At 39.3% G+C, this 554,954-nt stretch overlaps 5 protein-coding genes and 343 non-coding genes across 354 annotated transcripts in view; 4 read left to right on the top strand and 344 right to left on the bottom strand.

Moving 5' to 3' along the window:
• The window catches only part of LOC137278611 (peptidyl-prolyl cis-trans isomerase FKBP8-like), a 15,320-nt gene extending 130 nt beyond the window's left edge, over positions 1-15,190 (top strand). The window contains exons 1-11 of one of the 2 annotated variants that reach the window (XM_067811084.1): positions 1-13; positions 1,518-2,032; positions 2,389-2,536; positions 5,556-5,643; positions 6,039-6,149; positions 7,060-7,134; positions 8,353-8,470; positions 8,660-8,749; positions 9,317-9,394; positions 11,366-11,491; positions 12,160-15,190. The exon at positions 1-13 is cut by the window's left edge and continues 129 nt beyond it. In XM_067811084.1, coding sequence (XP_067667185.1) covers positions 1,520-2,032; positions 2,389-2,536; positions 5,556-5,643; positions 6,039-6,149; positions 7,060-7,134; positions 8,353-8,470; positions 8,660-8,749; positions 9,317-9,394; positions 11,366-11,491; positions 12,160-12,249 — 1,437 coding nt within the window. In that variant the 5' untranslated portion in view covers positions 1-13; positions 1,518-1,519 and the 3' untranslated portion in view covers positions 12,250-15,190. The remainder of the gene's footprint in view (positions 14-1,517; positions 2,033-2,388; positions 2,537-5,555; positions 5,644-6,038; positions 6,150-7,059; positions 7,135-8,352; positions 8,471-8,659; positions 8,750-9,316; positions 9,395-11,365; positions 11,492-12,159) is intronic. The other variant, XM_067811083.1, reaches the window with a different exon arrangement.
• A 3,100-nt stretch (positions 15,191-18,290) lies between these two features.
• LOC137277156 (ubiquitin carboxyl-terminal hydrolase 3-like) lies at positions 18,291-48,794 on the top strand. Its single transcript, XM_067808829.1, has 16 exons — positions 18,291-18,345; positions 18,477-18,567; positions 21,901-21,961; positions 24,452-24,550; positions 24,819-24,923; positions 25,184-25,262; positions 25,534-25,619; positions 27,021-27,131; positions 32,413-32,526; positions 33,273-33,493; positions 33,815-33,895; positions 34,783-34,901; positions 35,566-35,685; positions 36,850-36,923; positions 37,651-37,691; positions 48,390-48,794. The coding sequence occupies exons 2-16, from the start codon at positions 18,477-18,479 to the stop codon at positions 48,530-48,532; spliced, it is 1,545 nt and encodes a 514-aa protein (XP_067664930.1). The 5' UTR covers positions 18,291-18,345; the 3' UTR covers positions 48,533-48,794.
• Positions 48,795-73,399: 24,605 nt separating this feature from the next.
• Positions 73,400-137,684, bottom strand: LOC137278609 (homer protein homolog 2-like). Of its 3 annotated transcripts, none has more exons than XM_067811077.1 (9): positions 137,605-137,684; positions 95,098-95,254; positions 90,270-90,401; positions 87,008-87,184; positions 85,399-85,532; positions 84,760-84,916; positions 77,410-77,535; positions 75,737-75,817; positions 73,400-74,469 (listed from the first exon to the last, which is right to left on the bottom strand). In XM_067811077.1, the coding sequence occupies exons 1-9, from the start codon at positions 137,613-137,615 to the stop codon at positions 74,272-74,274; spliced, it is 1,173 nt and encodes a 390-aa protein (XP_067667178.1). In that variant the 5' UTR covers positions 137,616-137,684; the 3' UTR covers positions 73,400-74,271. The 3 variants fall into 3 exon arrangements, with proteins under 3 accessions (XP_067667178.1, XP_067667177.1, XP_067667179.1); XM_067811076.1 differs by lacking the exon at positions 137,605-137,684 and adding an exon at positions 109,664-111,012; XM_067811078.1 differs by lacking the exon at positions 137,605-137,684 and adding an exon at positions 99,944-100,344.
• A 47-nt stretch (positions 137,685-137,731) lies between these two features.
• Positions 137,732-158,647, top strand: LOC137278610 (aryl hydrocarbon receptor nuclear translocator homolog). 4 transcript variants are annotated; one of them, XM_067811082.1, is made up of 15 exons: positions 137,732-137,905; positions 140,998-141,046; positions 141,516-141,590; positions 145,768-145,925; positions 146,165-146,244; positions 147,015-147,107; positions 147,524-147,641; positions 147,979-148,008; positions 148,199-148,393; positions 148,767-148,947; positions 149,578-149,684; positions 150,628-150,778; positions 151,255-151,585; positions 152,141-152,219; positions 154,097-158,647. In XM_067811082.1, the coding sequence occupies exons 1-15, from the start codon at positions 137,863-137,865 to the stop codon at positions 154,324-154,326; spliced, it is 1,920 nt and encodes a 639-aa protein (XP_067667183.1). In that variant the 5' UTR covers positions 137,732-137,862; the 3' UTR covers positions 154,327-158,647. The 4 variants fall into 4 exon arrangements, with proteins under 4 accessions (XP_067667183.1, XP_067667182.1, XP_067667181.1 ...); XM_067811081.1 differs by having other exon boundaries at positions 154,019-158,647; XM_067811080.1 differs by having other exon boundaries at positions 145,753-145,925; positions 154,019-158,647.
• A 26,298-nt stretch (positions 158,648-184,945) lies between these two features.
• On the top strand, positions 184,946-185,788 carry LOC137277154 (forkhead box protein D5-like). The gene has a single exon (XM_067808828.1). The coding sequence runs from the start codon at positions 184,946-184,948 to the stop codon at positions 185,786-185,788; it is 843 nt and encodes a 280-aa protein (XP_067664929.1).
• Positions 185,789-196,040: 10,252 nt separating this feature from the next.
• Positions 196,041-196,113, bottom strand: Trnar-ucg (transfer RNA arginine (anticodon UCG)). The gene has a single exon. It is a non-coding gene; the product is annotated as a tRNA-Arg (tRNA).
• Positions 196,114-196,670: 557 nt separating this feature from the next.
• Positions 196,671-196,743, bottom strand: Trnar-ucg (transfer RNA arginine (anticodon UCG)). Its single transcript has one exon. It is a non-coding gene; the product is annotated as a tRNA-Arg (tRNA).
• A 686-nt stretch (positions 196,744-197,429) lies between these two features.
• Trnar-ucg (transfer RNA arginine (anticodon UCG)) lies at positions 197,430-197,502 on the bottom strand. The gene has a single exon. It is a non-coding gene; the product is annotated as a tRNA-Arg (tRNA).
• A 1,569-nt stretch (positions 197,503-199,071) lies between these two features.
• On the bottom strand, positions 199,072-199,144 carry Trnar-ucg (transfer RNA arginine (anticodon UCG)). The gene has a single exon. It is a non-coding gene; the product is annotated as a tRNA-Arg (tRNA).
• Positions 199,145-199,785: 641 nt separating this feature from the next.
• On the bottom strand, positions 199,786-199,858 carry Trnar-ucg (transfer RNA arginine (anticodon UCG)). The gene has a single exon. It is a non-coding gene; the product is annotated as a tRNA-Arg (tRNA).
• A 2,590-nt stretch (positions 199,859-202,448) lies between these two features.
• On the bottom strand, positions 202,449-202,521 carry Trnar-ucg (transfer RNA arginine (anticodon UCG)). Its single transcript has one exon. It is a non-coding gene; the product is annotated as a tRNA-Arg (tRNA).
• Positions 202,522-204,210: 1,689 nt separating this feature from the next.
• On the bottom strand, positions 204,211-204,283 carry Trnar-ucg (transfer RNA arginine (anticodon UCG)). The gene has a single exon. It is a non-coding gene; the product is annotated as a tRNA-Arg (tRNA).
• A 1,502-nt stretch (positions 204,284-205,785) lies between these two features.
• On the bottom strand, positions 205,786-205,858 carry Trnar-ucg (transfer RNA arginine (anticodon UCG)). The gene has a single exon. It is a non-coding gene; the product is annotated as a tRNA-Arg (tRNA).
• A 1,689-nt stretch (positions 205,859-207,547) lies between these two features.
• Positions 207,548-207,620, bottom strand: Trnar-ucg (transfer RNA arginine (anticodon UCG)). The gene has a single exon. It is a non-coding gene; the product is annotated as a tRNA-Arg (tRNA).
• A 2,363-nt stretch (positions 207,621-209,983) lies between these two features.
• On the bottom strand, positions 209,984-210,056 carry Trnar-ucg (transfer RNA arginine (anticodon UCG)). Its single transcript has one exon. It is a non-coding gene; the product is annotated as a tRNA-Arg (tRNA).
• Positions 210,057-211,786: 1,730 nt separating this feature from the next.
• On the bottom strand, positions 211,787-211,859 carry Trnar-ucg (transfer RNA arginine (anticodon UCG)). The gene has a single exon. It is a non-coding gene; the product is annotated as a tRNA-Arg (tRNA).
• A 1,689-nt stretch (positions 211,860-213,548) lies between these two features.
• Trnar-ucg (transfer RNA arginine (anticodon UCG)) lies at positions 213,549-213,621 on the bottom strand. Its single transcript has one exon. It is a non-coding gene; the product is annotated as a tRNA-Arg (tRNA).
• Positions 213,622-215,351: 1,730 nt separating this feature from the next.
• On the bottom strand, positions 215,352-215,424 carry Trnar-ucg (transfer RNA arginine (anticodon UCG)). The gene has a single exon. It is a non-coding gene; the product is annotated as a tRNA-Arg (tRNA).
• A 1,689-nt stretch (positions 215,425-217,113) lies between these two features.
• Trnar-ucg (transfer RNA arginine (anticodon UCG)) lies at positions 217,114-217,186 on the bottom strand. The gene has a single exon. It is a non-coding gene; the product is annotated as a tRNA-Arg (tRNA).
• A 1,917-nt stretch (positions 217,187-219,103) lies between these two features.
• On the bottom strand, positions 219,104-219,176 carry Trnar-ucg (transfer RNA arginine (anticodon UCG)). Its single transcript has one exon. It is a non-coding gene; the product is annotated as a tRNA-Arg (tRNA).
• A 945-nt stretch (positions 219,177-220,121) lies between these two features.
• Trnar-ucg (transfer RNA arginine (anticodon UCG)) lies at positions 220,122-220,194 on the bottom strand. The gene has a single exon. It is a non-coding gene; the product is annotated as a tRNA-Arg (tRNA).
• A 342-nt stretch (positions 220,195-220,536) lies between these two features.
• Positions 220,537-220,609, bottom strand: Trnar-ucg (transfer RNA arginine (anticodon UCG)). The gene has a single exon. It is a non-coding gene; the product is annotated as a tRNA-Arg (tRNA).
• A 226-nt stretch (positions 220,610-220,835) lies between these two features.
• Positions 220,836-220,908, bottom strand: Trnar-ucg (transfer RNA arginine (anticodon UCG)). The gene has a single exon. It is a non-coding gene; the product is annotated as a tRNA-Arg (tRNA).
• A 342-nt stretch (positions 220,909-221,250) lies between these two features.
• Positions 221,251-221,323, bottom strand: Trnar-ucg (transfer RNA arginine (anticodon UCG)). Its single transcript has one exon. It is a non-coding gene; the product is annotated as a tRNA-Arg (tRNA).
• A 600-nt stretch (positions 221,324-221,923) lies between these two features.
• Trnar-ucg (transfer RNA arginine (anticodon UCG)) lies at positions 221,924-221,996 on the bottom strand. Its single transcript has one exon. It is a non-coding gene; the product is annotated as a tRNA-Arg (tRNA).
• A 1,845-nt stretch (positions 221,997-223,841) lies between these two features.
• Trnar-ucg (transfer RNA arginine (anticodon UCG)) lies at positions 223,842-223,914 on the bottom strand. The gene has a single exon. It is a non-coding gene; the product is annotated as a tRNA-Arg (tRNA).
• A 226-nt stretch (positions 223,915-224,140) lies between these two features.
• Positions 224,141-224,213, bottom strand: Trnar-ucg (transfer RNA arginine (anticodon UCG)). Its single transcript has one exon. It is a non-coding gene; the product is annotated as a tRNA-Arg (tRNA).
• A 944-nt stretch (positions 224,214-225,157) lies between these two features.
• On the bottom strand, positions 225,158-225,230 carry Trnar-ucg (transfer RNA arginine (anticodon UCG)). The gene has a single exon. It is a non-coding gene; the product is annotated as a tRNA-Arg (tRNA).
• A 226-nt stretch (positions 225,231-225,456) lies between these two features.
• Positions 225,457-225,529, bottom strand: Trnar-ucg (transfer RNA arginine (anticodon UCG)). Its single transcript has one exon. It is a non-coding gene; the product is annotated as a tRNA-Arg (tRNA).
• A 3,119-nt stretch (positions 225,530-228,648) lies between these two features.
• Positions 228,649-228,721, bottom strand: Trnar-ucg (transfer RNA arginine (anticodon UCG)). Its single transcript has one exon. It is a non-coding gene; the product is annotated as a tRNA-Arg (tRNA).
• Positions 228,722-228,947: 226 nt separating this feature from the next.
• On the bottom strand, positions 228,948-229,020 carry Trnar-ucg (transfer RNA arginine (anticodon UCG)). Its single transcript has one exon. It is a non-coding gene; the product is annotated as a tRNA-Arg (tRNA).
• Positions 229,021-232,139: 3,119 nt separating this feature from the next.
• Positions 232,140-232,212, bottom strand: Trnar-ucg (transfer RNA arginine (anticodon UCG)). Its single transcript has one exon. It is a non-coding gene; the product is annotated as a tRNA-Arg (tRNA).
• A 226-nt stretch (positions 232,213-232,438) lies between these two features.
• On the bottom strand, positions 232,439-232,511 carry Trnar-ucg (transfer RNA arginine (anticodon UCG)). The gene has a single exon. It is a non-coding gene; the product is annotated as a tRNA-Arg (tRNA).
• Positions 232,512-233,643: 1,132 nt separating this feature from the next.
• Positions 233,644-233,716, bottom strand: Trnar-ucg (transfer RNA arginine (anticodon UCG)). Its single transcript has one exon. It is a non-coding gene; the product is annotated as a tRNA-Arg (tRNA).
• An 828-nt stretch (positions 233,717-234,544) lies between these two features.
• Positions 234,545-234,617, bottom strand: Trnar-ucg (transfer RNA arginine (anticodon UCG)). The gene has a single exon. It is a non-coding gene; the product is annotated as a tRNA-Arg (tRNA).
• A 413-nt stretch (positions 234,618-235,030) lies between these two features.
• On the bottom strand, positions 235,031-235,103 carry Trnar-ucg (transfer RNA arginine (anticodon UCG)). Its single transcript has one exon. It is a non-coding gene; the product is annotated as a tRNA-Arg (tRNA).
• A 529-nt stretch (positions 235,104-235,632) lies between these two features.
• On the bottom strand, positions 235,633-235,705 carry Trnar-ucg (transfer RNA arginine (anticodon UCG)). Its single transcript has one exon. It is a non-coding gene; the product is annotated as a tRNA-Arg (tRNA).
• Positions 235,706-236,118: 413 nt separating this feature from the next.
• Trnar-ucg (transfer RNA arginine (anticodon UCG)) lies at positions 236,119-236,191 on the bottom strand. Its single transcript has one exon. It is a non-coding gene; the product is annotated as a tRNA-Arg (tRNA).
• An 828-nt stretch (positions 236,192-237,019) lies between these two features.
• Positions 237,020-237,092, bottom strand: Trnar-ucg (transfer RNA arginine (anticodon UCG)). The gene has a single exon. It is a non-coding gene; the product is annotated as a tRNA-Arg (tRNA).
• A 413-nt stretch (positions 237,093-237,505) lies between these two features.
• On the bottom strand, positions 237,506-237,578 carry Trnar-ucg (transfer RNA arginine (anticodon UCG)). Its single transcript has one exon. It is a non-coding gene; the product is annotated as a tRNA-Arg (tRNA).
• A 529-nt stretch (positions 237,579-238,107) lies between these two features.
• On the bottom strand, positions 238,108-238,180 carry Trnar-ucg (transfer RNA arginine (anticodon UCG)). The gene has a single exon. It is a non-coding gene; the product is annotated as a tRNA-Arg (tRNA).
• Positions 238,181-238,593: 413 nt separating this feature from the next.
• Trnar-ucg (transfer RNA arginine (anticodon UCG)) lies at positions 238,594-238,666 on the bottom strand. Its single transcript has one exon. It is a non-coding gene; the product is annotated as a tRNA-Arg (tRNA).
• An 828-nt stretch (positions 238,667-239,494) lies between these two features.
• Positions 239,495-239,567, bottom strand: Trnar-ucg (transfer RNA arginine (anticodon UCG)). The gene has a single exon. It is a non-coding gene; the product is annotated as a tRNA-Arg (tRNA).
• Positions 239,568-239,980: 413 nt separating this feature from the next.
• On the bottom strand, positions 239,981-240,053 carry Trnar-ucg (transfer RNA arginine (anticodon UCG)). Its single transcript has one exon. It is a non-coding gene; the product is annotated as a tRNA-Arg (tRNA).
• A 529-nt stretch (positions 240,054-240,582) lies between these two features.
• Trnar-ucg (transfer RNA arginine (anticodon UCG)) lies at positions 240,583-240,655 on the bottom strand. Its single transcript has one exon. It is a non-coding gene; the product is annotated as a tRNA-Arg (tRNA).
• A 413-nt stretch (positions 240,656-241,068) lies between these two features.
• On the bottom strand, positions 241,069-241,141 carry Trnar-ucg (transfer RNA arginine (anticodon UCG)). Its single transcript has one exon. It is a non-coding gene; the product is annotated as a tRNA-Arg (tRNA).
• A 1,359-nt stretch (positions 241,142-242,500) lies between these two features.
• Positions 242,501-242,573, bottom strand: Trnar-ucg (transfer RNA arginine (anticodon UCG)). The gene has a single exon. It is a non-coding gene; the product is annotated as a tRNA-Arg (tRNA).
• Positions 242,574-243,173: 600 nt separating this feature from the next.
• On the bottom strand, positions 243,174-243,246 carry Trnar-ucg (transfer RNA arginine (anticodon UCG)). The gene has a single exon. It is a non-coding gene; the product is annotated as a tRNA-Arg (tRNA).
• A 530-nt stretch (positions 243,247-243,776) lies between these two features.
• On the bottom strand, positions 243,777-243,849 carry Trnar-ucg (transfer RNA arginine (anticodon UCG)). The gene has a single exon. It is a non-coding gene; the product is annotated as a tRNA-Arg (tRNA).
• A 1,430-nt stretch (positions 243,850-245,279) lies between these two features.
• Positions 245,280-245,352, bottom strand: Trnar-ucg (transfer RNA arginine (anticodon UCG)). The gene has a single exon. It is a non-coding gene; the product is annotated as a tRNA-Arg (tRNA).
• A 413-nt stretch (positions 245,353-245,765) lies between these two features.
• Trnar-ucg (transfer RNA arginine (anticodon UCG)) lies at positions 245,766-245,838 on the bottom strand. Its single transcript has one exon. It is a non-coding gene; the product is annotated as a tRNA-Arg (tRNA).
• Positions 245,839-246,368: 530 nt separating this feature from the next.
• Trnar-ucg (transfer RNA arginine (anticodon UCG)) lies at positions 246,369-246,441 on the bottom strand. The gene has a single exon. It is a non-coding gene; the product is annotated as a tRNA-Arg (tRNA).
• A 530-nt stretch (positions 246,442-246,971) lies between these two features.
• Positions 246,972-247,044, bottom strand: Trnar-ucg (transfer RNA arginine (anticodon UCG)). Its single transcript has one exon. It is a non-coding gene; the product is annotated as a tRNA-Arg (tRNA).
• An 828-nt stretch (positions 247,045-247,872) lies between these two features.
• Positions 247,873-247,945, bottom strand: Trnar-ucg (transfer RNA arginine (anticodon UCG)). The gene has a single exon. It is a non-coding gene; the product is annotated as a tRNA-Arg (tRNA).
• A 413-nt stretch (positions 247,946-248,358) lies between these two features.
• Trnar-ucg (transfer RNA arginine (anticodon UCG)) lies at positions 248,359-248,431 on the bottom strand. The gene has a single exon. It is a non-coding gene; the product is annotated as a tRNA-Arg (tRNA).
• A 530-nt stretch (positions 248,432-248,961) lies between these two features.
• Trnar-ucg (transfer RNA arginine (anticodon UCG)) lies at positions 248,962-249,034 on the bottom strand. The gene has a single exon. It is a non-coding gene; the product is annotated as a tRNA-Arg (tRNA).
• Positions 249,035-249,564: 530 nt separating this feature from the next.
• Positions 249,565-249,637, bottom strand: Trnar-ucg (transfer RNA arginine (anticodon UCG)). Its single transcript has one exon. It is a non-coding gene; the product is annotated as a tRNA-Arg (tRNA).
• Positions 249,638-250,465: 828 nt separating this feature from the next.
• On the bottom strand, positions 250,466-250,538 carry Trnar-ucg (transfer RNA arginine (anticodon UCG)). The gene has a single exon. It is a non-coding gene; the product is annotated as a tRNA-Arg (tRNA).
• A 1,015-nt stretch (positions 250,539-251,553) lies between these two features.
• Positions 251,554-251,626, bottom strand: Trnar-ucg (transfer RNA arginine (anticodon UCG)). The gene has a single exon. It is a non-coding gene; the product is annotated as a tRNA-Arg (tRNA).
• Positions 251,627-252,226: 600 nt separating this feature from the next.
• Positions 252,227-252,299, bottom strand: Trnar-ucg (transfer RNA arginine (anticodon UCG)). The gene has a single exon. It is a non-coding gene; the product is annotated as a tRNA-Arg (tRNA).
• Positions 252,300-252,712: 413 nt separating this feature from the next.
• On the bottom strand, positions 252,713-252,785 carry Trnar-ucg (transfer RNA arginine (anticodon UCG)). Its single transcript has one exon. It is a non-coding gene; the product is annotated as a tRNA-Arg (tRNA).
• Positions 252,786-253,611: 826 nt separating this feature from the next.
• On the bottom strand, positions 253,612-253,684 carry Trnar-ucg (transfer RNA arginine (anticodon UCG)). Its single transcript has one exon. It is a non-coding gene; the product is annotated as a tRNA-Arg (tRNA).
• A 226-nt stretch (positions 253,685-253,910) lies between these two features.
• Trnar-ucg (transfer RNA arginine (anticodon UCG)) lies at positions 253,911-253,983 on the bottom strand. Its single transcript has one exon. It is a non-coding gene; the product is annotated as a tRNA-Arg (tRNA).
• A 1,132-nt stretch (positions 253,984-255,115) lies between these two features.
• On the bottom strand, positions 255,116-255,188 carry Trnar-ucg (transfer RNA arginine (anticodon UCG)). Its single transcript has one exon. It is a non-coding gene; the product is annotated as a tRNA-Arg (tRNA).
• An 828-nt stretch (positions 255,189-256,016) lies between these two features.
• On the bottom strand, positions 256,017-256,089 carry Trnar-ucg (transfer RNA arginine (anticodon UCG)). The gene has a single exon. It is a non-coding gene; the product is annotated as a tRNA-Arg (tRNA).
• An 828-nt stretch (positions 256,090-256,917) lies between these two features.
• On the bottom strand, positions 256,918-256,990 carry Trnar-ucg (transfer RNA arginine (anticodon UCG)). The gene has a single exon. It is a non-coding gene; the product is annotated as a tRNA-Arg (tRNA).
• Positions 256,991-257,818: 828 nt separating this feature from the next.
• Positions 257,819-257,891, bottom strand: Trnar-ucg (transfer RNA arginine (anticodon UCG)). The gene has a single exon. It is a non-coding gene; the product is annotated as a tRNA-Arg (tRNA).
• A 413-nt stretch (positions 257,892-258,304) lies between these two features.
• Positions 258,305-258,377, bottom strand: Trnar-ucg (transfer RNA arginine (anticodon UCG)). Its single transcript has one exon. It is a non-coding gene; the product is annotated as a tRNA-Arg (tRNA).
• A 529-nt stretch (positions 258,378-258,906) lies between these two features.
• Positions 258,907-258,979, bottom strand: Trnar-ucg (transfer RNA arginine (anticodon UCG)). The gene has a single exon. It is a non-coding gene; the product is annotated as a tRNA-Arg (tRNA).
• A 413-nt stretch (positions 258,980-259,392) lies between these two features.
• On the bottom strand, positions 259,393-259,465 carry Trnar-ucg (transfer RNA arginine (anticodon UCG)). Its single transcript has one exon. It is a non-coding gene; the product is annotated as a tRNA-Arg (tRNA).
• A 1,359-nt stretch (positions 259,466-260,824) lies between these two features.
• Positions 260,825-260,897, bottom strand: Trnar-ucg (transfer RNA arginine (anticodon UCG)). Its single transcript has one exon. It is a non-coding gene; the product is annotated as a tRNA-Arg (tRNA).
• Positions 260,898-261,310: 413 nt separating this feature from the next.
• Positions 261,311-261,383, bottom strand: Trnar-ucg (transfer RNA arginine (anticodon UCG)). The gene has a single exon. It is a non-coding gene; the product is annotated as a tRNA-Arg (tRNA).
• A 530-nt stretch (positions 261,384-261,913) lies between these two features.
• Positions 261,914-261,986, bottom strand: Trnar-ucg (transfer RNA arginine (anticodon UCG)). Its single transcript has one exon. It is a non-coding gene; the product is annotated as a tRNA-Arg (tRNA).
• Positions 261,987-263,229: 1,243 nt separating this feature from the next.
• Trnar-ucg (transfer RNA arginine (anticodon UCG)) lies at positions 263,230-263,302 on the bottom strand. Its single transcript has one exon. It is a non-coding gene; the product is annotated as a tRNA-Arg (tRNA).
• A 413-nt stretch (positions 263,303-263,715) lies between these two features.
• On the bottom strand, positions 263,716-263,788 carry Trnar-ucg (transfer RNA arginine (anticodon UCG)). The gene has a single exon. It is a non-coding gene; the product is annotated as a tRNA-Arg (tRNA).
• Positions 263,789-264,318: 530 nt separating this feature from the next.
• Trnar-ucg (transfer RNA arginine (anticodon UCG)) lies at positions 264,319-264,391 on the bottom strand. Its single transcript has one exon. It is a non-coding gene; the product is annotated as a tRNA-Arg (tRNA).
• Positions 264,392-265,219: 828 nt separating this feature from the next.
• Trnar-ucg (transfer RNA arginine (anticodon UCG)) lies at positions 265,220-265,292 on the bottom strand. Its single transcript has one exon. It is a non-coding gene; the product is annotated as a tRNA-Arg (tRNA).
• Positions 265,293-265,822: 530 nt separating this feature from the next.
• Trnal-uag (transfer RNA leucine (anticodon UAG)) lies at positions 265,823-265,895 on the bottom strand. The gene has a single exon. It is a non-coding gene; the product is annotated as a tRNA-Leu (tRNA).
• A 1,729-nt stretch (positions 265,896-267,624) lies between these two features.
• Positions 267,625-267,697, bottom strand: Trnar-ucg (transfer RNA arginine (anticodon UCG)). The gene has a single exon. It is a non-coding gene; the product is annotated as a tRNA-Arg (tRNA).
• A 757-nt stretch (positions 267,698-268,454) lies between these two features.
• Trnar-ucg (transfer RNA arginine (anticodon UCG)) lies at positions 268,455-268,527 on the bottom strand. The gene has a single exon. It is a non-coding gene; the product is annotated as a tRNA-Arg (tRNA).
• A 413-nt stretch (positions 268,528-268,940) lies between these two features.
• Trnar-ucg (transfer RNA arginine (anticodon UCG)) lies at positions 268,941-269,013 on the bottom strand. Its single transcript has one exon. It is a non-coding gene; the product is annotated as a tRNA-Arg (tRNA).
• Positions 269,014-269,957: 944 nt separating this feature from the next.
• Positions 269,958-270,030, bottom strand: Trnar-ucg (transfer RNA arginine (anticodon UCG)). The gene has a single exon. It is a non-coding gene; the product is annotated as a tRNA-Arg (tRNA).
• A 641-nt stretch (positions 270,031-270,671) lies between these two features.
• Positions 270,672-270,744, bottom strand: Trnar-ucg (transfer RNA arginine (anticodon UCG)). Its single transcript has one exon. It is a non-coding gene; the product is annotated as a tRNA-Arg (tRNA).
• An 828-nt stretch (positions 270,745-271,572) lies between these two features.
• Positions 271,573-271,645, bottom strand: Trnar-ucg (transfer RNA arginine (anticodon UCG)). The gene has a single exon. It is a non-coding gene; the product is annotated as a tRNA-Arg (tRNA).
• A 1,243-nt stretch (positions 271,646-272,888) lies between these two features.
• Trnar-ucg (transfer RNA arginine (anticodon UCG)) lies at positions 272,889-272,961 on the bottom strand. The gene has a single exon. It is a non-coding gene; the product is annotated as a tRNA-Arg (tRNA).
• Positions 272,962-273,905: 944 nt separating this feature from the next.
• Trnar-ucg (transfer RNA arginine (anticodon UCG)) lies at positions 273,906-273,978 on the bottom strand. The gene has a single exon. It is a non-coding gene; the product is annotated as a tRNA-Arg (tRNA).
• Positions 273,979-274,619: 641 nt separating this feature from the next.
• On the bottom strand, positions 274,620-274,692 carry Trnar-ucg (transfer RNA arginine (anticodon UCG)). Its single transcript has one exon. It is a non-coding gene; the product is annotated as a tRNA-Arg (tRNA).
• Positions 274,693-275,333: 641 nt separating this feature from the next.
• On the bottom strand, positions 275,334-275,406 carry Trnar-ucg (transfer RNA arginine (anticodon UCG)). The gene has a single exon. It is a non-coding gene; the product is annotated as a tRNA-Arg (tRNA).
• A 944-nt stretch (positions 275,407-276,350) lies between these two features.
• Trnar-ucg (transfer RNA arginine (anticodon UCG)) lies at positions 276,351-276,423 on the bottom strand. Its single transcript has one exon. It is a non-coding gene; the product is annotated as a tRNA-Arg (tRNA).
• A 641-nt stretch (positions 276,424-277,064) lies between these two features.
• Trnar-ucg (transfer RNA arginine (anticodon UCG)) lies at positions 277,065-277,137 on the bottom strand. Its single transcript has one exon. It is a non-coding gene; the product is annotated as a tRNA-Arg (tRNA).
• A 1,056-nt stretch (positions 277,138-278,193) lies between these two features.
• Positions 278,194-278,266, bottom strand: Trnar-ucg (transfer RNA arginine (anticodon UCG)). The gene has a single exon. It is a non-coding gene; the product is annotated as a tRNA-Arg (tRNA).
• A 413-nt stretch (positions 278,267-278,679) lies between these two features.
• Trnar-ucg (transfer RNA arginine (anticodon UCG)) lies at positions 278,680-278,752 on the bottom strand. Its single transcript has one exon. It is a non-coding gene; the product is annotated as a tRNA-Arg (tRNA).
• A 529-nt stretch (positions 278,753-279,281) lies between these two features.
• Trnar-ucg (transfer RNA arginine (anticodon UCG)) lies at positions 279,282-279,354 on the bottom strand. The gene has a single exon. It is a non-coding gene; the product is annotated as a tRNA-Arg (tRNA).
• A 342-nt stretch (positions 279,355-279,696) lies between these two features.
• Trnar-ucg (transfer RNA arginine (anticodon UCG)) lies at positions 279,697-279,769 on the bottom strand. The gene has a single exon. It is a non-coding gene; the product is annotated as a tRNA-Arg (tRNA).
• Positions 279,770-280,182: 413 nt separating this feature from the next.
• On the bottom strand, positions 280,183-280,255 carry Trnar-ucg (transfer RNA arginine (anticodon UCG)). Its single transcript has one exon. It is a non-coding gene; the product is annotated as a tRNA-Arg (tRNA).
• An 828-nt stretch (positions 280,256-281,083) lies between these two features.
• On the bottom strand, positions 281,084-281,156 carry Trnar-ucg (transfer RNA arginine (anticodon UCG)). Its single transcript has one exon. It is a non-coding gene; the product is annotated as a tRNA-Arg (tRNA).
• Positions 281,157-281,913: 757 nt separating this feature from the next.
• Trnar-ucg (transfer RNA arginine (anticodon UCG)) lies at positions 281,914-281,986 on the bottom strand. Its single transcript has one exon. It is a non-coding gene; the product is annotated as a tRNA-Arg (tRNA).
• Positions 281,987-282,212: 226 nt separating this feature from the next.
• Trnar-ucg (transfer RNA arginine (anticodon UCG)) lies at positions 282,213-282,285 on the bottom strand. The gene has a single exon. It is a non-coding gene; the product is annotated as a tRNA-Arg (tRNA).
• A 529-nt stretch (positions 282,286-282,814) lies between these two features.
• Positions 282,815-282,887, bottom strand: Trnar-ucg (transfer RNA arginine (anticodon UCG)). The gene has a single exon. It is a non-coding gene; the product is annotated as a tRNA-Arg (tRNA).
• Positions 282,888-283,229: 342 nt separating this feature from the next.
• On the bottom strand, positions 283,230-283,302 carry Trnar-ucg (transfer RNA arginine (anticodon UCG)). Its single transcript has one exon. It is a non-coding gene; the product is annotated as a tRNA-Arg (tRNA).
• A 226-nt stretch (positions 283,303-283,528) lies between these two features.
• Positions 283,529-283,601, bottom strand: Trnar-ucg (transfer RNA arginine (anticodon UCG)). Its single transcript has one exon. It is a non-coding gene; the product is annotated as a tRNA-Arg (tRNA).
• Positions 283,602-284,358: 757 nt separating this feature from the next.
• On the bottom strand, positions 284,359-284,431 carry Trnar-ucg (transfer RNA arginine (anticodon UCG)). Its single transcript has one exon. It is a non-coding gene; the product is annotated as a tRNA-Arg (tRNA).
• Positions 284,432-284,657: 226 nt separating this feature from the next.
• Positions 284,658-284,730, bottom strand: Trnar-ucg (transfer RNA arginine (anticodon UCG)). Its single transcript has one exon. It is a non-coding gene; the product is annotated as a tRNA-Arg (tRNA).
• Positions 284,731-285,674: 944 nt separating this feature from the next.
• Positions 285,675-285,747, bottom strand: Trnar-ucg (transfer RNA arginine (anticodon UCG)). The gene has a single exon. It is a non-coding gene; the product is annotated as a tRNA-Arg (tRNA).
• Positions 285,748-285,973: 226 nt separating this feature from the next.
• Positions 285,974-286,046, bottom strand: Trnar-ucg (transfer RNA arginine (anticodon UCG)). The gene has a single exon. It is a non-coding gene; the product is annotated as a tRNA-Arg (tRNA).
• Positions 286,047-288,190: 2,144 nt separating this feature from the next.
• On the bottom strand, positions 288,191-288,263 carry Trnar-ucg (transfer RNA arginine (anticodon UCG)). The gene has a single exon. It is a non-coding gene; the product is annotated as a tRNA-Arg (tRNA).
• A 343-nt stretch (positions 288,264-288,606) lies between these two features.
• Trnar-ucg (transfer RNA arginine (anticodon UCG)) lies at positions 288,607-288,679 on the bottom strand. Its single transcript has one exon. It is a non-coding gene; the product is annotated as a tRNA-Arg (tRNA).
• A 342-nt stretch (positions 288,680-289,021) lies between these two features.
• Trnar-ucg (transfer RNA arginine (anticodon UCG)) lies at positions 289,022-289,094 on the bottom strand. The gene has a single exon. It is a non-coding gene; the product is annotated as a tRNA-Arg (tRNA).
• Positions 289,095-289,850: 756 nt separating this feature from the next.
• Trnar-ucg (transfer RNA arginine (anticodon UCG)) lies at positions 289,851-289,923 on the bottom strand. The gene has a single exon. It is a non-coding gene; the product is annotated as a tRNA-Arg (tRNA).
• Positions 289,924-290,149: 226 nt separating this feature from the next.
• Positions 290,150-290,222, bottom strand: Trnar-ucg (transfer RNA arginine (anticodon UCG)). The gene has a single exon. It is a non-coding gene; the product is annotated as a tRNA-Arg (tRNA).
• A 343-nt stretch (positions 290,223-290,565) lies between these two features.
• Trnar-ucg (transfer RNA arginine (anticodon UCG)) lies at positions 290,566-290,638 on the bottom strand. Its single transcript has one exon. It is a non-coding gene; the product is annotated as a tRNA-Arg (tRNA).
• A 529-nt stretch (positions 290,639-291,167) lies between these two features.
• Positions 291,168-291,240, bottom strand: Trnar-ucg (transfer RNA arginine (anticodon UCG)). Its single transcript has one exon. It is a non-coding gene; the product is annotated as a tRNA-Arg (tRNA).
• Positions 291,241-291,765: 525 nt separating this feature from the next.
• Positions 291,766-291,838, bottom strand: Trnar-ucg (transfer RNA arginine (anticodon UCG)). Its single transcript has one exon. It is a non-coding gene; the product is annotated as a tRNA-Arg (tRNA).
• A 343-nt stretch (positions 291,839-292,181) lies between these two features.
• On the bottom strand, positions 292,182-292,254 carry Trnar-ucg (transfer RNA arginine (anticodon UCG)). The gene has a single exon. It is a non-coding gene; the product is annotated as a tRNA-Arg (tRNA).
• A 342-nt stretch (positions 292,255-292,596) lies between these two features.
• Positions 292,597-292,669, bottom strand: Trnar-ucg (transfer RNA arginine (anticodon UCG)). Its single transcript has one exon. It is a non-coding gene; the product is annotated as a tRNA-Arg (tRNA).
• A 525-nt stretch (positions 292,670-293,194) lies between these two features.
• Positions 293,195-293,267, bottom strand: Trnar-ucg (transfer RNA arginine (anticodon UCG)). The gene has a single exon. It is a non-coding gene; the product is annotated as a tRNA-Arg (tRNA).
• A 343-nt stretch (positions 293,268-293,610) lies between these two features.
• Trnar-ucg (transfer RNA arginine (anticodon UCG)) lies at positions 293,611-293,683 on the bottom strand. The gene has a single exon. It is a non-coding gene; the product is annotated as a tRNA-Arg (tRNA).
• A 342-nt stretch (positions 293,684-294,025) lies between these two features.
• On the bottom strand, positions 294,026-294,098 carry Trnar-ucg (transfer RNA arginine (anticodon UCG)). The gene has a single exon. It is a non-coding gene; the product is annotated as a tRNA-Arg (tRNA).
• Positions 294,099-294,854: 756 nt separating this feature from the next.
• On the bottom strand, positions 294,855-294,927 carry Trnar-ucg (transfer RNA arginine (anticodon UCG)). The gene has a single exon. It is a non-coding gene; the product is annotated as a tRNA-Arg (tRNA).
• Positions 294,928-295,153: 226 nt separating this feature from the next.
• On the bottom strand, positions 295,154-295,226 carry Trnar-ucg (transfer RNA arginine (anticodon UCG)). The gene has a single exon. It is a non-coding gene; the product is annotated as a tRNA-Arg (tRNA).
• Positions 295,227-295,569: 343 nt separating this feature from the next.
• Trnar-ucg (transfer RNA arginine (anticodon UCG)) lies at positions 295,570-295,642 on the bottom strand. Its single transcript has one exon. It is a non-coding gene; the product is annotated as a tRNA-Arg (tRNA).
• A 529-nt stretch (positions 295,643-296,171) lies between these two features.
• Positions 296,172-296,244, bottom strand: Trnar-ucg (transfer RNA arginine (anticodon UCG)). The gene has a single exon. It is a non-coding gene; the product is annotated as a tRNA-Arg (tRNA).
• Positions 296,245-296,470: 226 nt separating this feature from the next.
• Trnar-ucg (transfer RNA arginine (anticodon UCG)) lies at positions 296,471-296,543 on the bottom strand. Its single transcript has one exon. It is a non-coding gene; the product is annotated as a tRNA-Arg (tRNA).
• Positions 296,544-297,301: 758 nt separating this feature from the next.
• On the bottom strand, positions 297,302-297,374 carry Trnar-ucg (transfer RNA arginine (anticodon UCG)). Its single transcript has one exon. It is a non-coding gene; the product is annotated as a tRNA-Arg (tRNA).
• A 944-nt stretch (positions 297,375-298,318) lies between these two features.
• Trnar-ucg (transfer RNA arginine (anticodon UCG)) lies at positions 298,319-298,391 on the bottom strand. Its single transcript has one exon. It is a non-coding gene; the product is annotated as a tRNA-Arg (tRNA).
• A 226-nt stretch (positions 298,392-298,617) lies between these two features.
• Positions 298,618-298,690, bottom strand: Trnar-ucg (transfer RNA arginine (anticodon UCG)). The gene has a single exon. It is a non-coding gene; the product is annotated as a tRNA-Arg (tRNA).
• A 758-nt stretch (positions 298,691-299,448) lies between these two features.
• On the bottom strand, positions 299,449-299,521 carry Trnar-ucg (transfer RNA arginine (anticodon UCG)). Its single transcript has one exon. It is a non-coding gene; the product is annotated as a tRNA-Arg (tRNA).
• A 944-nt stretch (positions 299,522-300,465) lies between these two features.
• On the bottom strand, positions 300,466-300,538 carry Trnar-ucg (transfer RNA arginine (anticodon UCG)). Its single transcript has one exon. It is a non-coding gene; the product is annotated as a tRNA-Arg (tRNA).
• Positions 300,539-300,764: 226 nt separating this feature from the next.
• On the bottom strand, positions 300,765-300,837 carry Trnar-ucg (transfer RNA arginine (anticodon UCG)). The gene has a single exon. It is a non-coding gene; the product is annotated as a tRNA-Arg (tRNA).
• Positions 300,838-302,612: 1,775 nt separating this feature from the next.
• Trnar-ucg (transfer RNA arginine (anticodon UCG)) lies at positions 302,613-302,685 on the bottom strand. Its single transcript has one exon. It is a non-coding gene; the product is annotated as a tRNA-Arg (tRNA).
• A 226-nt stretch (positions 302,686-302,911) lies between these two features.
• On the bottom strand, positions 302,912-302,984 carry Trnar-ucg (transfer RNA arginine (anticodon UCG)). Its single transcript has one exon. It is a non-coding gene; the product is annotated as a tRNA-Arg (tRNA).
• A 758-nt stretch (positions 302,985-303,742) lies between these two features.
• On the bottom strand, positions 303,743-303,815 carry Trnar-ucg (transfer RNA arginine (anticodon UCG)). The gene has a single exon. It is a non-coding gene; the product is annotated as a tRNA-Arg (tRNA).
• A 944-nt stretch (positions 303,816-304,759) lies between these two features.
• Trnar-ucg (transfer RNA arginine (anticodon UCG)) lies at positions 304,760-304,832 on the bottom strand. The gene has a single exon. It is a non-coding gene; the product is annotated as a tRNA-Arg (tRNA).
• Positions 304,833-305,058: 226 nt separating this feature from the next.
• On the bottom strand, positions 305,059-305,131 carry Trnar-ucg (transfer RNA arginine (anticodon UCG)). Its single transcript has one exon. It is a non-coding gene; the product is annotated as a tRNA-Arg (tRNA).
• Positions 305,132-305,888: 757 nt separating this feature from the next.
• Trnar-ucg (transfer RNA arginine (anticodon UCG)) lies at positions 305,889-305,961 on the bottom strand. The gene has a single exon. It is a non-coding gene; the product is annotated as a tRNA-Arg (tRNA).
• Positions 305,962-307,619: 1,658 nt separating this feature from the next.
• Positions 307,620-307,692, bottom strand: Trnar-ucg (transfer RNA arginine (anticodon UCG)). Its single transcript has one exon. It is a non-coding gene; the product is annotated as a tRNA-Arg (tRNA).
• A 1,541-nt stretch (positions 307,693-309,233) lies between these two features.
• Positions 309,234-309,306, bottom strand: Trnar-ucg (transfer RNA arginine (anticodon UCG)). Its single transcript has one exon. It is a non-coding gene; the product is annotated as a tRNA-Arg (tRNA).
• Positions 309,307-310,362: 1,056 nt separating this feature from the next.
• Positions 310,363-310,435, bottom strand: Trnar-ucg (transfer RNA arginine (anticodon UCG)). Its single transcript has one exon. It is a non-coding gene; the product is annotated as a tRNA-Arg (tRNA).
• Positions 310,436-311,976: 1,541 nt separating this feature from the next.
• Positions 311,977-312,049, bottom strand: Trnar-ucg (transfer RNA arginine (anticodon UCG)). The gene has a single exon. It is a non-coding gene; the product is annotated as a tRNA-Arg (tRNA).
• A 1,541-nt stretch (positions 312,050-313,590) lies between these two features.
• Trnar-ucg (transfer RNA arginine (anticodon UCG)) lies at positions 313,591-313,663 on the bottom strand. Its single transcript has one exon. It is a non-coding gene; the product is annotated as a tRNA-Arg (tRNA).
• Positions 313,664-315,204: 1,541 nt separating this feature from the next.
• Positions 315,205-315,277, bottom strand: Trnar-ucg (transfer RNA arginine (anticodon UCG)). Its single transcript has one exon. It is a non-coding gene; the product is annotated as a tRNA-Arg (tRNA).
• Positions 315,278-316,934: 1,657 nt separating this feature from the next.
• Positions 316,935-317,007, bottom strand: Trnar-ucg (transfer RNA arginine (anticodon UCG)). Its single transcript has one exon. It is a non-coding gene; the product is annotated as a tRNA-Arg (tRNA).
• A 1,471-nt stretch (positions 317,008-318,478) lies between these two features.
• On the bottom strand, positions 318,479-318,551 carry Trnar-ucg (transfer RNA arginine (anticodon UCG)). Its single transcript has one exon. It is a non-coding gene; the product is annotated as a tRNA-Arg (tRNA).
• A 1,057-nt stretch (positions 318,552-319,608) lies between these two features.
• On the bottom strand, positions 319,609-319,681 carry Trnar-ucg (transfer RNA arginine (anticodon UCG)). The gene has a single exon. It is a non-coding gene; the product is annotated as a tRNA-Arg (tRNA).
• Positions 319,682-320,737: 1,056 nt separating this feature from the next.
• On the bottom strand, positions 320,738-320,810 carry Trnar-ucg (transfer RNA arginine (anticodon UCG)). The gene has a single exon. It is a non-coding gene; the product is annotated as a tRNA-Arg (tRNA).
• A 1,657-nt stretch (positions 320,811-322,467) lies between these two features.
• Positions 322,468-322,540, bottom strand: Trnar-ucg (transfer RNA arginine (anticodon UCG)). Its single transcript has one exon. It is a non-coding gene; the product is annotated as a tRNA-Arg (tRNA).
• Positions 322,541-322,882: 342 nt separating this feature from the next.
• On the bottom strand, positions 322,883-322,955 carry Trnar-ucg (transfer RNA arginine (anticodon UCG)). Its single transcript has one exon. It is a non-coding gene; the product is annotated as a tRNA-Arg (tRNA).
• Positions 322,956-323,712: 757 nt separating this feature from the next.
• Positions 323,713-323,785, bottom strand: Trnar-ucg (transfer RNA arginine (anticodon UCG)). Its single transcript has one exon. It is a non-coding gene; the product is annotated as a tRNA-Arg (tRNA).
• A 641-nt stretch (positions 323,786-324,426) lies between these two features.
• On the bottom strand, positions 324,427-324,499 carry Trnar-ucg (transfer RNA arginine (anticodon UCG)). Its single transcript has one exon. It is a non-coding gene; the product is annotated as a tRNA-Arg (tRNA).
• Positions 324,500-325,140: 641 nt separating this feature from the next.
• Positions 325,141-325,213, bottom strand: Trnar-ucg (transfer RNA arginine (anticodon UCG)). The gene has a single exon. It is a non-coding gene; the product is annotated as a tRNA-Arg (tRNA).
• Positions 325,214-325,555: 342 nt separating this feature from the next.
• Trnar-ucg (transfer RNA arginine (anticodon UCG)) lies at positions 325,556-325,628 on the bottom strand. Its single transcript has one exon. It is a non-coding gene; the product is annotated as a tRNA-Arg (tRNA).
• A 342-nt stretch (positions 325,629-325,970) lies between these two features.
• Positions 325,971-326,043, bottom strand: Trnar-ucg (transfer RNA arginine (anticodon UCG)). The gene has a single exon. It is a non-coding gene; the product is annotated as a tRNA-Arg (tRNA).
• A 342-nt stretch (positions 326,044-326,385) lies between these two features.
• Trnar-ucg (transfer RNA arginine (anticodon UCG)) lies at positions 326,386-326,458 on the bottom strand. The gene has a single exon. It is a non-coding gene; the product is annotated as a tRNA-Arg (tRNA).
• A 641-nt stretch (positions 326,459-327,099) lies between these two features.
• Trnar-ucg (transfer RNA arginine (anticodon UCG)) lies at positions 327,100-327,172 on the bottom strand. Its single transcript has one exon. It is a non-coding gene; the product is annotated as a tRNA-Arg (tRNA).
• A 343-nt stretch (positions 327,173-327,515) lies between these two features.
• On the bottom strand, positions 327,516-327,588 carry Trnar-ucg (transfer RNA arginine (anticodon UCG)). The gene has a single exon. It is a non-coding gene; the product is annotated as a tRNA-Arg (tRNA).
• Positions 327,589-327,930: 342 nt separating this feature from the next.
• Positions 327,931-328,003, bottom strand: Trnar-ucg (transfer RNA arginine (anticodon UCG)). The gene has a single exon. It is a non-coding gene; the product is annotated as a tRNA-Arg (tRNA).
• Positions 328,004-328,345: 342 nt separating this feature from the next.
• Positions 328,346-328,418, bottom strand: Trnar-ucg (transfer RNA arginine (anticodon UCG)). Its single transcript has one exon. It is a non-coding gene; the product is annotated as a tRNA-Arg (tRNA).
• A 641-nt stretch (positions 328,419-329,059) lies between these two features.
• Trnar-ucg (transfer RNA arginine (anticodon UCG)) lies at positions 329,060-329,132 on the bottom strand. The gene has a single exon. It is a non-coding gene; the product is annotated as a tRNA-Arg (tRNA).
• Positions 329,133-330,189: 1,057 nt separating this feature from the next.
• On the bottom strand, positions 330,190-330,262 carry Trnar-ucg (transfer RNA arginine (anticodon UCG)). Its single transcript has one exon. It is a non-coding gene; the product is annotated as a tRNA-Arg (tRNA).
• Positions 330,263-331,318: 1,056 nt separating this feature from the next.
• Trnar-ucg (transfer RNA arginine (anticodon UCG)) lies at positions 331,319-331,391 on the bottom strand. Its single transcript has one exon. It is a non-coding gene; the product is annotated as a tRNA-Arg (tRNA).
• A 641-nt stretch (positions 331,392-332,032) lies between these two features.
• Positions 332,033-332,105, bottom strand: Trnar-ucg (transfer RNA arginine (anticodon UCG)). Its single transcript has one exon. It is a non-coding gene; the product is annotated as a tRNA-Arg (tRNA).
• Positions 332,106-333,162: 1,057 nt separating this feature from the next.
• Trnar-ucg (transfer RNA arginine (anticodon UCG)) lies at positions 333,163-333,235 on the bottom strand. The gene has a single exon. It is a non-coding gene; the product is annotated as a tRNA-Arg (tRNA).
• Positions 333,236-334,291: 1,056 nt separating this feature from the next.
• Positions 334,292-334,364, bottom strand: Trnar-ucg (transfer RNA arginine (anticodon UCG)). Its single transcript has one exon. It is a non-coding gene; the product is annotated as a tRNA-Arg (tRNA).
• Positions 334,365-335,536: 1,172 nt separating this feature from the next.
• On the bottom strand, positions 335,537-335,609 carry Trnar-ucg (transfer RNA arginine (anticodon UCG)). The gene has a single exon. It is a non-coding gene; the product is annotated as a tRNA-Arg (tRNA).
• A 342-nt stretch (positions 335,610-335,951) lies between these two features.
• On the bottom strand, positions 335,952-336,024 carry Trnar-ucg (transfer RNA arginine (anticodon UCG)). The gene has a single exon. It is a non-coding gene; the product is annotated as a tRNA-Arg (tRNA).
• A 226-nt stretch (positions 336,025-336,250) lies between these two features.
• Positions 336,251-336,323, bottom strand: Trnar-ucg (transfer RNA arginine (anticodon UCG)). The gene has a single exon. It is a non-coding gene; the product is annotated as a tRNA-Arg (tRNA).
• Positions 336,324-337,080: 757 nt separating this feature from the next.
• Trnar-ucg (transfer RNA arginine (anticodon UCG)) lies at positions 337,081-337,153 on the bottom strand. The gene has a single exon. It is a non-coding gene; the product is annotated as a tRNA-Arg (tRNA).
• Positions 337,154-337,495: 342 nt separating this feature from the next.
• Trnar-ucg (transfer RNA arginine (anticodon UCG)) lies at positions 337,496-337,568 on the bottom strand. The gene has a single exon. It is a non-coding gene; the product is annotated as a tRNA-Arg (tRNA).
• A 342-nt stretch (positions 337,569-337,910) lies between these two features.
• Trnar-ucg (transfer RNA arginine (anticodon UCG)) lies at positions 337,911-337,983 on the bottom strand. Its single transcript has one exon. It is a non-coding gene; the product is annotated as a tRNA-Arg (tRNA).
• Positions 337,984-338,209: 226 nt separating this feature from the next.
• On the bottom strand, positions 338,210-338,282 carry Trnar-ucg (transfer RNA arginine (anticodon UCG)). Its single transcript has one exon. It is a non-coding gene; the product is annotated as a tRNA-Arg (tRNA).
• Positions 338,283-339,039: 757 nt separating this feature from the next.
• Trnar-ucg (transfer RNA arginine (anticodon UCG)) lies at positions 339,040-339,112 on the bottom strand. Its single transcript has one exon. It is a non-coding gene; the product is annotated as a tRNA-Arg (tRNA).
• Positions 339,113-339,454: 342 nt separating this feature from the next.
• Positions 339,455-339,527, bottom strand: Trnar-ucg (transfer RNA arginine (anticodon UCG)). The gene has a single exon. It is a non-coding gene; the product is annotated as a tRNA-Arg (tRNA).
• Positions 339,528-340,584: 1,057 nt separating this feature from the next.
• Positions 340,585-340,657, bottom strand: Trnar-ucg (transfer RNA arginine (anticodon UCG)). The gene has a single exon. It is a non-coding gene; the product is annotated as a tRNA-Arg (tRNA).
• A 1,055-nt stretch (positions 340,658-341,712) lies between these two features.
• Positions 341,713-341,785, bottom strand: Trnar-ucg (transfer RNA arginine (anticodon UCG)). The gene has a single exon. It is a non-coding gene; the product is annotated as a tRNA-Arg (tRNA).
• Positions 341,786-342,127: 342 nt separating this feature from the next.
• Positions 342,128-342,200, bottom strand: Trnar-ucg (transfer RNA arginine (anticodon UCG)). Its single transcript has one exon. It is a non-coding gene; the product is annotated as a tRNA-Arg (tRNA).
• Positions 342,201-342,841: 641 nt separating this feature from the next.
• Trnar-ucg (transfer RNA arginine (anticodon UCG)) lies at positions 342,842-342,914 on the bottom strand. Its single transcript has one exon. It is a non-coding gene; the product is annotated as a tRNA-Arg (tRNA).
• Positions 342,915-343,257: 343 nt separating this feature from the next.
• Positions 343,258-343,330, bottom strand: Trnar-ucg (transfer RNA arginine (anticodon UCG)). The gene has a single exon. It is a non-coding gene; the product is annotated as a tRNA-Arg (tRNA).
• A 1,055-nt stretch (positions 343,331-344,385) lies between these two features.
• Positions 344,386-344,458, bottom strand: Trnar-ucg (transfer RNA arginine (anticodon UCG)). Its single transcript has one exon. It is a non-coding gene; the product is annotated as a tRNA-Arg (tRNA).
• Positions 344,459-345,630: 1,172 nt separating this feature from the next.
• Trnar-ucg (transfer RNA arginine (anticodon UCG)) lies at positions 345,631-345,703 on the bottom strand. Its single transcript has one exon. It is a non-coding gene; the product is annotated as a tRNA-Arg (tRNA).
• Positions 345,704-346,045: 342 nt separating this feature from the next.
• Trnar-ucg (transfer RNA arginine (anticodon UCG)) lies at positions 346,046-346,118 on the bottom strand. Its single transcript has one exon. It is a non-coding gene; the product is annotated as a tRNA-Arg (tRNA).
• A 1,057-nt stretch (positions 346,119-347,175) lies between these two features.
• On the bottom strand, positions 347,176-347,248 carry Trnar-ucg (transfer RNA arginine (anticodon UCG)). Its single transcript has one exon. It is a non-coding gene; the product is annotated as a tRNA-Arg (tRNA).
• A 641-nt stretch (positions 347,249-347,889) lies between these two features.
• Trnar-ucg (transfer RNA arginine (anticodon UCG)) lies at positions 347,890-347,962 on the bottom strand. Its single transcript has one exon. It is a non-coding gene; the product is annotated as a tRNA-Arg (tRNA).
• Positions 347,963-348,304: 342 nt separating this feature from the next.
• Positions 348,305-348,377, bottom strand: Trnar-ucg (transfer RNA arginine (anticodon UCG)). The gene has a single exon. It is a non-coding gene; the product is annotated as a tRNA-Arg (tRNA).
• Positions 348,378-348,719: 342 nt separating this feature from the next.
• Trnar-ucg (transfer RNA arginine (anticodon UCG)) lies at positions 348,720-348,792 on the bottom strand. Its single transcript has one exon. It is a non-coding gene; the product is annotated as a tRNA-Arg (tRNA).
• A 342-nt stretch (positions 348,793-349,134) lies between these two features.
• Positions 349,135-349,207, bottom strand: Trnar-ucg (transfer RNA arginine (anticodon UCG)). Its single transcript has one exon. It is a non-coding gene; the product is annotated as a tRNA-Arg (tRNA).
• Positions 349,208-353,767: 4,560 nt separating this feature from the next.
• Trnar-ucg (transfer RNA arginine (anticodon UCG)) lies at positions 353,768-353,840 on the bottom strand. Its single transcript has one exon. It is a non-coding gene; the product is annotated as a tRNA-Arg (tRNA).
• A 1,471-nt stretch (positions 353,841-355,311) lies between these two features.
• On the bottom strand, positions 355,312-355,384 carry Trnar-ucg (transfer RNA arginine (anticodon UCG)). The gene has a single exon. It is a non-coding gene; the product is annotated as a tRNA-Arg (tRNA).
• Positions 355,385-369,546: 14,162 nt separating this feature from the next.
• Trnar-ucg (transfer RNA arginine (anticodon UCG)) lies at positions 369,547-369,619 on the bottom strand. Its single transcript has one exon. It is a non-coding gene; the product is annotated as a tRNA-Arg (tRNA).
• Positions 369,620-371,272: 1,653 nt separating this feature from the next.
• On the bottom strand, positions 371,273-371,345 carry Trnar-ucg (transfer RNA arginine (anticodon UCG)). Its single transcript has one exon. It is a non-coding gene; the product is annotated as a tRNA-Arg (tRNA).
• Positions 371,346-372,400: 1,055 nt separating this feature from the next.
• Positions 372,401-372,473, bottom strand: Trnar-ucg (transfer RNA arginine (anticodon UCG)). Its single transcript has one exon. It is a non-coding gene; the product is annotated as a tRNA-Arg (tRNA).
• A 1,655-nt stretch (positions 372,474-374,128) lies between these two features.
• On the bottom strand, positions 374,129-374,201 carry Trnar-ucg (transfer RNA arginine (anticodon UCG)). Its single transcript has one exon. It is a non-coding gene; the product is annotated as a tRNA-Arg (tRNA).
• A 1,055-nt stretch (positions 374,202-375,256) lies between these two features.
• Positions 375,257-375,329, bottom strand: Trnar-ucg (transfer RNA arginine (anticodon UCG)). Its single transcript has one exon. It is a non-coding gene; the product is annotated as a tRNA-Arg (tRNA).
• Positions 375,330-375,672: 343 nt separating this feature from the next.
• Trnar-ucg (transfer RNA arginine (anticodon UCG)) lies at positions 375,673-375,745 on the bottom strand. Its single transcript has one exon. It is a non-coding gene; the product is annotated as a tRNA-Arg (tRNA).
• Positions 375,746-377,283: 1,538 nt separating this feature from the next.
• Positions 377,284-377,356, bottom strand: Trnar-ucg (transfer RNA arginine (anticodon UCG)). Its single transcript has one exon. It is a non-coding gene; the product is annotated as a tRNA-Arg (tRNA).
• Positions 377,357-378,113: 757 nt separating this feature from the next.
• Positions 378,114-378,186, bottom strand: Trnar-ucg (transfer RNA arginine (anticodon UCG)). Its single transcript has one exon. It is a non-coding gene; the product is annotated as a tRNA-Arg (tRNA).
• Positions 378,187-378,412: 226 nt separating this feature from the next.
• On the bottom strand, positions 378,413-378,485 carry Trnar-ucg (transfer RNA arginine (anticodon UCG)). Its single transcript has one exon. It is a non-coding gene; the product is annotated as a tRNA-Arg (tRNA).
• Positions 378,486-379,724: 1,239 nt separating this feature from the next.
• Positions 379,725-379,797, bottom strand: Trnar-ucg (transfer RNA arginine (anticodon UCG)). Its single transcript has one exon. It is a non-coding gene; the product is annotated as a tRNA-Arg (tRNA).
• A 757-nt stretch (positions 379,798-380,554) lies between these two features.
• Trnar-ucg (transfer RNA arginine (anticodon UCG)) lies at positions 380,555-380,627 on the bottom strand. The gene has a single exon. It is a non-coding gene; the product is annotated as a tRNA-Arg (tRNA).
• Positions 380,628-381,268: 641 nt separating this feature from the next.
• Positions 381,269-381,341, bottom strand: Trnar-ucg (transfer RNA arginine (anticodon UCG)). Its single transcript has one exon. It is a non-coding gene; the product is annotated as a tRNA-Arg (tRNA).
• Positions 381,342-383,710: 2,369 nt separating this feature from the next.
• On the bottom strand, positions 383,711-383,783 carry Trnar-ucg (transfer RNA arginine (anticodon UCG)). The gene has a single exon. It is a non-coding gene; the product is annotated as a tRNA-Arg (tRNA).
• Positions 383,784-384,124: 341 nt separating this feature from the next.
• Positions 384,125-384,197, bottom strand: Trnar-ucg (transfer RNA arginine (anticodon UCG)). The gene has a single exon. It is a non-coding gene; the product is annotated as a tRNA-Arg (tRNA).
• Positions 384,198-384,540: 343 nt separating this feature from the next.
• Positions 384,541-384,613, bottom strand: Trnar-ucg (transfer RNA arginine (anticodon UCG)). Its single transcript has one exon. It is a non-coding gene; the product is annotated as a tRNA-Arg (tRNA).
• A 525-nt stretch (positions 384,614-385,138) lies between these two features.
• Trnar-ucg (transfer RNA arginine (anticodon UCG)) lies at positions 385,139-385,211 on the bottom strand. Its single transcript has one exon. It is a non-coding gene; the product is annotated as a tRNA-Arg (tRNA).
• Positions 385,212-385,552: 341 nt separating this feature from the next.
• Trnar-ucg (transfer RNA arginine (anticodon UCG)) lies at positions 385,553-385,625 on the bottom strand. The gene has a single exon. It is a non-coding gene; the product is annotated as a tRNA-Arg (tRNA).
• A 343-nt stretch (positions 385,626-385,968) lies between these two features.
• On the bottom strand, positions 385,969-386,041 carry Trnar-ucg (transfer RNA arginine (anticodon UCG)). The gene has a single exon. It is a non-coding gene; the product is annotated as a tRNA-Arg (tRNA).
• Positions 386,042-386,566: 525 nt separating this feature from the next.
• Positions 386,567-386,639, bottom strand: Trnar-ucg (transfer RNA arginine (anticodon UCG)). The gene has a single exon. It is a non-coding gene; the product is annotated as a tRNA-Arg (tRNA).
• A 341-nt stretch (positions 386,640-386,980) lies between these two features.
• On the bottom strand, positions 386,981-387,053 carry Trnar-ucg (transfer RNA arginine (anticodon UCG)). The gene has a single exon. It is a non-coding gene; the product is annotated as a tRNA-Arg (tRNA).
• Positions 387,054-387,396: 343 nt separating this feature from the next.
• On the bottom strand, positions 387,397-387,469 carry Trnar-ucg (transfer RNA arginine (anticodon UCG)). The gene has a single exon. It is a non-coding gene; the product is annotated as a tRNA-Arg (tRNA).
• Positions 387,470-388,109: 640 nt separating this feature from the next.
• Positions 388,110-388,182, bottom strand: Trnar-ucg (transfer RNA arginine (anticodon UCG)). The gene has a single exon. It is a non-coding gene; the product is annotated as a tRNA-Arg (tRNA).
• Positions 388,183-389,006: 824 nt separating this feature from the next.
• Positions 389,007-389,079, bottom strand: Trnar-ucg (transfer RNA arginine (anticodon UCG)). Its single transcript has one exon. It is a non-coding gene; the product is annotated as a tRNA-Arg (tRNA).
• Positions 389,080-389,422: 343 nt separating this feature from the next.
• On the bottom strand, positions 389,423-389,495 carry Trnar-ucg (transfer RNA arginine (anticodon UCG)). Its single transcript has one exon. It is a non-coding gene; the product is annotated as a tRNA-Arg (tRNA).
• Positions 389,496-391,625: 2,130 nt separating this feature from the next.
• Positions 391,626-391,698, bottom strand: Trnar-ucg (transfer RNA arginine (anticodon UCG)). The gene has a single exon. It is a non-coding gene; the product is annotated as a tRNA-Arg (tRNA).
• Positions 391,699-392,338: 640 nt separating this feature from the next.
• On the bottom strand, positions 392,339-392,411 carry Trnar-ucg (transfer RNA arginine (anticodon UCG)). The gene has a single exon. It is a non-coding gene; the product is annotated as a tRNA-Arg (tRNA).
• A 1,953-nt stretch (positions 392,412-394,364) lies between these two features.
• Positions 394,365-394,437, bottom strand: Trnar-ucg (transfer RNA arginine (anticodon UCG)). Its single transcript has one exon. It is a non-coding gene; the product is annotated as a tRNA-Arg (tRNA).
• A 1,654-nt stretch (positions 394,438-396,091) lies between these two features.
• Positions 396,092-396,164, bottom strand: Trnar-ucg (transfer RNA arginine (anticodon UCG)). The gene has a single exon. It is a non-coding gene; the product is annotated as a tRNA-Arg (tRNA).
• Positions 396,165-396,805: 641 nt separating this feature from the next.
• On the bottom strand, positions 396,806-396,878 carry Trnar-ucg (transfer RNA arginine (anticodon UCG)). Its single transcript has one exon. It is a non-coding gene; the product is annotated as a tRNA-Arg (tRNA).
• A 756-nt stretch (positions 396,879-397,634) lies between these two features.
• Positions 397,635-397,707, bottom strand: Trnar-ucg (transfer RNA arginine (anticodon UCG)). Its single transcript has one exon. It is a non-coding gene; the product is annotated as a tRNA-Arg (tRNA).
• A 640-nt stretch (positions 397,708-398,347) lies between these two features.
• Positions 398,348-398,420, bottom strand: Trnar-ucg (transfer RNA arginine (anticodon UCG)). The gene has a single exon. It is a non-coding gene; the product is annotated as a tRNA-Arg (tRNA).
• A 640-nt stretch (positions 398,421-399,060) lies between these two features.
• Positions 399,061-399,133, bottom strand: Trnar-ucg (transfer RNA arginine (anticodon UCG)). The gene has a single exon. It is a non-coding gene; the product is annotated as a tRNA-Arg (tRNA).
• Positions 399,134-401,086: 1,953 nt separating this feature from the next.
• Trnar-ucg (transfer RNA arginine (anticodon UCG)) lies at positions 401,087-401,159 on the bottom strand. Its single transcript has one exon. It is a non-coding gene; the product is annotated as a tRNA-Arg (tRNA).
• A 1,238-nt stretch (positions 401,160-402,397) lies between these two features.
• Positions 402,398-402,470, bottom strand: Trnar-ucg (transfer RNA arginine (anticodon UCG)). The gene has a single exon. It is a non-coding gene; the product is annotated as a tRNA-Arg (tRNA).
• Positions 402,471-402,813: 343 nt separating this feature from the next.
• Positions 402,814-402,886, bottom strand: Trnar-ucg (transfer RNA arginine (anticodon UCG)). The gene has a single exon. It is a non-coding gene; the product is annotated as a tRNA-Arg (tRNA).
• Positions 402,887-403,825: 939 nt separating this feature from the next.
• Trnar-ucg (transfer RNA arginine (anticodon UCG)) lies at positions 403,826-403,898 on the bottom strand. The gene has a single exon. It is a non-coding gene; the product is annotated as a tRNA-Arg (tRNA).
• Positions 403,899-404,839: 941 nt separating this feature from the next.
• Positions 404,840-404,912, bottom strand: Trnar-ucg (transfer RNA arginine (anticodon UCG)). The gene has a single exon. It is a non-coding gene; the product is annotated as a tRNA-Arg (tRNA).
• A 525-nt stretch (positions 404,913-405,437) lies between these two features.
• Positions 405,438-405,510, bottom strand: Trnar-ucg (transfer RNA arginine (anticodon UCG)). The gene has a single exon. It is a non-coding gene; the product is annotated as a tRNA-Arg (tRNA).
• Positions 405,511-407,278: 1,768 nt separating this feature from the next.
• On the bottom strand, positions 407,279-407,351 carry Trnar-ucg (transfer RNA arginine (anticodon UCG)). The gene has a single exon. It is a non-coding gene; the product is annotated as a tRNA-Arg (tRNA).
• A 341-nt stretch (positions 407,352-407,692) lies between these two features.
• Trnar-ucg (transfer RNA arginine (anticodon UCG)) lies at positions 407,693-407,765 on the bottom strand. Its single transcript has one exon. It is a non-coding gene; the product is annotated as a tRNA-Arg (tRNA).
• A 641-nt stretch (positions 407,766-408,406) lies between these two features.
• Positions 408,407-408,479, bottom strand: Trnar-ucg (transfer RNA arginine (anticodon UCG)). Its single transcript has one exon. It is a non-coding gene; the product is annotated as a tRNA-Arg (tRNA).
• Positions 408,480-408,820: 341 nt separating this feature from the next.
• Positions 408,821-408,893, bottom strand: Trnar-ucg (transfer RNA arginine (anticodon UCG)). Its single transcript has one exon. It is a non-coding gene; the product is annotated as a tRNA-Arg (tRNA).
• Positions 408,894-409,234: 341 nt separating this feature from the next.
• Trnar-ucg (transfer RNA arginine (anticodon UCG)) lies at positions 409,235-409,307 on the bottom strand. Its single transcript has one exon. It is a non-coding gene; the product is annotated as a tRNA-Arg (tRNA).
• Positions 409,308-409,533: 226 nt separating this feature from the next.
• Trnar-ucg (transfer RNA arginine (anticodon UCG)) lies at positions 409,534-409,606 on the bottom strand. Its single transcript has one exon. It is a non-coding gene; the product is annotated as a tRNA-Arg (tRNA).
• A 341-nt stretch (positions 409,607-409,947) lies between these two features.
• On the bottom strand, positions 409,948-410,020 carry Trnar-ucg (transfer RNA arginine (anticodon UCG)). Its single transcript has one exon. It is a non-coding gene; the product is annotated as a tRNA-Arg (tRNA).
• A 341-nt stretch (positions 410,021-410,361) lies between these two features.
• Trnar-ucg (transfer RNA arginine (anticodon UCG)) lies at positions 410,362-410,434 on the bottom strand. Its single transcript has one exon. It is a non-coding gene; the product is annotated as a tRNA-Arg (tRNA).
• A 755-nt stretch (positions 410,435-411,189) lies between these two features.
• Positions 411,190-411,262, bottom strand: Trnar-ucg (transfer RNA arginine (anticodon UCG)). Its single transcript has one exon. It is a non-coding gene; the product is annotated as a tRNA-Arg (tRNA).
• Positions 411,263-411,603: 341 nt separating this feature from the next.
• Positions 411,604-411,676, bottom strand: Trnar-ucg (transfer RNA arginine (anticodon UCG)). The gene has a single exon. It is a non-coding gene; the product is annotated as a tRNA-Arg (tRNA).
• A 226-nt stretch (positions 411,677-411,902) lies between these two features.
• On the bottom strand, positions 411,903-411,975 carry Trnar-ucg (transfer RNA arginine (anticodon UCG)). Its single transcript has one exon. It is a non-coding gene; the product is annotated as a tRNA-Arg (tRNA).
• A 341-nt stretch (positions 411,976-412,316) lies between these two features.
• Trnar-ucg (transfer RNA arginine (anticodon UCG)) lies at positions 412,317-412,389 on the bottom strand. Its single transcript has one exon. It is a non-coding gene; the product is annotated as a tRNA-Arg (tRNA).
• A 341-nt stretch (positions 412,390-412,730) lies between these two features.
• On the bottom strand, positions 412,731-412,803 carry Trnar-ucg (transfer RNA arginine (anticodon UCG)). The gene has a single exon. It is a non-coding gene; the product is annotated as a tRNA-Arg (tRNA).
• A 939-nt stretch (positions 412,804-413,742) lies between these two features.
• Trnar-ucg (transfer RNA arginine (anticodon UCG)) lies at positions 413,743-413,815 on the bottom strand. The gene has a single exon. It is a non-coding gene; the product is annotated as a tRNA-Arg (tRNA).
• Positions 413,816-414,156: 341 nt separating this feature from the next.
• On the bottom strand, positions 414,157-414,229 carry Trnar-ucg (transfer RNA arginine (anticodon UCG)). Its single transcript has one exon. It is a non-coding gene; the product is annotated as a tRNA-Arg (tRNA).
• Positions 414,230-414,570: 341 nt separating this feature from the next.
• Positions 414,571-414,643, bottom strand: Trnar-ucg (transfer RNA arginine (anticodon UCG)). The gene has a single exon. It is a non-coding gene; the product is annotated as a tRNA-Arg (tRNA).
• Positions 414,644-414,984: 341 nt separating this feature from the next.
• On the bottom strand, positions 414,985-415,057 carry Trnar-ucg (transfer RNA arginine (anticodon UCG)). The gene has a single exon. It is a non-coding gene; the product is annotated as a tRNA-Arg (tRNA).
• A 4,815-nt stretch (positions 415,058-419,872) lies between these two features.
• Trnar-ucg (transfer RNA arginine (anticodon UCG)) lies at positions 419,873-419,945 on the bottom strand. The gene has a single exon. It is a non-coding gene; the product is annotated as a tRNA-Arg (tRNA).
• A 341-nt stretch (positions 419,946-420,286) lies between these two features.
• Trnar-ucg (transfer RNA arginine (anticodon UCG)) lies at positions 420,287-420,359 on the bottom strand. The gene has a single exon. It is a non-coding gene; the product is annotated as a tRNA-Arg (tRNA).
• Positions 420,360-420,585: 226 nt separating this feature from the next.
• Trnar-ucg (transfer RNA arginine (anticodon UCG)) lies at positions 420,586-420,658 on the bottom strand. The gene has a single exon. It is a non-coding gene; the product is annotated as a tRNA-Arg (tRNA).
• Positions 420,659-420,999: 341 nt separating this feature from the next.
• Trnar-ucg (transfer RNA arginine (anticodon UCG)) lies at positions 421,000-421,072 on the bottom strand. Its single transcript has one exon. It is a non-coding gene; the product is annotated as a tRNA-Arg (tRNA).
• A 226-nt stretch (positions 421,073-421,298) lies between these two features.
• On the bottom strand, positions 421,299-421,371 carry Trnar-ucg (transfer RNA arginine (anticodon UCG)). The gene has a single exon. It is a non-coding gene; the product is annotated as a tRNA-Arg (tRNA).
• A 341-nt stretch (positions 421,372-421,712) lies between these two features.
• Trnar-ucg (transfer RNA arginine (anticodon UCG)) lies at positions 421,713-421,785 on the bottom strand. The gene has a single exon. It is a non-coding gene; the product is annotated as a tRNA-Arg (tRNA).
• A 341-nt stretch (positions 421,786-422,126) lies between these two features.
• Positions 422,127-422,199, bottom strand: Trnar-ucg (transfer RNA arginine (anticodon UCG)). Its single transcript has one exon. It is a non-coding gene; the product is annotated as a tRNA-Arg (tRNA).
• Positions 422,200-422,540: 341 nt separating this feature from the next.
• Positions 422,541-422,613, bottom strand: Trnar-ucg (transfer RNA arginine (anticodon UCG)). The gene has a single exon. It is a non-coding gene; the product is annotated as a tRNA-Arg (tRNA).
• A 226-nt stretch (positions 422,614-422,839) lies between these two features.
• Trnar-ucg (transfer RNA arginine (anticodon UCG)) lies at positions 422,840-422,912 on the bottom strand. Its single transcript has one exon. It is a non-coding gene; the product is annotated as a tRNA-Arg (tRNA).
• Positions 422,913-423,253: 341 nt separating this feature from the next.
• Positions 423,254-423,326, bottom strand: Trnar-ucg (transfer RNA arginine (anticodon UCG)). The gene has a single exon. It is a non-coding gene; the product is annotated as a tRNA-Arg (tRNA).
• A 341-nt stretch (positions 423,327-423,667) lies between these two features.
• On the bottom strand, positions 423,668-423,740 carry Trnar-ucg (transfer RNA arginine (anticodon UCG)). The gene has a single exon. It is a non-coding gene; the product is annotated as a tRNA-Arg (tRNA).
• Positions 423,741-424,081: 341 nt separating this feature from the next.
• On the bottom strand, positions 424,082-424,154 carry Trnar-ucg (transfer RNA arginine (anticodon UCG)). The gene has a single exon. It is a non-coding gene; the product is annotated as a tRNA-Arg (tRNA).
• Positions 424,155-424,380: 226 nt separating this feature from the next.
• Positions 424,381-424,453, bottom strand: Trnar-ucg (transfer RNA arginine (anticodon UCG)). The gene has a single exon. It is a non-coding gene; the product is annotated as a tRNA-Arg (tRNA).
• A 341-nt stretch (positions 424,454-424,794) lies between these two features.
• Positions 424,795-424,867, bottom strand: Trnar-ucg (transfer RNA arginine (anticodon UCG)). The gene has a single exon. It is a non-coding gene; the product is annotated as a tRNA-Arg (tRNA).
• Positions 424,868-425,093: 226 nt separating this feature from the next.
• On the bottom strand, positions 425,094-425,166 carry Trnag-ucc (transfer RNA glycine (anticodon UCC)). Its single transcript has one exon. It is a non-coding gene; the product is annotated as a tRNA-Gly (tRNA).
• A 167-nt stretch (positions 425,167-425,333) lies between these two features.
• Trnar-ucg (transfer RNA arginine (anticodon UCG)) lies at positions 425,334-425,406 on the bottom strand. Its single transcript has one exon. It is a non-coding gene; the product is annotated as a tRNA-Arg (tRNA).
• Positions 425,407-425,632: 226 nt separating this feature from the next.
• Trnar-ucg (transfer RNA arginine (anticodon UCG)) lies at positions 425,633-425,705 on the bottom strand. Its single transcript has one exon. It is a non-coding gene; the product is annotated as a tRNA-Arg (tRNA).
• A 341-nt stretch (positions 425,706-426,046) lies between these two features.
• On the bottom strand, positions 426,047-426,119 carry Trnar-ucg (transfer RNA arginine (anticodon UCG)). Its single transcript has one exon. It is a non-coding gene; the product is annotated as a tRNA-Arg (tRNA).
• Positions 426,120-426,345: 226 nt separating this feature from the next.
• Positions 426,346-426,418, bottom strand: Trnag-ucc (transfer RNA glycine (anticodon UCC)). The gene has a single exon. It is a non-coding gene; the product is annotated as a tRNA-Gly (tRNA).
• Positions 426,419-426,585: 167 nt separating this feature from the next.
• Positions 426,586-426,658, bottom strand: Trnar-ucg (transfer RNA arginine (anticodon UCG)). The gene has a single exon. It is a non-coding gene; the product is annotated as a tRNA-Arg (tRNA).
• Positions 426,659-426,884: 226 nt separating this feature from the next.
• Positions 426,885-426,957, bottom strand: Trnar-ucg (transfer RNA arginine (anticodon UCG)). The gene has a single exon. It is a non-coding gene; the product is annotated as a tRNA-Arg (tRNA).
• A 341-nt stretch (positions 426,958-427,298) lies between these two features.
• On the bottom strand, positions 427,299-427,371 carry Trnar-ucg (transfer RNA arginine (anticodon UCG)). The gene has a single exon. It is a non-coding gene; the product is annotated as a tRNA-Arg (tRNA).
• A 226-nt stretch (positions 427,372-427,597) lies between these two features.
• Trnar-ucg (transfer RNA arginine (anticodon UCG)) lies at positions 427,598-427,670 on the bottom strand. The gene has a single exon. It is a non-coding gene; the product is annotated as a tRNA-Arg (tRNA).
• Positions 427,671-428,136: 466 nt separating this feature from the next.
• On the bottom strand, positions 428,137-428,209 carry Trnar-ucg (transfer RNA arginine (anticodon UCG)). Its single transcript has one exon. It is a non-coding gene; the product is annotated as a tRNA-Arg (tRNA).
• A 341-nt stretch (positions 428,210-428,550) lies between these two features.
• Positions 428,551-428,623, bottom strand: Trnar-ucg (transfer RNA arginine (anticodon UCG)). Its single transcript has one exon. It is a non-coding gene; the product is annotated as a tRNA-Arg (tRNA).
• A 341-nt stretch (positions 428,624-428,964) lies between these two features.
• Positions 428,965-429,037, bottom strand: Trnar-ucg (transfer RNA arginine (anticodon UCG)). The gene has a single exon. It is a non-coding gene; the product is annotated as a tRNA-Arg (tRNA).
• Positions 429,038-429,378: 341 nt separating this feature from the next.
• Trnar-ucg (transfer RNA arginine (anticodon UCG)) lies at positions 429,379-429,451 on the bottom strand. The gene has a single exon. It is a non-coding gene; the product is annotated as a tRNA-Arg (tRNA).
• Positions 429,452-429,677: 226 nt separating this feature from the next.
• On the bottom strand, positions 429,678-429,750 carry Trnar-ucg (transfer RNA arginine (anticodon UCG)). Its single transcript has one exon. It is a non-coding gene; the product is annotated as a tRNA-Arg (tRNA).
• Positions 429,751-430,496: 746 nt separating this feature from the next.
• Trnar-ucg (transfer RNA arginine (anticodon UCG)) lies at positions 430,497-430,569 on the bottom strand. Its single transcript has one exon. It is a non-coding gene; the product is annotated as a tRNA-Arg (tRNA).
• Positions 430,570-430,910: 341 nt separating this feature from the next.
• On the bottom strand, positions 430,911-430,983 carry Trnar-ucg (transfer RNA arginine (anticodon UCG)). The gene has a single exon. It is a non-coding gene; the product is annotated as a tRNA-Arg (tRNA).
• Positions 430,984-431,324: 341 nt separating this feature from the next.
• Positions 431,325-431,397, bottom strand: Trnar-ucg (transfer RNA arginine (anticodon UCG)). The gene has a single exon. It is a non-coding gene; the product is annotated as a tRNA-Arg (tRNA).
• A 226-nt stretch (positions 431,398-431,623) lies between these two features.
• On the bottom strand, positions 431,624-431,696 carry Trnar-ucg (transfer RNA arginine (anticodon UCG)). The gene has a single exon. It is a non-coding gene; the product is annotated as a tRNA-Arg (tRNA).
• Positions 431,697-432,037: 341 nt separating this feature from the next.
• On the bottom strand, positions 432,038-432,110 carry Trnar-ucg (transfer RNA arginine (anticodon UCG)). Its single transcript has one exon. It is a non-coding gene; the product is annotated as a tRNA-Arg (tRNA).
• Positions 432,111-433,164: 1,054 nt separating this feature from the next.
• Trnar-ucg (transfer RNA arginine (anticodon UCG)) lies at positions 433,165-433,237 on the bottom strand. Its single transcript has one exon. It is a non-coding gene; the product is annotated as a tRNA-Arg (tRNA).
• Positions 433,238-433,578: 341 nt separating this feature from the next.
• Positions 433,579-433,651, bottom strand: Trnar-ucg (transfer RNA arginine (anticodon UCG)). Its single transcript has one exon. It is a non-coding gene; the product is annotated as a tRNA-Arg (tRNA).
• Positions 433,652-433,877: 226 nt separating this feature from the next.
• On the bottom strand, positions 433,878-433,950 carry Trnar-ucg (transfer RNA arginine (anticodon UCG)). Its single transcript has one exon. It is a non-coding gene; the product is annotated as a tRNA-Arg (tRNA).
• Positions 433,951-434,590: 640 nt separating this feature from the next.
• Trnar-ucg (transfer RNA arginine (anticodon UCG)) lies at positions 434,591-434,663 on the bottom strand. The gene has a single exon. It is a non-coding gene; the product is annotated as a tRNA-Arg (tRNA).
• Positions 434,664-435,832: 1,169 nt separating this feature from the next.
• Positions 435,833-435,905, bottom strand: Trnar-ucg (transfer RNA arginine (anticodon UCG)). The gene has a single exon. It is a non-coding gene; the product is annotated as a tRNA-Arg (tRNA).
• Positions 435,906-436,246: 341 nt separating this feature from the next.
• On the bottom strand, positions 436,247-436,319 carry Trnar-ucg (transfer RNA arginine (anticodon UCG)). The gene has a single exon. It is a non-coding gene; the product is annotated as a tRNA-Arg (tRNA).
• Positions 436,320-436,545: 226 nt separating this feature from the next.
• Positions 436,546-436,618, bottom strand: Trnar-ucg (transfer RNA arginine (anticodon UCG)). Its single transcript has one exon. It is a non-coding gene; the product is annotated as a tRNA-Arg (tRNA).
• A 640-nt stretch (positions 436,619-437,258) lies between these two features.
• Trnar-ucg (transfer RNA arginine (anticodon UCG)) lies at positions 437,259-437,331 on the bottom strand. Its single transcript has one exon. It is a non-coding gene; the product is annotated as a tRNA-Arg (tRNA).
• Positions 437,332-437,672: 341 nt separating this feature from the next.
• Positions 437,673-437,745, bottom strand: Trnar-ucg (transfer RNA arginine (anticodon UCG)). Its single transcript has one exon. It is a non-coding gene; the product is annotated as a tRNA-Arg (tRNA).
• Positions 437,746-437,971: 226 nt separating this feature from the next.
• On the bottom strand, positions 437,972-438,044 carry Trnar-ucg (transfer RNA arginine (anticodon UCG)). The gene has a single exon. It is a non-coding gene; the product is annotated as a tRNA-Arg (tRNA).
• Positions 438,045-438,684: 640 nt separating this feature from the next.
• Trnar-ucg (transfer RNA arginine (anticodon UCG)) lies at positions 438,685-438,757 on the bottom strand. Its single transcript has one exon. It is a non-coding gene; the product is annotated as a tRNA-Arg (tRNA).
• Positions 438,758-439,512: 755 nt separating this feature from the next.
• Positions 439,513-439,585, bottom strand: Trnar-ucg (transfer RNA arginine (anticodon UCG)). The gene has a single exon. It is a non-coding gene; the product is annotated as a tRNA-Arg (tRNA).
• A 226-nt stretch (positions 439,586-439,811) lies between these two features.
• Positions 439,812-439,884, bottom strand: Trnar-ucg (transfer RNA arginine (anticodon UCG)). Its single transcript has one exon. It is a non-coding gene; the product is annotated as a tRNA-Arg (tRNA).
• A 341-nt stretch (positions 439,885-440,225) lies between these two features.
• Trnar-ucg (transfer RNA arginine (anticodon UCG)) lies at positions 440,226-440,298 on the bottom strand. Its single transcript has one exon. It is a non-coding gene; the product is annotated as a tRNA-Arg (tRNA).
• Positions 440,299-440,823: 525 nt separating this feature from the next.
• Trnar-ucg (transfer RNA arginine (anticodon UCG)) lies at positions 440,824-440,896 on the bottom strand. The gene has a single exon. It is a non-coding gene; the product is annotated as a tRNA-Arg (tRNA).
• Positions 440,897-441,237: 341 nt separating this feature from the next.
• Trnar-ucg (transfer RNA arginine (anticodon UCG)) lies at positions 441,238-441,310 on the bottom strand. Its single transcript has one exon. It is a non-coding gene; the product is annotated as a tRNA-Arg (tRNA).
• A 226-nt stretch (positions 441,311-441,536) lies between these two features.
• On the bottom strand, positions 441,537-441,609 carry Trnar-ucg (transfer RNA arginine (anticodon UCG)). The gene has a single exon. It is a non-coding gene; the product is annotated as a tRNA-Arg (tRNA).
• Positions 441,610-441,950: 341 nt separating this feature from the next.
• On the bottom strand, positions 441,951-442,023 carry Trnar-ucg (transfer RNA arginine (anticodon UCG)). Its single transcript has one exon. It is a non-coding gene; the product is annotated as a tRNA-Arg (tRNA).
• Positions 442,024-442,168: 145 nt separating this feature from the next.
• Trnar-ucg (transfer RNA arginine (anticodon UCG)) lies at positions 442,169-442,241 on the bottom strand. Its single transcript has one exon. It is a non-coding gene; the product is annotated as a tRNA-Arg (tRNA).
• Positions 442,242-442,582: 341 nt separating this feature from the next.
• Trnar-ucg (transfer RNA arginine (anticodon UCG)) lies at positions 442,583-442,655 on the bottom strand. The gene has a single exon. It is a non-coding gene; the product is annotated as a tRNA-Arg (tRNA).
• Positions 442,656-442,996: 341 nt separating this feature from the next.
• Positions 442,997-443,069, bottom strand: Trnar-ucg (transfer RNA arginine (anticodon UCG)). The gene has a single exon. It is a non-coding gene; the product is annotated as a tRNA-Arg (tRNA).
• A 226-nt stretch (positions 443,070-443,295) lies between these two features.
• Trnar-ucg (transfer RNA arginine (anticodon UCG)) lies at positions 443,296-443,368 on the bottom strand. Its single transcript has one exon. It is a non-coding gene; the product is annotated as a tRNA-Arg (tRNA).
• A 341-nt stretch (positions 443,369-443,709) lies between these two features.
• Positions 443,710-443,782, bottom strand: Trnar-ucg (transfer RNA arginine (anticodon UCG)). The gene has a single exon. It is a non-coding gene; the product is annotated as a tRNA-Arg (tRNA).
• A 341-nt stretch (positions 443,783-444,123) lies between these two features.
• Positions 444,124-444,196, bottom strand: Trnar-ucg (transfer RNA arginine (anticodon UCG)). The gene has a single exon. It is a non-coding gene; the product is annotated as a tRNA-Arg (tRNA).
• Positions 444,197-444,537: 341 nt separating this feature from the next.
• Trnar-ucg (transfer RNA arginine (anticodon UCG)) lies at positions 444,538-444,610 on the bottom strand. The gene has a single exon. It is a non-coding gene; the product is annotated as a tRNA-Arg (tRNA).
• A 226-nt stretch (positions 444,611-444,836) lies between these two features.
• Trnar-ucg (transfer RNA arginine (anticodon UCG)) lies at positions 444,837-444,909 on the bottom strand. Its single transcript has one exon. It is a non-coding gene; the product is annotated as a tRNA-Arg (tRNA).
• A 341-nt stretch (positions 444,910-445,250) lies between these two features.
• On the bottom strand, positions 445,251-445,323 carry Trnar-ucg (transfer RNA arginine (anticodon UCG)). The gene has a single exon. It is a non-coding gene; the product is annotated as a tRNA-Arg (tRNA).
• Positions 445,324-445,549: 226 nt separating this feature from the next.
• Trnar-ucg (transfer RNA arginine (anticodon UCG)) lies at positions 445,550-445,622 on the bottom strand. The gene has a single exon. It is a non-coding gene; the product is annotated as a tRNA-Arg (tRNA).
• A 341-nt stretch (positions 445,623-445,963) lies between these two features.
• Trnar-ucg (transfer RNA arginine (anticodon UCG)) lies at positions 445,964-446,036 on the bottom strand. The gene has a single exon. It is a non-coding gene; the product is annotated as a tRNA-Arg (tRNA).
• A 226-nt stretch (positions 446,037-446,262) lies between these two features.
• On the bottom strand, positions 446,263-446,335 carry Trnar-ucg (transfer RNA arginine (anticodon UCG)). The gene has a single exon. It is a non-coding gene; the product is annotated as a tRNA-Arg (tRNA).
• Positions 446,336-446,676: 341 nt separating this feature from the next.
• Trnar-ucg (transfer RNA arginine (anticodon UCG)) lies at positions 446,677-446,749 on the bottom strand. Its single transcript has one exon. It is a non-coding gene; the product is annotated as a tRNA-Arg (tRNA).
• A 341-nt stretch (positions 446,750-447,090) lies between these two features.
• Trnar-ucg (transfer RNA arginine (anticodon UCG)) lies at positions 447,091-447,163 on the bottom strand. The gene has a single exon. It is a non-coding gene; the product is annotated as a tRNA-Arg (tRNA).
• Positions 447,164-447,389: 226 nt separating this feature from the next.
• On the bottom strand, positions 447,390-447,462 carry Trnar-ucg (transfer RNA arginine (anticodon UCG)). Its single transcript has one exon. It is a non-coding gene; the product is annotated as a tRNA-Arg (tRNA).
• Positions 447,463-447,803: 341 nt separating this feature from the next.
• On the bottom strand, positions 447,804-447,876 carry Trnar-ucg (transfer RNA arginine (anticodon UCG)). The gene has a single exon. It is a non-coding gene; the product is annotated as a tRNA-Arg (tRNA).
• A 341-nt stretch (positions 447,877-448,217) lies between these two features.
• On the bottom strand, positions 448,218-448,290 carry Trnar-ucg (transfer RNA arginine (anticodon UCG)). The gene has a single exon. It is a non-coding gene; the product is annotated as a tRNA-Arg (tRNA).
• A 226-nt stretch (positions 448,291-448,516) lies between these two features.
• On the bottom strand, positions 448,517-448,589 carry Trnar-ucg (transfer RNA arginine (anticodon UCG)). Its single transcript has one exon. It is a non-coding gene; the product is annotated as a tRNA-Arg (tRNA).
• Positions 448,590-448,930: 341 nt separating this feature from the next.
• Positions 448,931-449,003, bottom strand: Trnar-ucg (transfer RNA arginine (anticodon UCG)). Its single transcript has one exon. It is a non-coding gene; the product is annotated as a tRNA-Arg (tRNA).
• Positions 449,004-449,344: 341 nt separating this feature from the next.
• Positions 449,345-449,417, bottom strand: Trnar-ucg (transfer RNA arginine (anticodon UCG)). Its single transcript has one exon. It is a non-coding gene; the product is annotated as a tRNA-Arg (tRNA).
• A 226-nt stretch (positions 449,418-449,643) lies between these two features.
• Positions 449,644-449,716, bottom strand: Trnar-ucg (transfer RNA arginine (anticodon UCG)). Its single transcript has one exon. It is a non-coding gene; the product is annotated as a tRNA-Arg (tRNA).
• Positions 449,717-450,057: 341 nt separating this feature from the next.
• On the bottom strand, positions 450,058-450,130 carry Trnar-ucg (transfer RNA arginine (anticodon UCG)). Its single transcript has one exon. It is a non-coding gene; the product is annotated as a tRNA-Arg (tRNA).
• Positions 450,131-450,356: 226 nt separating this feature from the next.
• Positions 450,357-450,429, bottom strand: Trnar-ucg (transfer RNA arginine (anticodon UCG)). The gene has a single exon. It is a non-coding gene; the product is annotated as a tRNA-Arg (tRNA).
• Positions 450,430-450,770: 341 nt separating this feature from the next.
• Trnar-ucg (transfer RNA arginine (anticodon UCG)) lies at positions 450,771-450,843 on the bottom strand. Its single transcript has one exon. It is a non-coding gene; the product is annotated as a tRNA-Arg (tRNA).
• Positions 450,844-451,184: 341 nt separating this feature from the next.
• On the bottom strand, positions 451,185-451,257 carry Trnar-ucg (transfer RNA arginine (anticodon UCG)). The gene has a single exon. It is a non-coding gene; the product is annotated as a tRNA-Arg (tRNA).
• A 226-nt stretch (positions 451,258-451,483) lies between these two features.
• Trnar-ucg (transfer RNA arginine (anticodon UCG)) lies at positions 451,484-451,556 on the bottom strand. The gene has a single exon. It is a non-coding gene; the product is annotated as a tRNA-Arg (tRNA).
• A 341-nt stretch (positions 451,557-451,897) lies between these two features.
• Positions 451,898-451,970, bottom strand: Trnar-ucg (transfer RNA arginine (anticodon UCG)). Its single transcript has one exon. It is a non-coding gene; the product is annotated as a tRNA-Arg (tRNA).
• A 226-nt stretch (positions 451,971-452,196) lies between these two features.
• Positions 452,197-452,269, bottom strand: Trnar-ucg (transfer RNA arginine (anticodon UCG)). The gene has a single exon. It is a non-coding gene; the product is annotated as a tRNA-Arg (tRNA).
• Positions 452,270-452,610: 341 nt separating this feature from the next.
• Positions 452,611-452,683, bottom strand: Trnar-ucg (transfer RNA arginine (anticodon UCG)). The gene has a single exon. It is a non-coding gene; the product is annotated as a tRNA-Arg (tRNA).
• Positions 452,684-453,024: 341 nt separating this feature from the next.
• On the bottom strand, positions 453,025-453,097 carry Trnar-ucg (transfer RNA arginine (anticodon UCG)). The gene has a single exon. It is a non-coding gene; the product is annotated as a tRNA-Arg (tRNA).
• A 341-nt stretch (positions 453,098-453,438) lies between these two features.
• Trnar-ucg (transfer RNA arginine (anticodon UCG)) lies at positions 453,439-453,511 on the bottom strand. Its single transcript has one exon. It is a non-coding gene; the product is annotated as a tRNA-Arg (tRNA).
• A 341-nt stretch (positions 453,512-453,852) lies between these two features.
• Positions 453,853-453,925, bottom strand: Trnar-ucg (transfer RNA arginine (anticodon UCG)). The gene has a single exon. It is a non-coding gene; the product is annotated as a tRNA-Arg (tRNA).
• A 226-nt stretch (positions 453,926-454,151) lies between these two features.
• Trnar-ucg (transfer RNA arginine (anticodon UCG)) lies at positions 454,152-454,224 on the bottom strand. Its single transcript has one exon. It is a non-coding gene; the product is annotated as a tRNA-Arg (tRNA).
• A 341-nt stretch (positions 454,225-454,565) lies between these two features.
• Trnar-ucg (transfer RNA arginine (anticodon UCG)) lies at positions 454,566-454,638 on the bottom strand. The gene has a single exon. It is a non-coding gene; the product is annotated as a tRNA-Arg (tRNA).
• Positions 454,639-454,864: 226 nt separating this feature from the next.
• Positions 454,865-454,937, bottom strand: Trnar-ucg (transfer RNA arginine (anticodon UCG)). The gene has a single exon. It is a non-coding gene; the product is annotated as a tRNA-Arg (tRNA).
• Positions 454,938-455,278: 341 nt separating this feature from the next.
• On the bottom strand, positions 455,279-455,351 carry Trnar-ucg (transfer RNA arginine (anticodon UCG)). Its single transcript has one exon. It is a non-coding gene; the product is annotated as a tRNA-Arg (tRNA).
• Positions 455,352-455,692: 341 nt separating this feature from the next.
• Positions 455,693-455,765, bottom strand: Trnar-ucg (transfer RNA arginine (anticodon UCG)). Its single transcript has one exon. It is a non-coding gene; the product is annotated as a tRNA-Arg (tRNA).
• A 226-nt stretch (positions 455,766-455,991) lies between these two features.
• On the bottom strand, positions 455,992-456,064 carry Trnar-ucg (transfer RNA arginine (anticodon UCG)). The gene has a single exon. It is a non-coding gene; the product is annotated as a tRNA-Arg (tRNA).
• A 640-nt stretch (positions 456,065-456,704) lies between these two features.
• On the bottom strand, positions 456,705-456,777 carry Trnar-ucg (transfer RNA arginine (anticodon UCG)). Its single transcript has one exon. It is a non-coding gene; the product is annotated as a tRNA-Arg (tRNA).
• Positions 456,778-457,118: 341 nt separating this feature from the next.
• Positions 457,119-457,191, bottom strand: Trnar-ucg (transfer RNA arginine (anticodon UCG)). The gene has a single exon. It is a non-coding gene; the product is annotated as a tRNA-Arg (tRNA).
• Positions 457,192-457,417: 226 nt separating this feature from the next.
• On the bottom strand, positions 457,418-457,490 carry Trnar-ucg (transfer RNA arginine (anticodon UCG)). Its single transcript has one exon. It is a non-coding gene; the product is annotated as a tRNA-Arg (tRNA).
• Positions 457,491-457,831: 341 nt separating this feature from the next.
• Positions 457,832-457,904, bottom strand: Trnar-ucg (transfer RNA arginine (anticodon UCG)). Its single transcript has one exon. It is a non-coding gene; the product is annotated as a tRNA-Arg (tRNA).
• A 226-nt stretch (positions 457,905-458,130) lies between these two features.
• Positions 458,131-458,203, bottom strand: Trnar-ucg (transfer RNA arginine (anticodon UCG)). Its single transcript has one exon. It is a non-coding gene; the product is annotated as a tRNA-Arg (tRNA).
• Positions 458,204-458,544: 341 nt separating this feature from the next.
• Positions 458,545-458,617, bottom strand: Trnar-ucg (transfer RNA arginine (anticodon UCG)). Its single transcript has one exon. It is a non-coding gene; the product is annotated as a tRNA-Arg (tRNA).
• A 341-nt stretch (positions 458,618-458,958) lies between these two features.
• Trnar-ucg (transfer RNA arginine (anticodon UCG)) lies at positions 458,959-459,031 on the bottom strand. The gene has a single exon. It is a non-coding gene; the product is annotated as a tRNA-Arg (tRNA).
• Positions 459,032-459,257: 226 nt separating this feature from the next.
• On the bottom strand, positions 459,258-459,330 carry Trnar-ucg (transfer RNA arginine (anticodon UCG)). Its single transcript has one exon. It is a non-coding gene; the product is annotated as a tRNA-Arg (tRNA).
• Positions 459,331-459,671: 341 nt separating this feature from the next.
• Positions 459,672-459,744, bottom strand: Trnar-ucg (transfer RNA arginine (anticodon UCG)). Its single transcript has one exon. It is a non-coding gene; the product is annotated as a tRNA-Arg (tRNA).
• Positions 459,745-460,085: 341 nt separating this feature from the next.
• On the bottom strand, positions 460,086-460,158 carry Trnar-ucg (transfer RNA arginine (anticodon UCG)). The gene has a single exon. It is a non-coding gene; the product is annotated as a tRNA-Arg (tRNA).
• Positions 460,159-460,798: 640 nt separating this feature from the next.
• Positions 460,799-460,871, bottom strand: Trnar-ucg (transfer RNA arginine (anticodon UCG)). The gene has a single exon. It is a non-coding gene; the product is annotated as a tRNA-Arg (tRNA).
• Positions 460,872-461,212: 341 nt separating this feature from the next.
• Positions 461,213-461,285, bottom strand: Trnar-ucg (transfer RNA arginine (anticodon UCG)). Its single transcript has one exon. It is a non-coding gene; the product is annotated as a tRNA-Arg (tRNA).
• A 226-nt stretch (positions 461,286-461,511) lies between these two features.
• On the bottom strand, positions 461,512-461,584 carry Trnar-ucg (transfer RNA arginine (anticodon UCG)). The gene has a single exon. It is a non-coding gene; the product is annotated as a tRNA-Arg (tRNA).
• A 341-nt stretch (positions 461,585-461,925) lies between these two features.
• On the bottom strand, positions 461,926-461,998 carry Trnar-ucg (transfer RNA arginine (anticodon UCG)). The gene has a single exon. It is a non-coding gene; the product is annotated as a tRNA-Arg (tRNA).
• Positions 461,999-462,224: 226 nt separating this feature from the next.
• On the bottom strand, positions 462,225-462,297 carry Trnar-ucg (transfer RNA arginine (anticodon UCG)). The gene has a single exon. It is a non-coding gene; the product is annotated as a tRNA-Arg (tRNA).
• A 341-nt stretch (positions 462,298-462,638) lies between these two features.
• Positions 462,639-462,711, bottom strand: Trnar-ucg (transfer RNA arginine (anticodon UCG)). The gene has a single exon. It is a non-coding gene; the product is annotated as a tRNA-Arg (tRNA).
• Positions 462,712-463,052: 341 nt separating this feature from the next.
• On the bottom strand, positions 463,053-463,125 carry Trnar-ucg (transfer RNA arginine (anticodon UCG)). The gene has a single exon. It is a non-coding gene; the product is annotated as a tRNA-Arg (tRNA).
• Between the last annotated feature and the right edge of the window lie 91,829 nt (positions 463,126-554,954).

Raw genomic sequence — 554,954 nt, 5'->3', positions numbered from 1 at the left:
TATTTCTCCCCAGGTATTTTTGTCCCTCGAATGTAAAACTCTGTAAATATAAGTAGTCTGTTTCGTTTTAAGCGACAGGTATTCGGTCTGGACTTCTATTGTGTAACGATTTCACTTTCCCTTTCACGTTAATTGGTACACAGAACATATTTTGTCTCACTAATATTTCAGTTGTTCTTTTTTGTCTTAATGATTTAAGGAAATGGTGATGGTGACAAATATTGAAACATGTTTAGCTCAGGCAGACACAAACTTTGGGCACAAAGTCCACGATGTGATGTCCAAAACCTTCTGATACATATAAATGTAATACGTTCTTTCCAGCTGCAGAACCTTTTCATAACATGTACTGTCTGTTTTGTCCATATTACCAATTGCATGTTTCACTTATTTGGCTTGAAAGAGTTCCACCCATACCCGACCCGTGAAGATCCAGGGTAGAATCTTCAGCAACCCATGCTTGCCATAAAAGGCGACTTTGCTTTTTGTAAGAGACAACTAATGGGATTGGGTGGTCAGACTCACTGATTTGGTTGACATGTCATCGGTTCCCAATTGCCAAAATCTATGCTCATGTTGTTGATCACTGTATTGCCTGGTCCAGACTTGATTATTTACAGACCACCACCAAACAGCTTGAATATTGCTGAGTGCAGCGTAAAACTCAACTCAATAACTCCACTCGTAACCCCCTCTGTTACACAGTAAAAAGGGGAGTCTTTTCTCGTAGTAATGTTCCAACGCTGAAATAAGTTCATTGATTGATTTTCATTGATTGATTTTCAAAGCATGCTATTCAATCTGTCCTTATTACCCAGGACGTGCAATTTTTTTTATTTTGTAATACTTTTTTGAAGCATCATTGAAATACAAACCATTGATTATGACCTTGATTTGAGTCATATCTCTGTGTCACCGCTTGAAATGTGGAGTCATATCAACAACAATCAGAGTAGTTTCCTCCAGACAAATGTTGCAAGTGTAGATGTATCATGGAAAATGTTTGCTTGTGAAACTGCTCCATGTTAAAACTACCTTTGGAGAAGTAAAGAAGCAATGATCATTTTCAGTACAGTCACATTCTGCTTTTAACATCAAACCTATTTGTAATACATGATCAACTTGTCCAAAATGTGATTCTGTTTAGTGAACTTAGGCTTTTGACATCATGAGGGAACACTTTGACTTTACTCAGTCATTGTACTTTCACCATAGAGGTTATTTAGAAGAAAAGTTTGCTCTTCTTAAGGATTTTCGTTTAGTGATTCACAGGAATTTAGGTTGATAACTACTGTGTCATATTACATTGTCTGAATATTCAGAGCAATAGTTTTCATTTGCAGCGGCAGGTCTAGAATATTTTTAGTAAACAAATTCCTTTTTACAGCATTTTAAGAAAATCATATTGCAACTGTAGCCCTGGTCTTGGTTCAGTTTACCACGCTGGTCCATCTTGTTAAACAGTTAACATAAACATGAGCTGATTTCCATGATTTCAGTTGTGACATCTGTTACAGTTATGGAGGCCAAGGGGGACAGTGGTGCCACGGTTGTTTCTCCTAATCCAGCTTCAGGTTTTATGGATGAACGAGGCGATGCCTCATCTCATGAAGGCAACACTCAGGTGGTAGATGCACAGGAAAGTGAAGCCACAAATATTGATGCTGAACCTCAAGTAACAGAGCAGCCAGTGAAGGAAACTGAACCAGGTGGAGCAACTGGCTCAAGTAGAGTTGCTGGAAATAATGGTGAAAAAGACAGTATAGCCTCTGATGAAAATGTGGACTTGACACAAGATGACAAAGAAGGTAGCTCTGATTCTCAGAGTGAACCATTTGAGATGCTGAAAATACCAGATCCAGGGGAAGCAACTCCAACACATTCCAACATTAGCGATGAAGCTGAAATACTGGATGCAGCAAAGGAAGTAGACCAAGACAGTGTGGAAGAAAAGTATGTGCCTGAGGAGAAAAAGGAGGAGGAAGATGGTGGTTATATGGACATATTAGGGAATGGTTTACTGAGGAAGAAGGTAACTGGTTTCTGTTATGAGCTACTTAAAGAAATAATTATTTGAAAAGGATTTGTAACTGTTTACAACGATGACCAAATTTGGACTGTATAGTGTTTAAGCAACAGAGAGAGTTCTATATATCCAACTTCTTTCTTATTAATGTAAGCATTGTTTTGGTGTGGATACTAACACTGAATTGCATACATAATAGTAAAGAAGTTGCATATCCATAGAATTAACCCAGTTGTTTGCCACACCAACTTCTATATGCCCTTCAGAGAAGTTAAGCAGTTCTGTTTGCGCATTTGTTTTTATTTTATAATTCTTTTCATGTGATGATGTTGATGTAATGTTATTTCACTGTGTACAAATAGGTGATAAAGAAGGGAGAAGGTCGTGATTCACGTCCTAGTCATGGTGATATGGTTACACTGAAGGCTGAGGGTCGTCTTGAGAATGGTACAGCTGTAGACACACAGGATACTGTCACATTTACACTTGGAGATGGCGATGTTATACAAGGTCAGTGTTTATTCCAGGTTTCACTGGCTATTGTTGACTCTTCATCAGTATATGTGATCATATTTTCATCACCAACATATGCACCCAATATTTTTAAAAACGTTTCTTTCTTTTAATTTATTTGTAGTTGCTCTGAATGATGACTATAAATGTGTTTGTGCAATGTCACATAGTGTCTTGAGTGTCACAGTCAAGGTCTTCAGCACAGTTTTCTGTGTGAGCAGGATATTTGATTTTATCCAGTCAAAAACATCACTTTTTTTCCTTATCCTGACTCATGCTTATTTGCTTATCTCCGCTTCTTCCGAATGGTCAGTGGAAACTTGAATCCTTCAATTTCCTAAGAAGCGAACGTACGATCACTCACCTTTAGCCATCTCCCTTCTCCCGCCCAAACTGACCATGTGACTACCCAGATGGTAAACATCACTCTCTCCTGAATCGCCTGAGTGGACGGTTGGCTGATGTTTCTTGATCCCTTTGTGGCTATAATTTCTCTCAATTTCGACCAATTAACCCAAATTTGGCCATGAATGCATTTATAAATGTATTAACTATCATATTTGAAACATATTATCAAAGAAAGCCTTCTTAATTTACATTTTTTTTTACCATATTGCAAACCCGTGAAGGTCTTGGGACACATGCTTGCCATAAAAGGCAACTATGCTTGTCATAAGAGGCGACTAATGGGATCAGGTGGTCAGACTCGCTGACTTGGTTGACACGTCATCTGTTCCCAATTGTGCAGATCGATGCTCATGTTGTTCATCTCTGGATTGCCTGGTCCAGACTTGATTATTTACAGGTCGCTGCCATATAGCTGGAATATTGCTGAGTGTGACGTAAAACTAAAGTCACTCAACTCACTTACTCACCATATTGCAGGTCACTGTTTGAACTTTGCAGACATCATATTCATCGTTTACAGCCGGGGATGTTTTTTACTGTTGTGTTTAGAATTGATTATGCAGTGATGTTGATATGTTGCATATTATATTCATTTTATGCCTAACGTTTGTACATTTGGTGTGGTGTTCACCTATATGGAATGTCTTTGATAATATGATGTTATGACTTTGACATATTTTTCACACGTCACTTAAATATCTCAATATTTGATTATCTGAATACCTGAAACTAAGATCCTTACAACCTGTTGTCAGGTTCATCGGGTCTTGGGCATAGGTCCTAGAAGCTCCCTTAGCGCTAAGATAATCCTAAGTGCCATACATTAACATTAACTTGCGACTATCTTAAAAATAAAGCTTCGAAAATCGAGCCCCAGGTGTTGAGGTTAGATTGTTGTCAGCGCTGTGAGTTACTGCGGTCCAGTAATTATTATCGCTCTCAAGTCAACATGCCTTTGCAATCGAAATCCGCATCATCTCGAGTGGTAGCAGGGGTAAGAGTACATGCCTCAGGTAAGAAAAAATCCTCACCACCCAGCGAAACATTCCAAGACTGTGTCTACTTCATCTTCCAAAAAGTGGTCATTGTTGACACAAGAGGTCGTCCTGGTCAACGAAACCATCAGATATGTACGAGTCGTGTATGTTCGCAGATATTCCCAGCTATTACTCTGATGTCGGAGGATGCAGATGACTCTGTCATTTACAGTGATCCGCCTGTGGTAGAACCGCAGGATTTCAGAGAATCGTGGTAGTGATAGTCAGATATTAAGCCAGATGTTAAGCTGACTTCAAGACATTCAAGAAGTGTTTCATGCCGATGTCTTCACAGCAGTCGTCATTGGGATCTTTGTCATGTCAGGCGTTAGAAATTAAACTTGACATCCAGCAGAAGCAGATGTCTAGCCGGGGCAACGTTGAAGATTGTTCCCAGCAAAGTTTCGTAAATACAGCGATCCAAAGAAAAGAAATCTTCAACCGCTTATGGTGGTTACTCGGGTCTTTTTATAACAATAACAACAGAAGTTATTCTGGCTGAGGATGCTCCTAGGGGGTTGCTAGAAGATCTGGGTTCTGAAGATCAGGTTCGGAATGATTGGTTGCTCACACATCCAGGAAATAGCTTTGATTCCTGTTCAATGGGAAACACTACTAATGGAAGGTACTGCGTTTGAAATTTCGTCAGTCCTGTGGTTATTTACACTAGTAACCAAACCAATAGTCACATATCTACATTAGAAGGGTACCTACTGTTGTTGATGACAGTATACAGGCACATGAAGAGGCAGATTTACTCAAACTACAACTGAAGTTTACAATCAGTCTGCTAACATAGTGGAGTTGGCTAGTACATCACATGAAGCTAGAGTTAGAACCGTCACAAGACCTGAAGGGGCATCAGATTCTTACCTATTCAGAATAAAATTCAGGTTCCAGATGACAGATGGAACAACATATTATCGTCAATACTAGAAGCCCTCAAACCATTAAACCTTATCCAGACCAGCACTTCCATCACCCAGAGTGGATGCTTCATGTAGAAGCCTTCTAGTTGATAAAGGACCTCTCATGGACCTATTCGCAACCTGATTCAACAATCAGGTGACAGCCTTTATCTCTAGTGCTGGGTCCATTAGCTGTGTATAAGCGAGCATGGATAACAGTGCGGTGTATCAGGGAATCCCGAAGGTGGTTGACCCACTGCCTGTCTCGTTGGATTCTAAAAGCAAATAAGCATGAGTCAGGATAAGGGGAAATAAGTAATTTTTTATGATAAAATTGATATTTTATACTTATCCTGACTCAAGAGATGAAGCCCTCCCAACTTTTCCCTCTCACCACTCGGGCTTCCCTGCAGACCTGTGTGGAGGCAACTCTGTCGAAGGAAGTGATGTTTACCATGTGGGTGGTCACATGGTCAGCTTTTTTGGGAGAAGGGAGATGGTGAAAGGTGAGTGATTGTATGTTCACTTCTAGGGATTTTGAAGGGATTCAAGTTTCCAATGAGCAATTGGAAGGAAGGGGAGATAAGAAAATAGTCAGGATAAGTGTAAAATCAATTTTGTCATAAAAATTACATTTTTGAAATAAGTGTATTCTTCACCCAGCCTGGGACCTGGCAGTTTCATTGATGGAGATGGGCGAGTCCTGTGAACTCATTACAGCAGCAAAATATGCCTTTGGAGCTCTTGGCAGGTATGGAGGTTATCATGGCTTCTGATCCCTTAATACATCGGTCCCTCCAGAATTACCTAACTGGATTTTGAATCAACTTGTAACTGTATGTCGCATGCCGAAGTGTGTGTGAGGTGCCTACACAGTGTGGATCAATGCTCATGTCAAGGCCCCTTCCAAAACATCAACAGCTACTAGTTTTCTGACACTACTTGTAAATCACTGTCATGATTCACATTATTCAAACCTGATACTATGTTGGCAATGCTTATCATCCACTGACCATTCCAAGGAGGTTTTTGTGGTGAGTCACCTATTTTGAGCTTATGGAATATGTATGAAATCTGGTTCATTGATTGTGTGAATTGCCCTTGAATTGTGCAAGTTTGACACTAATGCAGTTTCTTTGTGAACAGAGAGCCTGATATCCCAGGTGATGCCACCATCACATACACCCTTGAACTCCTCAACAAAGAGCAAAGCCCCTTGCTCAGCAGTTTGTCAGTAAAAGAGCGATACACAAAAGGGTAGGTTCATGGATATGAAATTCTTTTTCAGAAGAGATAATCCTCCTAGGGGTACTTGTAAGCATTAAAATGGCCATTTTAAAACCTATGGCATTTGGAATAATGTTTTTAAGTAAAATATTTACAAAACCCAAAAAACTTTGTCTTGGTTTTGGGGTCCAACAGCCAAGAGCAGGTAACTCTAAGCGTGAACCTCATACTTCACTTTTGATGCTGACCATGGTCAGACAGAACGAGGGAAGGCGTTTCAAAGAATCAGAAAGCTCAGCAGGTCTGTTCAAATTTGACCTGAGAATTTGACTTGGCAGTTCTTGATAAGCAGGAATATCAATATGTATATTTGTTTAATGCTAATGAAATTGTTCTAATGGCTTAAAAAAGAAACAGGTGTTTTGAGGGTGTCCACGTGTCACTCCTTTATTTCTTTTTCATACTTTTTAGTGTCTGAATCATATATTCTGTGTTCTGGTACTGACAATTATAGTGTAGTCTTGTCTAAAGCGTAAATGTTACTTGTTTGATTAATTGTGAGAGTGAGAGTTTTATGCTTTTATTGCTTTTTGGAATGATGTTTGAAAACAAAAGACACTCAGATAGGAATTCTATTCATCACCCAAAATGGTTCTTTTTCGTTAAACAGAAATAAACGCTGTCCAAAGTTGACAGCTAACAGCTTCAGTGACATAGATAGTGATATCATTTGAACTTGACTCCATGGTAACAATTGTGGTGCACTTTCATAGTGAATGTGTTATTGGTGCAGCATGTTCCAGTGGCGTGTTTTGGATGTTGCACATGTTTCATATAAAATAGGAGATCCTGTTTTATCTCATATTTATGTCTATAGATTCTTATCTGCTGTTTATGTCTACAGATTCATAGGTATCTGTTCTTTTCTTGTATTTCCCAGGGAAACAAAGCGAGAACGAGGCAATTACCTGTTTGGAAGGAAGGATTACACTGGTGCCATAAACTCCTACTCTAAGTAAGGTCCAGACACACATTCACAATACTTTTCTACTGTTTTGTCTTCAGTTATACGTATCATGGGACCCTTATTATCTTGGTAATAAATGTTGTTCTATCTAGATTATGAACAGGTTCATAAGTGTCAGAAAAAATGTGGCACATAATCACAACTTCAATATGATCGCAGCAATCCCAACTGTCTCTTTTGAACCGGAAATTTAAGCAACTCTCTATTATGGCAGTGTATTCACTAGTTTGTCAAGTGGGTGGATGGTGCACTTGGGAGGTGGAGGGGTGCGCTGGAGATGTTGCTCCAGTTCTTGGGGACATAATACAGAATGTCTCTGCTGTAACTTGGGTTATGGGAGAGACAAGGTACACTTGTGTAACCTTGATTCGTAGAGATGAGGCAAGTGCGGCAAATTGTAGGTGCACCATTTCGTTTTACATGCTCACTGATTGTTTTGTTGACATATGACATCACCATGTTTCATGGATTATGTTGTTTGACTATTACCCATTACAGTAAGTATTGACACTTAGGTTTGAGAAGGTTGGTACTAACAGTATCTTTTTTACTTTTTACTCTTTTTTTACATTCTGTGAAAATAAAGTTTGGCATTGGTGGCATTTGTGAGCTTGGGCTATTTGTATTAGTGCAGGACAATCGGACTGAGTGTATGTACATGTAATGCAGGGATTTTCAACATTTTCGTCTTCAAGGCATGGCATAGTATGTGCATCAATCAAAGTACCGCTTCTTGACATCATGTGAGACTTAATTTATGAGATAGCATGATAATTACTGCGATCCATGAATCAAGGTTATCCACAATTTAGGTTACAGTTCTGTACTAGTATCAGCCAGGAGAAGGAAACTTAGTCTTTGTTATTCAGTACATGCATTTGCCCAGTGTATAAATATTCTTGTCACTGTCTAAGAGATACATCTGTTTTCCAATGTGGAGGTAAAGTACTTAAGACTGACAATATGATAACGGGATACTAAACTCCTTTGAGAAAGATGTGAGGAAAAAAATTCCAGTGTCACTCAGGTTAAAGGAGAGAAGCAAATGGTATCAGTCAAGATAAGTATGCATAGAATTCAATCATTGATCAATTTTGTATTTAAACTGTCAAGGCAGTTATCTCTCAATCACAATGAATGTAATGTCGATGTGTCATTTAGTTTCCAGTTTGAAGGTGTGATGTCATATATGGTTGTGTGTTCCAGAGCCATCACAATACTAGAATATCCTGGCAGCACCGATGGCGCTGACACTAACACCTTGCAGGAAGTCTTAGACTGCAAACTGAAATGCTACAACAATTTGGCTGCTTCTCAACTGAAAGTAGGTTGATACCAACTCTAGAGCAACACAGATGTATTTCCCTGGGAAATAACCCCAGTCTGTTGTACACATCTTGGTGGGTCTAGGTCTCAAAGTAGGTTGATATCCCACTACAGTAACACATCTTGATGGGACTGTATCTCTGTAGGACAGCTCTCTGTACAATAATGGTATTTAATTGTATTTCAGATTGATGCTTATGATGCAGCAATTAGATCCTGTGAATCAGTGCTGAAGAGTCAACCTGACAATGTTAAAGCACTCTACAGAATAGGAAAGGTATACAGAAAAATACTTCTACAGATGCCTGTTGTCTCTTAACACATGAACATTGTTATGGGCAGAATTAAGTTTGTCTGAAGTAAGCCTTCCCTCTTACAGTATTACTTCCCTAGACATTTGTTCATGTTAAACGATCAGCATGAAATCATGTCAGTGGTGACATGGAGCATACTGCATGTATATATTTGCTTCTAAACATGTGATCAGGTATTGGAATAAGGCTAACTATGTCTGAATTTAGATGGGAGAAGAAATGTTATAATTTATTCTTATTACGTGGGAAGATAAACTGGGCACTGAAATTTAACATATCTTATTTTTCTTTGGCTTTAGGGTTGTATGTTAATGACAGCAGGTTTGTAATATCAGTGACTTCATATTTGAATTTATTCTGTGACTAAAATCTGTGTGTGTGTCTGCAAGCATGCGTGCGTGCGTGCGAGAGAGAGAGAGAGAGAGACAGAGAGAGAGAATGCTACAAATTCGGACTGGTAGAAAGGAAGTGAAACATCGTAGTCTGTGCTTTCTCTGTTGTTACTATTGATCACTTTTGCCTTATTACAGGCATACGGTTCAAAGGGAGATAATGAGAAAGCTTTATCTTATCTGAAGAAGGCCCTGAACATAGATCCAGCATCAAAGGTAAGGTTATACCAGTGTCGGTGTATGGACATGTTCTTTCTATAAACTATACTGCTCACAATAATGTGAAATTATTGTAAATTTTGTTTCATGTAAGGATGTCACCAATCCTTAGCATTCCGCACATCTTCAAGTGCGTGTGTACAAAGCAGTGTTATTCCAAACCTGAATTTCTGCTGGATTCTCCTGAACCACATACATTGTCTGGATTAGCAAGATTCCACTGTATCACATGCATTGTCTGGATTAGCAAGATTCCACTGTACCACATGCATTGTCTGGATTAGCAAGATTCCACTGTACCACATGCATTGTCTGGAATAGCAAGATTCCACTGTACCACATGCATTGTCTGGATTAGCAAGATTCCACTGTACCACATGCATTGTCTGGATTAGCAAGATTCCACTGTACCACATGCATTGTCTGGATTAGCAAGATTCCACTGTACCACATGCATTGTCTGGATTAGCAAGATTCCACTGTACCACATGCATTGTCTGGATCAGCAAGATTCCACTGTACCACATGCAGTGTCTGGATTAGCAAGATTCCACTGTACCACATGCATTGTCTGGATCAGAAACTCTTAAGTCTTAACTCTTATTTTAAGTGTAAAAGATTCAAATATTATTATTTAGCAATGAGAGCAGGGTATACAAAGTCACAATTCAATGTAACAATACCGATTTCAAATACAATACAAATGCAGCAAGATCTAAGACAATGGGTCACAAAATATAGAGTATAGCAAACTCATCAAAGTCTTGGTGTGAGAGAGAAACAGTCGTGCAGAATGTAACATAGTGAGCGGTCTGGCAGCAGTAGATGAAGCGTTGGCAGAGGCTGAATGAGAAACTCCAGCAAATGAATATGAATGTGTGTATCTGTGTCGCACACAACATGGCAGCTAGCATTTATATACATTTTCAGTCATTTCTTGAAAGTGCAAGCACTTGCTGCCATCGCCAACACTGTAGAATGCTCTAGCAACGTCTCCCGGAAGTAGCAAACAGGAAGTCAAGAGCAGATAATTCCCAGACAAGCCTGCTGCCAAAATACTAAAAATGTGGATCATCTATTATACGAAATGTGACCCATCATATTTAATATTCAAAACTCTTAAGTATATTGTCCTCACAAAGATGACATAAAGATCGGTATGCATTTATAAATCTTCATTCCTCTTGTTGACAATGTCATAATACATCACTATGAATAGCGGTGAAAGAACTATGCATACTCATAGCCGTACAAACCCGGAGTATGGTTAACGTTGAACATGAACATGGAGCAGACGAACAAGAAGGGAGGTAACTCTAAAATGATGTGTAATTAGTGAACTGAACATGAAGTGAATGAAGTGCTCGTAAAGGATAGCATTAAGACCATGAAGGGAAGCTAAAGCCACATCAGAATGGAAAGAGCATGTAATTAATGGAAACAAATAACTAAATGACCCCAAGTGGGGCACCACACTAAGCCCTGTGACTCAATAATAATTATTACTGAATTAATAACAAAATATACAGAAAATACACACTCGTAACAATATACAGCAGGTCAAGTATTTCTGTTTTACATGGAATTTCATTTGTTGAGAGATCTGTGTCAGTGACAAGTGAAGAGAAAATCCAAACACTGTTGTGTAACTCCCAAGAAACCCTAAATTTTATCTCATTTCTGATTGGTTCAATCCAGTCTGCTGCCCCTAGTTTGATTGGACGGTCATAGGTCGCTCAAAGGTTAGGTGTCACAACCTTCTACTAGGGTTTGTTAGACTCAGGATAACAGTGAAACATATGATACTGGAACTAAGGATTGCTTAGAGTGTATGAGATGGTCTGTCGAACTAAAGTGATTTCTAGAAGTGTTCAGTTTATTAAGGCATCTTTCAGAATACATCACTCTTGAATTTGGCATGTCATTGACCTGATATGTAGAAGTTATAAATATTCCTTCACTTTTCAGATTATACACACTGAATTGTCAAAGTTGAGCCAGAAGTTGAAAGCAGATACAGACTCAGAGCGTGCAATGTACCGGAGAATGATGGGGGCAAATAAGCCCACAAAGAAACAAACTAATGGTCCATCAGTAAGTAGAAGGCAAATTGGAATCTAATATCCTTAGTGAATAGTAAGTAGAATCCTTAAACTAATGTACAAAAGTAAATAGATGCCAGTTTGAATCTAGTGGTTCTTCACTTGGTGGTCCTTCAGTAAGTAGTTGCCAGTTTGAATGTAGTGGTTCTTCATTTAGTGGTCCTTCAGTAAGTAAGTGCCAGTTTGAATCTTGTGGTCTTTCAGTAAGTGCTCCTTCAGTAAGTAGATGTCTGTTTGAATCTAGTGGCTCTTCAGTTAAAGCCCCTTCAGTAAGTAGATGCCAGGTTGAATCTAGTGGTCATGCAGTTGGTGGTCGTTCAGTCAGTAGATGCCCGTTTGAATCTAGTGGTCCTTCAGTTGGTGGTCCTTCAGTAAGTAAATGCCAGTGTAAATGTAGTGGTTCTTCAGTAAGTAAATGCCAGTTTGAATCTAGTGGTCCTTCAGTAAGTAGATGCCATTTTAATCTAGTGGTCCTTCAGTTAGTGGTCCAACAGTAAATAGATGCCTGTTTCAATCTAATGGTCCTTCAGTAAGTAGACGTCCATTGTCAAACTAGTCATTGTTTTTAATGTTTATGACTGACAGCTTACATGTATGTTTAAATGATTATTATGTATGTTTGTCTACTTGCCCTCATGCTAATTTTCTGTTGTATTTCAGTGGTGGAAGATGCCCCTGATATTTGGTAGTGTAATGGCAGGCGTGGTATCAGTCGGTCTAGCAGTGGCATACAGATACGGTCAGCATTGACAGCAAGGGAGGTTACTCATGATGAGAGCTAGGGGCGTGACAGTGTGAGAGCTTGGGGCATAATGATGTGACAGTGTGAGTGTTTGGGGTGTTACAGTGAGACATTCTGACACCAAGGGGTGTGATAGTGTGACAGATAGGGATGTGACATTGTGACACATGGGAATGTGTCAGTGTGACACCTAGGTATGTGTCAGTGTGACATTTGGAAAACAGGCATGAAATATTCTAGATATCTTAATGTTAAAATTCTTCAGAGTGATCGAAGGCAGTTAGTGTGACCTTGTAAATGGAATGGACACCATTTCAAACCTGAAGTTTAATGACGAATGATCGCAAACCATAAATCCACTACATCAGAAGAGAGGTAACTCATGGCTGTTTTGGGTTGTACAACTTGTTCACCTTGGCCTGAGCCAACATATGCATGACCCAGGAGGTCAGATGACACAAACATCAGATCAAGTTAATTTCATTAAATAGGGGAACAGAGAAAGTTATTAATGTTGCGTTTTTGTGAAGCATGCATTGGAAACATCAAACCATCTGTAGCATCTCAATTTCTCGATGGTGAGATGTCAAACTGTGACCTTGTCACAGCTGTTCGGACATGTTGACAATCAGCTATCAGCTTCACAATAATAGACCCAACCAGTTACGGCAGGCTCATGCAATGCATTAGTATTCACTCGATCAGCTGAAGCTGAACAACTGTAGGAGTTTGGCTAATTGTTACAAGTTACAATGCTTCTTTTAGCTGGGCAATACATTTGTAAGAAATGAGTACATATAACTCAGTGATATATACAACTGATGACAAGGCATATGTGTAACTGCTTATATACATTTTGAGTACTTGTTCTCAGTGTGTTAGTAGTTCAAAATATTGTGCTTGATAATTTGTTTCGCTCAGAACATTATTGCAGCCTATTTCAGCTTATGAATACATGATACTTAACACAAACTGATCAAACACTGTGGGACAGTCTAATGATTAACGTGTTCACTCGTCGTGCGGAAGACCCACGTTTGATTCCCCACATGGGAACAATGCCCGAAGCCCATTTCTGATGTCACCTGCTGTGATATTGCTAAAGGAGTCATAAAACTACACTCACTCACTAAATAAACAGTACAAGACTCAAATAAGATGAGGCAGTGATTGTTGATCCATTCAGACTGACTGAGGACCAATGCCACTTGATATCAGGTGATGTTCAGTGTATTCTGTTACTGGCATGAGGGAGCTTCAGCCAGATACAAATCACTGTATAACCATATGTTTATGCTTCATGCTTTCACTTATCTTGTCATAGTCACATATTGGACTTAAGTGGATTTTAGAAATTTGCAGGAGTGACTAGGCATCATGTGATGGTTCCATATATCTGATTTGCATGCTTTATAAGAAAGAGTCCATATTGTTAGTTATTTCCATTCACTGTTCAGTGATGAGTGGTGTGAAAGAAAGGCATGGGAACTCATCTGCTATGAATAAATTGTGTGCTTGAAGACAGCCAGGAACATGCAGTGCATTGCGACACATTGTAACATGAATGGTTAGGAGAGAGGGATTTTACATTGTCAACCTGTTGGGATACCACAAACAGAACATGGTTTTTGGATGATGCCAAAATATTTCATAGATGCATCAAGGTATACAAACTATATAGTTGTCTATATTTGTGTTTAAGAACCTGTCAAGAAAAGGAAACGCTTTTGGAGTTTTCTTTGTGGTCTTGTCTCCTGAAATATATTCCCGATGACAATTGTCCATGTTTCGGACATCAGCTTGTAATGATTCAAATGGGGTGGCCGTGACAGTTGACGTGAGATCTGTAGGTAGGTAGGTAAGGTTTTAGGGCGAGATCTGTCTGGATCATCACAATTATCTCCCCTTACCTACAATGTTAAGGACTCATCTGTCCTTTTCAGTGGTGCATTGTTTCCTTGCTGTTGTGAAGTGAAAATGATTTGAAAGATATTTGCTCCATACACAGTTACACTGTATATTCCAACTGTATTTTGCCAAGATGCCAATATCTTCCCAAGAAAAAAATCCGTTCATGGTGTATTAATTTCTCAAGTGTCCTCTACAAGTGTTATATTTGTGCTGTGTTGTGTTTCTTCAATGCAAATATCTACAGCTCATATCTTTGAAACCTTCAGATTTGGCCTAGGGCCTGATTTCTTGAAGCAACCTTTACTAGGGCTAACCTTAACTCCCTTCTTGGACATTGCACTAAGGCTTTATTAGTGACTTATGATCTCCTTAGTGCTTTATGAAGGCGGAGTCATGTCAGTCAGTACAGTTACTGATGGTTTCACCAGTGTGATGCATGTCTGTGGCCAGTCAGTTTAGAGATAAGATAGATCAGCATTACAACTACCGATATACTGCTCACATTTCTCCTTTAGTTGCATGTTTGTGTATTTGGTACTTAAATCTATCTGCAGGCCAATCTAGATAAGTTTGGGACCACCTTCAGAATACAGCACCACAACTTCTCATGAGGATGTTAGGGTTAGATTAACCTGGCCTAACTTAACCCTACCCTAACCCTAAGGTGTTTCTAAAGTTTCTAAAGTTTCAGGTGCTGTATTGTAAAGGGAGGCCCAAGTTTGTTATATGTTTCTATCCACACATAAGGGTAATTTGTACTTGCAAGGTGTATGTGTTAAGTGCAAATGATAGTACATATTTTCATATGCATAACAATCCAACATGGGACCAGGTGTAAATAGCTTGATGTGTTCATTTATTGCTTGTTTTTGCTATGTTGCTGTACATTATTATGTGAAATGTATTGTTGAGTGAAGTATGTACTCCAGAAATATGTATTTGAAAGTCCTGTTGTTGAGAATAAGAATCCGTGTTTGTTATAATTGTATTTTAGCAAGATTGTGATGAATGATTTGATAATTAAATATCATACATCAACATGTTGATTTTGTCTTGAGTGTTTCTTAGATTTAATCTGTTGTTGTGCAGGTGGCGATCTTGGTGATACAGTGATCATTACTCAGCCAAGGTTTTTAAAATGAAGGGGAATATGTGGTTACCATGGATATCTTAGTGCTTGATCTTGACTTAACAATGCACTGAAATTCTCTCTGTATGTACTAAGAACATCTCACCCGGATCAATAGAGTTTTAACACTTCAGCTGAGACCTATTGTCAGCATATCGACTGTTTGTTCCATTCTGTTAACTCATGCAGATCAAATGAAACGTTTGCATTTCTCCCTAAACAGTAGGAAGGTTGGTTCTGTTTTCTGAGGTTGAGTATACAAAAAGTATTTCAAATTCTTTATTTCATTAGATAGCATAGTGGCTGAAGTGTTCATTCATCAGATGAAGATGGTGTTTGATTCCCCGCATTGGTACAATGTATGAACCTATTCCAGGGTGATGTTTCTGGAATATTGCTAAAAGCAGTGTAAAACTACAGTCAGTCACTCGTTTCATGCATGGTCATCTTGTCACAGATACAGTCATAATCAGTCTATCAGGTCTAGTCAGGTGCATTTTGTTACCCTGCCTGTCAGTCAGGATTAACAGAGTGAAACAAGGACTGGCTGGACTAGGACAGAGTTGAATCCATGCTAACATGTAACTGGCAATAGTCAGGTCATTGGTACCAGCGGCAACATGTGCGTGCTTGGATATGGCGATGTAACACTACAGGTGAAGGCAATGTTGAATTTCACAAATCAGAAAGGTGCTTGGTTATGTGGCAACAAGTAATTGATGCAGTCTGTGACAGAAAATCCAGCGGTAGATTGCATGGCCAACAATCAAAAACTTACCAGTCACTCAATTCCCATTTTGGTCCAGCTGCTCTATTCGTGAATACATACATCCATCACATACACATTGTAAAATTATGGTATGTTAAATATATTGAATGTATATAGTATTCCCTCAAGCTGATGTCCTCATTTTGTATCTATAGAGGTTTTGATTCTTAATGCCCTGGCCAATATCATTCAGACCCTCCACAGTATATTACGTACTATATTAACACACACTGTCAAAACCTATACTCATTTTCTCACACAACCTCATTGGAAACCAGGGTTAGAATTTATCTTCTCCAGCCATGTTTTTTCTTTGTGAAGAAAGGCAACTAAGCATTTGTTCGAATAACCAGACACTTAACATTTCACTGCAAACTTAAGAACACACAGAGTGAGAATAACAACTCTATTCTCTTTTTTTCATCAATCTGTAACAAGTTTGACAAGCCTTGCCTCAGGAGTGAGGTGTGAAGAGGGAGAGGAGGAATTGGTATGCTTCATTGTGGTACCTGGATCTGAGTCTAACTAGATTCTGAATCGGAATATCTCTGTTAATGTCTCCAGTGGTTCTACAGTAGAGTTGACAAACCTTGTGATGGAGAGTGGAGAGGAGTTTTCTTCATTGGTGAGTCAAGTTTCCATCTTTGCCGAGCTGACAGCAAGACGTCTGCAGCCTACAGGTGCACAGATGAATGTTACATCAAAGTCAAGTGTTCTGTTTATGTATTTGACACTCATTCACATACATCCTTCACACTTACATTACATCCAAATGCAGAATGATAGAGATAAAACTTAAGCAGTTTGGATACACTGACAGGCAGGTAGTGGCATCATTTTATGCCAGGATCTTAAGCTTGATTGGCATTATGGGGATTTTGAGATTCGGCTTACAAATTCGGCTTAAAATCCTACCTTAAATAACCTTTGGGTAATTAACACAAGGAAAAGATTAGAAATCATTAAGAGACCTCTAGGGTACTGCAGGAAAACAAATATGACATTAACAGGGAAAATGATTGTTAAAACTTACGCACTTTGATCAAATGGGATGTAGTTCTTACAACTGGGAGTAAGTCTTCCATGTGGACTGTTGAGGGGTCATTCACACTGTACATATTTCGCCATTCAAATCACAATCACTTACCAAGCCATAAATTATGAACGATCCCTAAAAACTGGGAAAATATGTTATTTTATATTTGGCTTCAATAACAGTTCCTACTTCATGGGCGGATCCAGAATTTTGAGGGATGGGGTGTTTTAACTCAGCCAGCTGCTGTAGCTGTTAAAGTTAGCTCCACCTTAGACGTTGCATGTCATGACAAATACTGCCGGAGAGATTAATGTCATGTCTGATTGCATGATTTTCCATTACGGTACGTTACTGAAGAGACATTGTGGTAGATCTATAAAGTTTAATTAGTGACTGCTTGTGTGCCAGCTCTGCCATGCATCGCCTTCAGGTCAAAATATTGTATCAAGTAGCAGAGGCATCAATTGTGTTTGCCAAATGAAGATGCACCCTTTCATTTGACCAAAACTGAGGCACGCTGAACATTAGATTGTTATTAATTCGACATAACAACCGTCTTCTTTCCTTGTTTAGATTAGATCTGTTTTACATAACGTTACATCGCAAAGCCATGGATGCAATATGGTATTAGAACATTATACATCCTAATTTGCATTCAGTGACGTTGCAGTTGATCATTTCGTTCAGTTCTATTCCAGAAATAAAAACAAATGGTAAACAATGCAAAATCCACATGGTGATCATGTGTCAATCTAAATTTAGTAACGCCGTCAAACAGCTGTTTATCGGGTGTGCTGACAATATATGAGTTATTTTTTGACAAGTAACCACTGACACGAGATTTTAAGAAACTGATAAAGATGTGAGTGGAACGCTTTGTCTTCCACTTTATTTTAAGCGAAATTTTCCGCGCGATTAGCGCCGAACAATCACTGGGGAACAAGCAAATTTGCAATGGATTTGTGTCACATGATCGCTCTCTGAAACAGGAATTGTTATCTTATGGCTGAACTGTACCATACCGCTTGGCAAAGTAGTCCCGATTACAATCATATATAGTCTAATAATACATGATGCCATAATTGCGACAAATCCATGTACCAGAAGATATACAAACATATTTGACATCTGAAACATTTCAAGTTGAATTATTATTTGCTACGAGAAAAACTGCCCCTAGTCGCCACAGTTGACCTTTGTAAAGCTTGAATTTTGTGTATTCATGGGCGACAGACTATGGAGGCAGAAGAGGAGTCAATGTAAAATTTATTATTGCGTTTCTCTTCAATACCCTGGCCTAAGAAACAATTTTTCACCCATAAAATTTACGAATGGTCAGACAAGGCCTTTCTAATCGGCCTTAGCCTGTGTAATTTCTCCTTGTTTGTAGATGGAGTGTCCACACTTGGAAGAAAGCGCAAGAATAACCACAGCGCCCTCTGTGAAATGTGAAAATAATCCATCAGAATTTTCTTGTTCAGGTACGTTTTAATAATTTTTTATGAACTTCATGTCTTAACGGTTCGTATTGTTATGTGACTGAGGGAACAGTGTTTAATATGATGACAAACTTTGCTTGGTTTCAAGATGTCAATGAAACAAGGTCGGTTACAGTCGGAGTGCAAGGGCCATGTGCTTTGTGTACCGATTTTGTGATAGCTTTACAATTACATGCGTTGTCAATACGTATTAAAAAATTTAGTAGTTCCTCGCACTAATTATTTAATGCAATCCTCAACCAGAGTACACGCATTCCTGTTATTGGTTGGAAATCGGGTCAGATAATTGTATACATATTTCCGATCTGACAGCGACATCCGTCTGTCAAGTTCGCTCGCCTGTCTGTCATCTGGGTAGTGTATTCATACACTTCAGGCATAGTGAAATCTTTGTGGCGGACCACGATGACATCATGTGTAGAATTAGTCCAGTGACGCGATAACACCACATTCAGAAATATAAACGACCATGTAACAAGTTAATGAGAAAGGTGTTTCCGTACACAATCTGTACATAGTCCTGTAACGCCGGTGTCTCGTTTTTTTTCAAATATTTTGACTTTTTACTGTATCGACAAAACCGAGTGATTTGACGATTAAAAAGTTCTATGTATTGAAACTTTTGAACATAGATAGATGAGAAATTTTTTTTTCTGTATATTTACACTGTTGGCATATGTGTTACAAGTCAATATAAAATGCTTATGTTGTTAAACCTAATTAAGTCGTAAAACTACCCATGTTTAAACTGATTATGGTATATTCTGCACTGATTTAAAATTGATGCATAATTGTCTGTGTTTGACCACAATATGTGTGATTGACTGTCTCGTCTTGATTGCTTAGTGGTGGTTGGTAGTTGTTAACAGAGTTATGTCCCCTACATTGTGAACGCATAAATAGTTACTTCAAAGTATTGTTGTTGTACGTGTGTAGATTGGACAAGTGATGCTGTGCTGCATAAATATTCAGATAAGTCGGTATTTAGTTAGAAGGAATTCCATAAGTTAGAACACATTTTCTTGTTAAACTATGAGAATGGTACCTATGAACCTAATTGAATTGTTGAAAGTCTACATGGAGCATCCTACATCATGTCACTTATGTGATGCCATGGAAAGAAGAAATGTGATGGTGACATGTATTCCACTGATATCTGATTGAATAGGAAAGGAGAAAGAGTTTCAATTAAAGGTCACATGCAACCAAAACAACAAACATAATTGAAACACAATTATCATTTACTTATGACATATATTATACATTTGCTGATTATGAGAAAACCCCAAAACTATAAGGGTACAATCACAAATCAAAAGTGCAATATTTTATGCTTGGGTTTACTTCCCTTGACCATAGCACCCGGGAGACTGAATCTGGTCACACTGGGTGAGTGTGCATTCAAGTGTAATGAAGACTTTTCATTGGCTGGTTCATTGGCCGATACGCAGAAGGCTGATTGTGTGTATGTAGAGATGATCTGTTTGATTAGCAAATTACAGAAGTATATCTACAGATATTTCCGTTTTTCGGTTTGAAGTTGTGTTCTTATTTTTTGTTCAAGAGTTTCGCAATGTTTTGGATCTGGCTGTTATAAATATTTACTCATTAATGATCAGTGATCTCTCATATTTCCTGACCAGGTCAAATTGCTGTCTAAGATCACGTGGCTTTTTTAGAGAGTGGAGAAATTAGTAACCATTGTGTTGAAGTTCAGTTGTTCTTTTCCTTGTTTCCTTCATTTTGATGTGATTTTTTAGAGAGTGGAGAAATTAGTAACCATTATGTTGAAGTTCAGTTGTTCTTTTCCTTGTTTCCTTCATTTTGATGTGATTAAAGTTTCTGTTAAAACTTAAGCAAACATTGTGATTTTGTTGTGGTTTTGCCTTATAACTAAATCAAGCATTTACTCAGTTATAAGTAGTCTTTTTGCAGTGCGTATCGCAATATGATAATTCTCTTCCATACTCTCAGTTCAACTGAATCAAATACTCAGCTGGTGAACTACTGTGTTGAAAAGTGTAGTTTGTCCAAGGACAAGGTAGAACTTGAAACTGACAATATGATTTTGCACTGGGAAAATGGATGCATTTTGTATGCAGCCTACAGATATGATAACATGTCATGTGTACAAGTATCACACCTGCCTGTCTTTGTGATGGCATAATGTGACAGAAGCCGAATCAAGGTGCATGAGCTATAAATCAATGTATTCTGTTTATGGTGTATACCCTGATAGGTGTTAACTTCAAATTCATATTCATTGATTGAAGTTGTGTATTGCCTATTGCCATTAGCAGACAGGCAGGTACACACATAGGTGTCAATGAAACGGACATTGAGTATTGTCCTAATTTCCCCCAAGTTTGCCTTCCAAGAACCCATAGTTAAACTCGGATAAATCCCTTATGAGGAATGCCTTCTGGACATTGTTAAAATTTTATGTCGTTATCACTGATGGTGACAAAATGTCTTAACCACAGCATATTATTAAGTGTGGATAACCTTTAGATATTATGTTCAGGGCCCACTTGCACAGAGCAATTTTAGTTACAATCAGTCTTTTGCCCCTACAGTCAACTTTACAATCACCATACAATTTGCCCTATCTACTTGCACAAAGATGATCTAAGACGGCATGGATTTAAGATTGAACTCTTCAACGTTTGAGGTAGACATTACTTAAACTTGACTACTGTCTTCAGTTGTCTGCAAGAGCGCATAGCATGCTGCTCATATAAAAAGTCTAACTGGTTACGGCACACAACACAAAACCTCCTTCAATCGCACCTTGCATGATACAAAATTCCACAAATCTTCAATGGAAACGATTACGTGGAAGATAATTTATGGTTTTCTACATTCCAAGAATAGAAAAATGCATTAATAGATTTGAATCTAGATTTATTGACATAATTATTATGAAAATTAAAACATGAAGTTTAAACAAAATTTCCTTATGATAGCACCTAAATGCAACCCTATTTTGTTGATAATTTTTTCTTGTTGTGAAAATCCTCTTCACACAAATTTCAACTGATTCAGCAAGTGTATTTTTTCCAGGTTTTAGAATATTTTTTCTTCAATATTCCTATTGAAGTTTATTTCCATCCTGCCAATATCAAGCAGACTGTTTCAACCAACATGATCAAATGCCTCAAAGTTACCACACAGTTATGTTATTGTTAACCTTGACATGAAATGTACTTTGAATGCTGGCATATCTCAGGGCCAGTTTAAAGGGTGCTTTCACTCCAAAACACTTTAGTAATGACTGTGCACCTTATTTGTGACCATGTATGAAATTTCTTTCAGTGTGCCACACAGGGAAGAGTCCCTGGATCTGTCTTGCTTGTGGTGAAGTCAACTGTGGCAGGTATGTGATACATGAAGCATGAAGAACACCTGCCTTACAATGCAACATGTTTATTGGCTTTAGATTTCTCTTATCTCATAAGTATAGGAAAGACTTTTTCAGTTTGAGCCTGACATAATATTGCTTTATACAGATATATTTTAGCAGAAGAAATGGGTGGTGGGTTAGCATAATAGTTATGAAGTCTGCTCGTCATAATGAAGACCTGGGTCTGATCCCCCACAACGGGTTCAGTAAGCGAAGCCCATCTCTGGCCTTCCCCGCCGTGATATGGCTAGAATATTGCTAAAAGCAACATAAACTATACTCCTCTGTAAATATGGATTGGTTAGCAAGCAAAATGCTTATCTATACCACTCCGGTAACAGTGAACAATAAGAACATTTATCTTAAAGAAGGCCAAGAAAGTATGACATTTGAGTTAAAGGTGCCAACCTTAAAGATCACATATACTCAAGGGGGGTACAAATCCACAAATCATTGACATCATTATAAATGAAACCCCATTATTAAAACTACTCATTTCGACATTTAATTACCTTAAGACAACCTTTTTGACATCAGTGCATGATTCCCGTGAATGGAATTTCAACCAATCAGAGGGGTGCCTCTCCCTGACGCAGTAATATGAGGTATACCTGTGTGGGTTGCAGTTGTATTCATCTACATTTTTAAGGGTAGATTGTCTTGTTTATAGGTTTGTTTGAACCTGCAATTGTTTTGTAAAACGAAGGCTCTATGTTTTCACAATTTGCTGCCGTTTCGTCTTTTCCCCTGTTTTGGTTATTTTCCTAGAGACAACTTGTTTTCATAGACGATTTTGTCAAAATTGCTTGTCATGATGTTTGTAAATTGTTCTTATAGTTCAGTTACAGTGTCATGCAAAATATTTTGGTCATGATTCAGAAGCATGTTTACTACGAGTAGGATGTGGTTTTGATCTTTCAATTTGTGAAAACGACCATAATCTAATTGATTCTTAAACTGAAGACCATCATGCCACGATATTAAGAAATTATTGACAGTCTGAGTATAAATGCTGTTTAGGATTATTTTTACCGAGTTACAAAATCTAAACTACTTTGTACAGGTAATAAAATATATATTTGATTGATGGACAACAGGATTTAGCATGACATTGCTTGTAACATAACAATTTCACTCTTGGAAGTGAGGTATCAGTATTAATTTATTGTCACTTTGGTCACAACCTCACTGTCGAGGAAGAAATCGTTATATTACAAGTTGTGTCACGCAAATTCATTTTGGTCATCAATCATTTACTGCAACTATTAAGTAAACTAAAAGTGCTTTATGGTTCAACTTCTTTATTATACAAGGTCACAACGTTTCGAGACAGATTCTAGTCTCTTCTTCAGGTGAGGTGAGGATAAAACTAAAGTAGTATATATACACATAACAGTAGACCGATAACAATGGGTAACAAGATATACAGGTTTGTATTGATTGATGTACAGGCTTCGATCAACAGAGACGGAGGTGTTTACTTACCCAATGCATGGAACCACCTTATCCTCAGTGACTAATCTTTATCTAAACATCTTTACCTGTAACTCGTTAACCCAATCAACACAAGCCTGCACACCAATCAGTTGAAGCCTGTACATAAGTTGAAGCCTGTACATCAATCAATACAAACCTGTATATCTTGTTACCCATTGTTATCGGTCTACTGTTATGTGTATATATACTACAACCCTTTAGTTTTATCCTCACCTCACCTGAAGAAGAGACTAGAATCTGTCTCGAAACGTTGTGACCTTGTATAATAAAGAAGTTGAACCATAAAGCACTTTTAGTTTGATTCCTCCAACTTCTAAATGCCTTTGAAACAACTATTAAGTAGTTTTAAATTTTTTTAATTTGATGAAAATAAATCTAAGTAGCATCTTTTATCTTGGAAGTGAGGTAGTTTTTCGAACCACCCGATTTACTACATACATGCTTCCAAATGCTTGTTTCGCACTCACAGTAGTGAGTAGATTATTTACTTGTTTATGTACACAACCAAGACTACTGCTCATACTCTGGGCAGATGAATGTACCCACTGCGTATGCATATGAGCGCAGTGCAGCATAGATGTTGAAAAAACTCAAAATTAGTGAATCGTTTGAAATCTGATTTCATGGGCATTTTTTTCATCGCATTTTTTTTTTCATTTTTATAGGTTGAATTGGCATTTTTTATGATTTGTTTTGGTTAGCGCATACTGAAAGGTATCAGAATCTGCAAAGTAGTGTTTTACGTTGCATGTGACCTTTAAAACTGTATTTAAAAAACACTTTATATGTATAAAACAGTATTTAAGTTATGTCAGTTATTAAAATACTACTGTCACTGTGTGTCCACAAAACACTATCAAAGGTTACCACTGTTACTAGTATCCTAGCTTTATGTTGTTTTTTTCTTTGAAAGATAAAAGAAACATGCTTTTTGTTAAGTTTCTGTAATTATGTTTTTTTTTCCAGATATGTGAATGCTCATGCCAAGCAACACTTTGAAGATTCCAGCCTAACTTTTCCCAATCATGCAGTCTGCATGGACTGTCACAATCATATGGCATTCTGGTGAGAGACATGTTCCTTGTAAAGCTGTGATAAGTAATGTTCTCAAGAGTTTGTGAAAGCTGTCAATATCTTTTTGTTGGCAACTGATAACTCTTTTGGGTGTTTTCTTTAGAGATGGCCAGGGATTGGGATAATCATGACAGATAAATATACAAGTCAAGAGCACCATTTGTATTGTCTTATAATGCTATTGCAATCCAATTTTGATTTGATTGTGTTATACTGAGTAGCACAAGTGGGTTTTGTTGCAGATCTGTTTTATTTTCAGTTATGTCTGTGATGAGTTTGTGATCAACGACACAGAATCTGGACATCTGGAGAAACTCAGGAAACACTTAGAATCTCTTTCTAGATTAGCCTCTCAGTCTCAAAGGTAAATGGTCATTGGAATAGTTAATGTTCATATTATTGTCAATTTTAATTTCTCAATGTGTAGGGAAATTTTAACATTTTTTGCACAACCAGAAACTTGTGTCTCAAAAATCTAATAGTAAGAACTTTGAATCATACATCTTGTTTCTTCATAAAGTTGAAATTGTACTCCTGTGATTTGTACTACTGATACATGCGTTACAAGCACTTGTGAATGATGAATAAATGATTGTTATACTCATCAGGTCATTCTTGTTTCAGTGCTCAAAATTTCCGGAAAGAAATACGAAGGAGGGATTCAACAGGGTCAATAGAAAATGTCAGGAAAAAGGCGAAAAAGGTAAGATTTGTTTTGATGATTAATGTTGGTTATATATTTGTAGTTATGAACTTAATGTTATGGATAATTAAGCTGAAGTTTTTATCCAACGAACCGACATGATGTTTGTGCTTTGAATTTATATGTACCTATGTTTTATTTGCCATACTGTTTGGAACTAAAAGTAGTTAAACCATCTGATATTAACATGGCTTTTGTGACAGTAATTTGAATATCAGCTTTTAATTAGCATTTCTGTATCATGTTTTTTCATGAATATATTATATTTCAGGATGACAAGTCATCCCGACCAAGATCTTCAGGTTTACGAAACCTAGGAAACACATGCTTTATGAACGCTGTTTTACAGTCACTTAGGTAGGAGTCTAGTTAGTTTAAGATCACACTTGCTTTTCTGTAACCATGATAGTTGTGGACAGAAACTGCTGATCACAGAACAGAGATGACAGTTGTGTATTTTTGAGTCAGATTGTCAAATGTAATCAAAATGAGTTTATGCTGTATGTCTAAATGGAGAGTGTAATTATATATAGTTTTGCAGTAGCAATTATTGTAGAATGGGTTAATCATTTGATCCAAGTAAAAATAAGCGATTGTCAATTACTAATGAACTGCAGATCGATTAATCGGAAAGAAATGATTTAGTTTTATTCTGTCTTGTCGTGTTTTCTTTTATCTAGCAATATGGGTCCTGTTCTTGAAAGTGATCATAGTGCTATGGTGATTGTATTTGTTACACTTTGACATATACTTTGAGCTTTGAGCAATGGGGCCCTGGTTGCTATGGCTTGTTTACTTCGTAAATGGAAGCCGTGTACTACGCATGCCTTCCTGTCAGGCAGTGGCAATGTTAGATATATTTAGATTGGGGTGTCCCAAGAAGATCTCTACGTCATTGAAATACTCTGATTTGTAAACTGGAGTAAAGTGGTGAATACTGACTGATTGTGAGTGATAAAAACAAGATCTATGATTTTCCTGGAAAAGCTTTGGCAACATTTTAGTTTTTGAAGTTCTTTTGTCGAACAGGCCGTATGAGAATTAATTAATATTGATGAGCAAAAACTGGGCCAAACACATTCGTCCAATCATGCAGCCATACGTCACAATCCGACCTAGGTATTACAGGTTAGCCATTTTCTAATTGTCTGAAAGGGGAATTCCTTGAATTGATCTTTGGTATTTGCATACAGGCACATGACAAACTCCATGCACTCATCATGTTCCATCCGTTAAATTATGTAACCAGACTCCAAAACTAATACAGGTATTTCAGGTTAGCGATATATTTATATTTGTTATTGGCTGAAAGAAAATTCCTTGAGTGAGCATTTGCACACAAACACGTGACTTACGTGTGGCGGCTGAAATATTGAGTTTGTTTCGGTGTCATGACTGCTGTAGAACAACATGCCGATACAATGCTTAATTACAGTACTTCACAGAATAAATTTTTCTATTTCAACATTAAGAGAATGTCTTTTTTCACCCTTTAACAACAACACAAAACAGAAAGACAGATGTTTATTGATTTTGTTCATGATCCAATGATGCTGCAAGTGTCTGTAACTTATAGCGTTAACAATACAGTACAGTACAAACAATTATAATCGATTGATAATTGATCGGACAGAAGCGATTATTGTTATGACAATATGTAATGATAACCAACTCTAATATATAGGGAACAATGTGAAGTACTATTGAGCCAATTCTATGGCAGATTTTGTCCTTATAGTCTATGTTTTGTGTTTTCAGTAATATACAACAGTTTTGTGGGTATATAAAGCAGTTACCTTCTCTAGAAGACCAAGTATGTAAGAGAAAATACAACCATGCGAAGAAAACCCGTGAGACTGGAGAAAACATGTGAGTGTATGTGCATACAGGTTATAGTTAACCTTGGTTTGCCTGTTTGTTTTGAAACCTTTCATTATCCTTGAACATTATGATGGCATTTTATTATGCCTACAGATACCTGCTGAAGGAGCATATGGAAAAATACATAATTTTTCTGTATCCTGACTCATGCTTATTTTGCTTGTCTCTTCCCTTTATGAGAAGATACTGGGACTCTTGAAATCCCTTGAAGTTTGCTTCTAATTTAAGCAGACGTACAATACACTCAGCCATCGGCAGCCTTCCTTTCCTGCCATTACGGTCACATGACCAGCCATGCTTGCCACTCTCTTTCATCGCCCAATGAGGATGGTTGGAGACGCACTTGGGTCCTGATAAGGCGATAAGTTTTTACTGAAATTTCGATTCTGTAATCTAAATTATGTCAGATTTTGCTTTTTGGATTGTACTTACTGTTATATTTATGTAAAATTTATAATATTTCTTGTGTTTTGGACACATTTTTTGGTTTGGTCGAAGTTGATGAAATTGTGCTCTCAGTGTAAAATGCGTCTGTCAGTGGTTGATCTGCATGTGGTGTTTCCTTTATGCAAACCTATATGTTCTTCTACAGTTACAGTTTGCTGTGAACTTTGCAAGAAATTGCCTGATTCATAATTTGCATTGTCAACTGCCGCAATACAGAGCTGGGGACCATGTATTCAGTGGCGTCTGTACATCTATAAGTATGTATGTATGTCCTGATTCTTGTTAATGTGATACCTCATGAACTGCTGTGACCTTATGTTCAAGGTCACCTTGACACTTTGGCCACTTTTCAAACTCCTTAACATGATATCTCATGAACTATTGTATCTGATGTCATCAAATTTGGTGATAGTCTACATTGGGGGATTACTTTTAAGGTGATCATGACACGTTGAACATTTTTCAAACTTTTGTAAACTTCATGTCATAAAATGTTGCACCTAATACCATGATCGTGCACACTAATACTGACAGTGGATAGAATACTACCATGATTGTAACTACATTATGTGAAAGGTACTATTCTGTATGATCCAAGTATAACATCTATTAAATATGTTATCAGTATTTCATTGTGCTTTAGTGGCGGTGGACATTAGCTAGATCTCAGATGAGAACGTCGTCAGAACTGGAATCTTCTCAACCTAAAAAGTTGAAGTCGTCTTCATCAAAGACTGAGTCTTCAACTGCCAGACCTCTGCTGATACAACACTCCACAACTACTTCAAAGTCTTTCACTGATGAGATCGTCCCTCCTGACAAACGTCACATCTACAACGAACCTCCACTACCACTTTCCGGGGTACAGACTGTCAGCAGACAGGATCAACAAGTATCGTCTACTAGACCTTCAGTAACTATGCCATCTACTATGCTGCATCATTCAGAGAGTCTTCTATCTATGCAGACATTTACACCATCTACACTCAACACGTCAGATGCTTTAGTGAACCAACCACTGCTGCTTGCACCGCAGTCACTGGACACCGTCCTCTTCATGCAACAATTCACCACTTATGTGATGAATTTGATGGATTGCTGTTTTGAAGAGGAACGGAAATGCCAGTCAGCAAGTACAGTCACCCTGCGTGATGGTTCATTAGCTGCAATAGGTCTGTTGGATGAAATAAAGCATCGTATGCACGCTCCCATTCATGGAAATCATAACCATCGGCTGTATCATCACGTTGCAGTATGGATGCTGTTCCTTCCATAGACTCGCTGAGTGCTTGCACTCATACAGCATGCTGTAGCCGCAAGCATTCATTGTCTGCATCCCCTGTTTGTCGGAGATGCCATCATCGTTCGTCGTCTTCATCAGATTCAGACTTGCACCTACAAAGAGAAGGATAAGTGACTGGCTCAGTTTGATACAACCACTTGGCGTACCTTCTTCAGACTCAGCTGTTCCAGGGCTGTCAACAAGGCCAGCATTTTCAAGTTCAATAACCTGGAGAATGAGGGAGAAAGGATGATCCTCTCTGCGCTTAATACCCAGAAGAAGCATCAGCAATTATTTTCGGCGCATCTAGCCTTGACCTTTGGGACACCAACTGTCCTAAAGCACACTTCTGTATTACTCCAACAACTCAAAGTTCTCTGGGGTTCAGAGAGCGAGAATTAAGAAATTCAATGCTGGTGAAGGCAAGGGCTCTTTTCGTTGCTCAACTGGAGGAAACAGGTTCTCCCATGGAACAGGACACCCTGCCAGGAGTGCTAAAGGAGGAAAGTGCTGAAGATCAGGTTTGGAACAACTGGATCCTTCCACTCCCCAGCCGTCCCTGTACAACCTGTATGTGTGGATGGACATCTACAGCACTACTGGAGGAATTGGTGACTCCTCAATGACGATTACATCATGAGCATCCAATGACACGGCTACAAGATCCCACTACAGGCAACATCACCACTCACAATGAGACAAACTATCTGGTGCCATATCGTCTCTTCTGGAGAAAAGTGCTGTCGAAAAACTACACCTGGATCGACTAACAACAGGATTCTACTCTCCAATTTTTCTGGTACCCAAGAAAACTCCAAAGAAAAGTCCAATTCAGAATGTTCCATCTAACACAACTGTGGCATCTCATCCGCCCTGCAGATTATCTCGCAAGCATCAATCTACAAGATGCCTGCCTGCACATTCCGATACGTCCGGACTCCGGAATATACCTATGCTTCCTATTCAATGGTCAGCGCTACCAAGGGATGGTTCTACTGTTTGGAATATCTTCGGCGCTGCGGCTATTTATTCTGGTCACGAAACCAATAGCCACCTATCTACATTGGCGGGGACTTCCTTTTGCCTTTTATCTGGTTGATGGCGTTCAAGCGCATCAAAAGAGAAGTCAGCTCAGACTAGAGTTAGACTTCACCATCAGGCTGCTAACTCAACTCAGATGGCTGTGAATCTACTGAAGTCAGAATCAGAGCTGCAGCAAGATCTTCAATTTCACAGGATTCCATTCCACACTCTGTTCAACCGCATCGTCGTTCCAGAGGATCGGTGGGTCAAAATTCAATGATAGACCAAGCTGTACTCTGTTGGTTACCACTGTAACATTGGCAATGTTTACACGTTCTGCTGACATTAGTGCTTTATTTGACCAGACTAAGAATTGTGCAATTACACTGATTCCTGATTTCAACACAGTAGATCGGATTGTTTTCTAGGACAACTTAAAACTATATCTGTTATGGAGGACTCATTATTCAAATATCTGGGCAGGGACTTTGCTAGAGCCGGTCAACAACAACCATCTGTTTGTAGATGCATCACTACAAGGTTGGGGTCCTCACCTAAACGAGGTGGCAGCAGAAATCTAGATGAGCAAGGAATGCTTTAAGAAAATCAACCACCTGGAGATGAAAGCTGTAGGACATTGGTCAACAGCATTGAGGAGCAAACTACTGATGGGTTCATACTGACAATTCAACAGTAGCGTTCTGCGTAAACAAGCAAGGATTAACACAATCTCACTCACTACAGCTGACCTTTTAACCCTTCAACATCGTTGACGGCTTAAACCTCTCCAGTCAGACATTCAGATCCACACAAATAGACCTATTTGCCACAAAGTTCAACAGGCTGATACCAACTTTTGTATCACCAGTGCCTGATCTGTTACAGTGGGCAACAGATGCTCTTAGCATCTCGTGGGAAGGACTGAATGCTCATGCGTTCATCCTCCTCCTCCCCCCCCCCCCATTGCTACTAATGAAAGTCATGGGGAGAAAAAACACATGATGCTGATGCAGCTGATTTTGATCACACCAAACTAGCACACGGCAATCCTACATCATTCTAACTTCATGTGTGGATCATACCAAAGCCTGCTTGAAACATTGAGGATATTCTACTACAGCGGCGAAGACAGTCACTCTAGGTCTATCTAGATCTACCCACACATTATACAACAATACATGGATGCAGTTTGATACATATGGCAGAAAGAAAGGCTTTACTGTAATCAAGGCCGCACATCCTCAAATAGCAGACTACTTATGTCATCCACGACATACCAGAGCCCTGGAAGGTACCTGAAAGTACCTGAACTACTCACCTGACTATGCTCGTTCAAGCTGGAAGCCAACAATGCAGATTTAAGGCTCTAGCTTGGGACTTGAATGTCATACAACACCACCTCATGAGTGATATCTACAAGCCACTAGACTGGACATCACTCAAATTGTTGACACAGAAAACGCTGTTTCTACTCACCTTAGCTTGAGCGGCATGGATGTCGGAAATACATGCTCAGGACTTCAGTCACACAGGATTCGACTCCAGTCATTGTGAGTTTGTACATCTAGGATTGAGATGGGATTTTATTGCTAAAAATCAACTGCATAGACAACCGAACAGACAGTTCCACATCTTGGCATTATCTACAGTCCTCAGGCCATATAATAGACAAGATTTATCATTATGCTCAGTCAGTGGAAAATGTATCTCTAACGTATTAAGACAAAGAGATGTTTCAAGTGTCTGTTCATCCCAATTTCTACTGAGACATCTAAGGAAGAATCCCCCAACACTATCTCAATATGGATGAGAGCTGTATGCTGAGGGCCTACCAAGCAACAGGCTCTAGCCTCCTGGAGCCTCCAGTCCACATAAACTGAGAGCATGGGATTTGACACTCGCTCTACATGGAAACTACTCATTATCAGTTAAAATGGAGGTCTGCTTTTGGAAATTGAATGCGGTGCTTGCCAATCACTACCTACATCACCAAGGAGGACGTCACTGGCATTTCCCAGTTTTTTCCACTTGTTGTTGCACAACAACTAATGGTTCCACAAAGACGTTGAGTGTCACTCACCCTTTTATCATGTGACTTGTTGAGACTAAGATTCTCTACGCAGTATAATGGTTGAGAGTCCATGCACATGTCTTGAACAGGCTAATATGAATGATTGAGACCGTGTTCCTGTAATGTAGATACTTGTACATGAAGAAGGGTCGTGACTGGTCTTGATTAGAAATCTTGACAAACAGTTGCGTTAAACACTAGCAGCTAGGACACTAGTGGGGGTTTTCAAGTGTTCCACTATCTTCACATAGAGGGAGGAGGTAAGCAGAATAAGCTTGAGTCCATATAAGTGTAAAATATCATGATTGTATGACTTCATGAATATATATTCCAGACATGGATTAAGTGTGTCTAGTGTCTCTAACTTCCAGATAACTACTAAAGTACTAAATATTTCATGTTTAAATGTCAACTTTGTAGTGTTCATATTTTCTTTACTTTTTCAGCCTTCTGATTGAAGAACTGAGGAAAACGCTATGTGCTCTCTGGCAGGGCACTAAGGCTGCCATTTCCCCAGAATCACTCTTCACAGTCATCTGGAAGGTGGTTCCTCGGTTCAGGTACTTTACACTGCACTCACTAGTTTTCAGTTAGAATCTCTGCTTCATCAGCATGCCACAAATATTGTCTTGGCAGTTGGAAGTGTGGCATCTTGTGAAGTATGTTGTTATTGATGTTATTCAAGCTTTATGTTGGATCAGCTCTGTAAATCAGTGTCTACACAGATTCAGTAGAGAAGACTGTTGTACATACGTATAGGATTCCTGCTCAGAATTCAACCAGCCGAAGTGTTGTGAAAATGTAGATACTTCCTCTTTGTCTTTAGTTATCTTTGTCTTATTCTACATCATAATGAAAAACCGTCTTGCAGAAGCTCAGGCATACCAAAGAAAACCAGCAGAGAGCAAACTATGAGATTTGTACAGATACACACACAGATTACAAGCTAGGCGCAATCCCCTTAAAGTGTGTTTTGAAATGATTAAAAATCGCCACATTTTCAATTTCATCAAGCTCAGTAGATTCCACTATTGTCTTAGTTTGTTACAGGTTTTTTTTTTTTTTAATGTTTGGTTTCTTTGCTTTGGCTTTAAAAGAGGGTTTATTTATTTTTGTTGAAAGATTTTGAGGGGGCAGTTGAAAGTTTCGGATCGTATTGGCAGCTTACATCTTATATAGTTTTATGAAATCTGTTCAGGCTGTGGCATTACATTATTGGGACAAAACTATCAAAGACCATGTAAAGCCCATATAGACTTTTGCAATGAAAATGTCTTCTGCTTATAATCGTGTGTATTTTTTTTAGAGGCTATCAACAGCAGGATGCCCATGAGTTCATGAGGTACTTGTTGGACCGCCTTCATACGGAGCTGCTGCAACTCCTTCCGTACCCAAACAACAACAGCCCCTACATTGGGCCCAAGGGCAAGAGCACTATTGTCACAGCCATCTTTGGAGGGTTGCTGCAGAATGAGGTCAACTGTCTTATATGTGGGATGGAATCCAAAAAACATGACCCCTTTCTAGGTGAAGAATCGATCATCTTATAAAATCAATATGTTGATCATTTTTCTTGTATTGACATTATGGGACACTACAGCATGCATGACAAAGAAATCTTGCAAAATTCATTCCAGATGTATTTCGTTGCACACATTGTAACGGAAACTGAGACATACAGTCAGTGACTAGCCAGTAAGATATAATATCTGTCTCTTGAATGCATGTTTGTTATAAACTTGGTTTACTGTATAGTTTGAATCAGTATTTATTTACAAGTATTTGGTAGCTGGTAAATTGTGTGTGTGTACAAATTTTGACATTTCATTGTATTTCACTCTGTTCTAGACCTTTCCTTAGATATCCCATCACAGTTTTGTTCAAAAACAACAAAACCTAAAGAAGGAGAACCCACGTGTACATTGTCTGGTAAGAACACTATGTACATTCTGATATCATTTTGCTTCTCAGTAGAGTTGTAAACTCCATGCTGGCAGTTGACTTGAGTTAAAGATTAGGGTCAGTAATGATCCTAATAATATTTTCATCTTAACTGTTGGATCACCCACTGCAGTTTAAGGGTTGTTGTAGAATTTGTTATAGAATTGCTTGTTTTAGAATTTGATTGACAGACATGGGGACTTAGTTCACAGCCATGGCTTTCCTGATGGCCTTCCTAAAGATATCAATCTCCAGTTTATCCAGTCCATATGTTGTGTTAAGCAAACAAACCACTTATCATGTTTTTCACCAAACTTGTGACTTCATTGCCCATTTTAATATAACTGAAATACAGTATTAAACAGTTTGTAACCCATCTCAGCCACTGTGCACTGAGATACTTCAACAACCTTTAAAAGTTTACCTTGTTAATAAAAATTTCACAATTTGTGCCTCATGCTTCAAATGTATTATTGTAACCTCATGCAACCTCCATGCCATGAAAGGCGACTACGCTTGTTGTAAGAGTCGACTAGAGGGATTGGGTGGTCAGGTTCGCTGACTTGGTTGACACATGTCATCAGTTCCCAGTTGTGCAGATCGATGCTCATGTTGTTGATCACTGGAATGTCTGGTCCAGACTTGACTATTTACAGATCACTGCCATATAGCTATAATATTGCTGAGTGCGTAACTCACTCACTCACTCACTCACTCACTCACTCACTCACTCACTCACTCACTCACTCACTCACTCACTCACTCACTCACTCACTCATGCAACCTCCATATTTTCAAGTGTGTGCGGACATCAGTCCAGAGGTCACACAATAGCTGATGTTTTATCTCTTTTAATGTAAATGCTGTATTTATAGACTGCCTGTCCAGCTTCACCGATGTAGAGGAGCTAGAGGAGTCTGAACTGTACATGTGCAGTAACTGTAAAATGAAACAGAGGTCAACTAAGAAGTTCTGGATCCGCAGGTTGCCAAATGTCAGTATCCATTTATGCTGTCCTCGTTACTGCTTGAGGAGAAATAAGAAACAAAAAAGAGTACATCTGACATTCCTGTCAGCTTTGATCAGACTGCCTCCATAGATGGTGATTCTGAAAGTAAAGGTCGTACTTATGAACACAATCTAACGTTTATTGAAGATATGCAGTTAACCTTTCATTCAGCTAGGATCTACATTTTGTGCTTTTCCTGACAAAGTGATTGCCAAATGTGACAGTGTTGACTGTGGTAAAACCACTTTAAAGTATTTTGCAATTTGTAATTTTTTTTCATTTTTGAAGAGAAATGACTTGCTTGGTATGACTTTGCTTACCATAGCTGTTTGTAGGTTGTAAGGGATATGAGTTGATATGTACTAAACATTATGTATAGTGAAATGTAAGATGTATTACTAATGCTTCAAGGATATGCCATCAGTGTAGTACAAAGGCAGTATATAAATTGGTGTAAAGTCAATAAAGCATGCTCTGGTGCTTGAATAAGATGAAAATGGTGATAAACGTTTTTGGTGGTATGTGAAATTTCCCATTAAGCTCATTGAGTCACAAACTATGATACTGTGCAAAAAATGAAATTATTTATCATTTTTTAACTTTTATTTCACTGTCAGGTATATATGTGGAGGAATATTTATACTTTTAGGTATTATGTCTACATCTGAAGAGATTTAGGTGGAGCACGTACTGTCGAGTGAAGTTGGAGACGTATGTTGACTTCCCTCTCCGAGGACTTGACATGAACAAATACGTGTTGAACACACTGGTGAGTGTTGCCAGGCGTTTCAGCAGCAACAACGTCTGACAATGATGTTTGTGTTTGAGTAGAGAATCCTTGAATGGTTGATATGATGTAAGAACTACTCCCTTGTGAAGTTTAAATTGAATAACAAGTGTTCTGCTGAGGCAGTATTTTTGTGTAATTCTGGTCATCAGGCACGTTCATATTGCTTCCCATATTGTTTTAATTGTGACTCACATAAATGTCAGGAATATTGAAAGAAATTTTGAATAGAATTATTATGATGGAATACAAATGTAAGCCCATGTGGACAATAAACATTTAATGGCAAGATAGGTAACGACAGGAATAACTTGTATGCTCCCATTGTATTTTAACGGAACCCTCTGGTTTTCATTGTTTACATTATGTATTTATGTTGTGAATCAAAGTCAAAGCTCATTTTATGCATGAGATGTGGGTTCCTTGGTAATTTCAAAGTAGTCAGACTCTATTCCAGTCTACCCTGTTAGTATGAATCTGATATTAAAAGTAAGGTATGTAGATTTCATCAAAACCTTTTTAACACCTGTAACATTTTTTGAGGGGTGGAGTAAGTACAATGTCCATCTGTGCACATTTGTCTTTTCTGGAGCATAACTTTCAAAACCGTTCATTATTTCTTCACAAACATGGCACATTGATAGATCTTGTACTGTACTGGTTGTTTGAGATTTCTGAATAAAACATGTTTTGCGTTTCCATGGCAAGAGGTTTGACTTAGACTGAAATTGGTGTCAATTACTCTCTTTCTGGAGCAGAACTGTAAAACTGGTCAGTGTTTGTGCACCAAGCATGGCACATGGTGGTCTACTGGTGCCTTTTGGTAGTTTTGGATTTCTGAATAAAATATTTTTTGTGTTTCCTTGGCAACAATTTTACCTTCATCTGAATCAGGTGGTCGTGCTCCTTTCTGGAGCAGAACTTTGAAACCTTTCAGTTTATTGATCAATTATACATTTACTTCACTGTCAAAACAGTATGAACCATTCCAAATGTGTTGTATCAGGTGTATTACATACCATAGGTTTTGAAAATTACCCAATACTTTCATGTTGAATTGGAACTGCACTACATCTTGTTCAAATTCTAGGCAGACCAGTGCCTGACATATGTGAAACTTATTGTTGGAAAATGTTTGTTTTGCAGCATGAAACACGAGGTAGTTGTGCTGGAAGCAACATGTATGACTTAGCAGCAGTCATCGTACACCACGGGTCAGGGTGAGTTGGGAAATTTGCTGTATATGATCGTACATCCTTCCTGTAGTATTAACAGGTGGCAGCAATCTTCCGAAATAAAACAGTAAATGACTAAATTAGGTGGTCGTTCAGGAGAAAGCTAGATTTTTAATGTTTTATTTCCAACAATTTTGTGGGATGGTCATGTAAGATTTGTCTGACTGTTACAAATTCTCTTATTTTGGAATAGTACTTCCTAATCCCATAAGCTTCTTGTCTCCACCCCTGCAACCATACCCAAATTACCATATTTATACACTGTTTTCGGCGACCTTTTGTTGAAAATAAATATGATGGCTTTCTTTATATTTAACGATTTATGGGTTTATATCACATGAATTGTATCCCTTGTAGCCCTAGAGGCATTTAAAAGCATTGGTTTCATTTCTCGAACACTAGCTTGCAAGATGTCATTGCAGAGCGTGGTGCACACATTTACTGTTTAAATGTAGAGATGCATTTTGCTGTGATATCCCCCAAATACTTGAATTTAGATATTTTTCCTTGTTATTAAAACAAGTTAAAGTAGGATTCATGATCAACCTCTTCCACAAGCAGATGGGCAAACCATTTGTTGTGACAAATGTCTTGTGAGGCAGCTACAATGGGTGACATTGTTTCCTATGGTTTGTGGCATAAGTTTTAATAGGAATTATGATGTAGACCTTGATTGTACCTATGTAAAGGTATGTTCTTTTTCCAATTCCAGGGCCGGGTCTGGCCATTATACAGCTTATGCTACACATGATGGTGAGTTGTCCCCCTTATTTCTCTAAATGTGATGTCTTGTTATGTAATCTGGGTTCTTTTTCATAGAGATTGTCCTTGGGGTACTTATATGCATTTTCTGCTGCCGGAATATGTCACGTGACAGTTGTAACAATGTTTTAATAAAATATCGTACAATAAACAACATGCGCATGCAACCAGGTAAGCATCCAAGCCCATATCATCATTCCTTCTGCTGTCACCATGGTGTACGGACGTGCAAGCTGGAAAGTTTAAGATAAAGTATCTACAAGGTTGCAATTACATGCTTGAAGATGTTTCAGGAGTCTTCCTCTACTGTATGTATGGTTTATTTGTTCGTTTCAAAGAAACAGAATGTTATTTAAAACCAAGAGTTACCTTGTTTGTCTGTGACTAGAGTTGTATTACGGTGGCTTTCCGGTAGGTAACGCATGTGTTGCTTTCCCATGGCGGGAAGTCAGGCGTCCCCACATGTTGAAACATTGTGTCTTGTACCAACTAGTTCATGTTGCGGGTGTTCACGTAATTTTCAATGTTTTGTACGTGATAAAAAACTTTTATATGTATGTATGCTGTTGTGTTCGCCGTTAGCCTATGCCTTGCATATTTAACTTACAGGCGTTTACGGCGTGTACGTCTTGCGGGACAAATATTCTCCCCCATGACAAGCACTCTGTGCCTTTGTTGTCTGGAGAAAGCGGGACATGACCCTGAAGCTTGCGAGTTATGCGTGGGTTTCTCTCCCTGGGCTAGGAAACAGAGGGCGGCAGACTTCCTTTTCTACAAGAAATTGCGAGAGGCAGGAGGGGAGCCTTTGGAGCTACCCCCATCCAAGTCTGAATGGGCTAAGCAAGATAAGCAGAAATCTAAGAGTAAATCTAAGGTTCCTTTGTCTTCCTCCTCCGGTTTTGATATGTTGTTCCATCAGCATATGGACTCTGTGAAGTCTGTCGTTCATGAGTCTGTTGGAGGTCTCCGGCAGGAGTTCCTCACACACTCTTGGCGGGGGACGGAGAGTCTGGTGGGCGGATCGCCGAGCTCATCTCGCTCCGCTAGCCTGGAGACCCATTGGCTTTGGCTTCGGGTCCTGACATCTCCAGAGAGGAAGGGCTCGCTCCCAGTCCGTCTCATATTCTTGGCTCAGGATTCCGTTGAGGATTCCTGGGGTTCCGGTCCCTGCATCCCTCTCAAAGACTCGAAAGCCTTGATGGAGCAACTGCGGGCTTTTCGCCCCAGCGCCCCCGTAGCGAGTTCCTCTTCAGGGGCGCAGCCTACTCCCAACTCTGCCGGCTGGAAGAGGAGCTGCACCGCCAAGGGCAACAGGAAGGAGCGGACCCCTTCGTCCGGCTCTCATCTGCCCCAACCCCCTGCTAACTCCGCCAGCTGGGGCAGTCCCTGTCACACCCTGTGCGGCAGAGGACTACTCACGCCCTCTTGCCTCATATCCCAGTGGGGGGCCGTCTCTCTCTCTTCCTACCGGAGTGGGAGAAGGCAACACGAAATCCTTGGGTGTTGTCGGCCATTCGTGTCGGCCATCTATCGCTGTGGAAGCGAGGCCCGCCAGAGTTTGTCGGCATAAGGCTCACTCTGTCTGATCAAGACGGGTATTCTGCGATACGAGGTTCAGGCTTTGCTGGACAAGTACTTGTGGAGCATGTACCATTGGGCGAGGAACAGGTGGGATTTTACTCCACATACTTCCTCGTTCCCAAGAAGGACGACGGGTTCCGTCCCATTCTCAACCTCAAGGGGTTGAACCGCATGTTAGAGGTTCCGTCCTTCAAGATGGAGACACTTCGCTCAGTGATCTCCGCTGTTCAGCCCGGGGATTGGCTTACGTCGATCGACCTGAGGCACGCGTATCTTCACTTGCTGTTACACCCGTCGTTCAAGCAGTTCTCTTACGACGGGGTGTGTTATCAGTTCACAGTGCTCCTCTTCGGTCTTGCCACGGCCCCAAGGCTGTTCACCAAACTCATGATAGTGCTGGCTACTCTAGCCAGGTCGCAAGGAAGGCGTTGTGACCCTTACCTTGGCGACTGGTTGCTCGTTGCTCAGCGCTCTATCTCTGCCAGCGAGTCTAGACTCATGCAGTGATAGATATTCTAGTTCGGCTAGGGCGAATCATCAACCTCAAGAAATCCGACCTGGTACCCACCCAGGACTTGGTTTTTCTCGGGGCGAGGTTCACAACGAATCAGGGTCTTGCTTCCTTGTCGCCCGACCGGGTCAGCAGATTGCAGGAGATGTTATCTTCCTTCCTCTCACAGCCCCATGCCCTAGTGCGAACTTGGCTTCGGCTCCTGGGTCACATGGCAGCGACCGTCCCTGTGGTATGGCGGGTGCGGTTGAGGATGCGCCCCATACAGCAAGCTTTGGCTGTGGGCTCACTCAGAGGATCTGGAGAAGTGTCTAACAGTTTCCGGGTGGTTCTCTCCTCACCTTCAGTGGTGGACTGATGTCGGGAATCTCTCCAACGGGGTCCCCCTGGAGCTCCCAATGCCAGCTCTTACAGTTCAAACCGATGCGTCCCTCACGGGCTGGGGGGCGTTCTGGGCAATCTGTCAGCGTCCGGACTCTGGTCCGAAGCCAAAGCCAGTCTTCACATCAATGTCTTAGAATTGAGAGCTGTGCGGTTGGTATTCGAGCACTTTCTGGATCATGTCAGGGGCCAGGTGGTTCGTCTTCAGTTGGACAACTGGAGGGCCATGACTTACATCCTGAAGCAAGGCGGCACAGTGTACCCTGCGCTCCTTTGGGAGACATGGGATTTTCTCCTCTGGTGCCACAGATACGACTGTCAGGTGATTCCAGTTTATCTTCTTGGGCTGGAGAATGTGCGAGCAGAGGCTCTCTTTCGCCGGATCCTGGCCCCGCATGAGTGGATGCTCGATCGGCAGATATTCTGAGTTATCTCCCAGTTGTACAGGTCGTTCCAGGTGGATCTCTTTGCATCCAGCGGGACGAACCAGTTACCCGTGTTCTGCTCTCAGATACCAGACCAGAGGACGTTGGCGTCCAAGGCCTTCCTGCTGGATTGGACGGGACGAGTTCTGTGGGCGTTTCCGCCGCTTCCCGATTCCCCGTTTCCTCTCCCAGCTGTCCACCCAGCCAGCTCGGCTGCTTGTGCTTCTGGCACCTCTTTGGCCGTCACAGAGCTGGTTTCCGTTAATTTCAGGTTTCTGGCTCAGCCTCCTGTTCTGTTACCTTTGCGACCGGACATTCCCACTCAGAATGGCTCACCACACCCCAATCCACGGATTCAGTGGGTGGCTTGGCCTCTGTCAGGCCTAGCCTCGAGGCACGCGGAATTCCTGCGGCAGTTGCAGACACAATTCTGGCTTCGAGGCGGGATTTGACAATCGTTCAGTATAAGGATAGGTTGTCCCACTATGCACGCTGGTGTTCAGATAGGGGGATTGCAGATCCCTTTTTTTGCGGATCTAGTCTGAGTATTTGAGTTCTTGCAGGCTCGTTTGGAAGAAGGCCTGGCGGCTTCGACCATTCGCGGCTACTCCACCGATATTTCCACTTTTCACACCCCTGTCGATGGTGCTCTTCTGGGGCAGCACCCTCTCGTGCAGCGCTTTCTAGCTGGCGTGGATCGGGTTCGACCAGCCATCTTGGCATTTGTCAGTCGTGCTTGATTGGCTATCTGGTCCTACTTTCTGACGTCTGTCGGCTATTTCCATTCAACTGTTAACATGGAAGGCTGTATTTCTTGTGGTGGTAACATCTGGGAAAAGGTTTGGTGATTTACAAGCCATATCTGCAGACCCGGTGCTGACAGTGTTTCACCCTGAATGTGTCAATATTCGCCTCCCGGATAATTACCGTCCCAAGATCGATCACGCTTTCCATGTGACAGCTCCTATTGAACTTCCTACCCAGCCTTCTACATCGGGGACCTCTGCTACAAGCACTCACCTGTTGGATATCCGTAAGACCCTCAAGGTCAAACGAACATAAGGTATCTGTATGGGTACACATCTGTTCTGCTATTACGATGGTGGAAAGGCCGGGTTGCTGGCTAGCAAACAAACTCTGTCTTGCTGGCTAGTTTCTGTTATCTGTGCCGCATATCAGACTAAAGCCAAGCCTTCCCCTGAGGGGTTGAAGGCTCACTCGGTCAGGGCAGTAGCCACTTCGAAAACATTCTCATCGGCACTGCCCATTGAAGAGATTTTCGCTGCTGCTGTTTGGAGCAGGCCAAGCACGTATCAGCTTCATACGCTCTCACATGAGCGTGCACGGTTTGGCCGGTCGGTTCTCTCCAGTGGACAGTGTCCTGACACCCTGACTGAGTGAGTCTTGGTTACTTGACAGTCGATGCTGCTGACATACGGTGTATTAGTGCCTGTCTCCACTGTTGACATGTCCTGCGACTGCGATCTGACTAGATTTGTTGTCAGTCTTAATCAGGATTTTTTCCCCCTTTTGGTGCTCTCTATACGATTCACTATGTGGGAGGGGTGAATTTGACACTTTTTACAGTGCTCGCTTATTATGCTGAGCTCTGAGTCGGTCATGGTGCAGTTGCTCCCTGTTGGTTCTCTCCCATAATGCCTCTCGTGGAAGCTCATTGGGAGTTCGACGCAGGTGAGTATTTGTTGCGTGTGTTACTTTTCGTAATTATGATTGCTAATAATTCCATACTGTACCAGAATTCCCTCCTCCCTAGTCTCCGGTCTTTGGGAGTCTGAGTTATGCATATTAGTACCCCAAGGATTATCTCTATGAAAAAGAATTAGACAAACCTGTAGAGATTTCCAATTCTTTGAAGAGAATCGTCCTTGGGGTAGGGCCACCCACCTCCCCGCAATTCTGTTATTTATATATCAGCAGAAGGAATGATGATATGGGCTTGGATGCTTACTTGGTTGCCGGCGCATGCACAGCAGAGGGGTGACTCCATGTGGTGTGGAGCCGTTTTATGAACTAAAAAGACCTTTTGTTTATTGTACAGTATTGTATTAAAACATTGTTACAACTGTCATGTGAGATTTTCCCGGTAGCAGAAAATGCATATAAGTACCCCAAGGACGATTCTCTTCAAAGAATTGGAAACCTCTACAGGTTTGTCTAATTTTTTTTGACCAAAAAAATCCAGTATAAATTAATTTTTTTACTTACCTTACCATAGGTCGATAGCATATTACCTCAAGCTTCGCTTAGTATGAGATCTGACAGAGTTGAATTGCTATTCAATCTTGAATGGCCACCTCGCAATTGACGACTGTCATGATACGGAAGTATCTGGATCTCCCCACTGCGCATGAGCACAGACTCCACGAGAACTTCACTTTCACTTCAAGCGTCGTCTGATCGAGACGTGTTTGGGTTGCTAGATTTATTTTTTCAGTTAATAAAATTTGACTATACTACGCTCTTGCACTGATTCCTTTCAGGTTCTTAGTGTGTGGTATGTATATTTTTCAATCTTTGTGTCGATTTCATTATGGTACACTTGTCTTCTACTTCGTAACAGACACGGTAGTGTGTCTCCTATTTTCGTTGTTGCCTCCGTAATTTTTAACGGATCAGTTTCTTTTGTCGGCTGATTGGTTCTATTGATAGGTGTGTCCGCTGTATTTAAGCTTTGTATTACTTCGTGTGGTATGAAGCTTAATTTTCTCTGTCCCCTTCGAAGTGGCAACTATTTCACTTGTATATTGCAAGCATGCTGCTGCATGTGTGAGTGGAGCAGTCCATTACGTGGTAAGGGGTATTTTTTCTTTATCCTTATTATCACATTTATATTTCAGTCTATTACAGTAGTTGTGACATGTCACTTCTGTGAAGTTTGCAAAGGCCTGAAGTCCGGCAAGGACGCGCACCCTTATTGTCCTGACCATGCTAAGGTATCCTGTACCCTTCTGCAGCGCTGTACAGCATGTTCGGGATTGTCAGTTGCTGAGTTCAGTGCGTTTTCTGCGCTAGTTAGGAAGAGGAAGACACAGAGACTGTGGAAGATGTCACCTTCTCCTGCATCCTCTTCTGGATTGAGATTGTCCCTACCCTGTACGACAGAGATGCACACAGTGTTGGAGATACCTGGAGCGGTGTTTGATACTTCTGCTCGGACAGAGCTGGCACTAAGACACTCTTACGATGCTTCTGATGCCGATACCGACGCCAATGCCAATGCCTATGTCGAATCCGACACTGATGCCTACTACCCAGACAGGAGAGAGGAGCGCATCTGATTACTGGCCCCAGCGTCTGTGGGCGCATATAAAGCTACGGATACACTGGATGTAGGGATGTCGGCGTCAGGGTTGACGCACTGGCGTTTGGAGCAACTCGGGCTGCCACTGCTTTTACCCAGAGCAGCTCATCCAGCGTATGTCGGCGCCGCTGTTCGTTATCCAGATCACCGGATCGTTGGGGCAGATCCCTCCACTGCAGGAGTTGGCGTTCATGGTCCCGGTCAGTGTTACCTCCTCGTGCCAAACAGTCGGTGCACAGGAAGCAGGCGCCGGAGTGCAAGTCGACCATTTCTTGGAATACTGACGAAGAACAATACTTCCCCACTCATGTGGAGGAGGAAGAGGGATCGTACCTGCCATTGTCTGCTAGGTATGACTGGATAGCTGATAGGCTCCCGGATTGCCCCTCCCCGGCGTCAGGGGTAGTCAGCACTATCAGGGTGGACCCGGAACTCATGATCCCACCACATTCCATGGTAGCTGATGCCATATCTTCCTTGAATGAAGACTTTGTTAGGCTATCGTTGAATGCTACGATCAGAGCACCCAAGTTTAAGAAGCAGGACTACAAGGTGCATAGTCTTGACTTTGCGGACTCAGGGGCGGTGTTGGGTGAGGCCATCACAAGACTATCTTCGTCCACCACGTATAAGGTACAGGACTCCAGATAACAGGCCATTGGCATGAAGCTGCAGCGCATCCTCAAGCCTGTATCAGCATTAGCATCAGCTACTTCAGCGGTGGCTGTGGATTTGATGGAGCCTAATGAGTCCCGATTGGATCAACTGTCGTTGCTATTTCTGTGGCAAGGCAAAGTGCTACATTACCTATTAGGACATGTCTGGACAGCTTTAGTGATGACGACAGTAATGCGCAGGATGGGGTTTTTGGATGCTTGCTCATGGCAGGAAGAGTTTAAACGGCATCTTATTAGAACTCCTTTCTCCTCTCAAGCCCTCTTCGGGAATGCCATTCCAGAAGTTGACAAAGAACATGCTGAATTAACAAACATGGAGGTGTCTTTGTCAGAGTTTGAAGCCGTCTCATCTGCTTTTCGTGATAAAACTGGTACACGCGGCACAGGCAAGAGACCTTACATCCCGAGGAATGAATCTGTCAGATCTGCCTTTAGAAGAGGTCGCGGCCAAATCTTCACAGCGGCTGATCGTCGCAAGCCGTCTGACACAACCAGGGACGCCTCCGCCACCCCCGGCAGAGGGAAGGAGAAGCGCGCCCCTATTCAAGATGTTGAGAGTGTCACCTGCCACGACTGGGACCTCCCGCCCACTGCCATGGCAGTTTTCCCTACACCAGTAGGTGGGAGACTGGGCATCTTTTGGAGGAACTAATCCATCCTTGAAGATCCCTACGTTACCAGAATTCTAAAGAAGGTCTACAAACTACCAGTCATACAGCCTCCACTGTTGACATCTGAGCCGTCGACACAGGTGTATCCAGAGGCACAGCGTCAGTTGTTGGCGGACAGCATCGAAGTGTTATTAGGGAAGAATGCTGGACCCACACCTCTTGCCAGGGTTCTGCTCTCCGGTCTTCCTCATTCCCAAGAAGGACTCCGACAAACCGCACATGATTTACAACATGGCGGCGTTCAACGATCGGTGCTTGATGGAGCCTCCTCACTTCAAGATGGTATCTTTGGAACAGCTGCGCCTCAGGTTGGTCCCGGGAACGTGGCTGTGCAGTCTCGACATACAGGATGCGTATATCTACGTCCCCATCCCGGCTCACAGGAAGTTTCTGAGGTTTGTATTCGAGGTTCGACATTACAGTGGTGAGTCCTTCCGTTTGGCATTTCCACGGCCCCGTGGCTATTTACCAGAATCACGACGCCTGTCAGTTGATTTATTCATCTCCGGCAGATAGAGTTTGACCCATACATAGACGATCCCATACAGACAATTGCCTGCACAACCAGTTTGGACCTCAGTTGCTACGCAGACAGATAGACTTTGTCATCTGTCTCCAGTTCCAGATACAGTACGACCGTGTTCAGATCCCTCTCGACCGATGGGAGAAGATTTCCCAGTTCATAGTGAGGGGACTGGCAGAGCCATTGTTATTCAGGGAGTGGCAGTCTCTGTTGGGCCTACTGACGCTGGCGCAGGACGTAACATGCAGGGGGCATCTGATGCTACGTCCATTACAGAGGTATCTCCTCCTGTACATACAGGCAGACAATGTCACGACGCGCCTGTTGCTTCCGGTACATCTGCACCAATACCTGTGCTGGTGGACGATCAAGTCGAATGTCTGTGACGAAGTTTGTTTGACCAAGTTTGTGCAGAACTATTGGGTTCACACCTAGAAGCAAACTGGCACCTGGTCTGATGTAGAAGCAAACTGGCACATCAACAATCTCGAGCTGGAAGCAGTGATTGTAGGTGTAAGCCACTGGGCGTCGTTGCTACGCCGTCTCAACCTACTGATTGTTTCAGACAACGCGATGGTGGTTTGGCTGATTTTGAGACAGGAGACAACCAGGTCCAAGTCCCTACTGGATCAGATGTTCTGCCAAGCCGCAAACAACATCGAGGCCAGAGCTTGTCATATCCCAGGTTGAAAAACATCCTAGCCGATGTGCTGTCTCGACCAGGGATGCCGTCCCCGACCGAGTGGATGATTCCCCCGGAGATATTTCGGCTCATGTCAAGATAATGGGAGCCCGCTAATAGACCTATTTGCCACGAAGTTCAATGCTCAGCTTCCAGTGTATGTGTCTCCGATACCAGAAGGACTGGATGTGTATGCCTTCCGGCCGCCAGTACTAGTTCCAGCGGTAGTGGAAACTCACGGTGAGGATTCATCTGCTTTTGGTCGCACTCTGATGGCCAGTGAGGACGTGGTTCCCAGAATTGTGCCGCCTCGCAGAAAGAAATCCGTTCCGGCTTCCAGAGTGGGATCAGTTGCTGCGCCATCCCCACAGTCGGACACTGCACCCAGACCGGCGCAGTTTCATCTGTGCGTCTGGACCTTTTGCAAAGGACTTTGAGGGCCAAGGGGTACTCATCTCATGTGGCAAAGATCATTGCCTGGGCACACACAGCTTCCACTCGATCACTCTAGGATGACAAGTGAGCCACATTTGAGAAGTTCTGTGCCCGAAAGTCGCAAGACCCGCTCTTAGCGTTTTTACGTTATTTGCGGTGCTCAAGGAAGCTCAGGGGCAGTACTATTGGGACTTACCTGTCAGCACTGAATTCAGTGTTAGCTGTCATAAGGTGATAGGAAGGTCTTGAAGATCCCTGAATTAATCGCTATGTTGAAGTCGTTCAAGCTGGAGGACCAAATGGTTACGTGACAGCTTAACAAGGAAGATGGTGGTTCTGCTGGCATTAGCTACAGTGGTGAGAGTTAGCAAGATTCATGCACTGGATGTGACTAGGGTCCAGTTTGAACAGACCAGAAATGGTGCTATACACTTAGGCCTTCTCTGTGATTTCTTGGCAAAGAACCAGCTGCCAGGTCATCTAGACAGGTTATTCACCATCGCCCCTCTTACTGCCATCATCAGACCAGAGGATTGGGAAGAGCAGTTTCTTGGGCCGGTTCAGGCTCTCAGATTGTACAGCAAGAAATCCTCTCCTCAACTGGGAACTAGGAAGAGGTTGTTCCTGCCTTTTTCTACGACGGTGAGAGGGGAAGTCACCAGGAACACAGTAGCCTTATGGTTTAGGCAGACCATCCTGGTGGCTTATGACGCACAGAATCTTCCACACCCGTCGTCTAACAACCTGCAAGAGATTGGGGCGTTAGCCTCGACTATTACAGTTCCTGACATTATGGCTGGATGCTTCTGGTGGTCCTCTACAGTATTTGCCAGCCATTACTTGCGGGACTTACCGGTGGAAGGTATGTGGGGGCTGCAGTCTTTCGGACCAATAGTAGTTGTGCAGCAACACCTGTGTCCTTCCGCCCTATAAGGTACGATCTTGCTTACCTTGGTCTGTGGGGGTCTTGTACTTACATGAGATAATGTACCACACCCCTCCGGTGGTTAGTACGTGACCTACTACTCTGATTCTGGTTCCAGTGACCTTCACAAGAGATTGTTGCCTACAGTGCGTCAGTAGTGGTCTGGCAGCCCTGAGGCATATGTGGGATCTTAAGACGCTGACGGTCCTCTGGAGTCCTACACCACCGTCCTGTCTGTTGTATCCACATGTTATAGACCTATGACAGTCGTCGATTGCGAGGTGGCCATTCAAGATTGAATAGCAATTCAACTTCGTCAGATCTCCTTCTAAGCGAAGCTTGAGGTAATATGCTATAGACCTATGGTAAGGCAAGTATTTAAAGATCTAAAATATTTAGATTTTAACAAAATTTCAACAAAATCACCAGTGTAAGTCATGTCTGTGTCTCAGGGTTTCAAACTTTAGATTCTTCAGCACTCATTTGATTTACACATCCTTGACACATTACATAATTTTATTTCATCTGACATTGAAAGATATGTTTCATGTTGCAGGACAGTGGTATCACTTCAATGACAGCACAGTGACATCTTGTGATGAAGAAACTGTAGCTCGCTGTAAAGCCTACATCCTGTTTTATGTCCGACGAGAAATCAAGCTGCCAGACTATCTGCTGAATGGCAGTGCAAATAACTAGTTCCAGTGTCAGCAGGTGTGTGGCCCATGTAGGAAGGATGTGTTTCTGCACAGTGGAGTGCTGGAATTACCTGATTAACCGCAGAAAAAATGACACCAAAATTCCTATTTAACCTGGCTCTTTGTCCTAATGTTCACATTAGTGCTATATTTTCTAGAGTCTAGTGCACACTTCTGTTTATAAAATTCAACTGTGTAGATAGAGCATGAGACACCTGTTGTTCCACTGTCTGGTTGAAAAAGTGTTCATTTGTATACACAGACTTTTGTTTGTAATTATTTTAGTAGTATAGGGAATGACAGTCCGAAAACACTTTTCAAAAACCCCTCTAAAAAGCCTCATTTACTAAATGAGGCTTTGGTGGGACCATTAGCTCTTGCTATTATTACCCCTACTACAAAACCACGCCATCACGTTTACCGTGACTTGGCAGGCGGTAACACTGTGCCGTACGGTACGATCAATAATTCTTCTCTTACAAACCCCCTACCTGGCCCACCCCTCAAGTAGTACAAGTTAGGTTCGTCGGCTTTCATATCCACTTTATCTATGTTGTAAGTTTTGACCGACCATATAGGATCGGTGGCTCGCTTACGGCTATCGCCCTCGTGTTCCCCCGGCTGGTATAGATACCTAACTAAGGCCCTATCTGGTATCTGTTTCTCCTTTCCACGCAATGGAGCAGACGACTCTGCTAACACTGATTTTAGTTTGATAGCGTCTGCCGGTTTCTTACCGGTGAGACGGGTGACTTCATGGTTGATTGCTGACACCACCTCTGGTAACCTCGCTACCCATTCAGTCGATCGTTTTCCAGGGGTGGTCATCTCCCTAGCATACTGATAGCCGAACAAGCGCTCAGCCAAAGTCCTATTAAATCTCTCAACTATAGCTTGGCTGCGATGGGCTCCGGCCGTGCCACGTCTGACCTTTGTATCGTGTTTGGCTAACAGTTGTGAAACGGCACCCATGAACTCCCGTCCTGGATCAACTTGCAGCTCTGTTGGCCAAGTCAGCGGGCTGCGTTTGTATATGCGTTCTAATCCTTTGGCTACTTTAGCCGAATCTTTCGTGGTCAAGGGTTCGGCTTCCTTGTAACGACTGGCTACGTCCACTACGGTTAAGGCATACTTGTACCTCTTATCATGAGGTAGGAACAGTAGGTCTGCCTGGTGAATGCTATTAGGTATGTTAATTCCGAAACTCCTTCTAGGTACGTAGCGTGGCGCCGGCAAATAGATCTGCCACAGGGCTTGTTTTTCAAGCCACGCTTTGGCTTTCTCTGGTGATACTCGTGCCATTTTAGATAGCTTATCTACTGCGCTAGCTCCTTTCCAATATCCACGCGGGCTGTAATAAATAGCCTCAAATTTTTTCATGTCCATACGCGTATGTGTTTATACCATCAATAGCTATCCAACGTTTCGTGTCCATAGGCGATAGGGACGTCTTGTTTATAGTCAGTCCGTATATCTTATGTCCATCACTTCTAAGTGTGTTCATTTTATGTCTAAAGGTACGGGTCTTGAACAGGGCCTCCTTGAATCTGGCGTGTTTGATGTGTTGTTTCACCACATACTTCTTAACCCCCTTAGCCTTCCGGATCTCACTATTGTCGGCTTTCAATATGGAGTACATCTTAGGTCTCAAACCTATGTACTCAGCTATTGGCGTGCCAGCACACTCGTCCTTCATCTTACCTAGGACCTTTTTATTTACCGTGCTGTGCATGGTATGGGTCTTAGGATAGTCGCTGGTGTCGTATAAATCGATGTGTTTTTTCATATCCTCGTATACATCCTCGGTTCGAATCTCCATCAGCAGGGAATCCGTGTCAGTGTACAGCACTTCGCACCTGTCGCTGTACTGTTTCTTGAGCTCGTTGTAGTAAAAGTCGTACATCAGGTGTTTGGATAAATCGAGGATACTCATCCCAACGTAAACAGGTCGGTTGAATTTTATGTGACTTTTCTTCATGTGTATGGCAACTAGGTCGTCTGTGAATATTTTATTACGGTTGAATGCCGGACTGGCTATCAATTTCCTGAGCTTGTCTTCCTCATTAGATCTAACCAGTTTCACGGTTACGCGTTTCCTCAGGTTTTCCATAGTCTTACCAAACACCGAGTTGTTCATGAGCTTGTAGAGATTTTTCTCAAAATCACTGGTGGCTTTTTTTCGTAGGTCTGTGTTCATTCTGATGTAGGGCTCCATCCATGGGCTCTGGTCGAACATGAGCACCCTGTGTATTTTGGTCAGCCTCATACCCAATGACAGGTACAGCTGTAGGTTGCGATAGTGAACTATGTACTTGGTCTTATTCATTAAGTTAGGCACGAGTTTCTCAACGTCCGCCACACGACCACCTGACAAGTTATGTTGGTACTCAGACATCCAGTCTGTGTTAACCTTCATACGTTCGGGTGCAAGGGGATAGCTGTTGTGTGATGTGTGTAATTCCTTGGGATACTCTAAGTCAACTTCGAGGATATACCCTTTGTTCGAATCTGGTGCAATACTCATAACATCAACGTGGGGTACCCATTCGAATCCCCCTGTAGGTAGATACTGACTCATGGCCCAGCCGTACAGGTTATTTGCGTCGAGGTAGAGAATGTGATTGGTTGGTTTGTTAGGATCGTAACCTTTCACGTATTGATTATTTGCTTTCGCGTATCGTTTGGATACCATGGAAATCCCACCTCGCAAACCTTTCTCAATGAATAGGTGCATGTCGTAATCTGTGAGCAATTCCAAATTAACTCCGGTCTTTCTAAGCAAGGCGTCCCACGACAGACCTGGGCTGGTGTAATACCATGCGGGGTCGAGTTTATACTGCTTTAAACATGTTTGCCGAAACGTCTCGAACACGTCGGCTAACAGCAGTACATCTGTCCTCAAGTACAGGTCGTGATAATCGCCAAGGTTCTTACAACCAAGTTTATTCCATACGTTAATCGCGTGCGAGTAATCGTCTCGTGAGACGGAAGCCTCATTCAGCTTGCTATAAAAGCAGTCGATAGGAGGTAGTCTGGTCTCTGTGAACTTAGCCCAGCTATCCATGTACTCATATGGGTATACGCCCTTCCTCATGAGCAGGTGTCTAGTCTCGGCGTCTGTGTATCGATCTGTGATAGGGAAGGTATTGTTGGCCTTGACCAGACTGTCGAGTGACGACAGGAGGAATTGAAACGAGTCAATGAACCTAAGTCCGTTTAAGCTGAAGGAGATGTATCTCTCCATGTTGTTGGGAATGCACGATATATTACCATCGATTTTCGCGATGGCCTGCATGATCAAGTGAGAGTCGTATCCTCTCAAGTTGTGAAAGACAACGGGGATGTTTATTGTCTTAGGATTGATTTTAAGCTTGAGGTTGCACGCGTTGTGAGCGGCGCCTCTATACTTACCAGTTATGTGGCAGTGATCTCTCACCGAATCACCGTTAAGTGGCGAGTCGCACACGTGACAGTTAGTGCTACTGGCGTGAGCTAGCTTGTCGGCTCTGGTCATACGCATTGGAGCGATTTTATACAATGCATTCCTAATAATTTTTTCTTCCTCCTGCAAGCACTTTAGAAACCTTTCAGCCGCGTCAGGACCCCTATACACTACCGGAGCTTTCGTTTCCCCGTCACAACGGACGATAATGTATCCAAACGAACAGGCTTTATGCTCTTGTGTTTTGTGTGTGAAACTCCCACTAGTGGATGATTCCCCAACCACTAAGGCTTCGAAGTCGGCGTATATTATATAAGGCACAGACATTTGGTTCTTATGATTGTCGAATTTTAGGATATTTTCACCTTCCTTAGGCATGTCGACTCGTATGGCCGTCTGCCCAACACCTTGGCAATCCTCCAGGTGGGATTCTAATAAATCGGCCCGACTGAAACAGTGTAGGCATCGTACACAAAAGTGTTTTTCCCCATCGTGTTTCGACTGGTCGTGTAACAACCGGCTGAGATGTTTTATCCACGTGTAGTGATACTTTTCACCTTTTTGAATCATGAATAAATTAATAACTTGACAATCCTTCACCGGGCTGACCCTGTGTATTATTGTTGTATTACCTTCGTGACCAAAAACATTTATAGCCAGATTATTCTGTTTTTCTACTTTAGTAATCTGGGTTATTGGGGTTGGTTCATCTATACCATCCCAGTTGAGCCCATCATCCTGTGGATAATTAGAAGGCCTGTTCGGATTAGTGGCAGCTGGAAATATGGCTGACCTGAGAGATAACCTCAGGCAATCGTTTCCTCTATTCTTAACGTTTACTATGGCTTGTTTGTTCTTATAGTAGGGAGGCAAGTCTAGGTATGACCCACCTCTGAACGGCACGTATTTAGCTATGTCTAGATAGACGTTATCGATTTTATCTACAACCCACCCGGACCCCATGTGCGTGTAGCGTTCTAGGTATTCTCGTATCTGCTGAAAACTTGTATCGATTGATGTGTCAATGGTCTCTGCATGTGTGACGACCTCTTGTTTACCTCGGAAGTAAGGTTGAAAATACTCAGTGGTACTCCCAACCTGCTTATCGAGTGACATTTTCACTGTGATCTGAAACTTGATACTTCCTAGATTATTTAGTTCCTGGTTGACCTTATCAGCTATCAGAGGCTTAATATCTGTAATATCTATGTTTCTATCAATGTGCATGCGCCAACCTCTCAAATAATTGCCTACGGCGTGCTCAGTGCGCACAAACTGTAGGTCAATAGCTCTATTCTGTCGTAATAATTCTACAAGCTGTGGTTTTCTCATACGAGAATACCCACCTAAACCCAAATCGTGTGCCTCGGCTTTCAGTTGTTTTATAGTTGGACGTGCTACTGGGGTATGTGATAACAATGCGGTTAACCCGGCTTTCCCCAATTTTGAATAACCCGTGTATCCAAGCTGTTTCGCTTGAGCTTTTAACTGTTTTACTGTAGGAGGGACTTCTAAACCTAGTAATCTCAACAATGCTGGCTTCCGCATTCTAGAATACCCGATAACACCTCTCTGTTTTGCGACCCTCTTGAGCTCGCGCACAGTAGTCATTGTGTTTACACCTAAGAGAACTAATGTCTAATTGGTTCACAGTAAGGGGAGGTAACTCCTCCACTCTTGATAAAAAATATTTTATTTCTTGTAATCACTTATTAACCAAACTCGGTTTGTTGGCCACAATTCTCGTAAGTCTTCCAACAGCTTGTGTGAATCTATGTAGGCATCGATCAGTGTTTGGTTATTTGATAACAATTCGATTAACCCGGCTCTCCCCAGGTTTGAATAACGCCGGCATCCAAGCTGTTTTGCTATAGCTTTTAATTGTTTTACCGTAAGATAGGCTTCCATATTCAAGACATGTTTACACCTAAGAGAACCAATCTCTAATTGGATTTTATCTTGAGCAGTCGCCTACGTTCTTTTATGTAGTCTTTTTTATTCTCATATATAAGTTGATGTCTGACTACGTTCGCTCCGTGAGCTTTACATAAACAGTAGTGTCCTTTAACCCCGATACCACACACAGAACACGTGTAGTTAGGACTTCCCATATGGAAACAACAGAACCCCTGATTCCTGCATTTCCTACCACAGGCCTCGGTCTTCCCCATAAGTATATATTCGCATCGGTATGGAGCGGGTCTCATGTTTACTTATATAGGTATTTTAGTTTAATTGCTTAGCAACCAACGCAGTAGCTGCTATACCAAACACTATGAAGCCCAGTTCACGATTCATTTGCCCCTTGGATGGTGTGTAGTACTGAGCGAGTGTGGGTTTATTGAGCGGTTCCAATTGTTTACCAGTTAGTAGATAGTATTCTTTCATTGCTTCATCAACATCGTTGAATGTTTGAACGGCATGGTTTTCACGCGTGAGTTGTTCGTTAATAAAATCGATCCTCTGGAGGCGTTTTTTAGCGTACTCAGCCTGTGCTCTTTGTAATTTCTCAGTAGCGAGATCGTGTCGCTTCCTTTCTTCCTGTATTTCAGCCGCGTGATCATCTCGTAGTTTTGAGAAGAGGAAATTACTCCCGGAAAATGCCAGGGCATTCACTAACGCCCCACCGACCATCATAGCTATCGTGGCCATCCCTATATTTATTTCATTATATTATCAGGTATTATTCCTTGTTTTACTAGGATGTCTTTTGTGGCCATCGCCATACCAAGGTTCATTATGAGCATACCCATATCCTGTAGGTTGAAATCTAGCTTGATAGTTGGTTGTTTAAGCACCATTTTAGTCAACCGAGCGTACCCTACTGCTAGACTGGCTACCACTGTGGCGTGGTATGCGTCGTTGACGAACGTTTTCCCCTCAGACATTATGTATATGATATAAAATATTTTAAATTATAACATGATATGCGGGTCTACCATGGGGGATACCCCCATACCCTCACTGTTCTCACTGTTGGGTTGTGGCTCACTGTGGGAGGTGTATAACCATGTTATAACCACGGCAGCAGTTACGCCTACAGCCAACAACAGTCGGGTTGGGTTGGTCACTTTATGTTGGTTACACCACCGTTTTTTACCGGCAGCTACTCTCTTAGGATTCTTCTGTCTGGTTACTGTTGAAGGGGTCTCCACCGTCACCTCGGGACTCACTGGTTCCGTCACCTCGGGACTCACTGTTTCCTGTGCAGCATCCATCTATACTATTATTATTATTCTTTCTCTCAAATTGGCAATGTTTTGCCGTGATAATCGCCGCCGTCACTGGAGCCAACAACATACCATATTTGTGGTACAGCCCGCAGCTGATAGAGCTCACGGCGTGTTCGATAAAAGGGTCTTTATCTAGGTCCTCCCACAAGTAAAGTCGGCGCTCTGGTGGAATGGGAAGGAATTGTGATACAATACCGGTGTATATCTGGGTCATAGCCGATCCTATTGTCTTTGTCATTTCTGCTCCGAGCCGGGACTCGTATCTAGCGTACAGCTTATCGATTTCTTCGGCTGACATTTTGTTGATTTTATCTGGAGTGTAGTCTCCAAAGTAATGTTTGGCTTTGCCGCCAACAACCAACGCCACCAGTTTCTCTCGCTTGGGGGAATCCCCAGTTGGGGAACCCTCCACAGACAATTGTTCGAGCAATTCCTCACACTCCATCTTATAATATAACAAGTAAGATTTAGTTTTAACTATATAATACCCAATACAAACAAAACACAGAGAAATGAAAGTTAAGTTGCACACGACAAATACTTCAAATATCATAACTATATGCTTAGCTTTGCTTAGCTTTGCTTAGCTTTTACTTAGCTTTGCTTAGCAAACTATATATGCTACTGGTTGGTCGGTCTTTAGTACGAGCTTAGCGTGTTTAGTTTCAGCGAGCTGTTTCTTCACCCGTTCCCGTTCTAATTTACTCATCACATCGTTCTCTCTCAAACACTCCTCGAACGAATCCCTATCCTTGCAGTGAAATAAGGCCACCCATCGCGTCTGCTCCCTGAGGTCTTTCAACACCGAGTTGAACTTCTGCGTTAGCACCCAGACGCTGTGATTTGCATGCCGGCCGGAGAAGGCCAGGTACGATAGCATGTCTCTCTTTTTTGTTATCTCGCGATTAGCGCTGCAGTCGTCCAGTATGAACAGCGTCGGTTCCCCTTTAAATTTCTCGTGAAGAGCTTTCAACCAGTCCTGCAGGCGTGTTCCAGGGTCGATTTTATGTACGTCCGGGTCTGTCATCACCCAAGGTCGCGCGTACGTTTTATTCATGCTCAGAGTAGGGCATATGATAACGATGTTATCGAACACATCCTTGTAGTAACCCTCCAACATATCCAACACGAAAACTGTCTTCCCACAACCAGTCTGCCCGCATATGATAGCGCAGTGTGGGTCAGTGGGTAGGTGGGGGAGACCCCCACTAGTAGATGGCTTGCACGAATCTCCCATTGTCTATATTAAGTTGCGCGTCCATAATAACGTACAGATATAATTTCAACTTACCAGCGGTTTGAGCCTTCTTAGTAATCTGGATGGTTATCCCTTCGCTACCGTTATCTATACGGCGCCCGCTACCGTGCAGTTTATCATCATCCGTGGATCGCATGTCCAACCATAGGGCGTACTTGGTGGTCAGGTATTCACCGATCTGCACGGAGCCGAGGTCCAGGTCCTTTGTTATGTAATCCCCCACTGGTAGCTTTTTTATCTCATCCCACTGCTGGTGTGGTCTCATACCATGACTGAACAGCTGGTTGGGCACGCCCTCGATGGTCACTTCCACCTTTTCAATCTCGGGGTTGAAAAACTTCTCGCTGTCCCTCCGGAATGGATCGTAATCCTCCACGGGGACGACCAGGATACCTTTCATCGATCGCGCCGGCACGTTCAGGTTGATATTCCACACAGTGTCGCTCTTATCTCGCATGACTGATCTATGCCTCAGTACGCGATCGTATAGTATAGCCATCTTCCCAGAGTACTGGTTTCGAACCTGCCTGGCCAGCTCCGGGCTAGTGACCATGTCGAACTCCAGAGAGATGTTGTCTATGGCATAACTGGCCTCATCACCGTTCGGCGTACGCACTACTTTGCTATAGTCGTTAAACGTGAGCTCGTATTCTAGCCTATCACCCAGCGCGGCCTGGTAAAACGGCGCGTGTCCCGTGAGCAACTCGAAGTCGAGCGGCACGCAGAATCGATTCCCGTATGCTAGAGCGATGGCCTTTTCACCGTCCGATAGCTTGTCTTGTTGGTCTTGCGTGAAGACATACCCTATGCGCGCCCGGGTTGATTTGCTGATACCCTGGTACACATCATTGACTCGTTCTCTCTCGCTTTTCCAGAGATCCTTGTAGCAGTGAAACACGTCGCTGTCGTCGATGCTCAGCACCTCATTACCGCTGATCTTGACGGTCGTTTTCTTGATGATAGCTCGACCCACGTTCCGCACTAGCTCGCGTTTGTCGTTGTCGGAGGTCAACGTGATATTGAACGCCAGTCGAACAGTGCCTGGTACAATGAGGTCATTCTCACCAAGGTTTGGAAATCTAACCAGCAGAGTTTGATTCTGGTCTATCTTGCTGGGATTGTTGGTGATGGTCACCGACTGTCGCACGGCTCTGGCACCTAATGGCTCTCTCAATTTTCTGAAAGGATCTAATTTTCTACCGTACATTGTTATATAAAAGAAATATATTTTTAATACTAATGGATGAAGACATACCTATGGATGATATGTGGGACGATAGTGCCCAGGCATTCGATGATGAGCAGGAAACCTCATTTACTAGTTTGCCATTGAGCCAACAACTTTTAAAAACAACGGTAAATGATTATTACGAAAGTTTAAAAAGTGATAAAAACTACGTTGAACCCCAGGGTCGATACCATAAGGATTTTTTTATTGATACAAAGGGTGTTCTACGTCTTAAGTCTGCCCCAAAGGTTGACCTCTTTAACAAGATCACTAAAAAACCACTGGCCTTGTCAACTCTAGCCAGCCGCAATGGTGGTGCTGAATTTATCCGTGAACATCTAAACATGCGTGATTACGGTGGTGCAATACCTAAGACTGTTAAAGAAGATCTGCAAGCTACCAGATCCCACCTCACCACTACAGATGAAATGACGCCAGAGCGTGCTACAGAAGCCTCGGACAGCATAGAAAAACTGTTGAGCACCTACTGGGACAAACCGTTACCGGGATTTGACTTTCCGGTAAGGGAACTGCGCGGTTTAGACGAAGCCGTGAAACGCGTGCGTGGAGAACTCGTGAACAACATGGGGAAACTGAACGAAATCGACGAGCACATCGCTAGGGAAAAAACCAAACTCACCGAAACTGACGACGATGATATGAAGCGTCGTATCAATGAACGACTACGCGATTTAGAAGATGAGAGACGTACACGATTGGAATCCGCTTCCTCGAATCGTGAACAGCTTCGATCCCAGATCAGTCGCATTCGGGAAACAATCGATAGAATACTGAACGAAGATACAACTTTAGCCAACAGGATTCGGATATTGTTCCGGGAGCAAGGGATCACCATCGCCAGCATTCTAACTGCATTGGGTTTCATCATATCAACCTTGGTGGTGTCACTGGTGGGGGGTGCCCCTGTGGGGCCTGCCGGCGGCGGTGGAACTCCAGGCGGTGGTGGTGGTGTTAAAGACTGGATTAAAAAACTCGGGGAAGGCCTAGCTAAACTGGCTGGTAAAGCCGCCGAAGCCCTTCCCGGCATACTGGGTAGCATCGTCTCGTGGTTGTTGAGCGCTCTGTCTAAAACTGCCATGTGGCTCAGTCAAAACCTGTGGGCAGCCATCGTCGCCGTGGCGGGTCTGGTGTACGTAGCGGCTAAGAAATCTTTAACCAAATAAGTCCCAAAATTACCCCGCCAACCACTAGGGCTGTTTTATTATCAATATGCTGCTGATAGGTGGTGGAAACCCCCACACCCCCAGGGGGTACCTCCACATGAATTTTAGGCTCCGGAGGTGGCGCAACTATACCCGTTTCACGTGGTTGGGTGTGTGGGATATAGGGGGTGTTAATATCGGGGTTGATACCCAACTTTTGATCCTTCGTGGCTATGACTATTTCGTTGTTATAACCCACCACTTTTTTTATTCTCAGTTGCATATCACTCGGAGCCATGTACAACCCCACGCCGAACACGTAATTGACTTTCGATCTGGCGTATTCTAACACGTTTTGGTAGCGTTCGATGGCCCTCGGGAGATCAACTGGAGAATTGATAGCATCCTCAACGTTGGAAACGAATTGTGTCTGAGCGTCGTAAGCAGTTCCCTTACCGAGGATGTTAGAACGCGTCATCGACTGCGCACCCAACAGCGCCCACACGTACGTTCGAATCGAATCGTTCAAGCGTATTGTACCAGCACGAGTGAATCCTTTCGATGTTTTTGAGATCATTTTAGTCCAGGCTGTGGCTGCATCAGGACTGGTTTGTTTTATACAGCTGACATGGATCTTTTCATTCGTTGTGGGGCCTGTAAATGTATGCCGGTTTGGGTTGTATGAACCATCTTTAGAACCGGCATAATATTTTCCGGACCTGTAGAAGTACACGAGAACTATACCGAGACCATGGTTCACACCAGGAAGGCGAAAGTCTTTATTCGTTGGAATCTCAAACTCCCCACAAATACGTTCATAAGCGCGTCTATCATAGGGGTTATTCGTCATACTCCACGCTTTATCTTGGGGAAGAGGAGCACTTATTTCCTTCAATATTCGTCTCGTTTGATAATAAATATGAAACAAAATAACCGACTTACTCAGTTCGTCTATACCGTAGTCTGGTGTCACACCCGACCCTGTCGTCGCACACCACACAGCAAAGTTGAGTTGGTTCTGCCAAAACTGCATTGGGTTTTGATTCCAGTTTACCACCGCCTGCGCGTTATTAACGGACACGACATACTTTTCAAAGATATCAATAAAGGTTGTTTTAAACCCAGTACCATCTGCATTCACCACGATTTTCAAGTGTGCTAAATCCATATTATAATTTATAATTCATATATTATAATATGTACATAACACTTCCAGGAATAACTAGCGGTGAGGCCGTTCAGCTGACGCACGCGATCGATAACACGTCAGGTCAACTCGAAGTCGCACTCTGCGATATCACCTACCTACCGCAATGGACTAACATTAATATCAGCAACAATAAGCTGTTCGTCAGTGGAACTCGCAGTCAAATAACTGACGGCTACTACAGCGTGTGCTCGCTAAACGACGAGGTCTTCAAACCCCTGGGAGCCGAACTCAAGATGAACGACTCAAACGGCACAGTGGTGTTAATCAACAACGGAAGAACCTCCTTGAGACTCGGCCGACCATTAGCGAGGATACTCGGTATGTCTCCTGACGAGATAAAACCAACAACAACCGTCACAGGCACGAAGTTACCCGAACTAGTACCGTACCGAGAGCTATACATTCATCTCGATCAGGTTAGCACAACGTACAACATTCAAGGAGGACACCCTTCCACTATACTGAGAGCAGTGCCGGTTAAAACTGAGAAATTCAACGACGGTAGAACCGAGTCATTTTCACCACGGCAGTATAAGAGATTAACCCAGGGCAACATACCTGAACTGACAATATCGGTGTTAGATATAAATCATAATCCTGTAAATATAGGATACCTCAGCTTAACGCTTCACGTAACATGACCAGCGCACAAGGGCCCGGAGTGAAAAAATGCGTCAATATCGGGATCTCCGACCTCGGAGACACACGCGGTTTCGACGCTCCCGGAGTAGATGGTAAATCGTACGCCTTGCAACTGAAAAACAACATTTACAAACGCGTTGAAATCCCCTCCGGTGGAGCCCTAAGTGATATGATAGATACCACAGGGGCAACAGCCAACACTAAGTACGCCCTCGTCAACACCGGTGATGACAACTGGAGAATATACCCATCATTCGGAGGTAAACTATTCGACTTAGACGATGTTGAGAGCACTACCGTCGTCAAAAACAAACCATATATGCTCGTCTTCACCGAAGATGACAAGTGGGTGTTGTTACCCGATAACAAATGGTTTCTCAATATTAGACTCGTCTCCCCTTACGTGTTCACGGATAACAAAGACAACCACCTAAACAAAGTCGTGAACAATGGAACCCTGCTCGTGGCTTACGTCCCAACTCAGAGACGTAGCATAGTCGTCAGCCCAGTCAACACTATAGCAGCCCACATGCTATCGAGTAAACCGGCCATGCAAAACGTGAAATTGCAGTTGGTGTCTGAATTCGAAGGCGTGGTTAAGATACTAGAGAGTCTACCGGCAAACTCAACACTGGTCATCAAAGTCTACCTAGGGGAACCATCGGGGAATGATGTCGAGATCGTGAAGGGGATCAAACTCGGGTGGGTGAAACGACACCAGTTTCAAGTTTGCAACGTTTACGTGCGGGTGGGTGTCGACTCCAAGACCAGTCTGCAGGGGGTCAACGTGATCGTAGAAAACAAGATATCATTAATCAATATCTTCCTGCCTGACAACATACACTTCATGGGTATAAAGTTAACCCCTGAATTATTATCAGAAAACCAGTTGGAAATTATATCATAATAGTATAATAATGACTAATCATCATCCCAACACTACACTTAACGACCTGGGAGATACAGATGGATTCGATCAGCCTGGTGAGGAAGATGAATTCTACATCCTACACTTCAAAGACAACATGTACAGACCGGTGCCGTTACCAGATTTTAAAAAACCTAAATGGCTGATCAACTTAACACCCACCTCACCTTATATCACAATAGACGAAAATAATTGGGTCACTAAGATTAGGAACAACGGTATCTGGGCCGGGGATTTCATTCCGGAGAGGGGATTATCACACAGACAATCTTATAGTCACGACAAAAAAGGGTTATCAACTTACTACGAAAATGAATTAACATTTAGTAATCCTGAAATAATAACCCCCCCTTTCACACTCATCATAGAAGTCTTCCTTAAGTATTCATTCGATAGAGACCCCCGAATAGCACACCAAATTTTACCCGGGGTGTCAATACGCTGGGATTACAGAGACAAATATTGTCGTATTATTATACAACAGGATACCACGGGTCCTATAAACCACTTAATAAACCCCAGTGAGGTTTTTATTAGCATAGGATATTTTATTAGCCTCTCACCTATTGCCCTGACTAGTAGTATAGAACTTATAGGCTTCAAATACATTGATAGATTTTTAACTGAACCCCAATTAAAATATCTTTCAAAATATATATTATAGGATGGGTCTGTACCCAGTCGTAGAGGAAGTAGCTAAGACGTTAGAAACCGTAGATGGGTTCCGCTTGAGGCAGTTATGTGATGTGAAACGTCAACTAGAACAAGACCGTGACACGCGGAAAGCATTATGTAAAAAATATAATAGAGCTTTCAATATCGTGGACGGGGCTGACACTACCCTTATGGCAACCAGCATGGGACTAGGGGCGGCAGGCGTTGGGTTGTTAACCACCATCGTGGCTGCACCTATAGTGCTAGGTATTGAAATAACGGCTGGGGTGGCAGGGTTGGTAGGGTTGGCGCTTAAGTTAGTATCACGCAGGCTTAATCGTAAGGCATTGAAACACGACGAGATCAGGGTTCTGGCTGAAGCAAAACTCAACACAGTGAGTGAGCGAATTTCCACGGCACTCTCTGACAGTAAGATCTCAGAAGAGGAGTTTAGTTCAATCCTCTCTGAACTCAAAAAATATAACGGAATGAAACAAGATATTCGATCCAAGTCTCGTAAGTCTGCTATCAGCGAGGACGAGAAAAAAAAGTACATAGCACAGGGAATACAAAAAGCCCAGCAAGCCTTTATTATGAACACCAAAGAGATCGTAGGCGGTTCACATTAAACTGTTTCATTGATATAAACATAACATAACCGTAAGCGAGCCACCGATCCTATATGGTCAGTCAAAACTTACAACAAATTATTGATCGTACCGTACGGCACAGTGTTACCGCCTGCCAAGTCACGGTAAACGTGATGGCGTGGCTTTGTAGTAGGGGCAATAATAGCAAGAGCTAATGGTCCCACCAAAGCCTCATTTAGTAAATGAGGCTTTTTAGAGGGGTTTTTGAAAAGTGTTTTCGGACTGTCATTCCCTATACTACTATTTTAAAATATTTTATTAAGAATTTCAAAAAAAGAATTTGGCTTGAAATTGCCGAAGTTACATATGGACTGAATGAAATGAATCAAAAGCTGCAGAAAATGGATACATGTGTCATGAATGCCACTCTTGAAATTCATAAAAGATCATATAAGTGTAATTCAATAATTGTCTATTAACAGAACATTCAGTAGACATAATTGCCTGAGAACCAAGACTCTTTTATCTGATCCAGTTAGTAGGAAATGTTTATGGAGCTATTTGTTTTTTCTGGATTATTTTACAACTAATCTACACAAATTTTATCTTTGCATACAAAACATAGGTCAGCAATGAGTAAATATGATTAAAATTGAATCATCATGTTTAGTGACAGTGTTTGTAATCTCTCCTATTCATTGATCTTAAGTACTGGTAATTCAATGTTTTTGAGTGAGCGTGTTGGAAAAGGTCAGGTTTGTCCAAATCTGATACTCAAAATGTTGTTCTGCATTATGCTCAAGTGTGCACTATTTGCAAGAAAATATGGTATTGTTTAATTAAAACCTTAATTTACATCTAAATGGAAGAAATATTGAAGGGGAGGTGTTATGTTATCTGAACATGATAGTTATAGTGAAGTTCTGTCCTGTTTGTAAAATTCTTCTGTGCCCTCAAGCCTATATATTCTACTACCAATACTGTGATACAGAACACCTCCTCAACCACATCCTGTATGGTTCAGTTAAAGAGTCGGGTTTACATAGATATCCAATGGCATTGAAGTATGCTATCTTGAGAATAATGTGATCCATGTTAAGTGGTGTTGTGTCATCATTGTCTTCAGTGCTGGCAAGTATTGAACAGACATTGACATTACGTGTGGTGTGATCTATCCTGCGATATTGCTGTGATTGGTCACACTATCTTGCTCCATGACAGCAAATATAATCTCTCCATTCCTTGCTTTGCTAGCCATGGCATTCTGTGATTGTAACATCTCTGCAGGTACTATCAAAAGACCATCTTCATGCAAATGTTCCATATATCTTCAATGTGGTCACAAGGAATTGATAATGTATTTGGAGTATGTCTATCTGTCTTGGTGAAGCAATGTTATGTAAAGTTCAGATCACCACCTTGTTATTCAGGTCAAAGATCAGATCTCTTGAGGACCAAGTCTGTTGTATCTGTATTAAAAATAGTGAGTGATTTACCTACAGCTTCATCTAAAGACTTCCCCAAACAAAGTGATCTCAGTGACTAGATTATTGTAAGTCTTTGTCAAAGTATTGGAATTATGACTTATCTCGGCGCTAAGGTCACTTTTTGTAATAGGGTTGTGGTCTTCATTCCTTGGAGCAACATTTTTGTTTAACTACTATCGTAAAAATGGTAAGGTAAAAAGATTTATGCTGTTGCTAGATTTCTATGAGCTGTTTTGGAAAGAAGATATTTCTGTGACGGTGATCGGATCGATGAATTTACCAGAAGTAATTAATTTGTGTTGTATCCTTCAAGGCGGTTTACTTAAGAGACGTCTGTTTTCACGTACGTGTAATTCTGTTGCAGTATGTAGTACAGTCTATTAGTGCTATGTTGTTTCATGGGCATGTTACAGTGAAATTGTAAATTTATTTTAGTCCGATATCAAATTTTATTTGATAACCATAAGTTTTGCAAAGAGTTGATCACTTTTTACGGCATTTATGTTGATAGTTAAGGAGCTGAAACCAAGCTTGAATGCTAAATCTGTACGTGTTTTAAACTAGGCTCTATTTCTGTATCCATGGCACTGTAGCAGTACAGAGCTATAGTTATAAGCACATCATCAAATGGCATTTATTTTCACTTTCATTTAGTTATCTTTATAGTTAACATTTGCTGTTTGTCTCTTCAGACAATAACTTTGGTTTTTACTGGTAGTATGTATATGCTATTTATGATGTTAGTTATAACATTGCAACAAACTGTGTCCAACTATATTGACTACCTCTTTTTAGTGCTTAGAAACAAAGATCTTTATTTTGTTTAAGATGTATTGTCTGATGGGGTGGGGTTTGGGGGCTGAAATAGACCGGGAAGATTGTCTGGTGTGACAGTTTAATATTAGAAAGAATGACAGTTGCTGTACACTACTAAACCCTTAAAGATAGTTGCATTGTCAGTTACTTAATATTAATTGAAAACTAATATATTTTGATGCTTATCACTCTCAAGTTAATGTTCAACTGTTACATGTTTTAGTCTTTAGTTTTTTTTGTTATTTTAGTGAACTTTTTTTGTGTCTACAATGTAGGGGATTTAGACAAATACAAAACCCAATCATTTGCTGTCTTCTGATGATTATATTTCATTCCTAATTCTGTCAAGGTCCTCTGTCAGTTGGTGGTAAAGTGACGACATATCAGGTTTTCCCCCCCATAAGTTTCAGGGTTATATGAACAAGCACTGCCCATAGTGCAGACATTGGTTTGGGGCTGATGGATGTTGTATATATGAAGTAGCTCCCAGGGAGAGAACGAGTCAAGACTGTATTGGAGAAGTATGATTGCTTTATGTGTACGTGTCTAATTGTGTTTGAATGAAAGGCGGCAACACCTCAGTCATCCACAAACTGGATGCTAAACTATAGCTTACAGGTACTCCATGCAATTCTAAGACATTCGTGATACTGTTCAAACGTTTGGGGTGGCCAGTTTTGGGCATATAATAGCTTAACTATTGCCTTTAGCAGGCAGTTTTAACAGTGGATCTCTATGTTTGTTATGATGGCCTGCCTCAAGGCTGTGATTAGCTACCAGTGGTTTTGGGTGGTGGCGTTTCAGGGCTATTGAATCTACAGCTACAGCAACAGTGTGTCCCTCATTCCCTGTGTGGATGTATACATGTATGTATAGATGTGATCTGTAGTATGTGAGATGTAATATAACATCTGTGTGCGGCAATGGGGTTACATCCTGTATTTGATACATTAAGCATTCTGAGGCTACAGTGCGAGGAACAATCATTCCTTGTTGCAGGTTCCAATTCTATATTTATAATTTATTTGGTGAAAGTAGAACATGCAACATCAGTCTAGGTATGAAAATTAATGTTGCCTTACAGTACTCACTTGTTTGATGTTTCCATGTGAACAAGCTTAAATTGTTTGACAGATTTTGGTGAAAGATTGCTTTAGAATGCTTATAATTGAAAATATATCAGGGACATTTGTAAACAACTTCAAAGTATTATTGTCTACTATGAAATAAGTAATATTCTCTCTCGTTACGTTTTGCAGAGGTGTAGTGACAGAGCCAATATTTACTGCATATATGTTGAATATCTGAAGTGTGATAGCATGTGTCATATTCACCAATGTATCATATTATCCCACCATCATCAGCTGATGTTTGCAGTTGTCAGGATAGCTAGTGATGCAGCTGACAAGTGTACATTTCATTGACATTGACACCATAGCATTTCCACACCTCATCATGTACCTTTTGATCAACAGCATGAAGATTTTGTCTAGACAATCCACAAGTCCTACTAGAAAACTGGGAAGAGTTTTGAAGTCAATGTTTGATATTCACTTATTGTGGTAATTTAGCAGTTTTGTTATGCTATGCAAAACTCCTCCATTTGATTGGGAAGATTAATATAAGTATAGAACAAGTTTTAATGCAATGGTTTATTTTTGTGTATTATGTTGAATCAGCACATTATTTTGAAGCTAGGATTGTTTGGTTGATGAGGCGTGGTAGTAGCTATACCAGGGATGTTGATGTGGGTGCTTGGATCATCAGTAGCTTGACCGAGTGTATGTTGTGAGGGAGGGATGGGCTAGCTATCGCCCCATCCTGCACTTGTCTGTCTGTCTGTCTGTCTGTCTGTCTGTATATAGCCTTCTCCAAGCTGTATTGACAAGGTTTTGTATGGATTGGTTGGCCACCTCATCGATTGGGGTAGCTTGACCATCTGTCTGTATGCCCGGGCTGGGCTCGGTACTGGAGTGCATGTTGATCATATGAATAAAGGTGATGAATCAACTTGCCATTTTTTGTTTTCAGTTGACATTACCGGTAATTTGTTTTGCTGTCCATTCTTTTGCTATTTCCTACTTTCGGGGATGATAAATCAGCAGATTTAAATGCAAATCAATATTTCCTGGACCCTGTTACAGGCCCCCCTATACCCCAGCCAGATTTTCAGCTGAAATCACTTTCACTTGTTGCTATCCTTGTACTGAAGCAAAGACTATTGTGATATAATGAATTTTTAAGAGTGATTTGCACTCATTATGGTCATCCTGTTTTCTACATATACTGGACACAAAAATAGTTTAGGATATATGTAAATTTTGAAATTATGAATAATGATCTATTTATTCTTTGACACACTGATGAAATATCTATCATAAAAATACCAATATCCCTAACTTATTTTGTCCAGTATATTTAACTCTTTTTGGAGTGATGTCGCAGTCAGAATGAACATTTTGTCAGGTGAACAATCACTTCGAGAATCAGTTTGAAGGAAAACTATCTTCGTGTAAATCATAGGTGAAGTGATACAACTAATAACATGATTTTGATGATTATTTTTTATCCAATACACTGGAATACAGACACATACTGGAATTTGTATTGTATGAATAAAGTGCAGTTTCAGAAAGAACATGGGAATTTTGGCCTCATGGATGAAATACTCTGAATCAAAAAGGGAAATCTAGAACATTTTCAATGTTGGTTTAATCATACTTGAAACCTTGATATAAAATGTACACATGTCTTAAGACACTGCTCAACGTGATATAACATACAACTTTTTACTGAAGTGCCTGTTACAGAGGCTGTGTCAACTGACACAAGATTGATATGGGCTCAAACATGTTTATAGACTCATGTAAAACAAATCTTCCATGGACAAATTGAGTAAGATATTGCAAACTGGGTTTGTTAGATGAAGATGGTGCTAACCTTAAGCAGGATGGGAACACAACAGTGGAATCAACCTTTCCCAGTGCATTTTCAAAGCTTAATACTGCACTACTGGACCATCTGCTGTCACTTAAGATATATCAAGCACCTGTAGGACCATGAAAAATACAAGCATCTACCTAACTGGATTTGTTATAAGTCCAGTAGCCCATGATGAGCTGATTTCTTGAAAGACTTATAACATTTCTTGTTTTCCACTATCAGCATTAGACATTACAGCTGTACAGCAGATAATTTCTATGGGCGAGTGGACTGGACGTAATGTTTAGCTCTGAAGAAGGCCTGTGTTCCAGAAAACATAATATCTTGTGATTTCCATTTACTTGTTTTAATGTGACTCTCAGGTAGGATGTGTCCCAACACAGTATTTAAGCTGTGTTTATGAGCCTCTTTAAACATCTCAGTGGCCATGTGTACTAACAGGTGTATTAGAAAACAATACATACATCTCATCATTTGCAATCTGTGGTCTTCATACATCTCTCTAATGCTAATGGTGAAAAAGACTAAACGCTTGTATAGAAAAAGATATGATTTGTTCCATGGTGAGAGTTACCCTCCTGGTGAGTAAGCTAAAGAGTGTTCCTTTAAAAATAAAGAGTGTCCACTGACTCACTGAACAATTGTATGGACGTGACCGAAAGATTGACAACAAAATAACACCAAATACATGGTTCAACAGACACACTGTGGAACCAGTTGGCTGAAGCTGAGGTGGACCAGCTGGTAACAAAGTGGCTTCATGTGAGAATATGTACCAGGTTGCATACAGCTTGCAGCACAAGAGGTCATGACAATACCTCTGATCTACTCCCTGACGCAATGCAGAGAATTTGGCTACCGTCAGTCAATCCAACTACATGTAGGTAGATGTGGAATCAACCTGGGTGTGGCAAACACCTACACTACTGAGCCATCTAATAGTCTGCTTGTATTAGCAAAATGTCCCTCATGAGTAGCACTTGATGTGGAGAGGGCAAATTATTACCTGGCACTAAGTAGTTTTAGACAGGTATATTCCCATACTGAACGTTCCACAGTGAGCCATACATGTAATGGTTGTAAACATGGGTTACACTGTGTCACCTGGCTCAAAATACATGTCAACCATCATATTCACAAATGAAGTCTTAAACTGTGTTTTCTGGCACTACAAAGATGTAAACATATGTTTTCACATGTTGAAAGGTACATAGTCTTCCTGGCACAACAGGTGCGAACAGGTATATTCACATGTTGAAATTACATTGTCTTACCTGGTGCAACAGGTGTAAACACTTATAATCACAGGTATATTTGAGAGTTAGGTTGTTTTTACAGGTATAATTACACATATATGATTACTGAGGTAAACTGACTAACCACTGTGGCAGAAGAAAATACTCCATCAATGATAATAATACAATAGGGAAGATGTTAATATTACTGTATTTATAGGTGAGTACTCGTTAAGAAACATATAGGGTTAAAATATTGAGTGTGATTGATGTTCTCCTAGGATTCAAACAGCCGTTTCACTGAAATTTTCACTGAGACAATTTTTGATTACACGTTTTCAATTTGATAATCAAAAGTATTACAAAATATAACATTATCACAAAATGAAGTTATAAAAATATATATGACATAAAATGATATGATCTGAGATGCCCCTCCCATAAATAACCTGAATACTGCCATCATAAGGTGTACATTCACCAACTTTGTCCTACCTGAGTTAACAAGTTTACACACAGTTAAATACTTAGGTAAGTATTGGTGCAGTATATGACAATACTGATTAAGTAGAAAACAAGACAAAAGAACAAAATTACGGCCGACATAAAACAGTTTGGAACTGTTCTTTGGAGGATTTGTTTTGATGGCCTGTAGAAAAATCATCAGATCTTGACAACACAGTGGCAGTGAACTGGGAGTCTGTTGAAACATTTGATAAGAAAACAAACTCAGAAATTTCATCTAGTCATGATGTGGCATGAAACTGTGTCTTGCACTGGATCATGCTGGTTGCTAGGAGGCTAATATCAAGTGTATGAGTATTTAACCCTGCAAGACACAGGAGCAACAGGATAGTTTCCCTCAACAGCCTTGGTGCTGCGACTACAAGGGCCCAAGCTCAACACAAGCTTATCACAATGCTCCTTGACTGGATAAATTATACTCTTTACACATCTAGAAATAAAGGTCTTAAACAATGGCTTATTACTTGTTTCATAACAAAGCTCACAAATGAATTCATTCCTTGTTGGAATCAAGTGCACAACTTTTCAACAGCATCTTTCCTGCATGGGAACAAGTATGATTTCATGGATAGTCAGGGAGGTCCCTGAATGGAAAATAAGCCCTAGTGAGGAAATCTAGACTTGCTTCATTAGGGCTTTAGAATTGATAGGCAGTATGGAAAATGATTCAGTTCAGGGACTGTGAGACTAGTCTCATCACTGCTCTAACACCTCCATCATGTCTTATGAAAACCCCTTCTGCAACTATAAATTTATATCACTACCTTCAGCTGTCTACTGAAAATACCTTCCATTCACAAGGCACATTCTTTTAGATGACCTTTAGACTAACAACTAGTCTCTGAAATGAACATATTTTACAGAAAAAAATTCATTATGAAAAAAACATAACATATAGCGAAAAGAAGCCCTGAGGCCTTCTTCATTTTCAGAGTTAAAATCTGGACTTACCACATAATCTATACTTGCATGGCTTGCTTGGATATATTTACTTCAGGGTCTGTATGACAGGGCATCTTCATACAGCATGAAGTGTACAGCTCCATTAAGTCTACAGACAGGCTACAGTTATAGAGAGAGTAGGACTCTAACCCTGGTGTCTCCTTAATACCCAGCACTGAGACATCTACCAACTTCCCCACATCAACTTCCATATTGATGTGAATATTTGCTACTTTGGAGTACCCTATCTCTTAAACGAATCTTCATACCACGTTATCCTCTGCCACTGACAGTCATATCACACATCAACATAGAAACATGAAAGAAATTCTTTTCGGTAGGTGGTTATATAAATTATTTAACACTGTCACATGATTTTACAACAACTAAAGTGTACGCAATACCATCACTAAACATAATACATAATTAACTACATAACGGGTAACGTCATGTGACTGGGTGATAAAATAATTGCTCTCTTCAGCCATTATGTTGACAGAGTTTCATAACATTGTGTAGCACACCAGTGGAATTTTCAATTGTCCTGTTTGCACATAAAAATTGCAAATAAGTGAATTAAAAGTGTTGTTAATAACTGCTGTCCTCTAAGGTTATAGTTACTTGGTACATATACCCCTTCTGACTCTTACGTAAATTGTTATATCACATGGTTCTCTCAATTACTGCCAATTATATGTAGGAGATTGCAGGATAAAAGGATCAGGAAAAAAAGAATCAGGAAAAAAAGAATCAGCTTATGAAAAAGCTTACAGTCAATATATTGTTAAGGGATTACCTGGCTTCCAGTCATGTATAATTGGTGTAAATTTACATCAGTTTTGATTGTGGTACCAATAGATCTACATAAGGGTAAAGCATGTCAGTTTGAGATATGACATTATGGAGATAACAGAGAGCAGCAAGGGTGGCAAGAAGCCTTTCTGGAATGGTTACATGTACACCAGAAACTGTACAAGAAAGAACAAGATCTGTTGGAATTGCTCAAGGAAGTCTAGTCCTGGGCATCATTGTACACCGCTCTGGGCATTGAAAACCCAGTTCTGCAGGAAGATCACAACCATGCAAGATCAAGCATGCCAAATGTAGACTGGAGATGAGAAAACAGGCCACCTCTTCACATAATATACCCTCTAAGATTGTTGCTATTGTGGCAGATGCTCAGAGAGAGTCCAGATGCAATTACCCAGTCTTGAAAACATCAAAAGAAGTCTAAGATATCACTGCTGTTGCTCAGCCATTCCACCTGACATCAAAGACTTGACCATTCCAGAGGATGACTGGTCCCAAACCCACAACCATTTCTTATTATTTGACAGTGGTCTGGAAGCATCAGAGAGAGTTATCGCATTTGCCATACCCGAGGGACTCCACTGCCTTTGTGACTCAACAACTCTGTTCATGGATGGTAACTCTGTGATGGCACCAACACTGTTTTCTCAAGTATATATCATCAGAGTGAGATATGATGAGGAATATTCCACATGTCTATGCACTCCTTCAGAGAAAGACACATCATTCATACGAAACATTATTTCAAATGTGTGGAGATGGACTTGCAGCAAAAACCAGACCATGTAGCAACGGATTTTGTAGATGCCATTCTTTGCGCAACTGCTGCTGCTGTGTTCGGACGTCATGTGCACACAGTCACAGTCACAGTCACAGTCACAGTCACCAAACGCCTCCAGAACTTGTGCCACAGTTGGACAAACAATGACACTACAATGGAACACTTTTTAACTGGCATTGGCCAGAATATAAGACTTTGTAGACTGAAGTAGATATGTGCTATTACAAATATTCCTTGAACACATTCTGCAAAATGATACGTGATTATACATGTATTATATTATATATATTGATTATATTAGTTATAATTTTGGTTCAGTATTCAACCAATAAATGTGTTGAACTATTCTTTTTTTCTTGTTTCTTTTTTTCCTAGGATAAATGGATTCTTTTTTCTGATTCCTTCCTTCCTGATGCTGTTTTTCAAGTTGCCGCAAAAGTATACCCATACTGAACTAAGATGAAATTATCTTTGTCGGCAACCATGTTTCAATTCAGGATTAATTGGTGACACCTTGCCACATACAGGACTATACAGCACTGATTACCGTAAAAACACATATTCCGGCAGCTCATTTCATGCCGAAATCCGGAATTGACAGCTGCTTTTAAGCAATGATAATTGTACAAACCACTGACAGGACTGAGATTTTATGCTGGAGTTGAGAACTTGCGGGGTAGGACAGCTGCCGGTTACAACAACTTCCACTGTATACTGATTACAGTATGTGAAATGGTTCTGCATCTAAGGGGGCACTTAATAACCATAACTGACTCTGTGAAAACAAACTGAAATATTCTCCCATCTAGCTGGATGGACATCCTCTATTTACACATCACCAAACAAGTTGGCAACTCGACACTTTTCATCCACTTTTACTCATAAACCCATGAATCCAGAGCTTTGACCTTGAAAGAAAAAACATCTACCTCACAGCTTCACAAAGTATCTAAATCATCATGAAAGTTCAGGTCACTTAAGTCTCATCTGTTGTAATGCACATACACAGATGCTAATGAACCAATGATAGTGATAAGAGTGAACACCAAACACGTGTACCTCAGAAGATAAAGGATGATTCCTCTCCATCAATAAAATAATGTAGACAGTGTAAACTATGGCACATAGACATATACTAGTATATAGATATACATTATACCAACAGCAGGGTGACTGTCCAACTGTTGCTGATAAACTCACCAGTATTTACAATCTTTTCCCCTCAGAACCCACACAAAAATGCAGTTTATCAGTTTGAAAGAAATCATATTTGCTTAGTGAACACTGACATTTGTTAAGTAGACTCTGCTGATGAGGAAACATCCATTTGCAACACAAGTGTAAAGTGTATCCACACAAATGTTAAAAAAGACAGAAGAAAAATGGAATTCAACCATGTGTCGCAAAACTTTTTGGGGGAATTAAAAACAAAACTAATTCATAGACTGAATGAGATGATAATGAACATTAATATGATAATACATGTATATGAATAATGTCAAGTATAACATAGTTGCACAACCAACTGATTCCAAAATCAATTACAACCATCAATGAGCCTCGAATCATAATCCAAAATACTTTCACATGGACTTACTGAAAGTCCTTGTTGAACAATATGAAATACACTTCCCATTATAAGACCCACAAAAACATAACCCTCTGAACACATCCCAACAGACTTGTGTATTAACACAGTCAAAGTGGTCAGGAGACAAAATGGAGTGGTCCACAGATGATAAAACCTATCAATAGTCAATCAGTAAAATGAACTCCAGCAGAAAATGTTCCCCTTATCTGCCTGAAGAAGAAGGCCACACCATGTATTATGTGAACACCCAGCAGGCCGATGGCTAGCTGGTCGATTCTTTCTTCACTATAGACACTATTTGTTCATGAAGTTCATACAGCTCGGTGATCTTATTTCCCAGCTGAGTCTGAACTGAAAGAAGTTCCCTGGAATCTGCATCCTGGGTCACCTTGGAGTTGTTGAGAAGCCTCTGCAGATCCTGGACCCTCAGGGACAGGCTGTGGTTCTCCTCCTCCAGACTCTGCAGCAGAAACACGCAGGACTTGAGTTCATCACAAACAACACGCTAGGATGTGTGTGGATCGATGGATATGACCTGGGACGTGTGAGGGTATAATGCTGTGAGCTAGGACATGTATGGGTCAAAGGCTGATTGCTAGGACGTGTGTGGATCTAAGGTTGATTGCTGGGACGTAAGTGGATCTAAGGCTGATTGCTGGGACGTATGTGGATCTAAGGCTGACTGATAGGACGTGTGAGGGTCTAAGGCTGATTGCTGGGACATGTGGATCTAAGGCTGATTGCTAGTATGTGTGTGGGTCTAAGATTGATTGATAGGACGTGTGTGGATCTGAGGCTGATTGATAGGATGTGTGTGGGTCTAAGGCTGATTGATAGGACATGTGCGGGTCTAAGGCTGATTGCTGGGACATGTGGATCTAAGGCTGATTGATAGTACGTGTGTGGGTCTAAGACTGATTGATGGGACGTGTGTGGATCTGAGGCTGATTGATAGGATGTGTGTGGGTCTAAGGCTGATTGATAGGACATGTGCGGGTCTAAGGCTGATTGCTGGGACGTGTGCAGGTCTAAGGCTGATTGCTGGGATGTGTGTGGATCTAAGGCTGATTGCTGGGACATGTGCAGGTCTAAGGCTGATTGCTGGGACGAGTGTGGGTCTAAGGCTGATTGCTGGGACATGTGCGGGTCTAAGGCTGATTGCTGGGGCGTGAGCAGGTCTAAAGCTGATTGCTAGGATGAGTGGATGTAATGAGAGATGTGTGGGTCTAAGGCTGATCACCACAGGATCTGCCCTGATCTGTAGCAAGTCAACTTTCCCCAGCTACTCTCTCCCTGCTGACCATTACCACAGGATTGGCCCTGATCTATAGCAAACTATTCTGTCGCTGCTGAACATCACCAGTGGTCTACCCTTACCTGTAGCAAGCCAACTCTCCCTAGATACACTGTTCCTGCTGAAGATCACCACAGGATCGGCCCTGATCTATAGTAAGCCAACTTTCCCCAGCTACTCTCTCCCTGCTGAACATCACCACAGGATCTGCCCTGATCTATAGTAAGCCAACTTTCCCCAGCTACTCTCTCCCTGCTGAACATCACCATAGGATTGGCCCTGATCTATAGCAAACTATTCCGTCCCTCCTGAACATCACCACAGGATCGGCCCTGATCTATAGCAAGCCAACTCTCACCAGTTACTCTCTTTCTACTGAACATCACAACAGGATCCCCAAGATTCAGTAGTGAAGCACAAATACTACACGTACCTGTATACGAGCCTGCAGGGTGGTAGAGTTGGTCTCCTTACTGGAGAGATCCTCTACTTGTTGGCGAAGTATTTCTAACTCCTGTGGATAAAGGGATATCTTGTAGGAGTTATTAGCTAAAAAACTGCTATCTGTAATATTCAATATTCATTATAACCTTCAATCCAATCACTGAGTCCTCACTGAAGCATACATAATTCTGTTTTCACATGAAGTGAGTGAGTTTAGTTTTTCATCGTAATCAGCAATATTCCAGCTATATGGCCATGGTCTGTACTTGAGTCTGGACCAGATATTCCAGCTATATGGCCATGGTCTGTACTTAATCAAGTCTGGACCAGATATTCCAGCTATATGGCCATGGTCTGTACTTAAGTCTGGACCAGATATTCCAGCTATATGGCCATGGTCTGTACTTAATCAAGTCTGGACCAGATATTCCAGCTATATGACCATGGTCTGTACTTAAGTCTGGACCAGATATTCCAGCTATATGACCATGGTCTGTACTTAATCAAGTCTGGACCAGATATTCCAGCTATATGGCCATGGTCTGTACTTAATCAAGTCTGGACCAGATATTCCAGCTATATGGCCATGGTCTGTATTTAATCAAGTCTGGACCAGATATTCCAGCTATATGGCCATGGTCTGTACTTAATCAAGTCTGGACCAGATATTCCAGCTATATGGCCATGGTCTGTACTTAATCAAGTCTGGACCAGATATTCCAGCTATATGGCCATGGTCTGTACTTAATCAAGTCTGGACCAGATATTCCAGCTATATGGCCATGGTCTGTACTTAATCAAGTCTGGACCAGATATTCCAGCTATATGGCCATGGTCTGTATTTAATCAAGTCTGGACCAGATATTCCAGCTATATGGCCATGGTCTGTACTTAATCAAGTCTGGACCAGATATTCCAGCTATATGGCCATGGTCTGTATTTAATCAAGTCTGGACCAGATATTCCAGCTATATGGCCATGGTCTGTACTTAATCAAGTCTGGACCAGATATTCCAGTGATCAAGAGCATGAGAATCAATCTGTGCAAATAGGAACCGATGACATGTGTCAACCTAGTCAAGGAGCCTGACCACCCGATTTTCAGCTGAAGACCTATACTACCCTGGATTTTCAGGGGTCTTTCACATAAAGGCAATACTAAAAGACAAACAGTTTTAGTTGTACTTGGTAGTAGTAAGGGTTTCCAAAAAATACGGGTTGAATAACATCAATCATAATGAAATCAGATCCATGTTCTCCATACAGCTAAACAAAGATCTGAGTAATCTTTTTCAACTCATGCTCTAGAATCAAACAAATAACCTTATTTCCAGACCATGCCTTCAAAAGCAACAACAACAACAACAAAACTCACTAAAGAAACTTCCCACTGAAGTAATAAACAGATTACTTAGTGGGAATCAGGAAATCTGCCTGTGACCTTTCAGCCTACACTGCCTTATCATATTGAGGTTGCATGACTAGAAAGCGCATTCCAACTATCACTTTCCAGATTAGGTACACAATTCTCTGATGAGGATGGAAGGTCATACTGACATGATTTGTAATGGGAATTCCCTGATGTTTGTTTTACAATATTGAGAACTATGACTTCATTAAATGAGATATGAATAACAGCAACTATTCAGGAAGCCTTTGTACCTCATCTTTAGTAGAGTTGGCTCCCCTCAGCTGCTCAATCTGTGCTTGCATCTGTTGCACTTGCTCTTCCAATGCTTCTGTCTGATCACTGGCCCCACTACCACCTTTCTGTTCCATCTCAGCTACCTGCAACATACAGAATCATGCATGTAAGCCAAGGATACGTGTCTGTGCACTTCACATCTAGCCAAGGATGTGTCTGTACACTTCACATCTAGCCAAAGACACGTGTCTGTACACTTCACATCTAGCCAAAGACACGTGTCTGTACACTTCACATCTAGCCAAAGACACGTGTCTGTACACTTCACATCTAGCCAAAGACACGTGTCTGTACACTTCACATCTAGCCAAAGACACGTGTCTGTACACTTCACATCTAGCAAAGAACATGTGTCTGTACACCTCACATTTGGCCAATGATATGTGTCTGTCTGTCATAGTAAACTTAGTCTCAGTAATATTTGATACACTCTTTCACTGAGTCAAACAAATCCTAGTAGGAGGTTGCATCATGTAACCTTTGGGAGACCTATGACCCTACAATCAAATGTGAGATGACTGAACGGATTTTAACCAATAAAAAATCAGCTACTTTTAAGGTGGGACAGACACTGATCTCTTAAGGAATGAAAATTTGTATAAAACATAGATACTTGACCTGCAGTATTCACACTTTGGAGTTTTGGTTGACAGATAATATTTCCAAAAGCTGACATCCTTCAATATTGCCAAAATGCTATATTCAGCCACTGTTTACTTATTACTGTGGCCTTCTAAAGTGCATCACCCAGAAGCGAGAGTATGGAAAATAGCAAAACAACCTTTTTGAGGTATAAGTTCCAACGTATGTGAGAATCTGTGCATATGTGTTTCTTACCACAAAATACATGAGAGTATCATATTCCATCGTTGTGTAACACATAAGTTGCCATGAATATATCGTAAGACAAAGAGAATGTTCCAATAAATATCTAACTTGTGGCTCTAACAAAAATTATCGTTGAGGGTAAATTTGCAGGTCAATATGAAAAGATTTGCTCTTATGTGATGTAATTGTGGTTGATCTGTTGATAAAAGAAAACTCCACCAAGAACATGTTGATGCTGGCTTTCAACACATACACCTGTCTGAGGCTGGTATAAAGGAGACAATACATTGATACACACAACAGTGTTATACATAACATAATCATTTAACACATCTCATGCTTTCAACTTCAGTTGAAAATAAAATCAACATATTTCTATATTAAAGCACTTGTGACAAAATGCCTCATGATGTTGACTGTTGCAGAACTTAACATCATGTCAGAGTGTGATGGAAGCACTGTGGCTGTTGTGCTGCTGTATGTGTGTGGTGTGTGGTGTGCGGAGGTCTGGGAGGAATAAACTGGCCATGTCGGAGAGTGTGTGGTATGTGGTGTGTGGTGTGTGGTGTGTGGTGTGTGGTGTGTGGTGTGCGGAGGTCTGGGAGAAATAAACAGGCCATGTTGGAGGGTGTGTGGTGTCTTGTCACTGGGTCATCCCTTCATCACCAGATTGTCAACATGCTCACTCTCTCAGGAGGGGAAAAATCCCCAGTGAGTAATGAATGTTTGTATTCTTAGGGAAAGATATTGTTATGTTAGACATTATGAAAGATTCTGACTTTTTCCTTCAGGATCACCTATTTACTAATGACTTATGACTTCATGAGACATGCATCATGGTTCATAACAGAGTAATTATCTACAGCCGGTCACAAACTGAGGGTCACTGAGGGAATGCCTGGTTCTTCTGGCTACAGTCCATCATGGATGGCATGTCAACATGGGCATGGGGAAGCCTTACACTAACAACTAGTCTCTGAAATGAACATATTTTAGTGAACAAAGTTCATAGTAAAGAAAATATAAAGAAATGGAGCCCTGAGACTTTCTTCATTTTCAGAACTAAGGGAATCTAGACTTGATACATTTTCTAGACCTGCATGGGCTTTCTTGGATATATTTGCTTCAGAGTTTGTACGACAGACTAGGCGAAGTGTTTGCATGTAGGAGATGTCGAAACTTAGTGACCAATCAATATCCAGTGATCAATATCCCACAATGCATCAGTCCACACCACAATCTGACACCCATGATGGGATAATAACCTTGATGTGAAGGTATAATGTACCTGTCCATGCAGGTAATACCCTTCGTGTGACAGGTGTGACTGAGTGGTGGAGTGAGTACCATGACAGGTATAGAACAGATCAATATCACACAGAAGACATGGGAAAGCAAACAGTTGCTGACCAGACTAGGCAGGGCCATGCTGTCAGTCTGGCCACTTGGGTGACTGGGTTTACTGTGGGAGTTGTGTACAGTGTGTGTGTCATTGAGTTGGGTGAGTTGTTCAGTGAGTTGTAATTGGTGAGCTGTGTGCAGGGAGTCAATTGAAGTCAATATGTTCTAAGCTGGAATAAGTAAGTTGTGTTTTGTGAGTGTGTGAGTTTAGTTTTATGCCACTTTTAGCAATATCTTCAACTTCAACTTCTTAGTTCTCATAAAACCACCATTGGTGGTAGAAAAGCAAAGAATATACAAATGTACATAAATATAAGCATGCGTCATGATGATGAGTTATTTGTGTGACAATTTATACAAGTGAGAGATAAAAAGTGATAAACATTTGCTAAGTATAAAGTTGACAGGTGACATGACCTTGCTAAGAGATGATAAATTGGCCTTGCTGTGATATATTGGTGGGATGAATGATTTTCTGTAAGAATTAAGTGACATACATTTAAGAAGATAATGGAATTCGTCACCAACTAAGTTGCAGTTGCATAATCTACATATTCTTTCTTCTCTCTGTATGTTCTGACATCTGCCAGTTTCGATTGGAAGGTTTAGATTTGAGGTTCTAAATTTCAAAGTAGGGATGTGTACAGATTTTGGACATAAAAGATATTTTTCAAAGGACAGTGTTTTTTGTAAGTACTGATAATAGAATCCCGTAGAACTTGAACGTTTATCTTCTTGCCATTTTTGAATAACCTGATCTGTTAGGATTTGTTTAGCTTTTAAAACTAATGACATTGTAGAATATGCCGAGGGATTTACATATATTTCGGATAAACAGATTCTGTCTAATACATGTTTTATGGAGTGTAACCAAGGGTATGCCGTAGGGTGTTGTACATAGTCATGACTAACATATTGGTATAAAACGAGATAGTTTGATCGGCTCAGCTGACGCAAGTTTATGCCAAAAAGACAACATATTGACATACATTCTTATATTTAAAGGGGTTCCAAGACTGGGGGCAATTTTTAGAAACTGTAAACAGACACTTTCCATATTTAAAGTCTAATTTTGATGTTTTAGCCATTCCTGCACCAAAACAATGACTTTTGTTTTGGATAAAATAATGTTTAATTTCCAGTTTCCGCAATAATCATAAAATGAGTCTACCGATTTTTTAAGATCTTCTTTTGTTTTTCCAAACAGAACAGTATCATCAGCATATAATAGTACTAAAAGTTGTAAGAATACTTGTAGTTCATTTTCACTGAACATCTCTAATTTAACTCCACTGCAGATGAGTTCATACCAGTGTTTTTCTGATCGTTTAAAAAGATTGAGAATATCAGTGGGGACAAATATTCTCTGTGGCGAACACCCTTTTCACATGGAAAATAACAAGAGGAATCATTGTTGAATTTTACATTTGATCTAATGTTATCGGACATGTTTGTAACAAGTGTGACAAATTTACCGCAAATTCCAATCTTCTGTACCTTCGTCCATAGACCAATTCTCCAAACAGTGTCAAATGACTTTGTGAAATCAATAAATGCACAGAAGAGTTTTTGTTTTCGAGTCAACCTTATATTTATATGCAAAACAAACATTATATCTATTGTATTATCTAAAGTTCTTTCTGAAACCCGCTTGTGTGGGGATAATTAAATTGTTCATTTCTAGGAATTCCTGACGCCAAGCATTTAAAATATCCCTCAATATCATGGCATGGGACAAAAGAAATGGGCTTCACACATAGTATTCATGTCTTTGGTGTGATTAGTGATTGCTTTAACCATTTGGCTGCCCATGTTTTTACTGAGTAGGATTGGAATTAGTAACTCATGTTTAGTGAGCAGGCTGGAATTAGTAAGTTGTTTCTATAACAAATAGTTATAATCAAAATACACATTTCTTTAAAAAGATGCTCTTTTAGCATGGAGCTTCTATATGTCAAAGAAAAATATAAAAATATTGTTCAGGGCAATGATATTCTAATACAATGTTTATGGTACAATGAACAAATTCATTTGGATGAAAAAAACAAACAAACCATTATCTGAAAAACTAGAATTACCATTCATTCCTCATCACATTCAAGACATCTTTATAATAAGAAAGGCTGTAAGAGATAATATGATATACTTATTCCAGTTTCAGACTCCCCATACAGAGCTATAAAAAGAAATGGGAAGATGAACTAAACATGAAGAAAAAAATGTTGTATTTACTGAGAAGGTCGTGCTTAGTTGAATTGCTTAGCTGAATTGGAATTTGTATGTTGTTTTAACCGAATGAGATGGGTTGAATGAATAAAATTTATTAGAGTTTGTCACCTATCACCAACATTAAAATGTTCAGAAATCTACATCGATAATCAGAAAGTTTGTGATATCAAAGCTTGACACAGTCTATACATATTCTAGCTTGCATTCTTATTGGAAAGATTGCTTCAAGACTTTACACTTTGAAAGTCATCATTTCAGAAAAGGTCCCATGCACAGGAGGGGGCAGAGCCTGGCAATCCCATCAAGATGCTTTTAACAAACAGCACAGGATACCAGTGGTCATTTTAAACTCATTTTCTCAATGAGAACATACTCGCACACACACACACAAATATATAGGAATAAATACTGCCTCTTGCAATGATTGCATATGATATGGATTCAGATATTGTACACATAGCACATAGGTCTTCCGGAAAATACATCAGGCTATCCCTTCCTTAAAACTATGGCAGCTAAACTAAATTTTTTTTTAATTCATTCAACTCAGTAGACAGATACACAAATAAATGATGCAACAGCACAAGTACACAATAAGACAAAAGTTCATATGGATAGAAATTATACATACTGGATATATGGCAGCAGTGGTGACCATTTTCTGTCAAATTGTAACATTTTATTATTCTTAGTAGCAATAAACTTTTCAGTTTTGAAAATATCACCTAGTATTTTTAGAAATGCATCTAGTGATAACTTGGTGTTTATAATACTTGATACATGAATGTATTTTTTACCAGCAAGAAGTATATGGCTCATTAAGTCAGTATTATTTCCGCCAATTAAGACTGTATATATTGTAAGGGATGTTTTCACACATTAACATTCTCAATAAATGTGTCAAATTTTCAGACACTAAGTTACAAAAAGAGCAAAGTTCATCATCAACTAATTTCATTTTCAGTAATTCTTTTTTTGTGTATATAATATTATGAATAAATTTAAATTGACAGTCAATCAATTTAGTATCTTTTGTGCATCTTCTATATTCTTTAAAAATATGTTCCCATGGGATTACAGTGTCAAAGAGTTGTTGCCATTTTTCACATGTAGAAGGGAAATTTTCAGTACTTATAAGCTTATAACAGAAATATCGTGACCTCTTTGGTGCTGAAAGTAAACATATCAGTGATGTGCTAAGATAGTGATTATAAACAACCAATAGATTATTTCTAATAGTATCTTTCCATTTTCTTGGTATATTTGAAAGAACCTGGTAGTAATCAAGAACTATGCCTTTGATGTTTTCTTAAGTTCATTAAATGACAAAATACCTTGATCATTACACAAGTCTCTTATAGAGTGAATACCCCTAAGATACCAATGTCTTATAATAAAATAACTATTTTGGAATTGATGGTTGAACCAAAGGGGTTCAGATAAGATTTGATCAATATCTGTAAAATCAGTTTTATGTGTTCTATAAAATATTCCCCATGCTGCCAACACATCTTTCCAATAGGGATTCATTATTTTCACATAATTTTCAATGTTGGCTCCAAGCAGAATTATATCCTTGAATGGAAAGGTACTAGGGCTAGTATTTTTATTTCGGAGGTATTTATTTAATACTGACATTTTTAATGAGTTTATGAATACCTCTACATTAACCATTCTGAGTCTCCCTTCTTCATATTTTCTAATAAGTGTTGTTCGCTTTATCTTATCTCGCTTATCATTCCAGATGAATTTATAAAATATATCGTTTAATTTTAATTTATCAATGAATTCCTTTGGAGGATTTGGGAGTGAAGTGAATATATACACCAGCGATGAGAGTGCTAAAGTTTTAACAACTGTTATTTTCCCTATTAATGTCAAATTTCTTTTCCTCCAATTCCCTAGAGTTCTATCAATAATTTCTAGTCTTTTTCTTGTATTAATTACCCAAAGGTTATTCAAGCTTTATTCCTAGTACATCAAAAGTGCCAATCAAGCTTAAGATCCTGACATAACATCATGTTACTACCTGCCATTGAGCCTATCCATATTGCTTTAGTCTTCTCTACGTTTATTCTTAAACCAGACATTTTGTAGCAATTATTGAGGGTGTCAATTGCTACGCTTAAGCTTTCTTCACATCCATCAAGAAATAATTCAGTATCATCTGCATATTGTCCAATTTTATGTTCAGTATTATTCAACGTCATTCCTTTTATTGCACTGTTGTTACGGATCATTATTCCTAAAATTTCTGCCACTAAAAGGAATATGTAGGGAGAGACCGGGTCGCCTTGTCTACAGCCCCTTTCATTGTGAAAAAATTGAGATTAAAGACCATTTTGTATAACACAAGATGTAGGATTATTGATTAATATTTTTCCATACTGGGTCCAAAGCCAAATTTTCCTAATGTTAGAATTATAAATTCTTTAGAGACAGTGTCAAAAGCTTTTTCAAAGTCAATAAGTAACAACAGTCCCTTTTTACCCTGTAATTTTGCTTCAAACATAACATCATATAACAGTCTAATGTTCTCACTAATACATCTTCCAGGGATAAACCCTGTCTGAGTCTCATGAATAAGTGTATTTAAGTTTTCTTAATTCTATTGGCTATACATGTACTGAGTATTTTATACACAGAATTTAGTAGGGAAATTGGGCGCCAGTTTTTTAACAACTGTCTATTTTTGTTAGCTTTTGGAATGCACGTGATGACGCCTCTTTTGATTGTTGGACTTAACATATTTTGCCTGAAACTAAAATTGGTTGTTTCACATACCAATATGATTAGGAGAACAATATTGTATTTCTGAATAATGTATTAGTCGAAGGGAGGCAACTCACCTTCTTCTTCATGACAGAGTTGTCCTCCCTGTATGCTGCCAGCTGTTTCTGCCATTCTTCCACATTGGACGTGCTCTCCTGCAATGCTGCAGTCAGACGTGCATTATTGTTCTTCAGGGTCTGGAGTTCCACTTCCCACTTTTTAGCATTACTGGAACTGATTCAACAATACAGATTGCTACAGCCTGTAAATATTCCATTCCAGATTAGGGAAACCACAAGTTGAGAGCATAAACAAGTACTAAACACTGGGTCCAATGGAACTACTAAATGAAACTCAGATAAACCACCTGATGTGTACACCACTCCTGCGTTACAGAAGCATCAGGTCCTGGCGCCCTATTCTTCCAATTTGGGTCACACTGACTGACCAGCTGACAAAAACACCTGTTCCAACAATGTTCACTTTTAAAAAGTATTTTTTATTACATCTTAATGCCATCATCTCTATGTAATGAAGTGTACTATGTCCACAGGTACGAAATTTAAATGTTAAATAAAGAAAGTTAGATATAACATCCGTGTTAGGAATCTCCTGGTTAGACTTTTCTCACATCCAAATGGACCAGAAATGGAGATCCACACTTTCATGTCTCAGCTACCTAAAGATCTGACACTAGTTTCCTCATGTCCCCTCACCTTTGAGCAAGAGCAAGTTTAAGTCTGTCGTTTTCATACTTGAGCTGTGCTTCTGTGGTGCTGGCTTGAGGAAGACTGTTGCTGCCCTGAGTAAACGAGTTCCGACGCTCACGTAAGCTGCCCACATCACCCTGCTACACAATACACAACCCATTCTATTAAAACCATTCTTTTCTCAAAATAAGATTAACTGTGAAAGTAAAAATATTAGTATTAAATACAAATAGCAACTGTTTATCAGAAGCAGATATTAAGTGAGGAGGGTTTTTCCTCTATTCTTTGATGGTGTTGTAAATATTGAAGAAGCTGTAAATCCATAGCACATGTTCCTATGTTACGTAACTTCAATGGCAATGGCACATACAACAAATAAATCTTTGTTTTACAAATTGTATTTGATCCCATTGGATCATTTCTACCCACATATTAAACAAATACTATAAATCTGAAAGGTGTGCTAAGAACTATTTCTTAGACATTAATCAGAACGGCCTCACTACTGTATGAAGACAACTGTGAGGCCATTTATTGATTAAATTAAACACAACAAAGAAAGGGAAATAACTCCTTCAACCTTAGATGAATGGTAACCTGGAAATATATTTTCAGAGTCTGATAAGGTGGAACGTGAAGACAGCTCTCTTATTGAGTCCACCAGTACACCTGATGGTGACAATGAATTCTAACAGTTACCATAGTACTACCATTGTTACAAAGTTTAGTTTTGTATCAAATATCAATGACATTCTCTTAAATGGCCCCACTGGGAGATACAGCTAAGGTGCTGAGGGCATACACTCCACTGGAATTCCCTACTGAAACAAACGGGGATACCAGGGATCTCCTGAGGATTCAGGAACAAAGAGGTCTGTGGCTGGGGCTGGGGTTGGGGTTGGGGTTGGAGAAGGATTGGCCATTGATAATCTACGCATGATTCAACGTGGGAGTCGAGAACAAGGAGGTCTGTTGTTGGGGATGGGGCAGGATAGGCCCTTGATAATCTACGCATGATTCAAGGTGGGAGTCTAGAACAGAGAGGTCTGTTGTTGGGGACGGGGCAGGATACGCCCTTGATAATTTACGCATGATTCAAGGTGGGAGTCTAGAACAAGGAGGTCTGTTGATGGGACTGGAGAAGGATTGGCCCTTGATAATCTACGCATGATTCTTTATGGGAGTCTAGAACAAGGAGGTTTGTTGTTGGGGACGGGGCAGGATAGGCCATTGATAATCTACGCATGATTCAAGGTGGGAGTCTAGAACAGAGAGGTCTGTTGTTGGGGATGGGGCAGGATACGCCCTTGATAATTTACGCATGATTCTCTGTGGGAGTCTAGAACAGAGAGGTCTGTTGCTGCGGCTGGAGAAGGATTGGCACTTGATAATCTACGCAAGATTCTCTGTGGTGAGTCTGGGGGACCCATCCTTCCCTGTGGGGTCCCTGTGGGAATTCTGGGGGCCCGTCCTTGAAGACCCTGTGGGGTTTCTGTGGCGAGACTGGCGGTCACAACCTTCCCCTGTGGGGTCTCTGTGGGGATTCTGGGGACCCATCACACCCCTGTGGGGTCCTTGTAGGAAGATTACTGTATCGTGGTACAAGGTTTCTTACTGGTAATGAAGATAGGCTGTTGGTCCTCTGATGAAGGAACTGACGGTGTTGGGACGGTTGTGAAGGGGAGGAGCTTTTGGCCTCTGTGGTGCCGTTGATTTCACTGCCTCCAGACTGTAGTTGATGCTGAATGGCACTTCTGGTCAGGTCTTTGATTTCCTTGAACTTCTCAATGAACTGAAAGTCAAGGATGATAAAACTGAAGCCACCAATACAACCATATGCCAGGACCTATCAGAAAGGCAAATCATATCCCTATAAAAAGTGGAATGGTATATGTAATTTGTTAGTCCGTCATACAGAGTGAGTGAGTGAGTGAATGAGCTGTTCAGCACTGTTTGAGAGAGTGAGTGAGTGAGTGAGTGAGTGGAAAGTCTCTTGCAACAACACAATGTGTTACATTAACATGGGAAAAAGGCCAAATGTCGATATAATGGATTATTTCATCCCTTGCCATGAGGGCCAATGGATAACTTTCATGTAGCATACTGATATGTCACAGGATAAATTTTATGTATGAGACAGTTTGGCAAGTTACTGCTGGCTTCTTGAGGGTCATGTGATTAATCAAGAAAACATTGAATGTTTCATAACCCATAATGTGAGGATATACAATGGAAACTTTCCATGACGTGTGACCCGCGCCGTGCGTGCGTACGTGCATGTGTGTGTGTGATATGGTGACTTTTATGGGGAAAATCACCACCCAACCTAGACACTAATTATGCATGGTTCTTAAGCATGTCCTGTACAACCATACTGCCAGAAAAAAGGAAATGTTTAGCCCCATGTGAACAACAACCACGACTACAGCAGAGATGTAAAACCAGACAGGGTGTTTCCCTCTGCAGACTTGTAACTTAGTAACATGAACTTTAGTAATTACTTCTCTCGGCAGGCTACCTCACGGCTCTTTCAGACCTGGGGACATGCCAACACCTTCAACCTATTTAAAGTACCCTATTATAAGAAAGCTATGGGTGATATTGTATAAGATAAGGGAGAGATTCATGAACCGAGTGTGGAAATCTCATTACACTGCTAAATGTTTAATTAACTGAAGGAATTTAATTTAGAAATTAGGTTTATAGACAGAAGAAGCTGCCATATCTGTTCAAATCTATTGTTTGTCCTGCAGAAAGTCTCAGCTTCGCCTGAAAGACTTGCTGTTGGTGCCACAGTGGCCATCTCAAAAATATAAACAAAAATTAATATAGTTTCCACTCAAGCATCTGTCAAGTTTCCTTATCACATAAAACAGATTTAATTGTGTGACACATTCCTCAGGTATCAACAGAGATAAACATGCCAGAAAACTGACTTCAAATATTTATCATAATTTGAAATAATTTATACGAGTAACTTGTAACACATTCCCCTAACAGATGTATTTACTGTGGACATGGTGCAAATACTTTCACTCTTGTCCTAATAGCAAGCTATGTCCCCAATGTCTTGTGTAAACATACATAGTGGTCTCCCCTGTAAATACTGTCAGTCTGTCAAGTCAAGAAGGTCCAGTGCTTCATTAACTCTTCAAACAAGCTACTTGACAGTTTAGGGCTAAGACTGGCTAGCAGCACATCCTCAGCAGAGCAAGCTTCCTGAACCAGCACCACCTCCAGCGTACTTTTAAAAACAAATGGAGGAAAGAAATGGTCACTATCACAGCAGCTACACCATTCAGATGAACACGACCACCTGTCTGGTCCACTAAGGTGGAATAGGGGTTTAAGTCTACAGTTATCATGAGAAGGACACAGGTTCATCTTGGATTGTAACCTCCTCTGGAGTTGATCAAGTATGGGTACTAAATCATGTGTTTGAGAGGTTGGATTTGACAAAACTTATTTCATCTTTACCTTGTTTAAGTGAATGAATTAAAAGTAAAAGCCCTGTCTGCAATATTTAAGCCAATATTTCAAATCTAACATGAAATGTTAGAAGGTGACTTTGGGTGTGCCTTGATTCAGAAACCATGAAACATGTCGGATGTACCCAGAGACCTTAATTTTAAATGTTTGGGTTTATTACCATAAATATTTACACAATTTTTGTTAATCATTCACAACAAGTATTTATGGGTTTTAACAGATGTTTGATACTTATGTTAAATGTCAATAACTGGTCATGCATCCATGATCATGATCAAACAGTGAAGGTCTGGGAAGATCCTCCCCTGTGACAAGTTGTGTAATGGTGTTAGGACATACCAGTGTACAACAGATTAGATTGGGTGGTTGTTCATATATAAACACAGCGAGGACAATTGGTCCTGTTTCCTGCTATATAAGGATACGTGCAGTATTTGACTTCCTATTTGTGTCTAGCACAGTCAGGGGCAGGTGGTGTTGACAGTACTTATTTACTCTCCTGGCACCTGGTGCCAGGAATATTGTTGTGTTTGTTGTGTAATGTGGCACCCGGCAATGTGCCAGCCACATGACGGAAGCACAGTATAGTCTAGACAAGACAATCCAGTGACTGATGTGTCGACCACATCTGATAACTTGATCAATTCGTTTCCCCCTGATCAATAATTCTCACATGGATTGTTGCATGTTTGGTCTGAGATCTCATTGATCAAGCATTACAAGCAATGACGACTTTACGTCGTAATATGATATGGATGACAATGATAGGTCACACATTGTGCTCACAAGGAGAATCCAACCAGGGTCTTTGCCATAATGCGCAAACACTTTAATCACCAAACTACCCCGCCACTCCAATGCTAACCTAAAAATACACTGCTGCAAATAATACATAAACCACACCAGACAATCAAAACACTCACAAATGATTACCCTTTAAGTACAAAACAAACAAACAAAACCAAGTTTTATCAGCATGGGCCCTATGGCCCAAATAAACATAACACTATAAGCTTTGCATTCACAATATACTGTCCAAAGGTAAAGTTTCCAAAGACAGTATGAGACAATTTGAAAGCATGCTGAAAAAAGGTATCTATTGGATGTGTAACTGTTTGAAACTAACTACTAGGATGTGAAATCCAGATGACCATGCCCACAACACTTAACATATTACAATATGATTTCCTTCCATTTTAAACAAAATTATCAGGTACTGGTCAAAGCTTTTTCAGAATTTTATACCTAAAATTACACAAGAACAGGCTTAGGGGTGTTTCATAACACAAGAAAGATTTAAAATGTGTCTTTTGAGGTTTTTCACACATCAAACATAAAAATCATTCAGACTTCAATAGGTTTTCCAGATATGAAATTGAAAAACTTACCTTGCCAAGATCAGCCTCTGTAGGAAATCCCAGACCATATACGGTATTGGCTCTTGCATCTGACCACTGGCCAAACTTCTGGGAGGTCTTGGTGAAGGTCATGTTTGGGGTGATGGTACTGTTGACAATAGCCTGGAACAACAAGATGCATCACACACTCAGTACACACTGGGTTATAGGACTCCAGTAGATACAAGGGCTCATGGAGAGTCAGTATGACAAAATGAAAATGGCATGGCCTTCCACAAGGGCATGAGTACATTTGTACATGATTTTGAGGAGGTGCACTTGCACAGGCTTAAAGGTCACATGCAACACAAAACACAACTTTGCAGATTCTGATTCCTTTTGGGATGGACTTACAGAAACAAATTATCAAAAATACAAAATCCACTTCTAAAGTTGAAAAGTAATGTGAATGAAAAAACCACGAAAATTTGAGTTCAAATGATTTACTAATTTTCCCCCAGCACTGAAGAAAAAAGGAGTTGTCACGCCAGCTGTGCTAGCACATGTGCAGTGATTAGGTTTGTGCGGCTTCAACCAGGAAGGTGACTCGCTAAAAAGATGCAAGTGATGCAACTGCAAGGATTATCACTGCAGTGGAAGTTGAGAACAAAAATGTGCATTGTGATTTCAAGCATCTTAGGTCTGCAGTAATAAAAAATACACTGTTCCATACTTGCAGATTTGCAAACCAAGTTTTCAAGAAAGAAATACTAATTTCATTGCTAAAAATTGCTCAGCTTGAAAACTGAAATGTTCTAATACATGTCTTTGGAAACATAGAAAAGTATGCTGATTGTGACATTGGACAAATGACAGTTTCCAGCCATGCAGTAGTTCACCATCTCAGCACTTGTTGATTGGATTCAACACAAATGCAGAGAGTATTTACAAAACCAAACATCTCTATATACAATATATATGGATATTGTTGTCTTCTATTGTATATTATGTGACATTTCAGTATGGATTCTTATACCGTCATCACTCTTGCTTGACAACGGTATATGAATCCATACCGAAATGTTGTGTGATAAACAATAAAAGACGTTATCCATAAAAATCTTACTTTCTTATTACTCACCACACTTCTGAAATGCCAATCAAACAGATCATCTCTATATACACAAAATGAGCCCCCTTGGTATTGGCAAATGAAACAGCCATTGAAAAAACTTTCTTACACTTGTGTGCACACGCACCCACTCTAACTGGGTTCAGTCGCCTGGGTGCTTCGTTTCAAGCGAAATAAACTAAACTACAAAATATTGTACTTTTGATTCGTGATTGTGTGCCTATAATTTATTTGTATATTTGTTTTTCACAAACACTAATGTATATTATATGTCATGAATAAGTGATAAATGTGTTTGTTTTTTGGTTGCATGTCACCTTAATATCGGTGTACTTGTACAGTCTTAATATAGGTGCACTTGCATAGATTTTAGTACAGGTGTCCTTGAACAGGTTTCAGCTCAGATGTACCTCAGGCTTTATACATTGCTTATCTTCAGCCGTCAAATGTAAGGTGTTTCAGGGCCTATTCAAAGTCCACATAAACAATTTCACTGTGGAAACATATAAAACATAAGCAGACTTGAATAAAATGAGATTGGTCAAATAACGGATAGATCATTGAAACGGGAAATTTTGTTTCAAGTTGATACTTTCTGGATTTGAACAGGCTTCTTTCGGGGAGTTCATGTTTGTTGTTAAATAAATCAAACAGAAAACACACCTTAAACAGGAAAGGTGATAACATGATATGAGACAGCATGGGACAGATCCAGTCCCTCCTGTGAAATACAAACTCTTTTATTTCTATTTTTTCACCACTTTGCTTTGAAACATCCTGAAGATGTGTGGAAATAGATATTTCAGCAAACATGGTGTGCCAATCCACATTTGAATATCACGGAGTATAGAAGTACTGGATAACTTAAGAGTACATATAGAGTACTGAATGGACCTTAATGGGGTGTCAGTAATCTTCATGGTGATTTGTTGCATATATGCACAGCAGCATTGCTTCTCTCATTGACAACAGGTCAATACGACAAGGTGAATGAGTGATACTATAGTAGTAAGCAGTTTGTTCAATATTTGTACTACAATTCGATTACTTGACTGTTTACAAATCATCAAGCAAAAGTCTTATATTTGAAAGAGCCTTATAATTTGTTTTGTGCCATCATGTTTACATCCACATGTGCAAACTGACTGATCAAATTAAGAGAATATGAAACTTTATTCTGACAATGGCGACGTTTCGGTATGGATTCTTATACAGTTTTCAAGCACCTGTAGTACACAGTTTCCTTGGCAACCGACAATGACAGAACACACCAAAGGAAACCCAGAGTGTCACCACCAAATAAAAATTCAAAGATCGGACACTGCTTAAATCAGAAAACCTGAATGATATGTTTCAGATAAATAAAGCTGTGTATGCTGTGGTGTGTATATGCTATGTTTCTTGATTTATTTCACACACTATCATGCATATTTTCTATCCATATATACACTGTAGATATAGTATGCACAACACATACTAAATAGTGATAAAATGTGAAAATGATATATGTCCCAACATGTTGGTCAAGGCCATAGTTTCATTTGTCACACAATGTTTAAAACAGAATAACTAATGGTGACCCAGGGCTTAGGGACAAGTTAATTACAACAGTTTACTGCAGCCATTCTTCAACTCTGATGCATTGTAAATGAATGAAACTAAATCAGGCCTAGTTGATGGTTGCAGCTAATACTATGACATCCTTGACCTGTAATCTGTTAGCAGTCAACTGACACTATAATGAGTGTGAACAAATGGTAATAAATGTAACAAGTCATCCATCACAGTAAAAGACCTATTTGCAAAGACAATGTCACTCAAACCTGGAGAAATATATATAGTGATTCCACACAGGTCCGGTAAAACCCCTCGGCCTTCTTGTTGTTCCTGCCATATCGTGTTTACATTCCCATCCAGGCCTTCACTTGTATGTTTTATCACTAACCTTACATGATATCCACTATGCTACTATCAGCTTAACTTCTGAGGTTCTTCTATTAACTTTTTCTACAACCATTGTGAGAACAAATACAAAATGCAAAGCATATATATGCGATGATGATAAGTCGGAATTAGCTACATGTAATTTCTTTCTGTCAGCCTTTGATGGAGTTCAAACATTTTCTGCCCTTGTTTCTATAGGTAAGGGAGTTAGACAACAAATCTGGCATTTCATCAACTTGCAGGATATTTTGCATATGTTAACCTACTGTATATCTCTTATATCTAGAAGAGCGACAATTCGTTAGCATGTAGCGTTATCAAAAAAAGAAAAAAAAGAGTAAAACATCTGAGCTGGGGTCAATTTACAAAATGGACAAGACTTTACACGAGCAAGGTCTGTCTGTTTACTTGTCCAGATTTCTTCAGAAACCAAAATTTATCTAAACCATGTTTTTCATAAGTTCTCTGCATGAATTGATTTAAAATAAACATATGAAACAATACAGGTTTGTGTTTCTTACCAATCATACAGCTTGAGAATATTATCTGTCTAATCTAGTGAAATAAGAAGAACTCCCCATGAATAATTACAATTGAACACAAATGAACGACACTAAGCTCGGGATCCCTATAATCTCACCTGGCCACTTTAAGAAACTGGTACTTGTCATAAGGACACAACAAAAATGACTAAAGCTCTAAAATAGAGGAAAAGAATTTCTACAACATAATCAAGGACAATGACTTGGTTTCAAGTTCTGCTAATAATGCTAAATACTCGAATACCTATTTGGGGGTATCACTTATCAGTAATATTAATATTGAGGACATATAAAGAAAGTTGTTGGGTTCCAATTACACATCTTTGAGATTTGGGACATGCAGGATTATGTTGGGGGTGGAGATGGGGGGAAGAGGAGGGGAAGGAGGAGGAAGAGGAGAGGAGTTGAGAGAAAGAGAGAGAGGGAGTGCCTAGATATACTCAGGTTGGATGGGACCACTGGATTAAAATAGTATAGGGTTTTCTTTGCCAGACTAAAGTTTGTATGACGGCTTATGAAGATCAGGTATTGGACCCCTGGTGATGAAATCTGGGCACTAGCTACACAACTTACTCCCCCTGCAGGTGACTGGGCAAACAGTAGTAGGGGGCAGAAGAAGGGAGACTAGAGGCCTTTCCTCAGTCAGTCTCACAGTCCTGGAACAATCTTCCCTTTCTCATAGCCCTTATTCATACGCTACTAGCCTTAAATGAAGCAAGTCTACATTTTCCTTCTGTTCAGACTCCATCTGTAAATCTGAAAACACAGGTGACAGGAAATACGATCGGGATGGGGTGGTGGTGTGGGGTGGGGTGGTTTGGGGTGGGATGGTGAGGGGGGACAACAGGGACAGGACAGTACAGCAGGGAGGATGAGTGAGTTGGGTTTTATGCCACTACAGTAATATTCCACCAACATCACAGTAGAGGACCCCAGGAATGGGCTTACACATTGATCCCGTGTGGGGGGATAGAGAAAGACAAGTTCTTTATGAAATTTACTGATGAAATAAACCAGGAAACTAGCCAGACATCAGAGATGGTAACTTCATAATGTTATCAGCCCAAATGTAATTTAAGTAGACCTGACACCAACATATGGTGGATTTACTAAGATATATGGGACGATTCTATCAAATATTTTACAGATTATTGGGCTGGCTAGCTGAAATTTAGACCAACCTTCAGAAATTTTGATCATCTAGACCTGTCGGACGGGCCTTCATACACTGATACAACATAAACATGAGTTTCAGTCATACCTTTGTGCCTTCCACGCTGATGATTCTGTAGGTGTCTCTGGCAGAGTCATAGTAGTATGCAACGCTAACGGCCGTCTTACTTGCAGGAATCCAATTCTTTTTAGTTTCAGGGTCGATTTGGAACACATGTGCCTTTGTTGCAAATATAGGCTGTTCCCTGAAACAAGGTGGTATCAACATTAAAGTCAGTGTGACGTGTGACAGCTCTATTCTTTCATAAAGAACAAAATTAGCATGTTAGTGATTTCATAAAATGTCCCTGAATTGCTTATGTTTCATATCAGCAGAGAAAATTGCTGACATGCTTGTGGTGCATGATTGTGTGCCATCCAAAATATTATGACTCTCTTTCTGTCGAACACCATTTCCAATTCCACTAATCACTGTCTGAAACATGAAGGAATGTTCACTGAATAATGAACACAATATTTAACAGATGCTTGGGTGGTAGGTCTCTTAAAGAGAGAATCTACAATCTTCACAGCAATCACTAACACCATATACATGCAAAACATTTGATTCACTTCGGCTTGTTAGCTGGTTTCCAGCTATTTATTACAAACTGAAAGGAAACATAACACTTCTGATTCTTCAAAATATTTGCATTTCAAAACATAAATGTTACTTTAGTTCCAGCAGACTGGACATGCTGCTGAATTTACTTTATCATCACAAGATGAAACAAGATTGAATTCAATTACTGCCATCAATATATAAAAATTTGCAAATCAATTGATAGCAAGAAAAACAAAAAACAAAACATGCCTATTTTTTTAGTTTAGTTTTTTAGTTTTTAAACGGCTGACATATTTCACTTCAGAAATGCCAATGTACAGTAGTAATGAAATGTTCACTATTAATCCTGACAAGGCAATCTTGAGCAATCAACTATGTTTTAACATGAATATATATTTTTTATTGTCCATGTTGAATGATGCTGGAAGACAAAGACAAGAAATAGAAGTTACTGTCTGTCCATGTCTAAGATTGTGCAGCTATTTGAACCATCACTCATATCACCCATCTGTAATTCCTTTTAGTATTATCTCAGGTGAATATCAGTTCAACTGGTCACTGCATTCATAATGATAACCCACCAATACTTTGTCTGTAGTGCAGTACACAGTCACGTCTATGTCATAAATAATAGTTGGTAGTTCTATGAAGAAGGAAGGCACTATGATGTGTACATTCTGTTCAACATTCACAAAGAAATTTCTGCCCTAAAACGACTTAGCAATGACATACCTGGGTCTCTTCATGTTAAACTATACAGTATAGCTGAACACAATCACATACACATCCTGATCTGTCTATAAAGATCCTGTGTCCAGACACGTGACCTTCACAAATGCCAGCATACACAGCGAGTCCAGCAATCCAGGTGAAGGGGGAATGTCCACCCTTAAACCCCAACCGTGACCTCCTGTTTCTGTCCCTCCCAACAGCAATGTAGACATGTACAGGTGACCACAGGGTCATGGGTGAGTGGTCACTGATCAAACTTACCGAGGGCCACACAAGCTGTCTTGTTTAATCAAGACTTCCACATGAAATTGAGTAGGTAGCTTTAGGATTAGGAGTAATAATCAGCATATACTTGTTGGCTTAAGGCTACATTTTCTATGCACTGACTAGGTGCAGTAGTCGCATAGTTGGTGTAATTGCTTGGCACTGGCATGAGAGCGTCAGAACAGATTATGATTCCTTACTAAATGAATGTCAAGTCTTAGAAGTCCTTCCTGACTAGTTTAAAGATGAAATGTCTTTAGTGATATGTAAATACTATTTAACAGAAATTGACAATGTGCAGGTATTATCAAGTTCTTACCTTGTCATAAATTACTCACAAATAAGAATTAAGCAATTGAGTTAGGACGAAAGTTTGGTCTAGAAGAGAGAGACACACACACAGGTAGTTGTGTTTGAAATACTGCTGGTTCGCCAAGCTTAACTGAAGTTATAAGGTGCACTATTCTGTTTCTTATTTTCAGATTATTTGGTGATATTAAATGCCAGCCAGTGTTGGGCTATGAACGTGGATAAATTAGAAATGTGACATCTTTTCTTCTTGTTTGATATACCCGAATGTGTTTCTGAGACTACAGTTGGTCTCCTGGGACACTGTGTATGCTTATTGTTGAACATTACAGACTGAAAACTATTTGATGATAAAATGTAAGAATGATCTAACCATCGCCTGTAACATGAAGATGGTTGCCTTTATAGTTTCTTTTGTATGGCCCAGAGATCTTAATCCCTGTTTCAAAATCATTGGTGACGTGTGGAAATTATGCTTTCTAAACATTATGACTGCTCAGTGGAACAAGACCTTGGGTATAATGAAAGTACAATGTATTCAGCTGGAAAATAACCAAGTCACTTTTCAGAAGAGACTCATCCAATTCAGGTTTTACTTAATTAGCAGTAGCAACCAAACCCTGATCCCTCCACAGGCCACAGGCTAGTAATGGCTAAAGCAATTAACAGCTTAAAACATCCCTACTATTGTTTATAGGAATAAAATAGGGCAAGGAAAATGCCTTATCACTAACACCCACATTTCTAAGTGTTGAGTTTCACACACTTGACATACCTGGCCAGCACTCAGGTGTAACACATTATCAGCAAAGTACAATGCACAGCCAATATTGGTTTTTTCAATACACATGTGAACAGGACACATGGCTGGGAAAAAGGGAAAGGGGAAAACAACTCAGGAATTGCATGTCTGGAGGACATTTGAGCCAGTTCTATAGTCCATTCCCTCGACTTGTTATTGTATGTACCACCATTGGCAGCTACAACTTTGTAGAATCAATAACTGTCACAAAGTGGTATAGTTAGGTCACTGTTCAGGTATGCTGGCAGCTTGAATTTTGACATTTGAATTCAAATGATGCTTCGAACTGTTACAACCATTTGGACTATTGATGGATTTCCTCTATTACAGAGCTAAAGGCTCAATGATTGAAGAACAGTTCGAAGCATTATTTGAATTCTAATGTTAAAATTCAAGCCCCGGTGTCCGACTGTATATTTCACTATGGCTTTGATTGAAATTGTCACATGACCCATTTGCTTGCTGTTTTTAAATTTTACACTTGTTCACTGGTCATAAGAAATGTTAAATTTGACATTCTTGAGAGGCACTGAAATCTCTCTCTCTCTCTCTCTCTCTAACCTCCCAGATTTGTCACAGCGTCAGACAGTATTCGTGAACACTGATAGACTTCAAAGAGCATTGCTTAAACAACTTTATACTACTTGCATTTTTTTTATCCTGCTGCTATGTACCATTAAAAACATAAAACACAAAGTATGAGACTCAGTAATGGATATGCGCCTCTCATGAGGTGAGAAACATTATTGTGACATTATTGTGAGAACAGTCAAGGTGTGCAAGAATGCCCTGCAGTAGTACAAACACATGAGCAAAGATATTATATATTGATCTTTACTGCTCAGGGCTGAAATGTCGAAGAAGTTTGGTTATAATTACTCAAGTGTGTTTTCAGAATATATTGGGTAGCAGACACCCAGGGTAGACACCATATGACTTATTCAACTGGGCCTCCTTTCACTAAGTGCCAAGATGATCTTAAGTCACAAAGGTAATCTTTGTGAAATATTATAGAATAGGAGTTAAGGTTAACCTTGCATCATGACAGGAATCCCAGGTCCACAGTTCATTTTGGAATCGTGCTAAAGTGATTTGGGGAGAAGACAACTGATGTCACTCTAGATTTTCATAAGTTTCACACTAATATTTGTGGCTGTGTCAGTCCTTGGGTACCTTGCTGTGATTGATGACATGATGTGGGTCTTTTAGATAAGACCAACAAGAACCTAAATGTTTTTTCAAGTAATCAGTTAGGAAAGAATTATGACGTAATCATTTATTTAGTTGGATAATAGGGTGTGCAGGAGTTTCACTGTTGAAGACAGTATTGAGACATGTTTTAGTTGAACCATAGTCTTGATATAGTCTAATCAACATTATGGATTTAAAGGAGGGACACAATGCCTGGTTTGGAGACTGATTAATTAACTTCTGACATCTGGCCAATTGCTGATGCCTGTAAGGGCGATAAAAAAATGCAATAGACAAAGTGAATATAATCAAGCATCTACAAAATCATTATGTCATCTGTTGACAAATTATGAAAAAGCAATGCGAAAGAAAATGTACTAATAAAGACAAATCACCTCATTAAGTGATATGACATTAACAAGGATTAGTCACATGATAAGCAGCGACAGATGAGTTTGGACCAGTCAGTGGAACATTAAGTCAATAACATGAAATTCCTTCTCAGCATACAGGTGTGACAAGGAATGCAGACTTATCTGATGATGACACAACCACGGGAATCCCTTTGCACAACTCAAGTCTGCTATTGTGTCTAGCTACTGATGAGGAACCATATCAGGACGGTCATGGGAATCTGACATTTCAGGGCTGAAGTTGTTAAAGAAAATATCTTATCTACAGTTTAGATGAAAAAGTCGCCAATAACCTCCATTAAACAGGCACTCAGCCAATGGGAGGGTGTTTTTAAGTTAACAAGTTGAAAAGGTTACATACCAAACACTGAATTACTATGACCTTTCCCAGGAGATGATGATAAATATGTATCTTGAAACAAACTGATAGACAATGAACATGATTACATGTGTATCAGTAGCTGTTATAGTGCAGTTTATCTCATGCTTTACATTATAACAATGAACACTGGCACATCAAATCCTATGACTGCGTCATATTTAACACTTAACATTACACCTGTGATTTTGATTATGTTTTTGTATCATCTAAACAGTCATACAGCGTTGAGTGCTTTACCTCATATTCTTGTAGTTAATCCAAGTCAGTAGAGACCATTCAATGGAAGAATCCACGCAAGAGAATCCTCGATGATGGGAATGTCAAGCTAATGATAGTGGGCTGCAACAGGTCATCTTCAGCAAGTAGATACACACCCCAATATGTCGCCCAGTCAAATATAGACCACACTGAATTCAACACCACACAGAAACCAAAAATAAATAGATAAAGGCAGAAGAAAAAGTTAAAGCTGACATTACAGCAGGGGCAGCAGCGCCTGATATGAAATCATCCCTGGCATTTCCATGAGAAGACCTTCCACAGATACATAGCCTTAGGGATGCTAATTATTGAATGAGATCGCTCATACAGCTGGCTGTAAGTGGGGGTTTTCTCGCATGGCTTCCCTGGGGCACTCTGTTCTGTAGAGTGCATAGTGTCATTATCATGAAGCATTAGTGTCCAACACGATGAGCATGTTCCACCTGAGGGGGTACTCAATAGCAGTCAGTGTTCTACTATGTATTGTCTGTAGGACAGTGTTCAGTCAGTGTACAGCTGGAAGTAGTACAGTGTTCAGTCAGTGTACAGCTGGAAGTAGTACAGTGTTCAGTCAGCGTTTCACTGTGTATGGCAGTAGTGCAGTGTTCAGTCTGTGTACAGCTGGCAGTAGTATAGTGTTCAGGTAGTGTAAAGCTGGCAGTAGTACAGTGTTCAGTCAGTGTACAGCTGGCAGTAGTGCTGTGTTCAGTCAGTGTACAGCTGGAGTAGTACAGTGTTCAGTTAGTGTACAGCTGGCAGTAGTACAGTGTTCAGTCAGTGTACAGCTGGCAGTAGTACAGTGTTCTGTTAGTGTACAGCTGGCAGTAGCACAGTGTTCAGTCAGTGTACAGCTGGCAGTAGTGCAGTGTTCAGTCAGTGTACAGCTGTCAGTAGTGCATTGTTCAGTCAGTGTACAGCTGTCAGTAGTGCAGTGTTCAGTTAGTGTACAGCTGGCACTAGTACAGTGTTCAGTCAGTGTACAGCTGTCTGTAGTGCAGTGTTCAGTTAGTGTACAGCTGGCAGTAGTGCAGTGTTCAGTTAGTTACAGCTGGCAGTAGTGCTGTGTTCAGTCAGTATACAGCTGGAAGTAGTACAGTGTTCAGTTAGTGTACAGCTGGCAGTAGTACATTGATCAAAGTATTTAGTCAGTGTTGTACAGTGATCAAAATGTTAAGTCAGTCTAAGTAAACTTAGCCTCTGTACTTTTCGTCACACCCCACTACCAAGTGTAACAAAACCTTATGGGAGGTCGCGTCAGGTAACCTTTGAGACTGATCAATCGGAACACAGCTTACCAAATCGCGAAAGTGCACATTCACACATACCTTCTGAACTTTTTATCCCGAAAAGATTATACCCGAACGATTCCGAATGCTATTTAGCGTACACTCGCATCCGGGTGATGCACATGGCGTACATACAATCATGACAACGGAGAGTAAACAGTTGCTGAAAATAGTGTTTTTGGCAACATTCAAGGATGTTATCTTGCGGAAATATTAGCTAATGGTAACCATGTCAACAGAAACCCCAACGCGTATGTCCTGCAGGTCAAGTAACTGTGTTATATGCAGAGTTTTGTTTCTGGAGAGATCTGTGGCAGTGACTTGAATAGTTTGAAAATCCCTCCTATCCATAAATACTAGCCGTTGTCTGATTGGATAAATATATTTAACCGTCTTGCTTTTGATTGGACGGCCATTTGTCGCTCAAAGGTTACCTGACGCGACCTTCTACTAGGTTTTGTTAGACTCTGTGGTGGAGTGTAATGAAATACACTGAGACTAAGTTTACTTAGACTGAATGTTAAGTCAGTGTTGTACAGTGATCAAAGAATTTAGTTCAGGCAGTGTTGTTTGTAGTGGTACAGTGATTCCTGATTGGGTTTGTGTTATGATATGTGTTTTGGACATCAGTTAATACTTTTTTTCAGTACTTGAACTTCAAATTTTACTTCACTTAATGTTTCAGATGCCAATGGAATTCAAATGCTATAAACTTTCAAGGTTTGATCATATTTAACCACAAAAACTCAAACTGATTTATTTTTCTACAATTTCAGACTACTGGGGATATTTACTGCAATATGTTCCGCTATCATCTAATTCATATGGGCAATTCAGAAGCATCAAACAAATGTCATCAAACAAATAGGCCATAGGTATAATAAAGCCTTCTGCTATTATATTATTTCATCAAACATACCACTGCATCAAACAACATTTGAAGAAGCAACAGAACACTGAAACCACCATTCTTGATATTATCTTCAAATATCTACATTGCTTTGACACCCCTCTCCTTCATGGCTACTGACTTGAAAGTTTCTCATCACGTGTCACCGCCTGGTTCAGTGATCAAAAGGATCTACATAACGAGACCTGTTCCAAGTCTAGAAAGTATGAAATGAACTTGACAGTCAGCAACTACCCTAACATATCCAGATTTTATCCATTGACTGACAAGTCTGTAGTTTCAAAATGCAGTAAGTCTCTTCTGCTGGTTGATCAAAGCAGTGTCACCTCCAAGATGGGAGGACCAGTGAACTGGCCTCTATCCTCCTTCTCTGTACCTACCCCACACTTCTAGAGGGCCAACAAACAGGCTTACAGAAAGATGATGGCCTTGAAGACATATGCCTCTACCTGCTGTTTGAGTACAAAAACATATATAACTCCAAGAAATAAATAGTTTTGATCTTTCAACTTGATGAAAACAAAGTGTAATCTAACTGATTCTCACACTGACTTTAGATTGTGATGTCATGATTTTATAAAATGGAGGCGCGCTGTCATGAACATCCACCAGTCTGAAAATGAATGTTTTTGGCATTGTTTCCACGGAGTTACAAAATCTGAACTATTTTGTACTTGTAGTAAAACATGTGTTTGACTGATAGAAAATAGGATTTTGCATTGGTTACACCATAACAATTTCTCTCTTGGAAGCGTAAACTATGTTCAATATTATTGTCACTTCGACCAAAACCTCCATTACTTCTGAGGAAGAAATCCTTATGTTACAAGTTGTGTCATGAAAAATCCTTTGGTAATCAATCATTTCCTAATAAGTAGCTTGATTTTTTTTTTAAAACAAATCTAAATAGCATCTTCTATCTTGAAAGTGAGGTAGGTGTCCAACCACCCGACTTAATACAACACAGGCTTCCAAAACGCATGCTTCGCACTCACAAACAACATATTTAGCACAAACTGAGGGGTCCTTGTTACATATTTTATATACAACTAATTGAAAAACCTCTCTCACATGACGTCACTGTGGTTTGCTGCAGTGCTCTGGCAATAGGTTACGTAATGTGTCTGTGGTTTCGCTGGCGGTCAAGAGTAAAGGAAACAACTTTTTGGCAACTTTTAATAGCTTGGAACCAATTAACCACATGTTTCTTAAGGAAAAATGTTGTGTTCTGCTTAAGACTAGCTACAAGTCTTATATGTAACGGGCTGATTTATCTGCCTGTACCCTACACACCAAGTATCCCTCTTGCCAGTTACACTTTCTCTGTATCCATCAAACAAATTTCAAAAACAGTCTCCTTATAAGACTGGGAGTTCCCTGCTGTGCAAACACTAGACTTTCACCATAGTTTAGTTCACCACAAAGATCAACGTTTCCTTAAAGTTTCTACTCTTGGACCTTCTGGCTACCTTACATTTTCAATTCATGTGTTTGGGTACAGCATTTATTCAATACGCCTCGTGATTTCTTACAAAAAGTTAGAGGGGTTTCCTTCAACTATTGGTCCTCAAGACATCACTTTGAGGAAGCCTCAAATTCAGAGATAGTGTATTTACAAAACCCAATATCTCTATATAAATTCTCTAGGGATAACAACTTATTCTAGTGTAAATGATTTTGTTTGACAACAGTATATGAATCCATACTGAAACGATGCATCAATTACAATAAAAGAAGTTGTTATCCATAAAGAAATTTACTTTCTTGTGACTAGCCATACTTATAAAAGGCCCATCAAACAGATCATCTTTCTGTACACACAATGAGCCCTCAGCGTATCAGCAAATGAGCCAGCCAATCGGAAGTCATTGTTACCCTTGAGTGCACAGCCACCCGCTACGACTGGGTTCGGTCTCCCGAAGGCTTCGTTTTGAGGGAAGTAAGCCCAAGTACAAACTACTGCACTTCTGAATCGCGATTGTACGCTTATAATTTTGTTTACTTGTTTTTAACAAGCATCAATGTATATTATCTGTCATGAATAAGTGATAATTGTGTTTTAATTATGTTTGATTTTTTGGTTGCATGTGACCTTTAAATATAATTGGCCCGCCTCCTTATTACTTACCAATTTTTAACCTGCCAGTCATACAGATGTCAGTGACCTTTGAATAAACTAATCATAGTTGGACATGTCCTTATTCTAGGAACATTATCATTATCAAATTTTAATAAAATACTTTGAATGTTTTGGAAGAAAATCAATACAGTAAAAAATCAACAGATCTGAAATTTAGGTAAGTAACAAATAGGCCACAAGCGTGTGTAAGTAAGATCAAGGCAAGTGAAGGAAGAGGTTGTCAGTCTACAAGATCAATTACCGGTAAAAGAGTACTAAATTTGCCTAGGAAAAAACACTTTAATATACATAACATTGACCTCCTTGTAATTTTAAGAAAGAACTAGGAAAATGCTCTCCTGAAAAAAGGCTGTGTCTGAAGAGGAACACATTATTTAGACATATTGGTCAGTGTTGCCTGGCTGATATAGTAGATGTCATCACACCCTTCTGACTTCAAATGTTCTCTATACTTCCAGGCGAACTGGTCACTATTTGATCATAATGGCTGACATGAAAAGATTTGCTCCATACTGAAAGTGACATTTGCTGATGTGTAAAGACACTGGGAAATGTAACTTGATCTAAATTAGTTTTGGGGTTTCCCAAAGGAGCCTATCTGAACTTCCTGAAAGTTGACGTAAAATATACTTGTTGAAGGAACAGAGTTTTAGGGCTTGTGTGCAATAATGATCTTATGTCAACAGTGTCCATGAGGTGAAAACCCAAAGAACACCAAAAGCATGTTACGTTAAAACCTGGATCACGGTATTATGTTTAATGCACATGGAACTGATATTACATGAAAGAGGTTAGATACCTTGGTTTGAGCGCAATATTTTACTTTTAAGAGAACTTCTATTAACATATTACTTTTTACACACCCCATAAGGCGTGCCACTTGTGAAGCAAATGCCATGGTGACCTGACATTTCTATTTTTAGATTTGGGACATGTTTTTCTACAAAATAATACCAAATTTCGCAATTTCTTGACATTTTCATACTTTATATCCAACCTCCTTCAATTCAGAAAACATTAAGAGCACAAAATGTCACCCGAAGCATAAAGGACACGTGCATATCGTCTGTGACATTCAAGTGTTGGACCCAGGGAGACCCAGGGAGATGGCATCATCATGTGAGAGGTGCCTCATCACAGACCACCCAGTGAGTGTTGACACCTGCAGGGACACACTCGAGCAGACTAACAATGGGTGACAGACTAAGACCTAAGTTGCTTATGACATCCACATATAACCATCATGATGTCCCATATGACAAAACATGGAAATTCTTCTTCTTCAAGATGATAAATGCAAGTGATAAGTACAGTATTAGAATACACAGAACCAGGATCTGTACTTCACTAAGAAATATACGATGTAATTATAATACATGTTAATCAAATGTAAACAGGAAACTTTAATTCAGATGTTTACCTAAAATATGTATAAAACAAGACAGGAAATACAATTACTATCAAGAGGAAATAGTGTTAAATCAATGGACATAATCGGTGTGGAGGAGAAATTTCTAAGGCAGGAGGAAGGGTGGAAGAAAGTCCATTTAAACATCTGCTTACTTGAAACATCCAGCAAGAAGATACATGGTAGGACTGCACAGTATTACAGGTATAAAGGTATACTGCAATACACTTTTCAAACATACTGGGTAAAGATCATATATGAAGTTATCTTTTAATGGTTTTCAAATTTTTGTACCATTTTCACAGTTGTACATATCCTACAGTTATATAATACTGGGCAGAGACAAGGTCAAGTTTGGCAACACACAGCAGGGATTTACCTCAAGTCTGGTACCTAAGGGTCCCTTGGACTTACATTCATAATTTTCAGGGGTGCTGGACAACAAAATGGGGGCCCAGACACTTACATATGATTATTGTGTATCATGATCATCACATTAATTATTACTGTAATCAAATTGCAAATAATATTATAACCCAGCTTGCAGCAAATTCAATGATAATTTATTGTTACTTGAGTGGAAGTTTTACAAAAAGTATTTAGACTTTTTCTGAGTCCCTGTGGATGTGCTAAGAAATTTTGCTGCGTCCATTGTCAATATTTATGCGCATAGGACACAGGAATTCAAGGCCCTGTAATCTCTGATAGAGCAAGGAACAATGACAATACAAAAAAATCAGCCATTGAACAAGTTGTGGCATGTTGACCAGAATTTGTAAAAAGTGATGATTCTAGAACATACCGTAGCTGCATCTTTAGCTAGACTGTAATACTCAGAGTAAGATGTTGCATCAACTGATAGGTTGGCATATCTCTGGATGCTTTCTCATAATAACAGTTTGGAAAAGGATGTGGATCACATGAATTGTATTGTTTTGAATTACGAAGGAATCCAAGAAAAAATTGTATTTCTTGTGAAATTCAAACGTAAATCCATTGTATCATATAACCAATCCTTGAGTTTCCGTCATATATAGGTAACCTCACTACAGTCAAAGAGGCGGAGTGTTATTTCTATAGAATTTGATCAATGTTGATCTATATTGATTATAATCAATACAGTTCATTCTACAAAGTCTACTATTCGTTGGCAAAACATAATGAAGCAGTTGTACTGGAACCATTGGAGATCTGTGTATACATACTGGGAATATATATTAATTTGATGGTAACAAACAGTACCTGGGGAAATCTAAACTTGCTTCTATTAGGTCTACAGCACTGCAGAGAGGTCTAGGCAGTAGGGAAACAAATTGGCTCAGGGACTGTGAGATTTCTTATGGACCAAATAGATATGAGGGTTTCACAGTTTCTCAATTTATCTTTATAGTTAAGATCAAACATTTCAGTTCTCAAACAAATTTTATTCTGAGTGATTCAAAATTACAGCGATCCAAATTTTAGAATAAAATTCTCACAGATTTTTATTCTTGAGCAGTTTTTACAGATGATCCATAAAATTCTAGTTTTGTCTATATCTATATTTTTTTTTATTATCTTTATGGCTTAAATCAAAATCTATGCAGACATGAATTTACTGTTACCTGACATTGTCTGATAAGAAATATTTTCCTTTGTTATTCAATGACAAAATGGCATACTGTAACACAAAAAACTGTATGAAAAAGAAAACAGAATCCCTGATAATGCAAGCTGACTTTGAGATTGTTGTTATCAGAACCATGGCACTAATATGTTTAGAGACTTAATATAGCAAATAGAAGTGACAACCACAATTAGTGTCCCTCATTGTCAAACACTTAAGTTCCAAACATATCGCAATATGTATCACAATATGGATAGAATATGTTGCAATACAATTTACCTGCCAATACCCAGCCCTATTTCTTAATGTACATGGGAGATTCTATACTGGCACAATGTTCTAAACTCTATTCTCAAGTCTAGGGACTGTTACACCTGGATCACCATAGCCAAGGCCAGGGTTTACCTTGTCTATGCATTTGCAAGTCTGCGGAGTCTTCCAGACCTGGGGAGTCTTTGGCATTAAAATGTGAGCCCAAGGTGGACCGCTGTACCAACAACCAAAATGGTAACATATTCAGTGTAATTAAATGAGGGATGAAGTGAATGAGTGAAGAAATTCTATCATGAAACGTCCAAACAATGATGGCATGTCTTGACAGAAATATTACATGAATCTTACCTGCATACTTCAATTAATTTTAATTTGACAATTGAATATTTTTGGCATACACTATATATGCATATAGTGAGTGAGTGAGTGAGTGAGTTTAGTTTCACGCCGCTCTTAGCAATATTCCAGCGATATCACGGCAGGGGACACCAGAAAATGGGCCCCACACATTGTACCCATGTGGGGAATCGAACGCGGGTCTTCGGCGTGACGAGCGAACGCTTTAACCACTAGGCTACCCCACCGCCCCTTGAATGCATATAAGATGCAGTACAGTATACTGCAGTACAAGAGTCAGTCATTGAATGCATATAATAATAATAATTGGCTATCTATATAGCGCCTTTCCACGTCAGAAGGATATGCTCAAACAGGATATAGCATAGTGTATTTGGCAAAACTTGTGTCAAGGTGAGCCCATGCACTTTCTTGGTGCTCCCACCAGGGTCACTACTGGAAACAATGTCTCCTAACATTAACTTGGAATAACTCATTGTATTAATGATGTTCCCGAGATTATATGTCGAAATAAAGGTAACACTGTTGTAAATATGACTCTTCAATACATATGCTAGGGTTTCCACTGAGTACTAACCCTGACAACTATCTAGTTTTCACCCAGGTTTTTTTTCATTAATACTTTTCTCATTAGCTTTAACTTCAAAACTCTGCCCCAAACTTCTTGTTAGAAAGTTAGTCATCTATAACACATTCTCATCTATGAAATCTCATCAACAAACAAACTTAATGAACATGTCAAAGTGAGAGCTACTGACATTCATGTTCTGACTAAAAACTGAGGTTGATACATGATCGCTGTAGGTATACTGTGAAGACAGCAGACTCTGTAAACACAAGGTTACAACTACTGAGTCATGAATCTAAAGGTCAAAATGGTATCCTAGGATATATCATTAACAGTTTAATCTATTTCTGGTATATATTATAAATACCATTACCTGCATCCTATTCCTGGTATATATTATACATACCATCTGCTGTAACCTAAATCTATTTCTGGTGTATTTTATATATACCATAATCTGCAAGACACTTCTGATACACAGATATAGAGATGTCATAAACCTTGCCAGTGCATTCTCAATATATATACATGTGTGTGATATATGTGTACATCATCAGCCTGGCATATACTATCATATAGTAAATTCTGCAAGCTGCTGATACAAGTATTACATGATCCTTCTATCCAATGTTTTATATAATCACCCCGCATGCCCCTTTGGGTATATATTGTAGGCACATATGGTTGCATTCCGCAACGCCTAAAATTCACCCCCAATAAATCCCACAGGCCTAATTACAGTTTGCCCACATGACATAATTAATGAAGTTATTGGGGTGTAAAACAAGAATGGGAGATGCCACTGATCAGCTGACAGAAATTGGGTGGGGAAGGGGTGCAGCACACTCTGTTAGGGTAGTAATGACGCTTGTCTACTCTGAAAATCTTAATGGCTGGACAGATGAAAGCACTTACTGTTAAGAAGGTCAAATCTATTGTTCCTGGAGGAGAATTTACATCAAGTGGATATTATTCAGTTTCCTTCTCCAACTGACAAGAGAAGGAAGAAACTTGCTATAAGTATGCATGTCTGTAGCTATAATATCCATATCTACTAGGGGTGGGTATTACATGGGACAACACCACATATGTATCTCTGAGCAGAAGCCTTTCTTAATGCATACTGTATATAATATGTCATTACTTACAGTTCATCTGGCTCCATGACAACATCAGTTTGGTACACAACCATGATGAAACTCAGATCCTTGCTAAGTTGATGTCAGTTACTTCTGACCAACATGAAACTGGTAATCAGGCAACAGTCTACTAGTGGGTGAAGGTCTGATATGTCGCCTGCTTTTGGATGGCTGCCACATACGTCCAGCAACTCTCAGCCTGTGGATGGCCCGTCTCAGAAGTAGTACAGAAACTTGTCAGTCGCCCACCGTCAGGTCACCCTTTTCAAGTTACGCAATTGTCACAAGCACAGATGAAATGTTTCCACGTTTGCTTTGTTGCAGCACCTGGTCTGCAGAGAACTGAGACACAGTTTGAAAATGAACCAGTAAAGTATCCCACCTCTGAGAAAGGAGTGGTGTATCAGGCATTCAATCCAAGTTGTAAATTGGCCTGGAAGTTCTGGGTATTTCTTGAAATCACATGCAATCAGAGATAATCACAGACACATGGTTCTCTCTGGTCACAATGATAGGTGAACTGCCATCCAAATTTTTGGGTCTAGAAATAAAGTAATCAGTCATCAAATATTTTCTCTGAAAATAGCTGATGATATGTACAAAGTGGGAGTATCGACTCTGAAATAAGAACAATGACTTAAGGTAGCTGTTGTCACATCTACAGCAGGAGGTTGAATAAGAGGCAACTACCTGCTGACAGAAGCTCACAAATGGCTAAGTTCCGGTTCTCTAATTTGTAAATGTTTACAAAAATGTTGAGAACTTTAGCCACTTGTTCTATTTTGAAGCTTTTCCCAACCTTGTCTGGGATATATGAACCACATCTTAACTCACCCCCACACCTGTCTAAATTGTGTGAGTAGTCCAAATGTTTAAACTAGCACACAGCACTCTGTCCTGTCACTGGCAAAGTGCCGATCAGATCACTCCATGTAAAGAAGAGATAGGGACAAGGGAACACACCTTTCCCTGCACCCATCAAACTCAATGCCAGGCTACTGACCAGACCTCTCTGTGTTAAGGAAAATACAGTGAACAAGCTTGTCTTGCACTTGTCCAACTTGTCCAACACAGTCTGTAGATTTTACATGGAAGATATTTGATCTGGATACTGACCAATGTTCACAAGCTGAGACTAATTTCCACAGAAAACAAAACTCCAATACATCTCACAATACTCCCAGGACAGTGTGGTGTCTAAATGTAGGCAGTCAGGATCACAAAGGTTGACTAGGAAAAGAGTAATGTCTGTATTTTGGCCCACTGGCACGTTCCACTAGTTTAATGTTTGTACACAGTGGAGGCGGACCTCTCACTTAACACACTTCTGTCTTTACATATCAGGCCTGTCTTCACATATTAGGCCAGTGTAAATGATAGCAGATTCCAGGGCACTGTCAACAAGACAACCAGCCAAGGATCCCTGATATTATTCTGTTATCTTTCCCTGTTATTGAAGTAATACACAACAGGTTTGCACATGACTGATTGGCTGGGTGTTGTTAGATAATTAATGAAACATGTCAAAACCAGTACTACTTTCACGCTTTGATCTCATACCACATATTACTGTGATGGATTATGAGACAAAAGACTGGTATAACCAGTTCTTGCTAGTAATTAAGATTATCATACACAGGTAGACCAAGCGCTGTTCATGATGCTTTCAGTTGCTGGCATTTGTGAAATTGTTTGAAGTTTTGGAGTTCATTGATACAGAGGCATATAATGCCTCCATGATAGTTCATGACCTTCTAAGCACAAGGAGGATAAATCACACACAACCCACTTCTGCCTGTCACCTTAGTGCCAAGAGTCAAGGAGCAGCCAGAAGATAGAGGATTATACCTGGGCTACAGTAACACCTCCATATGATACTGTGCTGATTGTTGACAGGTTTCACAAACATGACTCACACTCCTAGATATTCCTTCAGAATGCCCCACTTCATAATCCAAATAGAACAGATAACTAACCTGACCATAGCTGATATTGTACACAGACACAAGATGCTGTTCTGCTGTTGATATAGAAAAAATAGGTGGAAGAAGGCATCCTTGTTGTACATCTGCCCAGCACTGTTGTGTTACTACACACACTTGTCCCAAATGACCATACTTACCCTGTCTACCTGCCATAAAGTCCTGTCTCCACCAAGCTGAAAACATCAGGCCTGAAGGATTCCATCGTTACAGACTGCATGATAGTTACATTATAAACTGACACCCTATTTTATCTTATATACTATGTATATTCAAATAAATGTATTGGTACCTGGGCAAGTATCTGTTGTTCAAACACAAAATTACAACACATCATCACTGTGTCAGGAAGTATCTATATCCATGGCAGTGTGTTACACAGGAAATATCTATATCCATGGCAGTGTGTTATACAGGAAATATCTATATCCATGACAGTGTGTTATACAGGAAGTATCTATATTCATGACAGTGTGTTACACAGGAAATATCTATATCCATGACAGTGTGTTATACAGGAAATATCTATATCCATGACAGTGTGTTATACAGGAAGTATCTATATCCATGGCAGTGTGTTATACAGGAAGTATCTATATCCATGGCAGTGTGTTACACAGGAAATATCTCTATCCATGGCAGTGTGTTATACAGGAAATATTTATATCCATGACAGTGTGTTATACAGGAAATATCTACATCCATGCCAGTGTGTTATACAGGAAGCATCTATATCCATGACAGTGTGTTATACAGGAAATATCTATATCCATGACAGTGTGTTATACAGGAAATATCTATATCCATGACAGTGTGTTATACAGGAAATATCTATATCCATGGCAGTGTGTTACACTGGAAATATCTACATCCATGGCAGTGCGTTATACAGGAAATATCTATATCCATGACAGTGTGTTATACAGGAAATATCTATATCCATGACAGTGTGTTATACAGGAAGCATCTATATCCATGACAGTGTGTTATAAGGAAATATCTACATCCATGCCAGTGTGTTATACAGGAAGTATCTATATCCATGGCAGTGTGTTATACAGGAAATATCTATATCCATGTCAGTGTGTTACACAGGAAATATCTATATCCATGACAGTGTGTTATACAGGAAGTATCTATATCCATGACAGTGTGTTATACAGGAAATATCTATATCCATGCCAGTGTGTTATACAGGAAATATCTACATCCATGACAGTGTGTTATACAGGAAGTATCTACATCCATGGCAGTGTGTTATACAGGGAATATCTATATCCATGGCAGTGTGTTATACAGGAAATATCTACATCCATGACAGAGTGTTATACAGGAAATATCTATATCCATGGCAGTGTGTTATACAGGAAACATTTATATCCATGACAGTGTTGCAGACATGGCATCCACCAAATATCAGTATCTGTATCAGTGTACTATCCACCCAATATCTATCTCCATTTCAGTATATATGATATATGTAACATATATCTTCATATCAGTATCCTCCAAATATCCATCTCCATATCTCTGTACATCTAATATGTCTAATATCTCATACATCTAATATAAATCTTCAAATCAGAGTATGATCCACCAAATACCAATCTCCATAGAAACATGTTATTCACAAATATAGATTTTCATATCATATCATATCATATCATATCATAGCATATCATATCATATCATATCATATCATATCATATCATCATATATCATTGTTATATACCATTCATACATTAAACCTAACTTTCTCCAGAATTTCTTATGCCATTATTTAAAAATATCCATGGTATTCCTTGTCTGATTGTAACAAAATATCCCAGCACTGTAGTTTTTCTGATGCCTGGATGGTATAGTGACTGATCCAATTGGATCCTATGTCTGTGTTTTTTTAACTTGATGCCATGTGAAAATATGATGTCTGCAGGCATGTAGCAAGCCATTTGTTTCATATAAGTCCGAAACACTGCAAATCTTTATATTTCGATAGTTTTGAGGGTTGGCCTAGCTGTCATAGCAAAAAACATACATAAATTTTGGTAGCTATGGTAGCTACATTGGTTTATTATCTATTATGATTGATATTTGAATTTAGTTGATTTATTTGTATTCATAAACTAAAAACGACTTTGCCATTGGTAGAGAAATCTGAAAATTTGCTTACGTTAAAAAAATGATTACATCTACTTACCCAAGTACACTGTAAACGCCTGTACGTAATTCTTATGTAACAATGAAATTCCGCTGGAATCTTCAAAACAGTTTTTAGGCTACATGCTACATGCTACTTCCTTGCTGTAACTCGCATTTGATGGTATAAACCTACACTTTGTTATTTGTCATCATTCACTTGATGGTCAGTTAATGAATTTATAACAGGTTTAATTAGTGGTGACACCACTCAGATTACTCAACAAAGGTTCCCATTTGGCATTTCTCCTGTATGGAGTAAATACTCAACATTATTAATAAAGGTCTGATGTGGCAAATGTATTACATGTTATGTAATATGTGCATGTAAGGGTTTATCAGCTGAGTTACAAAAACAATCATTGATAAAAGGATTAACTGATAACACACTGATTGATTGATTACTTTTATCTTTTACAGCGGATTTATACTGACTACACCCTATCATAAAGTGCAAGTGTAAAAACAACATCCTCCCTTCAAAGAATTAACCCACCATTGCGTTGATCGATTGATTGCTCATTATTGGTTATAACTAAATTACTTAGAATGGCGGACATCATACAATTAGTTGCCACAGAAAAGCAGTACTACCAGGACAAGTACATATTCAAGGGCACTTTCCAATTTAAATTAAATTTGAATTAGGTCATCAAAAACATATTTAATTTCAAACGCATTTTCTTTGTTGATTCCTAACAAACCTACGCAACCTAATTTTTTTAATAACTGTTGAATGAAAATCAGAAAACAAAGTTGAAGTTAGATAATATATGGTCTGTCATGCGAAATATTTTTCAATATATTGTTATCAAAACAAGAAACACATATGTAATTCTCCCATTGGGAGATCAGACTTATATGTTGTTTGTTGAGACAAATCCCTGTAAATAACTGTTTATATTAAGAACTTCAAGTTGTGCTAATTGTTTGTAAGAAATGAATCAATAAATTCACATACATAAGAAGACTCACAACACTGACTGATCAATGTATTTTGCAAGGGGTAAACACTTCATTGCCAACTATAATGACGGGTCTTTCTGATGCTACTGAATAACTGCTTGGACAATAGGACTATAACACTTTTATGAGCATGCATAAAAATATACAGAAGTGTCAGAATTTAAAACCAAAATGGATTCAGATGAGAGGGGAACAGCTGCTCAAAACGTAATTAATATACTTCAAACTAACTGTTACATTCTATAAGAAATTTCTTCAATTGTCAGGGATGTGTAATAATCACAAATTGGCGATAAAGACATTCCAGGGGATAGTCGTTGGTTGGAGGTGTATCTTTCAGTATCTCTGATTGTTTACATTGAGATTGGTGGTAGTATGAGAACTATTTGTAGAATTCTAATGCGGCAATTGTTAATGAATTACCGATGGAAATAACATAGGGGTGGATAACATATAAAAAGAATTGTCACTGATGCTACAACATCCAAGACTTGCACTGCCTCATGTTCGGTCGTAGGAAATGCTGTGACAATATATCGATTTTTCATTTTCTTTATCTATATCATGTCAGTTCGTACTGCACTTGGAAATTAAACAAATGATGCATTTCTAAACCAAAAATCAAAGCGAAACATGTGTCAGTTAATCGGCTTTTGTCGTAAATGATCGTTTTTTCAGTGAAGGTGACCACAGCAACACGTTTTTCTGTTTTTACATGTAGCAAGTTGTCGCAGCACACTTTGAGTCCGGAACCAGACAGGAAGCGAGAAGTTGGACTGTCTCTTATATCATTTCAAAAGGAGAGTTATCGCCCCTCGCGACAAAAAGATCGCCCATTACACATCTCCAATATACCATCAGACCTTTGAAAGTCTAACTGCATTGATTTATCAAAGACCTGTAACAGACATATCTACCGTATAACTTTCATACTTTGTCACAGACCAACGACAGTGAGGCAGTCTGCTCGTGTCTCTTTACTATTATACTGCCTTATACTCTATTATATCGCATCGATACAAATGACTACAAAATTAAGAATCCAAATGGCAAAGGAAAAAAACCAGTCATACATGTTGCCACCATGTTTTGCAGCTAGTTTATTCAGACAACGGAACTTGCCAAGAGGAATGGTTTCCTCCAGACTCTTCACACACACTGCTGTGGAGCTATGATCAAACAAGCCTGCCGGCCTGTGTAGTCCTGTTGATCTGCACTGTAAGGAGTCCGCTCCCTTCTTGAGGCTGAATGTGTACATGACTGTCTAGCGAGCGAGGAAATGTGTCTAAAGCATACAGACTTCGGGAGGTGAAGATGGGCATACATGCTTTCTTGATTCAAGATTGCATGTCTTATTCCAGGAAAGTGGGAGATTGCTGGAATGTAAGCCATGAGTAGCATTTCAAACTGAACTTGGCAGGTTTGGTGGTTTTCAAACACCGAAAGAACACTTGTCATCAACTGTTGAACACATCAACAAAGAAGCTGCTTTTCTAAGCTGCCTCTACAACAATGACAGCTTTGTTTGCGTAAATAAAAAAGTTGAAACAAGTTGAAAACAAACATGGGTCTGTCTAACGTCAACTGTAACAAGAAATGCTGCGCTAAACAATTTAGGACAAACATCTGAGTACATCATGTTTTCATGGAAGGTATCCCATCTCACATTTCCTGATCATGTTCTGTGGCACATTAGGCATTCAAGACATTTATGACATTCCACTGGCTAATACATATGAAGAGTCAGAAATCACATTCTTTGTAAAACTGAATTTTGTGTAGAATTATTTACATTTGAAGGAGTAAAAGGTATGCAAAATAAAACCAAAAAGCAAACCAAAAGCTTGCAAATCCACTATTTCGACATGAAAATAAGTATACTCTTAAAAAAAAGTAGGGGAGCTTTATTTATGATTAAGAATATTTCAGAGATTTATCGAAGTCAATCAATGTTGATATGATAATACTGAATGTTTTGAGAGTGCATCACCATTTGCACTTCCTTACAACCATAGTTATTTGGAATGTAGTCACTTTTGAAAGATGACTGGTGTATGGCATGTAATTTGCATGTGTATGAATTGCATTTAAAACAAACGACTAGAAACAAAAACTTAGAAATGTGCTATGCAAGATGAGTGTCAAAATTAATGTTCTAAGTGATTTCTTGACCTTCTTGAAAAAAACGTCAAAATCAAGAATGGGACCCAATGCACATGTATGGGGCTACAGTGTTGTGCACGTGCATATCATGCATTGTCTTTAGGAGTAATAATAGGGGGAAAAGGTGGTGCATTCATAAGATGTCTGTACTTAAAACGTTTGTTAACCTGTACACTTGCTATCCAAATTCTTAACCTATCTTAAAACTCTACAACTAGTCATACAAAGTTCAAAATGTACAAAAGCTATATCACATGACTTTGGAGATTCTACTGTGCTTTATTAAACACATATAGGAAGAAACAACATTTGTTTGAACACTTGCTCAGAACTAATAAATTTCAATGACGTAAACATTTCAGTGAAACTTGTAGTTGTCACCAGGTCAAAGCATTTCCAAAAGACACGTTCAGATATTTTCCTGATATTTTGAATTATCATGAGACCATTACTAGCAGACGAACCTCGACTTACTTTGCGGATTAATTCACCCAATATGAACATGACTGAGATGACACTATAATACATAAAAGAAAGCTTAAAAAGTTACTATTTCTGTGTTCATATTATCACAGTCCCCTTGACAGAAATCTGCAAGTTTGAAACTATTCAAAAGATTTACACAGACGTTTGACAAAAGTTTGATGTAATGTACATGATTTTCATGTTAATTCATATTAACAAACCATGAAACAGCATCTTGTAGTGCCTGTGTGACTGAACTAGAAGATGAATGTCATGTTACATTAGTTGTCATGTGAACCCTCATGTCCAAATGTTTATTGAATTGACGAGGACAAGTGATAAAAACAGACTCTTAACAATTTGTATCTTTCTTAAAAGAGTGTTTATACTTTGATTGAAACAAAAAAAATTTCAGTGAACACACAATCATATCAACTGTAATAACAGTCCCTCCCACTGGATTTCTCGGTTGCAGAAAAAATTGTGGAATTTACCTTTCCGTGCAGAAAAACGTCTGGTCCGCAGAAAACACATTTTTGTGCAGCCGAAATAAAAAGTAATGTCAAGAGAAGGATCGGTTACACATATAACGAACTATACTATAAACTATGACAACGTTTTCAAAATAATCATAATCGTGATTAAATATGCTTTATTAATAAAACAAGTTTTAGCATCTTTCAAATAATATAAGATGAATTTGACACTGCAAATACATTCTCAAAATCGATCATTTTGAAAAATGAAATTATTTCAGATTTCGTTTAAATATAAAATTGTTACTTGCATGAGAGTGAAAATTGTTTGTCTGCATCAAAGTTACAAATGAGAGGAGAGAAATAACTTTCAGCGAGTGTTTAGTTCTCAAACACAGAAAAAGGTGTGGGTGCTTCGTCATCAAACTTACGCAAGATGTGATGTGTACTGTTTACTTGACTTTATATCTGTGTTTGAGAATTAAACTATGAAGGTCTGTATAATGTTTTTGTTGTTTTTTCTAAATGTTTTAACCGCAGAATGTTTTGTAGAATATTGAGAAATAAGGTGCAGAATTTGCTTAAATTTGCTGCAGAATCCTTATAAATCTGCCACAGAATCCAGGAGGAACTGTAAAAAGATCTACATTTTCAGAGTGTGGTGCATATGCTTGTCTTAACCTTACTGGTTAACTGTACTGTGGACATTTACTCATAATAAAGAATGATGATGATGATGATGATGATGATGATGATGATGATGATGATGATGATGATGATGATGATGATGATGATGATGATGATGATGTACTATCACCAGTACTATCACCCTTGGTTTCCCGTGCTCTATCAACCGTTACAGATAATGTCACTCTACTCTTGAAATCCTAATGTATTTGGATTCACACCACACCATCCTGTGCCTGAATTGCCAGGCCCAATAAAAGCTTGGTTCACTGTACTAACACAGCCCTGGTGATATACCCCTTTATCATACATGATGTACAGCCTTTATATCCTGGCACTGATATAGGTGAGTGGACATCAGTCACAACTCTGAGAGACTGGTTAGTACCAGAATCAAATTGCATCTTTATTTTACTGAAAACAAAGACAAACATAGCTCTACTAAATGCAGTGTGTAGTAAATGATCTATTCTTTCAACTCTGATGTACAGCATTGGTGGAAAAATAGAAGTACCAATTTGAATATAGAAGACAAGATGTGTTCAGACTTAATAATGCTTTACATGCAAAATACATGACAACCCTCATGTTATGTGTGCACATATAGGATGTTTATCCCTAACATGGCCGAGAGGTTTCCCTGTGTTTCTCCATTATATAGTGCTCACATATTTCATAACAATATTTAATACTATCACAAAATTTATAGCACCACCTGACTGGAATATATTATACATATTCAATAATGTTTATAATGATGTGTAAAATCAGTCACTGTCTTCCAAAACAAGGATAAAATAAATACCTCCGAATTTGAAAGTTTTCTATGTAAACTATTTGTGATACCTGTAGTTCAAAATAACACAAAATACAGTTCAGATTGTAGACATACTTGGTAGCTCAGGGTGAGTGATTGTACATAAAGTGGCTTCTGGGGAATTTTTAAGGGGTTCAAGTTTTCACTAACCAACCATTCAGAAAATGGGAAAGAGACAGCAAATACGCATGAGTCAGGATAAGTATTGAATACTGATAAATTTTATCATGAAAATGACACTCTTTCCCCTAACTGTCTGCCAAATTTATTTCAGAATTCTGGATACTACCAGGCTGTAGCTATGTAGTCATAGTTATGTATAATTTCCAGAGAGATATCTAAATTTCGCTAAATTATGTGAGGTGAGCAATCTCAGTGTTTCTAAACATGCATCAGGCAATAAAGTATGTTTACAATCTGAACGTTAATTTGTGTTATTTTGAACTATCGGTAATACAAACAGTTTACATTGAAAACTTTCAAATAAAAGAGTCAGGATAAGGAAAAATAATCATTATTTGGTGCAGTAGTGGAATTTTCTAGAGTTGTTCTTTTTCAGAACTGAAATATTTTACCTATGTATTTGTAGCACTACATTCATATATACAACACAATGTGAGGGCATTTGAATGTTTTGTTTTGAGTGAGAAGATGTTATGGGAGAAGGGAAATGAGTTCGAAGAACAAGTTGTTTCTTTTGCTTCCATAACATATTCTCATTTAATACAAAACATTCAAATGCGCTCTTATGATGTTCTATATTTCTAATATACCCTCTTATCTTGCATTAATCTGTTTTAATGAGCTTTGAAGAAAGTAGAAACAGGCAGGGGTTCAGTATCTGGTGTGCTATCTGGAGTTTGACCACATCCATGTACAGAACACATGGAGCACAATGACTTCTGTGTAACCTTCATTACCTGGATACAGGAAACATTGCTTGGAAGCCACGGGGAAATTTCATGTCGAATAGAGAGGTTACAAGTCATTTTCACTCTCTATGAGAGCTCTCACAGGTGAGACATAGACACCTCTGACATGACGTAGTGGCTGAGAATTAAGTTATAATTAACTTGGTTTGTGTGTAATGAAAAAACACAACTAACTGAGTTAGTCACAGTTCTGAAATACAGAGATCACATTCAGTCTTTAGTGTCAAAACATTTTGCATTGTTTTGCAATTTCTGCACTGACGTAAACAAAGAAATAGACCTGCACAATAAAGGAAATTTTTAAAGAAAGTGAAGATTTCTTGGAATCACAACTTTTTATGCATGGATTCAGAAAACCTGCTTATTTAACTTAGAAAAACACATGCCAATGACTTCCTCTGATTGTCAAGTGTTTATGCCAAGGGCAAATATTGCTGGTTGTCAGTTATTAACTTAGTTTGAACCTGACAATCTAATGATCAACACTATGAGCAAACTACAAATTGAGATAAAATGACATGTCAACCAAGTCAGCAAGTCCAGACCACCTGATCCCACTAGCCACCTCTTACGACAAGCATGGATCTGAATATTCATGTGTAGGAAAGTAAAATGAGAGTATGAAATGTAAGTGTGGGTTTAACAATCATGAATATAAAACCCTACAAAAACAATACACTACTTGCCCGAGGAGGAAACAGTTTGGAAGGGTAGTCATCTGGTGCAGCCACGTAGTGCACGGTATGTTCTGGAAACTGATCATCTTGATCAAGAGAGTCGAAACTGATGTCAAATGTCAGCGCATGAAAGCAGTCAAGGTGATCATGTAACTTCCTTCAGTACTTCAACCACGGAGGATCATATTTTCATCATATTCAGATTATTTTGGAATCAGGTCCATTCCATTAGACCACTGGAAGTTTTGTTGATACTAGTGAGTGTTTCTCAGGAACTAAAATCATGTAAGCAAGTATCAGTACAAAAAAATGACTACTGTACGTAGGAAAACAAATGATAGATCCTGACAGAAGCACAGATATCGAGCTCCATGTGACTAATTCTTGGGAGATTCAGCTCTAGGACAGATGAAAGAAACCTTGTCAACATGGAATAACAGTACAATAGTCATCCAGTCATCATGACAAAAGATAGTTCCTGGAAGTGAACATGATTAACCACTCATTCTCCTTGTCCTGAAAGAACTGTTCTGCCTGTGGCCTTTTCAGTGCTCCTCCAGACCTATATGGGCAGACAAACACAGAGTCTCATTTACAGTATCAGACTTCTGGACTTTTCCACAAGCTTTATAATGTATTGTTTTTCATGTTTATCAGTGAATAAATATTACCTCCTCATAAAGTTCACATTGGGCCAGTGCTTATTCGTACTGTTGACAGACAGCCTCTTCCCCAGTGTATTAGTGGTCTGGCAATGAATGGGAATTTCACAGTTTTGCTGACTTACAATCCATTTTCTTCTAAAATAAATCCACTTGTCAGATCCAAATGAAAAAACTGAACCCAAACAAATGTGTTTCAATCATATTTCTTTACAACATTTAAGTCCAACACCACAGCACACTAAAAACCTGCATAGCACGAGTATTCTCCAACATCGCCAAGCTTCAACAGACTTCTTTCATACCACAGAAGTAAGATCACATAAAAATATCTAAATACATATATATTCCACTAGGAAGTATCCTCACAACCGTCCATCTCCAAATAGTTAACAGCATTCTGCATCCCATCACATCATCTCACCAAGATAAGGAACCACCATTCCCCTGCAAAACTGCCCTCCTAAGCCATCATGCCACCCAAGGACCATGCACTAGATGCATAAAGTCCCTACAGTTGGTGTTATGCTCTGAGAGGTAACTATCAGAAGCCAGGAAGCCAGCCTCTAGTTATCTCCCAGAGGTCTGGATGTACACTACTTCATATACATCCAAGAGAGTATTACGAACAGAACACATGGTGCTTCCTCTTGCAATATCTTTGGCAGATATGATGACAGTTTTACAGATAATGACCAAAATGTTCACCCAGTTCTCAGGAGCATCTGACTTAAAGGACATACTCAACAGTTAAACTTCTCATTCTAGGTTTTACAAGACTGAACACATGTGAAACACTTTGTTATGATGGACTAACTGAACAGGAAATTATGGATAATATCTGGTTTAGAAAAACATCTGGCTCCAGTACTGTGCATTACTGAGCAACACGAATAAAAGAATATGTCATACAAATACCCACATATCTGGCAGTCTTCAAGAACTGCTGATATGAAAGTTTTGGAAACAAAGACTAAATCATCATGAAGAATGAACCAAGTATAAATTGTTGAATATATCAAGCACCTGCCAGACAGATAGTTAATTATCCAGCTGAAAGTCTATTTTACCAAGAGCAATTTGCTGAAACTAATGATAAAATCAAGGTCTCCTAAATCACTTTTCAAGTTCAAACTTTTCATGACATGTGATTATAACATCAACAGGTGATACATCATCTGTAATTATCACATCATCAAGTGTTTCCAGGATGTTGGCAGTTTCCAAGGCAACAGCAACCATGTTTGCATTACTTCCCTTCACTTTATGACCGTAACTGCCTTTTACATGCAAAGAAGAAACACATTTACACCTACAGATAGCCAGTCTTTTAAAGTTAGTCCCTGAAGCACAAGGGTTTCCCTGTTGACCAGTTCTTCCTATACGGTGACAGCTCTTAATGAAGTATGATTGATTTTCACTTTCTCTTAAATTACTGTGACACTTTTTCATTTGAAAGGAATAGTTTATTGCAAAATATAAAAATTCTATATTTTGTTCACCTAAGAATCTGCCTAACCCCAACATATGTTCAATTAAAGGTCGCATGCAACGTAAAACACAACTTTGCAGATTCTGGTACCTTTAGGTATGCACTTACCAAAACAAATCATAAAAAATGCCAATTCAACCTATAAAGTTGAAAAAAAAAAAGTGATGAAAAAAAAGCCCGCGAAATCGGAGTTCAAACATTTCACTAAATTCCCCCAGCGCTGGGAGGAAAACTGGTTTCAACAGCTGTGCTGCGCTGCGTCCACAACACATGCGCAGTGAGGTTCGCCGAGCTTGAAACAGTATGCATGCTCAGCGTCTGAGGTCGTGAGCAGTAGTCTAATCTTGGTTGTGTACTCAAACAAGTAAATAATCTACTTGTTACATTAAAAAACTTGTTGATTGTGGTAAGTAGTCTCTGTCACAGAGAAAGCTTGGTGTCTGGTTTATTCACACCTATATGTCTGTCTGCCTGTCTGCTAAAGACAACATGCAATACACAGCTTCAATCATTGACCACGTGCAATTTGAACTTAACACCTATCAGACTATACGACATTAAGAAAATAAGTTGATTTATGACTCGTGCACCCGAGTCCTGTGTCTGCCACATTATGTAATTAGGCACGTGTGATACACATGACATGTTTTTATGTCTGTGTGTTGCAAACAAACTACAATAATTTTTTTCCGGATGACTGGATCTGACAGAAACTGGTGCAAACTCTTGTCAGTTTCAAGTCCTGCTTTGTACTTGGACGAATGACAGATTCCTGCCATGCAGTAGTTTACCATCTCTACTGACATGATTTTTAATTGGATCGATCAGAGAACATGTATTTTCCAAACCCAACATCTCTACATACATTCTTCATGGATAACGACTTCTTTTAGTGCATATGATTTTGTTTGACAACAGTATATGAATCCATACTGAAACGACGCATCAAGTACAATAAAAGAAATTGTTATCCATAAAGAATCTTACTTTCTTGTGACTGGCTATACTTCTAAAATGCCAATCAAACAGATCATCTTTCTGTACACACAATGAACCCTCAGCATATCAGCAAATGAAACAGCCAATCGGAGGCCGTTGTTACACTTTGAGTGCATATCCACCCGCTATGACTGGGTTCGGTCTCCCGAGGGCTTCGTTTCGAGGGAAGTAAGCCCAAGTACAAACTACTGCACTTTTGAATCGCGATTGCACGCTTATAATTTTGTTTATTTGTTTTTTTAAAAGCAGCAATGTATATTATGTGTTATGAATAAGTGATAAATGTGTTTTAATTATGTTTGATTTTTTGGTTGCATGTGACCTTTAAGAAAACATCACCTAAAAACAGACTCCCTGAACACCTGTGACAGATAGTCTGACAGTTTATTCACAGATTCCACTACGCAGAGAAAAGTATAAATGTATTCAAAACCACTATTTTCTCATATGAAACAAATGTGTTCACCACAAAATTTTGAATGGGCGATCTTTTTGAATTTATCTTCCCGTTACTAATCTGCTAGGTGCGTTGATCTGGACGGTCCAACCTTAAACTGACAGCACATGTCGTATGCGCGATGTGCGCCATACGTGTTACTAGTACATTTAGAGACAGTTAACCAGTACAGCCTTCACTGTCACCGGGAACGTTCACGCTGGTGCATGGACAGCATATCTTTTCCCTTTTACAATGATATATCGAGTGTTATTTCCTGAAATATATATTCTATGATTTTATGATACACCTGGGATAGGCACGACTGCTTACATTGCAAGAATGAATCATGAAATGGCAGTTCGAAGCGAGGCAGTGGAATCAGCTGATCGTTTTCAGGTCATGTTTTGTCGTTTTGCTGACGTTTTGCAGTTGGTAATTTATGTCTGGCACTAGATGTCTCAGTATCACACATTTAAAACTGCAGTGTATTTTCACTGTATATGTACTCAAATTGTCTCAGTATTACGGCCGACATAGCTGCATTCATGGAGTTCACTAAGGACAAAGAGGGGAGTTGAGGAGATGCGCGAAATGTGAAACACGGAGAGTCTCGTTATGTAAATTTTATTGGGTCGTTCATGATGGGATTGACATTTCTGACAATCAGATACTTAGGAGGTAAAGAGGAAAGTGAGAAACAATGGTGAAGTAATTGTAAAATAACATAACGGACGAATTATGGCAGTTATCGCCTACATGTAGCCAACTTGCAAATGCGATAAATTGGGCATAACTAAAATCCCTACTGTACTTTTTTATGTCTGTAACTGTTTGTGATGCATGAAATATTAATTCACTGTATAGATAAATAATAAACAATAAAACTGCAAATTTCTACAATGACTGCATGTTAATTATCCTCAATCAAGTGTATAAATTAAAACATTTTTCTCAAGTTTTAATAAAGGAAACAATATTAATATATTAATTTATTAAATATACTAAGCAAAACTACCATTAGGTTAAGTACACATTCAAAGGCACTTTCGAAATGTTATTTTTCATTACACAACTAAACAATACATATATTTATATTGATAATAAATTTCAATCTCTGATATAAAGGGTACTGTTAAGTGTTGTCAGCATCGAATGGTTTACATTTTTCTGCAATGTGTACATACATCTTGTCTTCACAATGATCAGATTATTGTAACAGTCATAAAAAAGCTCATATTTCATTTTTTAGACCTCGCTCTCTCTGTTTTGTTGCTTTATACTGATTTTTCAAATTCCAACACAAATATATCAATAAAGTCAATATCTTTTCCCAGTTTACATTGTATTTGCACTGTACAATGTTGTAAATCTATCTGATTCTTTGTATGCTGGTGCATTCATACTTAAATATTACATTACACATGCATGACTTTATTCAGTCATTGTACATTGTACTGTTGTTTGTTGTAATATAAATAAACGCATCAACATATCTTCATATAATAATTGTGGGGTTAAATTCAAATTAATATAATCAAAAACATATATTTGATAGTAAACACATTTTCTGTGTTTATTCCTAACAAGCAGACATAACCTAAAGTTTTCTTAGAACTGTTGAATGAAAATCAGAAAGTTAGATAGATAAAGTTAGATAGTACAAGGACTGTCGTGAAGAATATTTTGTCAATTTAATGTTACCATAAAAACTGTGAAACATATGAAATGTCATGTTATGATTCACACCCTCTTGGGTGGTCAGAATTATATGCAATTCGTTGTGAGAAATCTCTGTAAATATATTAAGAGCTTTAAGTGGTGTTAAACTTTTATAAGAAATGAATCAGTAAATTCACATATATAACAGGACGGACAACACTGACTGGTGGACATATCTTAGAAGGGATAAATATTTTATTTCAAGCTATGATTCAGGATTCAGATTAGTGAGGAACTGCTGCTGAAAACGTAACATTTATGTTTCTAACTACCTTTACATTCTATTTCTTCAATTGTCAGGAATGTGTAATAATCACAAATTCTCGATAAAGAACTTCCAGGGATTATTCTTTTGCCGGAGGTGTATCTCTGATTTTCTTTTACGTTGAGATTGGTGGTAGTATGGGAACTATTTCTAAGATTTCAATGTGGCAATAGTTAAAGAATTACCGTTGGGAATAACATAAGGGCTGATAACGTATAAAAATAGAATTTTCATTATTTTACAGATGCTCCGACACCTGAGACTTGCTCTGCCTCATGTTCTGTCGTAGGAAATGCTGTGACAATAAAGCAAGTTTTCATGGCATTTTCCCTGTTATCTTCTATCGTGTCAGTTCGTACTGCATTTGGAAATTAAACAAACAATGCCTTTCTAAACTAAAGATGTGTCCGCTAATGATTTTTCGTCGTAAACGATCTTTTTTTCAACGAGGGTGACCACGGCAACTCGTTTGCTGGGTTCTGTCTTTACATGTAGCAAGTTGTCGCAGCACACTTTCAGTTTTATCACAATAGTGTGTGTAAGATATTCTGAACAGCAAAAGAAATGTAAGTTAAAAAAATATAGAAATCTCGGACAAGTAAGCGTTCATGTTTATGTCTTCTATTGAAAAACTTGACAAAAAAAAGCCCTAAAAACAGTTGCATTTCTTTTGCTGTTCAGTATATTACTGATGACACAATTTTCTTATTCATAATGTTGAACACATTCTTCACCTCAATATTTCAGAGCATAAACATTTTAAGCCAGGTGTTTTTCAAATTACTATAGCTAGACTCATATTAGAAATATTGTTAGATCTTTAACTTTTAAGAAATATACAAAACAGATTTGAGTTAGTAGACTAAGCATTTTCTAAGTGACTTGAATTGAAAACTGCTAACTTCCTTTCAGTCCCTTTTCCAAGATAAAACTATCTGTGTTAATCAGCATATTTTTGTGCACATCACGGTAATCATCCATAAACATACATCAGCATTAAATTTATTTTCTTCGTAACTGATAACAACTGATTATCCATGTATCATTTACTTGGATCAAAAGCCTGGTGGAGACAGGCAACTAAACCATAAGTGCCGCCCATGTTATCACTGTGAGGGCCATTAGCTGCCAATTCATGGACACACACGCTCTGGGGTTAGATGGAAAAACTACTTTTAGCATCAAATAACAACTCTTACAGAGCTAGCAAGAGGTTTCCATCCAGATAACCTCAACTGCAGGACATCAAACAGTGGTTTATGAACCACTTTAGATTAATCGCCCACAAAATTAGTAATCTAATGAAGGACTTCCTGTAATAGTCTAAACCATTAAGCTCATCCCTGTCTGAACATAGTGCTTTTTAAACATGCAACCACAGACCTGTTAAAGAAAATTGTATCTGCCTGTTCCATATGCTGAATATGTAATTAGGATAATCAAAAGTATTTCTCAAGTAGCAACTTGGGGGATATTCCGTAGGACTGGTTTCAACATCACTGACCTGCTGCACATATAGTTGTGTTCGGGGAAGCACTTCAAACATGCATAATAGTCTCAAGGATAGTAATTCATGCAGACGGCAGCCATTGATACAGACTAGTAAGCTTTGATGATGACACAACAAAGCCATCTGCTTAAGAATATGGTCTGAAGAAGTCTACACAGAAATAGTACCATTTCTAATATCATGTGATTTCTATAATGATTCTTCTCATGATTTCTATCTCATGTATAATTGGGATTCAGCAACAAAGAATGGCTTCTTAAAGGTCAGATAGGTAAAAAATGATTAAACCATGATGATTCACAAACTCTGAAATGAGTTGTTGTCTCAAAATGAAATTCCTGGATACTGCATATCTAACAACTGCTATCTCAGGGAACAGTGAGTGTAGACAAAACAGAACATGCGTCCAAACATGTTGAAACCTTGCCACCAGCTGATAGATAATCATGAGAATGTTAGTGTGATGTCAGATTATTGTAACACATCGTCCTGGACACAGGTGCTTCAGTGGGTTCAAAAGTGTCAAAATTCCTAATGTTCAGGTCCCAGGTTTGTCCTCAAAGGAGAAAACATGATTGACTCGCCACTAAGATTAGGTTGACACCCTATGACAAAAACCTCAGCTCTTGTCTACAGCTGTAATCAGCCATGGCTGTTTGAATTATTCATCTCTGGACAATATGCATGAAAGTTTACTACTGAAAATAGATTCTCGTACTTGTCATGAATAACAAATGGTATGTCACCCCATTATTCATTTTCTTGCTTTGTGAAAGTTGTTTAGTGGCTTTACGCTGTATTCAAGCTTGCAAGAGCGCATGTTTTACAGATGTAGCTTAGAGTTATTCCCAGATATAAATTTATCTTGTTAAAAACATGCACCTATAAAATGTAAAACTAAATTCCAAATCTAGCCTAGAACAATACTTAATTTCGGAAATATGAATAAGATCACAGCTTATCTGACTTGTGAAATCAATCAAGAGCTGAGTAAATGTTTTAAGTTAATTATTCTCTAGAGTCATGTACCAATGTAGTAAATTAAATTAGGTTGTTGATGTCACTGGGGACTTGGGTTATGACATGTACACTGTGAATGACATCCCCAAATTATGTGCAGAGTAAGAGACCCCACCTCATGTCATGTACAAAATCAATGACCCCCCTCTCCCAATTCTTTTCAATACCTTGATGCTGCATGTTTTAATACTTTTTGCACAAAACCGCACATATATAATTGTTTCTGAAATTAGAAAAAATAACACATTCATAACTGTGTGTTCTTCAGATCAACATTTCAACCATATGTGTTTAAAATGCTAACAAATGTCATTAATGATACCATTGCATAAAATTTTATCTTCAATGATATCCCCATATTGATTCACGTGAGTCTGGCACTAAAGGTGTATAGTTGACTTTGTGTAAAAGCATATAAATACCTCAAACACACATCTTAAAAAAAATTTACATCTTAAGATATAGAGATCCAGTCATCTGACTGATTTGACACCGGGTCTGATACAGATCCTTCTGAAAAACAGCTTGCCTCTAACATCAGCCTTATCCATGTTGTCAGTGTCTCCAGGTTCCAACCTTTACAAATAGAGTACTTTGTTAATGTATAAATCAAATAGAATGTTACATCCAGAATTAAACCCAATCCTCCATGAAATAACCTCGTAATATAATCATTGTGTGCCACTGGACCTGAAAGTAGGATCACCAACGCAAACTTCTTTTGACACTTATGTTAAGAAATAACAGAGCATATTAAATCCAAGCCTTCATCTGGCTAGAATAGTTCGGATGAGGAAGTCATTACTAGGCAGCTCTGCATGGAAGTAATAGTGAGCACAGCATCAACTTATGTAATCATGGCTGGCTGTTTATAGCATCCTGCAGATCAATACTACATGCCCTCATCAAGACTGATGCTAAACGTTATAGAGGTGAATAATCTATGTAAAGCTTTCATGAGTTCATAATCATCATGTGATTTTCTCAAGTTTAACATGCCATTGCACATTTTTATACAGAAATGACATATATCAAATAAAATTTAATTAAATGAATCCTAATTGTATTTTGACACAGTCAGCTGACCCTCACAGTCTAAGTCAACTTAGCCTCAGTATTATTCATTACACTCCTCTACTGAGTCTAACAAACACTAGCAGGAGGTATTAGCAACCCTAGCAGTCAGGTAACCTTTGAGATCGACCAATCAGACCACAGCTTACCAAATTGCAAATGTGGACATTCGTACATACCTTTTGAACTTTTGCCTTGAAAAGGTTTGTACCCAAATGATTCAGAATGCTATTTTCCCATGCCATCACTTCCAGCTGATGCACATGGAGCACGCTACAACTCTGTCAACAGCAAGTGAACAATCAATGAAAATAGCATTTTTGTAAATATTCAAGGGTGTCACCATGCCAAAATATTAGATAATGGTAATGTCATCAGGAAGTCCTAAGCGTGTATACTGCTAGTCAAATTTATGTGCATTAGGCTGATTTTCACTTGCAGAGGGATCAGTGTCAGCGACTGGGGAATTCTGTACGCCCCGCCAAACCCTACACAGTAACTGTTGTCTGACTGGTAAAATCTGTTCAGCTGTCTTGCGGTTGATTGGATGGTCATAGGTGACTCAAAGATTACCTGACACGACCTCCTACTAGGGTTTGTTACATTCAGTGTAGGAGTGTAACCATTAGTACTGAGACTAAGCTTACTTAGACTGCTGACACTCATTGCCATGTATTGTGAAAATAATGACACAGCCAGATGTTTTGTATACAAAATCTGCATAATTTGAGTGAATCAAAATATTTTGTTCCATATACTTGTTGTACTGCCATCCTTTATATCAGCGTTTTCCACTTTCCCATCCTGATGGCACTAGTGGCGCTAGTGGGTCACCAGAGGATTTGTGACAAATCTATTCGCAGAAACGCTAGGTTTGTTTGCAATCCTGTTTATCCCTCACTTCTGAATCAGTCTTTAACTTTAAACAGTCCTGGATAACCCTACCCAGTTTGACTGCTCCATTCCCTTATCCAAAGAAACAACATATCAGGAATTCCATCCCTCATCCATACAAACAATAGTTATCATTGCTGATAATCCTTAGAACACTACCTCTATAATGTCATTGCCATACATCCTGTACTTGGGCTCTCTGAAAGTAATTATGTGAATTTCGAATTTCAAGCAGAAGCCTAAACCATTTTTGTTCTTGAGAGTTTGATCATTCCATACGCCCACCACAAGCACCCGATTTCAGTTGTTTTCTTGCAATATATTTTTTTAGATATAACCAAATGCTGTTCGTGTGAGAGGGTGCATGCCAGTTGCCTTGACTCAAAAATGTTGCAAATGCCTGCATTAAATTGAATGCAAATAAACTTACAAGAACAATCACTTCTTTGTCTTCTTTTCATGGGCTGAAAATAAACATGTGAAACTCCAGCTTTTCATAGGAAGTCCTTTCACAGTCAACGAAACACAACCAATTGTTAAGAAATTATCATCATTGTCAACCTTCAGTTTTCAGTAAACTTCATCATCCAGAGACAGGAGAATTTCCACCACCAGCTACAAAACACCAAGGATTACAACTATTGTTTGATAAACCTTACGAATTCTCTACCACTGTTTGATGGAACGGTGGGGTCGTCTTGTAGCTAAAGCGTTTCACTTACCAGCTAATGATTCTCCACATGTGTACAATGTGTGGAGCCCATTTCTGGTGTCCCCCACTGTGATATTGCTGGATTATTGCTAAAGACAGTGTAAAACCACACTCATTCACTTGCTCACTACATCTTTGCCAGAATAAACAAGCAAACTCAGTGACATGACTACCTGACAGAGGCAGTATCTGCTTGTGGGTTCATGCACAAAAACAGAAAATCCCTGAATATAATTATTTGAAAAGACTGCTCTCTCTGATCACTATCCAATGAATTAGATCATAGTCACTTTGAAGACAGAAATATCTGCCTGAGCCATGAAGTTGATCTTGATTACCTGAAATCTCTCCATGGTATCCTGCTGAAGATCGTCTATTATATTCCCAAGTTAATTGTCTAATATCTCTGAAAGAGGCAGTGACAGTACTAAAATATGACTGACAGTTTTGTTCTCAGGCATAGTTTAAAAATTTCATTATGTCTTTGTTTACAGTTTATTTTTGCCAGCCCTGTATACTGCAAGAGCATGTCTCTTGCATTCAGGAAAAGGTGACGTAATCTGCCCTGATATAATGGGCATGTCTACTGACACATCCATGTTAGGGATAAGGTAGCATGGCTGCCACAATCCTGTTGATGGAGGCCATGATATCCACAGAGGAACTGTTCCATGAACATATCTTCTAGATGTTGGAAAGCTCAGTTTTTGATGGTAGGTGCAAAAACTGGTTTCAAGCATTCCTCATCTTGGATTTGAGATTCTAGGGTTCTTCATTACTGTTTGACAAGAATCTGAATCAGAGTGTAACATATAAAAGTAGTTGTTACCCCTAACGTTTGCAGATATTTGTAGAATGAAAAGCGAAGCAAAATGTGTGTGTCATTTATCATTAACAGGTACATTATCTGAAATGATTTCATTCCTATGATGTGTTACTTATTTCCTTACTGCATTGATATTGCTATGAATTTTGCACAACTGACTTAGTTTTATGGATAAACTTTATATTTTCCATATATTTCTGTAGTACTTCCTCACCTGAAGTCAGGTGCACAAACTTTCATTAAGTAATTCACAAGCTGCTATTTGTGTTTCCTCTGTTTCATTTGGTAAGCTGCAAGTAATGATTCCAGGTACTTCACATACATTCATCACACACGGGAACAAAGGCAATGTATCCTTCAGATTAAATGTTGAGTGGAAAGTTATAATAATATGTCGGTATGTAATTAATGTAACACGTCTTAGAAGCATAAAAATAGGCAACTCACAGACATGCAGGACTGATGTGTTTACCATGGTTAATTTTTTCACAAAAGTAATTTAATGTAATATTTGAGTTATATCAGACATGTATGTCAACATACCCGCCTACCCCACTTGCCTTCAAATTGTATTCATGGTGGCTAAAAAGTGTTTTTTGAGATGCAAAAGTGTATGATCTCATCAGGAAAATAATCAGTCTCCTCCCAGCATGTTTCCCTAATGTGCATACTGTTGCCATTTGTAAGCAGTCAGAATATACATGTAGGGCTCGGATATGTGTGTCGATGGCATTGATAAACAATATTGGAAGAATAGACAAGGATGTTCTCAATGATGGTTAATACTAAAACTTGACTGCAGTGTGAATGAACGTATCGTTTGACAAATATCACTCAAATGGCATACAATGTGGGTGTATAATCCTATTTAACAATACACAATCATACAAAATATGCCAGGTAGGCAGGTCTTTGTCAAGTTAACCACAAAATGTTTCAACACCTCAATTGCAAGACCATATAAAGTGGCCTACAGACAGGCATAACATTTCAGTATCGTTATTCCTATTTCTATGGCTGGTATAGTCATCAGCTTACATACTTCCACGTTTTACAATTGTGCAGTTAGATGTTTTAGTGTACACCCCATAGGCCACCACTGTGCATTGATAAACCGAGCCCCGGTTTACTATCCAGTCACCCTAATATATAACATATAAAGGTGCATCAAGGAAATACTGAGCCATGATCGAAAACCAGACAAATTATGCACTCATCAATTAACATATCGTATTTTGAAGGTCTCACAAGTACCAAACGCTTTTGACTATATTTCCGATGTGTGTATGAGGCATATGCAGATGCTTTCCATGGGGATGCATTTGTTGGTTTGTACTGAGTTGCCGAAGACAGAGTTGCTGTGCTGGCACACAACAGATGGGTAGGGGAAAACAACAGATGGGTAGGGGAATACAATGGACCAGGAGAGGAAGACGACGGGCAGGCAGGGGAAGATGACGGACAGGCAGGGGAATACAATGGACGTTGAGGGGAAGACGATGGATGGGTAGGGGAATTCAACAAACAGGGAGGAGAAGACGACTGACAGGCAGGGGAAGACAACGGACAGGGAGGGGAAGACGATGGACAGGCAGGGGAGGACAACGGATGGGCAAAGGAATTCAACAGACAAGGAGGAGAAGACGATGGACAAGTAGGGGAAGACGATGGACAGGCAGAGGAGGACGACGGAGGGGCAGGGGAATACAACGGACGTTGAGAGGAAGATAATGGATAAGGCAGGGGGATACAACAAATGGGCAGGGGACTACAGTGGATGTTGTTTTTTTAATTAACTCATTTGTTTTCTTTTATTGCATCGTCAAGGACTGAATGGCTGAGCCAGAAGCATACAAAAATAGGTTGTCAGCGCTTGACTTCACTAACTCCGGCGATCTGATTTTACTCTGAATGAAAGGATTTTTACATGGTTCTTAAAAAAATATCTTCACTTGTTTCTAAAATTATTCTTACCAATATAAAACAATAGACCATGCTTGTGCATTTGTTGTCATTTTATCGACCAATCAGATTGTGCTGATGACCTACTGCTTGACAAGTATTAGATGAACCAGCTCAGTGAACGTGTTTGTGGCTCAGTGAACGTGTTTGTGACATGCATGCGAGGCAAGTAATCTGGATGAATACACTTGGTTGCTTATAGAGCGATTTAGTTCAGCAAAACACCACCACAACACAATTCGCACAAGGAAATTGAAGTTTTCAATATTTAGACTACAAGCTGTTTCCCTCTTGTTCCAAATAGAATGTTCTGGAAGGCGTTCTCATATATGCAAAGTGGGGCCATTTGTCAGGTCATAGCTCATCTAATACTTGTCAAGCTGTAATTTTGCATACTCCCAGCACAGCCACTCAGTCTTATCAATAAAAATCAATAAAAAATCAAATCAATCAATCAATAAAAAACAACAAATGCACCCCCTTCGAAAGCATGTGTATGTGCCTCCTACACACATCGGAAATATGGACAAAGGCGTTTGATACTTGTGACACCTATGAAAAATTGATTCTTGATTCCGGTTCTTGATCATTTCTGTGATGCACCTCAACATGTTATATAGGGGGTGGTGGACAGTAAACCAGGACTTAGTTTATCCATTTTCAGACCCGCAGTAGGCCCCTGTGGAACACATACTAGTATGTTCACGTGGATCTGTCTTTTATAGCACTGTGTAGCACCTCTCTCACATCCTAGAGGAAGCTCTAGCTACAAGAAGCTCCAGAAATTTTCCGAAAAAAGCTGCAGACCCGAATCAAAGAACTTGACACCAGCCTCACGATAGATAGCATCATCAAGCTTGCTACCACCTGTTTTGATTTCTCTTATTTCACACTTAATGACAAGATCTACAGACAGATACATGGTCTACCCATGGGCTCACCACTGTCACCTCTTGTAACGGAAATATATATGAACTCCTTCGAAGAATCTGCTCTCTCCACAGCACCCTTTCAACCTTTGTGCTGGTATTGCAAAGTTGATGATACAGTCACAACCATGGAAAAGCAAGATGACCCAACACAGCCACTGCAGCACCTCAGCAATCAACATCCTAATGGAGACTGAGCAGAACAAGCAACCTCCTTTTCTTGATGTCATTCTCCAATCAACAGCCAAAGGTCTCATCACTTCTGTGTACAGGAAGTCAACTCAAACAGATCAGTACATCAACTTTAACTTTTGTCACCACCCAAAGATCAAGTGAGCAATTATTGCCACTCTCACCAGGACAGGTCGGTGGGGTAGCCTAGTGTTTAAAACGTTCGCTTGTCATGCCAAAGACCAGTTTCGATTCCCCACATGGGTACAATGTGTTAGGCCCATTTTCTGGTGTCTCCTGCCATTATATCGCTGGAATATTGCTAAAAGCGGCGTAAAACCAAACTCACTCACTCACTCACTCACAAGGACAGCCAAGGCGACCTGCCACCCAGATGATTTAAGCATTGAAACAGATCATTTCAAGAGATCTTTCATGACCCTCAATGGCTACTCAGCACATCTTGTATCCAGAACTATCACCAAAACATGCGAATCATCAGAAACACGCAAGTCTGATCCAATCCTGATCACGATCACAATACCCTACATGGGGCCAGTCACTCACCAGATAGCCTGACTAATCAAAAGCAAAGCAGGCTTTGCTGTATCTTTCTCATGTTCCAACACTTAAGACACTCATACAATTTTAACCAATACATTGGTGAAAATCTCCGGCCCATCAACACCCATGTTGCTGAACACAAGTCATCATCTGTAAACGAAATGATGAGTCGGCGATCTTTGAGCATATAACAAATAACCCCAGTCATACGATCATGTGGAACAATATTAGGGTGCTCTCTACTTACAACAATGACTGGTGTCAACGTAAACTACATGAGGCGGTAGCAATTCGGAGACATGAACCGGCATAAAACGAGACCAAGGTTTCTACCTGCCAAGCATGTGGTACCTATTAGTTAACTCATAATGGACCTATTATTTAGCTCGTAATGGATGTTTGAACTTGTGAAGTAACTCATTTATTCATTCTGAGAAGTAATTAACCATTATTGTGTAATTAGCTACTACTGTGTATTAATGTTCAAGTTTTAAATATAGTATAATTTATCATAACTTTCAAATCTAGTATTAATGTTCAAGTTTCAAATATAGTATAAATGTATCATAACTTTCAAACTTAGTATAATTCACTATCACTGTCTTTCAATCCATCACCATTATGTAAGCAACAAGTCACGTCATGTATTGTGACGTCACAGCACAGTTATGACATCATAGGGTCAACGTCATAGCATTACTGTTAGTACATCTGATGAAGGGGTCTGGAAGAGACCTTGAAACATTGTTTTTGAAGAATTAAAAAGAAGTTTAATCCATAACAGATACTGGTCATACATAACAACTTGTAAATACTGCTAAAAGACATTACACTTTCATACAGTCAATTTGGATCGCATGACATTTTCTCAGTGTAAGTATAGAAAATAATACAAAATGATGCAGAAAGCTAAAGTGTAACAATTCTTTTTAAAAAGTAACAGTTCTACACCCTTTCCAGCAAATATATCATTTGTTCGAATTCTCTACAATGTATCTTGCAGAAACACCTAAATGTTTCGTCTGCTATGATTCCGGTCAAAATTGGAGAGTTGCATGTTCCTTCGGTGTTACTGCACTGCATAGTGAATACAATTATTGCCGTTTCATAACATTTCAACAAAGTTTTTTCTCCTGCATATCGATCGCGTATTCTTTCCCAAGGGGCAGTGAAAAGCAAAAATTGGTGATATGTCTATTAAGTTCCATGTTGTGAACCAAAACCGGACAATACAGTAAAACAGGTGCTCCTTTCAAACACGTTTCCTTCAGTCATCATTCAAGACACAGATTCGTTTGCTGTAAAAGAGGTGTTGGTAACTATTTCACAGTACGTTTGCTTTTTCACTTACCCTAGGCTCATCTTTAAGTCATTGTTCTGCCTCAACTTGACATTTTTATTCAGTTTACATTCCGTGTAACCGGAAGTCAAATGAATGACGGGTAAAGCGTGATCTCGCATAATCTCGCTCGCTCCAGGAAGCTTTGTCTGCCATTATTGCTTCAGGCAAATTGTATTATATTCCAGTTTATTTACTAAATTAGGCGATTTTGAATTGATTATTGCGTGAAATTGTTGTAGTAAACCACACAGAGACTCACAGAAAGATATGGCAACGGCCGCTTTATCACCTGGGCCGTCAGGATCTGCAGGTTTGTGTCTGAAATTAAGAGCTGAATGAGTGTAAACACAGAACTGACATTAAGATTACAAAAATCAGCATCCTGTCTGACCATAATGGAAAATAAGATCAGATATACGCATGACGAGATACCACAAGATAGTGTTGATATGATAAGTTTCTCGTCCTTTCATCGTATTGTAACCACATATGACCGCCCATATTAAGTCTAGCTTTCAGGAAGAGATAGATGGCCATGTATTACCATACTGTCCCTCATCAGTAAACTGATAAAGTGGAGACTGATGAAAACAAGGACATGATCATATATTTGGAATTATTTCAGAAATCACAATGTTTGCCTTATTGAAGATAAAGCTAATGATGTTATCAAGGACGTTTATGATATCTGGACACCTCTTTGTACATTACTTGTGGTTGCTTGAAGATAAAAGTAAAGACAAACAGAAAATTTGGCTAGTTTTAACTTTTCATAATATACGCTTCTGCTTTTTGCACAGCAGTCAAACTGTTGGGAAAGAGAATAAAAGTTATTAATGAAAATTAACAATGTTAAACATGTTACAAAAGTTTAACTTGACTGTGATGCTAACCATATCCAGCGATTCAGAATATTGTTTTGTGAACGATGAGTGGAAGTGTCCAAATATACTTTCAAAAGATTGGAAGTACCCCATATTAACTTTCAATAGAAATGATAGATAGGAATCAGAATAACAATTCTTACATTTTGTTTCAGTGAGTGGTGATTCTAGGTTCTCTCAGCATCTTCATCATTCATAGGAATTTAGGAAACATATCCTTCAGGTTATGTGTAAAATGAAATACACGTCCTTTGAAAAGTTTAGACTCACTTAAAACTCACATTATATGTTATTGCTGGAAAGCATGTGCAAATATTGTGCAAGTGAACAGTTGCATTTGGTGCAAAGTTTGTTAAGTATTTGCCATTTTTCAATGATTTTTATCATATATCAGTTTTATTGAAATCATGACAATGATGTTATGAATGTTGCAAATTTGTTTTACAAAACATCCAGAGCTCCAGATAAGCTTTTGACCATGTGGGTATGATACCTGTACTTTTGAAGTGGGTATTTCCAGTTTTAAGTGGGGATCATTACTTTTGGATACCCACAATCTTTTTAAAATTTGGGTATTCATTTCAAATAAGTAGTACAGATGCTATATTTTTAATTCAGTAATAAAATCCTTCCAACAATGCCAAATTATAGCTTATGTACTTTTACCCATGTGTAGTCCCAAAACTTTTAAAGTCAGTTTAGCTCTACTCACCTTTTAAATCATAGAATATTTGTTGTTTTATTATGGCTAAATATCAGTATAATCACAAATGGCTGCATGTTTATATTATATTGTCCTAATCTGAGATCCTACTTTAGAGATATATGCTATTTTTATTTTTTATTACTGTGATATACTAGCTGCTCTTACTGTCCTTCGTCAACAGGTTTATGGAATTAGTGCATTTATCGTGAATTTATAGTAATTGTAAGTCACAATATGGCTGAAATACTGCCATTGTGACTATGACTAGGTTCACTCATTCAAACACTCTGTCATTACCCATGTGTGCTGTAAGAAATATTATGTTCCTTAGTCTGCATCTGTTGGGTGTAATACAAGGTACCAAGATAGCTATTTAATGATATAGCAGCCATGTCTTCACTGTATCAGTTTTCTTCAAAAACTTGTTCCCATCGCGTTGTTTCACTTCCATGCTGCAAATAGCTAATGTTACAAGTATATTTAGGATATGACAAGTAAGTTTCTTATGATTGTGATACACACTATTTGCCTATTAATTTAACTAGCAGTCCTCTATTGAGGTTGTTTTTTTCTGTTTGTTAGGCATTAAAAACTAGGTATTTTAGTTATGGCATGTGGAAGCTTTCAACACTTGCACAATATTTTCAATTTGTTTACAGAAAGCTGCTATTTGATTTGTCGTTATTTATAGATGGGTAGATCAGTGCAGGATTAACAAACCACGACTGCTATTCTATCTTTGTTTCATATTTCAATTACCTTTAGAATTATTTAAGAATTTTTCAGTTGTGATTATTTAGAGATAGAAAGGTTTAAGTTCAACTGGCTTGAATTGATGTGATATGCAAAATGATTTATGTTGGGTAAGTAGACATTGTTATTTTGACAGAGCGTAAACATGAATGTTTAGTGTTTTTTCATACGCTGGCATTTATGTTTCTTGCGTATTTCAACTTTTCTGTAGCATATTTTATGCAAATACGCAGCTTACCTGAAGCTCTGACATCAGTTCATGTGTAAATGGTAGGGGGTGACTATTGCGGAGATAGCAGCAATTGCAATGATGGTCTGTAGTGACCAACTATTGCAGTAGTTCTTTTGTCCATGGTATTTCTCATATTAAGTTATTTTCCAGATGAATGTATAGTTTATATGTGACCAAAACAAGTTGGAAGTCTCATTTTACAACTGATAAGAAACCTGAAACTCACATGAAGTAAACAGTTCAAACATAAACTCAATGAATCTGTAAGTCTGCAGCAAAGCATCTAGCATTTTGCGCTGCATGTATATCAATGGAAATCCTTTACCATGTTTACAAAACTATTGATATTCTCACATACTGTCAATGCATGGATATGTTTCCCTTCCAACCATTGATTAATTGCTATTGGAGATTCAACAATTGCAATCAACAGATGTTCAAATGTAACATTTCCATTGGATCTCAATAATTGATTATTTAATTTCATTGCTAAAAATATTGCTATTTGTGTTGAAAGGTCATGATGTATGTAGTAATGTGAGTCTACTATGGTGTTTAAGGCGTAAGCATTGTTTGTATTCCCTGTGTACAAATTTATGTTTTTCATCCAAGACAGATATGCGAACTGCCTTGTGATCTGACTTGGCTGCACTTTGTTTTAGCTAGTGTAATATAGGAAAAAGCACCAGTGAAAATTGTTTTGTGGTGAAAACTGATTTAGTTAGTTGTTAGACACAGTTGACATGAAAAATTTATTGAGAGAAACATGAAGAATTCATATATAAGGACAGATCAAATTTTACTGTGTATACACATTTCATTTTCAGGCACACCTGATAGTGGTAAAGGATCTAGGAAAAGAAACCGAGGGAAAGAGTAAGTATTTCATACAGTGTTAGATTCATTTAATGGAAACATTCCAGCCAAAATATATAAATACTTTGAAAATTGTTTGTTAATTAACAATAGATATTGCCTTCTTTCGTAGACCATCCTCTGTGATATTTATTTGTCTCAGATGTCATTGTTTTTGGTATTTAACATGTGTACACATCACACTTGATGCATGATTCAATAAATTTGTGAAACAAAGAAAAGTCTACAAGGTGAAAGTTTCCATCAAGATTTTTATGAAGATTTGGTTTGTTAAAAAAAGTGACAGGTTGTTTACGCTGGAAAGATGTTCCCACAATATTGTCTCAGTAATGAAGCACTTTAAAACAGTTCTCTCCAGCTTTTCCTTCATCATCTACCATTTGCAATCATACAGAAGTTTCCATCACTGAGTGTTGTTTGACATGAACAAGTTTGTGGGAACCATTGTTTATTGTGTTTACTGTTGTAGGTCTGACGATGAAGACAGTCAGGGAGGATCGTTCGGCAACAATCTGGAGCAAGCTGATAAAGAGAGGTTTGCTAGGTTTGTATCTGACAAGTGTTGTACGCTTTCTGTGCATGACTTGTAGGTGGCCTCATAGGTGAACATGACAGGGCAAAACAGTGTCTTCCAATACTGAAAGTATGTGTTTTTTAAAACTGTTCCTTATCAAATACTACTGACTAATCCTAGAGATTTCTCATGTTAATTCACTAAGGCATGTTTTGCGAGTTGTTGGTTAGGTTTTGTGTTGGATGGACATTGAGTTGAACCCAGTTGTGTGGAACTCCTGAAGATCAGAGGAATAGTTTGACTTGTCCATTTTGACGATTATTCCTGTACTCACACCAGTATTATCAGTTTCCTCTTGTTGATGTTTGGTGTTTTATTCCGTATTGACCTCTATACATGGTGGAAATCTAAATTTTCCAAATTTTTGATCAAATAGAATTTGTGTTCAACCAATTTGGTTTTTATTTAACATATTTTAACCCATGGGATTTTACATTCAATTGTGTTCGTGATGAAAATTTGACATATCCAGTTTGGGATATCTTAGTTGAATAATGTGATTGCAGAAATTTGATACATCCAAATCAAATATTTTTGCTTTTGTGATAATAAGTCCTGTCTATTTCTCTTCATTTAATGAAGATAAAGGTGTATTTGTCTGTAATCAGTGTTTTGAGATAACATTAAGGAACTGTTGATAATTATTCTGATTTCATGCTCCCCATAACATTTTGAACCTTTGAGTATTTTGCTTACTTACTTACAAGTTAACAATCAAATTTAGAATTTATCATATTCTTTGGTGACTAATTATGTCCTTTCCCCCTTGTGGTCTGTCTATTGGGAGTTTTTACTCCTCAAGATAAACCTCTGAATAATTCTGTCTACACTGTTGTGTAAGGTGACTTCTAATTAGGTGATAAACATCATGTGTAGCCCAATTTCTGGTTGTTATTGAGTGTTCGAAGTATGGGAATGCATTTGGAACTGACGGTGTCAGTCAAAGGTTTCAAATGAAATATTCTTGTGCTTCAAATACTCAATAACTCCCAGAAATTAGCCAACACATGATGTTTATCGACATTGTAAACAAAAAAGTAAACCCCAATTGTAACGTGCTACATAAACTTGCAACAGAGATGTGTAAATGTGTAAATTAACAAATGAACTAAATAGTATGCTGTTTAATGGATCATTCATGTATGTGTGAAGCCTGTATTTGATTCTATACTAATATAAAACAGAAAATAAAAATACATGCATCATTTTGTGAATCAAGATAAATGAGAGGAAAAGTCATGTGAATAGCCAGGATCTTTTTGCAATAGATGAGATGTTTCACTGTGGTGTTAGTAGCTACACCAAAACGTAGCATCTATTGCAAAAATGAAATTGTCAAACCCTAAAATTTGCTGCTGTTTATCGTGCCAGCGTCTAAATGCCATCTGAAGAAGCTGTGATGATAATGGCTGTACACAAGAAATGTGTTTGAGGTCACATACAAAGCAGACAGAATGTGTAATATTTATGTCACATAATAATTCATTAATTTCAGTAATAAGGCAGCAGGCCCACATAGATATTACATGCAAATATTTACAATCTATGCTGCATTTAATAAATTTTAAAGATATGACGATTGTAGACCAACAGCGTTTTTAACAAAATTTGCCAGGTTTTTTAACAGTGATACCAGAGGACTGTAACATTCTTATAAGAGTCTCTCTGTGATTAATAGTACGCACACGTAAATAAGGAAAATATTTATGGCATATATGATGATAGCCAGGACAAACAAAAATAAAATGAATTTAATTTTCAATAGCATTTAAACTACAGAATGGGCAAAAACGAATGTTTTTGTCCGTACCCTGCCTTCTGCCTGTATTTTACATAATATCGAGTTCTACAATTCTAAACAAGATAAGCTGCTTAGGTATAGCTCAGGAAAGAGTGACACTTTGAACTCTGCATAAAAATTTAGTTTGGAACAGTTTGACACCTCAGAATACCATGTTTGTGTATAACAATCTTTAACCTTACAGTAAATTCAAACATAAAGCAATCCAAAAAGAATAACGGAATATGTCAAATATCGTTTAGGTTGTTTTCTTGAAAGCAGTTTTCAATGTTTCTTTGCAGTGTATTTTGCTCTTTTTGCTAGATCACAAGTTGACTTTATCTGATAGCTGAGATAAGGTTAAATGTGTATTTATTTATCTCTATCTCTGATGTAATAGATATGATACAATTTCCTTGGGTGATGGAAAAGGAATGTGCCACCTTACCCTGACGCATGATCTTCCCCGACTGTCAGAGTCCACTGTCCCTAACAATGCTTTCTATGGGTAGATGTAGATAGGCTGTTGCCCAATGAAAACAACAGACCTTTGTAGTTATTTTGTGCTGTTGAGATATAAACGGAAATGCTTTCTTAGCATCAGATGACTGAAGACGTACATTAGGTCCACATATTGTATTTCTGTTTTATGTTCAAAATGTTCAAACCAACCTTTCTTCTCTTGTGGTCAATAAGGGTGATGCTGTGATTTTCACAGGCAAAAACATGTTGAATTGCTGTGAAGCAGTGTGTAAAGATGTTGAAATTATGAAATGAATGAACAGTGTGTTTCTATTTTGATTAATAACAGCATATCGAAACAGTGTGGAAAGATTTCAGTTTTTTCTTTGTCGTTGCCACTTCCTTCAAGTTGGTCTTTGGTAAAACGCTTGAAAACATTACCTGATTCATTGATGTGACCTGTACACATTTTATTTAAATCAAGAATTACCGTACATTTTTTCAGAAAAGTAAAGTTAAAGCATTTTTCTATATTTTGGACAGTACTGTAGTATTTGTGGTGCAAATGCATCCCAGTTTGAACATCCTTTGCTACTTAAGTCATATCAGTCATATATTACTTATGCTCGTTATGGACAGTTTAGTGGAACAGGTCATAACTATAGTTACTTAAGTATTTTATATCATGCAATGTTATGCTGTACGTTTTTTGTATCAAGATAATAAGAAAGTCCAGAAATGATCAAACTGCCTATGAAATTAAGAATTAAGATCTTACACATTGAACAAGAGCAAATTAAGAAAAACAGTTGAAAGAAAAACAAACACAGAAAAACTCTGTGTGTGTGTGTATGTAAACCACCTCAAGCTTTTATACCTTGTGTAATTCATTTCTTTTACTAAAAAGCATGTTCAAACAATTTACTGATTTAGAAGCAGTTACTTTCTGTTTAATGCTTAACTAAACATTTAGTAACAGTTGTTCAACTGATCTATTTTATGTTGAAGTTCTAATGGTTATAGAGATATTTGTGTGTGTAAACCTGGCTGAATGTTCACATCATAGCAGGGTAGTTATAACTAGATTTTCTCTAGCCTGGGACTAACATGGCCATGTTTGCCCCTACATAGTTTGTTTGATGTGCAAGCATGTTTCCTTCAGCATGGTTCATGGAACAGACCTATGCCGCCGATTGTATGCATTGGAGCATGTTGGGAGGATGCATGGGTTACAAGTAGTGTAGTAACCAGTTTATCACACTTAACACATGTAAAGAAATATAGAATATTGTCCTCATATAGGCGTGGTCACAGGACCTAAATTAGCTTTTTTTGTAAGATTAATTCTTTGGATATTATGTGGACATCTTCAGACAGAAGTGATAGACTTGGATGTGTCCAAACATCATGAAGCATTATACTTGCTAAAACTTGGTTTATTTATCACTGATATGTTTGGAGAAAATCTGACATATTTAGAGGATAAAGGATTGTGTATTTTCATTGGCCAGGAAGTGAACTTTTATGTTCATATGGTTCGGTAAGATGTTGGTTTTGTTGAGGATGTTATGTCACACTGTAAGCAAGCCACATTGGAAGGAAATGTAAGCATTTAGTGAATGATGTTTATATGCCCAAAGAACATAGATATGTAAATATGAGTCACTACAGGACAGGACAGTGACCCCTGTTCATCAAATGTATCCAGCCGATACTTTCGTCTTTTCGTCAAGTATGTCCTGTCCAGCCGAGGCTGTAATGAGGGTTTATCAATGTTTAAGTAGATTTTAGGTATAGTCATTTTAGATGTCATTTGTTCTTACATTTCTGACGTTGAATGCTTGCCTGACCTATCAAGCTGACCGCTACATTTGTGAATAATGTGCGTAGTACGCTACTTGCCAGAGAGAGTCACTGTGAGATCGAGCGGCGGCGGCGGAACAAGATGACAGCATATATCAACGAATTATGTGATATGGTGCCTACCTGCAGCACCCTGGCCCGAAAACCAGACAAGCTGACCATTCTTAGAATGGCAGTCTCTCACATGAAGACACTTCGAGGTAATTCTAAAGGGCTGGAATTCGTTGTACAAGGTAAAGTTGATTAAAAATGTTTAACATTGGGTGAACATGGCTGAGCTTCCAAAATAAAACTGCATTTGTTTTATGTTTGTTAAATTATATATGTTACTGTCAATTTGCAATAAAACATAATGCTGCACCTAATGTCTGACATGTAAGTTTGTAGAGGATACTATCAGACGTGATAAGGGAGATAATTTGGAGAGGAATGATTTCAGGCACTGGCAACACTAACACAGATGGATCGTACAAGCCATCATTCTTGACAGACCAGGAGTTAAAACATCTAATCCTTGAGGTAAACTGTCTATAGTACATGTGTTGTTGATACTGCTACTTGCTTTTCATGTGAAGCAGTATCAGTTTATAATTCATATCCTCTGAACCAAAACATGAAACAGTCAAGCATGTTTGGATTATATGTTCATGCAAACCATTTGCTCAGTCTCTAATACAAAATGTATACCCCCAAATATTCATGATCACTAAACTATTTTTATCCTCCTTGCATTTAATGCCAAAAAATGCTCAATATTTTTTGAAAAAATGGTGGACATGTCAGACAGAACCTAACATGGCGCCTTCTGCTGTTTACAGATTTTTGTCATTTTTATATTTTCTTGTTTTCAAAGAGGAGGTATCTGCTATGTTTCTGGAGCACAACTTGAAAATCTTTTGATTTCTTTCTAGAAGACTTTGATCAGAAAATGTTGGTTGTATACAGATATACCAAGGAATTCCATCCATCTCAATTGCTTTATACTGTTGGTGGGATTGTTTTCAAATTTGGAGATCACCTTCTGTGTCTAAAAGGGAAAATCCCACATCAAATTTTTGCAACCAACTTTACAATCAAGTAAGTGATTGTTTCAGATACGGTTACTGGCTTTCATTAGAGATCTTGTATTTTTGTCAAGAATATTCATTTGCAGTTGTTCAAGTGAAGTTTGGAGTCATATTTGGGTGTATTGGTGAGAATTGCTCACATTTTGTTGATGGTCTATTATATTTTGCAGACATGTTCCATGAATTGTTACAGATTATCACAAAGTGCTTATGTGTTTTCAGGCTGCAGATGGATTCCTGTTTGTTGTGCAGTGTGATACAGGGCGTATTATCTATGTGTCTGACTCTATAACACCAGTCCTCAACCAGTCACAGGTAAGGCATAAGTCACTCCCCGGTTATTTCCTTCTTTAGCACACACTAAATGCAATGCAACTAACAAATTTTGAGCTGGAGATAATGTAAACAGGCAGAAACCTTAACAGTCTTACATAGTTACACTGCTCATATTCAGATGTATTTGATATCCATTTACTGTGGAAGGGTTATAATGCTTATATAAGGGAACTCATAAATACCACTTCTTTTATTCATTTACTGTACTCTGTTTTATGAAGATTGCCTCAAAATGAACTGAAGGAGACCCTCACATGCATAGATCTGTTTCAGTATAAACCATCCTTGGCAGATGAGCTGTATTCATAGAAAAAATCTGGTGTTGTTCTATCACTTCATTAAGTGATATATTATCTAAATGACATGGACCCATATTCAAACTATTTTTGTTTCAGTCTGACTGGTTTGCAAATGTCTTGTATGACCTCGTCCACCCTGATGATGTGGACAAAGTGAGAGAGCAGCTTTCTACAACCGAATCTCAAAACACAGGACGGATCCTAGATCTCAAAAGTAATCACTCTTTAGACTATTTGAATTATCATTCTCACTATATGGCTGAAATATTGCTGATGTGATGTAAAATAAAATGTTTACTTACTCCCTGAATCATCATTCATATTAAAGTCCCTATTCCACAATGTGATTTGAGGAGCAGCTCTGAACCATGGTTTCAAAACATTCATAGCTATTAGATCAAATGTGATCCTGTGTAAAGATTTTATGTATGTTGTTTTTCCAAAGCTCCTCCAATCTTCAATGATCTTAATAGTTTTGATTGTATGAAGTAGCATTCATATTGACTTTGAGTGTTTGTCAGGTATGTATAAAGAGTGTTGTTTATTTTCAGCTGGTACTGTGAAGAAAGAAGGTCACCAGTGTAAGTTTTTCAGAAGCCAGCTGAATACTTCTTTTCACACCTGATGTCAGCTATAGTTCAAAGATTGAATCCATCTTCTTTAGGCACTTCATATGGGATCTTGTAGATAGTAGTAACATTTTTGCTTTGAAACTCTCTTTTTTAAAAAGTATAGATTCTGTGCAAATCCTACATCGTTGTTGCTTTTTAGCCTCAATCCGCCTTTGTATGGGATCTCGTCGTGGTTTCATCTGTCGTATGAAAATGGGCAGTGTACAAGTAGATCCGATGACAGCTAATCACACAGTTCGGATACGACAGAGAAACACTTTAGGACCTTCCCATGACGGCAATCACTACTCTGTTGTTCATGTCACTGGATACATCAAGAACTGGCCGCCTTCAAGTAAGTCTTTTTGTATTGATAATGACTGCATGCATGCTTCAAAGGAAACAACTTATTATCAAGGACCTGGATTAGGATCCCATGGCAAATAATTGGAAATAAGTGTTTTGTACTAAAGAACAGGTTGAATGTTTAACATGTTCCTGCGGTTTGATGATACATATTTACTCAATACATTTGACTGTGTAGATGTGCACAGTATTCTTTTCATTGCATTAAAGTATTTACATAGACTGTCTTGTGATAAAGTAGACAACTATGATTCTAAACTCTTATAACTTTATGAATTACTTGAAACTCTCGCTGAATGTTTGGAAGTCATCTCTCATGTGATGGTAGCCTGCAATAATTACATTAGAACTGTTGGTTACAGGTGTACAGATAGATCGTCCTGACAGTGATGAGCATGGTGGAAGTCATTGTTGTCTTGTAGCCATTGGTCGGCTCCAGGTGACTAGTACACCAAACTGCAGTGACATGCTTGGACCTAATGCTTCCTCAGAATTCATATCACGACACAGTGTAGATGGGAAGTTCACTTTTGTGGACCAAAGGTAAGAGCAGTTTGGATACCAGGATGGTTATTTGTTATTTCTCTCATGTTATTTATTTTGTCTGTAAAACAGTAGTTTGTCAGAGTTTTGACGTTTTCCTTGTCCATGCTTGCAACTATGCTTGCCTCACATTCTCAGAATTTTTTCTGGTTTCCATGAACAAATTCTGTTTAGTATTCAATATCGCCTGCTCCAATAAAGCTGAAACTTCATGCCTTCTTCCTATTATGGAATTTGTTGAAGAGGTTTCATGCTATAACTGGGATGGTGGAGTAGCCTGTTGGTTAAAGCGTTTGCTGGTCTTGCTGAAGTACTGTGTTTGATTGCCTATGTTGATACAATATATGGAGCCTATTTCTGGTGTCACTGACTGTGATATTGCAAAAAATTGTTCAATTTAGTGAAAACTACTCATCTTATAGTCATTATGTCTGTTGTGACATTACTTTTGAGCACCCAATTTAAGGAATTATTTGGCCATATCATTCTAATGCCATTTGGTGTATGTTTCATTGGTATTTCAACATAATTCAATACATTATGGATTTTTTATCAATTACATTTGGATCTGGCAACAAACACTTCAACAAAACAGTGTCTGAGTGTACAGAATGTATTATAAATTTCCAGAGTAACAGCTGTGTTGGGTTATCAGCCCCAAGAACTGCTAGGAAAGTCTGCCTTCGATTTCTACCATCCTGAGGATCAAGCTCACATGAAGGACACATTTGATCAAGGTAATTTATCATAGTAATGCCCCAGTTGGGTTATACATAATCACAAATACTTCACCAATACTTAGTTAAATGAAAATAGCATTAGAAAGACAACAGAGGATGGACAATAACGTGGCCTAAATTAAAATTTTCGTCACAAGAGGGAATTCAAGTTATTCTCAGTCAAGATTCAAGGTTGTGTTTCATGCATGTGACTATGTATGCGATGTTGCTATTTAGGGCAGAAACAGTTAATGTATAGCAGCTATTAAACACAAGATAGATATTTGTGGTAAACGGTCTGAAAGTCCCTGAAAACCTAAATCATGCACAGCTGTGCCGGTAGCTTTACACCATACAGCCTCAAGCAGGTTATTCTGGGAACCTATTGCAGAATTTGGGAATTCAGCACTCTCGGTTAGACATTTAAGAACTTTCCACCTATGTCTCATGTCTCAGGTTGATAAAATTTATCTGGGATAAATGACACTCACATGTATTCTTATTATTACTAAATTCAAATAATTGACCCTTGCTGCAACGCAGAATATATTTACGCATGGACGTACGTCCCGATTCTTGTTTAGGTGATACCTCATGTGGGCAGTAAGGCAGGTGATGTCAGTCATGCAGGTGATGTCAGTCATGTAAAGAGTAGTAAATATATTATGAATATTACAGTCTTCTTTAGCGATGGGGGACATTGCCACATTAGTGGCAAACACTTGTTTTCTTTCTTTGTTTTACTTGTCCATTAATATTCAAAATTCAAACACAGAATTTATTTGTTATCCCATCTTTTGTCGCATGGTGTTTTGCTAATGACTCTTTAGGACTGACCAGGATCTGCTAGTCTACTTCTCCATACGTGCACTTGGTATTGAGTATCAGGCCATTTGTGAAAGTATGCTTGTTATTTTCTCCGTGGACTGTCTTCTACTATGTTGTGGTGTCATTATTCCAGTGCTGAAGTTGAAAGGACAGGTGATGTCGATTATGTACAGATTCCGAGCCTCAAACCGAGACTGGGTGTGGCTCCGCACCAGTAGCTTCAGCTTCCAGAACCCCTACACTGATGAAGTCGAGTACATTGTCTGCACAAACTCATCAGCAAAGTGAGTAATAGCTCATGTTAGCTGGAAGTATCGATTTTCTGGATTGTTACTCTAGTTTTCAGTTACGCGTTACCTGGTGCAGAATCAAGAGTTTTGAGGCCCCAATGAAAACATATGGTGCATACAAACCTATCCTAAATATAGATATTTGTCCTGATGTTAATATTAGATTGTTAATTCGCTTAATTCACCATGGTAAAAACTGAGAATTGTGCTGTCTTTCATATCCTAATGCCAAACACTTTAATGACAATGTTTCTAAGATCTGTGTCACTGACAGGAAAATAATGCATTATGGTGTTTAATGGACAGAAAAATTTCACTATTGCCCTCACAGTGACAAAGAAGCCATTGTTTACATCCTAATGGGAAGTATCTCTGCTTATGACTGCATAAGGTTGGAAGCTAGTGCCTTCTTCACTTCTCTCTCAGAGTTGCACCAAACAGCTGGTGATCAAATCATTCTATCCATATAGGAGTGTCCAGCAAGGTCCTTCTGCTGCAATTCCGAACCCAGGTGACCAGTCAGCCGAACCTACTCCAACCATCAACACATATCCTGCCAACCGTACCATGCCCACAGATATCAGGAAGGATTATGCTGAAGCACCGTCTTATCCCTCCGATACCAGCCGTTTTATTGCCCCTGATGTTTACTCTCAATACCAACAGCCCACAATTAGGTACCCCAGTCATTCTTCCAGCATGGGTCTGTCCCAGACCTCCACAGTGCCTTCTGTCGGACCAGGGGTCATGAGGAGGAGCCCCGCCCAACCATCTGGCTGGTCAGGCACATATTCCCGAGAGGTGAGTTCTATCTAGTCTTGGCTTTCAGACCCTGAAACAAATACATTCAATAAAGCCCTTGCAAGGGAAGATGAGAAACTGAAGTGTCTGAGCGTTCAAAGAGCCACAAACTTTCCACAAGCATGAGAGGGGTATAAATTTCTGTCTGATAGTGAGAGTTGATTTTGGTGTCTTCCTGAGCCTGCTAGTCAGCATTGAAGCTGACCTAATGGTGACCTAATGGTGACCTAGGAACATTATGCTGTTGATCCCACTGGTTTTGACAATATAGAACTGACTGATCTCCCAACAGAACAAAGATTAGAGGGATTTACTACTTATGGTTTGTTATTGACCATGGTTCAATAAATACTTTTACGACATAAGAAATACATGTGTACCAATTGATACTGATTGCTTCTGTGTTATTTTGACATGTTGAAGTTAGACATTTGTATATATTTTGGTGTTACGAGATAATGTGGCTGATATTTACACTATCTCACTTGAATACACTTGAATACACATGTAATATTTCTCTTCATGATATGAAACTGTTGCTTTGTAAATATACAGAGTGGACCGGATTTCATTGGGGCAGGAGCAGGTGCCCCTCAGGGCTACAGTCAGATCAGCCCCAACACCAACTCCCCAGGTAAGGCAGTCCGGCCTGTGTCTGCATGCTATCCCAACCTCTCTATATCTCATCTAGCCATTCAGGCCAGTATGTTATCCTTAGTGCATTGTGCTATTTGTGTAGTCAGTATCCAGCCTATACTTGTACTCCTCTCTTGTACTTGTTCTTATCCCATTCCCCAACTCATCATCAAAGTCAAAACTGTATAATGTGCATATTTATGCTGCAATAGGTGGCTTTAACAAGTAGTTTACATCTAGTGTGTAGAATGACGATGAGTTATTCAAACAGATATGCATACAAGCCACACCAGTCATTTTTAGGGGAATCGGTCATTTAATTGACTGACTGACTTGTTCTGCAAGATGATCAATTTTTGATGAGATTTCAAACCTTCAGACCTCATTCACACATGTGAGGAGTGAGCATGTCCTCCAAAACACAATTCAGTGTGTGCACTGTCACCTGCTGGGATTGTGAATTAGAAGCAGTAATATACCATGATGGTTCCACACAGACACCTCAGTCATGTGTCAGTGGTCATGTATCCATCAATATTTTTGTCAGAAAGCAGTGCTTATTAAACTAACTTGAAGTTGAACAGTGTTAAAGCTAAATTCCTTTCTCTTATAGCTGGTTTTACATATGGCTATTTATAGCCTATGACTGCAAAAAAAAAATATCAAATGGAAAATATTCAGACCTTATCATTCACAGATGAATATAGGTTTTATCTAAGATGAAACTCTTGATCTTCAATAACTATCATGAGACAAGCACCATGCTTTCTGTCCCTTTGATATATTAGAAATTATTTTGAAATCACAGGTCATACACACAAGCCTGTCTTGACGGGAAACCCTGTGTGCACAGCGATTAACAGGATGTTATGGAAAACATTCACATTATAGATAGTTCCATGTATTTAACAGTGCTGCAATCTATTGTTTGTGATGTATATTGTGACTTGTCTTCGTTTGGAACATCTAGTTTTTCAGATCTGCGGGATGGCATTAACCATGATGGGTACACTTTAAACTTCACTTCAAAAAGTGTTGATAAGAACTATTCTCAATACAGCAAAGTGCAATAATCATGGCCAAATTTACAATGACAGTAACAGATGAAACAGCTCATGTGAAAGGTGTCAGTCATTATATAACCCATGTTCGCTGGTAGTTGTTTTTGAATTGAATATACTTGTGCATGTCAGTGTGCATGTGTTGTAGAACAGTTTCTAGATAAGGCATGCTGCAGTATCATGCTGGCAGCTTTAGGAAGCATATAAAGGACATTATTTCCTGAGCATGGTAGTGTATTTCCTTCTGTCAAATATTCACAGAGTGCATTGCTTTCAGATATCTGCATGAACACTCTCTTTGTGTATCAGTAACTAAGCTATCTGTCTGAAATTGGAAAATATTTCTCATTGTTGTAACAGATGTTCAGTACAGTGAAAATGTCTCTCTTTCCATGAAATGCCAGTTGTTGTGTTAATCGTCATGAACTTAAAAGGTCTGTTATATTTTCTATGATTGTTTTTTTCCTCAGCAGTAACCTACAGTTAAGCATAAAGTATGCAAAGACTTAAATTGCTTATTTGAAAGATATTTTATGAAAACAAATTTGACACTTCAAGTCATATGCAGGAAAATGTGAAAGAAAGCCCTTTTGTTGTAAGATCATAAATATGCTGATGCACTATGCTCAGCCTCACTTACCTGGATCAAAAGGTACTTTTAAAAACTTTTTGGCAATGAGTGTGTTTGTAATGTTCCACTTGCGCCGGTATTGAGCTATTGCATCTATCGCTGTAGTGGGTCCCAGCACCGGTAGTGCCATCCCAGCAGGTGCCCCCTCCTGTCAACACCTCGCTTATCGGTCCTCCTCCACAGGAAACCCCACTCTCTGGGGACAGTGGCAGCAGGGGACCTCCGGTGATGTGGCAGCAGCAGCGCAGGCAGCAGCAGTGCAACAGCAGGCTCAGCAACAGGCACAGCAGCAGGCACAACAGCAGGCACAGCAACATCAAGGGCAGGAAGAATTCAGTGACGTGTTCAGAATGCTGGATCAACCTGCCTCTGAATTCAACGACTTGGGAATGTTTCCTAACTTTACAGAATGAATGCAAGGGATTGGGGGAATTTCTAAGGAATGTATGAACAAAGTCTGAAGCCTGATGGTTGACACATCGGTACCAGTGAAGTGGAAGACTGTATTCATTGAGAGCATTGAGTGGAGTGCTAACATCCATATGGATGAAATTGGGTAAGAGAGAACAGTTTAAGATTGGTCACATGGTCACTGATTAGCTTCGATCTGGTTAACACAGGGCAGCGATTTTATGGCGATATACAAAAGTAATTTATTTATAAAATAAAGACTGATGGTGATAGATTATGAATTTGATATGACATTAACATTATTGGTTCATCTATTGCATTATTGGTTACTACATCATTTTAAAGATGATTTTGTTACATTACACTGAAATGCCATGAAATTGTGTAGCCCTTCTCTGTTCAGAGACTTGACATTCTGTCATATCAATAAGTGCTGAAATGGCTACTTTGTCATATTAAGATAGGAATATATTAAATTATGATGTCTCTATCATTTGAAATAACTAGCTAATTGAGAACTTGTATTAATAAAATTTCATGAAATAGTTTTTAATTTTTGGAAATTGTTACTTGGGGTTATCATTATTTTGATAGTATATTTACTTTTAATTGTTTGCATATTGATGGTTATGAATGCATCATGTTCAGTTTTTGTGCTATTTTTGGAAATGTATTCCCAGCGTGGGTTTTCATTTGAGAGAAATGCAAGGAAATATTTGTTGATTTTTCGTTACAGGTCTTTTACAGACCAATGCAAACCAGCTTTATTGTGTCAGAAAGGAACTTCTTATTTTTATATCACATTAAGGATAGTGAGTTTTGAGGGTATGCTTTTGATATGATTTGAAGAACAGAAATGCATAATTCCTTCTCCCATAATGTCAGATGGTGGTTCTGCCACCTTACCCTGTTGATAAGTCACAGTGGACTGCCATGTAATGCCCACTGACTTAAACAGTTGTTTGTCATCTTCAGTCATAAACATAGTAAACATGTAGTCCAATCAGTGTTGTTTAATTCTGTTGAAATATTTATCCCACCTATCTTTCGTGTTATACATCTTATTTCTCCAGTGAGAGAAACGTCTATGTCAGTATTCAGTATTTCATTTAAAAACATGATGTTTTTTCGATTTTACATATGTATTTGATATGGTTTGTTTCACAGGCACTTCACTACAATTAACAATTGTGTTGTTAAGACACATGTTAATGATATTGAAAGCAAAGTGATGTGTTCCTGTGCAACTTGGCTGTAGGTCAGTTATTGCCCTTGAATAGAGCTAGGTTAGAGTGGCTATCTGAAAAGTTCAAGCAAGACCTGAACATCCCTTTTAGCCAAGATTTATCCACAGGCAAATGTTCAAGAGATGGACAGTCATCTGAGATGGGTAACAATTTCTTGATAATTCATTTGGTTAGAAAGAGTTGTTTCAGATTATTTAATTTATCATTATTGTTTTTCTTTGCATGTACAATGTGGAATACTAGTTGTAGCATATTGAGAGTCTGAAAACTTTATGGCAACCTTGTAGGCAAATGTAATGTGATTTTGTAAGGAAGCTTTAATAAGTTGACCACAACAATTTTATGGATAAAACACGTAGACAGTGTTTATAGTATTTTATATCATCTATTGCAGTTGGAGTATATTTTTGTACTTGTTTCCATTTGGATTAGAAATGTTTTAAAGTGCATTTACCCTCATTTAACACCATTTATAGAAGCCAGTAGTGCAAACTTGGATTTAGACAAGAAAGTTTGTTTGAATTGTTATTGTTGCACATGATATCATATTTGATAATATGTGCCATTTATATATATTTTATGCAATTTAGATATATATGCTATTGATATTTTGAATATTATACTTTGAATTACATACAAACTACATTATATCACAATCTGTCATATTTGGCTTTTTTTGTTCACCCTTTGTTTCATTGCTGTGTTGATTCATTTCTTCTACAAGTATTGTGTGATGGACTACGCAACATGGCTGCTACAAGCACCATTTTATATTTGAGGAACTTTGACTTTCTTGCTTCCTGTTTTTGGGGTATGAAAAATAAACTTACCCCCATTGATTTTAAATGCCAGCAGAATTGTAGAAGGTAATATGAATTGTCTCCAGGTCCTCCCTTATTGGAAGTGAATGTAGAAAGTCTAGCTGTAGTTCTGTGGCAAGGAATTGTCACAAGGCTGCTGTTCAAAGCACAAAACAAATCAAAACATTGTAGTGGTTATTGAGGAGGATTTGACATACTTTCATGTGATGTTATCAAGTTGTACAAATACTGCACTTTATATATCCTGCAAGACTGGGTAGTGTAGTGATTTAAATGTGTGGAACGTGATGAGAGATGTGTAACATGGATGTGCAAGATAAGCTAAAATGTCAGCTATGTCCTCATAGCAGATGGTAACTGGTATTTAATGCTAGATGCCTTCCCTGATAATATGGCACAATAAGTTGCACAACCTGCTACAGGGTGAACAGAGGCAATTTGAACAAACTCACTTGTCTAAGGTGCGACCACATGCATCACATGTGCTTCTTAGTGGGACAGTACTGAAGTCTTAGAAACTCTCAGGTGTCACACACAGTCACCCATCCAATGACTATATAAGGCTTGCACCCAACATTGCTTAGCTTCCCCTTATTTTGACCTGAGTTCAATGCACAGGTCCTAAGACCTTCAGTAACATTACCATTCCCAACATGGTGATCTAAGTCCATGAACAGATGACACCAAGAGACATGTTTGCAGTATTAGCTGTCCATCTCTGTACATTGAAGGTGAGGTGAAACTGGATTATGCCTCGCCTTCAATCTTATAGTGTTAATACTGCAATAGACAAGCATGTGTGTGACTGATAGTACTAACCCAGACTAATGCTAATTTATGGCTGATATCCCAAGCCATTGTTTGACATGGACACCTTTCTCTGCCACAGATTACTGACTTACTCCAATGTTTCACCCATGTACAGACATGCATAGGCAGAAAATAGACATTTACTAATGTCTAATGAGAGGACACCACACTCTGTCCATGTCACCATGGAAACTGTCACACTGAAATCCTGGGTGTGCTGCCACAAATAACTACTATGTGTGAAGCTAATCTTATCTCCAACTGTGATGCAGCTGGGTTATCCATGGAACTGACTCACTATGGCATCTCAAGGAAGCCCTGAAGATACATTGCCAACATGTTCAACTTATCTTGTACTTCTATGTAACCATGTGTGTTGTTTTTGTTATTGGTTGTACTGGGTTGTATCCGTCTTCAGTAGCGTCTAGTCAAAATGTTGTACAGGTTGTCCTAAGTGCTCCTCACCTCTGTAGCTGGTTTTAGTTATGTAAATAGAAGAAGGGTAGAGATTATACTGTTTATGGTTATCTGATGGAGTTCTATGAATTAGTGCTTATGATATCGTAATGATTTTACTATGTTGATCGGTTGATTCTCCACTACTCAGGATCTTGACCTGAGTTGAATATGAACATATCAACTGAACTGATATTACCAAACATTAGAATATGATTTTGTGGTTATTGATGATAAGGAAATTGACACTTTTGACTCTGAGTGACAGCCTAAATTCTATATGATCCACATTGATGGAGTGGAAAATTAATTCTTTCCATTTTAGCCAAAATTTTATCCCCTTCAACACTACATTAGTGTAAAAAATAGACCTCATCTTTTCATATACATCACAGTGTATATATTGTTTCTGTACATATGACTCATTTACACTCAGAAGTTCTATATGTGTATTTTACACAGACAAGCCAGCCGTGGAACTCCGCTAAAAGGTAACACCTGATTATCATAGTTGCCCATAATAAATGCATGGTACTCTGGTTTTATTTCTCAAGTCTTCAGATCTCACCATGTCCTTTTTTCTCTTGGGCAGCATGTTCTCAAACTGTAACTGACTAATTTTTATAGCATAAATAACCATTTCCGCATTACGTATTACTGCGTAACTGTGTCAACGTAATTTTAACTGAATTTGCTGGAATTCATCAGCGATATTTATTCTTTGAAAGGATAATAGAAAGGTATCAGACAATTGCACATGCGTATGTAGTCAAAGATAACAAGAATGACGATGCTTTCAGGTGGGAGTATAGTTTTGAATATATTCTAGCTGAAGTGTCACTGCAGAGGGGTGGGGACTTTCTTACGATGGTAGGGTCTTGTAAATTATGTGATCAGAGAAGTTTGGTGTTACTTCTCACTGTTATCATACTGTCTTCATGTAGTCATATCGTCTCTTTCTCTTAATAAAACACTGGCTGTGGAAGAAAGTTTCTGTTGTTTGTATGATGACGTCATTCACCAGCGATCAACAGCTGGATGCACAATCTGGAGTCACTCATTTGCAGACAGTGACAATTTTTTTCCACTCATGCTACTTGTTTTTGGCATGGAAATTCTCAGTGCAAGACCAGAAACCTGTTATTGTTGTTTGGAGTCATGGTTGGCCTCCATGGTTGACAATATCCCACACCGTCATGACCTGCTTCAGTGCTGGATTTTCATCCCACTTTGCATACTGTTAATTGGTGTTCATCCAGTTTTCTCCTTGCTCCCATGAATGGTAGTCTTCAATCCAGACAAACTTCCTCACTGAATTATCACCACTCTAAGTTACTAAAGTTACCAAGCCTAAAGATCTTACCATGGACGCCTTTGCTTAACAGTTATTAAGTCAAAGTCCTTGCGAAAACCGATAAATGAGGCATACAATTCTTTAAGTACTTTTGGACGAGAGACTGTAGAATGAAAATATTGTCAAATATTGAATAGTCATTTCTGAAACTCGTGTATAGTTTTATGTAAGTACAGCCAAACTCGAATACGTGAATCTAGAATACTAGTCAATATTTTACGCGTTGCACTTAAAGAAATTGCCCTGCAGTTGTTTGGGTTTTCTCTATCACCTTTCTCACATAAAGGCACAATGACTCCAGCTATGCGGGATATCCCACTCTCTAGTTTTTTATTAAATAACGTTTCTAAGTATAGAACAGTCATTGGAGGACAGGAGTCTTCCCACACGAGAATCTATTGCCTTCATAATTTGATCCTGATTGATAAGATGTGAGAGAAAATCTGGTTCTCTACTATCACTACATTGCTCAATATCATGAAATTTTCCACATCCTTAAACACACATTTATCTAAAGCTGTTGTTGGTAGCGTTACGGATTTAATGAATGTTTAAAACACATGTACCATGTGTCAGCTGATCTGTTCACTCGAGAAGCTTCTGAACATCAAGGAGACTTTACCCCTACAAAAGGCCTTATTATCATCTAGAGATAACAACCAGTTTACGATGCAACTCTTTGACACGACGTAGTATTGGGAAGAATATATTGGTGGCAAGGTAGTTTTGTATACAGACACCAGACCTAGCAAGTCGAAACTCATTTAGTTGTATTTCTGCGTGTTGGCTTCTGCACTCTCTGTTAAACAATTCAGACTGTTGCCTTCCTCCATGTGAACAACTAGCTAATTTAAGACGGGAACTTACATAGTAACTCACCTCAATCAATTTCTCAGCTGCCGAGGAGGTATCAATATATAACAGACCCATGAAAGTCTCGACAATTTCGTCAACATCTTTCGACTCCATGCGTGTATACATTAAATCAGCGGTATCATTGAGCCACTTATCCTTCACTTTCCTAGGATCAGTATCACCAGAAGGCGTAGGGATTAACTTGAAATTAAACACACATGACATCGGCAAGTGGTCAGACTCAGTGCGACTCTGTACTCTGAAATCTTTAATTAATGAAAATATGTCACTGGAGGCAAGCATGTAATCAACGACACTGGTACCTTCGTTACTAAAATGGGTATACGAACCATGAACATCACCAGATCGTCTGCCAATTGCAATATGTATGCCCCAGGTTTTTCAAAATTTAAGTAACAACAGACCACACTCGTTTACCATAAAGCCTAAGTACATTTAGGACATGAGAAATCGTCAACTGGGCATATGTCATGTTATGGAAGAATGGCAATATCTCGGTTGTCATCAAGAATGAAATCATCTTTGTTACCAACCCTCGCATTCATGACACCCATTATACAGATTTCCAAGGCCATGCCATACGGATTTTAATCCTAAACCCCTAGCCCGGGTCGCGGGTTCAACTCCACGCCAGAGCTCCTGCTTAAGGCAGGCTACCTTGCAGCCCAGTTCCTCGATGCCACCATATAGAGGACCATTCCGTCAAGATATAAACAACTCCATGAACAAAGGGATTGACATTACATTTCACAAGGTTAATAAGACGTTGTCAGAATGTATGTATGTAGCAACAACCCTCAGGTATCTGCTTCATGTCATTATCATATCTATCGAAGCGCTTTCCCGCCATGTTGGGGATGAAAAGCACATATAATTGTCAAATGTCTAATTAACTCACAGTCCTGAAGCATGGTTCAAGTTAAGCAAACACTTCAAACTGTTTACAGAACAACAAATAATCACAGTCATTTAGGTGCGAGTGAATCCCTTGAATGTTCCACGAACAGATGTTTAGTACTAGTCATTGCTTACTGGTGTCCTGCTCAGTGAGCCCCATGTACTGAGAAAGCCCCATGTAAATCACTAAAACCATGGCTGATTCCCTATGCAGAGCTAGGTTCCTCTTGCTGTGTTTCTTTGTCGGATCTTGCATGACGGTACCGGGAAGCGCCACCACTGCCACTGTGAAGAGTTTCACTAGCCCCCGCAGGACGTGCTTTAGACACTCATTGTCTGTCACATACACTAGGTTTTCTATGACCAGCGTAACAAAGGACAAGTAGGCTGTTCTACCCTTTTAACTAGCCTGGACCATATTAGGAATGAGAGCAGCTCTCACTCTCCATCTTCTCTGTGTGTAATCATTTACCACGCGCGCACACTCTGATTCATAGGCCTCTCGAGAAGCAGACATAACTAGCATCTTCCGTATCGTTTCTGAATGCTAAGGTTACGGGTTTTTTCCTGATGTTAAGCCTGCAAACCTAGCCCCAGGTTCGACTCCACGTCGGAGCACAGCTCAAATCATCTTGGCAGAAAGGGGGTCTTAAGATTTTAATAGTTACTCGTAACGTCACAAATACACGAGGGCTGACCACTACAGTTGCTAACTGTGTTATGCACAACCAGGTAGGCTACCACCCTGTCCCTGTAGAGTACCGCTACTAGTATACGAGCGCTGACCACTACAATTGTTGTGTTATGCAGAACCAGGTAGGCTATCACCCTGTCCCTGTAGAGTACCGCTAGTAGTATACGAGCGTTGACCACTACAGTTGCTAACTGTGTTATGCCCAACCAGGTAGGGTATCACCCTGTCCCTGTAGAGTACCGTTAGTAATATACACCAGAGGATTAACATGCAGAAACTGGCGACTGAAAACTTTCCAAGTTGTGATTAGTTTAATCACCTTAAATGACAACACGAGGCGTTCGAAATTCCCTTTTGCGTTCAGGAAGTCAGTTTCTGTTTGAGAAAATCTAAAATGTAAAGGTCTTTTGAAGACATATTTCAAGGACAACTGCTCAGAATGCTGGACAGGCTGTACTCACAGATACCGTTGCTGGTTGCGGGTCACTTTTTGTGAGTTCGTTGGCGTTATATGACTATTCAGAGCCCACTCGGTTCTCCCGGCGCCTTGCCTCATCGACTCATGCGTACTACGTTACCTGGTTAGGTTTAATTACTCCTGGTGTACGTCCTTTTGAGAAAAAAAGACCTTGATGAATGAAGTCTCTAAACATGAGAGATAATTTAACTAATTTAAAGAATTCTGGTTACTTCAACCTTTCTTCCAGAACGTTCATTGATGTTTCAAATGAAGAATAGCACGTGCTATTTCTCCTCTTGGTAATAGTAAATTCAGCATATCGATGGCACGAGTACTCTCATCTTTGCTTCTACTGTAAATCGTTTCTTGATTCCGCACCACATGAGGCATTATCAGAAGATTACAGCAATGATTTTGTATTTATGGCAGTTCCTTTTCTTTTCTTAATCATGTGATTCCCATAACTCCTTTGAAAATGAAATGAAAACACCTAGTTGTGGGTACAGCAACGTGCAGTAAACTTGGACAAAATACTGTGACTATGTGTTCCAGTCCACCCAGCTGTGAATGGGTAGCTCAGAAGAATGGGCACGTCACCTAGAGGGTGCAAGAGTTGTATCGTCCCCATGGAGCTGAGATTGAGATTGAAGAATATGATGTACCATTGAGATTGACATCCAAAGATTGAGTCTGCACATGGTATAGACAAAAGAGCTATATAAATTCACAGATAATAATAAATATTATTTTGAATTTTGTACTTGGGCCTGTTGCCTTTATATTGAAAAAAAGTTTGAATGAAATAGCTGGCAGACATGACGCAAGCTAAAGGCACAGATCATTGGCTGAAAAATCAGTCAAAAACGTGAAACATCGTCCGCCCTTAGAGGAACAGTACTTGATTGTCAGAAGTGAGTATTTAAGGTGATGTCCATTCTTAAGAATATAATCTTTAAACTTTCAGCTGGAAACGTACTAGACAATACAGGGCCAGACTAGGCCTTTTGGGTCAGTGTATTATCACTGGTGAATATCTGTAACATCTTCTTACATTATGCAGAACAGCAATATTTGGGAATATTTAATGTTTTGCAAATATTCAGAGGAGATGAAAGCTACCTCTTGCTCCTTCTCTGCTTCAAATAATGGAATAAAGCTTACGATTCCCTCTATGAGAAGTCCCTGGAATCCCACCTGTCCTTGTTGAAATTCTCACCTCTCATTAGGTGACAGGTAACCATACCCTCTTGGGGGTGCGGCCCTTGCTTACCAACGTAGTCCCGCCCTCCCGGACCGTAATAACGTCAGAAAATAATCTTTTAATTGTCCAAAATAAAACGTCTCCCGCTAATACAAGTAAAGGTATTACTTTTGCATGACTTGATAAATACCCGTATGCAGAGGTATTTAACATGCTATGAACTGATTAGATGATGTATTTTACGCAGTAGGAACATGCTGCTACCACGTAAGGGGCTTTGCTACCTATGGAAACTAAAGGTGGTACTTTCTATTTAGCAAAATATTCGATAATGTCTGGCCTACAGTAACAGCTCCGTGCTTCACAAAGTATTAACAATATAAAATATATCACAGATACTGTTGGGCTATCCTAAAGTCAGATGACATTATCCTCACAAAAGCCTCCAGTCTTTCTTAGAGAGAAGTTGGTAAATGCTGATGACATTGTCTCATGGCCTTCACCTATAGAGAATATATCGGATGAACAGGTTGAAATAGATGAAGATGTTAAGGATTTTATTGGTCAACTGCTTTTATGGACAACAATAGCAGGAAACACGTTGGATTTGCTGTGACTGTTCATCATCTTGGAATAAACAGATAATCAGCTTGCTCATTCGGTGTGGACACAGCATCTCATACGAGTTTGTTCGGAGGATCTTAACAGCTGTGAATAGATCCGGCAATTGGGATCTTCATAAATCCTCATTTGCAGGTATGCTGGCGTACTTCTTTGCATATGACAAACTTAACTATGCAAGATATGGAACTTTCTATCATGCGTTCACGGATGATTTTCCCACAAAAGCACCAGGTCTGTGAGAGGTTCATGGCAGGAGAGTTTGTTGTTGCACGTTCATATATGCAATTTTCCCAAGTTTATACTGATTTCACCCTAGAAGAAACAATGAACAAAGATTAAAAATGCAGGCGGAGTTATTGGATTTTCACAGTCAGAGAAAACTGCACATCAGTGGATTCAAACTACAGAGCCAGTGTTGCATCCAAGATATCTACTATGGCAAGTATGGAGATTGCGTCTGTATGCAAATAAACAAAAAACTAGATCTAAGCGATTGAACAGAGATGAAGAGAATGTTAGAAATGTGTCAAACTGTATTCTGAAGTCATTGAATCCATTTGCGAGTAACGAAAGTGTAACGCTCGTCATTTTGATGTCTGGTGAAGTAGCTCCGTCAGTGGTTGGAGACGGTCTGCGTCATGCCGTTGAACTTGGAAACGGCAAAAGAGATAACTTTGTTGCAAGGTTACTTGCAGATGATGAGTTCTTGACCCAATAAAGAAGGACGACTTGAGAACTTGTGACCATGTTAGAAAGAAACATGTGACATCAGCATCCAGAAACTGTGTACTCACAAGTGATCGAGAACTCTTCAGCAGCTCTTCTTGTCTTTGTTGCACATATGGATAGTTGTAACTGTTCACATACATGTTGACAAATATTTCCTATAGCTCTTGCAGATGAATCCATGCTAAAACGTCTGGTCTGATGCGAGCCACAGAGGAAAACATTCAATCAGCAACGTTCATCTCTATCAGTGGTACAATTTGCAGAATATTTGACTTGATGGCTGTGATCCAGGCCTCGCGCTCCATCGCATAGTCATGTAAACATTTTGGAGAAGATGCATTAAACTGTTTCATGTACTCCTTTCCAGAGATAAACGAATGTACATACTATGTGACAGGTATGACAGGAAAAGTCAACAAAAGTGAATGGGCGAAAGAGGCTGACTGACAATACTGACATCAAACTAGTTATCACACCCTTGGTTCCGAAACTAAAACAATGGGACAAGTTCATTTCCCACCATGAAAATATCTCAGCCCCTGCATACTTTCTAGTAGAGACGAGACACGGAAATGCTTTGGACATAAACTAGAAACATCACAAGATCTCCTTGTTGCTGAATGCGACACAGGTAATAGTCTTGAGTGTTTCTGCATCCGCGCTACTGGGGATCCTGAGATAGTGAAGCATATGTTCTGTTCACAGACACCAGGGTGTTATTTTATGCCGCTGACGCCTTTCAACAAGGTTTCCGAACAGTGATCATCAATAGTCCAGATACAGATGTGGTAGTTCTTAGCATTTCTTTGCCAAAGACGTTTCTGTGAAATTGGATGAGACTGCAAAATGCGATCAACAAGTGTGTTGATCTGCTTGGTCAGCCTGTGACTTCCTCACTGTCAGAAATGCACGCAATAACAGGTTGCGATACAACGTCAAGTTTCTAAGGTGCTGGTATGGACTTCAAAGAAAATCCACACACCTTGACAAGTTTGGTAGAGTCGTTTGATGCTTCTGATGAGGAAGTGGCAACAATAAACTATGTCTTGTTATTCTTCATCAACTAGTGGTGGTTCTTAGAGAATCCGAAGAATACTATGAACATGCCACCGTGCCAGTCGACACTGAAGGAGAGAAAACTAATAAACAGATATTCTTCAGAGAAACCCGATTGTTCCAGATCCGGATGAGCATGAATGGGACAATGTCTGCCGTTCTGTCCTTACTGATGAACCTCCAGCACCTGAGGTTCAACTTCATATCCGTTCATAAACGGGTCAGTGTACAGGAAGATGTATCTGTAAGGGGCTGAACCTTCTGCATGTGGATGTTGACCTGAAACATGTCCCCATCTTGACCTTTCTCACACTGACTAACATGTCAGCTGGGAATGCACATAACAAATGATACAAAAGAAATGCATTATGTTACATCTTACTAATCTTTCTATGATGAACATGAAAGGTATCTGGAATGACATGGACACATTTATTATTCTTTTTCTTTATTCTTTTTATCGAACTCCATTTATGATTTGGTTTGATGCTTGTGTTATCTTCAGAATTATACATCTAAGATCCTTCTGTTATGTTGTGTGATTTTAAAGATAATTCAACAGAATCTTCGCCATATTTGGTATTCTTGATACATTTTGTAACTCTTACTGTGTAGAAAACATTGTCTAATATTTTGCTAAGTAGAAAGTACCAACATTTGTTTCCGTGTGATGGTTCTTGCATAATCTTCCAACCAAATTTGTACGGAATCTTCAAATGATGTGATAAAAAACATATTTCATTGCGATTAATTTGTCATTTATTCTCATCAAATGCATTTTCTATAAAGCTGACCTTTACCTTACCCAAATATTGTTGCAACCACATAAAAATAATTATTATTGTCCACAATTATAAATCATGATTTGAGCGTTCCCAAACTCCATATTTGGTGCAAATCGGCCAAGCCAAGCCAAACTCACAGTAATCAACATGAAATGTTTTACCTTAAATGGTAGTTGATAAAAACTGGCTTAAGGTCACATGCAACCAAAAAATCAAACATAATTAAAACACATTTATCACTTATTCATGACATATAATATACATTGCTGCTTTAAAAAAACCAAATAAACACAATTATAACCGTACAATCGCGATTCAAAAGTGCAATATTTTGTACTTGGGCTTACTTCCCCCGAAACGAAGCCCTCGGGAGACCGAACCCAGTCATAGCGGGTGGATATGCACTCAGGTGTAACGACGGCTTCCGATTGGCTGTTTCATTTGCTGATATGCTGAGGGGTCATTGTGTGTACAGAAAGATGATCTGTTTGATGGGCATTTTAGAAGTATGGCCAGTGACAAGGAAGTAAGATTCTTTATGGATAACAACTTCTTTTATTGTTCTTGATGCGTCGTTTCTGTATGGATTCATATACTGTTGTCAAACAAAAACATATACACGAAAATAAGTCGTTATCCATGAAGAATGTATATAGGGATGTTGGGTTTCGAAAATACATGTTCTCTGAATTTGCGCTCGATCGAATAAAAATCATGTCAGTAGAGATGGTAAACTACTGCGTGGCTGGAATCTCGTCCAAGTACAAAGCAGGACTTGAAACTGACAAGAGTTTGCACAAGTTTCCGTCAGATCCAGTCATCCGAAAAAAATGGATGTAGTTTGTTTGCAACCCACAGACAAAAAAACATGTTATGTGTATCACACGTGCCTAATTACATAATGTGGCAGACACGGGACTCGGGTGCACGAGTCATAAATCAACTTGTTTTCTTCATGTCGTATAGCCTGATAGGTGTTCAGTTCAAATTGCACGTGGTCAATGATTGAAGCTGTGTATTGCATGTTGTCTTTAGCAGACAGGCAGACAGACATATAGGTGTGAATAAACCAGACACTGAGCTTTCTCTGTGACAGAGACTGCTTACCACAATTGTTTTACGTAACGAGTAGATTATTTACTTGTTTGTGTACACATCCAAGATTAGACTACTGCTCACGACCTCAGACGCTGGGCATGCATACTGTTTCAAGCTCGGCAAACCTATTCACTGCGCATGCGTTATGGACGCAGCGCATCACAGCTGTTGAAACCAGTTTTCCCCCAGCGCTGGGGGGAATTTAGTGAAACGTTTGAACTCCGATTTCGCGGGCTTTTTTTTCATCGCGTTTTTTTCAACTTTATAGGTTGAATTGGCATTTTTTATGATTTGTTCCGGTAAGTGCATACCTAAAGGTACCAGAATCTGCAAAGTTGTGTTTTACGTTGCATGTGACCTTTAAAATCATTCCTGATTGTGACAAATCAGATCTCATCCGGTGGCCAGAACTGCACCACAATTTCACCATTTTAGTGTTGTGGCTTCTGGACCATAAGAGAAGGCATAGAGGAGACGACTTCCTTTTGAATGGTGACTTCGGCAGATGTCAGCTCGTGGAATGGTCGCAGTGGTACACGTTTTGCAAAGCTTTCTAGTGAATGTGGAAACACTTTGAAAGGTACTAATGAATGTGGAAACACTTTGAAAGGTAGTACCGAGAAAGCTAATTTATGTCTAGCTACAGCCTGATGGTATCAGATCATTATTCAGAATCTGCTTTTCTTCTTAAGGTGTCCTGTGTAAAAATAGCATTTTCCGTTCAAATAATCCATGGTGAAAATGTCAGGGCTATATGAACTATAAGTTGACGCTACGTCAACGTTGTTATGTCTTTGGAGTATTTGCAATACTGCATACATTTGGAAATAAATATCATACATACATACATACATACATACATACATACATACATACATACATACATACATACATACATACATACATACATACATACATACATACATACATACATACAAGAACATTAAAATGCCTAGCGGTTGAGTCTCATTTCGCCAACGTCCCATTTCGCCTACACTTTTCTCAAATGTAACATATGTCATATCTGGGATTTTACTTTCTTAGTAAAGTACAAATTCTAGTATTTTTTTGGTCGAGTCCCATCTGGGATTCGAACCCGGATGTGAAATCCCAAATATGACATATGTTACATTTGACCACTTTCTAAATGGCATCGTGTAATCATAGCTTTCGGTCGTGGGAGCCGTGCCAATTTACGCTCTCAGAGGGGTACGCAAAGTACGCAGTCTAGACTACCATTCTTGTGGAAGTCGCGGTGGCTGAGCGGACTAGGCGGCTGACTTTGTGTGCTGGCGATTAGGTGCTTGACTCCCAGGGTGCGGGTTCGAATCCCGGATGGGACTCAACCAAAAAATTACTAGAATTTGTACTTTACTAAGACAGTGAAATCCCAGATATGACATGTTACATTTGACCACTTTCTAAACGACATCCTGTAATCACAGACAATGAACGTTCTAAATTTTGATTGAACAGTGGCATAATATGCTCTGCTGTTAAACATCAAATGTTTATACGATGATTATAATCTGTTTTGAAGTGCAAAAACATACAATAGTTTGAAGTGTTTACGATCAAAACTTGAGGTAATCCTACCCTACTCTGAAACAACAAATGTTCACACCACGTAATAAACTCCCTCTATTATGAAACATTAACATGACCATGAAGCGGTAATTTGCAAAGAACTGCGCGATACAATATTTTGTGTGTGTTTGGTACAGCGACGAGAGAAATGGGACCTGCCCTCAGTGTAGGCGAGACCAGAAAACTTTCATTTGGGCAATTCCGTTCCTAGAATACAGGTCATTTAATCTGGCTTTGTGTTAACTGTGGGGGAAATGGTGTACTGACGATATGAGAACTGTCTTAATTCTTAATTCTTAAAACAACACTTCATGGTCTGTTGACCACAGATTACGCAATGATAAACGAGCGGCACCCCTATGATCTGAAACTGGAGTGAGTGAGTGAGTTTAGTTTTACGTCGCACTTAGCAATATTCCAGCTATATGGCGACGGTCTGTAAATAATCGAGTCTGGACCAGACAATCCAGTGATCAACAACATGAGCATCGATCTGCGCAATTGGGAACCGATGACATGTGTCAACCAAGTCAGCTAGTCTGACCACCCGATCCCGTTAGTCGCCTCTTACGACAAGCATAGTCACCTTTTATGGCAAGCATGGGTTGCTGAAGGCCTATTCTACCCCGGGACCTTCACGGGTCCTGAAACTGGACAAGAAGGTTGACAGAAATATAAAATGACTTTATTTACTGACATTAAATATTTGATGTCGTAATGGGAATAAATATTAGGAAGACGATTTCCCCAGAATGATTGGGATATATATATATATATACCCAAAACATGTACACAGAGTGTAAATTTGAAATATTTTCAATACAAGATTAGTGAGAATACTTTAACAACTAATATTCATTGACAGAAGATTGGAATTAGAGAATAACTGTTATGCATATTTACTAAAGAGGCACGAGAGTTTGTAAGGAATCTAATGTTTGAGTGCAGTTTTGTGAAGCAAGTGTGGGTCGATTTGAGCTCATGGCTCGGGATATTGGCGAAGAACAAATTGAATTAACAATAGAAAATAGATTTTTTGGATTTAAGGGGAAATTCACAACCCTCTAAACATTATCTGACTAACAGTAAAGAGGAATATCTACACTATGAGCAGAAAAGAAGTTAAACCAAAAGTGAGATAAAAATATACTACAAATCGTGTAAATTTATTGCCTTTGCACACAGCCACCAAGCTGACATGTATCTCTTGGAACTAAAAACTTGAAAATGGTTCCTTATATTTTGACGCGTTCGGCCATTTATAAAACTAATCACTACTAAGAGAAGAACGTTCATTCGCCAGTACTTTACATTACTAAATAAATAATGGAATTCATATTGGATATACTTATCTTCCTACTCACTCTTACAGCAACAGTCAGTCACGGTCACTGTAGCCCTGGTCAGACGGTTTCGTTATAAGAGTAGGGGTGCATTTGTTCATCCTAATAAGTCAGTTTTGTTTTTGTTGGCGATTGGAGACTTTGGGGAATAGAGATGTAGGCGATTACAGACTAGACCATGAAAACAGGCCTGCATAGCAACTTCAAGGCCACTGTTTGCAAGGTGTCCTCAGATTTGTGAGAACTCTAAGATATTTAAACATGATTATATTAATTAAAGTTTAAACAGTTGTTGCAGATTTTATGATTTACGGTGAATTAGGTACATGCCCCATCAGTATATCTGTAAACGTAACAATTCTATCAAACTGGACTAAAATGTTATGTTGTAATGGCAAATTGAATACCATTTTTCATAATGTTATGTACAATTTATATTCTTCAAATGCTGATTACAATTTTCCATTGTTATCAAGTGTCAAGGGTGCCATATCATTTTGCTTTTTAGAACTTTATATGTTACAATACATATAGGCTCTGGCTAACTAAATATAGAACTTTAAATGATTGCCCATTTATACAAGACCTTGTTACGGCACTGAAAGATATAAAAGAATCCGCAATATACATCATTCGTCAGTTGTGACCTCTGCATTATATTTTACTGTCCAGCACTAAATGCCATTGCACGTCAATTTTTTTCCCAATATTTCTGTAAGCATTCTAATATTTTGATATGTATGAATATGCTGTATATTCTCTGTGTTACTATATGTGATATTCTAGAATAAAATGTGTGTTCTGTTCTGTTCTGTTCTATTCACAAGGTTCAGTTAGACACCTAAACCCTAATTAGCTACGGTTAATCCATTCTGTCAGATAGGGGAGTATGGTGTGGTTTCTTTCTTAATGACTTACTCTAATGTCTCACTACTGGGAGTCTCACAACTGGGTGTAGACCGTTTGCAACACACTAAAAGGTGATGATTCTAAGCAAGCCCCGGCATAGCGCGGGCGTTAATAGCTGTGAATGCTGTGTTTCTCTAAACATCTGAGAGCTGGACAGATTTTATGTATTGTTCACATAAAAACAAGATAAACAAACAATGCATGCTGTTAACAACACTCAAACATGTTAACATAGGAACAGAATTTCTGTGTATAGGCTTTTGTGAAAAACTTCAACTGATATTGGTAAGAGAACGCACCATGACGTGTCATGCACCATACTGTGTATTTTGTGGCAGTGTTAACTGATATCAAGTGGCGGCACTATACTGAAGCTTGTGCTATGTTGACATAACAACAAAATATGTACACAATGCGATGTGAACAGAAATGCTAACGTTACTACAGGATGTACTTATGTTCAGCAAAGTAAAGATAGCATGAACTCATTCGCATTGCACTACGGGGCTTACAATGTTAACAGGACAGCAAGATGCATTTTCAAATATGTTATAGCAGGATTTGCATATTAACATAATGACAGTACTACCTATTTGGCAATATTAACATGTTCATAGAACTTACTATGCTATAGATTCGGCAATGTTAACATATTATTAGAACACGTTATAATATCAGTTTGGCAATATTAACCTATTAATAGAACATACTGTACAAAACATTAGGCAATACATTAACATATTAATGGAACACACTATACTATCAGTTTGGCAATGGTACCATAAAGTCTTTGGAGGGCATTTAGAAGTGGAAAGCACAAGAAGAGCCAGATTCAACTTCGTTGGTTATCAACCTCTTTATTGTGGATAACACAACGTTTCGGAACGCATGTTCGCTCCTTCAACAGGAGAGTAGATGGGAGGGAAGAAGATAGTGAGTGTGTGTGTTGGTATCTGAGTGTAAGTGTCGGGCTCATTGTTGACCATTTGTTTTTTAGTGGGGTACTGACAGGTACGTAAATATATTTTTCAATGTTATTAATTTGCTTGATATTTTTTTTATCAAACGTGCTAGATGCAAATTTGCTTCTTTATTTTTACAAGTCTTTGTCGTTTTTTCAAACCATAGTCGTAACTGTCTTACTTGTTTGTGAGTTTTCCTGCAATCATAGAAAAGATGTTCTAGTGTTTCTGATTCTTCAGTTAAAAAAATAACAAAAAAGTAAATAAAATGAAAATGAAAAGATAAATAAATAAAACGGTTACTGATGTCAGATATCTCTAAGTTAAGAAAAATGTGTTGTTAAATTGCAATGAACAATTTTGTAATGAAAGCGTCTTGTCTTCTTATCAATTCCAAAGTTATTGATAATAGAAATCCAATTTGACATAAAGTCTGTTGAGATAGTTTGAATTCACATTTGTTTATAAATTTGTCATTGACATTAGTTGTTTCAACATATCACCTTTGCTTTCTTTATCAATTATATGTGTTATGCAACTCATTGTAAATTCCTTTGTACGACCGTTTAGTTCTTTAAAATACCGCAAATATGGTCCAGTAAGGCTACATTTTTCTTTCAGCTTTTTGAAATGTATTAGGACTCCTGCCTCTATGTAAAGGTCAAAGATGTTTTCTACGCCACTGTCATGCCATTTAAGGAATTCCCCAAATCATGTTGTTTTATGAAATTAGAATGGGAAGTTTCACTAATTCATTGATGGTTGTTACTTTTCCATTTGCTATATAGCTGTGGCTGAAAGGGACACTTTACCAACATATACTTTTCAATACTTCACTTTTATATTGTAATTGTTTTCTTTTTCGTTTGGAAGTTGAAGATTGATATGTTTCCATATGGGCGAAGGATTTCATTTACTAAATATTGCCATGGGCCTTCAGATGGAAAAAAATGTTTGATCCAAATTATTATCATGTATTCCACGTTCACAGTTTAAAGTCCACCGTTTACGGTTATAACCATTGTTCGCTTACTTTATCCCTTTTACCAGATCAAACAAAATGATAGAACGGATAAATGAGTATTTTGAAGGATGTGCGAATAGGGGAGGGGCAATATCTGTGATTTAAGAATAATGATTTTGCTTTGGAGAGTGAGACGTCTCGTTGTCCAAGAGTATAATAGCATTTCGTGCTTTTCAAATTGTTTCTTAAAGTTCAACGCTGTATCACACATAACATTTGTATTTAAAGTGACACCTAAGATCTCGAAAAGTTCTTTCGACCACTGCATAGGGTTATGTGAACAGAGGTCTTCATTGCTATATATTTTTAATCCTATCCATATTGCTCTAGATTTATCATAATTATTTTTAATCCTGAGCATACAGCGAATTGTTTCAGTGTTTCGGATAGTAGTTCAGCAAGACTAATTTCTGTTCCATCCAGAGTAGACTTTGAATCGTTCGCATACTGGAATATTGTCCACGTTACACTATTTATGTCAAAATCTCTTATGCTTTTTTTTTCATAATTGCATTTGGAAGTAATTCGGCGCATACAAGAAACGAATATGGTGACAAAGGACCTCCTTGTCTGCAGCCTCTACCAATACTGATATAGCCTGATATGTGACCGGTATTAATAGTAGCACTGGAGATTTCTGACTGAGATAGTTTGACCCATTTTGGAAAAGGGGATAATTAAGGTTGACAATGTAAATTTATTGATAGAACATTTTCTACTATAAGTTTGGCAATATATTAACATATTAAAAGACCACACTATATTATCACTTTGGCAATGTTAACACAACAGCAGAACACACTAGACAGTATGCACACTAACATAGAATAAAGGTTTGTCTGACTATGAAGAAACATAGAATAAAGGTTTATCTTCACACAACGTTTTATGATTGCTTCAGTTTTCTAACTGTGAAAACATGACATAATTTTATTCGTAGGAAGTGGCATTGTTTCTCAAACAAGGCAAACAGTATTTGTCCAAAGTGACGACAAATCGCAAGTCCATTTAAAGGCAGGCGCATACCTGTAATCAACACACACGCCGTGTCACAGGTGACAAATGTGTGTCACATGTCGTGTACAAAACGTCTACAGATAGTTATCACATTTTATGCATTGACGTAATTCACTCATCTACCCATTCTTGTTCGTCGTTCTCCTCCAGAGCACGCGAGACAAACACTGTTGAAGTACACAGCTCACCATGGGTTAACCTTCAAATGGCCAAGTGATAAGTGGCTTGCTGCGAGGGCATGATCATTGAAGTGCGCCAAATTCCGAAACAGGATGCGACGTTACAAGGCGTCACTTACAATCAATATTCATGACGACGAGGATGTAGCGAGGCTGTTTCTTTTTAGCTACTTCTGCCTATATTCGTGTGTACAAGAACAATCGAAGAGGCGATTGATATAAGTGAAGGTGTCCTTTTTAGGACAGAGAGAGTCTTTATTTCCTCTAGTGGTGTCCGAAGATTACAAACAAAAACATCATGTTATTTTATCATGTACTTGAATGTTAACAACTGGATGCTTACTGACATATGTAGGGAATTTGTGAAGTGGAAGCAATCATTCATCCTGGGTACAGTTGACAAAGTGAGAGTTGACGTCATATACACGCATTACCTAAGTTTCAACATCAAATGTATCTGTTAATATGCAAAGAAATCACTTCCTTGTTGTATTACGTTTTCACAGAGGAGAACCATATGGAAATTATAATCAAATGTATGTTTATTACAAAGAGCACACTCTCTTGATACAATACCTCTTGATGAAATTTTGATACAATATTGCAATGAAGATTTATAATTAGGGTGTAGCCAGTTGCCAGAGAGTATGATAAGGGAGAGTAGTATGAATTGTTCCGTAAAGTGGCATGTGTGGATGAAAGAAAGTTTGTGATCGCCATAATTGTTCTTGAAAACTATGTACAGTAGCATGACAACGAATGTATGGATTTACAACTTCTGGAATAATTACAGGACGGCGTTTGTGGCCTTCTCCTTGCCCATTCTTCAGGTGAATGACAACATCATTACGAGCCAGTGAGATGGCATAACAGATTTACATGTACAGAGATCAAGGGGATTAAGTGATCGGTTTTAACTGGAATGTACAGTAGTATTCAGAATTCAGTCAACTATCCTGTATGGTGCAGCTATCTGAGGGACATGCTCTCTGTCGTCTTAATGTTCCGTAGACGGCAGTTACATTGTTAATATATTTACCTATATGTACTATTTTATGCATTGTATGAACACAATCGTTTATACTGTATGTATTTTTAGTGAATTTGGTTTATCAGTGTCTCATAAGCCGACGTTATGGCTGGGTTATGTATCTCAGTATTTGAAATGTTGTTTTATATGTAACATACCATGTGACACTTTAATAACATACTTCTGTCTGTCTATAAACGCTGTACAAAAGAGGGCGACACACTTTTTATGGGCCTGCTCCAAATAATGCTGTCAAAAGTGCCCCAGTGAGAAACCAAGTCGATTTTTTTTATCAAAGGCTGAGCTGTATCCCAGAAAACAGGCTGTCCAAAAGCTGTTTATGTGATCCAACAGCTTAGCAGAACATAGGAGGAAAAACTGATGACTTAGAGCTGGGACTTGAACATTTTATCAACGAGAGTAAAATCTTCAGCCCCTTTTTCACTACAACGCAAGTACGGAATGCTAGTTTCAGGGTGTAGAGAGAAGTCTAGATCATGGCTGTGCAGCACGCCCGGAGTCACAGAGGGAATGGGAGGCAACAAACTCCGGCTATACAGTACTTTTAAGTCCACTTTACAATGACGTAAGACAAGTTCTATTTCACAAATGCATACTATGGCCAGCTTATAGTCAAACTAACGACTGTAATTAGGTCAGGTTTATTTAATCTAATAATGAATGTCCTCTTTTAAGTGTCAAATCCTGAAAGACCATTTTCGACATTCATATAAATATTTTGTACAATTCTCTGTGCTTCTCTATTTTGTATATTGTGTATACAAATATATTTGGTGCCTTTATAGTCTCTCATAACTTCATTTGGAGTGGCTCATGGTACTTGATGCAATATTTACGATTATTATCATGCTGCAAGCTTATAACATGTACCAAACGAGGTGAGCCTCAAATATATAATTATCTATCTATATTTGTCAACGTGTACTTAGATAATACATTTTTGAGATGTTGATAGAAGATCATCACATATGTTGTTAGATTTTACTGTAGTTGTAACAGCATCACAAAAGATATGCTTTGCAAAGTTGTCACATTCAGCGTTATATAGTCGCCCAGAAATAATAGTTTACATTTATCGATATATCCAGGCAGTGACCATAATCGCAGATTTGCAATGGTAGATATTGATGATGACCTCCTGCCAAGACCATGGACAAAACGAGCAAAACACCTTTGTGTTTGTTCAGAGGTGTCTTCTAGTTTATGTTGAGAGGTTACTTGTAAAGAGTACACCATACAGTAAAATCTGATAATGGGATCGGGATGTGACTACAGTGGAAGCTTACACCATACTCTTCTCTTTTCTAAAAACGACGGTGGTACTCTATGATGGGTTTCCTGTTAGACGCTATTTAGAATAGACAATATCAAGAGATACCTATAGGGCTGTAAGAACTGTGTATATTGCTATGCCATGTGGTGTATTCCATACTGTACACCTTACTTATGGGGAAACAAAAACATTTAAAAAACGAGATATCTGTAGGCCACTAGGGAATGTGTTTATGAGCATAGTATCGCCAGCAAGCAGGGCAGATGGAACGTCCATACCAAAGGCACGTATATCACAGTCCGCTTCTCTTAAAGATGCAACTAGGTCATAATTAAAATAAAAATGACCAATTTCTGACCTCTCTCCGAGGTACGTAACAAATTATTCGCTATTGATATATCAATAATGTGACAGTTTCCAAGTAATTTCTCTAACACCAAGTGCGCGAAGCTTGTAGAATAAGACATTGTTGCACATTCTCTCCAACGCTTTTGCGTTGTAGAGAAAGGCTGTAAAGAGAGGAAAACTCTATGGTTATAGTATTGTAAACTCTTCACGAGAGTGAACACACACATTATGGATCCATGCTCTTTTCATAATCCAAATTCTAACTTATCAAGACTGTCCCACTTGATTTAAACAATGTATTTTCAATTTGTTTGAGCATGAGCTTTTCAAATAGTTTACCAAGGCAAGATGTTAGTGTGATACCCCTGTAGTTTCCAGGCACAGTCTTATCATTTGTACCTTTGTATATTGATATTATCATTCCAATTCTATATTCGCATGGAACATATTGAGAGTCAGTCATGTTATTGAATAGTTTACACACATAATTAATGAATGCATCACATGTATATGCAATATGTTCCTTTGTTATATTGCCGGGACGAGGATATGTTTTTGCTAAAAGCCTTAACAGTATCTTTTATCTCATCAAACAGAAAGTCTCTTTCTAGTTCTCTATCCTCTGTTATTGCAAATTTCCTAGACTAATTGAGACATGTGATATTTTAGACCATCATCAAATGTTTCTGAGTCATGTGGTTTAGGTTGGCATAGTATTTGTCCCAGATTTTACATATTTCAGAGGGTGTTGAGCCGCTGTCGTCTCCATAATCGAGTGTAGATACAGTTATAACTACTGCTTTTTGCTCTCGGACAGTTTTGTAGACGGTGTTTACGTCCAATTCAGCAGATTGCAATTTCCTTTAACATTTCTTTATATGAGATCTTTTATTATTTCCGGGGCAGACATCGGAAATTTCTATACTCGTTTTCATAATCCAAGCGCAGGTCAGAGTCTTGTTCTCAAGGTTTACCGAAATTGATCCACGCCTGGTTACTCGCATATCATAGTGAGCATTATTTGGACAATTAGTGTGTGTGTGGTTTGTAGTTACTGTTAGGTATAGAATTTTTAGGAACCACACAGTAGAGCAGAGTTTATCATATCGCTGTAGCAATCTATACTCTAAGGGTTGGTTCAAATCTACATGAGAAACATTCCGAGAATACATAACGTCATCGAATAGTCTTTGGTAACAGATAATGTCATTTTCATTAGCTAATTTCCATTTTTGAATACCATACGGAAGACTGCTATAAAGTTCCTTCACTGGCATATGTAAGAATATAAAGCAAGGCAGGTGACCTGATACACTAAATGGGCACGAGTCATGTACCATAGCAATGGTAACACACGTGATTACATCGGATGGTATACGAATGTAGCCAATCACACTTATAATATAATAAATATGTAAATAATATACCTATAAGTATATCCATGTGAGTCTGTAGGCATACGTTTGAGAGCATTTATGAGGTCTCTGTCTGACAAAGCACACTTAAAAGTTTTGTCTCTGTGTAACAAAATACGCTTAAATATGTCAGAGTTAAGATCATCAAGATTAATGACTGAACCTTTTTCAGATAGATAGTCATACAAATCTAATAGCTAACTAAAAGCACTACAATACGTTGCATGCAAACATTCGCTGATGGCAGACGACAAGCAATCACATAAACATAAGGATGGTGGTAACGGCTAACCTTGATTGTCAGAAATGACTATTATACTCTCCACTTTCTAAGGAAAGTTCGAATTAACTATCAGTGCCAGGCCATGCGATCCACGTGAGCAAGACAAGCCTGCTTTCACACAGTCGTAAATCACAGTTCTCAGTTTACAGAAAGCATTCAGATAATATAAGTTACCTGATGTTTGCCAGTGTTCTTGAATAACATCAGGCTGTGATACTGTCTGATTGATGTGTTCACCGCGGTGAAGTAGCCCTCGTACATTCCCTGTTAACAGAAGGAGGGTCATTATGATGACAATGGAGAATAATGGTATTCTTATAAAACTGATAATTTTGTCCACCATGGTATTAATAATTGTTACTGTATGATTCATTCCCGTCACAATATCATCTATTGTAGGGACATGGTCTCTTCCCCAGGTTCCAGGTGGCTCAAAGTCTCTATTACGAGAGACGTAGTCCTCATTATCGTCAAGCCCGAGGTTTACTTGTACAGTATAGGTAGCTCGCTATCTATAGTTGAAACGAACAGTTTTCTTCATCAGTCTGGCAAAGGTCACACGCACATTCTGATCATGAGCGTGTTCGTGAATGAATGTTGCGGTTTTACTGAGTCAAACGATTCCTCAGCACCGATGTCATACAGCAGACGTCGTTTAGTTTTGACTCTGGGAACGCCTTGAAGAGCACGATATCGTTTGGAGAGTGATCGGATAGGACGTGTAGCATTGTGTTTTACCTTATCATCACTCTTGTCCACGGTGTTGGTGTCCGGTTTCCCTGATGGGTGACGATCAACTTGTTTCCAGGAATCTGTGTTGTCGCTAGAGGTTGCAAGGTGTTGAAAACACAGCAGCCAGAATTGTGATGAGGTGCAGGAAATCATCACACATAACTCCAACTCTAATCCAGCTTTACTAAGTATAAGATACCGTCCATAGCTTATCAATGCTGTGACTATTATGCTACAACGTATCTGCCAGAACCCACGAAACACCATGAACCACCACAACAGCTTTGATCTGCAGATCTGTGTCTCCTCTATGTGCCAAAACCAAAGCTTACATTGTATGCATTTTTCTTGAGTGCAGCAGCATTGTGGATTTGAAAAAAAGTGAAAATCTGCACTTTTAAAAAAGACTTTAAAGATGTACCTGTTTATCCGTTTTTTCAACACAGCTTATACCACAAAACTTTTGTTTGGGCGATGGACATTGACCTAGTGAATGGATTTAGTTGTTTACGACGTAGTAGTTGTATACGAGGCTTATGGTGTTGCTGTTGTCCTGTAGTGGCTGCACACTGTTGTGACTGATCAGACCTGGGATGTGACGGGGTTCGGAGTAGGACGTAGTAGTTTCGTCCTCCATAAGCGGACTGTGTTTGTTCTGTTGTTGCAGATGTCGTTCTGCCTTCGCTGTCTCCTTACAGTTCTTCATTTCGCTAGAGAGGCTTGTAAACTTAGCATCAGGTGTCTTCAGTTTGGCTTCGACATAATAATTCATCTTTAACAGCTCATTTTCTAAGTGTAGAATTTAATCCCGATATGATTTATTTTCTTGGCTATACAGTTTCAGGTCCGATCTCCGGTCAAATCTTCGGGTTATCTCCCAAATGACAGACACCCATTTGACAAACAGACGATTGACAGACACGTAACAGGAAGGTTAAGTAGGGTATCAGCTTCGGGTATAATGGAACAGTCCACTGTCCAGTGTGTGGAGTAGGATGAGCCTGACACAGGAGAAGTAACTTCTTCTCTTCTCAGACTTGTCTTTACTATCAGTTACTATCGAATATAAAAGCAGGTTTGCCATTCAGAGGTGTGATTGTCTTTTTGACTGAAACACATTTTATTTATTCAAGAACAGGGTTGGGCAAAGGTTTTTCAACTTGCAAAAGCCCTCTCCCGTTCTAGGAAGTAATGAGAAACCTTTCCACACTCATAGCCACATTGACATGATGAGACATTTTTTCATATGATTTAAAATAAATCACAATTAAGTGTATTCATCATATATCTTAATCTTGTGTGGAAAACATTTAACTCCCTTATTCCATTTCAATAATATTTAAGTTCACTATTTTCTTTCACGAAGATATAAGATTTAAGTAGTGCAATCGCAATTTCTAGCAACTAAGGGAATATCATTCCACACTCTAACTGCTCGTTGAATAAGCTAAAATTAGAGGAGTTTCTTAACTCATAGCTTGTTTGATTGAATGCTACGGGTGGAAGTAAATGCTGAAGAAAAACTGGTGTTATTCGTTCAGTGCCCAATCATTTCCGATGTCTTTCTTACGAGTAGTTTAATCCCAAATACTTTTGAAAATGAAATGTTTTTATATTGCAGCAATGTCTGTCGAAGTAAATAATATAGATTCATTTTCTCTCTTGTGTTTCTATTTAGACTATTCCATTACAATGTGTAGGTAACAGGTAGCAGCTTACATGTTCACTGAATACTGTTCTAAAGCGTCAGTGAACTGCCTGTCTGCGTAATAGGACACCAACCTTCTAACCAAAACGTGCCTTAACGCGACAAATGCACGTGCATGAGCCTACCCAGTCCTCTCTTCCCTCCATTAAACACCCTGAATATGTCAAGATTTAGTGCAACGAGAGAGGACAAAAAAACCCTTCAACTGCAGTCAAGCCACTATCAGTAAATTCATGATTGTTATATCCTGATGATTCACCCCCAGAACAGATCTGTTCAGTAATACCATCCCCAAGGTAACGGCGATATACGCCAGGTGATATCCTGAAGCATATATAATATACATACATGAGCTATATATACACATAAGCTATCAAATACTTTATTATACACAATATATAAAAAAACTCCCTTCCTTGTACTATGTTTATAGCTGGCATAACATAAAGTTTCTCGAAAATATATTGGCATATGTGTGTTCATAATGTCAAAGTTTGTTCACATGGTTGACTTGAGAAATTTCTGGCGGATTTTGATGTTTCCCTCAGTTATAGGATTTATCATACAACCATGCTTGTTTTCTCCTTCCTACACAAACAAACATATTGTCCATTGACAATACATCTGACTAATCCGCACGTGCCTTTTACACTAATTACACCCCGTGCCTTCACCATGATGAGCGTGTCAGCACTGTGCTGGTGAATACAGACGCGTTGGCGGTTTGATCCAAACTTGACTGTTTAATTAAAGGCATTGTACGGGGATCACAAGTCAAGTGTCGGACCAGCCCAAAACACACACACAGTTCAAATGTCAACACGTTTGTCTGAATGAAGGAAGAACTCAGAAGGGCCAAATGGACATACCCAGGTTTAATTAGCATATCTTCAGCGAAGCGTGTGGTGTTTCAATCACTTTTCATTACATCTACGAAATACAAATTGAATGCAGTGTTTGACTTTGTAGTACTGATGACGTACAAACTGAGAGAGTTTGCTTGCTGTTTATTTGTAAAATTTTAATTTGTTTACAACGTAAACAATGAAGACAATGCATGCTGCAAACGGATTTATAGCAAATGTTGAAAAGTGTAAACACCGTTGTATTTGTGAACACTAAAGAAACATCTAGTTAAGCTGCAGGATCAGCAGTTCTTTACAATTACATGCTACATATATTCCGTGGTTACAAAGACCTCATATATTCCAACACTAAGTCTACCTTCATCTGCAGTTAACAAAAACACAAGATAACAATGAAATCAGTCTGTTTACTTACCTTAATGGAAGACACAGTGTGTGAGTATGGAGGAGAGGGAAGACGGTGTTGGTCGATGAGGGAAGACGGTGTTGGTCGATGCTGTGGTTGTTGATGTTGTTTTTGGTGGTGGTGGTGATGCCGATGCTACCTTTCGACTACTTTAAGTCTGAATCTGCCAGTATAAACAAAAATCTGACGAACATTTAAACGTTATGACTTCCGAATCATGATGTAATCTTGCTAAGATGCGGAGGAATTAATATAAAATATATTCCAAAATGCATAATTCTCATGCCTTTGAGTGATGTCTCGCGTCACTATATGGTCACTTTATCGCAACTGGAGGACGTAAGAGAGAACATCGGACACCTCTAATCTGTACGTGACTGCATCAGTAGAATCTATCCATTCTAGTTGCGAAATCTTCTTACGAATGAAAACACACAGTAATACGCAGATTCAAAATATGTCATATTTGGGATTTCACTTTCTTAGTAAAGTACAGATTCTAGTACTTTTTCGGTTGAGTCTCATACGGGATTCGAACTCGTACCCTCGGAGTCAGGCACCTAATTGTCAGCACACAAAGGCAGCCGCCATGGTGGAAGTCGCGGTGGCTGAGCGATTAGGTGCCTGGCTGCACCCCGTGCCTTCACCATGATGAGCGTACGAGTTCGAATCCCGTATGAGACTCAACCAAAAAAGTACTAGAATCTGTACTTTACTAAGAAAGTGAAATCCCAAATATGACATATGTTGCATTTGACCACTTTCTAAATGGCATCGTGTAATAATACGCAGATTCACAAAGAAATCTAGGTTAATGCAGTTTAAAATGTCTTCCTGTGACGGTTTATCGTCAACATTCCTAATATTAATTACTCGATCAACCTATTCATGATACTTTGGGATATTTCGATAAATGGCGAAAATAGGATGTCTTTATGAATACATACCGGATTAAAATTTGCTTGGGATATTTGTAAATTTTGAAATTATGAATAATGACGTATTTATACATTGACATACTAATAAAATATCTGCCAGTACCAATATCCCTAATGTATTTTGTCCAATATATTACGTCATGTATTGTTCAAGAGGTAAATGAAGAAGGTAGACCGTTATTGTCATTCTAATCTAAAGTGCCTCACAAATTAGGTGTCATCATATCATACTATGAGCGAAAAGAAAGATAATTTAAAAAAAAAATCTTCATCAATCAAGGCAACTGGGATACGATTACATGTCGACCAACTCAGCAAGTCTGACCATCCCGATCTCTTTACTCGCTTTTCACGACAAGCATGTGTGACTGAAAGATCTTCGTGGATTTATGTATGAACATTCAAAATAAAAAAATGTGACAGTCCGAAAATTGTAATCAGCTATCTTGTAATACCATACAGATGAACCATGTGCTCAGTCTGTCATTTCTTCTCACATAATGTTGAATTTATTCATCGATATGTATGTTTTTTTTCAAATCAGTTCTCACATCCATCCTTCTGCAAGTGTCTATGTTTAGTTTGGAAGTCCCTAAGAGTATTTGCATTTACGATATCCGGAGGGAGAGACTTCCAGGTGTTTTACCGTGTTAAGGACAAATGATTTGGGGTGCAGTTTAGTATTGCATTTAATACTTTGTAGGGCAGAAGTGTTTCTCAAATTATCTTCAGTTACAGATGGTACATTTTCTCTAACTAAACTTTTGACGGCGTCTTCAGAAATATTTGTCTCAGAATATAGTTCAGTGTGACTTGTGCCTCGAACAGCTCCTCAGATGGTTCTGCTGGCGTCCAGGTTCTTTAGTGCAGTTATCCCATACATGACACGCGTAGTCGAATATTAGAAAAAATGATTTGTACATTGTCTGCAACGTTTTCCTGTGAAGCGATAGTCTTGGGTAGTTTATCATTGGACTGACATTTTTATTTCGAATTGATTAGATACAATCTTGTTGAAGAACTATTCCCAATCACAAATAAACATCTTAAACCTACACCCTGTACATTATAACTATCATGTTGCAAGCACATTGTACTTAGCTAAGATTAGAATTTCAGCTGTCGAAGAAGAAATGTTGTCACTGCGATAACATTCAAACATTCATTAAAACGGCAGCATAAACAAATACATGTAGATGAAAATAGGAACCACGTTCGGATGTTCAGGCTTGTCTGCTGACGTGTGTCATTCGCTCTCATTATCACCTGCCAGGCAACGCGCGTGACAAACTCGAATGTCGCACTGCTTCCTTTGAGCAATCGCAGGCGTCCAATTGACTATAAATACCTGTGAGCGATCTCACTTGTCAAAACAGACGTCGTCAGTGCACAGTGAGCATCTGATCACTCACCAGATTCTATCCTGACAATTGTGCAAACATTTGACTGCTTATCTCTGAATCATCCCAGTCATGATCAACTTCAGCATAGACTTCATCACTGGCCAAAATGCAACAGACCGCAAGGAACACGACTCTTTCAGCGAGGAGGAAGTCCTCAGTCCGCAGAACAGCGTCCCTTCTCCTCTCTCAAGCGACGACGGAGCGGCCCAGTGTTCCAGCTCTCCCCTCGACAAAGATGCGACTATTGGTCCGACAGCAAGAGACCGTCGACCGGGAGTCAAACCCACACACTCCTACATTGCTCTTATCTCCATGGCGATCCTCAGCACCGAAGGTAAGAAGATGTTGCTGAGTGACATCTATAGCTACATCATGGATAACTTCCCCTATTATAACAACAAGGACAAGGCGTGGAGGAACAGCATCAGACACAACTTGTCTCTCAACGAGTGTTTCGTCAAGAGTGGACGCGCCGACAACGGAAAAGGCAACTACTGGTCTATACATACAGCATGTATCGACGACTTCTCCCGCGGTGACTTCAGACGCCGTCAAGCTCGGCGTCGTGCCAGAAAGAATAGTCTGAGCCGGGATACATGCGTTAGTAACCTTCCCCTGAGCTACAGATACAACCTCGGCTACGTCCCGATGACCCCTACTACTGTTGGCACGCCCACATACGGACCGTACTACAGCCCTCCGTCCCCCGTGTATGCCACCCAGACAAGCTTTTACTATCCTCCTGCATCTGTCGGGGTCACTCCGGGATTACACGCACCCTACCAGTCACAGCCCTCCGTCTATAGCACACCCGCCCCCGCCCCCGCCCCCGCCCCCGGACTTGCTTCATGGGGATGCGACTTATACAGAAGCAAAGACCTCACGCATAGCCCAGAACCTTATACTGAATGAATGACATGCCACTTAGTCTCAGCTAGACTACGTAAAGTTATACCAGTTTATCGGAGACACTTTTGAACAGTGATTGCGGTTGTAGTGTACCCCATTCGGGCGTTTACCAGCCAAGACGATGAAGTAAAAGTTGCGTGAGTAACGTGAGAAAGAGAATCAATGTCCAGTGTATCATTCATACATTCTAGTGCCTGTGTTGTCAGAACGGTGAGTGTCTAATATCGCTTTGTTTTATAGTTATATTGTATTTATATTGTTACCTCATTATTGAATATTTTATTACAAAGAATGTAGTGTCTTTGTCAAAATATAGCATGTAAATAAAATACTGGAGAAAAAAATCGAACACCTTGTCTTTTCATGTTTCGAAATTTGTGTGTCTATATCGTTTTGCTATTAAATGCATCTTCCATCTCAATGATAGCACTTGACCTCGCCACGCTGAGGTGTGCTGCCATTGGTGTAACGCCCTGGATGTAGTCATAAATCAAGTGACGACTATCTTTCATAAGGACAGAAATAACCAAGTGTATAGCAAATGCATGCCCTCGTCACTGTCCTAAGATACAGGCTAGAACTGGTCTGCAACCGCCCATGCTTGGTCGATGCTCATGCTGGCTGAATTGTCTGGTCCGGACTCGCTTATTTATACATCGCCGCCATATGGATGGAATATTCCTGCGTGCGCCGTCAAACAACAATCAAACAGTCGTCACTCTCCTACCCAGAGTCATATGAGGCCCACATAGTACCTTTGCCACAGGCCTTCTCCATGTGACTCTTCGTGACATCTCACAGTCACTTTATCATATTGTATTTCATCTGTATCATTTTCTGTGAGTTTACACAGATCGACAACCACACCGGATTAAGATTTAGCCTTTTTTCACTGAGAAATCTCCAATAACGCGAAGAACTCTTTCCATTTGTGTAGTTACGTTTAGTTTTCAGTGATAACTGGTAAACAAATATGGATTGTCTTGCACTTCACTGTCGTATATTTTCTCCAAGTTCAGCGAAACATTATGAAATGCGCAACGGACGGCATGGTTGTTTAAATCGCAGAACATGCGCATTTGCTCAAAAACAAGAGAAAAGTCAAGTCACGTGATACATGCAAATTAGCATTACCCGACCTTTGTTGTTTTAGTAGACACAATTCACTCAGTTGGTATCTAAGAACCTTAAACTGACGAATTCGATGATATTCATATTAACGACTATAAAGTGCACACTCATCATCGTAGAAACAGACACTGACAGTGGCCCTTCCTGGATAATATAGTAATGTCACGAGTTCCAGTTCACGTCAGTGATTAGTGTCCTATTTTCACCAGCGGACTGATCTGCTGGGCAAGCTGTCTAGGGGTCCAAGCTGGAGACCTTGCGAGCTTGAGGTGCCGGGATCCAGCCCGCCTGTCACCGGGTGTTAACGCCTTTGAGCCTTCTTTGTGTGCAGATGCTTTCAGTGGTGTCACAACCTCTAGTGTACAGTACACACCACTGTGCACTTAAAAGAACCCACGAATCCGATGGCAAATGACTATATAGTGGGCACAGGAATACGTGCAAACACCTGGTTGCAGGGACAACAATGTGCAGTATAACTTGTACAAATTACTGTGACTATGTGTGCCAACCCCCCCCCCCCCCCCCCCCCAGTTGTGAAAGAATGGGAAATCCACAATAAATTGGTGAGCCTAGAGGCTGCAAGAGTTGCTTGATTCCAGGGAGTTGAGACTGATAATACTATGTGCCACTGAGACTGTCATCCAGTGATCGAGTAAAAAAGAAAACAAAACAGCGGCCAGAGCTTTGACTAGTTGCGTGCATAGCATATAAATATTGTGAAATAATAAATAATAATCTGAGTACGCATCCCGTCAACACGAGTACATGGAATACTGAGTAATCCTAGATATATCAGTTTAACACAGGAGCAAACAATCACATGATTATCTTTGACAAACGTCTCCAGTAGATTTAGAGTTAGAAAATGAAGAGCTTATTAAATTTAAATTTAGATTCAGTAGCTTGCAGTCTAAGCACACTTATTTTCAGTATTCGTCTTAGACTGCAGTAGCTTGGTGAGGTAACACTCCACACACTTTACACAACAAGAATATATATCATGGTCACATGTTATTGGGTGTATGAAATGTTCATTTGCACAAGGAACAACTTCTTAAGTAAACCAACATGTAAGAATAAAAGTCTCTCTTTTCGTTTCCTCGTGTGCATCCCCATGCTCCCATATTTGGAAATTGAAGAATCTCATATGTTTACTTACTAATGCTCTCTGTACGGTAACCGGTAACATTTACTCAAAAATATCGTATATAGAATGATATAAATATATAATAGAATTTCCACAATAGAACAGTCACACACGATTGCTATTGTAAACAAATTACAATAAATAAGGCAAACACATCTATAGAATTTAATCAATTTTCCATAAACAAAATGGAAAACAGTACCTGAATGGTCAAGTTCAGTGAAGCAGAATGATTGTCACCAGAAGCCGTAGGTCACGGGCGAGTCCATTAGTAATAAGGGGTGAGGTACAAAAATGGAACAGTACAACTGTTCCCTGTCATTATAAGCTGAAAATGTTCTTTCAATATCCAAAGTAACATTGTTGAGATATTTTGTTTACTCCGTTCTTAAGTTTGACGATTCCATGCCGATGCCTGGTAAACGCCCTATCACGCCTCTGTGCTCTTGCGCACAAGAGTAAAACATCTCAATAGGCCGCCTTGAAAGTAGAGATGCAGAAACTCTTCATGCACAACACTTCCCCCAGAATTGCCCGAGGAGCGGGTATCCGGGTTGCTCACTTGCATCATCGTGTTTCTTCAACCGTGGAGAATGCACAAAGTGTCCCAGGTTTGAGAAGAATGTCCAACCAAACTGTCAGGAGTCGATTGCTTTATGTGGATATTCGACCAAGAAGACCACTTTCTAACAGGTCTACAGGTTCGGTGAATGCAGTGTCATGCAGTGGGGTGAGACAGCACAAAGATATGTTAGTGGTGGTTCAGGGGAATTTGACAGCAAATCGGTCATCAGCGAAGTCCTTGTACGTCACATGCTTCCGATCATGGACCAAAGGAAGGAGTTGTTGCAGAATGACAACTGTACTGCACGACTGCACGACTGATATGTTTAATCAAAGTAGGATTTTTTGTATTAAACATACTTGTTTGGAAGTAATTTCCAAATTCATGCTTAAACAAATTATTGTAAAAATAGTTCATGACCCCTTACCCGAGAAAGACTCAAATACAATACAACAAAGTTATGTGATCATTTTATATGCGCTTCCGTCAGAGAGAAATAAGATCATTTTACCTAATGTTAGCAAATTTCTTCCACCAAGAGACATATTCTGCACAACTGCAACTGTTCAAGTATTTACAGTTAAAGTTAAGTATCGTTATGCAATTTTCAGGAAATATATTTCAAGAAAGTAGTAGCTACCCTTAGACATTATTTGGCTAGATGTTTGGCAAACAGATAAGCCATCAAAATTGCTCATACTATTGTTTTTACAAATGATACACCCTGTAATTTTGTAACATATGTCATATTTGGCATTTCACGTTTTCAGTAAAGTACACATTGTAGTACTTTGTTTTGTTTGAGTCGAACCCGCACCCTCAGAGTCAGGCCCCTAATCGCCAGCACACAAAGTCAGTCGGCTTGCCCGCTCAGCCACCGCGACTACCACGAAAGTGAAATTCGGACAATTGGTACACTAGTCTGCGTACTTTGTGTACCCTTCTGATAAGTGTGAATTGGTACGGTTCCCACGACCGTTGTACTCTCAAACATTAATGTTTGTTCAGTGTGTCCAGATCTGTTCATCCATTGCAAACAGTCATGTTCCTTGCATATAATAGCAACGGAAATTCTGACAGATCTGTCTCAAGATTCAGTATTTGCCTTCGGACAGGTGTCACTCTGGTTATTGCTCAGATTCCTTCCAGACAAGAAATGATCCTGTAAAGCAGTAATAGATATTGTATTGTCAAAATATATTTTGTCTGTAAATATTTTAAAGGAGAGATAAATGACAAGACGCAGGGTATTATTGAGGCAGATGAGACACTGAAAATAGGTTGTGCTGACCACGTTTCAAATTTGTTTAAAAAGAACTGAACTACGAGCCCGGCGAGTCTCGAACTCGCACTTTTCTGATTCAGACGTCAGAAGTCAGACGCCTTACCCATTAGGCCACGAGGCCAACGATCTTACAGGCAGTAAAGCCTATTTTACATTCCGGATCAACACATTCCTTTTGTCTCTGGTCACCAAGAAAAAAACCTGTACTGTAGAAGGCTCAGTGTCCATTGACATGCTATTTTCCATCCAAAAACCATTGCCAATTGTCATTTTAACAGATAAGACAGTCCTTTTGTATATGGTCACCAAGATAAATCCTCTACTTTGGAATGCCCAGTGTCCACTGAAATGTTTTTTTCCATAAAAAACATTGCCCATTGTCATTTTAATAGATGAGACAAGGAAAAAAGGTTGTGCTGACAGTACCGCTTTTCAATTTTGTATGAAAAGACTTGCACTACGACCCCGACGAGACTCGAACTCGCAATCTTCTGATTCCATCTCAGACGCCTTATCCATTATTCCACGAGGCCAACGATCTTACAGACGCACTAAAGCCTATTCTACATTCCGGTTCAACACATTCCTTTTGTCTCTGGTCACCAAGATAAAACCTCTACTTTGGAAGGGTCAGTGTCCATTGAAATGTTATTTTCCATCTGTCCAAGAGCGTCCGTGGCAGTCACTCTCGGGTGGTAGTTTGGGATGGTGGATAAGAGGCAGGGAGGACATGAGTCGGTGTTAGAGATGAAGACAGCAGCAGCCATATTTTATTATTGTTTGGTTGAATGATGGTCGAAATGGTACATACAGTGGTAAACATGTGACAGAACGCACATCGGGACTGAGTGGCCAATGATCCCGATGTGGAGACCCGCTCTGTCACTTACACGCATTCAGAAGTTCGACGGCGATTCTTCATCGGGGACGTAGTCGTAGGTGGGGTGACGGCCTTGGGGGGTTTATGATAAGAGGGGATACACCGAATGTTTGCCGAATACATTACATAGACGTAGGGAATAGAATTTCGGTGCACTTTCGACTTATATTGAAACAAATAGATCGTTTGAATAAATGAAGTTTTAAGGAAACTTATTAAAACGATTTAGTCTATGACACATCCATGAAACATTGCCCATTGTCATTTTAACAGATAAGACAGTCCTTTTGTATATGGTCAATAAGATAAATCCTCTACTTTGGAATGCCCAGTGTCCACTGAAATGTTTTTTTTCCATGAAAAAACATTGCCCATTGCCATTTTAATAGATGAGAGAAGTCAGACGCCTTATCCATTAGGCCACGAGGGCAACGATTTTACAAACGCAGTAATGCCTATTGTACACTGCGGATCAAAACATTCTTTCTTTCTCTGGTCACCAAGATAAATACCTTACTTTTGAATGCCCAGTGTTTACTGAAATGTTATTTTCCATCCAAAAACATTGCTCATTGTCATTTTAATAGATGAGAGAGGGAAATAAGGTTGTGCTGACTGTACCGCTTTTCAATTTTGTATAAAAAGAGTTGTACTACGACCCCGACGAGACTCGAACTCGCAATCTTCTGATTCGAAGTCAGACGCCTTATCCATTGTTCCACGAGGCCAACCATCTTACAGACGCAGTAAAGCCTATTGTACACTTCGGTTCAACACATTCCTTTTGTCTCTGGTCACCAAGATAAAACCTCTACTTTGGAAGGCTCAGTGTCCATTGAAATGCTATTTTCCATCTGTCCAAGAGCGTCCGCGCTGACAATATCTAGTACATGCATTGATCATTAGTCACATAATAGTAATGGCATATACGGGAACGTCAAAGGTAATACATGAATCGAATTGTCAACAGTGGTCAGGCGAAACAAAACCATAACAATATCGGATGTGTACACACAAAATACAGGTGAACGGCTATCCAGCTCGTACAAAAACACAGGTGAACGGCTATCCAGCTCGTACAAAAACAGGTGAGCGGCTATCCAGCTCGTACAAATAAAAGATTGAACGTTTCCACCGAGCGGCAAACTCCTGCTCGCAGTCGCCCATACATTCGAATTCGGAATACCCGACTGATAAGTACACGTGTGACGTACAGGAACAAAAACAGAATATGCGTAATGCGTCGTCGTTTGCATTTGAACGTAATATTTTCATGACAATAGTAAGATCTTTGAAATTGGGAGTCTTATATTGGTGAGCCTAGACTCGACAAGGCTAGCAGATGTAGATGTGATCTGCACTAAAAGTAGAATTGGCATGAAAAAAGCCCAAAACCTAACCAACTTCAAAAGTCTAAACCGAAAGTTGATGAAAAATCAATTCAAGTGAAATTGGCTCGTAGATATTTCAGCGGATTGTACACTAACCCAAAAAAGAAACGCATAGCTTAAATCTCATTTTTAAAGTAGATTTTTTCGGAAAATATGGAATGGAATGACAATTAATGTAAATATTAAGTGTTTTTATAGTCAATACAACCAAAACAGACAAACAAACACAACCTCTGGTGATTATTCGCCACACCACAGCACCTTGAAAACGCTTTGTATAATCTGCACGTGGGAAAATCTGAAAGCATTATGCACGTGCAAATGCAGGATCTCAATCTTGATTATGATGGCTATAAAAGGGGACAGGTCCTGTTGCGATTCATTCTTCGAATTTCTTTCTATGCGACGCGAAAAATGCCAAGGTTAAATGAAGAAAACAGAAATAGAGCCATTGGACGTCTGGAAGCTGGGGAAAGTCAGTCATCAGTTGCCAGACGTCTGAATGTGAGGCAGAGCACGATTTCCCGTCTCTGGCAACGATACACGCAACACAACTCGACCAGAGACCGTCCAAGGAGTGGGAGACCAAGGGTGACAACTCCAGCACAAGACCGCTACATCCGGGTGCTTCATCTGCGTAATCGGGCCGTCACTGCTACGTATACCGCTGATCACGTTCCTGGGCTGCGTAGAGTCTCTCCACAAACCATCAGGAATCGCCTAAGAGAGCATGGAATTCGACCTATGCGACCTCATGCAGGACCTGTTCTGCATCCCCATCACCGTCGTGCACGTCTTCAGTGGTGCAGGAACGTTCGGGCATGGAACCTCTTGAATTGGAGGAGGATCTGGTTCAGCGATGAGTCACGTTTTCTGCTGTACAGACATGATGGAAGGATGCGTGTTTACAGACGTCGAAATGAGAGATATGCTCGACAGTGCGTTCGTGAGGTCAACAGACACGGTGGTGGAGGTGTAATGATGTGGGGAGGCATATCTATGAACGGCAGGACACAGTTGGTGCATGTGCAAGGGAATCTCAATGCTGTACGCTACCGGGATGAAATTCTGAACCGTCATGTTGTTCCTACAATTGACGCTAGAAGGGAAATTTTCCAGCACGACAATGCAAGACCGCACACAGCACGCATTACCACGGATTTCCTTGCCAACAACAACATTACAGTTCTTCCATGGCCCTCAAAATCGCCGGATTTGAACCCAATTGAACATTTATGGGACCAATTGGGTAAACGGTTACGACGTCGACAGCCGCAGCCACAGACACGTCTACAGTTGGTGAATGCGTTGCGAGATGAGTGGAGAAGAATCCCACAAAGGCGGATACGACGTCTTATACAGTCAATGCCCAGGCGATGCAGAGCAGTGATTGATGCCCGTGGTGGTCACACCAGATACTGACTTTCTCACTATGCCATGGAAAATAGAGACGCTTAATACCACTGTGAATGATTGTATATGTCTTGACACACATTTGTTAATACCCGTGTGAATTATCATTGCTCAAGTTCCATTACCTTTTGTGCAATTTAAGTTAATAAATCATCTCTTATAACATTGGATTTTCACCTATGCGTTTCTTTTTTGGGCCAGTGTATATTGTGTGCCAGTTACCACAGAGAGTATTATGCACAAGGATACTAAATTTTCGCCGGTATCAAAACTAAGCACAAAAACACGTTGGCAAAACGATGAAGTAGGATGTAGACTGGATAAACAGTCTCCATCAAATAAGCTTGGAGAGACATAGCTTATTTTACTTCTACGACAGCTATTATCACATAAAAAGTTTTAGATGTTTTTCACAAAGAGTAATTAGGGCATTGCATAACTCGTTATAAGTTATTGTCCATAGTAATCGTTATAGAGGAACAAATTGTTAGAAAAATCCTTGAAACCGGGAGTCTAATTTGAGTGGGACGACTCGGAACCCGCAGATAGCGTTGATCTGCATTAAATGTGTATATGCAAGGCTATGTAGTAGAGTAAGCGCCTAACCGACTTCAAAAACGTAACCTAATAGAGATGCACGTCTCATAACATCACTTACAGATTGCAATACGTACTCAGTGGATGAACACTATGACATATATAAACACATGTGAAACAATGGCTGGATAAGATTGTACAAGAACGTCCGAGGGAACCATATACACTATAAAACTGTGAGATCGTTCAAACAAACTTTCACATGTACTGTCACACACACATATTATGGAGTACTTGCTGAAGATACTTGAAACTCGCTGACTTGATATTGACGGGTGACGTTGATAGTTGTTGTATTCACAAATGAACTTTGCTGGGTCTTGTTGCTTTCGATGATTTAGAGAAGGTTGCTGGTTATGGGCTGCACTCTCGTTGATGAAAGGTCGGCTGACTATCTGATGTCTTCGTTCTTCCGCCAAGATGGCGCCCGACGTTGACGCTGCTCTTGTCAACCACCATCTCTGAACTACCAGTTGCTTTGCTGCGAGTTAGGGTAGGGGAATCGTGCGTGAGTCACAGCAAACTCACGCTACCCGGATATTTCTCCACCATCTGTCTAAGAGCGTCCGTGGTAGTCACTCTCGGGTGGTAGTTTGGGATGGTGGATAAGAGGCAGGGAGGACATGAGTCGGTGTTAGAGATGAAGACAGCAGCAGCCATATTTTATTATTGTTTGGTTGAATGATGGTCGAAATGGTACATACAGTGGTAAACATGTGACAGAACGCACATCGGGACTGAGTGGCCAATGATCCCGATGTGGAGACCCGCTCTGTCACTTACACGCATTCAGAAGTTCGACGGCGATTCTTCATCGGGGACGTAGTCGTAGGTGGGGTGACGGCCTTGGGGGGTTTATGATAAGAGGGGATACACCGAATGTTTGCCGAATACATTACATAGACGTAGGGAATAGAATTTCGGTGCACTTTCGACTTATATTGAAACAAATAGATCGTTTGAATAAATGAAGTTTTAAGGAAACTTATTAAAACGATTTAGTCTATGACACATCCATGAAACATTGCCCATTGTCATTTTAACAGATAAGACAGTCCTTTTGTACATGGTCAATAAGATAAATCCTCTACTTTGGAATGCCCAGTGTCCACTGAAATGTTTTTTTCCATGAAAAAACATTGCCCATTGTCATTTTAATAGATGAGAGAAGTCAGACGACTTATCCATTAGGCCACGAGGGCAACGATTTTACAGACGCAGTAATGCCTATTGTACACTGCGGATCAAAACATTCTTTCTTTCTCTGGTCACCAAGATAAATACCTTACTTTTCAATGCTCAGTGTTTACTGAAATGTTATTTTCCATCCAAAAAACATTGCTCATTGTCATTTTAATAGATGAGAGAGGGAAATAAGGTTGTGCTGACTGTACCGGTTTTGCATTTTGTAAAAAAAGAGTTGTACTACGACCCCGACGAGACTCGAACTCGCAATCTTCTGATTCGAAGTCAGACGCCTTATCCATTGTTCCACGAGGCCAACGATCTTACAGACGCAGTAATGCCTATTGTACACTCCGGTTTAAAACATTCCTTTTGCTTCTGGTCACCAAGATAAAAAATCTACTTTTGAATGCTCAGTGTCCATTGAAATGATATTTTCCATCTGAAAAACATTGCCCATTGTCATTTTAACAGATAACACAGTCCTTTTGTATATGGTCAATAAGGTAGATCCTCTACTTTGGAATGCCCAGTGTCCACTGAAATGTTATTTTCCATCCAAAAAACATTGCTCATTGTCATTTTAATAGATGAGAGAGGGAAAAAAGGTTGTGCTGACTGTACCGCTTTTCCATTTTGTATAAAAAGAGTTGTACTACGACCTCGACGAGACTCGAACTCGCAATCTTCTGATTCGAAGTCAGACGCCTTATCCATTAGGCCACGAGGCCAACGATCTTACAGACGCAGCAATGCCTATTGTACACTCCGCTTCAAAACATTCTTTCATTCTCTTGTCACCAACATAAAAAATCTACTTTTGAATGCTCAGTGTGCAATGAAATGGTATGTTCTATCTAAAAAACATTGCTCATTATCGTTTTAATAGATGAGAGAGGGAAGTAAGGTTGTTCTGACTGTACCGATTTTCCATTTTGTATAAAAAGAGTTGTACTACGACCCCGACGAGACTCGAACTCTCAATCTTCTGATTCGAAGTCAGACGCCTTATCACCAAGATAAAAAATCTACTTTTGAATGCTCAGTGTCCATTGAAATGGTATTTTCCATCCAAAAAAAGATTGCCCATTGTCATTTTAACAGATAACACAGTCCTTTTGTATATGGTCAATAAGATACATCCTCTACTTTGGAATGCCCAGTGCCCACTGAAATGTTATTTTCCATCCAAAAAACATTGCTCATTGTCATTTTAATAGATGAGAGAGGGAAATAAGGTTGTGCTGACAGTACTGCTTTTCCATTTTGTATAAAAAGAGTTGTACTACGACCCCGACGAGACTCGAACTCGCAATCTTCTGATTCGAAGTCAGACGCCTTATCCATTAGGCCACGAGGCCAACGATCTTACAGACGCAGCAATGCCTATTGTACACTCCGGATCAAAACATTCTTTCTTTCTCTGGTCACCAAGATAAATACCTTACTTTTGAATGCCCAGTGTTTACTGAAATGTTATTTTCCATCCGAAAAACATTGCTCATTGTCATTTTAATAGATGAGAGAGGGAAATAAGGTTGTGCTGACTGTACCGATTTTCCATTTTGTATAAAAAGAGTTGTACTACGACCCCGACGAGACTCGAACTCTCAATCTTCTAATTCGAAGTCAGACACGTTGTCACCAAGATACAAAATCTACTTTGGAATGCCCAGTGTCCAATGAAGTGGTATTTTCCATCCAAAAAACATTGCTCATTGTCATTTTAATAGATGAGAGAGGGAAATAAAAACATTCCTTTTTCTTCTGGTCACCAAGATAAAAAATCTACCTTTGAGTGCTCAGTGAACATTGAAATGGTATTTTCCATCGAGAAAACATTGCCCATTGTCATTTTAACAGATAACACAGTCCTTTTGTATGTGGTCAATAAGATACATCCTCTACTTTGGAATGCCCAGTGTCCACTGAAATGTTATTTTCCATCCAAAAAACATTGCTCATTGTCATTTTAATAGATGAGAGAGGGAAATAAGGTTGTGCTGACTGTACCGCTTTTCCATTTTGTATAAAAAGAGTTGTACTACGACCCCGACGAGACTCGAACTCGCAATCTTCTGATTCGAAGTCAGACGCCTTATCCATTAGGCCACGAGGCCAACTATCTTTCAGACGCAGTAATGCCTATTGTACACTCCGGTTTAAAACATTCCTTTTGCTTCTGGTCACCAAGATAAAAAACCTACCTTTGAGTGCTCAGTGTCCATTGAAATGGTATTTTCCATCCAAAAAACATTGCCCATTGTCATTTTAACAGATAACACAGTCCTTTTGCATATGGTCAATAAGATACATCCTCTACTTTGGAATGCCCAGTGTCCACTGAAATGTTATTTTCCATCCAAAAAACATTGCTCATTGTCATTTTAATAGATGAGAGAGGGAAAAAAGGTTGTGCTGACTGTACCGCTTTTCTATTTTGTATAAAAAGAGTTGTACTACGACCCCGACGAGACTCGAACTCGCAATCTTCTGATTCGAAGTCAGACGCCTTATCCATTGTTCCACGAGGCCAACGATCTTACAGCCGCAGCAATGCCTATTGTACACTCCGGTTCAAAACATTCTTTCTTTCTCTGGTCACGAAGATAAATACCTAACTTTTGAATGCCCAGTGTTTACTGAAATGTTATTTTCCATCCAAAAAACATTGCTCATTGTCATTTTAATAGATGAGAGAGGGAAATAAGGTTGTGCTGACAGTACTGCTTTTCCATTTTGTATAAAAAGAGTTGTACTACGACCCCGACGAGACTCGAACTCGCAATCTTCTGATTCGAAGTCAGACGCCTTATCCATTGTTCCACGAGGCCAACGATCTTACAGACGCAGCAATGCCTATTGTACACTCCGGATCAAAACATTCTTTCTTTCTCTGGTCACCAAGATAAATAACTTACTTTGGAATGCCCAGTGTTTACTGAAATGTTATTTTCCATCCAAAAAACATTGCTCATTGTCATTTTAATAGATGAGAGAGGGAAACAAGGTTGTGCTGACTGTACCGGTTTTGTTTTTTGTATAAAAAGAGTTGTACTACGACAACGATGAGACTCGAACTCGCAATCTTCTGATTCGACGTCAGACGCCTTATCCATTGGGCCACGAGGCCAACGATCTTACAGACGCAGTAATGCCTATTGTACACTCCGGTTCAAAACATTCTTTCATTCTCTGGTCACCAACATAAAAAATCTACTTTTGAATGCTCAGTGTGCAATGAAATGGTATGTTCTATCTAAAAAATATTGCTCATTATCGTTTTAATAGATGAGAGAGGGAAATAAGGTTGTGCTGACTGTACCGGTTTTCCATTTTGTATAAAAAGCGTTGTACTACGACCCCGACGAGACTTGAACTCGCAATCTTCTGATTCGAAATCAGACGCCTTATCACCAAGATAAAAAATCTACTCTTGAATGCTCAGTGTCCATTGAAATGGTATTTTCCATCCAAAAAACATTGCCCATTGTCATTTTAACAGATAACACAGTCCTTTTGTATATGGTCAATAAGATAGATCCTCTACTTTGGAATGCCCAGTGTCCACTGAAATGTTATTTTCCATCCAAAAAACATTGCTCATTGTCATTTTAATAGATGAGAGAGGGAAATAAGGTTGTGCTGACAGTACCGCTTTTCCATTTTGTATAAAAAGAGTTGTACTACGACCCCGACGAGACTCGAACTCGCAATCTTCTGATTCGAAGTCAGACGCCTTATCCATTAGGCCACGAGGCCAACGATCTTACAGACGCAGTAATGCCTATTGTACACTCCGGTTCAAAACATTCTTTCTTTCTCTGGTCACCAAGATAAACACCCAACTTTTGAATGCTCAGTGACCAATGAAATGGTATGTTCCATCCAAAAAACATTGCTCATTGTCATTTTAATAGATGAGAGAGGGAAATAAGGTTGTGCTGACTGTAACGGTTTTCTATTTTGTATTAAAAGAGTTGTACTACCACCCCGACGAGACTCGAACTCGCAATCTTCTGATTCGAAGTCAGACGCCTTTTCCATTAGGCCACGAGGCCAACGATATTACAGACGCAGTAATGCCTATTGTACACTCCGGTTTAAAACATTCCTTTTGCTTCTGGTCACCAAGATAAAAAATCAACCTTTGAATGCTCAGTGTCCATTGAAATGGTATTTTCCATCCAGAAAACATTGCCCATTGTCATTTTAACAGATAACACAGTCCTTTTGTATATGGTCAATAAGATGCATCCTCTACTTTGGAATGCCCAGTGTCCACTGAAATGTTATTTTCCATCCAAAAAACATTGCTCATTGTCATTTTAATAGATGAGAGAGGGAAATAAGGTTGTGCTGACAATACCGCTTTTCAATTTTGTATAAAAATACATGTACTACGACCCCGACGAGACTCGAACTCGCAATCTTCTGATTCGAAGTCAGACGCCTTTTCCATTAGGCCACGAGGCCAACTATCTTACAGACGCAGTAATGCCTATTGTACACTCCGGTTTAAAACATTCCTTTTGCTTCTGGTCACCAAGATGAAAAATCTACCTTTGAGTGCTCAGTGTCCATTGAAATGGTATTTTCCATCCAGAAAAGATTGCCCATTGTCATTTTAACAGATAACACAGTCCTTTTGTATATGGTCAATAAGATAGATCCTCTACTTTGGAATGCCCAGTGTCCACTGAAATGTTATTTTCCATCCAAAAAACATTGCTCATTGTCATTTTAATAGATGAGAGAGGGAAATAAGGTTGTGCTGACAATACCGCTTTTCAATTTTGTATAAAAATACATGTACTACGACCCCGACGAGACTCGAACTCGCAATCTTCTGATTCGAAGTGAGACGCCTTTTCCATTAGGCCACGAGGCCAACTATCTTACAAACGCAGTAATGCCTATTGTACACTCGGGTTTAAAACATTCCTTTTGCTTCTGGTCACCAAGATAAAAAATCTACCTTTGAGTGCTCAGTGTCCATTGAAATGGTATTTTCCATCCAAAAAACATTGTTCATTGTGATTTTAATAGATGAGAGATGGACATAAGGTTGTGCTGACAGTACCGCTTTTCCATTTTGTATAAAAAGAGTTGCACTACGACCGCGACGAGACTTTTGTATATGGTCAATAAGATAGATCCTCTTCTTTGGAATGCCCAGTGTCCACTGAAATGTCATTTTCAATCCAAAAAACATTGCTCATTGTCATTTTAATAGATGAGAGAGGGAAATAAGGTTGTGCTGACAGTACCGCTTTTCAATTTTGTGTAAAAAGAGTTGTACTACGACCCCGACGAGACTCGAACTCGCAATCTTCTGATTCGAAGTCATACGCCTTATCCATTAGGCCACGAGGCCAACTATCTTACAGACGCAGTAATGCCTATTGTACACTCCGGTTTAAAACATTCCTTTTGCTTCTGGTCACTAAGATAAAAAATCTACCTTTGAATGCTCAGTGTCCACTGAAATGGTATTTTCCATCCAAAAAACATTGCCTATTGTCATTTTAACAGATAACACAGTCCTTTTGTATATGGTCAATAAGATACATCCTCTACTTTGGAATGCCCAGTGTCCACTGAAATGTTATTTTCCATCCAAAAAACATTGCTCATTGTCATTTTAATAGATGAGAGAGGGAAATAAGGTTGTGCTGACTGCACCTCTTTTCCATTTTGTATAAAAAGAGTTGTACTACCACCCCGACGAGACTCTAACTAGCAATCTTCTGATTCGAAGTCAGTCGCCTTATCCATTAGGCCACGAAGCCAACGATCTTAGAGACGCAGTAATGCCTATTGTACACTCCGGATCAAAACATTCTTTCTTTCTCTGGTCACCAAGATAAATACCTATCTTTTGAATGCCCAGTGTTTACTGAAATGTTATTTTCCATCCAAAAAACATTGTTCATTGTGATTTTAATAGATGAGAGATGGACATAAGGTTGTGCTGACAGTACCGCTTTTCCATTTTGTATAAAAAGAGTTGTACTACGACCGCGACGAGACTTTTGTATATGGTCAATAAGATAGATCCTCTACTTTGGAATGCCCAGTGTCCACTGAAATGTTATTTTCCATCCAAAAAACATTGTTCATTGTGATTTTAAAAGATGAGAGATGGACATAAGGTTGTGCTGACAGTACCGCTTTTCCATTTTGTATAAAAAGAGTTGCACTACGACCGCGACGAGACTTTTGTATATGGTCAATAAGATAGATCCTCTTCTTTGGAATGCCCAGTGTCCACTGAAATGTCATTTTCAATCCAAAAAACATTGCTCATTGTCATGTTAATAGATGAGAGAGGGAAATAAGGTTGTGCTGACAGTAAAGCTTTTCAATTTTGTGTAAAAAGAGTTGTACTACGACCCCGACGAGACTCGAACTCGCAATCTTCTGATTCGAAGTCAGACGCCTTATCCATTATTCCACGAGGCCAACGACCTTACGGACGCAGTAATGCCTATTGTACACTCCGGTTCAAAACATTCTTTCATTCTCTGGTCAGCAAGATACAAAAGTGTACTTTTGAATGCTCAGTGTCCAATGAAATGGTATGTTCTATCTTGAAAACATTGCTCATTGTCATTTTAATAGATGAGAGAGGGAAATAAGGTTGTGCTGACTGTACCGCTTTTCCATTTTGTATAAAAAGAGTTGTACTACGACACCGACGAGACTTTTGTATATGGTCAATAAGATAGATCCTCTACTTTGGAATGCCCAGTGTCCACTGAAATGTTATTTTCCATCCAAAAAACATTGTTCATTGTCATTTTAATAGATGAGAGAGGGAAATAAGGTTGTACTGACAGTACCGCTTCTCTATTTTGTATAAAAAGAGTTGTACTACGACCCCGACGAGACTTTTGTATATGGTCAATAAGATAGATCCTCTACTTTGGAATGCCCAGTGTCCACTGAAATGTCATTTTCAATCCAAAAAACATTGCTCATTGTCATTTTAATAGATGAGAGAGGGAAATAAGGTTGTGCTGACAGTACCGCTTTTCAATTTTGTGTAAAAAGAGTTGTACTACGACCCCGACGAGACTCGAACTCGCAATCTTCTGATTCGAAGTCAGACGCCTTATCCATTAGGCCACGAGGCCAACTATCTTACAGACGCAGTAATGCCTATTGTACACTCCGGTTTAAAACATTCCTTTTGCTTCTGGTCACCAAGATAAAAAATCTACCTTTGAATGCTCAGTGTCCACTGAAATGGTATTTTCCATCCAAAAAACATTGCCTATTGTCATTTTAACAGATAACACAGTCCTTTTGTATATGGTCAATAAGATACATCCTCTACTTTGGAATGCCCAGTGTCCACTGAAATGTTATTTTCCATCCAAAAAACATTGCTCATTGTCATTTTAATAGATGAGAGAGGGAAATAAGGTTGTGCTGACTGCACCTCTTTTCCATTTTGTATAAAAAGAGTTGTACTACCACCCCGACGAGACTCTAACTCGCAATCTTCTGATTCGAAGTCAGTCGCCTTATCCATTAGGCCACGAAGCCAACGATCTTAGAGACGCAGTAATGCCTATTGTACACTCCGGATCAAAACATTCTTTCTTTCTCTGGTCACCAAGATAAATACCTATCTTTTGAATGCCCAGTGTTTACTGAAATGTTATTTTCCATCCAAAAAACATTGTTCATTGTGATTTTAATAGATGAGAGATGGACATAAGGTTGTGCTGACAGTACCGCTTTTCCATTTTGTATAAAAAGAGTTGTACTACGACCGCGACGAGACTTTTGTATATGGTCAATAAGATAGATCCTCTACTTTGGAATGCCCAGTGTCCACTGAAATGTTATTTTCCATCCAAAAAACATTGTTCATTGTGATTTTAAAAGATGAGAGATGGACATAAGGTTGTGCTGACAGTACCGCTTTTCCATTTTGTATAAAAAGAGTTGCACTACGACCGCGACGAGACTTTTGTATATGGTCAATAAGATAGATCCTCTTCTTTGGAATGCCCAGTGTCCACTGAAATGTCATTTTCAATCCAAAAAACATTGCTCATTGTCATGTTAATAGATGAGAGAGGGAAATAAGGTTGTGCTGACAGTAAAGCTTTTCAATTTTGTGTAAAAAGAGTTGTACTACGACCCCGACGAGACTCGAACTCGCAATCTTCTGATTCGAAGTCAGACGCCTTATCCATTATTCCACGAGGCCAACGACCTTACGGACGCAGTAATGCCTATTGTACACTCCGGTTCAAAACATTCTTTCATTCTCTGGTCAGCAAGATACAAAAGTGTACTTTTGAATGCTCAGTGTCCAATGAAATGGTATGTTCTATCTTGAAAACATTGCTCATTGTCATTTTAATAGATGAGAGAGGGAAATAAGGTTGTGCTGACTGTACCGCTTTTCCATTTTGTATAAAAAGAGTTGTACTACGACACCGACGAGACTTTTGTATATGGTCAATAAGATAGATCCTCTACTTTGGAATGCCCAGTGTCCACTGAAATGTTATTTTCCATCCAAAAAACATTGTTCATTGTCATTTTAATAGATGAGAGAGGGAAATAAGGTTGTACTGACAGTACCGCTTTTCTATTTTGTATAAAAAGAGTTGTACTACGACCCCGACGAGACTTTTGTATATGGTCAATAAGATAGATCCTCTACTTTGGAATGCCCAGTGTCCACTGAAATGTCATTTTCAATCCAAAAAACATTGCTCATTGTCATTTTAATAGATGAGAGAGGGAAATAAGGTTGTGCTGACAGTACCGCTTTTCAATTTTGTGTAAAAAGAGTTGTACTACGACCCCGACGAGACTCGAACTCGCAATCTTCTGATTCGAAGTCAGACGCCTTATCCATTAGGCCACGAGGCCAACTATCTTACAGACGCAGTAATGCCTATTGTACACTCCGGTTTAAAACATTCCTTTTGCTTCTGGTCACCAAGATAAAAAATCTACCTTTGAATGCTCAGTGTCCACTGAAATGGTATTTTCCATCCAAAAAACATTGCCTATTGTCATTTTAACAGATAACACAGTCCTTTTGTATATGGTCAATAAGATACATCCTCTACTTTGGAATGCCCAGTGTCCACTGAAATGTTATTTTCCATCCAAAAAACATTGCTCATTGTCATTTTAATAGATGAGAGAGGGAAATAAGGTTGTGCTGACTGCACCTCTTTTCCATTTTGTATAAAAAGAGTTGTACTACCACCCCGACGAGACTCTAACTCGCAATCTTCTGATTCGAAGTCAGTCGCCTTATCCATTAGGCCACGAAGCCAACGATCTTAGAGACGCAGTAATGCCTATTGTACACTCCGGATCAAAACATTCTTTCTTTCTCTGGTCACCAAGATAAATACCTATCTTTTGAATGCCCAGTGTTTACTGAAATGTTATTTTCCATCCAAAAAACATTGTTCATTGTGATTTTAATAGATGAGAGATGGACATAAGGTTGTGCTGACAGTACCGCTTTTCCATTTTGTATAAAAAGAGTTGCACTACGACCGCGACGAGACTTTTGTATATGGTCAATAAGATAGATCCTCTACTTTGGAATGCCCAGTGTCCACTGAAATGTTTTTTTCCATCCAAAAAACATTGTTCATTGTGATTTTAAAAGATGAGAGATGGACATAAGGTTGTGCTGACAGTACCGCTTTTCCATTTTGTATAAAAAGAGTTGCACTACGACCGCGACGAGACTTTTGTATATGGTCAATAAGATAGATCCTCTTCTTTGGAATGCCCAGTGTCCACTGAAATGTCATTTTCAATCCAAAAAACATTGCTCATTGTCATGTTAATAGATGAGAGAGGGAAATAAGGTTGTGCTGACAGTAAAGCTTTTCAATTTTGTGTAAAAAGAGTTGTACTACGACCCCGACGAGACTCGAACTCGCAGTCTTCTGATTCGAAGTCAGACGCCTTATCCATTATTCCACGAGGCCAACGATCTTACGGACGCAGTAATGCCTATTGTACACTCCGGTTCAAAACATTCTTTCATTCTCTGGTCAGCAAGATACAAAAGTGTACTTTTGAATGCTCAGTGTCCAATGAAATGGTATGTTCTATCTTGAAAACATTGCTCATTGTCATTTTAATAGATGAGAGAGGGAAATAAGGTTGTGCTGACTGTACCGCTTTTCCATTTTGTATAAAAAGAGTTGTACTACGACACCGACGAGACTTTTGTATATGGTCAATAAGATAGATCCTCTACTTTGGAATGCCCAGTGTCCACTGAAATGTCATTTTCAATCCAAAAAACATTGCTCATTGTCATTTTAATAGGTGAGAGAGGGAAATAAGGTTGTGCTGACAGTACCGCTTTTCAATTTTGTGTAAAAAGAGTTGTACTACGACCCCGACGAGACTCGAACTCGCAATCTTCTGATTCGAAGTCAGACGCCTTATCCATTAGGCCACGAGGCCAACTATCTTACAGACGCAGTAATGCCTATTGTACACTCCGGTTTAAAACATTCCTTTTGCTTCTGGTCACCAAGATAAAAAATCTACCTTTGAATGCTCAGTGTCCACTGAAATGGTATGTTCCATCCAAAAAACATTGCCCATTGTCATTTTAACAGATAACACAGTCCTTTTGTATATGGTCAATAAGATACATCCTCTACTTTGGAATGCCCAGTGTCCACTGAAATGTTATTTTCCATCCAAAAAACATTGCTCATTGTCATTTTAATAGATGAGAGAGGGAAATAAGGTTGTGCTGACTGCACCTCTTTTCCATTTTGTATAAAAAGAGTTGTACTACCACCCCGACGAGACTCTAACTCGCAATCTTCTGATTCGAAGTCAGTCGCCTTATCCATTAGGCCACGAAGCCAACGATCTTAGAGACGCAGTAATGCCTATTGTACACTCCGGATCAAAACATTCTTTCTTTCTCTGGTCACCAAGATAAATACCTATCTTTTGAATGCCCAGTGTTTACTGAAATGTTATTTTCCATCCAAAAAACATTGTTCATTGTGATTTTAATAGATGAGAGATGGACATAAGGTTGTGCTGACAGTACCGCTTTTCCATTTTGTATAAAAAGAGTTGCACTACGACCGCGACGAGACTTTTGTATATGGTCAATAAGATAGATCCTCTACTTTGGAATGCCCAGTGTCCACTGAAATGTTTTTTTCCATCCAAAAAACATTGTTCATTGTGATTTTAAAAGATGAGAGATGGACATAAGGTTGTGCTGACAGTACCGCTTTTCCATTTTGTATAAAAAGAGTTGCACTACGACCGCGACGAGACTTTTGTATATGGTCAATAAGATAGATCCTCTTCTTTGGAATGCCCAGTGTCCACTGAAATGTCATTTTCAATCCAAAAAACATTGCTCATTGTCATGTTAATAGATGAGAGAGGGAAATAAGGTTGTGCTGACAGTAAAGCTTTTCAATTTTGTGTAAAAAGAGTTGTACTACGACCCCGACGAGACTCGAACTCGCAGTCTTCTGATTCGAAGTCAGACGCCTTATTCATTATTCCACGAGGCCAACGATCTTACGGACGCAGTAATGCCTATTGTACACTCCGGTTCAAAACATTCTTTCATTCTCTGGTCAGCAAGATACAAAAGTGTACTTTTGAATGCTCAGTGTCCAATGAAATGGTATGTTCTATCTTGAAAACATTGCTCATTGTCATTTTAATAGATGAGAGAGGGAAATAAGGTTGTGCTGACTGTACCGCTTTTCCATTTTGTATAAAAAGAGTTGTACTACGACACCGACGAGACTTTTGTATATGGTCAATAAGATAGATCCTCTACTTTGGAATGCCCAGTGTCCACTGAAATGTTATTTTCCATCCAAAAAACATTGTTCATTGTCATTTTAATAGATGAGAGAGGGAAATAAGGTTGTACTGACAGTACCGCTTTTCTATTTTGTATAAAAAGAGTTGTACTACGACCCCGACGAGACTTTTGTATATGGTCAATAAGATAGATCCTCTACTTTGGAATGCCCAGTGTCCACTGAAATGTCATTTTCAATCCAAAAAACATTGCTCATTGTCATTTTAATAGATGAGAGAGGGAAATAAGGTTGTGCTGACAGTACCGCTTTTCAATTTTGTGTAAAAAGAGTTGTGCTACGACCCCGACGAGACTCGAACTCGCAATCTTCTGATTCGAAGTCAGACGCCTTATCCATTAGGCCACGAGGCCAACTATCTTACAGACGCAGTAATGCCTATTGTACACTCCGGTTTAAAACATTCCTTTTGCTTCTGGTCACCAAGATAAAAAATCTACCTTTGAATGCCCAGTGTCCACTGAAATGGTATGTTCCATCCAAAAAACATTGCCCATTGTCATTTTAACAGATAACACAGTCCTTTTGTATATGGTCAATAAGATACATCCTCTACTTTGGAATGCCCAGTGTCCAATGAAATGTTATTTTCCATCCAAAAAACATTGCTCATTGTCATTTTAATAGATGAGAGAGGGAAATAAGGTTGTGCTGACAGTATAGCTTTTCAATTTTGTGTAAAAAGAGTTGTACTACGACCCCGACGAGACTCGAACTCGCAGTCTTCTGATTCGAAGTCAGACGGCTTATCCATTATTCCACGAGGCCAACGATCTTACGGACGCAGTAATGCCTATTGTACACTCCGGTTCAAAACATTCTTTCATTCTCTGGTCAGCAAGATACAAAAGTGTACTTTTGAATGCTCAGTGCCCAATGAAATGGTATGTTCTATCTTGAAAACATTGCTCATTGTCATTTTAATAGATGAGAGAGGGAAATAAGGTTGTGCTGACTGTACCGCTTTTCCATTTTGTATAAAAAGAGTTGTACTACGACACCGACGAGACTTTTGTATATGGTCAATAAGATAGATCCTCTACTTTGGAATGCCCAGTGTCCACTGAAATGTTATTTTCCATCCAAAAAACATTGTTCATTGTCATTTTAATAGATGAGAGAGGGAAATAAGGTTGTACTGACAGTACCGCTTTTCTATTTTGTATAAAAAGAGTTGCACTACGACCCCGACGAGACTTTTGTATATGGTCAATAAGATAGATCCTCTACTTTGGAATGCCCAGTGTCCACTGAAATGTCATTTTCAATCCAAAAAACATTGCTCATTGTCATTTTAATAGATGAGAGAGGGAAATAAGGTTGTGCTGACAGTACCGCTTTTCAATTTTGTGTAAAAAGAGTTGTACTACGACCCCGACGAGACTCGAACTCGCAATCTTCTGATTCGAAGTCAGACGCCTTATCCATTAGGCCACGAAGCCAACGATCTTAGAGACGCAGTAATGCCTATTGTACACTCCGGATCAAAACATTCTTTCTTTCTCTGGTCACCAAGATAAATACCTATCTTTTGAATGCCCAGTGTTTACTGAAATGTTATTTTCCATCCAAAAAACATTGTTCATTGTGATTTTAATAGATGAGAGATGGACATAAGGTTGTGCTGACAGTACCGCTTTTCCATTTTGTATAAAAAGAGTTGCACTACGACCGCGACGAGACTTTTGTATATGGTCAATAAGATAGATCCTCTACTTTGGAATGCCCAGTGTCCACTGAAATGTTATTTTCCATCCAAAAAACATTGTTCATTGTGATTTTAAAAGATGAGAGATGGACATAAGGTTGTGCTGACAGTACCGCTTTTCCATTTTGTATAAAAAGAGTTGCACTACGACCGCGACGAGACTTTTGTATATGGTCAATAAGATAGATCCTCTTCTTTGGAATGCCCAGTGTCCACTGAAATGTCATTTTCAATCCAAAAAACATTGCTCATTGTCATGTTAATAGATGAGAGAGGGAAATAAGGTTGTGCTGACAGTAAAGCTTTTCAATTTTGTGTAAAAAGAGTTGTACTACGACCCCGACGAGACTCGAACTCGCAATCTTCTGATTCGAAGTCAGACGCCTTATCCATTATTCCACGAGGCCAACGATCTTACGGACGCAGTAATGCCTATTGTACACTCCGGTTCAAAACATTCTTTCATTCTCTGGTCAGCAAGATACAAAAGTGTACTTTTGAATGCTCAGTGTCCAATGAAATGGTATGTTCTATCTTGAAAACATTGCTCATTGTCATTTTAATAGATGAGAGAGGGAAATAAGGTTGTGCTGACTGTACCGCTTTTCCATTTTGTATAAAAAGAGTTGTACTACGACACCGACGAGACTTTTGTATATGGTCAATAAGATAGATCCTCTACTTTGGAATGCCCAGTGTCCACTGAAATGTTATTTTCCATCCAAAAAACATTGTTCATTGTCATTTTAATAGATGAGAGAGGGAAATAAGGTTGTACTGACAGTACCGCTTTTCTATTTTGTATAAAAAGAGTTGTACTACGACCCCGACGAGACTTTTGTATATGGTCAATAAGATAGATCCTCTACTTTGGAATGCCCAGTGTCCACTGAAATGTCATTTTCAATCCAAAAAACATTGCTCATTGTCATTTTAATAGATGAGAGAGGGAAATAAGGTTGTGCTGACAGTACCGCTTTTCAATTTTGTGTAAAAAGAGTTGTACTACGACCCCGACGAGACTCGAACTCGCAATCTTCTGATTCGAAGTCAGACGCCTTATCCATTAGGCCACGAGGCCAACTATCTTACAGACGCAGTAATGCCTATTGTACACTCCGGTTTAAAACATTCCTTTTGCTTCTGGTCACCAAGATATAAAATCTACCTTTGAATGCTCAGTGTCCACTGAAATGGTATTTTCCATCCAAAAAACATTGCCTATTGTCATTTTAACAGATAACACAGTCCTTTTGTATATGGTCAATAAGATACATCCTCTACTTTGGAATGCCCAGTGTCCAATGAAATGTTATTTTCCATCCAAAAAACATTGCTCATTGTCATTTTAATAGATGAGAGAGGGAAATAAGGTTGTGCTGACTGCACCTCTTTTCCATTTTGTATAAAAAGAGTTGTACTACCACCCCGACGAGACTCGAACTCGCAATCTTCTGATTCGAAGTCAGTCGCCTTATCCATTAGGCCACGAAGCCAACGATCTTAGAGACGCAGTAATGCCTATTGTACACTCCGGATCAAAACATTCTTTCTTTCTCTGGTCACCAAGATAAATACCTATCTTTTGAATGCCCAGTGTTTACTGAAATGTTATTTTCCATCCAAAAAACATTGCTCATTGTCATTTTAATAGATGAGAGAGGGAAATAAGGTTGTGCTGACTGTACCGCTTTTCCACTTTGTATAAAAAGAGTTGTACTACGACCCCGACGAGACTCGAACCCGCAATCTTCTGATTCGAAGTCAGACGCCTTATCCATTAGGACACGAGGCCAACTATCTTACAGACGCAGTAATGCCTATTGCACACTCCGGTTCAAAACATTCCTTTTGCTTCTGGTCACCAAGATAAAAAATCTACTTTTGAATGCTCAGTGTCCATTGAAATGGTATTTTGCATCCAAAAAACATTGCCCATTGTCATTTTAACAGATAACACAGTCCTTTTGTATATGGTCAATTAGATAGATCCTCTACTTTGGAATGCCCAGTGTCCACTGAAATGTTATTTTCCATCCAAAAAACATTGTTCATTGTGATTTTAATAGATGAGAGATGGACATAAGGTTGTGCTGACAGTACCGCTTTTCCATTTTGTATAAAAAGAGTTGCACTACGACCTCGACGAGACTTTTGTATATGGTCAATAAGATAGATCCTCTTCTTTGGAATGCCCAGTGTCCACTGAAATGTCATTTTCCATCCAAAAAACATTGCTCATTGTCATGTTAATAGATGAGAGAGGGAAATAAGGTTGTGCTGACAGTAAAGCTTTTCAATTTTGTGTAAAAAGAGTTGTACTACGACCCCGACGAGACTCGAACTCGCAATCTTCTGATTCGAAGTCAGACGCCTTATCCATTATTCCACGAGGCCAACGATCTTACAGACGCAGTAATGCCTATTGTACACTCCGGTTCAAAACATTCTTTCATTCTCTGGTCAGGAAGATACAAAAATCTACTTTTGAATGCTCAGTGTCCAATGAAATGGTATGTTCTATCTTAAAAACATTGCTCATTGTCATTTTAATAGATGAGAGAGGGAAATAAGGTTGTGCTGACAGTACCGCTCTTCCATTTTGTATAAAAAGAGTTGTACTACGACACCGACGAGACTTTTGTATATGGTCAATAAGATAGATCCTCTACTTTGGAATGCCCAGTGTCCACTGAAATGTTATTTTCCATCCAAAAAACATTGTTCATTGTCATTTTAATAGATGAGAGAGGGAAATAAGGTTGTGCTGACAGTACCGCTTTTCAATTTTGTGTAAAAAGAGTTGTACTACGACCCCGACGAGACTCGAACTCGCAATCTTCTGATTCGAAGTCAGACGCCTTATCCATTAGGCCACGAGGCCAACGATCTTACAGACGCAGTAATGCCTATTGTACACTCCGGTTTAAAACATTCCTTTTGCTTCTGGTCACCAAGATAAAAAATCTACCTTTGAATGCTCAGTGTCCACTGAAATGGTATTTTCCATCCAAAAAACATTGCCTATTGTCATTTTAACAGATAACACAGTCCTTTTGTATATGGTCAATAAGATACATCCTCTACTTTGGAATGCCCAGTGTCCACTGAAATGTTATTTTCCATCCAAAAAACATTGCTCATTGTCATTTTAATAGATGAGAGAGGGAAATAAGGTTGTGCTGACTGCACCTCTTTTCCATTTTGTATAAAAAGAGTTGTACTACCACCCCGACGAGACTCTAACTCGCAATCTTCTGATTCGAAGTCAGTCGCCTTATCCATTAGGCCACGAAGCCAACGATCTTAGAGACGCAGTAATGCCTATTGTACACTCCGGATCAAAACATTCTTTCTTTCTCTGGTCACCAAGATAAATACCTATCTTTTGAATGCCCAGTGTTTACTGAAATGTTATTTTCCATCCAAAAAACATTGTTCATTGTGATTTGAATAGATGAGAGATGGACATAAGGTTGTGCTGACAGTACCGCTTTTCCATTTTGTATAAAAAGAGTTGCACTACGACCGCGACGAGACTTTTGTATATGGTCAATAAGATAGATCCTCTACTTTGGAATGCCCAGTGTCCACTGAAATGTTATTTTCCATCCAAAAAACATTGTTCATTGTGATTTTAAAAGATGAGAGATGGACATAAGGTTGTGCTGACAGTACCGCTTTTCCATTTTGTATAAAAAGAGTTGCACTACGACCGCGACGAGACTTTTGTATATGGTCAATAAGATAGATCCTCTTCTTTGGAATGCCCAGTGTCCACTGAAATGTCATTTTCAATCCAAAAAACATTGCTCATTGTCATGTTAATAGATGAGAGAGGGAAATAAGGTTGTGCTGACAGTAAAGCTTTTCAATTTTGTGTAAAAAGAGTTGTACTACGACCCCGACGAGACTCGAACTCGCAATCTTCTGATTCGAAGTCAGACGCCTTATCCATTATTCCACGAGGCCAACGATCTTACGGACGCAATAATGCCTATTGTACACTCCGGTTCAAAACATTCTTTCATTCTCTGGTCAGCAAGATACAAAAGTGTACTTTTGAATGCTCAGTGTCCAATGAAATGGTATGTTCTATCTTGAAAACATTGCTCATTGTCATTTTAATAGATGAGAGAGGGAAATAAGGTTGTGCTGACTGTACCGCTTTTCCATTTTGTATAAAAAGAGTTGTACTACGACACCGACGAGACTTTTGTATATGGTCAATAAGATAGATCCTCTACTTTGGAATGCCCAGTGTCCACTGAAATGTTATTTTCCATCCAAAAAACATTGTTCATTGTCATTTTAATAGATGAGAGAGGGAAATAAGGTTGTACTGACAGTACCGCTTTTCTATTTTGTATAAAAAGAGTTGTACTACGACCCCGACGAGACTTTTGTATATGGTCAATAAGATAGATCCTCTACTTTGGAATGCCCAGTGTCCACTGAAATGTCATTTTCAATCCAAAAAACATTGCTCATTGTCATTTTAATAGATGAGAGAGGGAAATAAGGTTGTGCTGACAGTACCGCTTTTCAATTTTGTGTAAAAAGAGTTGTACTACGACCCCGACGAGACTCGAACTCGCAATCTTCTGATTCGAAGTCAGACGCCTTATCCATTAGGCCACGAGGCCAACTATCTTACAGACGCAGTAATGCCTATTGTACACTCCGGTTTAAAACATTCCTTTTGCTTCTGGTCACCAAGATATAAAATCTACCTTTGAATGCTCAGTGTCCACTGAAATGGTATTTTCCATCCAAAAAACATTGCCTATTGTCATTTTAACAGATAACACAGTCCTTTTGTATATGGTCAATAAGATACATCCTCTACTTTGGAATGCCCAGTGTCCAATGAAATGTTATTTTCCATCCAAAAAACATTGCTCATTGTCATTTTAATAGATGAGAGAGGGAAATAAGGTTGTGCTGACTGCACCTCTTTTCCATTTTGTATAAAAAGAGTTGTACTACCACCCCGACGAGACTCGAACTCGCAATCTTCTGATTCGAAGTCAGTCGCCTTATCCATTAGGCCACGAAGCCAACGATCTTAGAGACGCAGTAATGCCTATTGTACACTCCGGATCAAAACATTCTTTCTTTCTCTGGTCACCAAGATAAATACCTATCTTTTGAATGCCCAGTGTTTACTGAAGTGTTATTTTCCATCCAAAAAACATTGCTCATTGTCATTTTAATAGATGAGAGAGGGAAATAAGGTTGTGCTGACTGTACCGCTTTTCCACTTTGTATAAAAAGAGTTGTACTACGACCCCGACGAGACTCGAACCCGCAATCTTCTGATTCGAAGTCAGACGCCTTATCCATTAGGACACGAGGCCAACTATCTTACAGACGCAGTAATGCCTATTGCACACTCCGGTTCAAAACATTCCTTTTGCTTCTGGTCACCAAGATAAAAAATCTACTTTTGAATGCTCAGTGTCCATTGAAATGGTATTTTGCATCCAAAAAACATTGCCCATTGTCATTTTAACAGATAACACAGTCCTTTTGTATATGGTCAATAAGATAGATCCTCTACTTTGGAATGCCCAGTGTCCACTGAAATGTTATTTTCCATCCAAAAAACATTGTTCATTGTGATTTTAATAGATGAGAGATGGACATAAGGTTGTGCTGACAGTACCGCTTTTCCATTTTGTATAAAAAGAGTTGCACTACGACCTCGACGAGACTTTTGTATATGGTCAATAAGATAGATCCTCTTCTTTGGAATGCCCAGTGTCCACTGAAATGTCATTTTCAATCCAAAAAACATTGCTCATTGTCATGTTAATAGATGAGAGAGGGAAATAAGGTTGTGCTGACAGTAAAGCTTTTCAATTTTGTGTAAAAAGAGTTGTACTACGACCCCGACGAGACTCGAACTCGCAATCTTCTGATTCGAAGTCAGACGCCTTATCCATTATTCCACGAGGCCAACGATCTTACAGACGCAGTAATGCCTATTGTACACTCCGGTTCAAAACATTTTTTCATTCTCTGGTCAGGAAGATACAAAAATCTACTTTTGAATGCTCAGTGTCCAATGAAATGGTATGTTCTATCTTAAAAACATTGCTCATTGTCATTTTAATAGATGAGAGAGGGAAATAAGGTTGTGCTGACAGTACCGCTCTTCCATATTGTATAAAAAGAGTTGTACTACGACACCGACGAGACTTTTGTATATGGTCAATAAGATAGATCCTCTACTTTGGAATGCCCAGTGTCCACTGAAATGTTATTTTCCATCCAAAAAACATTGTTCATTGTCATTTTAATAGATGAGAGAGGGAAATAAGGTTGTGCTGACAGTACCGCTTTTCAATTTTGTGTAAAAAGAGTTGTACTACGACCCCGACGAGACTCGAACTCGCAATCTTCTGATTCGAAGTCAGACGCCTTATCCATTAGGCCACGAGGCCAACGATCTTACAGACGCAGTAATGCCTATTGTACACTCCGGTTTAAAACATTCCTTTTGCTTCTGGTCACCAAGATAAAAAATCTACCTTTGAATGCTCAGTGTCCACTGAAATGGTATTTTCCATCCAAAAAACATTGCCTATTGTCATTTTAACAGATAACACAGTCCTTTTGTATATGGTCAATAAGATAGATCCTCTACTTTGGAATGCCCAGTGTCCACTGAAATGTTATTTTCCATCCAAAAAACATTGCTCATTGTCATTTTAATAGATGAGAGAGGGAAATAAGGTTGTGCTGACTGCACCTCTTTTCCATTTTGTATAAAAAGAGTTGTACTACCACCCCGACGAGACTCTAACTCGCAATCTTCTGATTCGAAGTCAGTCGCCTTATCCATTAGGCCACGAAGCCAACGATCTTAGAGACGCAGTAATGCCTATTGTACACTCCGGATCAAAACATTCTTTCTTTCTCTGGTCACCAAGATAAATACCTATCTTTTGAATGCCCAGTGTTTACTGAAATGTTATTTTCCATCCAAAAAACATTGTTCATTGTGATTTGAATAGATGAGAGATGGACATAAGGTTGTGCTGACAGTACCGCTTTTCCATTTTGTATAAAAAGAGTTGCACTACGACCGCGACGAGACTTTTGTATATGGTCAATAAGATAGATCCTCTACTTTGGAATGCCCAGTGTCCACTGAAATGTTATTTTCCATCCAAAAAACATTGTTCATTGTGATTTTAAAAGATGAGAGATGGACATAAGGTTGTGCTGACAGTACCGCTTTTCCATTTTGTATAAAAAGAGTTGCACTACGACCGCGACGAGACTTTTGTATATGGTCAATAAGATAGATCCTCTTCTTTGGAATGCCCAGTGTCCACTGAAATGTCATTTTCAATCCAAAAAACATTGCTCATTGTCATGTTAATAGATGAGAGAGGGAAATAAGGTTGTGCTGACAGTAAAGCTTTTCAATTTTGTGTAAAAAGAGTTGTACTACGACCCCGACGAGACTCGAACTCGCAATCTTCTGATTCGAAGTCAGACGCCTTATCCATTATTCCACGAGGCCAACGATCTTACGGACGCAATAATGCCTATTGTACACTCCGGTTCAAAACATTCTTTCATTCTCTGGTCAGCAAGATACAAAAGTGTACTTTTGAATGCTCAGTGTCCAATGAAATGGTATGTTCTATCTTGAAAACATTGCTCATTGTCATTTTAATAGATGAGAGAGGGAAATAAGGTTGTGCTGACTGTACCGCTTTTCCATTTTGTATAAAAAGAGTTGTACTACGACACCGACGAGACTTTTGTATATGGTCAATAAGATAGATCCTCTACTTTGGAATGCCCAGTGTCCACTGAAATGTTATTTTCCATCCAAAAAACATTGTTCATTGTCATTTTAATAGATGAGAGAGGGAAATAAGGTTGTACTGACAGTACCGCTTTTCTATTTTGTATAAAAAGAGTTGTACTACGACCCCGACGAGACTTTTGTATATGGTCAATAAGATAGATCCTCTACTTTGGAATGCCCAGTGTCCACTGAAATGTCATTTTCAATCCAAAAAACATTGCTCATTGTCATTTTAATAGATGAGAGAGGGAAATAAGGTTGTGCTGACAGTACCGCTTTTCAATTTTGTGTAAAAAGAGTTGTACTACGACCCCGACGAGACTCGAACTCGCAATCTTCTGATTCGAAGTCAGACGCCTTATCCATTAGGCCACGAGGCCAACTATCTTACAGACGCAGTAATGCCTATTGTACACTCCGGTTTAAAACATTCCTTTTGCTTCTGGTCACCAAGATATAAAATCTACCTTTGAATGCTCAGTGTCCACTGAAATGGTATTTTCCATCCAAAAAACATTGCCTATTGTCATTTTAACAGATAACACAGTCCTTTTGTATATGGTCAATAAGATACATCCTCTACTTTGGAATGCCCAGTGTCCAATGAAATGTTATTTTCCATCCAAAAAACATTGCTCATTGTCATTTTAATAGATGAGAGAGGGAAATAAGGTTGTGCTGACTGCACCTCTTTTCCATTTTGTATAAAAAGAGTTGTACTACCACCCCGACGAGACTCGAAGTCGCAATCTTCTGATTCGAAGTCAGTCGCCTTATCCATTAGGCCACGAAGCCAACGATCTTAGAGACGCAGTAATGCCTATTGTACACTCCGGATCAAAACATTCTTTCTTTCTCTGGTCACCAAGATAAATACCTATCTTTTGAATGCCCAGTGTTTACTGAAGTGTTATTTTCCATCCAAAAAACATTGCTCATTGTCATTTTAATAGATGAGAGAGGGAAATAAGGTTGTGCTGACTGTACCGCTTTTCCACTTTGTATAAAAAGAGTTGTACTACGACCCCGACGAGACTCGAACCCGCAATCTTCTGATTCGAAGTCAGACGCCTTATCCATTAGGACACGAGGCCAACTATCTTACAGACGCAGTAATGCCTATTGCACACTCCGGTTCAAAACATTCCTTTTGCTTCTGGTCACCAAGATAAAAAATCTACTTTTGAATGCTCAGTGTCCATTGAAATGGTATTTTGCATCCAAAAAACATTGCCCATTGTCATTTTAACAGATAACACAGTCCTTTTGTATATGGTCAATAAGATAGATCCTCTACTTTGGAATGCCCAGTGTCCACTGAAATGTTATTTTCCATCCAAAAAACATTGTTCATTGTGATTTTAATAGATGAGAGATGGACATAAGGTTGTGCTGACAGTACCGCTTTTCCATTTTGTATAAAAAGAGTTGCACTACGACCTCGACGAGACTTTTGTATATGGTCAATAAGATAGATCCTCTTCTTTGGAATGCCCAGTGTCCACTGAAATGTCATTTTCAATCCAAAAAACATTGCTCATTGTCATGTTAATAGATGAGAGAGGGAAATAAGGTTGTGCTGACAGTAAAGCTTTTCAATTTTGTGTAAAAAGAGTTGTACTACGACCCCGACGAGACTCGAACTCGCAATCTTCTGATTCGAAGTCAGACGCCTTATCCATTATTCCACGAGGCCAACGATCTTACAGACGCAGTAATGCCTATTGTACACTCCGGTTCAAAACATTTTTTCATTCTCTGGTCAGGAAGATACAAAAATCTACTTTTGAATGCTCAGTGTCCAATGAAATGGTATGTTCTATCTTAAAAACATTGCTCATTGTCATTTTAATAGATGAGAGAGGGAAATAAGGTTGTGCTGACAGTACCGCTCTTCCATATTGTATAAAAAGAGTTGTACTACGACACCGACGAGACTTTTGTATATGGTCAATAAGATAGATCCTCTACTTTGGAATGCCCAGTGTCCACTGAAATGTTATTTCCCATCCAAAAAACATTGTTCATTGTCATTTTAATAGATGAGAGAGGGAAATAAGGTTGTGCTGACAGTACCGCTTTTCTATTTTGTATAAAAAGAGTTGTACTACGACCCCGAGGAGACTTTTGTATATGGTCAATAAGATAGATCCTCTACTTTGGAATGCCCAGTGTCCACTGAAATGTCATTTTCAATCGAAAAAACATTGCTCATTGTCATTTTAATAGATGAGAGAGGGAAATAAGGTTGTGCTGACAGTACCACTTTTCAATTTTGTGTAAAAAGAGTTGTACTACGACCCCGACGAGACTCGAACTCGCAATCTTCTGATTCGAAGTCAGACGCCTTATCCATTAGGCCACGAGGCCAACTATCTTACAGACGCAGTAATGCCTATTGTACACTCCGGTTTAAAACATTCCTTTTGCTTCTGGTCACCAACATAAAAAATCTACCTTTGAGTGCTCAGTGTCCATTGAAATGGTATTTTCCATCCAAAAATCATTGCCCATTGTCATTTTAACAGATAACACAGTCCTTTTGTATATGGTCAATAAGATAGATCCTCTACTTTGGAATGCCCAGTGTCCACTGAAATGTTACTTTCCATCAAAAAAAACATTGCTCATTGTCATTTTAATAGATGAGAGAGGGAAATAAGGTTGTGCTGACAGTACCGCTTTTCAATTTTGTGTTAAAAGAGTTGTACTACGACCCCGACGAGACTCGAACTCGCAATCTTGTGATTCGAAGTCAGACGCCTTATCCATTAGGCCACGAGGCCAACTATCTCACAGACGCAGTAATGCCTATTGTACACTCCGGTTTAAAACATTCCTTTTGCTTCTGGTCACCAAGATAAAAAATCTACCTTTGAGTGCTCAGTGTCCAATGAAATGGTATTTTCCATCCAAAAAACATTGCCCATTGTCATTTTAACAGATAACACAGTCCTTTTGTATATGGTCAATTAGATAGATCCTCTACTTTGGAATGCCCAGTGTCCACTGAAATGTTATTTTCCATTCAAAAAACATTGTTCATTGTGATTTTAATAGATGAGAGATGGACATAAGGTTGTGCTGACAGTACCGCTTTTCCATTTTGTATAAAAAGAGTTGCACTACGACCCCGACGAGACTTTTGTATATGGTCATTAAGATAGACCCTCTTCCTTGGAATGCCCAGTGTCCACTGAAATGTCATTTTCAATCCAAAAAACATTGCTCATTGTCATTTTAATAGATGAGAGAGGGAAATAAGGTTGTGCTGACAGTAAAGCTTTTCAATTTTGTGTAAAAAGAGTTGTACTACGACCCCGACGAGACTCGAACTCGCAATCTTCTGATTCGAAGTCAGACGCCTTATCCATTAGGCCACGAGGCCAACTATCTTAGAGACGCAGTAATGCCTATAGTACACTCCGGTTTAAAACATTCCTTTTCCTTCTGGTCACCAAGATAAAAAATCCACCTTTGAGTGCTCAGTGTCCAATGAAATGGTATTTTCCATCCAAAAATCATTGCCCATTGTCATTTTAACAGATAACACAGTCCTTTTGTATATGGTCAATAAGATAGATCCTCTACTTTGGAATGCCCAGTGTCCACTGAAATGTTATTTTCCATCCAAAAAACATTGCTCATTGTCATTTTAATAGATGAGAGAGGGAAATAAGGTTGTGCTGACAATACCGCTTTTCAATTTTGTATAAAAAGAGTTGTACTACGACCCCGACGAGACTCGAACTCGCAATCTTCTGATTCGAAGTCAGACGCCTTATCCATTAGGCCACGAGGCCAACGATCTTACAGACGCAGTAATGCCTATTGTACACTCCGGTTCAAAACATTCTTTCATTCTCTGGTCACCAAGATGAATACCTAACTTTTGAATGCTCAGTGTCGAATGAAATGGTATGTTCCATCCAAAAAACATTGCTCATTGTCATTTTAATAGATGAGAGAGGGAAATAAGGTTGTGCTGACTGTACCGGTTTTCCATTTTGTATAAAAAGAGTTGTACTACGACCCCGACGAGACTCGAACTCGCAATCTTCTGATTCGAAGTCAGACGCCTTATCCATTAGGCCACGAGGCCAACTATCTCACAGACGCAGTAATGCCTATTGTACACTCCGGTTCAAAACATTCCTTTTCCTTCTGGTCACCAACATAAAAAATCTACTTTTGAATGCTCAGTGTCCATTGAAATGGTATTTTCCATCCAAAAATCATTGCCCATTGTCATTTTAACAGATAACACAGTCCTTTTGTATATGGTCAATAAGATACATCCTCTACTTTGGAATGCCCAGTGCCCACTGAAATGTTATTTTCAATCCAAAAAACATTGCTCATTGTCATTTTAATAGATGAGAGAGGGAAATAAGGTTGTGCTGACAGTAAAGCTTTTCAATTTTGTGTAAAAAGAGTTGTACTACGACCCCGACGAGACTCGAACTCGCAATCTTCTGATTCGAAGTCAGACGCCTTATCCATTAGGCCACGAGGCCAACGATCTTACAGACGCAGTAATGCCTATTGTACACTCCGGATCAAAACATTCTTTCTTTCTCTGGTCACCAAGATAAATACCTATCTTTTGAATGCCCAGTGTTTACTGAAATGTTATTTTCCATCCAAAAAACATTGTTCATTGTGATTTTAATAGATGAGAGATGGACATAAGGTTGTGCTGACAGTACCGCTTTTCCATTTTGTATAAAAAGAGTTGCACTACGACCGCGACGAGACTTTTGTATATGGTCAATAAGATAGATCCTCTACTTTGGAATGCCCAGTGTCCACTGAAATGTTATTTTCCATCCAAAAAACATTGTTCATTGTGATTTTAAAAGATGAGAGATGGACATAAGGTTGTGCTGACAGTACCGCTTTTCCATTTTGTATAAAAAGAGTTGCACTACGACCGCGACGAGACTTTTGTATATGGTCAATAAGATAGATCCTCTTCTTTGGAATGCCCAGTGTCCACTGAAATGTCATTTTCAATCCAAAAAACATTGCTCATTGTCATGTTAATAGATGAGAGAGGGAAATAAGGTTGTGCTGACAGTAAAGCTTTTCAATTTTGTGTAAAAAGAGTTGTACTACGACCCCGACGAGACTCGAACTCGCAATCTTCTGATTCGAAGTCAGACGCCTTATCCATTAGGCCACGAGGCCAACGATCTTACAGACGCAGTAATGCCTATTGTACACTCCGGTTCAAAACATTCTTTCATTCTCTGGTCACCAAGATAAATACCTAACTTTTGAACGCTCAGTGTCGAATGAAATGGTATGTTCCATCCAAAAAACATTGCTCATTGTCATTTTAATAGATGAGAGAGGGAAATAAGGTTGTGCTGACTGTACCGGTTTTCCATTTTGTATAAAAAGAGTTGTACTACGACCCCGAGGAGACTCGAACTCGCAATCTTCTGATTCGAAGTCAGACGCCTTATCCATTAGGCCACGAGGCCAACTATCTTACAGACGCACTAATGCCTATTGTACACTCCGGTTCAAAACATTCCTTTTCCTTCTGGTCACCAAGATAAAAAATCTACTTTTGAATGCTCAGTGTCCATTGAAATGGTATTTTCCATCCAAAAAACATTGCCCATTGTCATTTTAACAGATAACACAGTCCTTTTGTATATGGTCAATAAGATACATCCTCTACTTTCGAATGCCCAGTGTCCACTGAAATGTTATTTTCCATCCAAAAAACATTGCTCACTGTCATTTTAATAGATGAGAGAGGGAAATAAGGTTGTGCTGACAGTACCGCTTTTCCATTTTGTATAAAAAGAGTTGTACTACGACACCGACGAGACTTTTGTATATGGTCAATAAGATAGATCCTCTACTTTGGAATGCCCAGTGTCCACTGAAATGTTATTTTCCATCCAAAAAACATTGTTCATTGTGATTTTAATAGATGAGAGATGGACATAAGGTTGTGCTGACAATACCGCTTTTCCATTTTGTATAAAAAGAGTTGTACTACGACCCCGACGAGACTCAAACTAGCAATCTTCTGATTCGAAGTCAGACGCCTTATCCATTAGGCCACGAGGCCAACTATCTTACAGACGCAGTAATGCCTATTGTACACTCCGGTTTAAAACATTCCTTTTGCTTCTGGTCACCAAGATAAAAAATCTACCTTTGAGTGCTCAGTGTCCGTTGAAATGGTATTTTCCATCCAAAAATCATTGCCCATTGCCATTTCAACAGAAAACACAGTCCTTTTGTATATGGTCAATTAGATAGATCCTCTACTTTGGAATGCCCAGTCCCCACTGAAATGTTATTTTCCATTCAAAAAACATTGTTCATTGTGATTTTAATAGATGAGAGATGGACATAAGGTTGTGCTGACAGTACCGCTTTTCCATTTTGTATAAAAAGAGTTGCACTACGACCGCGACGAGACTTTTGTATATGGTCATTAAGATAGACCCTCTTCTTTGGAATGCCCAGTGTCCACTGAAATGTCATTTTCAATCCAAAAAACATTGCTCATTGTCATTTTAATAGATGAGAGAGGGAAATAAGGTTGTGCTGACAGTAAAGCTTTTCAATTTTGTGTAAAAAGAGTTGTACTACGACCCCGACGAGACTCAAACTAGCAATCTTCTGATTCGAAGTCAGACGCCTTATCCATTAGGCCACGAGGCCAACTATCTTACAGACGCAGTAATGCCTATTGTACACTCCGGTTTAAAACATTCCTTTTCCTTCTGGTCACCAACATAAAAAATCTACCTTTGAGTGCTCAGTGTCCATTGAAATGGTATTTTCCATCCAAAAAACATTGCCCATTGTCATTTTAACAGATAACACAGTCCTTTTGTATATGGTCAATAAGATAGATCCTCTACTTTGGAATGCCCAGTGTCCACTGAAATGTTATTTTCCATCCAAAAAACATTGCTCATTGTCATTTTAATAGATGAGAGAGGGAAATAAGGTTGTGCTGACAATACCCCTTTTCAATTTTGTATAAAAAGAGTTGTACTACGACCCCGACGAGACTCGAACTCGCAATCTTCTGATTCGAAGTCAGACGCCTTATCCATTAGGCCACGAGGCCAACGATCTTACAGACGCAGTAATGCCTATTGTACACTCCGGTTCAAAACATTCTTTCATTCTCTGGTCACCAAGATGAATACCTAACTTTTGAATGCTCAGTGTCCATTGAAATGGTATGTTCCATCCAAAAAACATTGCTCATTGTCATTTTAATAGATGAGAGAGGGAAATAAGGTTGTGCTGACTGTACCGGTTTTCCATTTTGTATAAAAAGAGTTGTACTACGACCCCGACGAGACTCGAACTCGCAATCTTCTGATTCGAAGTCAGACGCCTTATCCATTAGGCCACGAGGCCAACTATCTTACAGACGCAGTAATGCCTATTGTACACTCCGGTTCAAAACATTCCTTTTCCTTCTGGTCACCAAGATAAAAAATCTACTTTTGAATGCTCAGTGTCCATTGAAATGGTATTTTCCATCCAAAAATCATTGCCCATTGCCATTTCAACAGATAACACAGTCCTTTTGTATATGGTCAATTAGATAGATCCTCTACTTTGGAATGCCCAGTCTCCACTGAAATGTTATTTTCCATTCAAAAAACATTGTTCATTGTGATTTTAATAGATGAGAGATGGACATAAGGTTGTGCTGACAGTACCGCTTTTCCATTTTGTATAAAAAGAGTTGCACTACGACCGCGACGAGACTTTTGTATATGGTCATTAAGATAGACCCTCTTCTTTGGAATGCCCAGTGTCCACTGAAATGTCATTTTCAATCCAAAAAACATTGCTCATTGTCATTTTAATAGATGAGAGAGGGAAATAAGGTTGTGCTGACAGTAAAGCTTTTCAATTTTGTGTAAAAAGAGTTGTACTACGACCCCGACGAGACTCAAACTAGCAATCTTCTGATTCGAAGTCAGACGCCTTATCCATTAGGCCACGAGGCCAACTATCTTACAGACGCAGTAATGCCTATTGTACACTCCGGTTTAAAACATTCCTTTTCCTTCTGGTCACCAAGATAAAAAATCTACCTTTGAGTGCTCAGTGTCCATTGAAATGGTATTTTCCATCCAAAAAACATTGCCCATTGTCATTTTAACAGATAACACAGTCCTTTTGTATATGGTCAATAAGATAGATCCTCTACTTTGGAATGCCCAGTGTCCACTGAAATGTTATTTTCCATCCAAAAAACATTGCTCATTGTCATTTTAATAGATGAGAGAGGGAAATAAGGTTGTGCTGACAATACCCCTTTTCAATTTTGTATAAAAAGAGTTGTACTACGACCCCGACGAGACTCGAACTCGCAATCTTCTGATTCGAAGTCAGACGCCTTATCCATTAGGCCACGAGGCCAACGATCTTACAGACGCAGTAATGCCTATTGTACACTCCGGTTCAAAACATTCTTTCATTCTCTGGTCACCAAGATGAATACCTAACTTTTGAATGCTCAGTGTCGAATGAAATGGTATGTTCCATCCAAAAAACATTGCTCATTGTCATTTTAATAGATGAGAGAGGGAAATAAGGTTGTGCTGACTGTACCGGTTTTCCATTTTGTATAAAAAGAGTTGTACTACGACCCCGACGAGACTCGAACTCGCAATCTTCTGATTCGAAGTCAGACGCCTTATCCATTAGGCCACGAGGCCAACTATCTTACAGACGCAGTAATGCCTATTGTACACTCCGGTTCAAAACATTCCTTTTCCTTCTGGTCACCAAGATAAAAAATCTACTTTTGAATGCTCAGTGTCCATTGAAATGGTATTTTCCATCCAAAAATCATTGCCCATTGTCATTTTAACAGATAACACAGTCCTTTTGTATATGGTCAATAAGATACATCCTCTACTTTGGAATGCCCAGTGTCCACTGAAATGTTATTTTCAATCCAAAAAACATTGCTCACTGTCATTTTAGTAGATGAGAGAGGGAAATAAGGTTGTGCTGACAGTACCGCTTTTCCATTTTGTATAAAAAGAGTTGTACTACGACACCGACGAGACTTTTGTATATGGTCAATAAGATAGATCCTCAACTTTGGAATGCCGAGTGTCCACTGAAATGTTATTTTCCATCCAAAAAACATTGTTCATTGTCATTTTAATAGATGAGAGATGGACATAAGGTTGTGCTGATAGTACCGCTTTTCCATTTTGTATAAAAAGAGTTGCACTACGACCGCGACGAGACTTTTGTATATGGTCAATAAGATAGATCCTCTTCTTTGGAATGCCCAGTGTCCACTGAAATGTCATTTTCCATCCAAAAAACATTGCTCATTGTCATTTTAATAGATGAGAGAGGGAAATAAGGTTGTGCTGACAGTAAAGCTTTTCAATTTTGTGTAAAAAGAGTTGTACTACGACCCCGACGAGACTCGAACTCTCAATCTTCTGATTCGAAGTCAGACGCCTTATCCATTAGGCCACGAGGCCAACGATCTTACAGACGCAGTAATGCCTATTGTACACTCCGGTTCAAAACATTCTTTCATTCTCTGGTCACCAAGATAAATATCTAACTTTTGAACGCTCAGTGTCGAATGAAATGGTATGTTCCATCCAAAAAACATTGCTCATTGTCATTTTAATAGATGAGAGAGGGAAATAAGGTTGTGCTGACTGTACCGGTTTTCCATTTTGTATAAAAAGAGTTGTACTACGACCCCGAGGAGACTCGAACTCGCAATCTTCTGATTCGAAGTCAGACGCCTTATCCATTAGGTCACGAGGCCAACTATCTTACAGACGCAGTAATGCCTATTGTACACTCCGGTTCAAAACATTCCTTTTCCTTCTGGTCACCAAGATAAAAAATCTACTTTTGAATGCTCAGTGTCCATTGAAATGGTATTTTCCATCCAAAAAACATTGCCCATTGTCATTTTAACAGATAACACAGTCCTTTTGTATATGGTCAATAAGATACATCCTCTACTTTGGAATGCCCAGTGTCCACTGAAATGTTATTTTCCATCCAAAAAACATTGCTCACTGTCATTTTAATAGATGAGAGAGGGAAATAAGGTTGTGCTGACAGTACCGCTTTTCCATTTTGTATAAAAAGAGTTGTACTACGACACCGACGAGACTTTTGTATATGGTCAATAAGATAGATCCTCTACTTTGGAATGCCCAGTGTCCACTGAAATGTTATTTTCCATCCAAAAAACATTGTTCATTGTGATTTTAATAGATGAGAGATGGACATAAGGTTGTGCTGACAACACCGCTTTTCCATTTTGTATAAAAAGAGTTGTACTACGACCCCGACGAGACTCAAACTAGCAATCTTCTGATTCGAAGTCAGACGCCTTATCCATTAGGCCACGAGGCCAACTATCTTACAGACGCAGTAATGCCTATTGTACACTCCGGTTTAAAACATTCCTTTTGCTTCTGGTCACCAAGATAAAAAATCTACCTTTGAGTGCTCAGTGTCCGTTGAAATGGTATTTTCCATCCAAAAATCATTGCCCACTGTCATTTTAACAGATAACACAGTCCTTTTGTATATGGTCAATAAGATAGATCCTCTACTTTGGAATGCTCTTTGTCCACTGAAATGTTATTTTCCATCCAAAAAACATTGCTCATTGTCATTTTAATAGATGAGAGAGGGAAATAAGGTTGTGCTGACTGTACCGCTTTTCCATTTTGTATAAAAAGAGTTGTACTGCGACCGCGACGAGACTTTTGTATATGGTCAATAAGATAGATCCTCTTCTTTGGAATGCCCAGTGTCCACTGATATGTCATTTTCAATCCAAAAAACATTGCTCATTGTCATTTTAATAGATGAGAGAGGGAAATAAGGTTATGCTGACAGTACCGCTTTTCAATTTTGTATAAAAAGAGTTGTACTACGACCCCGACGAGACTCAAACTAGCAATCTTCTGATTCGAAGTCAGACGCCTTATCCATTAGGCCACGAGCCCAACGATCTTACAGACGCAGTAATGCCTATTGTACACTCCGGTTCAAAACATTCTTTCATTCTCTGGTCACCAAGATGAATACCTAACTTTTGAATGCTCAGTGTCCAATGAAATGGTATGTTCCATCCAAAAAACATTGCTCATTGTCATTTTAATAGATGAGAGAGGGAAATAAGGTTGTGCTGACAGTACCGCTTTTCCATTTTGTATAAAAAGAGTTGTACTGCGACCGCGACGAGACTTTTGTATATGGTCAATAAGATAGATCCTCTTCTTTGGAATGCCCACTGTCCACTGAAATGTCATTACAATACAAAAAACATTGTTCATTGTCATTTTAATAGATGAGAGAGGGAAATAAGGTTATGCTGACAGTACCGCTTTTCAATTTTGTGTAAAAAGAGTTGTACTACGACCCCGACGAGACTCAAACTAGCAATCTTCTGATTCGAAGTCAGACGCCTTATCCATTAGGCCACGAGGTCAACTATCTCACAGACGCAGTAATGCCTATTGTACACTCCGGTTTACAATATTTCTTTTGCTTCTGGTCACCAAGATAAAAAATCTACCTTTGAGTGCTCAGTGTCCATTGAAATGGTATTTTCCATTCAAAAAACATTGCCCATTGTCATTTTAACAGATAACACAGTCCTTTTGTATATGGTCAATAAGATACATCCTCTACTTTGGAATGCCCAGTGTACACTGAAATGTTATTTTCCCTTCAAAAAACATTGCTCATTGTCATTTTAATAGATGAGAGAGGGAAATAAGGTTGTGCTGACAATAACGCTTTTCAATTTTGTATAAAAAGATTTGTACTACGACCTCGACGAGACTCGAACTCGCAATCTTCTGATTCGAAGTCAGACGCCTTATCCATTAGGCCACGAGGCCAACTATCTTACAGACGCAGTAATGCCTATTGTACACTCCGGTTCAAAACATTCTTTCATTCTCTGGTCACCAAGATAAATAGCTAACTTTTGAATGCTCAGTGTCGAATGAAATGGTATGTTCCATCCAAAAAACACTGCTCATTGTCATTTTAATAGATGAGAGAGGGAAATAAGGTTGTGCTGACTGTACCGGTTTTCCATTTTGTATAAAAAGAGTTGTACTACGACCCCGACGAGACTCGAACTCGCAATCTTCTGATTCGAAGTCAGACGCCTTATCCATTAGGCCACGAGGCCAACTATCTTACAGACGCAGTAATGCCTATTGTACACTCCGGTTCAAAACATTCCTTTTCCTTCTGGTCACCAAGATAAAAAATCTACTTTTGAATGCTCAGTGTCCATTGAAATGGTATTTTCCATCCAAAAATCATTGCCCATTGTCATTTTAACAGATAACACAGTCCTTTTGTATATGGTCAATAAGATACATCCTCTACTTTGGAATGCCCAGTGTCCACTGAAATGTTATTTTCAATCCAAAAAACATTGCTCACTGTCATTTTAGTAGATGAGAGAGGGAAATAAGGTTGTGCTGACAGTACCGCTTTTCCATTTTGTATAAAAAGAGTTGTACTACGACACCGACGAGACTTTTGTATATGGTCAATAAGATAGATCCTCAACTTTGGAATGCCGAGTGTCCACTGAAATGTTATTTTCCATCCAAAAAACATTGTTCATTGTCATTTTAATAGATGAGAGATGGACATAAGGTTGTGCTGATAGTACCGCTTTTCCATTTTGTATAAAAAGAGTTGCACTACGACCGCGACGAGACTTTTGTATATGGTCAATAAGATAGATCCTCTTCTTTGGAATGCCCAGTGTCCACTGAAATGTCATTTTCCATCCAAAAAACATTGCTCATTGTCATTTTAATAGATGAGAGAGGGAAATAAGGTTGTGCTGACAGTAAAGCTTTTCAATTTTGTGTAAAAAGAGTTGTACTACGACCCCGACGAGACTCGAACTCTCAATCTTCTGATTCGAAGTCAGACGCCTTATCCATTAGGCCACGAGGCCAACGATCTTACAGACGCAGTAATGCCTATTGTACACTCCGGTTCAAAACATTCTTTCATTCTCTGGTCACCAAGATAAATACCTAACTTTTGAACGCTCAGTGTCGAATGAAATGGTATGTTCCATCCAAAAAACATTGCTCATTGTCATTTTAATAGATGAGAGAGGGAAATAAGGTTGTGCTGACTGTACCGGTTTTCCATTTTGTATAAAAAGAGTTGTACTACGACCCCGAGGAGACTCGAACTCGCAATCTTCTGATTCGAAGTCAGACGCCTTATCCATTAGGTCACGAGGCCAACTATCTTACAGACGCAGTAATGCCTATTGTACACTCCGGTTCAAAACATTCCTTTTCCTTCTGGTCACCAAGATAAAAAATCTACTTTTGAATGCTCAGTGTCCATTGAAATGGTATTTTCCATCCAAAAAACATTGCCCATTGTCATTTTAACAGATAACACAGTCCTTTTGTATATGGTCAATAAGATACATCCTCTACTTTGGAATGCCCAGTGTCCACTGAAATGTTATTTTCCATCCAAAAAACATTGCTCACTGTCATTTTAATAGATGAGAGAGGGAAATAAGGTTGTGCTGACAGTACCGCTTTTCCATTTTGTATAAAAAGAGTTGTACTACGACACCGACGAGACTTTTGTATATGGTCAATAAGATAGATCCTCTACTTTGGAATGCCCAGTGTCCACTGAAATGTTATTTTCCATCCAAAAAACATTGTTCATTGTGATTTTAATAGATGAGAGATGGACATAAGGTTGTGCTGACAACACCGCTTTTCCATTTTGTATAAAAAGAGTTGTACTACGACCCCGACGAGACTCAAACTAGCAATCTTCTGATTCGAAGTCAGACGCCTTATCCATTAGGCCACGAGGCCAACTATCTTACAGACGCAGTAATGCCTATTGTACACTCCGGTTTAAAACATTCCTTTTGCTTCTGGTCACCAAGATAAAAAATCTACCTTTGAGTGCTCAGTGTCCGTTGAAATGGTATTTTCCATCCAAAAATCATTGCCCACTGTCATTTTAACAGATAACACAGTCCTTTTGTATATGGTCAATAAGATAGATCCTCTACTTTGGAATGCTCTTTGTCCACTGAAATGTTATTTTCCATCCAAAAAACATTGCTCATTGTCATTTTAATAGATGAGAGAGGGAAATAAGGTTGTGCTGACTGTACCGCTTTTCCATTTTGTATAAAAAGAGTTGTACTGCGACCGCGACGAGACTTTTGTATATGGTCAATAAGATAGATCCTCTTCTTTGGAATGCCCAGTGTCCACTGATATGTCATTTTCAATCCAAAAAACATTGTTCATTGTCATTTTAATAGATGAGAGAGGGAAATAAGGTTATGCTGACAGTACCGCTTTTCAATTTTGTATAAAAAGAGTTGTACTACGACCCCGACGAGACTCAAACTAGCAATCTTCTGATTCGAAGTCAGACGCCTTATCCATTAGGCCACGAGCCCAACGATCTTACAGACGCAGTAATGCCTATTGTACACTCCGGTTCAAAACATTCTTTCATTCTCTGGTCACCAAGATGAATACCTAACTTTTGAATGCTCAGTGTCCAATGAAATGGTATGTTCCATCCAAAAAACATTGCTCATTGTCATTTTAATAGATGAGAGAGGGAAATAAGGTTGTGCTGACAGTACCGCTTTTCCATTTTGTATAAAAAGAGTTGTACTGCGACCGCGACGAGACTTTTGTATATGGTCAATAAGATAGATCCTCTTCTTTGGAATGCCCACTGTCCACTGAAATGTCATTACAATACAAAAAACATTGTTCATTGTCATTTTAATAGATGAGAGAGGGAAATAAGGTTATGCTGACAGTACCGCTTTTCAATTTTGTGTAAAAAGAGTTGTACTACGACCCCGACGAGACTCAAACTAGCAATCTTCTGATTCGAAGTCAGACGCCTTATCCATTAGGCCACGAGGTCAACTATCTCACAGACGCAGTAATGCCTATTGTACACTCCGGTTTACAATATTTCTTTTGCTTCTGGTCACCAAGATAAAAAATCTACCTTTGAGTGCTCAGTGTCCATTGAAATGGTATTTTCCATTCAAAAAACATTGCCCATTGTCATTTTAACAGATAACACAGTCCTTTTGTATATGGTCAATAAGATACATCCTCTACTTTGGAATGCCCAGTGTACACTGAAATGTTATTTTCCCTTCAAAAAACATTGCTCATTGTCATTTTAATAGATGAGAGAGGGAAATAAGGTTGTGCTGACAATAACGCTTTTCAATTTTGTATAAAAAGATTTGTACTACGACCTCGACGAGACTCGAACTCGCAATCTTCTGATTCGAAGTCAGACGCCTTATCCATTAGGCCACGAGGCCAACTATCTTACAGACGCAGTAATGCCTATTGTACACTCCGGTTCAAAACATTCTTTCATTCTCTGGTCACCAAGATAAATAGCTAACTTTTGAATGCTCAGTGTCGAATGAAATGGTATGTTCCATCCAAAAAACACTGCTCATTGTCATTTTAATAGATGAGAGAGGGAAATAAGGTTGTGCTGACCGTACCGGTTTTCTATTTTGTATAAAAAGAGTTGTACTACGACCCCGACGAGACTCGAACTCGCAATCTTCTGATTCGAAGTCAGACGCCTTATCCATTAGGCCACGAGGCCAACTATCTCACAGACGGAGTAATGCCTATTGTACACTCCGGTTCAAAACATTCCTTTTGCTTCTGGTCACCAAGATAAAAAATCTGCTTTTGAATGCTCAGTGTCCATTGAAATGTTATTTTCCATCCAAAAATCATTGCCCATTGTAATTTTAACAGATAACACAGTCCTTTTGTATATGGTCAATAAGATAGATCCTCTACTTTGGAATGCCCAGTGTCCACTGAAATGTTATTTTCCATCCAAAAAACATTGCTCATTGTCATTTTAATAGATGAGAGAGGGAAATAAGGTTGTGCTGACAGTACCGCTTTTCCATTTTGTATAAAAAGAGTTGTACTACGACCCCGACGAGACTTTTGTATATGGTCAAAAAGATAGATCCTCTACTTTGGAATGCCCAGTGTCCACTGAAATGTCATTTTCAATCCAAAAAACATTGCTCATTGTAATTTTAATAGATGAGAGAGGGAAATAAGGTTGTGCTGACAGTAAAGCTTTTCAATTTTGTGTAAAAAGAGTTGTACTACGACCCCGACGAGACTCGAACTTGCAATCTTCTGATTCGAAGTCAGACGCCTTATCCATTAGGCCACGTGGCCAACTATCTTACAGACGCAGTAATGCCTATTGTACACTCCGGTTTAAAACATTGCTTTTGCTTCTGGTCACCAAGAGAAAAAATCTACCTTTGAGTGCTCAGTGTCCGTTGAAATGGTATGTTCCATCCAAAAATCATTGCCCATTGTCACTTTAACAGATAACACAGTCCTTTTGTATATGGTCAATAAGATAGAACCTCTACTTTGGAATGCCCAGTGTCCACTGAAATGTTATTTTCCATCCAAAAAACATTGCTCATTGTCATTTTAATAGATGAGAGAGGGAAATAAGGTTGTGCTGAGAGTACCGCTTTTCCATTTTCTATAAAAAGAGTTGTACTGCGACCGCGACGAGACTTTTTGTATATGGTCAATAAGATACATGCTCTACTTTGGAATGCCCAGTGTCCACTGAAATGTTATTTTCCATCCAAAAAACATTGCTCATTGTAATTTTAATAGATGAGAGAGGGAAATAAGGTTGTGCTGACAACACCGCTTTTCTATTTTGTATAAAAAGAGTTGTACTACGACCTCGACGAGACTCGAACTCGCAATCTTCTGATTCGAAGTCAGACGCCTTATCCATTAGGCCACGAGGCCAACGATCTTACAGACGCAGTAATGCCTATTGTACACTCCGGTTCAAAACATTCTTTCATTCTCTGGTCACCAAGATGAATACCTAACTTTTGAATGCTCAGTGTCCATTGAAATGGTATGTTCCATCCAAAAAACATTGCTCATTGTCATTTTAATAGATGAGAGAGGGAAATAAGGTTGTGCTGATAGTACCGCTTTTCCATTTTGTATAAAAAGAGTTGTACTACGACCCCGACGAGACTTTTGTATATGGTCAATCAGATAGATCCTCTACTTTGGAATGCCCAGTGTCCACTGAAATGTCATTTTCAATCCAAAAAACATTGCTGATTGTCATTTTAATAGATGAGAGAGGGAAATAAGGTTATGCTGACAGTACCGTTTTTCAATTTTGTGTAAAAAGAGTTGTACTACGACCCCGACGAGACTCAAACTAGCAATCTTCTGATTCGAAGTCAGACGCCTTATCCATTAGGCCACGAGGCCAACTATCTCACAGACGCAGTAATGCCTATTGTACACTCCGGTTTACAACATTCCTTTTGCTTCTGGTCACCAAGATAAAAAATCTACCTTTGAGTGCTCAGTGTCCATTGAAATGGTATTTTCAATCTGAAAAACATTGCCCATTGTCATTTTAACAGATAACACAGTCCTTTTGTATATGGTCAATAAGATACATCCTCTACTTTGGAATGCCCAGTGTCCACTGAAATGTCATTTTCAATCCAAAAAACATTGCTCATTGTCATTTTAATAGATGAGAGAGGGAAATAAGGTTGTGCTGACAACACCGCTTTTCTATTTTGTATAAAAAGAGTTGTACTACGACCTCGACGAGACTCGAACTCGCAATCTTCTGATTCGAAGTCAGACGCCTTATCCATTAGGCCACGAGGCCAACGATCTTACAGACGCAGTAATGCCTATTGTACACTCCGGTTCAAAACATTCTTTCATTCTCTGGTCACCAAGATGAATACCTAACTTTTGAATGCTCAGTGTCCAATGAAATGGTATGTTCCATCCAAAAAACATTGCTCATTGTCATTTTAATAGATGAGAGAGGGAATTAAGGTTGTGCTGACAGTACCGCTTTTCCATTTTGTATAAAAGGAGTTGTACTACGACCCCGACGAGACTTTTGTATATGGTCAATAAGATAGATCCTCTACTTTGGAATGCCCAGTGTCCACTGAAATGTCATTTTCAATCCAAAAAACATTGCTCATTGTCATTTTAATAGATGAGAGAGGGAAATAAGGTTGTGCTGACTGTACCGGTTTTCCATTTTGTATAAAAAGAGTTGTACTACGACCCCGACGAGACTCGAACTCGCAATCTTCTGATTCGAAGTCAGACGCCTTATCCATTAGGCCACGAGGCCAACTATCTTACAGACGCAGTAATGCCTATTGTACACTCCGGTTTAAAACATTGCTTTTGCTTCTGGTCACCAAGATAAAATATATACCTTTGAGTGCTCAGTGTCCATTGAAATGGTATTTTCCATTCAAAAAACATTGCCCATTGTCATTTTAACAGATAACACAGTCCTTTTGTATATGGTCAATAAGATAGATCCTCTACTTTGGAATGCCCAGTGTCCACTGAAATGTTATTTTCCATCCAAAAAACATTGCTCACTGTCATTTTAATAGATGAGAGAGGGAAATAAGGTTGTGCTGACAGTACCGCTTTTCCATTTTGTATAAAAAGAGTTGTACTACGACCCCGACGAGACTTTTGTACATGGTCAATAAGATACATCCTCTACTTTGGAATGCCCAGTGTCCACTGAAATGTTATTTTCCATCCAAAAAACATTGCTCATTGTCATTTTAATAGATGAGAGAGGGAAATAAGGTTGTGCTGACAACACCGCTTTTCTATTTTGTATAAAAAGAGTTGTACTACGACCTCGACGAGACTCGAACTCGCAATCTTCTGATTCGAAGTCAGACGCCTTATCCATTAGGCCACGAGGCCAACGATCTTACAGACGCAGTAATGCCTATTGTACACTCCGGTTCAAAACATTCTTTCATTCTCTGGTCACCAAGATGAATACCTAACTTTTGAATGCTCAGTGTCCAATGAAATGGTATGTTCCATCCAAAAAACATTGCTCATTGTCATTTTAATAGATGAGAGAGGGAAATAAGGTTGTGCTGACAGTACCGCTTTTCCATTTTGTATAAAAGGAGTTGTACTACGACCCCGACGAGACTTTTGTATATGGTCAATAAGATAGATCCTCTACTTTGGAATGCCCAGTGTCCACTGAAATGCCATTTTCAATCGAAAAAACATTGCTCATTGTCATTTTAATAGATGAGAGAGGGAAATAAGGTTGTGCTGACAACACCGCTTTTCTATTTTGTATAAAAAGAGTTGTACTACGACCTCGACGAGACTCGAACTCGCAATCTTCTGATTCGAAGTCAGACGCCTTATCCATTAGGCCACGAGGCCAACGATCTTACAGACGCAGTAATGCCTATTGTACACTCCGGTTCAAAACATTCTTTCATTCTCTGGTCACCAAGATGAATACCTAACTTTTGAATGCTCAGTGTCCAATGAAATGGTATGTTCCATCCAAAAAACATTGCTCATTGTCATTTTAATAGATGAGAGAGGGAAATAAGGTTGTGCTGATAGTACCGCTTTTCCATTTTGTATAAAAAGAGTTGTACTACGAAAAAGACGAGACTTTTGTATATGGTCAATCAGATAGATCCTCTACTTTGGAATGCCCAGTGTCCACTGAAATGTTATTTTCCATCCAAAAAACATTGCTCATTGTCATTTTAATAGATGAGAGAGGGAAATAAGGTTGTGCTGACAGTACCGCTTTTCAATTTTGTGTAAAAAGAGTTGTACTACGACCCCGACGAGACTCAAACTAGCAATCTTCTGATTCGAAGTCAGACGCCTTATCCATTAGGCCACGAGGGCAACTATCTCACAGACGCAGTAATGCCTATTGTACACTCCGGTTTAAAACATTCCTTTTGCTTCTGGTCACCAAGATAAAAAATCTACCTTTGAGTGCTCAGTGTCCATTGAAATGGTATTTTCCATCTGAAAAACATTGCCCATTGTCATTTTAACAGATAACACAGTCCTTTTGTATATGGTCAATAAGATACATCCTCTACTTTGGAATGCCCAGTGTCCACTGAAATGTCATTTTCAATCCAAAAAACATTGCTCATTGTCATTTTAATAGATGAGAGAGGGAAATAAGGTTGTGCTGACAACACCGCTTTTCTATTTTGTATAAAAAGAGTTGTACTACGACCTCGACGAGACTCGAACTCGCAATCTTCTGATTCGAAGTCAGACGCCTTATCCATTAGGCCACGAGGCCAACGATCTTACAGACGCAGTAATGCCTATTGTACACTCCGGTTCAAAACATTCTTTCATTCTCTGGTCACCAAGATGAATACCTAACTTTTGAATGCTCAGTGTCCAATGAAATGGTATGTTCCATCCAAAAAACATTGCTCATTGTCATTTTAATAGATGAGAGAGGGAAATAAGGTTGTGCTGACAGTACCGCTTTTCCATTTTGTATAAAAGGAGTTGTACTACGACCCCGACGAGACTTTTGTATATGGTCAATAAGATAGATCCTCTACTTTGGAATGCCCAGTGTCCACTGAAATGTCATTTTCAATCCAAAAAACATTGCTCATTGTCATTTTAATAGATGAGAGAGGGAAATAAGGTTGTGCTGACTGTACCGGTTTTCCATTTTGTATAAAAAGAGTTGTACTACGACCCCGACGAGACTCGAACTCGCAATCTTCTGATTCGAAGTCAGACGCCTTATCCATTAGGCCACGAGGCCAACTATCTTACAGACGCAGTAATGCCTATTGTACACTCCGGTTTAAAACATTGCTTTTGCTTCTGGTCACCAAGATAAAAAATCTACCTTTGAGTGCTCAGTGTCCATTGAAATGGTATTTTCCATTCAAAAAACATTGCCCATTGTCATTTTAACAGATAACACAGTCCTTTTGTATATGGTCAATAAGATAGATCCTCTACTTTGGAATGCCCAGTGTCCACTGAAATGTTATTTTCCATCCAAAAAACATTTCTCACTGTCATTTTAATAGATGAGAGAGGGAAATAAGGTTGTGCTGACAGTACCGCTTTTCCATTTTGTATAAAAAGAGTTGTACTACGACCCCGACGAGACTTTTGTACATGGTCAATAAGATACATCCTCTACTTTGGAATGCCCAGTGTCCACTGAAATGTTATTTTCCATCCAAAAAACATTGCTCATTGTCATTTTAATAGATGAGAGAGGGAAATAAGGTTGTGCTGACAACACCGCTTTTCTATTTTGTATAAAAAGAGTTGTACTACGACCTCGACGAGACTCGAACTCGCAATCTTCTGATTCGAAGTCAGACGCCTTATCCATTAGGCCACGAGGCCAACGATCTTACAGACGCAGTAATGCCTATTGTACACTCCGGTTCAAAACATTCTTTCATTCTCTGGTCACCAAGATGAATACCTAACTTTTGAATGCTCAGTGTCCAATGAAATGGTATGTTCCATCCAAAAAACATTGCTCATTGTCATTTTAATAGATGAGAGAGGGAAATAAGGTTGTGCTGACAGTACCGCTTTTCCATTTTGTATAAAAGGAGTTGTACTACGACCCCGACGAGACTTTTGTATATGGTCAATAAGATAGATCCTCTACTTTGGAATGCCCAGTGTCCACTGAAATGCCATTTTCAATCGAAAAAACATTGCTCATTGTCATTTTAATAGATGAGAGAGGGAAATAAGGTTGTGCTGACAACACCGCTTTTCTATTTTGTATAAAAAGAGTTGTACTACGACCTCGACGAGACTCGAACTCGCAATCTTCTGATTCGAAGTCAGACGCCTTATCCATTAGGCCACGAGGCCAACGATCTTACAGACGCAGTAATGCCTATTGTACACTCCGGTTCAAAACATTCTTTCATTCTCTGGTCACCAAGATGAATACCTAACTTTTGAATGCTCAGTGTCCAATGAAATGGTATGTTCCATCCAAAAAACATTGCTCATTGTCATTTTAATAGATGAGAGAGGGAAATAAGGTTGTGCTGATAGTACCGCTTTTCCATTTTGTATAAAAAGAGTTGTACTACGAAAAAGACGAGACTTTTGTATATGGTCAATCAGATAGATCCTCTACTTTGGAATGCCCAGTGTCCACTGAAATGTTATTTTCCATCCAAAAAACATTGCTCATTGTCATTTTAATAGATGAGAGAGGGAAATAAGGTTGTGCTGACAGTACCGCTTTTCAATTTTGTGTAAAAAGAGTTGTACTACGACCCCGACGAGACTCAAACTAGCAATCTTCTGATTCGAAGTCAGACGCCTTATCCATTAGGCCACGAGGGCAACTATCTCACAGACGCAGTAATGCCTATTGTACACTCCGGTTTAAAACATTCCTTTTGCTTCTGGTCACCAAGATAAAAAATCTACCTTTGAGTGCTCAGTGTCCATTGAAATGGTATTTTCCATCTGAAAAACATTGCCCATTGTCATTTTAACAGATAACACAGTCCTTTTGTATATGGTCAATAAGATACATCCTCTACTTTGGAATGCCCAGTGTCCACTGAAATGTCATTTTCAATCCAAAAAACATTGCTCATTGTCATTTTAATAGATGAGAGAGGGAAATAAGGTTGTGCTGACAACACCGCTTTTCTATTTTGTATAAAAAGAGTTGTACTACGACCTCGACGAGACTCGAACTCGCAATCTTCTGATTCGAAGTCAGACGCCTTATCCATTAGGCCACGAGGCCAACGATCTTACAGACGCAGTAATGCCTATTGTACACTCCGGTTCAAAACATTCTTTCATTCTCTGGTCACCAAGATGAATACCTAACTTTTGAATGCTCAGTGTCCAATGAAATGGTATGTTCCATCCAAAAAACATTGCTCATTGTCATTTTAATAGATGAGAGAGGGAAATAAGGTTGTGCTGACAGTACCGCTTTTCCATTTTGTATAAAAGGAGTTGTACTACGACCCCGACGAGACTTTTGTATATGGTCAATAAGATAGATCCTCTACTTTGGAATGCCCAGTGTCCACTGAAATGTTATTTTCCATCCAAAAAACATTGCTCATTGTCATTTTAATAGATGAGAGAGGGAAATAAGGTTGTGCTGACTGTACCGGTTTTCCATTTTGTATAAAAAGAGTTGTACTACGACCCCGACGAGACTCGAACTCGCAATCTTCTGATTCGAAGTCAGACGCCTTATCCATTAGGCCACGAGGCCAACTATCTTACAGACGCAGTAATGCCTATTGTACACTCCGGTTTAAAACATTGCTTTTGCTTCTGGTCACCAAGATAAAAAATCTACCTTTGAGTGCTCAGTGTCCATTGAAATGGTATTTTCCATTCAAAAAACATTGCCCATTGTCATTTTAACAGATAACACAGTCCTTTTGTATATGGTCAATAAGATAGATCCTCTACTTTGGAATGCCCAGTGTCCACTGAAATGTTATTTTCCATCCAAAAAACATTGCTCACTGTCATTTTAATAGATGAGAGAGGGAAATAAGGTTGTGCTGACAGTACCGCTTTTCCATTTTGTATAAAAAGAGTTGTACTACGACCCCGACGAGACTTTTGTACATGGTCAATAAGATACATCCTCTACTTTGGAATGCCCAGTGTCCACTGAAATGTTATTTTCCATCCAAAAAACATTGCTCATTGTCATTTTAATAGATGAGAGAGGGAAATAAGGTTGTGCTGACAACACCGCTTTTCTATTTTGTATAAAAAGAGTTGTACTACGACCTCGACGAGACTCGAACTCGCAATCTTCTGATTCGAAGTCAGACGCCTTATCCATTAGGCCACGAGGCCAACGATCTTACAGACGCAGTAATGCCTATTGTACACTCCGGTTCAAAACATTCTTTCATTCTCTGGTCACCAAGATGAATACCTAACTTTTGAATGCTCAGTGTCCAATGAAATGGTATGTTCCATCCAAAAAACATTGCTCATTGTCATTTTAATAGATGAGAGAGGGAAATAAGGTTGTGCTGACAGTACCGCTTTTCCATTTTGTATAAAAGGAGTTGTACTACGACCCCGACGAGACTTTTGTATATGGTCAATAAGATAGATCCTCTACTTTGGAATGCCCAGTGTCCACTGAAATGTCATTTTCAATCCAAAAAACATTGCTCATTGTCATTTTAATAGATGAGAGAGGGAAATAAGGTTGTGCTGACTGTACCGGTTTTCCATTTTGTATAAAAAGAGTTGTACTACGACCCCGACGAGACTCGAACTCGCAATCTTCTGATTCGAAGTCAGACGCCTTATCCATTAGGCCACGAGGCCAACTATCTTACAGACGCAGTAATGCCTATTGTACACTCCGGTTTAAAACATTGCTTTTGCTTCTGGTCACCAAGATAAAAAATCTACCTTTGAGTGCTCAGTGTCCATTGAAATGGTATTTTCCATTCAAAAAACATTGCCCATTGTCATTTTAACAGATAACACAGTCCTTTTGTATATGGTCAATAAGATAGATCCTCTACTTTGGAATGCCCAGTGTCCACTGAAATGTTATTTTCCATCCAAAAAACATTGCTCACTGTCATTTTAATAGATGAGAGAGGGAAATAAGGTTGTGCTGACAGTACCGCTTTTCCATTTTGTATAAAAAGAGTTGTACTACGACCCCGACGAGACTTTTGTATATGGTCAATAAGATAGATCCTCTACTTTGGAATGCCCAGTGTCCAATGAAATGTCATTTTCAATCCAAAAAACATTGCTCATTGTCATTTTAATAGATGAGAGAGGGAAATAAAGTTATGCTGACAGTACCGCTTTTCAATTTTGTGTAAAAAGAGTTGTACTACGACCCCGACGAGACTCAAACTAGCAATCTTCTGATTCGAAGTCAGACGCCTTATCCATTAGGCCACGAGGCCAACTATCTCACAGACGCAGTAATGCCTATTGTACACTCCGGTTCAAAACATTCCTTTTGCTTCTGGTCACCAAGATAAAAAATCTACTTTTGAATGCTCAGTGTCCATTGAAATGGTATTTTCCATCCAAAAAACATTGCCCATTGTCACTTTAACAGATAACACAGTCCTTTTGTATATGGTCAATAAGATTGATCCTCTACTTTGGAATGCCCAGTGTCCACTGAAATGTTATTTTCCATCCAAAAAACATTGCTCATTGTCATTTTAATAGATGAGAGAGGGAAATAAGGTTGTGCTGACAGTACCGCTTTTCAATTTTGTGTAAAAAGAGTTGTACTACGACCCCGACGAGACTCAAACTAGCAATCTTCTGATTCGAAGTCAGACGCCTTATCCATTAGGCCACGAGGGCAACTATCTCACAGACGCAGTAATGCCTATTGTACACTCCGGTTTAAAACATTCCTTTTGCTTCTGGTCACCAAGATAAAAAATCTACCTTTGAGTGCTCAGTGTCCATTGAAATGGTATTTTCCATCTGAAAAACATTGCCCATTGTCATTTTAACAGATAACACAGTCCTTTTGTATATGGTCAATAAGATACATCCTCTACTTTGGAATGCCCAGTGTCCACTGAAATGTCATTTTCAATCCAAAAAACATTGCTCATTGTCATTTTAATAGATGAGAGAGGGAAATAAGGTTGTGCTGACAACACCGCTTTTCTATTTTGTATAAAAAGAGTTGTACTACGACCTCGACGAGACTCGAACTCGCAATCTTCTGATTCGAAGTCAGACGCCTTATCCATTAGGCCACGAGGCCAACGATCTTACAGACGCAGTAATGCCTATTGTACACTCCGGTTCAAAACATTCTTTCATTCTCTGGTCACCAAGATGAATACCTAACTTTTGAATGCTCAGTGTCCAATGAAATGGTATGTTCCATCCAAAAAACATTGCTCATTGTCATTTTAATAGATGAGAGAGGGAATTAAGGTTGTGCTGACAGTACCGCTTTTCCATTTTGTATAAAAGGAGTTGTACTACGACCCCGACGAGACTTTTGTATATGGTCAATAAGATAGATCCTCTACTTTGGAATGCCCAGTGTCCACTGAAATGTCATTTTCAATCCAAAAAACATTGCTCATTGTCATTTTAATAGATGAGAGAGGGAATTAAGGTTGTGCTGACAGTACCGCTTTTCCATTTTGTATAAAAGGAGTTGTACTACGACCCCGACGAGACTTTTGTATATGGTCAATAAGATAGATCCTCTACTTTGGAATGCCCAGTGTCCACTGAAATGTCATTTTCAATCCAAAAAACATTGCTCATTGTCATTTTAATAGATGAGAGAGGGAAATAAGGTTGTGCTGACTGTACCGGTTTTCCATTTTGTATAAAAAGAGTTGTACTACGACCCCGACGAGACTCGAACTCGCAATCTTCTGATTCGAAGTCAGACGCCTTATCCATTAGGCCACGAGGCCAACTATCTTACAGACGCAGTAATGCCTATTGTACACTCCGGTTTAAAACATTGCTTTTGCTTCTGGTCACCAAGATAAAAAATCTACCTTTGAGTGCTCAGTGTCCATTGAAATGGTATTTTCCATTCAAAAAACATTGCCCATTGTCATTTTAACAGATAACACAGTCCTTTTGTATATGGTCAATAAGATAGATCCTCTACTTTGGAATGCCCAGTGTCCACTGAAATGTTATTTTCCATCCAAAAAACATTGCTCACTGTCATTTTAATAGATGAGAGAGGGAAATAAGGTTGTGCTGACAGTACCGCTTTTCCATTTTGTATAAAAAGAGTTGTACTACGACCCCGACGAGACTTTTGTATATGGTCAATAAGATAGATCCTCTACTTTGGAATGCCCAGTGTCCACTGAAATGTTATTTTCCATCCAAAAAACATTGCTCACTGTCATTTTAATAGATGAGAGAGGGAAATAAGGTTGTGCTGACAACACCGCTTTTCTATTTTGTATAAAAAAGAGTTGTACTACGACCCCGACGAGACTCGAACTCGCAATCTTCTGATTCGAAGTCAGACGCCTTATCCATTAGGCCACGAGGCCAACTATCTTACAGACGCAGTAATGCCTATTGTACACTCCGGTTTAAAACATTGCTTTTGCTTCTGGTCACCAAGATAAAAAATCTACCTTTGAGTGCTCAGTGTCCCTTGAAATGGTATTTTCCATTCAAAAAACATTGCCCATTGTCATTTTAACAGATAACACAGTCCTTTTGTATATGGTCAATAAGATAGATCCTCTACTTTGGAATGCCCAGTGTCCACTGAAATGTTATTTTCCATCCAAAAAACATTGCTCACTGTCATTTTAATAGATGAGAGAGGGAAATAAGGTTGTGCTGACAGTACCGCTTTTCCATTTTGTATAAAAAGAGTTGTACTACGACCCCGACGAGACTTTTGTATATGGTCAATAAGATAGATCCTCTCCTTTGGAATGCCCAGTGTCCACTGAAATGTTATTTTCCATCCAAAAAACATTGCTCATTGTCATTTTAATAGATGAGAGAGGGAAATAAGGTTGTGCTGACAACACCGCTTTTCTATTTGGTATAAAAAGAGTTGTACTACGACCTCGACGAGACTCGAACTCGCAATCTTCTGATTCGAAGTCAGATGCCTCATCCTTTAGGCCACGAGGCCAACGATCTTACAGACGCAGTAATGCCTATTGTACACTCCGGTTCAAAACATTCTTTCATTCTCTGGTCACCAAGATGAATACCTAACTTTTGAATGCTCAGTGTCCAATGAAATGGTATGTTCCATCCAAAAAACATTGCTCATTGTCATTTTAATAGATGAGAGAGGGAAATTAGGTTGTGCTGATAGTACCGCTTTTCCATTTTGTATAAAAAGAGTTGTACTACGAAACCGACGAGACTTTTGTATATGGTCAATAAGATAGATCCTCTACTTTGGAATGCCCAGTGTCCACTGAAATGTCATTTTCAATCCAAAAAACATTGCTCATTGTCATTTTAATAGATGAGAGAGGAAAATAAGGTTATGCTGACAGTACCGCTTTTGAATTTTGTGTAAAAAGAGTTGTACTACGACCCCGACGAGACTCAAACTAGCAATCTTCTGATTCGAAGTCAGACGCCTTATCCATTAGGCCACGAGGGCAACTATCTCACAGACGCAGTAATGCCTATTGTACACTCCGGTTTAAAACATTCCTTTTGCTTCTGGTCACCAAGATAAAAAATCTACCTTTGAGTGCTCAGTGTCCATTGAAATGGTATTTTCCATCTGAAAAACATTGCCCATTGTCATTTTAACAGATAACACAGTCCTTTTGTACATGGTCAATAAGATACATCCTCTACTTTGGAATGCCCAGTGTCCACTGAAATGTCATTTTCAATCCAAAAAACATTGCTCATTGTCATTTTAATAGATGAGAGAGGGAAATAAGGTTGTGCTGACAACACCGCTTTTCTATTTTGTATAAAAAGAGTTGTACTACGACCTCGACGAGACTCGAACTCGCAATCTTCTGATTCGAAGTCAGACGCCTTATCCATTAGGCCACGAGGCCAACGATCTTACAGACGCAGTAATGCCTATTGTACACTCCGGTTCAAAACATTCTTTCATTCTCTGGTCACCAAGATGAATACCTAACTTTTGAATGCTCAGTGTCCAATGAAATGGTATGTTCCATCCAAAAAACATTGCTCATTGTCATTTTAATAGATGAGAGAGGGAATTAAGGTTGTGCTGACAGTACCGCTTTTCCATTTTGTATAAAAGGAGTTGTACTACGACCCCGACGAGACTTTTGTATATGGTCAATAAGATAGATCCTCTACTTTGGAATGCCCAGTGTCCACTGAAATGTCATTTTCAATCCAAAAAACATTGCTCATTGTCATTTTAATAGATGAGAGAGGGAAATAAGGTTGTGCTGACTGTACCGGTTTTCCATTTTGTATAAAAAGAGTTGTACTACGACCCCGACGAGACTCGAACTCGCAATCTTCTGATTCGAAGTCAGACGCCTTATCCATTAGGCCACGAGGCCAACTATCTTACAGACGCAGTAATGCCTATTGTACACTCCGGTTTAAAACATTGCTTTTGCTTCTGGTCACCAAGATAAAAAATCTACCTTTGAGTGCTCAGTGTCCATTGAAATGGTATTTTCCATTCAAAAAACATTGCCCATTGTCATTTTAACAGATAACACAGTCCTTTTGTATATGGTCAATAAGATAGATCCTCTACTTTGGAATGCCCAGTGTCCACTGAAATGTTATTTTCCATCCAAAAAACATTGCTCACTGTCATTTTAATAGATGAGAGAGGGAAATAAGGTTGTGCTGACAGTACCGCTTTTCCATTTTGTATAAAAAGAGTTGTACTACGACCCCGACGAGACTTTTGTATATGGTCAATAAGATAGATCCTCTACTTTGGAATGCCCAGTGTCCACTGAAATGTTATTTTCCATCCAAAAAACATTGCTCACTGTCATTTTAATAGATGAGAGAGGGAAATAAGGTTGTGCTGACAACACCGCTTTTCTATTTTGTATAAAAAAGAGTTGTACTACGACCTCGACGAGACTCGAACTCGCAATCTTCTGATTCGAAGTCAGACGCCTTATCCATTAGGCCACGAGGCCAACTATCTTACAGACGCAGTAATGCCTATTGTACACTCCGGTTTAAAACATTGCTTTTGCTTCTGGTCACCAAGATAAAAAATCTACCTTTGAGTGCTCAGTGTCCCTTGAAATGGTATTTTCCATTCAAAAAACATTGCCCATTGTCATTTTAACAGATAACACAGTCCTTTTGTATATGGTCAATAAGATAGATCCTCTACTTTGGAATGCCCAGTGTCCACTGAAATGTTATTTTCCATCCAAAAAACATTGCTCACTGTCATTTTAATAGATGAGAGAGGGAAATAAGGTTGTGCTGACAGTACCGCTTTTCCATTTTGTATAAAAAGAGTTGTACTACGACCCCGACGAGACTTTTGTATATGGTCAATAAGATAGATCCTCTCCTTTGGAATGCCCAGTGTCCACTGAAATGTTATTTTCCATCCAAAAAACATTGCTCATTGTCATTTTAATAGATGAGAGAGGGAAATAAGGTTGTGCTGACAACACCGCTTTTCTATTTTGTATAAAAAAGAGTTGTACTACGACCTCGACGAGACTCGAACTCGCAATCTTCTGATTCGAAGTCAGACGCCTTATCCATTAGGCCACGAGGCCAACGATCTTACAGACGCAGTAATGCCTATTGTACACTCCGGTTCAAAACATTCTTTCATTCTCTGGTCACCAAGATGAATACCTAACTTTTGAATGCTCAGTGTCCAATGAAATGGTATGTTCCATCCAAAAAACATTGCTCATTGTCATTTTAATAGATGAGAGAGGGAAATTAGGTTGTGCTGATAGTACCGCTTTTCCATTTTGTATAAAAAGAGTTGTACTACGAAACCGACGAGACTTTTGTATATGGTCAATAAGATAGATCCTCTACTTTGGAATGCCCAGTGTCCACTGAAATGTCATTTTCAATCCAAAAAACATTGCTCATTGTCATTTTAATAGATGAGAGAGGAAAATAAGGTTATGCTGACAGTACCGCTTTTCAATTTTGTGTAAAAAGAGTTGTACTACGACCCCGACGAGACTCAAACTAGCAATCTTCTGATTCGAAGTCAGACGCCTTATCCATTAGGCCACGAGGGCAACTATCTCACAGACGCAGTAATGCCTATTGTACACTCCGGTTTAAAACATTGCTTTTGCTTCTGGTCACCAAGATAAAAAATCTACCTTTGAGTGCTCAGTGTCCATTGAAATGGTATTTTCCATCTGAAAAACATTGCCCATTGTCATTTTAACAGATAACACAGTCCTTTTGTACATGGTCAATAAGATACATCCTCTACTTTGGAATGCCCAGTGTCCACTGAAATGTCATTTTCAATCCAAAAAACATTGCTCATTGTCATTTTAATAGATGAGAGAGGGAAATAAGGTTGTGCTGACAACACCGCTTTTCTATTTTGTATAAAAAGAGTTGTACTACGACCTCGACGAGACTCGAACTCGCAATCTTCTGATTCGAAGTCAGACGCCTTATCCATTAGGCCACGAGGCCAACGATCTTACAGACGCAGTAATGCCTATTGTACACTCCGGTTCAAAACATTCTTTCATTCTCTGGTCACCAAGATGAATACCTAACTTTTGAATGCTCAGTGTCCAATGAAATGGTATGTTCCATCCAAAAAACATTGCTCATTGTCATTTTAATAGATGAGAGAGGGAATTAAGGTTGTGCTGACAGTACCGCTTTTCCATTTTGTATAAAAGGAGTTGTACTACGACCCCGACGAGACTTTTGTATATGGTCAATAAGATAGATCCTCTACTTTGGAATGCCCAGTGTCCACTGAAATGTCATTTTCAATCCAAAAAACATTGCTCATTGTCATTTTAATAGATGAGAGAGGGAAATAAGGTTGTGCTGACTGTACCGGTTTTCCATTTTGTATAAAAAGAGTTGTACTACGACCCCGACGAGACTCGAACTCGCAATCTTCTGATTCGAAGTCAGACGCCTTATCCATTAGGCCACGAGGCCAACTATCTTACAGACGCAGTAATGCCTATTGTACACTCCGGTTTAAAACATTGCTTTTGCTTCTGGTCACCAAGATAAAAAATCTACCTTTGAGTGCTCAGTGTCCATTGAAATGGTATTTTCCATTCAAAAAACATTGCCCATTGTCATTTTAACAGATAACACAGTCCTTTTGTATATGGTCAATAAGATAGATCCTCTACTTTGGAATGCCCAGTGTCCACTGAAATGTTATTTTCCATCCAAAAAACATTGCTCACTGTCATTTTAATAGATGAGAGAGGGAAATAAGGTTGTGCTGACAGTACCGCTTTTCCATTTTGTATAAAAAGAGTTGTACTACGACCCCGACGAGACTTTTGTATATGGTCAATAAGATAGATCCTCTACTTTGGAATGCCCAGTGTCCACTGAAATGTTATTTTCCATCCAAAAAACATTGCTCACTGTCATTTTAATAGATGAGAGAGGGAAATAAGGTTGTGCTGACAACACCGCTTTTCTATTTTGTATAAAAAAGAGTTGTACTACGACCTCGACGAGACTCGAACTCGCAATCTTCTGATTCGAAGTCAGACGCCTTATCCATTAGGCCACGAGGCCAACTATCTTACAGACGCAGTAATGCCTATTGTACACTCCGGTTTAAAACATTGCTTTTGCTTCTGGTCACCAAGATAAAAAATCTACCTTTGAGTGCTCAGTGTCCCTTGAAATGGTATTTTCCATTCAAAAAACATTGCCCATTGTCATTTTAACAGATAACACAGTCCTTTTGTATATGGTCAATAAGATAGATCCTCTACTTTGGAATGCCCAGTGTCCACTGAAATGTTATTTTCCATCCAAAAAACATTGCTCACTGTCATTTTAATAGATGAGAGAGGGAAATAAGGTTGTGCTGACAGTACCGCTTTTCCATTTTGTATAAAAAGAGTTGTACTACGACCCCGACGAGACTTTTGTATATGGTCAATAAGATAGATCCTCTCCTTTGGAATGCCCAGTGTCCACTGAAATGTTATTTTCTATCCAAAAAACATTGCTCATTGTAATTTTAATAGATGAGAGAGGGAAATAAGGTTGTGCTGACAACACCGCTTTTCTATTTTGTATAAAAAAGAGTTGTACTACGACCTCGACGAGACTCGAACTCGCAATCTTCTGATTCGAAGTCAGACGCCTTATCCATTAGGCCACGAGGCCAACGATCTTACAGACGCAGTAATGCCTATTGTACACTCCGGTTCAAAACATTCTTTCATTCTCTGGTCACCAAGATGAATACCTAACTTTTGAATGCTCAGTGTCCAATGAAATGGTATGTTCCATCCAAAAAACATTGCTCATTGTCATTTTAATAGATGAGAGAGGGAAATTAGGTTGTGCTGATAGTACCGCTTTTCCATTTTGTATAAAAAGAGTTGTACTACGAAACCGACGAGACTTTTGTATATGGTCAATAAGATAGATCCTCTACTTTGGAATGCCCAGTGTCCACTGAAATGTCATTTTCAATCCAAAAAACATTGCTCATTGTCATTTTAATAGATGAGAGAGGAAAATAAGGTTATGCTGACAGTACCGCTTTTCAATTTTGTGTAAAAAGAGTTGTACTACGACCCCGACGAGACTCAAACTAGCAATCTTCTGATTCGAAGTCAGACGCCTTATCCATTAGGCCACGAGGGCAACTATCTCACAGACGCAGTAATGCCTATTGTACACTCCGGTTTAAAACATTCCTTTTGCTTCTGGTCACCAAGATAAAAAATCTACCTTTGAGTGCTCAGTGTCCATTGAAATGGTATTTTCCATCTGAAAAACATTGCCCATTGTCATTTTAACAGATAACACAGTCCTTTTGTACATGGTCAATAAGATACATCCTCTACTTTGGAATGCCCAGTGTCCACTGAAATGTCATTTTCAATCCAAAAAACATTGCTCATTGTCATTTTAATAGATGAGAGAGGGAAATAAGGTTGTGCTGACAACACCGCTTTTCTATTTTGTATAAAAAGAGTTGTACTACGACCTCGACGAGACTCGAACTCGCAATCTTCTGATTCGAAGTCAGACGCCTTATCCATTAGGCCACGAGGCCAACGATCTTACAGACGCAGTAATGCCTATTGTACACTCCGGTTCAAAACATTCTTTCATTCTCTGGTCACCAAGATGAATACCTAACTTTTGAATGCTCAGTGTCCAATGAAATGGTATGTTCCATCCAAAAAACATTGCTCATTGTCATTTTAATAGATGAGAGAGGGAATTAAGGTTGTGCTGACAGTACCGCTTTTCCATTTTGTATAAAAGGAGTTGTACTACGACCCCGACGAGACTTTTGTATATGGTCAATAAGATAGATCCTCTACTTTGGAATGCCCAGTGTCCACTGAAATGTCATTTTCAATCCAAAAAACATTGCTCATTGTCATTTTAATAGATGAGAGAGGGAATTAAGGTTGTGCTGACAGTACCGCTTTTCCATTTTGTATAAAAGGAGTTGTACTACGACCCCGACGAGACTTTTGTATATGGTCAATAAGATAGATCCTCTACTTTGGAATGCCCAGTGTCCACTGAAATGTCATTTTCAATCCAAAAAACATTGCTCATTGTCATTTTAATAGATGAGAGAGGAAAATAAGGTTATGCTGAGAGTACCGCTTTTCAATTTTGTGTAAAAAGAGTTGTACTACGACCCCGACGAGACTCAAACTAGCAATCTTCTGATTCGAAGTCAGACGCCTTATCCATTAGGCCACGAGGGCAACTATCTCACAGACGCAGTAATGCCTATTGTACACTCCGGTTTAAAACATTCCTTTTGCTTCTGGTCACCAAGATAAAAAATCTACCTTTGAGTGCTCAGTGTCCATTGAAATGGTATTTTCCATCTGAAAAACATTGCCCATTGTCATTTTAACAGATAAAACAGTCCTTTTGTACATGGTCAATAAGATACATCCTCTACTTTGGAATGCCCAGTGTCCACTGAAATGTCATTTTCCATCCAAAAAACATTGCTCATTGTCATTTTAATAGATGAGAGAGGGAAATAAGGTTGTGCTGACAACACCGCTTTTCTATTTTGTATAAAAAGAGTTGTACTACGACCTCGACGAGACTCGAACTCGCAATCTTCTGATTCGAAGTCAGACGCCTTATCCATTAGGCCACGAGGCCAACGATCTTACAGACGCAGTAATGCCTATTGTACACTCCGGTTCAAAACATTCTTTCATTCTCTGGTCACCAAGATGAATACCTAACTTTTGAATGCTCAGTGTCCAATGAAATGGTATGTTCCATCCAAAAAACATTGCTCATTGTCATTTTAATAGATGAGAGAGGGAATTAAGGTTGTGCTGACAGTACCGCTTTTCCATTTTGTATAAAAGGAGTTGTACTACGACCCCGACGAGACTTTTGTATATGGTCAATAAGATAGATCCTCTACTTTGGAATGCCCAGTGTCCACTGAAATGTCATTTTCAATCCAAAAAACATTGCTCACTGTCATTTTAATAGATGAGAGAGGGAAATAAGGTTGTGCTGACAGTACCGCTTTTCCATTTTGTATAAAAAGAGTTGTACTACGACCCCGACGAGACTTTTGTATATGGTCAATAAGATAGATCCTCTACTTTGGAATGCCCAGTGTCCACTGAAATGTTATTTTCCATCCAAAAAACATTGCTCACTGTCATTTTAATAGATGAGAGAGGGAAATAAGGTTGTGCTGACAGTACCGCTTTTCAATTTTGTATAAAAAGAGTTGTACTACGACCTCGACGAGACTCGAACTCGCAATCTTCTGATTCGAAGTCAGACGCCTTATCCATTAGGCCACGAGGCCAACTATCTTACAGACGCAGTAATGCCTATTGTACACTCCGGTTCAAAACATTCTTTCATTCTCTGGTCACCAAGATGAATACCTAACTTTTGAATGCTCAGTGTCCAATGAAATGGTGTGTTCCATCCAAAAAACATTGCTCATTGTCATTTTAATAGATGAGAGAGGGAAATAAGGTTGTGCTGATAGTACCGCTTTTCCATTTTGTATAAAAAGAGTTGCACTACGACCGCGACGAGACTTTTGTATATGGTCAATAAGATAGATCCTCTTCTTTGGAATGCCCAGTGTCCACTGAAATGTCATTTTCAATCCAAAAAACATTGCTCATTGTCATTTTAATAGATGAGAGAGGGAAATAAGGTTGTGCTGACAATACCGCTTTTCAATTTTGTATAAAAAGAGTTGTACTACGACCCCGGCGAGACTCGAACTCGCAATCTTCTGATTCGAAGTCAGACGCCTTATCCATTAGGCCACGAGGCCAACTGTCTTACAGACGCAGTAATGCCTATTGTACACTCCGGTTCAAAACATTCTTTCATTCTCTGGTCACCAAGATAAATAGCTAACTTTTGAACGCTCAGTGTCGAATGAAGTGGTATGTTCCATCCAAAAAACATTGCTCATTGTCATTTTAATAGATGAGAGAGGGAAATAAGGTTGTGCTGATAGTACCGCTTTTCCATTTTGTATAAAAAGATTTGTACTACGAAACCGACGAGACTTTTGTATATGGTCAGTAAGATAGATCCTCTACTTTGGAATGCCCACTGTCCACTGAAATGTCATTACAATACAAAAAACATTGTTCATTGTCATTTTAATAGATGAGAGAGGGAAATAAGGTTATGCTGACAGTACCGCTTTTCAATTTTGTGTAAAAAGAGTTGTACTACGACCCCGACGAGACTCAAACTAGCAATCTTCTGATTCGAAGTCAGACGCCTTATCCATTAGGCCACGAGGTCAACTATCTCACAGACGCAGTAATGCCTATTGTACACTCCGGTTTACAATATTTCTTTTGCTTCTGGTCACCAAGATAAAAAATCTACCTTTGAGTGCTCAGTGTCCATTGAAATGGTATTTTCCATTCAAAAAACATTGCCCATTGTCATTTTAACAGATAACACAGTCCTTTTGTATATGGTCAATAAGATACATCCTCTACTTTGGAATGCCCAGTGTACACTGAAATGTTATTTTCCTTTCAAAAACATTGCTCATTGTCATTTTAATAGATGAGAGAGGGAAATAAGGTTGTGCTGACAATAACGCTTTTCAATTTTGTATAAAAAGATTTGTACTACGACCTCGACGAGACTCGAACTCGCAATCTTCTGATTCGAAGTCAGACGCCTTAACCATTAGGCCACGAGGCCAACTATCTTACAGACGCAGTAATGCCTATTGTACACTCCGGTTCAAAACATTCTTTCATTCTCTGGTCACCAAGATAAATAGCTAACTTTTGAATGCTCAGTGTCGAATGAAATGGTATGTTCCATCCAAAAAACACTGCTCATTGTCATTTTAATAGATGAGAGAGGGAAATAAGGTTGTGCTGACTGTACCGGTTTTCTATTTTGTATAAAAAGAGTTGTACTACGACCCCGACGAGACTCGAACTCGCAATCTTCTGATTCGAAGTCAGACGCCTTATCCATTAGGCCACGAGGCCAACTATCTCACAGACGGAGTAATGCCTATTGTACACTCCGGTTCAAAACATTCCTTTTGCTTCTGGTCACCAAGATAAAAAATCTGCTTTTGAATGCTCAGTGTCCATTGAAATGGTATTTTCCATCCAAAAATCATTGCCCATTGTAATTTTAACAGATAACACAGTCCTTTTGTATATGGTCAATAAGATAGATCCTCTACTTTGGAATGCCCAGTGTCCACTGAAATGTTATTTTCCATCCAAAAAACATTGCTCATTGTCATTTTAATAGATGAGAGAGGGAAATTAGGTTGTGCTGACAGTACCGCTTTTCCATTTTGTATAAAAAGAGTTGTACTACGACCCCGACGAGACTTTTGTATATGGTCAAAAAGATATATCCTCTACTTTGGAATGCCCAGTGTCCACTGAAATGTCATTTTCAATCCAAAAAACATTGCTCATTGTCATTTTAATAGATGAGAGAGGGAAATAAGGTTGTGCTTACAGTAAAGCTTTTCAATTTTGTGTAAAAAGAGTTGTACTACGACCCCGACGAGACTCGAACTTGCAATCTTCTGATTCGAAGTCAGACGCCTTATCCATTAGGCCACGAGGCCAACTATCTTACAGACGCAGTAATGCCTATTGTACACTCCGGTTTAAAACATTGCTTTTGCTTCTGGTCACCAAGATAAAAAATCTACCTTTGAGTCCTCAGTGTCCGTTGAAATGGTGTGTTCCATCCAAAAATCATTGCCCATTGTCACTTTAACAGATAACACAGTCCTTTTGTATATGGTCAATAAGATAGAAAATCTACTTTGGAATGCCCAGTGTCCACTGAAATGTTATTTTCCATCCAAAAAACATTGCTCATTGTCATTTTAATAGATGAGAGAGGGAAATAAGGTTGTGCTGAGAGTACCGCTTTTCCATTTTGTATAAAAAGAGTTGTACTGCGACCGCGACGAGACTTTTTGTATATGGTCAATAAGATACATGCTCTACTTTGGAATGCCCAGTGTCCACTGAAATGTTATTTTCCATCCAAAAAACATTGCTCATTGTAATTTTAATAGATGAGAGAGGGAAATAAGGTTGTGCTGACAACACCGCTTTTCTATTTTGTATAAAAAGAGTTGTACTACGACCTCGACGAGACTCGAACTCGCAATCTTCTGATTCGAAGTCAGACGCCTTATCCATTAGGCCACGAGGCCAACGATCTTACAGACGCAGTAATGCCTATTGTACACTCCGGTTCAAAACATTCTTTCATTCTCTGGTCACCAAGATGAATACCTAACTTTTGAATGCTCAGTGTCCAATGAAATGGTATGTTCCATCCAAAAAACATTGCTCATTGTCATTTTAATAGATGAGAGAGGGAAATAAGGTTGTGCTGATAGTACCGCTTTTCCATTTTGTATAAAAAGAGTTGTACTACGACCCCGACGAGACTTTTGTATATGGTCAATCAGATAGATCCTCTACTTTGGAATGCCCAGTGTCCACTGAAATGTCATTTTCAATCCAAAAAACATTGCTGATTGTCATTTTAATAGATGAGAGAGGGAAATAAGGTTATGCTGACAGTACCGTTTTTCAATTTTGTGTAAAAAGAGTTGTACTACGACCCCGACGAGACTCAAACTAGCAATCTTCTGATTCGAAGTCAGACGCCTTATCCATTAGGCCACGAGGCCAACTATCTCACAGACGCAGTAATGCCTATTGTACACTCCGGTTTACAACATTCCTTTTGCTTCTGGTTACCAAGATAAAAAATCTACCTTTGAGTGCTCAGTGTCCATTGAAATGGTATTTTCCATTCAAAAAACATTGCCCATTGTCATTTTAACAGATAACACAGTCCTTTTGTATATGGTCAATAAGATAGATCCTCTACTTTGGAATGCCCAGTGTCCACTGAAATGTTATTTTCCATCCAAAAAACATTGCTCATTGTCATTTTAATAGATGAGAGAGGGAAATAAGGTTGTGCTGACAACACCGCTTTTCTATTTTGTATAAAAAGAGTTGTACTACGACCTCGACGAGACTCGAACTCGCAATCTTCTGATTCGAAGTCAGACGCCTTATCCATTAGGCCACGAGGCCAACGATCTTACAGACGCAGTAATGCCTATTGTACACTCCGGTTCAAAACATTCTTTCATTCTCTGGTCACCAAGATGAATACCTAACTTTTGAATGCTCAGTGTCCAATGAAATGGTATGTTCCATCCAAAAAACATTGCTCATTGTCATTTTAATAGATGAGAGAGGGAAATAAGGTTGTGCTGATAGTACCGCTTTTCCATTTTGTATAAAAAGAGTTGTACTACGACCCCGACGAGACTTTTGTATATGGTCAATCAGATAGATCCTCTACTTTGGAATGCCCAGTGTCCACTGAAATGTCATTTTCAATCCAAAAAACATTGCTGATTGTCATTTTAATAGATGAGAGAGGGAAACAAGGTTATGCTGACAGTACCGTTTTTCAATTTTGTGTAAAAAGAGTTGTACTACGACCCCGACGAGACTCAAACTAGCAATCTTCTGATTCGAAGTCAGACGCCTTATCCATTAGGCCACGAGGCCAACTATCTCACAGACGCAGTAATGCCTATTGTACACTCCGGTTTACAACATTCCTTTTGCTTCTGGTTACCAAGATAAAAAATCTACCTTTGAGTGCTCAGTGTCCATTGAAATGGTATTTTCCATTCAAAAAACATTGCCCATTGTCATTTTAACAGATAACACAGTCCTTTTGTATATGGTCAATAAGACAGATCCTCTACTTTGGAATGCCCAGTGTCCACTGAAATGTTATTTTCCATCCAAAAAACATTGCTCATTGTCATTTTAATAGATGAGAGAGGGAAATAAGGTTGTGCTGACAACACCGCTTTTCTATTTTGTATAAAAAGAGTTGTACTACGACCTCGACGAGACTCGAACTCGCAATCTTCTGATTCGAAGTCAGACGCCTTATCCATTAGGCCACGAGGCCAACGATCTTACAGACGCAGTAATGCCTATTGTACACTCCGGTTCAAAACATTCTTTCATTCTCTGGTCACCAAGATGAATACCTAACTTTTGAATGCTCAGTGTCCAATGAAATGGTATGTTCCATCCAAAAAACATTGCTCATTGTCATTTTAATAGATGAGAGAGGGAAATAAGGTTGTGCTGATAGTACCGCTTTTCCATTTTGTATAAAAAGAGTTGTACTACGAAACCGACGAGACTTTTGTATATGGTCAATAAGATAGATCCTCTACTTTGGAATGCCCAGTGTCCACTGAAATGTTATTTTCCATCCAAAAAACATTGCTGATTGTCATTTTAATAGATGAGAGAGGGAAATAAGGTTGTGCTGACAGTACCGCTTTTCAATTTTGTGTAAAAAGAGTTGTACTACGACCCCGACGAGACTCAAACTAGCAATCTTCTGATTCGAAGTCAGACGCCTTATCCATTAGGCCACGAGGGCAACTATCTCACAGACGCAGTAATGCCTATTGTACACTCCGGTTTAAAACATTCCTTTTGCTTCTGGTCACCAAGATAAAAAATCTACCTTTGAGTGCTCAGTGTCCATTGAAATGGTATTTTCCATCTGAAAAACATTGCCCATTGTCATTTTAACAGATAACACAGTCCTTTTGTATATGGTCAATAAGATACATCCTCTACTTTGGAATGCCCAGTGTCCACTGAAATGTCATTTTCAATCCAAAAAACATTGCTCATTGTCATTTTAATAGATGAGAGAGGGAAATAAGGTTGTGCTGACAACACCGCTTTTCTATTTTGTATAAAAAGAGTTGTACTACGACCTCGACGAGACTCGAACTCGCAATCTTCTGATTCGAAGTCAGACGCCTTATCCATTAGGCCACGAGGCCAACGATCTTACAGACGCAGTAATGCCTATTGTACACTCGGGTTCAAAACATTCTTTCATTCTCTGGTCACCAAGATGAATACCTAACTTTTGAATGCTCAGTGTCCAATGAAATGGTATGTTCCATCCAAAAAACATTGCTCATTGTCATTTTAATAGATGAGAGAGGGAATTAAGGTTGTGCTGACAGTACCGCTTTTCCATTTTGTATAAAAGGAGTTGTACTACGACCCCGACGAGACTTTTGTATATGGTCAATAAGATAGATCCTCTACTTTGGAATGCCCAGTGTCCACTGAAATGTCATTTTCAATCCAAAAAACATTGCTCATTGTCATTTTAATAGATGAGAGAGGGAAATAAGGTTGTGCTGACTGTACCGGTTTTCCATTTTGTATAAAAAGAGTTGTACTACGACCCCGACGAGACTCGAACTCGCAATCTTCTGATTCGAAGTCAGACGCCTTATCCATTAGGCCACGAGGCCAACTATCTTACAGACGCAGTAATGCCTATTGTACACTCCGGTTTAAAACATTGCTTTTGCTTCTGGTCACCAAGATAAAATATATACCTTTGAGTGCTCAGTGTCCATTGAAATGGTATTTTCCATTCAAAAAACATTGCCCATTGTCATTTTAACAGATAACACAGTCCTTTTGTATATGGTCAATAAGATAGATCCTCTACTTTGGAATGCCCAGTGTCCACTGAAATGTTATTTTCCATCCAAAAAACATTGCTCACTGTCATTTTAATAGATGAGAGAGGGAAATAAGGTTGTGCTGACAGTACCGCTTTTCCATTTTGTATAAAAAGAGTTGTACTACGACCCCGACGAGACTTTTGTATATGGTCAATAAGATACATCCTCTACTTTGGAATGCCCAGTGTCCACTGAAATGTTATTTTCCATCCAAAAAACATTGCTCATTGTCATTTTAATAGATGAGAGAGGGAAATAAGGTTGTGCTGACAACACCGCTTTTCTATTTTGTATAAAAAGAGTTGTACTACGACCTCGACGAGACTCGAACTCGCAATCTTCTGATTCGAAGTCAGACGCCTTATCCATTAGGCCACGAGGCCAACGATCTTACAGACGCAGTAATGCCTATTGTACACTCCGGTTCAAAACATTCTTTCATTCTCTGGTCACCAAGATGAATACCTAACTTTTGAATGCTCAGTGTCCAATGAAATGGTATGTTCCATCCAAAAAACATTGCTCATTGTCATTTTAATAGATGAGAGAGGGAAATAAGGTTGTGCTGACAGTACCGCTTTTCCATTTTGTATAAAAGGAGTTGTACTACGACCCCGACGAGACTTTTGTATATGGTCAATAAGATAGATCCTCTACTTTGGAATGCCCAGTGTCCACTGAAATGTCATTTTCAATCCAAAAAACATTGCTCATTGTCATTTTAATAGATGAGAGAGGGAAATAAGGTTGTGCTGACTGTACCGGTTTTCCATTTTGTATAAAAAGAGTTGTACTACGACCCCGACGAGACTCGAACTCGCAATCTTCTGATTCGAAGTCAGACGCCTTATCCATTAGGCCACGAGGCCAACTATCTTACAGACGCAGTAATGCCTATTGTACACTCCGGTTTAAAACATTGCTTTTGCTTCTGGTCACCAAGATAAAAAATCTACCTTTGAGTGCTCAGTGTCCATTGAAATGGTATTTTCCATTCAAAAAACATTGCCCATTGTCATTTTAACAGATAACACAGTCCTTTTGTATATGGTCAATAAGATAGATCCTCTACTTTGGAATGCCCAGTGTCCACTGAAATGTTATTTTCCATCCAAAAAACATTGCTCACTGTCATTTTAATAGATGAGAGAGGGAAATAAGGTTGTTCTGACAGTACCGCTTTTCCATTTTGTATAAAAAGAGTTGTACTACGACCCCGACGAGACTTTTGTATATGGTCAATAAGATAGATCCTCTACTTTGGAATGCCCAGTGTCCAATGAAATGTCATTTTCAATCCAAAAAACATTGCTCATTGTCATTTTAATAGATGAGAGAGGGAAATAAAGTTATGCTGACAGTACCGCTTTTTAATTTTGTGTAAAAAGAGTTGTACTACGACCCCGACGAGACTCAAACTAGCAATCTTCTGATTCGAAGTCAGACGCCTTATCCATTAGGCCACGAGGCCAACTATCTCACAGACGCAGTAATGCCTATTGTACACTCCGGTTCAAAACATTCCTTTTGCTTCTGGTCACCAAGATAAAAAATCTACTTTTGAATGCTCAGTGTCCATTGAAATGGTATTTTCCATCCAAAAAACATTGCCCATTGTCACTTTAACAGATAGCACAGTCCTTTTGTATATGGTCAATAAGATTGATCCTCTACTTTGGAATGCCCAGTGTCCACTGAAATGTTATTTTCCATCCAAAAAACATTGCTCATTGTCATTTTAATAGATGAGAGAGGGAAATAAGGTTGTGCTGACAGTACCGCTTTTCAATTTTGTGTAAAAAGAGTTGTACTACGACCCCGACGAGACTCAAACTAGCAATCTTCTGATTTGAAGTCAGACGCCTTATCCATTAGGCCACGAGGGCAACTATCTCACAGACGCAGTAATGCCTATTGTACACTCCGGTTTACAACATTCCTTTTGCTTCTGGTCACCAAGATAAAAAATCTACCTTTGAGTGCTCAGTGTCCATTGAAATGGTATTTTCCATCTGAAAAACATTGCCCATTGTCATTTTAACAGATAACACAGTGCTTTTGTACATGGTCAATAAGATACATCCTCTACTTTGGAATGCCCAGTGTCCACTGAAATGTCATTTTCAATCCAAAAAACATTGCTCATTGTCATTTTAATAGATGAGAGAGGGAAATAAGGTTGTGCTGACAACACCGCTTTTCTATTTTGTATAAAAAGAGTTGTACTACGACCTCGACGAGACTCGAACTCGCAATCTTCTGATTCGAAGTCAGACGCCTTATCCATTAGGCCACGAGGCCAACGATCTTACAGACGCAGTAATGCCTATTGTACACTCCGGTTCAAAACATTCTTTCATTCTCTGGTCACCAAGATGAATACCTAACTTTTGAATGCTCAGTGTCCAATGAAATGGTATGTTCCATCCAAAAAACATTGCTCATTGTCATTTTAATAGATGAGAGAGGGAATTAAGGTTGTGCTGACAGTACCGCTTTTCCATTTTGTATAAAAGGAGTTGTACTACGACCCCGACGAGACTTTTGTATATGGTCAATAAGATAGATCCTCTACTTTGGAATGCCCAGTGTCCACTGAAATGTCATTTTCAATCCAAAAAACATTGCTCATTGTCATTTTAATAGATGAGAGAGGGAAATAAGGTTGTGCTGACTGTACCGGTTTTCCATTTTGTATAAAAAGAGTTGTACTACGACCCCGACGAGACTCGAACTCGCAATCTTCTGATTCGAAGTCAGACGCCTTATCCATTAGGCCACGAGGCCAACTATCTTACAGACGCAGTAATGCCTATTGTACACTCCGGTTTAAAACATTGCTTTTGCTTCTGGTCACCAAGATAAAAAATCTACCTTTGAGTGCTCAGTGTCCATTGAAATGGTATTTTCCATTCAAAAAACATTGCCCATTGTCATTTTAACAGATAACACAGTCCTTTTGTATATGGTCAATAAGATAGATCCTCTACTTTGGAATGCCCAGTGTCCACTGAAATGTTATTTTCCATCCAAAAAACATTGCTCACTGTCATTTTAATAGATGAGAGAGGGAAATAAGGTTGTGCTGACAGTACCGCTTTTCAATTTTGTATAAAAAGAGTTGTACTACGACCCCGACGAGACTTTTGTATATGGTCAATAAGATAGATCCTCTACTTTGGAATGCCCAGTGTCCACTGAAATGTTATTTTCCATCCAAAAAACATTGCTCATTGTCATTTTAATAGATGAGAGAGGGAAATAAGGTTGTGCTGACAACACCGCTTTTCTATTTTGTATAAAAAAGAGTTGTACTACGACCTCGACGAGACTCGAACTCGCAATCTTCTGATTCGAAGTCAGACGCCTTATCCATTAGGCCACGAGGCCAACGATCTTACAGACGCAGTAATGCCTATTGTACACTCCGGTTCAAAACATTCTTTCATTCTCTGGTCACCAAGATGAATACCTAACTTTTGAATGCTCAGTGTCCAATGAAATGGTATGTTCCATCCAAAAAACATTGCTCATTGTCATTTTAATAGATGAGAGAGGGAAATTAGGTTGTGCTGATAGTACCGCTTTTCCATTTTGTATAAAAAGAGTTGTACTACGAAACCGACGAGACTTTTGTATATGGTCAATAAGATAGATCCTCTACTTTGGAATGCCCAGTGTCCACTGAAATGTCATTTTCAATCCAAAAAACATTGCTCATTGTCATTTTAATAGATGAGAGAGGAAAATAAGGTTATGCTGACAGTACCGCTTTTCAATTTTGTGTAAAAAGAGTTGTACTACGACCCCGACGAGACTCAAACTAGCAATCTTCTGATTCGAAGTCAGACGCCTTATCCATTAGGCCACGAGGGCAACTATCTCACAGACGCAGTAATGCCTATTGTACACTCCGGTTTAAAACATTCCTTTTGCTTCTGGTCACCAAGATAAAAAATCTACCTTTGAGTGCTCAGTGTCCATTGAAATGGAATTTTCCATTCAAAAAACATTGCCCATTGTCATTTTAACAGATAACACAGTCCTTTTGTATATGGTCAATAAGATAGATCCTCTACTTTGGAATGCCCAGTGTCCACTGAAATGTTATTTTCCATCCAAAAAACATTGCTCATTGTCATTTTAATAGATGAGAGAGGGAAATAAGGTTGTGCTGACAGTACCGCTTTTCAATTTTGTGTAAAAAGAGTTGTACTACGACCCCGACGAGACTCAAACTAGCAATCTTCTGATTCGAAGTCAGACGCCTTATCCATTAGGCCACGAGGGCAACTATCTAACAGACGCAGTAATGCCTATTGTACACTCCGGTTTAAAACATTCCTTTTGCTTCTGGTCACCAAGATAAAAAATCTACCTTTGAGTGCTCAGTGTCCATTGAAATGGTATTTTCCATCTGATAAACATTGCCCATTGTCATTTTAACAGATAACACAGTCCTTTTGTACATGGTCAATAAGATACATCCTCTACTTTGGAATGCCCAGTGTCCACTGAAATGTCATTTTCAATCCAAAAAACATTGCTCATTGTCATTTTAATAGATGAGAGAGGGAAATAAGGTTGTGCTGACAACACCGCTTTTCTATTTTGTATAAAAAGAGTTGTACTACGACCTCGACGAGACTCGAACTCGCAATCTTCTGATTCGAAGTCAGACGCCTTATCCATTAGGCCACGAGGCCAACGATCTTACAGACGCAGTAATGCCTATTGTACACTCCGGTTCAAAACATTCTTTCATTCTCTGGTCACCAAGATGAATACCTAACTTTTGAATGCTCAGTGTCCAATGAAATGGTATGTTCCATCCAAAAAACATTGCTCATTGTCATTTTAATAGATGAGAGAGGGAATTAAGGTTGTGCTGACAGTACCGCTTTTCCATTTTGTATAAAAGGAGTTGTACTACGACCCCGACGAGACTTTTGTATATGGTCAATAAGATAGATCCTCTACTTTGGAATGCCCAGTGTCCACTGAAATGTCATTTTCAATCCAAAAAACATTGCTCATTGTCATTTTAATAGATGAGAGAGGGAAATAAGGTTGTGCTGACTGTACCGGTTTTCCATTTTGTATAAAAAGAGTTGTACTACGACCCCGACGAGACTCGAACTCGCAATCTTCTGATTCGAAGTCAGACGCCTTATCCATTAGGCCACGAGGCCAACTATCTTACAGACGCAGTAATGCCTATTGTACACTCCGGTTTAAAACATTGCTTTTGCTTCTGGTCACCAAGATAAAAAATCTACCTTTGAGTGCTCAGTGTCCATTGAAATGGTATTTTCCATTCAAAAAACATTGCCCATTGTCATTTTAACAGATAACACAGTCCTTTTGTATATGGTCAATAAGATAGATCCTCTACTTTGGAATGCCCAGTGTCCACTGAAATGTTATTTTCCATCCAAAAAACATTGCTCACTGTCATTTTAATAGATGAGAGAGGGAAATAAGGTTGTGCTGACAGTACCGCTTTTCCATTTTGTATAAAAAGAGTTGTACTACGACCCCGACGAGACTTTTGTATATGGTCAATAAGATAGATCCTCTACTTTGGAATGCCCAGTGTCCACTGAAATGTCATTTTCCATCCAAAAAACATTGCTCATTGTCATTTTAATAGATGAGAGAGGGAAATAAGGTTGTGCTGACAACACCGCTTTTCTATTTTGTATAAAAAAGAGTTGTACTACGACCTCGACGAGACTCGAACTCGCAATCTTCTGATTCGAAGTCAGACGCCTTATCCATTAGGCCACGAGGCCAACGATCTTACAGACGCAGTAATGCCTATTGTACACTCCGGTTCAAAACATTCTTTCATTCTCTGGTCACCAAGATGAATACCTAACTTTTGAATGCTCAGTGTCCAATGAAATGGTATGTTCCATCCAAAAAACATTGCTCATTGTCATTTTAATAGATGAGAGAGGGAAATTAGGTTGTGCTGATAGTACCGCTTTTCCATTTTGTATAAAAAGAGTTGTACTACGAAACCGACGAGACTTTTGTATATGGTCAATAAGATAGATCCTCTACTTTGGAATGCCCAGTGTCCACTGAAATGTCATTTTCAATCCAAAAAACATTGCTCATTGTCATTTTAATAGATGAGAGAGGAAAATAAGGTTATGCTGACAGTACCGCTTTTCAATTTTGTGTAAAAAGAGTTGTACTACGACCCCGACGAGACTCAAACTAGCAATCTTCTGATTCGAAGTCAGACGCCTTATCCATTAGGCCACGAGGGCAACTATCTCACAGACGCAGTAATGCCTATTGTACACTCCGGTTTAAAACATTGCTTTTGCTTCTGGTCACCAAGATAAAAAATCTACCTTTGAGTGCTCAGTGTCCATTGAAATGGAATTTTCCATTCAAAAAACATTGCCCATTGTCATTTTAACAGATAACACAGTCCTTTTGTATATGGTCAATAAGATAGATCCTCTACTTTGGAATGCCCAGTGTCCACTGAAATGTCATTTTCAATCCAAAAAACATTGCTCATTGTCATTTTAATAGATGAGAGAGGGAAATAAGGTTGTGCTGACTGTACCGGTTTTCCATTTTGTATAAAAAGAGTTGTACTACGACCCCGACGAGACTCGAACTCGCAATCTTCTGATTCGAAGTCAGACGCCTTATCCATTAGGCCACGAGGCCAACTATCTTACAGACGCAGTAATGCCTATTGTACACTCCGGTTTAAAACATTGCTTTTGCTTCTGGTCACCAAGATAAAAAATCTACCTTTGAGTGCTCAGTGTCCACTGAAATGGTATTTTCCATTCAAAAAACATTGCCCATTGTCATTTTAACAGATAACACAGTCCTTTTGTATATGGTCAATAAGATAGATCCTCTACTTTGGAATGCCCAGTGTCCACTGAAATGTTATTTTCCATCCAAAAAACATTGCTCACTGTCATTTTAATAGATGAGAGAGGGAAATAAGGTTGTGCTGACAGTACCGCTTTTCCATTTTGTATAAAAAGAGTTGTACTACGACCCCGACGAGACTTTTGTATATGGTCAATAAGATAGATCCTCTACTTTGGAATGCCCAGTGTCCACTGAAATGTTATTTTCCATCCAAAAAACATTGCTCACTGTCATTTTAATAGATGAGAGAGGGAAATAAGGTTGTGCTGACAACACCGCTTTTCTATTTTGTATAAAAAAGAGTTGTACTACGACCTCGACGAGACTCGAACTCGCAATCTTCTGATTCTAAGTCAGACGCCTTATCCATTAGGCCACGAGGCCAACGATCTTACAGACGCAGTAATGCCTATTGTACACTCCGGTTCAAAACATTCTTATATTCTCTGGTCACCAAGATGAATACCTAACTTTTGAATGCTCAGTGTCCAATGAAATGGTATGTTCCATCCAAAAAACATTGCTCATTGTCATTTTAATAGATGAGAGAGGGAAATTAGGTTGTGCTGATAGTACCGCTTTTCCATTTTGTATAAAAAGAGTTGTACTACGAAACCGACGAGACTTTTGTATATGGTCAATAAGATAGATCCTCTACTTTGGAATGCCCAGTGTCCACTGAAATGTCATTTTCAATCCAAAAAACATTTCTCATTGTCATTTTAATAGATGAGAGAGGAAAATAAGGTTATGCTGACAGTACCGCTTTTCAATTTTGTGTAAAAAGAGTTGTACTACGACCCCGACGAGACTCAAACTAGCAATCTTCTGATTCGAAGTCAGACGCCTTATCCATTAGGCCACGAGGCCAACGATCTCACAGACGCAGTAATGCCTATTGTACACTCCGGTTTACAACATTCCTTTTGCTTCTGGTCACCAAGATAAAAAATCTACCTTTGAGTGCTCAGTGTCCATTGAAATGGTATTTTCCATTCAAAAAACATTGCCCATTGTCATTTTAACAGATAACACAGTCCTTTTGTATATGGTCAATAAGATACATCCTCTACTTTGGAATGCCCAGTGTACACTGAAATGTTATTTTCCATCCAAAAAACATTGCTCATTGTCATTTTAATAGATGAGAGAGGGAAATAAGGTTGTGCTGACAATACCGCTTTTCAATTTTGTATAAAAATACATGTACTACGACCCCGACGAGACTCAAACTCGCAATCTTCTGATTCGAAGTCAGACGCCTTATCCATTAGGCCACGAGGCCAACGATCTTACAGACGCAGTAATGCCTATTGTACACTCCGGTTCAAAACATTCCTTTTGCTTCTGGTCACCAAGATAAAAAATCTACTTTTGAATGCTCAGTGTCCATTGAAATGGTATTTTCCATCCAAAAAACATTGCCCATTGTCATTTTAACAGATAACACAGTCCTTTTGTATATGGTCAATAAGATAGATCCTCTACTTTGGAATGCCCAGTGTCCACTGAAATGTTATTTTCCATCCAAAAAACATTGCTCATTGTCATTTTAATAGATGAGAGAGGGAAATAAGGTTGTGCTGACAGTACCGCTTTTCCATTTTGAATAAAAAGATTTGTACTGCGACCGCGACGAGACTTTTGTATATGGTCAATAAGATAGATCCTCTTCTTTGGAATGCCCAGTGTCCACTGAAATGTCATTTTCAATCCAAAAAACATTGCTGATTGTCATTTTAATAGATGAGAGAGGGAAATAAGGTTTTGCTGACAGTACTGCTTTTCAATTTTGTGTAAAAAGAGTTGTACTACGACCCCGACGAGACTCAAACTAGCAATCTTCTGATTCGAAGTCAGACGCCTTATCCATTAGGCCACGAGGCCAACGATCTTACAGACGCAGTAATGCCTATTGTACACTCCGGTTCAAAACATTCTTTCATTCTCTGGTCACCAAGATAAATACCTAACTTTTGAATGCTCAGTGTCCAATGAAATGGTATGTTCCATCCAAAAAACATTGCTCATTGTCATTTTAATAGATGAGAGAGGGAAATAAGGTTGTGCTGACTGTACCGGTTTTCAATTTTGTATAAAAAGAGTTGTACTACGACCCCGACGAGACTCGAACTCGCAATCTTCTGATTCGAAGTCAGACGCCTTATCCATTAGGCCACGAGGCCAACGATCTTACAGACGCAGTAATGCCTATTGTACACTCCGGTTCAAAACATTCCTTTTGCTTCTGGTCACCAAGATAAAAAATCTACTTTTGAATGCTCAGTGTCCATTGAAATGGTATTTTCCATCCAAAAAACATTGCCCATTGTCATTTTAACAGATAACACAGTCCTTTTGTATATGGTCAATAAGATTGATCCTCTACTTTGGAATGCCCAGTGTCCACTGAAATGTTATTTTCCATCCAAAGAACATTGCTCACTGTCATTTTAATAGATGAGAGAGGGAAATAAGGTTGTGCTGACAGTACCGCTTTTCAATTTTGTGTAAAAAGAGTTGTACTACGACCCCGACGAGACTCAAACTAGCAATCTTCTGATTCGAAGTCAGACGCCTTGTCCATTAGGCCACGAGGGCAACTATCTCACAGACGCAGTAATGCCTATTGTACACTCCGGTTTAAAAGATTCCTTTTGCTTCTGGTCACCAAGATAAAAAATCTACCTTTGAGTGCTCAGTGTCCATTGAAATGGAATTTTCCATCTGAAAAACATTGCCCATTGTCATTTTAACAGATAACACAGTCCTTTTGTATATGGTCAATAAGATACATCCTCTACTTTGGAATGCCCAGTGTCCACTGAAATGTTATTTTCCATCCAAAAAACATTGCTCATTGTCATTTTAATAGATGAGAGAGGGAAATAAGGTTGTGCTGACAACACCGCTTTTCTATTTTGTATAAAAAGAGTTGTACTACGACCTCGACGAGACTCGAACTCGCAATCTTCTGATTCGAAGTCAGACGCCTTATCCATTAGGCCACGAGGCCAACGATCTTAGAGGCGGAGTAATGCCTATTGTACACACCGGTTCAAAACATTCTTTCATTCTCTGGTCACCAAGATGAATACCTAACTTTTGAATGCTCAGTGTCCAATGAAATGGTATGTTCCATCCAAAAAACATTGCTCATTGTCATTTTAATAGATGAGAGAGGGAAATAAGGTTGTGCTGAGAGTACCGCTTTTCCATTTTGTATAAAAGGAGTTGTACTACGACCCCGACGAGACTTTTGTATATGGTCAATGAGATAGATCCTCTACTTTGGAATGCCCAGTGTCCACTAAAATGTCATTTTCAATCCAAAAAACATTGCTCATTGTCATTTTAATAGATGAGAGAGGGAAATAAGGTTGTGCTGACTGTACCGGTTTTCCATTTTGTATAAAAAGAGTTGTACTACGACCCCGACGAGACTCGAACTCGCAATCTTCTGATTCGAAGTCAGACGCCTTATCCATTAGGCCACGAGGCCAACTATCTTACAGACGCAGTAATGCCTATTGTACACTCCGGTTTAAAACATTGCTTTTGCTTCTGGTCACCAAGATAAAAAATCTACCTTTGAGTGCTCAGTGTCCATTGAAATGGTATTTTCCATTCAAAAAACATTGCCCATTGTCATTTTAACAGATAACACAGTCCTTTTGTATATGGTCAATAAGATAGATCCTCTACTTTGGAATGCCCAGTGTCCACTGAAATGTTATTTTCCATCCAAAAAACATTGCTCACTGAAATTTTAATAGATGAGAGAGGGAAATAAGGTTGTGCTGACAGTACCGCTTTTCCATTTTGTATAAAAAGAGTTGTACTACGACCCCGACGAGACTTTTGTATATGGTCAATAAGATAGATCCTCTACTTTGGAATGCCCAGTGTCCAACGAAATGTCATTTTCAATCCAAAAAACATTGCTCATTGTCATTTTAATAGATGAGAGAGGGAAATAAGGTTGTGCTGACAGTACCGCTTTTCAATTTTGTGTAAAAAGAGTTGTACTACGACCCCGACGAGACTCAAACTAGCAATCTTCTGATTCGAAGTCAGACGCCTTATCCATTAGGCCACGAGGCCAACTATCTCACAGAGGCAGTAATGACTATTGTACACTCCGGTTTAAAACATTGCTTTTGCTTCTGGTCACCAAGATAAAAAATCTACCTTTGAGTGCTCAGTGTCCATTGAAATGGTATTTTCCATCCAAAAAACATTGCCCATTGTCATTTTAACAGATAACACAGTCCTTTTGTATATGGTCAATAAGATAGATCCTCTACTTTGGAATGCCCAGTGTCCACTGAAATGTTATTTTCCATCCAAAAAACATTGCTCACTGAAATTTTAATAGATGAGAGAGGGAAATAAGGTTGTGCTGACAGTACCGCTTTTCCATTTTGTATAAAAAGAGTTGTACTACGACCCCGACGAGACTCGAACTCGCAATCTTCTGATTCGAAGTCAGACGCCTTATCCATTAGGCCACGAGGCCAACGATCTTACAGACGCAGTAATGCCTATTGTACACTCCGGTTCAAAACATTCTTTCATTCTCTGGTCACCAAGATAAATACCTAACTTTTGAATGCTCAGTGTCCAATGAAATGGTATTTTCCATCCAAAAAACATTGCTCATTGTCATTTTAATAGATGAGAGAGGGAAATAAGGTTGTGCTGACTGTACCGGTTTTCCATTTTGTATAAAAAGAGTTGTACTACGACCCCGACGAGACTCGAACTCGGAATCTTCTGATTCGAAGTCAGACGCCTTATCCATTAGGCCACGAGGCCAACGATCTTACAGACGCAGTAATGCCTATTGTACACTCCGGTTCAAAACATTCCTTTTGCTTCTGGTCACCAAGATAAAAAATCTACCTTTGAGTGCTCAGTGTCCATTGAAATGGTATTTTCCATTCAAAAAACATTGCCCATTGTCATTTTAACAGATAACACAGTCCTTTTGTATATGGTCAATAAGATACATCCTCTACTTTGGAATGCTCAGTGTACACTGAAATGTTATTTTCCATCCAAAAAACATTGCTCATTGTCATTTTAATAGATGAGAGAGGGAAATAAGGTTGTGCTGACAATACCGCTTTTCAATTTTGTATAAAAATACATGTACTACGACCTCGACGAGACTCGAACTCGCAATCTTCTGATTCGAAGTCAGACGCCTTATCCATTAGGCCACGAGGCCAACGATCTTACAGACGCAGTAATGCCTATTGTACACTCCGGTTCAAAACATTCCTTTTGCTTCTGGTCACCAAGATAAAAAATCTACTTTTGAATGCTCAGTGTCCATTGAAATGGTATTTTCCATCCAAAAAACATTGCCCATTGTCATTTTAACAGATAACACAGTCCTTTTGTATATGGTCAATAAGATAGATCCTCTACTTTGGAATGCCCAGTGTCCACTGAAATGTTATTTTCCATCCAAAAAACATTGCTCATTGTCATTTTAATAGATGAGAGAGGGAAATAAGGTTGTGCTGACAGTACCGCTTTTCCATTTTGAATAAAAAGATTTGTACTGCGACCGCGACGAGACTTTTGTATATGGTCAATAAGATAGATCCTCTTCTTTGGAATGCCCAGTGTCCACTGAAATGTCATTTTCAATCCAAAAAACATTGCTGATTGTCATTTTAATAGATGAGAGAGGGAAATAAGGTTTTGCTGACAGTACTGCTTTTCAATTTTGTGTAAAAAGAGTTGTACTACGACCCCGACGAGACTCAAACTAGCAATCTTCTGATTCGAAGTCAGACGCCTTATCCATTAGGCCACGAGGCCAACGATCTTACAGACGCAGTAATGCCTATTGTACACTCCGGTTCAAAACATTCTTTCATTCTCTGGTCACCAAGATAAATACCTAACTTTTGAATGCTCAGTGTCCAATGAAATGGTATGTTCCATCCAAAAAACATTGCTCATTGTCATTTTAATAGATGAGAGAGGGAAATAAGGTTGTGCTGACTGTACCGGTTTTCCATTTTGTATAAAAAGAGTTGTACTACGACCCCGACGAGACTCGAACTCGCAATCTTCTGATTCGAAGTCAGACGCCTTATCCATTAGGCCACGAGGCCAACGATCTTACAGACGCAGTAATGCCTATTGTACACTCCGGTTCAAAACATTGCTTTTGCTTCTGGTCACCAAGATAAAAAATCTACTTTTGAATGCTCAGTGTCCATTGAAATGGTATTTTCCATCCAAAAAACATTGCCCATTGTCATTTTAACAGATAACACAGTCCTTTTGTATATGGTCAATAAGATTGATCCTCTACTTTGGAATGCCCAGTGTCCACTGAAATGTTATTTTCCATCCAAAAAACATTGCTCACTGTCATTTTAATAGATGAGAGAGGGAAATAAGGTTGTGCTGACAGTACCGCTTTTCAATTTTGTGTAAAAAGAGTTGTACTACGACCCCGACGAGACTCAAACTAGCAATCTTCTGATTCGAAGTCAGACGCCTTATCCATTAGGCCACGAGGGCAACTATCTCACAGACGCAGTAATGCCTATTGTACACTCCGGTTTAAAAGATTCCTTTTGCTTCTGGTCACCAAGATAAAAAATCTACCTTTGAGTGCTCAGTGTCCATTGAAATGGTATTTTCCATCTGAAAAACATTGCCCATTGTCATTTTAACAGATAACACAGTCCTTTTGTATATGGTCAATAAGATACATCCTCTACTTTGGAATGCCCAGTGTCCACTGAAATGTTATTTTCCATCCAAAAAACATTGCTCATTGTCATTTTAATAGATGAGAGAGGGAAATAAGGTTGTGCTGACAACACCGCTTTTCTATTTTGTATAAAAAGAGTTGTACTACGACCTCGACGAGACTCGAACTCGCAATCTTCTGATTCGAAGTCAGACGCCTTATTCATTAGGCCACGAGGCCAACGATCTTAGAGGCGGAGTAATGCCTATTGTACACACCGGTTCAAAACATTCTTTCATTCTCTGGTCACCAAGATGAATACCTAACTTTTGAATGCTCAGTGTCCAATGAAATGGTATGTTCCATCCAAAAAACATTGCTCATTGTCATTTTAATAGATGAGAGAGGGAAATAAGGTTGTGCTGAGAGTACCGCTTTTCCATTTTGTATAAAAGGAGTTGTACTACGACCCCGACGAGACTTTTGTATGTGGTCAATGAGATAGATCCTCTACTTTGGAATGCCCAGTGTCCACTGAAATGTCATTTTCAATCCAAAAAACATTGCTCATTGTCATTTTAATAGATGAGAGAGGGAAATAAGGTTGTGCTGACTGTACCGGTTTTCCATTTTGTATAAAAAGAGTTGTACTACGACCCCGACGAGACTCGAACTCGCAATCTTCTGATTCGAAGTCAGACGCCTTATCCATTAGGCCACGAGGCCAACTATCTTACAGACGCAGTAATGCCTATTGTACACTCCGGTTTAAAACATTGCTTTTGCTTCTGGTCACCAAGATAAAAAATCTACCTTTGAGTGCTCAGTGTCCATTGAAATGGTATTTTCCATTCAAAAAACATTGCCCATTGTCATTTTAACAGATAACACAGTCCTTTTGTATATGGTCAATAAGATAGATCCTCTACTTTGGAATGCCCAGTGTCCACTGAAATGTTATTTTCCATCCAAAAAACATTGCTCACTGAAATTTTAATAGATGAGAGAGGGAAATAAGGTTGTGCTGACAGTACCGCTTTTCCATTTTGTATAAAAAGAGTTGTACTACGACCCCGACGAGACTTTTGTATATGGTCAATAAGATAGATCCTCTACTTTGGAATGCCCAGTGTCCAACGAAATGTCATTTTCAATCCAAAAAACATTGCTCATTGTCATTTTAATAGATGAGAGAGGGAAATAAGGTTGTGCTGACAGTACCACTTTTCAATTTTGTGTAAAAAGAGTTGTACTACGACCCCGACGAGACTCAAACTAGCAATCTTCTGATTCGAAGTCAGACGCCTTATCCATTAGGCCACGAGGCCAACTATCTCACAGAGGCAGTAATGCCTATTGTACACTCCGGTTTAAAACATTCCTTTTGCTTCTGGTCACCAAGATAAAAAATCTACCTTTGAGTGCTCAGTGTCCATTGAAATGGTATTTTCCATCCAAAAAACATTGCCCATTGTCATTTTAACAGATAACACAGTCCTTTTGTATATGGTCAATAAGATACATCCTCTACTTTGGAATGTCCAGTGTACACTGAAATGTTATTTTCCATCCAAAAAACATTGCTGATTGTCATTTTAATAGATGAGAGAGGGAAATAAGTTTGTGCTGACAAAACCGCTTTTCAATTTTGTATAAAAAGAGTTGTACTACGACCTCGACGAGACTCGAACTCGCAATCTTCTGATTCGAAGTCAGACGCCTTATCCATTAGGCCACGAGGCCAACGATCTTACAGACGCAGTAATGCCTATTGTACACTCCGGTTCAAAACATTCTTTCATTCTCTGGTCACCAAGATAAATACCTAACTTTTGAATGCTCAGTGTCCAATGAAATGGTATTTTCCATCCAAAAAACATTGCTCATTGTCATTTTAATAGATGAGAGAGGGAAATAAGGTTGTGCTGACTGTACCGGTTTTCCATTTTGTATAAAAAGAGTTGTACTACGACCCCGACGAGACTCAAACTAGCAATCTTCTGATTCGAAGTCAGACGCCTTATCCATTAGGCCACGAGGCCAACTATCTCACAGAGGCAGTAATGACTATTGTACACTCCGGTTTAAAACATTCCTTTTGCTTCTGGTCACCAAGATAAAAAATCTACCTTTGAGTGCTCAGTGTCCATTGAAATGGTATTTTCCATCCAAAAAACATTGCCCATTGTCATTTTAACAGATAACACAGTCCTTTTGTATATGGTCAATAAGATACATCCTCTACTTTGGAATGCCCAGTGTACCCTGAAATGTTATTTTCCATCCAAAAAACATTGCTGATTGTCATTTTAATAGATGAGAGAGGGAAATAAGTTTGTGCTGACAAAACCGCTTTTCAATTTTGTATAAAAAGAGTTGTACTACGACCTCGACGAGACTCGAACTCGCAATCTTCTGATTCGAAGTCAGACGCCTTATCCATTAGGCCACGAGGCCAACGATCTTACAGACGCAGTAATGCCTATTGTACACTCCGGTTCAAAACATTCTTTCATTCTCTGGTCACCAAGATAAATACCTAACTTTTGAATGCTCAGTGTCCAATGAAATGGTATGTTCCATCCAAAAAACATTGCTCATTGTCATTTTAATAGATGAGAGAGGGAAATAAGGTTGTGCTGACTGTACCGGTTTTCCATTTTGTATAAAAAGAGTTGTACTACGACCCCGACGAGACTCGAACTCGCAATCTTCTGATTCGAAGTCAGACGCCTTATCCATTAGGCCACGATGCCAACGATCTTACAGACGCAGTAATGCCTATTGTACACTCCGGTTCAAAACATTCCTTTTGTTTCTGGTCACCAAGATAAAAAATCTACTTTTGAATGCTCAGTGTCCATTGAAATGGTATTTTCCATCCAAAAAACATTGCCCATTGTCATTTTAACAGATAACACAGTCCTTTTGTATATGGTCAATAAGATTGATCCTCTACTTTGGAATGCCCAGTGTCCACTGAAATGTCATTTTCAATCCAAGAAACATTGCTCATTGTCATTTTAATAGATGAGAGAGGGAAATAAGGTTGTGCTGACTGTACCGGTTTTCCATTTTGTATAAAAAGAGTTGTACTACGACCCCGACGAGACTCGAACTCGCAATCTTCTGATTCGAAGTCAGACGCCTTATCCATTAGGCCACGAGGCCAACTATCTTACAGACGCAGTAATGCCTATTGTACACTCCGGTTTAAAACATTGCTTTTGCTTCTGGTCACCAAGATAAAAAATCTACCTTTGAGTGCTCAGTGTCCATTGAAATGGTATTTTCCATTCAAAAAACATTGCCCATTGTCATTTTAACAGATAACACAGTCCTTTTGTATATGGTCAATAAGATAGATCCTCTACTTTGGAATGCCCAGTGTCCACTGAAATGTTATTTTCCATCCAAAAAACATTGCTCACTGAAATTTTAATAGATGAGAGAGGGAAATAAGGTTGTGCTGACAGTACCGCTTTTCCATTTTGTATAAAAAGAGTTGTACTACGACCCCGACGAGACTTTTGTATATGGTCAATAAGATAGATCCTCTACTTTGGAATGCCCAGTGTCCAACGAAATGTCATTTTCAATCCAAAAAACATTGCTCATTGTCATTTTAATAGATGAGAGAGGGAAATAAGGTTGTGCTGACAGTACCACTTTTCAATTTTGTGTAAAAAGAGTTGTACTACGACCCCGACGAGACTCAAACTAGCAATCTTCTGATTCGAAGTCAGACGCCTTATCCATTAGGCCACGAGGCCAACTATCTCACAGAGGCAGTAATGCCTATTGTACACTCCGGTTTAAAACATTCCTTTTGCTTCTGGTCACCAAGATAAAAAATCTACCTTTGAGTGCTCAGTGTCCATTGAAATGGTATTTTCCATCCAAAAAACATTGCCCATTGTCATTTTAACAGATAACACAGTCCTTTTGTATATGGTCAATAAGATACATCCTCTACTTTGGAATGTCCAGTGTACACTGAAATGTTATTTTCCATCCAAAAAACATTGCTGATTGTCATTTTAATAGATGAGAGAGGGAAATAAGTTTGTGCTGACAAAACCGCTTTTCAATTTTGTATAAAAAGAGTTGTACTACGACCTCGACGAGACTCGAACTCGCAATCTTCTGATTCGAAGTCAGACGCCTTATCCATTAGGCCACGAGGCCAACGATCTTACAGACGCAGTAATGCCTATTGTACACTCCGGTTCAAAACATTCTTTCATTCTCTGGTCACCAAGATAAATACCTAACTTTTGAATGCTCAGTGTCCAATGAAATGGTATGTTCCATCCAGAAAACATTGCTCATTGTCATTTTAATAGATGAGAGAGGGAAATAAGGTTGTGCTGACTGTACCGGTTTTCCATTTTGTATAAAAAGAGTTGTACTACGACCCCGACGAGACTCAAACTAGCAATCTTCTGATTCGAAGTCAGACGCCTTATCCATTAGGCCACGAGGCCAACTATCTCACAGAGGCAGTAATGACTATTGTACACTCCGGTTTAAAACATTCCTTTTGCTTCTGGTCACCAAGATAAAAAATCTACCTTTGAGTGCTCAGTGTCCATTGAAATGGTATTTTCCATCCAAAAAACATTGCCCATTGTCATTTTAACAGATAACACAGTCCTTTTGTATATGGTCAATAAGATACATCCTCTACTTTGGAATGCCCAGTGTACACTGAAATGTTATTTTCCATCCAAAAAACATTGCTGATTGTCATTTTAATAGATGAGAGAGGGAAATAAGTTTGTGCTGACAAAACCGCTTTTCAATTTTGTATAAAAAGAGTTGTACTACGACCTCGACGAGACTCGAACTCGCAATCTTCTGATTCGAAGTCAGACGCCTTATCCATTAGGCCACGAGGCCAACGATCTTACAGACGCAGTAATGCCTATTGTACACTCCGGTTCAAAACATTCTTTCATTCTCTGGTCACCAAGATAAATACCTAACTTTTGAATGCTCAGTGTCCAATGAAATGGTATGTTCCATCCAAAAAACATTGCTCATTGTCATTTTAATAGATGAGAGAGGGAAATAAGGTTGTGCTGACTGTACCGGTTTTCCATTTTGTATAAAAAGAGTTGTACTACGACCCCGACGAGACTCGAACTCGCAATCTTCTGATTCGAAGTCAGACGCCTTATCCATTAGGCCACGATGCCAACGATCTTACAGACGCAGTAATGCCTATTGTACACTCCGGTTCAAAACATTCCTTTTGTTTCTGGTCACCAAGATAAAAAATCTACTTTTGAATGCTCAGTGTCCATTGAAATGGTATTTTCCATCCAAAAAACATTGCCCATTGTCATTTTAACAGATAACACAGTCCTTTTGTATATGGTCAATAAGATTGATCCTCTACTTTGGAATGCCCAGTGTCCACTGAAATGTTATTTTCCATCCAAAAAACATTGCTCACTGTCATTTTAATAGATGAGAGAGGGAAATAAGGTTGTGCTGACAGTACCGCTTTTCAATTTTGTGTAAAAAGAGTTGTACTACGACCCCGACGAGACTCAAACTAGCAATCTTCTGATTCGAAGTCAGACGCCTTATCCATTAGGCCACGAGGCCAACTATCTCACAGAGGCAGTAATGCCTATTGTACACTCCGGTTTAAAACATTCCTTTTGCTTCTTGTCACCAAGATAAAAAATCTACCTTTGAGTGCTCAGTGTCCATTGAAATGGTATTTTCCATCTGAAAAACATTGCCCATTGTCATTTTAACAGATAACACAGTGCTTTTGTATATGGTCAATAAGATACATCCTCTACTTTGGAATGCCCAGTGTCCACTGAAATGTTATTTTCCATCCAAAAAACATTGCTGATTGTCATTTTAATAGATGAGAGAGGGAAATAAGGTTGTGCTGACAACACCGCTTTTCTATTTTGTATAAAAAGAGTTGTACTACGACCTCGACGAGACTCGAACTCGCAATCTTCTGATTCGAAGTCAGACGCCTTATCCATTAGGCCACGAGGCCAACGATCTTACAGACGCAGTAATGCCTATTGTACACTCCGGTTCAAAACATTCTTTCATTCTCTGGTCACCAAGATGAATACCTAACTTTTGAATGCTCAGTGTCCAATGAAATGGTATGTTCCATCCAAAAAACATTGCTCATTGTCATTTTAATAGATGAGAGAGGGAAATAAGGTTGTGCTGACAGTACCGCTTTTCCATTTTGTATAAAAAGAGTTGTACTACGACCCCGACGAGACTTTTTTATATGGTCAATAAGATAGATATTCTACTTTGGAACGCCCAGTGTCCACTGAAGTGTCATTTTCAATCGAAAAAACATTGCTCATTGTCATTTTAATAGATGAGAGAGGGAAATAAGGTTGTGCTGACTGTACCGGTTTTCCATTTTGTATAAAAAGAGTTGTACTACGACCCCGACGAGACTCGAACTCGCAATCTTCTGATTCGAAGTCAGACGCCTTATCCATTAGGCCACGAGGCCAACTATCTTACAGACGCAGTAATGCCTATTGTACACTCCGGTTTAAAACATTGCTTTTGCTTCTGGTCACCAAGATAAAAAATCTACCTTTGAGTGCTCAGTGTCCATTGAAATGGTATTTTCCATCTGAAAAACATTGCCCATTGTCATTTTAACAGATAACACAGTCCTTTTGTATATGGTCAATAAGATACATCCTCTACTTTGGAATGCCCAGTGTCCACTGAAATGTTATTTTCCATCCAAAAAACATTGCTCACTGTCATTTTAATAGATGAGAGAGGGAAATAAGGTTGTGCTGACAGTACCGCTTTTCCATTTTGTATAAAAAGAGTTGTACTACGACCCCGACGAGACTTTTGTATATGGTCAATAAGATAGATCCTCTACTTTGGAATGCCCAGTGTCCAATGAAATGTCATTTTCATTCCAAAAAACATTGCTCATTGTCATTTTAATAGATGAGAGAGGGAAATAAGGTTATGCTGACAGTACCGCTTTTCAATTTTGTGTAAAAAGAGTTGTACTACGACCCCGACGAGACTCGAACTCGCAATCTTCTGATTCGAAGTCAGACGCCTTATCCATTAGGCCACGAGGCCAACTATCTCACAGAGGCAGTAATGCCTATTGTACACTCCGGTTTAAAACATTCCTTTTGCTTCTTGTCACCAAGATAAAAAATCTACCTTTGAGTGCTCAGTGTCCATTGAAATGGTATTTTCCATCTGAAAAACATTGCCCATTGTCATTTTAACAGATAACACAGTGCTTTTGTATATGGTCAATAAGATACATCCTCTACTTTGGAATGCCCAGTGTCCACTGAAATGTTATTTTCCATCCAAAAAACATTGCTGATTGTCATTTTAATAGATGAGAGAGGGAAATAAGGTTGTGCTGACAACACCGCTTTTCTATTTTGTATAAAAAGAGTTGTACTACGACCTCGACGAGACTCGAACTCGCAATCTTCTGATTCGAAGTCAGACGCCTTATCCATTAGGCCACGAGGCCAACGATCTTACAGACGCAGTAATGCCTATTGTACACTCCGGTTCAAAACATTCTTTCATTCTCTGGTCACCAAGATGAATACCTAACTTTTGAATGCTCAGTGTCCAATGAAATGGTATGTTCCATCCAAAAAACATTGCTCATTGTCATTTTAATAGATGAGAGAGGGAAATAAGGTTGTGCTGACAGTACCGCTTTTCCATTTTGTATAAAAAGAGTTGTACTACGACCCCGACGAGACTTTTTTATATGGTCAATAAGATAGATATTCTACTTTGGAACGCCCAGTGTCCACTGAAGTGTCATTTTCAATCGAAAAAACATTGCTCATTGTCATTTTAATAGATGAGAGAGGGAAATAAGGTTGTGCTGACTGTACCGGTTTTCCATTTTGTATAAAAAGAGTTGTACTACGACCCCGACGAGACTCGAACTCGCAATCTTCTGATTCGAAGTCAGACGCCTTATCCATTAGGCCACGAGGCCAACTATCTTACAGACGCAGTAATGCCTATTGTACACTCCGGTTTAAAACATTGCTTTTGCTTCTGGTCACCAAGATAAAAAATCTACCTTTGAGTGCTCAGTGTCCATTGAAATGGTATTTTCCATCTGAAAAACATTGCCCATTGTCATTTTAACAGATAACACAGTCCTTTTGTATATGGTCAATAAGATACATCCTCTACTTTGGAATGCCCAGTGTCCACTGAAATGTTATTTTCCATCCAAAAAACATTGCTCACTGTCATTTTAATAGATGAGAGAGGGAAATAAGGTTGTGCTGACAGTACCGCTTTTCCATTTTGTATAAAAAGAGTTGTACTACGACCCCGACGAGACTTTTGTATATGGTCAATAAGATAGATCCTCTACTTTGGAATGCCCAGTGTCCAATGAAATGTCATTTTCATTCCAAAAAACATTGCTCATTGTCATTTTAATAGATGAGAGAGGGAAATAAGGTTATGCTGACAGTACCGCTTTTCAATTTTGTGTAAAAAGAGTTGTACTACGACCCCGACGAGACTCGAACTCGCAATCTTCTGATTCGAAGTCAGACGCCTTATCCATTAGGCGACGAGGCCAACGATCTTACAGACGCAGTAATGCCTATTGTACACTCCGGTTCAAAACATTCTTTCATTCTCTGGTCACCAAGATAAATACCTAACTTTTGAATGCTCAGTGTCCAATGAAATGGTATGTTCCATCCAAAAAACATTGCTCATTGTCATTTTAATAGATGAGAGAGGGAAATAAGGTTGCGCTGACAGTACCGGTTTTCCATTTTGTATAAAAAGAGTTGTACTACGACCCCGACGAGACTCGAACTCGCAATCTTCTGATTCGAAGTCAGACGCCTTATCCATTAGGCCACGAGGCCAACTATCTTACAGACGCAGTAATGCCTATTGTACACTCCGGTTCAAAACATTCCTTTTGCTTCTGGTCACCAAGATAAAAAATCTACTTTTGAATGCTCAGTGTCCATTGAAATGGTATTTTCCATCCAAAAAACATTGCCCATTGTCATTTTAACAGATAACACAGTCCTTTTGTATATTGTCAATAAGATTGATCCTCTACTTTGGAATGCCCAGTGTCCACTGAAATGTTATTTTCCATCCAAAAAACATTGCTCACTGTCATTTTAATAGATGAGAGAGGGAAATAAGGTTGTGCTGACAGTACCGCTTTTCAATTTTGTGTAAAAAGAGTTGTACTACGACCCCGACGAGACTCAAACTAGCAATCTTCTGATTCGAAGTCAGACGCCTTATCCATTAGGCCACGAGGCCAACTATCTCACAGACGCAGTAATGCCTATTGTACACTCCGGTTTAAAACATTCCTTTTGCTTCTGGTCACCAAGATAAAAAATCTACCTTTGAGTGCTCAGTGTCCATTGAAATGGTATTTTCCATCTGAAAAACATTGCCCATTGTCATTTTAACAGATAACACAGTCCTTTTGTATATGGTCAATAAGATAGATCCTCTACTTTGGAATGCCCAGTGTCCACTGAAATGTTATTTTCCATCCAAAAAACATTGCTGATTGTCATTTTAATAGATGAGAGAGGGAAATAAGGTTGTGCTGACAACACCGCTTTTCTATTTTGTATAAAAAGAGTTGTACTACGACCTCGACGAGACTCGAACTCGCAATCTTCTGATTCGAAGTCAGACGCCTTATCCATTAGGCCACGAGGCCAACGATCTTACAGACGCAGTAATGCCTATTGTACACTCCGGTTCAAAACATTCTTTCATTCTCTGGTCACCAAGATGAATACCTAACTTTTGAATGCTCAGTGTCCAATGAAATGGTATGTTCCATCCAAAAAACATTGCTCATTGTCATTTTAATAGATGAGAGAGGGAAATAAGGTTGTGCTGACAGTACCGGTTTTCAATTTTGTATAAAAAGAGTTGTACTACGACCCCGACGAGACTCGAACTCGCAATCTTCTGATTCGAAGTCAGACGCCTTATCCATTAGGCCACGAGGCCAACTATCTTACAGACGCAGTAATGCCTATTGTACACTCCGGTTTAAAACATTGCTTTTGCTTCTGGTCACCAAGATAAAAAATCTACCTTTGAGTGCTCAGTGTCCATTGAAATGGTATTTTCCATCTGAAAAACATTGCCCATTGTCATTTTAACAGATAACACAGTCCTTTTGTATATGGTCAATAAGATACATCCTCTACTTTGGAATGCCCAGTGTCCACTGAAATGTTATTTTCCATCCAAAAAACATTGCTCACTGTCATTTTAATAGATGAGAGAGGGAAATAAGGTTGTGCTGACAGTACCGCTTTTCCATTTTGTATAAAAAGAGTTGTACTACGACCCCGACGAGACTTTTGTATATGGTCAATAAGATAGATCCTCTACTTTGGAATGCCCAGTGTCCAATGAAATGTCATTTTCAATCCAAAAAACATTGCTCATTGTCATTTTAATAGATGAGAGAGGGAAATAAGGTTATGCTGACAGTACCGCTTTTCAATTTTGTGTAAAAAGAGTTGTACTACGACCCCGACGAGACTCGAACTCGCAATCTTCTGATTCGAAGTCAGACGCCTTATCCATTAGGCCACGAGGCCAACTATCTCACAGACGCAGTAATGACTATTGTACACTCCGGTTTAAAACATTCCTTTTGCTTCTGGTCACCAAGATAAAAAATCTACCTTTGAGTGCTCAGTGTCCATTGAAATGGTATTTTCCATCCAAAAAACATTGCCCATTGTCATTTTAACAGATAACACAGTCCTTTTGTATATGGTCAATAAGATACATCCTCTACTTTGGAATGCCCAGTGTACACTGAAATGTTTTTTTCCATCCAAAAAACATTGCTCATTGTAATTTTAATAGATGAGAGAGGGAAATAAGGTTGTGCTGACAAAACCGCTTTTCAATTTTGTATAAAAAGAGTTGTACTACGACCTCGACGAGACTCGAACTCGCAATCTTCTGATTCGAAGTCAGACGCCTTATCCATTAGGCCACGAGGCCAACGATCTTACAGACGCAGTAATGCCTATTGTACACTCCGGTTCAAAACATTCTTTCATTCTCTGGTCACCAAGATAAATACCTAACTTTTGAATGCTCAGTGTCCAATGAAATGGTATGTTCCATCCAAAAAACATTGCTCACTGTCATTTTAATAGATGAGAGAGGGAAATAAGGTTGTGCTGACAGTACCGGTTTTACATTTTGTATAAAAAGAGTTGTACTACGACCCCGACGAGACTCGAACTCGCAATCTTCTGATTCGAAGTCAGACGCCTTATCCATTAGGCCACGAGGCCAACTATCTTACAGACGCAGTAATGCCTATTGTACACTCCGGTTCAAAACATTCCTTTTGCTTCTGGTCACCAAGATAAAAAATCTACTTTTGAATGCTCAGTGTCCATTGAAATGGTATTTTCCATCCAAAAAACATTGCCCATTGTCATTTTAACAGATAACACAGTCCTTTTGTATATGGTCAATAAGATTGATCCTCTACTTTGGAATGCCCAGTGTCCACTGAAATGTTATTTTCCATCCAAAAAACATTGCTCACTGTCATTTTAATAGATGAGAGAGGGAAATAAGGTTGTGCTGACAGTACCGCTTTTCAATTTTGTGTAAAAAGAGTTGTACTACGACCCCGACGAGACTCAAACTAGCAATCTTCTGATTCGAAGTCAGACGCCTTATCCATTAGGCCACGAGGCCAACTATCTCACAGACGCAGTAATGCCTATTGTACACTCCGGTTTAAAACATTCCTTTTGCTTCTGGTCACCAAGATAAAAAATCTACCTTTGAGTGCTCAGTGTCCATTGAAATGGTATTTTCCATCTGAAAAACATTGCCCATTGTCATTTTAACAGATAACACAGTCCTTTTGTATATGGTCAATAAGATACATCCTCTACTTTGGAATGCCCAGTGTCCACTGAAATGTTATTTTCCATCCAAAAAACATTGCTGATTGTCATTTTAATAGATGAGAGAGGGAAATAAGGTTGTGCTGACAACACCGCTTTTCTATTTTGTATAAAAAGAGTTGTACTACGACCTCGACGAGACTCGAACTCGCAATCTTCTGATTCGAAGTCAGACGCCTTATCCATTAGGCCACGAGGCCAACGATCTTACAGACGCAGTAATGCCTATTGTACACTCCGGTTCAAAACATTCTTTCATTCTCTGGTCACCAAGATGAATACCTAACTTTTGAATGCTCAGTGTCCAATGAAATGGTATGTTCCATCCAAAAAACATTGCTCATTGTCATTTTAATAGATGAGAGAGGGAAATAAGGTTGTGCTGAGAGTACCGGTTTTCAATTTTGTATAAAAAGAGTTGTACTACGACCCCGACGAGACTCGAACTCGCAATCTTCTGATTCGAAGTCAGACGCCTTATCCATTAGGCCACGAGGCCAACTATCTTACAGACGCAGTAATGCCTATTGTACACTCCGGTTTAAAACATTGCTTTTGCTTCTGGTCACCAAGATAAAAAATCTACCTTTGAGTGCTCAGTGTCCATTGAAATGGTATGTTCCATTAAAAAAACATTGCGCATTGTCATTTTAACAGATAACACAGTCCTTTTGTATATGGTCAATAAGATAGATCCTCTACTTTGGAATGCCCAGTGTCCACTGAAATGTTATTTTCCATCCAAAAAACATTGCTCACTGTCATTTTAATAGATGAGAGAGGGAAAAAAGGTTGTGCTGACAGTACCGCTTTTCCATTTTGTATAAAAAGAGTTGTACTACGACCCCGACGAGACTTTTGTATATGGTCAATAAGATACATCCTCTACTTTGGAATGCCAAGTGTCCAATGAAATGTCATTTTCAATCCAAAAAACATTGCTCATTGTCATTTTAATAGATGAGAGAGGGAAATAAGGTTATGCTGACAGTACCGCTTTTCAATTTTGTGTAAAAAGAGTTGTACTACGACCCCGACGAGACTCAAACTAGCAATCTTCTGATTCGAAGTCAGACGCCTTATCCACTAGGCCACGAGGCCAACTATCTCACAGACGCAGTAATGACTATTGTACACTTCGGTTTAAAACATTCCTTTTGCTTCTGGTCACCAAGATAAAAAATCTACCTTTGAGTGCTCAGTGTCCATTGAAATGGTATTTTCCATCCAAAAAACATTGCCCATTGTCATTTTAACAGATAACACAGTGCTTTTGTATATGGTCAATAAGATACATCCTCTACTTTGGAATGCCCAGTGTACACTGAAATGTTATTTTCCATCCAAAAAACATTGCTCATTGTCATTTTAATAGATGAGAGAGGGAAATAAGGTTGTGCTGACAACACCGCTTTTCAATTTTATATAAAAAGAGTTGTACTACGACCTCGACGAGACTCGAACTCGCAATCTTCTGATTCGAAGTCAGACGCCTTATCCATTAGGCCACGAGGCCAACGATCTTACAGACGCAGTAATGCCTATTGTACACTCCGGTTCAAAACATTCTTTCATTCTCTGGTCACCAAGATAAATACCTAACTTTTGAATGCTCAGTGTCCAATGAAATGGTATGTTCCATCCAAAAAACATTGCTCATTGTCATTTTATTAGATGAGAGAGGGAAATAAGGTTGTGCTGACAGTACCACTTTTCAATTTTGTGTAAAAAGAGTTGTACTACGACCCCGACGAGACTCGAACTCGCAATCTTCTGATTCGAAGTCAGACGCCTTATCCATTAGGCCACGAGGCCAACTATCTTACAGACGCAGTAATGCCTATTGTACACTCCGGTTTAAAACATTGCTTTTGCTTCTGGTCACCAAGATAAAAAATCTACCTTTGAGTGCTCAGTGTCCATTGAAATGGTATTTTCCATTCAAAAAACATTGCCCATTGTCATTTTAACAGATAACACAGTCCTTTTGTATATGGTCAATAAGATAGATCCTCTACTTTGGAATGCCCAGTGTCCACTGAAATGTTATTTTCCATCCAAAAAACATTGCTGATTGTCATTTTAATAGATGAGAGAGGGAAATAAGGTTGTGCTGACAACACCGCTTTTCTATTTTGTATAAAAAGAGTTGTACTACGACCTCGAGGAGACTCGAACTCGCAATCTTCTGATTCGAAGTCAGACGCCTTATCCATTAGGCCACGAGGCCAACGATCTTACAGACGCAGTAATGCCTATTGTACACTCCGGTTCAAAACATTCTTTCATTCTCTGGTCACCAAGATGAATACCTAACTTTTGAATGCTCAGTGTCCAATGAAATGGTATGTTCCATCCAAAAAACATTGCTCATTGTCATTTTAATAGATGAGAGAGGGAAATAAGGTTGTGCTGACTGTACCGCTTTTCCATTTTGTATAAAAGGAGTTGTACTACGACCCCGACGAGACTTTATTATATGGTCAATAAGATAGATCCTCTACTTTGCAATGCCCAGTGTCCACTGAAATGTCATTTTCAATCGAAAAAACATTGCTCATTGTCATTTTAATAGATGAGAGAGGGAAATAAGGTTGTGCTGACTGTACCGGTTTTCCATTTTGTATAAAAAGAGTTGTACTACGACCCCGACGAGACTCGAACTCGCAATCTTCTGATTCGAAGTCAGACGCCTTATCCATTAGGCCACAAGGCCAACTATCTTACAGACGCAGTAATGCCTATTGTACACTCCGGTTTAAAACATTGCTTTTGCTTCTGGTCACCAAGATAAAAAATCTACCTTTGAGTGCTCAGTGTCCATTGAAATGGTATTTTCCATTCAAAAAACATTGCCCATTGTCATTTTAACAGATAACACAGTCCTTTTGTATATGGTCAATAAGATAGATCCCCTACTTTGGAATGCCCAGTGTCCACTGAAATGATATTTTCCATCCAAAAAACATTGCTCACTGTCATTTTAATAGATGAGAGAGGGAAATAAGGTTGTGCTGACAGTACCGCTTTTCCATTTTGTATAAAAAGAGTTGTACTACGACCCCGACGAGACTTTTGTATATGGTCAATAAGATAGATCCTCTACTTTGGAATGCCCAGTGACCAATGAAATGTCATTTTCAATCCAAAAAACATTGCTCATTGTCATTTTAATAGATGAGAGAGGGAAATAAGGTTGTGCTGACAGTACCGCTTTTCAATTTTGTGTAAAAAGAGTTGTACTACGACCCCGACGAGACTCAAACTAGCAATCTTCTGATTCGAAGTCAGACGCCTTATCCATTAGGCCACGAGGCCAACTATCTCACAGACGCAGTAATGACTATTGTACACTCCGGTTTAAAACATTCCTTTTGCTTCTGGTCACCAAGATAAAAAATCTACCTTTGAGTGCTCAGTGTCCATTGAAATGGTATTTTCCATCCAAAAAACATTGCCCATTGTCATTTTAACAGATAACACAGTCCTTTTGTATATGGTCAATAAGATAGATCCTCTACTTTGGAATGCCCAGTGTACACTGAAATGTTATTTTCTATCCAAAAAACATTGCTCATTGTAATTTTAATAGATGAGAGAGGGAAATAAGGTTGTGCTGACAAAACCGATTTTCAATTTTGTATAAAAAGAGTTGTACTACGACCTCGACGAGACTCGAACTCGCAATCTTCTGATTCGAAGTCAGACGCCTTATCTATTAGGCCACGAGGCCAACGATCTTACAGACGCAGTAATGCCTATTGTACACTCCGGTTCAAAACATTCTTTCATTCTCTGGTCACCAAGATAAATACCTAACTTTTGAATGCTCAGTGTCCACTGAAATGGTATGTTCCATCCAAAAAACATTGCTCATTGTCATTTTAATAGATGAGAGAGGGAAATAAGGTTGTGCTGACTGTACCGGTTTTCCATTTTGTATAAAAAGAGCTGTACTACGACCCCGACGAGACTCGAACTCGCAATCTTCTGATTCGAAGTCAGACGCCTTATCCATTAGGCCACGAGGCCAACTATCTTACAGACGCAGTAATGCCTATTGTACACTCCGGTTCAAAACATTCCTTTTGCTTCTGGTCACCAAGATAAAAAATCTACTTTTGAATGCTCAGTGTCCATTGAAATGGTATTTTCCATCCAAAAAAACATTGCCCATTGTCATTTTAACAGATAACACAGTCCTTTTGTATATGGTCAATAAGATTGATCCTCTACTTTGGAATGCCCAGTGTCCACTGAAATGTTATTTTCCATCCAAAAAACATTGCTCATTGTCATTTTAATAGATGAGAGAGGGAAATAAGGTTGTGCTGACAGTACCACTTTTCAATTTTGTGTAAAAAGAGTTGTACTACGACCCCGACGAGACTCGAACTCGCAATCTTCTGATTCGAAGTCAGACGCCTTATCCATTAGGCCACGAGGCCAACTATCTTACAGACGCAGTAATGCCTATTGTACACTCCGGTTTAAAACATTCCTTTTGCTTCTGGTCACCAAGATAAAAAATCTACCTTTGAATGCTCAGTGTCCATTGAAATGGTATTTTCCATCCAAAAATCATTGCCCATTGTCATTTTAACAGATAACACAGTCCTTTTGTATATGGTCAATAAGATAGATCCTCTACTTTGGAATGCCCAGTGTCCACTGAAATGTCATTTTCAATCCAAAAAACATTGCTCACTGTCATTTTAATAGATGAGAGAGGGAAATAAGGTTGTGCTGACAGTAAAGCTTTTCAATTTTGTGTAAAAAGAGTTGTACTACGACCCCGACGAGACTCGAACTCGCAATCTTCTGATTCGAAGTCAGACGCCTTATCCATTAGGCCACGAGGCCAACGATCTTACAGACGCAGTAATGCCTATTGTACACTGCGGTTTAAAACATTGCTTTTGCTTCTGGTCACCAAGATAAAAAATCTACCTTTGAATGCTCAGTGTCCATTGAAATGGTATTTTCCATTCAAAAAACATTGCCCATTGTCATTTTAACAGATGACACAGTCCTTTTGTATATGGTCAATAAGATAGATCCTCTACTTTGGAATGCCCAGTGTCCACTGAAATGTTATTTTCCATCCAAAAAACATTGCTCATTGTCATTTTAATAGATGAGAGAGGGAAATAAGGTTGTGCTGACAGTACCACTTTTCAATTTTGTGTAAAAAGAGTTGTACTACGACCCCGACGAGACTCGAACTCGCCATCTTCTGATTCGAAGTCAGACGCCTTATCCATTAGGCCACGAGGCCAACTATCTTACAGACGCAGTAATGCCTATTGTACACTCCGGTTTAAAACATTGCTTTTGCTTCTGGTCACCAAGATAAAAAATCTACCTTTGAATGCTCAGTGTCCATTGAAATGGTATTTTCCATCCAAAAATCATTGCCCATTGTCATTTTAACAGATAACACAGTCCTTTTGTATATGGTCAATAAGATACATCCTCTACTTTGGAATGCCCAGTGTACACTGAAATGTTATTTTCCATTGAAAAACATTGCTCATTGTAATTTTAATAGATGAGAGAGGGAAATAAGGTTGTGCTGACAAAACCGCTTTTCAATTTTGTATAAAAAGAGTTGTACTACGACCTCGACGAGACTCGAACTCGCAATCTTCTGATTCGAAGTCAGACGCCTTATCCATTAGGCCACGAGGCCAACGATCTTACAGACGCAGTAATGCCTATTGTACACTCCGGTTCAAAACATTCTTTCATTCTCTGGTCACCAAGATAAATACCTAACTTTTGAATGCTCAGTGTCCACTGAAATGGTATGTTCCATCCAAAAAACATTGCTCATTGTCATTTTAATAGATGAGAGAGGGAAATAAGGTTGTGCTGACTGTACCGGTTTTCCATTTTGTATAAAAAGAGTTGTACTACGACCCCGACGAGACTCGAACTCGCAATCTTCTGATTCGAAGTCAGACGCCTTATCCATTAGGCCACGAGGCCAACTATCTTACAGACGCAGTAATGCCTATTGTACACTCCGGTTCAAAACATTCCTTTTGCTTCTGGTCACCAAGATAAAAAATCTACTTTTGAATGCTCAGTGTCCATTGAAATGGTATTTTCCATCCAAAAAAACATTGCCCATTGTCATTTTAACAGATAGCACAGTCCTTTTGTATATGGTCAATAAGATTGATCCTCTACTTTGGAATGCCCAGTGTCCACTGAAATGTTATTTTCCATCCAAAAAACATTGCTCATTGTCATTTTAATAGATGAGAGAGGGAAATAAGGTTGTGCTGACAGTACCACTTTTCCATTTTGTGTAAAAAGAGTTGTACTACGACCCCGACGAGACTCGAACTCGCAATCTTCTGATTCGAAGTCAGACGCCTTATCCATTAGGCCACGAGGCCAACTATCTTACAGACGCAGTAATGCCTATTGTACATTCCGGTTTAAAACATTGCTTTTGCTTCTGGTCACCAAGATAAAAAATCTACCTTTGAATGCTCAGTGTCCATTGAAATGGTATTTTCCATTCAAAAAACATTGCCCATTGTCATTTTAACAGATAACACAGTCCTTTTGTATATGGTCAATAAGATAGATCCTCTACTTTGGAATGCCCAGTGTCCACTGAAATGTTATTTTCCATCCAAAAAACATTGCTCACTGTCATTTTAATAGATGAGAGAGGGAAATAAGGTTGTGCTGACAGTACCGCTTTTCCATTTTGTATAAAAAGAGTTGTACTGCGACCCCGACGAGACTTTTGTATATGGTCAATAAGATAGATCCTCTACTTTGGAATGCCCAGTGTCCAATGAAATGTCATTTTCAATCCAAAAAACATTGCTCATTGTAATTTTAATAGATGAGAGAGGGAAATAAGGTTGTGCTGACAAAACCGCTTTTCAATTTTGTATAAAAAGAGTTGTACTACGACCTCGACGAGACTCGAACTCGCAATCTTCTGATTCGAAGTCAGACGCCTTATCCATTAGGCCACGAGGCCAACGATCTTACAGACGCAGTAATGCATATTGTACACTCCTGTTCAAAACATTCTTTCATTCTCTGGTCACCAAGATAAATACCTAACTTTTGAATGCTCAGTGTCCACTGAAATGGTATGTTCCATCCAAAAAACATTGCTCATTGTCATTTTAATAGATGAGAGAGGGAAATAAGGTTGTGCTGACTGTACCGGTTTTCCATTTTGTATAAAAAGAGTTGTACTACGACCCCGACGAGACTCGAACTCGCAATCTTCTGATTCGAAGTCAGACGCCTTATCTATTAGGCCACGAGGCCAACGATCTTACAGACGCAGTAATGCCTATTGTACACTCCGGTTCAAAACATTCTTTCATTCTCTGGTCACCAAGATAAATACCTAACTTTTGAATGCTCAGTGTCCACTGAAATGGTATGTTCCATCCAAAAAACATTGCTCATTGTCATTTTAATAGATGAGAGAGGGAAATAAGGTTGTGCTGACTGTACCGGTTTTCCATTTTGTATAAAAAGAGTTGTACTACGACCCCGACGAGACTCGAACTCGCAATCTTCTGATTCGAAGTCAGACGCCTTATCCATTAGGCCACGAGGCCAACTATCTTACAGACGCAGTAATGCCTATTGTACACTCCGGTTCAAAACATTCCTTTTGCTTCTGGTCACCAAGATAAAAAATCTACTTTTGAATGCTCAGTGTCCATTGAAATGGTATTTTCCATCCAAAAAAACATTGCCCATTGTCATTTTAACAGATAACACAGTCCTTTTGTATATGGTCAATAAGATTGATCCTCTACTTTGGAATGCCCAGTGTCCACTGAAATGTTATTTTCCATCCAAAAAACATTGCTCATTGTCATTTTAATAGATGAGAGAGGGAAATAAGGTTGTGCTGACAGTACCACTTTTCAATTTTGTGTAAAAAGAGTTGTACTACGACCCCGACGAGACTCGAACTCGCAATCTTCTGATTCGAAGTCAGACGCCTTATCCATTAGGCCACGAGGCCAACTATCTTACAGACGCAGTAATGCCTATTGTACACTCCGGTTTAAAACATTCCTTTTGCTTCTGGTCACCAAGATAAAAAATCTACCTTTGAATGCTCAGTGTCCATTGAAATGGTATTTTCCATCCAAAAATCATTGCCCATTGTCATTTTAACAGATAACACAGTCCTTTTGTATATGGTCAATAAGATAGATCCTCTACTTTGGAATGCCCAGTGTCCACTGAAATGTCATTTTCAATCCAAAAAACATTGCTCACTGTCATTTTAATAGATGAGAGAGGGAAATAAGGTTGTGCTGACAGTAAAGCTTTTCAATTTTGTGTAAAAAGAGTTGTACTACGACCCCGACGAGACTCGAACTCGCAATCTTCTGATTCGAAGTCAGACGCCTTATCCATTAGGCCACGAGGCCAACGATCTTACAGACGCAGTAATGCCTATTGTACACTCCGGTTCAAAACATTCTTTCATTCTCTGGTCACCAAGATAAATACCTAACTTTTGAATGCTCAGTGTCCACTGAAATGGTATGTTCCATCCAAAAAACATTGCTCATTGTCATTTTAATAGATGAGAGAGGGAAATAAGGTTGTGCTGACTGTACCGGTTTTCCATTTTGTATAAAAAGAGTTGTACTACGACCCCGACGAGACTCGAACTCGCAATCTTCTGATTCGAAGTCAGACGCCTTATCTATTAGGCCACGAGGCCAACGATCTTACAGACGCAGTAATGCCTATTGTACACTCCGGTTCAAAACATTCTTTCATTCTCTGGTCACCAAGATAAATACCTAACTTTTGAATGCTCAGTGTCCACTGAAATGGTATGTTCCATCCAAAAAACATTGCTCATTGTCATTTTAATAGATGAGAGAGGGAAATAAGGTTGTGCTGACTGTACCGGTTTTCCATTTTGTATAAAAAGAGTTGTACTACGACCCCGACGAGACTCGAACTCGCAATCTTCTGATTCGAAGTCAGACGCCTTATCCATTAGGCCACGAGGCCAACTATCTTACAGACGCAGTAATGCCTATTGTACACTCCGGTTCAAAACATTCCTTTTGCTTCTGGTCACCAAGATAAAAAATCTACTTTTGAATGCTCAGTGTCCATTGAAATGGTATTTTCCATCCAAAAAAACATTGCCCATTGTCATTTTAACAGATAACACAGTCCTTTTGTATATGGTCAATAAGATTGATCCTCTACTTTGGAATGCCCAGTGTCCACTGAAATGTTATTTTCCATCCAAAAAACATTGCTCATTGTCATTTTAATAGATGAGAGAGGGAAATAAGGTTGTGCTGACAGTACCACTTTTCAATTTTGTGTAAAAAGAGTTGTACTACGACCCCGACGAGACTCGAACTCGCAATCTTCTGATTCGAAGTCAGACGCCTTATCCATTAGGCCACGAGGCCAACTATCTTACAGACGCAGTAATGCCTATTGTACACTCCGGTTTAAAACATTCCTTTTGCTTCTGGTCACCAAGATAAAAAATCTACCTTTGAATGCTCAGTGTCCATTGAAATGGTATTTTCCATCCAAAAATCATTGCCCATTGTCATTTTAACAGATAACACAGTCCTTTTGTATATGGTCAATAAGATAGATCCTCTACTTTGGAATGCCCAGTGTCCACTGAAATGTCATTTTCAATCCAAAAAACATTGCTCACTGTCATTTTAATAGATGAGAGAGGGAAATAAGGTTGTGCTGACAGTAAAGCTTTTCAATTTTGTGTAAAAAGAGTTGTACTACGACCCCGACGAGACTCGAACTCGCAATCTTCTGATTCGAAGTCAGACGCCTTATCCATTAGGCCACGAGGCCAACGATCTTACAGACGCAGTAATGCCTATTGTACACTGCGGTTTAAAACATTGCTTTTGCTTCTGGTCACCAAGATAAAAAATCTACCTTTGAATGCTCAGTGTCCATTGAAATGGTATTTTCCATTCAAAAAACATTGCCCATTGTCATTTTAACAGATGACACAGTCCTTTTGTATATGGTCAATAAGATAGATCCTCTACTTTGGAATGCCCAGTGTCCACTGAAATGTTATTTTCCATCCAAAAAACATTGCTCATTGTCATTTTAATAGATGAGAGAGGGAAATAAGGTTGTGCTGACAGTACCACTTTTCAATTTTGTGTAAAAAGAGTTGTACTACGACCCCGACGAGACTCGAACTCGCCATCTTCTGATTCGAAGTCAGACGCCTTATCCATTAGGCCACGAGGCCAACTATCTTACAGACGCAGTAATGCCTATTGTACACTCCGGTTTAAAACATTGCTTTTGCTTCTGGTCACCAAGATAAAAAATCTACCTTTGAATGCTCAGTGTCCATTGAAATGGTATTTTCCATCCAAAAATCATTGCCCATTGTCATTTTAACAGATAACACAGTCCTTTTGTATATGGTCAATAAGATACATCCTCTACTTTGGAATGCCCAGTGTACACTGAAATGTTATTTTCCATTGAAAAACATTGCTCATTGTAATTTTAATAGATGAGAGAGGGAAATAAGGTTGTGCTGACAAAACCGCTTTTCAATTTTGTATAAAAAGAGTTGTACTACGACCTCGACGAGACTCGAACTCGCAATCTTCTGATTCGAAGTCAGACGCCTTATCCATTAGGCCACGAGGCCAACGATCTTACAGACGCAGTAATGCCTATTGTACACTCCGGTTCAAAACATTCTTTCATTCTCTGGTCACCAAGATAAATACCTAACTTTTGAATGCTCAGTGTCCACTGAAATGGTATGTTCCATCCAAAAAACATTGCTCATTGTCATTTTAATAGATGAGAGAGGGAAATAAGGTTGTGCTGACTGTACCGGTTTTCCATTTTGTATAAAAAGAGTTGTACTACGACCCCGACGAGACTCGAACTCGCAATCTTCTGATTCGAAGTCAGACGCCTTATCCATTAGGCCACGAGGCCAACTATCTTACAGACGCAGTAATGCCTATTGTACACTCCGGTTCAAAACATTCCTTTTGCTTCTGGTCACCAAGATAAAAAATCTACTTTTGAATGCTCAGTGTCCATTGAAATGGTATTTTCCATCCAAAAAAACATTGCCCATTGTCATTTTAACAGATAGCACAGTCCTTTTGTATATGGTCAATAAGATTGATCCTCTACTTTGGAATGCCCAGTGTCCACTGAAATGTTATTTTCCATCCAAAAAACATTGCTCATTGTCATTTTAATAGATGAGAGAGGGAAATAAGGTTGTGCTGACAGTACCACTTTTCCATTTTGTGTAAAAAGAGTTGTACTACGACCCCGACGAGACTCGAACTCGCAATCTTCTGATTCGAAGTCAGACGCCTTATCCATTAGGCCACGAGGCCAACTATCTTACAGACGCAGTAATGCCTATTGTACATTCCGGTTTAAAACATTGCTTTTGCTTCTGGTCACCAAGATAAAAAATCTACCTTTGAATGCTCAGTGTCCATTGAAATGGTATTTTCCATTCAAAAAACATTGCCCATTGTCATTTTAACAGATAACACAGTCCTTTTGTATATGGTCAATAAGATAGATCCTCTACTTTGGAATGCCCAGTGTCCACTGAAATGTTATTTTCCATCCAAAAAACATTGCTCACTGTCATTTTAATAGATGAGAGAGGGAAATAAGGTTGTGCTGACAGTACCGCTTTTCCATTTTGTATAAAAAGAGTTGTACTGCGACCCCGACGAGACTTTTGTATATGGTCAATAAGATAGATCCTCTACTTTGGAATGCCCAGTGTCCAATGAAATGTCATTTTCAATCCAAAAAACATTGCTCATTGTAATTTTAATAGATGAGAGAGGGAAATAAGGTTGTGCTGACAAAACCGCTTTTCAATTTTGTATAAAAAGAGTTGTACTACGACCTCGACGAGACTCGAACTCGCAATCTTCTGATTCGAAGTCAGACGCCTTATCCATTAGGCCACGAGGCCAACGATCTTACAGACGCAGTAATGCCTATTGTACACTCCGGTTCAAAACATTCTTTCATTCTCTGGTCACCAAGATAAATACCTAACTTTTGAATGCTCAGTGTCCACTGAAATGGTATGTTCCATCCAAAAAACATTGCTCATTGTCATTTTAATAGATGAGAGAGGGAAATAAGGTTGTGCTGACTGTACCGGTTTTCCATTTTGTATAAAAAGAGTTGTACTACGACCCCGACGAGACTCGAACTCGCAATCTTCTGATTCGAAGTCAGACGCCTTATCCATTAGGCCACGAGGCCAACTATCTTACAGACGCAGTAATGCCTATTGTACACTCCGGTTCAAAACATTCCTTTTGCTTCTGGTCACCAAGATAAAAAATCTACTTTTGAATGCTCAGTGTCCATTGAAATGGTATTTTCCATCCAAAAAAACATTGCCCATTGTCATTTTAACAGATAACACAGTCCTTTTGTATATGGTCAATAAGATTGATCCTCTACTTTGGAATGCCCAGTGTCCACTGAAATGTTATTTTCCATCCAAAAAACATTGCTCATTGTCATTTTAATAGATGAGAGAGGGAAATAAGGTTGTGCTGACAGTACCGCTTTTCAATTTTGTGTAAAAAGAGTTGTACTACGACCCCGACGAGACTCGAACTCGCAATCTTCCGATTCGAAGTCAGACGCCTTATCCATTAGGCCACGAGGCCAACTATCTTACAGACGCAGTAATGCCTATTGTACACTCCGGTTTAAAACATTGCTTTTGCTTCTGGTCACCAAGATAAAAAATCTACCTTTGAATGCTCAGTGTCCATTGAAATGGTATTTTCCATCCAAAAATCATTGCCCATTGTCATTTTAACAGATAACACAGTCCTTTTGTATATGGTCAATAAGATAGATCCTCTACTTTGGAATGCCCAGTGTCCACTGAAATGTCATTTTCAATCCAAAAAACATTGCTCATTGTCATTTTAATAGATGAGAGAGGGAAATAAGGTTGTGCTGACAGTAAAGCTTTTCAATTTTGTGTAAAAAGAGTTGTACTACGACCCCGACGAGACTCGAACTCGCAATCTTCTGATTCGAAGTCAGACGCCTTATCCATTAGGCCACGAGGCCAACTATCTTACAGACGCAGTAATGCCTATTGTACACTCCGGTTTAAAACATTGCTTTTGCTTCTGGTCACCAAGATAAAAAATCTACCTTTGAATGCTCAGTGTCCATTGAAATGGTATTTTCCATTCAAAAAACATTGCCCATTGTCATTTTAACAGATAACACAGTCCTTTTGTATATGGTCAATAAGATAGATCCTCTACTTTGGAATGCCCAGTGTCCACTGAAATGTTATTTTCCATCCAAAAAACATTGCTCATTGTCATTTTAATAGATGAGAGAGGGAAATAAGGTTGTGCTGACAGTAACGCTTTTCCATTTTGTATAAAAAGAGTTGTACTACGACCCCGACGAGACTTTTGTATATGGTCAATAAGATAGATCCTCTACTTTGGAATGCCCAGTGTCCAATGAAATGTCATTTTCAATCCAAAAAACATTGCTCATTGTCATTTTAATAGATGAGAGAGGGAAATAAGGTTATGCTGACAGTACAGCTTTTCAATTTTGTGTAAAAAGAGTTGTACTACGACCCCGACGAGACTCAAACTAGCAATCTTCTGATTCGAAGTCAGACGCCTTATCCATTAGGCCACGAGGCCAACTATCTCACAGACGCAGTAATGACTATTGTACACTTCGGTTTAAAACATTCCTTTTGCTTCTGGTCACCAAGATAAAAAATCTACCTTTGAGTGCTCAGTGTCCATTGAAATGGTATTTTCCATCCAAAAAACATTGCCCATTGTCATTTTAACAGATAACACAGTCCTTTTGTATATGGTGAATAAGATACATCCTCTACTTTGGAATGCCCAGTGTACACTGAAATGTTATTTTCCATCCAAAAAACATTGCTCATTGTAATTTTAATAGATGAGAGAGGGAAATAAGGTTGTGCTGACAAAACTGCTTTTCAATTTTGTATAAAAAGAGTTGTACTACGACCTCGACGAGACTCGAACTCGCAATCTTCTGATTCGAAGTCAGACGCCTTATCCATTAGGCCACGAGGCCAACGATCTTACAGACGCAGTAATGCCTATTGTACACTCCGGTTCAAAACATTCTTTCATTCTCTGGTCACCAAGATAAATACCTAACTTTTGAATGCTCAGTGTCCACTGAAATGGTATGTTCCATCCAAAAAACATTGCTCATTGTCATTTTAATAGATGAGAGAGGGAAATAAGGTTGTGCTGACTGTACCGGTTTTCCATTTTGTATAAAAAGAGTTGTACTACGACCCCGACGAGACTCGAACTCGCAATCTTCTGATTCGAAGTCAGACGCCTTATCCATTAGGCCACGAGGCCAACTATCTTACAGACGCAGTAATGCCTATTGTACACTCCGGTTCAAAACATTCCTTTTGCTTCTGGTCACCAAGATAAAAAATCTACTTTTGAATGCTCAGTGTCCATTGAAATGGTATTTTCCATCCAAAAAAACATTGCCCATTGTCATTTTAACAGATAACACAGTCCTTTTGTATATGGTCAATAAGATTGATCCTCTACTTTGGAATGCCCAGTGTCCACTGAAATGTTATTTTCCATCCAAAAAACATTGCTCATTGTCATTTTAATAGATGAGAGAGGGAAATAAGGTTGTGCTGACAGTACCACTTTTCAATTTTGTGTAAAAAGAGTTGTACTACGACCCCGACGAGACTCGAACTCGCAATCTTGTGATTCGAAGTCAGACGCCTTATCCATTAGGCCACGAGGCCAACTATCTTACAGACGCAGTAATGCCTATTGTACACTCCGGTTTAAAACATTGCTTTTGCTTCTGGTCACCAAGATAAAAAATCTACCTTTGAATGCTCAGTGTCCATTGAAATGGTATTTTCCATCCAAAAATCATTGCCCATTGTCATTTTAACAGATAACACAGTCCTTTTGTATATGGTCAATAAGATAGATCCTCTACTTTGGAATGCCCAGTGTCCACTGAAATGTCATTTTCAATCCAAAAAACATTGCTCATTGTCATTTTAATAGATGAGAGAGGGAAATAAGGTTGTGCTGACAGTAAAGCTTTTCAATTTTGTGTAAAAAGAGTTGTACTACGACCCCGACGAGACTCGAACTCGCAATCTTCTGATTCGAAGTCAGACGCCTTATCCATTAGGCCACGAGGCCAACTATCTTACAGACGCAGTAATGCCTATTGTACACTCCGGTTTAAAACATTGCTTTTGCTTCTGGTCACCAAGATAAAAAATCTACCTTTGAATGATCAGTGTCCATTGAAATGGTATTTTCCATTCAAAAAACATTGCCCATTGTCATTTTAACAGATAACACAGTCCTTTTGTATATGGTCAATAAGATAGATCCTCTACTTTGGAATGCCCAGTGTCCACTGAAATGTTATTTTCCATCCAAAAAACATTGCTCATTGTCATTTTAATAGATGAGAGAGGGAAATAAGGTTGTGCTGACAGTAACGCTTTTCCATTTTGTATAAAAAGAGTTGTACTACGACCCCGACGAGACTTTTGTATATGGTCAATAAGATACATCCTCTACTTTGGAATGCCCAGTGTCCAATGAAATGTCATTTTCAATCCAAAAAACATTGCTCATTGTCATTTTAATAGATGAGAGAGGGAAATAAGGTTATGCTGACAGTACAGCTTTTCAATTTTGTGTAAAAAGAGTTGTACTACGACCCCGACGAGACTCAAACTAGCAATCTTCTGATTCGAAGTCAGACGCCTTATCCATTAGGCCACGAGGCCAACTATCTCACAGACGCAGTAATGACTATTGTACACTTCGGTTTAAAACATTCCTTTTCCTTCTGGTCACCAAGATAAAAAATCTACCTTTGAGTGCTCAGTGTCCATTGAAATGGTATTTTCCATCCAAAAAACATTGCCCATTGTCATTTTAACAGATAACACAGTCCTTTTGTATATGGTGAATAAGATACATCCTCTACTTTGGAATGCCCAGTGTACACTGAAATGTTATTTTCCATCCAAAAAACATTGCTCATTGTAATTTTAATAGATGAGAGAGGGAAATAAGGTTGTGCTGACAAAACTGCTTTTCAATTTTGTATAAAAAGAGTTGTACTACGACCTCGACGAGACTCGAACTCGCAATCTTCTGATTCGAAGTCAGACGCCTTATCCATTAGGCCACGAGGCCAACGATCTTACAGACGCAGTAATGCCTATTGTACACTCCGGTTCAAAACATTCTTTCATTCTCTGGTCACCAAGATAAACACCTAACTTTTGAATGCTCAGTGTCCACTGAAATGGTATGTTCCATCCAAAAAACATTGCTCATTGTCATTTTAATAGATGAGAGAGGGAAATAAGGTTGTGCTGACTGTACCGGTTTTCCATTTTGTATAAAAAGAGTTGTACTACGACCCCGACGAGACTCGAACTCGCAATCTTCTGATTCGAAGTCAGACGCCTTATCCATTAGGCCACGAGGCCAACTATCTTACAGACGCAGTAATGCCTATTGTACACTCCGGTTCAAAACGTTCCTTTTGCTTCTGGTCACCAAGATAAAAAATACACTTTTGAATGCTCAGTGTCCATTGAAATGGTATTTTCCATCCAAAAAAACATTGCCCATTGTCATTTTAACAGATAACACAGTCCTTTTGTATATGGTCAATAAGATTGATCCTCTACTTTGGAATGCCCAGTGTCCACTGAAATGTTATTTTCCATCCAAAAAACATTGCTCATTGTCATTTTAATAGATGAGAGAGGGAAATAAGGTTGTGCTGACAGTACCACTTTTCAATTTTGTGTAAAAAGAGTTGTACTACGACCCCGACGAGACTCGAACTCGCAATCTTGTGATTCGAAGTCAGACGCCTTATCCATTAGGCCACGAGGCCAACTATCTTACAGACGCAGTAATGCCTATTGTACACTCCGGTTTAAAACATTGCTTTTGCTTCTGGTCACCAAGATAAAAAATCTACCTTTGAATGCTCAGTGTCCATTGAAATGGTATTTTCCATCCAAAAATCATTGCCCATTGTCATTTTAACAGATAACACAGTCCTTTTGTATATGGTCAATAAGATAGATCCTCTACTTTGGAATGCCCAGTGTCCACTGAAATGTCATTTTCAATCCAAAAAACATTGCTCATTGTCATTTTAATAGATGAGAGAGGGAAATAAGGTTGTGCTGACAGTAAAGCTTTTCAATTTTGTGTAAAAAGAGTTGTACTACGACCCCGACGAGACTCGAACTCGCAATCTTGTGATTCGAAGTCAGACGCCTTATCCATTAGGCCACGAGGCCAACTATCTTACAGACGCAGTAATGCCTATTGTACACTCCGGTTTAAAACATTGCTTTTGCTTCTGGTCACCAAGATAAAAAATCTACCTTTGAATGATCAGTGTCCATTGAAATGGTATTTTCCATTCAAAAAACATTGCCCATTGTCATTTTAACAGATAACACAGTCCTTTTGTATATGGTCAATAAGATAGATCCTCTACTTTGGAATGCCCAGTGTCCACTGAAATGTTATTTTCCATCCAAAAAACATTGCTCATTGTCATTTTAATAGATGAGAGAGGGAAATAAGGTTGTGCTGACAGTAACGCTTTTCCATTTTGTATAAAAAGAGTTGTACTACGACCCCGACGAGACTTTTGTATATGGTCAATAAGATAGATCCTCTACTTTGGAATGCCCAGTGTCCAATGAAATGTCATTTTCAATCCAAAAAACATTGCTCATTGTCATTTTAATAGATGAGAGAGGGAAATAAGGTTATGCTGACAGTACAGCTTTTCAATTTTGTGTAAAAAGAGTTGTACTACGACCCCGACGAGACTCAAACTAGCAATCTTCTGATTCGAAGTCAGACGCCTTATCCATTAGGCCACGAGGCCAACTATCTCACAGACGCAGTAATGACTATTGTACACTTCGGTTTAAAACATTCCTTTTGCTTCTGGTCACCAAGATAAAAAATCTACCTTTGAGTGCTCAGTGTCCATTGAAATGGTATTTTCCATCCAAAAAACATTGCCCATTGTCATTTTAACAGATAACACAGTCCTTTTGTATATGGTCAATAAGATACATCCTCTACTTTGGAATGCCCAGTGTACACTGAAATGTTATTTTCCATCCAAAAAACATTGCTCATTGTAATTTTAATAGATGAGAGAGGGAAATAAGGTTGTGCTGACAAAACTGCTTTTCAATTTTGTATAAAAAGAGTTGTACTACGACCTCGACGAGACTCGAACTCGCAATCTTCTGATTCGAAGTCAGACGCCTTATCCATTAGGCCACGAGGCCAACGATCTTACAGACGCAGTAATGCCTATTGTACACTCCGGTTCAAAACATTCTTTCATTCTCTGGTCACCAAGATAAACACCTAACTTTTGAATGCTCAGTGTCCACTGAAATGGTATGTTCCATCCAAAAAACATTGCTCATTGTCATTTTAATAGATGAGAGAGGGAAATAAGGTTGTGCTGACTGTACCGGTTTTCCATTTTGTATAAAAAGAGTTGTACTACGACCCCGACGAGACTCGAACTCGCAATCTTCTGATTCGAAGTCAGACGCCTTATCCATTAGGCCACGAGGCCAACTATCTTACAGACGCAGTAATGCCTATTGTACACTCCGGTTCAAAACGTTCCTTTTGCTTCTGGTCACCAAGATAAAAAATACACTTTTGAATGCTCAGTGTCCATTGAAATGGTATTTTCCATCCAAAAAAACATTGCCCATTGTCATTTTAACAGATAACACAGTCCTTTTGTATATGGTCAATAAGATTGATCCTCTACTTTGGAATGCCCAGTGTCCACTGAAATGTTATTTTCCATCCAAAAAACATTGCTCATTGTCATTTTAATAGATGAGAGAGGGAAATAAGGTTGTGCTGACAGTACCACTTTTCAATTTTGTGTAAAAAGAGTTGTACTACGACCCCGACGAGACTCGAACTCGCAATCTTGTGATTCGAAGTCAGACGCCTTATCCATTAGGCCACGAGGCCAACTATCTTACAGACGCAGTAATGCCTATTGTACACTCCGGTTTAAAACATTGCTTTTGCTTCTGGTCACCAAGATAAAAAATCTACCTTTGAATGCTCAGTGTCCATTGAAATGGTATTTTCCATCCAAAAATCATTGCCCATTGTCATTTTAACAGATAACACAGTCCTTTTGTATATGGTCAATAAGATAGATCCTCTACTTTGGAATGCCCAGTGTCCACTGAAATGTCATTTTCAATCCAAAAAACATTGCTCATTGTCATTTTAATAGATGAGAGAGGGAAATAAGGTTGTGCTGACAGTAAAGCTTTTCAATTTTGTGTAAAAAGAGTTGTACTACGACCCCGACGAGACTCGAACTCGCAATCTTCTGATTCGAAGTCAGACGCCTTATCCATTAGGCCACGAGGCCAACTATCTTACAGACGCAGTAATGCCTATTGTACACTCCGGTTTAAAACATTGCTTTTGCTTCTGGTCACCAAGATAAAAAATCTACCTTTGAATGATCAGTGTCCATTGAAATGGTATTTTCCATTCAAAAAACATTGCCCATTGTCATTTTAACAGATAACACAGTCCTTTTGTATATGGTCAATAAGATAGATCCTCTACTTTGGAATGCCCAGTGTCCACTGAAATGTTATTTTCCATCCAAAAAACATTGCTCATTGTCATTTTAATAGATGAGAGAGGGAAATAAGGTTGTGCTGACAGTAACGCTTTTCCATTTTGTATAAAAAGAGTTGTACTACGACCCCGACGAGACTTTTGTATATGGTCAATAAGATAGATCCTCTACTTTGGAATGCCCAGTGCCCAATGAAATGTCATTTTCAATCCAAAAAACATTGCTCATTGTCATTTTAATAGATGAGAGAGGGAAATAAGGTTATGCTGACAGTACAGCTTTTCAATTTTGTGTAAAAAGAGTTGTACTACGACCCCGACGAGACTCAAACTAGCAATCTTCTGATTCGAAGTCAGACGCCTTATCCATTAGGCCACGAGGCCAACTATCTCACAGACGCAGTAATGACTATTGTACACTTCGGTTTAAAACATTCCTTTTGCTTCTGGTCACCAAGATAAAAAATCTACCTTTGAGTGCTCAGTGTCCATTGAAATGGTATTTTCCATCCAAAAAACATTGCCCATTGTCATTTTAACAGATAACACAGTCCTTTTGTATATGGTGAATAAGATACATCCTCTACTTTGGAATGCCCAGTGTACACTGAAATGTTATTTTCCATCCAAAAAACATTGCTCATTGTAATTTTAATAGATGAGAGAGGGAAATAAGGTTGTGCTGACAAAACTGCTTTTCAATTTTGTATAAAAAGAGTTGTACTACGACCTCGACGAGACTCGAACTCGCAATCTTCTGATTCGAAGTCAGACGCCTTATCCATTAGGCCACGAGGCCAACGATCTTACAGACGCAGTAATGCCTATTGTACACTCCGGTTCAAAACATTCTTTCATTCTCTGGTCACCAAGATAAACACCTAACTTTTGAATGCTCAGTGTCCACTGAAATGGTATGTTCCATCCAAAAAACATTGCTCATTGTCATTTTAATAGATGAGAGAGGGAAATAAGGTTGTGCTGACTGTACCGGTTTTCCATTTTGTATAAAAAGAGTTGTACTACGACCCCGACGAGACTCGAACTCGCAATCTTCTGATTCGAAGTCAGACGCCTTATCCATTAGGCCACGAGGCCAACTATTTTACAGACGCAGTAATGCCTATTGTACACTCCGGTTCAAAACGTTCCTTTTGCTTCTGGTCACCAAGATAAAAAATACACTTTTGAATGCTCAGTGTCCATTGAAATGGTATTTTCCATCCAAAAAACATTGCCCATTGTCATTTTAACAGATAACACAGTCCTTTTGTATATGGTCAATAAGATTGATCCTCTACTTTGGAATGCCCAGTGTCCACTGAAATGTTATTTTCCATCCAAAAAACATTGCTCATTGTCATTTTAATAGATGAGAGAGGGAAATAAGGTTGTGCTGACAGTACCACTTTTCAATTTTGTATAAAAAGAGTTGTACTACGACCCCGACGGGACTCGAACTCGCAATCTTCTGATTCGAAGTCAGACGCCTTATCCATTAGGCCACGAGGCCAACTATCGCACAGACGCAGTAATGCCTATTGTACACTCCGGTTTAAAACATTCCTTTTGCTTCTGGTCACCAAGATAAAAAATCTACCTTTGAATGCTCAGTGTCCATTGAAATGGTATTTTCCATCCAAAAATCATTGCCCATTGTCATTTTAACAGATAACACAGTCCTTTTGTATATGGTCAATAAGATATATCATCTACTTTGGAATGCCCAGTATCCACTGAAATGTTATTTTCCATCCAAAAAACATTGCTCATTGTCATTTTAATAGGTGAGAGAGGGAAATAAGGTTGTGCTGACAGTACCGCTTTTCAATTTTGTGTCAAAAGAGTTGGACTACGACCCCGACGAGACTCGAACTCGCAATCTTCTGATTCGAAGTCAGACGCCTTATCCATTAGGCCACGAGGCCAACTATCTCACAGACGCAGTAATGGCTATTTTACACTCCGGTTCAAAACATTCCTTTTGCTTCTGGTCAACAAGATAAAAAATCTACCTTTGAGTGCTCAGTGTCCATTGAAATGGTATTTTCCATCCAAAAATCATTGCCCATTGTCATTTTAACAGATAACACAGTCCTTTTGTATATGGTCAATAAGATACATCCTCTACTTTGGAATGCCCAGTGTCCACTGAAATGTTATTTTCCATCCAAAAAACATTGCTCATTGTCATTTTAATAGGTGAGAGAGGGAAATAAGGTTGTGCTGACAGTACCGCTTTTCAATTTTGTGTTAAAAGAGTTGGACTACGACCCCGACGAGACTCGAACTCGCAATCTTCTGATTCGAAGTCAGACGCCTTATCCATTAGGCCACGAGGTCAACTATCTCACAGACGCAGTAATGGCTATTTTACACTCCGGTTCAAAACATTCCTTTTGCTTCTGGTCAACAAGATAAAAAATCTACCTTTGAGTGCTCAGTGTCCATTGAAATGGTATTTTCCATCCAAAAATCATTGCCCATTGTCATTTTAACAGATAACACAGTCCTTTTGTATATGGTCAGTGAGATACATCCTCTACTTTGGAATGCCCAGTGTCCACTGAAATGTTATTTTCCATCCAAAAAACATTGCTCACTGTCATTTTAATAGATGAGAGAGGGAAATAAGGTTGTGCTGACTGTACCGCTTTTCCATTTTGTATAAAAAGAGTTGTACTACGACCCCGACGAGACTTTTGTATATGGTCAATAAGATAGATCCTCTACTTTGGAATGCCCAGTGTCCACTGAAATGTCATTTTCAATCCAAAAAACATTGCTCATTGTCATTTTAATAGATGAGAGAGGGAAATAAGGTTATGCTGACAGTACCGCTTTTCAATTTTGTGTAAAAAGAGTTGTACTACGACCCCGACGAGACTCAAACTAGCAATCTTCTGATTCGAAGTCAGACGCCTTATCCATTAGGCCACGAGGCCAACTATCTCACAGACGCAGTAATGCCTATTGTACACTCCGGTTTAAAACATTCCTTTTGCTTCTGGTCACCAAGATAAAAAATCTACCTTTGAGTGCTCAGTGTCCATTGAAATGGTATTTTCCATCCAAAAAACATTGCCCATTGTCATTTTAACAGATAACACAGTCCTTTTGTATATGGTCAATAAGATACATCCTCTACTTTGGAATGCCCAGTGTACACTGAAATGTTATTTTCCATCCAAAAAACATTGCTCATTGTCATTTTAATAGATGAGAGAGGGAAATAAGGTTGTGCTGACAACACCGCTTTTCAATTTTGTATAAAAAGAGTTGTACTACGACCTCGACGAGACTCGAACTCGCAATCTTCTGATTCGAAGTCAGACGCCTTATCCATTAGGCGACGAGGCCAACGATCTTACAGACGCAGTAATGCCTATTGTACACTCCGGTTCAAAACATTCTTTCATTCTCTGGTCACCAAGATAAATACCTAACTTTTGAATGCTCAGTGTCCAATGAAATGTTATTTTCCATCCAAAAAACATTGCTCATTGTCATTTTAATAGATGAGAGAGGGAAATAAGGTTGTGCTGACTGTAGCGGTTTTCCATTTTGTATAAAAAGAGTTGTACTACGACCCCGACGAGACTCGAACTCGCAATCTTCTGATTCGAAGTCAGACGCCTTATCCATTAGGCCACGAGGCCAACGATCTTACAGACGCAGTAATGCCTATTGTACACTCCGGTTCAAAACATTCCTTTTGCTTCTGGTCACCAAGATAAAAAATCTACTTTTGAATGCTCAGTGTCCATTGAAATGGTATTTTCCATCCAAAAAACATTGCCCATTGTCATTTTAACAGATAACACAGTCCTTTTGTATATGGTCAATAAGATAGATCCTCTACTTTGGAATGCCCAGTGTCCACTGAAATGTTATTTTCCATCCAAAAAACATTGCTCATTGTCATTTTAATAGATGAGAGAGGGAAATAAGGTTGTGCTGACAGTACCGCTTTTCAATTTTGTGTAAAAGGAGTTGTACTACGACCCCGACGAGACTCGAACTCGCAATCTTGTGATTCGAAGTCAGACGCCTTATTCATTAGGCCACGAGGCCAACTATCTTACAGACGCAGTAATGGCTATTTTACACTCCGGTTTAAAACATTCCTTTTGCTTCTGGTCAACAAGATAAAAAATCTACCTTTGAGTGCTCAGTGTCCATTGAAATGGTATTTTCCATCCAAAAAACATTGCCATTGTCATTTTAACAGATAACACAGTCCTTTTGTATATGGTCAGTGAGATACATCCTCTACTTTGGAATGCCCAGTGTCCACTGAAATGTTATTTTCCATCCAAAAAACATTGCTCACTGTCATTTTAATAGATGAGAGAGGGAAATAAGGTTGTGCTGACTGTACCGCTTTTCCATTTTGTATAAAAAGAGTTGTACTACGACCCCGACGAGACTTTTGTATATGGTCAATAAGATAGATCCTCTACTTTGGAATGCCCAGTGTCCACTGAAATGTCATTTTCAATCCAAAAAACATTGCTCATTGTCATTTTAATAGATGAGAGAGGGAAATAAGGTTATGCTGACAGTACCGCTTTTCAATTTTGTGTAAAAAGAGTTGTACTACGACCCCGACGAGACTCAAACTAGCAATCTTCTGATTCGAAGTCAGACGCCTTATCCATTAGGCCACGAGGCCAACTATCTCACAGACGCAGTAATGCCTATTGTACACTCCGGTTTAAAACATTCCTTTTGCTTCTGGTCACCAAGATAAAAAATCTACCTTTGAGTGCTCAGTGTCCATTGAAATGGTATTTTCCATCCAAAAAACATTGCCCATTGTCATTTTAATAGATGAGAGAGGGAAATAAGGTTGTGCTGACAACACCGCTTTTCAATTTTGTATAAAAAGAGTTGTACTACGACCTCGACGAGACCCGAACTCGCAATCTTCTGATTCGAAGTCAGACGCCTTATCCATTAGGCGACGAGGCCAACGATCTTACAGACGCAGTAATGCCTATTGTACACTCCGGTTCAAAACATTCTTTCATTCTCTGGTCACCAAGATAAATACCTAACTTTTGAATGCTCAGTGTCCAATGAAATGTTATTTTCCATCCAAAAAACATTGCTCATTGTCATTTTAATAGATGAGAGAGGGAAATAAGGTTGTGCTGACTGTACCGGTTTTCCATTTTGTATAAAAAGAGTTGTACTACGACCCCGACGAGACTCGAACTCGCAATCTTCTGATTCGAAGTCAGACGCCTTATCCATTAGGCCACGAGGCCAACGATCTTACAGACGCAGTAATGCCTATTGTACACTCCGGTTCAAAACATTCCTTTTGCTTCTGGTCACCAAGATAAAAAATCTACTTTTGAATGCTCAGTGTCCATTGAAATGGTATTTTCCATCCAAAAAACATTGCCCATTGTCATTTTAACAGATAACACAGTCCTTTTGTATATGGTCAATAAGATAGATCCTCTACTTTGGAATGCCCAGTGTCCACTGAAATGTTATTTTCCATCCAAAAAACATTGCTCATTGTCATTTTAATAGATGAGAGAGGGAAATAAGGTTGTGCTGACAGTACCGCTTTTCAATTTTGTGTAAAAGGAGTTGTACTACGACCCCGACGAGACTCGAACTCGCAATCTTGTGATTCGAAGTCAGACGCCTTATCCATTAGGCCACGAGGCCAACTATCTCACAGACGCAGTAATGCCTATTGTACACTCCGGTTTAAAACATTCCTTTTGCTTCTGGTCACCAAGATAAAAAATCTACCTTTGAGTGCTCAGTGTCCATTGAAATGGTATTTTCCATCCAAAAAACATTGCCCATTGTCATTTTAACAGATAACACAGTCCTTTTGTATATGGTCAATAAGATACATCCTCTACTTTGGAATGCCCAGTGTACACTGAAATGTTATTTTCCATCCAAAAAACATTGCTCATTGTCATTTTAATAGATGAGAGAGGGAAATAAGGTTGTGCTGACAACACCGCTTTTCAATTTTGTATAAAAAGAGTTGTACTACGACCTCGACGAGACTCGAACTCGCAATCTTGTGATTCGAAGTCAGACGCCTTATCCATTAGGCGACGAGGCCAACGATCTTACAGACGCAGTAATGCCTATTGTACACTCCGGTTCAAAACATTCTTTCATTCTCTGGTCACCAAGATAAATACCTAACTTTTGAATGCTCAGTGTCCAATGAAATGTTATTTTCCATCCAAAAAACATTGCTCATTGTCATTTTAATAGATGAGAGAGGGAAATAAGGTTGTGCTGACTGTAGCGGTTTTCCATTTTGTATAAAAAGAGTTGTACTACGACCCCGACGAGACTCGAACTCGCAATCTTCTGATTCGAAGTCAGACGCCTTATCCATTAGGCCACGAGGCCAACGATCTTACAGACGCAGTAATGCCTATTGTACACTCCGGTTCAAAACATTCCTTTTGCTTCTGGTCACCAAGATAAAAAATCTACTTTTGAATGCTCAGTGTCCATTGAAATGGTATTTTCCATCCAAAAAACATTGCCCATTGTCATTTTAACAGATAACACAGTCCTTTTGTATATGGTCAATAAGATAGATCCTCTATTTTGGAATGCCCAGTGTCCACTGAAATGTTATTTTCCATCCAAAAAACATTGCTCATTGTCATTTTAATAGATGAGAGAGGGAAATAAGGTTGTGCTGACAGTACCGCTTTTCAATTTTGTGTAAAAGGAGTTGTACTACGACCCCGACGAGACTCGAACTCGCAATCTTGTGATTCGAAGTCAGACGCCTTATTCATTAGGCCACGAGGCCAACTATCTTACAGACGCAGTAATGGCTATTTTACACTCCGGTTTAAAACATTCCTTTTGCTTCTGGTCAACAAGATAAAAAATCTACCTTTGAGTGCTCAGTGTCCATTGAAATGGTATTTTCCATCCAAAAAACATTGCCATTGTCATTTTAACAGATAACACAGTCCTTTTGTATATGGTCAGTGAGATACATCCTCTACTTTGGAATGCCCAGTGTCCACTGAAATGTTATTTTCCATCCAAAAAACATTGCTCACTGTCATTTTAATAGATGAGAGAGGGAAATAAGGTTGTGCTGACTGTACCGCTTTTCCATTTTGTATAAAAAGAGTTGTACTACGACCCCGACGAGACTTTTGTATATGGTCAATAAGATAGATCCTCTACTTTGGAATGCCCAGTGTCCACTGAAATGTCATTTTCAATCCAAAAAACATTGCTCATTGTCATTTTAATAGATGAGAGAGGGAAATAAGGTTATGCTGACAGTACCGCTTTTCAATTTTGTGTAAAAAGAGTTGTACTACGACCCCGACGAGACTCAAACTAGCAATCTTCTGATTCGAAGTCAGACGCCTTATCCATTAGGCCACGAGGCCAACTATCTCACAGACGCAGTAATGCCTATTGTACACTCCGGTTTAAAACATTCCTTTTGCTTCTGGTCACCAAGATAAAAAATCTACCTTTGAGTGCTCAGTGTCCATTGAAATGGTATTTTCCATCCAAAAAACATTGCCCATTGTCATTTTAATAGATGAGAGAGGGAAATAAGGTTGTGCTGACAACACCGCTTTTCAATTTTGTATAAAAAGAGTTGTACTACGACCTCGACGAGACCCGAACTCGCAATCTTCTGATTCGAAGTCAGACGCCTTATCCATTAGGCGACGAGGCCAACGATCTTACAGACGCAGTAATGCCTATTGTACACTCCGGTTCAAAACATTCTTTCATTCTCTGGTCACCAAGATAAATACCTAACTTTTGAATGCTCAGTGTCCAATGAAATGTTATTTTCCATCCAAAAAACATTGCTCATTGTCATTTTAATAGATGAGAGAGGGAAATAAGGTTGTGCTGACTGTACCGGTTTTCCATTTTGTATAAAAAGAGTTGTACTACGACCCCGACGAGACTCGAACTCGCAATCTTCTGATTCGAAGTCAGACGCCTTATCCATTAGGCCACGAGGCCAACGATCTTACAGACGCAGTAATGCCTATTGTACACTCCGGTTCAAAACATTCCTTTTGCTTCTGGTCACCAAGATAAAAAATCTACTTTTGAATGCTCAGTGTCCATTGAAATGGTATTTTCCATCCAAAAAACATTGCCCATTGTCATTTTAACAGATAACACAGTCCTTTTGTATATGGTCAATAAGATAGATCCTCTATTTTGGAATGCCCAGTGTCCACTGAAATGTTATTTTCCATCCAAAAAACATTGCTCATTGTCATTTTAATAGATGAGAGAGGGAAATAAGGTTGTGCTGACAGTACCGCTTTTCAATTTTGTGTAAAAGGAGTTGTACTACGACCCCGACGAGACTCGAACTCGCAATCTTGTGATTCGAAGTCAGACGCCTTATTCATTAGGCCACGAGGCCAACTATCTTACAGACGCAGTAATGGCTATTTTACACTCCGGTTCAAAACATTCCTTTTGCTTCTGGTCAACAAGATAAAAAATCTACCTTTGAGTGCTCAGTGTCCATTGAAATGGTATTTTCCATCCAAAAAACATTGCCATTGTCATTTTAACAGATAACACAGTCCTTTTGTATATGGTCAGTGAGATACATCCTCTACTTTGGAATGCCCAGTGTCCACTGAAATGTTATTTTCCATCCAAAAAACATTGCTCACTGTCATTTTAATAGATGAGAGAGGGAAATAAGGTTGTGCTGACTGTACCGCTTTTCCATTTTGTATAAAAAGAGTTGTACTACGACCCCGACGAGACTTTTGTATATGGTCAATAAGATAGATCCTCTACTTTGGAATGCCCAGTGTCCACTGAAATGTTATTTTCAATCCAAAAAACATTGCTCATTGTCATTTTAATAGATGAGAGAGGGAAATAAGGTTATGCTGACAGTACCGCTTTTCAATTTTGTGTAAAAGGAGTTGTACTACGACCCCGACGAGACTCAAACTAGCAATCTTCAGATTCGAAGTCAGACGCCTTATCCATTAGGCCACGAGGCCAACTATCTCACAGACGCAGTAATGCCTATTGTACACTCCGGTTTAAAACATTCCTTTTGCTTCTGGTCACCAAGATAAAAAATCTACCTTTGAGTGCTCAGTGTCCATTGAAATGGTATTTTCCATCCAAAAAACATTGCCCATTGTCATTTTAATAGATGAGAGAGGGAAATAAGGTTGTGCTGACAACACCGCTTTTCAATTTTGTATAAAAAGAGTTGTACTACGACCTCGACGAGACCCGAACTCGCAATCTTCTGATTCGAAGTCAGACGCCTTATCCATTAGGCGACGAGGCCAACGATCTTACAGACGCAGTAATGCCTATTGTACACTCCGGTTCAAAACATTCTTTCATTCTCTGGTCACCAAGATAAATACCTAACTTTTGAATGCTCAGTGTCCAATGAAATGTTATTTTCCATCCAAAAAACATTGCTCATTGTCATTTTAATAGATGAGAGAGGGAAATAAGGTTGTGCTGACTGTACCGGTTTTCCATTTTGTATAAAAAGAGTTGTACTACGACCCCGACGAGACTCGAACTCGCAATCTTCTGATTCGAAGTCAGACGCCTTATCCATTAGGCCACGAGGCCAACGATCTTACAGACGCAGTAATGCCTATTGTACACTCCGGTTCAAAACATTCCTTTTGCTTCTGGTCACCAAGGAAAAAAATCTACTTTTGAATGCTCAGTGTCCATTGAAATGGTATTTTCCATCCAAAAAACATTGCCCATTGTCATTTTAACAGATAACACAGTCCTTTTGTATATGGTCAATAAGATAGATCCTCTACTTTGGAATGCCCAGTGTCCACTGAAATGTTATTTTCCATCCAAAAAACATTGCTCATTGTCATTTTAATAGATGAGAGAGGGAAATAAGGTTGTGCTGACAGTACCGCTTTTCAATTTTGTGTAAAAGGAGTTGTACTACGACCCCGACGAGACTCGAACTCGCAATCTTGTGATTCGAAGTCAGACGCCTTATTCATTAGGCCACGAGGCCAACTATCTTACAGACGCAGTAATGCCTATTGTACACTCCGGTTCAAAACATTCCTTTTGCTTCTGGTCAACAAGATAAAAAATCTACCTTTGAGTGCTCAGTGTCCATTGAAATGGTATTTTCCATCCAAAAAACATTGCCATTGTCATTTTAACAGATAACACAGTCCTTTTGTATATGGTCAGTGAGATACATCCTCTACTTTGGAATGCCCAGTGTCCACTGAAATGTTATTTTCCATCCAAAAAACATTGCTCACTGTCATTTTAATAGATGAGAGAGGGAAATAAGGTTGTGCTGACTGTACCGCTTTTCCATTTTGTATAAAAAGAGTTGTACTACGACCCCGACGAGACTTTTGTATATGGTCAATAAGATAGATCCTCTACTTTGGAATGCCCAGTGTCCACTGAAATGTTATTTTCAATCCAAAAAACATTGCTCATTGTCATTTTAATAGATGAGAGAGGGAAATAAGGTTATGCTGACAGTACCGCTTTTCAATTTTGTGTAAAAAGAGTTGTACTACGACCCCGACGAGACTCAAACTAGCAATCTTCAGATTCGAAGTCAGACGCCTTATCCATTAGGCCACGAGGCCAACTATCTCACAGACGCAGTAATGCCTATTGTACACTCCGGTTTAAAACATTCCTTTTGCTTCTGGTCACCAAGATAAAAAATCTACCTTTGAGTGCTCAGTGTCCATTGAAATGGTATTTTCCATCCAAAAAACATTGCCCATTGTCATTTTAATAGATGAGAGAGGGAAATAAGGTTGTGCTGACAACACCGCTTTTCAATTTTGTATAAAAAGAGTTGTACTACGACCTCGACGAGACCCGAACTCGCAATCTTCTGATTCGAAGTCAGACGCCTTATCCATTAGGCGACGAGGCCAACGATCTTACAGACGCAGTAATGCCTATTGTACACTCCGGTTCAAAACATTCTTTCATTCTCTGGTCACCAAGATAAATACCTAACTTTTGAATGCTCAGTGTCCAATGAAATGTTATTTTCCATCCAAAAAACATTGCTCATTGTCATTTTAATAGATGAGAGAGGGAAATAAGGTTGTGCTGACTGTACCGGTTTTCCATTTTGTATAAAAAGAGTTGTACTACGACCCCGACGAGACTCGAACTCGCAATCTTCTGATTCGAAGTCAGACGCCTTATCCATTAGGCCACGAGGCCAACGATCTTACAGACGCAGTAATGCCTATTGTACACTCCGGTTCAAAACATTCCTTTTGCTTCTGGTCACCAAGGAAAAAAATCTACTTTTGAATGCTCAGTGTCCATTGAAATGGTATTTTCCATCCAAAAAACATTGCCCATTGTCATTTTAACAGATAACACAGTCCTTTTGTATATGGTCAATAAGATAGATCCTCTACTTTGGAATGCCCAGTGTCCACTGAAATGTTATTTTCCATCCAAAAAACATTGCTCATTGTCATTTTAATAGATGAGAGAGGGAAATAAGGTTGTGCTGACAGTACCGCTTTTCAATTTTGTGTAAAAGGAGTTGTACTACGACCCCGACGAGACTCGAACTCGCAATCTTGTGATTCGAAGTCAGACGCCTTATTCATTAGGCCACGAGGCCAACTATCTTACAGACGCAGTAATGCCTATTGTACACTCCGGTTCAAAACATTCCTTTTGCTTCTGGTCAACAAGATAAAAAATCTACCTTTGAGTGCTCAGTGTCCATTGAAATGGTATTTTCCATCCAAAAAACATTGCCATTGTCATTTTAACAGATAACACAGTCCTTTTGTATATGGTCAGTGAGATACATCCTCTACTTTGGAATGCCCAGTGTCCACTGAAATGTTATTTTCCATCCAAAAAACATTGCTCACTGTCATTTTAATAGATGAGAGAGGGAAATAAGGTTGTGCTGACTGTACCGCTTTTCCATTTTGTATAAAAAGAGTTGTACTACGACCCCGACGAGACTTTTGTATATGGTCAATAAGATAGATCCTCTACTTTGGAATGCCCAGTGTCCACTGAAATGTCATTTTCAATCCAAAAAACATTGCTCATTGTCATTTTAATAGATGAGAGAGGGAAATAAGGTTATGCTGACAGTACCGCTTATCAATTTTGTGTAAAAAGAGTTGTACTACGACCCCGACGAGACTCAAACTAGCAATCTTCTGATTCGAAGTCAGACGCCTTATCCATTAGGCCACGAGGCCAACTATCTCACAGACGCAGTAATGCCTATTGTACACTCCGGTTTAAAACATTCCTTTTACTTCTGGTCACCAAGATAAAAAATCTACCTTTGAGTGCTCAGTGTCCATTGAAATGGTATTTTCCATCCAAAAAACATTGCCCATTGTCATTTTAACAGATAACACAGTCCTTTTGTATATGGTCAATAAGATACATTCTCTGCTTTGGAATGCCCAGTGTACACTGAAATGTTATTTTCCATCCAAAAAACATTGCTCATTGTCATTTTAATAGATGAGAGAGGGAAATAAGGTTGTGCTGACAACACCGCTTTTCAATTTTGTATAAAAAGAGTTGTACTACGACCTCGACGAGACTCGAACTCGCAATCTTCTGATTCGAAGTCAGACGCCTTATCCATTAGGCGACGAGGCCAACGATCTTACAGACGCAGTAATGCCTATTGTACACTCCGGTTCAAAACATTCTTTCATTCTCTGGTCACCAAGATAAATACCTAACTTTTGAATGCTCAGTGTCCAATGAAATGTTATTTTCCATCCAAAAAACATTGCTCATTGTCATTTTAATAGATGAGAGAGGGAAATAAGGTTGTGCTGACTGTACCGGTTTTCAATTTTGTATAAAAAGAGTTGTACTACGACCCCGACGAGACTCGAACTCGCAATCTTCTGATTCGAAGTCAGACGCCTTATCCATTAGGCCACGAGGCCAACTATCTTACAGACGCAGTAATGCCTATTGTACACTCCGGTTCAAAACATTCCTTTTGCTTCTGGTCACCAAGATAAAAAATCTACTTTTGAATGCTCAGTGTCCATTGAAATGGTATTTTCCTTCCAAAAAACATTGCCCATTGTCATTTTAACAGATAACACAGTCCTTTTGTATATGGTCAATAAGGTTGATCCTCTACTTTGGAATGCCCAGTGTCCACTGAAATGTTATTTTCCATCCAAAAAACATTGCTCATTGTCATTTTAATAGATGAGAGAGGGAAATAAGGTTGTGCTGACAGTACCGCTTTTCAATTTTGTGTAAAAGGAGTTGTACTACGACCCCGACGAGACTCGAACTCGCAATCTTCTGATTCGAAGTCAGACGCCTTATCCATTAGGCCACGAGTCCAACTATCTTACAGACGCAGTAATGCCTATTGTACACTCCGGTTTAAAACATTCCTTTTGCTTCTGGTCACCAAAATAAAAAATCTACCTTTGAGTGCTCAGTGTCCATTGAAATGGTATTTTCCATCCAAAAATCATTGCCCATTGTCATTTTAACAGATAACACAGTCCTTTTGTATATGGTCAATAAAATAGATCCTCTACTTTGGAATGAACAGTGTCCACTGAAATGTTATTTTCGATATAAAGAACATTGCTCATTGTCATTTTAATAGATGAGAGAGGGAAATAAGGTTGTGCTGACAGTACCGCTTTTCAATTTTGTGTAAAAAGAGTTGTACTACGACCCCGACGAGACTCGAAATCGCAATCTTCTGATTCGAAGTCAGACGCCTTATCCATTAGGCCACGAGGCCAACTATCTCACAGACGCAGTAATGCCTATTGTACACTCCGGTTCAAAACATTCCTTTTGCTTCTGGTCACCAAGATAAAAAATCTTCTTTTGAATGCTCAGTGTCCATTGAAATGGTATTTTCCATCCAAAAAACATTGCCCATTGTCATTTTAACAGATAACACAGTCCTTTTGTATATGGTCAATAAGATTGATCCTCTACTTTGGAATGCCCAGTGTCCACTGAAATGTTATTTTCCATCCAAAAAACATTGCTCATTGTCATTTTAATAGATGAGAGAGGGAAATAAGGTTGTGCTGACAGTACCGGTTTTCAATTTTGTGTAAAAAGAGTTGTACTAAGACCCCGACGAGACTCGAACTCGCAATCTTCTGATTCGAAGTCAGACGCCTTATCCATTAGGCCACGAGGCCAACGATCTTACAGACGCAGTAATGCCTATTGTACACTCCGGTTCAAAACATTCTTTCATTCTCTGGTCACCAAGATTAATACCTAACTTTTGAATGCTCAGTGTCGAATGAAATGGTATGTTCCATCCAAAAAACATTGCTCATTGTCATTTTAATAGATGAGAGAGGGAAATAAGGTTGTGCTGACTGTAGCGGTTTTCCATTTTGTATAAAAAGAGTTGTACTACGACCCCGACGAGACTCGAACTCGCAATCTTCTGATTCGAAGTCAGACGCCTTATCCATTAGGCCACGAGGCCAACGATCTTACAGACGCAGTAATGCCTATTGTACACTCCGGTTCAAAACATTCCTTTTGCTTCTGGTCACCAAGATAAAAAAATCTACTTTTGAATGCTCAGTGTCCATTGAAATGGTATTTTCCATCCAAAAAACATTGCCCATTGTCATTTTAACAGATAACACAGTCCTTTTGTATATGGTCAATAAGATAGATCCTCTACTTTGGAATGCCCAGTGTCCACTGAAATGTTATTTTCCATCCAAAAAACATTGCTCATTGTCATTTTAATAGATGAGAGAGGGAAATAAGGTTGTGCTGACAGTACCGCTTTTCAATTTTGTGTAAAAGGAGTTGTACTACGACCCCGACGAGACTCGAACTCGCAATCTTGTGATTCGAAGTCAGACGCCTTATTCATTAGGCCACGAGGCCAACTATCTTACAGACGCAGTAATGCCTATTGTACACTCCGGTTTAAAACATTCCTTTTGCTTCTGGTCACCAAGATAAAAAATCTACCTTTGAGTGCTCAGTGTCCATTGAAATGGTATTTTCCATCCAAAAATCATTGCCCATTGTCATTTTAACAGATAACACAGTCCTTTTGTATATGGTCAATAAAATAGATCCTCTACTTTGGAATGCCCAGTGTCCACTGAAATGTTATTTTCGATATAAAGAACATTGCTCATTGTCATTTTAATAGATGAGAGAGGGAAATAAGGTTGTGCTGACAACACCGCTTTTCAATTTTGTATAAAAAGAGTTGTACTACGACCTCGACGAGACTCGAACTCGCAATCTTCTGATTCGAAGTCAGACGCCTTATCCATTAGGCGACGAGGCCAACGATCTTACAGACGCAGTAATGCCTATTGTACACTCCGGTTTAAAACATTCTTTCATTCTCTGGTCACCAAGATAAATACCTAAGTTTTGAATGCTCAGTGTCCAATGAAATGTTATTTTCCATCCAAAAAACATTGCTCATTGTCATTTTAATAGATGAGAGAGGGAAATAAGGTTGTGCTGACTGTAGCGGTTTTCCATTTTGTATAAAAAGAGTTGTACTACGACCCCGACGAGACTCGAACTCGCAATCTTCTGATTCGAAGTCAGACGCCTTATCCATTAGGCCACGAGGCCAACGATCTTACAGACGCAGTAATGCCTATTGTACACTCCGGTTCAAAACATTCCTTTTGCTTCTGGTCACCAAGATAAAAAATCTACTTTTGAATGCTCAGTGTCCATTGAAATGGTATTTTCCATCCAAAAAACATTGCCCATTGTCATTTTAACAGATAACACAGTCCTTTTGTATATGGTCAATAAGATAGATCCTCTACTTTGGAATGCCCAGTGTCCACTGAAATGTTATTTTCCATCCAAAAAACATTGCTCATTGTCATTTTAATAGATGAGAGAGGGAAATAAGGTTGTGCTGACAGTACCGCTTTTCAATTTTGTGTAAAAGGAGTTGTACTACGACCCCGACGAGACTCGAACTAGCAATCTTGTGATTCGAAGTCAGACGCCTTATTCATTAGGCCACGAGGCCAACTATCTTACAGACGCAGTAATGCCTATTGTACACTCCGGTTTAAAACATTCCTTTTGCTTCTGGTCACCAAAATAAAAACTCTACCTTTGAGTGCTCAGTGTCCATTGAAATGGTATTTTCCATCCAAAAATCATTGCCCATTGTCATTTTAACAGATAACACAGTCCTTTTGTATATGGTCAATAAAACAGATCCTCTACTTTGGAATGAACAGTGTCCACTGAAATGTTATTTTCGATATAAAGAACATTGCTCATTGTCATTTTAATAGATGAGAGAGGGAAATAAGGTTGTGCTGACAGTACCGCTTTTCCATTTTGTGTTAAAAGAGTTGTACTACGACCCCGACGAGACTCGAACTCGCAATCTTCTGATTCGAAGTCAGACGCCTTATCCATTAGGCGACGAGGCCAACGATCTTACAGACGCAGTAATGCCTATTGTACACTCCGGTTCAAAACATTCTTTCATTCTCTGGTCACCAAGATAAATACCTAACTTTTGAATGCTCAGTGTCCAATGAAATGTTATTTTCCATCCAAAAAACATTGCTCATTGTCATTTTAATAGATGAGAGAGGGAAATAAGGTTGTGCTGACTGTACCGGTTTTCCATTTTGTATAAAAAGAGTTGTACTACGACCCCGACGAGACTCGAACTCGCAATCTTCTGATTCGAAGTCAGACGCCTTATCCATTAGGCCACGAGGCCAACGATCTTACAGACGCAGTAATGCCTATTGTACACTCCGGTTCAAAACATTCCTTTTGCTTCTGGTCACCAAGGAAAAAAATCTACTTTTGAATGCTCAGTGTCCATTGAAATGGTATTTTCCATCCAAAAAACATTGCCCATTGTCATTTTAACAGATAACACAGTCCTTTTGTATATGGTCAATAAGATAGATCCTCTACTTTGGAATGCCCAGTGTCCACTGAAATGTTATTTTCCATCCAAAAAACATTGCTCATTGTCATTTTAATAGATGAGAGAGGGAAATAAGGTTGTGCTGACAGTACCGCTTTTCAATTTTGTGTAAAAGGAGTTGTACTACGACCCCGACGAGACTCGAACTCGCAATCTTGTGATTCGAAGTCAGACGCCTTATTCATTAGGCCACGAGGCCAACTATCTTACAGACGCAGTAATGGCTATTTTACACTCCGGTTCAAAACATTCCTTTTGCTTCTGGTCAACAAAATATAAAATCTACCTTTGAGTGCTCAGTGTCCATTGAAATGGTATTTTCCATCCAAAAAACATTGCCATTGTCATTTTAACAGATAACACAGTCCTTTTGTATATGGTCAGTGAGATACATCCTCTACTTTGGAATGCCCAGTGTCCACTGAAATGTTATTTTCCATCCAAAAAACATTGCTCACTGTCATTTTAATAGATGAGAGAGGGAAATAAGGTTGTGCTGACTGTACCGCTTTTCCATTTTGTATAAAAAGAGTTGTACTACGACCCCGACGAGACTTTTGTATATGGTCAATAAGATAGATCCTCTACTTTGGAATGCCCAGTGTCCACTGAAATGTCATTTTCAATCCAAAAAACATTGCTCATTGTCATTTTAATAGATGAGAGAGGGAAATAAGGTTATGCTGACAGTACCGCTTATCAATTTTGTGTAAAAAGAGTTGTACTACGACCCCGACGAGACTCAAACTAGCAATCTTCTGATTCGAAGTCAGACGCCTTATCCATTAGGCCACGAGGCCAACTATCTCACAGACGCAGTAATGCCTATTGTACACTCCGGTTTAAAACATTCCTTTTACTTCTGGTCACCAAGATAAAAAATCTACCTTTGAGTGCTCAGTGTCCATTGAAATGGTATTTTCCATCCAAAAAACATTGCCCATTGTCATTTTAACAGATAACACAGTCCTTTTGTATATGGTCAATAAGATACATCCTCTACTTTGGAATGCCCAGTGTACACTGAAATGTTATTTTCTATCCAAAAAACATTGCTCATTGTCATTTTAATAGATGAGAGAGGGAAATAAGGTTGTGCTGACAACACCGCTTTTCAATTTTGTATAAAAAGAGTTGTACTACGACCTCGACGAGACTCGAACTCGCAATCTTCTGATTCGAAGTCAGACGCCTTATCCATTAGGCGACGAGGCCAACGATCTTACAGACGCAGTAATGCCTATTGTACACTCCGGTTCAAAACATTCTTTCATTCTCTGGTCACCAAGATAAATACCTAACTTTTGAATGCTCAGTGTCCAATGAAATGTTATTTTCCATCCAAAAAACATTGCTCATTGTCATTTTAATAGATGAGAGAGGGAAATAAGGTTGTGCTGACTGTACCGGTTTTCCATTTTGTATAAAAAGAGTTGTACTACGACCCCGACGAGACTCGAACTCGCAATCTTCTGATTCGAAGTCAGACGCCTTATCCATTAGGCCACGAGGCCAACTATCTTACAGACGCAGTAATGCCTATTGTACACTCCGGTTCAAAACATTCCTTTTGCTTCTGGTCACCAAGATAAAAAATCTACTTTTGAATGCTCAGTGTCCATTGAAATGGTATTTTCCATCCAAAAAATATTGCCCATTGTCATTTTAACAGATAACACAGTCCTTTTGTATATGGTCAATAAGGTTGATCCTCTACTTTGGAATGCCCAGTGTCCACTGAAATGTTATTTTCCATCCAAAAAACATTGCTCATTGTCATTTTAATAGATGAGAGAGGGAAATAAGGTTGTGCTGACAGTACCGCTTTTCAATTTTGTGTAAAAGGAGTTGTACTACGACCCCGACGAGACTCGAACTCGCAATCTTCTGATTCGAAGTCAGACGCCTTATCCATTAGGCCACGAGGCCAACTATCTTACAGACGCAGTAATGCCTATTGTACACCCCGGTTTAAAACATTCCTTTTGCTTCTGGTCACCAAAATAAAAAATCTACCTTTGAGTGCTCAGTGTCCATTGAAATGGTATTTTCCATCCAAAAATCATTGCCCATTGTCATTTTAACAGATAACACAGTCCTTTTGTATATGGTCAATAAAATAGATCCTCTACTTTGGAATGAACAGTGTCCACTGAAATGTTATTTTCGATATAAAGAACATTGCTCATTGTCATTTTAATAGATGAGAGAGGGAAATAAGGTTGTGCTGACAGTACCGCTTTTCAATTTTGTGTTAAAAGAGTTGTACTACGACCCCGACGAGACTCGAAATCGCAATCTTCTGATTCGAAGTCAGACGCCTTATCCATTAGGCCACGAGGCCAACTATCTCACAGACGCAGTAATGCCTATTGTACACTCCGGTTCAAAACATTCCTTTTGCTTCTGGTCACCAAGATAAAAAATCTTCTTTTGAATGCTCAGTGTCCATTGAAATGGTATTTTCCATCCAAAAAACATTGCCCATTGTCATTTTAACAGATAACACAGTCCTTTTGTATATGGTCAATAAGATTGATCCTCTACTTTGGAATGCCCAGTGTCCACTGAAATGTTATTTTCCATCCAAAAAACATTGCTCATTGTCATTTTAATAGATGAGAGAGGGAAATAAGGTTGTGCTGACAGTACCGGTTTTCAATTTTGTGTAAAAAGAGTTGTACTACGACCCCGACGAGACTCGAACTCGCAATCTTCTGATTCGAAGTCAGACGCCTTATCCATTAGGCCACGAGGCCAAAGATCTTACAGACGCAGTAATGCCTATTGTACACTCCGGTTTAAAACATTCCTTTTGCTTCTGGTCACCAAGATAAAAAATCTACCTTTGAGTGCTCAGTGTCCATTGAAATGGTATTTTCCATCCAAAAATCATTGCCCATTGTCATTTTAACAGATAACACAGTCCTTTTGTATATGGTCAATAAGATAGATCCTCTACTTTGGAATGCTCAGTGTCCACTGAAATGTTATTTTCCATCCAAAAAACATTGCTCATTGTCATTTTAATAGATGAGAGAGGGAAATAAGGTTGTGCTGACAACACCGCTTTTCAATTTTGTATAAAAAGAGTTGTACTACGACTTCGACGAGATTCGAACTCGCAATCTTCTGATTCGAAGTCAGACGCCTTATCCATTAGGCCACGAGGCCAACGATCTTACAGACGCAGTAATGCCTATTGTACACTCCGGTTCAAAACATTCTTTCATTCTCTGGTCACCAAGATTAATACCTAACTTTTGAATGCTCAGTGTCGAATGAAATGGTATGTTCCATCCAAAAAACATTGCTCATTGTCATTTTAATAGATGAGAGAGGGAAATAAGGTTGTGCTGACTGTAGCGGTTTTCCATTTTGTATAAAAAGAGTTGTACTACGACCCCGACGAGACTCGAACTCGCAATCTTCTGATTCGAAGTCAGACGCCTTATCCATTAGGCCACGAGGCCAACGATCTCACAGACGCAGTAATGCCTATTGTACACTCCGGTTTAAAACATTCCTTTTACTTCTGGTCACCAAGATAAAAAATCTACCTTTGAGTGCTCAGTGTCCATTGAAATGGTATTTTCCATCCAAAAAACATTGCCCATTGTCATTTTAACAGATAACACAGTCCTTTTGTATATGGTCAATAAGATACATCCTCTACTTTGGAATGCCCAGTGTACACTGAAATGTTATTTTCCATCCAAAAAACATTGCTCATTGTCATTTTAATAGATGAGAGAGGGAAATAAGGTTGTGCTGACAACACCGCTTTTCAATTTTGTATAAAAAGAGTTGTACTACGACCTCGACGAGACTCGAACTCGCAATCTTCTGATTCGAAGTCAGACGCCTTATCCATTAGGCGACGAGGCCAACGATCTTACAGACGCAGTAATGCCTATTGTACACTCCGGTTCAAAACATTCTTTCATTCTCTGGTCACCAAGATAAATACCTAACTTTTGAATGCTCAGTGTCCAATGAAATGTTATTTTCCATCCAAAAAACATTGCTCATTGTCATTTTAATAGATGAGAGAGGGAAATAAGGTTGTGCTGACTGTACCGGTTTTCCATTTTGTATAAAAAGAGTTGTACTACGACCCCGACGAGACTCGAACTCGCAATCTTCTGATTCGAAGTCAGACGCCTTATCCATTAGGCCACGAGGCCAACTATCTTACAGACGCAGTAATGCCTATTGTACACTCCGGTTCAAAACATTCCTTTTGCTTCTGGTCACCAAGATAAAAAATCTACTTTTGAATGCTCAGTGTCCATTGAAATGGTATTTTCCATCCAAAAAACATTGCCCATTGTCATTTTAACAGATAACACAGTCCTTTTGTATATGGTCAATAAGGTTGATCCTCTACTTTGGAATGCCCAGTGTCCACTGAAATGTTATTTTCCATCCAAAAAACATTGCTCATTGTCATTTTAATAGATGAGAGAGGGAAATAAGGTTGTGCTGACAGTACCGCTTTTCAATTTTGTGTAAAAGGAGTTGTACTACGACCCCGACGAGACTCGAACTCGCAATCTTCTGATTCGAAGTCAGACGCCTTATCCATTAGGCCACGAGGCCAACTATCTTACAGACGCAGTAATGCCTATTGTACACTCCGGTTTAAAACATTCCTTTTGCTTCTGGTCACCAAAATAAAAAATCTACCTTTGAGTGCTCAGTGTCCATTGAAATGGTATTTTCCATCCAAAAATCATTGCCCATTGTCATTTTAACAGATAACACAGTCCTTTTGTATATGGTCAATAAAATAGATCCTCTACTTTGGAATGAACAGTGTCCACTGAAATGTTATTTTCGATATAAAGAACATTGCTCATTGTCATTTTAATAGATGAGAGAGGGAAATAAGGTTGTGCTGACAGTACCGCTTTTCAATTTTGTGTTAAAAGAGTTGTACTACGACCCCGACGAGACTCGAACTCGCAATCTTCTGATTCGAAGTCAGACGCCTTATCCATTAGGCCACGAGGCCAACTATCTCACAGACGCAGTAATGCCTATTGTACACTCCGGTTCAAAACATTCCTTTTGCTTCTGGTCACCAAGATAAAAAATCTTCTTTTGAATGCTCAGTGTCCATTGAAATGGTATTTTCCATCCAAAAAACATTGCCCATTGTCATTTTAACAGATAACACAGTCCTTTTGTATATGGTCAATAAGATTGATCCTCTACTTTGGAATGCCCAGTGTCCACTGAAATGTTATTTTCCATCCAAAAAACATTGCTCATTGTCATTTTAATAGATGAGAGAGGGAAATAAGGTTGTGCTGACAGTACCGGTTTTCAATTTTGTGTAAAAAGAGTTGTACTACGACCCCGACGAGACTCGAACTCGCAATCTTCTGATTCGAAGTCAGACGCCTTATCCATTAGGCCACGAGGCCAAAGATCTTACAGACGCAGTAATGCCTATTGTACACTCCGGTTTAAAACATTCCTTTTGCTTCTGGTCACCAAGATAAAAAATCTACCTTTGAGTGCTCAGTGTCCATTGAAATGGTATTTTCCATCCAAAAATCATTGCCCATTGTCATTTTAACAGATAACACAGTCCTTTTGTATATGGTCAATAAGATAGATCCTCTACTTTGGAATGCTCAGTGTCCACTGAAATGTTATTTTCCATCCAAAAAACATTGCTCATTGTCATTTTAATAGATGAGAGAGGGAAATAAGGTTGTGCTGACAACACCGCTTTTCAATTTTGTATAAAAAGAGTTGTACTACGACTTCGACGAGATTCGAACTCGCAATCTTCTGATTCGAAGTCAGACGCCTTATCCATTAGGCCACGAGGCCAACGATCTTACAGACGCAGTAATGCCTATTGTACACTCCGGTTCAAAACATTCTTTCATTCTCTGGTCACCAAGATTAATACCTAACTTTTGAATGCTCAGTGTCGAATGAAATGGTATGTTCCATCCAAAAAACATTGCTCATTGTCATTTTAATAGATGAGAGAGGGAAATAAGGTTGTGCTGACTGTAGCGGTTTTCCATTTTGTATAAAAAGAGTTGTACTACGACCCCGACGAGACTCGAACTCGCAATCTTCTGATTCGAAGTCAGACGCCTTATCCATTAGGCCACGAGGCCAACGATCTTACAGACGCAGTAATGCCTATTGTACACTCCGGTTCAAAACATTCCTTTTGCTTCTGGTCACCAAGATAAAAAAATCTACTTTTGAATGCTCAGTGTCCATTGAAATGGTATTTTCCATCCAAAAAACATTGCCCATTGTCATTTTAACAGATAACACAGTCCTTTTGTATATGGTCAATAAGATAGATCCTCTACTTTGGAATGCCCAGTGTCCACTGAAATGTTATTTTCCATCCAAAAAACATTGCTCATTGTCATTTTAATAGATGAGAGAGGGAAATAAGGTTGTGCTGACAGTACCGCTTTTCAATTTTGTGTAAAAGGAGTTGTACTACGACCCCGACGAGACTCGAACTCGCAATCTTCTGATTCGAAGTCAGACGCCTTATCCATTAGGCCACGAGGCCAACTATCTTACAGACGCAGTAATGCCTATTGTACACTCCGGTTTAAAACATTCCTTTTGCTTCTGGTCACCAAAATAAAAAATCTACCTTTGAGTGCTCAGTGTCCATTGAAATGGTATTTTCCATCCAAAAATCATTGCCCATTGTCATTTTAACAGATAACACAGTCCTTTTGTATATGGTCAATAAAATAGATCCTCTACTTTGGAATGAACAGTGTCCACTGAAATGTTATTTTCGATATAAAGAACATTGCTCATTGTCATTTTAATAGATGAGAGAGGGAAATAAGGTTGTGCTGACAGTACCGCTTTTCAATTTTGTGTTAAAAGAGTTGTACTACGACCCCGACGAGACTCGAACTCGCAATCTTCTGATTCGAAGTCAGACGCCTTATCCATTAGGCCACGAGGCCAACTATCTCACAGACGCAGTAATGCCTATTGTACACTCCGGTTCAAAACATTCCTTTTGCTTCTGGTCACCAAGATAAAAAATCTTCTTTTGAATGCTCAGTGTCCATTGAAATGGTATTTTCCATCCAAAAAACATTGCCCATTGTCATTTTAACAGATAACACAGTCCTTTTGTATATGGTCAATAAGATTGATCCTCTACTTTGGAATGCCCAGTGTCCACTGAAATGTTATTTTCCATCCAAAAAACATTGCTCATTGTCATTTTAATAGATGAGAGAGGGAAATAAGGTTGTGCTGACAGTACCGGTTTTCAATTTTGTGTAAAAAGAGTTGTACTACGACCCCGACGAGACTCGAACTCGCAATCTTCTGATTCGAAGTCAGACGCCTTATCCATTAGGCCACGAGGCCAAAGATCTTACAGACGCAGTAATGCCTATTGTACACTCCGGTTTAAAACATTCCTTTTGCTTCTGGTCACCAAGATAAAAAATCTACCTTTGAGTGCTCAGTGTCCATTGAAATGGTATTTTCCATCCAAAAATCATTGCCCATTGTCATTTTAACAGATAACACAGTCCTTTTGTATATGGTCAATAAGATAGATCCTCTACTTTGGAATGCTCAGTGTCCACTGAAATGTTATTTTCCATCCAAAAAACATTGCTCATTGTCATTTTAATAGATGAGAGAGGGAAATAAGGTTGTGCTGACAACACCGCTTTTCAATTTTGTATAAAAAGAGTTGTACTACGACTTCGACGAGATTCGAACTCGCAATCTTCTGATTCGAAGTCAGACGCCTTATCCATTAGGCCACGAGGCCAACGATCTTACAGACGCAGTAATGCCTATTGTACACTCCGGTTCAAAACATTCTTTCATTCTCTGGTCACCAAGATTAATACCTAACTTTTGAATGCTCAGTGTCGAATGAAATGGTATGTTCCATCCAAAAAACATTGCTCATTGTCATTTTAATAGATGAGAGAGGGAAATAAGGTTGTGCTGACTGTAGCGGTTTTCCATTTTGTATAAAAAGAGTTGTACTACGACCCCGACGAGACTCGAACTCGCAATCTTCTGATTCGAAGTCAGACGCCTTATCCATTAGGCCACGAGGCCAACGATCTTACAGACGCAGTAATGCCTATTGTACACTCCGGTTCAAAACATTCCTTTTGCTTCTGGTCACCAAGATAAAAAAATCTACTTTTGAATGCTCAGTGTCCATTGAAATGGTATTTTCCATCCAAAAAACATTGCCCATTGTCATTTTAACAGATAACACAGTCCTTTTGTATATGGTCAATAAGATAGATCCTCTACTTTGGAATGCCCAGTGTCCACTGAAATGTTATTTTCCATCCAAAAAACATTGCTCATTGTCATTTTAATAGATGAGAGAGGGAAATAAGGTTGTGCTGACAGTACCGCTTTTCAATTTTGTGTAAAAGGAGTTGTACTACGACCCCGACGAGACTCGAACTCGCAATCTTGTGATTCGAAGTCAGACGCCTTATTCATTAGGCCACGAGGCCAACTATCTTACAGACGCAGTAATGCCTATTGTACACTCCGGTTTAAAACATTCCTTTTGCTTCTGGTCACCAAGATAAAAAATCTACCTTTGAGTGCTCAGTGTCCATTGAAATGGTATTTTCCATCCAAAAATCATTGCCCATTGTCATTTTAACAGATAACACAGTCCTTTTGTATATGGTCAATAAAATAGATCCTCTACTTTGGAATGAACAGTGTCCACTGAAATGTTATTTTCGATATAAAGAACATTGCTCATTGTCATTTTAATAGATGAGAGAGGGAAATAAGGTTGTGCTGACAACACCGCTTTTCAATTTTGTATAAAAAGAGTTGTACTACGACCTCGACGAGACTCGAACTCGCAATCTTCTGATTCGAAGTCAGACGCCTTATCCATTAAGCGACGAGGCCAACGATCTTACAGACGCAGTAATGCCTATTGTACACTCCGGTTTAAAACATTCTTTCATTCTCTGGTCACCAAGATAAATACCTAAGTTTTGAATGCTCAGTGTCCAATGAAATGTTATTTTCCATCCAAAAAACATTGCTCATTGTCATTTTAATAGATGAGAGAGGGAAATAAGGTTGTGCTGACTGTAGCGGTTTTCCATTTTGTATAAAAAGAGTTGTACTACGACCCCGACGAGACTCGAACTCGCAATCTTCTGATTCGAAGTCAGACGCCTTATCCATTAGGCCACGAGGCCAACGATCTTACAGACGCAGTAATGCCTATTGTACACTCCGGTTCAAAACATTCCTTTTGCTTCTGGTCACCAAGATAAAAAATCTACTTTTGAATGCTCAGTGTCCATTGTAATGGTATTTTCCATCCAAAAAACATTGCCCATTGTCATTTTAACAGATAACACAGTCCTTTTGTATATGGTCAATAAGATAGATCCTCTACTTTGGAATGCCCAGTGTCCACTGAAATGTTATTTTCCATCCAAAAAACATTGCTCATTGTCATTTTAATAGATGAGAGAGGGAAATAAGGTTGTGCTGACAGTACCGCTTTTCAATTTTGTGTAAAAGGAGTTGTACTACGACCCCGACGAGACTCGAACTAGCAATCTTGTGATTCGAAGTCAGACGCCTTATTCATTATGCCACGAGGCCAACTATCTTACAGACGCAGTAATGCCTATTGTACACTCCGGTTTAAAACATTCCTTTTGCTTCTGGTCACCAAAATAAAAACTCTACCTTTGAGTGCTCAGTGTCCATTGAAATGGTATTTTCCATCCAAAAATCATTGCCCATTGTCATTTTAACAGATAACACAGTCCTTTTGTATATGGTCAATAAAACAGATCCTCTACTTTGGAATGAACAGTGTCCACTGAAATGTTATTTTCGATATAAAGAACATTGCTCATTGTCATTTTAATAGATGAGAGAGGGAAATAAGGTTGTGCTGACAGTACCGCTTTTCAATTTTGTGTTAAAAGAGTTGTACTACGACCCCGACGAGACTCGAACTCGCAATCTTCTGATTCGAAGTCAGACGCCTTATCCATTAGGCGACGAGGCCAACGATCTTACAGACGCAGTAATGCCTATTGTACACTCCGGTTTAAAACATTCTTTCATTCTCTGGTCACCAAGATAAATACCTAACTTTTGAATGCTCAGTGTCCAATGAAATGTTATTTTCCATCCAAAAAACATTGCTCATTGTCATTTTAATAGATGAGAGAGGGAAATAAGGTTGTGCTGACTGTAGCGGTTTTCCATTTTGTATAAAAAGAGTTGTACTACGACCCCGACGAGACTCGAACTCGCAATCTTCTGATTCGAAGTCAGACGCCTTATCCATTAGGCCACGAGGCCAACGATCTTACAGACGCAGTAATGCCTATTGTACACTCCGGTTCAAAACATTCCTTTTGCTTCTGGTCACCAAGATAAAAAATCTACCTTTGAGTGCTCAGTGTCCATTGAAATGGTATTTTCCATCCAAAAATCATTGCCCATTGTCATTTTAACAGATAACACAGTCCTTTTGTATATGGTCAATAAGATAGATCCTCTACTTTGGAATGCTCAGTGTCCACTGAAATGTTATTTTCCATCCAAAAAACATTGCTCATTGTCATTTTAATAGATGAGAGAGGGAAATAAGGTTGTGCTGACAACACCGCTTTTCAATTTTGTATAAAAAGAGTTGTACTACGACTTCGACGAGATTCGAACTCGCAATCTTCTGATTCGAAGTCAGACGCCTTATCCATTAGGCCACGAGGCCAACGATCTTACAGACGCAGTAATGCCTATTGTACACTCCGGTTCAAAACATTCTTTCATTCTCTGGTCACCAAGATTAATACCTAACTTTTGAATGCTCAGTGTCGAATGAAATGGTATGTTCCATCCAAAAAACATTGCTCATTGTCATTTTAATAGATGAGAGAGGGAAATAAGGTTGTGCTGACTGTAGCGGTTTTCCATTTTGTATAAAAAGAGTTGTACTACGACCCCGACGAGACTCGAACTCGCAATCTTCTGATTCGAAGTCAGACGCCTTATCCATTAGGCCACGAGGCCAACGATCTTACAGACGCAGTAATGCCTATTGTACACTCCGGTTCAAAACATTCCTTTTGCTTCTGGTCACCAAGATAAAAAAATCTACTTTTGAATGCTCAGTGTCCATTGAAATGGTATTTTCCATCCAAAAAACATTGCCCATTGTCATTTTAACAGATAACACAGTCCTTTTGTATATGGTCAATAAGATAGATCCTCTACTTTGGAATGCCCAGTGTCCACTGAAATGTTATTTTCCATCCAAAAAACATTGCTCATTGTCATTTTAATAGATGAGAGAGGGAAATAAGGTTGTGCTGACAGTACCGCTTTTCAATTTTGTGTAAAAGGAGTTGTACTACGACCCCGACGAGACTCGAACTCGCAATCTTGTGATTCGAAGTCAGACGCCTTATTCATTAGGCCACGAGGCCAACTATCTTACAGACGCAGTAATGCCTATTGTACACTCCGGTTTAAAACATTCCTTTTGCTTCTGGTCACCAAGATAAAAAATCTACCTTTGAGTGCTCAGTGTCCATTGAAATGGTATTTTCCATCCAAAAATCATTGCCCATTGTCATTTTAACAGATAACACAGTCCTTTTGTATATGGTCAATAAAATAGATCCTCTACTTTGGAATGAACAGTGTCCACTGAAATGTTATTTTCGATATAAAGAACATTGCTCATTGTCATTTTAATAGATGAGAGAGGGAAATAAGGTTGTGCTGACAACACCGCTTTTCAATTTTGTATAAAAAGAGTTGTACTACGACCTCGACGAGACTCGAACTCGCAATCTTCTGATTCGAAGTCAGACGCCTTATCCATTAAGCGACGAGGCCAACGATCTTACAGACGCAGTAATGCCTATTGTACACTCCGGTTTAAAACATTCTTTCATTCTCTGGTCACCAAGATAAATACCTAAGTTTTGAATGCTCAGTGTCCAATGAAATGTTATTTTCCATCCAAAAAACATTGCTCATTGTCATTTTAATAGATGAGAGAGGGAAATAAGGTTGTGCTGACTGTAGCGGTTTTCCATTTTGTATAAAAAGAGTTGTACTACGACCCCGACGAGACTCGAACTCGCAATCTTCTGATTCGAAGTCAGACGCCTTATCCATTAGGCCACGAGGCCAACGATCTTACAGACGCAGTAATGCCTATTGTACACTCCGGTTCAAAACATTCCTTTTGCTTCTGGTCACCAAGATAAAAAATCTACTTTTGAATGCTCAGTGTCCATTGTAATGGTATTTTCCATCCAAAAAACATTGCCCATTGTCATTTTAACAGATAACACAGTCCTTTTGTATATGGTCAATAAGATAGATCCTCTACTTTGGAATGCCCAGTGTCCACTGAAATGTTATTTTCCATCCAAAAAACATTGCTCATTGTCATTTTAATAGATGAGAGAGGGAAATAAGGTTGTGCTGACAGTACCGCTTTTCAATTTTGTGTAAAAGGAGTTGTACTACGACCCCGACGAGACTCGAACTAGCAATCTTGTGATTCGAAGTCAGACGCCTTATTCATTATGCCACGAGGCCAACTATCTTACAGACGCAGTAATGCCTATTGTACACTCCGGTTTAAAACATTCCTTTTGCTTCTGGTCACCAAAATAAAAACTCTACCTTTGAGTGCTCAGTGTCCATTGAAATGGTATTTTCCATCCAAAAATCATTGCCCATTGTCATTTTAACAGATAACACAGTCCTTTTGTATATGGTCAATAAAACAGATCCTCTACTTTGGAATGAACAGTGTCCACTGAAATGTTATTTTCGATATAAAGAACATTGCTCATTGTCATTTTAATAGATGAGAGAGGGAAATAAGGTTGTGCTGACAGTACCGCTTTTCAATTTTGTGTTAAAAGAGTTGTACTACGACCCCGACGAGACTCGAACTCGCAATCTTCTGATTCGAAGTCAGACGCCTTATCCATTAGGCGACGAGGCCAACGATCTTACAGACGCAGTAATGCCTATTGTACACTCCGGTTTAAAACATTCTTTCATTCTCTGGTCACCAAGATAAATACCTAACTTTTGAATGCTCAGTGTCCAATGAAATGTTATTTTCCATCCAAAAAACATTGCTCATTGTCATTTTAATAGATGAGAGAGGGAAATAAGGTTGTGCTGACTGTAGCGGTTTTCCATTTTGTATAAAAAGAGTTGTACTACGACCCCGACGAGACTCGAACTCGCAATCTTCTGATTCGAAGTCAGACGCCTTATCCATTAGGCCACGAGGCCAACGATCTTACAGACGCAGTAATGCCTATTGTACACTCCGGTTCAAAACATTCCTTTTGCTTCTGGTCACCAAGATAAAAAATCTACTTTTGAATGCTCAGTGTCCATTGAAATGGTATTTTCCATCCAAAAAACATTGCCCATTGTGATTTTAACAGATAACACAGTCCTTTTGTATATGGTCAATAAGATAGATCCTCTACTTTGGAATGCCCAGTGTCCACTGAAATGTTATTTTCCATCCAAAAAACATTGCTCATTGTCATTTTAATAGATGAGAGAGGGAAATAAGGTTGTGCTGACAGTACCGCTTTTCAAATTTGTGTAAAAGGAGTTGTACTACGACCCCGACGAGACTCGAACTCGCAATCTTGTGATTCGAAGTCAGACGCCTTATTCATTAGGCCACGAGGCCAACTATCTTACAGACGCAGTAATGACTATTGTACACTCCGGTTTAAAACATTCCTTTTGCTTCTGGTCACCAAAATAAAAACTCTACCTTTGAGTGCTCAGTGTCCATTGAAATGGTATTTTCCATCCAAAAATCATTGCCCATTGTCATTTTAACAGATAACACAGTCCTTTTGTATATGGTCAATAAAATAGATCCTCTACTTTGGAATGAACAGTGTCCACTGAAATGTTATTTTCGATATAAAGAACATTGCTCATTGTCATTTTAATAGATGAGAGAGGGAAATAAGGTTGTGCTGACAGTACCGCTTTTCAATTTTGTGTTAAAAGAGTTGTACTACGACCCCGACGAGACTCGAAATCGCAATCTTCTGATTCGAAGTCAGACGCCTTATCCATTAGGCCACGAGGCCAACTATCTCACAGACGCAGTAATGCCTATTGTACACTCCGGTTCAAAACATTCCTTTTGCTTGTGGTCACCAAGATAAAAAATCTTCTTTTGAATGCTCAGTGTCCATTGAAATGGTATTTTCCATCCAAAAAACATTGCCCATTGTCATTTTAACAGATAACACAGTCCTTTTGTATATGGTCAATAAGATTGATCCTCTACTTTGGAATGCCCAGTGTCCACTGAAATGTTATTTTCCATCCAAAAAACATTGCTCATTGTCATTTTAATAGATGAGAGAGGGAAATAAGGTTGTGCTGACAGTACCGGTTTTCAATTTTGTGTAAAAAGAGTTGTACTACGACCCCGACGAGACTCGAACTCGCAATCTTCTGATTCGAAGTCAGACGCCTTATCCATTAGGCCACGAGGCCAAAGATCTTACAGACGCAGTAATGCCTATTGTACACTCCGGTTTAAAACATTCCTTTTGCTTCTGGTCACCAAGATAAAAAATCTACCTTTGAGTGCTCAGTGTCCATTGAAATGGTATTTTCCATCCAAAAATCATTGCCCATTGTCATTTTAACAGATAACACAGTCCTTTTGTATATGGTCAATAAGATACATCCTCTACTTTGGAATGCACAGTGTCCACTGAAATGTTATTTTCCATCCAAAAAACATTGCTCATTGTCATTTTAATAGATGAGAGAGGGAAATAAGGTTGTGCTGACAACACCGCTTTTCAATTTTGTATAAAAAGAGTTGTACTACGACCCCGACGAGACTCGAACTCGCAATCTTCTGATTCGAAGTCAGACGCCTTATCCATTAGGCCACGAGGCCAACGATCTTACAGACGCAGTAATGCCTATTGTACACTCCGGTTCAAAACATTCTTTCATTCTCGGGTCACCAAGATTAAAACCTAACTTTTGAATGCTCAGTGTCGAATGAAATGGTATGTTCCATCCAAAAAACATTGCTCATTGTCATTTTAATAGATGAGAGAGGGAAATAAGGTTGTGCTGACTGTACCGGTTTTCCATTTTGTATAAAAAGAGTTGTACTACGACCCCGACGAGACTCGAACTCGCAATCTTCTGATTCGAAGTCAGACGCCTTATCCATTAGGCCACGAGGCCAACCATCTTACAGACGCAGTAATGCCTATTGTACACTCCGGTTCAAAACATTCCTTTTGCTTCTGGTCACCAAGATAAAAAATCTACTTTTGAATGCTCAGTGTCCATTGAAATGGTATTTTCCATCCAAAAAACATTGCCCATTGTCATTTTAACAGATAACACAGTCCTTTTGTATATGGTCAATAAGATAGATCCTCTACTTTGGAATGCCCAGTGTCCACTGAAATGTTATTTTCCATCCAAAAAACATTGCTTATTGTCATTTTAATAGATGAGAGAAGGAAATAAGGTTGTGCTGACAGTACCGCTTTTCAATTTTGTGTAAAAGGAGTTGTACTACGACCCCGACGAGACTCGAACTCGCAATCTTCTGATTCGAAGTCAGACGCCTTATTCATTAGGCCACGAGGCCAACTATCTTACAGACGCAGTAATGCCTATTGTACACTCCGGTTTAAAACATTCCTTTTGCTTCTGGTCACCAAAATAAAAAATCTACCTTTGAGTGCTCAGTGTCCATTGAAATGGTATTTTCCATCCAAAAATCATTGCCCATTGTCATTTTAACAGATAACACAGTCCTTTTGTATATGGTCAATAAAATAGATCCTCTACTTTGGAATGAACAGTGTCCACTGAAATGTTATTTTCGATATAAAGAACATTGCTCATTGTCATTTTAATAGATGAGAGAGGGAAATAAGGTTGTGCTGACAGTACCGCTTTTCAATTTTGTGTTAAAAGAGTTGTACTACGACCCCGACGAGACTCGAACTCGCAATCTTCTGATTCGAAGTCAGACGCCTTATCCATTAGGCCACGAGGCCAACTATCTCACAGACGCAGTAATGCCTATTGTACACTCCGGTTCAAAACATTCCTTTTGCTTCTGGTCACCAAGATAAAAAATCTTCTTTTGAATGCTCAGTGTCCATTGAAATGGTATTTTCCATCCAAAAAACATTGCCCATTGTCATTTTAACAGATAACACAGTCCTTTTGTATATGGTCAATAAGATTGATCCTCTACTTTGGAATGCCCAGTGTCCACTGAAATGTTATTTTCCATCCAAAAAACATTGCTCATTGTCATTTTAATAGATGAGAGAGGGAAATAAGGTTGTGCTGACAGTACCGGTTTTCAATTTTGTGTAAAAAGAGTTGTACTACGACCCCGACGAGACTCGAACTCGCAATCTTCTGATTCGAAGTCAGACGCCTTATCCATTAGGCCACGAGGCCAAAGATCTTACAGACGCAGTAATGCCTATTGTACACTCCGGTTTAAAACATTCCTTTTGCTTCTGGTCACCAAGATAAAAAATCTACCTTTGAGTGCTCAGTGTCCATTGAAATGGTATTTTCCATCCAAAAATCATTGCCCATTGTCATTTTAACAGATAACACAGTCCTTTTGTATATGGTCAATAAGATACATCCTCTACTTTGGAATGCACAGTGTCCACTGAAATGTTATTTTCCATCCAAAAAACATTGCTCATTGTCATTTTAATAGATGAGAGAGGGAAATAAGGTTGTGCTGACAACACCGCTTTTCAATTTTGTATAAAAAGAGTTGTACTACGACCCCGACGAGACTCGAACTCGCAATCTTCTGATTCGAAGTCAGACGCCTTATCCATTAGGCCACGAGGCCAACGATCTTACAGACGCAGTAATGCCTATTGTACACTCCGGTTCAAAACATTCTTTCATTCTCGGGTCACCAAGATTAAAACCTAACTTTTGAATGCTCAGTGTCGAATGAAATGGTATGTTCCATCCAAAAAACATTGCTCATTGTCATTTTAATAGATGAGAGAGGGAAATAAGGTTGTGCTGACTGTACCGGTTTTCCATTTTGTATAAAAAGAGTTGTACTACGACCCCGACGAGACTCGAACTCGCAATCTTCTGATTCGAAGTCAGACGCCTTATCCATTAGGCCACGAGGCCAACCATCTTACAGACGCAGTAATGCCTATTGTACACTCCGGTTCAAAACATTCCTTTTGCTTCTGGTCACCAAGATAAAAAATCTACTTTTGAATGCTCAGTGTCCATTGAAATGGTATTTTCCATCCAAAAAACATTGCCCATTGTCATTTTAACAGATAACACAGTCCTTTTGTATATGGTCAATAAGATAGATCCTCTACTTTGGAATGCCCAGTGTCCACTGAAATGTTATTTTCCATCCAAAAAACATTGCTCATTGTCATTTTAATAGATGAGAGAAGGAAATAAGGTTGTGCTGACAGTACAGCTTTTCAATTTTGTGTAAAAGGAGTTGTACTACGACCCCGACGAGACTCGAACTCGCAATCTTCTGATTCGAAGTCAGACGCCTTATTCATTAGGCCACGAGGCCAACTATCTTACAGACGCAGTAATGCCTATTGTACACTCCGGTTTAAAACATTCCTTTTGCTTCTGGTCACCAAAATAAAAAATCTACCTTTGAGTGCTCAGTGTCCATTGAAATGGTATTTTCCATCCAAAAATCATTGCCCATTGTCATTTTAACAGATAACACAGTCCTTTTGTATATGGTCAATAAAATAGATCCTCTACTTTGGAATGAACAGTGTCCACTGAAATGTTATTTTCGATATAAAGAACATTGCTCATTGTCATTTTAATAGATGAGAGAGGGAAATAAGGTTGTGCTGACAGTACCGCTTTTCAATTTTGTGTTAAAAGAGTTGTACTACGACCCCGACGAGACTCGAACTCGCAATCTTCTGATTCGAAGTCAGACGCCTTATCCATTAGGCCACGAGGCCAACTATCTCACAGACGCAGTAATGCCTATTGTACACTCCGGTTCAAAACATTCCTTTTGCTTCTGGTCACCAAGATAAAAAATCTTCTTTTGAATGCTCAGTGTCCATTGAAATGGTATTTTCCATCCAAAAAACATTGCCCATTGTCATTTTAACAGATAACACAGTCCTTTTGTATATGGTCAATAAGATTGATCCTCTACTTTGGAATGCCCAGTGTGCACTGAAATGTTATTTTCCATCCAAAAAACATTGCTCATTGTCATTTTAATAGATGAGAGAGGGAAATAAGGTTGTGCTGACAGTACCGCTTTTCAATTTTGTGTAAAAAGAGTTGTACTACGACCCCGACGAGACTCGAACTCGCAATCTTCTGATTCGAAGTCAGACGCCTTATCCATTAGGCCACGAGGCCAAAGATCTTACAGACGCAGTAATGCCTATTGTACACTCCGGTTTAAAACATTCCTTTTGCTTCTGGTCACCAAGATAAAAAATCTACCTTTGAGTGCTCAGTGTCCATTGAAATGGTATTTTCCATCCAAAAATCATTGCCCATTGTCATTTTAACAGATAACACAGTCCTTTTGTATATGGTCAATAAGATACATCCTCTACTTTGGAATGCCCAGTGTCCACTGAAATGTTATTTTCCATCCAAAAAACATTGCTCATTGTCATTTTAATAGATGAGAGAGGGAAATAAGGTTGTGCTGACAACACCGCTTTTCAATTTTGTATAAAAAGAGTTGTACTACGACTTCGACGAGATTCGAACTCGCAATCTTCTGATTCGAAGTCAGACGCCTTATCCATTAGGCCACGAGGCCAACGATCTTACAGACGCAGTAATGCCTATTGTACACTCCGGTTCAAAACATTCTTTCATTCTCTGGTCACCAAGATTAATACCTAACTTTTGAATGCTCAGTGTCGAATGAAGTGGTATGTTCCATCCAAAAAACATTGCTCATTGTCATTTTAATAGATGAGAGAGGGAAATAAGGTTGTGCTGACTGTACCGGTTTTCAATTTTGTATAAAAAGAGTTGTACTACGACCCCGACGAGACTCGAACTCGCAATCTTCTGATTCGAAGTCAGACGCCTTATCCATTAGGCCATGAGGCCAACTATCTTACAGACGCAGTAATGTCTATTGTACACTCCGGTTCAAAACATTCCTTTTGCTTCTGGTCACCAAGATAAAAAAATCTACTTTTGAATGCTCAGTGTCCATTGAAATGGTATTTTCCATCTGAAAAACATTGCCCATTGTCATTTTAACAGATAACACAGTCCTTTTGTATATGGTCAATAAGGTTGATCCTCTACTTTGGAATGCCCAGTGTCCACTGAAATGTTATTTTCCATCCAAAAAACATTGCTCATTGTCATTTTAATAGATGAGAGAGGGAAATAAGGTTGTGCTGACTGTACCACTTTTCAATTTTGTGTAAAAAGAGTTGTACTACGACCCCGACGAGACTCGAACTCGCAATCTTCTGATTCGAAGTCAGACGCCTTATCCATTAGGCCACGAGGCCAACGATCTTACAGACGCAGTAATGCCTATTGTACACTCCGGTTTAAAACATTCCTTTTGCTTCTGGTCACCAAGATAAAAAGTCTACCTTTTAGTGCTCAGTGTCCATTGAAATGGTATTTTCCATCCAAAAATCATTGCCCATTGTCATTTTAACAGATAACACAGTCCTTTTGTATATGGTCAATAAGATACATCATCTACTTTGGAATGCCCAGTGTCCACTGAAATGTTATTTTCCATCCAAAAAACATTGCTCATTGTCATTTTAATAGATGAGAGAGGGAAATAAGGTTGTGCTGACAGTACCGCTTTTCAATTTTGTGTTAAAAGAGTTGTACTACGACCCCGACGAGACTCGAACTCGCAATCTTCTGATTCGAAGTCAGACGCCTTATCCATTAGGCCACGCGGCCAACTATCTCACAGACGCAGTAATGCCTATTGTACACTCCTGTTCAAAACATTCCTTTTACTTCTGGTTACCAAGATAAAAAATCTACCTTTGAGTGCTCAGTGTCCATTGAAATGGTATTTTCCATCTGAAAAACATTGCCCATTGTCATTTTAACAGATAACACAGTCCTTTTGTATATGGTGAATAAGATACATCCTCTACTTTGGAATGCCCAGTGTACACTGAAATGTTATTTTCTATCCAAAAACATTGCTCATTGTGATTTTAATAAATGAGAGAGGGAAATAAGGTTGTGCTGACAACACCGCTTTTCAATTTTGTATAAAAAGAGTTGTACTACGACTTCGACGAGACTCGAACTCGCAATCTTCTGATTCGAAGTCAGACGCCTTATCCATTAGGCCACGAGGCCAACCATCTTACAGACGCAGTAATGCCTATTGTACACTCCGGTTCAAAACATTCTTTCATTCTCTGGTCACCAAGATAAATACCTAACTTTTGAATGCTCAGTGTCGAATGAAATGGTATGTTCCATCCAAAAAACATTGCTCATTGTCATTTTAGTAGATGAGAGAGGGAAATAAGGTTGTGCTGACAACACCGCTTTTCAATTTTGTATAAAAAGAGTTGTACTACGACCCCGACGAGACTCGAACTCGCAATCTTCTGATTCGAAGTCAGACGCCTTATCCATTAGGCCACGAGGCCAACGATCTTACAGACGCAGTAATGCCTATTGTACACTCCGGTTTAAAACATTCCTTTTGCTTCTGGTCACCAAGATAAAAAATCTACCTTTTAGTGCTCAGTGTCCATTGAAATGGTATTTTCCATCCAAAAATCATTGCCCATTGTCATTTTAACAGATAGCACAGTCCTTTTGTATATGGTCAATAAGATAGATCCTCTACTGTGGAATGCCCAGTGTCCACTGACATGTTATTTTCCATCCAAAAAACATTGCTCATTGTCATTTTAATAGATGAGAGAGGGAAATAAGGTTGTGCTGACAGTACCGCTTTTCAATTTTGTGTAAAAAGAGTTTTACTACGACCCCGACGAGACTCGAACTCGCAATCTTCTGATTCGAAGTCAGACGCCTTATCCATTAGGCCACGAGGCCAACTATCTTACAGACGCAGTAATGCCTATTGTACACTCCGGTTTAAAACATTGCTTTTGCTTCTGGTCACCAAGATAAAAAATCTACCTTTGAGTGCTCAGTGTCCATTGAAATGGTATTTTCCATCCAAAAAACATTGCCCATTCTCATTTTAACAGATAACACAGTCCTTTTGTATATGGTCAATAAGATACATCCTCTACTTTGGAATGCCCAGTGTCCACTGAAATGTTATTTTCCATCCAAAAAACATTGCTCATTGTCATTTTAATAGATGAGAGAGGGAAATAAGGTTGTGCTGACAACACCGCTTTTCAATTTTGTATAAAAAGAGTTGTACTACGACTTCGACGAGATTCGAACTCGCAATCTTCTGATTCGAAGTCAGACGCCTTATCCATTAGGCCACGAGGCCAACGATCTTACAGACGCAGTAATGCCTATTGTACACTCCGGTTCAAAACATTCTTTCATTCTCTGGTCACCAAGATTAATACCTAACTTTTGAATGCTCAGTGTCGAATGAAATGGTATTTTCCATCCAAAAAACATTGCTCATTGTCATTTTAATAGATGAGAGAGGGAAATAAGGTTGTGCTGACTGTACCGGTTTTCAATTTTGTATAAAAAGAGTTGTACTACGACCCCGACGAGACTCGAACTCGCAATCTTCTGATTCGAAGTCAGACGCCTTATCCATTAGGCCACGAGGCCAACTATCTTACAGACGCAGTAATGTCTATTGTACACTCCGGTTCAAAACATTCCTTTTGCTTCTGGTCACCAAGATAAAAAAATCTACTTTTGAATGCTCAGTGTCCATTGAAATGGTATTTTCCATCTGAAAAACATTGCCCATTGTCATTTTAACAGATAACACAGTCCTTTTGTATATGGTCAATAAGGTTGATCCTCTACTTTGGAATGCCCAGTGTCCACTGAAATGTTATTTTCCATCCAAAAAACATTGCTCATTGTCATTTTAATAGATGAGAGAGGGAAATAAGGTTGTGCTGACAGTACCACTTTTCAATTTTGTGTAAAAAGAGTTGTACTACGACCCCGACGAGACTCGAACTCGCAATCTTCTGATTCGAAGTCAGACGCCTTATCCATTAGGCCACGAGGCCAACGATCTTACAGACGCAGTAATGCCTATTGTACACTCCGGTTTAAAACATTCCTTTTGCTTCTGGTCACCAAGATAAAAAATCTACCTTTGAATGCTCAGTGTCCATTGAAATGGTATTTTCCATCCAAAAATCATTGCCCATTGTCATTTTAACAGATAACACAGTCCTTTTGTATATGGTCAATAAGATATATCATCTACTTTGGAATGCCCAGTGTCCACTGAAATGTTATTTTCCATCCAAAAAACATTGCTCATTGTCATTTTAATAGATGAGAGAGGGAAATAAGGTTGTGCTGACAGTACCGCTTTTCAATTTTGTGTTAAAAGAGTTGTACTACGACCCCGACGAGACTCGAACTCGCAATCTTCTGATTCGAAGTCAGACGCCTTATCCATTAGGCCACGCGGCCAACTATCTCACAGACGCAGTAATGCCTATTGTACACTCCTGTTCAAAACATTCCTTTTACTTCTGGTTACCAAAATAAAAAATCTACCTTTGAGTGCTCAGTGTCCATTGAAATGGTATTTTCCATCCAAAAAACATTGCCCATTGTCATTTTAACAGATAACACAGTCCTTTTGTATATGGTGAATAAGATACATCCTCTACTTTGGAATGCCCAGTGTACACTGAAATGTTATTTTCTATCCAAAAACATTGCTCATTGTCATTATAATAGATGAGAGAGGGAAATAAGGTTGTGCTGACAACACCGCTTTTCAATTTTGTATAAAAAGAGTTCTACTACGACTTCGACGAGACTCGAACTGGCAATCTTCTGATTCGAAGTCAGACGCCTTATCCATTAGGCCACGAGGCCAACCATCTTACAGACGCAGTAATGCCTATTGTACACTCCGGTTCAAAACATTCTTTCATTCTCTGGTCACCAAGATAAATACCTAACTTTTGAATGCTCAGTGTCGAATGAAATGGCATGTTCCATCCAAAAAACATTGCTCATTGTCATTTTAATAGATGAGAGAGGGAAATAAGGTTGTGCTGACTGTACCGGTTTTCCATTTTGTATAAAAAGAGTTGTACTACGACCCCGACGAGACTCGAACTCGCAATCTTCTGATTCGAAGTCAGACGCCTTATCCATTAGGCCACGAGGCCAACTATCTTACAGACGCAGTAATGCCTATTGTACACTCCGGTTTAAAACATTCCTTTTGCTTCTGGTCACCAAGATAAAAAATCTACCTTTGAGTGCTCAGTGTCCATTGAAATGGTATTTTCCATCCAAAAATCATTGCCCATTGTCATTTTAACAGATAGCACAGTCCTTTTGTATATGGTGAATAAGATAGATCCTCTACTGTGGAATGCCCAGTGTCCACTGAAATGTTATTTTCCATCCAAAAAACATTGCTCATTGTCATTTTAATAGATGAGAGAGGGAAATAAGGTTGTGCTGACAGTACCGCTTTTCAATTTTGTGTTAAAAGAGTTGTACTACGACCCCGACGAGACACGAACTCGCAATCTTCTGATTCGAAGTCAGACGCCTTATCCATTAGGCCACGAGGCCAACGATCTTACAGACGCAGTAATGCCTATTGTACACTCCGGTTTAAAACATTCCTTTTGCTTCTGGTCACCAAGATAAAAAATCTACCTTTTAGTGCTCAGTGTCCATTGAAATGGTATTTTCCATCCAAAAATCATTGCCCATTGTCATTTTAACAGATAGCACAGTCCTTTTGTATATGGTCAATAAGATAGATCCTCTACTGTGGAATGCCCAGTGTCCACTGAAATGTTATTTTCCATCCAAAAAACATTGCTCATTGTCATTTTAATAGATGAGAGAGGGAAATAAGGTTGTGCTGACAGTACCGCTTTTCAATTTTGTGTAAAAAGAGTTGTACTACGACCTCGACGAGACTCGAACTCGCAATCTTCTGATTCGAAGTCAGTCGCCTTATCCATTAGGCCACGAGGCCAACCATCTTACAGACGCAGTAATGCCTATTGTACACTCCGGTTTAAAACATTCCTTGTGCTTCTGGTCACCAAGATAAAAAATCTACCTTTGAGTGCTCAGTGTCCATTGAAATGGTATGTTCCATCCAAAAAACATTGCCCATTGTCATTTTAACAGATAACACAGTCCTTTTGTATATGGTCAATAAGATAGATCCTCTACTTTGGAATGCCCAGTGTCCACTGACATGTTATTTTCCATCCAAAAAACATTGCTCATTGTCATTTTAATAGATGAGAGAGGGAAATAAGGCTGTGCTGACAGTACCGCTTTTCAATTTTGTGTTAAAAGAGTTGTACTACGACCCCGACGAGACTCGAACTCGCAATCTTCTGATTCGAAGTCAGACGCCTTATCCATTAGGCCACGAGGCCAACGATCTTACAGACGCAGTAATGTCTATTGTACACTCCGGTTCAAAACATTCCTTTTGCTTCTGGTCACCAAGATAAAAAATCTACCTTTGAGTGCTCAGTGTCCATTGAAATGGTATTTTCCATCCAAAAATCATTGCCCATTGTCATTTTAACAGATAGCACAGTCCTTTTGTATATGGTCAATAAGATAGATCCTCTACTTTGAAATGCCCAGTGTCCAGTGAAATGTTATTTTCGATCCACAAAACATTGCTCATTGTCATTTTAATAGATGAGAGAGGGAAATAAGGTTGTGCTGACAGTACCGCTTTTCAATTTTGTGTTAAAGGAGTTGTACTACGACCCCGACGAGACTCGAACTCGCAATCTTCTGATTCGAAGTCAGACGCCTTATCCATTAGGCCACGAGGCCAACGATCTTACAGACGCAGTAATGCCTATTGTACACTCCGGTTCAAAACATTCCTTTTACTTCTGGTCACCAAGATAAAAAATCTACCTTTGAGTGCTCAGTGTCCATTGAAATGGTATTTTCCATCCAAAAAACATTGCCCATTGTCATTTTAACAGATAACACAGTCCTTTTGTATATGGTCAGTAAGATACATCCTCTACTTTGGAATGCCCAGTGTCCACTGAAATGTTATTTTCCATCCAAAAAACATTGCTCATTGTCATTTTAATAGATGAGAGAGGGAAATAAGGTTGTGCTGACAATACCGGTTTTCAATTTTGTATAAAAAGAGTTGTACTACGACCTCGACGGGACTCAAACTCGCAATCTTCTGATTCGAAGTCAGACGCCTTATCCATTAGGCCACGAGGCCAACCATCTTACAGACGCAGTAATGCCTATTGTACACTCCGGTTCAAAACATTCTTTCATTCTCTCGTCACCAAGATGAATACCTAACTTTTGAATCCTCAGTGTCCATTGAAATGTTATTTTCCATCCAAAAAACATTGCTCATTGTCATTTTAATAGATGAGAGAGGGAAATAAGGCTGTGCTGACTGTACCGGTTTTCAATTTCGTATAAAAAGAGTTGTACTACGACCCCGAGGAGACTCGAACTCGCAATCTTCTGATTCGAAGTCAGACGCCTTATCCATTAGGCCACGAGGCCAACTATCTTACAGACGCAGTAATGTCTATTGTACACTCCGGTTCAAAACATTCCTTTTGCTTCTGGTCACCAAGATAAAAAAATCTACTTTTGAATGCTCAGTGTCCATTGAAATGGTATTTTCCATCTGAAAAACATTGCCCATTGTCATTTTAACAGATAACACAGTCCTTTTGTATATGGTCAATAAGATTGATCCTCTACTTTGGAATGCCCAGTGTCCACTGAAATGTTATTTTCCATCCAAAAAACATTGCTCATTGTCATTTTAATAGATGAGAGAGGGAAATAAGGTTGTGCTGACAGTACCACTTTTCAATTTTGTGTAAAAAGAGTTGTACTACGACCCCGACGAGACTCGAACTCGCAATCTTCTGATTCGAAGTCAGACGCCTTATCCATTAGGCCACGAGGCCAACTATCTTACAGACGCAGTAATGCCTATTGTACACTCCAGTTTAAAACATTCCTTTTGCTTCTGGTCACCAAGATAAAAAATCTACCTTTGAATGCTCAGTGTCCATTGAAATGGTATTTTCCATCCAAAAATCATTGCCCATTGTCATTTTAACAGATAACACAGTCCTTTTGTATATGGTCAATAAGATATATCATCTACTTTGGAATGCCCAGTGTGCACTGAAATGTTATTTTCCATCCAAAAAACATTGCTCATTGTCATTTTAATAGATGAGAGAGGGAAATAAGGTTGTGCTGACAACACCGCTTTTCAATTTTGTATAAAAAGAGTTGTACTACGACCTCGACGAGACTCGAACTGGCAATCTTCTGATTCGAAGTCAGACGCCTTATCCATTAGGCCACGAGGCCAACCATCTTACAGACGCAGTAATGCCTATTGTACACTCCGGTTCAAAACATTCTTTCATTCTCTGGTCACCAAGATAAATACCTAACTTTTGAATCCTCAGTGTCCAATGAAATGGTATGTTCCATCCAAAAAACATTGCTCATTGTCATTTTAATAGATGAGAGAGGGAAATAAGGTTGTGCTGACTGTACCGGTTTTCCATTTTGTATAAAAAGAGTTGTACTACGACCCCGACGAGACTCGAACTCGCAATCTTCTGATTCGAAGTCAGACGCCTTATCCATTAGGCCACGAGGCCAACTATCTTACAGACGCAGTAATGCCTATTGTACACTCCGGTTTAAAACATTCCTTTTGCTTCTGGTCACCAAGATAAAAAATCTACCTTTGAGTGCTCAGTGTCCATTGAAATGGTATTTTCCATCCAAAAATCATTGCCCATTGTCATTTTAACAGATAGCACAGTCCTTTTGTATATGGTCAATTAGATAGATCCTCTACTGTGGAATGCCCAGTGTCCACTGAAATGTTATTTTCCATCCAAAAAACATTGCTCATTGTCATTTTAATAGATGAGAGAGGGAAATAAGGTTGTGGTGACAGTACCGCTTTTCAATTTTGTGTAAAAAGAGTTGTACTACGACCCCGACGAGACTCGAACTCGCAATCTTCTGATTCGAAGTCAGACGCCTTATCCATTAGGCCACGAGGCCAACGATCTTACAGACGCAGTAATGCCTATTGTACACTCCGGTTTAAAACATTCCTTGTGCTTCTGGTCACCAAGATAAAAAGTCTACTTTTGAATGCTCAGTTTCCATTGAAATGGTATTTTCCATCTGAAAAACATAGCCCATTGTCATTTTAACAGATAACACAGTCCTTTTGTATATGGTCAATAAGATACATCCTCTACTTTGGAATGCCCAGTGTCCACTGACATGTTATTTTCCATCCAAAAAACATTGCTCATTGTCATTTTAATAGATGAGAGAGGGAAATAAGGTTGTGCTGACAGTACCGCTTTTCAATTCTGTGTTAAAAGAGTTGTACTACGACCCCGACGAGACTCGAACTCGCAATCTTCTGATTCGAAGTCAGACGCCTTATCCATTAGGCCACGAGGCCAACGATCTTACAGACGCAGTAATGTCTATTGTACACTCCGGTTCAAAACATTCCTTTTGCTTCTGGTCACCAAGATAAAAAATCTACCTTTGACTGCTCAGTGTCCATTGAAATAGTATTTTCCATCCAAAAATCAATGCCCATTGTCATTTTAACAGATAACACAGTCCTTTTGTATATGGTCAATAAGATAGATCCTCTACTTTGGAATGCCCAGTGTCCACTGAAATGTTATTTTCGATCCAAAAAACATTGCTCATTGTCATTTTAATAGATGAGAGAGGGAAATAAGGTTGTGCTGACAGTACCGCTTTTCAATTTTGTGTTAAAAGAGTTGTACTACGACCCCGACGAGACTCGAACTCGCAATCTTCTGATTCGAAGTCAGACGCCTTATCCATTAGGCCACGAGGCCAACTATCTCACAGACGCAGTAATGCCTATTGTACACTCCGGTTCAAAACATTCCTTTTACTTCTGGTCACCAAGATAAAACATCTACCTTTGAGTGCTCAGTGTCCATTGAAATGGTATTTTCCATCCAAAAAACATTGCCCATTGTCATTTTAACAGATAACACAGTCCTTTTGTATATGGTCAGTAAGATACATCCTCTACTTTGGAATGCCCAGTGTCCATTGAAATGGTATTTTCCATCCAAAAAACATTGCTCATTGTCATTTTAATAGATGAGAGAGGGAAATAAGGTTGTGCTGACAATACCGGTTTTCAATTATGTATAAAAAAAATTGTACTACGACCTCGACGGGACTCGAACTCGCAATCTTCTGATTCGAAGTCAGACGCCTTATCCATTAGGCCACGAGGCCAACCATCTTACAGACGCAGTAATGCCTATTGTACACTCCGGTTCAAAACATTCTTTCATTCTCTTGTCACCAAGATGAATACCTAACTTTTGAATCCTCAGTGTCCATTGAAATGGTATGTTCCATCCAAAAAACATTGCTCATTGTCATTTTAATAGATGAGAGAGGGAAATAAGGCTGTGCTGACTGTACCGGTTTTCAATTTCGTATAAAAAGAGTTGTACTACGACCCCGACGAGACTCGAACTCGCAATCTTCTGATTCGAATTCAGTCGCCTTATCCATTAGGCCACGAGGCCAACGATCTTACAGACGCAGTAATGCCTATTGTACACTCCGGTTTAAAACATTCCTTTTGCTTCTGGTCACCAAGATAAAAAATCTACCTTTGAGTGCTCAGTGTCCATTGAAATGGTATTTTCCATCCAAAAAACATTGCCCATTGTCATTTTAACAGATAGCACAGTCCTTTTGTATATGGTCAATAAGATAGATCCTCTACTTTGGAATGCCCAGTGTCCACTGAAATGTTATTTTCCATCCAAAAAACATTGCTCATTGTAATTTTAATAGATGAGAGAGGGAAATAAGGTTGTGCTGACAGTACCGCTTTTCAATTTTGTGTTAAAAGAGTTGTACTACGACCCCGACGAGACTCGAACTCGCAATCTTCTGATTCGAAGTCAGACGCCTCATCCATTAGGCCACGAGGCCAAAGATCTTACAGACGCAGTAATGCCTATTGTACACTCCGGTTTAAAACATTCCTTTTGCTTCTGGTCACCAAGATAAAAAATCTACCTTTGAATGCTCAGTGTCCATTGAAATGGTATTTTCCATCCAAAAAACATTGCCCATTGTCATTTTAACAGATAACACAGTCCTTTTGTATATGGTCAGTAAGGTAGATCCTCTACTTTGGAATGCCCAGTGTACACTGAAATGTTATTTTCCATCCAAAAAACATTGCTCATTGTCATTTTAATAGATGAGGGAGGGAAATAAGGTTGTGCTGACAATACCGCTTTTCAATTTTGTATAAAAAAAATTGTACTACGACCCCGACGAGACTCGAACTCGCAATCTTCTGATTCGAAGTCAGACGCCTCATCCATTAGGCCACGAGGCCAACGATCTTACAGACGCAGTAATGCCTATTGTACACTCCGGTTCAAAACATTCTTTCATTCTCTGGTCACCAAGATAAATACCTAACTTTTGAATGCTCAGTGTCCAATGAAGTGTTATTTTCCATCCAAAAAACATTGCTCATTGTCATTTTAATAGATGAGAGAGGGAAATAAGGTTGTGCTGACAGTACCGCTTTTCAATTTTGTGTAAAAAGAGTTGTACTACGACCCCGACGAGACTCGAACTCGCAATCTTCTGATTCGAAGTCAGACGCCTCATCCATTAGGCCACGAGGCCAACGATCTTACAGACGCAGTAATGCCTATTGTACACTCCGGTTCAAAACATTCCTTTTACTTCTGGTCACCAAGATAAAAAATCTACCTTTGAGTGCTCAGTGTCCATTGAAATGGTATTTTCCATCCAAAAAACATTGCCCATTGTCATTTTAACAGATAACACAGTCCTTTTGTATATGGTCAGTAAGATACATCCTCTACTTTGGAATGCCCAGTGTCCATTGAAATGTTATTTTCCATCCAAAAAACATTGCTCATTGTCATTTTAATAGATGAGAGAGGGAAATAAGGTTGTGCTGACAATACCGGTTTTCAATTTTGTATAAAAAGAGTTGTACTACGACCTCGACGGGACTCGAACTCGCAATCTTCTGATTCGAAGTCAGTCGCCTTATCCATTAGGCCACGAGGCCAACGATCTTACAGACGCAGTAATGCCTATTGTACACTCCGGTTTAAAACATTCCTTTTGATTCTGGTCACCAAGATAAAAAAATCTACCTTTGAGTGCTCAGTGTCCATTGAAATGGTATTTTCCATCCAAAAAACATTGCCCATTGTCATTTTAACAGATAACACAGTCCTTTTGTATATGGTCAATAAGATACATCCTCTACTTTGGAATGCCCAGTGTCCACTGAAATGTTATTTTCCATCCAAAAAACATTGCTCATTGTCATTTTAATAGATGAGGGAGGGAAATAAGGTTGTGATGAAAATACCGCTTTTCAATTTTGTATAAAAAGAGTTGTACTACGACCTCGACAAGACTCGAACTCGCAATCTTCTGATTCGAAGTCAGTCGCCTTATCCATTAGGCCACGAGGCCAACCATCTTACAGACGCAGTAATGCCTATTGTACACTCCGGTTTAAAACATTCCTTGTGCTTCTGGTCACCAAGATAAAAAATCTACTTTTGAATGCTCAGTGTCCATTGAAATGGTATTTTCCATCCAAAAAACATTGCCCATTGTCATTTTAACAGATAACACAGTCCTTTTGTATATGGTCAATAAGATAGATCCTCTACTTTGGAATGCCCAGTGTCCACTGAAATGTTATTTTCCATCCAAAAAACATTGCTCATTGTAATTTTAATAGATGAGAGAGGGAAATAAGGTTGTGCTGACAGTACCGCTTTTCAATTTTGTGTTAAAAGAGTTGTACTACGACCCCGACGAGACTCGAACTCACAATCTTCTTATTCGAAGTCAGTCGCCTTATCCATTAGGCCACGAGGCCAACTATCTCACAGACGCAGTAATGCCTATTGTACACTCCGGTTCAAAACATTCCTTTTGTTTCTGGTCACCAAGATAAAAAATCTACCTTTGAGTGCTCAGTGTCCATTGAAATGGTATTTTCAATCCAAAAAACATTGCCCATTGTCATTTTAACAGATAACACAGTCCTTTTGTATATGGTCAGTAAGATACATCCTCGACTTTGGAATGCCCAGTGTCCACTGAAATGGTATTTTCCATCCAAAAAACATTGCTCATTGTCATTTTAATAGATGAGAGAGGGAAATAAGGTTGTGCTGACAATACCGCTTTTCAATTTTGTATAAAAAGAGTTGTACTACGACCTCGACGGGACTCAAACTCGCAATCTTCTGATTCGAAGTCAGACGCCTTATCCATTAGGCCACGAGGCAAACCATCTTACAGACGCAGTAATGCCTATTGTACACTCCGGTTCAAAACATTCTTTCATTCTCTGGTCACCAAGATAAATACCTTACTTTTGAATGCTCAGTGTCCATTGAAATGGTATGTTCCATCCAAAAAACATTGCTCATTGTCATTTTAATAGATGAGAGAGGGAAATAAGGCTGTGCTGACTGTACCGGTTGTCCATTTTGTATAAAAAGAGTTGTACTACGACCCCGAGGAGACTCGAACTCGCAATCTTCTGATTCGAAGTCATTCGCCTTATCCATTAGACCACGAGGCCAACCATCTTACAGACGCAGTAATGCCTATTGTAGACTCCGGTTTAAAACATTCCTTTTGCTTCTGGTCACCAAGATAAAAAATCTACCTTTGATTGCTCAGTGTCCATTGAAATGGTATTTTCCATCCAAAAAACATTGCCCATTGTCATTTTAACAGATAGCACAGTCCTTTTGTATATGGTCAATAAAGTAGATCCTCTACTTTGGAATGCCCAGTGTCCACTGAAATGTTATTTTCCATCCAAAAAACATTGCTCATTGTCATTTTAATAGATGAGAGAGGGAAATAAGGTTGTGCTGACAGTACCGCTTTTCAATTTTGTGTTAAAAGAGTTGTACTACGACCCCGACGAGACTCGAACTCGCAATCTTCTGATTCGAAGTCAGACGCCTCATCCATTAGGCCACGAGGCCAAAGATCTTACAGACGCAGTAATGCCTATTGTACACTCCGGTTCAAAACATTCCTTTTGCTTCTGGTCACCAAGATAAAAAATCTACCTTTGAATGCTCAGTGTCCATTGAAATGGTATTTTCCATCCAAAAAACATTGCCCATTGTCATTTTAACAGATAACACAGTCCTTTTGTATATGGTCAGTAAGGTAGATCCTCTACTTTGGAATGCCCAGTGTCCACTGAAATGTTATTTTCCATCCAAAAAACATTGCTCATTGTCATTTTAATAGATGAGGGAGGGAAATAAGGTTGTGCTGACAATACCGCTTTTCAATTTTGTATAAAAAAAATTGTACTACGACCCCGACGAGACTCGAACTCGCAATCTTCTGATTCGAAGTCAGACGCCTTATCCATTAGGCCACGAGGCCAACGATCTTACAGACGCAGTAATGCCTATTGTACACTCCGGTTCAAAACATTCTTTCATTCTCTGGTCACCAAGATAAATACCTAACTTTTGAATGCTCAGTGTCCAATGAAGTGTTATTTTCCATCCAAAAAACATTGCTCATTGTCATTTTAATAGATGAGAGAGGGAAATAAGGTTGTGCTGACAGTACCGCTTTTCAATTTTGTGTAAAAAGAGTTGTACTACGACCCCGACGAGACTCGAACTCGCAATCTTCTGATTCGAAGTCAGACGCCTCATCCATTAGGCCACGTTCCCAAAGATCTTACAGATGCAGTAATGCCTATTGTACACTCCGGTTTAAAACATTCCTTTTGCTTCTGGTCACCAAGATAAAAAATCTACCTTTGAATGCTCAGTATCCATTGAAATGGTATTTTCCATCCAAAAAACATTGCCCATTGTCATTTTAACAGATAACACAGTCCTTTTGTATATGGTCAATAAGATACATCCTCTACTTTGGAATGGCGAGTGTCCACTGAAATGTTATTTTCCATCCAAAAAACATTGCTCATTGTCATTTTAATAGATGAGGGAGGGAAATAAGGTTGTGCTGACAATACCGCTTTTCAATTTTGTATAAAAAGAGTTGTACTACGACCTCGACAAGACTAGAACTCGCAATCTTCTGATTCGAAGTCAGTCGCCTTATCCATTAGGCCACGAGGCCAACCATCTTACAGACGCAGTAATGCCTATTGTACACTCCGGTTCAAAACATTCCTTTTGCTTCTGGTCACCAAGATAAAAAATCTACCTTTGAGTGCTCAGTGTCCATTGAAATGGTATTTTCCATCCAAAAATCATTGCCCATTGTCATTTTAACAGATAACACAGTCCTTTTGTATATGGTCAATAAGATAGATCCTCTACTTTGGAATGCCCAGTGTCCACTGAAATGTTATTTTCCATCCAAAAAACATTGCTCATTGTCATTTTAATAGATGAGAGAGGGAAATAAGGTTGTGCTGACAGTACCGCTTTTCAATTTTGTGTTAAAAGAGTTGTACTACGACCCCGACGAGACTCGAACTCACAATCTTCTGATTCGAAGTCAGACGCCTTATCCATTAGGCCACGAGGCCAACTATCTCACAGACGCAGTAATGCCTATTGTACACTCCGGTTCAAAACATTCCTTTTACTTCTGGTCACCAAGATAAAAAATCTACCTTTGAGTGCTCAGTGTCCATTGAAATGGTATTTTCCATCCAAAAAACATTGCCCATTGTCATTTTAACAGATAACACAGTCCTTTTGTATATGGTCAGTAAGGTAGATCCTCTACTTTGGAATGCCCAGTGTCCACTGAAATGTTATTTTCCATCCAAAAAACATTGCTCATTGTCATTTTAATAGATGAGGGAGGGAAATAAGGTTGTGCTGACAATACCGCTTTTCAATTTTGTATAAAAAAAATTGTACTACGACCCCGACGAGACTCGAACTCGCAATCTTCTGATTCGAAGTCAGACGCCTTATCCATTAGGCCACGAGGCCAACGATCTTACAGACGCAGTAATGCCTATTGTACACTCCGGTTCAAAACATTCTTTCATTCTCTGGTCACCAAGATAAATACCTAACTTTTGAATGCTCAGTGTCCAATGAAGTGTTATTTTCCATCCAAAAAACATTGCTCATTGTCATTTTAATAGATGAGAGAGGGAAATAAGGTTGTGCTGACAGTACCGCTTTTCAATTTTGTGTAAAAAGAGTTGTACTACGACCCCGACGAGACTCGAACTCGCAATCTTCTGATTCGAAGTCAGACGCCTCATCCATTAGGCCACGTTCCCAAAGATCTTACAGATGCAGTAATGCCTATTGTACACTCCGGTTTAAAACATTCCTTTTGCTTCTGGTCACCAAGATAAAAAATCTACCTTTGAATGCTCAGTATCCATTGAAATGGTATTTTCCATCCAAAAAACATTGCCCATTGTCATTTTAACAGATAACACAGTCCTTTTGTATATGGTCAATAAGATACATCCTCTACTTTGGAATGGCGAGTGTCCACTGAAATGTTATTTTCCATCCAAAAAACATTGCTCATTGTCATTTTAATAGATGAGGGAGGGAAATAAGGTTGTGCTGACAATACCGCTTTTCAATTTTGTATAAAAAGAGTTGTACTACGACCTCGACAAGACTAGAACTCGCAATCTTCTGATTCGAAGTCAGTCGCCTTATCCATTAGGCCACGAGGCCAACCATCTTACAGACGCAGTAATGCCTATTGTACACTCCGGTTCAAAACATTCCTTTTGCTTCTGGTCACCAAGATAAAAAATCTACCTTTGAGTGCTCAGTGTCCATTGAAATGGTATTTTCCATCCAAAAATCATTGCCCATTGTCATTTTAACAGATAACACAGTCCTTTTGTATATGGTCAATAAGATAGATCCTCTACTTTGGAATGCCCAGTGTCCACTGAAATGTTATTTTCCATCCAAAAAACATTGCTCATTGTCATTTTAATAGATGAGAGAGGGAAATAAGGTTGTGCTGACAGTACCGCTTTTCAATTTTGTGTTAAAAGAGTTGTACTACGACCCCGACGAGACTCGAACTCACAATCTTCTGATTCGAAGTCAGACGCCTTATCCATTAGGCCACGAGGCCAACTATCTCACAGACGCAGTAATGCCTATTGTACACTCCGGTTCAAAACATTCCTTTTACTTCTGGTCACCAAGATAAAAAATCTACCTTTGAGTGCTCAGTGTCCATTGAAATGGTATTTTCCATCCAAAAAACATTGCCCATTGTCATTTTAACAGATAACACAGTCCTTTTGTATATGGTCAGTAAGATACATCCTTGACTTTGGAATGCCCAGTGTCCACTGAAATGTTATTTTCCATCCAAAAAACATTGCTCATTGTCATTTTAATAGATGAGAGAGGGAAATAAGGTTGTGCTGACAATACCGCTTTTCAATTTTGTATGAAAAGAGTTGTACTACGACCTCGACGGGACTCGAACTCGCAATCTTCTGATTCGAAGTCAGACGCCTCATAGATTAGGCCACGAGGCCAAAGATCTTACAGACGCAGTAATGCCTATTGTACACTCCGGTTTAAAACATTCCTTTTGCTTCTGGTCACCAAGATAAAAAATCTACCTTTGAATGCTCAGTGTCCATTGAAATGGTATTTTCCATCCAAAAAACATTGCCCATTGTCATTTTAACAGATAGCACAGTCCTTTTGTATATGGTCAATGAGGTAGATCCTCTACTTTGGAATGCCCAGTGTCCACTGAAATGTTATTTTCCATCCAAAAAACATTGCTCATTGTCATTTTAATAGATGAGAGAGGGAAATAAGGTTGTGCTGACAGTACCGCTTTTCAATTTTGTGTTAAAAGAGTTGTACTACGACCCCGACGAGACTCGAACTCACAATCTTCTGATTCGAAGTCAGACGCCTTATCCATTAGGCCATGAGGCCAACTATCTCACAGACGCAGTAATGCCTATTGTACACTCCGGTTCAAAACATTCCTTTTACTTCTGGTCACCAAGATAAAAAATCTACCTTTGAGTGCTCAGTGTCCATTGAAATGGTATTTTCCATCCAAAAAACATTGCCCATTGTCATTTTAACAGATAACACAGTCCTTTTGTATATGGTCAGTAAGATACATCCTGTACTTTGGAATGCCCAGTGTCCACTGAAATGTTATTTTCCATCCAAAAAACATTGCTCATTGTCATTTTAATAGATGAGAGAGGGAAATAAGGTTGTGCTGACAATACCGCTTTTCAATTTTGTATAAAAAGAGTTGTACTACGACCTCGACGGGACTCGAACTGGCAATCTTCTGATTCGAAGTCAGACGCCTTCTCCATTAGGCCACGAGGCCAACGATCTTACAGACGCAGTAATGCCTATTGTACACTCCGGTTCAAAACATTCTTTCATTCTCTGGTCACCAAGATAAATACCTTACTTTTGAATGCTCAGTGTCCATTGAAATGGTATGTTCCATCCAAAAAACATTGCTCATTGTCATTTGAATAGATGAGAGAATGAAATAAGGCTGTGCTGACTGTACCGGTTTTCCATTTTGTATAAAAAGAGTTGTACTACGACCCCGACGAGACTCGAACTCGCAATCTTCTGATTCGAAGTCAGTCGCCTTATCCATTAGGCCACGAGGCCAACCATCTTGCAGACGCAGTAATGCCTATTGTACACTCCGGTTCAAAACATTCCTTTTGCTTCTGGTCACCAAGATAAAAAATCTACCTTTGAGTGCTCAGTGTCCATTGAAATGGTATTTTCCATCCAAAAATCATTGCCCATTGTCATTTTAACAGATAACACAGTCCTTTTGTATATGGTCAAAAAGATAGATCCTCTACTTTGGAATGCCCAGTGTCCACTGAAATGTTATTTTCCATCCAAAAAACATTGCTCATTGTAATTTTAATAGATGAGAGAGGGAAATAAGGTTGTGCTGACAGTACCGCTTTTCAATTTTGTGTTAAAAGAGTTGTACTACGACCCCGACGAGACTCGAACTCACAATCTTCTGATTCGAAGTCAGACGCCTTATCCATTAGGCCACGAGGCCAACTATCTCACAGACGCAGTAATGCCTATTGTACACTCCGGTTCAAAACATTCCTTTTACTTCTGGTCACCAAGATAAAAAATCTACCTTTGAGTGCTCAGTGTCCATTGAAATGGTATTTTCCATCCAAAAAACATTGCCCATTGTCATTTTAACAGATAACACAGTCCTTTTGTATATGGTCAGTAAGATACATCCTTGACTTTGGAATGCCCAGTGTCCACTGAAATGTTATTTTCCATCCAAAAAACATTGCTCATTGTCATTTTAATAGATGAGAGAGGGAAATAAGGTTGTGCTGACAATACCGCTTTTCAATTTTGTATAAAAGGAGTTGTACTACGACCCCGACGAGACTCGAACTCGCAATCTTCTGATTCGAAGTCAGACGCCTTATCCATTAGGCCACGAGGACAACGATCTTACAGACGCACTAATGCCTATTGTACACTGCGGATCAAAACATTCTTTCTTTCTCTGGTCACCAAGATAAATACCTTAGTTTTGAATGCCCAGTGTCTACTGAAATGTTGTTTTCCATCCAAAAAGCATTGCTCATTGTCATTTTAATAGATGAGAGAGGGAAATAAGGTTGTGCTGACTGTAGCGCTTTTCAATTTTGTATAAAAAGAGTTGTACAACGACCCCGACGAGACTCGAACTCGCAATCTTCTGATTCGAAGTCAGACACCTTATCCATTAGGCCACGAGGCCAACGATCTTACAGACGCAGTAATGCCTATTGTACACTCCAGTTCAAAACATTCCTTTTGCTTCTGGTCACCAAGATAAAAAATCTACTTTTGAATGCTCAGTGTCCATTGTAATGGTATTTTCCATCTGAAAAAACATTGCCCATTGTCATTTTAACAGATAACACAGTCCTTTTGTATATGGTCAATTAGATAGATCCTCTACTTTGGAATGCCCAGTGTCCACTGAAATGTTAGTTTCCCTCCAAAAAACATTGCTCATTGTCATTTTAATAGATGAGAGAGGGAAATAAGGTTGTGCTGACTGTAGCGCTTTTCAATTTTGTATGAAAAGAGTTGTACTACGACCCCGACGAGACTCGAACTCGCAATCTTCTGATTCGAAGTCAGACACCTTATCCACTAGGCCACGAGGCCAACGATCTTACAGACGCAGTAATGCCTATTGTACACTCCGGTTCAAAACATTCCTTTTGCTTCTGGTCACCAAGATAAAAAATCTACTTTTGAATGCTCAGTGTCCATTGTAATGGTATTTTCCATCTGAAAAACATTGCCCATTGTCATTTTAACAGATAACACAGTCCTTTTGTATATGGTCAATTAGATAGATCCTCTACTTTGGAATGCCCAGTGTCCACTGAAATGTTAGTTTCCCTCCAAAATACATTGCTCATTGTTATTTTAATAGATGAGGGAGGGAAATAAGGTTGTGCTGACTGTAGCGCTTTTCAATTTTGTATAAAAAGAGTTGTACTACGACCCCGACGAGACTCGAACTCGCAATCTTCTGATTCGAAGTCAGACACCTTATCCATTAGGCCACGAGGCCAACGATCTTACAGACGCAGTAATGCCTATTGTACACACCGGTTCAAAACATTTTTTCTTTCTCTGGTCACCAAGATAAATACCTTAGTTTTGAATGCACACTGTTTACTGAAATGTTATTTTCCATCCAAAAAACATTGCTCATTGTCATTTTAATAGATGAAAGAGGGAAATAAGGTTGTGCTGACTGTGGCGCTTTTCAATTTTGTATAAAAAGAGTTGTACTACGACCCCGACGAGACTCGAACTCGCAATCTTCTGATTCGAAGTCAGACGCCTCATCCATTAGGCCACGAGGCCAACTATCTTACAGACGCAGTAATGCGTATTGTACACTCCTTTTCAAACATTCTTTCTTTCTCTGGTCACCAAGATAAATAGCTTACTTTTGAATGCCCACTGTTTACTGAAATGGTATTTTCCATCTGAAAAACATTGCCCATTGTCATTTTAACAGATACCACAGTCCTTTTGTATATGGTCAATTAGATAGATCCTCTACTTTGGAATGCCCAGTGTCCACTGAAATGTTATTTTCCATCCAAAAAACATTGCTTATTGTCATTTTAATAGATGAGAGAGGGAAGTAAGGTTGTGCTGACTGTAGCGCTTTTCAATTTTGTATAAAAAGAGTTGTACTACGACCCCAACGAGACTCGAACTCGCAATCTTCTGATTCGAAGTCAGACGCCTTATCCATTAGGCCACGAGGACAACGATCTTACAGACGCAGTAATGCCTATTGTACACTCCGGTTCAAACATTCTTTCTTTCTCTGGTCACCAAGATAAATACCTTACTTTTGAATGCCCACTGTTTACTGAAATGGTATTTTCCATCTGAAAAACATTGCCCATTGTCATTTTAACAGACACCACAGTCCTTTTGTATTTGGTCAATTAGATAGATCCTGTACTTTGGAATGCCCAGTGTCCACTGAAATGTTATTTTCCATCCAAAAAACATTGCTCATTGTCATTTTAATAGATGAGGGAGGGAAATAAGGTTGTGCTGATTGTAGCGCTTTTCAATTTTGTATAAAAAGAGTTGTACTACGACCCCGACGAGACTCGAACTCGCAATCTTCTGATTCGAAGTCAGACACCTTATCCATTAGGCCACGAGGCCAACGATCTTACAGACGCAGTAATGCCTATTGTACACTCCGGTTCAAAACATTCCTTTTGCTTCTGGTCACCAAGATAAAAAATCTACTTTTGAATGCTCAGTGTCCATTGTAATGGTATTTTCCATCTGAAAAACATTGCCCATTGTCATTTTAACAGATAACACAGTCCTTTTGTATATGGTCAATTAGATAGATCCTCTACTTTGGAATGCCCAGTGTCCACTGAAATGTTAGTTTCCCTCCAAAATACATTGCTCATTGTCATTTTAATAGATGAGAGAGGGAAATAAGGTTGTGCTGACTGTAGCGCTTTTCAATTTTGTATAAAAAGAGTTGTACTACGACCCCGACGAGACTCGAACTCGCAATCTTCTGATTCGAAGTCAGACACCTTATCCATTAGGCCACGAGGCCAACGATCTTACAGACGCAGTAATGCCTATTGTACACTCCGGTTCAAAACATTCCTTTTGCTTCTGGTCACCAAGATGAAAAATCTACTTTTGAATGCTCAGTGTCCATTGTAATGGTATTTTCCATCTGAAAAACATTGCCCATTGTCATTTTAACAGATAACACAGTCCTTTTGTATATGGTCAATTAGATAGATCCTCTACTTTGGAATGCCCAGTGTCCACTGAAATGTTAGTTTCCCTCCAAAATACATTGCTCATTGTTATTTTAATAGATGAGGGAGGGAAATAAGGTTGTGCTGACTGTAGCGCTTTTCAATTTTGTATAAAAAGAGTTGTACTACGACCCCGACGAGACTCGAACTCGCAATCTTCTGATTCGAAGTCAGACGCCTCATCCATTAGGCCACGAGGCCAACTATCTTACAGACGCAGTAATGCCTATTGTACACTCCGGTTCAAACATTCTTTCTTTCTCTGGTCACCAAGATAAATAGCTTACTTTTGAATGCCCACTGTTTACTGAAATGGTATTTTCCATCTGAAAAACATTGCCCATTGTCATTTTAACAGATACCACAGTCCTTTTGTATATGGTCAATTAGATAGATCCTCTACTTTGGAATGCCCAGTGTCCACTGAAATGTTATTTTCCATCCAAAAAACATTGCTCATTGTCATTTTAATAGATGAAAGAGGGAAATAAGGTTGTGCTGACTGTGGCGCTTTTCAATTTTGTATAAAAAGAGTTGTACTACGACCCCAACGAGACTCGAACTCGCAATCTTCTGATTCGAAGTCAGACGCCTCATCCATTAGGCCACGAGGCCAACCATCTTACAGACGCAGTAATGCGTATTGTACACTCCGGTTCAAACATTCTTTCTTTCTCTGGTCACCAAGATAAATAGCTTACTTTTGAATGCCCAATGTTTACTGAAATGGTATTTTCCATCTGAAAAACATTGCCCATTGTCATTTTAACAGATACCACAGTCCTTTTGTATATGGTCAATTAGATAGATCCTCTACTTTGGAATGCCCAGTGTCCACTGAAATGTTATTTTCCATCCAAAAAACATTGCTTATTGTCATTTTAATAGATGAGAGAGGGAAGTAAGGTTGTGCTGACTGTAGCGCTTTTCAATTTTGTATAAAAAGAGTTGTACTACGACCCCAACGAGACTCGAACTCGCAATCTTCTGATTCGAAGTCAGACGCCTTATCCATTAGGCCACGAGGACAACGATCTTACAGACGCAGTAATGCCTATTGTACACTCCGGTTCAAACATTCTTTCTTTCTCTGGTCACCAAGATAAATACCTTACTTTTGAATGCCCACTGTTTACTGAAATGGTATTTTCCATCTGAAAAACATTGCCCATTGTCATTTTAACAGACACCACAGTCCTTTTGTATTTGGTCAATTAGATAGATCCTGTACTTTGGAATGCCCAGTGTCCACTGAAATGTTAGTTTCCATCCAAAAAACATTGCTCATTGTCATTTTAATAGATGAGGGAGGGAAATAAGGTTGTGCTGATTGTAGCGCTTTTCAATTTTGTATAAAAAGAGTTGTACTACGACCCCGACGAGACTCGAACTCGCAATCTTCTGATTCGAAGTCAGACACCTTATCCATTAGGCCACGAGGCCAACGATCTTACAGACGCAGTAATGCCTATTGTACACTCCGGTTCAAAACATTCCTTTTGCTTCTGGTCACCAAGATAAAAAATCTACTTTTGAATGCTCAGTGTCCATTGTAATGGTATTTTCCATCTGAAAAACATTGCCCATTGTCATTTTAACAGATAACACAGTCCTTTTGTATATGGTCAATTAGATAGATCCTCTACTTTGGAATGCCCAGTGTCCACTGAAATGTTAGTTTCCCTCCAAAATACATTGCTCATTGTCATTTTAATAGATGAGAGAGGGAAATAAGGTTGTGCTGACTGTAGCGCTTTTCAATTTTGTATAAAAAGAGTTGTACTACGACCCCGACGAGACTCGAACTCGCAATCTTCTGATTCGAAGTCAGACACCTTATCCATTAGGCCACGAGGCCAACGATCTTACAGACGCAGTAATGCCTATTGTACACTCCGGTTCAAAACATTCCTTTTGCTTCTGGTCACCAAGATGAAAAATCTACTTTTGAATGCTCAGTGTCCATTGAAATGGTATTTTCCATCTGAAAAACATTGCCCATTGTCATTTTAACAGATAACACAGTCCTTTTGTATATGGTCAATTAGATAGATCCTCTACTTTGGAATGCCCAGTGTCCACTGAAATGTTAGTTTCCCTCCAAAATACATTGCTCATTGTTATTTTAATAGATGAGGGAGGGAAATAAGGTTGTGCTGACTGTAGCGCTTTTCAATTTTGTATAAAAAGAGTTGTACTACGACCCCGACGAGACTCGAACTCGCAATCTTCTGATTCGAAGTCAGACGCCTCATCCATTAGGCCACGAGGCCAACTATCTTACAGACGCAGTAATGCCTATTGTACACTCCGGTTCAAACATTCTTTCTTTCTCTGGTCACCAAGATAAATAGCTTACTTTTGAATGCCCACTGTTTACTGAAATGGTATTTTCCATCTGAAAAACATTGCCCATTGTCATTTTAACAGATACCACAGTCCTTTTGTATATGGTCAATTAGATAGATCCTCTACTTTGGAATGCCCAGTGTCCACTGAAATGTTATTTTCCATCCAAAAAACATTGCTCATTGTCATTTTAATAGATGAAAGAGGGAAATAAGGTTGTGCTGACTGTGGCGCTTTTCAATTTTGTATAAAAAGAGTTGTACTACGACCCCGACGAGACTCGAACTCGCAATCTTCTGATTCGAAGTCAGACGCCTCATCCATTAGGCCACGAGGCCAACTATCTTACAGACGCAGTAATGCGTATTGTACACTCCGGTTCAAACATTCTTTCTTTCTCTGGTCACCAAGATAAATAGCTTACTTTTGAATGCCCACTGTTTACTGAAATGGTATTTTCCATCTGAAAAACATTGCCCATTGTCATTTTAACAGATACCACAGTCCTTTTGTATATGGTCAATTAGATAGATCCTCTACTTTGGAATGCCCAGTGTCCACTGAAATGTTATTTTCCATCCAAAAAACATTGCTCATTGTCATTTTAATAGATGAGAGAGGGAAGTAAGGTTGTGCTGACTGTAGCGCTTTTCAATTTTGTATAAAAAGAGTTGTACTACGACCCCAACGAGACTCGAACTCGCAATCTTCTGATTCGAAGTCAGACGCCTTATCCATTAGGCCACGAGGACAACGATCTTACAGACGCAGTAATGCCTATTGTACACTCCGGTTCAAACATTCTTTCTTTCTCTGGTCACCAAGATAAATACCTTACTTTTGAATGCCCACTGTTTACTGAAATGGTATTTTCCATCTGAAAAACATTGCCCATTGTTATTTTAACAGACACCACAGTCCTTTTGTATTTGGTCAATTAGATAGATCCTCTACTTTGGAATGCCCAGTGTCCACTGAAATGTTATTTTCCATCCAAAAAACATTGCTCATTGTCATTTTAATAGATGAGGGAGGGAAATAAGGTTGTGCTGACTGTAGCGCTTTTCAATTTTGTATAAAAAGAGTTGTACTACGACCCCGACGAGACTCGAACTCGCAATCTTCTGATTCGAAGTCAGACACCTTATCCATTAGGCCACGAGGCCAACGATCTTACAGACGCAGTAATGCCTATTGTACACTCCGGTTCAAAACATTCCTTTTGCTTCTGGTCACCAAGATAAAAAATCTACTTTTGAATGCTCAGTGTCCATTGTAATGGTATTTTCCATCTGAAAAACATTGCCCATTGTCATTTTAACAGATAACACAGTCCTTTTGTATATGGTCAATTAGATAGATCCTCTACTTTGGAATGCCCAGTGTCCACTGAAATGTTAGTTTCCCTCCAAAATACATTGCTCATTGTCATTTTAATAGATGAGAGAGGGAAATAAGGTTGTGCTGACTGTAGCGCTTTTCAATTTTGTATAAAAAGAGTTGTACTACGACCCCGACGAGACTCGAACTCGCAATCTTCTGATTCGAAGTCAGACACCTTATCCATTAGGCCACGAGGCCAACGATCTTACAGACGCAGTAATGCCTATTGTACACTCCGGTTCAAAACATTCCTTTTGCTTCTGGTCACCAAGATGAAAAATCTACTTTTGAATGCTCAGTGTCCATTGAAATGGTATTTTCCATCTGAAAAACATTGCCCATTGTCATTTTAACAGAAAACACAGTCCTTTTGTATATGGTCAATTAGATAGATCCTCTACTTTGGAATGCCCAGTGTCCACTGAAATGTTAGTTTCCCTCCAAAATACATTGCTCATTGTTATTTTAATAGATGAGGGAGGGAAATAAGGTTGTGCTGACTGTAGCGCTTTTCAATTTTGTATAAAAAGAGTTGTACTACGACCCCGACGAGACTCGAACTCGCAATCTTCTGATTCGAAGTCAGACGCCTCATCCATTAGGCCACGAGGCCAACTATCTTACAGACGCAGTAATGCCTATTGTACACTCCGGTTCAAACATTCTTTCTTTCTCTGGTCACCAAGATAAATAGCTTACTTTTGAATGCCCACTGTTTACTGAAATGGTATTTTCCATCTGAAAAACATTGCCCATTGTCATTTTAACAGATACCACAGTCCTTTTGTATATGGTCAATTAGATAGATCCTCTACTTTGGAATGCCCAGTGTCCACTGAAATGTTATTTTCCATCCAAAAAACATTGCTCATTGTCATTTTAATAGATGAAAGAGGGAAATAAGGTTGTGCTGACTGTGGCGCTTTTCAATTTTGTATAAAAAGAGTTGTACTACGACCCCGACGAGACTCGAACTCGCAATCTTCTGATTCGAAGTCAGACGCCTCATCCATTAGGCCACGAGGCCAACTATCTTACAGACGCAGTAATGCGTATTGTACACTCCGGTTCAAACATTCTTTCTTTCTCTGGTCACCAAGATAAATAGCTTACTTTTGAATGCCCACTGTTTACTGAAATGGTATTTTCCATCTGAAAAACATTGCCCATTGTCATTTTAACAGATACCACAGTCCTTTTGTATATGGTCAATTAGATAGATCCTCTACTTTGGAATGCCCAGTGTCCACTGAAATGTTATTTTCCATCCAAAAAACATTGCTCATTGTCATTTTAATAGATGAGAGAGGGAAGTAAGGTTGTGCTGACTGTAGCGCTTTTCAATTTTGTATAAAAAGAGTTGTACTACGACCCCAACGAGACTCGAACTCGCAATCTTCTGATTCGAAGTCAGACGCCTTATCCATTAGGCCACGAGGACAACGATCTTACAGACGCAGTAATGCCTATTGTACACTCCGGTTCAAACATTCTTTCTTTCTCTGGTCACCAAGATAAATACCTTACTTTTGAATGCCCACTGTTTACTGAAATGGTATTTTCCATCTGAAAAACATTGCCCATTGTTATTTTAACAGACACCACAGTCCTTTTGTATTTGGTCAATTAGATAGATCCTCTACTTTGGAATGCCCAGTGTCCACTGAAATGTTATTTTCCATCCAAAAAACATTGCTCATTGTCATTTTAATAGATGAGGGAGGGAAATAAGGTTGTGCTGACTGTAGCGCTTTTCAATTTTGTATAAAAAGAGTTGTACTACGACCCCGACGAGACTCGAACTCGCAATCTTCTGATTCGAAGTCAGACACCTTATCCATTAGGCCACGAGGCCAACGATCTTACAGACGCAGTAATGCCTATTGTACACTCCGGTTCAAAACATTCCTTTTGCTTCTGGTCACCAAGATAAAAAATCTACTTTTGAATGCTCAGTGTCCATTGTAATGGTATTTTCCATCTGAAAAACATTGCCCATTGTCATTTTAACAGATAACACAGTCCTTTTGTATATGGTCAATTAGATAGATCCTCTACTTTGGAATGCCCAGTGTCCACTGAAATGTTAGTTTCCCTTCAAAATACATTGCTCATTGTCATTTTAATAGATGAGAGAGGGAAATAAGGTTGTGCTGACTGTAGCGCTTTTCAATTTTGTATAAAAAGAGTTGTACTACGACCCCGACGAGACTCGAACTCGCAATCTTCTGATTCGAAGTCAGACACCTTATCCATTAGGCCACGAGGCCAACGATCTTACAGACGCAGTAATGCCTATTGTACACTCCGGTTCAAAACATTCCTTTTGCTTCTGGTCACCAAGATGAAAAATCTACTTTTGAATGCTCAGTGTCCATTGTAATGGTATTTTCCATCTGAAAAACATTGCCCATTGTCATTTTAACAGATAACACAGTCCTTTTGTATATGGTCAATTAGATAGATCCTCTACTTTGGAATGCCCAGTGTCCACTGAAATGTTAGTTTCCCTCCAAAATACATTGCTCATTGTTATTTTAATAGATGAGGGAGGGAAATAAGGTTGTGCTGACTGTAGCGCTTTTCAATTTTGTATAAAAAGAGTTGTACTACGACCCCGACGAGACTCGAACTCGCAATCTTCTGATTCGAAGTCAGACACCTTATCCATTAGGCCACGAGGCCAACGATCTTACAGACGCAGTAATGCCTATTGTACACTCCGGTTCAAAACATTCTTTCTTTCTCTGGTCACCAAGATAAATAGCTTACTTTTGAATGCCCACTGTTTACTGAAATGGTATTTTCCATCTGAAAAACATTGCCCATTGTCATTTTAACAGATACCACAGTCCTTTTGTTTATGGTCAATTAGATAGATCCTCTACTTTGGAATGCCCAGTGTCCACTGAAATGTTATTTTCCATCCAAAAAACATTGCTCATTGTCATTTTAATAGATGAGAGAGGGAAGTAAGGTTGTGCTGACTGTAGCGCTTTTCAATTTTGTATAAAAAGAGTTGTACTACGACCCCGACGAGACTCGAACTCGCAATCTTCTGATTCGAAGTCAGACGCCTTATCCATTAGGCCACGAGGACAACGATCTTACAGACGCAGTAATGCCTATTGTTCACTCCGGTTTAAAACATTCCTTTTGCTTCTTGTCACCAAGATACAAAAATCTACTTTTGAATGCTCAGTGTCCATTGTAATGGTATTTTCCATCTGAAAAACATTGCCCATTGTCATTTTAACAGATAACACAGTCCTTTTGTATATGGTCAATTAGATAGATCCTCTACTTTGGAATGCCCAGTGTCCACTGAAATGTTAGTTTCCCTCCAAAATACATTGCTCATTGTTATTTTAATAGATGAGGGAGGGAAATAAGGTTGTGCTGACTGTGGCGCTTTTCAATTTTGTATAAAAGGAGTTGTACTACGACCCCGACGAGACTTGAACTCGCAATCTTCTGATTCGAAGTCAGACGCCTTATCCATTAGGCCACGAGGCCAACGATCTTACAGACGCAGTAATGCCTATTGTACACTGCGGATCAAAACATTTTTTCTTTCTCTGGTCACCAAGATAAATACCTTACTTTTGAATCCTCACTGTTCACTGAAATGTTATTTTCCATCCAAAAAACATTGCTCATTGTCATTTTAAAAGATGAAAGAGGGAAATAAGGTTGTGCTGACTGTGGCGCTTTTCAATTTTGTATAAAAAGAGTTGTACTACGACCACGACGAGACTCGAACTCGCAATCTTCTGATTCGAAGTCAGACGCCTTATCCATTAGGCCACGAGGACAACGATCTTACAGACGCAGTAATGCCTATTGTACACTGCGGATCAAAACATTCTTTCTTTCTCTGGTCACCAAGATAAATACCTTACTTTTGAATGCCCAGTGTCCACTGAAATGTTAGTTTCCATCCAAAAAACATTGCTCATTGTCATTTTGATAGATGAGAGAGGGAAATAAGGTTGTGCTGACTGTAGCGCTTTTCAGTTTTGTATAAAAAGAGTTGTACTACGACCCCGACGAGACTCGAACTCGCAATCTTCTGATTCGAAGTCAGACGCCTTATCCATTAGGCCACGAGGCCAACTATCTTACAGACGCAGTAATGCGTATTGTACACTCCGGTTCAAACATTCTTTCTTTCTCTTTTCACCAAGATAAATAGCTTACTTTTGAATGCCCACTGTTTACTGAAATGGTATTTTCCATCTGAAAAACATTGCCCATTGTCATTTTAACAGATAACACAGTCCTTTTGTATATGGTCAATTAGATAGATCCTCTACTTTGGAATGCCCAGTGTCCACTGAAATGTTAGTTTCCCTCCAAAATACATTGCTCATTATTATTTTAATAGATGAGGGAGGGAAAAAAGGTTGTGCTGACTGTAGCGCTTTTCAATTTTGTATAAAAGGAGTTGTACTACGACCCCGACGAGACTCGAACTCGCAATCTTCTGATTCGAAGTCAGACGCCTCATCCATTAGGCCACGAGGACAACGATCTTACAGACGCACTAATGCCTATTGTACACTGCGGATCAAAACATTCTTTCTTTCTCTTGTCACCAAGATAAATACCTTAGTTTTGAATGCCCAGTGTCTACTGAAATGTTGTTTTCCATCCAAAAAGCATTGCTCATTGTCATTTTAATAGATGAGAGAGGGAAATAAGGTTGTGCTGACTGTAGCGCTTTTCAATTTTGTATAAAAAGAGTTGTACAACGACCCCGACGAGACTCGAACTCGCAATCTTCTGATTCGAAGTCAGACACCTTATCCATTAGGCCACGAGGCCAACGATCTTACAGACGCAGTAATGCCTATTGTACACTCCAGTTAAAAACATTCCTTTTGCTTCTGGTCACCAAGATAAAAAATCTACTTTTGAATGCTCAGTGTCCATTGTAATGGTATTTTCCATCTGAAAAACATTGCCCATTGTCATTTTAACAGATAACACAGTCCTTTTGTATATGGTCAATTAGATAGATCCTCTACTTTGGAATGCCCAGTGTCCACTGAAATGTTAGTTTCCCTCCAAAATACATTGCTCATTGTCATTTTAATAGATGAGAGAGGGAAATAAGTTTGTGCTGACTGTAGCGCTTTTCAATTTTGTATAAAAAGAGTTGTACTACGACCCCGACGAGACTCGAACTCGCAATCTTCTGATTCGAAGTCAGACACCTTATCCATTAGGCCATGAGGCGAACGATCTTACAGACGCAGTAATGCCTATTGTACACTCCGGTTCAAAACATTTTTTCTTTCTCTGGTCACCAAGATAAATACCTTACTTTTAAATGCTCACTGTTTACTGAAATGTTATTTTCCATCCAAAAAACATTGCTCATTGTCAGTTTAATAGATGAAAGAGGGAAATAAGGTTGTGCTGACTGTGGCTCTTTTCAATTTTGTATAAAAAGAGTTGTACTACGACCCCGACGAGACTCGAACTCGCAATCTTCTGATTCGAAGTCAGACGCCTCATCCATAAGGCCACGAGGCCAACGATCTTACAGACGCAGTAATGCCTATTGTACACTCCGGATCAAAACATTCTTTCTTTCTCTGGTCACCAAGATAAATACCTTACTTTTGAATGCCCAGTGTCCACTGAAATGTTAGTTTCCATCCAAAAAACATTGCTCATTGTCATTTTGATAGATGAGAGAGGGAAATAAGGTTGTGCTGACTGTAGCGCTTTTCAGTTTTGTATAGAAAGAGTTGTACTACGACCCCGACGAGACTCGAACTCGCAATCTTCTGATTCGAAGTCAGACGCCTTATCCATTAGGCCACGAGGCCAACTATCTTACAGACGCAGTAATGCGTATTGTACACTCCGGTTCAAACATTCTTTCTTTCTCTGGTCACCAAGATAAATAGCTTACTTTTGAATGCCCACTGTTTACTGAAATGGTATTTTCCATCTGAAAAACATTGCCCATTGTCATTTTAACAGATAACACAGTCCTTTTGTATATGGTCAATTAGATAGATCCTCTACTTTGGAATGCCCAGTGTCCACTGAAATGTTAGTTTCCCTCCAAAATACATTGCCCATTGTTATTTTAATAGATGAGGGAGGGAAATAAGGTTGTGCTGACTGTAGCGCTTTTCAATTTTGTATAAAAGGAGTTGTACTACGACCCCGACGAGACTCGAACTCGCAATCTTCTGATTCGAAGTCAGACGCCTTATCCATTAGGCCACGAGGACAACGATCTTACAGACGCACTAATGCCTATTGTACACTGCGGATCAAAACATTCTTTCTTTCTCTTGTCACCAAGATAAATACCTTAGTTTTGAATGCCCAGTGTCCACTGAAATGTTGTTTTCCATCCAAAAAGCATTGCTCATTGTCATTTTAATAGATGAGAGAGGGAAATAAGGTTGTGCTGACTGTAGCGCTTTTCAATTTTGTATAAAAAGAGTTGTACAACGACCCCGACGAGACTCGAACTCGCAATCTTCTGATTCGAAGTCAGACACCTTATCCATTAGGCCACGAGGCCAACGATCTTACAGACGCAGTAATGCCTATTGTACACTCCAGTTCAAAACATTCCTTTTGCTTCTGGTCACCAAGATAAAAAATCTACTTTTGAATGCCCAGTGTCCATTGTAATGGTAGTTTCCATCTGAAAAACATTGCCCATTGTCATTTTAACAGATAACACAGTCCTTTTGTATATGGTCAATTAGATAGATCCTCTACTTTGGAATGCCCAGTGTCCACTGAAATGTTAGTTTCCCTCCAAAATACATTGCTCATTGTCATTTTAATAGATGAGAGAGGGAAATAAGGTTGTGCTGACTGTAGCGCTTTTCAATTTTGTATAAAAAGAGTTGTACTACGACCCCGACGAGACTCGAACTCGCAATCTTCTGATTCGAAGTCAGACGCCTTATCCATTAGGCCACGAGGCCAACGATCTTACAGACGCAGTAATGCCTATTGTTCACTCCGGTTTAAAACATTCCTTTTGCTTCTGGTCACCAAGATACAAAAATCTGCTTTTGAATGCTCAGTTTCCATTGAAATGGTATTTTCCATCTGAAAAACATTGCCCATTGTCATTTTAACAGATAACACAGTCCTTTTGTATATGGTCAATTAGATAGATCCTCTACTTTGGAATGCCCAGTGTCCACTGAAATGTTAGTTTCCCTCCAAAATACATTGCTCATTGTCATTTTAATAGATGAGGGAGGGAAATAAGGTTGTGCTGACTGTAGCGCTTTTCAATTTTGTATAAAAGGAGTTGTACTACGACCCCGACGAGACTCGAACTCGCAATCTTCTGATTCGAAGTCAGACGCCTTATCCATTAGGCCACGAGGACAACGATCTTACAGACGCAGTAATGCCTATTGTACACTGCGGATCAAAACATTCTTTCTTTCTCTGGTCACCAAGATAAATACCTTACTTTTGAATGCCCAGTGTCTACTGAAATGTTGTTTTCCATCCAAAAAGCATTGCTCATTGTCATTTTAATAGATGAGAGAGGGAAATAAGGTTGTGCTGACTGTAGCGCTTTTCAATTTTGTATAAAAAGAGTTGTACTACGACCCCGACGAGACTCGAACTCGCAATCTTCTGATTCGAAGTCAGACGCCTCATCCATTAGGCCACGAGGCCAACGATCTTACAGACGCAGTAATGCCTATTGTACACTCCGGTTCAAAACATTCCTTTTGCTTCTGGTCACCAAGATAAAAAATCTACTTTTGAATGCTCAGTGTCCATTGTAATGGTATTTTCCATCTGAAAAACATTGCCCATTGTCATTTTAACAGATAACACAGTCCTTTTGTATATGGTCAATTAGATAGATCCTCTACTTTGGAATGCCCAGTGTCCACTGAAATGTTAGTTTCCCTCCAAAATACATTGCTCATTGTCATTTTAATAGATGAGAGAGGGAAATAAGTTTGTGCTGACTGTAGCGCTTTTCAATTTTGTATAAAAAGAGTTGTACTACGACCCCGACGAGACTCGAACTCGCAATCTTCTGATTCGAAGTCAGACACCTTATCCATTAGGCCATGAGGCGAACGATCTTACAGACGCAGTAATGCCTATTGTACACTCCGGTTCAAAACATTTTTTCTTTCTCTGGTCACCAAGATAAATACCTTACTTTTAAATGCTCACTGTTTACTGAAATGTTATTTTCCATCCAAAAAACATTGCTCATTGTCAGTTTAATAGATGAAAGAGGGAAATAAGGTTGTGCTGACTGTGGCTCTTTTCAATTTTGTATAAAAAGAGTTGTACTACGACCCCGACGAGACTCGAACTCGCAATCTTCTGATTCGAAGTCAGACGCCTCATCCATTAGGCCACGAGGCCAACGATCTTACAGACGCAGTAATGCCTATTGTACACTCCGGATCAAAACATTCTTTCTTTCTCTGGTCACCAAGATAAATACCTTACTTTTGAATGCCCAGTGTCCACTGAAATGTTAGTTTCCATCCAAAAAACATTGCTCATTGTCATTTTGATAGATGAGAGAGGGAAATAAGGTTGTGCTGACTGTAGCGCTTTTCAGTTTTGTATAGAAAGAGTTGTACTACGACCCCGACGAGACTCGAACTCGCAATCTTCTGATTCGAAGTCAGACGCCTTATCCATTAGGCCACGAGGCCAACTATCTTACAGACGCAGTAATGCGTATTGTACACTCCGGTTCAAACATTCTTTCTTTCTCTGGTCACCAAGATAAATAGCTTACTTTTGAATGCCCACTGTTTACTGAAATGGTATTTTCCATCTGAAAAACATTGCCCATTGTCATTTTAACAGATAACACAGTCCTTTTGTATATGGTCAATTAGATAGATCCTCTACTTTGGAATGCCCAGTGTCCACTGAAATGTTAGTTTCCCTCCAAAATACATTGCTCATTGTTATTTTAATAGATGAGGGAGGGAAATAAGGTTGTGCTGACTGTAGCGCTTTTCAATTTTGTATAAAAGGAGTTGTACTACGACCCCGACGAGACTCGAACTCGCAATCTTCTGATTCGAAGTCAGACGCCTTATCCATTAGGCCACGAGGACAACGATCTTACAGACGCACTAATGCCTATTGTACACTGCGGATCAAAACATTCTTTCTTTCTCTTGTCACCAAGATAAATACCTTAGTTTTGAATGCCCAGTGTCCACTGAAATGTTGTTTTCCATCCAAAAAGCATTGCTCATTGTCATTTTAATAGATGAGAGAGGGAAATAAGGTTGTGCTGACTGTAGCGCTTTTCAATTTTGTATAAAAAGAGTTGTACAACGACCCCGACGAGACTCGAACTCGCAATCTTCTGATTCGAAGTCAGACACCTTATCCATTAGGCCACGAGGCCAACGATCTTACAGACGCAGTAATGCCTATTGCACACTCCAGTTCAAAACATTCCTTTTGCTTCTGGTCACCAAGATAAAAAATCTACTTTTGAATGCCCAGTGTCCATTGTAATGGTAGTTTCCATCTGAAAAACATTGCCCATTGTCATTTTAACAGATAACACAGTCCTTTTGTATATGGTCAATTAGATAGATCCTCTACTTTGGAATGCCCAGTGTCCACTGAAATGTTAGTTTCCCTCCAAAATACATTGCTCATTGTCATTTTAATAGATGAGAGAGGGAAATAAGGTTGTGCTGACTGTAGCGCTTTTCAATTTTGTATAAAAAGAGTTGTACTACGACCCCGACGAGACTCGAACTCGCAATCTTCTGATTCGAAGTCAGACGCCTTATCCATTAGGCCACGAGGCCAACGATCTTACAGACGCAGTAATGCCTATTGTTCACTCCGGTTTAAAACATTCCTTTTGCTTCTGGTCACCAAGATACAAAAATCTGCTTTTGAATGCTCAGTTTCCATTGAAATGGTATTTTCCATCTGAAAAACATTGCCCATTGTCATTTTAACAGATAACACAGTCCTTTTGTATATGGTCAATTAGATAGATCCTCTACTTTGGAATGCCCAGTGTCCACTGAAATGTTAGTTTCCCTCCAAAATACATTGCTCATTGTCATTTTAATAGATGAGGGAGGGAAATAAGGTTGTGCTGACTGTAGCGCTTTTCAATTTTGTATAAAAGGAGTTGTACTACGACCCCGACGAGACTCGAACTCGCAATCTTCTGATTCGAAGTCAGACGCCTTATCCATTAGGCCACGAGGCCAACGATCTTACAGACGCAGTAATGCCTATTGTACACTGCGGATCAAAACATTCTTTCTTTCTCTGGTCACCAAGATAAATACCTTACTTTTGAATGCCCAGTGTCTACTGAAATGTTGTTTTCCATCCAAAAAGCATTGCTCATTGTCATTTTAATAGATGAGAGAGGGAAATAAGGTTGTGCTGACTGTAGCGCTTTTCAATTTTGTATAAAAAGAGTTGTACTACGACCCCGACGAGACTCGAACTCGCAATCTTCTGATTCGAAGTCAGACGCCTCATCCATTAGGCCACGAGGCCAACGATCTTACAGACGCAGTAATGCCTATTGTACACTCCGGTTCAAAACATTCCTTTTGCTTCTGATCACCAAGATAAAAAATCTACTTTTGAATGCTCAGTGTCCATTGTAATGGTATTTTCCATCTGAAAAACATTGCCCATTGTCATGTTAACAGATAACACAGTCCTTTTGTATATGGTCAATTAGATAGATCCTCTACTTTGGAATGCCCAGTGTCCACTGAAATGTTAGTTTCCCTCCAAAATACATTGCTCATTGTCATTTTAATAGATGAGAGAGGGAAATAAGTTTGTGCTGACTGTAGCGCTTTTCAATTTTGTATAAAAAGAGTTGTACTACGACCCCGACGAGACTCGAACTCGCAATCTTCTGATTCGAAGTCAGACACCTTATCCATTAGGCCACGAGGCCAACGATCTTACAGACGCAGTAATGCCTATTGTACACTCCGGTTCAAAACATTTTTTCTTTCTCTGGTCACCAAGATAAATACCTTAGTTTTGAATGCTCACTGTTTACTGAAATGTTATTTTCCATCTGAAAAACATTGCTCATTGTCATTATAATAGATGAAAGAGGGAATTAAGGTTGTGCTGACTGTGGCGCTTTTCAATTTTGTATAAAAAGAGTTGTACTACGACCCCGACGAGACTCGAACTCGCAATCTTCTGATTCGAAGTCAGACGCCTCATCCATTAGGCCACGAGGACAACGATCTTACAGACGCACTAATGCCTATTGTACACTCCGGATCAAAACATTCTTTCTTTCTCTGGTCACCAAGATAAATACCTTACTTTTGAATGCCCAGTGTCCACTGAAATGTTAGTTTCCATCCAAAAAACATTGCTCATTGTCATTTTGATAGATGAGAGAGGGAAATAAGGTTGTGCTGACTGTAGCGCTTTTCAGTTTTGTATAGAAAGAGTTGTACTACGACCCCGACGAGACTCGAACTCGCAATCTTCTGATTCGAAGTCAGACGCCTTATCCATTAGGCCACGAGGACAACGATCTTACAGACGCAGTAATGCCTATTGTACACTGCGGATCAAAACATTCTTTCTTTCTCTGGTCACCAAGATAAATACCTTACTTTTGAATGCCCAGTGTCCACTGAAATGTTAGTTTCCATCCAAAAAACATTGCTCATTGTCATTTTGATAGATGAGAGAGGGAAATAAGGTTGTGCTGACTGTAGCGCTTTTCAGTTTTGTATAAAAAGAGTTGTACTACGACCCCGACGAGACTCGAACTCGCAATCTTCTGATTCGAAGTCAGACGCCTTATCCATTAGGCCACGAGGCCAACGATCTTACAGACGCAGTAATGCGTATTGTACACTCCGGTTCAAACATTCTTTCTTTCTCTGGTCACCAAGATAAATACCTTACTTTTGAATGCCCACTGTTTACTGAAATGGTATTTTCCATCTGAAAAACATTGCCCATTGTCATTTTAACAGATAACACAGTCCTTTTGTATATGGTCAATTAGATAGATCCTCTACTTTGGAATGCCCAGTGTCCACTGAAATGTTATTTTCCATCCAAAAAACATTGCTCATTGTCATTTTAATAGATGAGAGAGGGAAATAAGGTTGTGCTGACTGTAGCGCTTTTCAATTTTGTATAAAAAGAGTTGTACTACGACCCCGACGAGACTCGAACTCGCAATCTTCTGATTCGAAGTCAGACGCCTTATCCATTAGGCCACGAGGACAACGATCTTACAGACGCAGTAATGCCTATTGTTCACTCCGGTTTAAAACATTCCTTTTGCTTCTGGTCACCAAGATACAAAAATCTACTTTTGAATGCTCAGTGTCCATTGTAATGGTATTTTCCATCTGAAAAACATTGCCCATTGTCATTTTAACAGATAACACAGTCCTTTTGTATATGGTCAATTAGATAGATCCTCTACTTTGAAATGGCCAGTGTCCACTGAAATGTTAGTTTCCATCCAAAATACATTGCTCATTGTTATTTTAATAGATGAGGGAGGGAAATAAGGTTGTGCTGACTGTAGCGCTTTTCAATTTTGTATAAAAGGAGTTGTACTACGACCCCGACGAGACTCGAACTCGCAATCTTCTGATTCGAAGTCAGACGCCTTATCCATTAGGCCACGAGGCCAACGATCTTACAGACGCAGTAATGCCTATTGTACACTGCGGATCAAAACATTCTTTCTTTCTCTGGTCACCAAGATAAATACCTTACTTTTGAATGCCCACTGTTTACTGAAATGTTAGTTTCCATCCAAAAAACATTGCTCATTGTCATTTTAATAGATGAGAGAGGGAAATAAGGTTGTGCTGACTGTAGCGCTTTTCAATTTTGTATAAAAAGAGTTGTACTACGACCCCGACGAGACTCGAACTCGCAATCTTCTGATTCGAAGTCAGACGCCTTATCCATTAGGCCACGAGGCCAACGATCTTACAGACGCAGTAATGCCTATTGTACACTCCGGTTCAAAACATTCCTTTTGCTTCTGGTCACCAAGATAAAAAATCTACTTTTGAATGCTCAGTGTCCATTGTAATGGTATTTTCCATCTGAAAAACATTGCCCATTGTCATTTTAACAGATAACACAGTCCTTTTGTATATGGTCAATTAGATAGATCCTCTACTTTGGAATGCCCAGTGTCCACTGAAATGTTAGTTTCCCTCCAAAATACATTGCTCATTGTCATTTTAATAGATGAGGGAGGGAAATAAGTTTGTGCTGACTGTAGCGCTTTTCAATTTTGTATAAAAAGAGTTGTACTACGACCCCGACGAGACTCGAACTCGCAATCTTCTGATTCGAAGTCAGACACCTTATCCATTAGGCCATGAGGCCAACGATCTTACAGACGCAGTAATGCCTATTGTACACTCCGGTTCAAAACATTTTTTCTTTCTCTGGTCACCAAGATAAATACCTTACTTTTGAATGCTCACTGTTTACTGAAATGTTATTTTCCATCCAAAAAACATTGCTCATTGTCATTATAATAGATGAAAGAGGGAAATAAGGTTGTGCTGACTGTGGCGCTTTTCAATTTTGTATAAAAAGAGTTGTACTACGACCCCGACGAGACTCGAACTCGCAATCTTCTGACTCGAAGTCAGACGCCTCATCCATTAGGCCACGAGGACAACGATCTTACAGACGCACTAATGCCTATTGTACACTCCGGATCAAAACATTCTTTCTTTCTCTGGTCACCAAGATAAATACCTTACTTTTGAATGCCCAGTGTCCACTGAAATGTTAGTTTCCATCCAAAAAACATTGCTCATTGTCATTTTGATAGATGAGAGAGGGAAATAAGGTTGTGCTGACTGTAGCGCTTTTCAGTTTTGTATAGAAAGAGTTGTACTACGACCCCGACGAGACTCGAACTCGCAATCTTCTGATTCGAAGTCAGACGCCTTATCCATTAGGCCACGAGGACAACGATCTTACAGACGCAGTAATGCCTATTGTACACTGCGGATCAAAACATTCTTTCTTTCTCTGGTCACCAAGATAAATACCTTACTTTTGAATGCCCAGTGTCCACTGAAATGTTAGTTTCCATCCAAAAAACATTGCTCATTGTCATTTTAATAGATGAGAGAGGGAAATAAGGTTGTGCTGACTGTAGCGCTTTTCAGTTTTGTATAAAAAGAGTTGTACTACGACCCCGACGAGACTCGAACTCGCAATCTTCTGATTCGAAGTCAGACGCCTTATCCATTAGGCCACGAGGCCAACGATCTTACAGACGCAGTAATGCGTATTGTACACTCCGGTTCAAACATTCTTTCTTTCTCTGGTCACCAAGATAAATAGCTTACTTTTGAATGCCCACTGTTTACTGAAATGGTATTTTCCATCTGAAAAACATTGCCCATTGTCATTTTAACAGATAACACAGTCCTTTTGTATATGGTCAATTAGATAGATCCTCTACTTTGGAATGCCCAGTGTCCACTGAAATGTTATTTTCCATCCAAAAAACATTGCTCATTGTCATTTTAATAGATGAGAGAGGGAAATAAGGTTGTGCTGACTGTAGCGCTTTTCAATTTTGTATAAAAAGAGTTGTACTACGACCCCGACGAGACTCGAACTCGCAATCTTCTGATTCGAAGTCAGACGCCTTATCCATTAGGCCACGAGGACAACGATCTTACAGACGCAGTAATGCCTATTGTTCACTCCGGTTTAAAACATTCCTTTTGCTTCTGGTCACGAAGATACAAAAATCTACTTTTGAATGCTCAGTGTCCATTGTAATGGTATTTTCCATCTGAAAGACATTGCCCATTGTCATTTTAACAGATAACACAGTCCTTTTGTATATGGTCAATTAGATAGATCCTCTACTTTGAAATGGCCAGTGTCCACTGAAATGTTAGTTTCCATCCAAAATACATTGCTCATTGTTATTTTAATAGATGAGGGAGGGAAATAAGGTTGTGCTGACTGTAGCGCTTTTCAATTTTGTATAAAAGGAGTTGTACTACGACCCCGACGAGACTCGAACTCGCAATCTTCTGATTCGAAGTCAGACGCCTTATCCATTAGGCCACGAGGCCAACGATCTTACAGACGCAGTAATGCCTATTGTACACTGCGGATCAAAACATTTTTTCTTTCTCTGGTCACCAAGATAAATACCTTACTTTTGAATGCTCACTGTTTACTGAAATGTTATTTTCCATCCAAAAAACATTGCTCATTGTCATTTTAAAAGATGAAAGAATGAAATAAGGTTGTGCTGACTGTGGCGCTTTTCAATTTTGTATAAAAGGAGTTGTACTACGACCCCGACGAGACTCGAACTCGCAATCTTCTGATTCGAAGTCAGACGCCTTATCCATTAGGCCACGAGGACAAAGATCTTACAGACGCAGTAATGCCTATTGTACACTGCGGATCAAAACATTCTTTCTTTCTCTGGTCACCAAGATAAATAGCTTACTTTTGAATGCCCACTGTTTACTGAAATGGTATTTTCCATCTGAAAAACATTGCCCATTGTCATTTTAGCAGATAACACAGTCCTTTTGTATATGGTCAATTAGATAGATCCTCTACTTTGGAATGCCCAGTGTCCACTGAAATGTTATTTTCCATCCAAAAAACATTGCTCATTGTCATTTTAATAGATGAGAGAGGGAAATGAGGTTGTGCTGACTGTAGCGCTTTTCAATTTTGTATAAAAAGAGTTGTACTACGACCCCGACGAGACTCGAACTCGCAATCTTCTGATTCGAAGTCAGACGCCTTATCCATTAGGCCACGAGGCCAACGATCTTACAGACGCAGTAATGCCTATTGTTCACTCCGGTTTAAAACATTCCTTTTGCTTCTGGTCACCAAGATACAAAAATCTGCTTTTGAATGCTCAGTTTCCATTGAAATGGTATTTTCCATCTGAAAAACATTGCCCATTGTCATTTTAACAGATAACACAGTCCTTTTGTATATGGTCAATTAGATAGATCCTCTACTTTGGAATGCCCAGTGTCCACTGAAATGTTAGTTTCCATCCAAAAAACATTGCTCATTGTCTTTTTAATAGATGAGGGAGGGAAATAAGTTTGTGCTGACTGTAGCGCTTTTCAATTTTGTGTAAAAAGAGTTGTACTACGACCCCGACGAGACTCGAACTCGCAATCTTCTGATTCGAAGTCAGACGCCTTATCCATTAGGAAACGAGGCCAACTATCTTACAGACGCAGTAATGCCTATTGTACACTCCGGTTCAAACATTCCTTCTTTCTCTGGTCACCAAGATAAATACCTTACTTTTGAATGCCCACTGTTTACTGAAATGGTATTTTCCATCTGAAAAACATTGCCCATTGTCATTTTAACAGATACCACAGTCCTTTTGTATATGGTCAATTAGATAGATCCTCTACTTTGGAATGCCCAGTGTCCACTGAAATGTTATTTTCCATCCAAAAAACATTGCTCATTGTCATTTTAATAGATGAGAGAGGGAAATAAGGTTGTGCTGACTGTAGCGCTTTTCAATTTTGTATAAAAAGAGTTGTACTACGACCCCGACGAGACTCGAACTCGCAATCTTCTGATTCGAAGTCAGACGCCTTATCCATTAGGCCACGAGGACAACGATCTTACAGACGCAGTACTGCCTATTGTACACTCCGGTTTAAAACATTCCTTTTGCTTCTGGTCACCAAGATACAAAAATCTACTTTTGAATGCTCAGTGTCCATTGTAATGGTATTTTCCATCTGAAAAACATTGCCCATTGTCATTTTAACAGATAACACAGTCCTTTTGTATATGGTCAATTAGATAGATCCTCTACTTTGGAATGCCCAGTGTCCACTGAAATGTTAGTTTCCATCCAAAATACATTGCTCATTGTTATTTTAATAGATGAGGGAGGGAAATAAGGTTGTGCTGACTGTAGCGCTTTTCAATTTTGTATAAAAGGAGTTGTACTACGACCCCGACGAGACTCGAACTCGCAATCTTCTGATTCGAAGTCAGACGCCTCATCCATTAGGCCACGAGGCCAACGATCTTACAGACGCAGTAATGCCTATTGTACACTGCGGATCAAAACATTTTTTCTTTCTCTGGTCACCAAGATAAATACCTTACTTTTGAATGCTCACTGTTTACTGAAATGTTATTTTCCATCCAAAAAACATTGCTCATTGTCACTTTAAAAGATGAAAGAGGGAAATAAGGTTGTGCTGACTGTGGCGCTTTTCAATTTTGTATAAAAGGAGTTGTACTACGACCCCGACGAGACTCGAACTCGCAATCTTCTGATTCGAAGTCAGACGCCTCATCCATTAGGCCACGAGGCCAACTATCTTACAGACGCAGTAATGCCTATTGTACACTGCGGATCAAAACATTCTTTCTTTCTCTGGTCACCAAGATAAATACCTTACTTTTGAATGCCCAGTGTCCACTGAAATGTTAGTTTCCATCCAAAATACATTGCTCATTGTTATTTTAATAGATGAGGGAGGGAAATAAGGTTGTGCTGACTGTAGCGCTTTTCAATTTTGTATAAAAGGAGTTGTACTACGACCCCGACGAGACTCGAACTCGCAATCTTCTGATTCGAAGTCAGACGCCTCATCCATTAGGCCACGAGGCCAACGATCTTACAGACGCAGTAATGCCTATTGTACACTGCGGATCAAAACATTTTTTCTTTCTCTGGTCACCAAGATAAATACCTTACTTTTGAATGCTCACTGTTTACTGAAATGTTATTTTCCATCCAAAAAACATTGCTCATTGTCACTTTAAAAGATGAAAGAGGGAAATAAGGTTGTGCTGACTGTGGCGCTTTTCAATTTTGTATAAAAGGAGTTGTACTACGACCCCGACGAGACTCGAACTCGCAATCTTCTGATTCGAAGTCAGACGCCTCATCCATTAGGCCACGAGGCCAACTATCTTACAGACGCAGTAATGCCTATTGTACACTGCGGATCAAAACATTCTTTCTTTCTCTGGTCACCAAGATAAATACCTTACTTTTGAATGCCCAGTGTCCACTGAAATGTTAGTTTCCATCCAAAAAACATTGCTCATTGTCATTTTGATAGATGAGAGAGGGAAATAAGGTTGTGCTGACTGTAGCGCTTTTCAGTTTTGTATAAAAAGAGTTGTACTACGACCCCGACGAGACTCGAACTCGCAATCTTCTGATTCGAAGTCAGACGCCTTATCCATTAGGCCACGAGGCCAACTATCTTACAGACGCAGTAATGCCTATTGTACACTCCGGTTCAAACATTCTTTCTTTCTCTGGTCACCAAGATAAATAGCTTACTTTTGAATGCCCACTGTTTACTGAAATGGTATTTTCCATCTGAAAAACATTGCCCATTGTCATTTTAACAGATACCACAGTCCTTTTGTATATGGTCAATTAGATAGATCCTCTACTTTGGAATGCCCAGTGTCCACTGAAATGTTATTTTCCATCCAAAAAACATTGCTCATTGTCATTTTAATAGATGAGAGAGGGAAATAAGGTTGTGCTGACTGTAGCGCTTTTCAATTTTGTATAAAAAGAGTTGTACTACGACCCCGACGAGACTCGAACTCGCAATCTTCTGATTCGAAGTCAGACGCCTTATCCATTAGGCCACGAGGCCAGCGATCTTACAGACGCAGTAATGCCTGTTGTTCACTCCGGTTTAAAACATTCCTTTTGCTTCTGGTCACCAAGATACAAAAATCTGCTTTTGAATGCTCAGTTTCCATTGAAATGGTATTTTCCATCTGAAAAACATTGCCCATTGTCATTTTAACAGATAACACAGTCCTTTTGTATATGGTCAATTAGATAGATCCTCTACTTTGGAATGCCCAGTGTCCACTGAAATGTTAGTTTCCATCCAAAAAACATTGCTCATTGTCATTTTAATAGATGAGGGAGGGAAATAAGTTTGTGCTGACTGTAGCGCTTTTCAATCTTGTGTAAAAAGAGTTGTACTACGACCCCGACGAGACTCGAACTCGCAATCTTCTGATTCGAAGTCAGACGCCTTATCCATTAGGCCACGAGGCCAACTATCTTACAGACGCAGTAATGCCTATTGTACACTCCGGTTCAAAACATTTTTTCTTTCTCTGGTCACCAAGATAAATACCTTACTTTTGAATGCTCACTGTTTACTGAAATGTTATTTTCCATCCAAAAAACATTGCTCATTGTCATTTTAATAGATGAAAGAGGGAAATAAGGTTGTGCTGACTGTGGCGCTTTTCAATTTTGTATAAAAAGAGTTGTACTACGACCCCGACGAGACTCGAACTCGCAATCTTCTGATTCGAAGTCAGACGCCTCATCCATTAGGCCACGAGGACAACGGTCTTACAGACGCAGTAATGCCTATTGTACACTGCGGATCAAAACATTCTTTCTTTCTCTGGTCACCAAGATAAATACCTTACTTTTGAATGCCCAGTGTCCACTGAAATGTTAGTTTCCATCCAAAAAACATTGCTCATTGTCATTTTGATAGATGAGAGAGGGAAATAAGGTTGTGCTGACTGTAGCGCTTTTCAGTTTTGTATAAAAAGAGTTGTACTACGACCCCGACGAGACTCGAACTCGCAATCTTCTGATTCGAAGTCAGACGCCTTATCCATTAGGCCACGAGGCCAACTATCTTACAGACGCAGTAATGCCTATTGTACACTCCGGTTCAAACATTCTTTCTTTCTCTGGTCACCAAGATAAATACCTTACTTTTGAATGCCCACTGTTTACTGAAATGGTATTTTCCATCTGAAAAACATTGCCCATTGTCATTTTAACAGATACCACAGTCCTTTTGTATATGGTCAATTAGATAGATCCTCTACTTTGGAATGCCCAGTGTCCACTGAAATGTTATTTTCCATCCAAAAAACATTGCTCATTGTCATTTTAATAGATGAGAGAGGGAAATAAGGTTGTGCTGACTGTAGCGCTTTTCAATTTTGTATAAAAAGAGTTGTACTACGACCCCGACGAGACTCGAACTCGCAATCTTCTGATTCGAAGTCAGACGCCTTATCCATTAGGCCACGAGGCCAACGATCTTACAGACGCAGTAATGCCTATTGTTCACTCCGGTTTAAAACATTCCTTTTGCTTCTGGTCACCAAGATACAAAAATCTGCTTTTGAATGCTCAGTTTCCATTGAAATGGTATTTTCCATCTGAAAAACATTGCCCATTGTCATTTTAACAGATAACACAGTCCTTTTGTATATGGTCAGTTAGATAGATCCTCTACTTTGGAATGCCCAGTGTCCACTGAAATGTTAGTTTCCATCCAAAAAACATTGCTCATTGTCATTTTAATAGATGAGGGAGGGAAATAAGTTTGTGCTGACTGTAGCGCTTTTCAATTTTGTGTAAAAAGAGTTGTACTACGACCCCGACGAGACTCGAACTCGCAATCTTCTGATTCGAAGTCAGACGCCTTATCCATTAGGCCACGAGGCCAACTATCTTACAGACGCAGTAATGCCTATTGTACACTCCGGTTCAAAACATTTTTTCTTTCTCTGGTCACCAAGATAAATACCTTACTTTTGAATGCTCACTGTTTACTGAAATGTTATTTTCCATCCAAAAAACATTGCTCATTGTCATTTTAATAGATGAAAGAGGGAAATAAGGTTGTGCTGACTGTGGCGCTTTTCAATTTTGTATAAAAAGAGTTGTACTACGACCCCGACGAGACTCGAACTCGCAATCTTCTGATTCGAAGTCAGACGCCTCATCCATTAGGCCACGAGGACAACGGTCTTACAGACGCAGTAATGCCTATTGTACACTGCGGATCAAAACATTCTTTCTTTCTCTGGTCACCAAGATAAATACCTTACTTTTGAATGCCCAGTGTCCACTGAAATGTTAGTTTCCATCCAAAAAACATTGCTCATTGTCATTTTGATAGATGAGAGAGGGAAATAAGGTTGTGCTGACTGTAGCGCTTTTCAGTTTTGTATAAAAAGAGTTGTACTACGACCCCGACGAGACTCGAACTCGCAATCTTCTGATTCGAAGTCAGACGCCTTATCCATTAGGCCACGAGGCCAACTATCTTACAGACGCAGTAATGCCTATTGTACACTCCGGTTCAAACATTCTTTCTTTCTCTGGTCACCAAGATAAATACCTTACTTTTGAATGCCCACTGTTTACTGAAATGGTATTTTCCATCTGAAAAACATTGCCCATTGTCATTTTAACAGATACCACAGTCCTTTTGTATATGGTCAATTAGATAGATCCTCTACTTTGGAATGCCCAGTGTCCACTGAAATGTTATTTTCCATCCAAAAAACATTGCTCATTGTCATTTTAATAGATGAGAGAGGGAAATAAGGTTGTGCTGACTGTAGCGCTTTTCAATTTTGTATAAAAAGAGTTGTACTACGACCCCGACGAGACTCGAACTCGCAATCTTCTGATTCGAAGTCAGACGCCTTATCCATTAGGCCACGAGGCCAACGATCTTACAGACGCAGTAATGCCTATTGTTCACTCCGGTTTAAAACATTCCTTTTGCTTCTGGTCACCAAGATACAAAAATCTGCTTTTGAATGCTCAGTTTCCATTGAAATGGTATTTTCCATCTGAAAAACATTGCCCATTGTCATTTTAACAGATAACACAGTCCTTTTGTATATGGTCAATTAGATAGATCCTCTACTTTGGAATGCCCAGTGTCCACTGAAATGTTAGTTTCCATCCAAAATACATTGCTCATTGTTATTTTAATAGATGAGGGAGGGAAATAAGGTTGTGCTGACTGTAGCGCTTTTCAATTTTGTATAAAAGGAGTTGTACTACGACCCCGACGAGACTCGAACTCGCAATCTTCTGATTCGAAGTCAGACGCCTTATCCATTAGGCCACGAGGCCAACGATCTTACAGACGCAGTAATGCCTATTGTACACTGCGGATCAAAACATTTTTTCTTTCTCTGGTCACCAAGATAAATACCTTACTTTTGAATGCTCACTGTTTACTGAAATGTTATTTTCCATCCAAAAAACATTGCTCATTGTCATTTTAAAAGATGAAAGAGGGAAATAAGGTTGTGCTGACTGTGGCGCTTTTCAAGTTTGTATAAAAGGAGTTGTACTACGACCCCGACGAGACTCGAACTCGCAATCTTCTGATTCGAAGTCAGACGCCTTATCCATTAGGCCACGAGGACAACGATCTTACAGACGCAGTAATGCCTATTGTACACTCCGGTTCAAACATTCTTTCTTTCTCTGGTCACCAAGATAAATACCTTACTTTTGAATGCCCACTGTTTACTGAAATGGTATTTTCCATCTGAAAAACATTGCCCATTGTCATTTTAACAGATACCACAGTCCTTTTGTATATGGTCAATTAGATAGATCCTCTACTTTGGAATGCCCAGTGTCCACTGAAATGTTAGTTTCCCTCCAAAATACATTGCTCATTGTTATTTTAATAGATGAGGGAGGGAAATAAGGTTGTGCTGACTGTAGCGCTTTTCAATTTTGTATAAAAGGAGTTGTACTACGACCCCGACGAGACTCGAACTCGCAATCTTCTGATTCGAAGTCAGACGCCTTATCCATTAGGCCACGAGGCCAACGATCTTACAGACGCAGTAATGCCTATTGTACACTGCGGATCAAAACATTTTTTCTTTCTCTGGTCACCAAGATAAATACCTTACTTTTGAATGCTCACTGTTTACTGAAATGTTATTTTCCATCCAAAAAACATTGCTCATTGTCATTTTAAAAGATGAAAGAGGGAAATAAGGTTGTGCTGACTGTGGCGCTTTTCAATTTTGTATAAAAGGAGTTGTACTACGACCCCGACGAGACTCGAACTCGCAATCTTCTGATTCGAAGTCAGACGCCTTATCCATTAGGCCACGAGGACAACGATCTTACAGACGCAGTAATGCCTATTGTACACTGCGGATCAAAACATTCTTTCTTTCTCTGGTCACCAAGATAAATACCTTACTTTTGAATGCTCACTGTTGACTGAAATGTTATTTTCCATCCAAAAAACATTGCTCATTGTCATTTTAAAAGATGAAAGAGGGAAATAAGGTTGTGCTGACTGTGGCGCTTTTCAATTTTGTATAAAAGGAGTTGTACTACGACCCCGACGAGACTCGAACTCGCAATCTTCTGATTCGAAGTCAGACGCCTTATCCATTAGGCCACGAGGACAACGATCTTACAGACGCAGTAATGCGTATTGTACACTGCGGATCAAAACATTCTTTCTTTCTCTGGTCACCAAGATAAATACCTTACTTTTGAATGCCCAGTGTCCACTGAAATGTTAGTTTCCATCCAAAAAACATTGCTCATTGTCATTTTGATAGATGAGAGAGGGAAATAAGGTTGTGCTGACTGTAGCGCTTTTCAGTTTTGTATAAAAAGAGTTGTACTACGACCCCGACGAGACTCGAACTCGCAATCTTCTGATTCGAAGTCAGACGCCTTATCCATTAGGCCACGAGGCCAACTATCTTACAGACGCAGTAATGCCTATTGTTCACTCCGGTTTAAAACATTCCTTTTGCTTCTGGTCACCAAGATACAAAAATCTGCTTTTGAATGCTCAGTTTCCATTGAAATGGTATTTTCCATCTGAAAAACATTGCCCATTGTCATTTTAACAGATAACACAGTCCTTTTGTATATGGTCAATTAGATAGATCCTCTACTTTGGAATGCCCAGTGTCCACTGAAATGTTAGTTTCCATCCAAAAAACATTGCTCATTGTCATTTTAATAGATGAGGGAGGGAAATAAGTTTGTGCTGACTGTAGAGCTTTTCAATTTTGTGTAAAAAGAGTTGTACTACGACCCCGACGAGACTCGAACTCGCAATCTTCTGATTCGAAGTCAGACGCCTTATCCATTAGGCCACGAGGCCAACTATCTTACAGACGCAGTAATGCCTATTGTACACTCCGGTTCAAAACATTTTTTCTTTCTCTGGTCACCAAGATAAATACCTTACTTTTGAATGCTCACTGTTTACTGAAATGTTATTTTCCATCCAAAAAACATTGCTCATTGTCATTTTAATAGATGAAAGAGGGAAATAAGGTTGTGCTGACTGTGGCGCTTTTCAATTTTGTATAAAAAGAGTTGTACTACGACCCCGACGAGACTCGAACTCGCAATCTTCTGATTCGAAGTCAGACGCCTCATCCATTAGGCCACGAGGACAACGATCTTACAGACGCAGTAATGCCTATTGTACACTGCGGATCAAAACATTCTTTCTTTCTCTGGTCACCAAGATAAATACCTTACTTTTGAATGCCCAGTGTCCACTGAAATGTTAGTTTCCATCCAAAAAACATTGCTCATTGTCATTTTGATAGATGAGAGAGGGAAATGAGGTTGTGCTGACTGTAGCGCTTTTCAGTTTTGTATAAAAAGAGTTGTACTACGACCCCGACGAGACTCAACTCGCAATCTTCTGATTCGAAGTCAGACGCCTTATCCATTAGGCCACGAGGCCAACTATCTTACAGACGCAGTAATGCCTATTGTACACTCCGGTTCAAACATTCTTTCTTTCTCTGGTCACCAAGATAAATACCTTACTTTTGAATGCTCACTGTTTACTGAAATGTTATTTTCCATCCAAAAAACATTGCTCATTGTCATTTTAATAGATGAAAGAGGGAAATAAGGTTGTGCTGACTGTGGCGCTTTTCAATTTTGTATAAAAAGAGTTGTACTACGACCCCGACGAGACTCGAACTCGCAATCTTCTGATTCGAAGTCAGACGCCTCATCCATTAGGCCACGAGGACAACGATCTTACAGACGCAGTAATGCCTATTGTACACTGCGGATCAAAACATTCTTTCTTTCTCTGGTCACCAAGATAAATACCTTACTTTTGAATGCCCAGTGTCCACTGAAATGTTAGTTTCCATCCAAAAAACATTGCTCATTGTCATTTTGATAGATGAGGGAGGGAAATAAGGTTGTGCTGACTGTAGCGCTTTTCAGTTTTGTATAAAAAGAGTTGTACTACGACCCCGACAAGACTCAACTCGCAATCTTCTGATTCGAAGTCAGACGCCTTATCCATTAGCCCACGAGGCCAACTATCTTACAGACGCAGTAATGCCTATTGTACACTCCGGTTCAAACATTCTTTCTTTCTCTGGTCACCAAGATAAATACCTTACTTTTGAATGCTCACTGTTTACTGAAATGTTATTTTCCATCCAAAAAACATTGCTCATTGTCATTTTAATAGATGAAAGAGGGAAAAAAGGTTGTGCTGACTGTGGCGCTTTTCAATTTTGTATAAAAAGAGTTGTACTACGACCCCGACGAGACTCGAACTCGCAATCTTCTGATTCGAAGTCAGACGCCTCATCCATTAGGCCACGAGGACAACGATCTTACAGACGCAGTAATGCCTATTGTACACTGCGGATCAAAACATTCTTTCTTTCTCTGGTCACCAAGATAAATACCTTACTTTTGAATGCCCAGTGTCCACTGAAATGTTAGTTTCCATCCAAAAAACATTGCTCATTGTCATTTTGATAGATGAGAGAGGGAAATAAGGTTGTGCTGACTGTAGCGCTTTTCAGTTTTGTATAAAAAGAGTTGTACTACGACCCCGACAAGACTCAACTCGCAATCTTCTGATTCGAAGTCAGACGCCTTATCCATTAGGCCACGAGGCCAACTATCTTACAGACGCAGTAATGCCTATTGTACACTCCGGTTCAAACATTCTTTCTTTCTCTGGTCACCAAGATAAATACCTTACTTTTGAATGCCCACTGTTTACTGAAATGGTATTTTCCATCTGAAAAACATTGCCCATTGTCATTTTAACAGATACCACAGTCCTTTTGTATATGGTCAATTAGATAGATCCTCTACTTTGGAATGCCCAGTGTCCACTGAAATGTTAGTTTCCCTCCAAAATACATTGCTCATTGTTATTTTAATAGATGAGGGAGGGAAATAAGGTTGTGCTGACTGTAGCGCTTTTCAATTTTGTATAAAAGGAGTTGTACTACGACCCCGACGAGACTCGAACTCGCAATCTTCTGATTCGAAGTCAGACGCCTTATCCATTAGGCCACGAGGCCAACGATCTTACAGACGCAGTAATGCCTATTGTACACTGCGGATCAAAACATTTTTTCTTTCTCTGGTCACCAAGATAAATACCTTACTTTTGAATGCACACTGTTTACTGAAATGTTATTTTCCATCCAAAAAACATTGCTCATTGTCATTTTAAAAGATGAAAGAGGGAAATAAGGTTGTGCTGACTGTGGCGCTTTTCAATTTTGTATAAAAGGAGTTGTACTACGACCCCGACGAGACTCGAACTCGCAATCTTCTGATTCGAAGTCAGACGCCTTATCCATTAGGCCACGAGGACAACGATCTTACAGACGCAGTAATGCCTATTGTACACTCCGGTTCAAACATTCTTTCTTTCTCTGGTCACCAAGATAAATACCTTACTTTTGAATGCCCACTGTTTACTGAAATGGTATTTTCCATCTGAAAAACATTGCCCATTGTCATTTTAACAGATACCACAGTCCTTTTGTATATGGTCAATTTGATAGATCCTCTACTTTGGAATGCCCAGTGTCCACTGAAATGTTAGTTTCCCTCCAAAATACATTGCTCTTTGTTATTTTAATAGATGAGGGAGGGAAATAAGGTTGTGCTGACTGTAGCGCTTTTCAATTTTGTATAAAAGGAGTTGTACTACGACCCCGACGAGACTCGAACTCGCAATCTTCTGATTCGAAGTCAGACGCCTTATCCATTAGGCCACGAGGCCAACGATCTTACAGACGCAGTAATGCCTATTGTACACTGCGGATCAAAACATTTTTTCTTTCTCTGGTCACCAAGATAAATACCTTACTTTTGAATGCTCACTGTTTACTGAAATGTTATTTTCCATCCAAAAAACATTGCTCATTGTCATTTTAAAAGATGAAAGAGGGAAATAAGGTTGTGCTGACTGTGGCGCTTTTCAATTTTGTATAAAAGGAGTTGTACTACGACCCCGACGAGACTCGAACTCGCAATCTTCTGATTCGAAGTCAGAAGCCTTATCCATTAGGGCACGAGGACAACGATCTTACAGACGCAGTAATGCCTATTGTACACTGCGGATCAAAACATTCTTTCTTTCTCTGGTCACCAAGATAAATACCTTACTTTTGAATGCTCACTGTTGACTGAAATGTTATTTTCCATCCAAAAAACATTGCTCATTGTCATTTTAAAAGATGAAAGAGGGAAATAAGGTTGTGCTGACTGTGGCGCTTTTCAATTTTGTATAAAAGGAGTTGTACTACGACCCCGACGAGACTCGAACTCGCAATCTTCTGATTCGAAGTCAGACGCCTTATCCATTAGGCCACGAGGACAACGATCTTACAGACGCAGTAATGCGTATTGTACACTGCGGATCAAAACATTCTTTCTTTCTCTGGTCACCAAGATAAATACCTTACTTTTGAATGCCCAGTGTCCACTGAAATGTTAGTTTCCATCCAAAAAACATTGCTCATTGTCATTTTGATAGATGAGAGAGGGAAATAAGGTTGTGCTGACTGTGGCGCTTTTCAATTTTGTATAAAAAGAGTTGTACTACGACCCCGACGAGACTCGAACTCGCAATCTTCTGATTCGAAGTCAGACGCCTCATCCATTAGGCCACGAGGACAACGATCTTACAGACGCAGTAATGCCTATTGTACACTGCGGATCAAAACATTCTTTCTTTCTCTGGTCACCAAGATAAATACCTTACTTTTGAATGCCCAGTGTCCACTGAAATGTTAGTTTCCATCCAAAAAACATTGCTCATTGTCATTTTGATAGATGAGAGAGGGAAATAAGGTTGTGCTGACTGTAGCGCTTTTCAGTTTTGTATAAAAAGAGTTGTACTACGACCCCGACGAGACTCGAACTCGCAATCTTCTGATTCGAAGTCAGACGCCTTATCCATTAGGCCACTGGGCCAACTATCTTACAGACGCAGTAATGCCTATTGTACACTCCGGTTCAAACAATCTTTATTGCTCTGGTCACCAAGATAAATACCTTACTTTTGAATGCCCACTGTTTACTGAAATGGTATTTTCCATCTGAAAAATATTGCCCATTGTCATTTTAACAGATACCACAGTCCTTTTGTATGTGGTCAATTAGATAGATCCTCTACTTTGGAATGCCCAGTGTCCACTGAAATGTTATTTTCCATCCAAAAAACATTGCTCATTGTCATTTTAATAGATGAGAGAGGGAAATAAGGTTGTGCTGACTGTAGCGCTTTTCAATTTTGTATAAAAAGAGTTGTACTACGACCCCGACGAGACTCGAACTCGCAATCTTCTGATTCGAAGTCAGACGCCTTATCCATTAGGCCACGAGGACAACGATCTTACAGACGCATTAATGCCTATTGTTCACTCCGGTTTAAAACATTCCTTTTGCTTCTGGTCACCAAGATACAAAAATCAGCTCTTGAATGCTCAGTTTGCATTGAAATGGTATTTTCCATCTGAAAAACACTGCCCATTGTCATTTTAACAGATAACACAGTCCTTTTGTATATGGTCAATTAGATAGATCCTCTACTTTGGAATGCCCAGTGTCCACTGAAATGTTAGTTTCCCTCCAAAATACATTGCTCATTGTCATTTTAATAGATGAGAGATGGAAATAAGGTTGTGCTGACTGTGGCGCTTTTCAATTTTGTATAAAAAGAGTTGTACTACGACCCCGACGAGACTCGAACTCGCAATCTTCTGATTCGAAGTCAGACGCCTTATCCATTAGGCCACGAGGCCAACTATCTTACAGACGCAGTAATGCCTATTGTACACTCCGGTTCAAAACATTTTTTCTTTCTCTGGTCACCAAGATAAATACCTTACTTTTGAATGCTCACTGTTTACTGAAATGTTATTTTCCATCCAAAAAACATTGCTCATTGTCATTTTAATAGATGAAAGAGGGAAAAAAGGTTGTGCTGACTGTGGCGCTTTTCAATTTTGTATAAAAGGAGTTGTACTACGACCCCGACGAGACTCGAACTCGCAATCTTCTGATTCGAAGTCAGACGCCTTATCCATTAGGCCACGAGGACAACGATCTTACAGACGCAGTAATGCGTATTGTACACTGCGGATCAAAACATTCTTTCTTTCTCTGGTCACCAAGATAAATACCTTACTTTTGAATGCCCAGTGTCCACTGAAATGTTAGTTTCCATCCAAAAAACATTGCTCATTGTCATTTTGATAGATGAGAGAGGGAAATAAGGTTGTGCTGACTGTGGCGCTTTTCAATTTTGTATAAAAAGAGTTGTACTACGACCCCGACGAGACTCGAACTCGCAATCTTCTGATTCGAAGTCAGACGCCTCATCCATTAGGCCACGAGGACAACGATCTTACAGACGCAGTAATGCCTATTGTACACTGCGGATCAAAACATTCTTTCTTTCTCTGGTCACCAAGATAAATACCTTACTTTTGAATGCCCAGTGTCCACTGAAATGTTAGTTTCCATCCAAAAAACATTGCTCATTGTCATTTTGATAGATGAGAGAGGGAAATAAGGTTGTGCTGACTGTAGCGCTTTTCAGTTTTGTATAAAAAGAGTTGTACTACGACCCCGACGAGACTCGAACTCGCAATCTTCTGATTCGAAGTCAGACGCCTTATCCATTAGGCCACTGGGCCAACTATCTTACAGACGCAGTAATGCCTATTGTACACTCCGGTTCAAACAATCTTTATTGCTCTGGTCACCAAGATAAATACCTTACTTTTGAATGCCCACTGTTTACTGAAATGGTATTTTCCATCTGAAAAATATTGCCCATTGTCATTTTAACAGATACCACAGTCCTTTTGTATGTGGTCAATTAGATAGATCCTCTACTTTGGAATGCCCAGTGTCCACTGAAATGTTATTTTCCATCCAAAAAACATTGCTCATTGTCATTTTAATAGATGAGAGAGGGAAATAAGGTTGTGCTGACTGTAGCGCTTTTCAATTTTGTATAAAAAGAGTTGTACTACGACCCCGACGAGACTCGAACTCGCAATCTTCTGATTCGAAGTCAGACGCCTTATCCATTAGGCCACGAGGACAACGATCTTACAGACGCATTAATGCCTATTGTTCACTCCGGTTTAAAACATTCCTTTTGCTTCTGGTCACCAAGATACAAAAATCTGCTTTTGAATGCTCAGTTTGCATTGAAATGGTATTTTCCATCTGAAAAACACTGCCCATTGTCATTTTAACAGATAACACAGTCCTTTTGTATATGGTCAATTAGATAGATCCTCTACTTTGGAATGCCCAGTATCCACTGAAATGTTAGTTTCCCTCCAAAATACATTGCTCATTGTCATTTTAATAGATGAGAGATGGAAATAAGGTTGTGCTGACTGTGGCGCTTTTCAATTTTGTATAAAAAGAGTTGTACTACGACCCCGACGAGACTCGAACTCGCAATCTTCTGATTCGAAGTCAGACGCCTTATCCATTAGGCCACGAGGCCAACTATCTTACAGACGCATTAATGCCTATTGTACACTCCGGTTCAAAACATTTTTTCTTTCTCTGGTCACCAAGATAAATACCTTACTTTTGAATGCTCACTGTTTACTGAAATGTTATTTTCCATCCAAAAAACATTGCTCATTGTCATTTTAATAGATGAAAGAGGGAAAAAAGGTTGTGCTGACTGTAGCGCTTTTCAATTTTGTATAAAAAGAGTTGTACTACGACCCCGACGAGACTCGAACTCGCAATCTTCTGATTCGAAGTCAGACGCCTCATCCATTAGGCCACGAGGACAACGATCTTACAGACGCAGTAATGCCTATTGTACACTGCGGATCAAAACATTCTTTCTTTCTCTGGTCACCAAGATAAATACCTTACTTTTGAATGCCCAGTGTCCACTGAAATGTTAGTTTCCATCTGAAAAACATTGCCCATTGTCATTTTAACAGATACCACAGTCCTTTTGTATATGGTCAATTAGATAGATCCTCTACTTTGGAATGCCCAGTGTCCACTGAAATGTTATTTACCATCCAAAAAACATTGCTCATTGTCATTTTAATAGATGAGAGAGGGAAATAAGGTTGTGCTGACTGTAGCGCTTTTCAATTTTGTATAAAAAGAGTTGTACTACGACCCCGACGAGACTCGAACTCGCAATCTTCTGATTCGAAGTCAGACGCCTTATCCATTAGGCCACGAGGCCAACGATCTTACAGACGCAGTAATGCCTATTGTTCACTCCGGTTTAAAACATTCCTTTTGCTTTTGGTCACCAAGATACAAAAATCTGCTTTTGAATGCTCAGTTTCCATTGAAAAGGTATTTTCCATCTGAAAAACATTGCCCATTGTCATTTTAACAGATAACACAGTCCTTTTGTATATGGTCAATTAGATAGATCCTCTACTTTGGAATGCCCAGTGTCCACTGAAATGTTAGTTTCCATCCAAAAAACATTGCTCATTGTCATTTTGATAGATGAGAGAGGGAAATAAGGTTGTGCTGACTGTAGCGCTTTTCAGTTTTGTATAAAAAGAGTTGTACTACGACCCCGACAAGACTCAACTCGCAATCTTCTGATTCGAAGTCAGACGCCTTATCCATTAGGCCACGAGGCCAACTATCTTACAGACGCAGTAATGCCTATTGTACACTCCGGTTCAAACATTCTTTCTTTCTCTGGTCACCAAGATAAATACCTTACTTTTGAATGCCCACTGTTTACTGAAATGGTATTTTCCATCTGAAAAACATTGCCCATTGTCATTTTAACAGATACCACAGTCCTTTTGTATATGGTCAATTAGATAGATCCTCTACTTTGGAATGCCCAGTGTCCACTGAAATGTTAGTTTCCCTCCAAAATACATTGCTCATTGTTATTTTAATAGATGAGGGAGGGAAATAAGGTTGTGCTGACTGTAGCGCTTTTCAATTTTGTATAAAAGGAGTTGTACTACGACCCCGACGAGACTCGAACTCGCAATCTTCTGATTCGAAGTCAGACGCCTTATCCATTAGGCCACGAGGCCAACGATCTTACAGACGCAGTAATGCCTATTGTACACTGCGGATCAAAACATTTTTTCTTTCTCTGGTCACCAAGATAAATACCTTACTTTTGAATGCACACTGTTTACTGAAATGTTATTTTCCATCCAAAAAACATTGCTCATTGTCATTTTAAAAGATGAAAGAGGGAAATAAGGTTGTGCTGACTGTGGCGCTTTTCAATTTTGTATAAAAGGAGTTGTACTACGACCCCGACGAGACTCGAACTCGCAATCTTCTGATTCGAAGTCAGACGCCTTATCCATTAGGCCACGAGGACAACGATCTTACAGACGCAGTAATGCCTATTGTACACTCCGGTTCAAACATTCTTTCTTTCTCTGGTCACCAAGATAAATACCTTACTTTTGAATGCCCACTGTTTACTGAAATGGTATTTTCCATCTGAAAAACATTGCCCATTGTCATTTTAACAGATACCACAGTCCTTTTGTATATGGTCAATTAGATAGATCCTCTACTTTGGAATGCCCAGTGTCCACTGAAATGTTAGTTTCCCTCCAAAATACATTGCTCATTGTTATTTTAATAGATGAGGGAGGGAAATAAGGTTGTGCTGACTGTAGCGCTTTTCAATTTTGTATAAAAGGAGTTGTACTACGACCCCGACGAGACTCGAACTCGCAATCTTCTGATTCGAAGTCAGACGCCTTATCCATTAGGCCACGAGGCCAACGATCTTACAGACGCAGTAATGCCTATTGTACACTGCGGATCAAAACATTTTTTCTTTCTCTGGTCACCAAGATAAATACCTTACTTTTGAATGCACACTGTTTACTGAAATGTTATTTTCCATCCAAAAAACATTGCTCATTGTCATTTTAAAAGATGAAAGAGGGAAATAAGGTTGTGCTGACTGTGGCGCTTTTCAATTTTGTATAAAAGGAGTTGTACTACGACCCCGACGAGACTCGAACTCGCAATCTTCTGATTCGAAGTCAGACGCCTTATCCATTAGGCCACGAGGACAACGATCTTACAGACGCAGTAATGCCTATTGTACACTCCGGTTCAAACATTCTTTCTTTCTCTGGTCACCAAGATAAATACCTTACTTTTGAATGCCCACTGTTTACTGAAATGGTATTTTCCATCTGAAAAACATTGCCCATTGTCATTTTAACAGATACCACAGTCCTTTTGTATATGGTCAATTTGATAGATCCTCTACTTTGGAATGCCCAGTGTCCACTGAAATGTTAGTTTCCCTCCAAAATACATTGCTCTTTGTTATTTTAATAGATGAGGGAGGGAAATAAGGTTGTGCTGACTGTAGCGCTTTTCAATTTTGTATAAAAGGAGTTGTACTACGACCCCGACGAGACTCGAACTCGCAATCTTCTGATTCGAAGTCAGACGCCTTATCCATTAGGCCACGAGGCCAACGATCTTACAGACGCAGTAATGCCTATTGTACACTGCGGATCAAAACATTTTTTCTTTCTCTGGTCACCAAGATAAATACCTTACTTTTGAATGCTCACTGTTTACTGAAATGTTATTTTCCATCCAAAAAACATTGCTCATTGTCATTTTAAAAGATGAAAGAGGGAAATAAGGTTGTGCTGACTGTGGCGCTTTTCAATTTTGTATAAAAGGAGTTGTACTACGACCCCGACGAGACTCGAACTCGCAATCTTCTGATTCGAAGTCAGACGCCTTATCCATTAGGCCACGAGGACAACGATCTTACAGACGCAGTAATGCCTATTGTACACTGCGGATCAAAACATTCTTTCTTTCTCTGGTCACCAAGATAAATACCTTACTTTTGAATGCTCACTGTTGACTGAAATGTTATTTTCCATCCAAAAAACATTGCTCATTGTCATTTTAAAAGATGAAAGAGGGAAATAAGGTTGTGCTGACTGTGGCGCTTTTCAATTTTGTGTAAAAGGAGTTGTACTACGACCCCGACGAGACTCGAACTCGCAATCTTCTGATTCGAAGTCAGACGCCTTATCCATTAGGCCACGAGGACAACGATCTTACAGACGCAGTAATGCGTATTGTACACTGCGGATCAAAACATTCTTTCTTTCTCTGGTCACCAAGATAAATACCTTACTTTTGAATGCCCAGTGTCCACTGAAATGTTAGTTTCCATCCAAAAAACATTGCTCATTGTCATTTTGATAGATGAGAGAGGGAAATAAGGTTGTGCTGACTGTGGCGCTTTTCAATTTTGTATAAAAAGAGTTGTACTACGACCCCGACGAGACTCGAACTCGCAATCTTCTGATTCGAAGTCAGACGCCTCATCCATTAGGCCACGAGGACAACGATCTTACAGACGCAGTAATGCCTATTGTACACTGCGGATCAAAACATTCTTTCTTTCTCTGGTCACCAAGATAAATACCTTACTTTTGAATGCCCAGTGTCCACTGAAATGTTAGTTTCCATCCAAAAAACATTGCTCATTGTCATTTTGATAGATGAGAGAGGGAAATAAGGTTGTGCTGACTGTAGCGCTTTTCAGTTTTGTATAAAAAGAGTTGTACTACGACCCCGACGAGACTCGAACTCGCAATCTTCTGATTCGAAGTCAGACGCCTTATCCATTAGGCCACTGGGCCAACTATCTTACAGACGCAGTAATGCCTATTGTACACTCCGGTTCAAACAATCTTTATTGCTCTGGTCACCAAGATAAATACCTTACTTTTGAATGCCCACTGTTTACTGAAATGGTATTTTCCATCTGAAAAATATTGCCCATTGTCATTTTAACAGATACCACAGTCCTTTTGTATGTGGTCAATTAGATAGATCCTCTACTTTGGAATGCCCAGTGTCCACTGAAATGTTATTTTCCATCCAAAAAACATTGCTCATTGTCATTTTAATAGATGAGAGAGGGAAATAAGGTTGTGCTGACTGTAGCGCTTTTCAATTTTGTATAAAAAGAGTTGTACTACGACCCCGACGAGACTCGAACTCGCAATCTTCTGATTCGAAGTCAGACGCCTTATCCATTAGGCCACGAGGACAACGATCTTACAGACGCATTAATGCCTATTGTTCACTCCGGTTTAAAACATTCCTTTTGCTTCTGGTCACCAAGATACAAAAATCTACTTTTGAATGCTCAGTTTGCATTGAAATGGTATTTTCCATCTGAAAAACACTGCCCATTGTCATTTTAACAGATAACACAGTCCTTTTGTATATGGTCAATTAGATAGATCCTCTACTTTGGAATGCCCAGTGTCCACTGAAATGTTAGTTTCCCTCCAAAATACATTGCTCATTGTCATTTTAATAGATGAGAGATGGAAATAAGGTTGTGCTGACTGTGGCGCTTTTCAATTTTGTATAAAAAGAGTTGTACTACGACCCCGACGAGACTCGAACTCGCAATCTTCTGATTCGAAGTCAGACGCCTTATCCATTAGGCCACGAGGCCAACTATCTTACAGACGCAGTAATGCCTATTGTACACTCCGGTTCAAAACATTTTTTCTTTCTCTGGTCACCAAGATAAATACCTTACTTTTGAATGCTCACTGTTTACTGAAATGTTATTTTCCATCCAAAAAACATTGCTCATTGTCATTTTAATAGATGAAAGAGGGAAAAAAGGTTGTGCTGACTGTGGCGCTTTTCAATTTTGTATAAAAGGAGTTGTACTACGACCCCGACGAGACTCGAACTCGCAATCTTCTGATTCGAAGTCAGACGCCTTATCCATTAGGCCACGAGGACAACGATCTTACAGACGCAGTAATGCGTATTGTACACTGCGGATCAAAACATTCTTTCTTTCTCTGGTCACCAAGATAAATACCTTACTTTTGAATGCCCAGTGTCCACTGAAATGTTAGTTTCCATCCAAAAAACATTGCTCATTGTCATTTTGATAGATGAGAGAGGGAAATAAGGTTGTGCTGACTGTGGCGCTTTTCAATTTTGTATAAAAAGAGTTGTACTACGACCCCGACGAGACTCGAACTCGCAATCTTCTGATTCGAAGTCAGACGCCTCATCCATTAGGCCACGAGGACAACGATCTTACAGACGCAGTAATGCCTATTGTACACTGCGGATCAAAACATTCTTTCTTTCTCTGGTCACCAAGATAAATACCTTACTTTTGAATGCCCAGTGTCCACTGAAATGTTAGTTTCCATCCAAAAAACATTGCTCATTGTCATTTTGATAGATGAGAGAGGGAAATAAGGTTGTGCTGACTGTAGCGCTTTTCAGTTTTGTATAAAAAGAGTTGTACTACGACCCCGACGAGACTCGAACTCGCAATCTTCTGATTCGAAGTCAGACGCCTTATCCATTAGGCCACTGGGCCAACTATCTTACAGACGCAGTAATGCCTATTGTACACTCCGGTTCAAACAATCTTTATTGCTCTGGTCACCAAGATAAATACCTTACTTTTGAATGCCCACTGTTTACTGAAATGGTATTTTCCATCTGAAAAATATTGCCCATTGTCATTTTAACAGATACCACAGTCCTTTTGTATGTGGTCAATTAGATAGATCCTCTACTTTGGAATGCCCAGTGTCCACTGAAATGTTATTTTCCATCCAAAAAACATTGCTCATTGTCATTTTAATAGATGAGAGAGGGAAATAAGGTTGTGCTGACTGTAGCGCTTTTCAATTTTGTATAAAAAGAGTTGTACTACGACCCCGACGAGACTCGAACTCGCAATCTTCTGATTCGAAGTCAGACGCCTTATCCATTAGGCCACGAGGCCAACGATCTTACAGACGCATTAATGCCTATTGTTCACTCCGGTTTAAAACATTCCTTTTGCTTCTGGTCACCAAGATACAAAAATCTGCTTTTGAATGCTCAGTTTGCATTGAAATGGTATTTTCCATCTGAAAAACACTGCCCATTGTCATTTTAACAGATAACACAGTCCTTTTGTATATGGTCAATTAGATAGATCCTCTACTTTGGAATGCCCAGTGTCCACTGAAATGTTAGTTTCCCTCCAAAATACATTGCTCATTGTCATTTTAATAGATGAGAGATGGAAATAAGGTTGTGCTGACTGTGGCGCTTTTCAATTTTGTATAAAAAGAGTTGTACTACGACCCCGACGAGACTCGAACTCGCAATCTTCTGATTCGAAGTCAGACGCCTTATCCATTAGGCCACGAGGCCAACTATCTTACAGACGCAGTAATGCCTATTGTACACTCCGGTTCAAAACATTTTTTCTTTCTCTGGTCACCAAGATAAATACCTTACTTTTGAATGCTCACTGTTTACTGAAATGTTATTTTCCATCCAAAAAACATTGCTCATTGTCATTTTAATAGATGAAAGAGGGAAAAAAGGTTGTGCTGACTGTAGCGCTTTTCAATTTTGTATAAAAAGAGTTGTACTACGACCCCGACGAGACTCGAACTCGCAATCTTCTGATTCGAAGTCAGACGCCTCATCCATTAGGCCACGAGGACAACGATCTTACAGACGCAGTAATGCCTATTGTACACTGCGGATCAAAACATTCTTTCTTTCTCTGGTCACCAAGATAAATACCTTACTTTTGAATGCCCAGTGTCCACTGAAATGTTAGTTTCCATCCAAAAAACATTGCTCATTGTCATTTTGATAGATGAGAGAGGGAAATAAGGTTGTGCTGACTGTAGCGCTTTTCAATTTTGTATAAAAAGAGTTGTACTACGACCCCGACGAGACTCGAACTCGCAATCTTCTGATTCGAAGTCAGACGCCTTATCCATTAGGCCACTGGGCCAACTATCTTACAGACGCAGTAATGCCTATTGTACACTCCGGTTCAAACCTTCTTTCTTTCTCTGGTCACCAAGATAAATACCTTACTTTTGAATGCCCACTGTTTACTGAAATGGTATTTTCCATCTGAAAAACATTGCCCATTGTCATTTTAACAGATACCACAGTCCTTTTGTATATGGTCAATTAGATAGATCCTCTACTTTGGAATGCCCAGTGTCCACTGAAATGTTATTTACCATCCAAAAAACATTGCTCATTGTCATTTTAATAGATGAGAGAGGGAAATAAGGTTGTGCTGACTGTAGCGCTTTTCAATTTTGTATAAAAAGAGTTGTACTACGACCCCGACGAGACTCGAACTCGCAATCTTCTGATTCGAAGTCAGACGCCTTATCCATTAGGCCACGAGGCCAACGATCTTACAGACGCAGTAATGCCTATTGTTCACTCCGGTTTAAAACATTCCTTTTGCTTTTGGTCACCAAGATACAAAAATCTGCTTTTGAATGCTCAGTTTCCATTGAAAAGGTATTTTCCATCTGAAAAACATTGCCCATTGTCATTTTAACAGATAACACAGTCCTTTTGTATATGGTCAATTAGATAGATCCCCTACTTTGGAATGCCCAGTGTCCACTGAAATGTTAGTTTCCCTCCAAAATACATTGCTCATTGTCATTTTAATAGATGAGAGAGGGAAATAAGGTTGTGCTGACTGTAGCGCTTTTCAATTTTGTATAAAAAAAGTTGTACTACGACCCCGACGAGACTCGAACTCGCAATCTTCTGATTCGAAGTCAGACGCCTGATCCATTAGGCCACGAGGCCAACGATCTTACAGACGCAGTAATGCCTATTGTACACTGCGGTTCAAAACATTTTTTCTTTCTCTGGTCACCAAGATAAATACCTTACTTTTGAATGCTCACTGTTTACTGAAATGTTATTTTCCATCTAAAAAACATTGCTCATTGTCATTTTAATAGATGAAAGAGGGAAATAAGGTTGTGGTGACTGTAGCGCTTTTCAATTTTGTATAAAAAGAGTTGTACTACGACCCCGACGAGACTCGAACTCGCAATCTTCTGATTCGAAGTCAGACGCCTCATCCATTAGGCCACGAGGACAACGATCTTACAGACGCAGTAATGCCTATTGTACACTGCGGATCAAAACATTCTTTCTTTCTCTGGTCACCAAGATAAATACCTTACTTTTGAATGCCCAGTGTCCACTGAAATGTTAGTTTCCATCCAAAAAACATTGCTCATTGTCATTTTGATAGATGAGAGAGGGAAATAAGGTTGTGCTGACTGTAGCGCTTTTCAGTTTTGTATAAAAAGAGTTGTACTACGACCCCGACGAGACTCGAACTCGCAATCTTCTGATTCGAAGTCAGACGCCTTATCCATTAGGCCACGAGGCCAACTATCTTACAGACGCAGTAATGCCTATTGTACACTCCGGTTCAAAACATTTTTTCTTTCTCTGGTCACCAAGATAAATACCTTACTTTTGAATGCTCACTGTTTACTGAAATGTTATTTTCCATCCAAAAAACATTGCTCATTGTCATTTTAATAGATGAAAGAGGGAAATAAGGTTGTGCTGACTGTAGCGCTTTTCAATTTTGTATAAAAAGAGTTGTACTACGACCCCGACGAGACTCGAACTCGCAATCTTCTGATTCGAAGTCAGACGCCTCATCCATTAGGCCACGAGGACAACGATCTTACAGACGCAGTAATGCCTATTGTACACTGCGGATCAAAACATTCTTTCTTTCTCTGGTCACCAAGATAAATACCTTACTTTTGAATGCCCAGTGCCCACTGAAATGTTAGTTTCCATCTAAAAAACATTGCTCATTGTCATTTTGATAGATGAGAGAGGGAAATAAGGTTGTGCTGACTGTAGCGCTTTTCAGTTTTGTATAAAAAGAGTTGTACTACGACCCCGACGAGACTCGAACTCGCAATCTTCTGATTCGAAGTCAGACGCCTTATCCATTAGGCCACGAGGCCAACTATCTTACAGACGCAGTAATGCCTATTGTACACTCCGGTTCAAACATTCTTTCTTTCTCTGGTCACCAAGATAAATACCTTACTTTTGAATGCCCACTGTTTACTGAAATGGTATTTTCCATCTGAAAAACATTGCCCATTGTCATTTTAACAGATAACACAGTCCTTTTGTATATGGTCAATTAGATAGATCCTCTACTTTGGAATGCCCAGTGTCCACTGAAATGTTATTCTCTATCCAAAAAACATTGCTCATTGTCATTTTAATAGATGAGGGAGGGAAATAAGGTTGTGCTGACTGTAGCGCTTTTCAATTTTGTATAAAAAGAGTTGTACTACGACCCCGACGAGACTCGAACTCGCAATCTTCTGATTCGAAGTCAGACGCCTCATCCATTAGGCCACGAGGACAACGATCTTACAGACGCAGTAATGCCTATTGTACACTGCGGATCAAAACATTCTTTCTTTCTCTGGTCACCAAGATAAATACCTTACTTTTGAATGCCCACTGTTTACTGAAATGTTAGTTTCCATCCAAAAATCATTGCTCATTGTCATTTTAATAGATGAGGGAGGGAAATAAGGTTGTGCTCACTGTGGCGCTTTTCAATTTTGTATAAAAAGCGTTGTACTACGACCCCGACGATACTCGAACTCGCAATCTTCTGATTCGAAGTCAGACGCCTTATCCATTAGGCCACGAGGCCAACTATCTTACAGACGCAGTAATGCCTATTGTACACTCCGGTTCAAACATTCTTTCTTTCTCTGGTCACCAAGATAAATACCTTACTTTTGAATGCCCACTGTTTACTGAAATGGTATTTTCCATCTGAAAAACATTGCTCATTGTCATTTTAACAGATAACACAGTCCTTTTGTATATGGTCAATTAGATAGATCCTCTACTTTGGAATGCCCAGTGTCCACTGAAATGTTATTTTCTATCCAAAAAACATTGCTCATTGTCATTTTAATAGATGAGGGAGGGAAATAAGGTTGTGCTGACTGTAGCGCTTTTCAATTTTGTATAAAAAGAGTTGTACTACGACCCCGACGAGACTCGAACTCGCAATCTTCTGATTCGAAGTCAGACGCCTCATCCATTAGGCCACGAGGACAACGATCTTACAGACGCAGTAATGCCTATTGTACACTGCGGATCAAAACATTCTTTCTTTCTCTGGTCACCAAGATAAATACCTTACTTTTGAATGCCCACTGTTTACTGAAATGTTAGTTTCCATCCAAAAAACATTGCTCATTGTCATTTTAACAGATAACACAGTCCTTTTGTATATGGTCAATTAGATAGATCCTCTACTTTGCAATGCCCAGTGTCCACTGAAATGTTATTTTCTATCCAAAAAACATTGCTCATTGTCATTTTAATAGATGAGGGAGGGAAATAAGGTTGTGCTGACTGTAGCGCTTTTCAATTTTGTATAAAAAGAGTTGTACTACGACCCCGACGAGACTCGAACTCGCAATCTTCTGATTCGAAGTCAGACGCCTCATCCATTAGGCCACGAGGACAACGATCTTACAGACGCAGTAATGCCTATTGTACACTGCGGATCAAAACATTCTTTCTTTCTCTGGTCACCAAGATAAATACCTTACTTTTGAATGCAGACTGTTTACTGAAATGTTAGTTTCCCTTCAAAAAACATTGCTCATTGTCATTTTAATAGATGAGGGAGGGAAATAAGGTTGTGCTGACTGTGGCGCTTTTCAATTTTGTATAAAAAGAGTTGTAGTACGACCCCGACGAGACTCGAACTCGCAATCTTCTGATTCGAAGTCAGACGCCTTATCCATTAGGCCACGAGGCCAACGATCTTACAGACGCAGTAATGCCTATTGTACACTCCGGTTCAAACATTCTTTCTTTCTCTGGTCACCAAGATAAATACCTTACTTTTGAATGCCCACTGTTTACTGAAATGGTATTTTCCATCTGAAAAACATTGCCCATTGTCATTTTAACAGATAACACAGTCCTTTTGTATATGGTCAATTAGATAGATCCTCTACTTTGGAATGCCCAGTGTCCACTGAAATGTTATTTTCCATCCAAAAAACATTGCTCATTGTCATTTTAATAGATGAGGGAGGGAAATAAGGTTGTGCTGACTGTAGCGCTTTTCAATTTTGTATAAAAAGAGTTGTACTACGACCCCGACGAGACTCGAACTCGCAATCTTCTGATTCGAAGTCAGACGCCTTATCCATTAGGCCACGAGGCCAACGATCTTACAGACGCAGTAATGCCTATTGTACACTGCGGATCAAAACATTCTTTCTTTCTCTGGTCACCAAGATAAATACCTTACTTTTGAATGCCCACTGTTTACTGAAATGTTAGTTTCCATCCAAAAAACATTGCTCATTGTCATTTTAACAGATAACACAGTCCTTTTGTATATGGTCAATTAGATAGATCCTCTACTTTGCAATGCCCAGTGTCCACTGAAATGTTATTTTCAATCCAAAAAACATTGCTCATTGTCATTTTAATAGATGAGAGAGGGAAATAAGGTTGTGCTGACTGTAGCGCTTTTCAATTTTGTATAAAAAGAGTTGTACTACGACCCCGACGAGACTCGAACTCGCAATCTTCTGATTCGAAGTCAGACGCCTTATCCATTAGGCCACGAGGACAACGATCTTACAGACGCAGTAATGCCTATTGTACACTGAGGATCAAAACATTCTTTCTTTCTCTGGTCACCAAGATAAATACCTTACTTTTGAATGCCCAGTGTCCATTGAAATGGTATTTTTCATCCAAAAAACATTGCTCATTGTCATTTTAATAGATGAGAGAGGGAAATAAGGTTGTGCTGACTGTACCGCTTTTCAATTTTGTATAAAAAGAGTTGTACTACGACCCCGACGAGACTCGAACTCGCAATCTTCTGATTCGAAGTCAGACGCCTTATCCATTAGGCCACGAGGCCAACGATCTTACAGACGCAGTAATGCCTATTGTACACTCCGGTTCAAACATTCCTTTTGCTTCTGGTCACCAAGATAAAAAATCTACTTTTGAATGCTCAGTGTCCATTGAAATGGTATTTTCCATCTGAAAAACATTGTCCATTGTCATTTTAACAGATAACACAGTCCTTTTGTATATGGTCAATTAGATAGATCCTCTACTTTGGAATGCCCAGTGTCCACTGAAATGTTATTTTCAATCCAAAAAACATTGCTCATTGTCATTTTAATAGATGAGGGAGGGAAATACGGTTGTGCTGACTGTAGCGCTTTTCAATTTTGTATAAAAAGAGTTGCAGTACGACCCCGACGAGACTCGAACTCGCAATCTTCTGATTCGAAGTCAGACGCCTTATCCATTAGGCCACGAGGCCAACGATCTTACAGACGCAGTAATGCCTATTGTACACTCCGGTTCAAACATTCCTTTTGCTTCTGGTCACCAAGATAACAAATCTACTTTTGAATGCTCAGTGTCCATTGAAATGGTATTTTCCATCTGAAAAACATTGCCCATTGTCATTTTAACAGATAACACAGTCCTTTTGTATATGGTCAATTAGATAGATCCTCTACTTTGCAATGCCCAGTGTCCACTGAAATGTTATTTTCAATCCAAAAAACATTGCTCATTGTCATTTTAATAGATGAGAGAGGGAAATAAGGTTGTGCTGACTGTAGCGCTTTTCAATTTTGTATAAAAAGAGTTGTACTACGACCCCGACGAGACTCGAACTCGCAATCTTCTGATTCGAAGTCAGACGCCTTATCCATTAGGCCACGAGGCCAACGATCTTACAGACGCAGTAATGCCTATTGTACACTGAGGATCAAAACATTCTTTCTTTCTCTGGTCACCAAGATAAATACCTTACTTTTGAATGCCCAGTGTCCATTGAAATGGTATTTTTCATCCAAAAAACATTGCTCATTGTCATTTTAATAGATGAGAGAGGGAAATAAGGTTGTGCTGACTGTACCGCTTTTCAATTTTGTATAAAAAGAGTTGTACTACGACCCCGACGAGACTCGAACTCGCAATCTTCTGATTCGAAGTCAGACGCCTTATCCATTAGGCCACGAGGCCAACGATCTTACAGACGCAGTAATGCCTATTGTACACTCCGGTTCAAACATTCCTTTTGCTTCTGGTCACCAAGATAAAAAATCTACTTTTGAATGCTCAGTGTCCATTGAAATGGTATTTTCCATCTGAAAAACATTGTCCATTGTCATTTTAACAGATAACACAGTCCTTTTGTATATGGTCAATTAGATAGATCCTCTACTTTGGAATGCCCAGTGTCCACTGAAATGTTATTTTCAATCCAAAAAACATTGCTCATTGTCATTTTAATAGATGAGGGAGGGAAATACGGTTGTGCTGACTGTAGCGCTTTTCAATTTTGTATAAAAAGAGTTGCAGTACGACCCCGACGAGACTCGAACTCGCAATCTTCTGATTCGAAGTCAGACGCCTTATCCATTAGGCCACGAGGCCAACGATCTTACAGACGCAGTAATGCCTATTGTACACTCCGGTTCAAACATTCCTTTTGCTTCTGGTCACCAAGATAAAAAATCTACTTTTGAATGCTCAGTGTCCATTGAAATGGTATTTTCCATCTGAAAAACATTGCCCATTGTCATTTTAACAGATAACACAGTCCTTTTGTATATGGTCAATTAGATAGATCCTCTACTTTGGAATGCCCAGTGTCCACTGAAATGTTATTTTCAATCCAAAAAACATTGCTCATTGTCATTTTAATAGATGAGGGAGGGAAATGAGGTTGTACTGACTGTAGCGCTTTTCAATTTTGTATAAAAAGAGTTGTACTACGACCCCGACGAGACTCGAACTCGCAATCTTCTGATTCGAAGTCAGACGCCTTATCCATTAGGCCACGAGGCCAACGATCTTACAGACGCAGTAATGCCTATTGTACACTCCGGTTCAAACATTCCTTTTGCTTCTGGTCACCAAGATAACAAATCTACTTTTGAATGCTCAGTGTCCATTGAAATGGTATTTTCCATCTGAAAAACATTGTCCATTGTCATTTTAACAGATAACACAGTAATTTTGTATATGGTCAATTAGATAGATCCTCTACTTTGGAATGCCCAGTGTCCACTGAAATGTTATTTTCAATCCAAAAAACATTGCTCATTGTCATTTTAATAGATGAGGGAGGGAAATACGGTTGTGCTGACTGTAGCGCTTTTCAATTTTGTATAAAAAGAGTTGTACTACGACCCCGACGAGACTCGAACTCGCAATCTTCTGATTCCAAGTCAGACGCCTTATCCATTAGGCCACGAGGCCAACGATCTTACAGACGCAGTAATGCCTATTGTACACTCCGGTTCAAACATTCCTTTTGCTTCTGGTCACCAAGATGAGAAATCTACTTTTGAATGCTCAGTGTCCATTGAAATGGTATTTTCCATCTGAAAAACATTGCCCATTGTCATTTTAACAGACAACACAGTCCTTTTGTATGTGGTCAATTAGATAGATCCTCTACTTTGGAATGCCCAGTGTCCACTGAAATGTTATTTTCAATCCAAAAAACATTGCTCATTGTCATTTTAATAGATGAGGGAGGGAAATAAGGTTGTGCTGACTGTAGCGCTTTTCAATTTTGTATAAAAAGAGTTGTACTACGACCCCGACGAGACTCGAACTCGCAATCTTCTGATTCGAAGTCAGACGCCTTATCCATTAGGCCACGAGGCCAACGATCTTACAGACGCAGTAATGCCTATTGTACACTCCGGTTCAAACATTCCTTTTGCTTCTGGTCACCAAGATAACAAATCTACTTTTGAATGCTCAGTGTCCATTGAAATGGTATTTTCCATCTGAAAAACATTGCCCATTGTCATTTTAACAGATAACACAGTCCTTTTGTATATGGTCAATTAGATAGATCCTCTACTTTGGAATGCCCAGTGTCCACTGAAATGTTATTTTCAATACAAAAAACATTGATCATTGTCATTTTAATAGATGAGGGAGGGAAATAAGGTTGTGCTGACTGTAGCGCTTTTCAATTTTGTATCAAAAGAGTTGCAGTACGACCCCGACGAGACTCGAACTCGCAATCTTCTGATTCGAAGTCAGACGCCTTATCCATTAGGCCACGAGGCCAACGATCTTACAGACGCAGTAATGCCTATTGTACACTGAGGATCAAAACATTCTTTCTTTCTCTGGTAACCAAGATAAATACCTTACTTTTGAATGCCCAGTGTCCATTGAAATGGTATTTTTCATCCAAAAAACATTGCTCATTGTAATTTTAATAGATGAGAGAGGGAAATAAGGTTGTGCTGACTGTACAGCTTTTCAATTTTGTATAAAAAGAGTTGTACTACGACCCCGACGAGACTCGAACTCGCAATCTTCTGATTCGAAGTCAGACGCCTTATCCATTAGGCCACGAGGCCAACGATCTTACAGACGCAGTAATGCCTATTGTACACTCCGGTTCAAACATTCCTTTTGCTTCTGGTCACCAAGATAAAAAATCTACTTTTGAATGCTCAGTGTCCATTGAAATGGTATTTTCCATCTGAAAAACATTGCCCATTGTCATTTTAACAGATAACACAGTCCTTTTGTATATGGTCCATTAGATAGATCCTCTACTTTGGAATGCCCAGTGTCCACTGAAATGTTATTTTCAATCCAAAAAACATTGCTCATTGTCATTTTAATAGATGAGCGAGGGAAATAAGGTTGTGCTGACTGTAGCGCTTTTCAATTTTGTATCAAAAGAGTTGTACTACGACCCCGACGAGACTCGAACTCGCAATCTTCTGATTCGAAGTCAGACGCCTTATCCATTAGGCCACGAGGCCAACGATCTTACAGACGCAGTAATGCCTATTGTACACTCCGGTTCAAACATTCCTTTTGCTTCTGGTCACCAAGATAACAAATCTACTTTTGAATGCTCAGTGTCCATTGAAATGGTATTTTCCATCTGAAAAACATTGCCCATTGTCATTTTAACAGATAACACAGTCCTTTTGTATATGGTCAATTAGATAGATCCTCTACTTTGGAATGCCCAGTGTCCACTGAAATGTTATTTTCAATCCAAAAAACATTGCTCATTGTCATTTTAATAGATGAGGGAGGGAAATAAGGTTGTGCTGACTGTAGCGCTTTTCAATTTTGTATCAAAAGAGTTGCAGTACGACCCCGACGAGACTCGAACTCGCAATCTTCTGATTCGAAGTCAGACGCCTTATCCATTAGGCCACGAGGCCAACGATCTTACAGACGCAGTAATGCCTATTGTACACTGAGGATCAAAACATTCTTTCTTTCTCTGGTCACCAAGATAAATACCTTACTTTTGAATGCCCAGTGTCCATTGAAATGGTATTTTTCATCCAAAAAACATTGATCATTGTCATTTTAATAGATGAGAGAGGGAAATAAGGTTGTGCTGACTGTACAGCTTTTCAATTTTGTATAAAAAGAGTTGTAGTACGACCCCGACGAGACTCGAACTCGCAATCTTCTGATTCGAAGTCATACGCCTTATCCATTTGGCTACGAGGCCAACGATCTTACAGACGCAGTAATGCCTATTGTACACTCCGGTTCAAACATTCCTTTTGCTTCTGGTCACCAAGATAAAAAATCTACTTTTGAATGCTCAGTGTCCATTGAAATGGTATTTTCCATCTGAAAAACATTGCCCATTGTCATTTTAACAGATAACACAGTCCTTTTGTATATGGTCCATTAGATAGATCCTCTACTTTGGAATGCCCAGTGTCCACTGAAATGTTATTTTCAATCCAAAAAACATTGCTCATTGTCATTTTAATAGATGAGCGAGGGAAATAAGGTTGTGCTGACTGTAGCGCTTTTCAATTTTGTATCAAAAGAGTTGCAGTACGACCCCGACGAGACTCGAACTCGCAGTCTTCTGATTCGAAGTCAGACGCCTTATCCATTTGGCCACGAGGCCAACGATCTTACAGACGCAGTAATGCCTATTGTACACTGAGGATCAAAACATTCTTTCTTTCTCTGGTCACCAAGATGAATACCTTACTTTTGAATGCCCAGTGTCCATTGAAATGGTATTTTTCATCCAAAAAACATTGCTCATTGTCATTTTAATAGATGAGAGAGGGAAATAAGGTTGTGCTGACTGTACAGCTTTTCAATTTTGTATCAAAAGAGTTGTACTACGACCCCGACGAGACTCGAACTCGCAATCTTCTGATTCGAAGTCAGACGCCTTATCCATTAGGCCACGAGGCCAACGATCTTACAGACGCAGTAATGCCTATTGTACACTCCGGTTCAAACATTCCTTTTGCTTCTGGTCACCAAGATAAAAAATCTACTTTTGAATGCTCAGTGTCCATTGAAATGGTATTTTCCATCTGAAAAACATTGCCCATTGTCATTTTAACAGATAACACAGTCCTTTTGTATATGGTCCATTAGATAGATCCTCTACTTTGGAATGCCCAGTGTCCACTGAAATGTTATTTTCAATCCAAAAAACATTGCTCATTGTCATTTTAATAGATGAGCGAGGGAAATAAGGTTGTGCTGACTGTAGCGCTTTTCAATTTTGTATCAAAAGAGTTGTACTACGACCCCGACGAGACTCGAACTCGCAATCTTCTGATTCGAAGTCAGACGCCTTATCCATTAGGCCACGAGGCCAACGATCTTACAGACGCAGTAATGCCTATTGTACACTCCGGTTCAAACATTCCTTTTGCTTCTGGTCACCAAGATAACAAATCTACTTTTGAATGCTCAGTGTCCATTGAAATGGTATTTTCCATCTGAAAAACATTGCCCATTGTCATTTTAACAGATAACACAGTCCTTTTGTATATGGTCAATTAGATAGATCCTCTACTTTGGAATGCCCAGTGTCCACTGAAATGTTATTTTCAATCCAAAAAACATTGCTCATTGTCATTTTAATAGATGAGGGAGGGAAATAAGGTTGTGCTGACTGTAGCGCTTTTCAATTTTGTATCAAAAGAGTTGCAGTACGACCCCGACGAGACTCGAACTCGCAATCTTCTGATTCGAAGTCAGACGCCTTATCCATTAGGCCACGAGGCCAACGATCTTACAGACGCAGTAATGCCTATTGTACACTCCGGTTCAAACATTCCTTTTGCTTCTGGTCACCAAGATAACAAATCTACTTTTGAATGCTCAGTGTCCATTGAAATGGTATTTTCCATCTGAAAAACATTGCCCATTGTCATTTTAACAGATAACACAGTCCTTTTGTATATGGTCAATTAGATAGATCCTCTACTTTGGAATGCCCAGTGTCCACTGAAATGTTATTTTCAATACAAAAAACATTGCTCATTGTCATTTTAATAGATGAGGGAGGGAAATAAGGTTGTGCTGACTGTAGCGCTTTTCAATTTTGTATAAAAAGAGTTGCAGTACGACCCCGACGAGACTCGAACTCGCAATCTTCTGATTCGAAGTCAGACGCCTTATCCATTAGGCCACGAGGCCAACGATCTTACAGACGCAGTAATGCCTATTGTACACTGAGGATCAAAACATTCTTTCTTTCTCTGGTCACCAAGATAAATACCTTACTTTTGAATGCCCAGTGTCCATTGAAATGGTATTTTTCATCCAAAAAACATTGCTCATTGTCATTTTAATAGATGAGAGAGGGAAATAAGGTTCTCCAACCCCTTATTCACATACAACAAACACTTACATAACATGGCATGCTGTACGGTGCACCAACTGAGACCACAGTTTATTCGTAACCGAATAATTATGTAATTGCTACAGTTATACCAGAGTACATTCATTTAGACTTAGATAACCCGTCGTCTCATCACATCACAGAATCAGCTTCAAATCTGCACACAACATCTCAAGGTTACATGTTGGACAGCTCATGGCAATTGCTCCCCGATGACTCACGTATTCTAACGGCTCGCCAGCCTGGACATGTCCGTCCCACTCAACAGTGCCAGTCATCGGTCTGTAACATGACACGAGAATTAAACATTCAGTATAGACCACATGCGTATATACAGACAGTGTATATATCCACTCACATAAACATCACATAACATACAGGACACATCAAAACTGACCGCTGGTGCACCGCAGCTGAGAATAATCTAATTCAAATTTCCCTCCCTTTTATACCTACCAGAGCGCCCCCATACCTATAGCATTACTTCCCTTTGTTGTATCTTCCGACGCTAGGAGAAAGAAATTTCATTCTAATTCGTGCCTCAAACGAAAGAAATTATATTTCTCCAACCCCTTATTCACATACAACAAACACTTACATAACATGGCATGCTGTACGGTGCACCAACTGAGATATAAAGAACGGGCAGATTTACAATCCAAGCGAAAGAGAAACTTTTAAACGCTTCTCAATATCATCTTTTACATAACCATCTTTTGCATTTTCACTTTTCCATCTGCCATGGCGCTTAAACATTCTATCTGGAATGCCATTGTTTGCGGCTGCAGTCGCTCCGCCTGCTCTCAAGCTATGCAGACCAAACTTTGATATATCACTAACATGTGAACTAAACGCCTCAATGAAAAGCTCTCTCAAACGTGAATATGACATCGGCTTATTATCACCTCTCAAAATGTAACCATTTTTAGTCTTACTCATATTTCTGAATAAAAATTCAGGATCTTTCAATTTGGTAAGCTTCAAATATCGCTCCAACCATGCTACAGGGCACTTATTTGTACCTGTCCGGCCTATAATAATCCAGGCCCCATCTCTGTAGACATCAGTTTTTGATTTCTGAATAAAAACAGCCATGTAAGCTTGATAAAATACAACATCATTCCGAGTTATCGCTAATAACTCCGACGATCTCATGAAACCTGAATAGGCTAGAAGGCACATTACAACAGTTCTCATTTTATACAATGAACATTCATCAGCATTGTCTGGTACAATCTTATTCAACAACTCAACTGTTACAGGCTCTTTCTTACAAACAGGCTTGGTTAACTTCCTCTTAGCGGCTTCAAGTACATTTCTCACTAACGTACTCTCTGTGGGGCTTTCCAAACCAACCAAAACATGGGCATGTCTCAAACTATAGTAAGCTGTCTGAACAGGTGAGAAAGATTCACTTTGCTGACACATCGCTAACAAATATAAAGAACAGTGCAAAGGTGATAAGGGCATATCTGTCGACATACCATGGGCCAAAGCCCATTTCTTCCATGCTTTAAAGCCGTAATCATACTTCTTATTTGTGGAGTTTGCTCTCGAGCAGGACAAATGCTCTGGAAGACTTCTCACGAGCGCCCTCATAGGTGGAGGTAAAGTCAATATCTCACTTCTATATACATGTTCAAACACACCTGCAACACGCAAACAACATCAAAATTCCACATGTAAAGCCATCATGTTGAATTTTAAATCGTTTACTCCAAACAACCCCCCAAACTGTCTGCTTGGTACATATGCTTCCTTACAAGTGGGAAGATACATCCAATCTTTAACTTGGGGTATAAATACCCTATTAGGGCACAAAATAGGCCAGAAGTTAGCTGAATACCATACAGGAATCACGAGAGTTCCCTTGGCATGACACTCTCTCATGTGTTTAAGAACACGTGCAATCATACATATAGGAGGCACTATCCAGATATTGTCGTCACCCCAGGACACGGATAAAGCATCCACTCCGTCACTACCCGGATTCCAAAATCTGGAGTTAAACCTTACAACTTTAGTATTGTAATATGAAGCAAATCTGTCAACGTCAAATGGGCCCCATTTGGCAGAGACGTGTTGAAACACATAATCCTGGATACCCCAGTCATCAGCATCTACTATCTTACTCAGATAGTCAGCACGCTCATTGTCTAACCTTGGTATCCACTGCATGTCAACTCTGATATTATATTCATTACACAGCCAGAATATATCTAAAGCCAAAGCTTGAAGATCAGCTTTCATGCTACCTTTGGACACAATCGACTCTACATTTTTATTGTCAGTAAACCATTTTACTTTGTGAGATTCCAAAATGGAAACGAAACTTTTCATAACCAGAAACACTGCCTTCAGCTCTCTCCAAGTGGAGCTTCGTGACGCTTCTAGTGCTGACCACTGACCATGTGATATGGCTTGCCCAACTTCTACACAGTACCCACCGAAACCAGAATTACTAGCATCACTGTAAACTACCCGTGTAGGAATGCTTGCATAGCATAGAGTGCACTTACTGAGTCTGTCAATATGCGCTGCCCAAAATTGTAATTGATCTCTACTCAAATACGATAGCACCACAGGTGCCTTCCACGATGAAGCCTGGAGAGTCTGAATACTCAGAAACTTTGTCATTAGTTGACACAAAGTACCAACAACCATCTTCATAGCAACTATCTGTCCAACAACCGAAGCCAAGCTCTTCACCGGAACTGGTACAGTAGAAGACAGAAGTTCTCTTATACCTTGCTTAAGCTTACAAATTTTCCGTTGAGGGATGGACAACTTCATGTGTCTGGTATCTATGATAAAACCCAACCATTCGATCTCCTGAACCGGCTTCCATAGTGACTTTTCTGCTTTTGGAACAAAACCTGCTTTTAACAAATCTTGTTTGACAATTTGGCCAACAATTGTCGTTTCACATTCGGAAAAACTTGACAGGATCCCATCATCTAGGAAAGTAACAATCTTGTAACCTTGGAAACGCCAAAACTTTACCAACTGTCTGGTAACCTTGGTAAACACATAAGGAGCTGTACTCAAACCAAACGGAAGGACTAGAAATTTAAAATACTTCTTGTCTATTCCTGATCCCCATGCAAATCCTAGAAACTGCGTATGTTCATGGTAAATATCAATATGGTGGTATGCAGAATGAATGTCGAATTTCACTAGCCAATCATTCTTTTTTATGTACAACAATGCAGTTCTCCAGTCTTCATATTTAACTGAAGCCTTCCACAAATGTTTATTCACTCTAGACAAGTCTAAAATAAGACGCTTCTTACCAGAGTGTTGTACAGCTACAGATAAAGGATTAACAACGTAAGGCTTATCTGAACACTGAACAATCAACCCTCTGCGCAACAAATCTTGAACAGCCGATGACACGAAGTCAGAATTCTCCTTAGCAGATCTATTGTTCCTTATATTCATTCTTTTTGGGGTAGAATAAAAAGGTATTTTGTACCCGTTTTCAATAATGTCTACTACAAAATCAACAGCACATATTTCTCTCCAAAACGAAACATGACGTTTTAGTCTACCCTTCACAATTATATCTAGCCCATCTTGTTCATATTCATAAAAGTCATTTGTAAGGCCAGGTTCATCAACGTTTACAGTATCATCACATAAGGTATACTCAACTTCAGGTTCTGCTTCCTTGGAACGTATCCTACTCTCTGTCAAGCTTCCCACGTTGCTGTGTTGTGTTGCTGAGCAAGGGACACTGACGTCTCCAATGGCTGAACTCGCCACACATGAAGCACGCTCCAGACCTTTGACCTCGGCCACGAAAATTACTAGACTGGTCACCAGCATGGGAATCCACTGAAACCTGAGTGACTGTCGAGGAAGGACGCTGGGTCGACTTGTAGGGATGCAACCGTGCGGAACGAGACGCCCTTGTCTTGATTTTCTTAATGGCTTTGCTTTCCGCTCTGTTGATTCTTTTGTCGTCATCAGAATCTGACGCCAATTCATGAGCCACATAATTGCGCACTGTTTCCCAACCCCCCTCTGAGGAATCGGCTATCTTTATGTGCTTGTTTCTTGTCTGGAACCTGGAAACTTCTTCATTAATCAATTCCAAGGCGTAATCAGTCTTACCATATTGAACTGCAAACCGTATTTGTTCTAAGTTTTCCAAAGCTTCTGAATTAAAAGAAAACTGAATTTTGTTCCCTTCTCTTTTCCACTGATAGTCCCTCTCAGCTTTCAATTTATGCAATTCTTTTGATGTTTTATGAAACTCATCTCGCAGACCTTCAATCTTCTCATTAACTGCCTTCCTAATTTCAGCTTGTGATTGATCCAACTTTTTCAAAATGGCGTCTAACTTGTCACTGTCAGTGTTGACTCTCGCGGGACCGTCCATAATCAAAACTGACCGCTGGTGCACCGCAGCTGAGAATAATCCAATTCAAATTTCCCTCCCTTTTATACCTACCAGAGCGCCCCCATACCTATAGCATTACTTCCCTTTGTTGTATCTTCCGACGCTAGGAGAAAGAAATTTCATTCTAATTCGTGCCTCAAACGAAAGAAATTATATTTGTGCTGACTGTACAGCTTTTCAATTTTGTATCAAAAGAGTTGTACTACGACCCCGACGAGACTCGAACTCGCAATCTTCTGATTCGAAGTCAGACGCCTTATCCATTAGGCCACGAGGCCAACGATCTTACAGACGCAGTAATGCCTATTGTACACTCCGGTTCAAACATTCCTTTTGCTTCTGGTCACCAAGATAACAAATCTACTTTTGAATGCTCAGTGTCCATTGAAATGGTATTTTCCATCTGAAAAACATTGCCCATTGTCATTTTAACAGATAACACAGTCCTTTTGTATATGGTCCATTAGATAGATCCTCTACTTTGGAATGCCCAGTGTCCACTGAAATGTTATTTTCAATCCAAAAAACATTGCTCATTGTCATTTTAATAGATGAGCGAGGGAAATAAGGTTGTGCTGACTGTAGCGCTTTTCAATTTTGTATCAAAAGAGTTGCAGTACGACCCCGACGAGACTCGAACTCGCAATCTTCTGATTCGAAGTCAGACGCCTTATCCATTAGGCCACGAGGCCAACGATCTTACAGACGCAGTAATGCCTATTGTACACTGAGGATCAAAACATTCTTTCTTTCTCTGGTCACCAAGATAAATACCTTACTTTTGAATGCCCAGTGTCCATTGAAATGGTATTTTTCATCCAAAAAACATTGATCATTGTCATTTTAATAGATGAGAGAGGGAAATAAGGTTGTGCTGACTGTAGCGCTTTTCAATTTTGTATCAAAAGAGTTGCAGTACGACCCCGACGAGACTCGAACTCGCAATCTTCTGATTCGAAGTCAGACGCCTTATCCATTAGGCCACGAGGCCAACGATCTTACAGACGCAGTAATGCCTATTGTACACTCCGGTTCAAACATTCCTTTTGCTTCTGGTCACCAAGATAACAAATCTACTTTTGAATGCTCAGTGTCCATTGAAATGGTATTTTCCATCTGAAAAACATTGCCCATTGTCATTTTAACAGATAACACAGTCCTTTTGTATATGGTCAATTAGATAGATCCTCTACTTTGGAATGCCCAGTGTCCACTGAAATGTTATTTTCAATCCAAAAAACATTGCTCATTGTCATTTTAATAGATGAGGGAGGGAAATAAGGTTGTGCTGACTGTAGCGCTTTTCAATTTTGTATAAAAAGAGTTGCAGTACGACCCCGACGAGACTCGAACTCGCAATCTTCTGATTCGAAGTCAGACGCCTTATCCATTAGGCCACGAGGCCAACGATCTTACAGACGCAGTAATGCCTATTGTACACTGAGGATCAAAACATTCTTTCTTTCTCTGGTCACCAAGATAAATACCTTACTTTTGAATGCCCAGTGTCCATTGAAATGGTATTTTTCATCCAAAAAACATTGCTCATTGTCATTTTAATAGATGAGAGAGGGAAATAAGGTTGTGCTGACTGTACAGCTTTTCAATTTTGTATCAAAAGAGTTGTACTACGACCCCGACGAGACTCGAACTCGCAATCTTCTGATTCGAAGTCAGACGCCTTATCCATTAGGCCACGAGGCCAACGATCTTACAGACGCAGTAATGCCTATTGTACACTCCGGTTCAAACATTCCTTTTGCTTCTGGTCACCAAGATAACAAATCTACTTTTGAATGCTCAGTGTCCATTGAAATGGTATTTTCCATCTGAAAAACATTGCCCATTGTCATTTTAACAGATAACACAGTCCTTTTGTATATGGTCCATTAGATAGATCCTCTACTTTGGAATGCCCAGTGTCCACTGAAATGTTATTTTCAATCCAAAAAACATTGCTCATTGTCATTTTAATAGATGAGCGAGGGAAATAAGGTTGTGCTGACTGTAGCGCTTTTCAATTTTGTATAAAAAGAGTTGTACTACGACCCCGACGAGACTCGAACTCGCAATCTTCTGATTCGAAGTCAGACGCCTTATCCATTAGGCCACGAGGCCAACGATCTTACAGACGCAGTAATGCCTATTGTACACTCCGGTTCAAACATTCCTTTTGCTTCTGGTCACCAAGATAACAAATCTACTTTTGAATGCTCAGTGTCCATTGAAATGGTATTTTCCATCTGAAAAACATTGCCCATTGTCATTTTAACAGATAACACAGTCCTTTTGTATATGGTCCATTAGATAGATCCTCTACTTTGGAATGCCCAGTGTCCACTGAAATGTTATTTTCAATCCAAAAAACATTGCTCATTGTCATTTTAATAGATGAGCGAGGGAAATAAGGTTGTGCTGACTGTAGCGCTTTTCAATTTTGTATCAAAAGAGTTGTACTACGACCCCGACGAGACTCGAACTCGCAATCTTCTGATTCGAAGTCAGACGCCTTATCCATTAGGCCACGAGGCCAACGATCTTACAGACGCAGTAATGCCTATTGTACACTCCGGTTCAAACATTCCTTTTGCTTCTGGTCACCAAGATAACAAATCTACTTTTGAATGCTCAGTGTCCATTGAAATGGTATTTTCCATCTGAAAAACATTGTCCATTGTCATTTTAACAGATAACACAGTCCTTTTGTATATGGTCCATTAGATAGATCCTCTACTTTGGAATGCCCAGTGTCCACTGAAATGTTATTTTCAATCCAAAAAACATTGCTCATTGTCATTTTAATAGATGAGGGAGGGAAATAAGGTTGTGCTGACTGTAGCGCTTTTCAATTTTGTATCAAAAGAGTTGCAGTACGACCCCGACGAGACTCGAACTCGCAATCTTCTGATTCGAAGTCAGACGCCTTATCCATTAGGCCACGAGGCCAACGATCTTACAGACGCAGTAATGCCTATTGTACACTGAGGATCAAAACATTCTTTCTTTCTCTGGTCACCAAGATAAATACCTTACTTTTGAATGCCCAGTGTCCATTGAAATGGTATTTTTCATCCAAAAAACATTGCTCATTGTCATTTTAATAGATGAGAGAGGGAAATAAGGTTGTGCGGACTGTACAGCTTTTCAATTTTGTATCAAAAGAGTTGTACTACGACCCCGACGAGACTCGAACTCGCAATCTTCTGATTCGAAGTCAGACGCCTTATCCATTAGGCCACGAGGCCAACGATCTTACAGACGCAGTAATGCCTATTGTACACTCCGGTTCAAACATTCCTTTTGCTTCTGGTCACCAAGATAACAAATCTACTTTTGAATGCTCAGTGTCCATTGAAATGGTATTTTCCATCTGAAAAACATTGCCCATTGTCATTTTAACAGATAACACAGTCCTTTTGTATATGGTCCATTAGATAGATCCTCTACTTTGGAATGCCCAGTGTCCACTGAAATGTTATTTTCAATCCAAAAAACATTGCTCATTGTCATTTTAATAGATGAGCGAGGGAAATAAGGTTGTGCTGACTGTAGCGCTTTTCAATTTTGTATAAAAAGAGTTGTACTACGACCCCGACGAGACTCGAACTCGCAATCTTCTGATTCGAAGTCAGACGCCTTATCCATTAGGCCACGAGGCCAACGATCTTACAGACGCAGTAATGCCTATTGTACACTCCGGTTCAAACATTCCTTTTGCTTCTGGTCACCAAGATAACAAATCTACTTTTGAATGCTCAGTGTCCATTGAAATGGTATTTTCCATCTGAAAAACATTGCCCATTGTCATTTTAACAGATAACACAGTCCTTTTGTATATGGTCCATTAGATAGATCCTCTACTTTGGAATGCCCAGTGTCCACTGAAATGTTATTTTCAATCCAAAAAACATTGCTCATTGTCATTTTAATAGATGAGCGAGGGAAATAAGGTTGTGCTGACTGTAGCGCTTTTCAATTTTGTATCAAAAGAGTTGTACTACGACCCCGACGAGACTCGAACTCGCAATCTTCTGATTCGAAGTCAGACGCCTTATCCATTAGGCCACGAGGCCAACGATCTTACAGACGCAGTAATGCCTATTGTACACTCCGGTTCAAACATTCCTTTTGCTTCTGGTCACCAAGATAACAAATCTACTTTTGAATGCTCAGTGTCCATTGAAATGGTATTTTCCATCTGAAAAACATTGTCCATTGTCATTTTAACAGATAACACAGTCCTTTTGTATATGGTCCATTAGATAGATCCTCTACTTTGGAATGCCCAGTGTCCACTGAAATGTTATTTTCAATCCAAAAAACATTGCTCATTGTCATTTTAATAGATGAGGGAGGGAAATAAGGTTGTGCTGACTGTAGCGCTTTTCAATTTTGTATCAAAAGAGTTGCAGTACGACCCCGACGAGACTCGAACTCGCAATCTTCTGATTCGAAGTCAGACGCCTTATCCATTAGGCCACGAGGCCAACGATCTTACAGACGCAGTAATGCCTATTGTACACTGAGGATCAAAACATTCTTTCTTTCTCTGGTCACCAAGATAAATACCTTACTTTTGAATGCCCAGTGTCCATTGAAATGGTATTTTTCATCCAAAAAACATTGCTCATTGTCATTTTAATAGATGAGAGAGGGAAATAAGGTTGTGCGGACTGTACAGCTTTTCAATTTTGTATAAAAAGAGTTGTACTACGACCCCGACGAGACTCGAACTCGCAATCTTCTGATTCGAAGTCAGACGCCTTATCCATTAGGCCACGAGGCCAACGATCTTACAGACGCAGTAATGCCTATTGTACACTCCGGTTCAAACATTCCTTTTGCTTCTGGTCACCAAGATAACAAATCTACTTTTGAATGCTCAGTGTCCATTGAAATGGTATTTTCCATCTGAAAAACATTGTCCATTGTCATTTTAACAGATAACACAGTCCTTTTGTATATGGTCCATTAGATAGATCCTCTACTTTGGAATGCCCAGTGTCCACTGAAATGTTATTTTCAATCCAAAAAACATTGCTCATTGTCATTTTAATAGATGAGGGAGGGAAATAAGGTTGTGCTGACTGTAGCGCTTTTCAATTTTGTATCAAAAGAGTTGCAGTACGACCCCGACGAGACTCGAACTCGCAATCTTCTGATTCGAAGTCAGACGCCTTATCCATTAGGCCACGAGGCCAACGATCTTACAGACGCAGTAATGCCTATTGTACACTGAGGATCAAAACATTCTTTCTTTCTCTGGTCACCAAGATAAATACCTTACTTTTGAATGCCCAGTGTCCATTGAAATGGTATTTTTCATCCAAAAAACATTGCTCATTGTCATTTTAATAGATGAGAGAGGGAAATAAGGTTGTGCTGACTGTACAGCTTTTCAATTTTGTATCAAAAGAGTTGTACTACGACCCCGACGAGACTCGAACTCGCAATCTTCTGATTGGAAGTCAGACGCCTTATCCATTAGGCCACGAGGCCAACGATCTTACAGACGCAGTAACTCTACTTTGGAATGCCCAGTGTCCACTGAAATGTTATTTTCAATCCAAAAAACATTGCTCATTGTCATTTTAATAGATGAGGGAGGGAAATAAGGTTGTGCTGACTGTAGCGCTTTTCAATTTTGTATCAAAAGAGTTGTACTACGACCCCGACGAGACTCGAACTCGCAATCTTCTGATTCGAAGTCAGACGCCTTATCCATTAGGCCACGAGGCCAACGATCTTACAGACGCAGTAATGCCTATTGTACACTGAGGATCAAAACATTCTTTCTTTCTCTGGTCACCAAGATAAATACCTTACTTTTGAATGCCCAGTGTCCATTGAAATGGTATTTTTCATCCAAAAAACATTGCTCATTGTCATTTTAATAGATGAGAGAGGGAAATAAGGTTGTGCTGACTGTACAGCTTTTCAATTTTGTATCAAAAGAGTTGTACTACGACCCCGACGAGACTCGAACTCGCAATCTTCTGATTCGAAGTCAGACGCCTTATCCATTAGGCCACGAGGCCAACGATCTTACAGACGCAGTAATGCCTATTGTACACTCCGGTTCAAACATTCCTTTTGCTTCTGGTCACCAAGATAACAAATCTACTTTTGAATGCTCAGTGTCCATTGAAATGGTATTTTCCATCTGAAAAACATTGTCCATTGTCATTTTAACAGATAACACAGTCCTTTTGTATATGGTCCATTAGATAGATCCTCTACTTTGGAATGCCCAGTGTCCACTGAAATGTTATTTTCAATCCAAAAAACATTGCTCATTGTCATTTTAATAGATGAGGGAGGGAAATAAGGTTGTGCTGACTGTAGCGCTTTTCAATTTTGTATCAAAAGAGTTGCAGTACGACCCCGACGAGACTCGAACTCGCAATCTTCTGATTCGAAGTCAGACGCCTTATCCATTAGGCCACGAGGCCAACGATCTTACAGACGCAGTAATGCCTATTGTACACTGAGGATCAAAACATTCTTTCTTTCTCTGGTCACCAAGATAAATACCTTACTTTTGAATGCCCAGTGTCCATTGAAATGGTATTTTTCATCCAAAAAACATTGCTCATTGTCATTTTAATAGATGAGAGAGGGAAATAAGGTTGTGCTGACTGTACAGCTTTTCAATTTTGTATCAAAAGAGTTGTACTACGACCCCGACGAGACTCGAACTCGCAATCTTCTGATTGGAAGTCAGACGCCTTATCCATTAGGCCACGAGGCCAACGATCTTACAGACGCAGTAACTCTACTTTGGAATGCCCAGTGTCCACTGAAATGTTATTTTCAATCCAAAAAACATTGCTCATTGTCATTTTAATAGATGAGGGAGGGAAATAAGGTTGTGCTGACTGTAGCGCTTTTCAATTTTGTATCAAAAGAGTTGTACTACGACCCCGACGAGACTCGAACTCGCAATCTTCTGATTCGAAGTCAGACGCCTTATCCATTAGGCCACGAGGCCAACGATCTTACAGACGCAGTAATGCCTATTGTACACTGAGGATCAAAACATTCTTTCTTTCTCTGGTCACCAAGATAAATACCTTACTTTTGAATGCCCAGTGTCCATTGAAATGGTATTTTTCATCCAAAAAACATTGCTCATTGTCATTTTAATAGATGAGAGAGGGAAATAAGGTTGTGCTGACTGTACAGCTTTTCAATTTTGTATCAAAAGAGTTGTACTACGACCCCGACGAGACTCGAACTCGCAATCTTCTGATTCGAAGTCAGACGCCTTATCCATTAGGCCACGAGGCCAACGATCTTACAGACGCAGTAATGCCTATTGTACACTCCGGTTCAAACATTCCTTTTGCTTCTGGTCACCAAGATAACAAATCTACTTTTGAATGCTCAGTGTCCATTGAAATGGTATTTTCCATCTGAAAAACATTGTCCATTGTCATTTTAACAGATAACACAGTCCTTTTGTATATGGTCCATTAGATAGATCCTCTACTTTGGAATGCCCAGTGTCCACTGAAATGTTATTTTCAATCCAAAAAACATTGCTCATTGTCATTTTAATAGATGAGGGAGGGAAATAAGGTTGTGCTGACTGTAGCGCTTTTCAATTTTGTATCAAAAGAGTTGCAGTACGACCCCGACGAGACTCGAACTCGCAATCTTCTGATTCGAAGTCAGACGCCTTATCCATTAGGCCACGAGGCCAACGATCTTACAGACGCAGTAATGCCTATTGTACACTGAGGATCAAAACATTCTTTCTTTCTCTGGTCACCAAGATAAATACCTTACTTTTGAATGCCCAGTGTCCATTGAAATGGTATTTTTCATCCAAAAAACATTGCTCATTGTCATTTTAATAGATGAGAGAGGGAAATAAGGTTGTGCTGACTGTACAGCTTTTCAATTTTGTATCAAAAGAGTTGTACTACGACCCCGACGAGACTCGAACTCGCAATCTTCTGATTCGAAGTCAGACGCCTTATCCATTAGGCCACGAGGCCAACGATCTTACAGACGCAGTAACTCTACTTTGGAATGCCCAGTGTCCACTGAAATGTTATTTTCAATCCAAAAAACATTGCTCATTGTCATTTTAATAGATGAGGGAGGGAAATAAGGTTGTGCTGACTGTAGCGCTTTTCAATTTTGTATCAAAAGAGTTGCAGTACGACCCCGACGAGACTCGAACTCGCAATCTTCTGATTCGAAGTCAGACGCCTTATCCATTAGGCCATGAGGCCAACGATCTTACAGACGCAGTAATGCCTATTGTACACTGAGGATCAAAACATTCTTTCTTTCTCTGGTCACCAAGATAAATACCTTACTTTTGAATGCCCAGTGTCCATTGAAATGGTATTTTTCATCCAAAAAACATTGCTCATTGTCATTTTAATAGATGAGAGAGGGAAATAAGGTTGTGCTGACTGTACAGCTTTTCAATTTTGTATCAAAAGAGTTGTACTACGACCCCGACGAGACTCGAACTCGCAATCTTCTGATTCGAAGTCAGACGCCTTATCCATTAGGCCACGAGGCCAACGATCTTACAGACGCAGTAATGCCTATTGTACACTCCGGTTCAAACATTCCTTTTGCTTCTGGTCACCAAGATAAAAAATCTACTTTTGAATGCTCAGTGTCCATTGAAATGGTATTTTCCATCTGAAAAACATTGCCCATTGTCATTTTAACAGATAACACAGTCCTTTTGTATATGGTCCATTAGATAGATCCTCTACTTTGGAATGCCCAGTGTCCACTGAAATGTTATTTTCAATCCAAAAAACATTGCTCATTGTCATTTTAATAGATGAGCGAGGGAAATAAGGTTGTGCTGACTGTAGCGCTTTTCAATTTTGTATCAAAAGAGTTGTAGTACGACCCCGACGAGACTCGAACTCGCAATCTTCTGATTCGAAGTCAGACGCCTTATCCATTAGGCCACGAGGCCAACGATCTTACAGACGCAGTAATGCCTATTGTACACTCCGGTTCAAACATTCCTTTTGCTTCTGGTCACCAAGATAACAAATCTACTTTTGAATGCTCAGTGTCCATTGAAATGGTATTTTCCATCTGAAAAACATTGCCCATTGTCATTTTAACAGATAACACAGTCCTTTTGTATATGGTCCATTAGATAGATCCTCTACTTTGGAATGCCCAGTGTCCACTGAAATGTTATTTTCAATCCAAAAAACATTGCTCATTGTCATTTTAATAGATGAGGGAGGGAAATAAGGTTGTGCTGACTGTAGCGCTTTTCAATTTTGTATCAAAAGAGTTGTACTACGACCCCGACGAGACTCGAACTCGCAATCTTCTGATTCGAAGTCAGACGCCTTATCCATTAGGCCACGAGGCCAACGATCTTACAGACGCAGTAATGCCTATTGTACACTCCGGTTCAAACATTCCTTTTGCTTCTGGTCACCAAGATAACAAATCTACTTTTGAATGCTCAGTGTCCATTGAAATGGTATTTTCCATCTGAAAAACATTGCCCATTGTCATTTTAACAGATAACACAGTCCTTTTGTATATGGTCCATTAGATAGATCCTCTACTTTGGAATGCCCAGTGTCCACTGAAATGTTATTTTCAATCCAAAAAACATTGCTCATTGTCATTTTAATAGATGAGGGAGGGAAATAAGGTTGTGCTGACTGTAGCGCTTTTCAATTTTGTATAAAAAGAGTTGTACTACGACCCCGACGAGACTCGAACTCGCAATCTTCTGATTCGAAGTCAGACGCCTTATCCATTAGGCCACGAGGCCAACGATCTTACAGACGCAGTAATGCCTATTGTACACTGAGGATCAAAACATTCTTTCTTTCTCTGGTCACCAAGATAAATACCTTACTTTTGAATGCCCAGTGTCCATTGAAATGGTATTTTTCATCCAAAAAACATTGCTCATTGTCATTTTAATAGACGAGAGAGATAAATAAGGTTGTGCTGACTGTACAGCTTTTCAATTTTGTATAAAAAGAGTTTTACTACGACCCCGACGAGACTCGAACTCGCAATCTTCTGATTCGAAGTCAGACGCCTTATCCATTAGGCCACGAGGCCAACGATCTTACAGACGCAGTAATGCCTATTGTACACTCCGGTTCAAACATTCCTTTTGCTTCTGGTCACCAAGATAACAAATCTACTTTTGAATGCTCAGTGTCCATTGAAATGGTATTTTCCATCTGAAAAACATTGCCCATTGTCATTTTAACAGATAACACAGTCCTTTTGTATATGGTCCATTAGATAGATCCTCTACTTTGGAATGCCCAGTGTCCACTGAAATGTTATTTTCAATCCAAACACATTGCTCATTGTCATTTTAATAGATGAGGGAGGCAAATAAGGTTGTGCTGACTGTAGCGCTTTTCAATTTTGTATAAAAAGAGTTGCAGTACGACCCCGACGAGACTCGAACTCGCAATCTTCTGATTCGAAGTCAGACGCCTTATCCATTAGGCCACAAGGCCAACGATCTTACAGACGCAGTAATGCCTATTGTACACTCCGGTTCAAACATTCCTTTTGCTTCTGGTCACCAAGATAACAAATCTACTTTTGAATGCTCAGTGTCCATTGAAATGGTATTTTCCATCTGAAAAACATTGCCCATTGTCATTTTATCAGATGACACAGTCCTTTTGTATATGGTCAATTAGATAGATCCTCTACTTTGGAATGCCCAGTGTCCACTGAAATGTTTTTTCAAAACATTGCTCATTGTCATTTTAATAGATGAGGGAGGGAAATAAGGTTGTGCTGACTGTAGCGCTTTTCAATTTTGTATAAAAAGAGTTGTACTACGACCCCGACGAGACTCGAACTCGCAATCTTCTGATTCGAAGTCAGACGCCTTATCCATTAGGCCACGAGGCCAACGAACTTACAGACGCAGTAATGCCTATTGTACACTCCGGTTCAAACATTCCTTTTGCTTCTGGTCACCAAGATCACAAATCTACTTTTGAATGCTCAGTGTCCATTGAAATGGTATTTTCCATCTGAAAAACATTGTCCATTGTCATTTTAACAGATAACACAGTCCTTTTGTATATGGTCCATTAGATAGATCCTCTACTTTGGAATGCCCAGTGTCCACTGAAATGTTATTTTCAATCCAAAAAAGATTGCTCATTGTCATTTTAATAGATGAGGGAGGGAAATAAGGTTGTGCTGACTGTAGCGCTTTTCAATTTTGTATAAAAAGAGTTGCAGTACGACCCCGACGAGACTCGAACTCGCAATCTTCTGATTCGAAGTCAGACGCCTTATCCATTAGGCCACGAGGCCAACGATCTTACAGACGCAGTAATGCCTATTGTACACTCCGGTTCAAACATTCCTTTTGCTTCTGGTCACCAAGATAAAAAATCTACTTTTGAATGCTCAGTGTCCATTGAAATGGTATTTTCCATCTGAAAAACATTGCCCATTGTCATTTTAACAGATAACACAGTCCTTTTGTATATGGTCCATTAGATAGATCCTCTACTTTGGAATGCCCAGTGTCCACTGAAATGTTATTTTCAATCCAAAAAACATTGCTCATTGTCATTTTAATAGATGAGGGAGGGAAATAAGGTTGTGCTGACTGTAGCGCTTTTCAATTTTGTATCAAAAGAGTTGTAGTACGACCCCGACGAGACTCGAACTCGCAATCTTCTGATTCGAAGTCAGACGCCTTATCCATTAGGCCACGAGGCCAACGATCTTACAGACGCAGTAATGCCTATTGTACACTGAGGATCAAAACATTCTTCCTTTCTCTGGTCACCAAGATAAATACCTTACTTTTGAATGCCCAGTGTCCATTGAAATGGTATTTTTCATCCAAAAAACATTGCTCATTGTCATTTTAATAGACGAGAGAGATAAATAAGGTTGTGCTGACTGTACCGCTTTTCAATTTTGTATAAAAAGAGTTGTACTACGACCCCGACGAGACTCGAACTCGCAATCTTCTGATTCGAAGTCAGACGCCTTATCCATTAGGCCACGAGGCCAACGATCTTACAGACGCAGTAATGCCTATTGTACACTCCGGTTCAAACATTCCTTTTGCTTCTGGTCACCAAGATAACAAATCTACTTTTGAATGCTCAGTGTCCATTGAAATGGTATTTTCCATCTGAAAAACATTGTCCATTGTCATTTTAACAGATAACACAGTCCTTTTGTATATGGTCCATTAGATAGATCCTCTACTTTGGAATGCCCAGTGACCACTGAAATGTTATTTTCAATCCAAAAAAGATTGCTCATTGTCATTTTAATAGATGAGGGAGGGAAATAAGGTTGTGCTGACTGTAGCGCTTTTCAATTTTGTATCAAAAGAGTTGTACTACGACCCCGACGAGACTCGAACTCGCAATCTTCTGATTCGAAGTCAGACGCCTTATCCATTAGGCCACGAGGCCAACGATCTTACAGACGCAGTAATGCCTATTGTACACTCCGGTTCAAACATTCCTTTTGCTTCTGGTCACCAAGATAACAAATCTACTTTTGAATGCTCAGTGTCCATTGAAATGGTATTTTCCATCTGAAAAACATTGCCCATTGTCATTTTAACAGATAACACAGTCCTTTTGTATATGGTCCATTAGATAGATCCTCTACTTTGGAATGCCCAGTGTCCACTGAAATGTTATTTTCAATCCAAAAAACATTGCTCATTGTCATTTTAATAGATGAGGGAGGGAAATAAGGTTGTGCTGACTGTAGCGCTTTTCAATTTTGTATCAAAAGAGTTGTACTACGACCCCGACGAGACTCGAACTCGCAATCTTCTGATTCGAAGTCAGACGCCTTATCCATTAGGCCATGAGGCCAACGATCTTACAGACGCAGTAATGCCTATTGTACACTGAGGATCAAAACATTCTTTCTTTCTCTGGTCACCAAGATAAATACCTTACTTTTGAATGCCCAGTGTCCATTGAAATGGTATTTTTCATCCAAAAAACATTGCTCATTGTCATTTTAATAGACGAGAGAGATAAATAAGGTTGTGCTGACTGTAGCGCTTTTCAATTTTGTATAAAAAGAGTTGTACTACGACCCCGACGAGACTCGAACTCGCAATCTTCTGATTCGAAGTCAGACGCCTTATCCATTAGGCCATGAGGCCAACGATCTTACAGACGCAGTAATGCCTATTGTACACTCCGGTTCAAACATTCCTTTTGCTTCTGGTCACCAAGATAACAAATCTACTTTTGAATGCTCAGTGTCCATTGAAATGGTATTTTCCATCTGAAAAACATTGCCCATTGTCATTTTAACAGATAACACAGTAATTTTGTATATGGTCCATTAGATAGATCCTCTACTTTGGAATGCCCAGTGTCCACTGAAATGTTATTTTCAATCCAAAAAACATTGCTCATTGTCATTTTAATAGATGAGGGAGGGAAATAAGGTTGTGCTGACTGTAGCGCTTTTCAATTTTGTATCAAAAGAGTTGTACTACGACCCCGACGAGACTCGAACTCGCAATCTTCTGATTCGAAGTCAGACGCCTTATCCATTAGGCCACGAGGCCAACGATCTTACAGACGCAGTAATGCCTATTGTACACTCCGGTTCAAACATTCCTTTTGCTTCTGGTCACCAAGATGACAAATCTACTTTTGAATGCTCAGTGTCCATTGAAATGGTATTTTCCATCTGAAAAACATTGCCCATTCTCATTTTAACAGATAACACAGTCCTTTTGTATATGGTCCATTAGATAGATCCTCTACTTTGGAATGCCCAGTGTCCACTGAAATGTTATTTTCAATCCAAAAAACATTGCTCATTGTCATTTTAATAGATGAGGGAGGGAAATAAGGTTGTGCTGACTGTAGCGCTTTTCAATTTTGTATCAAAAGAGTTGTAGTACGACCCCGACGAGACTCGAACTCGCAATCTTCTGATTCGAAGTCAGACGCCTTATCCATTAGGCCACGAGGCCAACGATCTTACAGACGCAGTAATGCCTATTGTACACTGAGGATCAAAACATTCTTTCTTTCTCTGGTCACCAAGATAAATACGTTACTTTTGAATGCCCAGTGTCCATTGAAATGGTATTTTTCATCCAAAAAACATTGCTCATTGTCATTTTAATAGACGAGAGAGATAAATAAGGTTGTGCTGACTGTAGCGCTTTTCAATTTTGTATAAAAAGAGTTGTACTACGACCCCGACGAGACTCGAACTCGCAATCTTCTGATTCGAAGTCAGACGCCTTATCCATTAGGCCACGAGGCCAACGATCTTACAGACGCAGTAATGCCTATTGTACACTCCGGTTCAAACATTCCTTTTGCTTCTGGTCACCAAGATAAAAAATCTACTTTTGAATGCTCAGTGTCCATTGAAATGGTATTTTCCATCTGAAAAACATTGCCCATTGTCATTTTAACAGATAACACAGTCCTTTTGTATATGGTCCATTAGATAGATCCTCTACTTTGGAATGCCCAGTGTCCACTGAAATGTTATTTTCAATCCAAAAAACATTGCTCATTGTCATTTTAATAGATGAGGGAGGGAAATAAGGTTGTGCTGACTGTAGCGCTTTTCAATTTTGCATAAAAAGAGTTGTAGTACGACCCCGACGAGACTCGAACTCGCAATCTTCTGATTCGAAGTCAGACGCCTTATCCATTAGGCCACGATTCCAACGATCTTACAGACGCAGTAATGCCTATTGTACACTGAGGATCAAAACATTCTTTCTTTCTCTGGTCACCAAGATAAATACCTTACTTTTGAATGCCCAGTGTCCATTGAAATGGTATTTTTCATCCAAAAAACATTGCTCATTGTCATTTTAATAGACGAGAGAGATAAATAAGGTTGTGCTGACTGTACCGCTTTTCAATTTTGTATAAAAAGAGTTGTAGTACGACCCCGACGAGACTCGAACTCGCAATCTTCTGATTCGAAGTCAGACGCCTTATCCATTAGGCCACGAGGCCAACGATCTTACAGACGCAGTAATGCCTATTGTACACTCCGGTTCAAACATTCCTTTTGCTTCTGGTCACCAAGATAAGAAATCTACTTTTGAATGCTCAGTGTCCATTGAAATGGTATTTTCCATCTGAAAAACATTGCCCATTGTCATTTTAACAGATAACACAGTCCTTTTGTATATGGTCAATTAGATAGATCCTCTACTTTGGAATGCCCAGTGTCCACTGAAATGTTATTTTCAATCCAAAAAACATTGCTCATTGTCATTTTAATAGATGAGGGAGGGAAATAAGGTTGTGCTGACTGTAGCGCTTTTCAATTTTGTATAAAAAGAGTTGCAGTACGACCCCGACGAGACTCGAACTCGCAATCTTCTGATTCGAAGTCAGACGCCTTATCCATTAGGCCACAAGACCAACGATCTTACAGACGCAGTAATGCCTATTGCACACTCCGGTTCAAACATTCCTTTTGCTTCTGGTCACCAAGATAACAAATCTACTTTTGAATGCTCAGTGTCCATTGAAATGGTATTTTCCATCTGAAAAACATTGCCCATTGTCATTTTATCAGATGACACAGTCCTTTTGTATATGGTCAATTAGATAGATCCTCTACTTTGGAATGCCCAGTGTCCACTGAAATGTTATTTTCAATCCAAAAAACATTGCTCATTGTCATTTTAATAGATGAGGGAGGGAAATAAGGTTGTGCTGACTGTAGCGCTTTTCAATTTTGTATAAAAAGAGTTGTACTACGACCCCGACGAGACTGGAACTCGCAATCTTCTGATTCGAAGTCAGACGCCTTATCCATTAGGCCACGAGGCCAACGAACTTACAGACGCAGTAATGCCTATTGTACACTCCGGTTCAAACATTCCTTTTGTTTCTGGTCACCAAGATAAATAATCTACTTTTGAATGCTCAGTGTCCATTGAAATGGTATTTTCCATCTGAAAAACATTGTCCATTGTCATTTTAACAGAAAACACAGTCCTTTTGTATATGGTCCATTAGATAGATCCTCTACTTTGGAATGCCCAGTGTCCACTGAAATGTTATTTTCAATCCAAAAAAGATTGCTCATTGTCATTTTAATAGATGAGGGAAGGAAAAAAGGTTGTGCTGACTGTACCGCTTTTCAGTTTTGTATAAAAAGAGTTGTACTACGACCCCGACGAGACTCGAACTCGCAATCTTCTGATTCGAAGTCAGACGCCTTATCCATTAGGCCACGAGGCCAACGATCTTACAGACGCAGTAATGCCTATTGTACACTCCGGTTCAAACATTCCTTTTGCTTCTGGTCACCAAGATAAAAAATCTACTTTTGAATGCTCAGTGTCCATTGAAATGGTATTTTCCATCTGAAAAACATTGCCCATTGTCATTTTAACAGATAACACAGACCTTTTGTATATGGTCCATTAGATAGATCCTCTACTTTGGAATGCCCAGTGTCCACTGAAATGTTATTTTCAATCCAAAAAACATTGCTCATTGTCATTTTAATAGATGAGGGAGGGAAATAAGGTTGTGCTGACTGTAGCGCTTTTCAATTTTGTATAAAAAGAGTTGTACTACGACCCCGACGAGACTCGAACTCGCAATCTTCTGATTCGAAGTCAGACGCCTTATCCATTAGGCCACGAGGCCAACGATCTTACAGACGCAGTAATGCCTATTGTACACTGAGGATCAAAACATTCTTTCTTTCTCTGGTCACCAAGATAAATACCTTACTTTTGAATGCCCAGTGTCCATTGAAATGGTATTTTCAATCCAAAAAACATTGCTCATTGTCATTTTAATAGATGAGGGAGGGAAATACGGTTGTGCTGACTGTAGCACTTTTCAATTTTGTATAAAAAGAGTTGTAGTACGACCCCGACGAGACTCGAACTCGCAATCTTCTGATTCGAAGTCAGACGCCTTATCCATTAGGCCACGAGGCCAACGATCTTACAGACGCAGTAATGCCTATTGTACACTCCGGTTCAAACATTCCTTTTGCTTCTGGTCACCAAGATAAAAAATCTACTTTTGAATGCTCAGTGTCCATTAAAATGGTATTTTCCATCTGAAAAACATTGTCCATTGTCATTTTAACAGAGAACACAGTCCTTTTGTATATGGTCCATTAGATAGATCCTCTACTTTGGAATGCCCAGTGTCCACTGAAATGTTATTTTCAATCCAAAAAAGATTGCTCATTGTCATTTTAATAGATGAGGGAGGGAAATAAGGTTGTGCTGACTGTAGCGCTTTTCAATTTTGTATCAAAAGAGTTGTACTACGACTCCGACGAGACTCGAACTCGCAATCTTCTGATTCGAAGTCAGACGCCTTATCCATTAGGCCACGAGGCCAACGATCTTACAGACGCAGTAATGCCTATTGTACACTGAGGATCAAAACATTCTTTCTTTCTCTGGTCACCAAGATAAATACTTTACTTTTGAATGCCCAGTGTCCATTGAAATGGTATTTTTCATCCAAAAAACATTGCTCATTGTCATTTTGATAGATGAGAGAGGGAAATAAGGTTGTGCTGACTGTAGCGCTTTTCAATTTTGTATAAAAAGAGTTGTAGTACGACCCCGACGAGACTCGAACTCGCAATCTTCTGATTCGAAGTCAGACGCCTTATCCATTAGGCCACGAGGCCAACGAACTTACAGACGCAGTAATGCCTATTGTACACTCCGGTTCAAACATTCCTTTTGCTTCTGGTCACCAAGATAACAAATCTACTTTTGAATGCTCAGTGTCCATTGAAATGGTGTTTTCCATCTGAAAAACATTGCCCATTGTTATTTTAACAGATAACACAGTCCTTTTGTATATGGTCAATTAGATAGATCCTCTACTTTGGAATGCCCAGTGTCCACTGAAATGTTATTTTCAATCCAAAAAACATTGCTCATTGTCATTTTAATAGATGAGGGAGGGAAATAAGGTTGTGCTGACTGTAGCGCTTTTCAATTTTGTATAAAAAGAGTTGTAGTACGACCCCGACGAGACTCGAACTCGCAATCTTCTGATTCGAAGTCAGACGCCTTATCCATTAGGCCACGAGGCCAACGATCTTACAGACGCAGTAATGCCTATTGTACACTGAGGATCAAAACATTCTTTCTTTCTCTGGTCACCAAGATAAATACCTTACTTTTGAATGCCCAGTGTCCATTGAAATGGTATTTTTCATCCAAAAAACATTGCTCATTGTCATTTTGATAGATGAGAGAGGGAAATAAGGTTGTGCTGACTGTAGCGCTTTTCAATTTTGTATAAAAAGAGTTGTACTACGACCCCGACGAGACTCGAACTCGCAATCTTCTGATTCGAAGTCAGACGCCTTATCCATTAGGCCACGAGGCCAACGACCTTACAGACGCAGTAATGCCTATTGTACACTCCGGTTCAAACATTCCTTTTGCTTCTGGTCACCAAGATAACAAATCTACTTTTGAATGCTCAGTGTCCATTGAAATGGTATTTTGCATCTGAAAAACATTGCCCATTGTCATTTTAACACATAACACAGTCCTTTTGTATATGGTCAATTAGATAGATCCTCTACTTTGGAATGCCCAGTGTCCACTGAAATGTTATTTTCAATCCAAAAAACATTGCTCATTGTCATTTTAATAGATGAGGGAGGGAAATAATGTTGTGCTGACTGTAGCGCTTTTCAATTTTGTATAAAAAGAGTTGTAGTACGACGCCGACGAGACTCGAACTCGCAATCTTCTGATTCGAAGTCAGACGCCTTATCCATTAGGCCACGAGGCCAACGATCTTACAGACGCAGTAATGCCTATTGTACACTGAGGATCAAAACATTCTTTCTTTCTCTGGTCACCAAGATAAATACCTTACTTTTGAATGCCCAGTGTCCATTGAAATGGTATTTTTCATCCAAAAAACATTGCTCATTGTCATTTTGATAGATGAGAGAGGGAAATAAGGTTGTGCTGACTGTAGCGCTTTTCAATTTTGTATAAAAAGAGTTGTACTACGACCCCGACGAGACTCGAACTCGCAATCTTCTGATTCGAAGTCAGACGCCTTATCCATTAGGCCACGAGGCCAACGACCTTACAGACGCAGTAATGCCTATTGTACACTCCGGTTCAAACATTCCTTTTGCTTCTGGTCACCAAGATAACAAATCTACTTTTGAATGCTCAGTGTCCATTGAAATGGTATTTTGCATCTGAAAAACATTGCCCATTGTCATTTTAACACATAACACAGTCCTTTTGTATATGGTCAATTAGATAGATCCTCTACTTTGGAATGCCCAGTGTCCACTGAAATGTTATTTTCAATCCAAAAAACATTGCTCATTGTCATTTTAATAGATGAGGGAGGGAAATAAGGTTGTGCTGACTGTAGCGCTTTTCAATTTTGTATAAAAAGAGTTGTAGTACGACGCCGACGAGACTCGAACTCGCAATCTTCTGATTCGAAGTCAGACGCCTTATCCATTAGGCCACGAGGCCAACGATCTTACAGACGCAGTAATGCCTATTGTACACTCCGGATCAAACATTCCTTTTGCTTCTGGTCACCAAGATAAAAAATCTACTTTTGAATGCTCAGTGTCCATTGAAATGGTATTTTCCATCTGAAAAACATTGTCCATTGTCATTTTAACAGATAACACAGTCCTTTTGTATATGGTCCATTAGATAGATCCTCTACTTTGGAATGCCCAGTGTCCACTGAAATGTTATTTTCAATCCAAAAAACATTGCTCATTGTCATTTTAATAGATGAGGGAGGGATATACGGTTGTGCTGACTGTAGCGCTTTTCAATTTTGTATAAAAAGAGTTGTACTACGACCCCGACGAGACTCGAACTCGCAATCTTCTGATTCGAAGTCAGACGCCTTATCCATTAGGCCACGAGGCCAACGATCTTACAGACGCAGTAATGCCTATTGTACACTGAGGATCAAAACATTCTTTCTTTCTCTGGTCACCAAGATAAATACCTTACTTTTGAATGCCCAGTGTCCATTGAAATGGTATTTTTCATCCAAAAAACATTGCTCATTGTCATTTTGATAGATGAGAGAGGGAAATAAGGTTGTGCTGACTGTAGCGCTTTTCAATTTTGTATAAAAAGAGTTGTACTACGACCCCGACGAGACTCGAACTCGCAATCTTCTGATTCGAAGTCAGACGCCTTATCCATTAGGCCACGAGGCCAACGACCTTACAGACGCAGTAATGCCTATTGTACACTCCGGTTCAAACATTCCTTTTGCTTCTGGTCACCAAGATAACAAATCTACTTTTGAATGCTCAGTGTCCATTGAAATGGTATTTTGCATCTGAAAAACATTGCCCATTGTCATTTTAACAGATAACACAGTCCTTTTGTATATGGTCAATTAGATAGATCCTCTACTTTGGAATGCCCAGTGTCCACTGAAATGTTATTTTCAATCCAAAAAACATTGCTCATTGTCATTTTAATAGATGAGGGAGGGAAATAAGGTTGTGCTGACTGTAGCGCTTTTCAATTTTGTATAAAAAGAGTTGTAGTACGACCCCGACGAGACTCGAACTCGCAATCTTCTGATTCGAAGTCAGACGCCTTATCCATTAGGCCACGAGGCCAACGATCTTACAGACGCAGTAATGCCTATTGTACACTGCGGATCAAAACATTTTTTCTTTCTCTGGTCACCAAGATAAATACCTTACTTTTGAATCCTCACTGTTCACTGAAATGTTATTTTCCATCCAAAAAACATTGCTCATTGTCATTTTAAAAGATGAAAGAGGGAAATAAGGTTGTGCTGACTGTGGCGCTTTTCAATTTTGTATAAAAAGAGTTGTACTACGACCCCGACGAGACTCGAACTCGCAATCTTCTGATTCGAAGTCAGACGCCTTATCCATTAGGCCACGAGGACAACGATCTTACAGACGCAGTAATGCCTATTGTACACTGCGGATCAAAACATTCTTTCTTTCTCTGGTCACCAAGATAAATACCTTACTTTTGAATGCCCAGTGTCCACTGAAATGTTAGTTTCCATCCAAAAAACATTGCTCATTGTCATTTTGATAGATGAGAGAGGGAAATAAGGTTGTGCTGACTGTAGCGCTTTTCAGTTTTGTATAAAAAGAGTTGTACTACGACCCCGACGAGACTCGAACTCGCAATCTTCTGATTCGAAGTCAGACGCCTTATCCATTAGGCCACGAGGCCAACTATCTTACAGACGCAGTAATGCGTATTGTACACTCCGGTTCAAACATTCTTTCTTTCTCTTTTCACCAAGATAAATAGCTTACTTTTGAATGCCCACTGTTTACTGAAATGGTATTTTCCATCTGAAAAACATTGCCCATTGTCATTTTAACAGATAACACAGTCCTTTTGTATATGGTCCATTAGATAGATCCTCTACTTTGGAATGCCCAGTGTCCACTGAAATGTTATTTTCAATCCAAAAAACATTGCTCATTGTCATTTTAATAGATGAGGGAGGGAAATAAGGTTGTGCTGACTGTAGCGCTTTTCAATTTTGTATAAAAAGAGTTGTACTACGACCCCGACGAGACTCGAACTCGCAATCTTCTGATTCGAAGTCAGACGCCTTATCCATTAGGCCACGAGGCCAACGATCTTACAGACGCAGTAATGCCTATTGTACACTGAGGATCAAAACATTCTTTCTTTCTCTGGTCACCAAGATAAATACCTTACTTTTGAATGCCCAGTGTCCATTGAAATGGTATTTTTCATCCAAAAAACATTGCTCATTGTCATTTTGATAGATGAGAGAGGGAAATAAGGTTGTGCTGACTGTAGCGCTTTTCAATTTTGTATAAAAAGAGTTGTACTACGACCCCGACGAGACTCGAACTCGCAATCTTCTGATTCGAAGTCAGACGCCTTATCCATTAGGCCACGAGGCCAACGACCTTACAGACGCAGTAATGCCTATTGTACACTCCGGTTCAAACATTCCTTTTGCTTCTGGTCACCAAGATAACAAATCTACTTTTGAATGCTCAGTGTCCATTGAAATGGTATTTTGCATCTGAAAAACATTGCCCATTGTCATTTTAACACATAACACAGTCCTTTTGTATATGGTCAATTAGATAGATCCTCTACTTTGGAATGCCCAGTGTCCACTGAAATGTTATTTTCAATCCAAAAAACATTGCTCATTGTCATTTTAATAGATGAGGGAGGGAAATAAGGTTGTGCTGACTGTAGCGCTTTTCAATTTTGTATAAAAAGAGTTGTACTACGACCCCGACGAGACTCGAACTCGCAATCTTCTGATTCGAAGTCAGACGCCTTATCCATTAGGCCACGAGGCCAACGATCTTACAGACGCAGTAATGCCTATTGTACACTGAGGATCAAAACATTCTTTCTTTCTCTGGTCACCAAGATAAATACGTTACTTTTGAATGCCCAGTGTCCATTGAAATGGTATTTTTCATCCAAAAAAGAGTTGTACTACGACCCCGACGAGACTCGAACTCGCAATCTTCTGATTCGAAGTCAGACGCCTTATCCATTAGGCCACGAGGCCAACGATCTTACAGATGCAGTAATGCCTATTGTACACTGCGGTTCAAACATTCCTTTTGCTTCTGGTCACCAAGATAAAAAATCTACTTTTGAATGCTCAGTGTCCATTGAAATGGTATTTTCCATCTGAAAAACATTGTCCATTGTCATTTTAACAGATAACACAGTCCTTTTGTATATGGTCCATTAGATAGATCCTCTACTTTGGAATGCCCAGTGTCCACTGAAATGCTATTTTCAATCCAAAAAAGATTGCTCATTGTCATTTTAATAGATGAGGGAGGGAAATACGGTTGTGCTGACTGTACCGCTTTTCAATTTTGTATAAAAAGAGTTGTACTACGACCCCGACGAGACTCGAACTCGCAATCTTCTGATTCGAAGTCAGACGCCTTGTCCATTAGGCCACGAGGCCAACGATCTTACAGACGCAGTAATGCCTATTGTACACTCCGGTTCAAACATTCCTTTTGCTTCTGGTCACCAAGATAAAAAATCTACTTTTGAATGCTCAGTGTCCATTGAAATGGTATTTTCCATCTGAAAAACATTGCCCATTGTCATTTTAACAGATAACACAGTCCTTTTGTATATGGTCCATTAGATAGATCCTCTACTTTGGAATGCCCAGTGTCCACTCAAATGTTATTTTCAATCCAAAAAACATTGCTCATTGTCATTTTAATAGATGAGGGAGGGAAATAAGGTTGTGCTGACTGTAGCGCTTTTCAATTTTGTATCAAAAGAGTTGTAGTACGACCCCGACGAGACTCGAACTCGCAATCTTCTGATTCGAAGTCAGACGCCTTATCCATTAGGCCACGAGGCCAACGATCTTACAGACGCAGTAATGCCTATTGTACACTGAGGATCAAAACATTCTTTCTTTCTCTGGTCACCAAGATAAATACCTTACTTTTGAATGCCCAGTGTCCATTGAAATGGTATTTTTCATCCAAAAAACATTGCTCATTGTCATTTTGATAGATGAGAGAGGGAAATAAGGTTGTGCTGACTGTAGCGCTTTTCAATTTTGTATAAAAAGAGTTGTACTACGACCCCGACGAGACTCGAACTCGCAATCTTCTGATTCGAAGTCAGACGCCTTATCCATTAGGCCACGAGGCCAACGAACTTACAGACGCAGTAATGCCTATTGTACACTCCGGTTCAAACATTCCTTTTGCTTCTGGTCACCAAGATAACAAATCTACTTTTGAATGCTCAGTGTCCATTGAAATGGTATTTTGCATCTGAAAAACATTGCCCATTGTCATTTTAACAGATAACACAGTCCTTTTGTATATGGTCAATTACATAGATCCTCTACTTTGGAATGCCCAGTGTCCACTGAAATGTTATTTTCAATCCAAAAAACATTGCTCATTGTCATTTTAATAGATGAGGGAGGGAAATAAGGTTGTGCTGACTGTAGCGCTTTTCAATTTTGTATAAAAAGAGTTGTAGTACGACCCCGACGAGACTCGAACTCGCAATCTTCTGATTCGAAGTCAGACGCCTTATCCATTAGGCCACGAGGCCAACGATCTTACAGACGCAGTAATGCCTATTGTACACTCCGGTTCAAACATTCCTTTTGCTTCTGGTCACCAAGATAAAAAATCTACTTTTGAATGCTCAGTGTCCATTGAAATGGTATTTTCCATCTGAAAAACATTGCCCATTGTCATTTTAACAGATAACACAGTCCTTTTGTATATGGTCCATTAGATAGATCCTCTACTTTGGAATGCCCAGTGTCCACTGAAATGTTATTTTCAATCCAAAAAACATTGCTCATTGTCATTTTAATAGATGAGGGAGGGAAATAAGGTTGTGCTGACTGTAGCGCTTTTCAATTTTGTATAAAAAGAGTTGTAGTACGACCCCGACGAGACTCGAACTCGCAATCTTCTGATTCGAAGTCAGACGCCTTATCCATTAGGCCACGAGGCCAACGATCTTACAGACGCAGTAATGCCTATTGTACACTCCGGTTCAAACATTCCTTTTGCTTCTGGTCACCAAGATAAAAAATCTACTTTTGAATGCTCAGTGTCCATTGAAATGCTATTTTCCATCTGAAAAACATTGCCCATTGTCATTTTAACACATAACACAGTCCTTTTGTATATGGTCCATTAGATAGATCCTCTACTTTGGAATGCCCAGTGTCCACTGAAATGTTATTTTCAATCCAAAAAACATTGCTCATTGTCATTTTAATAGATGAGGGAGGGAAATAAGGTTGTGCTGACTGTAGCGCTTTTCAATTTTGTATCAAAAGAGTTGTAGTACGACCCCGACGAGACTCGAACTCGCAATCTTCTGATTCGAAGTCAGACGCCTTATCCATTAGGCCACGAGGCCAACGATCTTACAGACGCAGTAATGCCTATTGTACACTGAGGATCAAAACATTCTTTCTTTCTCTGGTCACCAAGATAAATACCTTACTTTTGAATGCCCAGTGTCCATTGAAATGGTATTTTTCATCCAAAAAACATTGCTCATTGTCATTTTGATAGATGAGAGAGGGAAATAAGGTTGTGCTGACTGTAGCGCTTTTCAATTTTGTATAAAAAGAGTTGTACTACGACCCCGACGAGACTCGAACTCGCAATCTTCTGATTCGAAGTCAGACGCCTTATCCATTAGGCCACGAGGCCAACGAACTTACAGACGCAGTAATGCCTATTGTACACTCCGGTTCAAACATTCCTTTTGCTTCTGGTCACCAAGATAACAAATCTACTTTTGAATGCTCAGTGTCCATTGAAATGGTATTTTCCATCTGAAAAACATTGCCCATTGTCATTTTAACAGATAACACAGTCCTTTTGTATATGGTCAATTAGATAGATCCTCTACTTTGGAATGCCCAGTGTCCACTGAAATGTTATTTTCAATCCAAAAAACATTGCTCATTGTCATTTTAATAGATGAGGGAGGGAAATAAGGTTGTGCTGACTGTAGCGCTTTTCAATTTTGTATAAAAAGAGTTGTAGTACGACCCCGACGAGACTCGAACTCGCAATCTTCTGATTCGAAGTCAGACGCCTTATCCATTAGGCCACGAGGCCAACGATCTTACAGACGCAGTAATGCCTATTGTACACTGAGGATCAAAACATTCTTTCTTTCTCTGGTCACCAAGATAAATACCTTACTTTTGAATGCCCAGTGTCCATTGAAATGGTATTTTTCATCCAAAAAACATTGCTCATTGTCATTTTGATAGATGAGAGAGGGAAATAAGGTTGTGCTGACTGTAGCGCTTTTCAATTTTGTATAAAAAGAGTTGTACTACGACCCCGACGAGACTCGAACTCGCAATCTTCTGATTCGAAGTCAGACGCCTTATCCATTAGGCCACGAGGCCAACGAACTTACAGACGCAGTAATGCCTATTGTACACTCCGGTTCAAACATTCCTTTTGCTTCTGGTCACCAAGATAACAAATCTACTTTTGAATGCTCAGTGTCCATTGAAATGGTATTTTCCATCTGAAAAACATTGCCCATTGTCATTTTAACAGATAACACAGTCCTTTTGTATATGGTCAATTACATAGATCCTCTACTTTGGAATGCCCAGTGTCCACTGAAATGTTATTTTCAATCCAAAAAACATTGCTCATTGTCATTTTAATAGATGAGGGAGGGAAATAAGGTTGTGCTGACTGTAGCGCTTTTCAATTTTGTATCAAAAGAGTTGTAGTACGACCCCGACGAGACTCGAACTCGCAATCTTCTGATTCGAAGTCAGACGCCTTATCCATTAGGCCACGAGGCCAACGATCTTACAGACGCAGTAATGCCTATTGTACACTGAGGATCAAAACATTCTTTCTTTCTCTGGTCACCAAGATAAATACCTTACTTTTGAATGCCCAGTGTCCATTGAAATGGTATTTTTCATCCAAAAAACATTGCTCATTGTCATTTTGATAGATGAGAGAGGGAAATAAGGTTGTGCTGACTGTAGCGCTTTTCAATTTTGTATAAAAAGAGTTGTACTACGACCCCGACGAGACTCGAACTCGCAATCTTCTGATTCGAAGTCAGACGCCTTATCCATTAGGCCACGAGGCCAACGAACTTACAGACGCAGTAATGCCTATTGTACACTCCGGTTCAAACATTCCTTTTGCTTCTGGTCACCAAGATAACAAATCTACTTTTGAATGCTCAGTGTCCATTGAAATGGTATTTTCCATCTGAAAAACATTGCCCATTGTCATTTTAACAGATAACACAGTCCTTTTGTATATGGTCAATTAGATAGATCCTCTACTTTGGAATGCCCAGTGTCCACTGAAATGTTATTTTCAATCCAAAAAACATTGCTCATTGTCATTTTAATAGATGAGGGAGGGAAATAAGGTTGTGCTGACTGTAGCGCTTTTCAATTTTGTATAAAAAGAGTTGTACTACGACCCCGACGAGACTCGAACTCGCAATCTTCTGATTCGAAGTCAGACGCCTTATCCATTAGGCCACGAGGCCAACGAACTTACAGACGCAGTAATGCCTATTGTACACTCCGGTTCAAACATTCCTTTTGCTTCTGGTCACCAAGATAACAAATCTACTTTTGAATGCTCAGTGTCCATTGAAATGGTATTTTCCATCTGAAAAACATTGCCCATTGTCATTTTAACAGATAACACAGTCCTTTTGTATATGGTCAATTACATAGATCCTCTACTTTGGAATGCCCAGTGTCCACTGAAATGTTATTTTCAATCCAAAAAACATTGCTCATTGTCATTTTAATAGATGAGGGAGGGAAATAAGGTTGTGCTGACTGTAGCGCTTTTCAATTTTGTATAAAAAGAGTTGTAGTACGACCCCGACGAGACTCGAACTCGCAATCTTCTGATTCGAAGTCAGACGCCTTATCCATTAGGCCACGAGGCCAACGATCTTACAGACGCAGTAATGCCTATTGTACACTGAGGATCAAAACATTCTTTCTTTCTCTGGTCACCAAGATAAATACCTTACTTTTGAATGCCCAGTGTCCATTGAAATGGTATTTTTCATCCAAAAAACATTGCTCATTGTCATTTTGATAGATGAGAGAGGGAAATAAGGTTGTGCTGACTGTAGCGCTTTTCAATTTTGTATAAAAAGAGTTGTACTACGACCCCGACGAGACTCGAACTCGCAATCTTCTGATTCGAAGTCAGACGCCTTATCCATTAGGCCACGAGGCCAACGACCTTACAGACGCAGTAATGCCTATTGTACACTCCGGTTCAAACATTCCTTTTGCTTCTGGTCACCAAGATAACAAATCTACTTTTGAATGCTCAGTGTCCATTGAAATGGTATTTTCCATCTGAAAAACATTGCCCATTGTCATTTTAACAGATAACACAGTCCTTTTGTATATGGTCAATTAGATAGATCCTCTACTTTGGAATGCCCAGTGTCCACTGAAATGTTATTTTCAATCCAAAAAACATTGCTCATTGTCATTTTAATAGATGAGGGAGGGAAATAAGGTTGTGCTGACTGTAGCGCTTTTCAATTTTGTATAAAAAGAGTTGTAGTACGACCCCGACGAGACTCGAACTCGCAATCTTCTGATTCGAAGTCAGACGCCTTATCCATTAGGCCACGAGGCCAACGATCTTACAGACGCAGTAATGCCTATTGTACACTCCGGTTCAAACATTCCTTTTGCTTCTGGTCACCAAGATAAAAAATCTACTTTTGAATGCTCAGTGTCCATTGAAATGGTATTTTCCATCTGAAAAACATTGCCCATTGTCATTTTAACAGATAACACAGTCCTTTTGTATATGGTCCATTAGATAGATCCTCTACTTTGGAATGCCCAGTGTCCACTGAAATGTTATTTTCAATCCAAAAAACATTGCTCATTGTCATTTTAATAGATGAGGGAGGGAAATAAGGTTGTGCTGACTGTAGCGCTTTTCAATTTTGTATAAAAAGAGTTGTACTACGACCCCGACGAGACTCGAACTCGCAATCTTCTGATTCGAAGTCAGACGCCTTATCCATTAGGCCACGAGGCCAACGATCTTACAGACGCAGTAATGCCTATTGTACACTGAGGATCAAAACATTCTTTCTTTCTCTGGTCACCAAGATAAATACCTTACTTTTGAATGCCCAGTGTCCATTGAAATGGTATTTTCAATCCAAAAAACATTGCTCATTGTCATTTTAGTAGATGAGGGAGGGAAATACGGTTGTGCTGACTGTAGCACTTTTCAATTTTGTATAAAAAGAGTTGTAGTACGACCCCGACGAGACTCGAACTCGCAATCTTCTGATTCGAAGTCAGACGCCTTGTCCATTAGGCCACGAGGCCAACGATCTTACAGACGCAGTAATGCCTATTGTACACTCCGGTTCAAACATTCCTTTTGCTTCTGGTCACCAAGATAAAAAATCTACTTTTGAATGCTCAGTGTCTATTGAAATGGTATTTTCCATCTGAAAAACATTGTCCATTGTCATTTTAACAGATAACACAGTCCTTTTGTATATGGTCCATTAGATAGATCCTCTACTTTGGAATGCCCAGTGTCCACTGAAATGTTATTTTCAATCCAAAAAAGATTGCTCATTGTCATTTTAATAGATGAGGGAGGGAAATAAGGTTGTGCTGACTGTACCGCTTTTCAATTTTGTATAAAAAGAGTTGTACTACGACCCCGACGAGACTCGAACTCGCAATCTTCTGATTCGAAGTCAGACGCCTTATCCATTAGGCCACGAGGCCAACGATCTTACAGACGCAGTAATGCCTATTGTACACTCCGGTTCAAACATTCCTTTTGCTTCTGGTCACCAAGATAAAAAATCTACTTTTGAATGCTCAGTGTCCATTGAAATGCTATTTTCCATCTGAAAAACATTGCCCATTGTCATTTTAACACATAACACAGTCCTTTTGTATATGGTCCATTAGATAGATCCTCTACTTTGGAATGCCCAGTGTCCACTGAAATGTTATTTTCAATCCAAAAAACATTGCTCATTGTCATTTTAATAGATGAGGGAGGGAAATAAGGTTGTGCTGACTGTAGCGCTTTTCAATTTTGTATAAAAAGAGTTGTACTACGACCCCGACGAGACTCGAACTCGCAATCTTCTGATTCGAAGTCAGACGCCTTATCCATTAGGCCACGAGGCCAACGATCTTACAGACGCAGTAATGCCTATTGTACACTGAGGATCAAAACATTCTTTCTTTCTCTGGTCACCAAGATAAATACCTTACTTTTGAATGCCCAGTGTCCATTGAAATGGTATTTTTCATCCAAAAAACATTGCTCATTGTCATTTTGATAGATGAGAGAGGGAAATAAGGTTGTGCTGACTGTAGCGCTTTTCAATTTTGTATAAAAAGAGTTGTACTACGACCCCGACGAGACTCGAACTCGCAATCTTCTGATTCGAAGTCAGACGCCTTATCCATTAGGCCACGAGGCCAACGAACTTACAGACGCAGTAATGCCTATTGTACACTCCGGTTCAAACATTCCTTTTGCTTCTGGTCACCAAGATAACAAATCTACTTTTGAATGCTCAGTGTCCATTGAAATGGTATTTTCCATCTGAAAAACATTGCCCATTGTCATTTTAACAGATAACACAGTCCTTTTGTATATGGTCAATTAGATAGATCCTCTACTTTGGAATGCCCAGTGTCCACTGAAATGTTATTTTCAATCCAAAAAACATTGCTCATTGTCATTTTAATAGATGAGGGAGGGAAATAAGGTTGTGCTGACTGTAGCGCTTTTCAATTTTGTATAAAAAGAGTTGTACTACGACCCCGACGAGACTCGAACTCGCAATCTTCTGATTCGAAGTCAGACGCCTTATCCATTAGGCCACGAGGCCAACGATCTTACAGACGCAGTAATGCCTATTGTACACTGAGGATCAAAACATTCTTTCTTTCTCTGGTCACCAAGATAAATACCTTACTTTTGAATGCCCAGTGTCCATTGAAATGGTATTTTTCATCCAAAAAACATTGCTCATTGTCATTTTGATAGATGAGAGAGGGAAATAAGGTTGTGCTGACTGTAGCGCTTTTCAATTTTGTATAAAAAGAGTTGTACTACGACCCCGACGAGACTCGAACTCGCAATCTTCTGATTCGAAGTCAGACGCCTTATCCATTAGGCCACGAGGCCAACGACCTTACAGACGCAGTAATGCCTATTGTACACTCCGGTTCAAACATTCCTTTTGCTTCTGGTCACCAAGATAACAAATCTACTTTTGAATGCTCAGTGTCCATTGAAATGGTATTTTGCATCTGAAAAACATTGCCCATTGTCATTTTAACAGATAACACAGTCCTTTTGTATATGGTCCATTAGATAGATCCTCTACTTTGGAATGCCCAGTGTCCACTGAAATGTTATTTTCAATCCAAAAAACATTGCTCATTGTCATTTTAATAGATGAGGGAGGGAAATAAGGTTGTGCTGACTGTAGCGCTTTTCAATTTTGTATAAAAAGAGTTGTAGTACGACCCCGACGAGACTCGAACTCGCAATCTTCTGATTCGAAGTCAGACGCCTTATCCATTAGGCCACGAGGCCAACGATCTTACAGACGCAGTAATGCCTATTGTACACTCCGGTTCAAACATTCCTTTTGCTTCTGGTCACCAAGATAAAAAATCTACTTTTGAATGCTCAGTGTCCATTGAAATGGTATTTTCCATCTGAAAAACATTGCCCATTGTCATTTTAACAGATAACACAGTCCTTTTGTATATGGTCCATTAGATAGATCCTCTACTTTGGAATGCCCAGTGTCCACTGAAATGTTATTTTCAATCCAAAAAACATTGCTCATTGTCATTTTAATAGATGAGGGAGGGAAATAAGGTTGTGCTGACTGTAGCGCTTTTCAATTTTGTATAAAAAGAGTTGTAGTACGACCCCGACGAGACTCGAACTCGCAATCTTCTGATTCGAAGTCAGACGCCTTATCCATTAGGCCACGAGGCCAACGATCTTACAGACGCAGTAATGCCTATTGTACACTGAGGATCAAAACATTCTTTCTTTCTCTGGTCACCAAGATAAATACCTTACTTTTGAATGCCCAGTGTCCATTGAAATGGTATTTTTCATCCAAAAAACATTGCTCATTGTCATTTTGATAGATGAGAGAGGGAAATAAGGTTGTGCTGACTGTAGCGCTTTTCAATTTTGTATAAAAAGAGTTGTACTACGACCCCGACGAGACTCGAACTCGCAATCTTCTGATTCGAAGTCAGACGCCTTATCCATTAGGCCACGAGGCCAACGAACTTACAGACGCAGTAATGCCTATTGTACACTCCGGTTCAAACATTCCTTTTGCTTCTGGTCACCAAGATAACAAATCTACTTTTGAATGCTCAGTGTCCATTGAAATGGTATTTTCCATCTGAAAAACATTGCCCATTGTCATTTTAACAGATAACACAGTCCTTTTGTATATGGTCAATTAGATAGATCCTCTACTTTGGAATGCCCAGTGTCCACTGAAATGTTATTTTCAATCCAAAAAACATTGCTCATTGTCATTTTAATAGATGAGGGAGGGAAATAAGGTTGTGCTGACTGTAGCGCTTTTCAATTTTGTATAAAAAGAGTTGTAGTACGACCCCGACGAGACTCGAACTCGCAATCTTCTGATTCGAAGTCAGACGCCTTATCCATTAGGCCACGAGGCCAACGATCTTACAGACGCAGTAATGCCTATTGTACACTGAGGATCAAAACATTCTTTCTTTCTCTGGTCACCAAGATAAATACCTTACTTTTGAATGCCCAGTGTCCATTGAAATGGTATTTTTCATCCAAAAAACATTGCTCATTGTCATTTTGATAGATGAGAGAGGGAAATAAGGTTGTGCTGACTGTAGCGCTTTTCAATTTTGTATAAAAAGAGTTGTACTACGACCCCGACGAGACTCGAACTCGCAATCTTCTGATTCGAAGTCAGACGCCTTATCCATTAGGCCACGAGGCCAACGACCTTACAGACGCAGTAATGCCTATTGTACACTCCGGTTCAAACATTCCTTTTGCTTCTGGTCACCAAGATAACAAATCTACTTTTGAATGCTCAGTGTCCATTGAAATGGTATTTTGCATCTGAAAAACATTGCCCATTGTCATTTTAACAGATAACACAGTCCTTTTGTATATGGTCCATTAGATAGATCCTCTACTTTGGAATGCCCAGTGTCCACTGAAATGTTATTTTCAATCCAAAAAACATTGCTCATTGTCATTTTAATAGATGAGGGAGGGAAATAAGGTTGTGCTGACTGTAGCGCTTTTCAATTTTGTATAAAAAGAGTTGTAGTACGACCCCGACGAGACTCGAACTCGCAATCTTCTGATTCGAAGTCAGACGCCTTATCCATTAGGCCACGAGGCCAACGATCTTACAGACGCAGTAATGCCTATTGTACACTCCGGTTCAAACATTCCTTTTGCTTCTGGTCACCAAGATAAAAAATCTACTTTTGAATGCTCAGTGTCCATTGAAATGGTATTTTCCATCTGAAAAACATTGCCCATTGTCATTTTAACAGATAACACAGTCCTTTTGTATATGGTCCATTAGATAGATCCTCTACTTTGGAATGCCCAGTGTCCACTGAAATGTTATTTTCAATCCAAAAAACATTGCTCATTGTCATTTTAATAGATGAGGGAGGGAAATAAGGTTGTGCTGACTGTAGCGCTTTTCAATTTTGTATAAAAAGAGTTGTAGTACGACCCCGACGAGACTCGAACTCGCAATCTTCTGATTCGAAGTCAGACGCCTTATCCATTAGGCCACGAGGCCAACGATCTTACAGACGCAGTAATGCCTATTGTACACTCCGGTTCAAACATTCCTTTTGCTTCTGGTCACCAAGATAAAAAATCTACTTTTGAATGCTCAGTGTCCATTGAAATGGTATTTTGCATCTGAAAAACATTGCCCATTGTCATTTTAACAGATAACACAGTCCTTTTGTATATGGTCCATTAGATAGATCCTCTACTTTGGAATGCCCAGTGTCCACTGAAATGTTATTTTCAATCCAAAAAACATTGCTCATTGTCATTTTAATAGATGAGGGAGGGAAATAAGGTTGTGCTGACTGTAGCGCTTTTCAATTTTGTATAAAAAGAGTTGTAGTACGACCCCGACGAGACTCGAACTCGCAATCTTCTGATTCGAAGTCAGACGCCTTATCCATTAGGCCACGAGGCCAACGATCTTACAGACGCAGTAATGCCTATTGTACACTCCGGTTCAAACATTCCTTTTGCTTCTGGTCACCAAGATAAAAAATCTACTTTTGAATGCTCAGTGTCCATTGAAATGGTATTTTCCATCTGAAAAACATTGCCCATTGTCATTTTAACAGATAACACAGTCCTTTTGTATATGGTCCATTAGATAGATCCTCTACTTTGGAATGCCCAGTGTCCACTGAAATGTTATTTTCAATCCAAAAAACATTGCTCATTGTCATTTTAATAGATGAGGGAGGGAAATAAGGTTGTGCTGACTGTAGCGCTTTTCAATTTTGTATAAAAAGAGTTGTAGTACGACCCCGACGAGACTCGAACTCGCAATCTTCTGATTCGAAGTCAGACGCCTTATCCATTAGGCCACGAGGCCAACGATCTTACAGACGCAGTAATGCCTATTGTACACTGAGGATCAAAACATTCTTTCTTTCTCTGGTCACCAAGATAAATACCTTACTTTTGAATGCCCAGTGTCCATTGAAATGGTATTTTTCATCCAAAAAACATTGCTCATTGTCATTTTGATAGATGAGAGAGGGAAATAAGGTTGTGCTGACTGTAGCGCTTTTCAATTTTGTATAAAAAGAGTTGTACTACGACCCCGACGAGACTCGAACTCGCAATCTTCTGATTCGAAGTCAGACGCCTTATCCATTAGGCCACGAGGCCAACGAACTTACAGACGCAGTAATGCCTATTGTACACTCCGGTTCAAACATTCCTTTTGCTTCTGGTCACCAAGATAACAAATCTACTTTTGAATGCTCAGTGTCCATTGAAATGGTATTTTCCATCTGAAAAACATTGCCCATTGTCATTTTAACAGATAACACAGTCCTTTTGTATATGGTCAATTAGATAGATCCTCTACTTTGGAATGCCCAGTGTCCACTGAAATGTTATTTTCAATCCAAAAAACATTGCTCATTGTCATTTTAATAGATGAGGGAGGGAAATAAGGTTGTGCTGACTGTAGCGCTTTTCAATTTTGTATAAAAAGAGTTGTAGTACGACCCCGACGAGACTCGAACTCGCAATCTTCTGATTCGAAGTCAGACGCCTTATCCATTAGGCCACGAGGCCAACGATCTTACAGACGCAGTAATGCCTATTGTACACTGAGGATCAAAACATTCTTTCTTTCTCTGGTCACCAAGATAAATACCTTACTTTTGAATGCCCAGTGTCCATTGAAATGGTATTTTTCATCCAAAAAACATTGCTCATTGTCATTTTGATAGATGAGAGAGGGAAATAAGGTTGTGCTGACTGTAGCGCTTTTCAATTTTGTATAAAAAGAGTTGTACTACGACCCCGACGAGACTCGAACTCGCAATCTTCTGATTCGAAGTCAGACGCCTTATCCATTAGGCCACGAGGCCAACGACCTTACAGACGCAGTAATGCCTATTGTACACTCCGGTTCAAACATTCCTTTTGCTTCTGGTCACCAAGATAACAAATCTACTTTTGAATGCTCAGTGTCCATTGAAATGGTATTTTGCATCTGAAAAACATTGCCCATTGTCATTTTAACAGATAACACAGTCCTTTTGTATATGGTCCATTAGATAGATCCTCTACTTTGGAATGCCCAGTGTCCACTGAAATGTTATTTTCAATCCAAAAAACATTGCTCATTGTCATTTTAATAGATGAGGGAGGGAAATAAGGTTGTGCTGACTGTAGCGCTTTTCAATTTTGTATAAAAAGAGTTGTAGTACGACCCCGACGAGACTCGAACTCGCAATCTTCTGATTCGAAGTCAGACGCCTTATCCATTAGGCCACGAGGCCAACGATCTTACAGACGCAGTAATGCCTATTGTACACTCCGGTTCAAACATTCCTTTTGCTTCTGGTCACCAAGATAAAAAATCTACTTTTGAATGCTCAGTGTCCATTGAAATGGTATTTTCCATCTGAAAAACATTGCCCATTGTCATTTTAACAGATAACACAGTCCTTTTGTATATGGTCCATTAGATAGATCCTCTACTTTGGAATGCCCAGTGTCCACTGAAATGTTATTTTCAATCCAAAAAACATTGCTCATTGTCATTTTAATAGATGAGGGAGGGAAATAAGGTTGTGCTGACTGTAGCGCTTTTCAATTTTGTATAAAAAGAGTTGTAGTACGACCCCGACGAGACTCGAACTCGCAATCTTCTGATTCGAAGTCAGACGCCTTATCCATTAGGCCACGAGGCCAACGATCTTACAGACGCAGTAATGCCTATTGTACACTGAGGATCAAAACATTCTTTCTTTCTCTGGTCACCAAGATAAATACCTTACTTTTGAATGCCCAGTGTCCATTGAAATGGTATTTTTCATCCAAAAAACATTGCTCATTGTCATTTTGATAGATGAGAGAGGGAAATAAGGTTGTGCTGACTGTAGCGCTTTTCAATTTTGTATAAAAAGAGTTGTAGTACGACCCCGACGAGACTCGAACTCGCAATCTTCTGATTCGAAGTCAGACGCCTTATCCATTAGGCCACGAGGCCAACGACCTTACAGACGCAGTAATGCCTATTGTACACTCCGGTTCAAACATTCCTTTTGCTTCTGGTCACCAAGATAACAAATCTACTTTTGAATGCTCAGTGTCCATTGAAATGGTATTTTGCATCTGAAAAACATTGCCCATTGTCATTTTAACAGATAACACAGTCCTTTTGTATATGGTCAATTAGATAGATCCTCTACTTTGGAATGCCCAGTGTCCACTGAAATGTTATTTTCAATCCAAAAAACATTGCTCATTGTCATTTTAATAGATGAGGGAGGGAAATAAGGTTGTGCTGACTGTAGCGCTTTTCAATTTTGTATAAAAAGAGTTGTAGTACGACCCCGACGAGACTCGAACTCGCAATCTTCTGATTCGAAGTCAGACGCCTCATCCATTAGGCCACGAGGCCAACGATCTTACAGACGCAGTAATGCCTATTGTACACTGAGGATCAAAACATTCTTTCTTTCTCTGGTCACCAAGATAAATACCTTACTTTTGAATGCCCAGTGTCCATTGAAATGGTATTTTTCATCCAAAAAACATTGCTCATTGTCATTTTGATAGATGAGAGAGGGAAATAAGGTTGTGCTGACTGTAGCGCTTTTCAATTTTGTATAAAAAGAGTTGTACTACGACCCCGACGAGACTCGAACTCGCAATCTTCTGATTCGAAGTCAGACGCCTTATCCATTAGGCCACGAGGCCAACGATCTTACAGACGCAGTAATGCCTATTGTACACTCCGGTTCAAACATTCCTTTTGCTTCTGGTCACCAAGATAAAAAATCTACTTTTGAATGCTCAGTGTCCATTGAAATGGTATTTTCCATCTGAAAAACATTGCCCATTGTCATTTTAACAGATAACACAGTCCTTTTGTATATGGTCCATTAGATAGATCCTCTACTTTGGAATGCCCAGTGTCCACTGAAATGTTATTTTCAATCCAAAAAACATTGCTCATTGTCATTTTAATAGATGAGGGAGGGAAATAAGGTTGTGCTGACTGTAGCGCTTTTCAATTTTGTATAAAAAGAGTTGTAGTACGACCCCGACGAGACTCGAACTCGCAATCTTCTGATTCGAAGTCAGACGCCTTATCCATTAGGCCACGAGGCCAACGATCTTACAGACGCAGTAATGCCTATTGTACACTGAGGATCAAAACATTCTTTCTTTCTCTGGTCACCAAGATAAATACCTTACTTTTGAATGCCCAGTGTCCATTGAAATGGTATTTTTCATCCAAAAAACATTGCTCATTGTCATTTTGATAGATGAGAGAGGGAAATAAGGTTGTGCTGACTGTAGCGCTTTTCAATTTTGTATAAAAAGAGTTGTACTACGACCCCGACGAGACTCGAACTCGCAATCTTCTGATTCGAAGTCAGACGCCTTATCCATTAGGCCACGAGGCCAACGATCTTACAGACGCAGTAATGCCTATTGTACACTCCGGTTCAAACATTCCTTTTGCTTCTGGTCACCAAGATAAAAAATCTACTTTTGAATGCTCAGTGTCCATTGAAATGGTATTTTCCATCTGAAAAACATTGCCCATTGTCATTTTAACAGATAACACAGTCCTTTTGTATATGGTCCATTAGATAGATCCTCTACTTTGGAATGCCCAGTGTCCACTGAAATGTTATTTTCCATCCAAAAAACATTGCTCATTGTCATTTTAATAGATGAGGGAGGGAAATAAGGTTGTGCTGACTGTAGCGCTTTTCAATTTTGTATCAAAAGAGTTGTACTACGACCCCGACGAGACTCGAACTCGCAATCTTCTGATTCGAAGTCAGACGCCTTATCCATTAGGCCACGAGGCCAACGATCTTACAGACGCAGTAATGCCTATTGTACACTGAGGATCAAAACATTCTTTCTTTCTCTGGTCACCAAGATAAATACCTTACTTTTGAATGCCCAGTGTCCATTGAAATGGTATTTTTCATCCAAAAAACATTGCTCATTGTCATTTTGATAGATGAGAGAGGGAAATAAGGTTGTGCTGACTGTAGCGCTTTTCAATTTTGTATAAAAAGAGTTGTACTACGACCCCGACGAGACTCGAACTCGCAATCTTCTGATTCGAAGTCAGACGCCTTATCCATTAGGCCACGAGGCCAACGACCTTACAGACGCAGTAATGCCTATTGTACACTCCGGTTCAAACATTCCTTTTGCTTCTGGTCACCAAGATAACAAATCTACTTTTGAATGCTCAGTGTCCATTGAAATGGTATTTTGCATCTGAAAAACATTGCCCATTGTCATTTTAACAGATAACACAGTCCTTTTGTATATGGTCAATTAGATAGATCCTCTACTTTGGAATGCCCAGTGTCCACTGAAATGTTATTTTCAATCCAAAAAACATTGCTCATTGTCATTTTAATAGATGAGGGAGGGAAATAAGGTTGTGCTGACTGTAGCGCTTTTCAATTTTGTATAAAAAGAGTTGTAGTACGACCCCGACGAGACTCGAACTCGCAATCTTCTGATTCGAAGTCAGACGCCTTATCCATTAGGCCACGAGGCCAACGATCTTACAGACGCAGTAATGCCTATTGTACACTCCGGTTCAAACATTCCTTTTGCTTCTGGTCACCAAGATAAAAAATCTACTTTTGAATGCTCAGTGTCCATTGAAATGGTATTTTCCATCTGAAAAACATTGCCCATTGTCATTTTAACAGATAACACAGTCCTTTTGTATATGGTCCATTAGATAGATCCTCTACTTTGGAATGCCCAGTGTCCACTGAAATGTTATTTTCAATCCAAAAAACATTGCTCATTGTCATTTTAATAGATGAGGGAGGGAAATAAGGTTGTGCTGACTGTAGCGCTTTTCAATTTTGTATCAAAAGAGTTGTACTACGACCCCGACGAGACTCGAACTCGCAATCTTCTGATTCGAAGTCAGACGCCTTATCCATTAGGCCACGAGGCCAACGATCTTACAGACGCAGTAATGCCTATTGTACACTGAGGATCAAAACATTCTTTCTTTCTCTGGTCACCAAGATAAATACCTTACTTTTGAATGCCCAGTGTCCATTGAAATGGTATTTTCAATCCAAAAAACATTGCTCATTGTCATTTTCATACATGAGGGAGGGAAATACGGTTGTGCTGACTGTAGCACTTTTCAATTTTGTATAAAAAGAGTTGTAGTACGACCCCGACGAGACTCGAACTCGCAATCTTCTGATTCGAAGTCAGACGCCTTATCCATTAGGCCACGAGGCCAACGATCTTACAGACGCAGTAATGCCTATTGTACACTCCGGTTCAAACATTCCTTTTGCTTCTGGTCACCAAGATAAAAAATCTACTTTTGAATGCTCAGTGTCCATTGAAATGGTATTTTCCATCTGAAAAACATTGTCCATTGTCATTTTAACAGATAACACAGTCCTTTTGTATATGGTCCATTAGATAGATCCTCTACTTTGGAATGCCCAGTGTCCACTGAAATGTTATTTTCAATCCAAAAAAGATTGCTCATTGTCATTTTAATAGATGAGGGAGGGAAATAAGGTTGTGCTGACTGTAGCGCTTTTCAATTTTGTATAAAAAGAGTTGTACTACGACCCCGACGAGACTCGAACTCGCAATCTTCTGATTCGAAGTCAGACGCCTTATCCATTAGGCCACGAGGCCAACGATCTTACAGACGCAGTAATGCCTATTGTACACTCCGGTTCAAACATTCCTTTTGCTTCTGGTCACCAAGATAAAAAATCTACTTTTGAATGCTCAGTGTCCATTGAAATGGTATTTTCCATCTGAAAAACATTGCCCATTGTCATTTTAACAGATAACACAGTCCTTTTGTATATGGTCCATTAGATAGATCCTCTACTTTGGAATGCCCAGTGTCCACTGAAATGTTATTTTCAATCCAAAAAACATTGCTCATTGTCATTTTAATAGATGAGGGAGGGAAATAAGGTTGTGCTGACTGTAGCGCTTTTCAATTTTGTATCAAAAGAGTTGTACTACGACCCCGACGAGACTCGAACTCGCAATCTTCTGATTCGAAGTCAGACGCCTTATCCATTAGGCCACGAGGCCAACGATCTTACAGACGCAGTAATGCCTATTGTACACTGAGGATCAAAACATTCTTTCTTTCTCTGGTCACCAAGATAAATACCTTACTTTTGAATGCCCAGTGTCCATTGAAATGGTATTTTCAATCCAAAAAACATTGCTCATTGTCATTTTCATACATGAGGGAGGGAAATACGGTTGTGCTGACTGTAGCACTTTTCAATTTTGTATAAAAAGAGTTGTAGTACGACCCCGACGAGACTCGAACTCGCAATCTTCTGATTCGAAGTCAGACGCCTCATCCATTAGGCCACGAGGCCAACGATCTTACAGACGCAGTAACGCCTATTGTACACTCCGGTTCAAACATTCCTTTTGCTTCTGGTCACCAAGATAAAAAATCTACTTTTGAATGCTCAGTGTCCATTGAAATGGTATTTTCCATCTGAAAAACATTGTCCATTGTCATTTTAACAGATAACACAGTCCTTTTGTATATGGTCCATTAGATAGATCCTCTACTTTGGAATGCCCAGTGTCCACTGAAATGTTATTTTCAATCCAAAAAAGATTGCTCATTGTCATTTTAATAGATGAGGGAGGGAAATAAGGTTGTGCTGACTGTAGCGCTTTTCAATTTTGTATAAAAAGAGTTGTACTACGACCCCGACGAGACTCGAACTCGCAATCTTCTGATTCGAAGTCAGACGCCTTATCCATTAGGCCACGAGGCCAACGATCTTACAAACGCAGTAATGCCTATTGTACACTCCGGTTCAAACATTCCTTTTGCTTCTGGTCACCAAGATAAAAAATCTACTTTTGAATGCTCAGTGTCCATTGAAATGGTATTTTCCATCTGAAAAACATTGCCCATTGTCATTTTAACAGATAACACAGTCCTTTTGTATATGGTCCATTAGATAGATCCTCTACTTTGGAATGCCCAGTGTCCACTGAAATGTTATTTTCAATCCAAAAAACATTGCTCATTGTCATTTTAATAGATGAGGGAGGGAAATAAGGTTGTGCTGACTGTAGCGCTTTTCAATTTTGTATAAAAAGAGTTGTAGTACGACCCCGACGAGACTCGAACTCGCAATCTTCTGATTCGAAGTCAGACGCCTTATCCATTAGGCCACGAGGCCAACGATCTTACAGACGCAGTAATGCCTATTGTACACTGAGGATCAAAACATTCTTTCTTTCTCTGGTCACCAAGATAAATACCTTACTTTTGAATGCCCAGTGTCCATTGAAATGGTATTTTTCATCCAAAAAACATTGCACATTGTCATTTTGATAGATGAGAGAGGGAAATAAGGTTGTGCTGACTGTAGCGCTTTTCAATTTTGTATAAAAAGAGTTGTACTACGACCCCGACGAGACTCGAACTCGCAATCTTCTGATTCGAAGTCAGACGCCTTATCCATTAGGCCACGAGGCCAACGAACTTACAGACGCAGTAATGCCTATTGTACACTCCGGTTCAAACATTCCTTTTGCTTCTGGTCACCAAGATAACAAATCTACTTTTGAATGCTCAGTGTCCATTGAAATGGTATTTTCCATCTGAAAAACATTGCCCATTGTCATTTTAACAGATAACACAGTCCTTTTGTATATGGTCAATTAGATAGATCCTCTACTTTGGAATGCCCAGTGTCCACTGAAATGTTATTTTCAATCCAAAAAACATTGCTCATTGTCATTTTAATAGATGAGGGAGGGAAATAAGGTTGTGCTGACTGTAGCGCTTTTCAATTTTGTATAAAAAGAGTTGTAGTACGACCCCGACGAGACTCGAACTCGCAATCTTCTGATTCGAAGTCAGACGCCTTATCCATTAGGCCACGAGGCCAACGATCTTACAGACGCAGTAATGCCTATTGTACACTGAGGATCAAAACATTCTTTCTTTCTCTGGTCACCAAGATAAATACCTTACTTTTGAATGCCCAGTGTCCATTGAAATGGTATTTTTCATCCAAAAAACATTGCTCATTGTCATTTTGATAGATGAGAGAGGGAAATAAGGTTGTGCTGACTGTAGCGCTTTTCAATTTTGTATAAAAAGAGTTGTACTACGACCCCGACGAGACTCGAACTCGCAATCTTCTGATTCGAAGTCAGACGCCTTATCCATTAGGCCACGAGGCCAACGACCTTACAGACGCAGTAATGCCTATTGTACACTCCGGTTCAAACATTCCTTTTGCTTCTGGTCACCAAGATAACAAATCTACTTTTGAATGCTCAGTGTCCATTGAAATGGTATTTTGCATCTGAAAAACATTGCCCATTGTCATTTTAACAGATAACACAGTCCTTTTGTATATGGTCAATTAGATAGATCCTCTACTTTGGAATGCCCAGTGTCCACTGAAATGTTATTTTCAATCCAAAAAACATTGCTCATTGTCATTTTAATAGATGAGGGAGGGAAATAAGGTTGTGCTGACTGTAGCGCTTTTCAATTTTGTATAAAAAGAGTTGTAGTACGACCCCGACGAGACTCGAACTCGCAATCTTCTGATTCGAAGTCAGACGCCTTATCCATTAGGCCACGAGGCCAACGATCTTACAGACGCAGTAATGCCTATTGTACACTCCGGTTCAAACATTCCTTTTGCTTCTGGTCACCAAGATAAAAAATCTACTTTTGAATGCTCAGTGTCCATTGAAATGGTATTTTCCATCTGAAAAACATTGCCCATTGTCATTTTAACAGATAACACAGTCCTTTTGTATATGGTCTATTAGATAGATCCTCTACTTTGGAATGCCCAGTGTCCACTGAAATGTTATTTTCCATCCAAAAAACATTGCTCATTGTCATTTTAATAGATGAGGGAGGGAAATAAGGTTGTGCTGACTGTAGCGCTTTTCAATTTTGTATAAAAAGAGTTGTACTACGACCCCGACGAGACTCGAACTCGCAATCTTCTGATTCGAAGTCAGACGCCTTATCCATTAGGCCACGAGGCCAACGAACTTACAGACGCAGTAATGCCTATTGTACACTGAGGATCAAAACATTCTTTCTTTCTCTGGTCACCAAGATAAATACCTTACTTTTGAATGCCCAGTGTCCATTGAAATGGTATTTTTCATCCAAAAAACATTGCCCATTGTCATTTTAATAGATGAGAGAGGGAAATAAGGTTGTGCTGACTGTAGCGCTTTTCAATTTTGTATAAAAAGAGTTGTACTACGACCCCGACGAGACTCGAACTCGCAATCTTCTGATTCGAAGTCAGACGCCTTATCCATTAGGCCACGAGGCCAACGATCTTACAGACGCAGTAATGCCTATTGTACACTCCGGTTCAAACATTCCTTTTGCTTCTGGTCACCAAGATAAAAAAACTACTTTTGAATGCTCAGTGTCCATTGAAATGGTATTTTCCATCTGAAAAACATTGCCCATTGTCATTTTAACAGATAACACAGTCCTTTTGTATATGGTCAATTAGATAGATCCTCTACTTTGGAATGCCCAGTGTCCACTGAAATGTTATTTTCCATTCAAAAAACATTGCTCATTGTCATTTTAATAGATGAGGGAGGGAAATAAGGTTGTGCTGACTGTAGCGCTTTTCAATTTTGTATAAAAAGAGTTGTAGTACGACCCCGACGAGACTCGAACTCGCAATCTTCTGATTCGAAGTCAGACGCCTTATCCATTAGGCCACGAGGCCAACGATCTTACAGACGCAGTAATGCCTATTGTACACTGAGGATCAAAACATTCTTTCTTTCTCTGGTCACCAAGATAAATACCTTACTTTTGAATGCCCAGTGTCCATTGAAATGGTATTTGTCATCTGAAAAACATTGCTCATTGTCATTTTAATAGATGAGAGAGGGAAATAAGGTTGTGCTGACTGTACCGCTTTTCAATTTTGTATAAAAAGAGTTGTACTACGACCCCGACGAGACTCGAACTCGCAATCTTCTGATTCGAAGTCAGACGCCTTATCCATTAGGCCACGAGGCCAACGATCTTACAGACGCAGTAATGCCTATTGTACACTGAGGATCAAAACATTCTTTCTTTCTCTGGTCACCAAGATAAATACCTTACTTCTGAATGCCCAGTGTCCATTGAAATGGTATTTTTCATCCAAAAAACATTGGTCATTGTCATTTTAATAGATGAGAGAGGGAAATAAGGTTGTGCTGACTGTACCGCTTTTCAAGTTTGTATAAAAAGAGTTGTACTACGACCCCGACGAGACTCGAACTCGCAATCTTCTGATTCCAAGTCAGACGCCTTATCCATTAGGCCACGAGGCCAACGATCTTACAGACGCAGTAATGCCTATTGTACACTCCGGTTCAAACATTCCTTTTGCTTCTGGTCACCAAGATAAAAAATCTACTTTTGAATGCTCAGTGTCCATTGAAATGGTATTTTCCATCTGAAAAACATTGCCCATTGTCATTTTAACAGATAACACAGTCCTTTTGTATATGGTCCATTAGATAGATCCTCTACTTTGGAATGCCCAGTCTCCAATGAAATGTTATTTTCAATCCAAAAAACATTGCTCATTGTCATTTTAATAGATGAGGGAGGGAAATAAGGTTGTGCTGACTGTAGCGCTTTTCAATTTTGTATAAAAAGAGTTGTACTACGACCCCGACGAGACTCGAACTCGCAATCTTCTGATTCGAAGTCAGACGCCTTATCCATTAGGCCACGAGGCCAACGATCTTACAGACGCAGTAATGCCTATTGTACACTGAGGATCAAAACATTCTTTCTTTCTCTGGTCACCAAGATAAATACCTTACTTTTGAATGCCCAGTGTCCATTGAAATGGTATTTTTCATCCAAAAAACATTGCTCATTGTCATTTTGATAGATGAGAGAGGGAAATAAGGTTGTGCTGACTGTACCGCTTTTCAAGTTTGTATAAAAAGAGTTGTACTACGACCCCGACGAGACTCGAACTCGCAATCTTCTGATTCGAAGTCAGACGCCTTATCCATTAGGCCACGAGGCCAACGACCTTACAGACGCAGTAATGCCTATTGTACACTCCGGTTCAAACATTCCTTTTGCTTCTGGTCACCAAGATAACAAATCTACTTTTGAATGCTCAGTGTCTATTGAAATGGTATTTTGCATCTGAAAAACATTGCCCATTGTCATTTTAACACATAACACAGTCCTTTTGTATATGGTCAATTAGATAGATCCTCTACTTTGGAATGCCCAGTGTCCACTGAAATGTTATTTTCAATCCAAAAAAACATTGCTCATTGTCATTTTAATAGATGAGGGAGGGAAATAAGGTTGTGCTGACTGTAGCGCTTTTCAATTTTGTATAAAAAGAGTTGTAGTACGACCCCGACGAGACTCGAACTCGCAATCTTCTGATTCGAAGTCAGACGCCTTATCCATTAGGCCACGAGGCCAACGATCTTACAGACGCAGTAATGCCTATTGTACACTCCGGTTCAAACATTCCTTTTGCTTCTGGTCACCAAGATAAAAAATCTACTTTTGAATGCTCAGTGTCCATTGAAATGGTATTTTCCATCTGAAAAACATTGCCCATTGTCATTTTAACAGATAACACAGTCCTTTTGTATATGGTCCATTAGATAGATCCTCTACTTTGGAATGCCCAGTGTCCACTGAAATGTTATTTTCAATCCAAAAAACATTGCTCATTGTCATTTTAATAGATGAGGGAGGGAAATAAGGTTGTGCTGACTGTAGCGCTTTTCAATTTTGTATAAAAAGAGTTGTACTACGACCCCGACGAGACTCGAACTCGCAATCTTCTGATTCGAAGTCAGACGCCTTATCCATTAGGCCACGAGGCCAACGATCTTACAGACGCAGTAATGCCTATTGTACACTGAGGATCAAAACATTCTTTCTTTCTCTGGTCACCAAGATAAATACCTTACTTTTGAATGCCCAGTGTCCATTGAAATGGTATTTTCAATCCAAAAAACATTGCTCATTGTCATTTTAATAGATGAGGGAGGGAAATACGGTTGTGCTGACTGTAGCGCTTTTCAATTTTGTATAAAAAGAGTTGTAGTACGACCCCGACGAGACTCGAACTCGCAATCTTCTGATTCGAAGTCAGACGCCTTATCCATTAGGCCACGAGGCCAACGACCTTACAGACGCAGTAATGCCTATTGTACACTCCGGTTCAAACATTCCTTTTGCTTCTGGTCACCAAGATAACAAATCTACTTTTGAATGCTCAGTGTCCATTGAAATGGTATTTTGCATCTGAAAAACATTGCCCATTGTCATTTTAACAGATAACACAGTCCTTTTGTATATGGTCCATTAGATAGATCCTCTACTTTGGAATGCCCAGTGTCCACTGAAATGTTATTTTCAATCCAAAAAACATTGCTCATTGTCATTTTAATAGATGAGGGAGGGAAATAAGGTTGTGCTGACTGTAGCGCTTTTCAATTTTATATAAAAAGAGTTGTAGTACGACCCCGACGAGACTCGAACTCGCAATCTTCTGATTCGAAGTCAGACGCCTTATCCATTAGGCCACGAGGCCAACGATCTTACAGACGCAGTAATGCCTATTGTACACTGAGGATCAAAACATTCTTTCTTTCTCTGGTCACCAAGATAAATACTTTACTTTTGAATGCCCAGTGTCCATTGAAATGGTATTTTTCATCCAAAAAACATTGCTCATTGTCATTTTGATAGATGAGAGAGGGAAATAAGGTTATGCTGACTGTACCGCTTTTCAATTTTGTATAAAAAGAGTTGTACTACGACCCCGACGAGACTCGAACTCGCAATCTTCCGAATCGAAGTCAGACGCCTTATCCATTAGGCCACGAGGCCAACGAACTTACAGACGCAGTAATGCCTATTGTACACTCCGGTTCAAACATTCCTTTTGCTTTTGGTCACCAAGATAAAAAATCTACTTTTGAATGCTCAGTGTCCATTGAAATGGTATTTTCCATCTGAAAAACATTGTCCATTGTCATTTTAACAGATAACACAGTCATTTTGTATATGGTCAATTAGATAGATCCTCTACTTTGGAATGCCCAGTGTCCACTGAAATGTTATTTTCAATCCAAAAAACATTGCTCATTGTCATTTTAATAGATGAGGGAGGGAAATACGGTTGTGCTGACTGTAGCGCTTTTCAATTTTGTATAAAAAGAGTTGTACTACGACCCCGACGAGACTCGAACTCGCAATCTTCTGATTCGAAGTCAGACGCCTTATCCATTAGGCCACGAGGCCAACGATCTTACAGACGCAGTAATGCCTATTGTACACTCCGGTTCAAACATTCCTTTTGCTTCTGGTCACCAAGATAAAAAATCTACTTTTGAATGCTCAGTGTCCATTGAAATGGTATTTTCCATCTGAAAAACATTGCCCATTGTCATTTTAACACATAACACAGTCCTTTTGTATATGGTCCATGAGATAGATCCTCTACTTTGGAATGCCCAGTGTCCACTGAAATGTTATTTTCAATCCAAAAAACATTGCTCATTGTCATTTTAATAGATGAGGGAGGGAAATACGGTTGTGCTGACTGTACAGCTTTTCAATTTTGTATAAAAAGAGTTGTAGGACGACCCCGACGAGACTCAAACTCGCAATCTTCTGATTCGAAGTCAGACGCCTTATCCATTAGGCCACGAGGCCAACGATCTTACAGACGCAGTAATGCCTATTGTACACTCCGGTTCAAACATTCCTTTTGCTTCTGGTCACCAAGATAAAAAATCTACTTTTGAATGCTCAGTGTCCATTGAAATGGTATTTTCCATCTGAAAAACATTGCCCATTGTCATTTTAACAGATAACACAGTCCTTTTGTATATGGTCCAATAGATAGATCCTGTACTGTGGAATGCCCAGTGTCCACTGAAATGTTATTTTCAATCCAAAAAACATTGCTCATTGTCATTTTAATAGATGAGGGAGGGAAAAAAGGTTGTGCTGACTGTAGCGCTTTTCAATTTTGTATAAAAAGAGTTGTAGTACGACCCCGACGAGACTCGAACTCGCAATCTTCTGATTCGAAGTCAGACGCCTTATCCATTAGGCCACGAGGCCAACGATCTTACAGACGCAGTAATGCCTATTGTACACTGAGGATCAAAACATTCTTTCTTTCTCTGGTCACCAAGATAAATACCTTACTTTTGAATGCCCAGTGTCCATTGAAATGGTATTTTTCATCCAAAAAACATTGCTCATTGTCATTTTGATAGATGAGAGAGGGAAATAAGGTTGTGCTGACTGTAGCGCTTTTCAATTTTGTATAAAAAGAGTTGTACTACGACCCCGACGAGACTCGAACTCGCAATCTTCTGATTCGAAGTCAGACGCCTTATCCATTAGGCCACGAGGCCAACGACCTTACAGACGCAGTAATGCCTATTGTACACTCCGGTTCAAACATTCCTTTTGCTTCTGGTCACCAAGATAACAAATCTACTTTTGAATGCTCAGTGTCCATTGAAATGGTATTTTGCATCTGAAAAACATTGCCCATTGTCATTTTAACAGATAACACAGTCCTTTTGTATATGGTCAATTAGATAGATCCTCTACTTTGGAATGCCCAGTGTCCACTGAAATGTTATTTTCAATCCAAAAAACATTGCTCATTGTCATTTTAATAGATGAGGGAGGGAAATAAGGTTGTGCTGACTGTAGCGCTTTTCAATTTTGTATAAAAAGAGTTGTAGTACGACCCCGACGAGACTCGAACTCGCAATCTTCTGATTCGAAGTCAGACGCCTTATCCATTAGGCCACGAGGCCAACGATCTTACAGACGCAGTAATGCCTATTGTACACTCCGGTTCAAACATTCCTTTTGCTTCTGGTCACCAAGATAAAAAATCTACTTTTGAATGCTCAGTGTCCATTGAAATGGTATTTTCCATCTGAAAAACATTGCCCATTGTCATTTTAACAGATAACACAGTCCTTTTGTATATGGTCTATTAGATAGATCCTCTACTTTGGAATGCCCAGTGTCCACTGAAATGTTATTTTCCATCCAAAAAACATTGCTCATTGTCATTTTAATAGATGAGGGAGGGAAATAAGGTTGTGCTGACTGTAGCGCTTTTCAATTTTGTATAAAAAGAGTTGTACTACGACCCCGACGAGACTCGAACTCGCAATCTTCTGATTCGAAGTCAGACGCCTTATCCATTAGGCCACGAGGCCAACGAACTTACAGACGCAGTAATGCCTATTGTACACTGAGGATCAAAACATTCTTTCTTTCTCTGGTCACCAAGATAAATACCTTACTTTTGAATGCCCAGTGTCCATTGAAATGGTATTTTTCATCCAAAAAACATTGCCCATTGTCATTTTAATAGATGAGAGAGGGAAATAAGGTTGTGCTGACTGTAGCGCTTTTCAATTTTGTATAAAAAGAGTTGTACTACGACCCCGACGAGACTCGAACTCGCAATCTTCTGATTCGAAGTCAGACGCCTTATCCATTAGGCCACGAGGCCAACGATCTTACAGACGCAGTAATGCCTATTGTACACTCCGGTTCAAACATTCCTTTTGCTTCTGGTCACCAAGATAAAAAAACTACTTTTGAATGCTCAGTGTCCATTGAAATGGTATTTTCCATCTGAAAAACATTGCCCATTGTCATTTTAACAGATAACACAGTCCTTTTGTATATGGTCAATTAGATAGATCCTCTACTTTGGAATGCCCAGTGTCCACTGAAATGTTATTTTCCATTCAAAAAACATTGCTCATTGTCATTTTAATAGATGAGGGAGGGAAATAAGGTTGTGCTGACTGTAGCGCTTTTCAATTTTGTATAAAAAGAGTTGTAGTACGACCCCGACGAGACTCGAACTCGCAATCTTCTGATTCGAAGTCAGACGCCTTATCCATTAGGCCACGAGGCCAACGATCTTACAGACGCAGTAATGCCTATTGTACACTGAGGATCAAAACATTCTTTCTTTCTCTGGTCACCAAGATAAATACCTTACTTTTGAATGCCCAGTGTCCATTGAAATGGTATTTGTCATCTGAAAAACATTGCTCATTGTCATTTTAATAGATGAGAGAGGGAAATAAGGTTGTGCTGACTGTACCGCTTTTCAATTTTGTATAAAAAGAGTTGTACTACGACCCCGACGAGACTCGAACTCGCAATCTTCTGATTCGAAGTCAGACGCCTTATCCATTAGGCCACGAGGCCAACGATCTTACAGACGCAGTAATGCCTATTGTACACTGAGGATCAAAACATTCTTTCTTTCTCTGGTCACCAAGATAAATACCTTACTTCTGAATGCCCAGTGTCCATTGAAATGGTATTTTTCATCCAAAAAACATTGGTCATTGTCATTTTAATAGATGAGAGAGGGAAATAAGGTTGTGCTGACTGTACCGCTTTTCAAGTTTGTATAAAAAGAGTTGTACTACGACCCCGACGAGACTCGAACTCGCAATCTTCTGATTCCAAGTCAGACGCCTTATCCATTAGGCCACGAGGCCAACGATCTTACAGACGCAGTAATGCCTATTGTACACTCCGGTTCAAACATTCCTTTTGCTTCTGGTCACCAAGATAAAAAATCTACTTTTGAATGCTCAGTGTCCATTGAAATGGTATTTTCCATCTGAAAAACATTGCCCATTGTCATTTTAACAGATAACACAGTCCTTTTGTATATGGTCCATTAGATAGATCCTCTACTTTGGAATGCCCAGTCTCCAATGAAATGTTATTTTCAATCCAAAAAACATTGCTCATTGTCATTTTAATAGATGAGGGAGGGAAATAAGGTTGTGCTGACTGTAGCGCTTTTCAATTTTGTATAAAAAGAGTTGTACTACGACCCCGACGAGACTCGAACTCGCAATCTTCTGATTCGAAGTCAGACGCCTTATCCATTAGGCCACGAGGCCAACGATCTTACAGACGCAGTAATGCCTATTGTACACTGAGGATCAAAACATTCTTTCTTTCTCTGGTCACCAAGATAAATACCTTACTTTTGAATGCCCAGTGTCCATTGAAATGGTATTTTTCATCCAAAAAACATTGCTCATTGTCATTTTGATAGATGAGAGAGGGAAATAAGGTTGTGCTGACTGTACCGCTTTTCAAGTTTGTATAAAAAGAGTTGTACTACGACCCCGACGAGACTCGAACTCGCAATCTTCTGATTCGAAGTCAGACGCCTTATCCATTAGGCCACGAGGCCAACGACCTTACAGACGCAGTAATGCCTATTGTACACTCCGGTTCAAACATTCCTTTTGCTTCTGGTCACCAAGATAACAAATCTACTTTTGAATGCTCAGTGTCTATTGAAATGGTATTTTGCATCTGAAAAACATTGCCCATTGTCATTTTAACACATAACACAGTCCTTTTGTATATGGTCAATTAGATAGATCCTCTACTTTGGAATGCCCAGTGTCCACTGAAATGTTATTTTCAATCCAAAAAAACATTGCTCATTGTCATTTTAATAGATGAGGGAGGGAAATAAGGTTGTGCTGACTGTAGCGCTTTTCAATTTTGTATAAAAAGAGTTGTAGTACGACCCCGACGAGACTCGAACTCGCAATCTTCTGATTCGAAGTCAGACGCCTTATCCATTAGGCCACGAGGCCAACGATCTTACAGACGCAGTAATGCCTATTGTACACTCCGGTTCAAACATTCCTTTTGCTTCTGGTCACCAAGATAAAAAATCTACTTTTGAATGCTCAGTGTCCATTGAAATGGTATTTTCCATCTGAAAAACATTGCCCATTGTCATTTTAACAGATAACACAGTCCTTTTGTATATGGTCCATTAGATAGATCCTCTACTTTGGAATGCCCAGTGTCCACTGAAATGTTATTTTCAATCCAAAAAACATTGCTCATTGTCATTTTAATAGATGAGGGAGGGAAATAAGGTTGTGCTGACTGTAGCGCTTTTCAATTTTGTATAAAAAGAGTTGTACTACGACCCCGACGAGACTCGAACTCGCAATCTTCTGATTCGAAGTCAGACGCCTTATCCATTAGGCCACGAGGCCAACGATCTTACAGACGCAGTAATGCCTATTGTACACTGAGGATCAAAACATTCTTTCTTTCTCTGGTCACCAAGATAAATACCTTACTTTTGAATGCCCAGTGTCCATTGAAATGGTATTTTCAATCCAAAAAACATTGCTCATTGTCATTTTAATAGATGAGGGAGGGAAATACGGTTGTGCTGACTGTAGCGCTTTTCAATTTTGTATAAAAAGAGTTGTAGTACGACCCCGACGAGACTCGAACTCGCAATCTTCTGATTCGAAGTCAGACGCCTTATCCATTAGGCCACGAGGCCAACGACCTTACAGACGCAGTAATGCCTATTGTACACTCCGGTTCAAACATTCCTTTTGCTTCTGGTCACCAAGATAACAAATCTACTTTTGAATGCTCAGTGTCCATTGAAATGGTATTTTGCATCTGAAAAACATTGCCCATTGTCATTTTAACAGATAACACAGTCCTTTTGTATATGGTCCATTAGATAGATCCTCTACTTTGGAATGCCCAGTGTCCACTGAAATGTTATTTTCAATCCAAAAAACATTGCTCATTGTCATTTTAATAGATGAGGGAGGGAAATAAGGTTGTGCTGACTGTAGCGCTTTTCAATTTTATATAAAAAGAGTTGTAGTACGACCCCGACGAGACTCGAACTCGCAATCTTCTGATTCGAAGTCAGACGCCTTATCCATTAGGCCACGAGGCCAACGATCTTACAGACGCAGTAATGCCTATTGTACACTGAGGATCAAAACATTCTTTCTTTCTCTGGTCACCAAGATAAATACTTTACTTTTGAATGCCCAGTGTCCATTGAAATGGTATTTTTCATCCAAAAAACATTGCTCATTGTCATTTTGATAGATGAGAGAGGGAAATAAGGTTATGCTGACTGTACCGCTTTTCAATTTTGTATAAAAAGAGTTGTACTACGACCCCGACGAGACTCGAACTCGCAATCTTCCGAATCGAAGTCAGACGCCTTATCCATTAGGCCACGAGGCCAACGAACTTACAGACGCAGTAATGCCTATTGTACACTCCGGTTCAAACATTCCTTTTGCTTTTGGTCACCAAGATAAAAAATCTACTTTTGAATGCTCAGTGTCCATTGAAATGGTATTTTCCATCTGAAAAACATTGTCCATTGTCATTTTAACAGATAACACAGTCATTTTGTATATGGTCAATTAGATAGATCCTCTACTTTGGAATGCCCAGTGTCCACTGAAATGTTATTTTCAATCCAAAAAACATTGCTCATTGTCATTTTAATAGATGAGGGAGGGAAATACGGTTGTGCTGACTGTAGCGCTTTTCAATTTTGTATAAAAAGAGTTGTAGTACGACCCCGACGAGACTCGAACTCGCAATCTTCTGATTCGAAGTCAGACGCCTTATCCATTAGGCCACGAGGCCAACGATCTTACAGACGCAGTAATGCCTATTGTACACTCCGGTTCAAACATTCCTTTTGCTTCTGGTCACCAAGATAAAAAATCTACTTTTGAATGCTCAGTGTCCATTGAAATGGTATTTTCCATCTGAAAAACATTGCCCATTGTCATTTTAACACATAACACAGTCCTTTTGTATATGGTCCATGAGATAGATCCTCTACTTTGGAATGCCCAGTGTCCACTGAAATGTTATTTTCAATCCAAAAAACATTGCTCATTGTCATTTTAATAGATGAGGGAGGGAAATACGGTTGTGCTGACTGTACAGCTTTTCAATTTTGTATAAAAAGAGTTGTAGGACGACCCCGACGAGACTCAAACTCGCAATCTTCTGATTCGAAGTCAGACGCCTTATCCATTAGGCCACGAGGCCAACGATCTTACAGACGCAGTAATGCCTATTGTACACTCCGGTTCAAACATTCCTTTTGCTTCTGGTCACCAAGATAAAAAATCTACTTTTGAATGCTCAGTGTCCATTGAAATGGTATTTTCCATCTGAAAAACATTGCCCATTGTCATTTTAACAGATAACACAGTCCTTTTGTATATGGTCCAATAGATAGATCCTGTACTGTGGAATGCCCAGTGTCCACTGAAATGTTATTTTCAATCCAAAAAACATTGCTCATTGTCATTTTAATAGATGAGGGAGGGAAAAAAGGTTGTGCTGACTGTAGCGCTTTTCAATTTTGTATAAAAAGAGTTGTACTACGACCCCGACGAGACTCGAACTCGCAATCTTCTGATTCGAAGTCAGACGCCTTATCCATTAGGCCACGAGGCCAACGATCTTACAGACGCAGTAATGCCTATTGTACACTCCGGTTCAAACATTCCTTTTGCTTCTGGTCACCAAGATAAAAAATCTACTTTTGAATGCTCAGTGTCCATTGAAATGGTTTTTTCCATCTGAAAAACATTGCCCATTGTCATTTTAACAGATAAGACAGTCCTTTTGTATATGGTCAATTAGATAGATCCTGTACTTTGGAATGCCCAGTGTCCACTGAAATGTTATTTTCAATCCAAAAAACATTGCTCATTGTCATTTTAATAGATGAGGGAGGGAAATACGGTTGTGCTGACTGTAGCGCTTTTCAATTTTGCATACAAAGAGTTGTAGTACGACCCCGACGAGACTCGAACTCGCAATCTTCTGATTCGAAGTCAGACGCCTTATCCATTAGGCCACGAGGCCAACGATCTTACAGACGCAGTAATGCCTATTGTACACTCCGGTTCAAACATTCCTTTTGCTTCTGGTCACCAAGATAAAAAATCTACTTTTGAATGCTCAGTGTCCATTGAAATGGTATTTTCCATCTGAAAAACATTGCCCATTGTCATTTTAACACATAACACAGTCCTTTTGTATATGGTCCATGAGATAGATCCTCTACTTTGGAATGCCCAGTGTCCACTGAAATGTTATTTTCAATCCAAAAAACATTGCTCATTGTCATTTTAATAGATGAGGGAGGGAAATACGGTTGTGCTGACTGTACAGCTTTTCAATTTTGTATCAAAAGAGTTGTAGTACGACCCCGACGAGACTCGAACTCGCAATCTTCTGATTCGAAGTCAGACGCCTTATCCATTAGACCACGAGGCCAACGATCTTACAGACGCAGTAATGCCTATTGTACACTCCGGTTCAAACATTCCTTTTGCTTCTGGTCACCAAGATAAAAAATCTACTTTTGAATGCTCAGTGTCCATTGAAATGGTATTTTCCATCTGAAAAACATTGCCCATTGTCATTTTAACAGATAACACAGTCCTTTTGTGTATGGTCAATTAGATAGATCCTCTACTTTGGAATGCCCAGTATCCACTGAAATGTTATTTTCAATCCAAAAAACATTGCTCATTGTCATTTTAATAGATGAGGGAGGGAAATAAGGTTGTGCTGACTGTAGCGCTTTTCAATTTTGTATAAAAAGAGTTGTAGTACGACCCCGACGAGACTCGAACTCGCAATCTTCTGATTCGAAGTCAGACGCCTTATCCATTAGGCCACGAGGCCAACGAACTTACAGACGCAGTAATGGCTATTGTACACTCCGGTTCAAACATTCCTTTTGCTTCTGGTCACCAAGATAAAAAATCTACTTTTGAATGCTCAGTGTCCATTGAAATGGTATTTTCCATCTGAAAAACATTGCCCATTGTCATTTTAACAGATAACACAGTCCTTTTGTATATGGTCCATTAGATAGATCCTGTACTGTGGAATGCCCAGTGTCCACTGAAATGTTATTTTCAATCCAAAAAACATTGCTCATTGTCATTTTAATAGATGAGGGAGGGAAAAAAGGTTGTGCTGACTGTAGCGCTTTTCAATTTTGTATAAAAAGAGTTGTACTACGACCCCGACGAGACTCGAACTCGCAATCTTCTGATTCGAAGTCAGACGCCTTATCCATTAGGCCACGAGGCCAACGATCTTACAGACGCAGTAATGCCTATTGTACACTCCGGTTCAAACATTCCTTTTGCTTCTGGTCACCAAGATAAAAAATCTACTTTTGAATGCTCAGTGTCCATTGAAATGGTTTTTTCCATCTGAAAAACATTGCCCATTGTCATTTTAACAGATAAGACAGTCCTTTTGTATATGGTCAATTAGATAGATCCTGTACTTTGGAATGCCCAGTGTCCACTGAAATGTTATTTTCAATCCAAAAAACATTGCTCATTGTCATTTTAATAGATGAGGGAGGGAAATACGGTTGTGCTGACTGTAGCGCTTTTCAATTTTGCATACAAAGAGTTGTAGTACGACCCCGACGAGACTCGAACTCGCAATCTTCTGATTCGAAGTCAGACGCCTTATCCATTAGGCCACGAGGCCAACGATCTTACAGACGCAGTAATGCCTATTGTACACTCCGGTTCAAACATTCCTTTTGCTTCTGGTCACCAAGATAAAAAATCTACTTTTGAATGCTCAGTGTCCATTGAAATGGTATTTTCCATCTGAAAAACATTGCCCATTGTCATTTTAACACATAACACAGTCCTTTTGTATATGGTCCATGAGATAGATCCTCTACTTTGGAATGCCCAGTGTCCACTGAAATGTTATTTTCAATCCAAAAAACATTGCTCATTGTCATTTTAATAGATGAGGGAGGGAAATACGGTTGTGCTGACTGTACAGCTTTTCAATTTTGTATCAAAAGAGTTGTAGTACGACCCCGACGAGACTCGAACTCGCAATCTTCTGATTCGAAGTCAGACGCCTTATCCATTAGACCACGAGGCCAACGATCTTACAGACGCAGTAATGCCTATTGTACACTCCGGTTCAAACATTCCTTTTGCTTCTGGTCACCAAGATAAAAAATCTACTTTTGAATGCTCAGTGTCCATTGAAATGGTATTTTCCATCTGAAAAACATTGCCCATTGTCATTTTAACAGATAACACAGTCCTTTTGTGTATGGTCAATTAGATAGATCCTCTACTTTGGAATGCCCAGTATCCACTGAAATGTTATTTTCAATCCAAAAAACATTGCTCATTGTCATTTTAATAGATGAGGGAGGGAAATAAGGTTGTGCTGACTGTAGCGCTTTTCAATTTTGTATAAAAAGAGTTGTAGTACGACCCCGACGAGACTCGAACTCGCAATCTTCTGATTCGAAGTCAGACGCCTTATCCATTAGGCCACGAGGCCAACGAACTTACAGACGCAGTAATGGCTATTGTACACTCCGGTTCAAACATTCCTTTTGCTTCTGGTCACCAAGATAAAAAATCTACTTTTGAATGCTCAGTGTCCATTGAAATGGTATTTTCCATCTGAAAAACATTGCCCATTGTCATTTTAACAGATAACACAGTCCTTTTGTATATGGTCAATTAGATAGATCCTCTACTTTGGAATGCCCAGTATCCACTGAAATGTTATTTTCAATCCAAAAAACATTGCTCATTGTCATTTTAATAGATGAGGGAGGGAAATACGGTTGTGCTGACTGTAGCGCTTTTCAATTTTGTATAAAAAGAGTTGTAGTACGACCCCGACGAGACTCGAACTCGCAATCTTCTGATTCGAAGTCAGACGCCTTATCCATTAGGCCACGAGGCCAACGAACTTACAGACGCAGTAATGGCTATTGTACACTCCGGTTCAAACATTCCTTTTGCTTCTGGTCACCAAGATAAAAAATCTACTTTTGAATGCTCAGTGTCCATTGAAATGGTATTTTCCATCTGAAAAACATTGCCCATTGTCATTTTAACAGATGACACAGTCCTTTTGTATATGGTCAATTAGATAGATCCTCTACTTTGGAATGCCCAGTGTCCACTGAAATGTTATTTTCAATCCAAAAAACATTGCTCATTGTCATTTTAATAGATGAGGGAGGGAAATACGGTTGTGCTGACTGTAGCGCTTTTCAATTTTGTATACAAAGAGTTGTACTACGACCCCGACGAGACTCGAACTCGCAATCTTCTGATTCGAAGTCAGACGCCTTATCCATTAGGCCACGAGGCCAACGATCTTACAGACGCAGTAATGCCTATTGTACACTCCGGTTCAAACATTCCTTTTGCTTCTGGTCACCAAGATAAAAAATCTACTTTTGAATGCTCAGTGTCCATTGAAATGGTATTTTCCATCTGAAAAACATTGCCCATTGTCATTTTAACAGATAACACAGTCCTTTTGTATATGGTCCATGAGATAGATCCTCTACTTTGGAATGCCCAGTGTCCACTGAAATGTTATTTTCAATCCAAAAAACATTGCTCATTGTCATTTTAATAGATGAGGGAGGGAAATAAGGTTGTGCTGACTGTAGCGCTTTTCAAGTTTGTATAAAAAGAGTTGTAGTACAACCCCGACGAGACTCGAACTCGCAATCTTCTGATTCGAAGTCAGACGCCTTATCCATTAGGCCACGAGGCCAACGATCTTACAGACGCAGTAATGCCTATTGTACACTCCGGTTCAAACATTCCTTTTGCTTCTGGTCACCAAGATAAAAAATCTACTTTTGAATGCTCAGTGTCCATTGAAATGGTATTTTCCATCTGAAAAACATTGCCCATTGTCATTTTAACAGATAACACAGTCCTTTTGTATATGGTCCATGAGATAGATCCTCTACTTTGGAATGCCCAGTGTCCACTGAAATGTTATTTTCAATCCAAAAAACATTGCTCATTGTCATTTTAATAGATGAGGGAGGGAAATACGGTTGTGCTGACTGTAGCAGTTTTCAATTTTGTATAAAAAGAGTTGTAGTACGACCCCGACGAGACTCGAACTCGCAATCTTCTGATTCGAAGTCAGACGCCTTATCCATTAGGCCACGAGGCCAACGATCTTACAGACGCAGTAATGCCTATTGTACACTCCGGTTCAAACATTCCTTTTGCTTCTGGTCACCAAGATAAAAAATCTACTTTTGAATGCTCAGTGTCCATTGAAATGGTATTTTCCATCTGAAAAAGATTGCCCATTGTCATTTTAACAGATAACACAGTCCTTTTGTATATGGTCCATTAGATAGATCCTCTACTTTGGAATGCCCAGTGTCCACTGAAATGTTATTTTCAATCCAAAAAACATTGCTCATTGTCATTTTAATAGATGAGGGAGGGAAATAAGGTTGTGCTGACTGTAGCGCTTTTCAATTTTGTATCAAAAGAGTTGTACTACGACCCCGACGAGACTCGAACTCGCAATCTTCTGATTCGAAGTCAGACGCCTTATCCATTAGGCCACGAGGCCAACGATCTTTCAGACGCAGTAATGCCTATTGTACATTGAGGATCAAGACATTCTTTCTTTCTCTGGTCACCAAGATAAATACCTTACTTTTAAATGCCCAGTGTCCATTGAAATGGTATTTTTCATCCAAAAACATTCCTCATTGTCATTTTAATAGATGAGAGAGGGAAATACGGTTGTGCTGACTGTAGCGCTTTTCAATTTTGTATAAAAAGAGTTGTACTACGACCCCGACGAGACTCGAACTCGCAATCTTCTGATTCGAAGTCAGACGCCTTATCCATTAGGCCACGAGGCCAACGATCTTACAGACGCAGTAATGCCTATTGTACACTCCGGTTCAAACATTCCTTTTGCTTCTGGTCACCAAGATAAAAAATCTACTTTTGAATGCTCAGTGTCCATTGAAATGGTATTTTCCATCTGAAAAAGATTGCCCATTGTCATTTTAACAGATAACACAGTCCTTTTGTATATGGTCCATTAGATAGATCCTCTACTTTGGAATGCCCAGTGTCCACTGAAATGTTATTTTCAATCCAAAAAACATTGCTCATTGTCATTTTAATAGATGAGGGAGGGAAATAAGGTTGTGCTGACTGTAGCGCTTTTCAATTTTGTATAAAAAGAGTTGTAGTACGACCACGACGAGACTGGAACTCGCAATCTTCTGATTCGAAGTCAGACGCCTTATCCATTAGGCCACGAGGCCAACGATCTTACAGACGCAGTAATGCCTATTGTACACTCCGGTTCAAACATTCCTTTTGCTTCTGGTCACCAAGATAAAAAATCTACTTTTGAATGCTCAGTGTCCATTGAAATGCTATTTTCCATCTGAAAAAGATTGCCCATTGTCATTTTAACAGATAACACAGTCCTTTTGTATATGGTCCATTAGATAGATCCTCTACTTTGGAATGTCCAGTGTCCACTGAAATGTTATTTTCAATCCAAAAAACATTGCTCATTGTCATTTTAATAGATGAGGGAGGGAAATAAGGTTGTGCTGACTGTAGCGCTTTTCAATTTTGTATCAAAAGAGTTGTACTACGACCCCGACGAGACTCGAACTCGCAATCTTCTGATTCGAAGTCAGACGCCTTATCCATTAGGCCACGAGGCCAACGATCTTTCAGACGCAGTAATGCCTATTGTACATTGAGGATCAAGACATTCTTTCTTTCTCTGGTCACCAAGATAAATACCTTACTTTTAAATGCCCAGTGTCCATTGAAATGGTATTTTTCATCCAAAAACATTCCTCATTGTCATTTTAATAGATGAGAGAGGGAAATACGGTTGTGCTGACTGTAGCGCTTTTCAATTTTGTATAAAAAGAGTTGTACTACGACCCCGACGAGACTCGAACTCGCAATCTTCTGATTCGAAGTCAGACGCCTTATCCATTAGGCCACGAGGCCAACGATCTTACAGACGCAGTAATGCCTATTGTACACTCCGGTTCAAACATTCCTTTTGCTTCTGGTCACCAAGATAAAAAATCTACTTTTGAATGCTCAGTGTCCATTGAAATGGTATTTTCCATCTGAAAAAGATTGCCCATTGTCATTTTAACAGATAACACAGTCCTTTTGTATATGGTCCATTAGATAGATCCTCTACTTTGGAATGCCCAGTGTCCACTGAAATGTTATTTTCAATCCAAAAAACATTGCTCATTGTCATTTTAATAGATGAGGGAGGGAAATAAGGTTGTGCTGACTGTAGCGCTTTTCAATTTTGTATCAAAAGAGTTGTACTACGACCCCGACGAGACTCGAACTCGCAATCTTCTGATTCGAAGTCAGACGCCTTATCCATTAGGCCACGAGGCCAACGATCTTTCAGACGCAGTAATGCCTATTGTACATTGAGGATCAAGACATTCTTTCTTTCTCTGGTCACCAAGATAAATACCTTACTTTTAAATGCCCAGTGTCCATTGAAATGGTATTTTTCATCCAAAAACATTCCTCATTGTCATTTTAATAGATGAGAGAGGGAAATACGGTTGTGCTGACTGTAGCGCTTTTCAATTTTGTATAAAAAGAGTTGTACTACGACCCCGACGAGACTCGAACTCGCAATCTTCTGATTCGAAGTCAGACGCCTTATCCATTAGGCCACGAGGCCAACGATCTTACAGACGCAGTAATGCCTATTGTACACTCCGGTTCAAACATTCCTTTTGCTTCTGGTCACCAAGATAAAAAATCTACTTTTGAATGCTCAGTGTCCATTGAAATGGTATTTTCCATCTGAAAAAGATTGCCCATTGTCATTTTAACAGATAACACAGTCCTTTTGTATATGGTCCATTAGATAGATCCTCTACTTTGGAATGCCCAGTGTCCACTGAAATGTTATTTTCAATCCAAAAAACATTGCTCATTGTCATTTTAATAGATGAGGGAGGGAAATAAGGTTGTGCTGACTGTAGCGCTTTTCAATTTTGTATAAAAAGAGTTGTAGTACGACCACGACGAGACTGGAACTCGCAATCTTCTGATTCGAAGTCAGACGCCTTATCCATTAGGCCACGAGGCCAACGATCTTACAGACGCAGTAATGCCTATTGTACACTCCGGTTCAAACATTCCTTTTGCTTCTGGTCACCAAGATAAAAAATCTACTTTTGAATGCTCAGTGTCCATTGAAATGCTATTTTCCATCTGAAAAAGATTGCCCATTGTCATTTTAACAGATAACACAGTCCTTTTGTATATGGTCCATTAGATAGATCCTCTACTTTGGAATGTCCAGTGTCCACTGAAATGTTATTTTCAATCCAAAAAACATTGCTCATTGTCATTTTAATAGATGAGGGAGGGAAATAAGGTTGTGCTGACTGTAGCGCTTTTCAATTTTGTATCAAAAGAGTTGTACTACGACCCCGACGAGACTCGAACTCGCAATCTTCTGATTCGAAGTCAGACGCCTTATCCATTAGGCCACGAGGCCAACGATCTTTCAGACGCAGTAATGCCTATTGTACATTGAGGATCAAGACATTCTTTCTTTCTCTGGTCACCAAGATAAATACCTTACTTTTAAATGCCCAGTGTCCATTGAAATGGTATTTTTCATCCAAAAACATTCCTCATTGTCATTTTAATAGATGAGAGAGGGAAATACGGTTGTGCTGACTGTAGCGCTTTTCAATTTTGTATAAAAAGAGTTGTACTACGACCCCGACGAGACTCGAACTCGCAATCTTCTGATTCGAAGTCAGACGCCTTATCCATTAGGCCACGAGGCCAACGATCTTACAGACGCAGTAATGCCTATTGTACACTCCGGTTCAAACATTCCTTTTGCTTCTGGTCACCAAGATAAAAAATCTACTTTTGAATGCTCAGTGTCCATTGAAATGGTATTTTCCATCTGAAAAAGATTGCCCATTGTCATTTTAACAGATAACACAGTCCTTTTGTATATGGTCCATTAGATAGATCCTCTACTTTGGAATGCCCAGTGTCCACTGAAATGTTATTTTCAATCCAAAAAACATTGCTCATTGTCATTTTAATAGATGAGGGAGGGAAATAAGGTTGTGCTGACTGTAGCGCTTTTCAAGTTTGTATAAAAAGAGTTGTAGTACGACCACGACGAGACTCGAACTCGCAATCTTCTGATTCGAAGTCAGACGCCTTATCCATTAGGCCACGAGGCCAACGATCTTTCAGACGCAGTAATGCCTATTGTACACTGAGGATCAAGACATTCTTTCTTTCTCTGGTCACCAAGATAAATACCTTACTTTTGAATGCCCAGTGTCCATTGAAATGGTATTTTTCATCCAAAAACATTCCTCATTGTCATTTTAATAGATGAGAGAGGGAAATACGGTTGTGCTGACTGTACAGCTTTTCAATTTTGTATAAAAAGAGTTGTACTACGACCCCGACGAGACTCGAACTCGCAATCTTCTGATTCGAAGTCAGACGCCTTATCCATTAGGCCACGAGGCCAACGATCTTACAGACGCAGTAATGCCTATTGTACACTCCGGTTCAAACATTCCTTTTGCTTCTGGTCACCAAGATAAAAAATCTACTTTTGAATGCTCAGTGTCCATTGAAATGCTATTTTCCATCTGAAAAACATTGCCCATTGTCATTTTAACACATAACACAGTCCTTTTGTATATGGTCCATTAGATAGATCCTCTACTTTGGAATGCCCAGTGTCCACTGAAATGTTATTTTCAATCCAAAAAACATTGCTCATTGTCATTTTAATAGATGAGGGAGGGAAATACGGTTGTGCTGACTGTACAGCTTTTCAATTTTGTATCAAAAGAGTTGTAGTACGACCCCGACGAGACTCGAACTCGCAATCTTCTGATTCGAAGTCAGACGCCTTATCCATTAGACCACGAGGCCAACGATCTTACAGACGCAGTAATGCCTATTGTACACTCCGGTTCAAACATTCCTTTTGCTTCTGGTCACCAAGATAAAAAATCTACTTTTGAATGCTCAGTGTCCATTGAAATGGTATTTTCCATCTGAAAAACATTGCCCATTGTCATTTTAACAGATAACACAGTCCTTTTGTGTATGGTCAATTAGATAGATCCTCTACTTTGGAATGCCCAGTATCCACTGAAATGTTATTTTCAATCCAAAAAACATTGCTCATTGTCATTTTAATAGATGAGGGAGGGAAATACGGTTGTGCTGACTGTAGCGCTTTTCAATTTTGTATACAAAGAGTTGTAGTACGACCCCGACGAGACTCGAACTCGCAATCTTCTGATTCGAAGTCAGACGCCTTATCCATTAGGCCACGAGGCCAACGAACTTACAGACGCAGTAATGCCTATTGTACACTCCGGTTCAAACATTCCTTTTGCTTCTGGTCACCAAGATAAAAAATCTACTTTTGAATGCTCAGTGTCCATTGAAATGGTATTTTCCATCTGAAAAACATTGCCCATTGTCATTTTAACAGATAACACAGTCCTTTTGTATATGGTCAATTAGATAGATCCTCTACTTTGGAATGCCCAGTATCCACTGAAATGTTATTTTCAATCCGAAAAACATTGCTCATTGTCATTTTAATAGATGAGGGAGGGAAATACGGTTGTGCTGACTGTAGCGCTTTTCAATTTTGTATAAAAAGAGTTGTAGTACGACCCCGACGAGACTCGAACTCGCAATCTTCTGATTCGAAGTCAGACGCCTTATCCATTAGGCCACGAGGCCAACGAACTTACAGACGCAGTAATGGCTATTGTACACTCCGGTTCAAACATTCCTTTTGCTTCTGGTCACCAAGATAAAAAATCTACTTTTGAATGCTCAGTGTCCATTGAAATGGTATTTTCCATCTGAAAAACATTGTCCATTGTCATTTTAACAGATAACACAGTCCTTTTGTATATGGTCAATTAGATAGATCCTCTACTTTGGAATGCCCAGTGTCCACTGAAATGTTATTTTCAATCCAAAAAACATTGCTCATTGTCATTTTAATAGATGAGAGAGGGAAATAAGGTTGTGCTGACTGTAGCACTTTTCAATTTTGTATAAAAAGAGTTGTACTACGACCCCGACGAGACTCGAACTCGCAATCTTCTGATTCGAAGTCAGACGCCTTATCCATTAGGCCACGAGGCCAACGATCTTACAGACGCAGTAATGCCTATTGTACACTCCGGTTCAAACATTCCTTTTGCTTCTGGTCACCAAGATAAAAAATCTGCTTTTGAATGCTCAGTGTCCATTGAAATGGTATTTTCCATCTGAAAAACATTGCCCATTGTCATTTTAACAGATGACACAGTCCTTTTGTATATGGTCAATTAGATAGATCCTCTACTTTGGAATGCCCAGTGTCCACTGAAATGTTATTTTCAATCCAAAAAACATTGCTCATTGTCATTTTAATAGATGAGGGAGGGAAATACGGTTGTGCTGACTGTAGCGCTTTTCAATTTTGTATACAAAGAGTTGTACTACGACCCCGACGAGACTCGAACTCGCAATCTTCTGATTCGAAGTCAGACGCCTTATCCATTAGGCCACGAGGCCAACGATCTTACAGACGCAGTAATGCCTATTGTACACTCCGGTTCAAACATTCCTTTTGCTTCTGGTCACCAAGATAAAAAATCTACTTTTGAATGCTCAGTGTCCATTGAAATGGTATTTTCCATCTGAAAAACATTGCCCATTGTCATTTTAACAGATAACACAGTCCTTTTGTATATGGTCCATGAGATAGATCCTCTACTTTGGAATGCCCAGTGTCCACTGAAATGTTATTTTCAATCCAAAAAGCATTGCTCATTGTCATTTTAATAGATGAGGGAGGGAAATAAGGTTGTGCTGACTGTAGCGCTTTTCAAGTTTGTATAAAAAGAGTTGTAGTACAACCCCGACGAGACTCGAACTCGCAATCTTCTGATTCGAAGTCAGACGCCTTATCCATTAGGCCACGAGGCCAACGATCTTACAGACGCAGTAATGCCTATTGTACACTCCGGTTCAAACATTCCTTTTGCTTCTGGTCACCAAGATAAAAAATCTACTTTTGAATGCTCAGTGTCCATTGAAATGGTATTTTCCATCTGAAAAACATTGCCCATTGTCATTTTAACAGATAACACAGTCCTTTTGTATATGGTCCATGAGATAGATCCTCTACTTTGGAATGCCCAGTGTCCACTGAAATGTTATTTTCAATCCAAAAAGCATTGCTCATTGTCATTTTAATAGATGAGGGAGGGAAATAAGGTTGTGCTGACTGTACAGCTTTTCAAGTTTGTATAAAAAGAGTTGTAGTACAACCCCGACGAGACTCGAACTCACAATCTTCTGATTCGAAGTCAGACGCCTTATCCATTAGGCCACGAGGCCAACGATCTTACAGACGCAGTAATGCCTATTGTACACTCCGGTTCAAACATTCCTTTTGCTTCTGGTCACCAAGATAAAAAATCTACTTTTGAATGCTCAGTGTCCATTGAAATGGTATTTTCCATCTGAAAAACATTGCCCATTGTCATTTTAACAGATAACACAGTCCTTTTGTATATGGTCCATGAGATAGATCCTCTACTTTGGAATGCCCAGTGTCCACTGAAATGTTATTTTCAATCCAAAAAACATTGCTCATTGTCATTTTAATAGATGAGGGAGGGAAATACGGTTGTGCTGACTGTAGCACTTTTCAATTTTGTATAAAAAGAGTTGTAGTACGACCCCGACGAGACTCGAACTCGCAATCTTCTGATTCGAAGTCAGACGCCTTATCCATTAGGCCACGAGGCCAACGATCTTACAGACGCAGTAATGCCTATTGTACACTCCGGTTCAAACATTCCTTTTGCTTCTGGTCACCAAGATAAAAAATCTACTTTTGAATGCTCAGTGTCCATTGAAATGGCATTTTCCATCTGAAAAAGATTGCCCATTGTCATTTTAACAGATAACACAGTCCTTTTGTATATGGTCCATTAGATAGATCCTCTACTTTGGAATGCCCAGTGTCCACTGAAATGTTATTTTCAATCCAAAAAACATTGCTCATTGTCATTTTAATAGATGAGGGAGGGAAATAAGGTTGTGCTGACTGTAGCGCTTTTCAATTTTGTATAAAAAGAGTTGTAGTACGACCCCGACGAGACTCGAACTCGCAATCTTCTGATTCGAAGTCAGACGCCTTATCCATTAGGCCACGAGGCCAACGATCTTTCAGACGCAGTAATGCCTATTGTACACTGAGGATCAAGACATTCTTTCTTTCTCTGGTCACCAAGATAAATACCTTACTTTTGAATGCCCAGTGTCCATTGAAATGGTATTTTTCATCCAAAAACATTCCTCATTGTCATTTTAATAGATGAGAGAGGGAAATACGGTTGTGCTGACTGTACAGCTTTTCAATTTTGTATAAAAAGAGTTGTACTACGACCCCGACGAGACTCGAACTCGCAATCTTCTGATTCGAAGTCAGACGCCTTATCCATTAGGCCACGAGGCCAACGATCTTACAGACGCAGCAATGCCTATTGTACACTCCGGTTCAAACATTCCTTTTGCTTCTGGTCACCAAGATAAAAAATCTACTTTTGAATGCTCAGTGTCCATTGAAATGGTATTTTCCATCTGAAAAACATTGCCCATTGTCATTTTAACAGATAACACAGTCCTTTCGTATATGGTCAATTAGATAGATGCTCTACTTTGGAATGCCCAGTGTCCACTGAAATGTTATTTTCAATCCAAAAAACATTGCTCATTGTCATTTTAATAGATGAGGGAGGGAAATACGGTTGTGCTGACTGTAGCACTTTTCAATTTTGTATAAAAAGAGTTGTAGTACGACCCCGACGAGACTCGAACTCGCAATCTTCTGATTCGAAGTCAGACGCCTTATCCATTAGGCCACGAGGCCAACGATCTTACAGACGCAGTAATGCCTATTGTACACTCCGGTTCAAACATTGCTTTTGCTTCTGGTCACCAAGATAAAAAATCTACTTTTGAATGCTCAGTGTCCATTGAAATGGTATTTTCCATCTGAAAATGATTCCCCATTGTCATTTTAACAGATAACACAGTCCTTTTGTGTATTGTCCATTAGATAGATCCTCTACTTTGGAATGTCCAGTGTCCACTGAAATGTTATTTTCCATCCAAAAAACATTGCTCATTGTCATTTTAATAGATGAGGGAGGGAAATAAGGTTGTGCTGACTGTAGCGCTTTTCAATTTTGTATAAAAAGAGTTGTAGTACGACCACGACGAGACTCGAACTCGCAATCTTCTGATTCGAAGTCAGACGCCTTATCCATTAGGCCACGAGGCCAACGATCTTTCAGACGCAGTAATGCCTATTGTACACTGAGGATCAAGACATTCTTTCTTTCTCTGGTCACCAAGATAAATACCTTACTTTTGAATGGCCAGTGTCCATTGAAATGGTTTTTTTCATCCAAAAACATTCCTCATTGTCATTTTAATAGATGAGAGAGGGAAATACGGTTGTGCTGACTGTACAGCTTTTCAATTTTGTATAAAAAGAGTTGTACTACGACCCCGACGAGACTCGAACTCGCAATCTTCCGATTCGAAGTCAGACGCCTTATCCATTAGGCCACGAGGCCAACGATCTTACAGACGCAGTAATGCCTATTGTACACTCCGGTTCAAACATTCCTTTTGCTTCTGGTCACCAAGATAAAAAATCTACTTTTGAATGCTCAGTGTCCATTGAAATGGTATTTTCCATCTGAAAAACATTGCCCATTGTCATTTTAACAGATAACACAGTCCTTTTGTATATGGTCAATTAGATAGATCCTCTACTTTGGAATGCCCAGTATCCACTGAAATGTTATTTTCAATCCAAAAAACATTGCTCATTGTCATTTTAATAGATGAGGGAGGGAAATACGGTTGTGCTGACTTAAGCACTTTTCAATGTTGTATAAAAAGAGTTGTAGTACGACCCCGACGAGACTCGAACTCGCAATCTTCTGATTCGAAGTCAGACGCCTTATCCATTAGGCCACGAGGCCAACGATCTTACAGACGCAGTAATGCCTATTGTACACTCCGGTTCAAACATTCCTTTTGCTTCTGGTCACCAAGATAAAAAATCTACTTTTGAATGCTCAGTGTCCATTGAAATGCTATTTTCCATCTGAAAAAGATTGCCCATTGTCATTTTAACAGATAACACAGTCCTTTTGTATATGGTCCATTAGATAGATCCTCTACTTTGGAATGTCCAGTGTCCACTGAAATGTTATTTTCAATCCAAAAAACATTGCTCATTGTCATTTTAATAGATGAGGGAGGGAAATAAGGTTGTGCTGACTGTAGCGCTTTTCAATTTTGTATCAAAAGAGTTGTACTACGACCCCGACGAGACTCGAACTCGCAATCTTCTGATTCGAAGTCAGACGCCTTATCCATTAGGCCACGAGGCCAACGATCTTTCAGACGCAGTAATGCCTATTGTACATTGAGGATCAAGACATTCTTTCTTTCTCTGGTCACCAAGATAAATACCTTACTTTTAAATGCCCAGTGTCCATTGAAATGGTATTTTTCATCCAAAAACATTCCTCATTGTCATTTTAATAGATGAGAGAGGGAAATACGGTTGTGCTGACTGTAGCGCTTTTCAATTTTGTATAAAAAGAGTTGTACTACGACCCCGACGAGACTCGAACTCGCAATCTTCTGATTCGAAGTCAGACGCCTTATCCATTAGGCCACGAGGCCAACGATCTTACAGACGCAGTAATGCCTATTGTACACTCCGGTTCAAACATTCCTTTTGCTTCTGGTCACCAAGATAAAAAATCTACTTTTGAATGCTCAGTGTCCATTGAAATGGTATTTTCCATCTGAAAAAGATTGCCCATTGTCATTTTAACAGATAACACAGTCCTTTTGTATATGGTCCATTAGATAGATCCTCTACTTTGGAATGCCCAGTGTCCACTGAAATGTTATTTTCAATCCAAAAAACATTGCTCATTGTCATTTTAATAGATGAGGGAGGGAAATAAGGTTGTGCTGACTGTAGCGCTTTTCAATTTTGTATAAAAAGAGTTGTAGTACGACCACGACGAGACTCGAACTCGCAATCTTCTGATTCGAAGTCAGACGCCTTATCCATTAGGCCACGAGGCCAACGATCTTACAGACGCAGTAATGCCTATTGTACACTCCGGTTCAAACATTCTTTTGCTTCTGGTCACCAAGATAAAAAATCTACTTTTGAATGCTCAGTGTCCATTGAAATGGTATTTTCCATCTGAAAAAGATTGCCCATTGTCATTTTAACAGATAACACAGTCCTTTTGTATATGGTCCATTAGATAGATCCTCTACTTTGGAATGCCCAGTGTCCACTGAAATGTTATTTTCAATCCAAAAAACATTGCTCATTGTCATTTTAATAGATGAGGGAGGGAAATAAGGTTGTGCTGACTGTAGCGCTTTTCAAGTTTGTATAAAAAGAGTTGTAGTACGACCACGACGAGACTCGAACTCGCAATCTGCTGATTCGAAGTCAGACGCCTTATCCATTAGGCCACGAGGCCAACGATCTTTCAGACGCAGTAATGCCTATTGTACACTGAGGATCAAGACATTCTTTCTTTCTCTGGTCACCAAGATAAATACCTTACTTTTGAATGCCCAGTGTCCATTGAAATGGTATTTTTCATCCAAAAACATTCCTCATTGTCATTTTAATAGATGAGAGAGGGAAATACGGTTGTGCTGACTGTACAGCTTTTCAATTTTGTATAAAAAGAGTTGTACTACGACCCCGACGAGACTCGAACTCGCAATCTTCTGATTCGAAGTCAGACGCCTTATCCATTAGGCCACGAGGCCAACGATCTTACAGACGCAGTAATGCCTATTGTACACTCCGGTTCAAACATTCCTTTTGCTTCTGGTCACCAAGATAAAAAATCTACTTTTGAATGCTCAGTGTCCATTGAAATGCTATTTTCCATCTGAAAAACATTGCCCATTGTCATTTTAACAGATAACACAGTCCTTTTGTATATGGTCAATTAGATAGATGCTCTACTTTGGAATGCCCAGTGTCCACTGAAATGTTATTTTCAATCCAAAAAACATTGCTCATTGTCATTTTAATAGATGAGGGAGGGAAATACGGTTGTGCTGACTGTAGCACTTTTCAATTTTGTATAAAAAGAGTTGTAGTACGACCCCGACGAGACTCGAACTCGCAATCTTCTGATTCGAAGTCAGACGCCTTATCCATTAGGCCACGAGGCCAACGATCTTACAGACGCAGTAATGCCTATTGTACACTCCGGTTCAAACATTCCTTTTGCTTCTGGTCACCAAGATAAAAAATCTACTTTTGAATGCTCAGTGTCCATTGAAATGCTATTTTCCATCTGAAAAAGATTGCCCATTGTCATTTTAACAGATAACACAGTCCTTTTGTATATGGTCCATTAGATAGATCCTCTACTTTGGAATGTCCAGTGTCCACTGAAATGTTATTTTCAATCCAAAAAACATTGCTCATTGTCATTTTAATAGATGAGGGAGGGAAATAAGGTTGTGCTGACTGTAGCGCTTTTCAATTTTGTATCAAAAGAGTTGTACTACGACCCCGACGAGACTCGAACTCGCAATCTTCTGATTCGAAATCAGACGCCTTATCCATTAGGCCACGAGGCCAACGATCTTTCAGACGCAGTAATGCCTATTGTACATTGAGGATCAAGACATTCTTTCTTTCTCTGGTCACCAAGATAAATACCTTACTTTTAAATGCCCAGTGTCCATTGAAATGGTATTTTTCATCCAAAAACATTCCTCATTGTCATTTTAATAGATGAGAGAGGGAAATACGGTTGTGCTGACTGTAGCGCTTTTCAATTTTGTATAAAAAGAGTTGTACTACGACCCCGACGAGACTCGAACTCGCAATCTTCTGATTCGAAGTCAGACGCCTTATCCATTAGGCCACGAGGCCAACGATCTTACAGACGCAGTAATGCCTATTGTACACTCCGGTTCAAACATTCCTTTTGCTTCTGGTCACCAAGATAAAAAATCTACTTTTGAATGCTCAGTGTCCATTGAAATGGTATTTTCCATCTGAAAAAGATTGCCCATTGTCATTTTAACAGATAACACAGTCCTTTTGTATATGGTCCATTAGATAGATCCTCTACTTTGGAATGCCCAGTGTCCACTGAAATGTTATTTTCAATCCAAAAAACATTGCTCATTGTCATTTTAATAGATGAGGGAGGGAAATAAGGTTGTGCTGACTGTAGCGCTTTTCAATTTTGTATAAAAAGAGTTGTAGTACGACCACGACGAGACTCGAACTCGCAATCTTCTGATTCGAAGTCAGACGCCTTATCCATTAGGCCACGAGGCCAACGATCTTTCAGACGCAGTAATGCCTATTGTACACTGAGGATCAAGACATTCTTTCTTTCTCTGGTCACCAAGATAAATACCTTACTTTTGAATGCCCAGTGTCCATTGAAATGGTATTTTTCATCCAAAAACATTCCTCATTGTCATTTTAATAGATGAGAGAGGGAAATACGGCTGTGCTGACTGTGCAGCTTTTCAATTTTGTATAAAAAGAGTTGTACTACGACCCCGACGAGACTCGAACTCGCAATCTTCTGATTCGAAGTCAGACGCCTTATCCATTAGGCCACGAGGCCAACGATCTTACAGACGCAGTAATGCCTATTGTACACTCCGGTTCAAACATTCCTTTTGCTTCTGGTCACCAAGATAAAAAATCTACTTTTGAATGCTCAGTGTCCATTGAAATGCTATTTTCCATCTGAAAAACATTGCCCATTGTCATTTTAACAGATAACACAGTCCTTTTGTATATGGTCAATTAGATAGATGCTCTACTTTGGAATGCCCAGTGTCCACTGAAATGTTATTTTCAATCCAAAAAACATTGCTCATTGTCATTTTAATAGATGAGGGAGGGAAATACGGTTGTGCTGACTGTAGCACTTTTCAATTTTGTATAAAAAGAGTTGTAGTACGACCCCGACGAGACTCGAACTCGCAATCTTCTGATTCGAAGTCAGACGCCTTATCCATTAGGCCACGAGGCCAACGATCTTACAGACGCAGTAATGCCTATTGTACACTCCGGTTCAAACATTGCTTTTACTTCTGGTCACCAAGATAAAAAATCTACTTTTGAATGCTCAGTGTCCATTGAAATGCTATTTTCCATCTGAAAAAGATTCCCCATTGTCATTTTAACAGATAACACAGTCCTTTTGTATATGGTCCATTAGATAGATCCTCTACTTTGGAATGTCCAGTGTCCACTGAAATGTTATTTTCCATCCAAAAAACATTGCTCATTGTCATTTTAATAGATGAGGGAGGGAAATAAGGTTGTGCTGACTGTAGCGCTTTTCAATTTTGTATAAAAAGAGTTGTAGTACGACCACGACGAGACTCGAACTCGCAATCTTCTGATTCGAAGTCAGACGCCTTATCCATTAGGCCACGAGGCCAACGATCTTTCAGACGCAGTAATGCCTATTGTACACTGAGGATCAAGACATTCTTTCTTTCTCTGGTCACCAAGATAAATACCTTACTTTTGAATGGCCAGTGTCCATTGAAATGGTATTTTTCATCCAAAAACATTCCTCATTGTCATTTTAATAGATGAGAGAGGGAAATACGGTTGTGCTGACTGTACAGCTTTTCAATTTTGTATAAAAAGAGTTGTACTACGACCCCGACGAGACTCGAACTCGCAATCTTCCGATTCGAAGTCAGACGCCTTATCCATTAGGCCACGAGGCCAACGATCTTACAGACGCAGTAATGCCTATTGTACACTCCGGTTCAAACATTCCTTTTGCTTCTGGTCACCAAGATAAAAAATCTACTTTTGAATGCTCAGTGTCCATTGAAATGCTATTTTCCATCTGAAAAACATTGCCCATTGTCATTTTAACAGATAACACAGTCCTTTTGTATATGGTCAATTAGATAGATCCTCTACTTTGGAATGCCCAGTATCCACTGAAATGTTATTTTCAATCCAAAAAACATTCCTCATTGTCATTTTAATAGATGAGGGAGGGAAATACGGTTGTGCTGACTGTAGCACTTTTCAATTTTGTATAAAAAGAGTTGTAGTACGACCCCGACGAGACTCGAACTCGCAATCTTCTGATTCGAAGTCAGACGCCTTATCCATTAGGCCACGAGGCCAACGATCTTACAGACGCAGTAATGCCTATTGTACACTCCGGTTCAAACATTCCTTTTGCTTCTGGTCACCAAGATAAAAAATCTACTTTTGAATGCTCAGTGTCCATTGAAATGCTATTTTCCATCTGAAAAAGATTGCCCATTGTCATTTTAACAGATAACACAGTCCTTTTGTATATGGTCCATTAGATAGATCCTCTACTTTGGAATGTCCAGTGTCCACTGAAATGTTATTTTCAATCCAAAAAACATTGCTCATTGTCATTTTAATAGATGAGGGAGGGAAATAAGGTTGTGCTGACTGTAGCGCTTTTCAATTTTGTATCAAAAGAGTTGTACTACGACCCCGACGAGACTCGAACTCGCAATCTTCTGATTCGAAATCAGACGCCTTATCCATTAGGCCACGAGGCCAACGATCTTTCAGACGCAGTAATGCCTATTGTACATTGAGGATCAAGACATTCTTTCTTTCTCTGGTCACCAAGATAAATACCTTACTTTTAAATGCCCAGTGTCCATTGAAATGGTATTTTTCATCCAAAAACATTCCTCATTGTCATTTTAATAGATGAGAGAGGGAAATACGGTTGTGCTGACTGTAGCGCTTTTCAATTTTGTATAAAAAGAGTTGTACTACGACCCCGACGAGACTCGAACTCGCAATCTTCTGATTCGAAGTCAGACGCCTTATCCATTAGGCCACGAGGCCAACGATCTTACAGACGCAGTAATGCCTATTGTACACTCCGGTTCAAACATTCCTTTTGCTTCTGGTCACCAAGATAAAAAATCTACTTTTGAATGCTCAGTGTCCATTGAAATGGTATTTTCCATCTGAAAAAGATTGCCCATTGTCATTTTAACAGATAACACAGTCCTTTTGTATATGGTCCATTAGATAGATCCTCTACTTTGGAATGCCCAGTGTCCACTGAAATGTTATTTTCAATCCAAAAAACATTGCTCATTGTCATTTTAATAGATGAGGGAGGGAAATAAGGTTGTGCTGACTGTAGCGCTTTTCAATTTTGTATAAAAAGAGTTGTAGTACGACCACGACGAGACTCGAACTCGCAATCTTCTGATTCGAAGTCAGACGCCTTATCCATTAGGCCACGAGGCCAACGATCTTTCAGACGCAGTAATGCCTATTGTACACTGAGGATCAAGACATTCTTTCTTTCTCTGGTCACCAAGATAAATACCTTACTTTTGAATGCCCAGTGTCCATTGAAATGGTATTTTTCATCCAAAAACATTCCTCATTGTCATTTTAATAGATGAGAGAGGGAAATACGGCTGTGCTGACTGTGCAGCTTTTCAATTTTGTATAAAAAGAGTTGTACTACGACCCCGACGAGACTCGAACTCGCAATCTTCTGATTCGAAGTCAGACGCCTTATCCATTAGGCCACGAGGCCAACGATCTTACAGACGCAGTAATGCCTATTGTACACTCCGGTTCAAACATTCCTTTTGCTTCTGGTCACCAAGATAAAAAATCTACTTTTGAATGCTCAGTGTCCATTGAAATGCTATTTTCCATCTGAAAAACATTGCCCATTGTCATTTTAACAGATAACACAGTCCTTTTGTATATGGTCAATTAGATAGATGCTCTACTTTGGAATGCCCAGTGTCCACTGAAATGTTATTTTCAATCCAAAAAACATTGCTCATTGTCATTTTAATAGATGAGGGAGGGAAATACGGTTGTGCTGACTGTAGCACTTTTCAATTTTGTATAAAAAGAGTTGTAGTACGACCCCGACGAGACTCGAACTCGCAATCTTCTGATTCGAAGTCAGACGCCTTATCCATTAGGCCACGAGGCCAACGATCTTACAGACGCAGTAATGCCTATTGTACACTCCGGTTCAAACATTGCTTTTACTTCTGGTCACCAAGATAAAAAATCTACTTTTGAATGCTCAGTGTCCATTGAAATGCTATTTTCCATCTGAAAAAGATTCCCCATTGTCATTTTAACAGATAACACAGTCCTTTTGTATATGGTCCATTAGATAGATCCTCTACTTTGGAATGTCCAGTGTCCACTGAAATGTTATTTTCCATCCAAAAAACATTGCTCATTGTCATTTTAATAGATGAGGGAGGGAAATAAGGTTGTGCTGACTGTAGCGCTTTTCAATTTTGTATAAAAAGAGTTGTAGTACGACCACGACGAGACTCGAACTCGCAATCTTCTGATTCGAAGTCAGACGCCTTATCCATTAGGCCACGAGGCCAACGATCTTTCAGACGCAGTAATGCCTATTGTACACTGAGGATCAAGACATTCTTTCTTTCTCTGGTCACCAAGATAAATACCTTACTTTTGAATGGCCAGTGTCCATTGAAATGGTATTTTTCATCCAAAAACATTCCTCATTGTCATTTTAATAGATGAGAGAGGGAAATACGGTTGTGCTGACTGTACAGCTTTTCAATTTTGTATAAAAAGAGTTGTACTACGACCCCGACGAGACTCGAACTCGCAATCTTCCGATTCGAAGTCAGACGCCTTATCCATTAGGCCACGAGGCCAACGATCTTACAGACGCAGTAATGCCTATTGTACACTCCGGTTCAAACATTCCTTTTGCTTCTGGTCACCAAGATAAAAAATCTACTTTTGAATGCTCAGTGTCCATTGAAATGCTATTTTCCATCTGAAAAACATTGCCCATTGTCATTTTAACAGATAACACAGTCCTTTTGTATATGGTCAATTAGATAGATCCTCTACTTTGGAATGCCCAGTATCCACTGAAATGTTATTTTCAATCCAAAAAACATTCCTCATTGTCATTTTAATAGATGAGGGAGGGAAATACGGTTGTGCTGACTGTAGCACTTTTCAATTTTGTATAAAAAGAGTTGTAGTACGACCCCGACGAGACTCGAACTCGCAATCTTCTGATTCGAAGTCAGACGCCTTATCCATTAGGCCACGAGGCCAACGATCTTACAGACGCAGTAATGCCTATTGTACACTCTGGTTCAAACATTCCTTTTGCTTCTGGTCACCAAGATAAAAAATCTACTTTTGAATGCTCAGTGTCCATTGAAATGGTATTTTCCATCTGAAAAACATTGCCCATTGTCATTTTAACAGATAACACAGTCCTTTTGTATATGGTCCATTAGATAGATCCTCTACTTTGGAATGCCCAGTGTCCACTGAAATGTTATTTTCAATCCAAAAAACATTGCTCATTGTCATTTTAATAGATGAGGGAGGGAAATACGGTTGTGCTGACTGTAGCACTTTTCAATTTTGTATAAAAAGAGTTGTAGTACGACCCCGACGAGACTCGAACTCGCAATCTTCTGATTCGAAGTCAGACGCCTTATCCATTAGGCCACGAGGCCAACGATCTTACAGACGCAGTAATGCCTATTGTACACTCCGGTTCAAACATTCCTTTTGCTTCTGGTCACCAAGATAAAAAATCTACTTTTGAATGCTCAGTGTCCATTGAAATGCTATTTTCCATCTGAAAAAGATTGCCCATTGTCATTTTAACAGATAACACAGTCCTTTTGTATATGGTCCATTAGATAGATCCTCTACTTTGGAATGTCCAGTGTCCACTGAAATGTTATTTTCAATCCAAAAAACATTGCTCATTGTCATTTTAATAGATGAGGGAGGGAAATAAGGTTGTGCTGACTGTAGCGCTTTTCAATTTTGTATCAAAAGAGTTGTACTACGACCCCGACGAGACTCGAACTCGCAATCTTCTGATTCGAAATCAGACGCCTTATCCATTAGGCCACGAGGCCAACGATCTTTCAGACGCAGTAATGCCTATTGTACATTGAGGATCAAGACATTCTTTCTTTCTCTGGTCACCAAGATAAATACCTTACTTTTAAATGCCCAGTGTCCATTGAAATGGTATTTTTCATCCAAAAACATTCCTCATTGTCATTTTAATAGATGAGAGAGGGAAATACGGTTGTGCTGACTGTAGCGCTTTTCAATTTTGTATAAAAAGAGTTGTACTACGACCCCGACGAGACTCGAACTCGCAATCTTCTGATTCGAAGTCAGACGCCTTATCCATTAGGCCACGAGGCCAACGATCTTACAGACGCAGTAATGCCTATTGTACACTCCGGTTCAAACATTCCTTTTGCTTCTGGTCACCAAGATAAAAAATCTACTTTTGAATGCTCAGTGTCCATTGAAATGGTATTTTCCATCTGAAAAAGATTGCCCATTGTCATTTTAACAGATAACACAGTCCTTTTGTATATGGTCCATTAGATAGATCCTCTACTTTGGAATGCCCAGTGTCCACTGAAATGTTATTTTCAATCCAAAAAACATTGCTCATTGTCATTTTAATAGATGAGGGAGGGAAATAAGGTTGTGCTGACTGTAGCGCTTTTCAATTTTGTATAAAAAGAGTTGTAGTACGACCACGACGAGACTCGAACTCGCAATCTTCTGATTCGAAGTCAGACGCCTTATCCATTAGGCCACGAGGCCAACGATCTTTCAGACGCAGTAATGCCTATTGTACACTGAGGATCAAGACATTCTTTCTTTCTCTGGTCACCAAGATAAATACCTTACTTTTGAATGCCCAGTGTCCATTGAAATGGTATTTTTCATCCAAAAACATTCCTCATTGTCATTTTAATAGATGAGAGAGGGAAATACGGCTGTGCTGACTGTGCAGCTTTTCAATTTTGTATAAAAAGAGTTGTACTACGACCCCGACGAGACTCGAACTCGCAATCTTCTGATTCGAAGTCAGACGCCTTATCCATTAGGCCACGAGGCCAACGATCTTACAGACGCAGTAATGCCTATTGTACACTCCGGTTCAAACATTCCTTTTGCTTCTGGTCACCAAGATAAAAAATCTACTTTTGAATGCTCAGTGTCCATTGAAATGCTATTTTCCATCTGAAAAACATTGCCCATTGTCATTTTAACAGATAACACAGTCCTTTTGTATATGGTCAATTAGATAGATGCTCTACTTTGGAATGCCCAGTGTCCACTGAAATGTTATTTTCAATCCAAAAAACATTGCTCATTGTCATTTTAATAGATGAGGGAGGGAAATACGGTTGTGCTGACTGTAGCACTTTTCAATTTTGTATAAAAAGAGTTGTAGTACGACCCCGACGAGACTCGAACTCGCAATCTTCTGATTCGAAGTCAGACGCCTTATCCATTAGGCCACGAGGCCAACGATCTTACAGACGCAGTAATGCCTATTGTACACTCCGGTTCAAACATTGCTTTTACTTCTGGTCACCAAGATAAAAAATCTACTTTTGAATGCTCAGTGTCCATTGAAATGCTATTTTCCATCTGAAAAAGATTCCCCATTGTCATTTTAACAGATAACACAGTCCTTTTGTATATGGTCCATTAGATAGATCCTCTACTTTGGAATGTCCAGTGTCCACTGAAATGTTATTTTCCATCCAAAAAACATTGCTCATTGTCATTTTAATAGATGAGGGAGGGAAATAAGGTTGTGCTGACTGTAGCGCTTTTCAATTTTGTATAAAAAGAGTTGTAGTACGACCACGACGAGACTCGAACTCGCAATCTTCTGATTCGAAGTCAGACGCCTTATCCATTAGGCCACGAGGCCAACGATCTTTCAGACGCAGTAATGCCTATTGTACACTGAGGATCAAGACATTCTTTCTTTCTCTGGTCACCAAGATAAATACCTTACTTTTGAATGGCCAGTGTCCATTGAAATGGTATTTTTCATCCAAAAACATTCCTCATTGTCATTTTAATAGATGAGAGAGGGAAATACGGTTGTGCTGACTGTACAGCTTTTCAATTTTGTATAAAAAGAGTTGTACTACGACCCCGACGAGACTCGAACTCGCAATCTTCCGATTCGAAGTCAGACGCCTTATCCATTAGGCCACGAGGCCAACGATCTTACAGACGCAGTAATGCCTATTGTACACTCCGGTTCAAACATTCCTTTTGCTTCTGGTCACCAAGATAAAAAATCTACTTTTGAATGCTCAGTGTCCATTGAAATGCTATTTTCCATCTGAAAAACATTGCCCATTGTCATTTTAACAGATAACACAGTCCTTTTGTATATGGTCAATTAGATAGATCCTCTACTTTGGAATGCCCAGTATCCACTGAAATGTTATTTTCAATCCAAAAAACATTCCTCATTGTCATTTTAATAGATGAGGGAGGGAAATACGGTTGTGCTGACTGTAGCACTTTTCAATTTTGTATAAAAAGAGTTGTAGTACGACCCCGACGAGACTCGAACTCGCAATCTTCTGATTCGAAGTCAGACGCCTTATCCATTAGGCCACGAGGCCAACGATCTTACAGACGCAGTAATGCCTATTGTACACTCTGGTTCAAACATTCCTTTTGCTTCTGGTCACCAAGATAAAAAATCTACTTTTGAATGCTCAGTGTCCATTGAAATGGTATTTTCCATCTGAAAAACATTGCCCATTGTCATTTTAACAGATAACACAGTCCTTTTGTATATGGTCCATTAGATAGATCCTCTACTTTGGAATGCCCAGTGTCCACTGAAATGTTATTTTCAATCCAAAAAACATTGCTCATTGTCATTTTAATAGATGAGGGAGGGAAATACGGTTGTGCTGACTGTAGCACTTTTCAATTTTGTATAAAAAGAGTTGTAGTACGACACCGACGAGACTCGAACTCGCAATCTTCTGATTCGAAGTCAGACGCCTTATCCATTAGGCCACGAGGCCAACGATCTTACAGACGCAGTAATGCCTATTGTACACTCCGGTTCAAACATTCCTTTTGCTTCTGGTCACCAAGATAAAAAATCTACTTTTGAATGCTCAGTGTCCACTGAAATGCTATTTTCCATCTGAGAAACATTGCCCATTGTCATTTTAACAGATAACACAGTCCTTTTGTATATGGTCCATTAGATAGATCCTCTACTTTGGAATGCCCAGTGTCCACTGAAATGTTATTTTCAATCCAAAAAACATTGCTCATTGTCATTTTAATAGATGAGGGAGGGAAATAAGGTTGTGCTGACTGTAGCGCTTTTCAATTTTGTATAAAAACAGTTGTAGTACGACCACGACGAGACTCGAACTCGCAATCTTCTGATTCGAAGTCAGACGCCTTATCCATTAGGCCACGAGGCCAACGATCTTTCAGACGCAGTAATGCCTATTGTACACTGAGGATCAAAACATTCTTTCTTTCTCTGGTCACCAAGATAAATACCTTGCTTTTGAATGCCCAGTGTCCATTGAAATGGTATTTTTCATCCAAAAACATTCCTCATTGTCATTTTAATAGATGAGAGAGTGAAATACGGTTGTGCTGACTGTAGCGCTTTTCAATTTTGTATAAAAACAGTTGTACTACGACACCGACGAGACTCGAACTCGCAATCTTCTGATTCGAAGTCAGACGCCTTATCCATTAGGCCACGAGGCCAACGATCTTACAGACGCAGTAATGCCTTTTGTACACTCCGATTCAAACATTCCTTTTGCTTCTGGTCACCAAGATAAAAAATCTACTTTTGAATGCTCAGTGTCCATTGAAATGGTATTTTCCATCTGAAAAACATTGCCCATTGTCATTTTAACAGATAACACAGTCCTTTTGTATATGGTCAATTAGATAGATCCTCTACTTTGGAATGCCCAGTATCCACTGAAATGTTATTTTCAATCCAAAAAACATTGCTCATTGTCATTTTAATAGATGAGGGAGGGAAATACGGTTGTGCTGACTGTAGCGCTTTTCAATTTTGTATAAAAAGAGTTGTAGTACGACCCCGACGAGACTCGAACTCGCAATCTTCTAATTCGAAGTCAGACGCCTTATCCATTAGGCCACGAGGCCAACGATCTTACAGACGCAGTAATGCCTATTGTACACTCCGGTTCAAACATTCCTTTTGCTTCTGGTCACCAAGATAAAAAATCTACTTTTGAATGCTCAGTGTCCATTGAAATGGTATTTTCCATCTGAAAAACATTGCCCATTGTCATTTTAACAGATAACACAGTCCTTTTGTATATGGTCCATGAGATAGATCCTCTACTTTGGAATGCCCAGTGTCCACTGAAATGTTATTTTCAATCCAAAAAACATTGCTCATTGTCATTTTAATAGATGAGGGAGGGAAATAAGGTTGTGCTGACTGTAGCGCTTTTCAAGTTTGTATAAAAAGAGTTGTAGTACAACCCCGACGAGACTCGAACTCGCAATCTTCTGATTCGAAGTCAGACGCCTTATCCATTAGGCCACGAGGCCAACGATCTTTCAGACGCAGTAATGCCTATTGTACACTCCGGTTCAAACATTCCTTTTGCTTCTGGTCACCAAGATAAAAAATCTACTTTTGAATGCTCAGTGTCCATTGAAATGGTATTTTCCATCTGAAAAACATTGCCCATTGTCATTTTAACAGATAACACAGTCCTTTTGTATATGGTCCATGAGATAGATCCTCTACTTTGGAATGCCCAGTGTCCACTGAAATGTTATTTTCAATCCAAAAAACATTGCTCATTGTCATTTTAATAGATGAGGGAGGGAAATACGGTTGTGCTGACTGTAGCGCTTTTCAATTTTGTATAAAAAGAGTTGTAGTACGACCCCGACGAGACTCGAACTCGCAATCTTCTGATTCGAAGTCAGACGCCTTATCCATTAGGCCACGAGGCCAACGATCTTACAGACGCAGTAATGCCTATTGTACACTCCGGTTCAAACATTCCTTTTGCTTCTGGTCACCAAGATAAAAAATCTACTTTTGAATGCTCAGTGTCCATTGAAATGGTATTTTCCATCTGAAAAAGATTGCCCATTGTCATTTTAACAGATAACACAGTCCTTTTGTATATGGTCCATTAGATAGATCCTCTACTTTGGAATGCCCAGTGTCCACTGAAATGTTATTTTCAATCCAAAAAACATTGCTCATTGTCATTTTAATACATGAGGGAGGGAAATAAGGTTGTGCTGACTGTAGCGCTTTTCAATTTTGTATAAAAACAGTTGTAGTACGACCACGACGAGACTCGAACTCGCAATCTTCTGATTCGAAGTCAGACGCCTTATCCATTAGGCCACGAGGCCAACGATCTTTCAGACGCAGTAATGCCTATTGTACACTGAGGATCAAGACATTCTTTCTTTCTCTGGTCACCAAGATAAATACCTTACTTTTGAATGCCCAGTGTCCATTGAAATGGTATTTTTCATCCAAAAACATTCCTCATTGTCATTTTAATAGATGAGAGAGGGAAATACGGTTGTGCTGACTGTACAGCTTTTCAATTTTGTATAAAAAGAGTTGTACTACGACCCCGACGAGACTCGAACTCGCAATCTTCTGATTCGAAGTCAGACGCCTTATCCATTAGGCCACGAGGCCAACGATCTTACAGACGCAGTAATGCCTATTGTACACTCCGGTTCAAACATTCCTTTTGCTTCTGGTCACCAAGATAAAAAATCTACTTTTGAATGCTCAGTGTCCATTGAAATGGTATTTTCCATCTGAAAAACATTGCCCATTGTCATTTTAACAGATAACACAGTCCTTTTGTATATGGTCAATTAGATAGATGCTCTACTTTGGAATGCCCAGTGTCCACTGAAATGTTATTTTCAATCCAAAAAACATTGCTCATTGTCATTTTAATAGATGAGGGAGGGAAATACGGTTGTGCTGACTGTAGCACTTTTCAATTTTGTATAAAAAGAGTTGTAGTACGACCCCGACGAGACTCGAACTCGCAATCTTCTGATTCGAAGTCAGACGCCTTATCCATTAGGCCACGAGGCCAACGATCTTACAGACGCAGTAATGCCTATTGTACACTCCGGTTCAAACATTCCTTTTGCTTCTGGTCACCAAGATAAAAAATCTACTTTTGAATGCTCAGTGTCCATTGAAATGGTATTTTCCATCTGAAAAAGATTCCCCATTGTCATTTTAACAGATAACACAGTCCTTTTGTATATGGTCCATTAGATAGATCCTCTACTTTGGAATGTCCAGTGTCCACTGAAATGTTATTTTCCATCCAAAAAACATTGCTCATTGTCATTTTAATAGATGAGGGAGGGAAATAAGGTTGTGCTGACTGTAGCGCTTTTCAATTTTGTATAAAAAGAGTTGTAGTACGACCACGACGAGACTCGAACTCGCAATCTTCTGATTCGAAGTCAGACGCCTTATCCATTAGGCCACGAGGCCAACGATCTTTCAGACGCAGTAATGCCTATTGTACACTGAGGATCAAGACATTCTTTCTTTCTCTGGTCACCAAGATAAATACCTTACTTTTGAATGGCCAGTGTCCATTGAAATGGTATTTTTCATCCAAAAACATTCCTCATTGTCATTTTAATAGATGAGAGAGGGAAATACGGTTGTGCTGACTGTACAGCTTTTCAATTTTGTATAAAAAGAGTTGTACTACGACCCCGACGAGACTCGAACTCGCAATCTTCCGATTCGAAGTCAGACGCCTTATCCATTAGGCCACGAGGCCAACGATCTTACAGACGCAGTAATGCCTATTGTACACTCCGGTTCAAACATTCCTTTTGCTTCTGGTCACCAAGATAAAAAATCTACTTTTGAATGCTCAGTGTCCATTGAAATGCTATTTTCCATCTGAAAAACATTGTCCATTGTCATTTTAACAGATAACACAGTCCTTTTGTATATGGTCAATTAGATAGATCCTCTACTTTGGAATGCCCAGTGTCCACTGAAATGTTATTTTCAATCCAAAAAACATTGCTCATTGTCATTTTAATAGATGAGGGAGGGAAATACGGTTGTGCTGACTGTAGCACTTTTCAATTTTGTATAAAAAGAGTTGTAGTACGACCCCGACGAGACTCGAACTCGCAATCTTCTGATTCGAAGTCAGACGCCTTATCCATTAGGCCACGAGGCCAACGATCTTACAGACGCAGTAATGCCTATTGTACACTCCGGTTCAAACATTCCTTTTGCTTCTGGTCACCAAGATAAAAAATCTACTTTTGAATGCTCAGTGTCCATTGAAATGGTATTTTCCATCTGAAAAAGATTGCCCATTGTCATTTTAACAGATAACACAGTCCTTTTGTATATGGTCCATTAGATAGATCCTCTACTTTGGCATGTCCAGTATCCACTGAAATGTTATTTTCAATCCAAAAAACATTGCTCATTGTCATTTTAATAGATGAGGGAGGGAAATAAGGTTGTGCTGACTGTAGCGCTTTTCAATTTTGTATCAAAAGAGTTGTACTACGACCCCGACGAGACTCGAACTCGCAATCTTCTGATTCGAAGTCAGACGCCTTATCCATTAGGCCACGAGGCCAACGATCTTTCAGACGCAGTAATGCCTATTGTACACTGAGGATCAAGACATTCTTTCTTTCTCTGGTCACCAAGATAAATACCTTACTTTTAAATGCCCAGTGTCCATTGAAATGGTATTTTTCATCCAAAAACATTCCTCATTGTCATTTTAATAGATGAGAGAGGGAAATACGGTTGTGCTGACTGTAGCGCTTTTCAATTTTGTATAAAAAGAGTTGTACTACGACCCCGACGAGACTCGAACTCGCAATCTTCTGATTCGAAGTCAGACGCCTTATCCATTAGGCCACGAGGCCAACGATCTTACAGACGCAGTAATGCCTATTGTACACTCCGGTTCAAACATTCCTTTTGCTTCTGGTCACCAAGATAAAAAATCTACTTTTGAATGCTCAGTGTCCATTGAAATGCTATTTTCCATCTGAAAAACATTGCCCATTGTCATTTTAACAGATAACACAGTCCTTTTGTATATGGTCCATTAGATAGATCCTCTACTTTGGAATGCCCAGTGTCCACTGAAATGTTATTTTCAATCCAAAAAACATTGCTCATTGTCATTTTAATAGATGAGGGAGGGAAATACGGTTGTGCTGACTGTAGCACTTTTCAATTTTGTATAAAAAGAGTTGTAGTACGACCCCGACGAGACTCGAACTCGCAATCTTCTGATTCGAAGTCAGACGCCTTATCCATTAGGCCACGAGGCCAACGATCTTACAGACGCAGTAATGCCTATTGTACACTCTGGTTCAAACATTCCTTTTGCTTCTGGTCACCAAGATAAAAAATCTACTTTTGAATGCTCAGTGTCCATTGAAATGGTATTTTCCATCTGAAAAAGATTGCCCATTGTCATTTTAACAGATAACACAGTCCTTTTGTATATGGTCCATTAGATAGATCCTCTACTTTGGAATGTCCAGTGTCCACTGAAATGTTATTTTCCATCCAAAAAACATTGCTCATTGTCATTTTAATAGATGAGGGAGGGAAATAAGGTTGTGCTGACTGTAGCGCTTTTCAATTTTGTATAAAAAGAGTTGTAGTACGACCACGACGAGACTCGAACTCGCAATCTTCTGATTCGAAGTCAGACGCCTTATCCATTAGGCCACGAGGCCAACGATCTTTCAGACGCAGTAATGCCTATTGTACACTGAGGATCAAAACATTCTTTCTTTCTCTGGTCACCAAGATAAATACCTTACTTTTGAATGCCCAGTGTCCATTGAAATGGTATTTTTCATCCAAAAACATTCCTCATTGTCATTTTAATAGATGAGAGAGGGAAATACGGTTGTGCTGACTGTAGCGCTTTTCAATTTTGTATAAAAACAGTTGTACTACGACCCCGACGAGACTCGAACTCGCAATCTTCTGATTCGAAGTCAGACGCCTTATCCATTAGGCCACGAGGCCAACGATCTTACAGACGCAGTAATGCCTATTGTACACTCCGGTTGAAACATTCCTTTTGCTTCTGGTCACCGAGATAAAAAATCTACTTTTGAATGCTCAGTGTCCATTGAAATGCTATTTTCCATCTGAAAAACATTGCCCATTGTCATTTTAACAGATAACACAGTCCTTTTGTATATGGTCCATGAGATAGATCCTCTACTTTGGAATGCCCAGTGTCCACTGAAATGTTATTTTCCATCCAAAAAACATTGCTCATTGTCATTTTAATAGATGAGGGAGGGAAATACGGTTGTGCTGACTGTAGCGCTTTTCAATTTTGTATAAAAAGAGTTGTAGTACGACCCCGACGAGACTCGAACTCGCAATCTTCTGATTCGAAGTCAGACGCCTTATCCATTAGGCCACGAGGCCAACGATCTTACAGACGCAGTAATGCCTATTGTACACTCCGGTTCAAACATTCCTTTTGCTTCTGGTCACCAAGATAAAAAATCTACTTTTGAATGCTCAGTGTCCACTGAAATGCTATTTTCCATCTGAGAAACATTGCCCATTGTCATTTTAACAGATAACACAGTCCTTTTGTGTATGGTCCATTAGATAGATCCTCTACTTTGGAATGCCCAGTGTCCACTGAAATGTTATTTTCAATCCAAAAAACATTGCTCATTGTCATTTTAATAGATGAGGGAGGGAAATACGGTTGTGCTGACTGTAGCGCTTTTCAATTTTGTATAAAAACAGTTGTAGTACGACCACGACGAGACTCGAACTCGCAATCTTCTGATTCGAAGTCAGACGCCTTATCCATTAGGCCACGAGGCCAACGATCTTTCAGACGCAGTAATGCCTATTGTACACTGAGGATCAAAACATTCTTTCTTTCTCTGGTCACCAAGATAAATACCTTACTTTTGAATGCCCAGTGTCCATTGAAATGGTATTTTTCATCCAAAAACATTCCTCATTGTCATTTTAATAGATGAGAGAGGGAAATACGGTTGTGCTGACTGTAGCGCTTTTCAATTTTGTATAAAAACAGTTGTACTACGACACCGACGAGACTCGAACTCGCAATCTTCTGATTCGAAGTCAGACGCCTTATCCATTAGGGCACGAGGCCAACGATCTTACAGACGCAGTAATGCCTATTGTACACTCCGGTTCAAACATTCCTTTTGCTTCTGGTCACCAAGATAAAAAATCTACTTTTGAATGCTCAGTGTCCACTGAAATGCTATTTTCCATCTGAGAAACATTGCCCATTGTCATTTTAACAGATAACACAGTCCTTTTGTATATGGTCCATTAGATAGATCCTCTACTTTGGAATGCCCAGTGTCCACTGAAATGTTATTTTCAATCCAAAAAACATTGCTCATTGTCATTTTAATACATGAGGGAGGGAAATAAGGTTGTGCTGACTGTAGCGCTTTTCAATTTTGTATAAAAACAGTTGTAGTACGACCACGACGAGACTCGAACTCGCAATCTTCTGATTCGAAGTCAGACGCCTTATCCATTAGGCCACGAGGCCAACGATCTTTCAGACGCAGTAATGCCTATTGTACACTGAGGATCAAAACATTCTTTCTTTCTCTGGTCACCAAGATAAATACCTTACTTTTGAATGCCCAGTGTCCATTGAAATGGTATTTTTCATCCAAAAACATTCCTCATTGTCATTTTAATAGATGAGAGAGGGAAATACGGTTGTGCTGACTGTAGCGCTTTTCAATTTTGTATAAAAACAGTTGTACTACGACACCGACGAGACTCGAACTCGCAATCTTCTGATTCGAAGTCAGACGCCTTATCCATTAGGCCACGAGGCCAACGATCTTACAGACGCAGTAATGCCTATTGTACACTCCGGTTCAAACATTCCTTTTGCTTCTGGTCACCAAGATAAAAAATCTACTTTTGAATGCTCAGTGTCCATTGAAATGGTATTTTCCATCTGAAAAACATTGCCCATTGTCATTTTAACAGATAACACAGTCCTTTTGTATATGGTCCATTAGATAGATCCTCTACTTTGGAATGCCCAGTGTCCACTGAAATGTTATTTTCAATCCAAAAAACATTGCTCATTGTCATTTTGATAGATGAGGGAGGGAAATACGGTTGTGCTGACTGTAGCGCTTTTCAATTTTGTATAAAGAGAGTTGTAGTACGACCCCGACGAGACTCGAACTCGCAATCTTCTGATTCGAAGTCAGACGCCTTATCCATTAGGCCACGAGGCCAACGATCTTACAGACGCAGTAATGCCTATTGTACACTCCGGTTCAAAAATTCCTTTTGCTTCTGGTCACCAAGATAAAAAATCTACTTTTGAATGCTCAGTGTCCACTGAAATGCTTTTTTCCATCTGAAAAACATTGCCCATTGTCATTTTAACAGATAACACAGTCCTTTTGTATATGGTCAATTAGATAGATCCTCTACTTTGGAATGCCCAGTGTCCACTGAAATGTTATTTTCAATCCAAAAAACATTGCTCATTGTCATTTTGATAGATGAGGGAGGGAAATACGGTTGTGCTGACTGTAGCGCTTTTCAATTTTGTATAAAGAGAGTTGTAGTACGACCCCGACGAGACTCGAACTCGCAATCTTCTGATTCGAAGTCAGACGCCTTATCCATTAGGCCACGAGGCCAACGATCTTACAGACGCAGTAATGCCTATTGTACACTCCGGTTCAAACATTCCTTTTGCTTCTGGTCACCAAGATAAAAAATCTACTTTTGAATGCTCAGTGTCCACTGAAATGGTATTTTCCATCTGAAAAACATTGCCCATTGTCATTTTAACAGATAACACAGTCCTTTTGTATATGGTCAATTAGATAGATCCTCTACTTTGGAATGCCCAGTGTCCACTGAAATGTTATTTTCAATCCAAAAAACATTGCTCATTGTCATTTTAATAGATGAGGGAGGGAAATACGGTTGTGCTGACTTAAGCACTTTTCAATGTTGTATAAAGAGAGTTGTAGTACGACCCCGACGAGACTCGAACTCGCAATCTTCTGATTCGAAGTCAGACGCCTTATCCATTAGGCCACGAGGCCAAGGATCTTACAGACGCAGTAATGCCTTTTGTACACTCCGGTTCAAACATTCCTTTTGCTTCTGGTCACCAAGATAAAAAATCTACTTTTGAATGCTCAGTGTCCATTGAAATGGTATTTTCCATCTGAAAAACATTGCCCATTGTCATTTTAACAGATAACACAGTCCTTTTGTATATGGTCAATTAGATAGATCCTCTACTTTGGAATGCCCAGTGTCCACTGAAATGTTATTTTCAATCCAAAAAACATTGCTCATTGTCATTTTAATAGATGAGGGAGGGAAATACGGTTGTGCTGACTGTAGCGCTTTTCAATTTTGTATAAAGAGAGTTGTAGTACGACCCCGACGAGACTCGAACTCGCAATCTTCTGATTCGAAGTCAGACGCCTTATCCATTAGGCCACGAGGCCAACGATCTTACAGACGCAGTAATGCCTATTGTACACTCCGGTTCAAACATTCCTTTTGCTTCTGGTCACCGAGATAAAAAATCTACTTTTGAATGCTCAGTGTCCATTGAAATGGTATTTTCCATCTAAAAAACATTGCCCATTGTCATTTTAACAGATAACACAGTCCTTTTGTATATGGTCAATTAGATAGATCCTCTACTTTGGAATGCCCAGTGTCCACTGAAATGTTATTTTCCATCCAAAAAACATTGCTCATTGTCATTTTAATAGATGAGGGAGGGAAATACGGTTGTGCTGACTGTAGCGCTTTTCAATTTTGTATAAAAAGAGTTGTAGTACGACCCCGACGAGACTCGAACTCGCAATCTTCTGATTCGAAGTCAGACGCCTTATCCATTAGGCCACGAGGCCAACGATCTTACAGACGCAGTAATGCCTATTGTACACTCCGGTTCAAACATTCCTTTTGCTTCTGGTCACCAAGATAAAAAATCTACTTTTGAATGCTCAGTGTCCACTGAAATGCTATTTTCCATCTGAAAAACATTGCCCATTGTCATTTTAACAGATAACACAGTCCTTTTGTATATGGTCAATTAGATAGATCCTCTACTTTGGAATGCCCAGTATCCACTGAAATGTTATTTTCAATCCAAAAAACATTGCTCATTGTCATTTTAATAGATGAGGGAGGGAAATACGGTTGTGCTGACTTAAGCACTTTTCAATGTTGTATAAAAAGAGTTGTAGTACGACCCCGACGAGACTCGAACTCGCAATCTTCTGATTCGAAGTCAGACGCCTTATCCATTAGGCCACGAGGCCAAGGATCTTACAGACGCAGTAATGCCTTTTGTACACTCCGGTTCAAACGTTCCTTTTGCTTCTGGTCACCAAGATAAAAAATCTACTTTTGAATGCTCAGTGTCCATTGAAATGGTATTTTCCATCTGAAAAACATTGCCCATTGTCATTTTAACAGATAACACAGTCCTTTTGTATATGGTCAATTAGATAGATCCTCTACTTTGGAATGCCCAGTGTCCACTGAAATGTTATTTTCAATCCAAAAAACATTGCTCATTGTCATTTTAATAGATGAGGGAGGGAAATACGGTTGTGCTGACTGTAGCGCTTTTCAATTTTGTATAAAGAGAGTTGTAGTACGACCCCGACGAGACTCGAACTCGCAATCTTCTGATTCGAAGTCAGACGCCTTATCCATTAGGCCACGAGGCCAACGATCTTACAGACGCAGTAATGCCTATTGTACACTCCGGTTCAAACATTCCTTTTGCTTCTGGTCACCGAGATAAAAAATCTACTTTTGAATGCTCAGTGTCCATTGAAATGGTATTTTCCATCTAAAAAACATTGCCCATTGTCATTTTAACAGATAACACAGTCCTTTTGTATATGGTCAATTAGATAGATCCTCTACTTTGGAATGCCCAGTGTCCACTGAAATGTTATTTTCCATCCAAAAAACATTGCTCATTGTCATTTTAATAGATGAGGGAGGGAAATACGGTTGTGCTGACTGTAGCGCTTTTCAATTTTGTATAAAAAGAGTTGTAGTACGACACCGACGAGACTCGAACTCGCAATCTTCTGATTCGAAGTCAGACGCCTTATCCATTAGGCCACGAGGCCAACGATCTTACAGACGCAGTAATGCCTATTGTACACTCCGGTTCAAACATTCCTTTTGCTTCTGGTCACCAAGATAAAAAATCTACTTTTGAATGCTCAGTGTCCACTGAAATGCTATTTTCCATCTGAGAAACATTGCCCATTGTCATTTTAACAGATAACACAGTCCTTTTGTGTATGGTCCATTAGATAGATCCTCTACTTTGGAATGCCCAGTGTCCACTGAAATGTTATTTTCAATCCAAAAAACATTGCTCATTGTCATTTTAATAGATGAGGGAGGGAAATAAGGTTGTGCTGACTGTAGCGCTTTTCAATTTTGTATAAAAACAGTTGTAGTACGACCACGACGAGACTCGAACTCGCAATCTTCTGATTCGAAGTCAGACGCCTTATCCATTAGGCCACGAGGCCAACGATCTTTCAGACGCAGTAATGCCTATTGTACACTGAGGATCAAAACATTCTTTCTTTCTCTGGTCACCAAGATAAATACCTTACTTTTGAATGCCCAGTGTCCATTGAAATGGTATTTTTCATCCAAAAACATTCCTCATTGTCATTTTAATAGATGAGAGAGGGAAATACGGTTGTGCTGACTGTAGCGCTTTTCAATTTTGTATAAAAACAGTTGTACTACGACACCGACGAGACTCGAACTCGCAATCTTCTGATTCGAAGTCAGACGCCTTATCCATTAGGCCACGAGGCCAACGATCTTACAGACGCAGTAATGCCTATTGTACACTCCGGTTCAAACATTCCTTTTGCTTCTGGTCACCAAGATAAAAAATCTACTTTTGAATGCTCAGTGTCCACTGAAATGCTATTTTCCATCTGAGAAACATTGCCCATTGTCATTTTAACAGATAACACAGTCCTTTTGTATATGGTCCATTAGATAGATCCTCTACTTTGGAATGCCCAGTGTCCACTGAAATGTTATTTTCAATCCAAAAAACATTGCTCATTGTCATTTTAATAGATGAGGGAGGGAAATAAGGTTGTGCTGACTGTAGCGCTTTTCAATTTTGTATAAAAACAGTTGTAGTACGACCACGAGGAGACTCGAACTCGCAATCTTCTGATTCGAAGTCAGACGCCTTATCCATTAGGCCACGAGGCCAACGATCTTTCAGACGCAGTAATGCCTATTGTACACTGAGGATCAAAACATTCTTTCTTTCTCTGGTCACCAAGATAAGTACCTTACTTTTGAATGCCCAGTGTCCATTGAAATGGTATTTTTCATCCAAAAACATTCCTCATTGTCATTTTAATAGATGAGAGAGGGAAATACGGTTGTGCTGACTGTAGCGCTTTTCAATTTTGTATAAAAACAGTTGTACTACGACACCGACGAGACTCGAACTCGCAATCTTCTGATTCGAAGTCAGACGCCTTATCCATTAGGCCACGAGGCCAACGATCTTACAGACGCAGTAATGCCTATTGTACACTCCGGTTCAAACATTCCTTTTGCTTCTGGTCACCAAGATAAAAAATCTACTTTTGAATGCTCAGTGTCCATTGAAATGGTATTTTCCATCTGAAAAACATTGCCCATTGTCATTTTAACAGATAACACAGTCCTTTTGTATATGGTCCATTAGATAGATCCTCTACTTTGGAATGCCCAGTGTCCACTGAAATGTTATTTTCAATCCAAAAAACATTGCTCATTGTCATTTTGATAGATGAGGGAAGGAAATACGGTTGTGCTGACTGTAGCGCTTTTCAATTTTGTATAAAGAGCGTTGTAGTACGACCCCGACCAGACTCGAACTCGCAATCTTCTGATTCGAAGTCAGACGCCTTATCCATTAGGCCACGAGGCCAACGATCTTACAGACGCAGTAATGCCTATTGTACACTCCGGTTCAAACATTCCTTTTGCTTCTGGTCACCAAGATAAAAAATCTACTTTTGAATGCTCAGTGTCCACTGAAATGCTTTTTTCCATCTGAAAAACATTGCCCATTGTCATTTTAACAGATAACACAGTCCTTTTGTATATGGTCAATTAGATAGATCCTCTACTTTGGAATGCCCAGTGTCCATTGAAATGGTATTTTCAATCCAAAAAACATTGCTCATTGTCATTTTGATAGATGAGGGAGGGAAATACGGTTGTGCTGACTGTAGCGCTTTTCAATTTTGTATAAAGAGAGTTGTAGTACGACCCCGACGAGACTCGAACTCGCAATCTTCTGATTCGAAGTCAGACGCCTTATCCATTAGGCCACGAGGCCAACGATCTTACAGACGCAGTAATGCCTATTGTACACTCCGGTTCAAACATTCCTTTTGCTTCTGGTCACCAAGATAAAAAATCTTCTTTTGAATGCTCAGTGTCCATTGAAATGGTATTTTCCATCTGAAAAACATTGCCCATTGTCATTTTAACAGATAACACAGTCCTTTTGTATATGGTCCATTAGATAGATCCTCTACTTTGGAATGCCCAGTGTCCACTGAAATGTTATTTTCAATCCAAAAAACATTGCTCATTGTCATTTTGATAGATGAGGGAAGGAAATACGGTTGTGCTGACTGTAGCGCTTTTCAATTTTGTATAAAGAGAGTTGTAGTACGACCCCGACGAGACTCGAACTCGCACTCTTCTGATTCGAAGTCAGACGCCTTATCCATTAGGCCACGAGGCCAACGATCTTACAGACGCAGTAATGCCTATTGTACACTCCGGTTCAAACATTCCTTTTGCTTCTGGTCACCAAGATAAAAAATCTACTTTTGAATGCTCAGTGTCCATTGAAATGGTATTTTCCATCTGAAAAACATTGCCCATTGTCATTTTAACAGATAACACAGTCCTTTTGTATATGGTCCATTAGATAGATCCTCTACTTTGGAATGCCCAGTGTCCACTGAAATGTTATTTTCAATCCAAAAAACATTGCTCATTGTCATTTTGATAGATGAGGGAAGGAAATACGGTTGTGCTGACTGTAGCGCTTTTCAATTTTGTATAAAGAGAGTTGTAGTACGACCCCGACGAGACTCGAACTCGCAATCTTCTGATTCGAAGTCAGACGCCTTATCCATTAGGCCACGAGGCCAACGATCTTACAGACGCAGTAATGCCTATTGTACACTCCGGTTCAAACATTCCTTTTGCTTCTGGTCACCAAGATAAAAAATCTACTTTTGAATGCTCAGTGTCCACTGAAATGCTTTTTTCCATCTGAAAAACATTGCCCATTGTCATTTTAACAGATAACACAGTCCTTTTGTATATGGTCAATTAGATAGATCCTCTACTTTGGAATGCCCAGTGTCCATTGAAATGGTATTTTCAATCCAAAAAACATTGCTCATTGTCATTTTGATAGATGAGGGAGGGAAATACGGTTGTGCTGACTGTAGCGCTTTTCAATTTTGTATAAAGAGAGTTGTAGTACGACCCCGACGAGACTCGAACTCGCAATCTTCTGATTCGAAGTCAGACGCCTTATCCATTAGGCCACGAGGCCAACGATCTTACAGACGCAGTAATGCCTATTGTACACTCCGGTTCAAACATTCCTTTTGCTTCTGGTCACCAAGATAAAAAATCTTCTTTTGAATGCTCAGTGTCCACTGAAATGCTATTTTCCATCTGAAAAACATTGCCCATTGTCATTTTAACAGATAACACAGTCCTTTTGTATATGGTCAATTAGATAGATCCTCTACTTTGGAATGCCCAGTATCCACTGAAATGTTATTTTCAATCCAAAAAACATTGCTCATTGTCATTTTAATAGATGAGGGAGGGAAATACGGTTGTGCTGACTTAAGCACTTTTCAATGTTGTATAAAAAGAGTTGTAGTACGACCCCGACGAGACTCGAACTCGCAATCTTCTGATTCGAAGTCAGACGCCTTATCCATTAGGCCACGAGGCCAAGGATCTTACAGACGCAGTAATGCCTTTTGTACACTCCGGTTCAAACATTCCTTTTGCTTCTGGTCACCAAGATAAAAAATCTACTTTTGAATGCTCAGTGTCCATTGAAATGGTATTTTCCATCTGAAAAACATTGCCCATTGTCATTTTAACAGATAACACAGTCCTTTTGTATATGGTCAATTAGATAGATCCTCTACTTTGGAATGCCCAGTGTCCACTGAAATGTTATTTTCAATCCAAAAAACATTGCTCATTGTCATTTTAATAGATGAGGGAGGGAAATACGGTTGTGCTGACTGTAGCGCTTTTCAATTTTGTATAAAGAGAGTTGTAGTACGACCCCGACGAGACTCGAACTCGCAATCTTCTGATTCGAAGTCAGACGCCTTATCCATTAGGCCACGAGGCCAACGATCTTACAGACGCAGTAATGCCTATTGTACACTCCGGTTCAAACATTCCTTTTGCTTCTGGTCACCAAGATAAAAAATCTACTTTTGAATGCTCAGTGTCCACTGAAATGCTTTTTTCCATCTGAAAAACATTGCCCATTGTCATTTTAACAGATAACACAGTCCTTTTGTATATGGTCAATTAGATAGATCCTCTACTTTGGAATGCCCAGTATCCACTGAAATGTTATTTTCAATCCAAAAAACATTGCTCATTGTCATTTTAATAGATGAGGGAGGGAAATACGGTTGTGCTGACTGTAGCGCTTTTCAATTTTGTATAAAAAGAGTTGTAGTACGACCCCGACGAGACTCGAACTCGCAATCTTCCGATTCGAAGTCAGACGTCTTATCCATTAGGCCACGAGGCCAACGATCTTACAGACGCAGTAATGCCTTTTGTACACTCCGGTTCAAACATTCCTTTTGCTTCTGGTCACCAAGATAAAAAATCTACTTTTGAATGCTCAGTGTCCATTGAAATGGTATTTTCCATCTGAAAAACATTGCCCATTGTCATTTTAACAGATAACACAGTCCTTTTGTATATGGTCAAGTAGATAGATCCTCTACTTTGGAATGCCCAGTGTCCACTGAAATGTTATTTTCAATCCAAAAAACATTGCTCATTGTCATTTTGATAGATGAGGGAGGGAAATACGGTTGTGCTGACTGTAGCGCTTTTCAATTTTGTATAAAAAGAGTTGTAGTACGACCCCGACGAGACTCGAACTCGCAATCTTCTGATTCGAAGTCAGACGCCTTATCCATTAGGCCACGAGGCCAAGGATCTTACAGACGCAGTAATGCCTATTGTACACTCCGGTTCAAACATTCCTTTTGCTTCTGGTCACCAAGATAAAAAATCTACTTTTGAATGCTCAGTGTCCATTGAAATGCTATTTTCCATCTGAAAAACATTGCCCATTGTCATTTTAACAGATAACACAGTCCTTTTGTATATGGTCAATTAGATAGATCCTCTACTTTGGAATGCCCAGTGTCCACTGAAATGTTATTTTCAATCCAAAAAACATTGCTCATTGTCATTTTAATAGATGAGGGAGGGAAATACGATTGTGCTGACTGTAGCGCTTTTCAATTTTGTATAAAGAGAGTTGTAGTACGACCCCGACGAGACTCGAACTCGCAATCTTCTGATTCGAAGTCAGACGCCTTATCCATTAGGCCACGAGGCCAACGATCTTACAGACGCAGTAATGCCTTTTGTACACTCCGATTCAAACATTCCTTTTGCTTCTGGTCACCAAGATAAAAAATCTACTTTTGAATGCTCAGTGTCCATTGAAATGGTATTTTCCATCTGAAAAACATTGCCCATTGTCATTTTAACAGATAACACAGTCCTTTTGTATATGGTCAATTAGATAGATCCTCTACTTTGGAATGCCCAGTGTCCACTGAAATGTTATTTTCAATCCAAAAAACATTGCTCATTGTCATTTTGATAGATGAGGGAGGGAAAAACGGTTGTGCTGACTGTAGCGCTTTTCAATTTTGTATAAAAAGAGTTGTACTACGACCCCGACGAGACTCGAACTCGCAATCTTCTGATTCGAAGTCAGACGCCTTATCCATTAGGCCACGAGGCCAACGATCTTACAGACGCAGTAATGCCTATTGTACACTCCGGTTCAAACATTCCTTTTGCTTCTGGTCACCAAGATAAAAAATCTACTTTTGAATGCTCAGTGTCCATTGAAATGGTATTTTCCATCTGAAAAACATTGCCCATTGTCATTTTAACAGATAACACAGTCCTTTTGTATATGGTCAATTAGATAGATCCTCTACTTTGGAATGCCCAGTGTCCACTGAAATGTTATTTTCAATCCAAAAAACATTGCTCATTGTCATTTTAATAGATGAGGGAGGGAAATACGGTTGTGCTGACTGTAGCGCTTTTCAATTTTGTATAAAGAGAGTTGTAGTACGACCCCGACGAGACTCGAACTCGCAATCTTCTGATTCGAAGTCAGACGCCTTATCCATTAGGCCACGAGGCCAACGATCTTACAGACGCAGTAATGCCTATTGTACACTCCGGTTCAAACATTCCTTTTGCTTCTGGTCACCAAGATAAAAAATCTACTTTTGAATGCTCAGTGTCCACTGAAATGCTATTTTCCATCTGAAAAACATTGCCCATTGTCATTTTAACAGAAAACACAGTCCTTTTGTATATGGTCAATTAGATAGATCCTCTACTTTGGAGTGCTCAGTATCCACTGAAATGTTATTTTCAATCCAAAAAACATTGCTCATTGTCATTTTAATAGATGAGGGAGGGAAATACGGTTGTGCTGACTGTAGCACTTTTCAATTTTGTATAAAAAGAGTTGTACTACGACCCAGACGAGACTCGAACTCGCAATCTTCTGATTCGAAGTCAGACGCCTTATCCATTAGGCCACGAGGCCAACGATCTTACAGACGCAGTAATGCCTTTTGTACACTCCGGTTCAAACATTCCTTTTGCTTCTGGTCACCAAGATAAAAAATCTACTTTTGAATGCTCAGTGTCCATTGAAATGGTATTTTCCATCTGAAAAACATTGCCCATTGTCATTTTAACAGATAACACAGTCCTTTTGTATATGGTCAATTAGATAGATCCTCTACTTTGGAATGCCCAGTGTCCACTGAAATGTTATTTTCAATCCAAAAAACATTGCTCATTGTCATTTTAATAGATGAGGGAGGGAAATACGGTTGTGCTGACTGTAGCGCTTTTCAATTTTGTATAAAAAGAGTTGTACTAAGACCCCGACGAGACTCGAACTCGCAATCTTCTGATTCGAAGTCAGACGCCTTATCCATTAGGCCACGAGGCCAACGATCTTACAGACGCAGTAATGCCTATTGTACACTCCGGTTCAAACATTCCTTTTGCTTCTGGTCACCAAGATAAAAAATCTACTTTTGAATGCTCAGTGTCCATTGAAATGGTATTTTCCATCTGAAAAACATTGCCCATTGTCATTTTAACAGATAACACAGTCCTTTTGTATATGGTCAATTAGATAGATCCTCTACTTTGGAATGCCCAGTGTCCACTGAAATGTTATTTTCAATCCAAAAAACATTGCTCATTGTCATTTTAATAGATGAGGGAGGGAAATACGGTTGTGCTGACTGTAGCGCTTTTCAATTTTGTATAAAAAGAGTTGTAGTACGACCCCGACGAGACTCGAACTCGCAATCTTCTGATTCGAAGTCAGACGCCTTATCCATTAGGCCACGAGGCCAACGATCTTACAGACGCAGTAATGCCTATTGTACACTCCGGTTCAAACATTCCTTTTGCTTCTGGTCACCAAGATAAAAAATCTACTTTTGAATGCTCAGTGTCCACTGAAATGCTATTTTCCATCTGAAAAACATTGCCCATTGTCATTTTAACAGATAACACAGTCCTTTTGTATATGGTCCATTAGATAGATCCTCTACTTTGGAATGCCCAGTGTCCACTGAAATGTTATTTTCAATCCAAAAAACATTGCTCATTGTCATTTTAATAGATGAGGGAGGGAAATAAGGTTGTGCTGACTGTAGCGCTTTTCAATTTTGTATAAAAACAGTTGTAGTACGACCACGACGAGACTCGAACTCGCAATCTTCTGATTCGAAGTCAGACGCCTTATCCATTAGGCCACGAGGCCAACAATCTTTCAGACGCAGTAATGCCTATTGTACACTGAGGATCAAAACATTCTTTCTTTCTCTGGTCACCAAGATAAATACCTTACTTTTGAATGCCCAGTGTCCATTGAAATGGTACTTTTCATCCAAAAACATTCCTCATTGTCATTTTAATAGATGAGAGAGGGAAATAAGGTTGTGCTGACTGTAGCGCTTTTCAATTTTATATAAAAAGAGTTGTACTACGACCCCGACGAGACTCGAACTCGCAATCTTCTGATTCGAAGTCAGACGCCTTATCCATTAGGCCACGAGGCCAACGATCTTACAGACGCAGTAATGCCTATTGTACACTCCGGTTCAAACATTCCTTTTGCTTCTGGTCACCAAGATAAAAAAATCTACTTTTGAATGCTCAGTGTCTATTGAAATGGTATTTTCCATCTGAAAAACATTGCCCATTGTCATTTTAACAGATAACACAGTCCTTTTGTATATGGTCAATTAGATAGATCCTCTACTTTGGAATGCCCAGTGTCCACTGAAATGTTATTTTCAATCCAAAAAACATTCCTCATTGTCATTTTAATACATGAGGGAGGGAAATACGGTTGTGCTGACTGTAGCGCTTTTCAATTTTGTATAAAAACAGTTGTAGTACGACACCGACGAGACTCGAACTCGCAATCTTCTGATTCGAAGTCAGACGCCTTATCCATTAGGCCACGAGGCCAACGATCTTACAGACGCAGTAATGCCTATTGTACACTCCGGTTCAAACATTCCTTTTGCTTCTGGTCACCAAGATAAAAAATCTACTTTTGAATGCTCAGTGTCTATTGAAATGGTATTTTCCATCTGAAAAACATTGCCCATTGTCATTTTAACAGATAACACAGTCCTTTTGTATATGGTCAAGTAGATAGATCCTCTACTTTGGAATGCCCAGTGTCCACTGAAATGTTATTTTCAATCCAAAAAACATTGCTCATTGTCATTTTGATAGATGAGGGAGGGAAAAACGGTTGTGCTGACTGTAGCGCTTTTCAATTTTGTATAAAAAGAGTTGTACTACGACCCCGACGAGACTCGAACTCGCAATCTTCTGATTCGAAGTCAGACGCCTTATCCATTAGGCCACGAGGCCAACGATCTTACAGACGCAGTAATGCCTATTGTACACTCCGGTTCAAACATTCCTTTTGCTTCTGGTCACCAAGATAAAAAATCTACTTTTGAATGCTCAGTGTCCATTGAAATGGTATTTTCCATCTGAAAAACATTGCCCATTGTCATTTTAACAGATAACACAGTCCTTTTGTATATGGTCAATTAGATAGATCCTCTACTTTGGAATGCCCAGTGTCCACTGAAATGTTATTTTCAATCCAAAAAACATTGCTCATTGTCATTTTAATAGATGAGGGAGGGAAATACGGTTGTGCTGACTGTAGCGCTTTTCAATTTTGTATAAAGAGAGTTGTAGTACGACCCCGACGAGACTCGAACTCGCAATCTTCTGATTCGAAGTCAGACGCCTTATCCATTAGGCCACGAGGCCAACGATCTTACAGACGCAGTAATGCCTTTTGTACACTCCGATTCAAACATTCCTTTTGCTTCTGGTCACCAAGATAAAAAATCTACTTTTGTATGCTCAGTGTCCATTGAAATGGTATTTTCCATCTGAAAAACATTGCCCATTGTCATTTTAACAGATAACACAGTCCTTTTGTATATGGTCAATTAGATAGATCCTCTACTTTGGAGTGCTCAGTATCCACTGAAATGTTATTTTCAATCCAAAAAACATTGCTCATTGTCATTTTAATAGATGAGGGAGGGAAATACGGTTGTGCTGACTGTAGCACTTTCAATTTTGTATAAAAAGAGTTGTACTACGACCCAGACGAGACTCGAACTCGCAATCTTCTGATTCGAAGTCAGACGCCTTATCCATTAGGCCACGAGGCCAACGATCTTACAGACGCAGTAATGCCTTTTGTACACTCCGGTTCAAACATTCCTTTTGCTTCTGGTCACCAAGATAAAAAATCTACTTTTGAATGCTCAGTGTCCATTGAAATGGTATTTTCCATCTGAAAAACATTGCCCATTGTCATTTTAACAGATAACACAGTCCTTTTGTATATGGTCAATTAGATAGATCCTCTACTTTGGAATGCCCAGTGTCCACTGAAATGTTATTTTCAATCCAAAAAACATTGCTCATTGTCATTTTAATAGATGAGGGAGGGAAATACGGTTGTGCTGACTGTAGCGCTTTTCAATTTTGTATAAAAAGAGTTGTACTAAGACCCCGACGAGACTCGAACTCGCAATCTTCTGATTCGAAGTCAGACGCCTTATCCATTAGGCCACGAGGCCAACGATCTTACAGACGCAGTAATGCCTATTGTACACTCCGGTTCAAACATTCCTTTTGCTTCTGGTCACCAAGATAAAAAATCTACTTTTGAATGCTCAGTGTCCATTGAAATGGTATTTTCCATCTGAAAAACATTGCCCATTGTCATTTTAACAGATAACACAGTCCTTTTGTATATGGTCAATTAGATAGATCCTCTACTTTGGAATGCCCAGTGTCCACTGAAATGTTATTTTCAATCCAAAAAACATTGCTCATTGTCATTTTAATAGATGAGGGAGGGAAATACGGTTGTGCTGACTGTAGCGCTTTTCAATTTTGTATAAAAAGAGTTGTAGTACGACCCCGACGAGACTCGAACTCGCAATCTTCTGATTCGAAGTCAGACGCCTTATCCATTAGGCCACGAGGCCAACGATCTTACAGACGCAGTAATGCCTATTGTACACTCCGGTTCAAACATTCCTTTTGCTTCTGGTCACCAAGATAAAAAATCTACTTTTGAATGCTCAGTGTCCACTGAAATGCTATTTTCCATCTGAAAAACATTGCCCATTGTCATTTTAACAGATAACACAGTCCTTTTGTATATGGTCCATTAGATAGATCCTCTACTTTGGAATGCCCAGTGTCCACTGAAATGTTATTTTCAATCCAAAAAACATTGCTCATTGTCATTTTAATAGATGAGGGAGGGAAATAAGGTTGTGCTGACTGTAGCGCTTTTCAATTTTGTATAAAAAGAGTTGTAGTACGACCACGACGAGACTCGAACTCGCAATCTTCTGATTCGAAGTCAGACGCCTTATCCATTAGGCCACGAGGCCAACAATCTTTCAGACGCAGTAATGCCTATTGTACACTGAGGATCAAAACATTCTTTCTTTCTCTGGTCACCAAGATAAATACCTTACTTTTGAATGCCCAGTGTCCATTGAAATGGTACTTTTCATCCAAAAACATTCCTCATTGTCATTTTAATAGATGAGAGAGGGTAATACGGTTGTGCTGACTGTAGCACTTTTCAATTTTGTATAAAAAGAGTTGTAGTACGACCCCGACGAGACTCGAACTCGCAATCTTCTGATTCGAAGTCAGACGCCTTATCCATTAGGCCACGAGGCCAACGATCTTACAGACGCAGTAATGCCTATTGTACACTCCGGTTCAAACATTCCTTTTGCTTCTGGTCACCAAGATAAAAAAATCTACTTTTGAATGCTCAGTGTCTATTGAAATGGTATTTTCCATCTGAAAAACATTGCCCATTGTCATTTTAACAGATAACACAGTCCTTTTGTATATGGTCAATTAGATAGATCCTCTACTTTGGAATGCCCAGTGTCCACTGAAATGTTATTTTCAATCCAAAAAACATTCCTCATTGTCATTTTAATACATGAGGGAGGGAAATACGGTTGTGCTGACTGTAGCGCTTTTCAATTTTGTATAAAAACAGTTGTAGTACGACACCGACGAGACTCGAACTCGCAATCTTCTGATTCGAAGTCAGACGCCTTATCCATTAGGCCACGAGGCCAACGATCTTACAGACGCAGTAATGCCTATTGTACACTCCGGTTCAAACATTCCTTTTGCTTCTGGTCACCAAGATAAAAAATCTACTTTTGAATGCTCAGTGTCTATTGAAATGGTATTTTCCATCTGAAAAACATTGCCCATTGTCATTTTAACAGATAACACAGTCCTTTTGTATATGGTCAAGTAGATAGATCCTCTACTTTGGAATGCCCAGTGTCCACTGAAATGTTATTTTCAATCCAAAAAACATTGCTCATTGTCATTTTGATAGATGAGGGAGGGAAAAACGGTTGTGCTGACTGTAGCGCTTTTCAATTTTGTATAAAAAGAGTTGTACTACGACCCCGACGAGACTCGAACTCGCAATCTTCTGATTCGAAGTCAGACGCCTTATCCATTAGGCCACGAGGCCAACGATCTTACAGACGCAGTAATGCCTATTGTACACTCCGGTTCAAACATTCCTTTTGCTTCTGGTCACCAAGATAAAAAATCTACTTTTGAATGCTCAGTGTCCATTGAAATGGTATTTTCCATCTGAAAAACATTGCCCATTGTCATTTTAACAGATAACACAGTCCTTTTGTATATGGTCAATTAGATAGATCCTCTACTTTGGAATGCCCAGTGTCCACTGAAATGTTATTTTCAATCCAAAAAACATTGCTCATTGTCATTTTAATAGATGAGGGAGGGAAATACGGTTGTGCTGACTGTAGCGCTTTTCAATTTTGTATAAAGAGAGTTGTAGTACGACCCCGACGAGACTCGAACTCGCAATCTTCTGATTCGAAGTCAGACGCCTTATCCATTAGGCCACGAGGCCAACGATCTTACAGACGCAGTAATGCCTTTTGTACACTCCGGTTCAAACATTCCTTTTGCTTCTGGTCACCAAGATAAAAAATCTACTTTTGTATGCTCAGTGTCCATTGAAATGGTATTTTCCATCTGAAAAACATTGCCCATTGTCATTTTAACAGATAACACAGTCCTTTTGTATATGGTCAATTAGATAGATCCTCTACTTTGGAATGCCCAGTGTCCACTGAAATGTTATTTTCAATCCAAAAAACATTGCTCATTGTCATTTTAATAGATGAGGGAGGGAAATACGGTTGTGCTGACTGTAGCGCTTTTCAATTTTGTATAAAGAGAGTTGTAGTACGACCCCGACGAGACTCGAACTCGCAATCTTCTGATTCGAAGTCAGACGCCTTATCCATTAGGCCACGAGGCCAACGATCTTACAGACGCAGTAATGCCTATTGTACACTCCGGTTCAAACATTCCTTTTGCTTCTGGTCACCAAGATAAAAAATCTACTTTTGAATGCTCAGTGTCCACTGAAATGCTATTTTCCATCTGAAAAACATTGCCCATTGTCATTTTAACAGATAACACAGTCCTTTTGTATATGGTCAATTAGATAGATCCTCTACTTTGGAATGCCCAGTATCCACTGAAATGTTATTTTCAATCCAAAAAACATTGCTCATTGTCATTTTAATAGATGAGGGAGGGAAATACGGTTGTGCTGACTGTAGCACTTTTCAATTTTGTATAAAAAGAGTTGTAGTACGACCCCGACGAGACTCGAACTCGCAATCTTCTGATTCGAAGTCAGACGCCTTATCCATTAGGCCACGAGGCCAACGATCTTACAGACGCAGTAATGCCTATTGTACACTCCGGTTCAAACATTCCTTTTGCTTCTGGTCACCAAGATAAAAAATCTACTTTTGAATGCTCAGTGTCCACTGAAATGGTATTTTCCATCTGAAAAACATTGCCCATTGTCATTTTAACAGATAACACAGCCCTTTTGTATATGGTCAATTAGATAGATCCTCTACTTTGGAATGCCCAGTGTCCACTGAAATGTTATTTTCAATCCAAAAAACATTGCTCATTGTCATTTTAATAGATGAGGGAGGGAAATACGGTTGTGCTGACTGTAGCGCTTTTCAATTTTGTATAAAGAGAGTTGTAGTACGACCCCGACGAGACTCGAACTCGCAATCTTCTGATTCGAAGTCAGACGCCTTATCCATTAGGCCACGAGGCCAACGATCTTACAGACGCAGTAATGCCTATTGTACACTCCGGTTCAAACATTCCTTTTGCTTCTGGTCACCAAGATAAAAAAATCTACTTTTGAATGCTCAGTGTCCATTGAAATGGTATTTTCCATCTGAAAAACATTGCCCATTGTCATTTTAACAGATAACACAGTCCTTTTGTATATGGTCAATTAGATAGATCCTCTACTTTGGAATGCCCAGTGTCCACTGAAATGTTATTTTCAATCCAAAAAACATTGCTCATTGTCATTTTAATAGATGAGGGAGGGAAATACGGTTGTGCTGACTGTAGCGCTTTTCAATTTTATATAAAAAGAGTTGTACTACGACCCCGACGAGACTCGAACTCGCAATCTTCTGATTCGAAGTCAGACGCCTTATCCATTAGGCCACGAGGCCAACGATCTTACAGACGCAGTAATGCCTATTGTACACTCCGGTTCAAACATTCCTTTTGCTTCTGGTCACCAAGATAAAAAAATCTACTTTTGAATGCTCAGTGTCTATTGAAATGGTATTTTCCATCTGAAAAACATTGCCCATTGTCATTTTAACAGATAACACAGTCCTTTTGTATATGGTCAAGTAGATAGATCCTCTACTTTGGAATGCCCAGTGTCCACTGAAATGTTATTTTCAATCCAAAAAACATTGCTCATTGTCATTTTGATAGATGAGGGAGGGAAATACGGTTGTGCTGACTGTAGCGTTTTTCAATTTTGTATAAAAAGAGTTGTACTACGACCCCGACGAGACTCGAACTCGCAATCTTCTGATTCGAAGTCAGACGCCTTATCCATTAGGCCACGAGGCCAACGATCTTACAGACGCAGTAATGCCTATTGTACACTCCGGTTCAAACATTCCTTTTGCTTCTGGTCACCAAGATAAAAAATCTACTTTTGAATGCTCAGTGTCCATTGAAATGGTATTTTCCATCTGAAAAACATTGCCCATTGTCATTTTAACAGATAACACAGTCCTTTTGTATATGGTCAATTAGATAGATCCTCTACTTTGGAATGCCCAGTGTCCACTGAAATGTTATTTTCAATCCAAAAAACATTGCTCATTGTCATTTTAATAGATGAGGGAGGGAAATACGGTTGTGCTGACTGTAGCGCTTTTCAATTTTGTATAAAAACAGTTGTAGTACGACACCGACGAGACTCGAACTCGCAATCTTCTGATTCGAAGTCAGACGCCTTATCCATTAGGCCACGAGGCCAACGATCTTACAGACGCAGTAATGCCTATTGTACACTCCGGTTCAAACATTCCTTTTGCTTCTGGTCACCAAGATAAAAAAATCTACTTTTGAATGCTCAGTGTCTATTGAAATGGTATTTTCCATCTGAAAAACATTGCCCATTGTCATTTTAACAGATAACACAGTCCTTTTGTATATGGTCAATTAGATAGATCCTCTACTTTGGAATGCCCAGTGTCCACTGAAATGTTATTTTCAATCCAAAAAACATTCCTCATTGTCATTTTAATACATGAGGGAGGGAAATACGGTTGTGCTGACTGTAGCGCTTTTCAATTTTGTATAAAAACAGTTGTAGTACGACACCGACGAGACTCGAACTCGCAATCTTCTGATTCGAAGTCAGACGCCTTATCCATTAGGCCACGAGGCCAACGATCTTACAGACGCAGTAATGCCTATTGTACACTCCGGTTCAAACATTCCTTTTGCTTCTGGTCACCAAGATAAAAAATCTACTTTTGAATGCTCAGTGTCTATTGAAATGGTATTTTCCATCTGAAAAACATTGCCCATTGTCATTTTAACAGATAACACAGTCCTTTTGTATATGGTCAAGTAGATAGATCCTCTACTTTGGAATGCCCAGTGTCCACTGAAATGTTATTTTCAATCCAAAAAACATTGCTCATTGTCATTTTGATAGATGAGGGAGGGAAAAACGGTTGTGCTGACTGTAGCGCTTTTCAATTTTGTATAAAAAGAGTTGTACTACGACCCCGACGAGACTCGAACTCGCAATCTTCTGATTCGAAGTCAGACGCCTTATCCATTAGGCCACGAGGCCAACGATCTTACAGACGCAGTAATGCCTTTTGTACACTCCGGTTCAAACATTCCTTTTGCTTCTGGTCACCAAGATAAAAAATCTACTTTTGTATGCTCAGTGTCCATTGAAATGGTATTTTCCATCTGAAAAACATTGCCCATTGTCATTTTAACAGATAACACAGTCCTTTTGTATATGGTCAATTAGATAGATCCTCTACTTTGGAATGCCCAGTGTCCACTGAAATGTTATTTTCAATCCAAAAAACATTGCTCATTGTCATTTTAATAGATGAGGGAGGGAAATACGGTTGTGCTGACTGTAGCGCTTTTCAATTTTGTATAAAGAGAGTTGTAGTACGACCCCGACGAGACTCGAACTCGCAATCTTCTGATTCGAAGTCAGACGCCTTATCCATTAGGCCACGAGGCCAACGATCTTACAGACGCAGTAATGCCTATTGTACACTCCGGTTCAAACATTCCTTTTGCTTCTGGTCACCAAGATAAAAAATCTACTTTTGAATGCTCAGTGTCCACTGAAATGCTATTTTCCATCTGAAAAACATTGCCCATTGTCATTTTAACAGATAACACAGTCCTTTTGTATATGGTCAATTAGATAGATCCTCTACTTTGGAATGCCCAGTAACCACTGAAATGTTATTTTCAATCCAAAAAACATTGCTCATTGTCATTTTAATAGATGAGGGAGGGAAATACGGTTGTGCTGACTGTAGCACTTTTCAATTTTGTATAAAAAGAGTTGTAGTACGACCCCGACGAGACTCGAACTCGCAATCTTCTGATTCGAAGTCAGACGCCTTATCCATTAGGCCACGAGGCCAACGATCTTACAGACGCAGTAATGCCTATTGTACACTCCGGTTCAAACATTCCTTTTGCTTCTGGTCACCAAGATAAAAAATCTACTTTTGAATGCTCAGTGTCCACTGAAATGGTATTTTCCATCTGAAAAACATTGCCCATTGTCATTTTAACAGATAACACAGCCCTTTTGTATATGGTCAATTAGATAGATCCTCTACTTTGGAATGCCCAGTGTCCACTGAAATGTTATTTTCAATCCAAAAAACATTGCTCATTGTCATTTTAATAGATGAGGGAGGGAAATACGGTTGTGCTGACTGTAGCGCTTTTCAATTTTGTATAAAGAGAGTTGTAGTACGACCCCGACGAGACTCGAACTCGCAATCTTCTGATTCGAAGTCAGACGCCTTATCCATTAGGCCACGAGGCCAACGATCTTACAGACGCAGTAATGCCTATTGTACACTCCGGTTCAAACATTCCTTTTGCTTCTGGTCACCAAGATAAAAAAATCTACTTTTCAATGCTCAGTGTCCATTGAAATGGTATTTTCCATCTGAAAAACATTGCCCATTGTCATTTTAACAGATAACACAGTCCTTTTGTATATGGTCAATTAGATAGATCCTCTACTTTGGAATGCCCAGTGTCCACTGAAATGTTATTTTCAATCCAAAAAACATTGCTCATTGTCATTTTAATAGATGAGGGAGGGAAATACGGTTGTGCTGACTGTAGCGCTTTTCAATTTTATATAAAAAGAGTTGTACTACGACCCCGACGAGACTCGAACTCGCAATCTTCTGATTCGAAGTCAGACGCCTTATCCATTAGGCCACGAGGCCAACGATCTTACAGACGCAGTAATGCCTATTGTACACTCCGGTTCAAACATTCCTTTTGCTTCTGGTCACCAAGATAAAAAAATCTACTTTTGAATGCTCAGTGTCTATTGAAATGGTATTTTCCATCTGAAAAACATTGCCCATTGTCATTTTAACAGATAACACAGTCCTTTTGTATATGGTCAATTAGATAGATCCTCTACTTTGGAATGCCCAGTGTCCACTGAAATGTTATTTTCAATCCAAAAAACATTGCTCATTGTCATTTTGATAGATGAGGGAGGGAAATACGGTTGTGCTGACTGTAGCGTTTTTCAATTTTGTATAAAAAGAGTTGTACTACGACCCCGACGAGACTCGAACTCGCAATCTTCTGATTCGAAGTCAGACGCCTTATCCATTAGGCCACGAGGCCAACGATCTTACAGACGCAGTAATGCCTATTGTACACTCCGGTTCAAACATTCCTTTTGCTTCTGGTCACCAAGATAAAAAATCTACTTTTGAATGCTCAGTGTCCATTGAAATGGTATTTTCCATCTGAAAAACATTGCCCATTGTCATTTTAACAGATAACACAGTCCTTTTGTATATGGTCAATTAGATAGATCCTCTACTTTGGAATGCCCAGTGTCCACTGAAATGTTATTTTCAATCCAAAAAACATTGCTCATTGTCATTTTAATAGATGAGGGAGGGAAATACGGTTGTGCTGACTGTAGCGCTTTTCAATTTTGTATAAAAACAGTTGTAGTACGACACCGACGAGACTCGAACTCGCAATCTTCTGATTCGAAGTCAGACGCCTTATCCATTAGGCCACGAGGCCAACGATCTTACAGACGCAGTAATGCCTATTGTACACTCCGGTTCAAACATTCCTTTTGCTTCTGGTCACCAAGATAAAAAAATCTACTTTTGAATGCTCAGTGTCTATTGAAATGGTATTTTCCATCTGAAAAACATTGCCCATTGTCATTTTAACAGATAACACAGTCCTTTTGTATATGGTCAATTAGATAGATCCTCTACTTTGGAATGCCCAGTGTCCACTGAAATGTTATTTTCAATCCAAAAAACATTCCTCATTGTCATTTTAATACATGAGGGAGGGAAATACGGTTGTGCTGACTGTAGCGCTTTTCAATTTTGTATAAAAACAGTTGTAGTACGACACCGACGAGACTCGAACTCGCAATCTTCTGATTCGAAGTCAGACGCCTTATCCATTAGGCCACGAGGCCAACGATCTTACAGACGCAGTAATGCCTATTGTACACTCCGGTTCAAACATTCCTTTTGCTTCTGGTCACCAAGATAAAAAATCTACTTTTGAATGCTCAGTGTCTATTGAAATGGTATTTTCCATCTGAAAAACATTGCCCATTGTCATTTTAACAGATAACACAGTCCTTTTGTATATGGTCAAGTAGATAGATCCTCTACTTTGGAATGCCCAGTGTCCACTGAAATGTTATTTTCAATCCAAAAAACATTGCTCATTGTCATTTTGATAGATGAGGGAGGGAAAAACGGTTGTGCTGACTGTAGCGCTTTTCAATTTTGTATAAAAAGAGTTGTACTACGACCCCGACGAGACTCGAACTCGCAATCTTCTGATTCGAAGTCAGACGCCTTATCCATTAGGCCACGAGGCCAACGATCTTACAGACGCAGTAATGCCTATTGTACACTCCGGTTCAAACATTCCTTTTGCTTCTGGTCACCAAGATAAAAAATCTACTTTTGAATGCTCAGTGTCCATTGAAATGGTATTTTCCATCTGAAAAACATTGCCCATTGTCATTTTAACAGATAACACAGTCCTTTTGTATATGGTCAATTAGATAGATCCTCTACTTTGGAATGCCCAGTGTCCACTGAAATGTTATTTTCAATCCAAAAAACATTGCTCATTGTCATTTTAATAGATGAGGGAGGGAAATACGGTTGTGCTGACTGTAGCGCTTTTCAATTTTGTATAAAGAGAGTTGTAGTACGACCCCGACGAGACTCGAACTCGCAATCTTCTGATTCGAAGTCAGACGCCTTATCCATTAGGCCACGAGGCCAACGATCTTACAGACGCAGTAATGCCTTTTGTACACTCCGGTTCAAACATTCCTTTTGCTTCTGGTCACCAAGATAAAAAATCTACTTTTGTATGCTCAGTGTCCATTGAAATGGTATTTTCCATCTGAAAAACATTGCCCATTGTCATTTTAACAGATAACACAGTCCTTTTGTATATGGTCAATTAGATAGATCCTCTACTTTGGAATGCCCAGTGTCCACTGAAATGTTATTTTCAATCCAAAAAACATTGCTCATTGTCATTTTAATAGATGAGGGAGGGAAATACGGTTGTGCTGACTGTAGCGCTTTTCAATTTTGTATAAAGAGAGTTGTAGTACGACCCCGACGAGACTCGAACTCGCAATCTTCTGATTCGAAGTCAGACGCCTTATCCATTAGGCCACGAGGCCAACGATCTTACAGACGCAGTAATGCCTATTGTACACTCCGGTTCAAACATTCCTTTTGCTTCTGGTCACCAAGATAAAAAATCTACTTTTGAATGCTCAGTGTCCACTGAAATGCTATTTTCCATCTGAAAAACATTGCCCATTGTCATTTTAACAGATAACACAGTCCTTTTGTATATGGTCAATTAGATAGATCCTCTACTTTGGAATGCCCAGTATCCACTGAAATGTTATTTTCAATCCAAAAAACATTGCTCATTGTCATTTTAATAGATGAGGGAGGGAAATACGGTTGTGCTGACTGTAGCACTTTTCAATTTTGTATAAAAAGAGTTGTAGTACGACCCCGACGAGACTCGAACTCGCAATCTTCTGATTCGAAGTCAGACGCCTTATCCATTAGGCCACGAGGCCAACGATCTTACAGACGCAGTAATGCCTATTGTACACTCCGGTTCAAACATTCCTTTTGCTTCTGGTCACCAAGATAAAAAATCTACTTTTGAATGCTCAGTGTCCACTGAAATGGTATTTTCCATCTGAAAAACATTGCCCATTGTCATTTTAACAGATAACACAGTCCTTTTGTATATGGTCAATTAGATAGATCCTCTACTTTGGAATGCCCAGTGTCCACTGAAATGTTATTTTCAATCCAAAAAACATTGCTCATTGTCATTTTAATAGATGAGGGAGGGAAATACGGTTGTGCTGACTGTAGCGCTTTTCAATTTTGTATAAAGAGAGTTGTAGTACGACCCCGACGAGACTCGAACTCGCAATCTTCTGATTCGAAGTCAGACGCCTTATCCATTAGGCCACGAGGCCAACGATCTTACAGACGCAGTAATGCCTATTGTACACTCCGGTTCAAACATTCCTTTTGCTTCTGGTCACCAAGATAAAAAAATCTACTTTTGAATGCTCAGTGTCCATTGAAATGGTATTTTCCATCTGAAAAACATTGCCCATTGTCATTTTAACAGATAACACAGTCCTTTTGTATATGGTCAATTAGATAGATCCTCTACTTTGGAATGCCCAGTGTCCACTGAAATGTTATTTTCAATCCAAAAAACATTGCTCATTGTCATTTTAATAGATGAGGGAGGGAAATACGGTTGTGCTGACTGTAGCGCTTTTCAATTTTATATAAAAAGAGTTGTACTACGACCCCGACGAGACTCGAACTCGCAATCTTCTGATTCGAAGTCAGACGCCTTATCCATTAGGCCACGAGGCCAACGATCTTACAGACGCAGTAATGCCTATTGTACACTCCGGTTCAAACATTCCTTTTGCTTCTGGTCACCAAGATAAAAAAATCTACTTTTGAATGCTCAGTGTCTATTGAAATGGTATTTTCCATCTGAAAAACATTGCCCATTGTCATTTTAACAGATAACACAGTCCTTTTGTATATGGTCAAGTAGATAGATCCTCTACTTTGGAATGCCCAGTGTCCACTGAAATGTTATTTTCAATCCAAAAAACATTGCTCATTGTCATTTTGATAGATGAGGGAGGGAAATACGGTTGTGCTGACTGTAGCGTTTTTCAATTTTGTATAAAAAGAGTTGTACTACGACCCCGACGAGACTCGAACTCGCAATCTTCTGATTCGAAGTCAGACGCCTTATCCATTAGGCCACGAGGCCAACGATCTTACAGACGCAGTAATGCCTATTGTACACTCCGGTTCAAACATTCCTTTTGCTTCTGGTCACCAAGATAAAAAATCTACTTTTGAATGCTCAGTGTCCATTGAAATGGTATTTTCCATCTGAAAAACATTGCCCATTGTCATTTTAACAGATAACACAGTCCTTTTGTATATGGTCAATTAGATAGATCCTCTACTTTGGAATGCCCAGTGTCCACTGAAATGTTATTTTCAATCCAAAAAACATTGCTCATTGTCATTTTAATAGATGAGGGAGGGAAATACGGTTGTGCTGACTGTAGCGCTTTTCAATTTTGTATAAAAACAGTTGTAGTACGACACCGACGAGACTCGAACTCGCAATCTTCTGATTCGAAGTCAGACGCCTTATCCATTAGGCCACGAGGCCAACGATCTTACAGACGCAGTAATGCCTATTGTACACTCCGGTTCAAACATTCCTTTTGCTTCTGGTCACCAAGATAAAAAATCTACTTTTGAATGCTCAGTGTCTATTGAAATGGTATTTTCCATCTGAAAAACATTGCCCATTGTCATTTTAACAGATAACACAGTCCTTTTGTATATGGTCAAGTAGATAGATCCTCTACTTTGGAATGCCCAGTGTCCACTGAAATGTTATTTTCAATCCAAAAAACATTGCTCATTGTCATTTTGATAGATGAGGGAGGGAAATACGGTTGTGCTGACTGTAGCGCTTTTCAATTTTGTATAAAAAGAGTTGTACTACGACCCCGACGAGACTCGAACTCGCAATCTTCTGATTCGAAGTCAGACGCCTTATCCATTAGGCCACGAGGCCAACGATCTTACAGACGCAGTAATGCCTATTGTACACTCCGGTTCAAACATTCCTTTTGCTTCTGGTCACCAAGATAAAAAATCTACTTTTGAATGCTCAGTGTCCATTGAAATGGTATTTTCCATCTGAAAAACATTGCCCATTGTCATTTTAACAGATAACACAGTCCTTTTGTATATGGTCAATTAGATAGATCCTCTACTTTGGAATGCCCAGTGTCCACTGAAATGTTATTTTCAATCCAAAAAACATTGCTCATTGTCATTTTAATAGATGAGGGAGGGAAATACGGTTGTGCTGACTGTAGCGCTTTTCAATTTTGTATAAAGAGAGTTGTAGTACGACCCCGACGAGACTCGAACTCGCAATCTTCTGATTCGAAGTCAGACGCCTTATCCATTAGGCCACGAGGCCAACGATCTTACAGACGCAGTAATGCCTTTTGTACACTCCGATTCAAACATTCCTTTTGCTTCTGGTCACCAAGATAAAAAATCTACTTTTGAATGCTCAGTGTCCATTGAAATGGTATTTTCCATCTGAAAAACATTGCCCATTGTCATTTTAACAGATAACACAGTCCTTTTGTATATGGTCAATTAGATAGATCCTCTACTTTGGAATGCCCAGTGTCCACTGAAATGTTATTTTCAATCCAAAAAACATTGCTCATTGTCATTTTAATAGATGAGAGAGGGAAATAAGGTTGTGCTGACTGTAGCGCTTTTCAATTTTATATAAAAAGAGTTGTACTACGACCCCGACGAGACTCGAACTCGCAATCTTCTGATTCGAAGTCAGACGCCTTATCCATTAGGCCACGAGGCCAACGATCTTACAGACGCAGTAATGCCTTTTGTACACTCCGATTCAAACATTCCTTTTGCTTCTGGTCACCAAGATAAAAAATCTACTTTTGAATGCTCAGTGTCCATTGAAATGGTATTTTCCATCTGAAAAACATTGCCCATTGTCATTTTAACAGATAACACAGTCCTTTTGTATATGGTCAATTAGATAGATCCTCTACTTTGGAATGCCCAGTGTCCACTGAAATGTTATTTTCAATCCAAAAAACATTGCTCATTGTCATTTTAATAGATGAGGGAGGGAAATACGGTTGTGCTGACTGTAGCGCTTTTCAATTTTGTATAAAGAGAGTTGTACTACGACCCCGACGAGACTCGAACTCGCAATCTTCTGATTCGAAGTCAGACGCCTTATCCATTAGGCCACGAGGCCAACGATCTTACAGACGCAGTAATGCCTTTTGTACACTCCGATTCAAACATTCCTTTTGCTTCTGGTCACCAAGATAAAAAATCTACTTTTGAATGCTCAGTGTCCATTGAAATGGTATTTTCCATCTGAAAAACATTGCCCATTGTCATTTTAACAGATAACACAGTCCTTTTGTATATGGTCAATTAGATAGATCCTCTACTTTGGAATGCCCAGTGTCCACTGAAATGTTATTTTCAATCCAAAAAACATTGCTCATTGTCATTTTAATAGATGAGAGAGGGAAATAAGGTTGTGCTGACTGTAGCGCTTTTCAATTTTATATAAAAAGAGTTGTACTACGACCCCGACGAGACTCGAACTCGCAATCTTCTGATTCGAAGTCAGACGCCTTATCCATTAGGCCACGAGGCCAACGATCTTACAGACGCAGTAATGCCTATTGTACACTCCGGTTCAAACATTCCTTTTGCTTCTGGTCACCAAGATAAAAAAATCTACTTTTGAATGCTCAGTGTCTATTGAAATGGTATTTTCCATCTGAAAAACATTGCCCATTGTCATTTTAACAGATAACACAGTCCTTTTGTATATGGTCAATTAGATAGATCCTCTACTTTGGAATGCCCAGTGTCCACTGAAATGTTATTTTCAATCCAAAAAACATTGCTCATTGTCATTTTAATAGATGAGGGAGGGAAATACGGTTGTGCTGACTGTAGCGCTTTTCAATTTTGTATAAAAACAGTTGTAGTACGACACCGACGAGACTCGAACTCGCAATCTTCTGATTCGAAGTCAGACGCCTTATCCATTAGGCCACGAGGCCAACGATCTTACAGACGCAGTAATGCCTATTGTACACTCCGGTTCAAACATTCCTTTTGCTTCTGGTCACCAAGATAAAAAATCTACTTTTGAATGCTCAGTGTCTATTGAAATGGTATTTTCCATCTGAAAAACATTGCCCATTGTCATTTTAACAGATAACACAGTCCTTTTGTATATGGTCAATTAGATAGATCCTCTACTTTGGAATGCCCAGTGTCCACTGAAATGTTATTTTCAATCCAAAAAACATTGCTCATTGTCATTTTAATAGATGAGGGAGGGAAATACGGTTGTGCTGACTGTAGCGCTTTTCAATTTTGTATAAAGAGAGTTGTAGTACGACCCCGACGAGACTCGAACTCGCAATCTTCTGATTCGAAGTCAGACGCCTTATCCATTAGGCCACGAGGCCAACGATCTTACAGACGCAGTAATGCCTTTTGTACACTCCGATTCAAACATTCCTTTTGCTTCTGGTCACCAAGATAAAAAATCTACTTTTGAATGCTCAGTGTCCATTGAAATGGTATTTTCCATCTGAAAAACATTGCCCATTGTCATTTTAACAGATAACACAGTCCTTTTGTATATGGTCAATTAGATAGATCCTCTACTTTGGAATGCCCAGTGTCCACTGAAATGTTATTTTCAATCCAAAAAACATTGCTCATTGTCATTTTAATAGATGAGGGAGGGAAATACGGTTGTGCTGACTGTAGCGCTTTTCAATTTTGTATAAAGAGAGTTGTAGTACGACCCCGACGAGACTCGAACTCGCAATCTTCTGATTCGAAGTCAGACGCCTTATCCATTAGGCCACGAGGCCAACGATCTTACAGACGCAGTAATGCCTATTGTACACTCCGGTTCAAACATTCCTTTTGCTTCTGGTCACCAAGATAAAAAATCTACTTTTGAATGCTCAGTGTCCATTGAAATGGTATTTTCCATCTGAAAAACATTGCCCATTGTCATTTTAACAGATAACACAGTCCTTTTGTATATGGTCAATTAGATAGATCCTCTACTTTGGAATGCCCAGTGTCCACTGAAATGTTATTTTCAATCCAAAAAACATTGCTCATTGTCATTTTAATAGATGAGGGAGGGAAATACGGTTGTGCTGACTGTAGCGCTTTTCAATTTTGTATAAAGAGAGTTGTAGTACGACCCCGACGAGACTCGAACTCGCAATCTTCTGATTCGAAGTCAGACGCCTTATCCATTAGGCCACGAGGCCAACGATCTTACAGACGCAGTAATGCCTATTGTACACTCCGGTTCAAACATTCCTTTTGCTTCTGGTCACCAAGATAAAAAATCTACTTTTGAATGCTCAGTGTCCATTGAAATGGTATTTTCCATCTGAAAAACATTGCCCATTGTCATTTTAACAGATAACACAGTCCTTTTGTATATGGTCAATTAGATAGATCCTCTACTTTGGAATGCCCAGTGTCCACTGAAATGTTATTTTCAATCCAAAAAACATTGCTCATTGTCATTTTAATAGATGAGGGAGGGAAATACGGTTGTGCTGACTGTAGCGCTTTTCAATTTTGTATAAAGAGAGTTGTAGTACGACCCCGACGAGACTCGAACTCGCAATCTTCTGATTCGAAGTCAGACGCCTTATCCATTAGGCCACGAGGCCAACGATCTTACAGACGCAGTAATGCCTTTTGTACACTCCGATTCAAACATTCCTTTTGCTTCTGGTCACCAAGATAAAAAATCTACTTTTGAATGCTCAGTGTCCATTGAAATGGTATTTTCCATCTGAAAAACATTGCCCATTGTCATTTTAACAGATAACACAGTCCTTTTGTATATGGTCAATTAGATAGATCCTCTACTTTGGAATGCCCAGTGTCCACTGAAATGTTATTTTCAATCCAAAAAACATTGCTCATTGTCATTTTGATAGATGAGGGAGGGAAATACGGTTGTGCTGACTGTAGCGCTTTTCAATTTTGTATAAAAAGAGTTGTACTACGACCCCGACGAGACTCGAACTCGCAATCTTCTGATTCGAAGTCAGACGCCTTATCCATTAGGCCACGAGGCCAACGATCTTACAGACGCAGTAATGCCTATTGTACACTCCGGTTCAAACATTCCTTTTGCTTCTGGTCACCAAGATAAAAAATCTACTTTTCAATGCTCAGTGTCCATTGAAATGGTATTTTCCATCTGAAAAACATTGCCCATTGTCATTTTAACAGATAACACAGTCCTTTTGTATATGGTCAATTAGATAGATCCTCTACTTTGGAATGCCCAGTGTCCACTGAAATGTTATTTTCAATTCAAAAAACATTGCTCATTGTCATTTTAATAGATGAGGGAGGGAAATACGGTTGTGCTGACTGTAGCGCTTTTCAATTTTGTATAAAGAGAGTTGTAGTACGACCCCGACGAGACTCGAACTCGCAATCTTCTGATTCGAAGTCAGACGCCTTATCCATTAGGCCACGAGGCCAACGATCTTACAGACGCAGTAATGCCTATTGTACACTCCGGTTCAAACATTCCTTTTGCTTCTGGTCACCAAGATAAAAAATCTACTTTTGAATGCTCAGTGTCCATTGAAATGGTATTTTCCATCTGAAAAACATTGCCCATTGTCATTTTAACAGATAACACAGTCCTTTTGTATATGGTCAATTAGATAGATCCTCTACTTTGGAATGCCCAGTGTCCACTGAAATGTTATTTTCAATCCAAAAAACATTGCTCATTGTCATTTTAATAGATGAGGGAGGGAAATACGGTTGTGCTGACTGTAGCGCTTTTCAATTTTGTATAAAGAGAGTTGTAGTACGACCCCGACGAGACTCGAACTCGCAATCTTCTGATTCGAAGTCAGAAGCCTTATCCATTAGGCCACGAGGCCAACGATCTTACAGACGCAGTAATGCCTATTGTACACTCCGGTTCAAACATTCCTTTTGCTTCTGGTCACCAAGATAAAAAATCTACTTTTGAATGCTCAGTGTCCACTGAAATGCTATTTTCCATCTGAAAAACATTGCCCATTGTCATTTTAACAGATAACACAGTCCTTTTGTATATGGTCAATTAGATAGATCCTCTACTTTGGAATGCCCAGTATCCACTGAAATGTTATTTTCAATCCAAAAAACATTGCTCATTGTCATTTTAATAGATGAGGGAGGGAAATACGGTTGTGCTGACTGTAGCACTTTTCAATTTTGTATAAAAAGAGTTGTAGTACGACCCCGACGAGACTCGAACTCGCAATCTTCTGATTCGAAGTCAGACGCCTTATCCATTAGGCCACGAGGCCAACGATCTTACAGACGCAGTAATGCCTTTTGTACACTGCGGTTCAAACATTCCTTTTGCTTCTGGTCACCAAGATAAAAAATCTACTTTTGAATGCTCAGTGTCCATTGAAATGGTATTTTCCATCTGAAAAACATTGCCCATTGTCATTTTAACAGATAACACAGTCCTTTTGTATATGGTCAATTAGATAGATCCTCTACTTTGGAATGCCCAGTGTCCACTGAAATGTTATTTTCAATCCAAAAAACATTGCTCATTGTCATTTTAATAGATGAGGGAGGGAAATACGGTTGTGCTGACTGTAGCGCTTTTCAATTTTGTATAAAAAGAGTTGTAGTACGACCCCGACGAGACTCGAACTCGCAATCTTCTGATTCGAAGTCAGACGCCTTATCCATTAGGCCACGAGGCCAACGATCTTACAGACGCAGTAATGCCTATTGTACACTCCGGTTCAAACATTCCTTTTGCTTCTGGTCACCAAGATAAAAAATCTACTTTTGAATGCTCAGTGTCCATTGAAATGCTATTTTCCATCTGAAAAACATTGCCCATTGTCATTTTAACAGATAACACAGTCCTTTTGTATATGGTCAATTAGATAGATCCTCTACTTTGGAATGCCCAGTGTCCACTGAAATGTTATTTTCAATTCAAAAAACATTGCTCATTGTCATTTTAATAGATGAGGGAGGGAAATACGGTTGTGCTGACTGTAGCGCTTTTCAATTTTGTATAAAGAGAGTTGTAGTACGACCCCGACGAGACTCGAACTCGCAATCTTCTGATTCGAAGTCAGACGCCTTATCCATTAGGCCACGAGGCCAACGATCTTACAGACGCAGTAATGCCTATTGTACACTCCGGTTCAAACATTCCTTTTGCTTCTGGTCACCAAGATAAAAAATCTACTTTTGAATGCTCAGTGTCCATTGAAATGGTATTTTCCATCTGAAAAACATTGCCCATTGTCATTTTAACAGATAACACAGTCCTTTTGTATATGGTCAATTAGATAGATCCTCTACTTTGGAATGCCCAGTGTCCACTGAAATGTTATTTTCAATCCAAAAAACATTGCTCATTGTCATTTTAATAGATGAGGGAGGGAAATACGGTTGTGCTGACTGTAGCGCTTTTCAATTTTGTATAAAGAGAGTTGTAGTACGACCCCGACGAGACTCGAACTCGCAATCTTCTGATTCGAAGTCAGAAGCCTTATCCATTAGGCCACGAGGCCAACGATCTTACAGACGCAGTAATGCCTATTGTACACTCCGGTTCAAACATTCCTTTTGCTTCTGGTCACCAAGATAAAAAATCTACTTTTGAATGCTCAGTGTCCACTGAAATGCTATTTTCCATCTGAAAAACATTGCCCATTGTCATTTTAACAGATAACACAGTCCTTTTGTATATGGTCAATTAGATAGATCCTCTACTTTGGAATGCCCAGTATCCACTGAAATGTTATTTTCAATCCAAAAAACATTGCTCATTGTCATTTTAATAGATGAGGGAGGGAAATACGGTTGTGCTGACTGTAGCACTTTTCAATTTTGTATAAAAAGAGTTGTAGTACGACCCCGACGAGACTCGAACTCGCAATCTTCTGATTCGAAGTCAGACGCCTTATCCATTAGGCCACGAGGCCAACGATCTTACAGACGCAGTAATGCCTTTTGTACACTGCGGTTCAAACATTCCTTTTGCTTCTGGTCACCAAGATAAAAAATCTACTTTTGAATGCTCAGTGTCCATTGAAATGGTATTTTCCATCTGAAAAACATTGCCCATTGTCATTTTAACAGATAACACAGTCCTTTTGTATATGGTCAATTAGATAGATCCTCTACTTTGGAATGCCCAGTGTCCACTGAAATGTTATTTTCAATCCAAAAAACATTGCTCATTGTCATTTTAATAGATGAGGGAGGGAAATACGGTTGTGCTGACTGTAGCGCTTTTCAATTTTGTATAAAAAGAGTTGTAGTACGACCCCGACGAGACTCGAACTCGCAATCTTCTGATTCGAAGTCAGACGCCTTATCCATTAGGCCACGAGGCCAACGATCTTACAGACGCAGTAATGCCTATTGTACACTCCGGTTCAAACATTCCTTTTGCTTCTGGTCACCAAGATAAAAAATCTACTTTTGAATGCCCAGTGTCCATTGAAATGGTATTTTTCATCCAAAAACATTCCTCATTGTCATTTTAATAGATGAGAGAGGGAAATAAGGTTGTGCTGACTGTAGCGCTTTTCAATTTTGTATAAAAAGAGTTGTACTACGACCCCGACGAGACTCGAACTCGCAATCTTCTGATTCGAAGTCAGACGCCTTATCCATTAGGCCACGAGGCCAACGAACTTACAGACGCAGTAATGCCTATTGTACGCTCCGGTTCAAACATTCCTTTTGCTTCTGGTCACCAAGATAAAAAATCTACTTTTGAATGCTCAGTGTCTATTGAAATGGTATTTTCCATCTGAAAAATATTGCCCACTGTCATTTTAACAGATAACACAGTCCTTTTGTATATGGTCAATTAGATAGATCCTCTACTTTGGAATGCCCAGTGTCCACTCTAATGTTATTTTCAATCCAAAAAACATTGCTCATTGTCATTTTAATAGATGAGGGAGGGAAACACGGTTGTGCTGACTGTAGCGCTTTTCAATTTTGTATAAAAAGAGTTGTACTACGACCCCGACGAGACTCGAACTCGCAATCTTCTGATTCGAAGTCAGACGCCTTATCCATTAGGCCACGAGGCCAACGATCTTACAGACGCAGTAATGCCTATTGTACACTCCGGTTCAAACATTCCTTTTGCTTCTGGTCACCAAGATAAAAAATCTACTTTTGAATGCTCAGTGTCCATTGAAATGGTATTTTCCATCTGAAAAACATTGTCCATTGTCATTTTAACAGATCACACAGTCCTTTTGTATATGGTCCATTAGATAGATCCTCTACTTTGGAATGCCCAGTGTCCACTGAAATGTTATTTTCAATCCAAAAAACATTGCTCATTGTCATTTCAATAGAAGAGGGAGGGAAATAAGGTTGTGCTGACTGTAGCGCGTTTCAATTTTGTATAAAAAGAGTTGTACTACGACCCCGACGAGACTCGAACTCGCAATCTTCTGATTCGAAGTCAGACGCCTTATCCATTAGGCCACGAGGCCAACGATCTTACAGACGCAGTAATGCCTATTGTACACTGAGGATCAAAACATTCGTTCTTTCTCTGGTCATCAAGATAAATACCTCACTTTTGAATGCCCAGTGTCCATTGAAATCGTATTTTGCATCCAAAAAACATTGCTCATTGTCATTTTAATAGATGAGAGAGGGAAATACGGTTGTGCTGACTGTAGCGCTTTTCAATTTTGTATAAAAAGAGTTGTACTACGACCCCGACGAGACTCGAACTCGCAATCTTCTGATTCGAAGTCAGACGCCTTATCCATTAGGCCACGAGGCCAACGAACTTACAGACGCAGGAATGCCTATTGTACGCTCCGGTTCAAACATTCCTTTTGCTTCTGGTCACCAAGATAAAAAATCTACTTGTGAATGCTCAGTGTCTATTGAAATGGTATTTTCCATCTGAAAAATATTGCCCATTGTCATTTTAACAGATAACACAGTCCTTTTGTATATGGTCAATTAGATAGATCCTCTACTTTGGAATGCCCAGTGTCCACTGAAATGTTATTTTCAATCCAAAAAACATTGCTCATTGTCATTTTAATAGATGAGGGAGGGAAATACGGTTGTGCTGACTGTAGCGCTTTTCAATTTTGTATAAAAAGAGTTGTACTACGACCCCGACGAGACTCGAACTCGCAATCTTCTGATTCGAAGTCAGACGCCTTATCCATTAGGCCACGAGGCCAACGAACTTACAGACGCAGTAATGCCTATTGTGCGCTCCGGTTCAAACATTCCTTTTGCTTCTGGTCACCAAGATAAAAAATCTACTTTTGAATGCTCAGTGTCTATTGAAATGGTATTTTCCATCTGAAAAATATTGCCCACTGTCATTTTAACAGATAACACAGTCCTTTTGTATATGGTCAATTAGATAGATCCTCTACTTTGGAATGCCCAGTGTCCACTCTAATGTTATTTTCAATCCAAAAAACAATGCTCATTGTCATTTTAATAGATGAGGGAGGGAAACACGGTTGTGCTGACTGTAGCGCTTTTCAATTTTGTATAAAAAGAGTTGTACTACGACCCCGACGAGACTCGAACTCGCAATCTTCTGATTCGAAGTCAGACGCCTTATCCATTAGGCCACGAGGCCAACGATCTTACAGACGCAGTAATGCCTATTGTACACTGCGGTTCAAACATTCCTTTTGCTTCTGGTCACCAAGATAAAAAATCTACTTTTGAATGCTCAGTGTCCATTGAAATGGTATTTTCCATCTGAAAAATATTGCCCATTGTCATTTTAACAGATAACACAGTCCTTTTGTATATGGTCCATTAGATAGATCCTCTACTTTGGAATGCCCAGTGTCCACTGAAATGTTATTTTCCATCCAAAAAACATTGCTCATTGTCATTTCAATAGAAGAGGGAGGGAAATAAGGTTGTGCTGACTGTAGCGCTTTTCAATTTTGTATAAAAAGAGTTGTACTACGACCCCGCCGAGACTCGAACTCGCAATCTTCTGATTCGAAGTCAGACGCTTTATCCATTAGGCCACGAGGCCAACGATCTTACAGACGCAGTAATTCCTATAGTACACTGCGGATCAAAACATTTTTTCTCTCTCTGGTCACCAAGATAAATACCTTACTTTTGAATGCTCAGTGTCCATTGAAATGGTATTTTCCATCCAAAAAACATTCCTCATTGTCATTTTAACAGATAACACAGTCCTTTTGTATATGGTCCATTAGATAGATCCTCTACTTTGGAATGCCCAGTGTCCACTGAAATGTTATTTTCAATCCAAAAAACATTGCTCATTGTCATTTTAGTAGATGAGGGAGGAAATACGGTTGTGCTGACTGTAGCGCTTTTCAATTTTGTATAAAAAGAGTTGTACTACGACCCAGACGAGACTCGAACTCGCAATCTTCTGATTCGAAGTCAGACGCCTTATCCATTAGGCCACGAGGCCAACGATCTTACAGACGCAGTAATGCCTATTGTACACTCCGGTTCAAACATTCCTTTTGCTTCTGGTCACCAAGATAAAAAATCTACTTTTGAATGCTCAGTGTCCATTGAAATGGTATTTTCCATCTGAAAAACATTGTCCATTGTCATTTTAACAGATAACACAGTCCTTTTGTATATGGTCCTTTAGATAGATCCTCTACTTTGGAATGCCCAGTGTCCAATGAAATGTTATTTTCCATCCAAAAAACATTGCTCATTGTCATTTTAATAGATGAGGGAGGGAAAAAAGGTTGTGCTGACTGTCGCGCTTTTCAATTTTGTATAAAAAGAGTTGTACTACGACCCCGACGAAACTCGAACTCGCAATCTTCTGATTCGAAGTCAGACGCCTTATCCATTAGGCCACGAGGCCAACGATCTTACAGACGCAGTAATGCCTATTCTACACTGCTGATCAAAACATTCTTTCTTTCTCTGGTCACCAAGATAAATACCTTACTTTTGAATGCTCAGTGTCCATTGAAATGGTATTTTCAATCCAAAAAACATTGCTCATTGTCATTTTAATAGATGAGAGAGGGAAATAAGGTTGTGCTGACTGTAGCGCTTTTCAATTTTGTATAAAAAGAGTTGTACTACGACCCCGACGAGACTCAAACTCGAAATCTTCTGATTCGAAGTCAGACGCCTTATCCATTAGGCCACGAGGCCAACGATCTTACAGACGCAGTAATGCCTATTGTACACTCCGGTTCAAACATTCCTTTTGCTTCTGGTCACCAAGATAAAAAATCTACTTTTGAATGCTCAGTGTAAATTGAAATGGTATTTTCCATCTGAAAAACATTGTCCATTGTCATTTTAACAGATAACACAGTCCTTTTGTATATGGTCAATTAGATAGATCCTCTACTTTGGAATGCCCAGTGTCCACTGAAATGTTATTTTCAATCCAAAAAACATTGCTCATTGTCATTTTAATAGATGAGGGAGGGAAATAAGGTTGTGCTGACTGTAGCGCTTTTCAATTTTGTATAAAAAGAGTTGTACTACGACCCCGACGAGACTCGAACTCGCAATCTTCTGATTCGAAGTCAGACGCCTTATCCATTAGGCCACGAGGCCAACGATCTTACAGACGCAGTAATGCCTATTGTACACTCCGGTTCAAACATTCCTTTTGCTTCTGGTCACCAAGATAAAAAATCTACTTTTGAATGCTCAGTGTCCATTGAAATGGTATTTTCCATCTGAAAAATATTGCCCATTGTCATTTTAACAGATAACACAGTCCTTTTGTATATGGTCCATTAGATAGATCCTCTACTTTGGAATGCCCAGTGTCCTCTGAAATGTTATTTTCCATCCAAAAAACATTGCTCATTGTCATTTCAATAGAAGAGGGAGGGAAATAAGGTTGTGCTGACTGTAGCGCTTTTCAATTTTGTATAAAAAGAGTTGTACTACGACCCCGACGAGACTCGAACTCGCAATCTTCTGATTCGAAGTCAGACGCTTTATCCATTAGGCCACGAGGCCAACGATCTTACAGACGCAGTAATTCCTATAGTACACTGCGGATCAAAACATTTTTTCTCTCTCTGGTCACCAAGATAAATACCTTACTTTTGAATGCTCAGTGTCCATTGAAATGGTATTTTCCATCCAAAAAACATTACTCATTGTCATTTTAACAGATAACACAGTCCTTTTGTATATGGTCCATTAGATAGATCCTCTACTTTGGAATGCCCAGTGTCCACTGAAATGTTATTTTCAATCCAAAAAACATTGCTCATTGTCATTTTAATAGATGAGGGAGGAAATACGGTTGTGCTGACTGTAGCGCTTTTCAATTTTGTATAAAAAGAGTTGTACTACGACCCCGACGAGACTCGAACTCGCAATCTTCTGATTCGAAGTCAGACGCCTTATCCATTAGGCCACGAGGCCAACGATCTTACAGACGCAGTAATGCCTATTGTACACTGAGGATCAAAACATTCGTTCTTTCTCTGGTCACCAAGATAAATACCTTACTTTTGAATGCCCAGTGTCCACTGAAATGGTATTTTCAATCCAAAAAACATTGCTCATTGTCATTTCAATAGAAGAGGGAGGGAAATAAGGTTGTGCTGACTGTAGCGCTTTTCAATTTTGTATAAAAAGAGTTGTACTACGACCCCGACGAGACTCGAACTCGCAATCTTCTGATTCGAAGTCAGACGCCTTATCCATTAGGCCACGAGGCCAACGATCTTACAGACGCAGTAATGCCTATTGTACACTGAGGATCAAAACATTCTTTCTTTCTCTGGTCACCAAGATAAATACCTTACTTTTGAATGCCCAGTGTCCACTGAAATGGTATTTTCAATCCAAAAAACATTGCTCATTGTCATTTTAATAGATGAGAGAGGGAAATAAGGTTGTGCTGACTGTAGCGCTTTTCAATTTTGTATAAAAAGAGTTGTACTACGACCCCGACGAGACTCGAACTCGCAATCTTCTGATTCGAAGTCAGACGCCTTATCCATTAGGCCACGAGGCCAACGATCTTACAGACGCAGTAATGCCTATTGTACACTGCGGTTCAAACATTCCTTTTGCTTCTGGTCACCAAGATAAAAAATCTACTTTTGAATGCTCAGTGTAAATTGAAATGGTATTTTCCATCTGAAAAACATTGCCCATTGTCATTTTAACAGATAACACAGTCCTTTTGTATATGGTCCATTAGATAGATCCTCTACTTTGGAATGCCCAGTGTCCAATGAAATGTTATTTTCAATCCAAAAAACATTGCTCATTGTCATTTTAATAGATGAGGGAGGGAAAAAAGGTTGTGCTGACTGTAGCGCTTTTCAATTTTGTATAAAAAGAGTTGTACTACGACCCCGACGAAACTCGAACTCGCAATCTTCTGATTCGAAGTCAGACGCCTTATCCATTAGGCCACGAGGCCAACGATCTTACAGACGCAGTAATGCCTATTGTACACTGCTGATCAAAACATTCTTTCTTTCTCTGGTCACCAAGATAAATACCTTACTTTTGAATGCTCAGTGTCCATTGAAATGGTATTTTCAATCCAAAAAACATTGCTCATTGTCATTTTAATAGATGAGAGAGGGAAATAAAGTTGTGCTGACTGTAGCGCTTTTCAATTTTGTATAAAAAGAGTTGTACTACGACCCCGACGAGACTCAAACTCGCAATCTTCTGATTCGAAGTCAGACGCCTTATCCATTAGGCCACGAGGCCAACGATCTTACAGACGCAGTAATGCCTATTCTACACTGCGGATCAAAACATTCTTTCTTTCTCTGGTCACCAAGATAAATACCTTACTTTTGAATGCTCAGTGTCCATTGAAATGGTATTTTCAATCCAAAAAACATTGCTCATTGTCATTTTAATAGATGAGAGAGGGAAATAAGGTTGTGCTGACTGTAGCGCTTTTCAATTTTGTATAAAAAGAGTTGTACTACGACCCCGACGAGACTCAAACTCGCAATCTTCTGATTCGAAGTCAGACGCCTTATCCATTAGGCCACGAGGCCAACGATCTTACAGACGCAGTAATGCCTATTGTACACTCCGGTTCAAACATTCCTTTTGCTTCTGGTCACCAAGATAAAAAATCTACTTTTGAATGCTCAGTGTAAATTGAAATGGTATTTTCCATCTGAAAAACATTGCCCATTGTCATTTTAACAGATAACACAGTCCTTTTGTATATGGTCAATTAGATAGATCCTCTACTTTGGAATGCCCAGTGTCCACTGAAATGTTATTTTCAATCAAAAAAACATTGCTCATTGTCATTTTAATAGATGAGGGAGGGAAATAAGGTTGTGCTGACTGTAGCGCGTTTCAATTTTGTATAAAAAGAGTTGTACTACGACCCCGACGAGACTCGAACTCGCAATCTTCTGATTCGAAGTCAGACGCCTTATCCATTAGGCCACGAGGCCAACGATCTTACAGACGCAGTAATGCCTATTCTACACTCCGGTTCAAACATTCCTTTTGCTTCTGGTCACCAAGATAAAAAATCTACTTTTGAATGCTCAGTGTCCATTGAAATGGTATTTTCCATCTGAAAAATATTGCCCATTGTCATTTTAACAGATAACACAGTCCTTTTGTATATGGTCCATTAGATAGATCCTCTACTTTGGAATGCCCAGTGTCCTCTGAAATCTTATTTTCCATCCAAAAAACATTGCTCATTGTCATTTCAATAGAAGAGGGAGGGAAATATGGTTGTGCTGACTGTAGCGCTTTTCAATTTTGTATAAAAAGAGTTGTACTACGACCCCGACGAGACTCGAACTCGCAATCTTCTGATTCGAAGTCAGACGCTTTATCCATTAGGCCACGAGGCCAACGATCTTACAGACGCAGTAATTCCTATAGTACACTGCGGATCAAAACATTTTTTCTCTCTCTGGTCACCAAGATAAATACCTTACTTTTGAATGCTCAGTGTCCATTGAAATGGTATTTTCCATCCAAAAAACATTCCTTATTGTCATTTTAACAGATAACACAGTCCTTTTGTATATGGTCCATTAGATAGATCCTCTACTTTGGAATGCCCAGTGTCCACTGAAATGTTATTTTCAATCCAAAAAACATTGCTCATTGTCATTTTAATAGATGAGGGAGGAAATACGGTTGTGCTGACTGTAGCGCTTTTCAATTTTGTATAAAAAGAGTTGTACTACGACCCCGACGAGACTCGAACTCGCAATCTTCTGATTCGAAGTCAGACGCCTTATCCATTAGGCCACGAGGCCAACGATCTTACAGACGCAGTAATGCCTATTGTACACTGAGGATCAAAACATTCGTTCTTTCTCTGGTCACCAAGATAAATACATTACTTTTGAATGCCCAGTGTCCACTGAAATGGTATTTTCAATCCAAAAAACATTGCTCATTGTCATTTCAATAGAAGAGGGAGGGAAATAAGGTTGTGCTGACTGTAGCGCTTTTCAATTTTGTATAAAAAGAGTTGTACTACGACCCCGACGAGACTCGAACTCGCAATCTTCTGATTCGAAGTCAGACGCCTTATCCATTAGGCCACGAGGCCAACGATCTTACAGACGCAGTAATGCCTATTGTACACTGAGGATCAAAACATTCGTTCTTTCTCTGGTCACCAAGATAAATACCTTACTTTTGAATGCCCAGTGTCCACTGAAATGGTATTTTCAATCCAAAAAACATTGCTCATTGTCATTTCAATAGAAGAGGGAGGGAAATAAGGTTGTGCTGACTGTAGCGCTTTTCAATTTTGTATAAAAAGAGTTGTACTACGACCCCGACGAGACTCGAACTCGCAATCTTCTGATTCGAAGTCAGACGCTTTATCCATTAGGCCACGAGGCCAACGATCTTACAGACGCAGTAATTCCTATAGTACACTGCGGATCAAAACATTTTTTCTCTCTCTGGTCACCAAGATAAATACCTTACTTTTGAATGCTCAGTGTCCATTGAAATGGTATTTTCCATCCAAAAAACATTCCTCATTGTCATTTTAACAGATAACACAGTCCTTTTGTATATGGTCCATTAGATAGATCCTCTACTTTGGAATGCCCAGTGTCCACTGAAATGTTATTTTCAATCCAAAAAACATTGCTCATTGTCATTTTAATAGATGAGCTAGGAAATACGGTTGTGCTGACTGTAGCGCTTTTCAATTTTGTATAAAAAGAGTTGTACTACGACCCAGACGAGACTCGAACTCGCAATCTTCTGATTCGAAGTCAGACGCCTTATCCATTAGGCCACGAGGCCAACGATCTTACAGACGCAGTAATGCCTATTGTACACTCCGGTTCAAACATTCCTTTTGCTTCTGCTCACCAAGATAAAAAATTTACTTTTGAATGCTCAGTGTAAATTGAAATGGTATTTTCCATCTGAAAAACATTGTCCATTGTCATTTTAACAGATAACACAGTCCTTTTGTATATGGTCAATTAGATAGATCCTCTACTTTGGAATGCCCAGTGTCCACTGAAATGTTATTTTCAATCCAAAAAACATTGCTCATTGTCATTTTAATAGATGAGGGAGGGAAATAAGGTTGTGCTGACTGTAGCGCGTTTCAATTTTGTGTAAAAAGAGTTGTACTACGACCCCGACGAGACTCGAACTCGCAATCTTCTGATTCGAAGTCAGACGCCTTATCCATTAGGCCACGAGGCCAACGATCTTACAGACGCAGTAATGCCTATTGTACACTGAGGATCAAAACATTCGTTCTTTCTCTGGTCACCAAGATAAATACCTTACTTTTGAATGCCCAGTGTCCACTGAAATGGTATTTTCAATCCAAAAAACATTGCTCATTGTCATTTTAATAGATGAGAGAGGGAAATACGGTTGTGCTGACTGTAGCGCTTTTCAATTTTGTATAAAAAGAGTTGTACTACGACCCCGACAAGACTCGAACTCGCAATCTTCTGATTCGAAGTCAGACGCCTTATCCATTAGGCCACGAGGCCAACGATCTTACAGACGCAGTAATGCCTATTGTACACTCCGGTTCAAACATTCCTTTTGCTTCTGGTCACCAAGATAAAAAATCTACTTTTGAATGCTCAGTGTCCATTGAAATGGTATTTTCCATCTGAAAAACATTGCCCATTGTCATTTTAACAGATAACACAGTCCTTTTGTATATGGTCCATTAGATAGATACTCTACTTTGGAATGCCCAGTGTCCACTGAAATGTTATTTTCAATCCAAAAAACATTGCTCATTGTCATTTTAATAGATGAGGGAGGGAAATAAGGTTGTGCTGACTGTAGCGCGTTTCAATTTTGTATAAAAAGAGTTGTACTACGCCCCCGACGAGACTCGAACTCGCAATCTTCTGATTCGAAGTCAGACGACTTCTCCATTTGGCCACGAGTCCAACGATCTTAAAGACGCAGTAATGCCTATTGTACACTGCGGATCAAAACATTCTTTCTTTCTCTGGTCACCAAGATAAATACCTTACTTTTGAATGCCCAGTGTCCATTGAAATGGTATTTTTCATCCAAAAAACATTGCTCATTGTCATTTTAATAGATGAGGGAGGAAAATAAGGTTGTGCTGACTGTAGCGCTTTTCAATTTTGTATAAAAAGAGTTGTACTACGACCCCGACGAGACTCGAACTCGCAATCTTCTGATTCGAAGTCAGACGCCTTATCCATTAGGCCACGAGGCCAACGATCTTACAGACGCAGTAATGCCTATTGTACACTGAGGATCAAAACATTCTATCTTTCTCTGGTCACCAAGATAAATACCTTACTTTTGAATGCCCAGTGTCCACTGAAATGGTATTTTCAATCCAAAAAACATTGCTCATTGTCATTTTAATAGATGAGAGAGGGAAATAAGGTTGTGCTGACTGTAGCGCTTTTCAATTTTGTATAAAAAGAGTTGTACTACGACCCCGACGAAACTCGAACTCGCAATCTTCTGATTCGAAGTCAGACGCCTTATCCATTAGGCCACAAGGCCAACGATCTTACAGACGCAGTAATGCCTATTCCACACTGCTGATCAAAACATTCTTTCTTTCTCTGGTCACCAAGATAAATACCTTACTTTTGAATGCTCAGTGTCCATTGAAATGGTATTTTCAATCCAAAAAACATTGCTCATTGTCATTTTAATAGATGAGAGAGGGAAATAAGGTTGTGCTGACTGTAGCGCTTTTCAATTTTGTATAAAAAGAGTTGTACTACGACCCCGACGAGACTCAAACTCGCAATCTTCTGATTCGAAGTCAGACGCCTTATCCATTAGGCCACGAGGCCAACGATCTTACAGACGCAGTAATGCCTATTGTACACTCCGGTTCAAACATTCCTTTTGCTTCTGGTCACCAAGATAAAAAATCTACTTTTGAATGCTCAGTGTAAATTGAAATGGTATTTTCCATCTGAAAAACATTGCTCATTGTCATTTTAACAGATAACACAGTCCTTTTGTATATGGTCAATTAGATAGATCCTCTACTTTGGAATGCCCAGTGTCCACTGAAATGTTATTTTCAATCCAAAAAACATTGCTCATTGTCATTTTAATAGATGAGGGAGGGAAATAAGGTTGTGCTGACTGTAGCGCGTTTCAATTTTGTATAAAAAGAGTTGTACTACGACCCCGACGAGACTCGAACTCGCAATCTTCTGATTCGAAGTCAGACGCCTTATCCATTAGGCCACGAGGCCAACGATCTTACAGACGCAGTAATGCCTATTGTACACTCCGGTTCAAACATTCCTTTTGCTTCTGGTCACCAAGATAAAAAATCTACTTTTGAATGCTCAGTGTCCATTGAAATGGTATTTTCCATCTGAAAAATATTGCCCATTGTCATTTTAACAGATAACACAGTCCTTTTGTATATGGTCCATTAGATAGATCCTCTACTTTGGAATGCCCAGTGTCCTCTGAAATGTTATTTTCCATCCAAAAAACATTGCTCATTGTCATTTCAATAGAAGAGGGAGGGAAATAAGGTTGTGCTGACTGTAGCGCTTTTCAATTTTGTATAAAAAGAGTTGTACTACGACCCCGACGAGACTCAAACTCGCAATCTTCTGATTCGAAGTCAGACGCTTTATCCATTAGGCCACGAGGCCAACGATCTTACAGACGCAGTAATTCCTATAGTACACTGCGGATCAAAACATTTTTTCTCTCTCTGGTCACCAAGATAAATACCTTACTTTTGAATGCTCAGTGTCCATTGAAATGGTATTTTCCATCCAAAAAACATTCCTCATTGTCATTTTAACAGATAACACAGTCCTTTTGTATATGGTCCATTAGATAGATCCTCTACTTTGGAATGCCCAGTGTCCACTGAAATGTTATTTTCAATCCAAAAAACATTGCTCATTGTCATTTTAATAGATGAGGGAGGGAAATAAGGTTGTGCTGACTGTAGCGCTTTTCAATTTTGTATAAAAAGAGTTGTAGTACGACCCCGACGAGACTCAAACTCGCAATCTTCTGATTCGAAGTCAGACGCCTTATCCATTAGGCCACGAGGCCAACGATCTTACAGACGCAGTAATGCCTATTGTACACTCCGGTTCAAACATTCCTTTTGCTTCTGGTCACCAAGATAAAAAATCTACTTTTGAATGCTCAGTGTAAATTGAAATGGTATTTTCCATCTGAAAAACATTGTCCATTGTCATTTTAACAGATAACACAGTCCTTTTGTATATGGTCCATTAGATAGATCCTCTACTTTGGAATGCCCAGTGTCCAATTAAATGTTATTTTCAATCCAAAAAACATTGCTCATTGTCATTTTAATAGATGAGGGAGGGAAAAAAGGTTGTGCTGACTGTAGCGCTTTTCAATTTTGTATAAAAAGAGTTGTACTACGACCCCGACGAAACTCGAACTCGCAATCTTCTGATTCGAAGTCAGACGCCTTATCCATTAGGCCACGAGGCCAACGATCTTACAGACGCAGTAATTCCTATAGTACACTGCGGATCAAAACATTTTT

Source organism: Haliotis asinina, chromosome 3 (genome assembly GCF_037392515.1).
Source record: "Haliotis asinina isolate JCU_RB_2024 chromosome 3, JCU_Hal_asi_v2, whole genome shotgun sequence".
NCBI classification, from domain to species: domain Eukaryota; kingdom Metazoa; phylum Mollusca; class Gastropoda; order Lepetellida; family Haliotidae; genus Haliotis; species Haliotis asinina.
The sequence above is the reverse complement of the archived record's forward strand: the minus strand, read 5'-3'. Positions and strand labels throughout refer to the sequence as shown.

What these genes read in the sequence shown, in the direction of transcription:
- LOC137277156 (XM_067808829.1), top strand. Translation starts at nt 18,477, where the DNA reads ATGGAGTGTCCACACTTGGAAGAAAGCGCAAGAATAACCACAGCGCCC. An exon ending in AAAACATGACCCCTTTCTAG is followed by an intron (nt 33,494 to 33,814) that starts GTGAAGAATCGA and finishes ACTCTGTTCTAG; the next exon opens with ACCTTTCCTTAGATATCCCA. An exon ending in GGATCCGCAGGTTGCCAAAT is followed by an intron (nt 34,902 to 35,565) that starts GTCAGTATCCAT and finishes TTATACTTTTAG; the next exon opens with GTATTATGTCTACATCTGAA.
- LOC137278609 (XM_067811076.1), bottom strand. Translation starts at nt 109,707, where the DNA reads ATGGTTGTGTACCAAACTGATGTTGTCATGGAGCCAGATGAACT. An exon ending in TCAGCGTGGAAGGCACAAAG is followed by an intron (nt 90,402 to 95,097) that starts GTATGACTGAAA and finishes TTGTTGTTCCAG; the next exon opens with GCTATTGTCAACAGTACCAT. An exon ending in AAACTTGCTCTTGCTCAAAG is followed by an intron (nt 84,917 to 85,398) that starts GTGAGGGGACAT and finishes TTGTTGAATCAG; the next exon opens with TTCCAGTAATGCTAAAAAGT.
- LOC137278610 (XM_067811079.1), top strand. Translation starts at nt 137,863, where the DNA reads ATGGCAACGGCCGCTTTATCACCTGGGCCGTCAGGATCTGCAG. An exon ending in CAGTCCTCAACCAGTCACAG is followed by an intron (nt 147,108 to 147,523) that starts GTAAGGCATAAG and finishes TTTTTGTTTCAG; the next exon opens with TCTGACTGGTTTGCAAATGT. An exon ending in ACGGATCCTAGATCTCAAAA is followed by an intron (nt 147,642 to 147,978) that starts GTAATCACTCTT and finishes GTTTATTTTCAG; the next exon opens with CTGGTACTGTGAAGAAAGAA.
- LOC137277154 (XM_067808828.1), top strand. Translation starts at nt 184,946, where the DNA reads ATGATCAACTTCAGCATAGACTTCATCACTGGCCAAAATGCAACAGAC.